Below are 576,716 nucleotides of genomic sequence, written 5' to 3' on the forward strand. Positions count from 1 at the left end.
TGCCAGGTTCCGTCGTCAAACGGCATCCAGTTGCTTCAGTTGCCTTAGGTTATACCGTGTCGGTAGCCGGTACCGTACATTTCTGATGACGGGAGTTTTGGATGCAGTTTTACTCTTACCTGGTAGTGATCCGAGTCAAATTAGGCGCCACGTTTGGTCCTGACATTTTAGTGATTCTATCAGCTGTGGTGAACTCCTGGTGTAACGATGAGGAAGGTTGTATACAAGGATTGTGCTACGAATGGCCATATTCTTGGAGGGGTTAGATTTCATATTGGACGTTTGACTGTGTGCCGATCTTGACCACTTTTACGACGGTATTTTTTTTTAGTTTTTATGCAATTCGCTTGAAAACTTCATGTAATTTTCTTCAATATTCGTCGTTGCTTTTATCAATCTCTGATAGAGGTATTTTCATTGCAAAGGCAACTGCTATAACGTCCCTCGTTACAATTACGGAAGGAAAATTTTTATAATAATAAATTGATCAAGTTTCATACCGTCAATTTACAAAAGCAGCCCATTTCCCAAACTGCGCCCCAGTTATGACAGCCATCCTGCATTCAGCTCGTACCGCACTATTTGACTCGGTGTAGCCAGCCACCACCATCTGGCGGAATTGCTAGCTGTTGTTATCGTGCCCGCGGGAAAGAGTTATCCCAAATTCCTGGAGAAGTTTAGAAAGGGGATTCCTACACACCGTGTGCGGTGTGGATGAAAATGTTTTATTATTGAATATATTTGCAAAATAGATCATGCGTTGTTGTTGCGTTGCTGAAGCTCTGAGGCTGCGAAGGAGAGAGTGGAACACAAATCACCCAGGTTCATTCCAATAGTGCCACCATGCACATACCGTGCGGGTGTGCGGCACTTGTCGATGATGGCATGGGAAACGAAGTTTTTGGCAGCTTTCCCGCCAGAATCGTAACTTTGACTTCTCCCGGGCCGGGTGTGGTGGCCGGGAATTCCAGAAGAGTGGGACACATACTCGGCTCGGGTTCGCTCACACCGGGAGAGATATGTTATGTCTGGGCGGGCGATGCCTATTGTGAAAATTGCGGAAATTGAATTCTATTCTTTGGCGAGCTCAAGTGCGGATCGGAAATGGGTTTTCGGCGTTTGCAAATAATGGTTTCACTTGGCTGACTGGGACAACGACAACAACCACCGATGCAGAGATGTGTGGGAATGATTTACACAGGTGCTTTTCATCTCCCGTATAGAGGGGTTACATTCGGTGGATACTAGTTGGATGCAATTTATTCTAAATATTGCGCGTGTTGATGACATGGCTATAGCGAAAACATTTCCGATCCTGACGATGACAACAAAAGCTTCGTGTATTTATCATTGCGATCTGGCTCAACAAGTTTATCAGGCATGGACCCGGGTCCCCACATTTCAGGAGCCCCACAAAATCTCATTTCACGAATAAAAATGTAAAACAAGAAACAAATTGTGCAAGAAGCTCCTGCTGCTTTGAAAACATGAAATTTTCTCATTTAAAGTGCAATTTTGTACCAATAAATAACACTAAAATAAAATGTTCCATAATAAAATGCAAATCCTCCATTAAAAAAAAAATAAAATTGTACCCATAGTAAATTGAATACTGCTCCATAGAAAACCTAAATTGCACCATGAAAAAATTAAAATTCACCATAGAAAATAGACAAATGCTCCATGAAAAATTGAAAATGCACTGTTTGAAAGATGTTTCGGAAGAATTTTAGGAAAATTCTGCGAAAGAGGTTTTTTTTTGGTATTTCAAAATAAAATGTAAAGATTTTTTTAAGAGAAATCCTCGAACGAATTCTTGAATGAACCAATAAGTTTATGTCCCTGGAAAAACTTTTAGAGGAATCCTGCAAAAATCCTTTGAGAAATTTCTAAAAAAAAATTATTCTAAAGGTATTTTTGGAGCAATTCTCGCAGTAAATTTTAAAGGAATCTTAGTTGGATTTCCTGATGAAATCCTTGGATGAATTTTGAAAGGAGACATTCTAAGAAGAGTTACCGAAAACATAAATCTGAAAGTCGAAGTCAGACACGAATGCCACATAAGTGGTAAAGTGTCTTTAATAAATATTAATAATAATAATAATGAAAGTCGAAGTAGTTTCCGCATCATTTTCGGAAGAATGAATGATTTTTTGAGACATTTCTGGGCGAAACCTCCAAGAAATTTATGAAACAATCCTAAGAATCTTTCTAGAGAAATGCTTGGGCAAATTTTCAGAGGCTTTTAGAAGAAGCATCGGTGGAATTTTAAAGATGTTTTGGAGACTACTGAATAACTTCTGATGTAACTGCTGAAGGGATTCCTGAAGAAATTCCTGGAAAATGTTTATGCAATTTCTTGGAGAAAATCCAGGAGGAATTTCTGGAGAAATCCATACACAAAATTTGGAAGGAAATCCTTTAAATTTCTGGAAATATCCTGAGAAGTCCTGAAACAACCATTGAAGAGAACCCTTAAGGCATTCCTGGGATAATTTCTGAAACAGTATCTTGACATTTTTTATGGTATAATCTCTGAAGGAACACTCTTAAAACATCCATAAACATTAAGGTGAAACTGGAAGCATTTCCTCACTTTTTGGATTTTGATTTTTTTTTTATTAAATAACGAAGCAATATTTTCAAAATCCGTTTCCGTACACAGTTAGAGGAAGGATCAAGGTATCTCCTGATTTTTTCCTCAGGTGGAAAATGTGTTTCAGCTTCAAAGAAACCATTTTTGAGTAAAATTTCATAAAAATATGGTTTTTGAAAAATTGGTAAATGTTTTCACCTGAAAAAATCCAGGAGATAGCTCAATCCTTCCTCTTACTGTGTATGAAAACCGATTTTGAAAATATTTCTTCGTTATTTAATAAAAAAAATCAAAAACTAAAAAATGAGGAAATGCGTCAAGTTTTGCCTTAAAAAGAACCTCAGGATGGATTCCTGGAAGAATCGCATGATGAGTTTCTGAAGAAATGCCTTTGCAGGAGCTGCAGGGGATATTCATGAAGAAATTTATGGATGGATTCCTAAACAAATTCGTGGGTGTACTCCTATCAGATTCCTTGGAGATACTTCTGAAACAATTCCTGGATGACTTTTTGAAGATTTTTTTTGTCTCCTGTATGCGTCACTCTAAAATTATCTTAAAGAATACTTATACAAATCGCTGGACAAATTCCTTTAGAAATCTTTAAAGAAATTAAAGAAATCTTCATGTAAACTTGGAGAAATTCTTGAATGCTCCTCTGGAAAAGATGATGGAGGAATCAATAAAATTTCCTAAGGAACTCCTTGAATATATTTTTGAAGAGATCCCGAAAGGTATATCTGAAGGAATCACAAGAGGAATACCTGGAAGAATTCCTGGAGAAATTGCTGGAATAATTCCTGCAAGAGATCCTGGGGGAATTCTTGGAGTAATTTCTGAAGACAAATTTTTTGGAAGAATTAATGGATGAGTCCCTGGAAGAATTCTTGCAGAAATCGCTGGAGGATATATTGTAGCAGTTGCTTGAGGAAATACTAAAGCAATGCTTGGAGGAACTTCTGGACACATTCCTGACGCAATCCTAGGAGGAATTTCTTGAGAATACCATGGAGAAATTTCTAGAAAAATCTCTAAAGAATTCTTTGAGGAATCCCTGGAGGAATTTCTGGATTCATTACTGAAAGAATCCCTGTATGAATTCTAGGAGAAATTACTGGAGGAGCCCTCAGAGGATTTCTGCGAGAAATGCCCGGATAAATTTCCGATGATGTTACTTGAGAAACTTCTTAAGAAATTCCTAACGTTATTTTTGGAGGAATCCTTGTGGAATTTGTGGAGGAATTCCTGGAGGAATCTTTGGAGAAATCCTTAAAGGAATTCCTGGGGGCATCACTAAAGCAATCCCTGGAGGAATGTCTGTAATAATCCTTTGGGGTAATCCCTGGAGGAATCCCTAAGGGAATTCCAGGAGGATTTCACGAAGCAATTTCTGGAGGAATCCTTGGAAGGATTTCTGGAGGAATATTTGGAAGAAAGCCTGGAGGAATTCCTGGAAAAATGTGTGGAGCAATTGTAAGAGGAGTCCCTGGAGGAAGCCTGTGCGAAATCCCTGGGGGAATCCTTAGAAGAATTCCTGGAGGTATCCCTGAAAAAAAAAAACTGGAAAATCTTTGGAAATTTTTTTCCCTGGAGGAAATTTTGGAGAAACATTGGTGGAAATTCCTGGAGGAATCTCCGAAGGAATTTCAGGAGGAATGCCTGGAGGAATTCCTGGGGTAATTCGTGAAAGAATGAACAATTTGCTGCAGAAATGCCGGGAGGAATAAAATTCCTCTAGGCGAATTTCCTTGATGAATTCCTGGAGGAATACTTGGGAAAATTCCTGAGAAATTTGGGAAAGAATTAATGAAGGAATCTCTGAATGATTTCTGAAGAAATTTGTGGAGGAATTGTAGCAGAAATTTGTGATGTAATTTCTGGACCAATTCCTGAATCAATTCCTGGACAAATTTGGTGGAATCCTTTGGAAACTACCTCGATGAAATCCTAAAACTCCTGAAGGAATCTCTAGAGGAATTCCTAGAGAAATCTCTAGAAAAATTTCTGGACGAATCCCTGCAGGAATTCCAGAGAGAATCCCTAGAGGCATTTTTAAAGGAATACCTGCAAGGATTCTCAGAGAAAACCTTGGAAAAACTCCTGGAGAAATTCCTGGAGCAATCCCTGTAAAAAATTCTGAAGAAAACCTTTAAAATACTGAAGTATTCGCAGAAATAATTCTTGGAGAAATCCTGAAGAAATCCTAAGAAGAGTTCATGGGGGATTCCCTGTAGCAGTTCCTTAAAAGAAACACAGGAGGTATTCCGGAAGGAGAACCTGGATTAATTCAAGGAGGAATCCCTGGAGGAATCACAGAAGGATTTTTTAAAGGAATTCCAAGAAGAGTTCCTGGAGGAATCCTGAACTGATTTTTTGCCTTTCTCGTACACCAAGGTGTACCGAAAGGCTATATGTTCACTCCAAAAACGAAAACTTGATAGAGCCTCTGGAGGGGTCAAGTCTTATATATCAATCGACTCAGCTCGACGAATTGAGGTGATGTGTGTGTGTGTGTGTGTGTGTGTGTGTGTGTGTGTGTGTGTGTGTGTGTGTGTGTGTGTGTGTGTGTGTGTGTGTGTGTGTGTGTGTGTGTGTGTGTGTGTGTGTGTGTGAGTGTGTGTGTGTGTGTGTGTGTGTGTGTGTGTGTGTGTGTGTGTGTGTGTGTATGTGTGTATGTGTGTATGTGTGCAAAAGAAAACTCACATCACTTTTTGGCAGTAAACCTCAACCGATTTTAATGACCGACGGTTCATTCGACGCGGAATCTGGTCCCATTGTTTCCTATTGAAAATGGTTCAGATCGGTCCAGCCGTTCCGGAATTATGGCCATTTAGGTGTTCCGGACCGGTACCCCAGGAAGGGACCAGATATGAAAACGCTACAAACCCATCCATGCGGCACATCAAACTACGGCACTTTCGATAACTTGATGAATGGTATGCAGAAAAATAGTCTCAGACCATACCTGAACCAGTAGTGTCCCGGAACCGGTTCCGGGTGTCCCGCCGGAAGTGGCCAAACATAAAAGTGAACTTAACCCATGCATGTGACACATCAAACCGCGGCTTTTTGGATAACGTGATGAACAGTAAGCAGGAAAACATTCTCAGATCATAGCGGAACCGGTTGCAAATGTCCCGCCTTAAGTGGCCAAGTATAACAGTTAACCAAACCCATGCATGCAACATATCAAATAGTGGCTTTTTTGATATCCTGATGAACAGTAAGTAGGATAATATTCTCAGACCATATCTGAACCGGTAGTGTCCCGGAACCGGTTCCGGGTGTCCCGTATGAAGTGACCAAATATAAATTTGAAATAAAACCATGCATGCGACATATCAAAACGCAGCTTTTTCGATAACCTGATGAACAGTAAGCAGAAAAGCATTTTCAGACCATATCGCAACCGGTTCCAGATGTTCCGCTGGAGGTGGCATAGTATATAAGTTAATTAAACCCATGTAAGCGACATATCAAATAGTGGCTTTTTTGATATCCTGATGAACAGTAAGCAGGAAAATATTTTCAGAACATATCTGAATCGGTTGTGATCCGGAACCGGTTCCGGGAGTCCCGCCAGAAATGGTCAAATATAAAAGGGAACCAAACCCATGCAAGCGACACATCAAATCGCGGATTTTTAGGCATCTTGATTTGACAAAAAAAGTTTCCGGCCATATTGGGGACAACCGGTAGTGTTCCGCAACCAATTACGGTTGCCCCATCGGAAGTAGTCAAATGTATAGGAGAACCAAACCCATAAATTCGACACATTAAATTACTTTTTAGGTAAGCTGATGAACGGTGAACAAGAAAAAAATCATAGACCATACTTTGGAAAACAAATAGTGTGCCGAAACCGGTTCCAGGTGCCCCGACGGAAGTGGTCAAATGTAGAAAAGAACCAAACGCATACACGAAGCACATTAAATAACGGCTTCTTCGATAACGCGAAGAATGGTCAGCAAGAAAATAGTCTCAGGCCAGTATTGTTCCGGAACCAGATTCGAGTGTCTCGCCGGAACTGGCGAAATGCGCAAATGAACCAAACCCATACTTGCATAACATCAATTTGGGACTTTTTAGGAAAACCGATTAATAATTTGCATAAAAACTGGTCTAAGACCACATCAGGGACATTTGGTAAGTGGTAAAATGTGAACCAAAAGTGGTAAATGTGAAATTGGACCAAACTGATGCGTGTCGTACCGTAAAACCACGGTAATTCGACAATGATTGCTGTCAAATTAGCTGGGTAAACTTTTAATTTGATTAACTAACTCTATTTTAGTATTGTTTAGATTGAATGATTTGTTTTTGAACACAAATCTTATAGATATTGTGGTGGTATGAATTGATAGCTTGTTCATTTTACGATTGTCGGCTTCCGAGGTTCACTGCGGTTGATCACCAAACGGATCAGGTGTCGGAAAGCACCAAATTAGAACTTTCGGAAGTAGCAGCTGCACGAGGAGCCGCTGCGGGTGTGAGTAACAGCACAATATCGTATCATTTGTATATACAGTGTATTACACTGTGACATTTGATCATTTTTTTAATTCAACAAATTTCGAATGAGCGGGGTACAAATTAAAAAGTGTCGTATTAAAGAGTGATGAATACGCGGGGTTTGACAGTCAGTTTTTTTGATAACTTCTTCTTCTTCTTTATGGCTCGACGTTCGCATTGGAACTTGGCCTGCCTCTCTTCTACTTAGTGTTCTTTAGAGCACTTCCACAGTTATTAATTGAAGGGTTTTCTTTGCCTGCCATTGCATGAATTTGTATATTGTGAGGCAAGTACAATGATACACTATTCCCAGGAAGTCGAGAAAATTTTCCCGACCGGAACAAGAATGAAACCCGCCGTTTCCGGATTGGCGATTCATAGCCTTAACCACTAGGCCAACTGGAGACCCTTCTTTGATAACACGATGATCGATTCGTAAGAACATAGCCTCAGACCATATTTTAGACAACCGGTAGTGTCCCGAAACTAGTTCTGGGTGTCCCACTGGAAGTGGTCAAATGTAAAAGTGATCTGTAGCCATGCATAAGATAAATCAAATCGTGTTTTTTTAGGTGACCTAATGTATGTTAGCAATGATATTGCCTCAGACTATATTTGGGAGACCCGGTGGTGCTCCGGAAGCTGTTCCAGAAAGTAATCAAATGTACCATGCGACACACCATATCACGACTTTTTTAATAACCTGAGGAATGGTTAACTAGAAAATAGGGTCATACCACATTAGAGACTACCGGTAGGGTTGCACAACCAGCGTTTGATGCTTCGCCGGAACTACGAAAGTACATAAATAAAATCAATGCAAACGATATATATGTGTAAGAGATCAAAATCTTGACATATTCAACCCACATACTAACAGACGTCTCACTATACTCACTACGTTCTTGTTTTCAACGGTCAATAAAATATAACCTAGAATGTGTAGAAAAAACTTTATCGAAGACCGCAAAGTGATATGTGATTGTGTAAAAAGTTATATCTTAGCTTGCTAGTATCGTCTTGATATTGATCAGCTCCCAATGTTAGTGAAGGTACTCAAGCAGTCAACTGAGAAATCTGATATTATTGAGCTCTGCTTATACGCTGAACACAACGTCGGACTATGTGCCATCAATAAGTTTTAAGTCAATTCAATGATGGCTTTGTAAAATGTTTGCTTTTCTTAAAAAATATCAGGATTCAGGAACATTTTGACTTGCGTCGACGGAATGGTCGTGTGAACATATACGACAAGAAAGGCTCCACCTCTAGGTGGATTAATTTGGGTTTTTTTTAATACCTAGAGCTATTTCTGAAATAATCACCGAAGGAATTCCCGAGGAAATCCTTTGATGGGCTCTTTGAGGATTTTCTTGTACAAAATGTTTAAGGAATTCCAGGATTCATTTTTAATAATATCTTGTAAAATTTTCTGAAACAATTCCTGGAAGAAATTCCTGCAGTAATGTTTGGAGTAATTCAGGTGAAATTATTGTAGCAACATTTTTGTAGAAATATACAGGGAAATTCCTTAAGAAATCATTGAAAGAACACCTGCAGAAATATCTGATGAAATCATTGAAATAAGCTTTGGAACAACCACTGAAAAATCCCGGGATCTCTGGATTTTTCATTTTTTTTCTTGTTCATTCTTGTTGATATATTTTTTTTTACAATCGTGATAATCTTTTGTTTCCATCACAAAAAGTTTTATATAATTATTGAGCAATGTACTAAACTGTTGATTTATGTTCAAAACCCAGCCAACACAGAATCGCATATGATCCCAAGTAACACAGAAAACATCTTTGAACATTGATTTTGAAAAAGATGTTATAGTACAGTACTATAATCGTATCTGAACACATCTTATGTTGAAATCATGTTTTATCTATGCTTGACAAAAACAAGTTTCGAAAATATATTATCAACATTTCCTTAAGTAAGAATGACGTAAATTTAACGTTGATTATACAAGATTTTTGAATCATCGTTTGCTTCAATTAAATAAGTTTTTTGAAACATTAGCAGCACATAGTTAAAACCTTTGGTTCGAAATATGTAACCAGTACGTTATTTTTAAGTATAAAATACGTTAATGTACAAGTTAATAAATTCACAGTATCTTCTTGAACGTCACTGTCTTGAATATTATATGAATCATTTTTTACATATAGAATACACGAAAATTAAGCAATAATAGCATCCAACACTTATTTTTTGCCTTGCCATTTGCTTAACAGGTATAAACACAGGTAGGTATAGAAATACTCTTTACATGGTTGGCGACTGTGGAAACCACTTCAGGTGTGAATGGATCCGTAGAAGGAACCAACCATTTTTAACTTCACTTCAATGTCAGCCCTACTATCACATCACTTTCGATACTTACGTGGCGGTTTAATTGCACTTAAAACCCAGTTTCAACACAATAATTGCCCCCGCGAAAAATTTGAAATCATTTCGTTGTAATTGGCACCGTAAACTGCGCACTGCGTTTGTTATTGTTATACTCATGTTCAAAATAGGTATCACAAAACAAAAATCCCATCCATGTATGCGCTATTGACAAGTGGATGTTTAAAATACGTTCCAACGATGTTTTTTCTTTGTATTTTTAAGGTATTCGAGAAACTTGTTATTGAGATGTCCAAAGGATGTAATTTAAATGTATATCTAATATTTTGTATTTTCTATATCAGACCAGATGGATTACAGTGCCTGCTAAAAAGTTTCACATTATAACATTTCAGCCGTTGATTTATCTTATTTTTTTCTCCCAATTATTAATTATCTGGTGTTATCTGGGATATTTAAAACATTGATTGAAATATTTTTTTTTCGTTATCGATAATGGTTAAAAAATTCTTATTCTAAAAACAAATCAATACAACATAAATTAAAACTATCATTTCAAAACTTCCCGACGGTACTGTGTAAAGAAGCCATGATTGAAAATGTGTTTTAAATTCTCAAAAAAACCAGAGGAATGACAAAACCTCCCTACTTGTTTCCAATCCTATGGAAAGCGCATGAATTCACGAAAAGTGAATATGTTTACTTGACCATAAATTTTTAATGGCACATAAAATTGGGTCATAGTAACCAAACATCGAGATGGTAAATTACAAGTGAAATGAGAGGCTTATAAATTATTTTGAGCCATGACAAAATAGCACCAAAATAGGTGTCATATTTATTTACATAGTGTGTGTTTGATAATTTATGATTTCTCTGCAAGCAAAAGGAAGTATTTACGATGTTCGCAGAAAACATGTTCAATACTTAATTTTATGTTATAATAATGTATTAAAAAACATCTTTAGTAACATCAAAGATGTTTTATAAGCCGCCATTTTTTGCGCTTTTTCGGTGATATAAGTGTACGAAAATACGTTTTCGATATTTGGAACAAAACATTGGTGTTTGTATGAAACATGTAACATGTACATTATTATAACAAGTTGTGTTGCTTGGGATGTTGGATAGGATGACGAAGTGCAGATGCGTGCACTTTACACGTGCTTTAACGGAATCATGTTATGTACGCATGGCCTCCATTTCAGCATCCTATTCAACATCATTATCAGACTCCAGTTAACCTAGTGGTTAAGGCTATGGATCGCCAATCCGGAGACGGCGGGTTCGATTCCCGTTCCGGTCGGGAAAATTTTCTCGACTCCCTGGGCATAGTGTATCATTGTGCTTGCCTCACAATATACAAATTCATGCAATGGCAGGCAAAGAAAGCCTGTCAATTAATAACTGTGGAAGTGCTCAAAGAACACTAAGTTGAAGCGAGGCAGGCCAAGTCCCAGTGGGGACGTCGTGCCATAAAAAAGAAGAAGAAGATCAGACTTTGTGTTAGCTGGAAAGGAAAGAACAACGAATATCAAAGTAATGTTCGCAAAAACTTGTATGTGTTCAACTCTTTAGTAGTTGATTTATTACGTAAGATTAACCTCATTATAATATTAGGTTTTTTTTTTCAAACCTATAGTTTCCGAATATTTCATTGCTGTAGCATCTTACCTTCATGCTTCCAGATTAGGTTCAGGTGAAGATATGACGAAGCCACAGCTCAAATTTCCAAGAGCACAAATCTGAAGAACCAAACGTCGGATTGTGCTGAAAAGCTGATCGATTGGTTACCCGCTGGTGGTGACCAATCGATCAACTTTTCAGCGCAATACGACATTCGGTTCTTCAGATTTGTGCTCTTGAAAATTTGAGCTGTGGCTTCGTCATATCTTCACCTTCAATCGAATCCGAAATAAATCACATAACTACGTTTCACTTTTAAATACTTGTATTTGTCCCGCAGTTCCGTTTACAATCACTTTTCCATTCGATCACTACTTTAGCTCCGTTCCGTTCCACTAGTTTATTCCTTCTGCTCAATCCTTCTTACCTCGCACCCATTCACTCTTCCTAACTCTCCAAATACACACCTATTTCGTTTAACCCATTCCTACTCTACAATTGCAATTGCGTTTTTTATTTAAATCAAAGGTTTTGTCGTTGTTTCATAAATTCCCATCTGAAAAAAATAAATCATATATATAATAGCCCTGTTTGTCTGTCCGGTGAAGAGTCAACCAGACGCAGCCCGCAAGGATATTCTCACAAAAAATAAAAAAATAAAATATTTTCACTTAAATTCTTTTTTACCATCAGATACAGAGAACAAAGCCAGTGACAACCTTAGACAACCAGACACATCATTTGATGAATGAATCACAGACAACAGACGTTAAAATTTTCGATTTTTTTTTTAATATTTGACACTTCAATTCTTTTTACTATCAGATGCAGAAAACAAAACCAGCGACAACCTTAGACAACCGAACGCAGCATTTGATGAAAAAAAAATAAATCACAGACAACAGACGTTGAAAATTTCGATTTTTTTTAATTTTTGACACTTAAATTCTTTTTCACTATCAGATGCAGAGAACAAAACCAGTGACATCCTAAGACAATCAGACATAGCATATGATGAAAAAAAATCACAGACAAAAGACATTGAAAATTATTTTTTTAAATATTTGACATAATTGACTATCAGATGCAGAAAACAAAACCAGTGACAACCAGACACAGCATTTGATGAAAAAAATAACAGACACCAGACGTTGAAAATTTTGATTTTTTTTAATGCAGAATAGAATCTGTCACTCAGACAACCGAATGCAGCAGTTGCTGGAATAACATAGAAAGCCCTGTTTGTCTGTCCGGTGACTTCACCACAGTTTTTCAGATGTAAATATAAGTTGCATTGAATTCACCAAATAAAAATCTCTATTCAAAACGTAGAAAAATGTAATATTTTTTTTCATTCAAAATCTATAAGCGTGAATAATACATGAACCATTTATATAATAAAAAAAAAACAATTGCCACGGGCGCTACTGCGTCCACAAACAAACTAGTTAATAAATATTTCACATATTGTAGTAAATGTTTGGACTCAGGTGTCCAAAAATAACGATTTTCATGATATTTGGGCCATATCCAGTTTGTTCGGGTTTCGGAAAATCCCGAAACCACTCCAATGTTGGGAATTCTTGTCCCGGGACGTCTAGGGGACGACAACTATTCGCTCGGCCAGCTTCTGGTGATATTCAAAAGCATCGATCGCCGGTTCCTAGAGTCTCAAACGATTGATAACCGAGCTTGAATCTTACTAACTACGGGGTAGTAATCTGAGTCGATCGTGGGACGTCTAAAAGATCCTACAGCGTAACTGTTGTTTTTTAGTGAAATTTTGTTCAAAAATGGTTTCTGCAAAAACGAAAAACATTTTCTACCGCGTAAAAAATTCAGAAGATACCCATACCCATGATCCATACTTTACATGTGCACGAAAACCGATTTTGAAAATATTGCTTCGTTATTTAATGAAAAATCTAAAACCAAAAAATGAGGAAATGCTTCCAGTTTCGCCTTAAAGGTCATTCACAGTAAATAAATGCGGTCAATTGCCTCCAGTGAATCCAAGCTCATCACGTTCGTGTGTGCAGCACATAATCCCAGAACTCAATTACCCATTCATCCATCCATTATCTCATATCCCTCAAAGCTTCTTGGGCGGATACATCAGGCAAATTGGATAATTGATGGCATAATCAATTTATTCCTACTGCCAAAGCACACAAACTCCATTGCTGATCAAACATGGAACGGAATTGAATAAGAGTAAAAAAAAATCCCCACACTAATCTGGAAGACCACTTGTCTCTAATTATATCACGTCGTCCACTATTTGACATGTTCACATGCCTCCCATAGGAACGGGATATGGGATGGGATGGGACATCCAACTCATCATACGTTGGTACTTTTTTGCTTGCCTTTTCTCCATGGGACGCAGCATCCCGCCCACATCTGAGAGAAAGCCCGCTGATTGTGGAAATTTGCTTCGTTTGATCATCATCGTCAACGAACAGTCGGGTGGACGAACGGAGACGGAACAACCGGAACGACGCGACGTCGATGACACAAGCGCTGATGGCGGTCGGTTGACGGAGCCGCACAGGCAAAATGAGACGAAATTAAATTTAAATTAAATTAATTGATGTTGAATGTGGTTTGTGGTGGCACGGTACAGTTTGTGTTCCCGGTGGAATACGATATGATTTTTTGGTGACGTCTGCAGTTGAGTTCACTGGTTTGGGTTGACCCACATGAATTGGCTGGTCGATTCAATATTTTAAATGAATCTTGAATGAATGCTCTTCATAACTATCATTTTCAATTTCATTGGTATTGTGATATTCGTAATTCAACAGTGATGATTTATAGTAAGTCAGTTTGTCATGCTTGGTCGGGATGTGATGTATTTGCTTTGGACGTCATCATGTGTAAGTCTAAAAGCATAATAAATCAAAATTACTTTTCAACTCAATTTATTGTTCCTCGCTGTCAGTCTTATTTAACAACTACAAATTCAATCTACACGGCTTTACTTTTCCCAAATATTTGAACACCTCTTTTTTCTCCACCTCATAACTAGTTTTTTTTTGGCTCGACAAATCTACAAACTACATTTGTGAATGATTATTCATCGTAACAGATTTAGTGCTGTAACTTCAGATAAACAATGTCATTTCGATACTTTTACATCCTATCGTTGCTGCCTCCAGATCTTATTCTTCCATTATCTTGTGTTCAATAAATATTATCCTATCTTATATAAACTTAAGCCTACACTTTTATCCACGATTTCAATAATATCACTACACCAACAGAGGCCTACAGAGAGATGAATACCGGTCAAATTCGGTCGCCACGCGCACCAAACTCGTCACTAGATCGTCATCAGCTTTTCCAGTGCCGTCCGTATATACTATCACGAGAATGCCACCGAAGTGATAAGAACCTTCGATCCGTTCTCCTGCTCGGCGGCCAGCTCCACCCTCAAGCAGGGAATCTCGTTGACCAGCTTTTGCAGCATGAACTCACAGTGCAAAATTGACATGTTCTTCCACACGTGATTGAACGGAATCCTCTGGGTGGCGGTATCCAACTTGGAAGTCCATCCCCCGGAGCAGTTGATCCGCAGGACCAGATTTTCCTTGTTGTTTAGGAAGTGGAACGGTGAACTCTGACCGATCATGAAGTAGCCCATTCGGCTTTCGATGATTGAACAATGCTCCAGTGCACTGGGGTAGTCCTCCAGAATGTACACCCGGATGTTGAAATCGGTTTCCGGCTTACGACTTGGGCCGAACATGAAGATCTTCAGTCGCTTCATGACGGTTACGTCCGGCGACAGGTTTTCTCCTCCAAGGATGTATTTTCCCAGCTTTCGGGTCATGATGTAGGCATTTTTCAAGTCCAGTTGAATGTACGCCTGTGGACTTGGAACATCATTTTCCGAGGACGCGATCTTTTTCCAGCAGTTCGTCACTTCCTCTTTGTAGAACAGTGAAATTTTCCAATTGCTGATATCTTCGGCGCAGTGAGGCACCTTGAGGATCAGCGGCTTAGAGAAGCTGCTCTTGGCTGGTCCGCACACTATGGTCGGGCTGATGTGGGTGATTTGGTTTTCGACTAGAATGGTGTCTTTGGAGTCGTACATGACGGCGAGAAACACGTTGATTTTGAGAGCCTCCGGAAGGGCTCCCTCCGGTATCGAAAGCGACGTCTGAAGATGGTCCAGTTCGAGCCAGCCTCCGTCCGAGGTGACTACCTGGCGCAAGCTGTTCGATTTGTACATGGTGGCTTCGTTTGAGCTGGATGTGTCGAGGGATTCGGTGGTGGCTACTGCGTATGTTGAGTTTGCTGGAAATGGGAAAAGAAAATTTAATTAGTTCAAGGTTAAAAAAGCAAAAATCGTGTAACGAAAACTTTTGGAGAAAAATTGAAAGTTCCAAGATAAAGATAGAGATGAGCAACTGAAGCTACTAATCCAATATTCACTTATATACATCGGAATTTTGTTTATCCAAATTGAAAGACTCCCTCGTCTAGGAATTCCTGCATAGCACATCTGCATCCCTGGAGCCTTTTTATCTGTATTTACGAGATTTTTAGCCCTTGGCTAGTTATTAATCTATGGACCCACGCTCTACTTCCCTTCCGAAGGAAGAACTAACTTTTTGCGAGTTTGTTGGGAGTGGGATTCAATCCCAGGTCCTCGGCGTGATAGTCACGTGCTTCAACCATCACTCACTGCATTAGCTGCTTTTAAGACCAAGTTTGAAACTCCGTCCGGTCCTAAAGCCTTACTTTCGTTAAAGGATTTTGAAGTTCCTGCAAGTTCCTCATCGATGACCACCTCTTCATCACCAGCTCCGGTCCTCAACGGTCCTACTAGAGAAGGCCAAAGACTCGCATCGTATCGCGGGAAGAGCTCCTCAAAGACATTCTCTGTATATCTGAAGACAGATCGGAAGGAATCATTACACCACTTGCCTTGGCCTTCATAAGCGCCGCGACCATCTCGTCCCCGCTTAGACTGAGTAAGTTCCGCTCATGGCGGAGCACCTCCCTAAATATCTCGTCAATGATGTCCACCTACGAGGATTTGTCCTAGTCACCCATTTTCAGTTCGCTGCCTAGTGGTATTGTATCGATACTGCACAGCAAAATAAAATCTTTTAATATCACATCATATTCGCCACACATCAGTCGTATCGTAGAAGTGATGTGCAAATTACATCCTTTAAACACAGCGAATTTGCCGTCATAGCGGGGTGGGGGGGGGGGGGTCGAAAAGTCCCAAAAAAATGACCACGTGGTTTATGGACAGCCCCTTATACTGCTTATAGGTATCTGCTGGAATGGCTTTGTTGACATTTATGGTGCGAAGCAGGGTGTACATTAGTATGGGACAAATATCAAATCCTCGCTCCAGTCGACTTTTTAGATCCCATTTAGGTCCCATATGAACTGTACAAAATTTCAGCGCAATTGGTGAAACTATAATTTAGCGCAAGCGGTTCAAAGTTTTCATAGGATTTACTATGGGAAAAGTTACACTTTCATATAAAAAATCCCAGAGGTCGTCCCTTGTCTCCTTAATTCAAATCGATCAATGTTTCTTGTAAAAAAATCAATTATGAAACTTTCCTTCGAAGACCGCAAAACAATTGGATGCTTGTGGAAAAAGTTATTGATTTATTACCGATTAGTGGTCCAATGAACGGCTTTTTGTTTTGTTTTATTAGCAGCACTGTAGCTGCTGCCTTGGCTGCTGCTGTTTCTGGGGGTGGTGATACCTCCCGCCACCCCATGCAACAACGGCAGCAGCAGTGCTGCTGATAAAACAAAATAAAAAGCAGTTCGTTGGATCACTAATCGGTAATAAATCAATAACTTTTTCCACAAGCATCCAATTGTTTTGCGGTCTTCGAAGGAAAATTTCATAATTGATTTTTTTACAAGAAACATTGATCGATTTGAATTAAGGAGACAAGGGACGACCTCTGGGATTTTTTATATGAAAGTGTAACTTTTCCCATAGTAAATCCTATGAAAACTTTGAACCGCTTGCGCTAAATTATAGTTTCACCAATTGCGCTGAAATTGTGTACAGTTCATATGGGACCTAAATGGGATCTAAAAAGTCGACTGGAGCGAGGATTTATTTTTTCCATACAAGCGTGTACCATACTAGTGTACATGTTGAATGTGATAAACGTTGGAAAACGATGGAATCGAATGAAATTACGTTCAAAAGTGGATACAGCGCTAGATATTTCGCGCCTGAATATTACAAAACTATTTGATGTATAAGGGCTGTCCATAAACCACGTGGTCATTTTTTTGGGACTTTTCAAACCCCCCCGCGTGGTCATTTGTCCATACAGTTTTTTTTATTTGTCCATACAAAATGATCATTGGCCGACCCCCCCCCCCCCCCCCCCCCCCTATAACCACGTGGTTTATGGACAGCCCCATATGGTGAACCTGAAGATGAGTGCTATGACTCCGATCCGGTTCTGCTAAAGGTACTTTCGGTATCGACATTAGCAAGATCGACATCGAGCATGGTTAGTGCCTCTAGCAGGGTCAGACCCTGCTGGTCCGTGTAACGGCTCTGATCTTCATTTCACGGCCCAGTCCCGCTATTTTCCTTGGTCTTAGCCCTATCAGCTCAGCCGTCATACCAGTTATGTGTGAACTGCTTGACTAACCAATGCGCAGGCTTATATTCATTTCATTTATTTAGTATTACATCAAATTCAAGATAAAACTGAATCAACAATATTTCTCCATAATACACGGTTCGTGGCTGCCGCTCTCCATCCCCGGTCGTGCCCGATGCTCGCCAAGTCACGCTCCACCTGGTCCGCTCATCGTGCTCTCTGCGCTCCACGCCTTCTTGTACCAACCGGATCAGTTGCAAACACCAGCTTTGCAGGGTTGTTGTCCGGCATTCTTGCAACATGCCCTGCCCACAGTATCCATCCGGCTTTGGCCACCTTCTGGATGCTGGGTTCGCCGTAAAGTGCAGCGAGCTCGTGGTTCATCCTTCTCCATCACACACCGTTCTCCTGCACACCTCGTAGATCGTCCTTAGCACGCGTCGCTCGAAAACTCCGAGTGCTTGCAGGTCTTCCTCGAGCATGGTCCATGTCTCGTGCCCGTAGAGGATTACCGGTCTTATTAGCGTTTTGTACATGGTGCATTTGGTGTGTGGGTGAATCTTTTTCGACCGCAGTTTCTTTTGGAGCCCGTAGTAGGCCCGGCTTCCGCTGATGATGCGCCTCCGAATTTCACGGCTCACGTTGCTGTCAGCCGTCAGTAAGGATCCGAGGTAGACAAATTCCTCCACCACTTCGAAAGTATCCCCGTCTATCGTAACATTACTACCCAGACGGATCCAGTCGTTTTCGGTTCCGCCTACTAGCATGTACTTTGTTTTTGAGGCATTCACCACCAGTCCGACCTGTTCTGCTTCGCGTTTCAGGCGGGTGTACAGCTCTGTCACCGTTCCAAATGTTCTGGCAATAATGTCCATGTCGTCCGCAAAGCACACAAATTGTCCGGATTTTGTGAAAATCGTTCCCCGGCTGTTGAGCCCGGCTCGTCGCATCACACCTTTCAGAGCGATGTTGAAGAGAAGGCATGAGAGTCCATCACCTTGTCGCAGTCCCCGGCGAGATTCGAAAAAATTAGATAGTTCACCCGAAACGCTTACGCAGTTTTGCACACCGTCCATCGTTGCTTTAATCAGTCTAGTCAGCTTCCCAGGAAAGCCGTTTTCGTCCATGATTCTCCATAGCTCTGCGCGGTTGATACTGTCGTATGCCGCTTTGAAGTCGATGAACAGGTGATGCGTTGGGACCTGGTATTCACGGCATTTGTGGAGGATTTGCCGTACGGTAAAGATCTGGTCCGTTGTCGACCGGCCGTCGATGAAGCCGGTTTGATAACTTCCCACGCACTCATTTGTTTTAGGTGACAGACGACGGAAGATGATCTGGGATAGCACTTTGCAGGCAGCATTCAAAATAGTGATCGCCCTGAAGTTCTCACATTCCAAATGATCGCCTTTCTTGTGAATGGGGCAGATTACCCCTTCCTTCCACTCCTGCGGTAGCTGTTCGGTTTCCCAGATCCTGACTATCAGCCGATGCAGACAGGTGGTCAATTTTTCTGGGCCCATCTTGATGAGTTTAGCTGCGATACCATCCTTACCAGCTGCTTTGTTGGATTTGAGCTGGTGAATGGCATCCTTAACTTCCCTCAGCGTGGGAGTTGGTCCATTTCCGTCCTCCGCTGCACTGGCGTCGTCGTTTCCTCCGTTGCCGTGGGCTCCCGTGCCTACGTTCTCCACGCCGTTCAGGTGCTGATCGAAGTGCTGCTTCCATCTTTCGATCACCTCACGTCCGTCCGTCAAGAGGCCTCCGTCTTTATCCCTGCATATTTCGGCTCGCGGCACGAATCCGTTGCGGGATGCGTTAAGCTTCTGATAGATCTTCCGTGTTTCTTGGGAACGGCACAGCAGTTCCATTTCTTCACACTCCGCTTCTTCCAGGCGGCGCTTTTTCTCCCGAAAGAGGCGGGTCTGCTGTTTCCGCTTCTGTTTGTAACGTTCCACGTTCTGTGCATTCATCTCCTCCAAAACCGTTCTGCACTCTTCGTCGAACCATTCGTTCCGTCGATTCCGTTCCACGTACCCGATGGTGCTCTCGGCTGTGTCGTTGATGGCTGCTTTCACTGTACTCCAGCTGTCCTCTAGAGGGGCCTCATCGAGCTCGCCCTCATCTGGCAACGCGTCCTCCAGATTCTGCGCGTATGCTGAGGCGACATCCGGTTGCTTCAGTCGCTCTAGGTTGTACCATGGCGGTCGCCGGTATCGTACAATGTTGATGACGGAGAGTTTTGGGCACAGTTTGACCACCACCAGATAGTGGTCGTAGTCGATGTTGGCGCCACGATAGGTCCTGACGTCGATAATGTCGGAGAAGTGCCGTCCGTCAATCAGAACGTGGTCGATTTGAGATTCCGTCTGCTGTGGTGATCTCCAGGTGTAACGATAAGGGAGGCTGTGTTGGAAAAAGGTGCTACGTATGGCCATATTTTTGGAGGCGGCGAAATCAATGAGTCGTAGGCCGTTTTCGTTCGTCTGCTGGTAGGCGCTGAACTTACCAATCGTCGGTCTGAATTCCTCCTCCTGGCCTACCAGAGCGTTCAAATTACCTATGGTGATCTTGACGTCGTGGCTTGGGCAGCGATCGTACTCGCGTTCGAGCTGCGCGTAAAATGCATCTTTGTCATCATCAGTACTTCCGGAATGTGGGCTGTGCACGTTTGTTATGCTGAAGTTGACGAATCGGCCTTTGATTCTCAACCTGCACATTCTTTCGTCGATCGGTCACTAACCGATCACGCGCCTCTGCATATCACCCATCACGATGAAAGCTGTTCCCAACTCGCGTGTGTTGCCGCAGCTCTGGTAGATGGTATGATTACCTCTAACCGTTCGCACCATAGATCCTGTCCAACACATCTCCTGAAGCACTACGATGCCGAACCCGCGCGGTCCTTCAGTAGATCGGCGAGTATGCGGGTGCTCCCAATGAAGTTGAGAGATCGACAGTTCCACGTACCGAGTTTCCAATCGCAAGTCCTTTTTGTTCGCTGGGATAGTTGCCGTTGGTCTCGGTTCGTATTATTCTGTTGCTGATTTTCCTTTACAATGGTTTTTACGGCTGGCTCGTAGGGCCTGACACCAACCCCCTACTTTCCGGAGGACCATAGTGCACGGTTGAGCTTAGAGTCCTTCCCTGGCACTCGGACGTAGATCAGCCGCCCCTAACATGGGGATCAGACGCTGTTGTGAGCCGCTCCTCCTGGAGAACAGACGCTCAGGTTTACCGAAGCAACCCCCCCCCCCCCCCTTCCCTGTCAGCCTACGAGCAAAGTTCCCACCGGGGTTGGTTACCCGGTCTTCCCTAAGGTTACTCATAGTTTCCAGCCGGTACCGCGTGGAGGTAGCGATAGGAGTTGCTGGTGAGAGGCTAGTGGATCACAATGGGATCTGAATTGCGCAGCATACCCAGCCTTTACCGTGCCGCGCAGGCTTATAGCAGCTATTGAATAGCTCAGTGGCTCCCTGTTACAGAAAATGTTGGGCCGCGTCAAAGTGGATCAGATTTAGCTGCATTATCTACATTTTGGTTTGTTAGGCGTGACTCTTTTGAAGGCCGAGCACCTCGCATACAAAGCTTGCTAATTTCAGGGCCTTACATACCCACCAGCCTACCTTAAGCTTTCCTACGTTAAAGTACCTTGGATCCGCCACAAGTAGGTGAAGGCTCCTGCATCTTGATGACGAGGGCGTCACTAGTCTAATGATTAGCACCTGCTCTTCTTTCTCTCCTTGGCATGGTGCCCCCAAGCTTCGGTATCTCTTTCATTATCCTCTTCTTATTCTGCCTACTAGATTCCAGGGGGCGTCACACCCTTGACGCGCCCAAATTTGTGGTGGCTGAGGGCCTACACTTGGTTGCTACATTCTGCTCTCTTCGACCTGGTACGGCCCGGCTTTTTCAGGCCCATTCCCAGCTTCCTTGGATGCCTGGACGGTATCCGACTTGTTTGCACAACTGCCCTTCAATCTGGTAACTTCTGGTCTTGCAAGCAGCTGCCTCGTACGCTTCTGCGATTGTTAGTCGTGAGCAATCGTGTATGGCGTACCCTTCGAGATAACCGTAAATCAAGGCCGTGCACAAGGGGTTGTTGGACATTAACCCCTGTCCCCCTTTCCGACGCTTCATACACTAGGCGCACCTTCGCCTTTCGCCGAAATCGGGAAAAACTCTCCCTTGGCGCCACTTCTGTGCACGGCTCTGCCGTAAATGCAAAAGCTCCGGTATGGGTACTGGGTAGACTTTGGCACTTGTTGTTTAACCTTCACAGTACCAGGTGCCAACATCAAAAGTTTAAAAATCTGTAACTTTGTCAAATTTCATCCGATTTTGATGAAAATTTTACAGAAAATCACAAATGAGTTGAATTTTAGACATATGCTATGGAACCATAAAAGTTCACCGTTGTTCCGGATTTAGGCCGGAAAAACCTGGGGTACCCTAGTTACCGAAACAGGGACTTTTTGAGAAAAACACTCGAAAACGTGATGAAATTCGCAACAAATCAATTAATTTTAAATCTTTATTCAAGCACACCTGTACATGCACGGTTCTGCGACAGTAGAACATGTTCCGGCCGCGTAGCAGGCCGGAACCGGTTCCGGTAGGGACCCAAAGGGGACACTTTCTGAATTTCACAGAACCACATCGTTCGACGGCTCAAAATTCATGATTTTTCATGTGGATCTCAATAGGCATAGTGCCGATGTCCAACAAAGGATCTGGCCACTTCCGGATATTCCGGAACCGGTTCCGGTAGGGACCCAAAGCGGACACTTTCTGAATTTCACAGATCCACATCGTTCGACGGCTTAAATTCCATGATTTTTTATCTAGAATCCAATAGCCATAGTGCCAATGATCAAAAAAAAGTTTTGGCCACTTCCGGATATTCCGTAACCGGTTCCGGTAAGAACCAAAAGAGGACACTTTCTGAATTTCAAAGAACCACATCGTTCGACGGCTCAAAATTCATGATTTTTCATCTGGATGTCAATAGGCATAGTACCGATGTTCGACAATGGTTCTGGCCACTTCAGGATATTCCGGAACCGGTTCCGGTAGGGACCCAAAGCGGACACTTTCTGAGTTTCACAGATCCACATCGTTCGACGGCTTAAATTTCATGATTTTTTATCTAGAAGCCAATAGCCATAGTACCAATGATCGAAACATGTTTTGGCCACTTCCGGGTGTTCCGGAACCGGTTTCGGTAGGGACCCAAAGAGAACACTTTCTGAATTTCAAAGAACCACATTGTTCGACGGTTCAAAATTCATGATTTTTCATCTAGATGTCAATAGACATAGTGCCGATGGCCAATAATTGATCTGAACACTTCCGCATATTCCAGAACCGGTTCCGGTAGGGACCCAAAGGGGACACTTTCTGAGTTTTACAGAGCCACATCGTTCGACGGCTCAAATTTCGTGATGTTTTATCTAGAAACCAATAGTCATAGCGCCAATGATCAAATATGGTTCGGACCACTTCCGCATATTCCGGAACCGGTTTCGGTAGGGACCCAAAGGGGACATTTTCTGTATTTCACAAAACCACATCGTTCGACGGCTCAAAATTCATGATTATTCCTCTTGATGTTAATAGGTATAGTGCCAATGGCGGACAATAGATCTGGGCACTTCAGAATATTCCGGGATTCCAATAAGAGCCCAAATAGAACACTATCAATAACCCCCTCGTTCGTTTAATCAAAATTCATGATTTTTTTATCAAGAAGCTGGCCACTTCCGGATGTTGCGGAATCGGTTCCGCTAGGGATCCAAGAGGACACTTTCAGAATTTTACGTAACCCCATCGTGCAACAGCTCAAAATGCATGACTTTTCTTCCATTCATTAGTCATCCTAAGCAGCACATGTGTCACCGAAGAGCCACGCAGCGCAGTTTTTGAAATCGATTTAGTTATAGCAGAAAGTGCCCAAAATAAGATTCTTTATTTGAAGAATATTAAACCCTATAATGCGAATGTATTTTTGTTTACAATTAATATGACAAATCGTTCAATAATTCGGTAGTTCAACTGTATGGATTATGCTGAAACTGCACCAGGTACTGATAATCAGGAGTCTCGTAACCTCACTTTTTACCTGTGCTACGATTTAGAAATCAGTCATTGCGGTGAATTTATGATCAATAACAAAACGAAAATATTTGAAATCATTATTTTACATCAATCTAAACCTACAACAGCTCATTTATTCAAAAAATTTAACAATTAGTACTCGTAGAACAGGTACATCTGAGGTTAGATAATCGCCACTGCTGATAGTATTTTGTATGTGTTTATGGCTTTAACCCATATCGGCTTGGGTCAGCGCAAACGAACTTATACTACTTTTAGTAAATACTCAACGAATTTGAATATATTTTCTACAGTTTACTCGTACATACATATTTCTAGTTTGTGAAAGTGAACAGTGAACGTCGGAATGGTCCCTGTGGCCGGATTTATTCCGGTGGGTCACTGGGTCAGATTCTTATAAAAATGATTGTTGTTTTTTTTTTTGGTACACAGCGTATTTTTCATATACATTCGCAATTAAATTCATTCTATTTCCATTAAAATTTACTCCCCCGGTTCCAGAATATCCGGAAGTGTTCAGATCAATTATTGGCCATCGGCACTATGCCTATTGCCATCCAGATGAAAAATCATGAATTTTGAGCCGTCGAACGATGTGGTTCTGTGAAATTCAGAAAGTGTCCGCTTTGGGTCCCTACCGGAACCGGTTCCGGAATATCCGGAAGTGGCCAGATCCTTTGTTGGACATCGGCACTATGCCTATTGAGATCCGCATGAAAAATCATGAATTTTGAGCCGTCGAACGATGTGGTTCTGTGAAATTCAGAAAGTGTCCCCTTTGGGTCCCTACCGGAACCGGTTCCGGCCTGCTACGCGGCCGGAACATGTTCTACTGTCGCAGAACCGTGCATGTACAGGTGTGCTTGAATAAAGATTTAAAATTAATTGATTTGTTGCGAATTTCAACACGTTTTCGAGTGTTTTTCTCAAAAAGTCCCTGTTTCGGTACCTAGGGTACCCCAGGTTTTTCCGGCCTAAATCCGGAACAACGGTGAGCTTTTATGGTTCCATAGCATATGTCTAAAATTCAACTCATTTGTGATTTTCTGTAAAATTTTCATCAAAATCGGATGAAATTTGACTAAGTTACAGATTTTTAAACTTTTGATGTTGGCACCTGGTACTGAGAAGGTTAACACGGGCTCCGATGCTACCACAATTCGTATGTAGAAAGTTCTGGGTTCAATACCTGGCTCATCCCCTTTTCTCCTACTTTGTATCTTTCTATATAAGTTCTTTCTCCCTCCTCTCCACATATGATCATGAGCTTTATTATGTTCATAGTCAGCGTCATAGCATAGCATAGCATAGTATAGTCATAGCATCACAACGGATTAAAAAAGCCGGTTTCTTTTGCTTCCACATTCACAGCACGGTGTCTATCTATCAGATAACTCCTAGGAATGATGCAATCAAACGTAAGTCTATCCATGCCAACTTACCGCGATGGGGGTGACAGTTAAAAGAGTAAACAAATCTCTTTGTGTTTAACTGTCACCCCGTTCATCGGATGTCAAAAATACAGGATAAACAAAGGACATCTGCTGGTCGCATCTGTATCCATGTGTTACCGAAAACAATAGGATATTGTGCATGTTTGCAAAAGTTTCTCTTTCATCGCGCAACTTATGTACCAAGCAGTTATGCGCTGCATGATTCTAGTTCTGCGCAGCCAATCAGAAGCAATCGTGATTGTACGCTATTGTTACCGGCTATGGGCTATCGGTGTAACACATACACATACATTTCGCCACCTTCCGTCGAAAGCGAATCTGGCAACCCTCATCCGAAGCGAGTGCTGAAAAAGAGAAAAAAGGAGATGGGGAAGATCGTGCCAGAGCCCGAGGTCTTGTGGAGTCCAGGGTATCAGTTGTTCATAAAAGTAAACGCATCCGTTATTAATGTGAACACCCAACCAATCCACGGAGTCAGCTCTCTAATTAACCGCTACCGGGTGAAGTGCTATGAGTGTGAAGTGGAACGAAGCGTTTGAAAGATCAGTCCAAACCCTACGTTTGTGGCGTGCTGGGGTAACCGGCTTTTAAGGAGTGGCCGTTTTCCTCTCTGTGCCACCGACATCCACTCACCCGGGTTCTCGTGAAGGTCAGAAATCCGTCCGAACCTGCTCAGCTACACTCTTGCTTTGAGCTGCACGGTTTAGGACTCGACTCAGCGATTTGGCCCCACCACGTAGAAAACCCCATTACTGCAGGGTGGTCCATCAGCCTCCCTAGCAGATGACGCTATGGTAGCCAGTAGAAGTGTATACGGGCCGAGCCAGCCTCTTGATTGACGTGACCATCCGGCTTCTCGGTAGCGGACTACACGTATCGACTGCCCGTTGGTATTCTGACGGCCATTGAAAGCCAGCGCCCGCACGGAACTTCTTCAAAATGGATAGGCTCATCCATCCTCGGCAGCTGATCCTAAGTGTTCCGGCTGCCCATCAATGTATGCTAGGTCAATATCCTTCCCGCTGGCTCGTTGGGAAGCACATAACCTACAGGTTTGTCAAATCGAGTCTTGCCCCACTACGCATGTCCATGGGTCCCAATTCATAGACCGCAACATTTAACTAGCCCTAACCACTGAGCCGCTGTATGCTAAAATAAACATAAGTGAAGTGTATTCCACGAATGAAAGTATTTTTGCATGCGATTGCGTTGCCTATGTGGTTTGTCCGCGCGCTTCGTTCCGATTTCTGAGACGTCTGAGCAGGTAGTGCCGACCATGAGACCAAAATCCAACGGTGAGCTAGTTTAGGGCGTTCGGACGTCCACTGCCCAGATGTGTGAACGTCATCGGCAGCAAGCCCATGCACAAGCGAGGGGGTTGGGAGTTAAACCCCTCCCATTACCGATGTTTCCTACACAAAGCGCCCTTCCGCCGTTTGCCAAAATTAGGAAAAACCCCTCCCTTGTCGTCTTTTCTGTGCACGTGCCTGATCGGCAGTTACAATTTTTAGAATAATAAACGCACAAATCTATCACTTTACACCTGGCATCCACGCACCAAATGTGTGAACTCACTGACAACTATATCCCACCAACACTCCGATATTCGCTATTGCAGACTCAATGGATGAATGATTGCAATCATCACTTTCTTTCCTTTCCCCACAATGACCAGCAACCTGACGTGGCAGGCTTGGTGGCAGGTGATATTGTCGTCAGATCACCAACGACCATTCACCGAAGATACCTGATTTTCCCCGGCAGATATGTCATTGGTCCCTACTACGGGTGTAGCTAGTATGGCGCTACTAGAGAAGCGTAGCATTCACGGGTGATCAATCAAACTCAAGCTCACGGGCTCTGCTGCTAGCATAGCATTGTATATCATACAACCTTGCTTGGTTGCCATCGTAGACTTACCAAGTCTCAGCAAGGCCTGCATGAGGTCCCTGCTAATGCTCGACATCGAGGATTTAACGTCAATAATGATAATTAGCAATTGTGAACGCGTTTTCGGTCATCGGGTAACTTATAAAACAATGGTTGTAGTTATAGCCTACGTTTCGAGCGTTTATTCACTCATCTTCAGGGCAAACTACAATTGACATACAAAGTTAGAGTAGTCAAGTCATTTGTTACATAAACATAAAATTATTCACATTAAAGGTTGTTTTTAGGTCAAGTGGATTGGAACGTGGACAATTTCTACGGCTGACAACATTGCACTGAAATTATAATTGCACATTTGAATTTCGGACCTAATGACTTGATTAATTTTTAACCTTCAAGACGCGCGCCATTAATCAGCTGAACCTGTACCGCGCTTGTGCTGTATACGACGAGCGAGGTTTTTTGCTAGTGGTGTACTTTTTACAACAGCGCGCGTCCTGAAGGGTTAATTAACAAAACTTTGAACGGACGAGCACAAACTTACACAGCTAGGTTTGAATAAATATGTCTGTGAGTGGAGAAGTCAAAACGAAAAGATGGAACAGAAAAGACGGAGACATCATGTATGTATGTAAATTGTAGTTTGTTATGCAGATGAGTGTATAAACGTTCGAAACGTCGACTATAATTACAACCGTTGTTTTATAAGTAACCCGATGACCGAAAACGCGCCTGCAATTGCTAATTATCATCAGAACGGTCGTTATTCCATCAATGTCAATAATGGTGGAGAGAAACTGCGGAGTCAGCTCCATGGCAGAAAGTCATGTTTTTTGGCGCTGTCCATAAACTACGTAGACTCAATTTTGACAATCTCAGACCCCCACTCCCCCCTCGTAGACTTTCGTCCATACAAAATTTTCGAAATTTGTATGGACCGTAGACTTTGGCCAGACCCCCCCGTCCCCCCTCAGAGTCTACGTAGTTTATGGACAGGCCCTTTCATGAATTTTCAGCACCCCCTCCCTGCTTGTAAAGTATTTTGTATGGGAGTCCAAACTCTAGGGATCAATCCACGTTGCTACGTCAGATGCAACACTTCTATAATTGCCGCAAAACTACTAGGACGTAGAAATTAATCCATTAACCTTTCAAGTATCTCAGCCGTCGCTAACTAAAGATCCAGCAATAACTATTAACCCCCGCCATCAACTCACATGTATTGGTATTGCTGGTCAACGACTCCTTACTGATGTACTGTCCGCCACCTCCACCCTTTTGTGAGGGTGGCGCCGATTGTTGGCTCTGTAGGGTGGTGGTTGCCTGTTTCTGTTGTTGGATGCTTTTCAAACTGGATGTCCCAGTCGGAACGGGTGACACCGTCGACGCTGGGTGATGGCAGCTCTGCTGTTGATGATACAAATGCTGCTGCTGCGGCTGCTGTGGATGGTATTGTTGTGGCTGTTTCTGCTGCTGCTGGTGCTGGTGATACAGATTAGCCTTCTCGTGGTTTTTGCTATCAATCGGCTTCGAATAGCTGCAGGAAATAAAGGCGAAAAAATAGAGCGAAATCCGGATCAATTAATCTTGATTAGATTCGTGCGTGTATCGTCTCTATTGGTTGGTGGTAGTCGTGATGGATGAGGCTATTTTTCTGGGAATCGTGTAATTCAATCTTGTTCGGCGACTAATTATCGGGGTCGAGTTTTTGGGTCAAAGTGGGGATAGAATTGGGGACGTGATACATACCTTGAAGTGAATTGAGGCTCATCGTAGTGATGTTCGGTTGAAATGGATCTCGGAAGCAGAAGTGGCACGTTTTGGCCTGGAATCTTGGGAGCTTCCATCGTGCTTCCGTTGGAGTATTCGTAGTTGTTGACTCGTATGTTAATGTCCGGCATAATGTTCGAGTTATGGGTGAGTTTCTTTTGGAATTCGTGCGTGTAGGTTAGCTGATCCGGGGCAGTTCTCGAGATGCTGTACGTGGGGATCTTCTGTCGGTGGCGGATGTGAATCAGGAAGACGAAGAACGTAATGCATAAGGTAACGATGAACCCCAGGCCGAGGTAGAATATCCAATCTGATGCTGAAAGAAACAAGAACATGAAATTAATTAGGCTAAATTATATTTACATGAAAAGATTTCAAAACTGTTTGTAAACTAATTTATGTATGTATTCGAGACCATATGTTTTCTTTAAGAACATACGTGATTTCTTGAATCATTTTATGACCGAGCAATATTAAATTATAATTGAAGATACATCTCACATGCTTAGTATCATACGGGCGTATCCGTAAGGGAGACTGAGGAGACTTGATCCCGGCAAAGACTTGTTCGTCCCGCGGTTTCTCGGAATCGAAAACATTTTTCTTCTAGAATATTTCTTTAAAATCTACATATGGACTTAAGACTTTGTTTTAACTGCAAGTGATTCCAATTGTGCATTGCGTAATCTTTTGAACGGCTGATGGTTTGTTTTCAGTCTTTCGGAAATATTTTGTGCGATTCCAAAAACTCTCAACAACTTTGTGAAAATTCAGCCAAATCGGGTCAAAATTTCACAGCACATAGTTTAAACAAAATGCGTTCAAACATATACACATAATATTGTTTTAAATATATTTTAATTAAGTTTAGAAAACACAATTCGAGACATCTTTATCTCTCGATGATCAGTTTTTATCACCGAGAACAACCGATTGCATGTACTCGCCGCCTTCTAGTTGTTTTGAGTCGCATTCTATCCGTGTTTCTAGGATTCTTTCAGAAGTTCGTTCCAGGGTTTCTTCCAAAATTCATACCACAAATGTTTTAAGTTTCTTACAGGAATTGATTAAAATATTTCTCCGAAATTTCACAGAACATTTTGGAAGGCCTTGCATGGATTACTGCAGAAAATCTTTAGTAACTCAGAAATAATTTGAGAGATTTCTCCAGAAATTTATCGAAAGATTCATTTAGAATACCAACAAGGAATTGCTTAGAAAATAATTCCATGAATTCCTGTAATAATTCTACCTGGTATTTCTTCAGCGAGTCCTACAGAAACTCTTTCCGGGAATAGTTAGAAAATTATGACCGGCATGCCTTCAAAGAATTCATTGTCAAGTTAATCCAGGGATTCCTTCATCGTTTTCTGTGGAAATCCCTAAGAAGTTTTCTATGGCATACCCCAGAAATAGATTTAAGTGTTTCTTCATAAACCTTCCTTGAATTTCTTCCAATATGGCTCCATAGATTCACCTAAAACATCTTCCATAAAATGCTACAGAAGTTGTTCTAGAATATTCTTTAGAATTTCCTCCAAAGCATCCACATGGAATGTCTTCAAAAATTTCACCAGAAAAGCTTCCATGAGTTTACTAAAAATTCCTCCATAGATTCTTTCAATAATTTGTTTGAGAATTTTTTCATGAAGTCATCCATTGATTCCTTCAGAAATGCTTTCAGAGATTCCTTCAGAAAATCAAATTTTCAGAATTTGTCTAGATATTTCTCCAAGGATTTCTTTAGAAAATTTTCAGACTCATGCAGGTTTTTTTCCAAAGTTACCTTCAGAAATTTCCAAAGTTACCTTCAGAAATTTTAGCATTATACAGACAGGAATTCCTTCAGGATTTCCTCCATGTATTTCTCCAGAAATTGCTGCGGTGTTTCCTTAATGGATAAATCTAAGAATTTCTTCAAGAATTCTTTAAGAAATTGAGAAAAAATCATAGAAATTTATACAGGAATTCCATTAGAAATATCTCTGGCGTTTGTTCTTGGGATCGCAACAGAAGCTTAGCAAGGCGTTTCTCCATGTATTTCCACAGAAATTTATTTGGAAATACGTCCACCGATTGTTCTTGGAGTACTCTCAAAAAATATGTTTATCAAAGTTTTTTTTAGGTATTTTCCTCAAATTTCCTCAAGTAAATTTTCTGGGAACTCTTGGGTTTCCTGAGGAGTTTCTCCATATATTTTCAAGAAAGTTTTTCAGAATATGCGCCTATGACTGGGGCAAAAATTTTCTTGGGATTTCTTCATATATTTTTTTTATTATAGATTCATTCAACAGTGCTTTCTGAGACTTCTACAGGGTTTGTACTGGAGAGTCCCTCAGAAATATCTTAGAGGATTCTTTCTAAAATATCCCCAGAGAATTTTTAAGAGCCTTAGAGATTTCTTCAGAAATTCCAGCATGGGATTTCTTTTAAAGCGGTCAGAAAGTTTCTCGGAAAATGTCTTAAAAAGGCGTACAGAGATTCCTTCGGATATCCTTCCACGGGTTCCCCCAAAGCTTTCTTTGAAAAATTCCCTCAGGGCCTCTCGCAGGAATTTCTATAAGTAGTTTTATTTTAAGAATATCTGCTGCAGTTCCGTCAGAAATATCTTCTGGGTTTCCTGTAAAGATGCCTACAGAAATTGTTTCAAATATTCTTCTAGAGTTTTTTTTGCGTAAGCACTTCCGAAAATTGTACACAAATACTAGAAGAATTTTTGAAGCAATTTCCAAGAAATTTTCTGTAGAATGTCTGAAGAAATCGTTCAAAAAGCTCCTGATGGTACCTTTAAAGATTCCTAAAATGATTTCTGTAAGATTCCTTGAAAAATGTTTGCAAGTTTTTCTGAATAAAAATTCTAGAAATTTTCAGGTTAGCTCTGGCGGAATTCCTGGATAAATGCCTTAAAGATTACCTGAAGAAACTCTTCAAGTAATTTTTAGAAAAAAAAAATAATGAGAAACTTTGTCTTTTTACAATTTATTTCTATTCTTCAATTTACTTGTTAAAACACACGAAATAAGAAGAAATAAAAAAAAATACACATTTGGAGGAACTCTGGAAGTAACTCCCAGATTTTTTTTTAAAAAGATTCCTATAGAAATCCGTAGAGGTACTTTTGAAGAAATCTCTTGAATTTTTTTTTTATCCCTGGACGATTTTCTGAAGGAAATCTTGAAAGAACATGCTTCTTCAGGAAGCCTTAGAAGTACACATTCAAGTTAAGAAGGGATTGATACGAATAAATGAAAAAAAAAAACTATTGCCAGAGAGGAACTAGCTTAGGGTTTAAAATCTCATTAATACAAACAAAAAAAGTAAACAATAAAATCTTAAGGAAATCATAAAAAAGACATGGACACCGCTTTCATCCAGATGCTGTACAGACTGATCGAAACTTAATTCTAGACAATGGACATGACACACATTACGAGCACCGGTGGATACAAAAAAGAAACCTTTCTTTTTTCGCGGTCACGAGGCTCCACTTATATTGCAGAAATAAAAAAAAACTTGAAGAATTCTTTGGAGAACCTGAAAAAAAAAAAATTGAGGAATCTGCATGGGCGTAATTTCTGCAGGAATTTCTGAGAGAATCTTAGCGATATTCCTGAAGCATCTCCGGAAAAAAAAAATCTGAAAGAATAGCCGAAGAAAGGTCTGAATAAATCCTTTGTAATATCTGGAGAATAACTTCTAGAAACCCCTGGATGAACTTCCAGGATAATCACTCTAGAATTTTCTAGATATATTTCTAAATAAATGCCTGGTAGAATCGTTGAAAAACATGAAAGAACTTCTTGGGAAACCAAAAAAGAATTTCTAAAAGAATCTCAGAATTTCTGCGAAGAACATTGTCCTGGATCTGCACATTTAAAAAAAAACCTTGAAGGAAGTCACGGAGAAATTCTGGAAGAATTTTTTGAGAAATTTCTGGAAGAATACCTGGAGCAATCCCAAAGAACATCATAAGGGAGAAACTCTGATAACATTCATGGAGGAATTGCTTCAGAAATGTGTATAGAAATTCATGAAGGAATAAACGTTCATACATATTAAAAATAGGAATACATTTAACCTTGAGGAAATTTTAGAGGAATTCTTACTAAAATCATTCTAGGAAGTCATGCAAAAAGTTTATGTTTAGGCAAACTCTCGAAAAATCCCTTAAAGAGTTTCTGCCATTATTTCTTAAGATTATCGTGGAGAAAATTCTAAAGAAGGCCATCAGAAGGAATACATTCTAAAAGTATTCCCTAGAATAATTCTTGCTGCTCGGAATACTTATTTTTCTATAACGTGCAATATTGAAGTCTCGGGGTCCTCAGCCAACCACATATCGTAAATCATTGTGTAGAAAAAAATTGTATATTTTCATATATTGAATCAGAATTGTATAAAATTATGTATATTTGTTGACAATGATTGCATAAAATCGCATTTCATGCCAAATTAAATTTCAATTGCGATTTTGTTTCATATAGTCGTCTCCCATCATAAAAGGTGCGAGATACTATCTGTAGGATCGCACAAAATAGGATAGAATCGTGAAAAAAATATACATGCTTACACTGAACGGCGGCTTGCGGTGAAAATTACTATTCTGAGGGTCAATTTAAATACACAACGCCACTAAATTTGTGCAGACTGATTTTCGTTTCAATTCAACAGAATTATGTTTTCCATTTTACCATGGACTCGATTTTCAATTAAAAAACAAACATTCTGTTGGCAACCGGATTCGAACCAAGAACCTTGACATCACCAGGCTCGCACGCTACCACTCGGCTATCGAACCGGTTGATGTGAGAATAAACAAATCGCACACAAGAAGCGTTGGTGGGTCAATGATCATGTTTTGCCATGGTAAATTTAAAAACATTGTTATGCTTGTCATTCCTGCAACCCGCCTTTCAGTGTAGTGTCAAGCTGCAAGTTCGCTAGCATCGTATACATGGTTTCTTTGAATCGTGGAAATCGTCGCTTTACATCGTATATGAATCTGCTAAACCGAGCTTGCTACCTAAAGGGATGATGAAAATCGGTGAAATCGTATACAACTATAACAATGTTGTATATTGATCGTTTGCGTCACACTAGCGTCGTATACGAAGTGAATGAAATCGTAGAAATCGTATATTCATTTTTACAGTCGCATATGATTGTTACTGCACTTTTAATAGTCGAATATTAATCTCGAAAAATAAATAATCTCGAGATCTCCAATTAACCTTGTGGGTTAGGCTTTGGACTCTTATTACCGAAACAAGTGGTTCGTAGTGTAAGTCTTGGTAAATTGTGACATCCGCTACCAATAACTACAGTGCTATCGAAACTGATCGGGTAAACAAGTTACCATTGGTGTTAAACTTCCTAACGAATCCGATTGTAGTGATATTCTTGGTAATTTCGGAGGAGTTCAAAAAGAGGGGCAGGGATGCGAAAATAATTTACGAGGAATTAGATTGGGAATTAGTTTTTGAGATTTAGAGGGAACATGGGGTATTTTAGAGGCGTTCTTATGAGGGATTCAGAGAATTTAAGTGAAGTTTTACAGATGTTTTAGGGGGAAAGGAGTTTGGGGGGAGGGGGGCGTTCATGAGGATTTCAAAGAGATGCTAAGGGATTTCAGAAGTTACTTCACTCGATTTTAGAGAGGTTCTAGGTGATTCTAGTGGAGTTTATGCTGAGTGGAAGGAAAGGAACTCAATGGGTCAATGGGAGTTTTATGCCATGGTAGTGGAAGTGTTTAACACGCCTTAAATGTTCCTTAACGCTCCTCACAGCCGTTTTTGTAAACTATCCTTAGCATCATCTTACTTATTTTATTAGACTCTACTTTAACGGAGGTATCAATAAAATTGTCACGCCGAGGACCTAGGATCGAATCCCATTCCCGACAAACTCGCAAAATGTGAGTTCTTCCTTCGGAAGGGAGATAAAGCGTGAGTCCCGAGATGAACTAGCCCAGAGCTAAAAATATCGGTAATACAGACAAAAAAAAAAGTCGTGTAATATTGACATAGTGGGAACAGTTATTGGAAGAATTATAAGTTCTAATCTGAAGTTCCTACTGTAAACTTCAGAAACTGCTTGAATCATGTAGAACAAGAATAATTATGCTGGTCACACAGCTTGTCATCTCAAAGAAATCATTATTCAACCTCATACTCAACCGGGCCAGGAGGGGTTCTAGCGAACAATGAAGCCCTTTTTTGCCCGCACTCAGCTACAAGTCTTGACATCCGAGTCGAGTTCATATCAATTTGATACCAACTACCGTTAAATAACGAATAATGATGTAAACAACAATAATTTCATCAATTTACTGCGCCATATACCGAAGGGAGGCTAGCACAGAACTAGAGGGAGTGAGGGACCGTCGAAAATTGAAACGATCTCTTCTGTGCCACGATTGCTAAACCAAAAGCAAACCCATCGGTTTTTGTGCGGAGACGGAGAAAAGGGTTCACATTTTATTTGATCTTCGTTATGATGGGAAAAAAGGAGCATCGATTCCGATATTACGTAATTTGATACCTCTTCCTTTGCGGGAATTGCCTCCTCCTGCTCCTCACCCGTTGGATCTGGCTGTGTCGGACAAACTACACGGATGCTGGATGCTAGAAGCTGCTGGCGTGTGGATGCGGTTTATTAGAGAACAAGCACATGCTTTTGGGTTTTCTGCCTGCACAGAGGTTGCGCTGCGCGTCTAAACGAGGACAATCCCAGCTTTAGTTTGGTTGGAAATTGGATCGAATAATGTTGAAAGGGTAGAAAAAACTGCTGTGGGATAATGATGCCCATTACTGCCACTAGTTTAGATTATTGGAAGAAGCTGGAGCTTGAGGTTGTACCTACTGCTGTGACCGGAGAAATTAAGACAACGTAGTGGAAAATTGTCTGTTTGCTTTCAATTGCAGCGTGTGTGTATTTCACTTGGGTATCGTTTTATGGAACGTTTAATTGCCGTTATTTGATACGATGCTTGTTGAATTTTGGATTGGTTTTACAGCATTCGTTCTAATGCGTATCAGGAATTAGATTGGATGAACACTGAACTTGAAAGTAGTAGTTTAGGGGTTTTTATGTACAAATCCATTAAGAGATTGTACCAGAAGCTTTTCTGAGAATTCTTTCAGAGGTATCTCCAGGAGTTCACTCAGAAATTTATCAAGAAATTTCATCATCATTACTTTTGCTGCGTATTGTGTAGACATTTTTTAAGAAATTCCTTCAGAAACTCCTCTGCGGATTTTTTCCAGGAATCCCTTCAGAAATGTCCATAGCATTTTTTCCTTTTAATAACTTGCAAAGTTACTTCAGAAATCTCTCACGGTTTTCATCAAAAGGTATCTGAAGTAGTTTTTCAGGTAGAGTAGTGGACAGAATAATGCTCACATTTGCTATTTTTCATACAAAATGCTCATGCTTGGGAAACTGAATCTCAGCTTCTATTGCACCGATTGATCTCAAATTTTGTCTGGGCATTCATAATAACTTGAACTTCGATTTATGAAAACATAAAATTTTCCTGAACGAAACTTTTTAAAATATCTCAAAACTCGCAATTCAAGAAAAATAGCCAAATTGCGTTATTTTTAACTATTTTTAATGGAAATGATGAAAGTGAACGGTTTGTTCAGAAAAACGGTTTGAAGTCTGATCAACTTCATATAATAACATATTTGTCTAAATATTGAAATTTCGGATTTTTTTCCAAAATCAAGATTTTTCGATTTTTTTTCGAAATTTTAAAAATTCTAAAAGTTTAACTTCTTAAAAAGTTATATACTCAATTCTGTTTTTACATGACATTTTTATGCAATTTTGGTCATTTGTGGAAGGCAAATCGCGTGAAAAAAAATCCTTTGAATTTTTTCGCGCGATTTCTCGAAGTTACGCGGACCTTTTTGCGTGGACGCATCCATCGCGTGAAAACATAAGTGAATGTCTGTCAAGCAGGCCCGTGCACAGAAGTGGCGCCAAGGGAGGGGTTTTTCCCATTTTTGGCAAAACGCGGAGGGGCGCCTAGTGTATGAAGCGTCGGTAATGGGGAGGGTTTAACCCCCAAAACCCCCCCCTTGTGCACGGGCTTGCTGTCAAGCTATTAAGAGTGTTCAGTTAACAATTATAGTCAATATGTGTACTGAAAGCTGAAATTGAGAGCTCCAAACATGAGCATTTTGTATGAAAATACGTTTCATCCTGCGCCTACATCCAGGAATTGGTCCAAAGTCAACTGGAGAATTTGTTTCAGGTATTTTGTCCAGGAACTTTTCCCGAATTTTATTATAAGAATTTCTACTTGAAGTTTTTAAAAATATCTCCACCAGTTGTTGGGGACAGTTCCTTAGGGATTGCCTTAAGTATTCCTAGGTAATTCCGTGCAATTTTTAGAAGAACTGCTTAAAATCTTGAAGGAATATCTACAGATACTGCAGGGATCTCTTAAAACATTCCAGGAGTTATGTATCCAAGGAATATTCTAGAAGGAATCTCAGGAAAGATTTCTTAAGAACTTCCTAAAGAAAGCTCTCAGGAAACTCTTGGTGGTATTCCTAAAAACAATTTTAAGTAATTTCTAATTCCTAAATTCAGGAAAATTCCTGAAAAAATCCTATCATAAAATTCGTGTAGGAATTCACCTGTCGACGAATTTTTAAAAAATATGTATACCTAAAAAAAATATGTTATACCTTGAAAAAATGCACAGATGAGCGCGTTGTAAAATAATTGAAACATTCCTTAGACAAAAAGCCAGATAAATTTCTCGGGAAATACATAAAAAAAATATCAGGAGGAATTCTTGAAGGCATCTTTGTACGAACTCCTGCAGGAATCTCTGATGAGATTAATGCCCGAAACACTGAAAGTTATAAAACAAGAATCTCGGAAGTAATTTCTGCAGAATTTTAGGGATGAATGAACCGGAATCATTCATGCGATAATTTTCAATGGAATCCATAGTTCAATTCCTGAACAAATCTTTGGCGGAGAATTTATGGAAAAATATACTAAAAAAAATCTTAAGGATTCTGCTTAGAAAATTCTAAAAGATTCTTTGTGAAAATTTCCGATGGTTTTTTAACGAATCCCCAGAAGATTTTTTAAAGTAATCCATGGCAGATTTTAGAATCGAATTTCAGGTATAATTTCTGAAGGAATCTATGGATTTACTACTAGCTGTCCCCGCGGTGAACTTTGTCTTCCCTACTGCGTTTTTGACGCTTCAAGTCAATGTCTCTCTGTTAAAAACGTATGTCATTGCATTTTTATATATGGATTCATTTTGGAAGAAATCCATTGAAGTTTTATTTGGACTTGGAATTTTGGACTAACTTATGTAGGAATTTCATTAGGGTTTTTAAAATAAATCTCCACACAGAAAAAAATATGTTATTAAAATTCAGCGAGAAATCATGCCCATAAAGGGAATGCTAGAGTTATTGTACTATTACATAAGATATAATTTAATATTACATTATCATCGTGTAAATTTTCGCCAGTCATCGTGTAAACCATCATGGACTCCAACCGATTACGTGACTATTAGCAGAAATTTACATGATTGTAATGTAATTTTACATGATATCTCATGCAAATATGCACTATCTCTAGCCTTCCCTTTATATGCATGATTTCTCGCTGAATTTTACATGAATGTTTTTTTCTGTGTATGGGAACCTTAATTCATCGGTATTTTTTTCTATGATTTTTGTTGTAATTTCTTTGTGAATTTCTCGACGATTTGTTTTATTATTTGTGATCATTTTCTATGATAATTGTTGTGGAATTGCTTTTGCTTTTTTTATCTTTATTAACGAGTTTAGCTCTAGGCTACATAGAAAAAAAAATCATGTAAAATTCAGCGAGAAATCATGCACATAAAGGGAATGCCAGAGTTAGTGCATATTTACATGAGATATCATGTAAAATTACGTTATAGTCGTGTAAATTTCCGCTAATGCTTTACGCTAATGGTTTGTCCATGATGGTTTACGCGATGGTTGGCGGAAATTGACACGATGGTTATGTAATTTTACATTATATCTCATGTAAAAGTGCACTAACTCTAGCATTCCCTTTATGTGCATGATTTCTCGCTGCATTTTAATTACATATTTTCTTCTGTGCAGGGAAATTTCTAAAAGAATCCGTGGAAAATTTTTTAAAGAAATCATATTATGAAATTTTGAAAGAGTCTGTGAGAGATTTTCCAAAGAAATCTTTCGAAAAATTTTTAGAGAAACGATTGATTTTCATAAAGAATTGCTGATAGTATTTCGGATGGAATCCGTCGGCGATTGTCTGAAAAAATATTACTTTTAAATCTAAATTAATTTCTGAAGAAATCTCTGGAAATCTATGGAGATTTTTTTTGATAAAGTCAATGAATGAAATCCTGAAGAGTTCCTTATAGAAAACTCCGAAGGCAATCAAGATTTTTGCACGAAATTCTGGAGAGGTTTTTTTTTTGAAGGAATCATTTAGCGATTTCTAACAAAATTCATTGAATAATTTCTAAAGTAATCCATACAAGGTTTTCTAAAATAACCTTTAGAGATATTTTGGAGGAATTACGACTGAAGTATCTAAATTAAATTCTGCTTGATACTACAATAAACCTTGAAGAAATTTTCCGAATGGATCTTTGAAAAATTTGAAAAAGAGTCCGTGCAGAAATTTGTGAGATAATCGTTGAATAATTTCTGAAAGAATCCTTAAAATGGAGCCTCGTAGCCGTGCGGTAAGGGTCACCAAGCTTCTAATCGCACCATGCTATGGGGTGAGGGTTCGATTCCCGCTTCGGGCGATGAAACTTTTCGTGAGAAGAGTTTCTTCTCCGTATCCACTGGTGCATGCTCCGTGTGTCCCTTGTCTAGTGTTTAGTTTCATTCAGTCTGTACAGCCTCTGGCTGAAGACGGTGTCCGCGTCTTTTTTTTTTAAATACATCTTTGATTTGGAGGGATTTATGAAGAAATCTCTTGTGAGGGCACAAAAAATGGAAAACTCAAAAAGGTAACTTACTTTTTCTTCATATATGAGGCCACCGGTTTTGTTCAGGAGTCCTTTTCGATAATCTCTTAGTAGTTCCTTACGGGAATCTATCAGTGGTTCCTTCAAGGAATCCAAAAAAGTTTATTTCAAAAATTTTCCAGAAGGGGCTTTCGAGAAGCCACCAAGAGTTTCTTCCGGGAATTCTTCAGGAATTTCATCCAGGAAATTTTCGGGGATTCTCCAGGGGTTCCTTTCGGGAGTCATCCGCAAATTCCTTCCGGAAAGCCATCGGAGTTCTTTATGGGAGTCCAAAAACAGTTTCTTCCAGGAATTTTCCAGAAGGTCATACGGGGAATCCTCCAGGAGTTCCCTCCGGGAATCCTCCAGGAGTTCCCTCCGGGAATCCTCCAGGAGTTCCCTCCGGGAATCCTCCAGGAGTTCCCTCCAGGAATCCTCCAGGAGTTCCCTCCGGGAATCCTCCAGGAGTTCCCTCCGGGAATCCTCCAGGAGTTCCCTCCGGGAATCCTCCAGGAGTTCCCTCCGGGAATCCTCCAGGAGTTCCCTCCGGGAATCCTCCAGGAGTTCCCTCCGGGAATCCTCCAGGAGTTCCCTCCGGGAATCCTCCAGGAGTTCCCTCCGGGAATCCTCCAGGAGTTCCCTCCGGGAATCCTCCAGGAGTTCCCTCCGGGAATCCTCCAGGAGTTCCCTCCGGGAATCCTCCAGGAGTTCCCTCCGGGAATCCTCCAGGAGTTCCCTCCGGGAATCCTCCAGGAGTTCCCTCCGGGAATCCTCCAGGAGTTCCCTCCGGGAATCCTCCAGGAGTTCCCTCCGGGAATCCTCCAGGAGTTCCCTCCGGGAATCCTCCAGGAGTTCCCTCCGGGAATCCTCCAGGAGTTCCCTCCGGGAATCCTCCAGGAGTTCCCTCCGGGAATCCTCCAGGAGTTCCCTCCGGGAATCCTCCAGGAGTTCCCTCCGGGAATCCTCCAGGAGCTCCCTCCGGGAATCCTCCAGGAGTTCCCTCCGGGAATCCTCCAGGAGTTCCCTCCGGGAATCCTCCAGGAGTTCCCTCCGGGAATCCTCCAGGAGTTCCCTCCGGGAATCCTCCAGGAGTTCCCTCCGGGAATCCTCCAGGAGTTCCCTCCGGGAATCCTCCAGGAGTTCCCTCCGGGAATCCTCCAGGAGTTCCCTCCGGTAATCCTCCAGGAGTTCCCTCCGGGAATCCTCCAGGAGTTCCCTCCGGGAATCCTCCAGGAGTTCCCTCCGGGAATCCTCCAGGAGTTCCCTCCGGGAATCCTCCAGGAGTTCCCTCCGGGAATCCTCCAGGAGTTCCCTCCGGGAATCCTCCAGGAGTTCCCTCCGGGAATCCTCCAGGAGTTCCCTCCGGGAATCCTCCAGGAGTTCCCTCCGGGAATCCTCCAGGAGTTCCCTCCGGGAATCCTCCAGGAGTTCCCTCCGGGAATCCTCCAGGAGTTCCCTCCGGGAATCCTCCAGGAGTTCCCTCCGGGAATCCTCCAGGAGTTCCCTCCGGGAATCCTCCAGGAGTTCCCTCCGGGAATCCTCCAGGAGTTCCCTCCGGGAATCCTCCAGGAGTTCCCTCCGGGAATCCTCCAGGAGTTCCCTCCGGGAATCCTCCAGGAGTTCCCTCCGGGAATCCTCCAGGAGTTCCCTCCGGGAATCCTCCAGGAGTTCCCTCCGGGAATCCTCCAGGAGTTCCCTCCGGGAATCCTCCAGGAGTTCCCTCCGGGAATCCTCCAGGAGTTCCCTCCGGGAATCCTCCAGGAGTTCCCTCCGGGAATCCTCCAGGAGTTCCCTCCGGGAATCCTCCAGGAGTTCCCTCCGGGAATCCTCCAGGAGTTCCCTCCGGGAATCCTCCAGGAGTTCCCTCCGGGAATCCTCCAGGAGTTCCCTCCGGGAATCCTCCAGGAGTTCCCTCCGGGAAACCTCCAAGAGTTCCCTCCGGGAAACCTCCAGGAGTTCCCTCCGGGAATCCTCCAGGAGTTCCCTCCGGGAATCCTCCAGGAGTTCCCTCTGGGAATCCTCCAGGAGTTCCCTCCGGGAATCCTCCAAGAGTTCCCTCCGGGAATCCTCCAGGAGTTCCCTCCGGGAATCCTCCAGGAGTTCCCTCCGGGAATCCTCCAGGAGTTCCCTCCGGGAATCCTCCAGGAGTTCCCTCCGGGAATCCTCCAGGAGTTCCCTCCGGGAATCCTCCAGGAGTTCCCTCCGGGAATCCTCCAGGAGTTCCCTCCGGGAATCCTCCAGGAGTTCCCTCCGGGAATCCTCCAGGAGTTCCCTCCGGGAATCCCCCAGGAGTTCCCTCCGGGAATCCTCCAGGAGTTCCCTCCGGGAAAATCCTCCAGAAGTTGCTTCCGGGAAAATCCTCCAGGAGTTCCTTCCGGGAAAATCCTCCAGGAGTTCCATCCGGGAAAATCCTCCAGGAGTTCCCTCCGGGAAAATCCTCCAGGAGTTCCCTCCGGGAAAATCCTCCAGGAGTTCCCTCCGGGAAAACCCTCCAGAAGTTCCCTCCGGGAAAATCCTCCAGGAGTTCCCTCCGGGAAAATCCTCCAGGAGTTCCCTCCGGGAAAATCCTCCAGGAGTTCCCTCCGGGAAAATCCTCCAGGAGTTCCCTCCGGGAATCCTCCAGGAGTTCCTTAAAGGAATTTGTCCAGAAAATTACTCCAATAAATTTTTAGCATAATTATTCCAGCAGTTCCATACAACAATTTCTGTAGAATTCTCGGATGGAGCTTATGCAGGAATTTCAGATACGTTCCGACGCGTATTAGAGTCTTCGTCAGGGGACTATATTGTGTATTCGTTTTTCCTGAAGAAGACTTTCACACGAATCGAAACGTTGGGAATAACCAAAAAATCCTTTTTAATTCTCCAAGTCTGCAGTGCCGAAATTGGTAGCCCGATAGATCGTAACAGTCGAACTGGAATATTGGAGAGATTCTCAAAAATTCTGGAGGATCCTTCAGATGGAGTTCCTGGTAGGATCCTCAAATGGAAATCCTAGAGAAATCTACGGATAAAATTCCTGAAGTAATCATTGTGCATCATTTCTGGATGAACTTTCGGGTGGAAATTCAATGAGATTTTTTGGATGAAGTCCGTGGAAGAACTCTCAAAGTGGATTTTGCTCATCTCTTCATTTCATTTCATTTATTTAGTATTACATCAAATTCAAGATAAAACTGAATCAACAATATTTCTCCATAATACACGGTTCGTGGTTGCCGCTCTCCATCCTCGGTCGCGCCCGATGCTCGCCAAGTCACGGTCCACCTGGTCCGCCCATCGTGCTCTCTGCGCTCCACGCCTTCTTGTGCCAACCGGATCAGTTGCAAACACCAGCTTTGCAGGGTTGTTGTCCGGCAATCTTGCAACATGCCCTGCCCACCGTATCCTTCCGGCTTTGGCCACCTTCTGGATACTGGGTTCGCCGTAAAGTGCAGCGAGCTCATGGTTCATTCTTCTCCGCCACACACCGTTCTCCTGCACACCGCCGAAGATCGTCCTTAGCACGCGTTGCTCGAAAACTCCGAGTGCTTGCAGGTCCTCCTCGAGCATGGTCCATGTCTCGTGCCCGTAGAGGATTACCGGTCTTATTAGCGTTTTGTACATGGTGCATTTGGTGCGTTGGTGAATCTTTTTCGACCGCAGTTTCTTCTGGAGCCCGTAGTAGGCCCGACTTCCGCTGATGATGCGCCTCCAAATTTCACGGTTCACATTGTTGTCAGCCGTCACTAAGAATCCGGTAGACGAATTCCTCCGCCACCTCGAAAGTATCCCCGTCTATCGTAACATTACTACCCAGACGGATCCGGTCGTGTTCGGTTCCGCCTACCAGCATGTACTTTGTTTTTGAGGCATTCACCACCAGTCCGACCTTTGCTGCTTCGCGTTTCAGGCGGGTATACAGCTCTGCCACCGTTCCAAATGTGCTGGCCATAATGTCCATGTCGTCCGCAAAGCACACAAATTGTCCGGATTTTGTGAAAATCGTTCCCCGGCTGTTGAGCCCGGCTCGTCGCATCACATCTTCCAGAGCGATGTTGAAGAGTAGGCATGAGAGGCCATCACCTTGTCGCAGTCCCCGGCGAGATTCGAATGAACTAGATAGTTCATCCGAAACCCTTACGCAGTTTTGCACACAGTTCATCGTTGCTTTAATCAGTCTAGTCAGCTTCCCAGGAAAGCCGTTTTCGTCCATGATTCTCCATAGCTCTGCGCGGTCGATACTGACTGTCGTATGCCGCTTTGAAGTCGATGAACAGATGATGCGTTGGGACCTGGTATTCACGGCATTTCTGGAGGATTTGCCGTACGGTAGTCGCTCATCTCTTATAAGCTTCAATTTTCCAAACATTTAATTCCTTTTAAGGTACACTCAGCATCTCACTTGTTTAAGTAAGTACTAGGCTACTTACTCACAGTGGCAATGTGAGCTATCGCAATTGAAACTCCACTGATAATCGTCACTCCACAACTCTGCCAACATCTTGTTGGCCACTACTGCCAACTGTCGACTGGTTCAGTAACAACTTCCGCCAGTAGAGTTGCACACACATTTTCAGGCATCTCTCAAATACCGCCAAGTGGATGCAGGGTTGGTCGGTACTCCATCAACCGCGATGCTTGCCGCTCTTATACATCTGTCAGAGGAACCACATGCAGAATGTCTGCACAACATCATCCTCGCTCAATCTCGCATACAGTGGTACATGTTCCAGGGCTTCCGCTGCAAGGGCGGAAAGGTGCGCCGCAGCTCCAATAAGGACTGTTCTCTGCCGCACACATAATAGCTAGATAAATATTCCCCTGGCGAGTAATCAGTTCGGTTATTATGATTCCTATTACACAACAGGACTCTCCCCTCCACCGGCCGGCAGCTTCGCATCAGGCTCATCACGGAGTGTGCAGTTCGCTTGGTATTCCGAGTGCAGACCATCCTCCGACAGACTGCGGCGCGCCGTGTGCTTAACCGGTAGTGTGTGTCTGTGGCAAAAGATGAATGATTATGTTTATTGTTGATATGCTGCTGCACCGCAGTTTTCCCCCTATTTTGCACCTTGGCCCACCTCGGCGACCAGCGGTACGCCAGAGAGGAGAGAATCGATGATACTGGGATGACTGCAAATTGCCGTTTGATGAAGCCTTTACCTACATTTGAATAGTGAATAGGGCTCGACGCTATCAGTTGTCGACTTCCCGCAGTCTAGCGTACCCGAGTAGAATCAGTGTTCAAATCAATTCAAAAGCGTGATATTATCTAATACCTGTTTCTGAATATGTTTGATATACGTCAACATTCCTGCATTAACAAAGGAATTTATCTAAAGATTTTACCAGGGATTCCTCAATATATTTTTGTGGGAGTTTCTCTAGCTATGAATTGCTCCGAGTATTCTTCTAGAGGTTTTTCCAGGGCCTCGTCCAGAGATTTATTCAGAAATTTGTGTTGGAATTCCTCCAGAGATTCCTTCATTAATTTCCTCCGAGGAGTTTTCTTTGTGAATTTACCTGGAAATTCCTCTAAAGATTTCTCAAGGCTTCTGCTAAATATTGCAATTCCTCCAGAGGATTCTCCATAGCAGGCCCGTGCACAGAAGTGGCGCCAAGGGAGGGGTTTTTCCCAATTTCGGTAAAAGGCGGAGGGGCGCCTAGTGTAAAAAGCACCGGAAATGGGGAGGGTTTAACCCCCAAAACCACCCCCTTGTGCACGGGCTTGCTCCATAGATTACTCCGTGTATCTATCTAGTTTTTTTTTTCAGGCATTATTTCATATTCCTCAAAAATAATCAAGAGAATACACATTTGATTCCGCCAGTGTTTTTGCCTTTCTCGTACACCAAGGTGTACCGAAAGGCTATATGTTCACTCCAAAAACGAAAATTTGATAGAGCCTCCGGAGGGGTCAAGTCTTATATACCAATCGAGTCAGCTCGACGAATTGAGGTGATGTCTGTGTGTGTGTATGTGTGTGTGTGTATGTGTGTGTGTGTATGTGTGTGTACAAAAAAACGCACATCACTTTTTGGCAGTAAACCTCATCCGATTTCAATGACCGACGGTTCATTCGACGCGGAATCTGGTCCCATTGTTTCCTATTGAAAATGGTTCGGATCGTTTCAGCCGTTCCGGAGATATGGCCATTTAGGTGTTCCGGAACGGTACTCCAGGAAGGGACCAGATATGAAAATGCATCAAACCTATGCATGCGACACATCAAACCACGGCATTTTCGATAACCTGATGAGCGGTAAGCAGAAAAATAGTCTAAGACCATATCTGAACCGGTAGTGTTCCCGAACCGGTTCTGGGCGTCCCGCTGTAAGTGGCCAAATATACAATTGTACCAAATCCATGCAAGCGACACATCAAACCACGGCATTTTAGATGACCTGATGGACAATGAGCAGAAAAATCATCTCAGACCATATCTGAACCGGTAGTGTTCCGGAACCGGTTCTAGTCGACCCGCTGGAAGTGGCCAAATATACAATTGAACCAAACCCATGCATGCGACACATCAAACCACGGAATTTTCGATAACCTGATGAGCGGTAAGCAGAAAAATAGTCTCAGGTCATATCTGAACCGGTAGTGTTCCGAAACCGGTTCTAGGCGTCCCGCTGGAAGTGGCCAAATATACAATTGAACCAAACCCATGCATGCGGCACATCAAACCACAGCATTTTTGATGACCTGATGGATAATGAGCAGGAAAATCATCTCAGACCATACCTGAACCGGTAGTGTTCCGGAACCCGTTCCGGGGTTCCCGCTGAAGTGGTTAAATCTGAAAGAGAAACAAACCCGTACATGCGTCACATCAAATAGCGGCTTTTTAGATTACCTAATGAACGGTCAGCAAGTATTTCGGAATCGGTTTTGAGTGGCCGGAAGAGGCCAAATGTAAAAGTGAACCAAATTCAGGCATGTGACACATCAAATCGTGGCTTTTGCGATAACCTGATGAACAGTTAGCTAGAAAATAGCCTTACGTCACTGGTAGTGGTCCGGAATTGGTTCAGAGAGTCCCGTCGAAATTGTCAAACCCTGCATGTGGCACCTTCAATTTGCAGCGTTTTTGGTTAACCGATGAGCAGTTAACAAGACAATAATGTTAGACCATATTTGGTTCAGCCGGTAGTTACCCGGAATCAGATCCGGGTAGTAAAATGTAAAAATTAACCAAACCCATGGATGCGGTACATCAAATCTTGTAAACATTCGACACTTTTTACTACCTTCATTTCGTTGCCGCAGTCGGGTGTCAGTCGGCTTTGTTACATTCGTGCGCTATCGTTACCTCTTACCTACACACAACACGAGCAGTTGAACGAAGACTGATCACGACTTATCGACAACCTGATGGAAAAATAGGGTCAGACCACATTAGATTCCCGGTAGGGTAAAAGCTCCCTTAGTGGAGATAGCACCAATAGTGGTGGTAGTGCCAATTTAGCACTATTTCAAACAAAATGCTTGCAAATGACATTTTTAATAGATGCATCATAACTAATTAATAACATTAATTCAGTTTTGTGTTCAGGATTTGCCGAAAAACCTATTTTAAACAATTATTTTCCTTAAATTTTTAGCTCCTTTGCACCTATAGTGGTGGTAGTGTTCCTATAGTGGTGGGTCCCATAAGAATTCAATGGAATGCGCCACTATAGGAACCAATGTTAAATTTTACCTCCATAATAGGAACCGTGTACCTATAGTTGGTGCAAGTGATTTATTAGCAAAAACTTAAATAAACCATGTTTTTTACATTTTTCCTAGCAAATTCAAGTGAAAAACTACCGATTAACGTTTTCAGACTTTTTATTTTGTGGTATTATCAATTTTATTCAATTAGTTTTCTACAAGGAGCTACTAATAGCACCACTATTGGTACATTTACCCTAGTGTTGCGGGTTCAGCTGTGGTTAGTGGTTAGAAGTAAAAGTGAAGCAAACCCATTCATGCGATATATCAAATCGCGGTGATTAGGTAAAGGTGAATAAATAGCAATAAAATATTCTCAGACCATAATTGGAACAACCGGTAGTGTCATGGTCCATGACTCATGGAATCAGATCCGGCTATCCCACCGGAAATTATCAAGTATAAAAATGAACCAAACCCATACATACGACACATCAGATCGCAGATTTTTTGATAATCTTAGATAGCCTTAGATCACATTAGAGACTAGGTGTTGTGTAGCAGAACCAACGTTCATGTGAAAAATTAAATCGTGGCTTTGTTTAATGGCCTGATAAACATTAGGTACACACCTAGAAAACATCATGTAATTTTAAGTGTCCTGAGCCTGACATATACGAGCATCTTTAAAAACACAAATTTAAAGATTAAAACATGTAAATTTACGTCTTTCAAGACACCCCAAAATAAAACGTATTTTTTCTAATCGTCTAGCAATCTCTAAAACCGATTTGACTGATAAAACATAGAAAAGTAAAATATTGCCATGCATCGATTCGAACACAGGATCTGCTGATCGTGAGCCACTTCTCTCACCTCTCGGCTATTTCACCGAGTTAGAAGGTGGCTTATGAACGTGATACTGATTCTACGTTTCTGGTGTAACGGATTTGTTGACATCTCACGCAACCAACCAGCACTTACATGATGCGCGTAAAATTAAGTCCAATTTGTGATTCAGTCTTGAAAACGTTTAGGTTTTGTTTATGATTCCGTTTCGTGCAAATTTCAGAATTTCTAAGTGTGTACCAGAACATCCAAGATGGTGTCTCAATGTTCAAGGTGGCGGTTAGTTTAGTTGGGGTAGATATCCGGAGTCATAAAATGGTGACCGGAAAATCTAAAATGACGTTTCAAAATTTTGCGGCTTCATAACACTTGTTTGGTTTGAGTTTTGGATCGTTGTCTTATATTTTCTGAATATTGGATGTTATGCTAATATAAAATGTATCCATATTGAGTAGATTTAGCAAGCAGTTTTCATTTTGTATTTATGTCAATGTCATCAACATGTCGCTCGAGTTTTGTTGAAAGGATATTTTAAAGCACGAGAAAGGCACCATCACCGCTAGGTGGATTAATTAGGGTTTTTTTTAAAGATTTCTCTAGAAATTCCAGTACTGATTTCTACAGAAATTTCTCAAGACATTTTTGGGATGTCTTTAAAAAAAATCTGGCGGTTTCTCCGGTGGATTCTTTAAAGGTGTTGTTTATAGATTTATACATAAATTTCCCAAGCGGGACTCTTATGAAATTTCTATAGAAATTCATCTAGGGACACGATGTTTTTTTAAATTCAAAAATGTTATGGGTAGTTTCAGATTCTAGATGTTGATGTGTTTTAAATTTTCTCTTCCGACCACTTTTTCATTATGACCATAGTATCACCAGAAAAAGCTCCCATTTCGTTTCCGCTTCCTATTCGGGTAGTCAATCACTCCACCTCTGAACGACGGCGACATCTGTGTGACGAAGCGATCCAACAGCAGCGAGCCAGCGTTTGGGACGCGCGATGACGATGGTCCCTTTGGGGAGGACTGCTTCTGTAAACATGCATTTTTTCTGCTGCTGCAGTTGCCGTTGCATCTTAAACAGATGCTGCAGTACCATTGACTGGCTGGCGATGGATTAATGTAGTTCCAGGGTAGACAGCGCTGCTGCCGCAGCTCAGTCCCGTCAATGGAGCGTTGGATGCGAGTATCGAGAGGAAGCTGATCTGCAAAGTTGTTAGTGTATCTATTGACTGACTGGCTGACTGAGTTGACTGGGTTGACTTGAATAGGTGAATCAGCAGCATCGGTTGATAGATTGTTTCTGTCAGGCTAGTTGAGCTTTGTTTATAGAGGGGAAAGCGAAAGGTTTTGAATGAGAGCCAATGAATAGGAAATGTCACCTGAACAGTGACATGATGGAAATTAAAAACACGATTTGTTTCAGGATTTACAGCATAAATACAAAAGAACCAATCCACGACCAAAACATAATTGATTTTATGAGTTTTTATCTCACTTCTTAGTGGTCTATACCCATTAAATATATCTTTGAAGAATGTTTTTTAAGCAAAACATCTACTAAAAACACGACATCATTCAGTTTTTGTTCAAAACTTAAAACAAATGAAAAATATAGATTTCAGTGATTTTAATATAAGTATTCAAAATGCCATATTCCCACATAAAATAATAATATACCAATCTCACTTTTAGATAGATAAGTAGTTTTATGAATGGATTGGGAGAGTTCAACTGAATGGGATAATTACTTATGCTACGGAATGCTTAGCTAAGGGAGAAATGACGGTTACTTTGGCAATGGTGGCGGGAGGGCGTTCATTGGACAGAGTAGAAGGATGTTGCAGGGGCATTTCCATGAGATCTCAAGGGGTTCCAGGGAGTTACATGGGGTCTCGGAGGCAATTCTAGGGGTCTCAAAAGGCTTTTCAGTGGGTTTCAGTGGTATTTCAGTAGGCCACAGAGTCGCTTAAGGGGCCTCAGAAGGATCCAGAGAGGTTCCAGAGGGTTTCAAAGGCGTTTCTGGAAGAACCAGGGGGTTTCGAGGGTACCTAGTCTCAGGCGCGTCTCAGGGGCTCCAGCGAGTCTCAGAGGCGCTTCAGGGCGTTTCATGTGGTTTCAGAGGGCCTTAGGGGCTCTACAAGGAGTTTCAGGAAGTCTCATGGTCGTTCTAGGATTTCTGGGGTGTTTCAAGTGGTTCCAGAGGGTCCTGGACTCTTCGCACTGAAGAAAATCCCAATCAATCCTTTGAAATACCCCTGAACGCCCTTAAAGGCTTCTGATACCCCCTGAAACCCACTGAAACGCCATGAAATACTCCTGAAATCCCTTAAATCGATCTCAAAAGGCTCCTGAAGCCTCCTGAAAATCTCTGAAACTTATCGATACGCCTCTAAAACCCTTCGAAACGAACCTCATCTCATGAGGTCTCTCTAGAAAAACACTTGAAACCCCTTGAAACGCCCCTCCCAAGTAACACACTTGTCACGGAAGAGTCACGGCGGCGCAGGTTTTAGTTGCGCAGAAATCATAGTGACTTACTTCTAACAAATAAACAGTTACTTTCTAGAAGTAAGTCACAGTGACTTCTGTGCAACAAAATCGTGCGCCGCCGTGACTCTTCGATGACAAGTGTGTTACTTGGGCTGAAATACATCGAAACGGCTCAATGAAAGCTCTTAAGTTCCAATGAAACCCCCGTACCCGTGATCCATGTGTAATACTCCCGAAATCCCTTGGAACATTCTTAACAGGTTCCTAAAACCCTCCTCAACTTTGATGCGCTCCTGAAACACTGCGTAATGCCCTTAATAATCCCATTTTAACGACTTTGAAATCTTCGTATTTTTCAAACGCCCCTGAAAAATACTGGAATGTCTTTGAAAGGCGCTACAAACCACATTAAAACTCTTGAATCTCTCCTGTAATGCTACGAAACGCCTCTGCTTCAGAAAACTCTTCAAAATGCCCCTGAATGCCTTAAAACGCTCTTGAAATTCCTTTAAAAGGCTCCTCAGAACCCCTCCTTCTGAATTGCCCTTTAAGCCTCTTTAAACTTCTATGGAACTCCCATAGTACTGTTTAAACGCCCCTGAATTCCCCGCATATAATCCTATAGGAACACCAAACCGAAACCTGTCATTACGCCTTTAAAAAGCTCCCGAAATCCCCTTAAACTTTTGGGGGACGAATGAGTCGTATGTGCCCAGCCGAGAAAATCGACCATTACAAACGTGTTCTAGACTAGTTTCCTCATTAATCCTCCTTGGGGCTGTCCATAAACCACGTGGTCATGAGGGGGGGGGGGTTTCGGCCAATGACCATTTTGTATGGACGAATAAAACATTTTGTATGGACTAATGACCACGCGGGGGGGGGGGGGGGGGGGGGCGTCGAGAAGTCCCAAAAAAATGACCACGTGGTTTATGGACAGCCCCCTTTTGCAGTACCGTCGTGCGGGGCTACTTTTGAAATGAGAGGATACTTTGGACACTTTTGAATATGGATTTTTTTTAATTCAAAACATGGTTCAAATCTGTTTCATGTCTTTGGGACTATTATGACGCAATATTTTCCCCTTCATTTGGTTGAAATTGTTTTTCAAACAAACCCTTTATTGCTTGTCAGGAGCCGAAAAAACATAGAATACATAAAAAAAACATAACGTATCAGAACATTTGCTCTGTAAGCACTGTTTCTACAGTTTATAAATTTCAAAGGGTTGATGAATTCGTTCAAGATGTATCAAAGTAGCATATACAATCAAATATTTGTATCGTTACAGATTATAAATGAACATAAAATTTGCTGACATGCAGTTAACCGCATGGGAGTCAATGTTTATTAGCTATGCCCAAAAACCGCTGATGAATGAAGACGATCCTCCCATCATGTCGAGTCTAATCGATCTCGTCGACACGAACCACCATCAGTAGGGGATTTTTTTTAATAATCGTACAAATTGGGCCGAAGGGTCTCAGATTTTCATGAAACTTTTCAACAGGCAGGGCTCATGGATATATGAACAAAAAAAAAATTAGAAAAATTCAGGGTCGCCTATTTTCCCGGAAAACTCAGGTGGATTTTTTTTTGTTTTCCCCTGACACTACTTACTTTGAAAAACCTTTTTTTTTAAAGAAAGCAAATTTTCTCAGAAATCCTAATAAAATATGAATTTGAGAAAGTTTAACACAAAATTTTCCACAGTTGAGGAAATTCGTAAAGAAAAACCGGAGAAACAATGCCCGAACTAGTGGAAAATAAAAAAAAAATATTATGAGAGGCTTTTATATAAGCTTATTGCTTAAATTTTTGGAATGTACTCTTTTTCGTTTTTTAGTTATGGCCAATTTTGTTTAAAAATGTCCAAATGTGTCATTTTGTGGAAAGTGACCATGTATACGCATATATTATATGATAATTTTTCACATAATTGGCCAACAATTTCAGCGATCACAGCTTATGAAAGTACCTCCTCAAAAATATATTTTTGAAAATTTGCCGCGAGTTCGGGCATAGTTTTTTCCGGCTTTTCTTTATGAATGTTCTCAACGGTGGAAAATTTTGTGGAAAACATTTTTCACTCCATGTTTTTTTTTGGATTCCTGGAAAATTTGCTTTAATTTTTATTAAAAAAATAGTTTCTACGATGCTTTGTTTTTGAGTTATGATTTTCCAAAGAAAAGGCTTATATGACACATTTGGACATTTTTCAACAAAATTGGCCATAACTCAAAAACGAAAAAAGTGCATTCCAAAAATTTAAGCGATTAAAGCTTATGAAATAACCTTCTCAAAGTATTTTTTGAAAATTTTCCACGAGTTCCGGCATTGTTTTTCCGGTTTTTCTTTTCGAATTTTTTTACCTATGAAAAATTTTGTGGAAAACTTTTTTCAGTTCATATTGTATTAGGATTTCTGAGAAAATTTGCTTTTATAAAAAAAAAAACAAAACAATGTTTCTATGATGCTTTGTTCTTGAGTTATGATTTTTCAAAGTAAGTAGTGTCGAAGGAAAACAAAAAAATTCCAACAAAGTTTTCCGGGAAAATAGGCAACCCTGAATTTTTCTATTTTTGTTGTTCATACACCCACGAGCCCTGCCTATGGAAAAAGTTTCATGAAAGTCTTGAACCCATCGGCTTAATTTGTACGATAGTAAAAAAATCCCCATCTTTGAGATAAAAGTTCAGTGAAGGACTTTTTCCCCCCTTCGTAGACTTTGATCAACACAAAATTTTCGAAATTTTTATGAACCGTAGACTTTGCCCAGAGCACCCCCCATCCCTTCTCCCCCTTAGAGTCTACGCAGTAGACTAGCCCAGTGAGCCAAGCCAGAAATATTTCCTATTGTGTGGCCATGACACACACTCTTACTGGGAGGGTTACGCCAGTAACTAAAAAGCACGTTTATCTTACAAGAAAGCACAGCTCCCAATAATATTCCGAGCTAGATTTATGGAGGAATCCCTGACGAAATCTTTGGAGGAACCTGTGGGGAAGGATTTCTAGAGCCTTAAATATATTGGTCAAAACGGTGATTCATAAAAAAAGTGGTTAAAATTAAGGTGATTCATCGGTATGGGGTCACTGTAACTCTAAAAACTCCCAAAACAACATCACTGGAGAAATGCTTGGTGAAATTGCTGAAGGAATGTCTAGAATATTTCTTGAAGAAATTCCTTGAGCAACTATAATATATAACCTTCAGGAATTCCTGAAAGAATCGCGTAAGTAGTTTCTGAAAACCCCTCTAGAGGAGTTTCCGGATAATACCGTTAGCAATTTTTGAAGGAATCCCAATTGCAACCTCTTAAGAAAGACCTTGAGGCATCCCAAAAGAAATCATTGGATAAATCCCAGGAGTAATTCTTGGAGAAATCCCAGTTTAAATGTTTGAAGAAATCCACGGAGGAATCCCTAAAACAAAGTGTTGAGGATTGATTGGTAATACAAATGGTAAACTAAATAAAATGAATTGCAAAAGATGATTTCTCTGAGTGTATTCACCACCTTGCGTAAGACTGTTTGAAAACCTATCGCAGTGAGTCAATCTAGTAGGCTGGTTTTGCTATGTCGTTTGAATTGAAAATAAAAACCAAGGATGGCAGAAAATCACTTCAAGCGATAAATGATACAGGATACGAATAATCCAAGATAGCCTTGTTCTTGCAGTAGCATGATGCCGACGCCTCACACCGTGCTCGTATCACAGAACAATTAAAGCATCTGATGCACGCTTTATCGCGTGATGGCCCATTATCGGATCATGTTACAAGTCATGATAAATTGTATTCATCACATTGTTTGCCACTTATGCACCCGTAAGCCGCATTCATGATTCGAAATGATACGTTCATAAGCATATCTGGAAGTTAAATCACCAAGAATGCTCAAAAAGTGAATGAAATCACTAATTTATCATTTCGACTTCATGATAACGATCGCATCGCGCCCGCACATGCCGAGCGAATCATTCTTCTCGGACCGAAGTTCGTTATGATGCTTGACGACAAAATGTTATCGTTGTTGCTATGATCGCGCGATGCCGTTCGACCGCGACACATTCGAAATCTGATCATGATCACTAGATTTCCATCCTTGATAAAAACACTTTTTCCACGGTCGGAAACCGGAACAGACGTCTTTTCTTCAGTAACAGTGTAAAAAAAACTCTACGAACACACACAAAGTTCTCTAGAGCAATTCCTGGAGGAATCATAGCAGAAACAGCTTCAATAGCTCAACCATGAATTACAGAAGAATTCCCAGCAAGAATTTCTATGAGAATCTCTGTAGGAACTCTGGAAGAAATATCAGGAAAAAATCCTGTGGCAACGCCAAAAGATACTCCTGAAGAAACACCAAGAGGAAATCCTGGAGGAATACAAGAAAAGACCTCGCGAAATCAATGGAGGAAGTCCTGAAATTCTAGACCTATTTACAGGAGGGAATTCAGGAGAAATCCTTAGAATCCCGGAAGCAATCCCAGCAAGAAATCTACTCATTCTTCTTCTTTGTGGCTCGACGTTCGCTTTGGAACTTGGCCTGCCTCTCTTCGGCTTAGTGTTCTTAGAGCACTTCCACAGTTATTAATTGAAGGGCATTCTTTGCCTGCTATTGCTTGAATTTGTACATTGTGTGGCAAGTACAATGATAGGGAGTCGAGAAAATTTCACCGACTGGAACGGGAATCGAACCCGCCATCTCCGGATTGGCGATCCATAGCCTTAAACACTAGGCTAACTGGAGACCCAAGAAATCTGGAGCAAGAAATCTACATATAGCGTAAATCTAAGCATCAATTCATGAAGGAATACCTGGAAGTACTTCTGAAAAAAAGATTTTGTATTTTTCGTGATACATATTTGGGGATGTCAATAATATCAACAACGTTTGTTTTGTTTCCGGGAGGTAACTAAGAAGAAGCGTCTTTCAGTCGTTTTAAACGATATTAGTTGAACCTTGGGTTAAACATGTTGGATACGGTTTGGCACTAAAGGAACAGAAATGTGTCAGCTTTCAAAACATATTTGACCGTTTTGCAAAAAAAAAATCGTGAGATTCGATTGTTTCCATGACAATTCTCCATCAAAATGTAAAACAACAGGTTATCTGTAGTATAGAACATGCATACAATTTTGAGTGCAAGAATTTCCTTTAGAGCAAAATCAAATGAAATGAAATGGAAATTTAAACATTCTAATATTTACGTCAAGTGTAGTTTTCAAAACTTAGTTCTGTGTAGCTAATATATGACGCCAAAAGACATCAACTTAAGGACAGACTTGTTATAATCCCAAAACGTCCACCACAATGGCCGACTTTGGCACCTACTCACGATTTTGAACGCAAAAATCTCTTAGTAAACAAAACTAGCGCATCTGATCTTCTTATTTTAAGCTTATTACAAGTGAGTAAGAATAATAAAAAGCACTGTTGTTTGAAAATTGCTTCTAGAGATTTGTGCGTCTGAAGTTCTGCTGCACTCTTGAAGCGGGATTTCACGCCATTTTTTCTTAATGAATATTGATTATAAATGGCAATGCTGAGTAAAACAAAATTTTAATATTCTTCTTCAAGAAATGCACAATCGGATCTGCAATTGTATGGTGTAGTTCATGACCATGTGTCATAATCTTCCAAAAAAACAAAAGGGATTATATGCACCCCTGGGGCAAAACGCCTTCATGCTATTTCATTATATAAAAGAAGTTTGCTTCAGATGCAAGCAAACTAGACGTTAAATTAAGCCGGGCTTATCGGCTGACTAGAATGACTAAAATATATCAATAAGAGGTGCGCAAAATGATGACAGCTCGATGGAGCCTCATGGTGTTTCATTGGAATTCAAAGCGGAAAATGCCAGAGGTCTGCCCCCCAACAGTTTTTCAGAACCCAAAACATAACACTTTTTAAATTGTTTATTTGTTTCAGTAAATTTGATATGTCGCAAACCAAAACTTGGCGTCTCTTAGACAAAGTAGTAAACTATCTCTCAAAACGCAAGGCACCCAGAACATCATCTTAATCTTAGTTATTTGACCACGTTTGCTTAGGGGGTGCATATTACCCCAACTTCACCTAATATACACGAGCAAATAAGTCTACAATTATTAATGTTTTCCTAAACACCATACTAAATAAAATTAATCTTGCGATCTTTGAATCGTCAAACCGTTATCTCAATTACTAGATTTCTTCAGGAGAATCTAAAGATAACGTCCCAAGGACCAAAACCTAATCTATCACAGCTCGTGATTGTGTGTAACCTCGGTGTCACACCAATCGTAAAAAGCTGACTAAACTGATTTTCTAAATCAGCAAAATCGTATCTTTCCGCATATCCATGCGCCCACCTCTCAATCACTTTATGCTCGAAATGGAAATGGTGCAGCAAACCTATTCAATGAACCACAATGGATATCACTATGATAGGCTCGTCCGATTTCGATATCGTATCGATCTTCTGCTATGGCGGGCTGCTCCATTCGGCGTAGTCGCCGTCATCGTCGTCGTCGATGATGGTGGTTTGCGGAACTTGAATTCAGACTCGCATAGGAAGCAGATTTTTTTTTGCTCCTCCACCTGCTATTGCTTTCCGATATTTGTATACGTCAGATGGTATTGATATTGTGTGCCGATAGGAAGTGGAGTGAGAGTCTGTGCACAGCCACCAGACCAGCATACACATTATCTATGGAATAGCGATGTTCCATTATGTTGATTATGATACTGCTAGGTTCCTATGGCGTAGCGACCCAGTCGTTCATCGGCGGTCGACGGGAAATGCGGATCGGAAATGATTGGAAATTATTACTTTTTGCCTGGCGAATATCTGTATTTTGTTGATGATTGGATGGTTTTCAATCCGCAATGCAATCCGTTTCTAACGGATGGCAATTCCAATGAGTCTAGGAACTATAATGTTAATGAGAAAACAATTACCGTTCAAATTCATACCCAAGCAGAACCCCTCGAAAATCCAAAGTCTAAGTATGAAGAAGATCTCCCTCCAAAAATTTACATAAAATCAAAATTTAATCGCACTTCACACTTTCCGCGTCCGTGGCGATTGAGTGCTGGAAAGAAATTAATTTCCATACTACCATATCGTCGTGTCGTAGCATCATCGTTGCTCAGAGCAGCAAGCACCATCCAACCGAGCGGGAAAAATGAAAGTGAACGAGTGCACTTTGAGAGCGACTGAAAAACCAAAGGCATCACAATTCACCCCCTCTCGCCGGGAGATTGCCAGCTGCGCCATCAACCATAGAATGTCATCATTTGCAGCATATTCTTCATACTTCATCCTCTTCCATGCGTTTCGATCCACTGACTGTTATGTGGAGGGGCACTCTTTCATCTAAAATGGCTGTTCACTTGAATGGGTCTCTTTGCATAAATACAGCATAATTTAGGCATCCCCCTTCTGCGTTTTTGTTGCGTTGCTGGCTGCTGCGTTTCGAAAGAACCCCATCAAAGTACACACATACCCGACATCACCGTTCGTTATCTCCACGGGATTCCTCCAGTCAGTAGAGGCATATAAAACCGAACTGTACTGTGGGGAAGCCTTGATGAGTGGCGTCGCTAAGAGCTGTGAAAAGTTTTGCATCAGTTAGTATACGGGGGTACAAAAGACAAAAAATTGCTTTTCAAATCCCAGAAGGTTTGCAAGTGTCCACCCTCGATGCGTAAGCAGTCAGTCGGCCTGGGATCTATCGGAACGTTTTTGTTCTTTAAGCGAGCATGATTCATGACGTGACTTTAAGAAGTTTGGCTGAAATAGTATCTGCATTTCAGTAAAGAGAAACTTGACACATTGATAATGAAGCTTTAACCCTTAGAAGCCGGATTTTTTTCAAGCGTTATTATGGAACCCGTTCTACGTTTTTCCGTCGTTTTGGTGCTTAATAGCATAAAAAAGAAAAGAATATCATGCAGAATATTTTTTCTGGATATCCTAGGTCATCCAAACTGTTCTTGAGTTTAGATCCTAAAGTCTACGAGTGTAAAGATAATATCTTTCATTATACAAAGCTAGGATTTGTAATTTATCATAACCAGTAAGCCTTCTGAAAGTTCAATAGACAGTATCAGATCTGTTGGGATATCCTAGGTCATCCAAATTGTTCTTGAGTTAACACTCTCAAGTCTACGGGTGTAACGGTAACTTGTTTCAGTATACAAAGCTACGATTTGTAATCTATCATGTCCAGTAAGACTTCTGGAAATTCAATAGACTGTATCCCGACACGAATGCCCACTTTTGGGTAAAATGTCGTAAATAAATTATAATAATAATAATAATAGACTGTATCAGATCCAACGGTATAACCTCGGTCATCCAAACTGTTCGTGAGTTTAGATTCTATAGTTTACGGTTGTAAAGGTAGCTTCTTTCAGTGGAGCGGACCGGGTGTGATGGGTAGAACACTTGACTATCACGCCGAGGAGCTGGGATCGAATCCCACTTCCGACAAACTCGCAAAATGTGAGTTCTTTCTTCGGAAGGAAAAATCTCGTTAATACGGCTAAAAAAGAACTTCTTTCATTATACAAAGCTACTATTTGTAATCAATCATGTCCAGTAAGTCTTCTGAAAGTCATTAGACAGTATCAGATCTGTTGGGATATCCAAATCGTTCTTGAGATTACACCCTTGAGTCTACGGGTGTAACGGAAGCTTCCTTCATTATACAAAGCTACGATTTGTAATCTATCATATCCAATAGACCTTCTGAATGTTTAATGGACATCATAAGATCAGCCGGGGCCATCCAAACTAATATGTTGTTTAATATCTAGCATCTACAGTAATTAAAGTTTCTGTTTTGGCTATATAGAGTTACAGGGGATGGCCAACATGTTTGGGATAGGCAACTTTTTTTTTCTTTCGCAGAAAAGTTCAACAGGCTATAACTTTTCATAGAGCGCATCAAAAAATCTCAAATTTTGACTGTTTGTCAACCTGTGCATCATTGGTACAAATTTGGGCTCGATTGATTAATATTTCGCAAAGTTAGAACCGTTCGGGTAAAACACTATTTTTCAGACAACTCATTTTTGAGCCTTCATATCTCGGAAACCAGTGAACCAAATTAAATGAAATTTTGAACGTACACTAACAATATGTAAATGCTTCACAAACTATTGAAACACAGATACTTTTTAAACGTTGAAAAAAGTTATCATGGATTGACACTTTTTGGATTTTTCTTGAAAAAATGTAATTTTTTTACATCAATGTCAATAAATTCTAGTGTTGATATCCAAAGATTTTCCACTTCTGTTCTCAAGTTATCTCTAATCAGATTATTAGAGCCTATTTAGATTAAAGGAAGAACACATTCAATAATTTTTGTGTGGTATTGTAAATTTGACTTATTTTCCTATATATGGGTAAAAATTTCAATCCGGTATAACTTAATTCGCCGTGAGAAAATATTACATTTTATAAAGTCGTATTAAGTATCAATATATTGTTGATAAACGTTAAAAAATTCATTCAATTCGATTCTCTGGTTTCCGAGATATGACAGTTAAAAAATTAGTTGTCTAAATAATAATGTTTTACTCGAACAGTTCCAACTTTGCGAAATAATCATCAATCGAGCCCAAATTTGTACCAATGATGCACATATAATAGGTTGACAAATTGTCAAAATTTGAGATTTTTTGATGTACTCTATGTAAAGTTACAGCATGTTGAACTTTTTTTGTGAGAGAAAAAAAGTTGCCTATCCCAAACATTTTGGCCACTCCCTGTACAAATTGGGCAGATTTTTAACGAATTCGTTCATGAGTTTCTATGATGAATTCTTTCAGGAATCTTTGGGAAACTATTGCAGGAATTTATAATAGAATTCTCGCAAAAGTTATTTCAGGAGCTCATCTTGGTTTCTCAAAGTACCCACTGAAATTTCTCCAAAGATTTCAATAAGAGATTCCTGATGATGTGTTGCAGGGAATCGTTAAAAATTTCCATATATTCTCATGGGAATTCTTCTAAGAATTCTTTCGGGAGTTTCCTCCAGGCAATATTGTTTTGTAAATCCTTCCAGAAAGTCATAGTAGAATTCTCCAGAAATTTCATTGGAAGTTTCTCAACAGTTACTTTGTAGAGTTTCTCCAAAGCAAGTATGATTCCAGTGATTTCGGCTCTGTTGTGCCCGTATGACGCCCAAGCCTTTCTAATAAATGAGTAAGTGAAGAAAAAGTGAAATTCCATCAGGGATTTACATTACTTAGGGATTCTTTGGCGAAACTACTGCAGAGATTTCTTGAAGAACTTCTCAAAAGAATCGTTCAAGCATTCTTCCAGACATTTATACATAAATTCATCTGACGATTCCATTATCAAATTCCTGCAGGTGTTTATACGAGAATTTCATCTAAAATTCATTGAGAAATCATCTTTGGAAAATTCGTTGCAAAATTCCTGGAATTATTCTTCCCTGGGCTTGGATTATATCTTCCAGGAAGCTTTGAATTCAGGCATGTGGCCGATGTGCTTTGCAGTAATGATTGGAATAGCTGAATAATAATCAATGGCAAACAATTCTGTAAAAATCAGATCTTCTATTCATCTGATATAGTTATACTGATCATGCTGCTGCATAGTACATCGAACATTTGTCGAAGTCATTTATGTGCCGGGAAAATATAATTCCAAGTTGGTGAGAATATTACAAACTGAGGGAGGATAATAGGCCCAGTCAGACCCCTGAATGGGCAATGGTGTATGGGTGTATAGTGTATGGGAATGCCATTGAAGGTTTGTAATATTCTCCGAGGCTTTCAAAATCCAACAGGACGCGTCCCCGGGTTGCGGATAAGGGGAAAAGGGAGATTTATCGCATTTGTACTGTTATCAGCCAATGTGATATTAGCTTCTATGGTGTTGTAGTGCGAATAAAATTTAATGATCTCATTCTATGGGAATTCGAACCTTATAATGTATTGCTTATCAACTTCAATTTTCTATGCTTGACAAGGTTTTGAAGACAAACATGAGATGAGAGAATTGCCTAATAGGAAAGTCACATCAGCAAAGCTTTTACATATGCAAATGCTATCAATGGGGTCATGTCTAGCATTTAATATGTATGGCAATAACTGGTTCTTACCTAGTAGGGGTACTACAAGACCACTCGGACATTTCGATTAAAGGCTTAATTGGGAATAATATATTTTCCAGAACTGAAGGGACATTTTTTTCCGGGGTGACTGGCGAGTCGGAGAATGTAGAAGTTTCCATTTGTTGAACAAAATAAACAATCGGGCGCTTTTTCTTTCTATGACTTGTTTGGCATTTTGTGGATTATTGTTTTTTGATTTTGGATGGTATGCGATTCATTGATGAGCTTTAAAATTATTTTGCATCTGAATAGCATTGATATTGTCAAGTCTGTACCAACACCCTAATCCCACACCAAAATACCTTTTTCCTATCCCATGGCGTTTATGTGGTCAGCAAAGACTATTCAGCCATTACCCCTCCTTATCATCGGCTTTGGACTGACTTGCGCTCTCATTGCCCAACCAAATGCTGCAAAATGAAAATGAAAATGAAAATTCCTGGAATTATTCTTCTAGGAATTCTGCGATTATTGCTCTCAGCCATTCATTGAGAAATTTATATAAAAAATTTCATCGGGAATTTCTTAAGGAATTTCATTGGATTTTTAAGAGATTTTTTGGAAAATTTCTTAAGTAATTGGCAGAATTCGTCGTAAGATTTGTTTAGAATTCACCCAAGAGTTTTTTTTTGTGAACTTCTCTAGGTATTCCACCGATTTTTTTTTTCATGTATTCTTTGCTTTTATGTTTATTTTTTAAGTAATTTGTAGGAGAATACTTCCAGAGATTTTTTGGGAAGTCATACAGGCATTTTTCGATGTAATGATTTAGAAAATCATTAGAAATATCTACAGGGATTTGTTTAGGGAACACATCCAGATACTTTATTACAGAATTCGCCCAATGGTTTCATCAGATTCCGAACATATTCCAAAGAATTATAATCAGTTGAAATTTACGAAGAAAAAGAAATTTAAAAAAACACATTCTGGAAATTATTTTGGAATTTTTGAATTCCACTTCCAGGGAATCCTAGGGTGTCGTTATATTTGTAACCAGAAATTCTTACAGAAATTCTATCGGTAGTTTTTTTTTTCAAATATTCCAACAAGAAATTCTGCAGGGATTTGTTAAAGCATATTTTGATAATCTTACCTGGAACTTTAGGAATCCTTCGATTTCCCATGGGATTGAAAGGATGCGTTGCAGACTTGCTCCAAAGATTCCTTGAGGATCTTTTTTATGAATTCTATCGGGAGTTTTCCGAGAAATTTCACTAAGAATTCCTGCAGAGATTCTTCAATGAATTTATCCATATATCCTAAGGAATTGGCCAAAGGTTTTTTTCCAGAGATTCCTGCAGGAATGCACCCAATGATTGAATCGGTTACATATCTGTTTATCTTATTTCTTGTTTTTTTTCAGGGATTGCATAGGCTATCCTCCCTGGAATACCCCAGTGAATTTCTTAAGATACTCGTTGAGAAATTCTTGCAGGTAGTCTTTGAAGAGATTTCTCAAGTCGTGGGACATTTCTAAAAAAAAAATACATTCTAATTTGTTCGAGAGATTTTGAGGGATCCTCCTTACCAGATTTCTCCTAGAATACCATCGAGAATTTTTACAGTGATTCCACCAGGTAACTCTTTTAAGATTATTTGAGCAATTTCGCCAGGGGTTCCAGGGATTGGAGTTTTGTAAAGGATTTTTTGGACAATTCTTTAAGTGATTCCTTCAGGATTACATCCCAGGATTTCATTGGCAATTTACTCCTACAAGAGTTTCTCTGAGAACACCATTCAAGAATAGTTTCGGGTACGCTTCGAGGATTCGATTAGAATTTTATTCTGAAATTCTATTAAAGGATGAATTCATTCAACAGTGTATTATCAATTATGTATTATTTCAACCTGGAAAGGAATAAAACGAATCCATGATTGGTTTCAAGTATCGTGGCTTAAGAATCTTCATTCCTAACTTTTTATTTGTGAAGGAAACTTAAGAATTTCTTGAGAATTGTTTGTGCACTTTTCTAGAAACTGCCCCTTATCACTATTATTCCTAGCTCTGCCTGTGTATTGTATTAATTTTCTTATAAAGTATATCGTCTCAAGTTGCTTATCGTGGAAGAAAGCCATCATTAACCTGCAAATCTGAGACTTTTGAAAAATATCCAAAGTCACCTTTCTCCCCCCCCCCCTTTCACTATTTCCTTGCTACAACTATGCCAAATTCTTTCAAGGTCGATTCTGGTGGCTGACAGGGGTAAAAAAGAAAGAAAAATTTTTGATTTGATGACTGAGAAATTAGTATGGAATATTGATTATGTGTACTGATTATAGAACTCAATTTCTTTGCCCCTTGGGAACCCATATTACTGGATACACCTATGTGTGATATTTTTCTCGATAATTGCTGCTGGAACATTGATTATTTGTAAAATTCACGAATAAAAAGATATTAAAAAAATTTATTATTTGTTACTTAATGGTCAAGTTAGGATTTTTTTCCAATTTTTGAACGATTTTTGAAGAATTGCCCCTTATTACTGTATTTCCTAGCTCCGCCCATGATTTGATTTTTTCCTGGAAGTACCTCACCTGAAGATTTAATTCGGATACGAAAGGTTAAACATTGGCTACTTTTTCAATTGAAAAAGCATTTGCACAGTAATTTGTACATCTTAATTTTAGTTCAGTTATCATTACTATTATAAAACAACAATTCTGCATGCATGCTTGTTTGTGGCTTGCGATTGTAAGTTGGGAAGTCAATATGCGGAAGTCACCATTTTCCGACTTGAGCCAAGGTAATGTATTTTAAATACCAGCTCATTGGTGACCATTAAAAGCACACTCTTGCTTTGTGGAACCATTTGATCATATTCCGTACGTAAGGTCACTCTGGACTCTGCAGAGATGTGGCCACTTATCAACTTGAGCCAATCCCTAGCGTGTAATCCATAAAACTTCATGATATTTTTGTGCCAGCCCGTTGGTAGCCATTACAATTAGTGGTAGTACATGCCTTGGAGAATGTCGCCACAACTGGTCACTCTCCAAGTGAAACCAAACACTTCATGCTCTGTTTTCCTCTCCGCTGCTGTTGGGGAAATCGAACCATCCAATAAGCTGAACTTTTGTTGAATGTCTCGTTGTGACTTCGCATCTAGCTAAGTAATTAACATGTGTGCCAAATAATTAGTTCACACCTCGATGCATCCCCAGTTAACCACTAAGCATTTGAATAAGCCGTACAGCAGCCCGTATTATGTATTTTAACTGCTTGCTTCCCTACATAAGCAGTTCGAATGCATAACTTCCTTTGAGTGCTGTGGGGTAGCACTATAGGCGCATATACGGCTAATTAGCATTTAAGGCCTTGTCGTAGAGGAGACTATAATGCAGAAGAAATGCTATTTTAAATACTTATTGGTTACTTGGGATTAAAAGCCAATCGCGACAATATTATGGACGTGAGTCGGCCGCAATCTACGCAAGCGCGAGTTAGACTGGTACCCGGAAGGATATCGCAGCCGAGGTAGATATAAAATAAGTCTGCAGCAATTTGATCTGACCACTGCTGGTTGAGGCAATACAGTCATAGCACAATCATGGGTCACCCACAATTATGGGTCAATTCCATTTGAATTGCACGGTGAACTGACTGATTAATAATTGTGACAGAGTGACCCATAATTGTGCAATGACTGTACCTATATGCGATGGCGGGCAATCGCCCAGGATAGAGATATTTCACTACAGCCCTTTTCTCCATCGAGGGTGCACAGGACTGAAAGTATTCGTGTAAAGAATCATGAGAGTGATTCATGAATGTTACTATGCTCACGAAAACATGTCATCATTCCCATAAATGCCTCCAGCTACAAAACAAAAGTTTTGGGTACACATATTTATACCATATCATGTCGTAACCCACCCAGACAGCAATGATAATGCTTTCATCACATGTCATCATCATAAGTCGGCGGCAAAAATCTCAGGTCCTGCATAAAAGAATACTCCAAGTGCGTATGACATAAGAAAAAAAAAAAAAGAAGAATTCAGCCTCTTTACGGAATGTAATGAAAATAAGCCTCTTTGCGAAAGTCTTTTTTCTTTCGCCATTCAACCGCGCGCACTCAACACAAGATCACGCCGCCGCCGTAGGACGAGGTCTACCTACGCGCGCTAGCTTCCTCTTGATGTGCGGCATCAATGGCTCGGTTTGGTAATGCCTCTTCGCAGCCTCACTCTTCTGGTTTGTCTCAAACAATACCCGCTGCCGTCATATTTACCACCCTGATTCTGACTTTATTCTTTCGGTAAACAAAAAAAAAATGCGAAGCATAAAACCCATCAACAGACAGTGCCAACCAAGCTGGGACGAAACAAAGACGCGCACAGTGTGGCAGCGAAAAGCGGAAAAATCTACACTCATTCTCCTGGGCTCCCATGTGGAGAAGGATGAGGCGCATGGGTGGTATCCATCTGTACCACCATCATAAGGCATTCATTGGTATTCAGCGGGAAAGTGACAACAGCGTGGCAGCGCGCGTGGAGTAACGTTCCACCCATGTATTTTGTGATCCAAAGCCAACGGAGTGGGGGGCATCCACAAAAGACGATAAATATCAAATTGAATGCCTCATTGGTGTGCAACCTCATCCAGTGCGCGCCATCAAATACGTTCCACTTGGTGGTTCCCCCAAAAAAACAGCAATGCATGTTTTGCAGCTACACCATGGAGCTTTGCATCATTTGGTTTTGCCACCGAGGACCAAAGAAAGCAAGGGCCCCGCTCGAAAACTCAAATTTAATGCGCTAGGAAACAATAGGAAAACCCAGGAAACACCCATCTCGCTGGGTTTTCCAGCTTCGGCGGTGGAGTATACCTATCACCAGGGTGGACAAAAAGTGAGCAGTCGCTCTGTTTGGATGGGGGCTTTTGTCTGTATGCTCTGTGGATCCAAGCCGGGGATGAAAGTCATTACTATTCGGCTTAAAATTTATGACAAAATTACACATTCTGTTGGTGCCCAGTTGCTTTGTTTTGAGCGGAGTAAAAGCCATCATGGTAATCGCTGATACTGAAGAAAGTTGGGCGAGGAAAGCAAATAATTTTGTTATAGCCAGGCGCGTAATTTCTGGTGGTGTATCCATTAAATTGACTGCAAAACGTTGAGTCGATAAGGAGAGCGTCTAACGTAGCTCTGGTCCTCAAAAGTTCCTACCTCATGCTTCCACGGGTCAAGCGATGACAAAGACCGCCAGCTAAGAGTTGTATGCTTAGCTGGTAGTGCAGTCTGGGCACTGTTGTCCTTCTGACTTCAGCTAGATTGAGGAGGTACGTCTCGAGCGTCTGTTCACCAAGGAGGTGCGGCTTAAACAGCGTCTGTTCTGGCATCTAGCGGCTGAGTAAGAACCGCTGCACCACGCCCAGCTAGATCCAAGGTGGTAGCCCCATCAGTGTGGTCGTCCTAGTGTTGGTTGGGACGTTAAACAGAACTGGCACGATGGACCTCCGGCGAGACAGGAGTGTTGGCGTAGGCCCAATAAGCCACCCGTTAAAATCCCCATTGCGAATAACATAGGAGAAAATACGACTCGATACAATCGACGAAATAAGGAAGGGAGGAAATGTACAGACCGGTAATCGGGCGAAACAGCCTGCACGCCCTATCGAATGATAACGGCCAGCGATGCGTAAACTTTGCAGCCTTCTGTGGTATGGTAGTCCGAAGCACCTTCTTCCCCCGCAAAGATATCCACAAAGCCACCTGGAGATCACCCGACCATCAAACAGAAAACCAAATCGACCGCGTTCTAATCGACGGTAAATCCTTCTCGGAAATAATCAATGTCCGCACATACCGCAGTGCGAATATAGATTCGGATCACTACTTAGTCGCTGTATGCATGCGCTCAAAACTTTCGACAGTTATCACCACGCATCGAAGTCGAACGCCGCGGCTCAACATCGAGCAGCTGCGTAACGTAGAAGTGGCTCAAGACTACGCGCAGCAATTAGCAGTGTCCCTACCAACGGAAGAGCAGCTTGGCGCATCTACACTTGAAGATGGCTGGAGGGACATTCGATCCGCCATAGGTAGTACCTCGGCTACAGCACTAGGCTTCGCGACCCCGAATCACAGAAACGACTGGTACGACGGCGAATGTGAACAGTTAAAAAACGAGAAGAATACAGCATGGGCGAGAATGTTGCAGCACCGTACGAGAGCGAATTAGGCACGTTACAGACAGGCGCGGAACAGGCAGAACTCAGTCTTCCGGATGAAGAAGCGCCAGCAGGAAGAACGAGATCGCGAAGCGATGGAAGAGCTGTACCGCGCTAAAGACACACAAAATTCCTACGAGAAGCTGAGCCGCTCGCGCAGAGGCTTTGTGCCACAAGCCGACATGTGCCGAGATAATCACGGGAATATTCTCATGAGCGAGCGTAAGGTGGTCGAGAGGTGGCGGCAGCATTACGATGAGCACCTCAATGGCGACGTTGCAAGTACCGAAGGTGGCGTGGTAACAGATCTAGAAGTATGTGCACAGGACGAAAGACTTCCGGCCCCTGACCTCAAAGAGATTGAGGAGGAGTTTGGCCGGTTGAAAAACAACAAAGCCGCTGGAGCAGATCAACTACCAAGCGAGCTTTAAAATACGGTGGAGAAGCACTGGTGAGAGCACTACACCGGGTCATTATCAAAATTTGAGAGGAGGAAGTATTACCGGAGGAATCTATGGAGGGTATCGTGTGTCCCATCTACAAAAACGGCGACAAGTTGAATTGCGGGAACTATCGTGCGGCTACACTACTGAGCGCCTCCAACAAGGTACCCTCTCAAATTTTAGGCCGCCGTCGATCACCGATTGCAAGAGAGTTCGTGGGGCAATATCAGGCTGGTTTCATGGGTGAAAGCGCTACAACGAACCAGACGTTCGCCATCCGCCAGGTGTTGCAGAAATGCCGCGAATACAACGTGCCCACACATCACTTGTTCATCGATTTCAAATCGGCGTATGATACAATCGATCGAGAACAGCTAAGGCAGATTATGCACGAATACGGATTCCCGGATAAACTGATACGATTGATCAAGGCGACGATGGATCGAGTGATGTGCGTAGTTCGAGTATCAGGGACACTCTCGAGTCCCTTCGAATCTCGCAGAGGGTTACGGCAAGGTGATGGTCTTTCGTGCTTGCTGTTCAACATTACTTTACAGGGTGTAATTAGGAGAGCGGGGATAAACACGAGTGGAACGATTTTCACGAATTCCGTTCAGCTGCTTGGTTTCGCTGATGATATTGATATTATTGCTCGTAAATTTGAGACGACGGCGGAAACGTACATCCGTCTAAAGAGTGGAGCCTGGCAAATCCGATTAGTCATTACACTAAATTCTGTTTTTACGCGATGGATGCGTTCGCGCAAAAAAAGATCGTGTAAAAAAATTCGCGTAACTTCGAGAATTCGCGCAAAAAAAATCCAAAGGATATTTTTTTTACGCGATTTGCCTTCCGCAAATGACCAAAATCGCGTAAAAAAAAGTCGCGTAACTTCGAGAAAATCGCGTAAAAAAGTCGTGCAAAATAAAATCGCGTAAAAAAAAGTCGTGTAAAAAAAGAATTCAGTGTAATGTGTCGAAGACAAAGTACATTATGGCAAAGGGCTCCAGGGAGGAATCAGACAGAGGACGTACAGAGGACCAACGCACCCTAGGAGTTTTCGAACGGAAGGTGTTGCGTACCATCTCAGCGGAGTGCAGATAAAATACGGGACTTGGAGAAGGCGAATGAACCACGAGCTGCATCAGCAGCTGAGAGAACCAACCATTGTTGACACCGTGAAAATCGGGAGGCTACGGTGGACGGGTCTTGTCATCTGGATGTCGGATAGCACCCGACTAAAATGGTTCTCGAGAGTCATATCCGACTGGTACAAGAAGACGTGGTGTATAGTGAGCCAGGTGGTTCGATCAAGTGGAGGACGATTTGCGGACCCTACGCAAAGTGCGGAACTGGAGACAAACAGCCATGGACCGAGGGAATGGAGACGGCTACTATGTACAGCAGAAGCCACCCAGGCCTTAGTCTGATCGGGTGTCAGGCCATTCGGGCGAAGGTCATTAGGCCGAAGGCCATTCGGCCGAAGGTCATTAGGCCGAATGGTCATAAGGCCGAATGGTCATTAGGCCGAATTGTCATTAGGCCGAATGGTCATTGGGTCTTCTTCTTGCCGTTACGTCCCCACTGAGACAAAGCCTGCTTCTCAGCTGTGTTCTATGTGCTATGCTCAGTGTTCTATGTGTTATTAACTGAGAGCTTCCTCTGCAAGTGACCATTGTTCATGTGTGTATCGTGTGACAGGCACGAAGATACTTTATTGATGCTGAATCTACTGATATTTTACCCATGAGTTTTTCCTTCTTTTAAATATAGGCTGTTCTTTCTAGTATCATTGCTAAAATAGTTTTTGGCGCTAAAACTGCTGATATTCAATTCATAAATTTTTCCTTCTTTAAAACATAGGCTATTCTTTCTAATTTCATTGTTAAACTAATTTTTGGCAAAAATTGTTGGAAAAAGTAAAAACAACGGCTAACTTTCAATTCGTCCTGATGACCATTCGGCCTAATGACCATTCGGCCTAATGACCATTCGGCCTTTTGACCATTCGGCCTAATGACCTTCGGCCTAATGGCCTTCGGTCTAATGACCTTCGGCCTAATGACCCAGCATCGTCTGATCGATAACGTAAGTGAGCGGTGGGTTACCTAGTGTATAGAACTTTGGTCAAGGGAGGGGTTTAACCCCCAAAACCCCTCCATTATGCTCGGGCGTGTCGTATCACATACCTTTACGATAATTATGGTAGAAATTCGATTCCGAAATCGTTCAATATTATTTGGCTTGATACTATCATAAAGAGTTTCGAAAAATACTACAAACAAGATTCTGACAATTAATTTCCCAAATAACTCAATAAACTGCAGTCAATAATGGCAATAGCTCAGCTTATCAAATCAACACACACAACAAAGCACACCCCTAGTAATGCACTTCTGCTAGGCAGATCTGGATCGACCCTTATCCGTGTACAATCTTTGCCGACCGGCCACGTGCCACCATTAAGAATATTGAGATCAGAAATCAATTCACGCATTCACGTCTCATCCTTCCGTCCGCTCCCATGTCACCCTTCTCCCAAAACACAGACCAGACACATCGGCCACTTCCCTCCTTTCCCGAACTTTTGCAACTCAATGTCCAAGAAGTGCACTCAATTCATCGCTCGGACAAATAAATGTATCAGATTTCATTCGCTAATGCTTCTCCGGCTGACTGAGCCGCGTGACAACGGCGGTTGTTCAAACAAGAAGGGGACAACGATTCGCCCCCTTTTGTACAAGGGAAGATGGTGGGGGAATGCAGTCCCGCTGAATCGTTGTTGCGCTGAACGGACACAAGGAAGCATCCAGCAGCAGCATGTCCCAAGCTGTCACACCATTCAGTCTTAGTCAACAGTAAGTGGCAGTGTGGTTGGATCCGTCCCGTCTCGGTCGCCCAGGCTCAACTGATGACTGATGATGACGAAGACAATGCTGACAGAAACCGGAAGCTGTACATGACAGCTACATGGGGCTTACTGGGAGGATAGAGGAAGCTAGGATTGAAGGATGCTGATTTGGCTGATGCTGTCAATTTGTTACGGACAAAATACGGGATAATGCGATAGAGAGAAAGCATTTGAAAAATTGAAATTTACTGTTGAGAAATTATAACAAGCGTGTATTTCAGGAGGACCATGCGAAGTGTGACAGGTTCGATCCCTGGTCGGTTAAGTATTTTTACAATTCTCCCCGAGCAGGAACAAGTAACTGCCACATAACTGCATCGTACCATAAGGACTGTTCATTAAAGAAAGTGGACACCTGTTTTTCAATAGAAAATATGTATTTTCGAACAAATCTATAAGTTTATTTTTTATAAATGACAAATCAACATACATGTGGCCAAATTCACGTGAGTTTGAACATTTACTTCGCTTTTCGGAAGAACGCTCGGACTTTCCTCTTGATACCTCTTATTAGATTTTGCACAACTTTCTCCGTAGCTTTTCGTTGTGCCGCAGGCCAAATTTTTTGGAATCAATCAACAGAGCTTGCTTCTCTTCCATCTTTCTGAGGATGCCGCCTTATTATTGTCCAGTATCTTTCCACAGGACGCTGTTCAGAGAAGTTTTGTGGATTTTGCCATTTTTCGACAAAATCGACTTTTTCCGTCTTGAGCATCTCTAGTGTAGAAGAAGAGTAATAAGCGGATGCCAAATCCGCCTAAAACAAAAGAGGATCCGCATGTTTTCGGTATATAAGTAGAAGTCGATTTTTGATGCATTCCTTTCTGTTATTTTCACCGTTGATTGTTCCCATTGTGAAATACGAAGAACTCTTTAAGTAACATGAACAATTGGCTTGCCACACTAAAAACTTTTTCCCAAATTTTTCAGTTCTGATGTACCCTACATCATCCGGCACATCTGTCCCCTGCTTAGCGTTAAAAAATTGCGGTCCCGGAAGTGTATTAGTAAGCCCATTCTCGAAACGACAACTTTTTGGAACACCGTTTGTGCAAAATTAATCTGCTAGTCGCAAAGCTAATACGACCTATCGCTCGAAATTTCTTACTTTTTCCGTTTTCTTTGAATGTGTTGTCGAAGTGAACAATGTTTTTACACACTGAGCAAAAATTCACAATTTTTTGTTTAGTTTTAACTCTAAACTATTGGTAAACAGATGTCCACTTTCTTTAATGAACAGTCCTTAGTCAGGTATCTTAACAAAACAAGGTAATGACAAGTAATCGAGGTATTAAAAATAACTTGTTTTGGTATTGTGCAGGTATTGTGTCACTGGCTGAAAATACCTCACTGAGTTATTGGTTTGGTATTTAATAATAATTGAAAAAGCGCTATTTGTATGGACAAATTATTGATTATCATTGAGGTATTGCAAAACCTGGTGTTATTATGCACCAGATATTCGTAAGAAACACATAAGTTACTATTTAAGGTATGTTTTCTTTTCAATACTTCATTCGGGTTGTAGCTATTGGATTTTGCATATCTGAATTTGGTATTGCACAGCTATTTTCCTCTGCTCGGGTTACTTTACTCGATGACCATAGGGACATGCTGTGCTTCTAGAACCAGCCTTGTGAGCATCAAATACCTTTCAACAGCTACGACTCCAAATGCATATCACGAAACATATAAATGCCGTGATTCCTGGGACATTCAAATGTCAAATTGCATCGCATCGCAACGAACTAATCAGCTTTTATCTATTCTGTACCGTCACAGCATCAGCTGCAAACACACACACTCTCATCTATCTAATGCTCATTCACTCGCTACCCTGGCAATAAACATAAAATCTGATTAACCCTTGACAGAGCGCCAAAGTTTATATTTTAATTAGAAAAGTTGTCGGAAAACCATCGAAACGACCGGCTCCACTCTCACTCCACTACTGCCAAAACCAAATGTGGGTAACGCATCCCCGCCACGCCACCACCGTCGGTCTTCGGCGGTGGGGACTAACTTTTGCGCACCACCTAAATCCAGCCGGCGGTCCCACAATAATCCACTGACGACTGGCTTTGTGAGAGAGGTGATAAACTGATTCCAACAGCTCCGTAATGGCCCCGTTCCGTTTAGTGTCTAGATTGAGCGTTGCCCGTAGGAATCGGGAAAAAAAAGGAAAAATATAATAGACCGAGAGAGAATTCTAATCGAGTAAATCTTTCAGGCATCATAACTTTAACGATACAACCTATTAAAGTTGTGTTTTATAATTGTGTGGTTTCACTTCCTGCTTTCCAGATGCCCTTCGTCCGCGTATCCAGAGAAGTGTTTCGATAGTGTTTTAGCTATACTGTAGAAATACAGGAGGGGAAAACTGTGTCATTCATTGAATCTTGGATGGCGAGATGATGGAGAAGGAATTAATCGAATTGGCTTCGGTTCGATGAAGACTGACGCGAGGGTAGAGTCGGGAAATGGTCCACGGGTATATGGAAGTTAACTTTTATGTGTTTATTTTTGTTTTATGATCTTCTGTTATGCTTTTGCGTTTTTATTGCACGTCAAATTGTGATAACGAGACGAGCGAGTCTTACAAAACCGTTTTGGGGGTTTCACATAATTTCGTAACTTTGGCTGAAACTTTCAATGAAATCTAAAAAATCCATTGCACATGGAAAAGTATTTCCTATTTAATTGCTGTTGAATGCCATGAGGATTTATACGAGTGAACCCAAAAATGTCCCCACCAAAGTAGTGCCATGTAAAGCATTGCTGAATAACCGCATTTAAATAATGACAGTGTGCTAATCTAAGGAGAATTTCCAATTTTATATGAAGCAATTCATGTTTTATAATAGTGCAACTTGATAATAGTTATGGAGCATGTTTCTAATTTTTTACGATACAATTTGAATATTCAAATACATACACTCATACCTCAATTTATGCGTGTTATTTTCATGCACTTTAAATTTATGCACCTTTTTTATGCCCTGCATAAAAAAAAAGGAAGAGTTACGCTGAACGTACATTGTGCATAAGAATATTTATTAATGACGGTAACTATTGCAACGGTGACCAAGGGGTGTTTATAGGGATGAGCAATGGAAGGTCGCAGGGGTGGTTAAGGGGGTCCTAAGGGGTTTCCGTGGTTACAGGATATCTCAGGGAAGTTTTCGGGGGTCTGAGGGAAGGGATTTTCGAAAGCATTGCAGAGAGTTTCAGAGGATTTTCAACGGTAACCATCGGCGGCCAGGGGCGTTTATAGGGGAGAGGAGAGAAGTTACAAGGGTGCTTCAGGGGATCACAAGAGGTTTCAGGGGGGTACCAGGAGATCGTAGGGGCGTTTCAAGGAGGTCCCAATGGGAATGATTTTATTGCCCTTTCCCGGCTATACCAGTCGGCCAGTATGTCTGAAATAGACGTAAAAACTTAAAGTGTTTATAGACAAAGTACATTGAATTGGCAAATTGAGAGATAAATTTGTGAAAAAATTACCACTTGCTTTGGTGGGTTTCGAACCCACGACTCCGTTATCGCTAGTCCGGCGCTTTAACCAACTAAGCTACAGAACAAGTTACAACTCTGCAGAAACTGGATTCAAATTTTGCGTCTATTTCAGACATACTGGCCGACTGGTATAGCCGGAAAAGGGCAATAAAATCATTGTCATATGCATAAATTGCGTTCTCTCTGACGCAGTTGAACGGTCGTGCGCTCAACGTTGAGCGCTCAACGCATACTGAGTTTGCACCGATCATTTGGTTGGTGACGAAGTATGTGTCGAGCCTCAATATCAACATTATAAAAACAATACGCGCACACTTTTTGTTCACAGGCCGCGAGAGTGCGAGAGATTGGCATCTAAGAGCCGAAAGAGAGATAAAGTTGTAAAAGACGGACCCAGTAAGGGTGGTGCTTCGAATCCAGTTTGACTTTCTATTCTGCAGAGTTGTAACTTGTTCTGTAGCTTAGTTGGTTGAAGCGCCGGACTAGCGATAACGGAGTCGTGGGTTCGAATCCCACCAAAACAAGTGGTAATTTTTCCACAAATTTATCTCTCAATTTGCCAATTAAACGTACTTTGCCTATAAATACTTCAAATTTTTACGTCGGTCCCAATGGGTTTCAGGGGGGATACCAGGAGATCTCAGATGTGTTTCAGGCGGTCTCAGCGGGTTTCAAAGAACCTGTCAATCTCAGAAGTGTTTCAGGGGGTTTGGAGACGATTTCGAGGGTTTCCGAGGGTCTCACGTGCGTTACATGGGGTCCGAATGGGTCTTAGAGGGATTCGGAGGCGTTTCGGGGGGTTAAGATGCACATTGTGTTCTAGGGGGTTTAAGGGGGATTTTGGAGGCATTTCAGAATGTTTCAGAGCGTTTTCAGCGGGATTCTGAGGTGTAATGGAGGAGTTTTCGGGGGTTTGGGAGCGTCGCAGGTGCGTTACATGGGGTCCGAGGGGGTTTTAGAGGGATTTTGGAAGCATTCCAGGTAGTTTCAAAGCATTTTCTGTAGGATTCGGATGCGTTACGCAAACGTTACGGAGGAGTTTTCGAGAGTTTCTGAAGTTCGAGGGGGTTTAAGGGGGATTTTGAAGGCATTTCAGGAAGTTTCAGAGCATTTTCGGCAGGATTCAGATGCGTTACTGAAGGAAGAGTTTTAAAGGGTTTCTGAGCGTCTCAGGTGCGTTACATGGGGTCCGGGGGTGTTTAGGGGGATTTTGTAGGCATTTCAGGAAGTTTGAAAGCTTATTCGATGGCATTCGGAGGCGTTACGGAAGCACTACGGAGGAGTTTTCGAGGGTTTCTGAGTGTCTCAGGTGTGTTAACCACCTGAAACGCACCAGAAGACCTCTTGAAATGCTTCTAGAATGCTTTGAAACGCCCCTTAAAAACTCTAGGAAACGCCTTAAAATGTTCTTAAAACCCCCTTAAATTATCTGAAATTTCTCTGAAATTCCGTGAAACGCCCCTAAAACCCCTTGTAACGGCTTTAAAACGCTCCTGCGATCCCCTGCATTGCCCTTAAAGCCCCTTAAAACGTCCCTGAACCCTCTAATTTCCATTGAAATGCCCCTGAATTCCCCTTAATCACATTAAAACGCCAACAAAACCTGACAGAACGCCTTCAAAAGGCTCCTCAAATCCCCTGAAACAACCCCCTAAAACGCCCCTGAAGCCCCTTGGAACCCCCAGTTTTAGGCTATCTGGGAACTTTCTGGAAACCCCCTTAGCCCCACCTTGAATGCCCAGGAGTCAGACCTATTCTCGTGAACTAGATTCCTCATTAAAGCCCAAACTTGATTTATGCACAAATTTCCCTCTTTTTATCATATTTTAATTTATGCACATTTTTAATTTATGCACCCCCAGTCATGAGCATAAATTGAGGTTCCAGTGTATTCAATTTTCTATGAGTACAATTTCCTTTTGCTACAAAACGGTGAGTCGGTAAGGAAAGCGTCCAACATAGCTCTGGTCCTCAAAAGTTCCTACCGCATGCTTCCACGGGTCAAGCAATGACAAAGACCGCCAGTAAGAGATGCATGCTTAGCTGGCAGTGCAGCCTGGGCACTGTCTAGATTGAGGGGATACGTCCCAAGTGCCTGTTCACCAAGGGGGTGCGACTCAAACAATGTCTGTTCTGGCATCCAGCGGCTGAGTATGAAATGCTCCTCCATCGGAAGCTTTACCTAAGGTGGCAGCCTCCCCACGGTGGATTGGGGACAGTCTTGTAAACATTCGACATTTTTCACTACCTTCATTTCGTTGCCGCAGTCGAGTGTCAACTTGCTTTGTTACATTCGTGCGCTACCGTTACCTCTTACACACAACACGAGCGGTAAAATGAAGTTCAATAAACATAAGAAAACGTCAAATCATTGTCATCTGACACGATGACATTTGTCTAGTTCTAGCTTTTCGCATATATTTTCAGCCAATTCCGATTATTAGTGTTAGTATTAGTTTATTCTTGCATGTTGCATTGAATACGACACACATTTGGCCAACACAGCTCTCATTATGGAAGAGGACAGGAATAACAAAAACCGAACCGTCTCCCGAAGACGCTATCGTGGTGAAGCGCATTCGTTTGACTTTTTGTTTCGTACAGTAGTTTGATTGCTTGTGTGGCGAATGTCGGAGACAAAGGAAGCCGAATATCGACGAAAAGGTTCCAATGACTGTGATCTCTAACAAGACTGATTGGGGACTATAGGCCAACAACCTACTGTTTCCGAAACCAAAAAAAAAACCGTTACAGAAACCGAAAATGAAAACGGAATGGATGCCGAACTGATTCAACGGCAACGACTTTTAGCGCGAAACAACGGACAAGAATTGGAATATGGAATGTATTAACCCTAGCCCAGCAAGGCAAACTGGTACAACTAGCCAATGCGGCATGCCGAAGCTTAAGATCCCAGAACTGAGCGAAGTCCGTTGGTCGAACTTTGGAGAACACAGATTGGCGTCGGACCAAATTCTGCTATACTCTGGCCTACGTGGTGAACACGCTCATCGCCATCGTGGAGATGGTTTCTTGTTTAGCGCTCACGCCCACGCTACACGCATGAAGTGGGAACTTGTTAGTGAAAGAATAATTGTAGTCAGATGCAGAACACGAGTTCGAAACCTTACAATGATCCAATGTTACGCACCAACTGGCGATGCTGCTGAATTGCAAGACAAAGAGAGCTTTTACAGTCAACTGAATGCTGTCGTGGACAAGATTCCGAAATCATTCCCAGTTGTGCATTTGGACGAGTCGGACGTGTGCTCCGTATCTCACCACGCGATAGACCTCGTATAAGGGGCTGTCCATAAACCACGTGGTCATTTTTTTTGGGACTTCTCAAACCCCCCCCGCGTGGTCATTAGTCCATACAATTTTTTTTTCGTCCATACAAAATGGTCATTGGCCGAACAACCCCCCCTCATGACCACGTGGTTTATGGACAGCCCGTATGTGGAGTTTTTTCACCCGCAAGTGCGGAAGGTTTTTTATATCGTACGTTTTCCTGCTTGTGCGAAGTGTAGTGTCTTATGGTTGTTTTGATCACCGTTTACGTTATCCTTTTCTATTACGATTGGTGTTTTTCGGTGACGATTGAAAACTCCTTTATTCTTCTTTACGTTTCAACCTACTTTATTAACTTTCGGTCATCTTCAGAAGATTCCGCCGGACGTTCATTTGTCAAGGCGTACGTGTACCGCTATCATCAGCCGTTCCGACAAGGAAGAGGACGGCGGCGACGGGTGCGAAGGCCGACGCGACGGACAGCTACACCATCCACCTGCCTGTGATAAATATCTACCTGCTTAGGTCAGATAAGTATCACTCTTTCGATACACTCTTTTGTCCGCCCAATTTGTTTTGACCGCTTTTGTCTATTGTAGCCCCAGTCCACATTCGACCACGTGTTTTTTGACATCCATAACAGTGCACAGTGGCGGGCCTCCATACAAAAGTCGGACAAAACCTCAAATGTTAACCGAAATTGCTAAAATTCACAGGTTATGATGATTTTAGTTCCCTAAATCTATTTCTGATATGGAACTTATCATATATTTTAATTTTACTATATTAGGGTGGTTCAAAATTTTGAAATCTGCTGATTATGGAAAGCATGTAAAAATAATCGATAATAAGCTATCACGATGTGCTTTCTGAACGTAGGTTTTGATTAAGCTTTTAATTTGGGGGTTCTGAAATCATGTATTGGTATTGAAATAAACTATAATTGTGTATTTGTTGCTGTTAGAGTGAATCTTCAAAACTACATAAATCATTAGAAAAAATCGTTCACCTACGTTTTCATTCAATGGATCAATTCAGATACACACTAATGTTGGCTGACAAGACGTGTTCTCAGGGACTGCCCATAGACCACGTGCCATTTTACGGTGGGTGCACGGACGTGTGTTAATTCAATCGTTATGGGGTCTAATATAGTCTAATATAGTGAACTGCGTAAAATTTGAACTGCTTTTTATCAATCTCGTTTCAACAACTTCATATATGCTCTTCCGAGTTTGGGTTTTAAGGTACATCGATCCCTGCTATCATTTGTCGAAGCAACCGAAACAACCCTATCTATAAAGAATTGGCAATTCATATTCGCAATATTGAAGGGAGTTTTTGATAAACGATCATCAGAGATCGGTTATCATATTTATAAACAGTAGAGTTCCAGTAAATGTTTTCAAAATCTTTATCACTCTGTGTGTCGTTCAGTAGAAATGTGTTTAACGAAACTGCATGAATAACATACAATAAAACTTCAAGTTTACAAAAAAAAAAAAAAAACAATAAAAGGGGTTTCACTAAAGAGCGTAAAATATTCGTTTCATAAAATTGCGATTAAAATTTTCAAAGATTGCCTTGGTGATCGCGACGCTTACGCAGACAAATATTTAACGTAGCGTTTAACGCTGTTTAGTGAATTCCTTTTATATTTTTTTAGATGATTGTTGCTTTGAACTATAGCGATGTGCGTGTAGAAAAAAAAAACACGTAGATATCGACGAATTTGTGTCACTATATATTGAAACTTCGATAGAAGATCGTGAAGAGATTGCTTCCAAGGTTGTTGGGCAATTCTAACGATTAAGATTAATCGGAGAAACAACCAGTGTAAGAAAATCAATGAGCAATGATTTGTAGTTATTTTTACATGTTTTCACGGTTGTTTTTGTCTTTCTTTTATTTTGAAGGTTAAAAGAGTTAGTTGTATCTGGTGAAGCAACATGTGGGTAGTGTCTTTGAAAATAAAGGCTTATTCACACTTAGTCATCACTTCTTTCCTCTCCAGGTTACTGTTTAAAACTGGAGCATCCACCTTCTTTTGTTTTTCTGTCAAATAATAAAGTAATATTTTAAAAAAATAATAAAAAAATGTTAAAGCTGTGGCCATTACATTATTACATTATCAGACAAGCACCCCCCCCCCCTTATGACCATCTGACTTGGTGAAAATCTCTTACAGGAATGAAAATGACACTAAATTGTTAGTATTCTGGTCAAATTGAACTATGTTAAGATAAAATTTAAACTTCAAACAATATCACTTCCTCCACAACCATGCGGCTCCATTGTGACCTGATATACAAAAAAAAATTTTTTTCGCGCTTAGCGCAAAAATGCGCAAACAGTGACCTATTTAGCCAAAAACTAGACAAAATTGCACGTCAGATCCGGGATACGGCGTCGTTTTCTGATGTTTCCTAAACAAGTACTGGATCTCTTTAGTACGAAGTTTTTCTTCAAAATTTCATAAAAGTCAATATGTTTGCATATTGTAAAAACATTATAATTTTGTGATTGAATTCCAAACAATGCCTGAAATGTAATGGTTATTCATACCCAAAAACACAAAAAATATTGTCACATTATTCAAGTCTTCCTAACTTTTACAACGAACTCATGAAGGAAGCTCATAAAATAAAGGCAATAAATACTAATATTGTAGCACATAAAACTTCAACTTTGATAAAATCCACAAGACTCAATTTTCGCTCAAATCTGTTGAAAATTTGGGGTTTTCTTAGTTGAAGTATCTATAATGGAAGAAAAATATCAGAAAAATAAAATATTGAAGTCGATTTTTGAGGTTTTGTCCGGCTTCCGGCCACTGTGCAGTGGTTCCCAAACTACTGTATACGGATAAGGGTGTACAAACTGTAAATATCAGAACATTTTTTTTATTTATTAGTTTTTTTTCTCTTTTCTCTCGCAATACCGTTTTTTTTGCATCCTACAGGGTGTGCCGAAATAAAAACAAGAATTGAATTCTTATATTATTAGTACTTTATTTTTTTTACTTTATTTATTTTTTAATATGTTAATAACATTGTTTGTTCAACGAACCAAACAGTTCTCGTCCTAAAGTAGAAACTGAACTGTTAATACCGAAAGGTTTTTCTTTTTCTCTTTTGCACTTTTGACATACTTTGCATAAATTTGTTTCCACATGGACGATTCGGTTGGAGGCGAAACGCCTCCCAATGATATCATTGCTCGTACGCGGTTTTATCAGCCATCTTCGCCTGGACCTTGGGTTGTCTATTTCCGGCGCAAATGCAAACCATTGAATATGCTTTCGATTTCTCGAGAGCTGACGCGTAAGTATCCTGGGACCGTTGTTCACCATGTGAAAGCATCCAAGCTGCGTGTTAGCGCACTTAGCTACAAAGCAGCAAATGAAATTGCTCAACACGAAGCGTTTACTGTTGAATACGCGGTCTATGTGCCAGCACGAGAAGTGGACGTGGAGGGGAAGATCCTCGACGAAACGCTGACATGTGAGGACATCAAGACTGGCTTTGGTCGTTTCAAAAATAGGTCAATCCCCGACGTGGCTATCCTAGACTGTAAACGCTTATCTACGGCTTCCATGGAAGGGAATAAAAAGGTATACTCGCCTTCACCGTTTTTTTGAGTGACTTTTCCAGGCTCCGTCCACCCGTAATTTGTTGTAATCGATGGTGGTTTTTACACAGTGCGTCTTTTTAGGCCGAAGGTTTTTAATTGTACCATATGCAAGCAGTTTGGTCACAGTGCTAACTTTTGCGACAACAAGCCCCGTTGTGGCAAATGCAACCAGGCTCATTTAGAGGACTCTTGCACACAGGAAGCGGAAAAATGTAGCTACTGTGGCGGAGATCCACATGACTTGCGTGAGTGCCCGGCTTACAAAAAACTCATTCAAAATGAGAATCGCTCTATTGTTAGGCACTCCAAACAGACTTATGCGGAAATGGTAAAAGCTATGAACTCGTCCGCTACCATGCCTGAATCAGCTGTCCCAGTTGAAAATCCCTAGCAGGAGTTGTCTTCCGATGATCAGGACGATGGCGAAACTGATGAGGGTGGAACTCTTTCGCAGGTACTCGTACCTGAAAAAAAAAGAAGTCAGGATCTTCCCCGGGATTGCGCCGAAAGGTCTTTTTGGAGTCTTCCTAATGCCTAATGTCAAAGGAGGCGAGGTGAACTCAAAAACGCCGAAGAATCAGGTTCCTTAAGCTTCAGATCCATGTTGCAGCAAGAACCTATCACCCCCGTCTCCGCCTGTTAAATACACTTCAAAGAGAAATATTCGACAAAGTAACAAGAAAAAAGCTACTAAAGTTTCTCGCATTTCAAGCAAGCCTCCTAGACCAAAGCGAGGACTGTTTACCTTAAGGATTCTCGTGGATCGCTTATATGATGCCCTCGGCCTTCCAGAAACTTTTAGAGGCATTTTTTATATGTTTATACCCACAGTAGAAGAATATCTTCGGAATCTGACACAATCATGGCCCCTCCTTGCTGCGTTCATATCTTTCGATGGGTAATTCATCAAGTGAGGTACAAGATATGTTCACTGTGCTACAGCGGAACTGTCATGGTCTAAAACCTAAATTAGATCTGTTTAAGTTTTGATTCACATTTCTGACTATATTTGCCTTGGCTTTCTTCTGAAGATGAACTCAACTTCCACGATTTCAACATTATACGCCAGGATCGAGATAACCATTATGGGGGAGTTCTTTGGGGATCAAAAAGACTTACTCATTTTATAGAATTCCAATCGCGACTCACCCTGGCGTAGAAATCGTCACTTGCCAAATACACGTAAAGGGTAAAGAACTTTGCGTAGCTTCCGTTTACATACCTACAAGAATTTCAATTAACCACCGACATCTTTGGAATGCAGTTTCTTCACTATCACATCCAGTTTTAATTCTGGGTGATATGAACTCACATGGTACTGGGTGGGGCGAACCATATGACGATCACAGGGCGACCATTTTCTATGATTTATGCGACGATTTCAACTTGAACGTTTTGAATACAGGTGAAGTATTGCATCTGACGGCAAAAAAGTCGTCTTGAACTATCATTGGGATCAAGTTCATTATTATTCGATCGTTCGTGAAAGGTGATCGAAGATCCTCATGAAAGTGATCAAATGCTCATTATAACCACCATCAAACATAATAGGGCAAGGTAAGACCAACCTATTCAGGTTCCTTTTCACCTCAGTAGAAATATTGATTGGCAAACATTTGCAGCAGCGGTATCCTTTGGAATCGAATCATTCAATCCCCTCCCACTTTTGGGCGAGTATCATTTCCTGTCTGAACTGATTTACAAGAGTGCATTAGAATCACAAAAACAACGTGTTCCGAGTGCAACCTTCAAAAGAAGACCAGCCACATTAGGCTGGGATGATGATTGCACCCAGTTCTATCATAATAAATTTGATGTTTTCAAAGCTTTTCGTAGGCATGGTACTTTAGATCTTTATCAAGAGTACGCTGAGCTTGAAAGACAGCTGAAGAACCTGCTGAAAGCGAACAAGTGGAGTTATTGGCGACATTTCATTCAGGGTCTCTCAAGAGAAACTTCGATGATAACGCTTTGTAGAGTGGCTCGCAACATGCGAAACCGCACACCCTCTAATGAGAGTGAAGAATACTCCAGTCGCTGGATATTCAACTTCGCAAAAAGGGTCTTCCCAGACTCCATTCCAGCTAGACCGCTCTCTTGGGAAAATTCCTCAAGAGGTGGTTTTCTAAGAAGACCATTCTGCATGCTGGAGTTTACTTTATCTCTTCTTTCTTCAAACAATTCTTTTCCGGGATGCGACATGATAAAGTCGAATCTTCTTAAGAATCTTCAGATATGTATCGCGAAAAGACGATTACTAGACCTGTTCAACTCATTCAAGGAGAACAACATTGCTCCACGTGAATGGAGACAGGTAGAAGTAATAGCTATTCAAAATCCTGGAGTGTCCACCAGCGTCTGATCATAATTCTTACCGTCCTATTGCTTTGTTATCTTATTTTAGGATAGCTTTGGAGTTTTTCGGCTTTCAGTCACAGTAAAAGCGTTGATAATGTTATGTCATTACCTACGTTTCAATCCTTGGGCTCATGGAACCGATCGTAGGCAAAGTACGATCCTTACAAGTTGATTAAGATCGAGCTCTAAGGAAGATCCAACCCAAGGGTCGAAACGTAGGCAATGATATAAAATCATCAACGCTTTTCTCATGACTGAAAACCGTAAAACTCCATAGCTATCAAAAATCCCAGTCGAATATTTAATATTTGTTAAAAAAAATGATCCTATCGCGACTCGATCATTGGGTCGAATTGAATATCTGCATTCAAATATACAATTCGGGTTTCGCAAGGATATCATCAGATATACAATTGGCCTTTGCGGAAAAGGAGCTATTCGCTTCAGTTTTCTTGGACATTGAGGTGAAAATCAAGGCATTTCATTGCAATTTTGCATACAAACTTTAGAAGCACAAATTTGACGAACGAAACATCAACCATATTGCACTTGTTTATCCTACTAAGTACGGTTGTGGTTATGATCACATCGATAACGTAGTTTGGCAATGTCCGGAAAATGACGCCTCCAGAGAACTACTATTGGATGCCCTTGAGGTTCGAAGTAGACAATCCTTAATTCTTGTGAGAGATGTGTTGGGTACTCGCGATGTTACCTATATGCCATGCTTTTACGACTTTTTTTTCATATGTCTTGCATAAAGGTTAATTTGTCTGTGTTTTCTTCCCCAATTGTTTTCTCTGTTTTCGTCTTTGTGTTGATCCTGGCCATCTACAGAACAAAAAACATGCCATTACGTTATATCTCCCGTATGAGCTTCAGAGTCTACCACGTGTATCCTAAATGCATATGTGACCCACTAATCTCCAGCTGTCGCGAGAATCCTGGCCCCGTCCCATACTAACTATGTTGTATAAAAATTATATTTGTATATAAAATACAAAATATGAGTTTTGGATCCGCAAAGCGTTAAACGCGACTGAGCTCCAAATAGATGAAATAAATAAAAATTCAAAAAAAGCCTCAATCATAAATAAAAAACCAGCTCAGTTTGATAGAAGACTAATCGTCTTTACAAATTAAACAGCTCCGTGATTTATAAACGGCAGTACAAAATGCCTATAAAGCTTGTCGAATACTGCATGAAATAACCAATCAGTTCAAACAGCGTCAAAACCGTTTCCACTTGGTCAGTTTTCAATGAAAACGAGCACTTCCGGGTTGTAGAACGAAAAAAAAGTCAACCCTCCTAAGCGGGTGCCCTTTCTTTGTCAAGATCAAAACAGTTTTCTCCTGCTCCAGAGTCCTCCGGAGAGAACGTGCTCTTTTCGGTTGCCTTGAAGCACACGGCAGGGGTTCTCGTAATTATTTTCTACCAACGAACCATACGCGCGTCATCATCGACGTCATTTCTGCCATAGGAAAAACCAACGACATCGATGATGACGACGACAACGACGACGACGACAACGACGAAAGCGACGACATCGAACCATAAGTTGCCATTATTCTGCGAAATCGGTTCCGCATAGGATTCAATAGAATCCTACGATGACTCCTTCATCCCGTGTTGCCTTTAGTTTTTTTGCTGAGATTTCCCGATTGGGAAGCAATAACAACCTAAGAAATTATTCTTCCAATAACGGTGACTATGAATTTGACACCCAAAGTTAACTAAGAAATTCAACAACTATCTAAGTCAATGAGTTTTTGGTCAAACCCACGGCTTATTGACTAAGAAAATACATCCAGAAAAAATCATCACTATGGTAAGATTTATCCAAATTAACGAAAATCATGCTTTACTTGTCAGCTGACACTTCGTCTTGGTATAACGCCCCATATAACATAGATGTTACATAAACACTTGGAGTCTCCAGTTAGCCTAATGGTTAAGGTAATCTGGAGACGGCGGGTTCGATTCCCGTTCCGGTCGAGAAAATTTTCTCGGCTCCCTGGGTATAGTGTATCATTGTGCTTGCCTCACAATATACAAATTCTCATGCAATGGCAGGCAAAAAAAGCCCTTTAATTTATAGCTGTGGAAGTGCTCGAAGAACACTAAGTTGAAGAGAGGCAGGCCAGGTTTCAGTGGGAACGTAGAGCCATACAGAAGAAGAAAAAGAAATTATATAAACACTTAGATTTTTTCATCCAAACATCGTGTTCCATGATGAAAGATCATGATGCCCAAGGAAATTTCGTGGCAAAACGGTACCAGATTGACTGGGAAATCAAGTCAAACATCATTTCTCTGCGATTTTGCTGAATACCCACGCGTTTACCACTTTGAATGTGAAAGATGGATCAGCCTCGGTCTTAAAATCCTCATAACTTCAGCTATACGGGATCTTGTAGTAGGGCAGATAACTCGACCTAATTTGCTTGTGCTTTTTGTGCCACTTAAGTGTTCGTCAGAGTGATGCTTTCACCTTCAAAAGTCACATGTCTTCTCAATAATCCATGATTATCATTCTACATATTCGATTATGTTCTCAAATCTGTTGTTTATTGATGACCCCACAGCTGACTTCATAGAAAATCCCTTAATTTGGCAATGCTTACTTTATATGCTGTTGATACACATAACTATGCGTCGTAGTTGGAGTTGTGATGTAATATATGAATTTGATAAAAATTTGGTTAAATTAAAATATGTTTTCCCAAATCGGGTAATCATCTTCGTCTCTAGCTGCAACCATCCCGTCCGAGGGATGAGGAGTGGTGGAAGCGGTTTGCCCATTGATGCCAACAACAGAGCAATGAGCTGCATCCAATATAACTAGTGAAAGATCCCCCCAACAACGACGACCCGATGAAGAAAGGAAGTTCAAAATTGGCGCAGTCATCCCGGCAATGGCAATAGCAAGCACACCCCGCCCGCGGTGAAGAGTGGAAGTGTTTCTTTCTAACAAGGGCTGCTTTCTCCTTACGGAGTGTGCCAACAGGAACGGAACAGGAAGGTTAAAATTGTCCCGAACGATAACGAGACGCGACGCGGCAGGACACTCTGCCAGGGTGCAAGAACGGTTCTGCCCAAAGTTCAATTGAAAGGAATTTTGCCCTGCAATGGTTGAACTGGTTGGTTGGCTGGTCGAAAAAAAATAATAGAAACGAGGATTCAATAGACGAGTAGTATCTTTGCCTGGTGTAAATTGTTCCGAATCATGGTAGGTACTTGGCCAGCGTGGTTGTCGTCATTGACTAATAGGGAAGCAAAACCTTGGAAGGAATGGGGGAGGTCTTTGGAAAAGCTGAGATTTGGCCAATAGATTCTTTATTTTTTCGTCGTTTTGGGTGGAGTTTTTTTTTTCTGATTGCATCATTCCAAGAAATTTTCATTCCGGATGTTGATTGGTTCTTTCCTTCTGGCGTGACGGTTCAACTGGGACAGATGGTTCTTCTTAGCTATGTGTTCTATGAAAACTTGTCTATTATTGCCCGATAGATTTCTTCTCTTACTACCGGTGTTAGCAGAAAGCATGGAAATATTCTACATATGTTCTGAGAAGTATACGATGTAAGATTGCAAGCTTGTTTGTCCTTTAGCGCATGTTTCTGGCTTAACTCATTTAAAGGGTATTCGAAGAGAAGGTAATAAAATGGGTGTTTTTAAAGGGAATCACATTTTCCCGAGCTAGTTAACTCCTGTTAATCATTTTTACACAATGCCTTCCTTCTCGAAGGCCAAAACGTCGGAAAATGCCAATTTAATCATTGAGATTCTCTGAGAAAGCCATATCCTCTAAAACATATATGCAAAAATCCTTTAAGATTTATAAAAAAAAAAGTCCGGGATTTAATAAAAAGACGATTTTTGCATTTCTTTCCATGAATTTGTTTAAAAATTTCTCCCTAAATTTTTCACGGGTCTTTTTTAGTTTCTCAAGAAATTTCTCGAAAGATTTACCTTGAATTTACTCCATGAGTTTCTTCTGAAATTCTACCTAAGATTCCTTCATGTAATCCTATAGAAAACTCCTTCGTGCATGTATTTATATTCATGTACTTCTTTAATCATTTCTGAAGGAATTCCGCAAGGAATATTATCAGGATTTCCTCCAGGAGTTTTTATTTTGAATTTCTCCAGAAATGCTTCTAGATTTTCCAATAATTTCTCTTTGCGTTTCTCCAGGAATTCCACCAAAAGTTTTTTTTTAAATGCAATTCCAGCGAGCGAGCTTGGGCGGAACTGTGGGCATACAGCCATGGACCGAGTAGAATAGAAACGACTCCTATGTACAGCAGAGGTCACTCAGGCCTTGGTCTGAGCGCTACTACTACTGCTACAATTCCAGAAGATTTTTTAGAAATTCCTCCAGAGGGTTCCTTGAGAAATTCAGATTTTTTTTTCCAGAAGCTCTTGCAGAGACTGTTGTTAGACTTTCTCCAAAGGTTCCTTCATGTATTAATCCATACAATCAGGGAGCGTAGAGCACGATGTTCAAAATAGATAGAGTGTGATCTGTCGAGCATTGGGCACGATTGAAGGTGGAAAACAGCAGCCACGAACCGGGTATTGTTGATGATGTGGTATCCATATTTAATGCTGTGCAAATAAAGGTATTCAGGGAATATCTCAGGCATTTTTCAGAAATTCATCTAGAAGTATTCACTCATTTGTTCACAACTCAGTTCAGAAGCCCTATATTGGAATGTTGTGTTCGGCAAAGTTGTAGATTAGTGTTTTTCCTACAATTATCACCAAGGACGCCATATTCTAACTCAAATATTTACGTCGTAAAAGCTACTCATACTATACTCATACTAAACCATCGGATTTTTCGATCGTTTAGTATGAGTAGGTGGTACTAGCGCTCTAGCGCCGTATATATAAAAGTATATGGCGTCCTTGGTGATAATTGTAGGAAAACACTGATCTACAACTTTGCCGAACACTACAATTCAATATAAGGTTTCTGAACTGAATTATTGACAAATGAGTCAAACGATTGCCAGGTGATCGAAAACATCCCTGCCTCCAGGTATGTCTCCACAGATTGCTACGGATTTATTTACTTCTTTCTTCAGGAATTCTTTCAGAATTTTTATCTGGTGATGATACAGGAATTTGCACACATGTTCTCTCAGTAATTCCTATAGAATTATTCTTAAATCCATTCCTTGGCATTTTTCAAAAAATGTTCCTATAAATACCTGTAAGTAGAAGATTCTCCAGTTCATCCAGGTATTCTTTCAAAGATACCTTCAAATATTCATTTTTTTTTAATTTCTGCAGTAGTTCTCCAAAGAACTCCCCAAGCAACCAAAAGTTTCGCTTCCCATGACAAAATGAGCTTTCAAGTTCCACAAAGTTCAGATAAAGTTCCGAACGGAACTTTTTTGCTGCCTAAGAGGCTAACAATGAGCCTTGTTGGAGCTTCGCACATAAGTTCCAGCAAGGCTCATTGTTAGCCTCTTAAGCAGCCATAAAGTTCCATTCGGAACTTTATCTGAACTTCGTGGAACTTGAAAGCTGCTTAAGATGCTGGTCGGTACTTCGTTGGAACTTTCTAGTTCCTTGAAGTTCATTTCATAGGTTTGATGTTCTAAGAATTTATTTTTGTCATTTTAGTAAAAAACATCATAATAAACAAATTTTCATAGGCAACTAAATTGAATTCACCAAATCAATGAATATGAAGTGCAAATGAAAAAAAAACAATATATGACGCCCACCAGATTCAAACTGGTAGCCGCTACGTTAGAGCCCTACACTCCACCCTGACACCACAATTGCGATGAAGTGCAAAACAGATGAAATCTGACTTCAATCAGTTCTCAGTCGACAACAAGGTTTGCACACTTGCACAGTAGCGAAGTTTACTTAACCATATTATGTGTCTGTAGCAGCACAACGGTATGATGGCAGCTTATCACGTAGGAGGTCCCGGTTCAAATTTACATAGGGGTGTCATATGCATAAGTAAATAAGTATGTAAAAGTAAGTTTGAGCATGTTTCTCAATAATACATGCAACAGCAAGATGTGATGAATCTGAAAAGTGCATTTTTGTTTTCACATTTATTTTGAGGAAGTTCCGTCAGAAGCTGCTTAAAAGGCTATCCGACTTCCTTATATGAACTTTCAAGTTCCGAAATTACTTAAAAATAAAGCTGCTTAGAAGGCTAAGGAGCAACCTGTAACAAGCTGCTTAGCTTATGAAGTATCCTCTTAGCTGAACTTTTGGTTACTTGGGTCTTTCGTGATTTTTTTTTATTTTTGCAGACGCAGGATTTCTTTAAGAAATTTTTCCTGGTAAGGAATCCCAGCTAACACAAAGTCTTAAATGATGTTGAATAGGATGCTAAAGTGGAGGCCATATGCGTACAAGCTTCCATTTAACCGCGTGTAAAGTATGCGTTTATCGCCTCCACTTTTGCATCCTATGCAACATCATATGCGATCGTGTGTTGACTGGGATACTAGTCTCTTTTGATTTAGGATTTTTCTAAGAATTTCTTCGAATGAATTTACAAGAGGTCTTCCAATTATTTCCACAAAAATCCCTCAGGAGTCTAATCTAATATTATGTAATCTGATCAAACCCAAACGCTGACAGTACGAGAAAGCATCCTGGAAAATAATTGGAAAGAATCTTGCATAAATCTTTCACAAATTTATTGAGGGATTTCTTCAAGGGTTCTACTAGTACATACCTTTATCTGCAATTTCAGCAGGATTTCTGCATTCATTTTTAACATATTCCTTCAAAAATTCTTCTACGACTTTCTCCTCTTATTTCAAACATTTTCCTTGGAATTATTTCCAGGGTTTGTCCTGGAGATATCCTAAGAAGTTTCTTCAGGAAGTTCTCCAGAGATAGCTTCAAAAATAACATTATGAATGTTTGTCCAGGAATCCCTCCAGAAAAAAAATAAGATTTTTTAATAAATCTCAAAAGATATCACCTGGAATATTTTAAGGGATTTTGTCGGGCAATCCACCAGGGATTTCTTTAGAAATTCCTTCAGAAATTCTTTCAAGAGTTCTTCCAGTAATATCTCGTGCGTTTTTGGTAGAAATAATGACAAAAAAAACCCTGCAGGAATATCTGAAACAATTTCTGCAGAAATCTCTAAAGGATTCGCAAAAGATATTTGTGATGGAGCCGCAGTCCCTTACTGAAATTCCCGAAAAAATCCTTCAAATTTGATAATGATCTGGAGTTTCAAAAGGAATCCGAGCTAAATTTTCTGTGAGAATTTCTGAAGGAGTTTCTGAAAAAATATACAACAAAACCCTTTTTAAATCTTAGGAAATTCTCTTGACTGAATCATCATAGAAATCCCAAAGATTATTTTGAAGGAATCCCAGGAGGAATATCTAATGAACATGCTCGGGAAATAGCAGGAGCAACTCTGCGGAAAATTAATGGTGGAGTTCGTAGCAAAGTTTATTGAGGAATGTTCAAGATTTCTCCCGAAGAAATGTTTACGTAATGCTGTTGTATGATTTTCTGAAAGTATTTCTGGAGTAATCTGTGGAGATATTGCTGGAGGAATCCCTGTAACAATATCTGGAGAAGCCCCTAGATATGCTTTTGTAAATATCTCTAGAAAAACTAATGAGATATTTTTGAAAGTATTTCTGTAGAAATTCCAAGAAAATATTTCAAAATATTTTTTTTTCTTAAACCATGGAGAAATTCGAGGGGTTCTCCAAAAGGAAATGCTGGAGATATCTGGAAAAATATATGGAAGAGTATCTAGAGGAAATCCTGAAAGAATCTCTGGAGAAATGTCTGCCTAAATGACTGATTGTAAGAATAGAAGTTTTCTTTAAAGAAATCCTTGGTCAAATGTATGGAATCCCCAGGAAATTTTCTTAAGGAGTTTCTAAAGGAACTTCAAAAAAAATTCTAAAAGATTCTCTGAAAGAATTTCTGAAGGAATTCTAAACACTTGATTTTCTAAAGGAATCGCCGAAATATTTCAGAAGGAATCCGTGAGAGAACTTTTGCACGGATTTCTGGAAGAAGAGGAGTTCTTGGAGAATGTTCTGAGGGATCCTCCAGAGGAAATTCTGAAGAAAATTTAGATGAATTTTCGAGCCAAACCATGGTAAATTAAGTATCTTTATCAGAGAGACTTGCAGGCTGGTACATCTCTAACCATGAAAGATGTTCTAAAATAAACTACAAAAAGAATCTGTGGAATTCTTCCTGAGATGAATTCCTGGAGGATTTTCTAAAGGAATTCTTGGATAAATTTCGGGAGGAATCTAAGGAAGGTTTTGTAAAGCAACTCTTAAATATATTTCTGAGCAATCTTACGAAAACTGTGAAGAAAATTCTCAAGGAAAAAAAAGGAATTCCTGGAGAAATTCCCAGAGAAATATCTGTATGCATTCTTTGCAGAATTTGTTAATAATAGCCTGAAATATTTTCTGAAGTAATTACTAGAGGTATTTCTAAAGAACTCCAATAGGATATTTTTCATTAACCCATGGAGGATTGTCTAAAGATATCCATAAATGGTTTTCATTTTTTTTTTTTTTTTTGATAAATTACTAGAGAAATCGCTCAATAATTTCTACAAGAATCTCTAAAAGAATCTCTGAGAGATTTCTGGAGAAATAGAACCTGTGCATTCTTTCCAATATATTCTACCCAGCCTACAATATTGACGGCTACATAGTAACTACTATAAAATTCCACCACAAAAACCCCCTTCTATAAGCCTACACCAGACGCGTGTGGATGCGGGAAGGATTTGCTCGATTAACGATGGTAGAGGAATCCTTTTCCAGCATCCTCTTTTCCACTCTTCCGCTCGTTGCTACGCCGCCAAGTCTCTACGGGGCATGACTCATCTATCACGGCTGCCATTAGCGGCATTGATCTTCGACGACAACGACGACGGCAGGCAAGCAGGCAGGCAATTCAGCGATACATTTCGTTACGTTCGAACGACTTAATTTCCTATCCGGTTGCACACATAAAAGACGTCGTCGTCGCCGTACTCGTTCTTGACAAACGCAGCAGCGCCGCGTCGTCGTCTTCTTGTCCTGAAGGTGGGGGTGGTGATGGCAGTAACGGAAAAATGTACTGCAATGAATTCCTTTTTCCTGTGCGCTCGGTTGTCGATTCTCTACTCCATTCATATTAGCTTCCTTTCTGCCGCACCATTATTCGATTGCAGCAATCAATTCAATAGCATGGCGCGGCATGGTGGCAGTAACAATTCATTCAATGGTGAACTACAACGCAGAACAGCAGTTCACCAGCCGACTGATGGTGGTTTTGAGATGCTCCGTGCATCGGCCATAAACAGGGTACCGTTAAATGGGGTGTCATTACTCAACGAAGTTACATTGGTCGGTTTGAGCCACCTCTTAAGAAGTTTTTTTTTATAACCGAGATTTTTAGCCCTAGGCTAGTTCATCTCGGGACCCACGCTTTATATTTGTTATATATCCTGAACACCATGAAATTTGAAAAAAAAACGAAACAATTGATATAACAGTTGTTCTAAAAGCTGAACTTGGATGTGGGTTACGTTCACATGTACATATACATTTAGCCTTCGCCAAGAATATCAAAATGTTTTTTTTTATATTCTGGGATGTTCTAGATGTTCCAAACTGTCCTATAGTGAAGTTCTTCAAATCTACATGAATAATTTTATGCGTTTTTGCATAACCTTCAGAAATCCGTGAAGCTCTTGACATCTACAATGTCATTTATTGATAATATAGGGATATTCCAGCTTGGAGTTCAGAGCTTCAGATCTACACTAGTAACAGTAGGCATATCGGTTATACCAAGTAACGCTGCATAATCAACCGAAGTTACTGGAGCAACCTGAAGTCTACTAGCTTATTATAAACCTTTGGGACATTTGGGTCGTCCAAACTGTTCTGTACAGAAATTCTTCAAATCTACAAGAAAAACTTTATGTGTTTCCGCGCAGCTCTTGAAATCCCAAATGTCATTAGAGACACTACAGGGATATTCCAGGTCAGCCAGACCACCTTGGAGTTCAGGACTTCAGGTCTACAGTCGTAACAATAGCCATGTCGACTATACTGAGTAACGTTGCATATTTATCCATGGTTTCTGAACCATTCTGAAGTCTTCTTTTTATTATAAACCTTTGGGACATTCAGGTTCGTCCAGGTTCTGTAACGAAGTCCTTCAAATCTACAAGAAAAACTGTATGTGTTTTCACCATAAATAATAGCATAGTATAATCTGCTGAGATCCTTGAAGCTCTTGAAATCTCAAATGTCATTTTGAGACACAATGCGCATGTATCGGATCAGCCAAACCATCTTTGAGTTCAGAACTTCAGGTCTACTCTCGTAACATCAGCTATATCTGGCATACTGAGTAACGTTTCATAATCAATCGCGGTTACAGGACCAACCTGAAGTCTTCTACATATTATTATGAACCTTTGGGATATTGAGGGTCGTCCAAAGTATCCTTAAGAGAAAGACACTACACCGTCTTCAACCAGAGGTTGTACAGACTGAACAAGCACTAACATATGACAACGGACAACACACATAACACCCAGTGGCCCAGTGGAGAATTTTCCGTTTGACGAAAAGTTTTCCCCGAGTGGAGCGGGAATCGAACCCACACTCCGAGGCTTACGAAACGTCTAGCTGACTGACGCCTCTAGCCGCACGTCCACGAAGCCCACTGTACACTGTACTTACCAAAGAAGTTAGAGGAACAATAAGCGTTGTTATATTTTTGGTATATTATGGGCTTTCTTACTGTTATGAAGTTTAGTTGATAAAAACAACCACTTTAAGAAGACTTATCGGACATGATAGATTACAAATCGTAGCTGTCAATGAAAGAAGTTACCGTTACACCCGTAGACTTAAGGATCTAAACTCAAAAATACTTTGGATGACCTAAAATATCCCGACTGATCTAATATTGTCTATCAACCTTTCAGAGACTTACTGGACATGATAGATTACAAATCGTAGCATTGTAAAGTGAAAGAAGTTACCGTTACACTCGTAGACTTTAGAATCTTAACTCAAAAGCAGTTTGGATGACCTAGAATATCCCGACTGATATTGTCTATTAACCTTTCAGAAGACTTACTAGACATGATAGATTACAAATCGTAGCTTTGTTTGATGAAAAAAGTTACCGTTACATCCGTAGACTTTAGGATCTAATTTCAAGTACAGTTTAGATGATCTAGGATATCCTGACTAATCTGATACTGTCTATTGAACATTCAGAAGACTTACTAGACATGATAGATTACAAATCGTAGCTTTGTATAATGAAAAAAGTTACCGTTACACCCGTAGACTTTAGGATCTAAACTCAAGAATAGTTTGGATGACCTAGGATATCCAGAAAAAATAATTTGCATAATATTCTACCGTTTTAATGCTATTGACCACCAAAACTACAGAAAAACGTAGACAAAACTTCATAATAACGCTTGGTAAAATTCCGGCTTCGAAAGGTTAAGAAGTTAACCTTGCATAAAAATACTCTTTTTCATTAGGATTGATCTATTTACTGAAAGTAGAAGTTATCTTCCTCGGGGCATCACCTACCTCCAGCTTCAGGATCTTCTTTTCTTGACGTAACGTCTTCAATGGGTCAAAGCCTCGTTACAGGCACGAACATACTCTACCAATGTCCAATGAAAACAAGGAATTACAAAAAGTTTCTGGACCGACCGGGAATCGAACCAGCAACGATCTTGCTGAATATCTGCGCGTTTGCCGCTGTGGCTATATGAGCCCTTTGAACCAGTTACTCATCCCGTAGTATCAAAGTAACAACGTGAGACGGTAAGAAGGAAGGTACACCATGACTCCTTTGTCGACTAAAGTGAGGGACCCGTAACAGAGCGATTATCAGGACACAGAGAGAAAAATCACAACCATCCTTACCCCTTACAAAGCCCCACTACTGACTGTCTGACTGTTCGCAACAAACGAAATGAATCAGTCACAGTCAGTGGTGTGGGTGAATCCTGCGTCTTTCTTTGAATTCCACAAAGGATGGAAAAAAGAAAGACAAGCTAATAGCTATCGGGATGAGGATCGGGATAATTGCCCCGTACACAGTTTCCTCGAGCTCGAGAAGACTAAAGTTTTTCCTCTTTGTAGTAGGTTCCCTCGGAGTTTTCCTGCTTCCGAATTGCCCCCAATCGGTTGCTAGCAATCTATTTATTACCATCGCCGGCATGATGTATACACGCGAAATGATACAGCAGCAAGTGGTAAATGCTGTTCGATTCTTGCAATTTTCTTCGTGTAAGAAGCGGAGTCCCGAGTTCGAATCAAGAACACGTTCAGTATTTTCTAATTTTGCGGTCTTGATATTGAGATTATATGTTTGTTGATGTTATAGGTGGATTGCATTTGTAAATTTCATTACACGAATCTTGATTCAGCGAAATTTCTACAAAATTGCAAGGATTATGTACATTCTTAGCTGTCTTATTGTTAGAAACGTTCAGAAGTTACCTAAAATAAGATTTGATCCATTGAAGTTCTGCTATTTAGAACACATACGTGACAGGTTTTGTAACTGTCTTTTTTTCTTCAAATTTGTCATCGAACTCACCTCGGAAGGAATCTACTAAATCTGCAGGACGTACTTTCACCAATGGAAGAAGAATGTTCCTCCATAATAGGCAACTTGCATTCCATATCTTTCCAGACCATCATCGTGCTAAGATTCAAGCGCTCAGACTGCAACCAACGGAGAAGCAAGTCTTCTTAAAATGAATGAAAAAACAGGAAGATATAAGAATTCAATTCACCATTCAGGAAACGGAGGATTCACTTTCGTTTGTTGTATGCAGTACGGCAATAGTATCCACCGCTGGAGGAACAGACGGAACCGAAGCGAATGCAGCCCCAGCTCACCAACTGAGACTTCAAGTTCAGGAAGTGGAAATCGTTTCAAATAGCTGGGATTTACTGCGGGAAAATTGATATCTAACCGTGTTCCTTTGCTGGGGCATTATCTGTTACGGCGGAGCTACTTTTGTGTGATAGGGATTGGAATTGAAGGTTGTTTGATTACTGGTTTGAAACAGAAATTTCAAGCATGATACTGCATCTTGAATTAGAATATTAGAGTAATGTACCGTATATCAACATATAATCATGGCATAGCACAGCATTGTAGATTCGTTACCTTCTATAATATCAGATGGACTCATCTATACCTTGCCAAGTCCTTGCAGACATTTATTTAGCCGAGGCCCAAAAATTTTCAAAAAAGTGTTAAACTCACCTGAGCTGAAGATTTTTTTAAATTTGAATTAATAAATTATGCACTAAATTAAAATTAAATAATAAGACAATTTAATAATGACGGTAACTATTACAATGGCGGCCAGGGTGTGTTTATAGGAGAGAGCAAAGGGAAGTTGCGGGGGCGTTTCAGGGGGTACCAGGAGATCTAGGGTGTCTGAGGGGGTTTCCGAAAGTATTGCAGAGAGTTTCAGAAGGTTTTCGACGCGTTTCGGAGGCGTTACAGGAACGTTTGCGGCAGCTTCCGAGGGTATTACGTGCGTTACATGGAGTCCAAGAGAATGATTCTTAAGGGGGTTTCTGAGATATTTCAGAAAATCTCAGAGGAATGCCCCTACAATGCTATAGAACGCCCCCAAAACCTCTTGGAACTCCACTAACATGTTCTTAAAACCCCCTGCAACTCTTTAAAATGACCCTGAAATGTTTTGAAATGAACTAAAACCATTTGTAATGCCCTTGACACGGTAAAGGCTGGGTATGCTGCGCAATTCAGATCCCATTGTGATCAACTAGCCTCTGCCCAGCAACTCCTATCCCTACCTCCTCGCGGTACCGGCCGGAAACTATGAGCAACCTTAGGGAAGATCGGGTAACCAACCCCGGTGGGAACTTTGGTCGTAGACTGACAGGGAAGGGGGGGTTTCCTCCGGCAAACCTGAGCGTCTGTTCTCCAGGAGGAGCGGCTCACAACAGCGTCTGATCCCCATGTTAGGGGCGGCTGATCTACGACCGAGTGCCAGGGAAGGACTCTAAGCTCAACTGTGCACTATGGTCCTCCGGAAAGTAGGGGGTTGGTGTCAGGCCCTACGAGCCATCCGTAAACAACCATTGTAACGGAAAATCAGCAGCAGAACAATACGAACCGAGACCAACGGTAACGACCGTAACGAACAAAAAGGACTTGCGATTGGAAACTCGGTACGTGGAACTGCCGATCTCTCAACTTCATTGGGAGCACCCGCATACTCGCCGATCTACTGAAAGACCGCGGGTTCAACATCGTAGCGCTGCAGGAGGTGTGTTGGACAGGATCCACGGTGCGAACGTTTAGAGGTAATCATACCATCTACCAGAGCTGCGGCAGCACACGCGAGCTGGGAAAAGCTTTCATCGTGATGGGTGATATGCAGAGGCGCGTGATCGGTTGATGGCCGATCGACGAAAGAATGTGCAGGTTGAGGATCAAGGGCTGATTCTTCAACTTTATCGTAATAAACGTGCACAGCCCACACTCCGGAAGTACTGAAGATGACAAGGACGCATTTTATGCGCAGTACGAACGCGAGTATGATCGCTGCCCAAGCCACGACGTCAGGATCATCATAGAAGATTTGAACGCTCAGGTAGGCCAGGAAGAGGAATTCAGACCGACGATTGGTAAGTTCAGCGCCCACCAGCAGACGAACGAAAACGGCCTACGACTAATTGATTTCGCCGCCTCCAAAAATATGGCAATACGTAGCACCTATTTCCAACACAGCCTCCCTTATCGTTACACCTGAAGATCACCACAGCAGACGGAATCTCAAATCGACCACGTTCTGATTGACGGACGGCATTTCTCCGACATTATCGACGTCAGGATCTATCGTGGCGCCAACATCGACGCCGACCACTATCTGGTGATGGCCAAACTGCGCCCAAAACTCTCCGTGATCAACAATGTACGGTACCGGCGACCGCCACGCTACAACCTAGAGCGACTGAAACAACCGGATGTCGCCTCAACATACGCGCAGAATCTCGAGGCCGCGTTGCCAGACGAAGGCGAGCTTGATGAAGACCCTCTAGAGGACTGCTGGAGTACAGTGAAAGCAGCCATCAACGACGCAGCCGAGAGCACCATCGGGTACGTGGAACGGTATCGACGGAACGAATGGTTCGACGAAGAGTGCAGAATGGTTTTGGAGGAGAAGAACGCAGCGAGGGCGGTAATGCTGCAGCAAGGGACTCGACAGAACGTGAAACGTTACAAACAGAAGCGGAAGCAGCAGACCCGCCTCTTTCGGGAGAAAAAGCGCCGCCTGGAAGAAGCGAAGTGTGAAGAAATGGAACTGCTGTGCCGTTCCCAAGAAACACGGAAGATTTATCAGAAGCTCAACGCATCCGGCAAAGGTTTCGTGCCGCGAGCCGAAGCACTGGAGGACGGAAATGAACTAACTCCCACGCTGAGGGAAGTTAAGGATACCATTCACCAGCTCAAAACCAACAAAGCAGATGCTAAGGATGGTATCGCAGCTGAACTCATCAAGATGACCCCAGAAAAGTTAGCCACGTGTCTGCATCGGCTGATAGTCAGGATCTGGGAAAGCGAACAGCTACCGGAGGAGTGGAAGGAAGGGATAATCTGCCCCATTCACAAGAAAGGCGACCATTTGGAATGTGAGAACTTCAGGTCGATCACTATTTTGAATTTTGCCTACAAAGTTCTATCCCAGATCATCTTCCGTCGTCTGTCACCTAAAACGAATAAGTTCGTGAGAGGTTATCAAGCCGGCTTCATCGACGGCCGGTCGACAACGGAACAGATCTTTACCGTACGGCAAATCCTCCAGAAATGCCGTGAGTACCAGGTCCCAACGCATCACCTGTTCATCGACTTCAAAGCGGCATACGACAGTATCGAGCGCGCAAAGCTATGGTGAATCTTGGACGAAAACGGCTTTCCTGAGAAGCTGACTAGACTGATTAAAGCAACGATGGACGGTGTGCAAAATTGCGTAAGGGTTTCGGATGAACTATCCAGTTCATACGAATCTCGCCAGGAGCTGCGACAAGGTGATGGGCTCTCATGCCTACTCTTCAATATCGCTCTGGAAGGTGTGATGTGACGAGCCTGGTGAATGCCTCAAAAACAAAGTACATGCTGATAGGCGGAACCGAACACGACCGGATCCGTCTGGGTAGTAATGTTACGATAGACGGGGATACTTTCGAGGTGGTGGAGGAATTCGTCTACCTCGGATCGTTACTGACGCCTGACAACAACGTGAGCCGTGAAATTCGGAGGCGCATCATCAGCGGAAGTCGGGCCTACTACGGGCTCCAGAAGAAACTGCGGTCGAAAAAGATTCACCCACGCACCAAATGCACCATGTACAAAACACTAATAAGACCGGTGGTCCTTTACGGACACGAGACATGGATCATGGTCGAGGAGGACCTGCAAGTACTCACAGTTTTCGAGCGACGCGTGCTAAGAACGATCTTCGGTGGTGTTCAGGAGAACGGTGTGTGGCGGAGAAGGATGAACCACGAGCTCGCTGCACTTTACGGCGAACCCAGCATCCAGAAGGTGGCCAAAGCCGGAAGGATACGGTGGGCAGAGCATGTTGCAAGAATGCCGGACAACAACTCTGCAAAGCTGGTGTTTGCAACTGCTCCGGTTGGCCCAAGAAGGCGTGGAGCGCAGAGAGCACGACGGGCGGACCAGGTGGAGCATGACTTGGCGAGCATTGGGCGCGACCGAGGATGGAGAGCGGCAGCCACAAACCGAGTATTGTGGCTTACTACTGTTGATTATGTCTTGTCTTAATGATGTTGAACAAATAAATGTATGTAATGTACTTGGTCTTCTCTGACTGAGCATGAGCATGGTCATAGATGACCCCTCAATTCGTAGTTGCTACTCCGTGATTCACCGGAGCAATCGACATTCGGTTTTAAGCTCAATTTCTACGTTTTTTCGCGATCAGTACAGAGTGATGGTTTGTTGAATAGCTATTAACCCACGAGCGATCGCGCTGTTGTATTTTGTACAACACGTTGAAAAAATCTCGCTTTTTGTACTCAGCATTAGCGTGGTGCGTTGGCTGGCTTATCCATTACCGTCGTGCAGTGCTTCAACTTTGAAACGCGCCTTCCCATCGTCAAGTATGGATCAACCAACACCTACTTCGGATATTCGGTAGCTTCCCATACCGAAAAGCTACGGAACGGAGAGAAAAAGAACTGGTAAGTCACTATGAGCCATAGAGTAACTTCTATTTACGCTTTTATATGATTCTAGCTGTAGGTATTTTATCATTATGAATTTCGTTGGGGCTGTGATAACGTTATCAGATAAAGGTTAAGTCATTCATTTCTGTGTCGTTGAGTGTGAACGTTTGAATCTGTTATTCAACAGGCTTTCATCACGCATTACTGATTAATATTTAAAGAATTCAGAATGATTCACAATATTCGTCAGTGTATTATTTGTAGTGCACTGTAGATAGGAATAAGTATCCATAGAACATAAGTTAATTATGTGTCACATGGTAAGTCACAAAACTGAATGTTATCCCTAGCATTATCATGGAACTCTCTTCCTCTCTCTTGTATACATATACAACAAGTGTTTTTACCTTCTACACCATGGGGGGATAATCTCCTCAACGCCGTAACGTGGGTAGATCACCTTGGAATGGTGCGTTACGGTGTAAGATCTACCATTTCAAGTTTTGATCTTGCTATTTTCCAGCCTGGTTTATTTAAATGCAGGAACATTCCAGGATCAAGATTTGGTGTACTTTTTTACACTATTTATTTATTTATTTATTTATTATATTCTATTTATTTTTCATTGCTAATATACTATTTGTTTCAGAGGGATGGAGGTAAATTTAAACTATATATAAATAACAATTTACAAAAATATAACAGTGGAGAACGTATCACAATTTAATACTTTTTTCTATTTCAGATTTACAAGCAGGCAATCAGCGATCAAAACGGCGAAGTATCTCTTTCTTTAGAAAAGTCAAGATTACCGTACGATACAGTGACAAGTAGACCACGTTTTCCGCGTCGATTTATTCGTGCCGAGTTCCATAATTTCGATATCTTTTTCGAACATTTACGATAATGTATTTCTGTTCATCACACCTTCAACTTATATTACGCGTTGCGAACATTCGCGGATAATAAATATGTACAACGGTTTTATTATCCCCAATCTTATTAACACGGGAACGCGAAAAAAGTAATACAAGAACATAGATAAAACTCAAAAGCAACGATTTTAGTTGTTTAGTTGTCCAGTTTACTCGTAAAGCTACGGCGCGAGTTTTGGTTTTTCAGCATTGGCAGTAACACTAAACGGAGTTGCATACAGTTTATTTTCTGACTGAGAAACGATAAGCTTAAAACGTGCGTTATTACGAGTGGATCCGACATAAGCGTGGTTTAAAAAATATTCATACCCGGTACACAATTAAATTTAATACACAAACATACAATAAAATTATTGTATTCTTCCGACAGCCGGCTGGCGGAAGACTAAACCATATCAAGGGTTGCATAGCTCACATCATTTACCAATGTGAATCCAGATCTATGTAACTGTCTATCCCTTCCCTTCCTTTGTAACAAACTTCCTTCCTGTGACAACCGTGGGGATGCGGAGGTACACACGGTCTCTAGTAGCAACGGATGTCACACCAACATTCCTTCCCTTCCCCGATGACCGTAAGGACGTGGCCGGCGCCGGTACTGACAATATAAAATTTTGAACCTTCAAAATTGCACGTTGAGGATGGAAAGCTACACCCAGGCCCCATCCATTTGGTTCCCTGTGCAATGTTGACTGTTCTGGTCAGTATCGGAGTAGCAACTACGAATTGTACGGTCATCTCATGCTCATGCTCATGCTCATGCTCTGCATTAGCGTGGTGCTGACGCTGGTAGTCAACCGCGCGAGTTACGGAAGGTTAAGATTTTTAGGAAAAATTCAAGAAAATTTGTTGAAAAGCTCTAAATTTGTAAGAGTTGTAAACTTTAAAGTCGTTTTTTTTTTCGAAATAAGGAAAAAGACACATGGTCCTCTTTAACTTAACGCCGACCATATTGTAGTTACAAGCTTCTGACCTAAGATATAGACAAATTAATTAAGTTATTACCAGGTGAGTGAAAACATTCATGGGTGTAGATTCAACTAAATGAATTCTAGCGCATCATGAATCTATGTAGGATATACGATATTTTATGACATGCAGAAAACTCATAAACTAACATTAAATTTTCATGAAGAGGTTTGCTTAAACTCATTTCAATTAAAGCACTCCTCGTGTCAGCTGGTTTGACGACCCTTGTGATTTTCCGAATGTGTATACCCAATTGATTCAATTAATGGAGTTGGAGGGCCATCAACCGAGCCAGATCCCGCAAATTTACATATTCAACCCAATTAAAACCTATCAAAAGCATGATAATCAATTTGCCTGGATGCAATGATCCATCGTATTCTACCAGGCAGGGGCCCCTGATGAGTTCATTTCATCGCACTAATTAACGTTATTAAATTTATAATTTCCCTTTGGAGTGGTGTAGTTCATATGATGTAGATTGAAATTAATTTGAACATCGATGTAATCCAGGTAGAATCTAAACGCCGGTAACTTGCGGAAAAGTAACCGTGTGGAAGAGTGAACAGATAATACGATTGCAACAAGTTAGTTTCCATTGAACGGTCGTGAATTCGATTTGATCAGAACATTGTGCCATTTTTTTCGCTTTCATTTTGCCACAAGGTCCCCATAACGTACCCAACCCAGTGAAGTCCCATATCTGATGCATTCTGGTGGCGGCGTATCATTTTACGTGGGATATTGTAGCCGGTCAGGTAGGTATGTATCCTCCACAATCAATGCCTTTTCAATTTCATTCAATTCAAATTAGCCGCCGACCGTGATATGGTTTGCTTTTTTCCAGGTCGGACCACGTGGACACTGTGGTTGGCTGTTTTTTTTATTCCGATGCATTTGGGAAGTTACCATTTTTCAGTTTCCGTATGCTGGCCACGCGTTGCTACGTGATTCTGCGAAGCATGGTACTGCGCATTGGTTGAAATTGAATTCTAGGGTAACGATATGAATGATTATAATGTGAATGGTCTGAGAAGAGTGTCCGCTTTGTTTGAAAATATTGCTTTAAGTTCTCTCAAAGATTTTTTAAATAATTTGAATTTGTCAAACACACCAATCAACTATACATTTATGTTGCTTGCTAATGCTATTATGCACATATGTTATAGAATTTCCAATAAAATTACACAGGCAGTCTCTTTTATCATTTCCCATGATTCATTCAATAAATGCTAATAGATATACCTAAGTTAAAGTAAGAGTATAGTACACTGGTATTTGGAATTTATTATCGTCAAAAACGTATATTAACAACGTGTTGTTGTCAAACCGTTTGATGAAGTAAATAAATCTGGGGACAGAAAAGTACATCATTTATATTTGCAACCTGAGACGCGTATCACACTTGTTTACCCTACGTCCATAGCTTGACTCAATTAATGAATATTGATATTTTTACGCTTCATGAATATCAATTACCGACCAACCGATGCATCTCATAAATGCGAATGCAAAATGAATGAGCACATTATACTTTTAACACACAGTGTGAAAATTGCGGCACATCACCGGGAGAAAATTTACAGAATCAACAGATATTGGCTCATTTCCACCCTGCGGCTGGCCGCGTAATGATTTATTTAAACATGATAAGGAAATTAAACGCAAAAAGCGAGAGCCCCGAAACCGAAAAAATCCACTTACCTGTCTCATCAATTTTGCATTCGCCACCTCGGCACACTATCGACTGAATATCCTTTCCGGGGCAACCGAATCCGCTGCTGGTGCTGCTGCTGCCACCACTTTCCTCATCCTGTTCGATGGTCGATCGGTCGTCCATCAGGGCAGCCAACTGCTGGTGGTGTTTTACCAGAGTTTTCTCGTAGAATTCCAGGTTCTGGGTTCGGCAGATTCGGCGTCGAACTTGGACACATTTGCTGGTGCAACCACTCCACGTCGACCAGGCGGACCACCGGCGTACTGGAAATGGAAAACAGCCAAAAGCTAGTTATAAATCATACACAAATTAACCTTCGAAACAATTGCAACGTAACGAATAAAGGAAAACATTATGCAAGTAATTAGACGTACTCAATTCTTTTATATCTTAAATGTCTATTTGAAAACTCAGTAGTTGATTAATCGGTCAAGATCAGCATTTTTGCTCTTGTCTGTCGTGTGCTCACTACTGCCACCTATTGAACGCTTGACGAAACATAGCTTGATAAGCATTGGGTGATAATCTATTCGTTACAAATGTTTCAAAGCTCTTTCAGAGGCGTTACAAGAGGCTTAAGGGGTGTTTCAGAGTGGTTCTGGGATATCGAGGGACATATCTGCAACTCCATGAAAAACCATCAAAACCACTTGAGACACTCCACTCCTGAATCTTTATGAGACTCCCTGAAACATCCCTGAGAGTCACTGAAACCCATCTGGGATCCTCTGATACTCTCCGAAAGGTCCCTGAATTCTCCTTAGACTCCTTGAGACGCTCCTGAGATCCCCTAAAATGCTCCTGTGAACCTCATCCCCCTCAAATGCCCCACAAATGTCCTCCAATTTTACTGAGACTTCCTGAGACACTTCTGATACCACCTGAAATACCCTGAAACGACCTTGAGACTTTCTGAAATGACGAGACCACCTGGAACTCCCTGAAACGTCCCTTAAACCCCCTCGAAATGCCCCTGAAACGCCTCTGCAACCCTTTGGAACGCCCTTGAAACACTCTGAGACCGCTTATATGTATCGTAACTTAATTTAATGTAGTGATCTTTCAAGAATTAACTAAATTAATTTTTGTATGGCGTCGTTGTCGTCACCGTATTGTGATGAGGAGTGCGGGTTTGATTCTCGCCACAGGTGTCAACGAGAAGCTCTCGGCTGTGGGAATGTGGATATTATCGATATGCGTGCACGTCCACAGAAATGGAAGGAGTTTTGTGCGTTATTATGACACTAGCATGTCACACGATTAAGTGACAAACTGCTGTAAGCACGCACAATTATGAAGAAACTACAAACAGTCCTGACCAATCTGGTAGAACTTCTGTTCAGGAGAGTTTTTTTTCCTGAAATATTGTGAATCTTGTTGTGAAATTCCATTATAATTCCTAATACATTTGTGAACATTTCTTCAGCAATTAACACGTTCTAACTAAAGGGTCTTCCATCATTGACGAAGCATTTTATGGGTAGGAGAAGCATACGACTTTGCTATGAGTCATGTATTTGTAAGTAAGTTTGTAGATAATGAAGGCAGAAGTTGGACACCATAAACTGAGAACTTGTTAGTTTCCAATAAAATTAGATTCCAAATTTTACAATTTTTGGCATGTAAATTCTGAGAAGACAAATAAGTGGCAAAGCATATGAATCTCACAGATCCACCTGGTTATGAAAAAGCCCCATTGAACACAAACCAAGCAATAGACTTTTTATCAGTGCTTTCATGGTAAAATCAGAGTTGGATGGCTACTAAAGGTTTGTAAATGTTTGTGAACAAAATATAAAAAAAAAGTCCAGTGTAGCTTATTTCTCTCAAGTGTCTCTGTCAGTAACTGACCGCAAAATTTAATAGTTTAAAACTATGTAATACTTTCTAGTTCAAATAAAGAAATTGTGTACAATCGATTTGCTCCTCGAATTAAAAGAATAGCGACCGATCAAGAAATACTCAAAATTCATTACAACAAACCAGTGACGACTAAGCATTAGAATACTGCACCCATCATAATTCAAATGCTTCGTCACAATTTCCTCAGTAGGTTGAAAATAGTGCAGGAGTATTTTGAAGAACTCCTGGATGAATCTCCAAAAGAATTCCTGGACATATTTCTGACGAAACACTGGAACAACTACTAGAAGAATCCTTGTAGAAATTCCTTGAAGAATTCAATTCTAAGAAAATCCATAGCAGAATTTGCAGAGAAATGGCTACTGAAATTCCGAAAAAAATCCTTGAATACTGAAGAAGTATCTGACGAAACTTCTAATGGTTTCGGCTTGCAGTCACAGAAATAAGCGTTGATTATTTTAATTCATCGCCGACGTTTCGATCCTCGGGTTTGGATCTTCTTCAGGGCCAAACCCGAGGATCGAAACGTCGGCAATGAATTAAAATAATCAACGCTTATTTCTGTGACTGCAAGCCGAAACCATTAGAAGTTCCACCAAAATCAGTCATCCTATCAACATATCTGACGAAATTTCTGAAGAAATTCCATGAGATTTTTTTAAACGAAAACCTGCAAGAGTTTTTAAACTGAAATCTGAAGGAATTGTTGAAAAAAAAAATGTGGTCGACTTAGTTATAAAATCTCTGGAGGAACTTTTGAACGAGCCCCTGGAGGAATATCTGGAAGCACATAAGGAAAATTTTCTGAAAAAGCTAATGAAACTCTTTGGAAGACGCCTGGTGAAGTTGCTAAGAGAATTGCTCAAGATGATTTTTGAAGAGCGCATCATTTGTATTTCTGTAGAGCTTCCAGGAGGAATATCTGGAGAAACTCTTTGGATAATCTCTCTTTTTTTTTAAGAAATTCCAGAATGAATCCATCTAAAAGTTGACGAATTTTTGAGAAATAAATAGAGAAATATCCGAAGAGAATTCCTGAAAAATACTTTATGAGTATCATTTCTGCAGAAATGTGTGCTGGAAAAAAAATCTGGAGATAAATCCTTGAAAGACGTCGTTACATTTACCCGCCTTTACGAATTGCCAAAGTAATCACAGGAAGATATTAAAAAAACTGCCGGGAGCATTTTAGAAAGATTTCTTGGAGGTTTTTGGGAAAATAAAAATCCCTGGAGAAATTTCTGGAGAATCCGTAAGAAATGTTTGAAACAATCGTTGGAAGAATATCTTGAGGAATTCCTGAAGGAATTTCTTAAGTACACTTTTGGGAAAATTCTGAAGAAATTAATAATTTGTGATTTTCTGAAAGCTTTTCTGATGGAATCCGTGGAGATTCTGAGGAAATCCATCGAAGATTTTCTGGAGGAATTATTGAAACAATTTTGTGGAGCAATATCTGGAATTCTAGAGGAATTTCTGAAACAAAATTTGGAGTGCCAGAATGCATGGAAGATTTTTTGATAAATAAACACAAGATGATTTTCTAAAGAAAACCATGCAGCCATTTCAGGAGTAATCCATAGAAGATTCTCCAAAAGATTCGTTTGAAAAAAAAATGAAACAATCTCTAAAGGATTTTCTGAAGGCATCCCTAGAAGAATTTCTGAAGCAACCTATTAACGGTTTAAAAAAAACTGACACATTCTACCGTGGCATTACAACGTTTTGACGCATTTTTGGTCAGATTTTTCACTATAACACATAAATACAAACGTAAACCTCAACATTTTTTTGCGTTGCAAAATTGTAACGTCATACTACTAATTCCCTTTTTGAACGGGTAACGTACACGTACGGGCTGAAACACAAGAAAATGAAGGAACAAAAGGCTGAAACTCGAAAGGCTAAAATATCAGAAAGCTGAAACGAAAATTCAACGCCGTCAATTCTAAAACAGCCGTTCTCAAGATCAAAACAAGTCTACGATATGCTTCATTGATCAGCCACATCATTATGGCAATATTTCTCAAAATAATAGCCTACTTTCAAGAAAAGAGAAAATCTCTGATGATATTGTTGTCAACTATTATTCCAACAACCACTACAACAACGGTTATTTGGTTCCTGATTTCTTGGCTTTGTTGGGCATAGAATGTCTTTTGGCCCACCACGTAGAATGCAAAATAATCATTGGCAAAGGAAGCTCTCAGTTGAAAACCTGAGGAGTGGGCTTTGTTCTAGTTGAGACCTTACTCCAAGAAGGAGAGGATTTGTTATTTTGGTGTGCATCATTATTCTCTTGACAATTTTCAGTCTATTTTGATTTCAGCCTTCTGTGATTTCAGCTTTATGTGGTTTCAGCCTTTTGTTCAGCCTTATGTTACAACCCTATAATTTCAGCCTTTCGTGTTCTACCTTTTTTGCATTCAGCCTAATATTATCATCCCCCGTATCCACTGGTGCAGGCTCCGTATGTTCGTTTTCTAGTGTGAGTTAAACTGAACTAAGTTTAACTTAAGACTTTAGACTAATTTATGATAACATTTAGGTTCAAATGTGACTAAGTTATAGTGGAAGACAGACGAATATAGAAGCCACCGCCCAAGTGGCGCGATTCCCTATTAAAAAAAACTTGGTAAAAGGCTCGGCAAAAAAATACTGAAAAAAACTCTTTAGAATTTTCTAAAAAAAACTATGATGAAGATTTTTTTGGAAGATTTTATGAACAGCCCCTGAATAATTTCTTAAGAAATCCCTGAATGATTTTCTTGAGAATATTTGGAGAAATATCTGAAAAATTACCTATGTATACGACTTTATGATGGGAGTTTCTGAAGCTATCCTGCATGATTTTCTAGAAGAATTCTTCTATTATTATTTATACTTCTTCTGCCCCGATCCAATCGTTCAGACAAACTTACTTACTAATCTTATTTCAAAACTCCTTGACATACCAAAATAAAATTTGACAAACACTTCGTTGAAACGACGACAGCAAACATCAAAAGGATTATTCAGCTCATATAGAGTACTTTCTGAAATTTCTGGAGTAATCCTTTGGCGAGTGTTTGAAGGAAATGTTCACCGTCGAAAGAAGCCGTCAAGAAGTTCCTAAGAGTTTCTGGAGAAAACATTGGAGAAATGAAAAAAAAAAAAAAATCCGGAAGACATTTGAAGGAATCAATGAAGGTTTCTCCAAAGGAATCCCTGAAGAAATTACTGCAAAAATATCTATGGGAGTTTGAGAAGGAATCCCTGGACGAATTTCCGAAAGAATCCAAGCAAGAATTTCTGGAACAATATGCGATCATTCTTTGTGAAAAGGAGGAATTTCTGGAATAATTTCTTATGCACTTCGTGGAAGATTTATGACCGAAAACGGGAAGAAATTCCTTGGACAATTTCTGCAGGAAATTTTGATTATTAGTAATCTACAGTATAGGACAAAAAAAATGCACCAAAGCCGTTTCCCATACAAACTGATCAACTTTAGATTGCCATATCTCACTTATTTCTCAACCGATTATTTAATCTTGTACCGACTTTTCGAACCCTCTAAGCAGAATACCATCTTCGAATGAGTGTAATCAGTTTCGTACCTTTTAATTCCGCCCTATGTTGCTTATCCTTTGACAGATACGCGTATTTCGACTACCACTTGTAATCTTCCTCAGTGTCAGTTATCCACTGGATAACTGACACTGAGGAAGATTACAAGTGGTAGTCGAAATACGCGTATCTGTCAAAGGATAAGCAACATAGGGCGGAATTAAAAGGTATGAAACTGATTACACTCATTCGACGATTATTTAATTTGTGACGAACTACAAAACATTTCAATTTTTAAAAACTATTGAAAAATTTCGTTAATAACTCTTGATAGAAAACTTTCAGATAGGTTGAATTTGGACAATAAAAATGCACCAAGACGTAAAATGTAATTGCAAAAAATTGTAAAAATCATATATTTATGGTGTCTTCGGTAAATATGCTTTTTGAGTGATGACGAATAAATTTGTTGAATAAACCAACATGATATGACTTCAGCATTTTTTGCTATTATATATTTTTATCTTGGTATATTTTTGTTGTCAAAATTCAACCGTCTGTAACTATTGCATCAATAGTTATTACTGAAAATTTTCAATAGTTTTTAAAAACTGAAATGTTTTGTAGTTCATCATAGAAAAATGAAAATAATCGGTTGAGAAATAACGGAGATACGACAATCTAAAGTTTACTAGTTTGTATGGGAAAACGACTTTGGAGTATTTTTATTGTCCGATACTGTATATACTAGAGCGACATTGAAGACATTTTGAGCAAGATCAAATAAGGTTCCAAAAAGTTGGAGTGTGGTTTTGTGCATACAATCTGCTAAATGTGTTTTTTTAATTTTAAAAGCGTATTTTTTTAATGAAAAATGCAAAGTTTAAAGAAGTTGCAAACACTTGGCACTTTTATTGATCAAAATATGATAAATTTCCAAATGATATTTGAACAGTTTTCCCATATTTTTTTGTGATGAGTATAAAACCCCAAACGAAGCAGCATATAAAAGTCTTCATTATGAGCCTTAACACAAAAAATGGTTATATTTGATCCAGTACATGCTGAAATATAATGCTTTATAAACTTGTTCGAAATCGATAGTTTTATTTCAAGTTAGTTAACTTTTTGAGCTTTTATTTGATTGTACTCAAAATTTCAGCAAATCATCAATAATACAGTCGAGTCTCTTGCTAAACGAATTCCTACTCAACTGACTCCTACTAGATAGGGCTGAGCGTTATAGGAGATTTCTAAAATTTGCATGTTTACTAGAGCCACCTAGTGTGAGAATTCCGAATCAAGTGTTCCACTTTATGTAAGTCCATGTCATACAGATCAACTTTGTCGAAAACACCAACTTTCTAAGTAATCAGCATTCTGAGTTATGGGATTTCTAAATTTTGCATGTTCACTAGCGCCGCCTCGTGGCAGAATTGCGAAACAAGTGCTCATCTTTATGTAAGTCTATGTCGTACTGATCAACTTTGCCGAAGACACCAACTTTCTAAGTTATCGGGATTCTGAGATATGAGGTGTTCAACATTAACATGCTCACTAGCGCCGCCCAGTGGAGGAATTTCATCATCTGTAAGTTATTGGCGTTCCCTTAAACTTTCCCAAAGACACTATCCGTCCAAATTATCAGGATCTTGAGCTGGCGCATATCGTAGCGTTTGCTTGACAACCTGATATGTTTCCTGTATTGCAATAGGGTGCCTGTACCAGTTATCGCACCCCCTAAGAAAAACTATTTCTACAAAAATAAGAAGAAGACCGACGAATGTAAACAATAAGTCAAATGATTGATTAGTTTTCATACTTTATAGGAAAAATATAAAAACGGAGCCAAAACTACTTTTAGTATTTATTACAGCGTGTGCCAATGATAGGAACCCTGTACCAGTTATGGACACATTTGTTAATTTGGGTTCCACTTCGCACTATTTACATGCATTCCTTATGGGAGTTGCCATAACTGGTACACTATGGCGAAATAGGGTGCAAGGAGGCCGAAAATTTGAGGAAAATGATTTATTTCTACCATAATTTGAGCAAATTGTGAAGTTTGAATGATTGCAATCATCTTTTGTGGTCGTGATCTGTTGTTCACGATTTTTTTTCTTGTTGATTTGTATCTTTAAAGGTTGAAAATCAACTATGGCGAATTTGAGGTACTATAGCCATAACTGGTACACTGAGCCTATAGCATCAAACTGTTGATGGTGCCTCTTGCGGCCAAGTTGTCATTTAATGATATGAATCAAAATTCTAAATGATCTGTCTCTTAACACATCCTAGATAAAGACACAATCAAGCCCCCCCCCCCACCCTCCCAACCAGTGATCTTTTATAAGAGTCTCGACTGTACGTATGTTATTCACTCAAATAACTCTCTCAAAGTTGAGTTTCCTGCTCAGCAGGATTTTTTCCACACTTTTATATCCACATTATATTTGCTGATGCATAAAAATGCATGTAGACCATTATTTCACACACTCGTTGCTCTGAAACTCTGAATGTTTTATTTCACAGCCTCCCTTGTAATTGACCACTGGTACACACATCGTGGGAAAAAAATGTCCATTTTCCTATCACACTCGGTTGCATTCAAAAAAAAAAATAGCATTTCGGCGGTTTCCGCTACGAAAGTGCAGAGTCAATGGGTGACTCATTAATTAAACGCAGAACACATTCAAATTGGCGCCCAATTCCGTCCGATTCGTTCAACTTTGATTAATCATTCATTGACTTGCGCTTTTGGTGCAGCATGTGAAGGGGAATGTAATCAATCGAGTAAAGGACTTCGTTGTAACTTTCAACCTATTTGGTTGCTTGTATTTGAATCATTGAAATAAAACCAAAAAAACCCAGATTAATCCACCTAGTGGTGATAGTGCCTTTCTCGTCGAATATGTACTCAAGAGCCATAAACCAAAGTGTTCCTGAAATTTGAGAATATTCTAGAATGGAACAAATCTCATTTTCTTCTTTTGTCACAGTGCTCGTTGACTTATTAATGGGGGAGTAGAGTTGATAAATAATTAATGTATTTGATGAAAAAATACACAAACAATGAGCAAATCCGCTTAACTCATCGGATTTGGTAATACATTTTCTAGAGGACTCTAATTTCACTTTAAAATTTAAAAATTTATTGGTTAAGGGGGATTAGGGGCATAATGGAGACCCTTAGCAAATGAGTACGTTAGGCCTGTATAACAGAGGAAACCTTAACATATTATCAGTTGGCTTACAACTTTAGTTGGTTTCCTGCGTATTTCAATCATTTATAGCAGGTAGAATGTATTTATTGTGAAGAAATAATGAATGGTAAATCGTGTGTTTTAGGGCTGGCAGAGAAGGTACGGGGCAAAATGGACACCCATCGGGGCTTAATGGACACGCCTGCATATTTAATGCCATTTCTTTGATTACATCGATCAGTTAAGTAATTTGCCCACGGAGATCGATACCACAGATTAAATACTCCATCTTAGACAAGTTCACATAACATCAAAGTAAATTAAATAAACTTTAGGCTAAAATAATCCAATTGTTTTTTTTTCAAACATTCTAGCGCCTAACAGTATGCAATGCGCGTACATCCATTCGTAATTGCCAGTGTTCATTTCGCCCCAAATCGACTACAACATAAAAATTTCTATTTTGAGTAAATTCTAATCACAAATAAAATACTTTATCCATTGCTAAATCTACGTATACATGCAGATAAGGTGGCAATTCACTTGTTTTTATGGTGGACACACTCAAACACTCGTAATACCTTATTTGCTGCTGCGTTGAAATTGTAAGAATTTCACCATATGGAAAACATATCTCAATTTCAATGATATTTAGGTTATTTTGGAGGCATATGAATGGTACTTTTGGAAAAATAGAACGATGACTTGTTCCTTTATACTTATGCATTAAAAGTTTAGCATAAAAGTCAACAAATTCGACAAAAATAGGGGTGTCCATTTCGCCCCGGGTGTCCATTATGCCCCGATCTCCCCTATTTATTTGTGCCCTTCATCAAAATGATGAATTCCGAATAAAATTTCTAAGGGGGACCGCTCATGACTTAAGAGAAAATCGAAATTTGTGTCAGCCTTATTCAGAAAAGCAACATTATTATATCAAAGCCATAATCGAATTTGGAAACTTATTGATTGCTCACGGTAAAGGCTGGGTATGCTGCGCAATTCAGATCCCATTGTGATCCACTAGCCTCTGCCCAGCAACTCCTATCCCTACCTCCACGCGGTACCGGCCGGAAACTATGAGCAACCTTAGGGAAGATCGGGTAACCAACCCCGGTGGGAACTTTGGTCGTAGGCTGACAGGGAAGGGGGGGTTTGCTTCGGCAAACCTGAGCGTCTGTTCTCCAGGAGGAGCGGCTCACAACAGCGTCTGATCCCCATGTTAGGGGCGGCTGATCTACGTCCGAGTGCCAGGGAAGGACTCTAAGCTCAACTGTGCACTATGGTCCTCCGGAAAGTAGGGGGTTGGTGTCAGGCCCTACGAGCCAGCCGTAAAAAACCATTGTAACGGAAAATCAGCAACAGAATAATACGAACCGAGACCAACGGCAACGACCCCAGCGAACAAAAAGGACTTGCGATTGGAAACTCGGTACGTGGAACTGCCGATCTCTCAACTTCATTGGGAGCACCCGCATACTCGCCGATCTACTGAAGGACCGCGGGTTCGGCATCGTAGCGCTGCAGGAGGTGTGTTGGACAGGATCCATGGTGCGAACGTTTAGAGGAAATCATACCATCTACCAGAGCTGCGGCAACACACGCGAGCTGGGAACAGCTTTCATCGTGATGGGTGATATGCAGAGGCGCGTGATCGGTTGGTGGCCGATCGACGAAAGAATGTGCAGGTTGAGGATCAAGGGCCGATTCTTCAACTTTAGCATAATAAACGTGCACAGCCCACACTCCGGAAGTACTGATGATGACAAGGACGCATTTTACGCGCAGCTCGAACGCGAGTACGATCGCTGCCCAAGCCACGACGTCAAGATCATCATAGGAGATTTGAACGCTCAGGTAGGCCAGGAGGAGGAATTCAGACCGACGATTGGTCAGTTCAGCGCCCACCAGCAGACGAACGAAAACGGCCTACGACTCATTGATTTCGCCGCCTCCAAAAATATGGCCATACGTAGCACCTTTTTCCAACACAGCCTCCCTTATCGTTACACCTGGAGATCACCACAGCAGACGGAATCTCAAATCGACCACGTTCTGATTGACGGACGGCACTTCTCCGACATTATCGACGTCAGGACCTATCGTGGCGCCAACATCGACTCCGACCACTATCTGGTGATGGTCAAACTGCGCCCAAAACTCTCCGTCATCAACAATGTACGGTACCGGCGACCGCCACGGTACAACCTAGAGCGACTGAAGCAACCGGATGTCGCCTCAGCATACGCGCAGAATCTCGAAGCCGCGTTGCCAGACGAGGGCGAGCTCGATGAGGCCCCTCTAGAGGACTGCTGGAGTACAGTGAAAGCAGCCATCAACGACGCAGCCGAGAGCACCATCGGGTACGTGGAACGGAATCGACGGAACGAATGGTTCGACGAAGAGTGCAGAACGGTTTTGGAGGAGAAGAATGCAGCGAGGGCGGTAATGCTGCAGCAAGGGACTCGACAGAACGTGGAACGTTATAAACAGAAGCGGAAACAGCAGACTCGCCTCTTTCGGGAGAAAAAGCGCCGCCTGGAAGAAGCGGAGTGTGAAGAAATGGAACTGCTGTGCCGTTCCCAAGAAACACGGAAGTTCTATCAGAAGCTCAACACATCCCGCAACGGCTTCGTGCCGCGAGCCGAAATATGCAGGGATAAAGACGGAGGCCTTTTGACGGACGGACGTGAGGTGATCGAAAGGTGGAAGCAGCACTTCGATCAGCACCTAAATGGCGTGGAAAACGTAGGCACGGGAGCCCACGGCAACGGAGGAAACGACAACGCCAGTGCAGCTGAGGACGGAAATGAACCAACTCCCACGCTGAGGGAAGTTAAGGATGCCATTCACCAGCTCAAAACCAACAAAGCAGCTGGTAAGGATGGTATCGCAGCTGAACTCATCAAGATGGGCCCAGAAAAGTTGGCCACCTGTCTGCATCGGCTGATAGTCAGGATCTGGGAAACCGAACAGCTACCGGAGGAGTGGAAGGAAGGGGTGATCTGCCCCATTCACAAGAAAGGCGACCATTTGGAATGTGAGAACTTCAGGGCGATCACTATTTTGAATGCTGCCTACAAAGTGCTATCCCAGATCATCTTCCGTCGTCTGTCACCTAAAACAAATGAGTTCGTGGGAAGTTATCAAGCCGGCTTCATCGACGGCCGGTCGACAACGGACCAGATCTTTACCGTACGGCAAATCCTCCAGAAATGCCGTGAATACCAGGTCCCAACGCACCACCTGTTCATCGACTTCAAAGCGGCATACGATAGTATCGACCGCGCAGAGCTATGGAGAATCATGGACGAAAACGGCTTTCCTGGGAAGCTGACTAGACTGATTAAAGCAACGATGGACGGTGTGCAAAACTGCGTAAGGGTTTCGGGTGAACTATCCAGTTCATTCGTATCTCGCCGGGGACTGCGACAAGGTGATGGACTCTCATGTCTACTCTTCAACATCGCTCTGGAAGGTGTGATGCGACGAGCCGGGCTCAACAGCCGGGGAACGATTTTCACAAAATCCGGACAATTTGTGTGCTTTGCGGACGACATGGACATTATTGCCAGAACATTTGGAACGGTGGCAGAGCTGTACACCCGCCTGAAACGCGAAGCAGCAAAGGTCGGACTGGTGGTGAATGCCTCAAAAACAAAGTACATGCTGGTAGGCGGAACCGACAACAACCGGATCCGTCTGGGTAGTAATGTTACGATAGACGGGGATACTTTCGAGGTGGTGGAGGAATTCGTCTACCTCGGATCCTTACTGACGGCTGACAACAACGTGAGCCGTGAAATTCGGAGGCGCATCATCAGCGGAAGTCGGGCCTACTACGGGCTCCAGAAGAAACTGCGGTCGAAAAAGATTCACCCACGCACCAAATGCACCATGTACAAAACGCTAATAAGACCGGTGATCCTCTACGGGCACGAGACATGGACCATGCTCGAGGAGGACCTGCAAGCACTCGGAGTTTTCGAGCGACGCGTGCTAAGGACGATCTTCGGCGGTGTGCAGGAGAACGGTGTGTGGCGGAGAAGAATGAACCACGAGCTCGCTGCACTTTACGGCGAACCCAGCATCCAGAAGGTGGCCAAAGCCGGAAGGATACGGTGGGCAGGGCATGTTGCAAGAATGCCGGACAACAACCCTACAAAGCTGGTGTTTGCAACTGATCCGGTTGGCACAAGAAGGCGTGGAGCGCAGAGAGCACGATGGGCGGACCAGGTGGAGCGTGACTTGGCGAGCATCGGGCGCGACCGAGGATGGAGAGCGGCAGCCACGAACCGTGTATTATGGAGAAATATTGTTGATTCAGTTTTATCTTGAATTTGATGTAATACTAAATAAATGAATAATGAATGATTGCTCATATTCCTGCCGAAGTTATGAATTATGTTAAACGTATAAACAGAGCTGAAAAATATCAAACCTCTCAGTTGACTGCTTGACAAACTTCACTAGCACTGGATGCCGATCATTATCAAGATGTTTCGGCAATTTTTTTTCTGCACACTTTAGCCTTTATTTTATTATCATTGATTATAAGATTTATGTAAAATTTGACAAAAAAAGTGCAAGCTAGTGAAATTTCTCATAATAAAACCCATTTAAATTTCAACCGTGTTACAGAGCGCGAGGGCTTAACCAGTTGCATCAAAATTGTGCGTAGGGTAATTGATCCGATCATGGAGGAGTTAAGCGCTGGGTTCATGTTTAAACCACAATTGTATCGCCCCAAGCAAACTTTTTACATGGATTGGATTGAAAATAATAAAATCCATCCTTAATCTACGGGAAAATAACGAAATATTGCCACTTTGATGTTGTTATGAGCATTTTATTCGTTTTTATCTGAAAGAACATTGTGTTCCTAATGTTGCGGTATGTGTTCCTAATGTTGCGGTATTTTGTTCCTATTGTTGCGGTATCCCATTGAAATCATATGGGATACCGCAACATTAGGAACACTACCGCAACAATAGGAACACAGCAGCAAACACATTTAGGAAAATATTTTTTTAAAATAGGTTTTTGGGCAAATCTTAAGCAAACAAATGGTACAATCTCATAATTTAAGCACCATACATCTATTAAAAATACCTTTTGGTAACGTTTCAGTCGAAAAAGTGCTCAATTGCCATTACCGCAACAATAGGTACTACCACAACGATGGGAACAATTACCCTAGTAATCTCAACCACAAAATGGGATTGATGCTATAAAATTTAAATTTTCCCATGCAACGGTGATTCATCCTACTGTATAATTACATCTCAGGAATCTAATTTATCGCTTGCATTGATTTTGTTCACCTTCGTAATTTCAGCGATGCATCCAATCCTGATTCTACAACACTGCTGGTAGTCTTAGGTGTGGTCAGAGACTATTTTCTTGCTGCCCGTTTATCTGGTTATCAAACATTTTTGATGATTTGATGTTTCATGTGCATGGGTTTGCATGGCACTTTTTTAACTGGCCACTTCCGGCGGGACACCTGGAATCGGTTCCGAAACACAACCGGTTCAGATATGTTATTTGTTGATTGATTGGTAATTATCGGTGACAAATATCGGAAACAGCTTGTTAAGCGTTACGCGTTTCGACCTACTATTCTTCGGTCATCGTCAGACGCATTCAGTTGGATTCACCTCTTCAACTTCGTCAGTTTATTATACATTTCAGTTCAGATATGGTCTGAAACTATTTTCCTGCTTACCGTTCATCTGGTTATCGATCAAGCAGCTATTTGGTGCGTCACGTGCATAGGTTTGGTTCAGTTTTTAAATTCGTCACTTTTGACGGGATACCTGGAACCGGTTCCGGAACACAACCGGTTCAAATACGGTATGAAACTATTTTCCTGTTAACCATTCATGTGGTTATAGAAAAAGCCACTCTTTAATGTGTCGCATGCATGGGTTTGGTTCACTGTTTTAATTGGTCACTTCCAGGTGTCCCTGAACCGGTTTCGGAACACAACCGGTTCAGATATAGTATGAAACTATTTTCCTGCTTACCGTTCATCTGGTTATCGAAAAAGCAGCTCTTTGATGCGTCGCATGCATGGGTTTGGTTCTAGTTTTTTTATTGGCCACTTCCGGCAGGACACCCGGAACCGGTTCCGGAACACTACCGGTTCAAATATGGTCTGAAACTACTTTCCTGCTCACCATTCAACTGGTTATCGAAAAAGCAGCTCTTTGATGCGTCGCATGCATGGGTTTGGTTCAATTTTTTATTGGCCACTTCCGGCAGGACACCCGGAACCGGTTCCGGAAAACTACCGGTTCAAATATGGTCTGAAACTACTTTCCTGCTCACCATTCAACTGGTTATCGAAAAAGCCGCTCTTTGATGTGTCGCATGCATGGGTTATGTTCACTTTTACATTTGGCCACTTCCGGCAGGACACCCGGAACCGGTTCCGGAACACTACCGGTTCAGATATAGTCTGAGATTATTTTCCTACTTCCCGTTCATCAGATAATCGAAAATGCCGTGGTTTGATGGGTCGCATGCATGGGTTTTTTGCGTTTTCATATCTGGCCCCTTCCTGGGGTACCGATCCGGAACACCTAAATGGCCATAACTCCGGAACGGCTGGACCGATCCGAACCATTTTCAATAGGAAACAATGGGACCAGATTCCGCGTCGAATGAACCGTCGGTCGTTAAAATCGGTTGATGTTTACTATCTAAAAATGAAGTGACCTTTTTTGTACACATACACACACACACACACATACATACACACACACACACACATACATACACACAGACATCATCTCAACTCGTCGAGCTGAGTCGATTGGTATATAACACTTGACCCCTCCGGGGGCTCTATCAAATTTTCGTTTTTGGAGTGAACATATAGCCTTTCGGTACACCTTGGTGTACGAGAAAGGCAAAACATATCAAAAGAAAGTGAGAACAGAATAATCATTTCAGATCCTTGCATTTCAGAGAGAGAACTCAAACACTCGGAGTTCAACCACTCAGGAATGCAAGAACAGTGTCCCAAGTAGTACTGACAATCTCAAGCATCCGTAGCCACTTCTACCTAAAGCCACTTGTTGGATAAGTGAACGTGTGGCACGACCTGCTGCCGAACTGCCACTTGCACTCGGTTTACCGACAGGGTGGGTCAAATTCCTCATTCTCGCCGTCGTCCTATCCCTCCGTTGAATTTCTTTTCAGAAACAACCTAAGCAAGTCATTCACCCACCGCTCAACAGCACGTGGTTGCTTTTCTCCGGGATGCCAGACTTTTTTGTATTATGCAAGTTTCAAATCAGTACACCTATCATATTGATACGGATGTTGGCGAACATGTTCTGGCACCCTTGCATTTGCACGTTGAACCTCGTTGTTCGATTCCTTTTAACTCGGAGAGTGTCCTTACAAGATGACGAATTTCTTGGCAAGAATAGATCGTTCCCCTATTTCTCCCTTCCGTTGCTCAGTTCAAGAAAAGACACGAAGAAAACCACATTCTTTGACAAATTCCAACACGAACCTCTCCACAAAGCACCAGCAATCTGCTACCCTCTTCTTAAGAAACGGTGCTGCGGTGGGAGGTTCAGAAGACGCATACAAAAATGTCTATTAGATTGCAAATCAGGTTAAGAATTGCATTCATATGCAAACTCCTTCCGTCGTCGGCGCTTGTTGGATGGCGGTACCCACGTCAGAATGCCGTTCTATGGGCCGGGGAACCAAACCAAAAGGCGATAGCAAAACGGAACGTTTCGCGTACTCAATCATTTTCTTCTCATGCAGCAGCTTAAAAGGATTTTGTGCCTCGTCTTACCGGTTCGTTGTTGCTCGAGGGGACGCGCGGGAAAGTGATTTCTTTTGAGCCTTGCAGGTTAAAAATTTATTATTCCATTCTTGCTGACGGAGGCGAACCAATTTTTAGTTTCCGCTTCCAGGGCGATGCTGGTGGAGAGTTTGCTTGTTAGCCACTTCTTTCCATTCGAAGGAACGCTCTGGCGTTTTTTTTACTCGGGAAGCATTAATAGTGAAAGAAGATTGAATTTATTTCGGTACTAAAAGGATATTGTCCTGGGTTGCTCTAGCGATTTCACATTGTCAGGCGTGAAAATGTGATGGAATGTCAGGAATTTTCATTAGTGAGGGACATCTTTTGGGTTGGGTTGCTGAAAATAGATGAATGGGATTCGTCTTTTCAGCATGAAAAAACTGGAACGTTGCTTGCTCTTATTTCAAAGTTCCAAGCTTTTACAAAAATGTTATGGATTTGAAGGATGACAGTTCAATGCTATTAAAGAGTTCTATTTATCAATTTTATTATCAATAAAATCAGTGAAACAGGAAGAAAATACAAATGACTGACGAAGTGTAGAATTAGCTCAATGTTGAAATTAGCGTTGGGCAATTGCGAATCGATGTTCACAAAATCGATGTTTTTGTTCCGAATAATCGATTTTTTTAATCGATGTTGAAGCCCCATGAAATCGACCAAATCAATTTTTACATTCGAATTTTCTTTCGATTCAAAAATATGAAATTCCTTTTTTTTTTCTTAGAATGATTCCGAACATTTTTTTTTTTTGAGAATCCCTCTTGGGATTCTAGATGAATGATTCTTAATATTATGGAAGATCCCCTCTTAGGATGTCTCTCAGGGTTATAGGGCAATCTCTGGGGATTCTAATGGGATGTTTTCCAATACTGCAGGAGAATTACTCTGAGGATTCTAGGAGAATCCCTCTCAGGATTCTGGAAGAATCCGTCAGGGAGTCCTGGGGAAATCCGTCTAAGCATTCTGGGGGAAACCCGAGGAAAAACTTCGCTCAGTATTTTGAGGGAATCCACCGCAGGATTCTGGGAGAATCCATCTCGGGAATCTGAGGAAACCCCTCAGGATTAGATATGGAAGAATTCCTTTAAATATTCTGAGAGAACCCATCTCAGAAAACTGGAGTAATTTCTCCCAGTATTCTAGGGAAATTCTTAATAGAATTCAGGCAGAATTCCTATTGAAAGAGTTTTTCTCTCTTTTCTGAGATATGACGGGCTTGGTGGTCCAGTTACTACCGCTTCTGATTCGTATGCAGCAGGTCATGGGTTCAATTCCTGGCCCGTCCCTTTCATCCTACTTTGCATCTTTATATCCACTTTCTCTCTCTATCTCTTCTCTACATATAGGCATCACAAGAACCAGAAAAGAATTGCAAAAATTCGTTTCTATTCCTTCCAACTTACAGCATAATGTACATAACGCCTACAAGTTATGTAACCAAAGCGAACTGTGCCGCATGTCCTTCATAATAATCACCACAATCTATCACCTTACGAACATCCCTAATCCATGGATCGCATCACCGACCCAACGGTGACTTGACAGAACTTTAAAGGAATCCTCAGAGTTATGGAAGAGTCCCTTTAAAAATTTAAAAATATGGGGATACTTATCAGAATTCTAGGGAATCTCTGGATTCTAAGAGTGCTCATTTCAGAACTTTGGGGTATTCCCTACCATGGTTCCCTATCAACGGTGAAATCTCATTCAGGATTATAAGAAATTTCTGTTTGATCTCAGCTGATTCCTCCAAGGATTTTGGAAGACCCTCGTTTAGGATACCACTCATAATTCTGAGGAAATCTTTCTAAGTATTCTCAGGAACTCCTTTCAGACTTCTAAAAGAATCATACTCAACATTCTCAGAATTGTGGCGTAATTCCTCTCAAAATTGTTGGGGAGTATTTCTTAGAATTCTGGATGACTAGAATGCTTCTCAGGATTCCGCGTAAGATCCTTTTAAGATTGTGCAAGTGTTTTGCGGGTACTCTTCCCCAGATTTTCTGAAAATTCGGCTTTCTGGGGTAATCCCCGTCTGGATTATGGGAAATTTCTCTCAAGATTCTGCGGAACTTGTCTCATGATTCTGCAGAAATCCTTAATATTCCGAGGCTATATTTTTCAAGATTCTAGGGCACTTTTTTCAAAATTATTATCTATTGAAGAATGTCTCACGAGATTCTGGGCAGTATTCTCTGAAGAAATTTGAATTTTTGAGAATCCTTCGCATAGATTTTGTGATTCCTCTTATGGTTCGGAAGAAATCCTTCTCAGCATTCCACGAGAATCCCAGAAGAATTATGTTTTCTGTGTTCTGGAACAGTTGCCTCCAGAAATTCCTTTCAGGATTCTGGGAGAATCCCTCTTAGTAATAAGGAAAAATCCCTGACAAATTTCTGGGAAAATTCTCATGAGATTCTGGTGTTATAGTTTAAAGTATTCTAGGGGATTCACTACCAGAATTCTGGGACAAGCCCTTTCAGAAGTTTAGGGGCGTCCTTTCAAAGATTCTAGCATTCTAGGGGAATGTCTTTCAGGAATGTGAGGTAATTTTCTGTTGTGAGAATTCCTCTCAGAATTCCAGAGAACCTTTCTCAGGATGCTGGAGAAGTCCGTTCTAGAAGTTTTCGTAATCACTTCCTGGCAGAATCCTTATCAGATTTTCGGAAAAATCTTTCTTAGGTTGTTATTTTTTTATTCTGTTCGGGTGAGCCACTGCGACCAGTATTTAGATCTTTTGTGGCATTACCCGTATCCTTAGTATTTAGTGCATGTCGTACTACTCCATTGTCATTTAGAGGCAATGAAGCATCGATTTCTGTACAGTTTCTGTTTTGTTATCCCAGAGGTGCAAGAAATCGATTACGATGGAAAAGGTCCATTATCATAAAGATTTCAGTCCCAGTGAAAGAGCGCCCCTAATCAAACACAATCTATTTGAATTCTGGGAAAAACAAAACGGTGGTACTGATATTTATCCATGTCTAGACCCAGGACAACAAAGAAAAACCCGGGACTTTAGGCTAGTTGTAAAACTCTATCAAATTAGAGAATGTGTTCTACAATAAGAATGCACGTGAGTCCTTGAATTACCAGAACTTAACAGTCCTTGATAGGTGAGTACGCAATTAGATACGTAAAGCATGTTTGTTTTCCTAACATCAAGTATAGTCTCGGGTGGACAAAGTCCGATTTTTTTACTATCAGCAAGGCAGAATAAATGCAATTTCAGAAACTGTCACCAGTAACAAGGACTTTGTACCATGAATCCTTATTATCAAAACACATTACCCCAACTTGACAAATCCGATATCACTAGGGTTCGGTTTGGTAGATCTCTCACCGTAACGCAACACAAAAAGGCGATCCACCTATGTTACGGGTTCCGTTAAAGATCGAGCATATTTTAAACCCCTTCAACCATTCATCCATCAGCACGGGTCGCCTGACACCTTGGATTAGGGTTCCCTGTTTAGTGGACTTTTACAACCGGAACAGGTGGTTATTAGTGTTATTCTTAGCCAATTGAGACAACTGCTACCGACAGCTATCGGGAAAAGAGGTTAACATTGATAGTTAACTTCTAAATTTCTCTCTTAGGTTTCTAGATATACTTATCTCAAAAAACTGGAATGTGAATCCTCTCAAGATGCTGGGGTATCACTCGTAGAATTCTGAAGATTCCACCCATGATATTTTGGGAATTTTGGGATTTTGAAGGAATTATTCTCAAAGTTCTGGGGTCATATCTCCCAGAAATCTGTGAGAGTATATCTCAGGTTTCTTTGACAATCCCGCCCAGTATTTCGAGGAAGCCTTTCTCAGGGTTCTGGAGTTATCCTTCCTAGGGTTCTAAGATATCCTTTTCAGAATTCAGGTTCATTTCTTTTAAGTTTCTTGGGGAATTCATCTTAGGGTTCCTGGGCACCTCGGACCTCTCGGGGTCTCCCGGGATCCGAGCGGTAAGGCCCACCCACCAGCATACCACCAACCACAGCGACCCTCAAGGTCGGCACCAGTAGCGAAGAACCGTGGACCACCGGTGGGCACCTCGGACCTCTTGGGATCCCGGGATCCGAGTGGTAAGCCCCACCCCCTTTTCAACAAACCGCCAACAAACAACTCTGCCTACCTCGCGGTCCCAACGGATCCTCAATGGCCCCCCATGGGGAGGAGCCATCCAACGCACCAAGAAGCTCTTCGAGGCCAACCCCGGCCGTGAACGGCCCGAGGCGAGCTGTAAGGCGCCTGGAACCTCGTACCCAACCACACCCAACCCGGCTAACCAGTCGGAAACGGACTTCGTGTCAACCCTGGCCGGAATGGCCCGTGGCGAGCCGCTGGCTCCCAGGACCCCACAGGATAGGACGGACAACCTGACCGGCATACAACCCCCTTCCCCCGGTGAGCACCGGCACCATAAACCGAAGGAAAACGGACAGCAGCAAACAAAATCTTTGACAAAAATGAAATGTATTTTTTCTCCCCGGGGGCCCCCTCTGGGCCCTCACATACCCGAATGATATGTAAACTGCCAGACTTTGTAGCTTTTTACCAGGTGAGCCCCTCTGGCTCACCTTTCTCAGGAAAGAGACGAACCAGCCAAGGGCTGAAAGTCTCTCTAATAAAGACAAATCAATCAATCAAATCAATCTTAGGGTTCCGGGTTTTTTTTTTTGTGAGAATCTTTCTCAGTATTATAGATGAATTTATCCCAAAAATGTGGAAGAAACTTGGAATTCCTCTCAGGATTCTGGGAGAAATCATCTTAGAATTGTGGGATAATCCTATTCAGGGTTCTGGGATAATTCCTCTGGGCTGCAAAACGGTGAGTCGATGAGGAGAGCATCCAACATAGCTCTGGTCCTCACAAGTTCCTACCTCATGCTTCCACTGTTCAAACGATGACAAAGACCGCCAGCTAAGAGTTGTGTGCTTAGCTGGTAGTGCAGCCTGGGCACTGTTGTCCTTCTGACTTCAGCTAGATTGAGGAGGTACGACCCGAGCGTCTGTTCACCAAGGAGGTGCGGCTCAAACAGCGTCTGTTCTGGCATCCAGCGGCTGCACCACGCCCAGCTAGATCCAAGGTGGTAGCCCCATCAGCGTAGTCGTCCCAGTGTTGGTTGGGACGTTAAACAGAACTGGCACGATGACCCTCCAGCAAGACAGGAGTGTTGGCGTAGGCCCAATAAGCCACCCGTAAAAAATCCCCATTGCGAATAACATAGGAGAAAATACGACTCAATACAATCGGCATAGACCCACGCGACGAAATAAGGACTAGGATTGGAAACTTGGAACATGGAATTGCAAGTCACTAGGTTTCGCAGGATTTGACAGGATAATTTACAACGAACTACATCCCCGCAACTTCGACATCGTGGCGTTGCAGGAACTTTGTTGGACTGGACGAAAAGTGTGGAAAAGCGGGCATCGAGCAGCTACCTTCTACCAAAGCTCTGGCACCACAAATGAACTGGAAACAGGATTTATAGTGTTGGCCCATCCAGCAATTTGGTTGCTATATCGAAATTGCAACTGAAATAGTCACACATATATAGCACCGAAGAAATCGTATTCAATGCACGAAACAGGCATTTACATACCAAAGTGGAGCCCATATCAAAACATATATACGATTACAGCGATTCCATACAACATAATTTACGATTTCTCGAAAAATTTCTAAGATTTCGCCGATCTTATCCGTCTAAATATACGATTATGCATGATCTTATTACGATTACGATATACGACTCAAGATTATCAAATAAAAAAAAACAATTGGTGTTCAGTGGGAATCGAACTTAGGTCCTTTGATTGAGAACTGTGCGTTATCTCTATTGGCTATACCGCCAAGTTGAAAATAGAGAGTTCAAAGTGAATGGCATGAAACGAATAAAAATTAGCATGGGACGGTGCGAGACTTGTGGTGGGAGCGTTGTTGTTGCTCATTGAAAAGCACTAAAAGTGGTACCGTGCAAGAGGCCCGGAATTCACATCGTTGTTGGAATCTTAACATCACTTATTGTAAGTCATCTACTAGTATGAAAACCTATATATTTGGTTGAAATTATTGCTACCATGGTTGAAATGTGTCAACAACAACAAAAATACAAATTTGCGATGAATGCCTTTTTTTTCTTTTTCTCCATCATACAAATATGTAAAGAAAACCATTTACGATTTTTGAGATTGAAATTCGACTATTAAAAGTGCAGTAACAATCATATGCGACTGTAAAAATGAATATACGATTTCTACGATTTCATTCACTTGGTATACGACGCAAGTGTGACGCAAACGATCAATATACAACATTGTTATAGTTGTATACGGTTTCACCGATTTTCATCATACCTTTAGGTAGCAAGCTCGATCTAGCAGATTCATATACGATGTGAAGCGACGATTTCTACGATTCAAAGAAATCATATATACGATGCTAGCGAACTTGCAGCTTGACACTAAGAATGTATGTTTTTTCACGATTCTATCCGATTCTGTGCGATCCTATCGATAGTATCTCGCACCTTTTATGATCGGAGACGACTATATGATACAAAATCGCAATTGAAATTTAATTTGGCATGAAATGCGATTTTACGCAATCATTGTCAACATATATACATATTATTATACAATTCTGATTCAATATATGAAAATATACGATTTTTTCACACAATGATTTACGATATGTGGTTGGCTGGGGGGCAAGATGCGACAACGTGTGATCGGGCCCGAGCAGAAGAGAATAGCAAAATAATAACTACAAAATAACATAACCAGTTTTTATATCTTGTTTTGTTATTATGAACTTATCAAGGAATTACTTTTTCATAACATGGTTTGTTGGAGAATCTTATATTTTTGTTATCCAGCAATTGATATGCACCCATTAAACAACATTTAAATAACATGTTTTGTTATGGAGCAAACAAAGTTATTATATTGATATTGAGTGTGTACAAATATTTGATAAACAATATCACAACAATAACAAGTTTTGAAATTGTAACTACAATATTGGAGATTCACGTTCTTTACAGCATTCCGTACATATTAGCTAATACTTCTAATTATTATTCTTGTCAGCTTATTATTTTATGAACACTTCGACAATTAAGCCCTGTTTTATTTATCATTTTTTGTATCCAGTTACATATAGTCGTATCAATTCCATAGAAAATCTCAGAATGTTGTAATACTTGGTTGATTAGTTGTTCCTCGGAAATAGTTAGACTCATATGTTATAATTCGCAATTAGCATAACTCTGTCTAAAGGGTGGTCCAAAAAATTTTGCTTTTGGTTTGTTATCAATAACTTTTGAAGATCAAAATTTGTTATTGAAATATTTTCCAAATTCATTGTTATTAAGTTGTTATTGACACAAACAAAACATGTTATTAAATTTGTCTTCCAGGAACATTTTTTGTTATGATATTTGTTATTTTGCCGCTTATGACACGCAAGTTTATTACATAATATGTTATGTTAATAACATTAAAATAACTGACTTCATTACTTAGTTATTTTGTCAAAATAACGCATTTTGTTATGCGATTGTTTTTCTCTTCTGCTCGGGGGTGGCTGCCGATCAACGCAAGCATGTGCATGTTAAGAGTTAAGGACAAACGTCTTGAGATCCCGTTCCCAACAGTGCATCAAAACATCAAACGCACAAATCTCAAGAAGCAAGCTTTACACAACAAAACATTTTATTATTCCGTTCTTGCTCACTTGTAAAAAGCTTAAAATAAGAAGATCATGTGCGCTGGTTTTGTTTACGAAGAGATTTGTGCCCTCGAAATCGTGAGTAGGTGCCAAAGTCGGCCATTGTGGCAGCCATTTTGGGATTCTTACAAGTCTGTCCTTAAGGGCCGTTTCTTCAACTACAGCATCATCAACGTCCACTGCCCACACGAAGGCAGACCTGATAACGAGAAAGAAGCGTTCTACGCGCAGCTAGAGCAAACATACGATGCTTGCTCTCCGCGTGACGTAAAAATCGTTGTCGACGACATAAACGTGCAGGTAGGAAGGGAGGAAATGTACAGACCGGTAATCGGGCAAAACAGCCTGCACGCCATATTGAATGATAACGGCCAGCGATGCGTAAACTGTGCAGCCTCCCATGGTATGGTAGCCCGAAGCACCTTCTTGCCCCGTAAAGATATCCACAAAGCCACCTGGAGGTCACCCGACCATCAAACAGAAAACCAATTCGACCACGTTCTAATCGACGGTAAATTCTTCTCGGATATAACCAATGTTCGCACATACCGCAGTGCGAATATAGATTCGGATCACTACTTAGTCGCTGTATGCATGCGCTCAAAACTTTCGATAGTTACCACCACGCGTCGAAGTCGAACGCCGCGGCTCAACATCGAGCAGCTGCGTAACGTAGAAGTGGCTCAAAACTACGCGCAGCAGTTAGCAGTGGCCCTACCAACGAAAGAGCAGCTTGGTGCAGCTACACTTGAAGATGGCTGGAGGGACATCCGATCCGCCATAGGTAGTACCTCCGCTACAGCACTAGGCTTCGCGACTCCGAATCACAGAAACGACTGGTACGCCGGCGAATGTGAACAGTTGAAAAACGAGAAGAATGCAGCATTGGCGAGAATGCTGCAACACCGTACGAGAGCGAATGAGGCACGTTACAAACAGGCGCGGAACAGGCAGAACTCAGTCTTCCGGATGAAGAAGCGCCAGCAGGAAGAGCGAGATCGCGAAGCGATGGAAGAGCTGTACCGCGCTAAGGACACACGAACGTTACGAGAAGCTGAACCGCTCGCGCAGAGGCTTTGTGACACAAGCCGACATGTGCCGAGATAATCACGGGAATATTCTAACGAGCGAGCGTGAGGTGGTCGAGAGGTAGCAGCAGCATTACGATGAGCACCTCAATGACGACGTTGCAAGTACCGAAGGTGGCGTGGTAACAGATCTAGGAGTATGTGCACAGGACGAAAGACTTCCGGCCCCTGACCTCCAAGAGATTGAGGAGGAGGTTGGCCGGTTGAAAAACAACAAAGCCGCTGGAGCAGATCAACTACCAAGCGAGCTTCTGAAATACGGTGGAGAAGCACTGGTGAGAGCACTACACTGGGTCATTACCAAGATTTGGGAGGAGGAAGTATTACCGGAGGAATGAATCGAAGGGATCGTGTGTCCCATCTACAAAAAGGGCGACAAGTTGGATTGCGCGAACTATCTCGCGATCACATTACTGAGCGCTGCCTACAAGATATATCTTGTATACTCTCTCAAATTTTATACCGCCGTCTATCACCGATTGCAAGAGAGTTCGTGGGGCAATATCAGGCTGGATTTATGGGCGAACGCGCTACAACGGACCAGATGTTCGCCATCCGCCAGGTATTGCAGAAATGCCGCGAATACAACGTGCCTACACATCACTTGTTCATCGATTTCAAAGCGGCGTATGATACAATCGATCGAGAATAGCTATGGCAGATTATGCATCAATACGGATTCCCGGATAAACTGACATGGTTGATCAATGCGACGATGGATCGAGTGATGTGCGTAGTTCGAGTATCAGGGACACTCTCGAGTCCCTTCGAATCTCGCAGAGGGTTACGGCAAGGTGATGGTCTTTCGAGCTTGCTGTTCAACATTGCTTTAGAGGGTGTAATTAGGAGAGCGGGGATAAACACGAGTGGAACGATTTTCACGAATTCCGTTCAGCTGCTTGGTTTCGCTGATGATATTGATATTATTGCTCGTAAATTTGAGACGATGGCGGAAACGAACATCCGACTAAAGGGTGAAGCCAGACGAAACGGACTAGTCAATAATGTGTCGAAAACAAAATCCATGATGGCAAAGGGCTCCAGGGAGGAATCAGCGCGCTCGGCACCCAGAATTTATGTCGACGGTGATAAAATCGAGGCGGTTGAAGAATTCGTGTACTTGGGCTCACTGGTGACCGCCGACAACGACACCAGCAGAGAAATTCAGAGGCGCATTGTGACAGGAAATCATACTTACTTTGGACTCCGCAGAACTCTACGATCGAATAAAGTTCGCCGTAACACGAAGTTAACCATCTACAAAACGTTGATTAGACCGGTCGTCCTCTATGGGCACGAAACATGGACCCTGGGTACAGAGGACCAACGCGCCCTTGGAGTTTTCGAACGGAAGGTGTTGCGTACCATCTACGGCGGAGTGCAGATGTAAGATGGGATCTGGAGAAGGCGAATGAACCACGTGCTGCGTCAGCAGCTAAGAGAACCAACCATCGTCCATACCGCGAAAATCGGGAGGCTACGGTGGGCGGGTCACGTCATCAGGATGTCGGATAGCAACCCGACTAAAATGGTTCTCGAGAGTCATCCGACCGGTACAAGAAGACGTGGAGCGCAGCGAGCTAGGTGGGTCGACCAAGTGGAGGACGATCTGCGGACCCTACGCAGAGTTCGGAACTGGAGACAAACTGCCATGGACCGAGTGGAATGGAGACGGCTACTATGTACAGCAGAGGCCACCCCGGCCTTAGCCTGATTGGTAAGGTAAGGTAAGGATAATTCCTCTTAGGATTCTGGAACATTTTGGGAGAATTCCATGGGAAAGCTTCGCTTAAGATTTAGGAACAATCTAACACGGGATTCTAGGAGAATCTCTCGGGACTCTGAGACAATCCGTCTCATAGATATGGAGTAATCTCTCTCAGCATTCTAGGAAAATTCCTAATAAAATTCAGAGAGCATTCCTACCAAGATACCGGAAAAGTCTTACTTCCTTTTTTTGATAATGTCGCTCAGGATTATATTCTGGTGTATTTTCAGCATTCTGAAGAAATCTCTCTCTCATAATTCTAAAGGAACTCCTTTCAGAATTCTTAAGGAGTCTATTTAAAGATTCTGGGGAAAGTTTTCTCAGCAGTCTGCAGGAATTTATCCCAGTACGATATGGGAATACTTCTCAGAGTTCTGGGGAATCTCAAGATCTCAGGATTTATCTTTCGATTCCAAAATATTATTTCAATTTTTTTTTCACAACGCACTATCTCAACGTTATATCCATTTTCGAATCAAATTCGCGAAGTATTTGATGTAGAATCTCAAATTTTGATATTGAGTTTATTTAGACAAATAAAACATACCATGAACTTGAACTACCTACATGCAGCAAACGAATCATTTCATAGCTTTTTTTAATATTTTATAATATTGAATCGATGTGAAAACATCGATTCAAAGCATTCGATTAAATCGGTGAATCGATTCTGCTGATCCGATTCGAATGGATTCACAAAAATCGATGACTCAGCCAGATTTGCCCAATGCTAAGTACAGCCAAGAATACTGAAGGCTTTGTCTAACCAGTAATGTAAGTAAAGCAATGGACAATTTAGGAAATTGTGGCCAAACAAATAAAAACAAGTAATGAACAGCAATTTTGGTGTTCATTTGAATGAACTATAACTTACCGTATGTGTTATCCTCAAACCCATTTGGAGTTATGATTTGGGTATCTTCTGCAAAAAAAAATATATATGACATAAATAAGGAATCCTCTTACTCTGCTCAACAAAACAATCAATCTCAACTCACCAGGACACGTATCACAGTCCAGTGTTTTCTGCTGGTTCGGTCCAACGCAGGGCAGCCCACCATACAACGGAATCGGATCGCTGCAAGTTCTCGTTCGTTTTCTTCCTTGGGCTGGCTTTCCGGGGCAACGACATTCCAACCAGGCACTCCATTGACTCCATCCGCCATTCACTGAAATTAGAAGAAACCGAAACACAGATACTTGATAATTGACACCAAATCACTCTCCCCAACAGCTTCGATTACAAAGGGTAGGTACACCAGGTTAGTGGGACACAATCAAATCAATCAATTACGGCGGGTCGGGCTCAATATGGCACTCGCACCCATAGTCGTCGTCGTCGCCGTCGTCGCCGTCACATTGTGGAACGAGATAATTAGACGGACGTAATGCTCAAAGATTCGTGTGCAGACCCCTGCCAGGCCGCGATGTATCACTTTCTAGCAGCGGGTGATCATCATGAAACCTTCTTTTGGGGGCTCGTTTTTTGCCCTTTTCACATCGGCGTTTGCCTAATAAAATTGTTCGCCGCACCACCGAATTAATCGTGCACGGCAATGATCCGGCTCGCTTGGATGTTGCAGAGCGGTGCGAATAACGTTGCAGTTTACTATTACCTAGTTTGGTTTGATGACTCTTTACACGGCTGATCACGACGCCGTCGAGTCGCTACCAACGCCAACAGGACAGGACGGACGTGGCCCATTATTGTTGCTGTTGGGAGTACGTGGAGAGGGTGTTACTTTGGTTTATGTATAATTTTCGGGTCCCCGAGGGGTTTCCGAGTTGCCTTTGCCACCGTCATTTGGCGAATTGTGTATGAGGTAAATTGCTTGGTGTGAATGTGCTTGAGACTGTGACTGGAAATAGCTCAGAGGTGATGGATACCAACAAAGTATCCGTTTGAAGGGGTGCCGATAATTGAATTAATCCTACGGTAATTCGCTGAGGCTTATTTGGGAGGAGGTAATGTGACGGTAAACCAGCGCGATTAATGACGTTGGCGTGCTATTCAACTCACAGCTGCATAGCTTAAAAGATTCATAATTTTAAAGATCTATTCAGTTTTCAGTTTGACCATTTTTGCCCAGAACATTCCATATGAATAAGGAACGGGATAGTAATCCCATAAGAGAAAAGGGGCCATCCATAAACCACGTGGTCAGCTTGGGGGGGGGGTCGTTTGGACAAAGACCATGGTCCATACAAATGTAACCACGCGGAGGGGGGGGAGGTGTTTGGTGTCGGATTCTCCCAAAAAATGACCACGCGGTTTATGGACAGCCCCAAAGGTTTTAATTGACTTTTACACTCAGTCTATAGGTGCCAATTTGTTATGTTGTTGGGGTGCTGAAGCTTTCCTAAGTTAGAATACATGCATCTTTTTTCAACTGCATGCACTACTTTTCACGTGAATATGCCCAAATTAAATGAACTGCGTCGATATTTCATTGATCACGAGAGACCTCGCCTCTCCCTTTCACCAAACTACGTCACAATTTGGCACGTATACATTCCATACGTGGAATACTGATGGCAGATTTCGCGTAATTCAGGTTTCATTTCGTGTTTATTTATGACAGAGAAGGGGGGGGGGGGCTCGTTTATGCAAACTTGAGCGTCTGTTCTCCATGTTAGGGGCAGCTGATCGACGTCTGGGTGCCAGGGAAGGGACTCAAATTACAACTGTGCACTATGGTCTTCCGGAAAGTAAGGGGCTAATGTCCGGCCTTACAAGCCAGCTGTAAAAACATAGAATTACATATACTACCGAATAAGGATTGAAAGCTGTCATAATTAAAATTCAAGTGCTGCATAGCCAATTCATAGTGTTTACGTAAGCTTTATCGAAACGTCAAGTCTTAGGTTCCTAATTCTGGGATTGCCTCCCTGTGAGGCCACACCTCAACATCAATTGAAAGCATGCACCGCCACAGCCATATTCGCGTTCCCATTTAAACGAAGTGACGGAAGGCAGCAATTGATATGAGAAAATTACACTCTCACAGCTGTCATTATGGCACCGAATAACAATTGGTTACACTGCGCGATTTTCCCTAAGGGACTCTCGACTCTTGACAGTCGACACCAGAACAACCGACCACCAATAAACCAGGTAACAATGCAATGCACTGGAATGGTGGTAGGTAATGGATGATCTTTACGTTTACTGGGCTGCTTGCTTCTCTAGAGTTACCAACTCGGCTTCATGAATGACGAAATGCGAGACATTTTGCCCGGGAGCTATTTTGCATCACCACCATCGTCGTCGTCAACATCGACAACGTGCGCTGTGATGCGATGATGGCTGGATGCCGTAGCAGCAGCAGCTTGTGCAACATCGTTCTCTCGCTGACTGGCTGGCTGATTGGTATCCGATTTCAATTGCGGCTGGTTTCGCCGCCGTCAACCGATTGTTGGTGCAGTTTGCTTCCTGAACCCGACCTGGGAACGGTTTCCAGTCAGATTCGAGCTTTTTGCTGTTGGCGGAATCGTGCCGATGAGATTCACATTTAATGGTGTCCGAATGTTCGGGACCTGTTGTTTCTGTCGAAACAACCATGCAAATTTACACATGTTGCTTGGTAATTGGTAATATCCACAGGCCCTCGGGGCCCTCCGAATGGAAATTGATATCGAAATCTGCTTCACACCTTCAATTTCCTTGCTTGAGTTTTTTTTCCTCTGGAAAAAAAACAATAATTGTAAATCACATGCTATCGGATTTTATTTGGGAATTCTAAGATGAGATTCCCAGAAATCGAAAAGTTTTGTAATGTATGATGCATGGTGTAATGCTTTCTTTTACTTCTTTAAGTTACGTTCCCACTGGGACAAAGCTTGCTTCTCAGCAATGTTCTATGAGCTCGTCCACAGTTATTAAAAAGAGCTTCCTCTGCTCATGACCATGTTTGCATGTGTTGTGTATATCGTGTGGCAGACACGAAGATACTCTTTGCCCAAAGAAGTCAAGGACATAACGTTTACGAAAAATTCCTTGAGCAAACGGGAATCGAACCTGTTACCCTCAACATAGTCATGCTAAATACCCACGCATTCAAAGCTGTGGCTATAGGAACCCATGCATACACCAGGGCCCCTAAAGAATAAAAAAGAAATGCAATGTGCTTCTTAAAATTGTAATCAAATTAATTTTACCGATGGTTTAAAAAACATTGATGATCGTTGTTTGAATAATTTTTTAGTCATAAATGTAACTGACACTTTCCAAACAACCAATTTACACGTATTATGAAGTTTTTGATCGTGCATATATGTACAACAGTGTTTATAGAAATAGAAGTGAAAGCCGTTTTTCGTACAAAATGGCCAACTTTAAAATGCTGTAACTTTGTTCTCCTATGAGCGATTGAGCTAGACATTTGACAGCGAACTACAAATATAGTGAATATTCTTATAGCAAAATCTGAGAATTTTCTAAGCACGTGGAAAAAAGTTAAACACTATGTGATATTGTTCAAAATATTAGCAATGCAATGCAAATAAATTGAAATGTAGCTTTACCTTGAAGAAACAATAAATATTTCCACATGCTATTCGATCAGGTTTTGCCTTTGTTACAAGTTAATGTATAAGTTTAAAAATTTAAAAAATGTTTACTGATAAAAAAAATCAAAACAAACCCTGCTAATATTTTGATCATGTTCACATAGTGTTTAACTTTTTTCCACGTGCTTCGAAAATTCTTGGATTTTACTATAACAATATTCACCATATTTGTAGGTCGCTGTCAAATTTTCAGCTCAATCGCTCATAGGAGAACAAAGTAACTGCATGCCAAAGTTGGCCATTTTGTATGGAAAACGGCTTTCACTACTATTTTTATGAACACAGCACGTATTCTTATAGGGGAAATTACACCGCATAAGATGCAGCAAAAGTGCCTTACACGTTCAAAAGAGGAGGCAATACACGTGTCATATACGTGGCGGGACAATAATAACGCTCTATGACTTGAAGCTATATCTTATGCGATTTACGGTGAGCATTATTACAATGCAATGTAGCATCTCATGTAAAAAAATTGTAAACAAAAAAAATTCTTGTGACTATAGGCAACGTCCATTTAATACGTAACGCTAAAATCGGCATTTTTCAACCCCCCCTCCCCCCTCCGTAACGCTTTTTGTATGAATATCTTAAAATTTTTGTATGGGCCGTAACGCTTGGCTGCACTCCCCCCCTCCCCCAAGAGCGTTACGTAATTTGTGGACGACGCCTAATGATCTTTGGATTAACGAGCCGCACTTCGCACTTAACACCCAACATTAAATATGAAACAGGTTGACTGATTATCATGACATTCTAACTCATCTCAGTATTTGTTGGAGTGTGCTTGGTTTAACTGCGCTGCAGCGCGTTGGACGAATTTCACACACTATCTGAAGTGTTAGACGAGATACGAAAGGGCACGATTTTCACTCAGATTTCACTACCACATCCATTGTTGATTATCAGCTCCTCGAAAACAAGAAAGATGACTAACCATAGGGATGGCTGTTTACTTTCATGTAGCTTTTTGGCACTGCCAGCCGCTGTCAAGCATCAGTTTTCCATTGTTATCACATACTAACACTCCCGCTGCCATGCCTCCTATACAGTGAAATCGGTAATTTTTACCTGTTAAACTCGACCATTATTCTTCCGATTTGCACAATTTTGGAGCCATTTGAATATCCCAACCAGGGATGGTCATATAAATGTCATTCCGTTATTTGGTTTACTGCACTTAGACGAAAATGTTAATCAGCGACATCATTGATTATCAATAATTAACCAGCGTTATGAACTGATGATGCGTATGAACAGAAATTTACAACAAAAGTGGTGTACATAGAAAAATTTCATGATATTTTATTTTCATGAAATTCTGTGATATTTTCCATCCCTGTTCCCAACACACATTTTTGCTTCATAAGAGTGAAACAAACCACTCTTAAGTGTACTTTAGCTTAAGAAACTGCTGTTCAGCTAGTTCTGTTGATGATTGAGTACTGAAAAACTCAGAGCAAGTTTTTTTTTTCAGAAAGTACTGAAAAACTCAGAGCAAGTTGGAGTTATTCTTAACAATAAGGCAAAAATATTGCATAACAATATCCGGAGGTACTCATTCTTAAGACAAATAAATCTTCATAAAATTAAATATAATACTGTAAATTAGTATTTCGGCTTGAATTTCACATACATACATCACAAAAAACCCTGTGTTTCAGAATGATGGCACGAAGACGTTCAAATGAAGACTTCCGGAAGAATTTTTAAAGAAATTGGCGAAAGAATTTCCAAAACTATTGCCGAACAAATTTCCAAAAGAATCCTGAGAGAAATGTCATTTCCCTGAAACATTTTCACAGGAATTCTAGACTAACATTTGAAAAGGGCGGAACAACCATTGCAAATTCTCACTTGTTCCGTCCCTCCTGGGCGTATTTCAATATTTGTATGCAAACTTTTTCCGTTAACAGATAGAGGGGAGTCAGATCTATCTGTTACTGGTAAAAGATTTCATGAATAAGGGGGGTAAGCCTAGGAGGGACGGGAGAAGCAGAAATTCAAAATGGCTGTTACGCCCTTTTCAAATGTTGGTCTAGAATTGTCGATGAAATTCCTTAAGAAAATTTCGAAGCAAGTTCGAAAGGAATTGCCGAGAACATTTTCAAAGAAACTGCTGCAGAAATGTCCAAAAGCATCACTGAAGAATTCACGAAAAAATTGTCTAAAAGATTCATTGGAATTGCAGAAGAAATTAACAAACGAAATTTTTAAATTTTTTCTGCAATGATTTTTTTTAAATGGATTAGCGTTACATGTCTTAAAATTTCAGTTTTCCGAAAACTTTACTCTTTGATGTTTTTCTTTCTTTTCTTGCCTCTAAATTTTCCAAAAAGCTGGGGATGCTCATATTTTTTTAACTACTTTTTCTCGATTTTTTTATTTTTCATCGATTTTTAAAAGAAGCAGAAGAAAACAATTTTTGAGACTTTCTATATCAAAATTAAATTCTACGTAGGTAGATACATTTTTCAACGAAAAAACTATAGATTTTATTTTCTTATTAAAAGAATTTATACTTTCCAAGATTTATGCTATCACTTTTCCCATGGAAAACTGTTCTCATATACACTTGATTGCTTATGATAAGTGATGTTGATAATCGCCAAACATACAGGGGGTTGCCACAATGTTTGAAATAGGCAACTTTTTTTCTTTCACAAAAAAAATCAACATGTTGTAACTTTTCATAGGGTGCATAAAAAAATCTCAAATTTTGACTGTTTGTCAACCTATTATATGTGCATCATTGGTACAAATCTGGGCTGGATTGATAAATTTTTCGCGAAGTAAGAACCGTTCTATTATTTAGTTTTGAGCTGTCATTGCTCGGAAATCAGTGAACCGAATTGAATGAATTTTTTAACGTTTATCAACAATATATTGATACTTAATAAGACGTTATAAAATGTAATATTTGTTCACGGCGAATTAAGTTATACCTGGTTGTAATTTTTAACCACATAGAGGAAAATAAGTCAAATGTACAATACCACACAAAAATTACTAAATGTGTTCTTTCTTCAATCTTATTAAATCTGATTAGAGATAACTTGAGAACAGAAGTAGAAAATCTTTGGATATCAACACTTAAATTTATTGACATTGATGTAGACAAATTCCATTGTTTCGAGAAAAATCCAAAAAGTGTCAATCCATGATAACTTTTTTCAACGTTTCAAAGTACCTGTGTATTAATAGTTTGTGAAGCATATACATATTGTTAGTGTTCATTCAAAATTTCATTCAATTCGGTTCACTGGTTTCCGAGATATGACAGATCAAAAGTGAGTTGTCTTAACGGTTTCGTACGGTTCTAACTTTGCGAAACATTAATCAATCGAGCCCAAATTTGTACCAATGATGCACATATAAGGGGCTGTCCATAAACCACGTGGTCATGTGGGGGAGGGGGGGGGGGGGGGTTCGGCCAATGACCATTTTGTATGGACGAAAAAATTTTTTTGTATGGACTAATGACCACGCGGGGGGGTTGAGAAGTCCCAAAAAAATGACTACGTGGTTTATGGACAGCCCCTAATAGGTTGGCATTTTTTTATGCACTCTATGAAAAGTTATAGCATGTTGAACTTTTTTGTGAGAGAAAAAAAAGTTGCCTATCCCAAACATTTTAGCCACCCCCTGTAGTTGATTATATCCGATGAAAATTGTCCCTCCGCTGTAAACAAATTCAGTATGCATTAACCTTAAATACTATATCATTCGATGTAATGCGTTAATTCTTATGCGACACCAGGTTGTCAGGGTGAAATGCTTGCAAGATCGTCGTTCTTGTTAGTGTCATTTGCATGATACATTTGATGTGAGGAAGATTCCGTTTCGACCAGACGCGCCAACTTGGTCAAATTATTGGGGGGGCAAAGCCTGGTTTTTCGGATTTCTTGTATGGGAAAATTGAAAAATCAATAAAAATCGTCAAATATTGGGGGGGCAAAACTATGCTTGCCCCCCCTAAGTTGGCGCCTATGGTTTCGACCAAAGCTAAAGTTGGAGTTTATAGTTTATCGATAAGGCCATCAAGAATAATGCGTCTTCATTTTCCCTTACTCACGTTGTCCTCAAAGTATCATCTTTTATAACAGATGAGACATAATTACTCAAGCTTATTCCATCCATTTGCTAATTAGTGTGTTCAAAATTTGCCATTTGCACAAAGCTTTGACAACTTTGCACTGTCCTTCAAATGTTCTCCCATATTACGAGACAAGAAGCAAAACTTTAACCAAGGCAAACTTCCTCCGTCTTTCAGAACAAGAATAGCTCAAGTGTCGCAAGTTTGTGTACACTAACAGCTGGGATTACATTACGGGCGCTGAATATTGATGTGACGCCAAGTGCGAGAGGCTCGCCTAGTTGCTTGGTAGGCTCTTCTTCCACTCTGTGATCCGATTCGATCCGCACTCTCGTTCTCGTTCGTCCAAGGCCTATGGTGGGTGACAACCAGACCGGAAAAATGCAAATTTTCACCAAGTGTCACAACTTGCCGTTACTTGTCGCTTATGTCCTCGGTTGCTAGTCCTGTTTCCACTTTACTCGGCAAAAACTTTTCTGAATCAAGTTCGATTTGGCTTTTGTGAGTTTTCTTCTCTGGTAGAGACGCTCGTTCTCGTCGAAGCCGATGCGGTAGGATCTGCTACTATGCTAAGAAGCTTTGCGCTTGGGATTGTTGTCACTTTCCCTGCGACGACGATGACGACGTCGTCGGCATGTCGGATTACAAGTGCTGCTACATTCGCATAGCAGAAGCCTAGCTCTTTTATGGCAGAGGTAAGTGTAAATAATTTGTTTGCCGGAATGTTTAGACAGTTGATGAAAGATTATTCAAATGAGTTTATTTACGCACCGTCTGGGTGCTGGGGATACAGAAAAGTCCTGCAAGGGCTTTTCCCGTTTCGATGAGAGGGAAAGTTTGGTTTGTTTGCTTGGGCAAACATACGGCGGCATTGAGTATGAAGCTCTGGTCCTGTTGGCTGCGATCCAATCATTTGAACGTTTGCGGAGCAGAAATTGCAACTGGCTATATTGTAAATTATACACTGGTTCCATAAAGCCTAAAATCCTCATACACGCAGTTCATACAGATTTTTGCATAATTTATGCGATTGTAAGCTGAACTTCTGCAGGATATTTAGTCATAAACACATGTAGCCGAATTGGGCAGTAGACTGTAAACTGTTTCATCAATTATTTAGTAACAAGGGCCCAAACATTCTTGGTAAACTGTAAGTGCATGGGCATTCAACATGCTCGAGGGTTAAAATAGAATCGTAATTTTAAAACAGGGGCGCCGATTTTTTTTCGTCAAGAAACGCTTTATACTGAAAATTTGTTCCAAAACTTTTGGCTCTTAGGGGCCAACTGAGAAATGTTGGCGGTCGTGAAGTGGGTTGAACCGTGTTGTAGGAATCCCGAGTGAAGAGATGAATTTACTAATAATTCAAAATTTGAAGTTTAATTCAATTCAAGTAAATGTTTAGAACATCAGTCGTTTGCCATGATCGGATTAAGTTCCTTTAGAAGCTACACTGCTCTTTGTCTGCGTTTTTATCTTCGTAAAAAGTTGAACACCCGAATGCAGCGCTCGAATGTACTAATGAAAACATAACTTTTAATTTATTCTGATTTAAACGTCAATTAATTGGTGAGAAAAACATGGGAAAAGTGCACACCAAGTGGCTCGCAGAATCGCAAAAGGCAAATGAAGCAAAAGAATTTAAATATTGATTAAAATGCAGATTAGTTCTGCAGTGAAGCATTCTCGCTTTGGCCGCTGACAGTCAGTGGGCGCCACCAAACTCATCGCACTCTCGACGAGCTTGGCATTCGGAAGATTCCCACCTCTTTGTTTGCTTCAATCTTAATTTTGCTCGGATTGCTCCTCTCGTGCAGCGCAGCTGTTGATCTCCCACTGACATTCCACGGCATTGTCACAGACAAACAGACGTAAAACTCTGAAAGATAAAATCCATCCATGTTAAATTTTTTATCTGTATTAACGAGATTTTAAGTCCTAGGCTAGTTCATCTCGGGGCCCACGCTTTACTTCCCTTCCGAAGCAAGAACTCACATATTATGAGTTTGTCGGGAGTGGGATTCGATCCCAGGTCCTCGGCGTGTTAGTCACATGCTTTAACCATCATACCAGGTCCGCTCCACATCCATGTTGATGTTCTTAGTATTAATGGATCATAACCACTAGGAGATGATGAAATGTACTGGATGATGAAATTTATAGAATCAAATGTTGATGTTACACCCGATTCTCTGTGATATTGTTTTCATTCTCTTCATTAGCCTTCATCGGACGTCACATTCAATAACACCAGCTTAGTGATCAACAACATTGGATGCATCTTGCAACGCATCCTCGCAAAAAAAAAACTTGGTATCTTGGAAATCTTCCAATCGAATGCTTTCAATGTTGCTGCTCAATGAGGTGTCCTTAATCTGCACAGACATGATGTCATCATTGTAGCAGTCACACCCAGCCAATCAGAACTGAAGTTGCGGAATGATGAAAACTCGACAACGAAACGAAGACATAGGTCAATAATAAATAAATTAATGCACTTCCCGAGCAAAAGTGGATAACATTATATTTTTTACAATTGCAAAATAGTAGGAAAGGCTAATAAGCTATCATCGATACTATTGGCAACGGTGAAAAAGTTATTGTAGACCGAAAAACATATTGGTTGCAGCTTGAATGAGTTCATGCAAATGTCGTTGCAGCGGAACAGGTTTAATTTAGTAAGGGGGTTGCCGTTTGAAGGGCCCATATAGCCGAGGTGGTAAACGCACGGGTATTCAGCATGACCATGCTGAGGGTGACGGGTTCGATTCCCGGTCGGTCCAGGATCTTTTCGTAAAGGAAATTTCCTTGACTTCCTTGGGCATAGAGTATCTTCGTGCCTGCCACACGATATACGCATGCAAAATGGTCATTGGCAGAGGAAGCTCTCAGTTAAAAGCTGAGAAGCAGGCTTTGTCCCAGTGAGGACGTTACGCCAAGAAGAGGAGGAGGATTTAGAAAAGGATCTAGTGGTTCTGTCAGAAATATCTCCTGGGATACCAGGAAATTGTTTCAGATATTCCAGCAGGGTTTTTTTTTCTAATATTCTTTCGGAAATCGCACACAAATTAACTAGAAGAGTTCTTGAAAGAATCACCGACGGAATCTCGAAAGAAATTCCTAGAGGCCCCCTATCCTTTTCTAAATATAATCCTTGAATAAATTTCTGCACGAATCATTGAAGGAATTTCTCAAGGAATTCTCGGAGGATTCTTTGGAAAAATTTCCGAAGGAATCACTATAGAATGTTTAGAGTAAGTTTTAGAGGATTTTCTGGAAAACTGGAATATTGGAAGGAATTTTAAAATCTAACTAACCTGGAACTTCTGAAGTAATCCCTGAAGAAATTTTTGGAGAATCTTTGGTCGAGCCCCTGTGTTTTAAATGAATCTCTAGAGAAATATCTGAAGAAATCTTGGAGGAATCCCACGAGGAATTTTCAAGAACTGTCTAAAGCCTGGAGAAAATTCTCGGAGTACCTTTGGTGGAATGCCTAGAAATGTTCATTTTGATAAATTTCAAGGATATTCCTTGATAAAAGACTCGAATAACAATCTTTAGGCAATTTCTTGAAATAATCCTTGAACAATCTGTGAGCGCATTTACCAAAAAAAAAAGTTCTGTTGTTCTGTATACATGGAGAAACGCCTAGATGAGCTTCTGTTAAGATCTTTACAAAAACTATGGAGATATTTCAGAAGGAATTCCTGTAGAAATATCTGAAGAATTCCTGATGGATTTCTTGAGAAGTTAATGAACACATTCCTGCGGGAATTTTTGAAGGAATCTCTAGATCCCTGGATTCCCCATTTTCTAAAAAGTTTTATGTATGAATTTATGGACAAATCCCTGAATATTGGAAGAATTTATGAAAAAAAAACTTTGAAAGAATTTCTGAAGGAATAATTCTTGTAGAAAACACCGAATAAATCCTTGGATAAATTTCCAAAGCATATACTAAATAAATCCTCAAAATCGGTTTTGGCGGTGCCCCAACGCGTCGCAGGCTCGCTTTTTCTTCTCGTTTTGGCGAGCCTGCAAGAGGCTGGTGCGCCGCGAAAACAGAGTTTGGAAAGCGCGACCCTAGAAGAATGTCTAAAGTAATCTGGAGAGTTCGTCCAAGCAACACACTTGGTTTGTTTCGGAATCTCCCAAAAAATGACCACGTTATTTATGGACGGCCCCAAATTATGGAAGAAATACTGAGGGAATTTTTAATCAATTCCTGAAGATTTTCAGAAATCAGATTAGACCGTAGAGGACTTTGTAGGGTAATTTGTGGAGTTCCCCTTGATTAACTTTCAGAAGACATCCCGGACAGTTGCTGGTTGGAGGGAGCCTCAGGAGGTTTAAGGAGGTCTCAGGGGCATATTCTGGGGAGCCCCAAGAAATTTCAGAAGGGATATCAGAACGTCTCAGGGGCTTTCCAGGGCGTTTCAGGAATGCTTCAAGGGTCTCAAGGGGAACCAGGAGGACTCCTGAGCGTTTTAGAGGTATTTAGGGGGATGCGGGAAATGCCTGGCGGTTTCAGAAAATCTTAAGGAATTCTAGGGGGTCTGGGAGGTGTTCCATAATGTTTCACTAGGTCCCAGGTGTTCAGAAGGGTACCTTGATCGTTTCAGGGGGTCTCACGGGGTTCCAGGGTGTCTCCAGGGGGGGTGGGGTGGCGGTGCAATGTAGAAACGCCCTTAAAAGCTTCGAAACCCCATGAGCGCCCCTGAAGCACCTTTGGAATCACCTTCTTTTGGGCTCTCTGTGTACTTTCTTGAAATGCCCCAACTCAAACACCCAGGAACGAAACCTGTTCTCTCGATTTTAGTTTCTTCATTGATTTTATTCCATTAAAGAACGCGGAATAAAATTCCCAGTATAAAAATGTGTTTTAGCAAAGAAAAAAGGCACAGTTAACCAATATCCGCCTAGCATCCTATTTATTGCTTTAGAAAAACCTAAACTAGTCGGTATTTCTTCAGGGATTACTGCTAAAATTCTTTTAAAGATCACTTCCGGGATTTTGTAAAGCATTCTTTTAGGGATTCCTGCTGTAATTGCTTCAGAGATTCTTCCTTGTATTACTTCACGGATTCCTTCAGGGAATTTTGCGGGAGTCTTTCAAGTATTCATGCCAAGATTCTTTCTGTGGTGCCTTCAAAGATTCTTCTCGGTTTTATGACATTCCTTGGATCCCTTGGATTTCTCCTATGATTCCACCCGGGATTTAGCCAATTATTCTGTCAGGGAGCAAAGATGCATTTGAATGCGCTCTGTTCAGAATTTGTACTCACGTAAGCCGTGTTTAAGTTCAAAACCTAGTGGGTATGTGAATTCAGTGCACTGACTGTGTAGCTAATAGCAACTGATTTGTGACCTTTGTAGTCATTCAGTCATCATCGCTTGAATACGCCAGTCGGTCGTGCAGCTCTTCGCAAGGTTTTAGAAACACCGTTGGATACGAAATCTCCCTAGAGATAAGTAATAGTACACTAAATCCTCTTTTTATGCATGTTATTTTTATGCACTTTTAATTTATGCACCTTTTTTATGCCCTGCATAAAAAGAGGGAAAACTACTCAGAACCAATATTGTACATAAGATTATTTAATAATGACGGGAACTATTGCAACTGCGGCCAAAGGGTATTTACAGAGGAGAGCAAAGGAAGGTTACCGGTTCGTTTATGGGTGTTTCCGAAGGTCTCATGTGCGTTACATGGGGTCCGAGTGGGTCTTAAGGGGGTTTCACAGTTATTTCAGGAAGTCTCAGAGCATTTTAGGCAGGTTTCAGAGGTGGATACGGAGGCGTTTTAGGGGTTTGGTTTAGGAGGATTTTTTGAGGCATTTCAGAATGTTTCAGACCATTTCCGGCGTTATTCAGAGGCGTTACGGAAGCGTTACGGAGGAGTTTTCGGGGTGTTAGCTTCTTAGGTGCGTTACATGGGGTCCGAGGGAATTCAAGGGGGATTTTGGAGGCATTTCAAGATGTTTCAGACCATTTTTGGCGGGATGCAGAGGCGTTACTTAAGCGTTACGAGGAGTTTTTGTGGGGTTCGAAGTCTCTCAGGTGCGTTATATGGGGTCCGGGGGGGTTTAAAGGGGATTTTGAAACCAATTCAGGATGTTCCAGAGCATTTTTAGCAGGACGAGGAGGCGTTACTAAAGCGTTACGGAGGAGTTTTCGGGGGGTATGGAGCCTCTCAGGTGCGTTACATGGGGCCCGAGGGGGTTTAAGGGGGATTTTGAAGGCATTTCAATACGTTTCAAAGCATTTGCAATCGGTTAATTTCCCATGCTAATTTAATTCACCACTTGAAATGTTTGAATTCACCACTGACTGTGGCAATATGGTGTTTGGTGGCGTTAGTGTTGTCATCGTGTATTGGTTTGCAACCTTACTCAAGTAAAGATTCAAATCCTTACACAACTTTCCGAATGAAATTTATTCTAGCCTGGATGTCTGTTCTCTGTGAGCGGGATGAAGAGGCGTTACGAAAGCATTACGGAGGAGTTTTTGGGAGGTTTGGAGCCTGTCAGGTGCATTACATGGGTCCGATGGGGTTTAAGGGGGATTTTGATGGCATTTCAGGATGCTTCAGACCATTTTCGGCGTGATTCAGAGGCGTTACGAAAGCGTTACGAGGAGTTCTCGGGGGGCTCGGAGCTTCTCAGGTGCGTTACATGGAGTCCGAGGGGGTTTAAAGGGGATTTTGGAGGCATTTCAAGACGTTTCAGAGCATTTTTGGGGCATTCAGAGGCGTTACGAAAGCGTTACGGAGGAGTTTTCGAGGGGTTTGGAGTCCCTCAGGTGCATTACATGGGTCCGAGGGGGTTTAAAGGGGATTTTGGAGGCATTTCAGAATGTTTTAGACCATTTTCGGCGTGATTATGAGGCGTTTCGAAAGCGTTACGGAGGAGTTCTTAGGAGTTTCGAAGCCTCTCAGGTGCGTTACATGGAGTCCGAGGGGGTTTAAGGGGGATTTTTGAGGCATTCAAGGAAGTTTCAGAGCAGATTCTGAAATACCTTGAAACGCCCCTCAAACCTCTTGCAACGTCCTTTAAAGGCTCCTGAAATCCCTTGAATGGTCCCTAATGCCCCTTGGAACGCCCTTGAAACCCATTTAATACTATTGAAATACCCCAGAGTTCCCCGTAATTCCATGAAAACCCCAAAAAATCTTGACAGAACACCCTTAAAAGGCTCCTCAAATCCCCCGAAACAACCCCTTAAAACGCCCCTGAAGCCCCTTGGACCCCCCTTTTTGAACCCCCTGGGAACTTTCTGGAAACCCCCATAGTCCCACCTCAACTGCCCAGGAGCAAGACCTGTTCTTGCAAACTAGATTCTCTAATTAAAGCCCAAACTTAATTTATGCATAAATTTCCCTCTTTTTATGCCTTTTTTAATATATGCACATTTTCGATTTATGCAGTCCCAGCCATGTGCATAAAAAGAGGTTCAAGTGTATATGAACGATTGGAAATTATCTGTTGCCTAGATTGTGATCATAAATGTGAGCATGCACGAAAGAGCTATCAATGAACATTTCCAGAACGCTCACAGAACATTAGCGTACAAAATGCATCTTTGCCAGGGAGTCCTGCCGAGCTTCTAGCCGGAATTTCTTCCATGATTTCTTCGAGGATCCCATGAGGGATTTCAAACAGGATTCAGAGAATTCCTATGCGTAGTCCTCTGTATCTTTTTTTAATCCGTCATTTTTTTTAGAAAGTGCTTTTTTTAGGAATTTTTCAGGCAAATAATTTTGCAATTCTTTAGGCAACTGTTTTTTTTTTACTGCAACTGGATTTTTTACGATGAATTGGCTCAACCCTGCAGACTTATTTTGCCACTTCTATCTCAAACTCGCGGGGTCTCCAGTTAGCCTTGTGGTTAAGGCTATAGATCGCCAATACGGAGACGGCGAGTTCGATTCACGTTCCGGTCGGGAAGTTTTCTCGACTCCCTGGGCATAGTGTATCATTGTGCTTGCCTCACAATATACTAATTCATATGTAATGGCTGGCAAAGAGAAAGCCCTCCAATTAATAACTGTGGAAGTGCTCAAAGATCACTAAGTTGGAGAGAGGCAGGCTCAGTCTAAGTGGGGACGTAGAGCCATAAAGAAGAAGAAGATCTCAAACTCGCTGGCCTCGAACTCGTATGTTATGCTCGGTTTCATCGCCGGGGTCAATATGATCTCTACGGCTCCAAATGGTTAAATAAGCATTTTTTTTTTTCAGAAATTCTCTCAGCAATTATTTTTCCTGGTACATTCTTCGAAAGTTTTTTCCGGCAATTTCATAAAAAGGTGTTGAATTAAGTAACACATTCCAGTCCCAATATGATATTTTCTTCCACACGGTTGCAACTTTCGACGGACCACTGAATTCGATGTGCAAATCCCCCCAACATGCGCTTCTGATTGAGGCCACACCATATGCAAATGTACGGTAGCACCATCCAGGATTGGACAGCGCGAGGAAGTCGTTCTGTCGTTGCACCATTTTATACAACTACTTGTTTGTGACCCGGCGCTCGATCGCGGTGCCAACAGGTTCGATCTCAACTCGAACCACACAAGAATTGCCAATAATATGGTGAATCGAATCAGATTGCGAGTGGGAAAAAATAACACAAAAGAGGATAAACCAGATGAGGAGTAAATATGTGGGATTGTTCGACTGCTGGCAGCTGCCGCTACCGAATTACGGCGGACGACGTGGAGATTGAATTGGCTGGATAAGGTGTTTCTGTGCGGAGGTTGCTGGACATGTACGGTAGCACCTCGTAAGTGCATGATGGGTGGCCACTTCAATATGATGGTCTTAACATTGACAGTAGTTATAAAATATGTCAATCGTTGAGGGGATTAGTATTGTTTGCGAAGAAATACTGGCACGTGGGATTGAAGGCTACCACAATGGGTTTGAATTTGTCAGATTAAATAATTCACTGGAATTTACTAGAGAGCATTACTGTCGCACATAAATAACCAATATAATTTCAATAAAAGTATTACAATTTGCTGAATCTTTCATTTAGGGGATGCCAGCGAGGGACCTCGGAAGTTCGGAGGTAAGTGATCAAATCACAATTACAACAACGGAGAATCAACTACAAGCTACGGTGCGATAGCAATATCGGTGAAAGGGCGACAAGTTGGATTACGGGAACTTCTGCGCGATCACACTACTGAGCGCTGCCTAAAAGATACTCTCTCAAATATTATGCCGCCGTCTATCACCGATTGCAAGAGAGTTCGTGGGACAATATCAGGCTGGATTTATGGGTGAACGCGCTACAACGGACCAGATGTTCGCCATCCGTCAGGTGTCGCAGAAATTCCGCAAATACAACGTGCCCACACATCACTTGTTAATCGATTTCAAATCGGCGTATGATACAATCGATCGAGAACAGCTATGGCAGATTATTCACGAATACGGATTCCCGGATAAACTGATATGATTGATCAAGGCGACGATGGACCGAGTGATGTGCGTAGTTCGAGTATCAGGGACTCTATGGAGTCCCTTCGAATCTCGCAGAGGGTTACGGCAAGGTGATGGTCTTTCGTGCTTGCTGTTCAACATTGCTTTAGACTACTTTAGAGGGTGTAATTGGGAGAGCGGGGATAAACACGAGTGGAACGATTTTCTCGAAGTCCGTTCAGCTGCTTGGTTTCGCTGATGATATTGATATTATTGCTCGTAAATTTGAGACGATGGCGGAAACGTACATCCGACTTAAGAGTGAAGCCAGGCGAATCGGATTAGCCAATAATGTGTCGAAAGCAAAGTACATGATGGCAAAGGGCGCCAGGAAGGAATCACAGCGCCCGCCACACCGAATTTATATCGACGGTGATGAAATCGAGGCGGTTGAAGATTTCGTGTAGTTGGGCTCACTGGTGACTGCCGACAACGACACCAGCAGAGAAATTCAGAGGTGCATTGTGGCAGGACATCGTGCTTGCTTTGGACTCCGCAGAATTCTACGATCGAATGGGCACGAAACGCGGACCCTACGTGCAGAGGACCAACGCGCCCTTGGAGTATTCGAACGGAAGGTGTTGCGTACCATCTACGGCGGAGTGCAGATGGACGACGGGACTTGGAGAAGGCGAATGGACCACGAGCTGCATCAGCTGCTGAGAGAAACAACCATCGTCCATACCGCGAAAATCGGGACGCTACGGTGGGCGGGTCACGTCATCAGGATGTCTGATAGCAACCCGACTAAAATGGTTCTCGAGAGTCATCCGACCGGTACAAGAAGACGTGGAAGCAAGAAAATAGGCTCAGACTACAAAAGAGACAGAAGCAGCGTTGGGTGCTTCAGCGGAATTACGAAAGTGAACTAAATCAATGCAAGCGATAGATATGTGTAAGAGAACCAAAAACCTAAAACACTAAAGCGATTTCATCAAATCACACCATTTTAGATTCCTGAGATGTAAATATACAGTAGGATGGATCAACGTTGTATTGAAAAATTAAAACAGCCTCGAACATTTTTTTAAATCACAATTTACGTCTGATTACTGCGCAAAATTTAGATGCTACTGAAGGGCGAGCTCTGTAGGGTAAATGATGATGGTTGGACCAACTTGAGGTATTTCAATGCGTAGTCAATATGTATGTCAAGAGTTTCTTATGATCGAATCATACTAATATGCTAAATTTATAGTTGGTAGAAAGCTCTACTCTTCTAGTTTATGAAAAGGCCAGCGAATACCTAAATTACTCAAGAAATTATTTAATAATTCGTGTTTCTTGAGCATATAATATTGATCTTGGTTGGACCTACGTTGATTTTGGTTGGTCCAACAGAATGATAATGGTTGGACCATGACGTCAGAATATGCGAAAGTCGGAAGATAGAATTTCAAAAACAATATTTAGCATGAAACCAGGGTAGAGGTCGGTGAATTCGTGGACGACCGCGAACACTCTGGTTGCATGCGGTTGAACAAGGCCTGGGAACCCCCCGGGACCCCTAGGAACATTCTAGGGAACTGGAAAGACATCGCCCAAGACCGACGAAGATTGAGCTCTACGCTGGACGGTGGAAGAAAGATACGATGTAGCCATCAAGGAAGGTAGTTTCTGGGTTTCTGTGGTTTCAATGTTCATTCGGAGTTTCCCATTCTCGGGGGTTACAGGGCGCATGCAGGATTAAGGATTCGGATAGGTTTTAAATGGGCATATAAATGAATTATAAACATTCCAATGCATTTATATGGAAATCAGTTTATCAATAATCGCCAACGTATACTACATACTAAGGTAGAAAAAACAGGATTGATATTCCACTTGACATAGTATATTTATTCTTGCCGGCCACACAGCCGCAGTGCAGTATAGGACGCAGCTCTAGGTGGGTTAGCATTCACTACCATATACCGATGTAGTGCAGGGATTCATAATTATTCAGGACAATAAAGAATAATGTTGGCTTCCTAGCTTCAGCTGCAAATGTTGGGAATAAGTGTATGGGCTTCAGTAGGTGGTATTGGCATTGACCAGCTTACCGGTGATACTCTTCTGGCGCACGCAATCTGGATCTGCTAAATAGACGTACTGAGGGTAAAGCGACCGGCGTTCAAGATAACCTTTATGCACTGGAAAATCCTCAGCTATTCAGACCTACGGGATGCAATGGCAAAAACCTCTTGGGCAATCGATTTCAGGTTAGCGAGGCATCCGCCGCCGAGCAGCAGTTCTTCGGCACATTATTTTGTGAACGCGAAACTCTCGATCACTGACAGTGTGCGCGAAGAAAATTGTAAATAAACTGTACTAGACCTAGCAACCAGCATGGTAACCGCTAGGTCCAACCACAATCATCCGTTGGACCAACCATCATCATATTTATTTTGTCTAATTTTACAAATTAATTGAATTTTAAATGATAAACTAATAATTACAAATAAGACAACATAAAGTTTAAACATTTTCGCACCAGTATATCTAAAACACAATTTGATTTCAAACAAACTACCTTTACTGTAGATCTTACAAAATTAGGCATCTTGCTGTCCAAGTTGTGCTCCTAGTCAGTCTTAGCAAAATCCTCAAATAATTAAATGATTTGGAGTTATGTTACACAAAGTCAAGTTGATTTCAACAAATAATGAGTTATATTTTAACAATAATGAGACTTCGCAACAAATATTAAAGAAAATGTTGATCAAATCTGCATTTTATTAAATTGGTCCAACCATGATCAGTTTTTCAGTTGGTCCAACCATCATCATTTACCCTAATGTGGTTAATATTTGAATGGGATATAGCCATTGGCGAAACTACGAATTTTTGCCAGGGGGTGCCCTACAAACAAATATTCATTAGTTCATCCATTCATCATTCATCACTCCATATTTCATAGCAATGCATTCAAATTCTAGGGGGTGCCTGGCAACCCCGGCACCCCCAGTAGTTTCACCTATGGATATAGCATTGACAATTCAAATTACTTGATTACAAATTTTACATGAATCTTGTAACCAATGATAATAAAATATAGCCAAAATGTGCAGAACAAACTTCATCAAAGTGATCTGTGAAAAAGTTTAATCCTGGCTTGTAATTGTAATCTTGGTATGAATCAGCCTCCAGTGAAGGTTGTCAAGCAGTCAACTGAAAGGACTGATACTTTCAGCTCTGCCTATGCGTTGAACATAACGTCGGAATAAGTGCCCCAATTCGATGATGACCTTGTTAAAATTCTTGATTTTCTAATTAAAGTATGTAAAGTAATAAAGTCCCAGATCGCTGTTATGAGAATTTCCTCCTTCTCGTCCATTACCAAAGCACAGATATTTGGGGCTGATCACTGACTCTAAGACAAGATTGATTGCGTCGACGGAAAGATCATGAGTACATATTCGACGAGAAAGGCACTATCACCACTAGGTGGATTAATCTGGGTTTTTAAGTTTAATCTTGCCTAGTTTGGACAGTGGCTACGGTTGAGATAGCTCAGATCAATCTTCAGCATAACAGAACAGCAACGACCAATCTTTGCAGACTTACGCAAAATGGTACAGCCCAAGTGGCTTTAGTCCGAAAACTTTACCTTTATGGTGAAATTTCTCTCTAGGAAGCCATGGGAACCCAGTACAATGGCAAACTCGTGAGCGATGCCTCGAGCAAGTGTGCTTGTCAACCGAATCACTGCTAAACTCAACTCTGAACTAACTACCAGGCATGTATGTGCTATCACAAACGATGTATCTGTTGGAAACCTCAACAGGGAGTACGTTTATTTATCGGTGTAGTGTATTTACCGCTCGATGAACCATCCCCCACGAATACTTTCAAGCAAGTCATTGCATACTGCTCTTCAAAAGGCCCTCCTCTAATTGTCGGCTCAGACATTAGAGGCTCCTGTTTGATGGAATATTTAAGTAGTACAGATCATGGACTACTTTACATAGGCAACCGCCCAACCTTCATGGTATCCATGGGGAAGCAAGAAAGGGGCAGGGGCTATAGACTGTTTCAGAAATTATAAATACACTAACAGTAACCTGCCATGACAATTTGGGCACATTATCCAAAAAAGTTTCTTCTAGCTCTTATAGTAAACATGCTAACGAAGCAAATAATACCAATTTTGTTGATGTTTCTGGTGAGAGTTAAGAAATAGGGCTCTGTAAACTAGATGATCAAAATTTGAAGTTGCACAAAGTGGTCAAAAAATGTAGTATAGTAGAAAAGAAAAATATCTCACAGATAAAATATTGAATTTCCAAACACAATAAGAGTTGCTGTATCGATAATAAAAGATATTTCTCGATTGGTAAGAGTAACTTTTACTGGAATATTTGAGCAAGAACCACCATTACGGGCCTTCTTAAAACAAAAATTTTTGTTTCAAATTTTTCAACAACACCAGTAGCAACAAACGTTAAGCAAACGAATGTCTTAATTACTGCTTACTGCATCCGTTTTTATGGCATGACAAGCTTTGCCATCTGAAGGATCGAATGAGCTAAAAAAATAAGTTTGTTTAGATTAAATGCGTTTAGGAAAGCTAAGAAGCTGTATGGTAGTTCTTATGTTCCGTAGAAAACCTTAAAAAATGAGAAACTTGATCTCCAAAAAAATGTTGTGGAAATGCCTTTATCGATTTTCCCAAATTTTGATCAAGGCATTCCTTAGACAACTTGTTGTGAAAGCGAATGTGATAAAAATTTAGATAATTTTTGGTATTTAGTGATAAATAATGTTGAAATCATTAAAAAACACCTTTGTGCAAATGCAAATTTGAAAAATTAAGTTATTTGTTAAAGAACTCGACTGTTCTTTAAAATATCAAGACAATTGAAATGAAATATAAAAATATGGAGTACAATATGCTATACTCTGAAAGAAGTTGGTAAAAATCATAAGAACAGTTCATTTAATGTGATAAACAAAGTGTATTTATAATTTCTGAAACAGTCTATACGCTTTATTAAAATTTATTTTTTAATTGGAGTTAATTCACGATTGTCAATTCAGTGTTTCAAAAAAAATCTTAAGAAATAAACCATTCTAATAATTGAGGGTTTTATCCATAATTAACTATCAAACTTGTTTTTTTTTTTCGAAAAACACATGATATTTCGCCAGGTATTTCTCAAAGTGCGCAATTTCAATCCTATCATAGGACTTCAACAAATAACAAGTTTGGTAAAATGGCTTAAATTTTGCGATTTTCATGCCAACTTTTACGGATGTGCCGGAATCAGTTCTGGTATGGAAAGAGTAGAACTTTCTAGAACCATATGTTGCTACAAGAATAGTAGCTCAACATTCTCAATCTTTCACTAGTAGGTATTCAATTCAAACAAACGTTTTGCTAAGAGCAATCATCTGGGATTTCTTTTATGAATTCCTCCCAGGACACCTTCACAAATACCACCAAGACTTAATCAGGATCTACTCCAGAGATTTCTTCAGGAATTTCTCAAGAAACTTCTCTATGAATTTCTCTTTGGAGAATTCTTTCATGGACGTCTTGCGGAGCTCGTATAGTGATTGTTTCAGGGCTTGTCCCAAGAAATGTAATAGGATTTTTTTACAGATACTTCTGCAAGCAGTGAAAGGGTGCAACGACGAATTTTCCCAGAAATTTTCCCATTGTGATTCCATCATTGATTCCACCGGAGAATCCTTCAAGGATTCCTCTGTGATTTTGATTTCTTGGGATTGAAAGAAAGTTATACCTGAGATACTTTTATGTGTTTTTTTTGCAGATTCGGCGATGTTTTCAGAGATTTCTCCATACATCCCTTCAAGAATTCCGCTAGAATTTGTTCCAATAATTTCATATGAAATTATTAGGAATATGTTTGCACGAATTTCTTCCAGACATTCCTTAAAAATTATTTACAAAAAAAATCTTTAGAAGTACATCCAAGGATTCCTTCAATAATTTGTCCAGAAATTACTGCAGACATGGGTTCTTTCAGATTTTCCAAGGATTCCTACAGAAACTCTTCCAGGAAATCTTTGAGAAAGCTCTCCTGGGATTCCTAAGGAATTCCTCTTGGAATTGCTTCCGCGATTCCTCATTGGGGTTTCTTCAGGAATGCATTCGAGGATTCCTTCTGTAACTTTTTTCGGAACAACTTCAGGGATTATTTTAAAAATTCCTCCAGGAACTCTTGTTAGGATTTCCTCAGGAATTTCTCCTGAATTGTTTTCAGGAACTCCTCCACGAATTCATCCAGAACTTCCTCTAGGAACTATTCAGGGTTTCCGTTAGGAATTCCTATTGGGATTGCTTCAGGGATTCCTTTCAGGGTTTCTTCAAGAATTCCTCCAGGGATTCGTTAAGGAACTGTTACAGGAGTTTTGCAACGAACTCTTCGTAGGATTCCTTCAGGATATCTCCAAGATTTCATTTGTGATTTAGTCAGTTCTTCCTCTTGGGTTTTCTTCAGAAACTTCTTTTGAGATACACTCAGGAATTCTTCCTGGGTTTTCTTCAGAAATTTTTCCAGGGATTCTGTCAAAAGTTCCTCCAGAATTATCTCTGAAAATTCTTGCGGAGATGCCTTTAAAATTCCTCCAGGGATTCCTACGGGTGTTCTTGCAGAGATTCCTTCAGTAATTCATCTTGAGATTCCTCCAGGAATTTCCCATGGATTCCTATTGAAATTGCTCCAGTGATTCTTCATGGACTTCGTTCAGGGATTTCTCAAGTGATTCCTTCAGGAATTACTCGTGAGATTCCTCCAAGGATTCCTCTAGGCTTGTCTCCAGGAAGTCCTTCAGAGACTCATCCAGAAAGTCTTTCAGATATTCCTTCGGAAATCTATCCAGGAATTGATCAAGAAATTCTTGAAAGGAATTCCTCCAGACATTTCTCCAGGAATTTATTCAGTAAATCCTCCAAGACATTCTACAAGGATTCCTTTAGAAATTTCCCCCAGGAATTCTTCCCGGAATTTATCCAGGAATTCTTCGCAGGAAACATCCCAGATCTCCGCTAGAGATTCTCTCAGGAATATCTTCAGGAAGTTTCCTGGGAATTCCTCCAGGAATTACTACTGGAATCCGTACATGCCAGGCATTCCTCCAATCATTCTTCCAGGGATTTCTCAAGGGATACAGGAATTCCTCTAGAGATTCCTCCAGGGATCGCTCTAGACCTTCTTCCAGGCATTCCACTCCAGGATTTCACTTAACATTTTTCAGGGACTCTTCCACAAACCCGTCAGGAATTGCTAAAGAAACTGCTTCAGGGATTCGCTCAGAAATTCGTTAATCAATTCCATACGAAATTTCTTCAGCAATTGTTCCAGAAATTCAAACAGCAATTTCTCCAGGATTTTCTCCAGGAAATCGTCCAGGGATTCCTTCAGAAATTCTTCTAGGAATTTCTCCAGGAATATATCCAGGAATTCCTCCAGAAATTTATCGAGCAATTCCCACAGGGATTTCGCCTGGAATTCTTTCAGGAATACCTCTTCGGGTATTCCTTCAGGAATTTCTCCAGAGATTATTTAAGGAATTGCTTCAGCAATTCATCTGAAAATTTCACCAGAAATTTTCCATGGAATTCCTTCGGGACTTTGTTCAGGAGTTTCTCCATGGATTGCTCCAAAAATTGCTTAAGGGGTACCTCCAGGAATTCCTCCAGGGATCTCTCCATGAATTTCTTCATCGGATTCCTTCAAGGATTATATAAGGAATTATTTTAAGAATTGCTTCGGGGATTCTTTCAGGAATTCCTCAAGGATTTTTTTTTTTCGAGGATTCCTTCATGAATTCCTCCAAAGATTTCTCCAGATATATCTCCAGATATTTCTCCAGATATTTCTGCAGGAGTTCCCAGAATTCCTCTAGAGATTCCTCCGGTAATTCTTCCAGGGATTGCTCCAGGAATTCATCCTGAAATTTCTCCAGGGATTGCCATAGGAAATCTTCCAGGGATCCCTCCACGATCTTCTCCTCAAATTCCTTCAGGAATTCCGTCACAAATTTGTCCTGAAGTTCCTCCAGGTATTTCTTCAGAAATTCCCCCAGAGATTTCTTGAAGAATTCCTTCAGGGATTCTTCCAAGATTATCTCCTGATATTTCTCTAGAAATTCCTTCAGTAACTTTTCAAGAGATTTCTTTTGAAATAACTGCAAGTATTAGTTCAGGAATTCCTCTAAAGATTCATGCAGGAATTCTTGGAGAAAACTCTGGAGAAATGCCTGGAGGAGTTCCTGGAGAAACCCCTGGAATTCCTCCAAGGATTCCTCCAGAGTTTCTTCCAGTAATTCCTTCACAAATTTTTCCTGGAATTCATCCAGAAATTCCTCCAGGAGTTTCCCAGGGATTGCTCCGCGAATTTTTCCACTGGCGATTTTTTCAGAAATTCTTTGCGGGATCTCTTCAAAAAATTATTCAGTAGTTCCATCAGAAATTTCATAAATCCTTTCATCATCTTTTCCAGGGATGTACCCAAGAATTTGTCTAGAATTACTTGAAGTTCTCGAGGAATTCTTCCAGCGATTTGTGTTGTAAATATTTAAGACAATTTTAGAAGACAACAAGGAAGTCTTTCGCAATTATATTCAAGGAATTTTCTAGGAGTTCATCCACGGATTTGTTCAGGAATCCACCCATTAATTCTTTCAAGAGTACTTCCTGCAGCTTCTGCATTCATTGATTTTTCTAGGAACTCCTCCAGATATTGTTCTAAGAGTTTTTCCGGAGAGGTTTTGAGGGTGTTCGTCTAGAAACCCCGTCAGGGATCATTCCAACAATCTGTCAAGGGACTCCTTCAGAAATTCCCCCGGGAATCCCTCAACGGTTTACTTCAATGATTGTTTTAGGACTTATCCTCGGGATTTTTCCAGGAATTTCATCAGGGATCGCCTTCCCAATTTTTATCGGAATTTCACCAGAAATTCAAGAAGATGCCTTAAATTTTTCAAAAAAAAAAACAAAAATGGCATGTTTCGCGGAATGTATCACATTCTAAATCTTATAGAAAATGTGCCGTGCGTTTGATTATGTATTATGCTTGTAAACCATTGTCCGTACATTACTGTTAGAAATGCCATAGCCTACTGAGGGATCTAAAAGTGGTACCTAATGATAAAGTGTCTCGCTATATCAAAGAAGTCAACGGAAGCAAAAAATCAATTTATGATGTCATATGCTTTTAGTTAAGGTTATGTGCACTCGATAACTTGCTTGACCCAATCTCACCCTCATTCTTAATATTTAGACAAAGGGTCGAAAATATTGAGTTTTTAAATAAAAAGAGCAATGACAGCCCGCTTTTTTTATAACATCAACCAGGTAATACCTACAGCTATCCACTTATAAGAAAATTTATGGTTAGGTACTTGTATTAAACATAACGAAGGAGAATTTTTTTCAGAGTGGTTTACAAGTAGTTTCGTCTTATGAGTTTAGCCACAAATTTGACAAAAAACGATTATTGCAAAACATATTATTCTGCATCATGACACGTAAAAACATCTCCTCTTTGAAATAATATAAAGTTTTAAATATAAATTAACGATAGTTGATGAGCTATTTCAAATTTTATGTTTCTCTGTTTTGACCCAATCTCGCCCCCGAGACCCATTGTCACCCCCATCGACGGTAACTCAAACTAAATTTAAAAATTCAGTATCTTAATGTAACCTGCAAAACATGGCGTTAATTATTTTTTCCAAGTAGTTTAGATCTATATCAAGCTGAAAAAATATAAAAATGGTGGATATTGCCAATTTTGGTACTGTAAGAAATATTTTTATGTAATTTATATCGAAAAATGATTTTTTTTTTCAAAAATCTTACCGGGGCGACCTCTAAGTGTCATTTCTAAAAAATTCCATCATTTAAAAGATTGTTTCTAACACCCTCATCTATCATTTGCAGGGTGAGCTTCAAGCCTTTTAACTATGTTCAATTTTGGGACACCCTAATTCTCACCATCCGTTAACACTCCAATTGATGTAGATGATGCCGTTGATACTAAAACGACCTGAATCATGAAAGCTTTTGAAACAGCTTGCCCTCTACGATCTTGTGAAGCCTTTGGAGGAACCCTGATCTGGCGAAGCTCAGGAAACAATGTAGAAAGAGTTGGAACAAATGACGCTCGGCTGGCTCTGAGGCTTTCGGGTTGGCTCGCAAGGCCTACATTTAAGTGAAATTGACTTCAGAATCCTGAATTGTTAGGATGTACTGTAGTTCTTAATCAGCTGTTGTAAAGAGCTTAAAAGGCCCTCTATTAGCTTTATGCGTTATTACAGTTTTCTTTTCAGGGAGCTTAGTATCCTCTCTAAGTGTATCTTTTTCCATTTCCCTACATGTCCACTAGTATGGGACACGCTTGTATGGAAAAAATAAATCCTCGCTCCAGTCGCATTTTTAGGTTCCATTTAGGTCCCATATGAAATGTACAAAATTTCAGCGCAATCGGTGAAACTATAATTTAGCGCAAGCGGTTCAAAGTTTTCATAGGATTTACTATGGGAAAAGTTACACTTTCAAACAAAAAATCCCAGAGGTCGCCCTTTGTCTCCTTAATTCAAATCGATCAATGCTTCTTGAAGAAAAATCATTTATAAAACTTTCCTTCGAAGACCGCAAAACAATTGGATGCTTGTGGAAAAAGTTATTGATTTATTACCGATTAGCGATCCAACGAACGGCTTTTTGTTTTGTTTTATCAGCAGCACTGCTGCTGTCGTTGTTGCATGGCGTGGCGGGAGGCATCACCACCCTCAGAAACAGCAGCAGCCAAGGCAGCAGCTACAGTGCTGCTAATAATACAAAACAAAAAGCCGTTCGTTGGATCGCTAATGGGTAATAAATCAATACTTTTTCACAAGCATCTGATTGTTTTGCGGTCTTCGAAGGAAAGTTTCATAAATGATTTTTTTTTCAAGAAGCATTGATCGATTTGAATTAAGGAGACAAAGGGCGACCTCTGGGATTTTTTGTTTGAAAGTGTAACTTTTCCCATAGTAAATCCTATGAAAACTTTGAACCGCTTGCGCTAAATTATAGTTTCACCGATTGCGCTGAAATTATGCACAGTTCATATGGGACCTAAATGGAATCAAAAAAGTCGACTGGAGCGAGAATTTGATGTTTGTCCCATACTAATGTCCACATAGCCTCATCCTTATCCTTATTTCTTTCATTTTCCCTCAGGTAGATATTGAAGCATGCTTTTATTATGGTGATGGCACAAATGTGCTACATGGAGGATGACATTCCTCTGAAGCCGGCCTTGATAAATCTATTTAAAAACTTTATTGCATATAATCAGGCTACAATTTAATACAAGTTAATAACTAAATTTTGGCAAGTCTACAAGCGACTTTTATGGAGCTTAATCAGCTCAATGTCATTGTAGTATATCAAATCACGAAAAAGACACATATTATCATCTGACATTTCAGAATCCCTGGTTCATTCGGTAAGGTCCCCTTCTCTTACTACGTCAATGCAAATAAGTGTGTATAATTTAATCACGCGAAATTATACACCGAATAAAGAGCACGAAAAGAGGCGATAAATGGTTCAAGGAAGACGATCTCTCCCCGAAGCCAAACTCGACAAGGACAATCGTCGAGCTCATATAATCATCATCACCATCATCATCCTATCGTCGTATCATAGTCCAATTATTGCTGGGGCGTGCGCTGCATGATCACCGCACGACTACAGCCCACCTTCATCAACGCGAAGATCACGTCCCGCACTATGTGGCAGACACGCCGACACGGGTCGTGGAGCTTTTATGTTGGCCCCATTGATACCATTTATTATACGCCTTGGTCTGCAGCACCTATAAACAGTACGCGGTTGACACACTGGAAAAAGACCATCCACAGGGGGACGATGCTAATCCGAAGAAGCTCAAAGAGGTTTCTGCTACAATTCATATTTCTTCGGTACGACGACGATGACAACGAACGGGCGTCCAGAACAAAGACCCACTGAAAGCTATAAGTGGGGTCCATGGGTGAGGAAAGCAGGGCTCTCTGTGCATTGTTCTGCGGAAGTTCGCTGGTTGCGCGCGTGTTTCGTTTTCGTCGTCGTCGCCGTCGTGGTTTTGGTGGTTTCCCGGGTAGAGTTCAAGTACTGACGATCAAAATGTGATATTGGTTTGATTGAGATAAGAGGTAAAAGTACTGAAAATAATAGCAAGAATTTGTTCTTGAACCATCTTACCAATAGCAAAATTTGATATTTGAAGATCAATCAAATAGCTCACTGCTAATGGTTAGATCTTACCAAGAGCTAAATGTGCTATCATGACGATGCTCCAGGAATAAATTTGAGATATTGTTTTCAGTACTTTTACCTCTTATCTCAAACAAACAAATATCACTTTTTGATCTCCGTATCAAAATATGCTGTTATTGAGCTTTTTTCCTCTGCTCGGGTTGGTTTCAGCAACGACGACCGCAGACTATTACCTACATGCGGCGCACGAGAATGGTAGAAAAATGTGTTGGAATTTGTTTTGTGTTTTCATGCTCCAACACCTACGCGGAGGGCCACACTCTGAGAGTAAAGTTTGGGGCGCGACCGCACACGATGACCATCGTCGAGATGTTTAGATGGTGATTACACAAACGACTAGGTATATTTTCTCAAACAATATTCGTGAAAAAATCCAGGTTTTTTTTACATAAGTCCGTTTTACGAGCTGATGTTAAGAATGTTCCAGTTGATAAGTATTGCATGAAATGGATGTTAGAGCTTTAATCCGATTCAAATTTAAATGTGAGGAAACTGCTTTGTATACAATTAATCGATTACAATTTACAAATAATTGTAAAGCGTGTCCCACAGGTCAATATTTATCAGATTTAAAGGTAGCGCGTCTTGCTCCCTGCGGGCAATTCCCTTACATCATAATTAGAATTCAAAATTCATCTCAAATACCACGCACGAATGCCAACCGTCTACGTTTTATCGACCGGATTCGGATGAGGAGTGAACCCACGTAACTCACAGCCGTTACCAATCCGCCATGTGTGTGCTGTGCAAAATCTACCGACACACTTCACTTCGCCGCTTATTGACTTGTCAGCCGATGGCCGATGTAAATGCAAATTGAAAAATGTCCGCCATCACTCCCACAGCCTCCCAAGTGCATTAGCGGTGCGATCCGGTGCGGTGGTCCTATTCACCCACGTCGTAGTACCAACCTAGGTACCTGGAAATGAAAATACGTGTGCCAACTGAATCTTGATTTTCAATGTCGATCTCCGTCTGCTGGTCAGCGGCAGCCAGCAGCAGCAGCTGTTGCACCGCAGCAGGTCCATGTGATATGCAAATAGTTTCGCCAAAGAACCCTTTGGATCATGGTGGACGGTGGTACCATATCGCACGCAGCTCCCGTCAGTAGTGACGGTTTATGTGGATCAGCGGAGATTAAGAGAACGTGACATTTTCTATCACACGTTGACGGTGTTGGCGTCACAACACATGCCGACAATCGTCCAACTAGCGAATGGAACGTTGCACCAGGTGTCACCGATGTGACGCACTGATGCAAGCTGAGTGAAGTGGCACAGGTTTTGCACTTTGCTTGATGTTCACCGCAAAATGCGGGAATCTTAACGTTTTGTGGCCTAAATTATTCCTAACATATTCCGTGTATTTCGTAAAAAATAGTTACTATTTCACTTGTAGATTTTATGATATAAACTCAAGTAGCAGCTTTGATGAACTAGCATACAAATTTTTCATTTTTATGTTTTCAAGCACCAAAACTGTAGAAAAATGTTAGCAAAACTGTATAATAACGCTTGGAAAAAATCCAGAACCCAAAGGCAGTAGTGTCATCGAGGTTACTCCAAGTTACTCAGAGTAACTCACACACAGGCAAATAAACCTAAGATTATCATAACGTCAAACTTAGGAAATGGCCCTTTAACAATTCATAACGACTAGAATTAATTTCGGTTTATGACGCAGAATCGACTCACGGTTTGGCTTTTATACACATTTAGCAATACGTTATCCACAAGTGTCGATAGCCACGTGGGTTAGGCACGGCTCAGTGATCTCGACGCTCATGGATCGATTCCAGTCTGCATCATTTTACGATTTTTCTGTTCTTTTCATAAGTCTATCTTATGTAATTAGGTCATAATAAGCATGTTCAATTTTCATATAGTATTCTTATGGCATCCATATACTTTACAGTTATGGCTAAATTTTATAAGGTATTTTAATGAATTTCGGTAGTTTACTTCGCTGTGCAACCCCCTGAAGAAAGCGTTAGTTCTTGAAGCCACCGCCTTTGGTGGAGCGCCACGGGTTTGTTTACAAAATTTCAGTCTGCAGACCAATCTGCTACGTGTGCGTGTGGAGGCAAACTTTGTCGTATGAAGATGAATTCGTGATCGAGAAACGATCATTTCCACATATTGTTCAATGCTTTTAGTGTCATTTGTTATATTTACAAGACGCACCGCACAAGTATGGAAACACATTTAGCCCATTTAAAACAACGCTGAAGTCAATTAAATGTAGCCCCTGCTCCAACCTTGGCTCCGACAAAAAAAATCACAGCTTAGTGCAACCGCCCCACATAGGCTTAAATAAACAAAATTCCTGGAAATGACATTTTTTTTGGGATTTTCCAAAGCCTAATATTTTTTGAAGATGAATGAAGTATTGCTTCATCATAAAACACTTTAGGATGCATATTTTTGACGAACAAATGCCTGAATTTGATGAGTTTCTCCACTGTTTTCTTTTTCGATTGTATCATAACTCATCGGAAGTACGTCAATTATTGAAATATTGACAGTTTGAAAAAATAATTGAGTTTGTTAACCAGTTCTTGTGACTAAGGTGTATTATTTAAACAAAACAACTGTACCTGCTTTCATCTATTTTGATCTCTAACAGAAGAGTTTTCAAAATCATGTTTTTGACAAATTTTAACCTTTTCCAGCATTCAAATAGCTTTTAAATTTTGCAGCATTCCGTGATCTGGAGAAAATTGCATTAAACTATAAGGCATATCCTTTGTGAATCGCAAGAGAACGGGTACCAGAAAGCAGAGATGGAAAATGATGAAGATTGCAGCTGAGCAAAAACAAACCAAAACAAACACATGTTTCAATGAACACAATTCATACACCATGTTCGTCACAAACAACATGCTAACCGTCTCATGCGTGATCGTCCCGAGCAACATGCATTTGTCTTTCCCTTAGCTAAAATTTATTCACTGCATGGTCATCCCGAACAACATGCTAATTGTCTTATGTGTGGTCGTCCCGAGCAACACGCTTTTGTCTTTTCCTTAGACAAAGTTTATTCACAGCATGGTCGTCCCAAACAACATGCTAATCATCTCATGCGTGGTCGTCCCGAGCAACACGCTTTTGTCTTTCCCTTAGACAAAGTTTATTCACAGCATGGTCGTCCCGAACAACATGCTAATCATCTCATGCGTGGTCGTCCCGAGCAACACGCTTTTGTCTTTCCCTTAGACAAAGTTTATTCACAGCATGGTCGTCCCGAACAACATGCTAATCGTCCCATGCGTGGTCGTCCCGAGCAACACGCTTTTGTCTTTTCCTTAGACAAAGTTTATTCACAGCATGGTCGTCCCGAACAACATGCTAATCGTCTCATGCGTGGTCGTCCCGAGCAACACGCCTTTGTCCTTTCCTTAGACAAAGTTTATTCACAGCATAGTCGTCCCGAACAACATGCTAATCGTCTCATGCGTGGTCGTCCCGAGCAACACGCTTTTGTCTTTTCCTTAGACAAAGTTTATTCACAGCATGGTCGTCCCGAACAACATGCTAATCGTCTCATGCGTGGTCGTCCCGAACAACACGCTTTTTTTCTTTTCCTTAGACAATGCATAGTGTGGTCATTCTCATCATTATGCCATTTCTACACTAAAGTGGTCGTCTACAATTTAAAAAAGACAGTATGAACTTTGTACAACTTAAACCTAATCACTATAAACATCAAGCTATAAAAAATGTATGATGTTCCTATAATCAGTGGGAACTTTACCTTACACAATTGCTTTAGTTTTGCAAATAAATTCGAATTTGTCTATATTTCTTTAGAATTCTTGCAACACCAAATTGATATTTATCGCAGCTTGATTTTGTTTATAAAACGAGTTTCCAAACATAATAGATAGAATTCCTTGATGGTTGTTATCAGTTTAAACAAAAATCATAATTGCATATATAGCATACCTATTTACGATCAAACTGAAGTCATGCTTCTGTTTTTATTTAATCAATCATAATGCGGTTTAGTTTGAAGGCTTGTGTTCTCTGGTTGACAGCTTTCATTTCTAGCCACTCTTATGTGTTGAGGTTCGATTGATTGCAAAACAGCGACGACCCTTTCCACTCTGAGTCCATTTTAAGCACAAGTGTCTTGAAATCTCGGTTCAACATTGGATCATGACCTCAAATGCGTAAATCTGAAAATGCAAACTTTAGCAATGTTTTTTTCGTTCTTTCCCAATTGCAATAATCAAAATAAAGTAGAAAATCGGTTATCTTTCGCTGCTTTTAACTTTGTTGTGTTGAGTTGAGAAGAACACGTCTAAAAGGAAGCTTCCCGTGAAAAAAATGTCCGTACATTAGCAAGTAATTCAGTGAAAACACGAATTGTACTAAGTATATTATGAGATGGATACAGGAGGATCTAAGGATTCTAAACGTTCAGGTCGACTGGAAGCGATTGGCCCAGGATCAATACCATACCAGTAAAGGCGAATGCTTCATTCAGCGTAGACTTATCCCTACGAATCAGTTCGCCAAATATCAAGTAGTATTAGTAAAAATATTTTAATGCATTTATTTTACGTACAAACTATTGCGCGCAAACCCCAAAATTTTATTCCCACCTCTGGGTTTCCGCGCCGAAGACCCAGCGCCAGATTCGGCAGTAATCCTGATATTTAACGGCGGTCATCCGTTAGTTGTGAGAGTGCAAATAGAGCATTTCGCTGGAAATGCACGTGTATTAAGTAAATACTGACAGATTTCTTACTGTGTTAGTGTGGAACTTTGCGGTTTTCTGTATCGCGGAAGCCGTCGCTGGAAGAAAAACGTCATGATATTCAACGAAGCATCGAAAATTTTCAGTGAAAAAAAGCAATATTATAAAAGTGTTACGGGGAATTTTGTTTTATTGTTTAGGTTTTGGTTTCCGTTAGGGCACAATACACAGTCTGACACAGGATAAGAAAACATGACACAATTACAAGCAAATCATCCTTCATACGATCCTGGTCGAAATACAACGTCGTCTTTTTAAGATTACACTTCTTTCTCCTTACTACTACATAGCCATTGCGGCGCATCCATTTTTAATGTCAACCCTCAAGCGATCCCGCTGTTGTATTTTGTTCAACAGGTTGAAAAAACAAATCTCGCTTTTTGTACTTCGCATTAGCGTGGTGCTGGCGCTGGTGGCCAACCGCGCGAGTTACGGAAGGTTATAATAAATAGAATATCTTACCTCAAACAATCCATCATTATGCATCATCCCTTTACCTTATGCAAATGAGTGGCGCTGTGTCGCAGGGAGGAAGCACGCACGTCAATTACGCCTACCTATCGTGTCGTGCGTCGAGCTGGCAGATCCAAGCAACAGCACAACCAACTTTCAAGACAAGATTCGACACATGTAGCATTGCCAACCAACACTAACACATTCACCAAAGCAGTAGGCCCACCTTGCCGTTGCCGCTTGCACCTCCCCTGGTGCGACCATTCATGAAAAAATGAAAAAATGAAAAAATGAAACATGTTCATTGAACCAATGGACTGCATCAATTAATTTATTGATGACTTTGTAAACAAATAATGGTTGTGCTTGAATATACCCATGCGTATTACCTTGCCTTCGCATAGACATTCATCAAAAATCGGCCAATTTGTGACAAATACCAGATAAATTTTATTTCTTTTAACATTGCATAGCTTAATTTCGTTTCACGGAAACTATAGAAAATGTGCCAGCGAGTGAGGAGACTAAATGTTGAGAGAGTCTGAAGGTTGGAGTGAGGCTAAAAGACACGGACACGTTCAAAGTTTCCATTAAGCTATTCGCTTTTTGACGAAAGCATGATACTATACAACGTATTAGCATGCAACGTCCAGTAGCACAGCCGAAAACTTTTGCTGACAGCTGCGGCGAGACTTACGGCTGTCATCCACATATAACTGAAGTGAAGCTAAAAATTTGGTGCTGGACGTGGTGCTGATTAGTATACGTGGTTGCAGTAAGCTGCAAACACAGTGATTTTTTCCGCTGGAGCAGGCGTGACATCCGATTTAATTCATTTCAGCGTTGTTTAAAATGAGTTAAATTTACTTTCGTGGATGTATGTATGGTAAATTTGACTAAGAACACTAAACGTATTGTATAATGTGTGGTAATTGTCATTTCTGATTTGCATGAATTTATCTTCGTACGACAAAGTTCGATTCCATCCATAGCAATGTGAAAAGAGACTGTAATTTCGTAAACAAACTCGTGGCGCTACACCGAAGATGGCGGTACAAGAACTAATCATTTGTCAGTGTATTCTCTAGGCTCAGTGTACGAGCTATGGCTATATAGTACCTCAAATTCGCCATAGTCGATTTTTAACCTTTAATTATGGAAATCTACAAGAAAAAAATGTGAACAACAGATGATGTTCACAAAAGATGATTGCAATCATTTAAACTTCATAATTTGCTCAAATTACGATAGAAATAAAGAATTTTCCTTAATTTTTCGGCTTCCTTGCACACTATTTCGCCATAGTGTACCAGTTATGGCTAATCCCATAAGGAATGCATGTAAATAGTGCGAAGCGGAACCCTAAATAACAAATGTTTCCATAACTGGTACAGGGTTCCTATCATTGGCACACGCCATAAAAAAAATCTAAAGCTAGTTTTTAACCCGTTTCTATATTTTTCCTGTGAAGTATGAAAACTTTTTGTACAAATAGTTCTTCTTAAGTAGTGCGATAACTGGTACAGCCACCCTACTAATATTTTTTTTGTGTAGTTTGAAATGTCACTGCTCACACTTTTCTCGAGGTTTCCAGAATGGCATGTTTCGAAATTAAGAAAAAAAGGTTTTTATAGAGAAGAGGAAAGATGTGTGGTATGTGCCAGCCTATGATATGCGCCTAATGCGCTACTGGCTTGCTGTGTTGGTGCGCATCATTTGCACACTCACCACAGGTCTCGCCGTCTCGGAGAGTCGAGAGTAGAAACGCAACGTGTTCGGTCGTGCCGCACCGCTCCCGACAAGCGACGCATGTTGGGTGATTGTCAGTGGCAATCCACAGTTTCACACTCGTGAACAACAGGGGCCCGAGAACAGGCTTGATAATCCTCCTCGAAATCAAAAGAGTATTGCAACATCCTCTAGAGCGGTGTTTTGCTTTTGCCTCGTCGCGAGGGAGCGAACGAACCTCAAACAGAGAGGCAATAAAAACTGAGCGAGGAAGAGGGGAACGAAAAAAGAGCCGATGATTATTTCGGGTTTTTGAGTGCGATTTTCGCCTCGAGAGTCTTTTTTTGTATGGAAGTGGAACTCGCGAGAGCTTTTTGAGTGTGAGTGGACGTGAGAAACAAAACAAGAAATTATGAGTGTTGGACGAACTCCTCGCTGCGCGGCAAGCTCGCGCTCGCTGCTGTTGAGGATTTGCGTTGTGATTTCTGAGTTTTATTTTTACTCCTCAGAAAATCGCTGAAATCGCTACCTCATTTTCTCGCGAGGGAGTTTCTGTCAAGCCTGCCCGAGAATACTCGTACTTCTTTATTCGTGATCGTGAGTAAACAAAGCTGGCAAGTACTCGCATGTGATTCGCGAAGCTTCGTGAGTTTTTTTCATTTTGATGAAAAACGTATTTTAACAACTGGCAGTGCTGCTTTTCAGGAACAATGAAGCATAAAGCATTAGTTTGTGTTGGATTATCACTGGATTTGCTATTATAATCACAACAAAATGCACTTCCCGCACCTCCACTAGTTCTTCACGAATAAAAACTTATGAGTGTTTCTGTTTTTGTTTTGCTTCTTACTCACGAAGCAGACGGGTGCGAATAAACTCACACACTGTGTACTCTCGGAATCGTGAGTAAGCCTTGTGTTGGCTTTACACTCGCGAATTGCTTCATGATGAGAGTAATTCCATCACTGCCAGAAAGTACCAGACGAGAAAATATACTTTTTTTATAATTTACACCATTTCGACTAGTTTTTAGATACATTTTAAGTTTAATTTAAAAAAAACAACTTCGTTTTGACTATATTTTCAATGAATAGTCACTTATTCTCGGTAGATAGATCATAGTAATCTGGTCTTGCATCTCTTAGCAAAATGTGTCAAATGGAATTAATTTAGATTTAGACAGAAATCTTCATAAACCAATAAACGCCCGAATGTATGCAATGCACTGGTAATTTTATGTAGCGAATTTTTATTTTTCAAATCGTTTATTTGGAAGGCTTAGGCGTGTGTTACACTTAGCAGAGCCGAAATCAATATATTTGTAACAAATTACAATAAATTATTCCGAATAAAAATCAATTTTATCTAAGGCCAAATTCAATACTTTAGTTATTCTAATCTTATCTTCTGCTATCAATCAGTTACATCATCAATCATCAATCACTCGATGCCACTTTGCACCTCTGTCTCCTAGGAAAGAGCCAGGGACAGCTACCAGGTTTGCTTCGCTGCACGTTGATCTATTCATGTTTTTCTGTTCTGTGATCGGCTGGACTCCAAATCAGATGAGCGTTGTCGCTTCACGTCGGGCTTGCTCAATTTCCGCTCAATTGTTTGATTGTTTTGATCAGTGATCTCCGGCTCTGCGTCGTCTTCCTGGTCGCTGCAAACGGTGCCGATAATGTCGTTCGTAACTGCAGCCGTTGACTGGTTTTTACAACCACTGCGCCGTTCTTCAAAAACGGGACAGGACTTTTTTAGATGTGATTCCGACTTACACACATAGCATTTCGGTTTCAATCCATCATAATAGATTCCCCCTTTTCGGTTGCGGAAGAAAAGTGTCTCCGGGATGTCTTTCTCAACTGCCATGTGAACGCCACCGGGGGAACCGTTCACGTACGGTTCGCTTGATTTTTCCATATTTTGCCAGCACAGATGATAATTCCGAGTCAGATATTTCGGGAGGAAGGTCGACTTACCATTTCTGTAATGGAAAGGCAAAGTCTTTGCGTTGTTCTCCAACGTAAAACTGCATCGCATCTTCGTTCTTAAAACGTATAAGTACTGATTTTTTGTCAGATATTTTATACGCTGTCTCCATCATGCACTTATCTCCTTTCAGTGATTTGACAAAGCGTCCCATATCAACCAAGGTTGACTGAATGGCATGGTCCGGTAACAAAAAAGCCAGAGTGTTCTTTACCACCACTTCGCTGGAAATTTTGACCGATAGGTACGAACACCGCGCAAAGTCAAAACGAGCACTGAAAATAAACGGATGAGCAAACAAACGCCTCTGTTCGCCTCAAAGCGTGATCGTGTGCTGTAGCGAATTTTATCAGTATCAGTAGGTAATCGTATTGTGATTGTATTAGCAATAGGCTTTATTTGGTGCAATAAAAAATTGTATGAAACTAAAGATTCATCCATATGTTATACGTTTCATTGAGCTACGTTTTGCACAAGAAAAAAAAAATAAAATATTCACTGCTGTTTTTGTTTCCAATTTTTGCATTGAAAATGCTATCCAGTAATGTAGTACGTGGAATTTGATTCAATGATAGCTCTAGTCCAATAAAAGAAAAATTTACAAATACTGCTCTGTATTGCAACGTACTCAATAGAGTGCTTACAAAAAGAAACAAAGGTATCCATTTGTATCCAAAGATTTAACGTTAATAAAATCGTACATACTGAGCATATGCACTCTTTAAAGCTCGTTACATAAATTATTATATAAGTTATATAATACTACATATATAGTACTGGGAAATCGTTATTTTTCTTTCCATTTTCCATGAATAAAAATATCACACACTGGAAAAACTTGTAATTGAAAGGCACCGAATGCTGTTTGTTGGCAAATTGGGAGATGAAATTTGTGAAAAAAATCGTGTTTTGGTAGGTTTTGAACCCACGACTTCGTATTCGCTGGACTGGCACTTTAACCAACAAAGCCACAGAATAAGTGCAGATTTATTTTTTATTTTTTAGATCTTGTTGCGCCCAGAAAAGAAAAAAAAACAATATGAGAAACATTTTCCATCTGTGTCATTTTTTCTGAAATATTTTGCTTCCCCAATTTGTTGGAAAAAGACCTTCTTTATATTGGGGAAGTTTTACTCCACCATCTTAATAATTATTTGATTCTTTTTATTTTTACTGAGTATCTCCATTTTGTTCCTCCATAAGTAATGGAAATTTTCGTCAGCCGAATATGAAAAAACGTTGTTTTTTGAACCCTCATTTATGTGCAATTTTTTGAGCCATTAAACGTGCAAAATATCTGTAATATTTTCCAGAGATTCCTTCAGAAATCCCTCAAAATTAAATAAATATTTAAGGATTCTTCCAGAATTTCGTTCAGAAATTTCTTCAGAAACTAATTCACATTCTAAAATTTCTATTCGGGCTCTCGAAAAAATCTGTCAAAAATTCATTCAGTTTTTTGATTCAGGAATTTCTTAAAATTCATGTTCCATCGTATATTTCTCCAGAAATTTTCCAAAAACTCTTTCAGGTAGATGCCAATGGGTTCCATCAGAAACTTCAACAGAAATAAATGTAGAAATTTTTCTAGGGATTAGTTTACAATATTCTTCGGGGATGTTTTCTTGTTTTTTTTTAATTTTTCATAGGTACTCTTTTTCAATCAAATATTTTTCCATAAATTATTCCAGTGGTTTACTAGAAAAATAAAAAAAATCCTCAAGGAATTCGTGCAGGTATTTCTTCTGGAAGTAAACAAACATTTGTTCAACTTCTGCGTGAACGTGTCAAGGAATTCCAGAAAATCCTGCAGAAATTCCTCCAGAGTTTCTAGCATTACTCACTGTGTCAAAATTCCGATTATTATCGAATTTTCATGTACCTCGGATTTTTCTTTATAGAATATCAGATTTTGGCTGAATAGTATGAATGGAGAGTTGATTTAGCTTAAATTTTGGCTACTTTCCATACTACAATTTAATAAATGTGTACTGTTTTAGTCTAAAACGCGCCCGATACAAAATCTATGGGAAAAAATTCACCGTTAAAACATTGTCTAGTCTCCCGATTATGAATATATGTATATCCTAAATACTAATCATTTTCAAAGAAAACTACGAGATACATAAATGTTTTATAATAATCGAGATTTTGATACCGTGTTACTATTTCTAGGGATTTATGCAGGAATTTCTCGGGAGACTTAGATTTTTGGGAGAAAAAATCTTGTCAAGATACCAGGAGAAATGCGTAGAAAAGCGTCTGTTAAATACAGATAAAAAATTATCCTCAAACTGAAAAACAGAAGAATTTCCCCATTTTTTATTTTTGATTAATTATTAATTAACCCTTATGTGGCCAACAGGGTACCCGGGTACCCACCGTCCATTTATAAAGCACGGTGTAGAAAGAAGCAAAAATTTTGTCGTACACATAACGTTTAATGGAGCAATATTTAAAAAATCGGTTTCCATACAAATGCAGAGGAAGGATCAGGGGTTTTAATGATTTTTTTTTCAAGTGGAAAATCTTTTTCATTTTTGCAGAAAATATTTATTTTATATTTTGTATAAAATTGATTTCAGCAAAAACGAAAAATATTTTCCACCAGAAGAAAAAAAGGAGATAAAGATACTTTGATCTTTCTTCTACATGTGTTTGAAAACCGATATTGAAAATATTGCTTGGTTATCTATCTACAGGGGAGACAGGTAAAATTTTCACTTATCAAAAAATTTTCAACTAGCTGTAACTTTTCGAAAAGTGCATCGAATATTCTCAAATTTTTACTGTAAGTTAATCAACTATTTGTGTAGCAGTGGTCCAAAATTGGAAATCATCGGGTCATTTTCCACATTATAAAGATTCTTGAAAAAGGTAAAATTACCCGATAGCCAACTTTGAGCTGTTATATCTCCGGATTTAATAAATCGAATGCAATGCAATTTTGACCATTTATGACTTATATAATGAACTCTGGAAAACATTTGACATAACGTTAAATTTTTAACAAGAGAAAAAAATATAGCGATTTTATTTTCTTCACGATTTTTTTAGCAAATTGGTCCATTTTTAATATGTATTCCGTTTTCCAATTAATTGGCGGTTATGTTGTTACTTTCTTTCAAAACACATTTATATATGAGTCATTTAGAGGGAAATTAAATTAACTTTAATTTGCATCTTGAAATTTGAAACGATGTTGAAGTTTTGGATAATTTGGCGTTTTATTAGAAAAATAATGTAAACGTTATAATTTTCTTCCGTGTTTCATTGAATTTCATTGAATTCGGTTCATTGATTCCGGAGATATAACAGCTTAAAATTGGCTATCGAATAATTTTACCTTTTCCAAGAATCTTTATAACTTCGTGGAAAATAGCCCGATTTTTTCCAAAATTGGACCACTGATATACAACTAGTTGATTAACGTATAGTAAAATTTCAGAATATTCGATGTACTTTTCGAAAAGTTAAAGCTACCCAAGCAACACACATGTTATATAATAGTTACGACAGCGCAAGTTTTGGTTGTATAGAAGTTTATTTTACGTTATTTTAACACAATGTTAGAATTACGTCAAATAAACTTATATACAACCAAAACTTGCGCTGTCTTAACTTTATTATAACATGTGTGTTGCTTGGGTAGTTGAACATTTTTTGAAAAGTGAAAATTTTGCCTGTCCCGATCATTTTGTCTATCCCCTGTATGTATATAAAATGCAGTGGTATACGTGGGACTGCGGTTAACTGCGAACGGATGATCCAATATGGGTCGACTGAGTTTTGTTCTTTTTTTTTACCCAGGAATGGCAAAAAACATGGAAAAATGTTTTTTTTTTAAATCGGGTTTTTATACATTTTGAACGGGGACTTGGACTTTGCTAGGGACTTGAAACGTCAAAAAATGCAGTAGGCAAGACAGTTTGCCGGGGATCAGGCCCGTGCACAAGGCAGGGGTTTTGGGGGTTAAACCCCTTCCATTGCCGATGTTCCATACATTAGGCGCCCCTCCACCCTTGGCCAAAATGAGGAAAAAACCCCTCCCGTGTCGCCTTTTCTGTGCCTGGGCCTACCGGGGACAACTAGTTTAATGAAAAATCAAACACCAAAAAATTAAAAAAATGTGTCCAGTTTCGCCTCAACTAATCGCAATAGTTAAGTTAGCTTTTTTGGGTGCGTAAGGAGGTGGGGAGATAGGGTTTGGTGTCTGAAATGAGGAAACCTTTAGTAACCACTTTTGATTTTACCAGGACAGCACTGCTCAAAGGGTTAATTGAACCAAATCGTAAAAATGATCATTTATTTCATTCGATGTTTCACGTTATTATCACAACGTTAAAAAAGATTTAGACTGCTTGTTTAATGCAATTTAAACAAAAAAATAGGATTATCAGGAAACTATTTAATCTTGATTGTTTTTGGAGGTTTTGGCTTTCTCAGTCTTGGGAATTCAAACGATTAAATTGGTATTGCCAGACTTTTCGACCTAATTAATTTGATCCTTTTCAAGGGTAAACTTAAAGAGAACAGTTTACAATAAGGGACGTGTACCCTTGAAAAAGGCCAAATAAATTAGGCCAAAACGTTGAGCAATGCCAATTTAATCGTTAGGATTCCCTGGACTGAGAAAACCAAAACCTCCAAAACATAAAATTTCCAGTCGAAAATCTTCAGCATTGTTTTTTTTTATTTATGTGAATTTTATTGTGAATTCTTCTTGTGGAGCTACCTTTTCAGCTTATAAGCATTATACTTCTTATTCCTTGTTGGTTATCTAAGAGTTGCAATGGATGTTGAAACATGTTATTCAAATTCATTTAAGTCCCCGCAGATCCAGCTCTATTTCCATCAAAGCATTTCATCTACAAAATAAACACATTAGCCCAATCGTGGGGTGAAATCCAATCCCTAATTTGAAAACCAATCTCCTAGTAGATTCTGCCGATTGCTGTCCTAGCTTCGTTCCACCAGATTGCAGGCGTAAATTAAAACCCAATATTGAGGAGATTTATTTGCGCTGCCTCCGTTCTTCCCTCATGTCACGACTCCCACCCACACCATTCGACACTCCGGCACTTAATGTAAATAAAATTTATCCTCTCCAAAATCAGATAATTGTTTGTTTGGATTAATTAAGATCTCAACTCCCACCCTCGAGGATTTCCTCTCGTGTGGACGGACGGTATCTCCACTTTTAACGCTGAGAACCTTTTCGCCTGTGGCGGCTCAAATTTTCCTGCTGCTGCATCCTATCCCCCGCTTGACTCCACTTTGCTTCAAACTATGTTTACCATCGCAATAAGTCAGACGCTTTCGCGTCAGTTTTCCTTCTCTCCAAAGTCAACGATCCGTAAAAGCTCAAAATTCAAAGACCTTTCTCCGGTTCCGGTCGGCGCCGCCGCCGGGGGACACCTCAAAGAAAATTAAGATTTTCCTATCATCATCCCACCCCAAAGTGGGAGCCTTTTCTTTTCCCTCACCCAGTTCAACGAAGAAACTACTGCCATCTCTAATGTATTCACTTTTGAGCCTTGTGAAATTATGGATCAGTCTGGGAGACTATGCGTTGTGGGTATGAGCGAAAGTGGAAAAAACCTTTGGCCGTGTTTGTCCCAAGTAGGTAGGCAGTCAACCGAGCCCAGCACCCTGGAGAAAAGGCTAAGGCTGCCGGGAAAAGTTAGTTCAAGGGATGGATAGCAAAACACTGAAACGAATTGTAAACAATTTTTCAACGGTTCAAACGGTGGCAGGCGGCGTAGCGTCGTCGCACCGGGTCCCACATAAACAAGTGACAATCGACCCGACTGATGGCTGAAACGAGGGATAAGTGCACCCTCTTTCCGTTGCGTGGGTGTAGCTGTAGGTAGGTATGTTATTGAAAAATGCAAACTTATTTTTCGGCAATCGTTAAGTGTGTGAACGGCAACATCTGACAAAATATGTCAAATCGCTCGATCCGGAGACTGGGAAAATGGTACTTATCGAAAGAACGATGTAGTGGCGGCAGTTTGTTCTGTTGGAACACGAAAAGTGGTCCAAATAAACCCTTGAATTCCTGTGAGCAACTATACAGAATTCTTGGGGGGAATGCACCGGAAATCCTGAGAGGATATCTCCGGAATACCTGGAGGAAAATCTCCGGTATTCTTGAAGGAAATTCTCTTGAACTCTTGAGAGGAATTCCCCAGAATTCTCCGAAATTTCTGAGAGGAACTCTCCTGAATTTCTTAAATAAATGCTTCGGAATTCCATAAGGACATTTACCGGAATTCCTGAGAGGAATTCTCCGAAATTCCTGAGAGGAATTCTCCGGAATTCCTGAGAGGAATTCTCCGGAATTCCTGGGAGGAATTCTCCGGAATTCCAGGGAGGAATTCTTCGGAATTCCTGGGAGGAATTCTCCGGAATTCCTGGGAGGAATTCTCCGGAATTCCAGAGAGGAATTCTCCGGAATTCCAGGGAGGAATTCTTCGGAATTCCTGGGAGGAATTCTCCGGAATTCCAGAGAGGAATTCTCCGGAATTCCAGGGAGGAATTCTTCGGAATTCCTGGGAGGAATTCTCCGGAATTCCTGGGAGGAATTCTTCGGAAATCCTGGGAGGAATTCTTCGGAATTCCTGGGAGGAATTCTCCGGAATTCCTGGGAGGAATTCTCCGGAATTCCTGGGAGGAATTCTCCGGAATTCCTGGGAGGAATTCTCCGGAATTCCTGGGAGGAATTCTCCGGAATTCCTGGGAGGAATTCTCCGGAATTCCTGGGAGGAATTCTCCGGAATTCCTGGGAGGAATTCTCCGGAATTCCTGGGAGGAATTCTCCGGAATTCCTGGGAGGAATTCTCCGGAATTCCTGGGAGGAATTCTCCGGAATTCCTGGGAGGAATTCTCCGGAATTCCTGGGAGGAATTCTCCGGAATTCCTGGGAGGAATTCTCCGGAATTCCTGGGAGGAATTCTCCGGAATTCCTGGGAGGAATTCTCCGGAATTCCTGGGAGGAATTCTCCGGAATTCCTGGGAGGAATTCTCCGGAATTCCTGGGAGGAATTCTCCGGAATTCCTGGGAGGAATTCTCCGGAATTCCTGGGAGGAATTCTCCGGAATTCCTGGGAGGAATTCTCCGGAATTCCTGAGAGGAATTCTCCGGAATTCCTGGGAGGAATTCTCCGGAATTCCTGGGAGGAATTCTCCGGAATTCCTGAGAGGAATTCTCCGGAATTCCTGGGAGGAATTCTCCGGAATTCCTGGGAGGAATTCTCCGGAATTCCTGGGAGGAATTCTCCGGAATTCCTGGGAGGAATTCTCCGGAATTCCTGGGAGGAATTCTCCGGAATTCCTGGGAGGAATTCTCCGGAATTCCTGGGAGGAATTCTCCGGAATTCCTGGGAGGAATTCTCCGGAATTCCTGGGAGGAATTCTCCGGAATTCCTGGGAGGAATTCTCCGGAATTCCTGGGAGGAATTCTCCGGAATTCCTGGGAGGAATTCTCCGGAATTCCTGGGAGGAATTCTCCGGAATTCCTGGGAGGAATTCTCCGGAATTCCTGGGAGGAATTCTCCGGAATTCCTGGGAGGAATTCTCCGGAATTCCTGGGAGGAATTCTCCGGAATTCCTGGGAGGAATTCTCCGGAATTCCTGGGAGGAATTCTCCGGAATTCCTGGGAGGAATTCTCCGGAATTCCTGGGAGGAATTCTCCGGAATTCCTGGGAGGAATTCTCCGGAATTCCTGGGAGGAATTCTCCGGAATTCCTGGGAGGAATTCTCCGGAATTCCTGGGAGGAATTCTCCGGAATTCCTGGGAGGAATTCTCCGGAATTCCTGGGAGGAATTCTTCGGAATTCCTGGGAGGAATTCTTCGGAATTCCTGGGAGGAATTCTTCGGAATTCCTGGAAGGAATTCTCCGGAATTCCTGGAAGGAATTCTCCGGAATTCCTGGAAGGAATTCTCCGGAATTCCTGGAAGGAATTCTCCGGAATTCCTGGAAGGAATTCTCCGGAATTCCTGGAAGGAATTCTCCGGAATTCCTGGAAGGAATTCTCCGGAATTCCTGGAAGGAATTCTCCGGAATTCCTGGAAGGAATTCTCCGGAATTCCTGGAAGGAATTCTCCGGAATTCCTGGAAGGAATTCTCCGGAATTCCTGGAAGGAATTCTCCGGAATTCCTGGAAGGAATTCTCCGGAATTCCTGGAAGGAATTCTCCGGAATTCCTGGAAGGAATTCTCCGGAATTCCTGGAAGGAATTCTCCGGAATTCCTGGAAGGAATTCTCCGGAATTCCTGGAAGGAATTCTCCGGAATTCCTGGAAGGAATTCTCCGGAATTCCTGGAAGGAATTCTCCGGAATTCCTGGAAGGAATTCTCCGGAATTCCTGGAAGGAATTCTCCGGAATTCCTGGAAGGAATTCTCCGGAATTCCTGGAAGGAATTCTCCGGAATTCCTGGAAGGAATTCTCCGGAATTCCTGGAAGGAATTCTCCGGAATTCCTGGAAGGAATTCTCCGGAATTCCTGGAAGGAATTCTCCGGAATTCCTGGAAGGAATTCTCCGGAATTCCTGGAAGGAATTCTCCGGAATTCCTGGAAGGAATTCTCCGGAATTCCTGGAAGGAATTCTCCGGAATTCCTGGAAGGAATTCTCTGGAATTCCTGGAAGGAATTCTCCGGAATTCCTGGAAGGAATTCTCCGGAATTCCTGGAAGGAATTCTCCGGAATTCCTGGAAGGAATTCTCCGGAATTCCTGGAAGGAATTCTCCGGAATTCCTGGAAGGAATTCTCCGGAATTCCTGGAAGGAATTCTCCGGAATTCCTGGAAGGAATTCTCCGGAATTCCAGGAAGGAATTGTCCGGAATTCCTGGAAGGAATTCTCCGGAATTCCTGAGAGGAATTCTCCGAAATTCCTGGGAGGAATTCTCCGGAATTCCTGGGAGGAATTCTCCGGAATTCCTGGGAGGAATTCTCCGGAATTCCTGGGAGGAATTCTCCGGAATTCCTGGGAGGAATTCTCCGGAATTCCTGGGAGGAATTCTCCGGAATTCCTGGAAGGAATTCTCCGGAATTCCTGGGAGGAATTCTCCGGAATTCCTGAGAAGAATTCTCCGAAATTCCTGAGAGGAATTCTCCGAAATTCCTGAGAGGAATTCTCCGAAATTCCTGAGAGGAATTCTCCGAAATTCCTGAGAGGAATTCTCCGAAATTCCTGAGAGGAATTCTCCGAAATTCCTGAGAGGAATTCTCCGAAATTCCTGAGAGGAATTCTCCGAAATTCCTGAGAGGAATTCTCCGAAATTCCTGAGAGGAATTCTCCGAAATTCCTGAGAGGAATTCTCCGAAATTCCTGAGAGGAATTCTCCGAAATTCCTGAGAGGAATTCTCCGGAATTCCTGAGAGGAATTCTCCGGAATTCCTGGGAGGAATTCTCCGGAATTCCTGGGAGGAATTCTCCGGAATTCCTGGGAGGAATTCTCCGGAATTCCTGGGAGGAATTCTCCGGAATTCCTGGGAGGAATTCTCCGGAATTCCTGGGAGGAATTCTCCGGAATTCCTGGGAGGAATTCTCCGGAATTCCTGGGAGGAATTCTCCGGAATTCCTGGGAGGAATTCTCCGGAATTCCTGGGAGGAATTCTCCGGAATTCCTGGGAGGAATTCTCCGGAATTCCTGGGAGGAATTCTCCGGAATTCCTGGGAGGAATTCTCCGGAATTCCTGAGAAGAATTCTCCGAAATTCCTGAGAGGAATTCTCCGAAATTCCTGAGAGGAATTCTCCGAAATTCCTGAGAGGAATTCTCCGAAATTCCTGAGAGGAATTCTCCGAAATTCCTGAGAGGAATTCTCCGAAATTCCTGAGAGGAATTCTCCGAAATTCCTGAGAGGAATTCTCCGAAATTCCTGAGAGGAATTCTCCGAAATTCCTGAGAGGAATTCTCCGGAATTCCTGAGAGGAATTCTCCGGAATTCCTGAGAGGAATTCTCCGGAATTCCTGAGAGGAATTCTCCGGAATTCCTGAGAGGAATTCTCCGGAATTCCTGAGAGTAATTCTTCGGAATTCCCGAGTGGAATTCTCCGGAATTCCCGAGTGGAATTCTCCGGAATCCTGAGAGGAATTCTCGCGAACTCCTGAGAGGAATTCTGCGGAATTCCTGAGAGGCATTTCCGGAATTCCTGAGAGGAATTCTTCGGAATTCCTGAGAGGAGTTCTCCGGAATTCCCGAGAGGAATTCTCCGGAATTCCTGAAAGGAATTCTTCGGAATTCCTGAAAGGAATTCTTCGGAATTCCTGAGAGGAATTCTCCGGAATTCCCGTGTGGAATTCTCCGGAATTCCCGAGTGGAATTCTCCGGAATTCCCGAGTGGAATTCTCCGGAATTCTCGAGTGGAATTCTCCGGAATTCTCGAGTGGAATTCTCCGGAATTCTCGAACGGAATTCTCCGGAATTCCTGAGAGAAATTCTCCGGAATTCCTGAGAGGAATTCTCGCGAACTCCTGAGAGGAATTCTGCGGAATTCCTGAGAGGCATTTCCGGAATTCCTGAGAGGAATTCTTCGGAATTCCTGAGAGGAGTTCTCCGGAATTCCCGAGAGGAATTCTCCGGAATTCCTGAAAGGAATTCTTCGGAATTCCTGAAAGGAATTCTTCGGAATTCCTGAGAGGAATTCTCCGGAATTCCCGTGTGGAATTCTCCGGAATTCCCGAGTGGAATTCTCCGGAATTCCCGAGTGGAATTCTCCGGAATTCTCGAGTGGAATTCTCCGGAATTCTCGAGTGGAATTCTCCGGAATTCTCGAACGGAATTCTCCGGAATTCCTGAGAGAAATTCTCCGGAATTCCTGGGAGGAATTCTCCGGAATTCCTGAGAGAAATTCTCCGGAATTCCTGAGAGGAATTCTCCGGAAATCCTGAGAGGAATTCTTCGGAAATCCTGAGGGGAATTCTTCGGAAATCCTGAGAGGAATTCTCCGGAAATCCTGAGAGGAATTCTCCGGAATTCCTGAGAGGAATTCTTCGGAAATCCTGAGAGGAATTCTTCGGAAATCCTGCTTGGAATCCTCCGGAATTCCTGAGAAGAACTCTCCGGAATTCCTGAGAGGAATGCTCCGGAATTCCTGAGAGGAATTCTCCGGAATTTCTGAGAGGAACTCTCCGGAATTCCTGAGAGGAACTCTCCAGAATTCCTGAAAGGAATTCCCCGGAATTCCTGAGAGGAATTCTCTGGAATTCCTGAGAGGAACTCTCCAGAATTCCTGAAAGGAATGCTCCAGAATTCCTGAAAAGAATTCCCCGGAATTCCTGAGAGGAATTCTCCGGAATTCCTGAGAGGAATTCTCCGGAATTCCTGAGAGGAATTCTCCGAAATTCCTGAGCGGAATTCTCCGAAATTCCTGAGCGGAATTCTCCGGAATTCCTGAGAGGTATTTTTCGAAATTCCTGAGAGGAATTCTCTGGAATTTCTGGGATGAATTCTCCGGAGTTCCTGAGAACAATTCTCTGGAATTTCTGAGAGGAATTCTTCAGACCTCCGGAGAAGAATTCTCAAGAATTCAATTCAAGAACTCAATTCAATTCAAGAAATCAATGCAAGAATCCCTGAGAGGAATTCTCCGGAATTCCAGTGACGGATTCTCCGGAATCCCTTAGAGGAATTCTCCGAAATTCTGGAGAAGTCCTCTCAGGAATTGTGGAGAGTTGCTTTCAGAAATTCCGGAGAATTCCTCTCAGGTATTTTGGATACTTCCGTAGAGAAATTGCGGAGAATTTCTCTCAGGTATACAAGAAAATTTATCTCAGGAATTATGGAGGACTCCTATCAGGATCCTATCTCAGGAATTCTCAAGTGGATTTTTTCGGAATTCGTGAGAGGAATTCCCCAGAATTCTTGAGATAGTTCTCTAGAGCTGCTGAAGGGAATTCTCCGGAGTTCCTGAAAAAAATCTCCAGAAATCAATATTTTTTTTTTATAAATGAAAATGAGTTTTTATTCTTAATCACTTAACCTAAATTACAGCTCTATTGTCCACTTGGGCACTACGTGAGCGATAACAATTGACAGCTGCACTTATACACATGTGTGCAGCGCCTAGATATATAATATTCTATTCTTCTATATCGAACTGGTTGCCTTCGTGCTTCTTTCACTGTTCTACTCTATTCATTGTAGAATGAAGAGCACCAGGATGGGTGGCTGTTGTTCCTTTTCCAGTCCGATTGGGGGTCCATTATGAGTTGCAGTTCGCCGATGTCCAGGTATCCGGGTCCGTTTGAGCCGTAGGCTCTGAAGTGGGTCAATGTCAGCCGCCCTCTGGGGGAAGAGCAACTGACGAAAAATTGCAAGTGCCGGGGCTGGGAATCAAACCCATGACCATCCGTATATGAAGCGGACGTGTGACCAACTACGCCACAGGCCCCGGCAATCAGAAATCAATATGGCCGTTTCATTTTTAAATAACTGTACAGAGCAGCTCTAGCTTTCTATTTTACTATAAAGTTTCAATTTGTGGTGTTCTTCGGAGAAACTTTATAACAGTCATAACAGTTTAAATTAGCCATTAATTCACAAAAAACGAGGGGTCTTAAAAATGGTTTTGGAGGATCTATCAATTTGAGTAAACAAATGACACATTCTACGCACCTCTACGCCAAGGGTATAAAATTATAAACTTGAATTTTTGTTTTAAACATACCAGAATATAAAAATTGACACATTTGAACTTATGAACAGTATTTGTTTCGCTCGAAATATGGTTTCCCGAGCAGGAGAAAATTGTCTAGGTATGATACCTGACTTTGGTATGCTCCAGTTATGTTTCAGTTATTCATTCCTGCTCGGGTAGTAAACTTTGTAAATAGTAATGTGAAATACATGCATTTTACGTAAGAAAAAATGTTTTTTTTTGCTGATATCTCTAAATGTGCCCCAATACATGAATTAACGACGGAACCTCACGCATGCCGACACCTTTCGGAGTTCCCAAATGCGAGCACCATAGAATAGACGCATCGTAAGCACATTCCAGCGCAACGGCTTCGACTGTTGCCACACCGGATATTTGACGCCATCGCATCGGCTACTGCAGAGATGACGGACTAAGACAGCAACGTTAGCAGTTAGGGTATTCAGTAGGTTCAAGTAGATTTGGATAGGAATAAAGCTTCAGTCTAGTTTAGAATTTTTTTTTAAAAACACCTCTCCGAACGCCCCGGAGATAGCTCATGTATAGGTCAATTTTTGAGATCTATAGAGAAATCAGTAACTATGAATGAGTGTTGAATTAGCATTTAAGTTAAAATACACATTAATAGAAACTAAAAAAAAGTAACTTAGAAGGCAAAACAGTGACAAATCTGCGAAGATAGCGAAAACCGCGAAAGTTCTACAACTGGATTATCCTTCTGGATCATTCTGAAAGAACCTTGAGATGGTCATAAATCGAGCCCGGTCGTTAACCTAAATGGAATCAATTCCTCGTTTAGCCACTAACATCATGCTCATCCCACATCGACCATGAACTTCCTTGACAAAGTCACCACCAATCCCACACCAGCCATCCTAATCTCCATAAAGTGCATAAAACCATTTTGCGACTACTTCTTTCGAACTGGATTCTTCCATACCTTGTACTTTGCGTAAAGTTGAAAACACAATTTTGCGATGATCGCTCTTGCACACATCACCCACAACTGCAGCATCAAGTGCAACTCTACACCGCCCACCGCCCCAAAACCATCCCGATCAGTAGTGATTTGGCTATGCATGAGAATTTTCTCTGGTAGCTGACGTTGTTCGTTGCTTGCCTGCTCGGTACAAATTTATATTCATTGAATTTTCGGTACGACCGGGACCACACACGCAGCCAAAGGGAACACAGACCCAACGCCGCCACCACCATCGTCGTCGCCGTGTCACAGCACAATTCACAGCCAGCCAGCCATCCAGAGTAGCAACCAAGGCCAAGGAGCATGCATGCAATATTCCTCTGCACAAACGATACCTATACACTTGGTTGGTATACAGCTCAGAAGACGTAGTCGAAATCTTCAAAACAACCATGGAATGGAGCGGAGCTCGGTTGTGGCCCGCGTCAAAGCAAGCAACAAGATGTTCTGTCTTGGCATGTGGATGGAAATGGGATTTTGGTGCATTTTAGGAGAACCCGATGGTGTCATGACTCTGTGCTGCACACTCTAAGGAAGCGTTCAAGCGTGGCGACGTCAATGTCTTGCTGAAGATTATACTGTTGAGCTTCTGCTGGATTTAAGCTGTCGTCTCATGTTGGGTTACATTTTGAATTTGGGTTATCTGTCGAATATTAGTCGGAGTTGATTTCCCAGACAACCAGGAATCGCATAAGGATGCACGCTGTACATCGTATAAAGTACTATTTTAAGTCACTATCGCATATACATACATATGTACGGCTGAGGGACACTTTTCATCGCATATGATGTTATTTTTTGAACTAACTGCGATGTATCTGGTAAAATCATATAAGAGTGCAAATTAACTTTTATAACGCATGACTACATCGTAGTAGACGATATTCCGATGTTTTGTTGCGACGAACTTTGCTTATTCGCAAAAGCGTTCGAGTGAACTCGCAAAGTGACAATTGAATTCGCATAATTGCGTACTGCGATGATTATACGACTTCGCTTTGTGCTTTTCTAATTATGTCAGTTTAACTCGCATTGGTGTACAAACTAAATCGCATAAAAGTGAAAATAAACTCGTTCAAATGTACATACAAACTCGCATAAGCTATAATCGTTAACGTTGGCATATTGCGATGTGATATATAATGACAATGAAAGAGGTGCTGTTGGAGTGCCAAAAAGCTAAAAGAAAGTGAAAAAGTCATCATTATAATTACAAAACAAGTTACAAAGTCATCATTTTTGTTTTGTTGACCTTATAATTAACAATGGGTTGTGCTAGCAAGAGATAGTAGTGGTAACTGTGCGGGAAATCATGCTACATCATTTTGATTTCCAAAGAGCCTGCCGAACACGTACGGCGCACGGAAACCAAGTACATTCCAACAAGCACTGAGGTGAGTTAGAATGTCATGACATTTAATCAGTGTGTTTCATAAGTAGTGTTTGGTGCTAAGTGTGAAGTGCGCCTCGATAATCCAAAGGATATTAGTTCGATACTTAGGTGACAAGATTTTTTTATTTCGAATATTTTAAGTCGCATAAGGTGCTATATTACGTCGCAATAGTGCATACCATACACCGCATAAGATATTGCTTCAAGTCATATAGCGTCATTATTTTCCCGTCAATGCACGTATAGCGCCTCCACTTTTGTACGCATAAGGCACTTTTACTGCATCTTATGCGATGTGACTTATCCGCATAGAAGTACGTATAACATGAACATAAACATCATTATACGTGCAAATTGGTTGTCTGGGTTGTATATCCAACCCAAATAATGATTATTCTTGATGATGATGATTTGTCATTAAAACTTGATTTCAAATGACCTGACATAATAAAACTTCATATAAAGTTATCGGCTTATCCGTTTCTACCACATGACACAGAAAATAACATTTCGTTTGATGTAGGCATGATGATTTCAAATTTTAACCAGCCCATCCATAACGCTATCCATTTATTTCAAATCAAGATGCGCAAAACCATACGCCCATAAGACATTATTCTTCGGAATTTCTCATCGAATACCTTCCCATCCGTGTGTCGATTTGCAACAACTCAGCCCCTAGAATCAACCGTGAAAAGTGCCGAGCAAGATTTTTCGCATCATTAAACGGCAAATTCACATTTATCGGACACAAAGTTTCAAACCGAGACCGACCGTTTTCTTGCCGACTTTGAAGATTTCCTAAGAACCGACATCGAAGGAAAGTACCCTCCTCTTCTAAGCCATAGAAGGTAGTGGTCGTTGGTTGGTACTTGTGTCTTTCTGTTCGAATGATACCAAGTGGAGTGCTCTGTTGCACTCACGTAAGAAACCCATTTTCTCAAGATCATTGCATACATGCTCCAAACCGAACAACCTATGGATAGTTCCGATATGCTTGTGCATAAGCTTCTATCGACTGTTTTCTTTCTGCTTACTACAAGTCTATTGACTCTCGTTCGGAACCGGTGCAATCGAATGCCCGCACCCAGTGAATCCAGCCAGTGTCTGTTTCTATCTGTATAGTACAAATATGTATAAGGTATAATAAAATGTTGATGCACATGCACAGCTCACTAAATGCAGATACGACACCGGGCATCCATCCATATACAGGTAAGGATGGGGGTACACATATTCGAGAGGTTGATTGCAATTTTGCACTCCTTTCATCTCTAGGCTGGGCTCCCTTTCAATTTGATGCTGTGTATGGATGTACAGTAGTGGACAATATAAAATTCATAATCTTTCCTGCTGTAAAAAAAATAACAGCGTTTGCATGAATATCTCACAATATATTTTGCAGAAATTTGTAATCCTTAGAATATTTTAGAATTCCTGAGAAGGAAAATCCAAAACTCTGAAAAGAGAGTTTTGAGAAATCCTGAGAGGATTTCTTCAAAAGTCCTGAAAGGAGTTCTGAAGGATTTCTCCCAGGAATTCTGTAGAATTCCTCTCAGAAATTCTGGAAAATTCCTATCAGAAATTCTGGAGAATTCCTCTTTGAAATTCTGGAGAATTCCTCTCGGGAATTCTGAAGAATTTCTCTCAGGAATTCTGAAGAATTTTTCTCAGGAATTCTGAAAAATTTCTCTCAGGAGTTCTGAAGAATTTCTCTCAGGAACTCCGGAGAACTCCTCTCAGGAACTCCGGAGAATTCCTCTCAGGTATTCTGGAGAATTCCTGTCCGGAATTCCAGAAAATTCCTTTCAGGAATAATGAGGAATTCTTCTCAGAAACTCTGGAAAAATTCTCTCAGGAATTCTAGAAAATCCCTCTCAGAAATTCAGAAAAAAACCCCTCTGGAATTCAGAAAAAAAAAATCCTCTAAGGAATACCGGGTAAATCCCCTCAGGAATTCTGGAATATTTCTCTCAGATATTCTGCAAAATTCCTCTCAGAAATTCTGATGAATACCTCTCAGAAATTGTGGTGACATCCTCTCAGGAATACAGGGGAATTCCTTTTAAGAATTCTTTGTGATTCCTCTCAGGAATTCCGGGGAATTCCTCTCAGGAGTTCCGGAGAATTCCTCTCAGGAATTCTGGGGAATTCCTCTTAAGAATTCTGGGAAATTCCTTTCAGGAATTTTGAGGAAATCCTCTCGGGAATTCCGGGGAATTCCTCTCAGGAATTCTGGGAAATTCCTCTCAGCAATTCTGGGGAATTCGTCTCAGGAATTCTGGGGAATTCCTCTCAGGAATACTGAAGAATTCCTCTCAGGAATACTGGGGAATTCCTCTCAGGAATTTTGGGGAATACCTCTCAGGAATTCTGGGGAATTCCTCTCAGGAGTTCTGGGGAATACCTCTCAGGAATTCTGGGGAATTCCTCTCAGGAATTCTGGGGAATTCCTCTCAGGAATTCTGGAGAATTCATCTCAGGAATTCTGGGGAATTCCTCTCAGGAACTCTGGGGAATTCCTCTCATGAATTCTGGGGAATTCCTCTCAGGAATTCTGGGGGATTCCTCTCGGGAATTCTGGGGAATTCCTCTTAGGAATTCTGTGGTAATTCTCTCAGGGATTCTGGGGAATTCCTTTCTGGAATTCTGAGGAATTCCTTTCTGGAATTCTGGGGAATTCCTCTCAGGAATTCTGGGGAATTCCTCTCAGGAATTCTGGGGAATTCCTCTCAGGAATTCTGGGGAATTCCTCTCAGGAATTCTGGGGAATTCCTTTCGGGAATTCTGGGGACTTGCTCTCAGGAAGTCTGGGGAATTCCTCTCAGGAATTCTGGGGAATTCCTCTCAGGAATTCCGAAGAATTCCTCTCAGGAATTCCGAGGAATTCCTCTCAGGAATTCCGGGGAATTCCTCTCAGGAATTCCGGGGAATTCCTCTCAGGAATTCCGGTGAATTCCTCTCAGGAATTCCGGGGAATTCCTCTCAGGAATTCCGGGGAATTCCTCTCAGGAATTCCGGGGAATTCCTCTCAGGAATTCCGGGGAATTCCTCTCAGGAATTCCGGGGAATTCCTCTCAGGAATTCCGGGGAATTCCTCTCAGGAATTCCGGGGAATTCCTCTCAGGAATTCCGGGGAATTCCTCTCAGGAATTCCGGGGAATTCCTCTCAGGAATTCCGGGGAATTCCTCTCAGGAATTCCGGGGAATTCCTCTCAGGAATTCCGGGGAATTCCTCTCAGGAATTCCGGGGAATTCCTCTCAGGAATTCCGGGGAATTCCTCTCAGGAATTCCGGGGAATTCCTCTCAGGAATTCCGGGGAATTCCTCTCAGGAATTCCGGGGAATTCCTCTCAGGAATTCCGGGGAATTCCTCTCAGGAATTCCGGGGAATTCCTCTCAGGAATTCCAGGGAATTCCTCTCAGGAATTCCGGGGAATTCCTCTCAGGAATTCCAGGGAATTCCTCTCAGGAATTCCGGGGAATTCCTCTCAGGAATTCCGGGGAATTCCTCTCAGGAATTCCGGGGAATTCCTCTCAGGAATTCCGGGGAATTCCTCTCAGGAATTCCGGGGAATTCCTCTCAGGAATTCCGGGGAATTCCTCTCAGGAATTCCGGGGAATTCCTCTCAGGAATTCCGGGGAATTCCTCTCAGGAATTCCGGGGAATTCCTCTCAGGAATTCCGGGGAATTCCTCTCAGGAATTCCGGGGAATTCCTCTCAGGAATTCCGGGGAATTCCTCTCAGGAATTCCGGGGAATTCCTCTCAGGAATTCCGGGGAATTCCTCTCAGGAATTCCGGGGAATTCCTCTCAGGAATTCCGGGGAATTCCTCTCAGGAATTCCGGGGAATTCCTCTCAGGAATTCCGGGGAATTCCTCTCAGGAATTCCGGGGATTTCCTCTCAGGAATTCCGGGGAATTCCTCTCAGGAATTCCGGGGAATTCCTCTCAGGAATTCCGGGGAATTCCTCTCAGGAATTCCGGGGAATTCCTCTCAGGAATTCCGGGGAATTCCTCTCAGGAATTCCGGGGAATTCCTCTCAGGAATTCCGGAGAATTCCTCTCAGGAATTCCGGAGAATACCTCTCCGGAATTCCAGAGAATTCCGGGGAATTCCTCTCCGGAATTCCGGGGAATTCCTCTCCGGAAATCCGGGGAATTCCTCTCCGGAATTCCGGGGAATTCCTCTCCGGAATTCCGGGGAATTCCTCTCCGGAATTCCGGGGAATTCCTCTCCGGAATTCCGGGGAATTCCTCTCCGGAATTCCGGGGAATTCCTCTCCGGAATTCCGGGGAATTCCTCTCCGGAATTCCGGGGAATTCCTCTCTGGAATTCCGGGGAATTCCTCTCCGGAATTCCGGGGAATTCCTCTCCGGAATTCCGGGGAATTCCTCTCCGGAATTCCGGGGAATTCCTCTCCGGAATTCCGGGGAATTCCTCTCCGGAATTCCGGGGAATTCCTCTCCGGAATTCCGGGGAATTTTTCACAGAAATTCTGAAGATTTACTCTCACTTTCTGAAATATTCCTCCCAGGAATCCTGGAAAATTCCCCTTAGTAATTCTGGAGTATTCCTCTCAGAAATTCTAAAGAGTTCCTCTCAGGATTTGTTGAGAATTCCTCTCAAGAATTCCAGAGAATTCCTCTCTGAAATTCTGAATAATTGCTATCAAAAATTCTGGAGATTTTTTCTTAGAAATTCTGAAGATTTTATCTCACAATTTCTGGAATATTCGTCTTAGGAATTCTGAGAAATTTCTCTCGGAAATTCTGAAGAATTCCTCTCGAAAATTCTACAGAATTCCTCTCATGAATAATGGGTAATTTCTCTCAGGAATTCTGGAAAATTGCTCTCAGGAATTCTCAGGAATTCTGAAAAATTCGTCTCAGAAATTCAGGAGAATTCCTCCCAGGAATTCAAGAGAATTCCTCTCTGGAATTAAAGAGAATTCCTCTCAGGAATGCAGGAGAGTTCAGTCAGGAATTCTGGAGAATTCTTTTCACGAATTCTGGAGAATTCCTTCCAGAAATTCTGGCGAATTCCTCTCAGAAATTAAGGCGAATTCCTCTCAGGAGTTAAGGTGAATTCCTCTCAGGAATTCTTCTGATTTGTTCTCAGGAATTCACATAATTACCTTTCATTAATTCTAGAGATTTCGTCTAGGATATTCTGGAGAATTTCTATGGTATTCAATGGAATTCATGGGAAAATTCTTCAAAATTTCTCAGGGGAATTCTCCGAAATGCCTGAGAGATATTCTATGGAATTTGTGGGAAAAATTCTCCAGATTTTCTGAAAAAAAAATCTTCGGAATTCTTGAGAGAGATTCCTCAGAATTCCTGAGACGAAGTCCCCAGCACTCCTTAGATGAATTATTTAGTACAGGATTACTTCTTGTACTCCTGAGAGGAATTCCTCAGAATACCTGAGAAGAATCACAATTATCATGAATAATGCGAGAATCATTTTTTTTGTTCAATCAGCAGTGATGCTCTTGCGTTGTCTACCACTGTAGATTGCTATGCATCTTTGGTTAACCCCTGCCATGAGTTAAGATATCATTGAGTTAGTCCACCCACTACACACAATCTATCGCTCTTCCTCTTATCCCCGCCAAACTGCTTATCCCGTTTACGTAGTTATAGGTAACGCCAGAAATCAATTGTTTCACTGAGCTTTTAGATACAGCTTCTATGGAATCCCCTGCACCTAGAGTGTATGATCATAGAGCTCAGCCAATTCGAAAGCAGCCCCTCCAGTCGACTCCGGACGATGGCGGCGATGGAGCATGTTAATTTCTGTTCGATAATTTAATAACTATCAAAATCACCAATTCACAAATAATTCAATTCGAATCGATTTGAGTGCACACGGAAAACCTTAATATTACATATATCTGCGGCCGGAGCAGTTAGGTTGGACTAGATAGTCTCCACATCCAGAGTGGAGAACGATGATGGCCGGCTCGAACTCGGTTCGGTACGGTCATTTATCTTGAATCTACATGTGGGCTGTGTGGCGAATCTGGAACTCCAGCTCCAGTCTCAGTCTGCCGAGGTATAAACTAATTTGGTCCGATATATGTCAGCCGACTGGACCATCAGGCTTTCTTGTTGTGTTCATTCACTTGGGAACCGAATAAATGGCAAAGGGGTCAAAGCTATATGGCCTGTATCGGAAAGCCATCTCCGGTGCAGGTAGATCTGGAGGTGAGATACATTTAAATGGGAAATTTCTCAATTGGATGACTTGCTGGGAATGTTGTTAGAAATGGTTGTGTTCACGGTTGAACGGGCTAATTTGCAATTTTGGATTTATCTAATTCAGGAGGTGTGAGTTTACTAAAACTTATTAGTAAACTTTTTTGCAACATATGTTTTGGGGCTTTAAAGGGCTTCACAAGCTTCTAAAAAAGATCAAGGCGTTTCAGAACGTTTCAGGGAGTTCAGGGATCTTTAGTCATGAAGAAAATTCTTAAGATGTGCATTGGAAGGAATACATTCTTTTTCCCGGAGGAATGTTTAGAAGAACTTTTGCTGAACTTTTTGAAACGAACTTCTGCAAGAATACCCCTTCCGCGATAATTACAGACAATTTTGTTAAAAAAATCGAATTTCCCTGGAATAGTTCTTAATAAGGTGCAATATTGAAGTAATTTCCATGGAGGCGTACCAGTATAGGGGGCGCAGATATTAAGAAACCTTGAGTTACCAGCCCTGACTTTACCATGACAACACTATTTATCTCTATTCGCTGCTACTTTCCAGTAAACCAAGCTTATCTGTAATCCTAAATACTCCAAATGTGCTGAACACGATCAAATACCGTTTTGGTAATATTACCTTAATAGAGGTTCCAGTGACACCTATTCCTCTAAGCTAACTACATTCCGTAATCAAATTAAATTTAGAATTAATTTCCTCCAGCAATAAATCCTACGGCCTATTTCAGCTTCGTCCATCTTACAAATCGGTATCGCTGGGCGGGCACGCTATAGCTAGGTTAGCCAACATTACACCTCACTCCACCAACGCGCCGATTTGCGATGTAGTCATGTCCCTACACTAGTCTTCTGCCGATTGTAGTCGTCATAGGTATGTGATAAACGTTCACTTTGCACGTTCCCATCATCACCAAGTCGAGAAGACAAACCTAGCGAACCCAGGAAACAGAACCGAAACGATGCACACCCAACATGCTGCCCCAGCTCCATGTGTAAGATTCATTTGTATTTTCGGTCCGACTCCTCTTCGCCCATGCCATGACGAAAACGAGCCGGTGCATTGATTCGCTTGTAATTTCATTGTTATATAGGGAAATTTATCGACGTGAACATCTCTCCGGGTCGGTCGTCGTCGTCGACGCTCGCTCACTCGATTTCAAATGCCAAGCCTCTCTCGGTTGGTTTCCTTTCGAAGCGAACGGACGGATCTTACATTGCTTCTAGCACCACCTCACATACCTACAACACGTATCTACCTAAATATACGACACATTTGCCCATCCTCGTTGTTGGGGAGACCAATTTCCTGGGATGATCCATGGTCTCGGGGTGGTTCATCTTCACTTGAGGCTAGGGCTCGCACCGAATCCAACGGAGACACTGACTGGCCTAGGCGGCAGATGGGGTATGGTCTGGTTGGGTCTGGTCGTGTAATGTTGGATCTAGTTGTACTGATACCGGACCGAGGTAAGAGGTATACATGCACTGCACTATACGGTTTCTGGCTTCGGGGAAGGTGAGAAATGTTTGCAATAATTTCCACGTCGATGAATTTGTTAAACTTTAGATGACCTTTTGCCTAGTCGTGAATCATGGGCCTGAGGAGCCGTGGTTAATTTATGCTTATCGATAATTTTCACACTCGATTTCTTTTGGTTATTCTTCGTGGGAGATTGAAGAGAATGGTAGGATATATTGGATGTGGCGATGATACAAAGTCAAAACGATAGATGGTTCTTGGAAAATTAGTTCTGCAAAGCAGAATACTTCAAGGTTTTTTTTTGCCGGAACCCGTTGCGTAGTGGCTACACGTCCACTTCATAAGTGGATGGTCATGGGTTCGATCCCAGCCCCAGCACTTGCAATTTTTCGTCAGTTGCTCTTTCCTTCGAAAGCGACTGACACCTGACCCCCTTCTTAGCATATGCCCTAACGGACCTGGAAGCTTGGATATCGGCTACTGGCAGCTCATAATTGACTCCCAATCGGACTGGAAAAGGAACAAGAGCCTCACATCAGCATCCTCGTGCTCATCATTCTACCATGGACAAGGTAGAAAAGCGACAGCAGCGCAAAAGGCAGCCAGTTCGATATAGTACAATTAGAATAGAATACATTTAGGCGGTGTACGAAATGTATGTGCAGCTGCCAATTGGGATCGCTCACGCAGTGCCCTAATAGACAAAAAAAAAACTGTAAATTAGGTTGAGTGGATAAGAATAAAAAAGGTTTTTCTTTTGCACTGTAAACGCACATTTTCTATCGTTTTATCTTAGATTTAAGCAAAATCTTTTTATCTTTTACAATTTCGTAGGTAGGGTCTTTTGGGACTTGATGTGGAACCAATATTGATAAGTACAAACAATCACAACAGTAGTACACCTCGTCCTCTTTTTACATCCATGCTTGACTGAGCGACAAAAAATTCTACCGCTAAAACAATGAGCAAACTCAACAGTTTTATATTTTTGCCTTTCTCGTACACTAAGTGTACTGGAAAGGCTATATGTTCACTCCAAAAATGACTTTTTGATAGAAGGCCCGGAGGGTCAAGTCAAATATACCAATCAACTCAGCTCGACGAATTGAAGTGATGTCTGTGTGTGTATGTGTGTGTACAAATAAACTCACATCACTTTTTGGCAGTAAACCTCAACCGATTTTAATGACCAATGGTTCATTCGACGCGGAATCTGGTCTCATTGTTTCCTATTGAAAATGGTTCGGATCGGCCCAGCCGTTCCGGAGTTATGGCCATTTAGGTGTTCCGGACCGGTACCCCAGGCAGGGGCCAGATATGAAAACGCAACTAACCTATCCATGCGGCACATTAAACTACGGCATTTTTGATAACTTGATGACTTGGTAAGCAGAAAAATAGTCTGAGACCATATCTGAACCGGTAGTGTTCCGGAACCGGTACCAAATGTCCCGCCGGAGGTGGCCAAGTGTAAAAGTTAACCAAACCCATGCATGCGACATATCAAATAGTGGCTTTTTTGATATCCTGATGAACAGTTAGCAGGAAAATATTTTCAGACCACGGACATGAACCAAACCCATGCACGCATTACATCAATTTGTGGCTTTTTAGGAAAATTGCTTAACAATTTGCATGAAACTAGTCTATGGACACATCAGGGACAATCGGTAAGTGGTAAAATGTGAACTGAAAGTGGTAAAATGTGAAATTGAATCAAACCCATGCGTGTGGTACCATAAAACCACGCTAATTCAACAATGATTGCTGTCAAATTACCTGGATAAACTTTTAATTCGATGAACTAACTATATTTTTGTTTTGTTAAGATTGTAGGATTTGTTTTTGAACACAAATCTTACAGATATTGTGGTGGTACGAATTGATTGAGTGTTCATTTTACGATTGTAGGCTTCCGAAGTTCACTGCGGTTGATCACCAAACGGATCAGGTGTCGAAAAGCACCAAATTTGAACTTTCGGAACTAGCAGCTGCACGAGAAGCCGCTGGTGTGTGAGTACATCACAATATCGGATCTTCCGTATTTACAGTGTATTACACTGTGACATTTGATCATTTTTTAATTCGATAGATGTCGAATGAGCGGGGTACGAATTAAATGTCGTATTGAAGAGTGATGAATACGCGGGGTTTGACAGTAGGGTCTTGTACCATTTGAGCAGGTGTGTCTATTTTGGGCACTTGTCGCTATAACTAAGTCAATTTCAAACCTACTGATTTGAATTTTTGTATAGAGTTAGGGAAGTGCAGTATCTAACTCTATTCAAATCAATCGCTGTGATATTGACTTAGTTATAACTACAAGTGCCCAAAATAAGTACACCTGCCCAAATGGTACAAGACCTTACATCAAATAGCAGCTTTTTTGATAACTTTTTCTTCACTACGTTATTGTTTTCAACGGTCAATAAAATATAACCTAAAATGTGCAAAAAAAAACTATGTCGAAGACCGCAAAGTGGTCTGTGATTGTGTAAAAAGTTATATCTTAACTTGTTAGTATCGTCCTGATATCCTCCAAAATAGATCAAAAACTGGTCGCAGTGGAAAATTTACCCAACAGGAAAAAAAATCGTCTTGATATTGATCAGCCTCCAGTGTTAGTAAAGATGCTCAAGCAGTCAACTGAGAAATTTGATAATATTCAGCTTTGCTTATATGTTGAATATAACGTTGGACTATGTGCTATCAATAAGTTTTAAGTCAATTCAATGATGTCTTTATTAAAATGCTTGCTTTTCTTAAAAAATGTCGGGATTCAGGAACGCTTTGACTTACGTCGACGGAAAGGTCATGAGAACGTATACGACGAGAAAGGCACAATCACCACTAGGTGGATTAATTTGGGTTTTTTAAACATCTTCGTGATTAGGAGAAGTGTACAAAAATATAGAAATGTGCATTTTGATCATTATTTTGTCGGTAGATTTTTTTTTCGTTAAGCCAATAGTGGACATAAAATAAGGTTTAGGTGTACACAGTTCCATGTCAAATCGCGAATTTGAAGATACCATTTTGGATATATTGGCCACCATTCTTGGACTCTGAACATTTGTCCTATACCATATTGTATGATTTAAAGTCCGAGAACTTTATAAAAGAGACATCTTGAATTTTAAGCTAACGTCTTCGATTTTTATTTCACCGCTTTTGAACTCCTGCCATTTTAGCCATTTCAAATATGATACTATCGGATTTCAACATCCCCCCTTTCAAAAATGTTTTTAAAATATTGCCAAGGGTAGTTCCGCCGGTGCTGGACTGAATCACTAAAATGCAGTGCTGCCATGGTAAAAGCAGAGCTGATTATTCAAGATTTCCAAATCTCAACGCTCCGTATTATAGTAAATCCATTATGACATTAATATAACGAATATAATTTAAAATTATTCCGAGGAAACCACTCCATGAAAAAAAAAAACTATTTTTCTGTAATTGTTCTGGAAGGGGCATTCTTGTCGGTATTCCTTCTATGAGTTCTGCGAGAATTCTTCTAAAGATTCCTCCAAAAAAATGTTAAGAATTTATTTTATCCACTACTGTACTGCTCAAGACTTTTCTTTATGATTACCTCCTGGGACAATACCAGCAATTCCTTGAAGGTTTCTTTCAAGGTTTATTCCAATGTCCCGTATTGTTATAGAAAAAAGATTCTTGCGGGATTTCCTAGAATGAAGCAAGAGTTCTCCAAATGATTGCTCCAGTATCACTATAAAATGCATTCCCACCCATCAAGCCCGTGCACAAGAGGGGGAGGGTTTGTTACCCCCCCCCCCCTCCATTACCGACGCTTCATACACCAGGCGCCCCTCCGCCTTTTGCTGAAATTGGGAAAAACCCCTCCCTTGGCTCCACTTCTGTGCACGGGCCTGCCACCCATGCATTTATTTTAAAATTTCTCCAGTAATTTTCCATGGGCCAGAAGTTTCTTAATAAATTTATCAATAGAATCATCTTGAAATTAGTGCACGAGTTTCTTCAGAAACTCGTTCCTCCTGGGATTCCTTTAGCTATTACTCGTGTGTTTCTTCACACATTTCGGTGGGAATTCCCCCCTAGGAATATTATCAGAATTATTCTAGAAACTTCTACAAAAAGTTGACAGAGACTCGGTGATTATTTCAGAGATTCATTCAATAATTGCTCTGGGGGTTTTCTTTATAAATTCAGTTTTTTATTTCCACTCTTTCAGGAATTATTGTTTGTATTTATGCAAGGTTTCCTTCAGGTTTTCTTGAATTTATCTTTCATTTTTCGGCCAAATGACTTTTTTGGCCAAATGGCGTTCGGCCAAACGGCATTCAACCAAATGTCATTCGACTAAATGAGCCGTTACTCTTCCAGGTATTCATTCAATAATTTCATATTTTTCAGATATTGATTCAAAAAAGCTCCAGAACTTTTTGCAGGATTTTTTTTGTTTTTGTAGGATTTTCTTCAGAAATTTCTCATTCAGGATTTTTTCTCTTTCATGTTATTAACCATGAAGAAATTTTATAAGAAATTCTTCTTCTATGAATTCCTTCAGAAATTCCTTCATGGATCCCTCATTGATAGATTTATACAAGAATTCCACCAGTAGCTTGTCGGTAGTTTCCGCAAGAACTCTGGCATATATTGTTAAGAGATTTCTTCAAAGTTTTTTCTATGGATTCCTGGTCGATCCTTCCAAAAATATCTTAAGCAATTTCTCACTGAAATTACTTTCCGAGTTTCTCAATTACTTAAAAAATCCTGTGGAGTTTCAGCAGTTATCCTATAACGGCTGTTTGAACAAATTTATCGATGAATTTCCGCCAAACCTCGTGAAAAAACTGTTGAAAAAAATCCCGCATTGAAATTTCTGAAGAAACCCCTCAAATCTGAAAAAGTCTCAGAAAATATTTTTGAAAGAATTTCTGATGAAAATCCAAGCGAGAATTTCTAAGAGAATCCCTGAATGTTTTTTTTTTAATTCAGTTAAATTTCGGTAAAAATGTTCGGAAATACTTTCGAATGCATCTCTAGAGGAAAATCTGAAAATATATAACTCCCAAAGAGATGAACCAGCCTAGGGCTGAAAATCTCTATAGTAAAATAATAATAATACATATAAATCCCAGCAGGAAGTTTTGAAAAAAAAAATCTTGAAACAGCCTTGGGCGGAATTCCTAGAAAATTTTATAAAGTAATTTTTCAGAAAATTCTTGAAGAAATCTTTCAACGAAATTCATTTTTTTTAATGTGAAAGATTTCGTCTAAAGAAATCCGTGAAGAAATTTCTAGATTTCTGATTTTTTGTTTTTCTCAAATCGCTGGTAGCATTTCTGAAAGTATTTTTGAAGCAGTTTGTGGGTATATTTCGCAAGGAATTCCTGTAGGATTACATAAAAAAACGCTGAACCATGAAATAACTCTAAATATTTCAAAAGCACCTCCTATAGAAATTCCTAGAACACATTTCTGAATAAATTCCTCAAAGAATCCGCAGAGAAATCCTTAAAATAATTGCTTGAGAAATTTCTGGGGAAATACATGGAGAAATAACTGGAGATAATCCTGAAGAAACCTCTGTATGAATTCCTGAAGGAATCTCTGGAGAAATTCCTGCAGGATTTTGTGGAAGTTCCTGGACACATTCTGGTGAGAATTTTCAAGAAAATTCTTAGAGCAATCCCTGAACAAATTTCTGATGGACTTCCAGAAAAAAAAGCCTGTAGGAATTTCTGATTCTGAATGAATCTCTGGAATATTTTCCGATGAAAACACTTCAAGAGTTTATGAAGGAATCTTTGAAATAATTTCTGAATTCCTGTAGAAATTTGTGAAGTAGGTAGTTAGTCCCTGGATAAACCTGTGAATGATTTCTGAAACGAATACTTCAAACAAATACTGAAGTATATCCTGACGGAGTTTCAAGAAGAAGTCAAAGAAGTGAAATTCTCAAGAAAATTTCTGAAGGCAACCTTCTGGAAAAATCCATCGAGCCATTTCGAAAGCAATCTATAGAAGATTTATTGATGGGACAAATGTATGAAGGTATCTCAAACGTTTGAAGGTATTTCATGTTTTTTTTTTAAATTAATCTCCAGAAATTTAGGAGTCTGCGGAGAATTTTCTGAAGGATTTCTAAACTTTTGATTTTCTGAGGGAATTACTGAAATCATTTTTGAAGAAATCTGAGAAATTTTGACAAAGATATCAATAAATCACTTTTCCATGTTTTACGAAAATGACCCCAAACTTTTGGCTGATACATCATTTTGAGGGGTGACACCAAACTTTTGGTCGATGACATCAAGAGTTAATTTACTTAATAATTTTTTTTTCTAGATTTTTCAGCTAAGTTTGGTGGAAAGCAGTTGAACACTAATAAAAAATAGGTTACATTACCGCTCTCATCTAAAAATTTGGTCTAAAAATATCCAGCGACAACAACGTAAATTTATATTCATTTTTAGAAAATTTGGCAACTTTAACTTAAGTTTACATACAAACATTTTTGAAAAAGTTTCATTTTAGTCATGTTCAAAGTTTTTTTGACTTATATTCTTTTGAATGAGACCTGGGGTTTTTAATCAGACGCAAATTAGCGAAGATATGGGCCTAAAAAATGACATGTTTTTGTGGGGGTGACCCGAAACTTTTGATCAGGAGTGTAACTTTAGTATGTAGAAACTCTTGGACGAATGTTTGAAGACTTATTTTGAGAGAAGTTCCAGGAAAAATCCTTGGAGAGCATCCTTCTGAAGAAAGTCTCGGAGGAGCTCATATAGTAGTTTTTGGATTAAAATATCGTATCAAATCCTTTTTTTTGTTGGGATTGAAGCCACTGCGAACATTACTTTGATCTGTTGTGTATTGAGTATCAATCCTTGCTGCAATTTTTGAAAAATTGTTGAAGAAAGCCCGAAGTAAAGTATTTTTTTTTAAATGCTTGAAAGGAACTATTGGAAGACCAGATCTAGGTATTCTTGGAAGAACTTCAAGAGAAGTAGTAGGAGGAACTTTAGAAAGTTTTCTTAGAAAATTTCTAGGAAGAAATTTGTCAAATAATCATTAGAGCAATCTTAAAAATTTGTTATATTTGAAATCTTGAAAACAATTCCAAGTGGAGTTTTTTGAAGTATTCCTGCGGAAGAATCATGACAATTTTCTAGAGATACTCTTGGGAAAATCCTGGAAGTTGTTCTAGAAGAATTTTTGGAGCAAACCTTATAAGAATTCTTCAAGAGATTGTTGAAAGAATCTCTGGAAAAAATGTTGTTAAAACCATTAATTTTTAGAGACATTATTATGAAAACATTCGAAACTATTCTTGATGGAATTGCTTGATAAATCCACGAAGCGATTTCTGTAGTAAACCAATTGAAAATTATTGGAAAATCCCGAAAGAATCCTAGGCAGATTTCATGTAAGAGTTACAAAGGAGTACCGTAAACCAGGGTCAAATTGATCTTCGAGTCGAAATTGATCACACGTTTTTCGGTTAGGTTTAGCATATTTTAAATAATTTCCTTTCAACTATTGTGCAATTGGGATCTGATACCAAACAATATTTGCTTGGAAACTATTTGGAGTATGTTTTATCTTACGAAAAATCGTCTGATCAATTTCGACCCGGAGATCAATTTGACTCCGGTTTACGGTATGTACTCCCAAGTAACACAACTTGTTGTATATGTGTTTAAAATTCACTATTCATACAAAGTCGCATGATTTTTTCGTGTTTTATCAAATTAATATCAAACACTTATAAAATCAAAACAGCGCAAAAAATGGCGGCTTATAAAACATCTTGTAGGTTATATAAGATGTATTCCAATACACATTTTGAACTGAAAAGGTACGTTCCCACGATCTATCGAATAATTATTAGTTGTAATCAAGTTGTTTATCAATTATAAAATCATGCAGAATACGAATATACTGCAATCACACTCATTGGTTAAAGTTAAGTTTCATTCTGGTGATATAACCTGCATAAAATATTTATGATACATGACTGTCTTAATTTTTATGAAGAAGCATTTTGGACGTTATATAGCTTGGAAAATGCATTTATATAACAAGCTCTTCAGATACTCGACTATACATTGTTTAACCTGTGCGGCTCTGTGGTCGTGTGGCTAGGGTCACCAAGCTCTTAGTCACATCGTGCTGAGGAGCGCGGGTTCGATTCCTGCTGCAGCTGTCAGGAAAAGTTTTCGGCTGTGCCACTGGGCGTTGCATGCTAGTCCGTTGTCTAGTGTCGTGCTTCCTTCAGAGAGCGACAAACTCACTGGAAGCATTGAACGTGTCCATGTCTTTAGAAACCTGACAAGAAGAAAAGTGCCAACAAAATATTTATTTTTCTAGAAAAATGCAGCAAGCTTCATCAGCATAATAATTGCTTCTAATGTCGAAGTCCATTATTTTTACGTTCTCGAATAACATACTTTATAATGGATTTTGCTCAGAAGGGTGCTATGCTGTTTGATCTGCGCTTCATGATTTATCGTGAAACATCCACTTTTACTCACCCATAACTCATGCGCCTTTAAATAAGCTAAAAATGTAGCATAAACCAATCATGTAATTTAGTTTTGTGAGATTTTTTTCATATATTTACACGAAAAAGCAATATGGCAGGCAATCCATGAACCCCAGAGTGCCGTACAAAAATATTGAATTATTAATAATTTCAATAAATACCATATCTGAGTGCATGATTATTGCGCAATCAAATCAAGGGAATTGTTAACTAATCATAACTACTAGTGTATTGCAATAAGAAAAAAAAGTATATGGGAATGTTTTTTAATTAATTATTGGTGTACTAATATTTTTCTTCGGAACTGTAAACATCATATTTTTTCTAATGAGAAATAGAATACATTTTCGTGACCTTTTAATAGACTCAGGACACTGTTGAAATCACCGTTTAATTACATTTATCGAGCAACAGATACAACAGATTTTATAACACCTTTAATTAACGTTTTCAATACGTCTAGATAACGTTTGCTCAACAAACTCATTTGTTACTTATAATTTAGTTTTATGATTATTATCACAGCGCCAAAATAACTGAATTACAACTTATTGCTTGCCTTGTTTACGTCTGTCAAAATGTCAAACATACTCAATAGTAAACACAAAGAACAGGCAGAGGTTTGTCATTGTTTTGCCGTTTTCGTGGGATTTTGAGCACACAGCGTACAATAGACTGTGAAAAGCGCACCGGATCCTTGCCGGAATCGTAAGTGATTGCTCTGTTTTGGCCGGGACGATAGAAGGAAAAACGGAGGCTGCTCGGTAAACGCCAAACCGGGAAGTTGATTAGAAAGTGAAACCGACTGACTCGACTGCTGCACCACTGCTTGCAAAAGAACTCGGCAGATATTTTCTAGGTGCTCAGCTGAGTATCACGCGAATGGTCCCGTTGGAATTCTACCGGTGCTCGATCCTACTCGTGATTAGTTGGCAGTGAGCGTTGGTTAGCTTAAGTGATGCATTTTGTGGGAACTATTGAGGTAGACTTCGCAGAAGAAAATCAAAAATCGTTTGCCACAAAAATGCCATGATTATCACAAAATGTAATAAAGTAAAACAGTGAACATTGGATGTCGATCTGACGAGATGATTATTAGTTCTTAATGCTCTATAAATGTTGGATATTTGTAGAATCATTGAATTCCAAACATGACAAAGCCAATTGCACTCTTTAGAAATTTTTCATCAGCCAACACTAATATAACTCAATTATTACACAACATGTTTTCTGATACGCTTATAAGGCTTTTATAAACCATCTTTTGAAACTGAAATTTTCAAAGATGTTTTCTGTGTTACTTGGGCTAAGTTCTTGAAGAAATTCTTTAAAAAAATCTAGAGTAGTGTATGGATGGATTCTTGAAAAAAAATATTGGAAGAATTGTAAGAAGAGTCCTTGTTTGCATTCTAAAAGATATTCTGGAAGCTGGATTTAGAATTATTGGAGCAAATCTAGCATAATCCCTGAAGAACATATAGAAGAGTCCTTGTAATAATAAATTTTAAAAAAATCTTGCAAGAATTCCTAAAATAATTTCTGTAGGAGTCCCTGAAAAAATGATCTGGAAGGTATTTAAAAAAATATTCCTAACTGAATCCGGAGAGAAACTCCTGGTGAACTAATTTCAATAATGGGGCACGTTCGATGTAGTACTAGATTTGTAGTAATGAGCTGAATTTTAGTATGGTGAGAAGGTCAGTTCTCTGTTTCTGCAATGAAATGGTACAAACAGCGTGGGTATTATGATTCCTTGCCTAATTTGATGCTGTTTGAGCAAAACTTTGGATTACTATGTTGTTTATGTTGTAAGAAATGGAGAAAACAACAACACTGTTATCCAAAGTTATGCTCAAACAGCATAAAATTAGGCAAAGAATCATAATACCCACGCTTTTTGTACCATTTCATTGCAGAAACGGAGAATTGACCTTCTCACCATACTAAAATTCAGCTCATTACTACAAATCTAGTACTTCACCGATCTGTCCTATATTCAGAATTTTTGAAGGAAATTGTAAAAGAAAACTGAATGAGCTCTTCAGACCTTTTATTCCAATAATGGTGAACTTGGGCGTGTTAGTGGAATACCTGTAAGTCCAGTCGGGTGTCCTATTAGACGCTGTAATCCACTTTACGGCCACTGATATTTCCCAGCTGTCTTGTAACCGATCAAGCCAATTTTTTGACTATGATAAGAGTATACTACAATCTTGTTACATTCCAAAAATTAACTGGATTGGTTGGAAGACAACCTGGGACAACCAGTAAAAGAACTTTGTAAAAACATAGGACAATTCAGCGCAAAGCTTTTAGCAGCATAAATGGGACGGTGCATGATAATGCGAATTTTTTGTAAAAATGTATTTCGTCAAATTTAAATGTTCAATGTCATATCATGCTTCCAGTTTCGCCTTAAGATCATTCCTAGGAATTTATCCAAGGATTCATTCCAACGATTGTTCTTGGATTTATAGTAGATTTTTCAAAGATTGAAAAAAAAAACTTCCAAGCATTCTTTCGATGTTCCGCAAAAAGGATTCATAATATAAATTTTTTTTTCAAAGATTTCTCCAGAACTTCAACCAAGGATTTTTTATACATATTTCCAAGAATTCTTCTAGGATTTCTGCAGAATTTGTTTAAATGTGTTCTCTGTATTGTGAAGTTAATATTTTTTCCGAAATTCTTCCTAGCATTCCTCCAGTTTTTCTTGGAAAGAACTGTCTTTAAATTGTTTTCATTATTTTGCCCAATAATCTCCAAGTTGTTTTTCCAGAATTGTGCTTGAAATGCTTCAAAGAATTCCTCCAGGAATTCTACCAAGGAAAACAGAAATTCTTCCAAGCTTTCCAACAGGATTTTTCCAAGGATTCCTTCTGGTATTCTTCCAAGGATTTATCTAGATTTTTTTAATGATTTATTCATGGATCCTGCACAGGTTCTAATAAAAATTCTGCTAAGAGTTCTCCCGAAATTTTTTTCTAGGATTTGTTATTCTAAAGAACTATTTTGGGATTGGATTTCTCAGTCATTAAGTGAAGACAAGTACTTTTTACTGTTCCGGCGTTTCGGCCTTTTTGTTGTGGCCTTCTCTAGGGATTTTATTGTCTACCGTCTACCGTCATGAATAACTTTTCCTGATTTGACCATGAGAGGAGAGATGGAGTTTTCATGCCTGCTGTTCGCTAGATTAACAATTTTGAGAAATCTTCTTTAGCGACACAATTACTTAACACTGCAACGACGCTCCTCTCATGGTTAAATCTGGAGAAATTATTCATGACGGTAGTCGGTAGACAGTACAATCCCTGAAGAAGGCCATAACTTAAGAGCCAAAACGTCGGAACAGTATAAAATACTTGTCTGGACTTAATGACTGAGAAAGCCAAGCCCAAGATAGTTGATCAGAATCCAGTCGAAATCGCCATTATTCTAAAAATTCTTCCAGGAATTCTACAATGATTCCTCTTGGAATCCTTCCATTGGTTAACAGAACTCCAGCCATTTGTATATCGTGGGGCACGAAAATCCAGTTTTCCCAAGCCAAAATTCATACCAAAAAGATCCAGAACCGTTATAATATTACCCGTCGCCCTCTTACTGGAGTTACTCAAGATGCTGGAATGTCTTCGGGAAATCACTTGGAAATGCATTTCGCATTTTTTCTGTAATTCTCAAAAACTTCATGGATCCTTCAAAAAGTCACTGGGTACAATTTTATCCAGAAAAAGTTTCAAGTACTTCAATTTTACCTTCTCATACCTTTTGTCAAAAATATCCGTAAAAAAAGCACTCACAAATTTTGCAATAGCAAATACTTGATTGAATGCTTGGAAAATTCTAGACTAACATGTGGAAAAGATTATTTATGTATTTATACAATTTAAAGAATTATGTCTCACTAACAGATAAAGGGGAATCAGCTCTAACTGTCGTTGGCTAAGTATTATATGAACAATTGTTACGCTCTTTTCAAATGTTGGTCTAGATATTCCAACGGATCCATGGAGCTAGTATCCTTGAACAAATTGGGTAGAAAAATATCCCAAGACATTTCTTGACATCCTTGAGAAAAATCCTGATGGATTCGTTGGAAGAATTGGTTAAGAATTCCTTGATGAAACCCTTAAGGGAATCTCTGAAGAGGAAACTTTCTAAGGAAATTCTGGAAACATTGTAGTATTTGAAATAACTTTAGAAAAATTCTTGGAAGTAATTCTTTAGTAGTTTTTATCAACCAATGTCCATCACAGCTCAATTATGACAGGATAATCGATTAGCACCAAATTCAATATGGGTCACACCACAATATTCCTAAATAATGGACGCAGTGTTTAAAAGGCTCTACAGATGAGGAAAAAAGTTCCTTAGGAATCCCTGAATGATTTTGGAGAAATTTCTGAAGACACTCTGCGTGAAGTGTGTTAAACACCTCTTGGAAGAATTTCCGATCCTTGAAGGATTACCCGGAAGAATTTGTGGTAGAGTTCCTGAAGGAACTTCCTGATGCAATCCTTTCGGGAGTTCCTTAAAGAATCCTTGGAAAAATGTCTGAAATCATTGGAGGAATTCCTGATCGAATTCTTAAAAGAATAGCTAAAGACATCATTAGATAAATTGCTGATGGTATCGCTGCAGAAACTCTGTATAAGATGCATAGTTTAAACATCTTTCACAACAACATCAATACCCAAAATTTGTAAATCCGGCACTTCGACATTTATCTGAATTCTCTGTCACATTGAACTCAATATTGCGCAGTTCTCAAAATGTTCATTTTGAACTGAATTTTACAAGAGTGACATATTGTTATTCTTTCTTAGTGTATAGGAATGTACAATTCAACAGCTAAGCAGTTTCCAATGCAATGGACAACCACCAGTAAGACTTAACCTCACTGATATCAAACTATTCTATCCAGGCAGTAAGCTTTCCTAAATAATCCCATCACACGCATGGGAATCGAATCACATGGTCAACTGATTATGCTAAATCCACATAAAACACTAAAACATCGGTTTGTTCTGACCGTCCGTCCAACCGTGCAGTGCCGTTCGATCGGAATTCCATTTTCACTTTCCATCTCCTCACAGGCTAGAAGCTTGGTACCTACCCACCATAAAATCCTGCACTTAAAACTTTGTCGTTTTATCCCTTTCCCCTGCCGCCGCCCACCCATTTCGTCCAAGCAAAGCAATCAACCACGCGACGAAGTGCCCGAGCCCAAACTGTCCCAGAAGTGATTTTTTCCCTCTCTTTGGTTATCGATTTTAGCTTACCGTAAACGATTAGTTCGATCGGGTCCGATGTCCGTTTGCCGGCGATGTTCTCCGCGACACATGTGTAGTTTCCGATGTCCTGAAGACCGGAGAGGTGGAGACAGAAATCGTCATTCCGGCATTCGGCGGTTCCGTCGTCGTCGCAATCGTCCAGTCAGTTGCGAAAGCCAGAGGATTCACAAGTTTGTTCACGCGACGGTAGGACGTCGTTTGCAGTTGGGCAGCAGTGTGGTCAACGAATTGAAAGGTGGTTCGGTTTCAGGACGGCATCCCATCATCCGATGGGAGAGATTTGCAGGCCGGAAAGTTGTTGTTTTAGGATGCCCATAAAATCGGTCCAGGGTACAAACCACGTGACGTCCAAAGCCAGCCAGCCAGCCAGTCAGCCAGTATCGCAATGTTGTCCACGGCAGTAGAGATGGGCGGCAGAAAATGGGTGAAATTGAAATAATAAAATAAAGTTTTATTATGGTTTTGGTCAAAGGTTCATCGGAACGAGGGGTAAGGGATCTATTTGGAATGGTTTGGGATGTTAGACTGATCTGAAAATGTTCAACTGGAAAATTTATTTTGGTAAAAGCTGGTCAAATAACTTTGTTTTATCTCATACAAATGCAGTCAAATTGGCAGAAACTTGGGGCATGTGGTTGTTGAAATTCAACCTTAATGCCCTGATTTAACTCTTAGGGGACTCCAATATTCCAAGAGATATTGTCAGGAATAAAGTAAATTTATGATTTCATGGAAGCTACCAAATTTGCCCTCAAATAATCTCACAAAAAGTCACACATTTTGACGGGTTCAAAAGCCCTTTTAACCCGCTGAGAAATCCTTGAAATCTCTTAAAACCCCACCGTAACCCCCTAGAGTAGCCTGGAATTGGAATAGCAATACAGATTACCTATTCCTAACTCAACAAAACAGAGAACACTATTCCTTAGTGTCATGAGACCCGTGCTGAGGACCGAATGATTGAGCAGATTTCTAACATGCTCGATCGTTTATGATACCCGTATTGTGAAACTCCCTTGAAACTCCTCTGAAATCTCCATAAGGTTCCAGTCAACCACTCTGAAGTTCGTTAACATCTCTCTAAGATTCTACCGAAACCCCGATGAATACCCATGGAGTACTTTGAAACTCCTTAGATTCTTTAAAAGTCCCAGGAATGTTTCTAAACCCTTCTGGAATCCTACTTAAAGTTCTTTGCATCCTCCTAAAACTTCTCAGGAATCCTCTCGAAATCGTTGGAAAATGCTGAAACCCAATCCCACCCCCGAATATCCCTTGAAACCTCCATAAGTCCTTATAAAACCCCTCTGGAACCCAGTGATGACTCCCTGAAACCCCCTGAAACCGCTCTGAATTCTGCCGAAGCCCCTTGTATACTTTTTGAACCCCTTGAAACCCATCTGCACCTCCTGAACTCCCTGGAGCACCTTCGAATCCGTCTGGGACACCCTGAAGAATTCCTCCCAGGAATAATTCCATTCAGAAATTCTAATGAACACCTTTTAAGAAATTTTGGAGAACTCCTCTCATAAAATCATGAAATTCCTCTCAGGAGTTCTGGAGAAATCCATTCAGGAATTCTGAAGAATTCATGTCAGGAATTCCGATGAATTCGCCTCAGAAATCATCTTAGGGGTTCCAGCGAATGCCTCTCGAAAATGATAGCGAATCCTTCCCAGAAATTATAGCGACTTCCTCTCAGGAAATCTGGAGAGTTTCTTTGAGGAATTCTAGAGAATTCCTCTCAGGATTTCTGAAGCATCCCATCGAGGAATTTTGAAGAATTTCTCTCCTCAGAGGAGCTCTTCAGAACTCATGAGTTGAATTCTCCTCAGAATTCCTGAAAGAAATTCTGCTCAGAATCCCACAGTAATTCTCCTCAGAATTCCTGAGAAGAATTTTCCTTAGAATTCCTGAAAATAATTCTCCTTAGAATTCCTATGAGTAATTATCTTGAATTCTTGAGAGGAATACTTAAGAATTTCCCAGAGCAATTCCAAACGATTCCCGGGAGGGAGTTCCTGATAGGAATGCTCCAGAAATCCGTAGAGGAATTCTCCATATTTCCTGTAAGGAATTCTCCTGAATTTCTGGGAGAATTCTGCATGACTCCTGAGAGTGAATAACCATAATTCCTGAGAGGAAATCTCCAGAATTACTGAGAGGAATTTTTCAGAATTCCTGAGAGTAATTTCCCTGAATTCCTAAGAGTATTGTTCCTGAATTCATTAATGTATTTTTTTGTATTCTTGAAAGGAATTCTCCTGAACTCCTGCGAGGAATTCGTTTCTAAAGCTTCGAGAGGAATTTTCCCAAATTTTGGAGAGAAATTCCGGTGAATGTCCGAAAGGAATTTCCTGAAAAATTCTCCTGAATTTCTGATAGGAATTCTTATGAATTCCTGAGAGGGTTTCTTCAGAGTTCCTGAGGGAAATAGTCCAGAATTTAAAAGAGGAATTCCCCAAAACTTTTGAAAGGAATTCTGCTACATTCCTGAAAAAAAATCTCATGAAACTTTCTGAGGAATTCCTTTCAGGAAAGCTGGAGTATTCCTCTAAGAAATTGTGTAGACTTCCTCTATATAATTCAACAAAATTCCTCTCCGAAATGTTGCAGAATTCCTCTCAGGGATTCTGGAGAATTCTTCGGTGGAATTCGAAAGAATTCCTCTCAGAACGTCAGAAGATTTCCTCAGGAGTTTTGGAGGTTTCCCCCCTGGAATTCAGGACAATTATTTCCAGATATGATGGTGAACTCCTCTCAGGAATTCCAGAGAATTTCTCTCAGGAATTCTAGAGAATTACTTCTAGTAATTCAGGAACATTCTTCTCAGGAATTCTGGAATCCCAGGTGGTATGCTTGAAGGTAGTTTTTTAGCAGTCCCAGCAGAAATTTCTAGAGAATCCATTCAGGCATTCCGGAGGGCATTTCTAGAGAAATTTTCGAAGGAAGTCGTCTTGGAATTCTTCCACAAATTGCTGATGGAATTTCTTTGAAAATTCATGTAGGGATTGCTTTAAATGTTTATCTAAAATACCTTTCCTTTTAACATCCCCAAAGTTTGTCAAGTAGTCGAGGACTGAGACGAGACTCGCGAAGAGGAAAAAAAGCAACGTCAAGTGCAGCCCAACTGAGCTGTCAGTTGTAGCCCGTTTGATTACGTTACCTAAAACGAGGAAAGTATTGCTATCTGAGACAAATTCTGAAGCCAAAATTCACTCCGAGCAGCATTTTCTTCTCCTGTACTGTCAAAAATAAATTGAAAATAAAATATTCCAACGATTACTTTGCTTGGCGATTGTTGGCGATGCAAAATTTCATTTCAACATGAATTTGTGCGTGAACGGGATTCAGTCACACTGCATGTGAGGTGATGCGGTCACGTACGTGTTTGAACCACCAGCCCAAAACATAATGTCAACACAGATAGGAAGAAGAAAATAATAACAAAGTGGAGAAAAAGAAGACCGTCTTCGCGAGTCTCGTCTCAGGTCGAGGATGATCAAATGCTTCTCATCAGTGCTGTCATGGTAAAATCGGAAATGGTTCTTCAAGGTATCTAAATTTTAGGGCCCACTTTACTTCACAACCCCAATAGAATGACTTCACTATTGCACCTAATTGCGAATTATTTTGCGAAACCCCCTCCATGCATTACTACATATTTCCAATTTTCTATGGTTATTGTGGAAGGAATACTCCTGCTGGAAATCTTTTTATGAGTGCCGCAAGAATACTTAAATTCCAAGCATCCAGGGGCACCGGCAGAATTTATTTTGCAGATTCCTACAGAGTCGAGCAAACTTTTTCTGGAAGCATTACAATAAAAAGATTATCTGAATTTCTTAGAATGATTTCAACAAGATTTTCCTCAGGTATCCCTTTAAAATGCATTCCTGCCCATGCATTTCTTCGAAAATTTATCCATGCACTTTTCCAAAGATTTTTCTAGGAATTCTTCTAGGAACTTTTCTTGGGACTTCTACGTAAGTTTCTAAGAAATTTCTCAAAATATTTTTCTTGAAATTGGTCCACCGAATTCCTCAAAAATTCCTTCTGCATTCCTTAAAGAGTTCTTTACGAAATGCCCTTAAGTACTGCTACACGAGCTCATGCTAGTATTTCTTCAAACATTTCTGAACAAATTCCTCCAGAAATTTCGACAGAATTTTCTCCAAGAGGTGGATTTTTTCTTAGAATTTCGTCTGAGGTTTCTCTAGGAATTCCTTTAAACGATTCGTTTTCTTCAAAAGATGCAATTCTAGGAGATTTTTTTTGCAAAAATTAAGATATTCTTTCAGAGATTTTGTTTTTTTAGGTATTTTATCAACTGTTGCTTTGATTTCTTGAAGGATTCTTCAGGTATTACTCTATTTATTCGTAGATTTTCTTTTCCCATTTTTATTTTTTTTAAACTCCTCTAACAAATTTTCAATAAGGTACACCGGGGCAAGTTGAAACGGGTGGGGCAAGATGAAACAGCGGATTAACTTGATGTTTTCTAATGATGATAAACAGCTTTATCGCCATAACACATAGTTTTTGATTCAAACAATCTTTTAGCGAAGGATAAATTTCCAAATTATATTGAAATCTATTCCAAAACTTCGTGTTACATCTTGCCTCACCCGTTTCAACTTGCCCCGGTGTACCTTAGATTTTTCTGGAAGTTCCTCCAATAGCTATTCCAGGTTTCTCCAAGGACTGCATAGGATCTATTCCCTTCTCTCACGGATTCTTTCGGATTTTTCCTGAAGGTTTTTTTCAACAATTCTTGCAAAATATATTTCAGAATCTCTTCGTTAGTATTTTCCAAGAAATTTTCAAGGATGTTTTTTAATACATGAAGAATGTCCATCAGTTCTTCTACGCATTTTTCGTTTTTTTTTTCATTTTAATTTTTTTAATTAAATTATTCTTTTATGAAATCCTCTGAGATTGTTTTTGTTTCTGTGGGACTTCCTTCAGGTAGTAGCGGTTATTGTGTGCAAATGCCCTTAGATATTGTTGAAGATTTTTTTTTTCCAGAGAATCCCTTCGAAGGAATCTCTAAGATTTTTTCCAAGGATTCCTTCAGAGTACTCTGCTGGAATTGCTCAAAAAAGTATTAAAAACTCCTTCAATAATTTCATCTGTACCTTTGGTTGTGATTTCTTCACGTTTCTCAATAAATCCCTCCAGAAAATTCATAAACATTTTATTTAATTACTTGCAGAGTTCAGCCAGAAATCTCTTATGATTTTTTTTAAGAATTTTGGAGATGTCTTTAGGAGTTTCCACGAGTGTTCTTCTAGTTATTAACTAATTCAACCAGGAATCGCTCCAGAGATCACTCTAGAAATTTCTTCAGGAAATCCCGGAAATCCTAATTCAGGGATAGCGTAAAGATTTTTTCAGTAGTTTCAACTAAATCTGCAGGGATCTGTAGGGCAGAAGTCGCTGTAGATGAAAACATCTCCTTGAAGGATTTTCAGAGTAATCACAGCATGAATTAGTGTAAGAATTGCAAAATGTCTGAATATGTCTTCAGGGGATACAGGGATTCCGTCTAGGTCAATCTCTGGAGTATTTGAAGAAAGATCGAGAAAACTCCTGTAGGAATTTTTTCAAGCTTTCTTGAGATATACCTTAAGAAGCAATCCGGGAAAACCTTGGTGAAGTTTCCAAAAAAGTTTATTTAGGAATTTCAAGAAAAACTCGTATAGAAATTCTTCAATAAATTCTTAAAGGATTTTCCGAAAATTATCTTAGAATAATCTGTGGATGAATTTCTGGGAAAAAAAATCCTTTTGAAACACCTAGGGAAACGCCTTAATCTGCATCTGTAAATATCAATAGAAAAAAACTTTTGAGATATTTCTAAGGCATTTTTGTAGAACATTCTAGGAAATATTTCCGAATAAATTTCCTTGAGAATTCGTGGATGAATTCTTTGACAAATACAGGTTCTCATTCGTGCGTAAATTTTCAATGTAGTCCCTTGAGCGATTCCTGAACATATCTCTGACGGGGTTCCTGATGAAATACCTGAACGAATTTGTAAAAAAGTCTCCGGTAAAGAAACCACTGGAAGAATTTACGAACGATTCTTTTTTTTCAAGGAATCCAAGTAGAAAATTCCAAACAAACACCAGGAAAAATAACCAAAGATTTTCTTAACGAATCCCTAGAAGAATTTCCAAAGTGATGTTGAGTTTTAGAAGCAACCCATCTTGCAACCCATAGAAATCAGGAGTTTTTGTAGATGTTCTTGGAAAAATTAATGAGGAATCCCAGGAGAAATCCCTGGAGAAATCCCTGGAGAAATTCCTGGAGAAATCCCTGGAAAAAAGTCTAAACACAATAAAACATCGGAGGAGTTTCTGAAAGAAAGACCAAATTCTTCGAGTTATTTATGAAGTAATCCTTGGATTAATTTTGGAAGAAATCCACAGTATGTTTCTTTGGACTTGAAATTCTTTGAAAATTTTAGCTTTTGATTGTCTTAGAACAAATGCTGAAAGTATATTCGTGGATGGTTTCTTGAAAAAATTCCCGTACGAATTTCTGAAAAAATCTATAAAGAAACCCCATAAAAGATTTTCTGGAAGATTTTTTAAAGAAATTCTGGAGGATCTTCTAGAAGAAATTTTAAAGAAACCCACTTAAGGCAAAACTGGAAGCATTTCCTCACTTTTTGGTTTTTGATTTTTTATCAAAAAACGAAGCAATATTTTCAAAATCGGTTTTCGTGCACATGTAGAGTATGGATCAAGGTATCTTCAGAATTTTTTTGTAGTTGAAAATATTTTTCGTTTTTGCAGAAACCATTTTTGAACAAAATTTCACAAAAAAATTGTTTCTGCAAAAATGGAAAACATTTTCCACCTCAAAAAAATCAGAAGATACCTTGATCCATACTCTACATGTGCACGAAAACCGATTTTGAAAATATTGCATCGATATTAAATAAAAAATCAAAAACCGAAAAAAATAGAAAATGCTTCCAGTTTTGCCTTAAATTGCTCCTAACGAACTGTTTGGAAGAATAAATTCAAGAATTCCTAAAGGAATCTAATCCGAAATCTCTGAAGGTTTTTCTGGAAGAATTTCTTGAAAAATCCATTTGAGAGTTTTCGAAGGAGTTACTTATTCAATTTCTGTCGAAATACCATGAGGATTTTTTGATGAATTCCTAAAGATATCCATGCACGGTTTTCAAATGAGGCCTTCGACAATTTCCTGAAGAAGTTTATCAAACATTTTTTTGAAGAAATCTCCAAAGGAGAAAAAAATCTAAGACGGAGAAACGCATGAAGGCACACAAGCTATGGATCGTATTTCATTTTAAAAATATAAAAAATATCGAAAAAAAAATACACCAAGGCCATTTTGTTATACCCAGAAGGGCGGATACAATTGGGGATTTTTTTTAATTATAATATCGGATGATCTCTTTGGTTTAATTGATTATTGAAAAAAAAATTGTCTTCCCCTGGGGTTCCTCAAGGTATTCTTTAGAAAATGCTATCAAGGATTGCTACCTAAGCACATGCTTGAACTCTTTCATATATTCCTCAAACTTTCTGAAAGAATTCTTTTAGAAATATTGTCAGTTGCGGTTTTCTGGAGATTTCTCCGATTTTTTTTGTAGAAATTTTTCAAAGGTTCGCCGATTATTCCCAGAAATTTCTGAAGGGTTTTTTTAATTCAGATTTTATTGCGAAAACTTTTCCAAAAAAATGTTGTTTGAATTTCTCCAGCGGTTCCTACAGGGATGACACCATTTATTGAGACGTTCTCTCGGGCATCAATTTTGAAATTCTTCTAGAAAATTCTCAAGAGATTCTTCTCGAATTCTTCAAAAGAATATTCCTCCGACAGTTGCTCTCATAGTTCCTACAGGTATTCATCCAGATATTACTTGAACTCAGACCTTCTTTCTGGATTCAACAAGATTATCTCAACCTTTCCTGCAGAAAATTTTTGGAATCTATTCCTAAGTCTATTTCATGGAATTTTTCGATTTTTTTTTTTTTCAATGGAATCTCTTGAACAGTTCCTATAATTATCGTACAAATTGGAACGAAGGTTCTCAAAATTTATTAAAGTTTTTTTTTTCACGGGTAGGGTTCACATATTTATGAACAAAAACTAAATTGAAAAAAAATCTGGATCGCCTAGTTTTTCGGAAAACTCCAGTGGAATACAAACATTTTCCACAGCCACCACTTTTTGAGACTTTTTGTCTCCCCCTCCCCTTCAAAAATTTTTGGCTTGATTTTGCATTTTGAGGGGGCAGACAAAAAATATTTATCAAAATATCGGATTTTGTTAAAAAATCTTTAACAAATCCAATGAGTTATTAATATTTTTAAGATTAAATAATTTATTACTTTTATCCCCCCCCCCTCGACCAGCCAAAGGGTGGTAGGACAAAAAGTGAAATAAATATTTGTAACGGCCTAATTTGAATAAATCATAACTCAAGAACGAAGCATCGTAGACACATTTTTTTTATGAAATCATAAATGAATTTTCTCCAGTTAGCCTAGTGGTAAGGCTTTGGATCGCCAATCTGGAGACAGCGGGTTCGATTCCCGTTCCGGTCGGGAACTTTTCTCGACTGCCCTGGGCATAGTGTATCATTGTACTTGCATCACAATAGGCAATGGCAACAAAGAAAGCTCTAAAATTAATAACTGTGGAAGTTCTCAAAGAACACTATGTTCAAGTGAGGCAGGTAAAGCTCCAGCTGGAATGTCGAGCCAGAAAGAAGAAGAAGAAACAAATTTTCTCAGTAATTGAACAAAAAAATACAAAATAAAAATTGTTTTCCACAAAATTTTCCACAGTTGAGAAAAATCGGTTGGAAAATGTTTTTGGAAGGAAATTACATAACCCGGGTAGAGGTGAATAACAAACCAATAACTAAATAATAACATATTTTGTCATCATATCTAAATTTGCAATTCTTTAGATTTTAATGGATAGCTCAGGATGACACATAAATAACAAAACATGCTATCATTGTAAAACTTGTAATTGGCGAGTTATTATTGAATAGTATAATAATATAATAATAACAAATATTACTATCATACTATCAGCCATAATATCAAAACAATAACATAATTTACCATCATGTTAAAATATGTTATTATTTTGACATTCTTTTTGCTATTATTTTGTTATTGCAATGGCAAAATCAGTTATTCTTTAGTTGTTATGCCATAGAAGTTTAGTTATTATTTTTGTTATTTTAACTCTTATTTCAAACAAACTAATTGCAAGTTTAGCCATTCAAACATTCTATTTTAATGGTAAAATTTGCCCTTCTTTTGCCATTTCGCTCTACCCGGGAAGCTATATCCTGCGAAATGTTCAAGATGTGGTTTTTCTCCGTTCCTGAGTTATGGCTAATCGCCACAAAGGGTTAACAAATTACCTGAGTATTTATGAAATATCTTAAAGTGATTTTTGGAGCATTTTCTAAACCAGTCTAAGCAGAACACCACACAGCAACGGTGGGAATTTATCCAGTGCCGAATGGGTCCGGACTGTGCACACACATCGGGTCGGTTTGGATAGGTGATTGAACGCGTGTTATATTGAATATTAATAGGTTTTAACAGAGTTTACGGCTCGACCCATCGCAGCAGTGTGGGTATGTGGATGGTGGGAGGGGACTACGGGTGGAAGGAGGTAAAAGGATTTTCGAACTGATTCGCTCGTTCCGTGCTCGGCGTTCGTTCGCGCGATCCGCACCTGTAGTTTTACGGCACTTATCAGGATGTTTCCCTCGGAGCTGAACGTGAGCAGCGGACTGCCGGCGAGGGTGAAATTGTTTTTCAACCACGTGATTTGAGGCTTGGGATAGCCCTTCGGGGCAGTGCATTTAATTTCCAGCTTTGTGCCGGCCTCGGCGCGCAGCTTCGGTGGGGCCGGGAGGACGAAGTTCTTTTTCAGATCTGCAACGAGAATGGAAAGAGAGAAAAAGGGGAATTTTTTTGATGGGATTTGTTGAGATGATTGGAAATTTTGAACAGTGCTGTATAGTAATGCTTTGCTTCGGTCGGAAACTCAATTTGCAATAATTTTCTTTCAGTATTACTGAATGTTTGAAGGAATTCGATGCTCATTAACAGAACTTTTTGCTTGAATGGAAATGAAAATAAATAACAAAAACTACAACAAATCCAGCTCTTGCCGAAAAGCGTGACCCAGATCCACGACACACCACTACGTAGTGTCATCTTTTATGATTTATGCATGAACTCTGACGATACATCACATCGATACGCTTTGCTAGTCGCCGCCGCCGCCACCACCAGTCGTCTTGTTTCCATCAATTTGTCTAGCTTGGCGCGGAGTTTTGTGCCAGAAAAACGTGCTCATAATTTCTCAAACGGCATCGGTAAGAACACGAGCAGCGAATGCTAATGCGCTTCTTCGACTGCAGTAAACATATACTCCACTGGAAAAATGGGCGTCCGATGCCAAGTCCAGCTTTTGTTCATTTGATACTTGAGATTTAAATTTATCTAGAAAACGAGGATTATTCCTAACGTCAAATAATTATCGTGAAACAAAGCATTTAAAACATAGTAATAACCAAATCCATCTTCACTGAATGATGCTCACGGTGCTTGAATTTGAGCTTGATCTACTTTTTAATGCAAGCCAATTGCAAGATAAAGGGAACTTTTACAGTCAACTGAATGCTGTCGTGAACAAGATTTTGAAAGGTGATATCAATATCCTCATGCGCAACTTCAACGCGAAGGTTGGCTCCGACAACTTGGGCTATGAGCACGTCATGGGACGCCACGGCTTCCGAGAAATGAGCGAAAACGGAGAGTTGTTTGCAGAGTTTTGTGGCAACTATGTGTATCGTTCTCAAAGTCCTCTGCAAAGTGATCCTTAACCGGATACAGGAGAAGCAACTCTCCGACGGCAGCAAGTCACGCTCCGTATCATCCTGGAGCAAATCAATAAATTCCTAGAGTCTCCGAGAAGTCTCGGATTTTTAAAGCAGCTGAAATTAACGGCTACGATAAGGGTTTCGTAGACAAAATTCTCCAAAAACATAAACGGAAAAAAAAACGCCGGCAGAACATCACGACCCTACAACCTGCAACAGAAGAAGTTAGAAGAAAAGTCACAAATCCAATTAAAACACACTCCGACGACAAGGACTTCATGTTGTACATAAGAGCGACAACACGTTACGCGATCTACTGTTTAACTTGAAGGACAAAGTTCCACCGGAAGAGCAATCTGGCATATACCAGGTACCTTGCAACGACTGCCCGGCGGTTTACATCGGTCAAACACGCCGCAAGGTCAAGGTACGTTTGAAAGAATATAAAAACGCAGTGGAAACCAACAAACCCAACGAATCCGGAGTGGCGGCACATACGGTAGCTTCTACGCATAGCATAGACTGGAAGAATGCGAACCAATCGACAACAAAGGTAATTTTAACCCTTTGATGATTGTAAGAACGATAAGTGTTATGTCTTGTCTCGCGTGTCGCGTCTTGTGAATATCGTGTACCTAGTTCTTACGTTAACAAAACGAACCAATAAGTGTTTTTCCCTACCTGGTGTTCATTTAATTCGAAAAAGCTTTCGACCGTCTCAATCACGGAAACATGTGGGAAGCCCTCAGGCGCAAGGGTCTATCTGAGAAAATCATCGGCCTCATTGAAGTACAGTACAGGGCATTTTTATGCAGAGTAATGCACAACGGTGTTTTGTCCGATCCCATCCGGGTCGTTGCTAGAGTGTGGCAAGTAGAGGTGTGCGCCGCCGCCGCCGATTATTTCTCGACGCGCCGCCGCTTACGCCGCCGAACTCCAATTTTCTACGCCGATATCAAAAACGCATTGATAAATTATATTTTTTCTTGATTTATTTCATTACAATATATCAAGCAATGGAGTCATCTGCATGCATAGCATTTGTAAGGTCGTTTTCAGTGGTGGTCCATTTTTTTGGTCCAAATTTATAACAGTTCTAAAATATTGAAAGAGTCTGTCCTTTGAATTAAAGCGAGCTTACAAAGATACCGGGGGTTCCTGAAGATAACTGATGGCTGAAAAAATAATCTAGGGATTTCGAAGAAAGTGCTGGTGATTCTGAAAAAAAATGTTGTTGTCGTGTTCATCTCCAGAAGAGATGGAATTTCTTCAGCAACTCTTTTGAGGATTCTTCCAGTAGTTTCGCCAAGCATTCCCCTAAGAGTACCTCCAGGAACTCTAGAAGGTCCATCGGGAAATCCGAGGGTTTCCTCCGAGACATCCTCTAGGTGTTTCTACAGACGTTTCACTGGGACTTTTTGCAGTACTTCCCCTAGAAACTCCACTAAGAGTTACTCCGGGTATTCTTTAAGGAGATCCTCCAGGAATTCATCTAGAAGTCTAGACATTTTTCATGTGAATTCCTTTAGGAGATCATCCGGCAATTCCTCTAGGACAGAGGGACGAATGACCACTAGGTTAAAGTCCCTCTTCAAAACCAAATACACACACACACACAATTCCTCTAGGAGCACATCCAGGAATTCCTCTACGAGTTCTTCAACGAGTTCATCCGGGAATTCCTTAACGAATTTCTACAGGAATTTCTTTAAAAGTTCATAGAAATTGCACTGGAAATACCAGAAGTCTCCTCCAATAATTCCTCTAGGAGTTTCTCTTGTAATTCCTGTAGGAGTTCTTGCGGGAATTCTTCTGGGAGTTTTTCTTGCAAGTTCTGTAACAGTTCCTCTTGAAATTCTTCCAGGAGTTTCTTTAAGAGTTCGCCCGGAAATTCTTCCAGAAGTTTCTCCGAACATTCCTCTAGAAGTTCCTGTGGGAATTTCTCTAGGGTTTCCTCTACGAATTCTTCCGGGAATTCCTTCCCTTCCGAGTTCCTTCGGGGATTCCTCACCATTTTTTCACTAAGAGTTTCACCGTGACTTTCTCTAAAAGTTCTTCCGGGAATTCGTCTAGAAGTGCTTCCGGGAGTTCAAATATCTTGGAAACACCTTTACGAGTTTCATCGGGAAGAAGTTCCCCAGGCAATTTCATTACGAGTTGCTATATAAGTTTTTTTAGAACTTGCACTGGGTATGCCAGGAGATTCCTTCGAGAAGTCCTTAAACAATTTCCCCGAAGGTTCCTCAAGGAGTTCTCCCAGGAATTTCTCTAGAAGTATCTGAGTTCATCAGGGAATTGCTCTACGAGTTCTTCCGGGAATTTCTCCACGAATTTCTTGGGAATTCTTCTAGGAGTTCCATCGGGAGTTGCTCTAGAAATCCGGGAATTCCTCAAGAAATTCTTCCGGAAAATCCATTAAGGGTTCATCCGAGAATTCATCTATGAAGACCTCTGGTAATTTCTCTACGAGTTCCTCCTTGAATTCCTTTTCGAATTTCTTCGGCAATTTCTCTACGAGTTCCTCCGGAAATTCCTCCGAAAGTTCCTGTGGAAATTACTTTACTAGTTGCTTTATAAATATTACTGGGAGTTGCACAAGGAATGCCCGGAATTTCCTCCGAGAATTCTTCTATGAGTTCCACCGGTAAATCCCCTAAGAATTCCTTCGAAAATTTCTCTAAGAGTTCGTCCAGTCATTCCTCTAAGAGTTCTTCTAAGAGTTTCCCCAAACGTTCCTCTAAGAGTTCATAAGGGAATGCTTCTACATGCTCTTTTGGAAATTCGTTTAAAAATTCATCCGGGAATTCCTCTAGGTGTACCTAGAGGAATGTCTCTACGAGTTCCTCCGGGAATTCTTTAAAGAGTTTATTCGGAAATTCCTCTAGAAATTCCACCGGGAATTCCTCTAGAATTTCTTCTAGGAATTCCTTTAGAGGGTCATTTTGGATATTTTTTGGGCAGCTGATTCACCATAACAATCGTTTCAATAAATTTTCAAAAAACATGTGAAAAAAAAAATAACTGAACCGCAAGGGGCTAGTCGCTTGGAACATTGTGCCAAGAGGTGCCAAGCACACCGAAAATAATTGGCGCAAGTAAAGATGTGCTCAGCGACTCCCCCTTGCTGAACCGTAACTATAAACATGTCATTGCACTAGCATTGCATCTTCAAAATTATGAGTTACTAAAAAATAAAACACTAATATTGATTAACGGAATTAACAAAAATTTATAAATTATGACCACGCCGTTTCACGCCGCCACCGCCGCCGCCGCCGCCGTCACCGAAAATTCATTCGGCGTCACGCCGATCACGCCGCCGCCGCCGCTCAAAAAAGTGCAAAACGCCGCCGCCGACAGATTTCAAATCGGCGCACACCTCTAGAGGCAAGGATGGATATTATCACCGCAACTGTTCCTCATCGTAATCGACGAGATACTTGTAGGTGGGATTGACCGTGAACCAAATCGTGGATTGCTGTGGCAACCTATTACCATGGAGCATCAAAATTACTTTGAATTGGCTGATGATGTTGCTCTTCTAGTTCAACGGCGCTCTGATATGCAGAGCAAGCTCGATGACCTTGCCAATCGCTCCTCAGCGGCAGGTCTCATCATCAACGTCAACAAGACCAAATCGTTGGATGTAAACACGGTCAACCCTTCCAGCTTTACGGTAGCTGGGCAATCAGTGGAGAATGATGAAAACTTCCAATATCTTGGTAGCCAAATTGCGGCCGATGGCGGCACCAAGATCGACATAGGTGCAAGGATCAAGAAGGCGAGGGTTGCTTTTGCGAGTTTAAGAAATGTATGGAAAAACCAGTGGGGTGACACGGCTGTTAAATTCGGTACATCGCCGCTCCACCCAACATCATTTTTGGTACGGCGCGTTTTGGTACCCACTTTCTGGTCGGTTTACCCTAACTTGCTCCTGATTTTCGGGTGTGTGGCTCGTGTGTTGCTAGTGCTTATTTCAGAAATTACACATTTCAAACGAAATCGTTGTTTTTGATGATTGTTTCTCTTTCCTTATCACTTTGCACGATATTATACGTAGCAGCGAAGCAGTGTCGATGTTTCCAGCGCATTTTTTCCATGAATTAAGAAATCAAAACAAAAACATTGGACGCCATGTTGAATTGAATGCTGGGTAGATGATTCTGGCCCTTCGTCATCCCCCTGGTAAAAACAACCAGATCAGTCGACGCACCAAAATCCGAAACCTGGTGTGTATCAGTGGAGAACACTCAACGGCTGCAGGTCTTCATCAATAGATGCCTGCGGTATATAATTCGTGCATGGTGGCCTCACAATTGGATCTCCAACGTGGAGCTCCATCGTCGATGTCATCAAAAGCCGATAGCGACAGAAATTCGGGAGCGAAAGTGGGGGAGGGTCGGCCACACTCTACGCAGGGGCGGAAACGAAATCTGCAAGCAAGCGTTTGATTGGAACCCAGCAGGTCATCGCAGCAGAGGTAGACCCAGAGGTTCATGGCGGCGCAGCCTCAACTACGAAATCAAGTAGGCCGACAGAAATTTGACATGGTCAAGGCAAATGGCTGGCAATCGCCCAGGATGGAGATCTTTCAAGTGGGCCCTCTGCACCACCATGGATGCCCAAGTCCAAGTCCATTTTGTGGGAAGTGATGATACAATCTCTCGTCCACGTGAAATCACCACTACATCAGAGCAAGTTCAAACGGGTCAAATAGTATTTGGAAATGGTGGCGTAATAGAACCTCCTCTTAGGTGCGTGGTTTTGCTATTGATTGGTGTAAAACTGAATCAATGTTTCCTGCCAAAAAACTGTGAATTGCGTGATAATCATTATTATTATTAATATTTATTAAAAACATTTCACCACTCCTGTGGCCAGGCTTGTCCACACTGAGCGCATGAAAATTCTGCTCTTTTGATTTACACCACAAAAACCATAGTGTTTATGCCATCTTCTTTTCCTACCTGATGGAAGGATGTTTGAATATTCTTAATGACATTTCGAACTGTCAAAATATCGCACCGCAGTGCCGCACTGAGCTTGCAAAGAGAAATTCACTGGGGTGAATTCACCCGGGTGAAATTCTCTTTGCGCGCACAGTGTGGCACTGCGGTGCGGTTTTTTGACAGTTCAAAATGACATTTAGGTAATTTCAATATCCTTCTATCGGGTAAGATAGGAAGATTGCACGATTACGATGGCTTTGGTGGTGTAAATCAAAAGAGCAGAATTTTCATGCGTTCAGTGCGGACAAGCCTGCCTGTGGCATTCATGTCCGATGATAATCATGATTGTTTGATTTATATTGTAATGTGACAAAACATTCACGCATGACCAAAGAAAATCAAGGGTAGCTGAAGCTTATAAATAAAGTATTTCTATCCAAGCACCCAAAAATAAAATAATGTAAACAATTATAAATTCCAGTCAGGTACAAAATTCTGCCGGATAATTGAAATGTACGCTGAAACACAAATCACGAATGAACAAGTGCCGTGCAACAGAAATTCAAATATTAATAATTTATCAACTTTATGAACTGCCAACAGTCCGATTTCAATCGGCAATCAATCACGATCCTATTCAATGATCAACCAACTGTTGTCGAGCCGACAGATTAATATTCCTCACACGTCGTCCATTCATGAAGGGAAGTTAGCCGTGGCGCTGAAAAACAAATGGCGTTGACAGCGGCTACAACGGAGCTATCTCCGTGTAGTACCCATAGTACAAGCATGCCGCCGCAGGTCACCGATTATGGAAAACGTGCTTGTTACCACCCCCTCGCCCCATCCGCACTTCTCTCTGATCACTAGCTCGGACCGGCGACCACAGAACAAGGAAATCGCTCTAGACAACAATATATCGCACAAGAAGTGTAACGCGCCGTCAGCCAAACTGTTCCGCATTAGCATCGAACATGCTGCGGCACCCTGGCCCAAGTGAGCAAGCAACCAGTCGAAGTGTCCATAGATGAACGGAGTCGATATGACTGGAACCTGACTCCCGCCCATTCCACCATGGCGGTACTCGCTTTCCGCCAGCAAAACGATGCAATGATATATTTGCTGAACGTGGCCGGACTAATCGGTGCGATCATTGCTCACTGATAGGTATGAGGGGTTCTGGTGTTCGGCTTGCCGAAAGGCTGATTAATTACAATTATTACTTTTCCGGTCGATTCGCCGACCGTACAACCTGTATTTCACACCTGAGGTGTAGGCGGAACGATGCCAATATTGGCTGCGCCGATGACAACAATGTTTCAAACTCAAAAGGGGCCTCCAGAATCTGGTTTGGATGAGCCCCCCACAAGCTATTAACTATTTGCTGCCTAAATCAACGGGAATCAAAATGTTTGAAATAGATCTCAAATAGCCGAGGCGGTAAACTCACGGGTATTCAGCAATATCATAAGATGAGTGCCGTTTTCGGGTTAGATATCGGACGGTTCCTTTTTTTTCTACAATAGATTTTTTTGAATCCTTAGCAAAAAGCATGTTTATGCTTGACACGGATGCGAAATTGATCATTATCAGATAAATGCTCTCAGCCAGTAACTGCGAAAGGGTCCCAGGAGGCCCTTCTTGGATCCACTGCAATCCTAGAATTCTTTCACGGTTTCTCCACTTTTTTTCAGGACTCCTCTAGTAGTTTCTTGAGGGATTTCCAGAGACTTATTGAAAAGATTCTTCCGGATATCTATTTTAGATTCGCTCAGAAGTTCTCTCTGGGATTGTTCCAAAAGTTTGTTCTAAAATTCCAAAAGAGATTCCATCTAGGATTCATTTAAGAGCTCCTACTATGATAACTCCAGGAAGTACTAACGGGATTTTTCTAGAGATTCATTTATGGTTTACTTGAGGAATATACCTTCCGGGATTTTTGAAAATTTGTTTTGAATTTTCTCTTGAAATGAATACCGAGATTCCTCTAGGATTCCAAGATTACCCCAGCCATTTTCTCCTGATATTCTTCCAGAAACCCTTGCCGCCATTTCTGCACATTTTTTTTTCTAGGATCCCTCAATGATTTCCTTTTGTTATTCCTCAGGGAACCATATCTGAGATTCATTTGGAGTTCCTTCTGAAGTTCCCTCTAAGGTCCGTCTAGGAGTTTCTATTGAGTTTTCTAACAAGTTTTAGCTCAGGAACTCCTTCCAGGATTCCTTCTGAGATTCCTTCTGGGACTTCAAGGGGTTTCTTCCGTGATTTCTCATCGAGTTCCGGGAATCCTCCAGGAATTCCCCTAGAGATTCTCTTAATAGCTTCCGAGGAAAACCAGAAGGAACTTGTTGGAGTATTTCGCCAAGGAAATCCTTTAGGAACACCATGAGGAATTTTATAAACAAAATCTGCAGGAATTTCTTAAAATACTACCTAATAAACTCCTGAAGGATTTCCATTTAAAACATCTGAAAGAATTCCAGAATTAACTTCCAGAGGGGTTCCAGAAGGATCTGCAAGATTTCCAAACGGAACTATTGGAATAAACCAGAAAATACTTACTGAAGAAATCCTGGAAACAGTTTCTAGAATAACTCCAGAGAAGTTCCCGATCTAAGTGCCAAGAGGAATTCCAAAAAAAGTTCGAAAAAAAAATTGCGAAAGATGTTTTCGAAAAAATCAACAAAAAGAGATCCTGAAGTAATTTCAGAAGCAGATCCTGACAGTAGCTCTAATACAATTTCCGGAGGAATCCCTAATGGATTTTCGTAAGGAATTCCCGAAAGAATCCTAAAAATAGTTTTTGGATGAATCCCGAAAAAAAAATCCTGGTGAAATTACCGTAGGAATTACTCGGAAGGAAATCATGAAGCAATCCCAGAAGTAGTTCCTGAAAGAATCCCGGAAGAAGCTCCAGGAAAATCCCGAAGAAGCATTTGGAGGAATACAGAAAGAAGCTCTTATAGGATTCCCGGAAAAATCTCATGAAGAATTCCTGAAGATATCTCAGAAGGAACTCCAAGAGGAATCTCGTATAGCATTACTGAAAGGAATCCCTGACATCAAAATTCTGAAGTTTATGAAGGAATCGCGGAACTAAATTCTGAAGCAATACCCGAGAGAACTCCTGGAGGAATCCAGAAAAAAAAAACCGGGTAAAATTACTGGAATTCCCAGGAATACCTTCTGGAATTCAAGAGAGCATTCCAAAGAAACTTTTAGGATAATTTAGGTTGTAATTCCTGGAGGATCAAGGAATCCAGGAATTTCTGAAGAATCTCAGAAGGTTTTCCTTCAGAAATCCCAGATTAAACCTCTGGAAGAATTTCGGGAGTGCTTTCTGGAGGAATAAAGGCAAGAGCACTTGAAGGTATCCCAGACGGAGTCTCTTCAGGAATCTCAGAAGAAATTCCTGGAAGAACTCATAAAATCCCACATAAAATTCCTGGAGGAGTGCTGGAACAAATTCGTGGAGTAAAAAGCGAAGCATTTCTTGGAGGAATCTCTGATGGAATTCCTGTGCAATCCCAGAAGGACTTGGAGTACTTGATAATCAGAAGCAGAAAAAGTTGATTTATTACGTTTTTGAACTACGAAGGGAATCACGACTGATCAATAAAACCAACGAAATAGAGTGAACAATGACCTTATCCAACATCTCTCTAAGCAAACCATGTTTGATGAGTTATGCGTCGGTAAAATGTCTTCGTCTGTAAAGAATGCAAGCAAATGTGTGCATCTTAATTTTTGACCATCCTAGGTATGTACCTGCCGGTATGGTCCACTGCACGAATTTGTGCTGGCCAGCTTACTCCCATACGAAATTTGACGTTTGAGCGGTGTCGGCACCGCTCAAACGTCAAATTTCCTGTGGGAGAAAGCAGGCCAGCACGAATTCGTGCAGTGGACCATTTGCCCGGGGAGAGGAAAAGAGCTCGATAATAGCATACTTTGATACATACATACATACATTTATTTGTTCAGCATCACATTTAAGACACGACATAATCAACAATAGTACGCCACAATACTGGGTTTGTGGCTGCCGCTCTCCATCCTCAGTCGCGCCCAGTGTTCGCCAAGTCACGCTCCACCTGGTCCGCCCATCGTGCTCTCTGCGCTCCACGTCTTCTTGTACCAACCGAATCAGTTGCAAACACCAGCTTTGCAGGGTTGTTGTCCGGAATTCTTGCAACATGCCCTGCCCACCGTATCCTTCCAGCTTTGGCCACCTTCTGGATGTTGGGTTCGCCGTAAAGTGCAGCGAGCTCGTGGTTCATCCTTCTCCACCACACATCGTTCTCCTGCACACCGCCGAAGATCCTCCTTAGCACGCGTCGCTCGAAAACTCCGAGTGCTTGTAGGTCCTCCTCGAGCATGGTCCATGTCTCGTGCCCGTAGAGGATGACCGGTCTTATTAGCGTCTTGTACATGGTGCATATAGTGCGTGGGTGAATCTTTTTCGACCGCAGTTTCTTCTGGAGCCCGCAGTAGGCCCGACTTCCGCTGATGATGCGCCTCCGAATTTCACGGCTCACGTTGTTGTCAGCCGTCAGTAAGGATCCGAGGTAGACGAATTCCTCCACCACCTCGAAAGTATCCCCGTCTATCGTAACACTACTACCCAGACGGATCCGGTCGTGTTCGGTTCCGTCTACCAGCATGTACTTTGTTTTTGAAGCATTCACCACCAGTCCGACCTTTGCTGCTTCGCGTTTCAGGCGGGTGTACAGCTCTGCCACCGTTCGAAATGTTCTAGCGATAATGTCCATGTCGTCCGCAAAGCACACAAATTGACCAGATTTTGTGAAAATCGTTCCCTGGCTGTTGAGCCCGGCTCGTCGCATTACACCTTCCAGAGCAATGTTGAAGAGTAGGCATGAGAGTCCATCACCTTGCGGCAAGGTCCCCGACGAGATTCGAATGAACTGGATTGTTTACCCGAAACCCTAACGCAGTTTTGCACACCATCCATCGTTGCTTTAATCAGTCTAGTCAGCTTCCCAGGAAAGCCGTTTTCGTCCATGATTCTCCATAGCTCTATGCGATCGATACTGTCGTATGCCGTTTTGAAGTCGATGAACAGGTGATGCGTTGGGACCTGGTATTCACGGCATTTCTGGGGAATTGGCCGTACGGTAAAGATCTGGTCCGTTTTCGATCGGCCGTTGATGAAGCCGGCTTGATAACTTCCCACGAACTCATTCGTTTTAGGTGAAAGACGACGGAAGATGATCTGAAATAGCACTTTGTAGGCAGCATTCAAAATAGTGATCGCCCTGAAGACAGGTGGCCTACTTTTCTGGGCCCATTTTGATGAGTTCAGCTGCGATACCAACCTTACCAGCTGCTTTGTTGGTTTTGAGCTGGTTAATGGCATCCTTAACTTCCCTCAGCGTGGGAGTTGGTTCATTTCGGTGATCCTCTACACTGGCGCCGTCGTTTCCTCCGTTGCCGTGGTCTCCCATGCCTACGTTCTTCACGCCATTCAGGTGCTGATCGAAGTGCTGCTTCCACCTTTTGATCACTTCACGTCCGTTCGTCAAGAGGCCTCCGTCTTTATCCCTGCATATTTCGGCTCGCGGCACGAAGCCGTTGCGGGATGCGTTGAGCTTCTGGTGGATCTTCCGTGTTTCTTGGGAACGGCACAGCAGTTCCATTTCTTCACACTCCGCTTCTTCCAGGCGGCGCTCTTCCTCCCGAAAGAGGCGGGTCTGCTGTTTCCGCTTCTGTTTGTAACGTTCCACGTTCTGTCGAGTCCTTTGCTGCAGCAATCCTGCCCTCGCTGCGTTCTTCTCCTCCAAAACCGTTCTGCACTCTTCGTCGAACCATTCGTTCCGTCGATTCCGTTCCACGTACCCAATGGTGCTCTCGGCTGCGTCGTTGATGGCTGCTTTCACTGTACTCCAGCAGTCCTCTAGAGAGGCCTCATCGAGCTCGCCCTTGTTTGGCAACGCGGCCTCGAGAATCTGCGCGTATGCTGAGGCGACATAAGATTGTTTCAGTGGCTCTAGATTGTACCGTGGCGGTCGTCGGTACCATACATTGTTGATGACGGAGAGTTTTGGGCGCAGTTTGACCATCACCAGATTGTGGTCAGAGTCGATATTGACGCCACGATAGGTCCTGACGTCGATAATGTCGGAGAAGTGCCGTCCGTCACTCTGAATTCCTCCTCCTGGCCTCCTGAGCGTTCAAATCTCCTATGATGATCTTGACGTCGTGGCTTGGGCAGCGATCGTACTCGCGTTCGAGCTGCGCGTAGAATGCGTCCTTGTCATCATCAGTACTTCCGGAGTGTGGGCTGTGCACGTTTATTATGCTGAAGTTGGAGAATCGTGACCAGGCTGCTAAGCCGGTTGCAAAGCGCGCAAGGGGCAGGAAAACCAAGCCCCAGCAAGCCAACAAGAGAAAGAACGGAGGCCAACCGGACCAAGGGAAGGAGAATCCTTGGATTACGGTAGGAAAAAAGAAGAAGGTGAGAACTACGAAACCAGCCCGCAAACGAGCGAGAAGCAGCGCGTTGGTCTTCAAAACCGAGGCAGACACATACGCCGAGGTGCTGAAGGCCATGCGAGGCGAGAATCGTCTCTCACCGTTGGGCGCGGATGTAAAAAGCACCAAGAGATGAACCAGCCTAGGGCTGAAAATCTATAATAAAGAAATAATAATAATAATAAAAAGCATCCGGCGCACCAGGACGGGAGAGTGCTGAAGAAGGAAGCAGCCAATAAAGGTACTTCCTACAAAGCACTAGCCCAAGAGGTACTTGGCGAAAAGGTGCAGGTAAGAGCCCTAACGGCGGAGGCAACTCTCCAGTGTAAAAACCTGGACGAGATTACCGACGCAGAGGAGCTCGCAGCCGCACTCAAACAACAGTGTGAGATAGATGTACCAAGTGCATCGATCCGCCTGCGTAAGGGTCCGGCTGGCACGCAGATTGCCGCGTTCAAACTTCCCGTAGGGGATGCGAATAATGCGATTTCAGTCGGGAAGATCAAGGTAGCTTGGTCAGTGTGCCCGCTCAGCATATACGAGCCGCCAGTGGCGTGCTTCAAGTGCTTTGAGCAAGGGCATAAGCCCTGGGCATGCAAAGGCCCAGACCGGAGTAAGCTCTGCAGGAAGTGTGGAGTAGAAGGCCATATCGCCAGGGAGTGCAACTCTGCACCAAAATGCCTGATTTGCACGGCGAACAAGGGCCACACGACGGGCAGGCCTAAATGTCCAGACACGCGAGGAGGTGGAAGTTCCAAACGATAATGCAGGTTACACAACTAAACCTGAACCACTGTGAAGCCGCAAAACAGTTGCTATGGTAGTCAGTCTCGGAGTCAAGTACAGACATCGCACTACTATCGGACCCATACCGCATCCCTCCCGATAACGGAAACTGGGTAGCGGATAAGGCCAAGCTAGCGGCGATCTGTACAACCGGTCGTTTTCCGGTCCAGGAAATAGTTTCCACGTCGCACGAGGGCTTCGCAATAGCGAAGATCAACGGGGTATACTACTGCAGTTGTTATGCCCCTCCCAGGTGGACGATAGACCAGTTCTCGTCTATGCTGGAATCGTTAACAAGCGCAATGGTGGGATTGAGTCCCGCGGTCATCGGGGGAGACTTCAACGCCTGGGCGATTGAGTGGGGTAGCCGCTTGACTAACGCGAGAGGCTGGGCCTTACTCGAAGCTATGGCTAGACTAAACGTGGATGTCGCGAACGTAGGCGACAAAAAAACCTACAGTAGGAATGGTGCAGAGTCCATCATTGATGTGACCTTCTGGAGCCCGGGTCTTAACCCTAGCTCGGACTGGAGGGTCGACGATGGATACACGCATAGTGACCATCTGGCGATTCAATACAGAGTGGAACACGGAGGAAGACGGCCACAGATGAAGGTCATCGACCGTCATCGGGGATGGCTGACCTCGCGATTCGATAAGCCGGCATTTGTGGAGCGATTGTTTATGGAGTGTAACACCGACGATCTATCCAGCGATGATCTAGTCGCAACCCTAAGCCGTGCATGTGACGCCGCTATGCCAAGGCGATCCCTACCCAGCAATGGACGCAAATCGGTGTACTGATGGTGTCCAGGAATCGCAGAACTCCGCGCATCCTGTTTAAGAGCTAGAAGGAGGATGCAAAGGGCTCGTACCGAGGAGGATAGAATCGAATGAAGCGAGGCCTACAGGGCGGCTAAACTGGCACTGAATAAAGAGATTAAGACTCGTAAGCGGGCGTGCTTCGAAAATCTCTGCCAGGCAGCCAACACGACCCCATGGGATGATGCCTACAGAGTAGTCATGGCCAAAACGAAGGGCGCGTCAGCACCCCCAGAACGCTCCCCAGAGATGCTGCAGAAGATCGTGGAAACGCTGTTCCTGCGCCACGATACAAGACTATGGGCCCTCGTTCCCTATAGCCAAACCGGCCATAGCGAGGTAGCCCCGGTGACGAACGACGAACTCATTGCAATAGCGAAGTCGCTTAAGTTGAACAAGGCTCCGGGTCCGGACGGTATCCCGACATTAGCCATCAAGACGGCCATCGAGGCTAAGCCTGACATGTTCAGAAAGGCTATGCAGATGTGCCTAGACAGAGGCGAATTTCCGGAGAGGTGGAAAAGGCAAAGATTGGTTCTACTGCCCAAACCCGGGAAGCCACCTGGCGACCCGTCGGCATACAGACCTATCTGCCTGCTGGACACCACCGGAAAACTGTTGGAATGGATCATTTTGTCGAGGCTGATGGTCTATACCGAGAAACCCGATGACTCTGGTCTCTCGGATAACCAGTTCGGCTTCCGGAAGGGTCGATCGACGGTGGACGCTATTAGGGCTGCAACCAAAGCGGCCGAGATAGCGCTCCAAAAGAAGCGAACAGGAATCCGCTATTGCGCGGTCGTCACGCTGGACGTTAAGAATGCGTTCAACAGCGTCAGCTGGACCGCCATTGAGTGCACAATACACCACCTAAGAGTCCCAGTTAGCCTATGCCGGATATTGGAGAGCTACTTCCAGAAGAGAGTGGTAATCTATGACACCGAGGAAGGCGAGAGGAGCTACAAAATCACCGCAGGGGTACCGCAGGGGTCCATCTTGGGCCCGGTACTATGGAATGCGGCGTATGATGGCGTATTGAGGCTCAAACTTCCACCGGGCGTAAAGCTGGTCGGCTTTGCCGATGATATTACACTCGTGGTATACGGCGAGTCGATAGAGGAAGTGGAACTGACAGCAACTCACGCAATTGGCATAGTGGAGGATTGGATGAGGTCGAGACATTTGGCACTCGCGCACCACAAAACGGAGGTGGTGGTGGTAAACAACCGCAAGTCTGAACAGCAGGCAGTGGTCACCATAGATGGATGCACGATCAACTCTAAGTGCTCACTGAAGCAATTGGGGGTCATGATCGACGATAAGCTGAAATTCGGAAGCCACGTAGAATATGCCTGCAAAAGGGCAAGCATGGCGATAATGGCATTGTCAAAGATAATGTCAAACAGCTCGGCAATAGTCTCGAGTAAGCGTAAGCTGCTCGCGGCAGTAGCGGTCTCCATACTACGGTATGGCGCCGCTGCATGGTCGAAGGCGCTAGTGGTTAACTGAAACGTGAAGCGACTTGAGAGTACCCACAGGCTGATGTGCCTTAGGGTGGTGAGCGCATACCGCACGGTCTCAAAGGACGCGGTATGTGTGCTAGCGGGCATGATGCCCATAGCTTTAGTGGTGGCAGAGGATGAAGAATGCTTCGAGCGACGCGGCATAAGAGGCGCGAGGCGTATCGCCAGAACCTCGTCTATGCTGAAGTGGCAGTGCGAATGGGATTCCTCCAGCAAGGGTAGATGGACACACAGGCTCATACCGAGCGTGTCCAAGTGGACGAGCAGGCCCCATGGCGAGGTGAATTTTCACTTGACTCAATTTTTGTCAGGCCATGGGTGCTTTAGGTGGTATCTGCACAGATTCGGACACGCAGGCTCCCCCGCATGTCCGGAGTGTGCAGACTGCGACGAGACCGCGGAGCATGTGCTCTTTGAATGTCCACGTTTCGTGGAGCAAAGGTCGAGTATGCAGGAGGTATGCGGTAGAGATATCACGCCTCACAACATTGTTGAAAGGATGTGTATGGGGGCGGACAAGTGGGACTCCGTTACTTCCACGGTTTCTCGAATCGTACTTGAACTACAGAGTAAATGGCGATCCGAAAAACAGCTAGTTGAGTTGGCTCCCCTTCCCCATCCAGGAGCTCGAGTTCAACGGGTAGTCTAAGTACTAGCCATGACCCGAGCCTCCAGGGGAGAGTGAAAAACTTAAGGCGGTAGCTGGTGGAACGCTTACTATTAGAGTGTACTCATGTACGTTCCCCCCCTTCTCGAAGTCATCCCTAAATGGCGTACCGCGAAGGTAAGGAAGAGAGAGAATGAGTTTTTAGTGGGTCAATCCCCACATCACCCGAGGAACCACCTCTTGGGTATCTGTTGCAGATTTTCTCATTCTATAAAAAAAAAAGTTGGAGAACCGACCCTTGATCCTCAACCTGCACATTCTTTCGTCGATCGGCCAACAACCGATCACGTGCCTCTACATATCACCCATCACGATGAAAGCTGTTTCCAGCTCGCGTGTGTTGCTGCAGCTCGGTAGATGGTATGATTACCTCTAAACGTTCGCACCATGGATCCTGTCCAACACACCTCCTGCAGCGCTACGATGCCGAATCCGCGGTCCTTCAGTAGATCGGCGAGTATGCGGGTGCTCCCAATGAAGTTGAGAGATCGGCAGTTCCACGTACCGAGTTTCCAATCGCAAGTCCTTTTTGTTCGCTGGGGTCGTTGCCGTTGGTCTCGGTTCGTATTATTCTGTTGCTGATTTTCCGTTACAATGGTTTTTTACGGCTGGCTCGTAGGGCCTGACACCAACCCCCTACTTTCCGGAGGACCATAGTGCACAGTTGAGCTTAGAGTCCTTCCCTGGCACTCGGACGTAGATCAGCCGCCCCTAACATGGGGATCAGACGCTGTTGTGAGCCGCTCATCCTGGAGAACGGACGCTCAGGTTTGCCGAAGCAAACCCCCGCCCTTCCCTGTCAGCCTATGACCAAAGATCCCACCGGGGTTGGTTACCCGATCTTTTCTAAAATTGCTCATAGTTTCCGGCCGGTACCACGAGGAGGTAGGGATAGGAGTTGCTAGGCAGAGGCTAGTGGATCACAATGGGATCTGAACTAGGCAGCATACCCAGCCTTTACCGTGCACGCAAAAATAATCCGTTCCGATATACATGTACTCCCAATCACGGCAATGGGAACAAGTCTGAGTGTTTTCTTATGTAAATATGGGACTTATAAAATTTATATGCTCGAAAGGACTTGGCCAATGGCCATGTTCATGGTGATTAGTTGTTCTGAGTCATTGTAGATATATCGAAATCTGTAATTGCAATGGCTATACTCGTCATTGCAACTCCATCTACGAATTTCAATTCAGTACAACCCATTAAACGAAATCAATTTGAGTAGTTGAAATATTCTTATAATTTATTATTAATTTTCTTTTGATAAGTTGTTTTATTCTGATAAATATTACTTTTACATTCCATCCTTTGCTGTAACTGCGTGCCTCGCTGGCGCTGTTTCGCGCCGGATAGCAACATTTATCATCACAGTGCCGCCGCCTGCCGTTCGGTCCTTATTTGCACCGGCCGAACAGTTCAACTGCGGAAAGATATATTGTGCTGCGAATGATTATTACTTCAGAAAATGCACCATTCTCTCTCGCCAAATGCGTTTTGTTTTCGATTGCAACAATCATCCTGGCTCGGCTGGATCGGGTCGGACGTCGACGTATCGTTTGTGTGGCTGCAACTGACTGTCTGACTGATGCGTCGTTTATTTATGGACATAATAATTTTTAATTACAATGTGAATTACGACATTCGGATGCAGCGCGCAAGGGAAGGGATTTTTTATACGCAATTTGCGTTTCTTTTTTGTCTGCACGTCACCGCACTCTCGAAGTACCTATACCGATCATCATATCTTTCCGTTCGAGGTTTATTGCTGATTGAATTGTGGTTCACTAAGAATCCCAGCAGGAGCATTCACGCAGAACAATGGATTGAAATTCAAAATTTGGCGTTAAAATAAAGAAAATCTGAAAATTTATATGATATTTTATGCTAAGTTTATACAAGTGGTATAACTGTGAGCGAATTTCAATTTTTTGTAGTAATCTTCGCTTGCATATGGAACACATATAGGCATTGCAATCTTATTTTCTAATCAAATTTGTGAATTCATCTTTTTGTTGGAAAATATATTAAAAAAAACCCATCACTATGGATACACAATTCAATATTTTGCTTACAAAACTTACAATAGAAACCAGCCAGCATGGCAAGCCTACGAATCGCACGCTGCCCAAGTACGACATCCATGCCCATGACGGGCCGGTGGAAGTAATGGCAATTCAGACAAGCATTATTAAATTATTAGACAAAGTTTATGGCTCTGTAAGTTACCACAGTTCTTTCTGGATCTACCGGAATCTCACATGGAGTAAGACGACACTTGAGCCATTTTTGCGCCGCAATTGGACGTCGACGACGACGTCGAATTAGCTTCAATGATCCCATCTTAGTCGCACAGATTGGCCACGACAAGACAGCAACGCAACAACGGATGGATCAAGCCTCCTCCTGCTCGAGTCAGATGAAGAGATTAAAGAAGTGGAAGAACACGACCCAGCAGCGGAAAAAGTGAGGCAAATTAATGACATAATAAACTTCATTTATGAAACTCGTGTACCACATCGTAATGTTGTCGCCGTTCGTTGCCAGTCGGTTACTCGAGATGAAGACATCGTCAATTGAGTTAATTTAAAATAAATTTTTCACTGCACGACATTGGTTGGTTGGTGTCTATAATACAGTCCCCAACGAGTTATGGGACTTGTAGCGTATAAGCCTTTCGCTGCGCTGGGGTGTCATTTGAATGGGTTGGCTTTATTGACTTGTCAGTCGTTTAGCTGTGCTAATCGAGGAATTGATGAATGTTGATTGCGTTTTGAGATGTTTCGTGACTAATTCATCTCGCGCACAATCATCAGAGGGAACCTTCTTCTTATTTCTGGTATAGTTTCTCGACTGGTATTTTCACAGTCTTTAAACCACTAAAATAAAATCAGATGAAGGAAAAGTGAATAAAAAGAATTTCTCAATTTTATCAAACACAATATTTGCCACCTTGATTTCTTCCTGAATTCCATCCACTCTTTTAGAACAAGTGAAAAACTAGTTTAGAGTTAAAATACACTGAATAACTGTTTAAGAAATTCTGTAATTTGTTTTGAAGTTTATAAACTTTTGCTGTAATTTCAAGAGATGTATCGAATAATAAACCATTTTTTTTTCTAGAAGTTTGTCGAAGGAGTTCCCTGGTAATTTCTCAATTCCGGAGGAATTCTTCCAGCAATTCCGGAGGAATTCTTCCAGGAATTCCGGAGGAATTCTTCCAGGAATTCCGGAGGAATTCTTCCACCAATTCCGGAGGAATTCTTCCACCAATTCCGGAGGAATTCTTCCAGGAATTCCGGAGGAGTTCTTCCAGGAATTCCGGAGGAATTCTTCCAGGAATTCTGGAGGAATTCTTCCAGGAATTCCGGAGGAATTCTTCCAGGAATTCCGGAGGAATTCTTCCAGGAATTCCGGAGGAATTTTTCCAGGAATTCCGGAGGAATTCTTCCAGGAATTCCGGAGGAATTCTTCCAGGAATTCCGGAGGAATTCTTCCAGGAATTCCGGAGGAATTCTTCCAGGAATTCCGGAGGGATTCTTCCAGGAATTCCGGAGGAATTCTTCCAGGAATTCCGGAGGAATTCTTCCAGGAATTCCGGAGGAATTCTTCCAGGAATTCCGGAGGAATTCTTCCAGGAATTCCGGAGGAATTCTTCCAGGAATTCCGGAGGAATTCTTCCAGGAATTCCGGAGGAATTCTTCCAGGAATTCCGGAGGAATTCTTCCAAGAATTCCGGAGGAATTCTTCCAAGAATTCCGGAGGAATTCTTCCAAGAATTCCGGAGGAATTCTTCCAGGAATTCCGAAGGAATTTTTTCAGGAATTCCGTAGGAATTCTTCCAGAAATTCCGGAGGAATTCTTCCAGGAATTCCGTAGGAATTCTTCCAGGAATTCCGTAGGAATTCTTCCAGGAATTCCGGAGGAATTCTTCCAGGAATTCCGTAGGAATTCTTCCAGGAATTCCGGAGGAATTCTTCCAGGAATTCCGGAGGAATTCTTCCAGGAATTCCGGAGGAATTCTTCCAGGAATTCCGGAGGAATTCTTCCAGGAATTCCGGAGGAATTCTTCCAGGAATTCCGGAGGAATTCTTCCAGGAATTCCGGAGGAATTCTTCCAGGAATTCCGGAGGAATTCTTCCAGGAATTTCGGTGGAATTCTTCCAGGAATTTCGAAGGTTTTTCTTTCAGGAATTCCGAAGGAATTGTTTCAGGAATTCCGAAGGAATTCTTCCAGGAATTCCGGAGGAATTCTTCCAGGAATTCCGGAGGAATTCTTCCAGGAATTCCGGAGGAATTCTTCCAGGAATTCCGGAGGAATTCTTCCAGGAATTCCGGAGGAATTCTTCCAGGAATTCCGGAGGAATTCTTCCAGGAATTCCGGAGGAATTCTTCCAGGAATTCCGGAGGAATTCTTCCAGGAATTCCGGAGGAATTCTTCCAGGAATTCCGGAGGAATTCTTCCAGGAATTCCGGAGGAATTCTTCCAGGAATTCCGGAGGAATTCTTCCAGGAATTCCGGAGGAATTCTTCCAGGAATTCCGGAGGAATTCTTCCAGGAATTCCGGAGGAATTCTTCCAGGAATTCCGGAGGAATTCTTCCAGGAATTCCGGAGGAATTCTTCCAGGAATTCCGGAGGAATTCTTCCAGGAATTCCGGAGGAATTCTTCCAGGAATTCCGGAGGAATTCTTCCAGGAATTCCGGAGGAATTCTTCCAGGAATTCCGGAGGAATTCTTCCAGGAATTCCGAAGGAATTCTTCCAGGAATTCCGGAGGAATTCTTCCTGGAATTCCGGAGGAATTCTTCCAGGAATTCCGGAGGAATTCTTCCAGGAATTCCGGAGGAATTCTTCCAGGAATTCCGGAGGAATTCTTCCAGGAATTCCGGAGGAATTCTTCCAGGAATTCCGGAGGAATTCTTCCAGGAATTCCGGAGGAATTCTTCCAGGAATTCCGGAGGAATTCTTCCAGGAATTCCGGTGGAATTCTTCCAGGAATTCCGGTGGAATTCTTCCAGGAATTTCGAAGGTTTTTCTTTCAAGAATTCCGAAGAAATTTTTTCAGGAATTCCGAAGGAATTCTTCCAGGAATTCCGGAGGAATTCCGGAGGAATTCTTCCAGGAATTCCGGAGGAATTCTTCCATGAATTCCGGAGGAATTCTTCCAGGAATTCCGGAGGAATTCTTCCAGGAATTCCGGAGGAATTCTTCCAGGAATTCCGGAGGAATTCTTCCAGGAATTCCGGAGGAATTCTTCCAGGAATTCCGTAGGAATTCTTCCAGGAATTCCGGAGGAATTCTTCCAGGAATTCCGGAGGAATTCTTCCAGGAATTCCGGAGGAATTCTTCCAGGAATTCCGGAGGAATTCTTCCAGGAATTCCGGAGGAATTCTTCCAGGAATTCCGGAGGAATTCTTCCAGGAATTCCGGAGGAATTCTTCCAGGAATTCCGGAGGAATTCTTCCAGGAATTTCGGAGGAATTCTTCCAAAAATTCCGGAGGAATTCTTCCAGGAATTCCGGAGGAATTCTTCCAGGAATTCCGGAGGAATTCTTCCAGGAATTCCGGAGGAATTCTTCCAGGAATTCCGGAGGAATTCTTCCAGGAATTCCGGAGGAATTCTTCCAGGAATTCCGGAGGAATTCTTCCAGGAATTCCGGAGGAATTCTTCCAGGAATTCCGGAGGAATTCTTCCAGGAATTCCGGAGGAATTCTTCCAGGAATTCTGGAGGAATTCTTCCAGGAATTCCGGAGGAATTCTTCCAGGAATTCCGGAGGAATTCTTCCAGGAATTCCGGAGGAATTCTTCCAGGAATTCCGGAGGAATTCTTCCAGGAATTCCGGAGGAATTCTTCCAGGAATTCCGGAGGAATTCTTCCAGGAATTCCGGAGGAATTCTTCCAGGAATTCCGGAGGAATTCTTCCAGGAATTCCGGAGGAATTCTTCCAGGAATTCCGGAGGAATTCTTCCAGGAATTCCGGAGGAATTCTTCCAGGAATTCCGGAGGAATTCTTCCAGGAATTCCGGAGGAATTCTTCCAGGAATTCCGGAGGAATTCTTCCAGGAATTCCGTAGGAATTCTTCCAGGAATTCCGGAGGAATTCTTCCAGGAATTCCGGAGGAATTCTTCCAGGAATTCCGGAGGAATTCTTCCAGGAATTCCGGAGGAATTCTTCCAGGAATTCCGGAGGAATTCTTCCAGGAATTCCGGAGGAATTCTTCCAGGAATTCCGGAGGAATTCTTCCAGGAATTCCGGAGGAATTCTTCCAAAAATTCCGAAGGACTTCTTCCAGGAATTCCGGAGGAATTCTTCCAGGTATTCCGTAGGAATTCTTCCAGGAATTCCGGAGGAATTCTCCCAGGAATTCCGGAGGAATTCTTCCAGGAATTTTCAGAGGGATTCCACTGGGAATTTCCAAAAGGACTACAGGAACTCCTTGAGGGATTCCTGCAGAAATTTCCTGAAGGATTATAAATGAAATTCCTCAAGGGATTCATGCAGGAATTGCCCGAAGGATTCCAGGAATTCTCGGAAGGAATCCTTCAGGAATTCCCAGAGGGATTCCACAAGGAATTTCTTTAGGGATTTTACCAGGAATTCCCTGAGAGATTTTTCCATGAATTCCATGTGGGATTCCACCAGGAATTCCCTGAAGGATTCTCCTAAGGATTCCTTCAGGAACTTTCAGGAATTCCTTGAGGGCTTTCACGCGGAATTCAACCAGAAATTTCTGAGGAAGTCCACCACGAACACCCTGAGGGATTCCACCAGGAATTCCCTACGGTATTCTACGAGGAATCCAATGAGGGATTCCAACAGGAATGCCCTGAGGGATTCCACCAAAAATTTCTGAGGGATTCCTCCTCGAACTCCCTGAGGGATTGCACCTGGAATTTTCTTAAGGATTCCACCAGGAATTCCCTGAGGAAATCCACCAGAAATTTCTGAGGTATTCCTTCAGGAATTCCCAGAGGGAATCCTCCAGGCATTCTCTGTGGGGTTCCACCAGGAATTCCATGAGGAATTCCAATAGGCATGCATGGGATTCCACCGAATATTTCTGAGATATATCTCGAGGAATTCCCTGCGGGATTCCTCCAGGAAATTTCGAGGGATTCCTACAGGAAATCGCCGAGGGATTCCTTCTGTAATTCCTCGACGGATTCTGCCAAGAAATCCGCGAGGGATTCTCCCAGGAATCTTCGATGAATTCTTCCTGGAAATTCTCGAGGGATTCCACCGTTAATTCCTAGACGGATTCGCCAGGATTTCCTTCTGGGATTTTCCAGTGAATTTAGCCATTCCCAGGGGGAATCCTCCAGAATTTCCGCGTGATGTATAACCATCAGACGCGCCAACTTGGTCAAATTATTGGGGGGGCAAAGCCTGTTTTTTCTGATTTTTTGTATGGGAAAATTGAAAAATCCTCAATTATTGGGGGGGCAAACCTATGCTTGCCCCCCCTAAGTTGGCGCCTATGATAACCATAGTAAGTTAAAATTAACAATTTAAAAGAAATTGTTGCAGTAGTTCTCAAAGAGATTTTTGCTTGAACCACACGAATAATATAGCGCAGCATTTTTTTGCCTCAAGAGCAAACTTAGGTGTCTCTGACAGATTTTGGCCCGCTGAATCCATAACTGGGCTCAGATTTGCTCCAGCACGTCACAATTTTGAGCTATACCTCAATTTATAGGGCAAAATATGCGATTTTGGGCTTTTTTGACTGCAAGCCATTAAGTATAGAAATATATTTTTAAGCAATCAAAGAAAAAATTAATCAATTAAAATCTAAATTAATGACTTATGTAAAATATTTCGTACCAAATCAAATTTGATAGATTTAGGCATTTTATGTCAGTATGTTAACTTGCAGGGCAGCAAAATGGTGAGTCGATAAGAAGAGCGTCCAATATAGCTCTGGTCCTCACAAGTTCCTACCTCATGCTTCCACGGGTCAAGCGATGACAAAGACCGCCAGGGGACTGTCCATTAATTACGTAAGGGTTTATAGGGGGAGGGGGGGTTTGAGAAATCTTACGCGCCATACAAAAATATTTGGCTTCCCATACAAAAAATCTTACAAGGGGGGGAGGGGGTGTCGAAAAATCGCAAAAAAATCCTTACGTAATTAATGGACAGCCCCCAGCTAAGAGTTGTGTGCTTAGCTGGTAGTGCAGCCTGGGCACTGTTGTCCTTCTGACTTCAGCTAGATTGAGGAGGTGCGTCCCGAGCGTCTGTTCACCAAGGAGGTGCGGCTCAAACAGCGTCTGTTCTAGCATCCAGCGGCTGAATATGAAACGCTGTATCGCGTCAGCCATACCCAAGGTGGGAGCCCCACCAACGTGATGTAGGCAGCGTGCCCCCGGTAAGGTAGCCTGTCGAAGCCTTTCAACACTACGAAAAATGAAGTAAGAAATAGATTATGCGATCGATACTCTCGGAAACCGACCCGGCAACGAAATAAGGACTATGATTGGAAACTCGGTACCTGGAATGTCAGAACCTTAAATGAACCTGGACGAGTGAGCCTTTTGGCTCGTGAATTGCAGAAAGTTGGTGTGTGCGTGGCTGCTATACAGGAAGTGCGGTGGCCCAAAACTGGTGAACATGAATTCAGGGCGGTGGATCCCGTCGCCAACACATCGTTCAAATATAACATCTACCACAGCGGCAGCGATAAGGCAGAACATGGGGTCGGATTCATAGTGATCGGGAAACAGATGAAGCGAGTTATGAGGTGGAAGCCGATCAACGAGCGGATCTGCGTATTAAGGATCCGGGGCTAATTCTTTAACTACAGCCTGATCAATGTCTATGCGCCGACAAACGAGAAAACCGATTATGTGAAGGATGCGTTTTATGAATGTCTTGACAAGGCCTACGGAGAATGCCCAAAACACGACGTTAAGATTGTCACCGGTGACGCCAATGTACAGGTCGGAAAAGAGGACTTTTTCCGTCCAATCACCGGTACGGAGAGCCTTTACTCCGTCACTAATGACAACGGCCTGAGATTAGTCAACTTAGCTGCCGCCATTAGTAGCACCTACTTCTCACGCAAGGATATCCGCAAGCACACCTAGAGACACCCAAACGGCGAGACTTGCAACCAAATCGGCCATGTGCTGGTAGATGGCCGACATTTCTCGGACGTAATTAATGTTAGAACTTTTCGAGGTCCCAACATCGACTCAGATCAGTATCTCGTAGTTAGTAAGATTCGAGCTCGGTTATCAACCGTGTCGGACTCTAGGAACCGGCGACCGATGCGTTTCAACATCCAGCGGTTTTCAGCAGACGGTACGGTAGCTGACTATCACTAGAAGCTATACGAGCGGATAAGTGAGATCAACGAAAGCGATAATCTCAACACTCTGTGGGAGTCTAACCACGGAGCGATGAGTACAGCAGCGCGGGAGGTGATAGGTACTGCTCAAAGACGACCTAGAAACGGGTAGTTCGACGAGGAGTGCCAGAGAGTAACGGACGAGAAGAATGTTGCCAGAAGCCGGATGTTGGTGTCGGGGACCCGGCAGAGCAGGGAGCGATATAGGGAAGAAAGAGTAGCCGAAAAACGAATCCACTGCAAAAAGAAAAAAGAGCACGAGGAAAATGTGATTGATATGCGGAGATTTTACGAAACTGTCAATGGCGTGTGGAGAAAAACAGCGTCATGTGCAACGACCGTAGTTGAAACTTGCTGAATGGTGGCTGCCAGGTGGAGAGAGTACTTCGAGGTATTGTTGAACGGTGGGAGTGAAAGAGCGATGGACAGAATTCGAATCGACGACGACGGACAAGCTGTGGAACCTCCAACGCTAGACGAGGTCAAGACAGCCATTAGGGAACTGAAGAACAACAAGGCTGCTGGGAAGGACGAACTCCCGGCCGAGCTTCTCAAGCACGGTAGTGAGCAGCTGTATCATTTCTTACACCGTATCATATTGAAGATATGGGAGGAGGAAGAACTGCCTGCTAGTTGGTTGGATGGTCTCATTTGCCCTCTTTTCAAGAAAGGGCATCGACTGGAGTGCGCGAGTTACAGAGGAATAACACTCCTTAATTCAGCATACAAAATTTTGTCCGGAGTTCTGTTCCACAGGCTGAGGCCGATTGAGGAGTCCTTCGTCGGCGAATATCAGGCAGGATTTCGTGAGGGCCGATCAACCAGATGTTCACCCTGCGGCAGATTCTCGATAAACTTCGGGAGTACAACATGAAGACCCATCATCTGTTTATTGATTTCAAGGCGGCGTACGATTCAGTGAAGAGAAACGAGTTATGGCAGATTATGATCGAACATGGATTTCCGGCGAAGCTGATTAGACTGATTCGTGCGACGCTCATTGGCGTAGCTAGGGGGGGTTCCAGGGGTGCCAGGCACCCCCTAGAACAAATTTGGCACCCCCTAGAATTTTTCTTTGACAGTCACCTAAAATTTAAAATTTCACACAATAAATTCCAATATTTATTAATGGCATATTCGAATAAAACTTAAACACACCCAGAATTACTTATATACCTGTTGTACGTTTTGGCGCTTTGGATATTGGTAAGTACAATCAACAGACTTCTCCATGAATTCATCCAGAAATACCTTTATCTATTCATACAGTGATGTCTCTAGGCTTTCTTTATGGATTCCTCCCGATATTTCTTCAATAAACTTCCCTCAGGATTCTCCAGGCAGTTCTGATGCGGTTGTACATTCTAGAAATTTCTGTAGAGATTGATCCAGCATTTTCTTGTAGTATTTCTTTCGAAAATTCTTACTATGGTACTTCTTGGAATTCTTCTAGGGATTCTTCTAAAAAAACTTGGGATTTTTTCAGGAATTCCTGGTGGGATTATCCACGACAACCTTCCTGGATCCTTTCCGTTGATTCTTCCTGGAATTCCTTCAGAGATTTTATTCAGAGATTCTTCCCGAAATTTCTCATGTAATTCCTCAAGGAGCTTATATTGACTTTCCTCTGGGAACTGTGGCTAGGGTTCCAGCAATTTCTCTTAAACTCCTCCAAAAATTCTCACTGTGGTACCTTCAGAAATTCTACCAGGGAAGTTCTTTCGAAAATTCTTCCAGAAAATCACACTGGGATTTTTCTAAAAATCCCTTCGGTGATTCTTCTAGAGATTTCTTCAAGGATTTAACCAGGACTTCCTCCACAGGTTCTTCCGGAAATTGCACGGGGTATTTCTTCAAGAACTTCTATTGGCCTTCCTCCATGAATTCCAGCTGGAATTGTTCAAGCAATTCCCATTAGGATTCCTTCAGAAATACTTCCAGGGATTTCACCTGGCATACTTACTTGCTGCAATACTTTCGGGAAATCTTCCTGAGATTCCTCCAGAAATTCCTCTCGCGATTCCATCATGGATTCCTCCAGTATATTTCTACCGATTCTTTCAAGAAGAACTGTAGGTATTTTTTAAGGCATTTGTTAGAGGAACTTCTCTTAGGATATCCCCGGCATTCCTGATTCTAGGATTTCTCCAGAAATTACTTTTATGATACCTCCCGGATTATTAGGGATTTCTCCAGATCTGCGCTTCCCAAACTCCGTTTTCGCGGCGCACCAGCCTCTTGCAGGCTCGCTAAAAGGAGTAGAACAAGCGAGCCTGCGACACGTGGGGGCGCCACGAAAACTGATTTTGGGAAGCGCTGCTCCAGATATTCCAGCTGGAATTCCTTTAGCAATTCCTGCGGTTCTTCCAGCTATTCATCCTTAATAAATTCTAACTGTGATAGTTCAGAAATTGTGCTACAGAATTTTCTAGAGCTTTCTCTTGGCTTTTTTGCTGGGATCTTGCCAGGTAATCTTCCTGGAATTCTTCCAGAAATTACATTGGTTGTCTTACCAGGGATTTCTGCAAGGATTCCTCCAGAAATTTCTCATGGAATTCCTGAAGAAACTACCTTTGGCCTTCCTCCAATAATACCTCAAACAACTCCTTCTACGATTCTTCCAGCAATTCCTTCAGAAATTCTTACTATGATACGTCCAGAAACTCTTCTAGTGATTCCATTACGAATTTATCCTAATATTATAGCTGGATATCTTTCGGGAAATCTTCCTCACATTTCTTCAGAAATTCCTCCTGTGATTCCTTCAGGGCCTTCTCTATAGATTCTTCCAGAATACCTCTACCAGTTCTTGCAGGGACTTCTCTAGGCATTCCAAAGATTTTTTCTTTAGATCCCCCCAGGCATTCCTGATGGGGTTTCTCTATAAATTCCTGTATAGTTTCCTCCAGCCATTCCTCCTAGGATTTCCGCTGTATACCTCTTGAGATTTTTCCTGTGACTTTTTGAGAACCTTTCCGGTGATTACTCCAGGAATTTTTATCGAAGATATTTTATCCAAGCATTCTCTTATAAATTTCTCATGGGTTCTTCCAGCAATGCCTCCTAGGTTTCCTCCAGAATTTCTTACTATAATACCTCCCGACATTCTTCTAGAAATTATTCTCCAGGGCTTCCTTCAAAAACTTGCTGGGATTGTTCTAGGTAATCTTTCTAGGAGCCTTGCAGAAGTACCTTCGGTGTTTCCTATGCCTCCTAGGTCTCATCCAGAAATTCTTACTGTGATACCTGCAGGAATCCCTCTAAGGATTTCTCATGGCATTCTTGCTAGGATTCATCTAGGCAGTTTTCCTAGGATACTTTCAGAAATTCCTTTGATTCTTCCAGAGAATTTACTAAAAACTCATCCACGATTTCCTCTACTGTTTTTATTCGTAGATTACTATAGAAATTAATCGCGGTATTTTTCCTGCAAATCCTTTTGGGCTTCTTCAAGGAATTCCAGTAGAAATCTTTCGAATTTCGGGAATAGTTGGAATTTCCAGAGAAATCCTAGGAGGTGTTATTTACTAGAGAAATCTTTAGTGAAATCCTATAGGAATGTACGAAAAAAAACATGTAATTAGTTAGAAAGCACAGAATTGACAAATTGTGAGACGAATTTGCGAAAAAAAATCGCGTTCTGGTTGGGTTTGAACCTACGACCCCGAATTCGCTAGACCATAGTATGGCCATTTCTTTGAGGATTCCTTCGGTATGGTTGTTTTTTTTTCTGCGGTAGTTTCATTAAAATTTCATCAGCAATTTCTTTGGATTTTTTTTCCATAATTTCAATGGCCATTCTTCTGAAATTATATCAGCAATTTCTTTTTCAGTTATTTTGCAAATTTATTTGGCAATTTTATCGTGATTGTTTTTGAAATTATTTATGAATTATTTGTATTTACACTTCCCGCCATAAATATGGAATCGCATATTGCAACACTCAAACTGAATATTGCAGCATGGCACTAATTTTCCAAATGGAGGAGAACGTGCCTCTGGAGCCGACCTACTGATACCTGATACCTGAATTGGCATCACCCTAAAATGTGATTATTTCAGGTCTTTGAGGCAAAAATCATTTACGACCCCCCTAGTTCTCTTTCAAAATGCAACTCGTACCGACAACCTAATTCGTTCTATGTTTACTTTATTTTTCCTCCTTATTTTGGGTGATGCCAAACTTTTTGGGTGCTGCAATACTGAGTATTGCAACGATTCCATATTATTGGCGGGTAGTGTATATTTATTACTTCCAAAAATGGCTGAATTTGAAAATCAGAAATTCTCAACTGGTCTTGGTCAAAGAAAATCTTATGAAATGCACGAAAAGCTTACTGACAGATTCCCAAAGAAATTGCCGGAAAAAATCCATCAAAATTACCTTAAAACTATCAAAGTAGTTGCCAAAAGAATCCTTAAAAAACAGCATTAAAAGCCTTTAATAAAAAAACAAAGGAATTCCTGAAGAAAATATTTTTTTTTTAAATAAATTCGCCAAATCCAATCTCAAAATAAATTCCGGAAATATTTTCAATAAAAAAAAAGCAAAACAAATTTCGTACAAATTCTCAAAGAATTATCCGAAAGCATCAGAGGATTTTTTAAAGAAAATTGAAAAAGAACTCCAAAATTAATTGCCATAGAATCACCTTGACAAAATTTTTAAAAAATTCTCCAAAGATTTTTTTTTTCAAATAAATTCCCTGAGGAAATCTCTAAGAAATATGCCGAATCAATTTCCAAAGGAATCACCAAAGAAGTTCCCAAAGTAATAATCGAAGTTTCCAAATTTCCGATTGAATTGTTGATGGAATTCTCAAAAAAAAAGTTCAATACAAGTAACATCGGAATTACCAAAGGTATTCCGAAATCATCTGCTGCAGGAATTCCTTACATAAAAACTGAAGAAATCTAGAAGAAATTGTCTGAAGAATTTTCAATAAAATTATAGAAGCGATTTATGAAAAAAAATCCGAAGGAATTTTCAAAGGAATTGGCGAAGGAATACCAAATAGCTTAAATAATAAAAGTTCGAAAAATGGACGAAAATCCAAAAAAGTAAAATGACTTGCCGAAGATATTTCGGCAAAAAAAAAATATGTGAGGATATTCCCAGAGTCATTGTCGAATGGATTATCAAAGGCTTCACTAAAAGAAATTGCCTGAAGAGTAATTGGATTTTTTTAAAAGCAAATATCAATAAAAAAAATTAGCATTCCATTCATCAGATATATTACCAATTCGCAATTTGGTGCGAGCATCAGAATCCCGATGAGAAAAAAAGAAATTTGCTCGCACCAAATTCCGGGTTTCAACTGGATTGATAAGAAGTTAGTGAAGCTTCAGAACGGAACTCAGGATAACCGAGTGCGAATTTTGTAGTTTTAAAAATCATACTCACAATTTTCCTGTAAAAGTTCTTTCATGTCCACGTGGTAATATTCAACTAATTAATAAAAGCTTTTCAGCCATTAATGTTGTGACCAATCCAAAAATGCAAATATGTATCCTGATTTTGCAATTTTAAGTATTTATAACTCTAAAATTTTTTCTTAGAAACTATTTTTCTAAGGGTTATTATTATGCAATAAAACAAAGAGCACGATGAATACATGTTTTACGCAAATTTGTGGATATTTTATAGTTTCCGAGATTTACACGTCTAATAATTGCTTTGAAAATGTGTTCTAATGGACCTGATTGTTTTCAATCCACAAAACAGGTATTGTCGCGATGATTGTTAAGTAGTTAAGTTCAAACTGAAGATACAAATTCCATGTATTTCATTTTTCCCGCGACGCAGTATATCATAATACTAAGAACTTGAGGGTGGATCGGTATTTCTTTTTACAAAAAAAAAGCAACCTGGAAGCCACTGAAACTGGCACCCCCTAGGCACCCCCTAGGAGAAAATCCTAGATACGCCAATGGCGACGCTTGACGGATCGAAATCAAGTGTACGGGCTGTGGATGAAATTTCGTCATCGTTCGTAACCTTTGACGGACTGAAGCAGGGTGATGCTTTTTCGAACTTACTGTTCAACATAGCACTGGAAGGAGCGATAAGGAGAGCTGGTGTGCACAGGAGCGGAACCATTGTCACGAAGTCGCATATGCTCCTGGGCTTCGCGGACGATATCGACATCATCGGAATAGACCGTCGGGCCGTGGAAGAGGCGTTCGTACCTTTTAAGAGGGAGACTGCGAGGATTGGAATAACGATTAACACCACAAATACTAAGTACATGATTGCTGGTGCTTAACGTCGGTCCGGCCGTGGTAGTGGTAGTGGTAGTTTATCTTGGTACTCTAGTGACGTGTGATAATGATGTTACCCGCGAGGTGAAAAAACGGATTGCGGCTGCAAATCGGGCTGCAATAAAGCATTTAATCTGAAAAATATTAAAAACTCATCGGATTTGTTAAAGAATTTTCAGCAAAGCCGATATTTTGATAAATATTTTTTTAACTGCCACCTCGAAATGCAAAATTCACCAAAAAGTTTTGGAGGGGGAAGAGACAAAAAGTCAAAATTAAATTTGAATCAGCCTTATTTATTTTAAAACATCGATTGAAGATTTTTTGAAGAAATGTTGAAACATAATCCAAGAGTTTACTATCCATTGAAAGCCTATCGCATTGTGTGTATCCACCAACTAGTCGCGAGAGTCCCACACGCACGCGACGATGATACAGGGGATGGACAAAATGTTTGGGATAGGCAATTTTTTTTCTCCAACAAAAATATTCAACATGCTGTAACTTTTCATAGAGTGCATAAAAAAATCTCAAATTTTGACTGTTTGTCAACCTATTATTTGTGCATAATTGCTACAAATTTGGGCTCGATTGATTAATTTTTCGCGAAGTTAGAACCGTTCGGGTAAAACACTATTATTTAGACAACTAATTGTTGAACAGTTATATCTCGGAAACCAGTGAACCGAATTGAATGATTTTTTTAACGTTTATCAACAATATATTGATACTTAATACGACGTTATAAAATGTAATATTTTCTCACGGCGAATTAAATTATACCGGATTGAAATTTTTACCCATACAAAGGAAAATAAGTCAAATTTACAATACCACACAAAAATTACTAAATGTGTTCTTCCTTCAATCTAAATAGGCTCTAATATATCTGATTAGAGATAACTTGTGAGCAGAAGTGGAAAATCTTTGGATATCAACACTTAAATTTATTGACATTGATGTAAAAAAATGACATTTTTTCGAGAAAAATCCAAAAAGTGTCAATCCATGATAACTTTTTTCAACGTTTAAAAAGTACCTATGTTTTAATAGTTTGTGAAGCATTTACATATTGTTAGTGTACGTTCAAAATTTCATTCAATTCGGTTCACTGGTTTCCGAGATATGACAGCTCAAAAATGAGCTGTCTGAAAAATAGTGTTTTACCCGAACGGTTCTAACTTTGCGAAATATTAATCAATCGAGCCCAAATTTGTACCAATGATGCACACATAATAGGTTGACAAACAGTCAAAATTTGAGATTTTTTGATGCGCTCTATGAAAAGTTATAGCTTGTTGAACTTTTTTGTGAGAGAAAAAAAAGTTGCCTATCCCAAACATTTTGGCCATCCCCTGTATATTTTACAAACAATTCTTTTATGACCATCATAAATCATAGCACTCTATTAATATATGTATTCTCACAATGTTCGCGGACTCACCCGAGTTTCGCGGGGCTTGCGCATCGAAAGCAGCGTGGTCAATTTGGTGGCGATGGGTGTTTGTCAGTGGGAACATGCTGCCCAATTAATTTCAGTTTTCGGTGAAATATATGGGTGGAGGAAGATTCATCCAGATTCGGAGAGCGAAAAAAAAAACATGTGCTTAGCACACCACTAATTCCAAAACTACAATCTTTTTCTAAGTTGTTAACACGATTCGGGGTATCGTAAATTTCCCCTTTTTTCGCGTTTCAGAGCAGAAACTAACGCGAACAGCGCAATCTGAGGACAAACACGAAAAAGTGAAGATCTGTTTCCAATTAGTATTTATGGCTATGACAAACGAGACTCGTTCCTCACATTTGTCACTCGATGACGTAATTTGCGGTGGATTAAGTTCTAACGCTGTTGGATAAGACCAGGCGTTTTTGTTCAATTCAGAACATACCGTAAAACGGTGTGAAATTCTTCCGAGCCAGCCCAGATAAAAAGTTTCTTGTCATTGATTTAATGGGCCTCTCAATCAAATTCGAAACGAAAAATATCCAAATTTCGTAAGTCCATGAATGGCAATTTTAATAAATATCTATCATATAAAGCAGCTTTTTTAAGTTTCAGCTACTCAATGTTACCTCATTATGTGGTACCCATTGTTCGAATGGCATTTCTTCTGCTGTATTCAGCTCCATTGTTACGTACAAGTACAAAGGCAACAACGGCGGTGACAACGGCTGTGACTATACCGAGGCCACAAAATCCATCCTGTTCGTGACAACAATTAGATATGTAGCCTCCCTCCAACCATGCAACCAGGACCAATCAAATCCTGGAACAATGTGCAACAGGCATGCAATGGAGCTTTTGCACGCGCGCGCGCTCCGTGCAATTGTTCACAATCTACGGTTTTTGCCTTTCTCGTACACTAAGTGTACTGGAAAGGCTATATGTTGACTCCAAAATTGACTTTTTGATAGAAGGCCCGGAGTGTCGACTCACATATACCAATCAACTCAGCTCGACGAATTGAGGTGATGTCTGTGTGTATGTATGTGTGTGTGTATGTGTGTGTGTATGTGTGTGTGTATGTGTGTGTGTATGTGTACAAAAAAAACTCACATCACTTTTTGGCAGTAAACCTCAACCGATTTTAATGACCGACGGGTCATTCGACGCGGAATCTGGTTCCATTGTTTCCTATTGAAAATGGTTCGGATCGGTCCAGCCGTTCCGGAGTTATGGCCATTTAGGTGTTCCGGACCAGTACCCTTGGAAGGGGCCATACATAAAAATGTAACAAACACATACATGCGACACATCAAACTGTGGCATTTTGGATAACCTGATGAACGTTTAGCAGGAAAACAGTCTCAGACCATATCTGAACCGGTAGTGTTCCGGAACCGGTTCCGGATGTACCGTCGGAAGTGGCCAAATATAAAAGTGAATTAAAGCCATGCATGCGACACATCGAATTGCGGCAATTTCGATAACCTGATGAACAGTTAGCAAGAAAACAGTCTCAGGCCATATTTGAACCGGTTGTGTTCCGGAACCGGTTCCGGATGTACCGTCGGAAGTGGCCAAATATAAAAGTGAACCAAATCCATGCATGCGACATACAAAGCGCGACTTTTTTATAACCCAATGACAGGTTGGCATTAAAAAAGATTCAGACCATATCTGATCCGGTAGAGTTTCGGAACCGGTTCCGGATGACCCACTGGGAGTGGTCAAATAAAAAAGTGATCCAAACCCATGCATGCGACACATCAAACTGCGGCAATTTCGATAACCTGATGAACAGTTAGCAAGAAAACAGTCCCAGACCATATCTGAACCGGTTGTGTTCCGGAACCGGCTCCGGGTGTCTTGCCGGAAGTGGCCAAATATTAAAGTGAACCAAATCCACGCATGTGAGATATCAAAGGGCGGCTTTTGTGATAATGAAAGGGTGACATAAAATAGACTCAGACCATATCTGAGCCAGTAGTGTTGCGGAACCGGTTCCGGGAGTTCCGCCAGAAGTGGCCGTATATAAAATTTGACATAGTTTTTACATGCGGCACATCAAATCACAGATTTTCCGACAACTTGTTGACCTTTTATGCTAAGACCACATTATGGACTGTCAGTAGTTCCGAAACTAGTTCCGGGTTCCCCTCCGAAAGCGGCTGAATATAAAATTGTACCAAACCCATGCATGCGACATAGCAATGCGCGGCTTTTTTGATAACCTAACAAAAGTTTGCAAGCAAATAGGCTCAGATAATTTAAGAGACTATCAGTAGTGTTCCGCAACCGGTTCCGAGCCGAAAGTGAAAGCAAACCCATGCATGCGATTGAGGTATCACGGCTATTTAGGTAACATGATGAACAGTTTCAAAAAATAGACGCAAGCCATATCAGTGTGTTACGGAACCGATTCCGGTTGTCCCGCCAGAAATGGTCAAATGTAAAAGAGAACCAATACATGTAACATATCAATGACTTATTCAGTAATATGATAAGCGATAGCCAACAAATAATCGCAGACCATATTTGGGAGAACCGGTAGTGTTCCAGAACTAGAGACTAGACGAGTAGCCCACCGGAAGTGGTAAAATATAGAAGGGAACTGAACCATAGCTGCGTTTTTTTATAATCTGATATAAGGTCAACAAGAAAATAGTCTCAGGCCACATCTAGAACTTGTAATAATATTTCAGGTTGCGGGTGTTCCTTCGGAAGTGATTTAATAGAAGTCTCCAGTTAGCCTAGTGGTTAAGGCTTTTACTCCCTGAGCATAGTGTATCATTGTACTTGCCTCACAATATACAAGTTCATGCAATGGCAGGCAAAGAATGCCCTACAATTAATAATTGTGGAAAAGTGCTCAAAGAACACTAAGTTGAAGCGAGGCAGGCCAAGTCCCAGTGGGGACGTCGAGCCCGTCGAGAAGAAGAAGAAACCAAAATCATGCATGCGATACATAAAATCTCAGCTTTTTCAAAAAAATGTTGAACTGTTAGCAAGAGAATAGTATCAGATCACATTAATTTTCAGCTTTTTAGTTAACTCGATGAACAGTTAACAAGAACATAATCTCAGACCACATTTGAGACAACCAGAATTGGTTCCAGGTGTCCCACCGGAAGTGGTCAAACGTAAATTTTAACAAAACCCAAGCAAGCTGCACATCAAATAGCGGAATTATGAAAGTGAACAAAATAAATGTCAAAGCGATAAATCAAATCGTGGCTTTTTTTGGTAGCCTGCAAACGTTGGGTAAGATTATAAGTGCAAGAGAACAAAATCGTGACCAAAGTGATATCTTCAAATCACACCATTTCAGATTCCAGCGGTGTAAATGCATAGTAGGATAGATCAACGTTTTATGGAAAAATTTAAATCTAATCGCATCAACACCTTATCAATTTTCAATCTTCAATCTACTTTTGCTTCTAAAATTACTGCTCACAATTTGGGTGCGGCTGGTTGAGCCCTCGCTCTTCTCATTGCGATTGAAACTTGAATGGAAATTTTTACATTTTCTGCATTTTTCTCGTAAGAAGATCGCATTTTACATGAATCGTGTTACATTTGGCAATAAAATATAGCCTAAAGTGTACTGAAATAAACAATGGCGAAGATCACAAAGTGATCTACGATTGTGAATAGAGTTGACCTTCTTCATGCATTAGCTGACGCTCACCCCGCTGTCGTAGTGCATGGAATGGAGTCATAATGACCAGAGATGCCAGATTATTTTTATCAAAAATCTGTATCATTACATATTTTTCTGTATCGCCGTATTTGAGGGTATAGCAGACACCGAGAGTCCTAAATTTCAATAGGAACTAACAAAAATGTGCTACTTTCTGACAGTTTAAAACTTTTGCAGGTATTTATTTTTCTTAAATATGTGTGAAAACGTACAAATTTTCATAAATTCTTTAAAGTTTAAGGACAAGGTATTTGGAGTACATAGCTCAAAATTTCTAGAGCACCGTTTTTTAGAACCGTTGAACGGATTTGGATGAAAATGCATCACGCTAATTGTTCAATGGTTGTCAACAGCGTGATGCATTTTAATCCAAATCCGTTCAACGGTTCTAAAAAACGGTGCTCTAGAAATTTTGAGCTATGTACTCCAAATACCTTGTCCTTAAGCAACAATTTATAAATTTTTCAATAAATTTATTGCAAAAAGCTTCAAATTTCATGCTTTCATGAGAAATCTGTATAACATTTCAAAATTCTGTATTTTTCTGTACTCTATATCTTGTCTGTATAGAAGGTCAAAAATCTGTATAATACAGAAAAATCTGTATATCTGGCATCTCTGACCCCAATATACGACCAGGGTTAAGGTGGTCAAGCAGTCAACTGAGAGGTCTGATATTTTTCAGCTCTGCTTTGCTCTTGAACATTACATCGGAATATGTACCATGAATAAGTTTCCAAAATCGATCATGGATTTATTAAAATTGTTGATTTTCTATATAAAGTATTATCAGGATTCAGGAACATTTTGGCTAACGTCGACAGAAAGTTCATGAGTACATATTCGACGAGAAAGGCACTATCACCACTAGGTGGATAAATCTGGTTTTTTTTTTCCTTTCTATTACCATTCTTTTTGTGCACTGGACCCGAAAGGGAGCAAAACAACAAAAATGAAAAATCCATAGAAAAAATTCTCATCAGCCTCATTGTTTGCCCGAGCATAATATGAATAAATAGTGCGTGAATCGAGAGCGAAACAAGGCGACCCAAAGCAGCGCAGCGTTTGCATCGTCCACCGATGCATGATCGGTCGGTCGGAGGAGTAGGTGGGCATGGCGCGGATATTTTTTCCTATGTTCGCTCTATCCTGGGAAATTGAAACCCCTCTAAGAGAGGATCGTGCTTTTGTTTCGAAACCATTTATTTGAAATGTCCATCATCGTAATAGTTATTTTACATTCCCTTTTTTTCGTTCAGTTACTCTGTCGGTGATTTTGGAATTTCAATCTGCGAAATTTGATGCCAGTTAACGTCAAAGCGTGGTGGGGTTTTCCTTTTTTTCTGCTTTTACAGAAACTTCATCATCGCAGGTTAGTGTGATTCAAAACCAGAGATATTTTTACGCTTTTTGAAGCCTATTACACTGTTGTAGCTTTTAATCATGAAATGGGATTCCTGGCAATGGAAAATAAAAGTTGGATGAGCCAAAATTATCACAAACACTTGAAACATAGTTATTTTGAACCACCATAACGGTTTGTTTTTTACGAACTCAAAACCAACAAAGCAACTAATAAGGATCTCAGGATTCTGTGGAGAATCCTCTCAGGATTCTGTGGAGAATCCTCTCAGGATTCTGTGGAGAATCCTCTCAGGATTCTGTGGAGAATCCTCTCAGGATTCTGTGGAGAATCCTCTAAGGATTCTGTGGAGAATCCTCTCAGGATTCTGTGGAGAATCTTCTCAGAATTCTGTGGAGAATCCTCTCAGGATTCTGTGGAGAATTCTCTCAGGATTCTGTGGAGAATCCTCTTAGGAGAATCCTCTCAGGATTCTGTGGAGAATCCTCTCAGGATTCTGTGGAGAATCCTCTCAGGAGTCTGTGGAGAATCCTCTCTGGATTCTGTGGAGAATCCTCTCAGGATTCTGTGGAGAACCCTCTCAGGATTCTGTGGAGAATGCTTTCAGGATTCTGTTGAGAATCATCTCAGGATTCATTGAAGCAGGGTTCTGTGGAGAATCCTCCCAAGACTCAGTGAAAAACCTACTCAGGGTTCTGTGAAGGACTTTTTCAGTATACTGTGGAGATACAGTCTGTGGAGAATCCTCTCAGGAAAACAGTCTTCTTGTAGGAGAGGGGGCCTTAGATGACTAAGAATAAGTCTACGCAGTTTATGAATAACACCAGAGTTTTTAAAAGAAAAAAAAATCACAAAAGATGCATCGTCATAAACTGACTTCAAATGAAATGTTTTCCTCCTAATGACAGCCACATTAAAAATAAATTGAATCACAAAGGGTAGGCGTTCCTTTGCTCAACTCTCTCATTCCACGCTCAGAGATTCAACGACGAACGAAGACCCATTTCCAAGTGCCCCACTTGGAGTGCCCGTGCGGCGCGGCGTGCAGTCAAATATTTCATCCGGACCTTGGCATCCTATTAATTGCACATAAGTTTTTTTTTTCTTCCTTCTCTTGCATTTCCTTTTTACGCCAAAATATTTCACGGCACCATCAAGGCCGCGTGGTCTGGTCGGTCCTTCGTCGTCGGTCGGGATCGAAACCGGGAGACGTTCATTACCGACTCTAAAAATCATTCTCACATATGTTAGGTGCTTGTTGTTTTATTGCGGTTCTTATTCTCGGCGGCAGAAGTGCAGACCGTTCAACGTATACGTATGCAGAACCGGTGCGCGGCCTTTGTCGGTCCTTCCGCCGAACGCCAGTCAGTTGAGGAGTCATGCCTTGGAAGTGGTGGAACGATAAATATGTTTTTCTTCCCTCTCAATGCTCCTTTCTTTCGTGACGCTGCGGCATTGAGTTGGGAGCAAGCATCCAGAGTCGCCCCTCGTTGTGTCTGCCAAATTTGCGAAACAGTGCTTGTTCTAATCTTAGCTTGACTTATTTGAAGTTTTTTTTTCTTGCGGGTTGCTTCCCAGTTTGGATGTTTATTAGTCAGAACCAACAGAAACAAATCTACTGAGAGGTTGTGTTTCGGGAAGATACGAGACTCATAAATTTCACTACGATGTTCAGCAGGAGGAAACATCCTCCTCTACGAAATATTCGCTGTTTTTGTTGATTGCGAACATCCTTCTTTTCCCTTTCGTTTTGGCAGATGTGTTGAGCCAAATGAAGCATAATCTATAGCGGAATATGTTTTCGCGGAATTTCCTCAGGCAAATCGCGAGTCATGGATGTATTTGAACTGTTGTTCAATGTGTTAGCTGAGATGGTCAGTGGTTTCAAAATTTCGGGTTAATATATGGATGAAAAGTAAAACAAATGAGAAACTATAAAAGTCCATTTCTTTTATTTTCGGGAAAAAATATTGAAAATGATGTTTCTTACGAAAATCTTTGAGTAAGTTCTTTTCTACAGAATCATATGAATAGTTTATTACATCATTTCTAATAAGCAGCTTGCACCCAGCGAGGCATACTTCTAAGGTGAGGGTGTGAAGAATTAGCAATTAGTTAAAATTCACAAATACAAAGAAATTAAAAAAAAAAAAAAAAACTTCTAAGGCATGCAGCGCGATTGATCGACAATTAAAAACGAGTCAAGAGTACCCAGGTAACCACTAAGCATTTGAACAAGCCGTACAGTAGACCGTAATAAGCAACTGCTTATTGCCCTACAAAATCAGTTCGAATGCATAGCTGCCTTGAATAAGCATAAGGTGTGTTACTCAAAAGCTTTTAGCCGTTAATTAGCATTTCAACTGCTTGAGGTGTTTTTGCTCGGAAGCATTCAGAATGCCTTTCAACTGCTCTTCAAATGCTAAGAGCAAAGAGTATGGGAGATATGTTATGTGTTTGACAGCTCATGCTGACTCTCTTTTACAGGGTTTATAAGGCAATCTGGCCTTAATCATCCTTTTCTCTCAAGCAGCAGCAGAAGATAGCAATTTTTTGTTTAATGTTTTCATAGGGAAACGTTTTGCTATGAAAACAAACCTATCCTCCTCGGGAGCCAAAAAGAGAAAGGTGATTAAACGTCAGATAGCCTTTTGCCTCTGTTGACAAGTTAGCACATATGAGCTGCTTATTCGTTTTTCCCTTATTCACTAAAAGGCTCAGCAGAAAACATTGCTGCAGCTGGTTTGGTTTGGGAACATGGCCATCATCATTTCTCATTTCGTCGGAGCATACGTACCGAATCAATGGATGCTTTGACGGATCATAAGATTATTCGAAGGAGGAAATCATGTGCTATAGATCGGAGAGGGAACGAAAGTGCTGTTTACCGTATGCGTGATAATGTTTGCACCATCGTACAAATAAGGTACTCATATCTCCTGTACACACAATGTCTTGGTTTTTATTGCATGCACGTAAGCTCTAACTCATATCACAGTAGGCTGTGGGTAAAAAAATCCGATTTCTTAAGTTTAAAATTTGCACCATGAAACGGTAGCAGCGGTATTCGGGACTTGTCCACGCGCAAATGTTAAAAAAGACATTTCAGAAGTGTTCAGGAGAACCGTAAAACAGTCTTAGACCGAAAAAAAGCAAGGGCAACTATTCCCGAAGGTGTCCACTGGTCGTCCAAGGTTAACATGGATTAAGAAAGCTATCGCTGCCACCAAAAATAAGATTTGGGTGAATTATATGCGCTCAATGAGAAAAATGGCAAAGAAACGCGAAATCAGCGACTTAACGGCATGGCATATCGAAAAGGAAAATTACGGTGGCTTTTATGATCCTTCGACCATAGAAAAAAAAAACTTACATTATTACCAATGGCATCCAGGAGCTACGATTAGCGCCATATAAGAAAGTCTTTAATTTGCTCGAACGCAACCTCCGGTTTTTTCGATTTCCGAAAAACTATCGATCCGTACCAAATTCCAGAATCAATAGTTATTATAACTTTTGTTTGTGTTGTTAATCTTGACTTTGACACTACCACGGATACTTTTCGACATTTGCGCGTGGATAAATCACGAGCTAGGTTGCCACTTAGTCATTATGCAAGTGTTAAACTAAGAAAATCAACACTTTTTATTCACAGCCTACTATGATATGAGTTATAGCTTAAATGGCTGCAAATAAAACCAATACATTGTCTTCAAAAGTAAAACTGGAATTTTATTTAACGATGGTGCAAACATTATCACGCATACGGTATAAAATGGCATATCTATTCGTTTGAAAACAAATTTTGGGTGTTGGAAATGAATCTATTTTCAGTTTCAGATCATTATTTATATTGGGGATAAAATCAGCGCACGACATCGGAACAGCGGTAGCATATCCTGGAGCGTGGAGCAGAAACTTGAGCAGCAAACATGATTGAGTAATCTCCGGATCGTAAGTTCAAACACCAATAACTGCTAAAACATGCAAAAAAGTACCACTTAACATCAGCTGGAGTGTGCAAGGACGAGGAAACGGGAACGCTGAGAGAGTCAGAAGCAGACGTAAATCTATTTTTGTTTTGTTTTGCTCGACGAGGCGTTACGCTTTTTTGACATTTTGATACGACGTTCCTGAAGGTGCTGCACTCAGACAGCCCGTTATTTTGCCAAAACCTGCTGTGGGGTAGCACTATAGGTGCATATACGGTCAATTAGCATTAAATGCCTTGTCCTAAGAACTACTATAATGCTGAAGGAATGCTATCTTGAATGCTTACTGGTTACTTGGGTATTGGGCCATGTTTTGCAAAATCATGAAGTTTGATATGTCGTAAGCCAGGGTTCAGAACCGGTCAGTAAATGGCCGTAAAGTAAAGTTCAAAGAGAACTTCATTGATAATCGCCCTAAAATTTAAAATCGCTCAATCTATCAATTTTCTTGATGATACATTTCCAAAATTTCAGAGATGATACTTGGATACTATATCTTTCGAATGGTGGGTACCGCTTAGATGGGAGGTTTATTTTGTTAATAAAGGTTTTAGACACACCGTGTTTCCGCCTTCCTCAAAGCCGTCCTGCCCACAGCTAACTTCTTCCTCGCGTCATCTGTTTCCTCTCTATCTGCCAAAACTATACAAACTTCCTCCCTCTCCATTGCCGAATCTACTGAGACAACAAAGTCCATCATTGCCGAATCTACTGAGACTCTGAGCGTTCTCGTGGAAAAAATACACGGATTGAAATGCTTCTCCAACATCAACAACAGAAAAAAAATCCAAGCTCAAACGCCCGATAGATAACTCCGCCCGAGCAGAGGAGAATATCAAGTTAATAACTACGAAATCACATAATCTGTTTTTATATCTTGTTTTGTTATTATTAAAAGTTATTAAATCATCGAGGCATAGCTTTTCCATAACAAATTTTGTTGGACAATCTCATTTTGTTATAATCTAGCTATTGATATACTTTACTTAAATTACATTTAAATAACATGTTTTGTTGAAGAACATGTTTAGTTATTGTTGTACTATTGATCAACTTATCAACAATAATACAACAGTAACAAATTTTGAAATCACAGCAACAATTCGACGATTAAGACATGTCCCTTTGTGTTGTTCCTTCCATCAGAAGGAAATTTCTGAACTACTCCTTTAAAGAATTCCTCAACAACCTTTCTAGGGGAACCTTTCGATAAATCCCTAGAGAAGTCTCCAAGAGAACTCCTGGCGCAATTTTCATAGAAATGCCAAAGGTAATTCTCTGAGCAATTATTGAAATTCTTGGCAGAATCTTTTGAAAAACTCCTGGAGAATCATTCAAAAAATCTCCTGGTAAAATCCTCAGAGAAATCTTAAGATGAACTTCAGGACTAATGATCACAGGAAATTCTGAAGAAATCCTTGAAGGGATTCTATGCAGGATTCTGGAAGATTTTCTAGAGGAGTCCTTAAAAATCCATGAAAGATTTCGTCGGAGAACTCTCGGAGAAATTTCTGGAATATTGGTTATGTAATTTATGGAAAAGTGCATGGCGAAATCTGGCGAAGAATTTCTGGAAGAGTTTTATGACAAAGTCACTTGATAAACACAAAAGGAGTTTTTGACGGAACCCTTAGAGAAATAAATAGAGGAATTTTAGAAAAAAATATTGCAAAAATTTCTGGTGACAGTCCTGTAGGAATCATCAGAGGAAGTTCAGGAGAAATTATAGCATGTTTTTTTAGGAATCCTTGCAAAATCCTAGAGGAATATTCGACATAATTCTTGAATCCAGGGAAAATTGTAGGAATTAAAACAAAGTTTCCGGAAAAGTTGTAATAATCTGTACAATATTTACAATAACCCAAAAATTTTCTGCAAAACTGTTGAGCATTCTAAAAATTCTTCAGTTTCTATGCTGAAAAAAAAAAACAAACCAAAAGTCACAAATTGCTATCGGCAATCAAACTTTTTCAAATACACGTGTTGATTTCAAAACCGTGCTCCGAAAACAATTAAAGTAGAACAGTTTATGAATTACAGGTGGAATTCAAAGCTCGTCGTATTTGATAATATGGAAATTAATAAGGTTCGATTATCTTGCGACTTCAAATATCTTAGAATGGATTAAAAGCTGAGTATAGTATTTTTCGATCATTTGAAAATATTTCTTTCGTCAGAGTGATGAACCTCATGTTATTGGCGGGTTTGTGAAACAAAGCAAATAATTGTATATAATAAGTATTATAACTTATTTAGTAACGAGTTTGATATCGTAGCAAATTCTGCTCTCCGATTACTATCAATAACATATTAATATAAAAAATTTGTTATCGAAATATTATCCGAATTCACTGTTATTAAGTTGTTATTGAAACTAACAAAACAAGTTATTGAAATGGTTTTCCAGGAACATTTTTTGTTATGGAATTTGTTATTTTGCTGCTTATGACAGACAAGTTTATAACACAATATGTTATGGTAATAACTTTAAAATAATCGATTTTATTATTCACTTATTTTTCCCAAATAACACAGCTCCTTATGCTGTTGTTATTCCCTTCTGCTCGAGCGGGGCTATTCCCACATCACGGTAAGTCCATCAATCCTATCTCATTCTTCTCGCCACCTGAATGCCTGATAATTTAACCCACTTCCGCTGCAACCCCATCGGAGTTACAGAGCAGCGAAACACGGAACACTTGACTTTAGGTCGTCGAGGCGCCGGAGTATCGGAATCTCTGCCCCAACCGGAAACGCCGGGTCGACTCCGGCACCCACCTCCTCAAGATTATCTCCCTATTCGTCCTGACAGCCCCCACAGCTCCAGACCAACCATGATCATTGTCCAGCCCAGGTAATAATTCCATCGCTGATTGGTTTTGTTTGATTTTTATTAATGTTTTATTACAGCAATAATTAAAACTCACAGTTTTATGACTGCTTTTATGAAAACCATTAACAAAATGTTTTATAGTATTCTTGAAGATATCCATAAAGACAGATTTTAAGAGTAAACAAAACTTTCCGGTATGTAAACCTTCTGGCAATCATTATTACCGCAAAAAAACTGTTAAAACTCTCAACAGATGGCGATCTGTTCGATTAGTAACGACATCTGTTGGTGGAAAAGCAGAAACTACGACACTGCTAGGTTTATTGCGGTCATCATAAAAGCAAACTTGCTTTCGTTTTATTTTCGCTGATTGTGGTCGTCGCCATATTGAAGAATTAGCTTACGTGAATGAAAAATAGTTAATTTTGCTTAAATTAGCAATGAATTGGTAGTTTGCAACCATTTTCATAACATGCTCACATAAATAAACCCTCTCTGCTGAGTTTTCTTGTGATTCGGGATAGTTTTACTAAATTTTGTGGAGCCTCGTAGCCGTGCGGTTAGGGTCACCAAGCTTATAATCGCACCATGCTATGGGGTGAGGGTTCGATTCCCGCTTCGGGCGTTGAAACTTTTCGTGAGAATAGTTTCTTCCCCGTTTCCACTGGTGCATGCTCCGTTGTCCGTTGTCTCATGTTAAGTTTAAAACAGTCTGTCGGAGACCCCTAAAGACTTCAACCCTGTATACGTGTAGCTCGATGCACAAATGTGACCTACATTGCGAGCTAGGTTGCAAAATGGTCCATTGTGCGGTGATGATCAGGCGAGTAGTGGTCAGCTGAACGATTGCAGAGAAGAGTTCAGAGCGGAGCAGTCAAATCGATATGGATCCATGTATATCTGCAAACCCCAGCGTGAGGTGGTGAATTTGGCTAATGATGGTAAAACATCGATAAGAGAATTGTTAGACTCTCACCGTGCCCGAAGAATATCATCACATGGACCGATCTAAGCTGGACGATCTCTATTAGGCTAGGTAGCAGTTAGAAGCAATCCAACAATCCACCTATCGTGTGTGAAGGTCGCGCGCGGTCGTTTTAATGTGTTATTTGTATTAGGATTAAGTTCAATGTTAGAATATAAGAATAAAACTTAACTGTTCGTTTTCGTATAATAAATGTAGTGCATTGTAAAGGTGTTTTACGTATGTGTCGCGCGTTTTAAATGGTGAAACCCGGAATATGACCCGAAATAAGGGAGTTGGAGCAGGACCGAATCGCAGTGGAAGCCAAGCATCTGTCGAGTGTTGGGAGCCACGAACAAATTAGGGCTTTCGAAGCCAACGAAAGTTTGATGCCCCAACACAGTCTGTACAGCCGAAAGCTGAAGACGTTGTCCGTGTCTTTTTTTTTTTAATTCACAAATTGATTTATTTCATTCCAAGTTGATAATATTCACTATTTTCGAAGCGCATTAATTATATGATTCTGCAACCCCAATATTCACAGTAAATTCGAATGCGCATAAGCCTACCAGCACAATAACTACTAAAATACTACTTTGAAATAATCGCTTTCTACTTACGAATGATGTATCCTCCTGAACTTTACGTGCCATCGAAGAAGCTTCTCTGCATCTTGAGCTGTCATAGTTTTTGTTGAAAAAAAAAACAACAACAATCGAGAATGGGAAATATTTCAACTAGGTTTTAAAACGGGTTTATTGTTACTCTTAATGCGGTTTGCAAAACCTCTCCGAGAGTGGTCCACTTAGCCGGAAGATAGTCTTAAAGAGGTTATCAAGAGGTTTTGATGTATGTTTCAGTTTTATTGTAAGTTTTATAAAATTGGCCATGAAGGTCTCTTGTAGAGCCGAACAAAACTTTAAATGTTACTTGGGCGAGGCCCCGTCGGTGCGGAAGTATCCCACACCGGAACTGACAGGCAACCCTCGGCGCCGAGAGGAGATCTGGAAGAGGGTAACCACGAACGGCCTAACTAACCACAAATCACCAGGTAGTTTATTTATTTATTTCGTCAACCGTTTGTAGACTACATACATACATAATTTGTTCTATATTCTATTGTATCGTACAGAGTTGAAATATTGTTTTAACTTTACGCGAGACATGATCAAGTCGATAGATTCGTAATGCTTATTGTAAATTAACATCATTCTATTGATTGGGCTGAATTTCACATAATTTGTACGATGATGACTGACCGCAAATATGTTTCGATTTCTTAATTGTCGAGTTGGAGTATAAAAATTTAAACAGAATAGCAGATTGCTGCAATCTACACGTTGCGAAACAATGTCATTTACAAATGTTATCATAGCATATTCACGACGTTCCTTTAAAGTTTGTATGTTTATTAGCATACAACGTGATTCATAAGAAGGAAGTGGAAAAGTTGTCCATCTCAGTTTACGTAGAGCAAATAGCAAAAATTTCTTCTGCACCGATTCTATGCGTTCTTCATGAGTTTTCATAAATGGGGACCAAAAAATACTACAATATTCAAGAATCGATCTCACATAAGAAATGTACAATGTTTTGATAGTGTATGGATCGTTAAAGTTGATACCGTAATCCGGGGTCAAATTGATCACTTTAAAACAACTTTTGTGGATAACATTAGTGACAATTCAAATATTGCCAAAAGAATTTCTGTAAAAACAGTACCCAGTGGATCTCCATGAAACCATGTGCCAGAATTTTGTTCAACAAGTTTAAACTTTTAGTTAAATTAATTCAAAAATCAAAAACTTGAGGATGCCTTTTTGGGGCGAAATTGATCAGTATTCAATTAACCATCGGTTAAAAAGATAAAAATGCTCTTGTGAATCCGAAAAACGCGTCAAAACTCTTACAACTAATGAATTTGACACTTAAAATGCAAAATTAAATTTTGAAATTTCCCTCTTAACGCCTACAGGTAGGCAATTGCCTTTGAAATAAGAGATTTTTGTTACAATAAATGATTTTTGCGTCAAAACAGAACTTTTTTTTTACTTATTCATATTCAGAATAGCTTCATGACTTTCCAACCAAGGCTCCACAAAAATGTTAAAACAAAAAAAAAATACGGGAAGTCCTAGTGGCAATCGATTGTTTAGAAGCAATGATTTCAGCTTAGTGAGAAATACATTGCAAATTCCTAAAAAAAATAAGCCAAAACTAACTTTTTTCTAAACAAATAAAACTCTAAACTCATCTCTAGACATCTACGAACTAGACGAGGTAAGAAGTTTGAGATCAATGCGACGCTTAGAAGTTCCTGGTATGCAATTACAATGTAGTACCCATATGATCAATTTCACCCCGCTGATCAATTTGACCCCGGTTTACGGTACTCAATCGCTTTATGAACCCCAGCATGTTGGTAGCTTTGTGAATTATTGTATTGTAATGATCGATAAAACTCATTTTAGTATCTAAGATCACACCTAAGTCTCTAACTCTTTCACATCGTTCAACAATTTGATTCCCTAAGGTCACACTAGTTATATGCTGGTTCCTTTTTCTACTAAAGGCGATAAAATAACATTTTTTGACGTTTAACTGAAGCAAACTTTTATTACACCAAACGCTATCTACTCTCTCCCAACCGATGAAGTTGGTGCAAGCACCAATTATGCAGTGCCAGCGCAACCAAAACCGATAAGGTTCTATCTACAGTGGAATACATACAGGGTGTTAGGTTCCTGAGTGCAAACTTTTTATAGGGTGATAGAGGACCATAAATGGTGAAAAAAATTGTTCTACGCATATGGTCAAATCTCAACCGTTACGTAGTTATTGAACTCCCCATGTTTTTGATTCTCAATGCCTTAACAGGCTATATCTTTAAAATGACCAAACTTAACGCATTTTTTTTACCCTTATTCGAAAGATTATTGAATTTTCTATCAAATGGCATCTTTTTACCCATTGGTTTAGTTAAACAACTAAGTTTTCTAGAGAAAATAGCTTAAAAGTTGTGTGTTTTAATTTGTTTTTGTCAATTATCTTTGAAAAATGCGTAATAATTTAAGGTTCTTTCTTTGGCAAAGTTGTGGCCCCTATTTCACTGTACAATTCGTTCTTTGACATTATACTTCTATCTCTTTTCGTTTTCTTGCAATTTTGATTTAAACGTCGCATTTCAGATCATAAATTTGCAATCGTCATGGTATGCACTTTTTTGCGCACTGTGCCGCACATTTAAATAAAAATTGCAAGAAAACGATAAGAGTTAGAAGTTTGGTGTCAAAGAACGAATTGTAGAGTGGAACAGGGGCCACAACTTTGCCAAAGAAAGAATTTTAATTTATTACGCATGTTTCAAAGATAATTGACATAAACAAATTAAAACACGCTATTTTTAGCTATTTTGCTCTAGAAAACTTAGTCAATTAACTAAACCAATCGGTTCAAACATGCCATTTGATAGAAAATTCAATAATCCTTCGAATAGGGGTTAAAAAACTGCGATAAGTTTGACCATTTTTAAGTTATAGCCAGTTAAGGCAATAAGAGTCAAAAACATGGTGAGTCTAATAACTACGTAACGGTTGAGATTTGACCATATGCGTAGAACAATTTTTTTCACCATTTATGGACCTCTATCACCCTTTAAAAAGTTTGCACTCATGAACCTAACACCCTGTATAAATGGCTACTACAATAACCTAGCGGATTTGGGACTTTTTGTGACCGGCGATTCTCCATGGATCCTGGCCCTTCAGGAGATGAAGGTGATCATAGATTAATTGAACTGCTCCATCGACATTTAGTTGCTATCGGCATACTGAATACCATTTTCTATGTGTACTCAGTCAAGTTCCTGAACCAAGGCGGCTACTCGGTGATATCAACACCCACCACCCAGCGTGAGGGGGGGGGGGGGTGCTGTTCCGACACTAGAGGGACAACGCTTTTGGACCTATTCGAGTACAACGACCTCAAGATTTTCAACGAAGGCTCTCCGACATATCTTAGCGGGAACCATTCGACCGCCATTGACATCTCTTTCGTGAGCAGGTCCATAGCCCAACGTTTCTTCTGAGGTATTGACCCGATCTATGCAACAGCAATCACCATCCACTGCACATCTCGGCGGCAACAGAAGCACCCACAACAACTAGACGCTTCCACTGGTTTTACGACTTATCGGACTCGGCAAAGTTCAACAATACAGTCCATACTGCGCTACAATCCTCCAATCTTGAAGACATTTCTAGTCTCACCACCATCTTCGCTCAAGCGACCCGAAATGCCAAAAGAGTCCCTTATGATTTTTTTTTTGAGAGCATCATCGGTTGGAATACTATCTGCAGCTCCACAACTCTATTGACAATCGGCAACATGCCTGCCGGTCTGGACATGGAATCAATATCTATTTTGCTGCCCTGGGAGATATTATGCATATGGTCAGTTTTAACAATCACCATATGGAGATTGTCTCATTGGATATCCCTAAAGCTTTCAGCAGATTTTGGGTACCTCGTGGTGTTCGAGATCTGGTGGTCAAAAACATGGTTAGGTGGGGTCTTAGCGGCCACATCCTGCACTTCATCAATAACTTCCTGTCTGACCGATCGTTCAAGGTGTTAATAGGGGACACCAAGTCAGCATCCTTCAGAGAAGAGACAGGGGTCCCAGTCAACCAGTGATCGTATAAGATGTTGCGTAAGATGTTAAAGTTGAGGCGATATGCGTACATTTGACATGCGCCTAAATGGAGGCATGCACGCATATGGCCTCCACTTTATCATCTTATGCAACATCTTATACGATTACTGGTTGTCTGGGGTACCACAAGGATTCGTCATCATGGTAACTCTCTTCTGGATCCTAATGGACGGGGTCTTTGGGAACCTCCCGAACGGGGTTCACATAGTTGTCTTCGCAGACGATATTATTCTCATAATATCCGGCCCGACCGCCTTCGCCACTCGCCGAAAAGCAAAATGGACCACATCCGTTGAGTTTACCAGCACACAAGAGCGTTCGCTGTCATGTCTGCTCCTTCAGACACATGGTGAGAGGTCGGCCTATTGCCAGTCAACCAATCCCCGAACGAGAAACGGTCCGGGTTATTGGGGTTGTGATCGACCGTGGTTTGACTTACAAGCCTCATTTAAAAAAAAAAAAACATCAAATATCGACAGCTGTGATACCGCTTTTACCTCATTCAAACGCTGTCTAAGCCTCATCGGAGGAGCAACAGAAAAATACTCATCCAAGTGGCAACCACTACTATAGATAGCCGCTTGTTTTACGGTATTGAAATGACCTATCTAGCCATCAACAACCTAATCGCTGAGCACCATACTTACTATTGTTTATAACCAATATATACGGATCATCCCTGGGCTCCTACCTTTAACGCCGGCGGATGCAGCATGCGTCGAAGCCGGGCTACTCCCATTTCGACACCGGGCCACCGCAACACTTTGTTGCAAGCCTGCGATTATTGTGGAGTGCACCTAAAGAAATAATCTTCTCTTCGGCTGTCCATAAACCACGTGGTCATTTTTTGGGGACTTTTTTTTTAATTTGTCCATACAAAATGGTCATTGGCCGAAACCCCCCCCCCCCCCATGACCACGTGGTTTATGGACAGCCCCTTCTAGCCACCATCAAACAAGCCCCACCTGGAAGCACACGGCGGTGTCTCTGGGAATGAAATGGCGCACCATTTGGCAGGTTCCGGGTATTCAAGTTCCCGCTACAAAACAACTGTTCTATTGCTGGACTTCAAACTCTGGGTAACTTCGTCTATTCAAGACGCTTGGATAAACAAATGGGCCAACTGCCCATTCCTATTTGCCAACAATTAAGCAACATCTGCGTTGGATGTCCAGCCAATAAAGCACCCCGGCAGTTTGATTGGATCCCTGGCAATATTCGCGATGCACTCAGGAATGACTTATCAGGGCTTGCCGTTTTGATGTACTTCATCAAGGATGCAGGTTTTTATTTAAAAATATAGCACACTCACTTCTTGCCATGCTCTATTTTTGTAATAGTTAACCGTGATTTCTCAAGTACTATGTACGAACTTGGTGGTCTAGTGGCTACCGCTTTTGATTCATATGCAGAAGGTCCTGGGTTCAATCCCTGGCTCGTCCCTTTCATCCTACTTTTTATATATTTCTATCTACTTTCTCTCTTCTGTACATATACATCTCATGTATAAACGTATGTTCAGCCATCGCTAGAACCAGAAACGGATTGAAAAAAAAAATCCGTTTCCCTTCCTTCCAACTTTCTCAGCACAGTGTAAATGAGCATATAACGCCTACAAGTTATGCAACCGAGTGAACTGTGCCACTAATCTTCCAACAACTTATCACTTTACGCCTGGCACCACGTACCAGTGCGTGAACCCTGCCAAAAACATTTCCCAACAACACTCCGACATCCGCATAAACTTGTGCAGGTGCAGAGGACACAACGGCCTGTTGGCAACAAGCGAATGTAATCATCACTTGCCTCCGCTTCCCCACATTAAAAAAAAAAAATCTCATTGGTTCCTTGTGTGGGTGTAGCTGATCTGGCGATACTGGAGTTGCAACTGCGGGCGGTCAATCAACTTAAAAAAAAGTTTAAAAAAATCTCAAGCACTATGTAATGTTTTGCCATCGGTCCATGTTTAAAAACATTGTGTATTTTGCCCGCTATGAATTTAAATTTACTAAGGAGCAACCTTTACAATTTCAATAATGTACTAGAAGTGTCGCAATTTACATTAGTATCCTGTCTGTTCTCTTGCAAGTAAGGACTGTTCAATTTATAAAACGGACAACTTGCTTTTGCGATATCTTTTTTATTTTTCAATAAAATCATTTCCAGTTCTTTGCATAACTTTCTATAGCTATTCTCAAATGTAGGAAAAATATAACATTAAGCAAAATGTTCTTTATTGTGTAACTGAAGCGGTTTTTGTAAAACATCAATAAAAACCCATTTCTCAAAATTCGACATAACTTTCCAGATATTTAACATGCCCATTTTCATGAAGTTTTAAATGTATAGGAATCTTATACTATTCTACTAAAGGTAAAGCTCAATAGTTAGTTAGCAATAATGCACCAAGCAGCCTCCAGCTTGATATAGTGAGTTGACTTGTTTTCATAGAAATTATTAAAACATATTTATTCAAGTCCTGTGTTGCAATAGCTCAACGGATTCGGCTAAAAATTTGTCCAGAGTAGTAGAATATTGCTTTCTGAATGATACAGAAGAAAAATTTACTTTTAATTGCATTCTTCATCAAAAATTTAATCCATAAAGATGGTCAAAGGAAAAAATGTATAATTTTTGCTTCATTGATGCAGAATTTCCGACTGTAGCGAAACTTGTTATTATTTATTCTCAACAAAGTTGGTCCTATGTTATTGTACACCTTATTTAATAGTAATCGGATGTAAAGTTTTTTATTTTCACAATCATTGTTATGCATTACGTTGCATTGTTATTTGGAACAACCTTCAAGGAACGAAACTGTTTGGATTACTGTACCTGTAATGACGCACAGTATCCAAACCAGAAATGCTTTCAATAAGCAGTTTTCTGCATTTAAAACCACATTATTCCTACTTTCGACTGGATGCATACAAAAAATGTTTATTTAATATTTTCATGCCCGTTTTGCTTAACAATTGAATTTTATTCAAAAAATCGAATCTCACTTGAGACTTTAATATCTCAACAACTAATTTTCCAATTGAATTTAAATTTCTCCAGAATGTTTATTACTCATGCTGCTGCAGCATGGCACACACTTTTCTGATATTCAAAACGATATACCACATGTGAACAGTAATGTTTTACATATTTTCAATTTTCAGCATTCGAAAAAGTCACCTCATTTAACAGCTGGCCGATTTTCTATAAAATAAAACTATTTTTATTCGATTCAAAAATTATTACTACAATGAATGATGATGTACTGAACAACGAAGCAAAGGTGGTTAAATTTGAACTACGCGTTTTGTTTTTATAGCCTTGTAAAGTTGTCCGTTTTATAAATTGAACAGTCCTTATGCTAAATCACTCCGAAAATTCTCTTTACATTAGCTGAGAAGGATCACTTTTGTAGTTCATTTTTCTCATGCGAGCCCTTCTGGCTTGTTGTGCTTTTGTACGACCTGGAATGAACCTGCCTACGGCAGACAGTCCCTGAACAAAGAGATTTAAAAAAAATGCCACTGCCACTTATTTAAATAATTCCTCTAGGAATTATCTCAGAAACCTAATTTGCATTAACAATTCAGATTGAAATTATGTCATGTATATTTTTGTTTATTTTTTTTATTGAAACATCGAATTATGACTCTACAGCAATTTTATGTCAGATCTATCTAGTGTCTACCCGAAGATATGTATAAGTAATGGAATTGAAATAAATTACCTTATCCTTTCTAGTTTTCGTTTCTTTTTCAAGGAAGTAATGAAAAGTAAAAGCAAATTATGTACTTTATAATTCTGGAGCGCACCTAGTTGGATGGTTAGAACACGTAACTATCACGCTGAGGACCTGGGATCGAATCCCACTCCCGACAAATTCACAAAATGTGAGTTCTTCCTTCGGAAGGGAAGTAAAGCGTGGGTCCCGAGATTGAACTTGGGCCTAGGGCTAAAAATCTCGTTAATACGGATAAAAAAACTTAATAATTTGATTTCACTTCTAGAATTAATCATTGACAGTAAACCGTATTACCCCAATAGAAATCTACTCTTTCAGATTTACGAAAGAATCCTCTACTTTTCGACAACTTCCAACAGAACTTCTCAGTCCTCAAAAAAAGTCGAAAACTTCCAACACATGCTCATAAATTGAACCTCCAACTTCCCATCCCAACAAGGAAGAACTAGTCTCCTCGGGCCGATATTTATCCGGTGATTTATGGACGGATAATTTGTTCGGAATATTGGATTAATTACCCGATCGAGATGAATCGGACGCTACGAGGGCTGGGAGTTGCATCTCGTTTCCCCGTTCTTTTTCGATTTCTTGCTTCGGTAAGACCACACATGAGAGCCAAATTCGCGAACAATCCCCGCTCCGATAGAACTAGCTGCGATAAATAAAAGATGAGTGATTTGACATAAACAGGGATCCACCAACCAGCCAGATACATAGGTGGGTCGTTTTGGGGTGGGCAGATTACGAAACTGTGAAGAGGATTTATCTGTAGCTTGGGTTGCGCTGAAACTTCATCGCAGAATTGGGTTATTCGGAAAGCCAAAGCGAAGCGAGATAGCCCTCCCATCAATCTTGGGAATTGGTGCAATAAAATGTTCACTTGGTTTGATGTGGACGAGTAAGGGAATGCCATGGGGTAGGTTGAGCAGGCATACAGTGGGGAATATCTGCATGGAGATGGTCAAATCATCCTTTAGGCTTCTCAGAACATATGCAGACGCCTTTGAGTATTGGCTCTACTCTTTGCCTTACATTTTCGCTGGAATTTATTCTGGCAAAGTGTCTGTGTATCCGTCGTACGATAGAACAATGTACATATTTTGGCCCAATTGATCTTTTTTGGACCCATCCACTTGACTAAATAGACGATTTTTTCCATATAGGGAGAGCAATTTGTAATTTAATATGTGAAGGAAGTATTGAAAGGTATTTAACAACATAATTTTGATTCCATATCCTTGGCTTCATCCCACTGTGAAGTGCTGGGAACTCCGAGTGATGGCCGTTCATATGTCATATTAAGAAATTCATTTCACCAGTACAAGCCCGGCAAAGAACAGCTCAGATGGTACCGCTCTGCTATGTTTTGATGATGGTCATCCTGAACAGCAAGCAGTAGCAGCGGGAGATGAATGCAATCAACTTGCTGCTAGCTGTGCGCCGAGAAAGTCATCAAAGGCGAGCATCCAGGCAGCCAGCCAGCACCCAGGGCCAATCACATCAATCACACATTCTCACGGGAAATTGACAAGTTCTTCTTACTTCCAAGCCTCCTTCCCGGGTGGATTCGGTTGTGGGAAGAATGTAGCTTCATAGCGCCGATCTGAGAGATGTACTTTATTGCCGAGCGCGGTGAGTTGGGCGGAAAGCGTTAACTCGGTTACCTCTTTTGGTAACGAAATGGCGTATTGAGGTCATAAAACGTTCTTGGTTGCCCTTCTCGGTTTTGTAAACTTCAAAGCGGTTTATGATGGGAGCGGAGCAATAAATGATGGCAGCATTTATGACGACAGCCTCCAATGTGGAACAGTAATTGTGTTGGATGCACCGTAATAGTTAAATTGACGATGATGTTTCATGAGATAAGATGAACGAAGTTCAACTCTGCAAACTTATGGTTTAAAGAAATTAAAATTTTGAAGACGATTTGCTGCGTTGCTGTTGTTGCAACCTGGTAAGCTTCGAGCACGATATGTCGTTTCATTTTCGGGTCACATTAGATCTCTCTAAAAAGTTGGCTTAAGCAACCTTTTAAAAGATTCTATCATATTTTTTCCAGTGGTCAATGATACATATTACGCATTACTGGCAATTATCAGATTTGCAGATATGTCTTAAGAACATACTAGAAAAACTTGTTATTCGAAGTCAGAGAATGTTACAAATTGGCAAAATGAAAGATGAAATTTATAAAAAAAAAATCGCGTTCTGGTGAGATTCAAGCCCACGACTTCGTATTTACTTAACAGGCACTTTAACCAACTAAGCCACACAACATATAACGATTCTGCGAAATAGAAAGCCAAACTGACGCCCAACCCACACCGTGAACACTCGCTTCTTTCACAAATCCATCTCTCTTTCGGTTTAGATGCCAATCCACAACACACACACACATGTACAGCGCGGTGTGTTGTATAGAACAACTTTATAATAAAAAAAAATAAGTAAGTCTGAAATTTTGCCCAATGATACTTTGGGTCATTCCCTTCAATTTACTGGGTCGTTGGAAAACATCCATCGGGGGGACTAGAACATTTTTTTGAAGGTTTTTTCATGTAAAAACTGTTTAAAGCGCATTTGCTTTATGCTGGACAGCCCAATTTTTATGCCTAATGTAGAAATATTTTCAAAAAATACTCCGTTCAATAATGGGCTAGGACCGACTGTGATGTTAATTTGGGGAATGTTTCTTGGCGTTCAGTCTTATGTCCTCTGTCAAAACAGATTAATTTCGGACAGTAGAAAATTAATCTGTTTTGACTGAGGACATAAGACTGAACGCCAAGAAACATTCCCCAAATACTCCGTTCTTTCAACTATTCTTTTAGTCCTTATTATCAGTTATTTTTTAATAAATGCTGGCATAAGCATTACGCATCATACTGCTATTAAATTCAAAGACAAACTTAAGTTTAGGTCCAACAGCTATGTCAAATATCATGGAATAATTCGGAAACTATTTTTAGTACCGTAAAGTTGCCCTTGATCGAATATTGCCCAACTGAATTCTATTTTGAAATCAGTTCTCATTATTGTGTCCTTCAAGACAGTGCACAGTGGGAAAAAATAGGCATAAAACGCGAATAAATTCAATATCTCTGCTCGGAGTGGATGGATTCGAATGAATTTTTGACACAAACTGCAAAAATCTCTACAGTTTCAGATAAGGAGGGTGTCATTCACCGCACGATGCTGGAAATCGGTGAATTTAGCTCGTTTTACCCCACTCTCTCTACCAAACACCTTTTTGAGAAAATCCATATCTATTCCCGACTGGCGCGCAAAATAAATGACTTATTTAACTCGTATTTGTGTAAAAACTTCCTTAGTATCGGCAATTTAACATAGGGTTGGTCCTGCTCTAATCGATTGCGTTCCATTCCGGGCGGAGATGCATGTGAAATTTCAAAGAAATAGGGGATATCGGGGTTATTTGAAGATATTTCAATTTTTAAAGCCGTGCGGTGAGCCAAATCAGCTCCATTCGATACTACGAAAGTTTTTACACACTCACGACTTAAAAAAAAACATTTATTTTCACTTCAGAAATTTTCGAAAAATGTGAAAAAGGGAGATTGTTAGGAAGTCAGTCGCGCTCGGAGCCAGAACACCATATCGACAGCAGCGTTATTTCACGCAGCTTCAATACTGCAAATTTACTCAGTTTTATTATATTATATTAAATTACATTTCATTCAAACTTACAATCTAGTATTCCTATTCCTTCACGAGACAGACAGGTCACCTAACCGCAGTGCAGTTCCTACCGGGCTCACTGATTAAACAACACTGCCTAATCGATTATTTCTAGGTAGCGCCGGCGCTTGTAGTTCGCAGCCTTGCTTCAGTGTTGCCGGTTTCACCAAGCACCAAACGTACCACTATCTGTACGCAACAGAGATAGTGGGGTAAAACGAGCTAAATACATTGACTTCTAGCATCGTGCGGCGAATGACACGTTCCTTATTTGAAACTATAGAGAATTTTGTAGATTGTGTCAAAAATTCATTCAAATCCTTTCACTCCGAGCAGAGATATTGAATTTATTCGCGTTTTATACCTATTTTTCCCCATTGTGCAGTGTTTCAATGTAGACTCATACCCACAACTTCAATGTTATTATGAGGTCTTTAACAGAGTTAACTTGTTTTTATTCTTTGACTAAAGTGAAATACTGTTTAATTTTGAGCTTGTAAACATTAATTCCAAAATAATTTAGTTTCTGTACTTTTTCCTCGAAACAGAGATGTTTCCCAGTCCTCGAGTGCTTTTCTTGGGTTACCAAATAATATTCAAATATTTTTTTAGGGTAGGTCGACATGCTCAGCAATTATGATAATTTTGTTTATTATAGGATTCGTAATAGAAGCATACTTGTACTTGTGAACATGTTTACGCAAAACCACGTTCTTGAAATAAATAACTAATACTTTAGTGAAAAGCTACAGAATGGCAGTGTGTGTGTTCCTTTAATGTATTTGACTATGTATCTGTTCATCATTTGAAAAACAAGTTTTCACAGTACCGCCATCATAATGACTCAAGGTGCTAAGAATTAAATATTTTTCATGTACTATTATATAAAAATATAAATATTTTATTGGACTTTTGCTACTAAGCTTAGTATTTTGAAATGTGTTTGATAGTTTTGCTATTATTTGAAAACCATTCAACATATTTCAATGAAATTTTCACGCAATCATCTACGCATACTACTCCGAAACGTCTGAAAATTTTATGGTTCTATCTTCAAAGACAAAAAAGTTGTGACTATTTGTAGGAGATGCAATAATTTAATATGCGCTTTTAACAGTTTTTGCATGTAAAACCTTCAAAAAAAATTTTTCCAGATTCCCGGTGATTCGTCCAAAGATTGCTCCAGCATTACTTTTAGAAAACCCTTCAAGAATTTTATTAAAGGATTTCTCTTGGAGTTTTCCTAAAAAAATATCAATAACCCTTGGAGGAAGTCTACCAAGGATGTTTCGAGAAGTTGCTGGTGGTATTTCTTCAGCATTTATCCAAACATTCCCCGGAAATAGTTCCAGATATTCCTCTAGCATTTCCACTACTACCGCGACAAATCGTCAATGTCGCTTCTATTTAAACCAATTCAAACCGAAAACCGTCGCCCAGGGAGTGTGACTTTTACTCTCAAGTGAATAAAAAATGTGTCGACTTATGCTGTCCAAAACTTTGGCGTTGCGTTGGTTCTTTTCTCGACGTGAAGTTGAAGGTGTGGATCGTGTTGTCATCGTTTGCTGCCACCGCCACCGCCGAACAAAATGGGAGTTTGGAAGTAAACTTTTGGCAAAGCTTGTTTTAGAAATTTATACTCTCCAAAGGCATCGACAACGGCAGACTTTGAGTTTGGTTGGGAGAAAAGAAAACTTTCAGTCCACCGCCCTTCTCCGTGGCTGGATGAATCACACGGTACGCACGCTTTGGATACGACACAAAGCCAGACGAAGAATGGAGACCAAGTTTTGCAATTGAATTATGATTAGTTGTCCAAACAGCTTCATTGTGCTCGTTGGGATGGTGTGGCCTGTTGTCGTCGTCGTCCCGACAGATAATGGGGATGATGATGGTTTGATCTTTGGAGCAAGATTGTCGACGCAGATTGGAGACGGATCATGACTCTGAATTGGATCGTAATTGTTGTGGCGGAATAGAATTAAAAACTTTTTCCCATTGGATTTTGCGTGCGCCAGATGGTGAATTGACGAATGTTTCTTTGTTCTTTGTTCGAAAATAAGCCCCAGTTGTTACGTCAACAGAGATACCAAAACCCTAAAATATGTTTGTGAATTTTATCAAATTTTGAAACGTTGATGTTTTACTTCCATTTATTTATTGTAACTCTAAGGAAACAACAACTACCACAAAAATTCTCTTTTTGAAGATTTATTTTTCACAAATGATTTTTCCAAAATAACGAATTTTTTATACACTTCTGTTTGTTGATCAATCATCTATTGAAATACAAAACTGAAATTTTGTGTTTGAGTTTAATTCCACAAATTGTTGAACAAAAGTTTTCAAACACCGTTAAGAATTTAATTTCGGTCCGCTCAAACAGTTCGACTGAAGATTACTACTCTACATCATAAAACCATCATTTTCAAAGTGAGGCTATCAACTACTCCCTCTAAACTTTGAAATTCATAGACCTCTAAGCATTTGGATCTGTTTATTGCATAACCAATGTGTATTTTGATACATTCATCATACCTGCCATCCATCTTAATCGATTAATCAATTCGACACTTTCTCCTTGATGTTCACTAGGTCACCAGGGAGGAAGATGTATTGCATACTATGCTAACAACGATGATACCAATAAATTTAATGCTGTTAACGAACAGTTCGCGTTCAAACACAATAATGTTGCCCATACCAAAGAGCGAAAGCACGAATCGAGCTATCCCGCATCAAGGTGGGATGAGATGAGTTAATTTAAACTGAAAAAGTAATAAAACACCTTCTCCCATTAATTACCCGGTCTCGGGAAGCATAAAACCGAAATATTTCATGCGCTCTGAACATTTCATCCAGAGTGGAGAGGGGTGCACTGATGGGGCTTTCCACCTTTACGCCCACGTCATCATCATCGTTGAATGTGGAATGGTGATGGTAGCACCCCGCTCAGAGTCAGCATTAAGGGTGTTGCTTTACAGCTTCGGGGCGCTGTTGGTGCTGCCACCATTATCTCAAACAGAAGTTGCTCGCAAGGAAAGGTGCGCGTTCGTTACTACTCGTGTATTACAGGTAGAAAGGTGTTTGAGAGGATCCTTGCCCTCACGTCGCATGGTTTTATTACCCCATGCCCGCCGTTCTTTGATGATGGTTGTGCATCCCGGACCGGAGTGGATGTGAGCGAGGGGTTTGCATGAATTCTATTTATCGAGTTTGCTACTCTAATATTGCTGAAGGTAAAATTTAATGGTATAAATCTATTTTTGCTTCAACTAGCCGTTAACCTGGGTCACGGTTATATGGAAAAATATAAATGCTTGCTCCTGTACACGCTTTGTCTTTCTCATACACCAAGTGTACTGGTTCACTCCAGAAACGATTTTTCGATAGAAAGCTCGGATGATCAAGCCACACGCACCAATCAACTCAGTTTGACGAATTAAGAGGATGTGTATGTATGTATGTCTGTGCGCAGCCGTTTAAACATTGTAAATGGTACTATATGGAGCTTCCCAGTACAGCCCTTCGATTACCCTATTTTTTTTGGTGGTTGGCTAATCTACGGTTGTCGAAGGAGGTCCACGGCCAACTATCCAACACCAACCCAGCTGAATTATAAGACCAAGTTTCAGGAAACTTGACCAACAAAAAACCCGTCGTGGCGAAAAGAACAAACCTGCCAATAATACGCATCGTCGTCACCCTATATTTTTGGAGAAGCATCAGAACCCGACTCCGGATAATCGAGTCCGGCTTGTACATCCTTGCTGGAATTTCTTTAAAAAACAGTTTTATATACTTGAATACTGCTTATACTCATCTCAGAACATAACCTAATACAAATGACAAATATTCCCGAAAGGATCCTTAGAAAAAATTGTTAAATTATGACCGTAAAAGTATTGAAACAATCAACCCTCGAGGTGTCTTGTCTGAATTTCTAAAGGGAATCCGTGGAGAAAATTTTGAAAAAAATATTTTCGGAGAGCTCTTACGTGATGGAGTTCTTGAAAAAATCCAGGAATCCACCTGAAGTAATTCCTGGACAAATAGCTGGAATGTATTTAAAATATGTCTGAAGGAATTTAAAAAGCAATTCCTAGAAGAATTCGTGGTGCACTCCATAGAGAAATTTCGGGAGGAAATCCTGGGAGAATTCCGAAAGAGTTTTCTCAGGATGAACTCCTGAAAAAAGTCCTGGAGAAATGTCTTAAATCGCTAACGTATATGTTTATTAAACAAAATTGTTTAAAGTAAGTTACAGTGACTGTACAAGAATGACTAGATATATTCCAGAAACAATTGCAGGAATTCATTCAATAGGAAGCTGCAGAGGGTATTCTTGGATGAATTAATGAATGGATTCCTGAATAAATATTTGGATGAACTCCTTAAAGATTTCTCGGAGATAATTGTGATAGAATTTCTGGATGACTCCTTGGACAATTTCCTGACTCTGTATCCCCCTTAAATTGTTTTAAAATATTCCGATACAAATCGCTGGAGAAATTCCTCTAGAAATTTTTTAAGATCCCGAAGAAAATCTTTGCGTAATTCTGGAAATATTCTTGGGAGAATCCCTGAAAAAGGTGATGAACGAATTTCTGACCAACTCCTGAAAAGATCCAGAAAGAAATTTCTGAAGGAATCACTGTAGCTATTCCCAGAGCAATCCCTGTAAGAAGCCTTCAGGAAATCCTTTAAGGAATTCCTGCTGGTGTGCCTGGAGTTAACCTGGAGTAAAGTCATCCAGGAGGAATCCCTGGATGAATTCATGGAGGAATCCTTAGAGGAAACATGGGAGGAATCATTGGAGAAACTTCTGAAAAAAAAAATCGCTTGAAGAATTCCACGAGGAAGAAGACAAAATCGCTGAAGAAATTCGGAGGAATATCTGAAAGTATACCAGAAGGAATTCCAGGAGCAATCTCTGGAGGAATTTCTGAAGCAATAATTGGAGGATTTCCTGGAGGCATCCCTGGAGATATTACTGGATGAATGCCTAAAGTATTCCCTGGAGAAATTTCTAGAGAAAGAGGCCCACTGCGGAAATTTCTAGATTAATTCCTAGAGCAAATCCTGGATGAATTCTTGAAGAATTCCCTAGAAAAGTTCTGGGAGGAATCCCTGGAGAAATTTCTGAAGAAACCTCTTGAAAAATTCCTTTGAGAAATTTCAGGACAAATTCTTGGAAGAATCACTAAGGAATTCTTGAAAAAAATCCTTGAGGAATTTCTGGAGGAATCCACGATGCAATTTCTGGAGGAACCTCGGGAGGAAAGCCTGGAGGAACTTCTGGGCAAATTCCTGGCGAAATTCCAGGAGGAATTCCTGGAGAAATCCCTAGATGAATTCTTTTTGTACTTATGAGGAACTATCTCTGGAAGAATTGCTGGAAGAATCCCTAAACGAAATTCTGGAGGAATCTCTAGAGGCATTCCCATAGGAATTTTTGAAGGAATTCTTGAAGGAATATCTGGATAAATTACTGGAGAAATCATCAGAGAAATTCCTGGAGGAATCTCTATAAGAATCTTTAGAGGAATCTCTGAAGGAATTCCTGATTAATTCCTGGAAGAATTCCTGTTGAAGTTTCTGGAGGAATTTACCAGGAATTCCTGGAGGAATCTCTGGAGAAACTCTTGGAGGGTACCTTGACTAAATTCCTGGAGAATATCCTGGAAGACCTCCCAGAGGCATCCCTGGAAAAATTCCCTGAAGAATTACTGAAAGAATTTCTGAAGCAATCCCTGGAAGATTTCCTGCAGAAATTCCTGGATGAATTGCTGCAGGAATTTCTGAAGGAATTTCTGGATCATTTCTTGGAAGCAGAGATGAGCCAGTCCAGGGCTGCAAATTTCTTTAATAAAGATAATAATAATAATAATAATTTCCTAGAAGGCTTCCTGGATTATTTCCTGGAGAAATTCGTGAGATAATTCCTGGAAGTATTCTTGGTGGAATTCCTGGAGAAATTCCTGGATGAGATCCTGGAGAAATGCCAGGAAGAATGCTTAGAATAATTTCTGGCTAAACTCCAGGGGAAATTCCTGAGGATTTCTGTAGAAATCCAAGGAGGAATTCATACAGGAATTGTTTGAAAATGTTTCGCGGAGAAATTCCTGGAGGAATTGCCGTAATAATTTCTGAAAGAATTCCTGAATCAATTCCGAGAGAAATGTATGCAGGAATTCCTGGGATAATTTATGCAGGGTTTCCTGGGGTTATTCCTGGTGGAATTCTTAAAAGTATTCCTGGAGGAGCTCCTGAATGAAATCCTGGAGGAATGCCTAGAGGAACTCCTGTAGGCATGCCTGGAGGGACCCCTGAAGAAATTCCTGATGACATGCCTCCAATAATTCCTGGACGAATCTTCAGAGAAACTCCTGGAGGAATCCCTGAAGAAATCATTGGAGAAATTTATGGAGGATTTTCTTGAAGAATCACTGGAAAACTTTCAGGTAGAATCCCTGGAGGAATACCTGGAGGAATCCTTGAATGAATTCCTAGAGGAATCCTTGATAAATCTCCAGAGGAACTCCTGGAAGAATCATAAATGCATAATTTCATGAGGAATCCCCGTAGGAATCGTTGCAGAAATCCGTGGAGGAATTTCTGGAGGACTTTCTTGAACAGTGGAGAATTTTCGGGAACAATTCCTGGAGGAATTCCTGAAAGAATTCCTGAAGGAATCTCTAGCGGAGTTTTTAGAGGAATTAGAGGACGAATTTTTGTAGGAATTTTTAGGCGAATAATAGAAGTAATTCACAGAGGAATCCTGGAGCAATTCCTGAAGAAATTTTTGGAGGACTCCCTTGAGAATTTCCAGGAAGAAATCCAAAGATTAATTGCTGAGGAAATTCCTTAAGGAGTTTCTGAAGAAATCCCAGTAGTAAGTATTGAAAAAATCTCTGAAATTCTTGAGGAAATCCTGAAGGAATCCTAAAAAGAGTACGTAGAGGAACTTTTCGAGAAATCCCTGTAGCAGATCCTGGAGAAATCTCTTGAGGAATCTCGGAAGCAATGCCAAAAGGAATTTCTAAGGGAATCTTGAAATCTTCTTTAGTTCATGGCGTCAGTTCTCAGCATCTCTAAAGTGGCAGTGGCAAAAATAACATCTCGTATCGAGAGTTTCATCTGGTCACGGAAAAGGGGGGCTCAATCTGCATCTCCCGATGCAAAAGTGTAAAGCCTTGCTTTTGAATCGGTTCCTGCAGTGCCAACAATACACTCCGTTTGCTGTATCGATAATTCATCATGTGGTCAACCCTCCAAACATCAACGGTATTCCCGCATTGTATCGTTGTTTGAAACAAGCTGCGAAGGAACTGCCATATCTCCCTGAAAACATGGTAAGGAACCCAGCTGCACCAGCAATACACGCTATCTTCCGTAACTCGATAAAACCACCAAAAGTTGAAGATGAAAACGCAAGTGTTCAATGGCCTAGAGTCTGGTAGAGCATTGGAAACAGCGGAGATGTCCACCTACTATCTAGTTGTCAACGGCAAAATTCCACATGGTGTCCTGTTCTACAGACAGAACAGGAAAGACAGTTCAAAACGTAATCGGTGACCCAAACGCGGAATAAGACCTTGAGCACAAACTGTCAACGTGTGTTCGTGTACATCATCTGTGGAACCATCTTCGTCCAAAATTAGAAATAATCTTGAATGCAATAGTAGGGGAGACTGGGGAGACTTGATCCCTTTTTCTAAATTTGTCTGAAACTATAAGAAAAAACACAAAACTAGATCCGATTTCCGTACAAAATGGCAGGTAAACATCTATTGCAAGTTAATACACAACAGAAGGCCTTTAAATTATTGTTAAAGTTATCAAAACTGTGTTTTTATGGAGGCATGTCTTATGATGTATTTTTCAAAAATGGGTGACACTTGATCCCCCTTTGAGCACATGGTTTATTTCAAGGGAAAATAATTCCAGAGTCTTCCTATTCATTTTCTTTTCGAGTTTTCTTGTATTTTCGATGAATATGGAGTGTTTGAAATTGTAAGATTTCCTTAAATTGTTAAGAATATGCAGTATTTTCAAAATGGGGAGACTTGATCCCCCTTTTCTTGGTTTGTACTAAAGTTATAATTATCTGACACATTTTATCGTTGAATAGACTAGAATTCCAAGTAAATAGAGGCTTCCAAATAGAATTTTATTTTTCACATGTATAATGTGTGTGTAATCCTCGAGGGATCAAGTCTCCCCATGTCACTGTTGTGTATACTAAGCTGAATTGATTAAAATATGTTAACAACAGCCTTATTTGGATAAATAAGTTTAAAAGTATTTTATTTAAACTATGCGCTGTGAAATTTTGACACGATTTGGTTCAATTTTATTATTGAGATTTTTCGGAATCGCCTAAAAGATTTCTGAAGGACTGAAAACAAACCATCAGCCTTTAAAAAATAATGCAATGTACAATCGAAATCACTTGTAGCCAAAACATAGTCGTTTGTTCAGGAGTAGTTTTGGAAAAATTATGCTAGAAGAAAATTGTTTTTGATTCCGAGCAAATATGGGGGGAACAAGTCTCCCCAGGGATCAAGTCTCCTCAGTCTCCCCTAAGCTTTAAGATGTTTTCTATACCAGAATTCAAAAACACGGATTTGAATCCCCGAAACAAGTCTCTAAAAATGTTTATGCAATTCTGTATCATAATTTCTATTTTATACTAGCTGTCCCGGCAAACTTTGTCTTGCCAAGCTGTGGTGGTTTGACAACTGTTGGGGGTATCGCAGCAATGCACTCTAGATTGATTTAATTTCAATCATCCTGAATTTGTTCCCGGCTCATAAAAATCTGTATTTTCACAATTTCCATACTTTTTAAAATAGTTTTCGTAACTTTTCGTACATATAAACACAACCACCACGAATACGAATCGAACCATGCAAGAGTCATGCCGATTGGTCCACCCGTTCTTGAGTTTTGTTGCCTCAAAGGAACTTCAAACTCATTTTTATATATATAGACTAGCTGTCCCGGCAAACGTCGTACTGCCTGCCTACTATGTTTCTTGATATGCAGTTCTGGAGACAAATGACCCGCTGAATGGAATTTCAAGTTTTCCCGTTTTTGTTGCTTTCCCGGTCGATTTTTGCAATTATTTTTCCGTACGAACACGTCGAAGCCCTGCACGAATGCAACAGTGAAAGAATTACGTCGATCTGTTGACCCGTTCTCAAGCCTATTCGTGACATACAAACACCATTCAATTTTTATTTATATAGATAAGGGGCTGTTCATGAACCACGTAGACCAAGTTTTGGCCATCTCAGACCCCCCCCCCTCCCCCCTCGTTGACTTTCATGCATACAAAAAAATCTAAATTTGTATGGAGCGTAGACTTGGCCAAACCCCCCCCCCCCCCCGTCCCCCGTCCCCCCAAAAAGTCTACGTGGTTTATGAATGGTCGCTAACTCATTTTGTTATCATAATGGGCAACTTTTCCGAACTGGCTCGTAATGCAACTGAAATGAGTTGCAGAATGAAAAATAGTTGCATAATGTTCATAATGCAACTCATTTGAGTTGCATTATGGTCATTATGCAACTCAAATAAGTTGTATAATGCAAAAATCATTGCATAAAATTGTGTATGGAACTCGTTGGAAAACTAGATTTATTCAGCACTCCTCGTATATATCCAACTCGGCAAGCCTCGTTGGATAAATGTAAGACTAGTACTGAAAAAAATCAACTTTTTGCAACTCGTTGCATAAATTACTATTATTGTCTATGTAAACTTCATTTTAGATGTTAATTTTTTTTTTTTTTGTTTTTATTAATGTGTATTTTAACATGAAGCTAATTCTACACTTAGGAGATGTTAATTGTAATTTTACTGTAGAAGCTCTTGACTTTGTTTTATGTTGTCCTATGAAGAACTAACTAGATGAGTTTACAAAAAAAAAAACAGTTCACTGGAGGAACCTCTAAAGATATCCCAGGACAAATCCCCAAAGAAATGTCTTGCGGAATCTCTAGAAGCATTCTTGAAGGAATCTCTAGAGGAATCTATAATGGAATCACTGCAGCAAGCTTTGGGAAAAAAATACTGGAGGAATTGTTCATACTTATATAGTTAACGGAACTAGGAGCTAATCTAATACTCATTTTGATTCCTCAAAAGCGCAATGTCGATTTGCATATTCACATATCAGGCGACTTAAAAGTCATCTCAAATCAGGAAAACCTTCCCCCCCCCCTCCTCATCCCCCCTCCCAGAAAAAATCCTATCTACGCCAATGGATACAAACCCACCAAGAATCATGACATTAGGAGATCCACTATCGATTCTATATGGAATGGCTGCATAAACCACAAATAATGTATATTGAATTTTTCAGATTAAAACAGAATATTTAAAGACTGGAATGCGCAATTTTTTGTCACACACTTTTTTCATAACTTTACACTGGAGAAATTTTACGTGTCATACAATAGTATTTGGGTTCTCATACAAAACAATCTTAAAAAAGGGGGAGAGTGTTGAAAAATATAAATGGACAACCTCTAAGCACCCACTACGTTATTATTTGGATTCCCAAAATGTTATTTTAGATCATCTGATTCTTATTATGTTCTAACAGTATATGAATAATTCACGCATTTTACCCTCAGTGCAAACGTCTATTTTGAATAATGTTTCATCATTAATAATTCATTGAGTTGAAGATAACAAAGGTACAATGCACAATGGTCCACGAAACAGATTTACGAGGAAAGATGCATTCAGCGCCTTTAAATGATTTTCTAGATTGATATGGTCTTCTACAAAGTTGTTCCTAAAAATAAGACCCTCTTTTCAATATACATGAAAATTAGAGTGGTACATATTTTCAAAGAAATTGGGAACCAAACTTTCTGTCAATTTTGAGTCAAGTTTGCTGAAGACACTTTTTATGTAGCTTTAAAACTGACCGATTTAGAGGTATCTTTCTGAATTAGCTTGGGGTGGTTCAAGAAAATCCGGTTTTCTTGCGTTAACTTTTCCAGTTTTGATTTTTCATCAAAGTCGCCCAAGAAACACTTGTAGAGCATTTGAAGACGCGTTGTTTCGTGAGCTGGTCGTTATCTCTTTTGGTTCAAAAGTTTCAGGCGTTTTTCTTAAAAAATCAGTTTTTTAAAAAGGTGTTATGATGGGTTGGGGCAAACATAAAAAATATCGTTTGCCCGTATTCAAAAGAAGAAATGTTGCTATGAAACATATCAATAAATTAGAGGGGTGTTATTTTTGTAACTCAAGTGAAAAATATTTAAAAAGTGCCTATTTTTTTTTAAAGAAAACCATCAATATCTTCTGAACGGAAGTAGCAACATTCTCAGCGCACGAAAATGCGCATTTTTGGAAGCTCTAAAAGTGGTTCAAGGCGACTTTGACGAGAAATTTGAAACAAAAAAAAAACATTTCAATTGAATAGATTTTTGATACTTTGCATTCAGACCGAAGTATTAAGTAGACGAATTCTGAACGACCCACAAAGTTTAATTAACGGAATCACCCAATTTTAGTTTTTGTGTCGCTTGAACAAAATTGACAATAACCACAACATTTCGGGGACTTTGGTCACATTATGTCACCCAATACGACACCGCTATGGCTTCTCACAGAAACGGTTCATTGACGCTTACGCGTGCTGGTATATTTCCCCCGTTCTTAGTCTTGGCCCTTGAAGAAGAGCTCATACTCAAACATGTGTTCACAAGTTGACGTGGCCCCCGCTGTCGCAGCTACCATTCATTCTACATAAACCCAGCCCAGAGAATTTGTAATTAGAGTTCAGGAGTTCAATGTTCTCCCTGCTGGCCAACGACAACGCGTCAGCGGGGCAAGCCATACAAAGAACACCATTTAATCAGCCGCAATGTTTTCTTACATGCAGTGCAGGAACAAACAAAACAGTATGTGGCAGCAGCAGCAGCAGCTGAAGGGAGTTGGACTAACCCGACCTGAAATCCGATATTTGCGCCCGAATTGTGAAGTGCGACATAAAAAAAAGAATTCTGGTGGTAAATTAGAACGGAAGCCCGAACACACGACTAGCTTGCAGTTCCTTTTCCTGTATGCATACTGCAAGGGAGAAATCGGTATAAAATGTATCGGTGAATGATATGAAAGTATTCGAATGCACTACTTGAAAACGTATTTCTTCGGTATTTCAAGTGCAGAAATCCTTGAATCAACTTCTTCACATATCTGTGAATTATGTTGAAAAATATCATTTTTACTATGTATAACAAAAAATGTCCCTTTGGGCTTCGTTTGGGATTTAAATCCCCTCTCTCTTCTAGACTGGGGAGACATGCTACCATTCCGGTTAGAGGTGAACCGCATTAGCACGCGTCCGACGAATCGAACGCTATATTTACCATACAAATGTCTCACGGATACTTGCGGTACATCCGCAGGCTAAATAGCACCGCATGTTTGAACAAATGTTGTACGACGTTGACGACTACAACGACGGCAACGGTTCTAATCGAGGGAAGCGCTATGCAATACCTTCTTTTTCCCCTGCCTGCGGCGATACTTCATGGCGGAATTCAAGTTACCACTTGTGGTGGCTTGGTTTGGTTGCTTGTAAACGCGCAATTTAAACTTCCTTCGGCTGTTTGCCATTTGTTGGGGCCCTCGAAGCGGTCTTTGGAGTATCGCTTTTTGTTTACTCACTTCATGGTTTAGGTAAATTGTAGAGTTGGATACGGTGGTTCTTCTGGTTTCAGGTTCAAGGAAGCCAAATATCTGCGGCTACCGTGAAAAGAAGCAGATTGTATTATGTTTGATTGACTTTTTCTTTCTTATGGTTATGAGTACCGAATAATCAATGAATCGAGAAAGCTAAGTAATAACCCAGACAACCAATTTGCACGTATAATGAAGTTTATGTTCATGTTATACGTACTTTTATACGGTAAAGTTACATCGCATAAGATGCAGTAAAAGTGCCTTATGCGTACAAAAGTGGAGGCGCTTGGACTTGAAGCGATATCTTATGCGATGTACGGTATGCACTATTGCGACGTAATATAGCACCTTATGCGACTTAAAATATTCAAAATAAAAAAAAATCTTGTCACCTAAGTATCGAACTAATAATCTTTGGATTATAAAGCCGCACTTCACACTTAGCACCAAACACTACTTATGGAACACACTGATTAAATGTCATGACATTCTAACTCACCTCAGTGCTTGTTGGAATGCACTTGGTTTTCGTGCGCTGTACGTGATCGGCAGGCTCTTTGGAAATCAAAATGATGTAGCATGATTTCCCGCACAGTTACCACTACTCCTCTCTTGCTAGCACCACCCATTGTTAATTATAAGGTCAACAAAACAAACATGATGACTTTGAAACTTGTTTTGTAACCATAATGATGACTTTTTACTTTCTTTTAGCTCTTTGGCACTTCAACAGCACTTCTTTCATTGTTATCACCCAAGTAACATTTTTAGTTTTCTTATTGCCTACAAGCTGTTGTTACAATCAAGCCGATAAAACTCATTTTAATGCTTAGTAATCCTAAGAGCTCTAATAAAATCGTGATAAACACCTATTAAGTACAAAAGGGCCCACCCTACAGGAGGTTGTTAAAACCATTCCTTAAAACATTTTATAGGCTACTTGATTTTACGACACGTTCCTGTAGTCTGCTATACAGCTAAGATAAGATCTGTTATGTAGGCTGTAAGAAGATCAACATGCCGTATCTAAGTTCGTAAAACATCTTGTACGAAAGATTAAAACCTAAAAATAGATCTGAAATCAAAGTTATCGAATACATTAAAATAAATTTCAAATTAATAATAACGCAAAAAATAAGGTCGGTCAGTCATGGCCATGATATTTAGTTACAAATTTCACCAGCGTAAAACTCTGTTTCTATGACGTAGAAACTCATGCCATAAAAGTTTACTCGCATAATGTAATAAGTTACTACTGAATAAGACGAAGCGCCACGTCAGCTTGCGATTTTTTCATGTTGAAAATAACTAGCGGGATTGAGGTTTACAATGTTATGCATTGAAATTTCAACCCAAACATCAACATGGCGCGCACAAGTTGCAATCAGGAACAGAACATCGTGGCTAAAATATGGATGCCGTCATGGTAAACCCTCCTGGGTTTGATTAAGATCGTTTAAGATCAGTTAGTGTAAAAGCAACATGTTCTAGGGTTGCTGTTCTTTATGAATACGGAGCAAAGCCCAGCATGCGACCACTTATTCTTAACACATATGATTTGCGCTACTCAAACTCTATTAGGTTCTAAGGAACGGCGGGATGAGACTGACTGTTCTTAAGAACTCTCCGGGTGGCCGATAGCCGTCAAACTATGTAAACAAACAGAAATTTCATGTGTTCTCCAGTTTTTCAGTAGTGGTTCGTGGTAATTTGAGGCTGTTGACTCATCTTCTCGAGTGTTAGGTAGGTATATAGTGTAATTAATCACAATTATGACCCATTGGGTGTTAACTTCAAATAGTGGAAAATGGAATCATACGTGATTGATTACGTTTCCGATTGTATCGCCTATAAAATCTTTTGCCCACATGAAGATCGCATTGCAGCAACACTCCTAAGGTTGCTTTAATACTTCCGCTTAAAATCCCGGAAATATTTAAGATTGCTTTATTGCGACTTTATCTTAACTATTAAGTTTTGAGGCTGATGCGATATGCGATGCATACGACTTTGAATGAAGTTTTAAGATTAAGTTTTAATACGTACTTAACAGGCCACTTAGATAAAAAATTTTGCTTTGCAAAAAGGCAAGCGGATAAGTTTTACTGAGTAGACTTCTAGATATCTACAAAGTGCTTCAGAGTTACATGTGTCATTAAGACTGCTTTACATTGTATAATGCTTTATTAAACCTAGAGGGGTTTACCAAAGCAACGACAAAACCTCCATAAATAAAGTCTAAGAGCAGAAAGCATTGAAATTGTTACTTGGGCACATATCACATCGCAATATGCCAACGTTAACGATTCTAGCTTATGAGAGTTTGTATGTACATTTGAACGAGTTTATTTTCACTTTTATGCGATTTAGTTTGTACACCAATGCGAGTTAAACTGATATAATTAGAAAAGCACCAAGCGAAATCGTATAATCATCGCTGTACGCAATTATTCGAATTCAATTGACACTTTGCGAGTTCACTTGAACGCTTTTGCGAATAAGCAAAGTTCGTCGCAACAAAACATCGGAATGTCGTCTACTACGATGTAGTCATGCATTATAAAAGTTAATTTGCACTCTTATATGATTTTACCAGATACATCGCAGTAAGTTCAAAAAATAACATCATATGCGATGAAAATTGCTCCTCAGCCGTACATATATGCGATAGTGACTTAAAATAATACTATATACGATGTACAGCGTGCATCCTTATGCGATTCCTGGTTGTCTGGGAAACCTTACTAATCCATCACGCTGACAACACCTTGCTTTCGTAGTGCACGGTTTGGGTCAAAAGTGACCCTAATGCACAAGGAGGGTTAAGAATAATGATAAATTATTAAAACTAAAAATTAAATCTTTTTATTGTTATTACAATTATAGATTTCAGAATAATTTTAATAAATTATTAATTCTGTTTGTTTTTTTTTGAATATGTACTATCAAAGACAAGGAGTACACCAACAGTTCAACGGGTAATTCTATCAGCTCCAAAATAATGATTTTTCTTTTTCCAAATAAAAAAAACTCTTCTAAATTTGGTGCAAACAATGGTCGATATCATATCATTTTTTTCGCGGTCACGTGATATAAAATTAGTCATCATCATTCTTAACTACAAAAAATTTCGAAAACCAAAATAACAACTCTAATTTGTATCAAATTTACGACATTACACGGTTACCATGCTTGATCACAACTCGATACCAAAGTTCACTGCAGAGCTTCAACGACGAATTTTCCCCCAGGAAACATATTAAAAAGTATTAACCACATGTTTTGAATGTCTTTAACCACAATATAAGCCAATAAGTACAGGGAAATGAACCCCCATCCCTCGGTTTATTGCCGTCTGTTCCCTCCAAATGACGCGCTTGCTCATTGTTGTCGTCTTCCCAACACCGCGTCGTCTGCATACACATGTACTTACCTGATACGCTTCTAATGAATATGACTAGGTTGTTTAGCAATATGAAGCAATCTACCAACACCCGAGGAGCCATCCAAGCACAACCTGAAAGAACGTTTACGACCCCCTCTGCAGAATGAAACCGGGAAAACTAACGCAATATTGGGGTTGAATTTTAAACTTCGACTCGTCGTCGTCTCCGTCGTTACTACTCGGGTAGTACCCCCTGAGGCAGCCATAACCTCTCGATTCCGTCGAATAGAACAATACCGAAAGAGGAGCTTTTTACGGGGGAATGAATTAAAATTTATTGATACAAGTGTATATGTTTGGAATTTGAGCGGTGCTTATGGTTCGGAAAACTTTGCCTTGCTCTCGGGTTTCTTCATTATCACCAGGACGACGACGACGGGTGTCTTTGTGGGTGGCGGATTCCAAAATCGATTCAGTTTCACTTTTATGAGGTCTGCTCTGCATGTTTCTAGTGTGGGATTATCTGCATGGATGGTTCTTGTAAAGAGTTCCACTATAAACTCAGTTTCTTCAAGGATACCTTCACAGAGTTATCACAATGTTCTCCTAGGGGTTCACTCATTGCAGCTACAATAAAATTTTCAAAATGTCTTCCGATAGTTTTTTAGAAGTTTTGTTTTAAAAACTTTTGAAAAAATTCCAGAAGTACTTTGTTTATTTTGTTTCTGACAGTATTCTTAAAGTAGAATTTTCTGTTTTGTCAATATTCAAATCTTTTAGAAATTTTTGTACCCACACGCAGAAGCGACTACAGCAAAGTTCAAAATATTCTTATCAAGTTGCAACATCAAATACAGATGCTAAACAAAGATTTGAGTACTAAATGTATCACTTGCAACAGCGTGGATTTTTCGACTAGATAATCGTGGAAAACTGGATTAGTTATACTTTCTAGCCAAATTAATGGCTGATTTTTTTGGGATAATTGCAGAATGGAGATCCATTTTAAGTAGTTTTTTAAGGTATATATGGTCGGCGTTAAGTCAGAGGGGACCAAGTAACAAAATTGACGAGAATTCGATTTTTAAGGCAATTTATTAAGAATTACTTAAGCTACCTGGAACAGTCACCCAATTTTCTTTATGTTACAATTAACGAGAGTTATAGCATAGTTTTCTTTTGATTGAACTGCAAAAATCGATAATAGTGAGCAGTCAGAGTGGACCATATGCTTGATGTCAAGAGTGTAGAAAAAATATGTATTGATTAAAATCCAATAAATAAAATAATGTTTCATCAAAATGTGATACGCTTCCAAATCGTATGATTCCCTAACGCATTTTCTGATGATTATTGATCAAGAAAACACGTGAAATTCCATTTTATTATGGTCAATATCGTATTTTACAGATCATCGTGTTGAAGCATATTGTGGCATTTCGCTTGCAGACAGAGTGGACCATGTGTCTCTAAGAAAAAATGGTTGAAATTACCTTATTCTTCGTAGTCCTTTCCAAATCAAAATATGTTTGTTAAGTAGCTGTTGGGCATCATATTGAATTGTACCAATACCCGTTTCATGAAGAAATTGATTTAACCGATTATTTAAGAATTGTGTACTTGGTTCACTCTGTCTGAACGAATTTTTGAAAAATGCCAGTCCTCTGAATAAATCATTGTAAACTGTGTAACTACAATATTCCAAAAACGTACTGAACTATGAAAATACATTCAAAAGTTATTAGCTATTAAATGTTCAAGTTAGGAATTCTTAAATAGCTCATAAATTGACCCTACTTGTGATATTAAATTGTTGTACTTGGTCCACTCTGACTGAACATAAAAATTGAAAATGGTAATCAACAGTGTAATAACAGAAATATCAAATTCCAAACTTCCTGCTCACATTATACACCACTCCTATTAACTGTTGTCCTACTTGTGCATTATTTTATCTTCAATTATGAAAAAACTTGAGTGTGAACTGTAGTTGGTTGAACATTTTCCAAAAACCGTTCAGTCAGAGTGGACTAAGTACAATCAATTACTTAGCAATTTTTCGGTTTCAAGCTTTATTTTACGTTTTTTTCGCGATCAATACAGAGCGATGCTGTGATGAATAGTTATTAAGATTTATGGCAAAAATTCAAGAACATTTGTTGAAAAACTCAAAACTTATAGAGTTGCAAACTTTAAAGTCGTTTTTCTAGAAATTAAGTAAAAGACACATGGTCCTCTCTGACTTAACGCCGACCATATGGGATGTGAACCTTTTCGAAAAATTCGCATGGTGCTTTTTGATGCAAGATTCTTGTTGCTTGTAACTTGTTTCAAATGCGTACAGAGTTTGTGGACGTTTAAGTATTATCTCTTTAGAAATGTTTGACAGTCACAAAGAAATAATCAGTTAAATTAGGAACAATGAACAAATTCACAAATATTAAGAAATAAAAAATTAAGCCACTATTAATATTATGGGAAAATTACATGCAGTATTTCAGCTGTTAGTGCTGATGTTTATGGTAATCCATCTGGGATGAAATTTAGCATACAAACTGTATGGATTCCTTGAAAAAAAGTCTAAGCAATTTCTGTAGCATATCCCTTTCGTGACGAACCAGCACAATTGTGCTGTTGAGCAATAACATGTTTGCATTTTTTTTTCATCTGTTTAGTCTTTGTATGTGTGCAAACAAACTTTTATTTACGTTGCATCCGAGATTTGTCACAACATTGAACAAAAAGTGGACGTAAAACCGTAAAACATGAACAATTTTTATCTGTCGTATAACTTTTATTTCCGATACCTCTAGATAGTGAAAGCTAGAAATCGGAAGATAAAGCGTAGTTCTTCCAAATGAGGAACAACAATTGGTGTTTTGTTGGGAAATCTGAGCTGAAGAGCTAAAGTTGAGCCATTTGACTGAGACACTTGAGACATTTTTCATAAGTTTTTGAAATATCTACACAAAAATTTTGGAAGAATTTTGGTCTGAGTTACAGAAGGGAATTCCAAAGATATTTTCGGGTGAGTAAATTTCTGGGTGTGGCTTCTCGCAAATGTGCAGTCAAACTTGTGATTCTTCATAATGATCTTCTAAAATGATTTGAACAATGCCATAGAAATATTAATTTTACAAATTATAGAGTTAGATTACTCGAACAATTCCACTAGGAATCATAGAAATATATTTTGTAAAAAACTCCTACAAGAAATTCCGATTGAAATTTGAGAAAAAATGTTACAGAAATCTCAAAAAAAATTTTTTAAAAATCTGATAGAAGCTTCTGGTAAAATTCATGATAGAATTTCTGAAAAAAAAACAATGAAAAATAGGGTGACAAAGTTTGTTATCGACTGGTTTATTGTTTTTTTTTTGTGGGCAAAATGGCCCTGAATTTGGACATATACCTCAGCTTGGTTGGGAAGGATTTGAGGGCAACTCTGAAACCAACAGGTTTCAATAAACCCCCCATGATGAAGATACCCTTCCTCACCCTATCATGATATTTTGTTGAAAAAAAAAATACTTATAACTGCAGAGGTAAATAAGAGAAAAAATGCCGGGGCCCGTGGCGTAGTTGGTCACACGTTCGCTTCATATGCAGATGGTCATGGGTTTGATTCCCAGCCCCGGCACTTGCAATTTTTCGTCAGTTACTTTTCCCCCGAGAGCAACTGACACTGACCCTCTTCTGAGCCCCATGGCTCAAACGGACCCGGATACCTGGACATCGGCGAACTGCTACTCATAATGGACACCCAATCGGACTGGAAAGGAACAACGGCTATCCATCATCATCCTTGTGCTCATCATTCTACTAAGTATAAAGTAGAAAAAGTGAAGCAGCAGAAAGGCAACCAGTTCGATAAAGTAGAATAGAATCTAGGCGCTGTACAAAATGTAAGTGCAGCTGTCAATTGAAATTGCTCACGTAGTGCTCCAGTGGACAATAGAGCTGTAAATTAGGTTAAGTGATTAAAAAAAAAATAATAAGAGAAAGATTGAGGAGCTTTTTGGCTAATCGGTGCAGCTAAGATCTATCCTACAGTCATTAAACCAGAAAAAATTAGATGATTTTCATGGATCGATGCCCGAACAGAAGAAAAATACTCAATAAATGCATATTTTGATATGGAAAAAACGATAAAAAAACGATCAAATCTGACTATACATGTCAATGGTTGCTACTCCGTGATTGATCTGAGCTGGTACCAATTGTACTGAGATCCAAATGACTCTGGGACACTCCACTTATTCTCAAAGTGCAATTCTAGCAGCTCATACATTTTGGATCAATACCGGCGCCGGCCACGTCCTTATAGCCAGTTGGGAAGGGAAAGGAATGTTAGAGTGTGCTGGTTGTTGCTACTAAGGACTGTATCGGAAATTAACTAGAAACATTCAAAATGCTCTATCTCGGCGCACGGTTGGTCTTTTCATTCCGGTTCTTCTATGAAATCTTCACAATATAGTTAAGTTTAGAACAGCTTGAGGAAATTTGGAAAATGATTAGTATTATTGAAAATATGGTTCTATGAGTATGCCACACAAAATTACAATCTGTACAAACTGCCTTTTTTTGAAATTTTTTTAACGTTTGAATCGTTTGTAGCGAAAAAAAAATGTACGGAGAAAAATCTGGAAAATAATGATTATTACTAGCGGTTATGTACACATAACATATTACTCAAAACCAAATTTTAAAATTCTTATTTTGGATAGAAAAACCTCCAACATTAAAAATATGGTCTATCCCAATAGAACACCTACTTTTTGTTCGAACTTTGACGCTCTGTTTTAAATATCTTCAGAGGTTATAAAATTCCGTTCTCTGGTAAAACTACCTCTTCAATAGATTTAAATACAGACCCAATCGAAAAAAATGCAAATTTTCAACTTTATGTATTTTTTATTAGCGTAATCGTTCTTTGAAGACGCATAAAAAAAGAGTTCCTCGAAAAATGGCCTTTTTTTCATTTTTAAGAATTGCCCTAAACTGCGGAGGGAATTTTTCTTGTTAAAAATAATTTTCCTACATCATGAGCATTCTGGAAAAGAATATATTTGCGCAAAAATAAGAGAAAAAAATGAATATTTTCCCAAAGTTTTCGCAATTTTAAAATTTTAGGAGGTGTCCAAAATTTTAAAAACATACGTGCAATCTTTGAGATAAAAGTCCAAGTTAAATGATTATTTTTTGAAAATCAGAAATGCCATTCTTTATTTGAGAGATTTTTATAGTATCTCCAAAAATAAAATTATGTTTATTTTGAACAGATTATTTTTCAGGCAATTGTGAACGTTTATAGTTAATTTCCGATACAGTCCTTAAAGACCGAGATCACCTCTGCATCCCCACAACCAGCACGGACTGGGGTATTTGTTAGACGGAAAGGATGGGAGATCTGGGAGTCACCGTTGGGTCGGAAACACTGCAACGCTGCTGAAGAAGCGCTGAAGTTTCCATTTTGGGTTTGTAATGTTTGATTATTCACGTTGAAAAGTACGCAACAAATTCAGCTTTCATTTTGTCTGCAATAAATATTTTCGAGATCAGTACATTATCTGTTACCAGTGGGGATAAAGAGTAATCGCCGCGTCTTCTTTGTTGTTTGTTTTGTGCCTCTTTTGTCTGACAATTCTCTTCACTGCAAATGAGGTTTATAATCACATAGGCTTATTTTTTCTGTTCAGATGAGCAACTGTTACCAGTTTTTAGACCAAGCCTGCCCAACCTTTTTCGGCCGCGGGCCACTGGTGAAGCTCCATACCAGTCGACGGGCCAGAAATAAAAATTTGATAATAATATATATATTTTTAATTTTTTCTGAGAATTCCTAGATAATAGCAAAAAATAATCAAAATTTTTAAGATAACAATGACACTTTTTTTCAGTTTAATGTTTCTAATGAAATTTCAAAGCTTTTTTGAAATTTCTTCCAGAATATTGGATTTTGGAACAGTATTTAGGAAGTTTCAATGACATTGTTCACGCACATAGACCGATAGCGTTCACTACTCAATCCCGGTATAGGCGCGCGGTGATATTCTCGCTACGAGATATAAACACGAATAGTTCGCGGTCACTGAACTTTATTCCGATAAACGAAAATGCACTTGTTTTTGGCAACAAAGTAACGGAGATGTGTATTTCGTCCCGAACGCGGCGGAAGTTTATTTACAACTAACTAATATTTCTCTAATCTACTGCCTCTGCTGGGTAGAAGCAGATAGATATCAATACACGATCGGGAGGCGATCGGTATAAAAAGCCTATTCTATATAGCGTATAGGGGCAAATAGTGTGCGTTCGGTGGACGTGAGTAACAACACGCTAGGGTGGCTCTCGCAACATAAATTGACTATTCTAGTTTAAGTCTGGCGCAATCAGACATGTATCTATTTAGTACCAGACAGAGCTATTGATTGACACAAAAATAAAATCTCCGGAGGCTTCAAAAAATTTGATTTGATTTTTCCAAAATTACTCGAAGTTAATAACGTAATGTTTTTTTTTTGTTTAATCGCTTGTTTTCGAATAAGATGAACATGGGAGCATGAGATTAATGATGGCACTCGGACCCTAAATACATTTTTATTGAATAAGGAAAATATTCAGAATTATTATTCCTCGGGCTAAATTCTATTCATTGTCTCCAATCGTGCCGCGGGCCGTACGTTGGGCAGCCCTGATTTAGACCTTTTGGGCAACACCCGTATCCTTAGTATTTAGTGCATGTCGCACTACTCCATTCTCATTAAGAGGCAATGTAGCATCGATTTCTCTACAGTTCTTGTTTTGTTACCTCAGAGGTTCGGGAAATCGAATGTGATGAAAAAGTACCGTTTTCATAGAGATGTGCATCCCATTGAAACTGCGCCCCTTATTACACATAAATCGATTCTATTTCTGAGAAAAACAAAACGGTAGAACTGATATTTGTCCAATGCATCGAAACTCTGGGCCAATTCATGTCTTGCTTCTAGTTTATTCCCATGATAATAGGCTTACATACATTTACATTTTATCTAGCTGTGAGTTCAATGAGTGTCCAAAACCATGCGAGAGCTCTCTTGAGTGTAGGACCATTGGCACAACGAGCATAATCAGTGATCAGCCTCATGCAACTGTTTTCTGTCTAGTGACGAGTTCAATGTCAGTTTGAGGCATTCCAAGAAGCCCTTGCAAATATGTTATCAGATCTACAGACAAATCTAGTTGTATTTTGAAACCTAATAATAATTCAGTTTTACACTCACCCAGCTTCAGGTAGCTATGATCTATCAAGAGTGATGAGTGTAAATATTTTTGGGGAGCTCCAAAAACTCTTTTGAGTAGAGGTCAACGAATCTACAAACATAATCACTGGTTTCAACTAATCAGACAGAAACGCCCTGAAATGCTTCTAAAACTCCTTGATATGCCTCTTAAATGCCTCGGAAACTTCCATGAACCATACCTTAAACACACCTGAAAGCTTGTTAGGACCCCTTGATACCAAAAAAACACTTCTTAAACCTTCTAAAGCCTGCTACAATACTCTGAATCATCTTGAAATGCCTTGGAACCACTCCGGATCTCTCCTAAAGTTCTTCTGACAGTCTCTGGAGCCTTTAAAACTTAATGTATCCCTTGAATTGTCTCAAAGCCCTCTGAAACGCCCTTGAAGCTTACCTGAACACCTGTGAAGCTCCCCAAAAACTCCTAGCAACCCATCTGAAACCCCTTGAAATATCATTTAACGCCTTAAAACGTCACCCAAAAGCCTGTGAAGCCTCCAAATTTCCCCCTGAAATACCCTGAAACGCATTGAATTGACTCTGAAATCCTCCTTAAACCTCTCTGAAGCTCACGTAAAAGACTAAACCCCCCTCCTCCCCCGACACTTGGAAGTTTCAAGACTCCGGAAACCATTGTGAGCCTGCCAGAAACGCTCTGAATACTAACTGAATCTTTCCTAAAAGCCTGTGAAGCTGCATAGAACCACAAGAAACTGCTGTGAAGCTCTCTGAAACGCTCTGAAACCCTCATAAAAGTCTACTGAAGCTCATCGGATATCCGGTGATGCCAATTTAAATCCCCGGAATGCCTCCTAAATCGCTGAGATACCCCGAAACTATTTGTAACGCTTTTGAAGCCTCTCTGTAGGCCTCAGAAGCTCCCCTGAAAGTCTGTGAAGCCTCCTGAAGCTCCCTGAAGTTCCTAAATGCATTGAACCCACTATTGAGCCCTTCTAGAACTCTCCTGTATGCCTCTGAATCCCTGAAACCTACAGGAATGTACACTCCCGATCATAATCTCCGTCAATTTGCGTCCGATTTCAAATCCCTAGATATCATTCAAAAGATAGTAAGTCAAAGTAACTTTGAACATGGTGATGAAACTTTTACAAAAATATTTGTATGTAAACTTAACACAAAGTTGCCAAATTTCCTAAAAAATGAAAATAAACCAATGGAAATTGGGAAATTGGGTCGACCAAATTTTAAGATGAGAGCGGTAATAAAACCTATTTTCTATTAGCTTCAACTGTTTTTTACCGAACTTAGCTAAACAATCTTAAAAAAAGTTATTAATCAAATTAACTCTTGGTGTCATTGACCAAAAGTTTGGGGTCACCCCTCAAAATGATGCATTGGCCAAAAGTTTGGGGTCACTATCGTTAAACATGGAAAAGTGATTTGTTGATATCTTTGTCAGCGACACTGCCGTAAGTTTATTCTAATTTATTAAGAACTTTGTGTTAAGTTTACATGCAAATGTTTTTGTAAAATTTTCACCTAAACCATGATCAAAATTATCTTTTGAATGAGATCTAGGGTTTTGAAATCGGACTCAAATTGACGGAGATATGGGCCTAAAACAATGACATATTTTTGAGGGGGTGACCCCAAACTTTCGATCGGGAGTGTATGTTATATATTAATCAGTGACTAATTGTGAAATTTGTTGTTTGCCCTGAAGATGAATGAATAAACATTCGAAACGTCGGCTTTTAACCTAACCGGTTGTTTTTTAAGGAACCTGAAGACCGATATAGCGCCAAAAAGTCCCATAAATTATCAAGACCGTCGGTAATCAACCAATACCTACGGAAACGTACTAAAATGTTTTGAGACGCCTGTAAAACCCCACTAAAACATCCCCGAAGCTCATCTGAAAGCCTGTGAAATCACTAAAACTCCAAGAATCCTACCTGAAGCATACTACGTGATTGACCGGAGCACTTCCCTCTTCGAATCCCCCTGAAATGTCTACAGTTCCCCAAAATTCTCTGCACCCATATCTGCGCCTCTCCTTTTTTATTTCCCCTGGAGCATCATAAAACTCTCCCCCACCCCTTTTGAGACACTCACTGAAACGCCTTGAAACGTTATGAAATAGTACTGTACTTCCCCGATTTGCATAACAGTCTCATCTTTCTGGGTTTCCCATTCACATAAGACTGTGATACGAATAGGCACAGGTTAGCTCTTGTGAAAGTCCTTGAAGAAACCCCCAAGAATCACTCTGACACCCCCTGAAACCCCTACAAAACCTTGCATGTCTTCACCTATGGACCAATCGGTTAGAGCATAGCTTCTTAACCTTCGTTTCGCGACCCCCTAACCGCTTGCAGGCATGCTTTGATTGTTTTACGAAAAGCGCAGTGACGACAGACTGGGGGGTCGCGAGAGCCAAGGTTGGGAACCGTGAGCTTAGAGCAATGCAAAAATCAGCAAAACGAATTGCTGAAATTTCACTAATGTTTTGTGAGAATCTGGCTCAACATTGTGCCCTATGAGTACAACAAATTGGTGGATGTTTCAGAAAATTGTGCTGAAATTCAATTTCTGAATACATAGAAGAAATCAGCAAAATTTGCTGGTTACCTGCCAAAAATTTTAAGGGCTTCTTTGCACATTGGATTCCAATTAGGTATGATTCCAGAATAAATATGAATCTGAGTAAATTGAATGAGTGATTGTCACAAAAATTGTTTATCGAAAATTTAAAAAAAAATCGAGTAGGGTAAAAGCTCCCTTAGTGGAGGTAGTACCAATAGTGGTGGTAGTGCCAGCACTATTTCGAACAAAAAGCTTGCAAATGACATTTTTAATAGATGCATCATAACTAATTAATAACATTAATTCAGTTTTGTGTTCGGGATTTGCCGAAAAACCTATTTTAAACAATTATTTTCCTTAAATTTTTTGCTCCTTTGCACCTATAGTGGTGGCAGTGTTCCTATAGTGGTGGGTCCCATAAGAATTCAATGGGATGCGCCACTATAGGAACCAATGTTAAATTTTACCTCCATAATAGGAACCGTGTACCTATAGTTGGTGCAAGTGATTTATTAGCAAAAACTGAAATAAACAATGGTTTTTACATTTTTCCTAGAAAATTTAAGTGAAAAATTACCGATTAACGTACGTTTCGGTTTTCAGACTTTTTATTTTGTGGCATAATCAATTTTATTCAATTATTTTTCTACAAGGAAATACTAATAGCACCACTATTGGTACATTTACCCTAGTAATTTAATTGAAATCAAAAATTGTGTTTTTTTTAAATGAACTTCAAATTTTTAAAAATGATTTTTTAGTGTAGTACTCAATTTAAATTTTTTAATTTTTTTTAAACTTGTCTTTTTTGTGAAAATCCCCCATACATCATGTTTTGTAGGACTAGCCATTTTTTTTATTAAACACATTGAAAAAAATTTGCAAAAAAAAAAATTAACAATTTTCGAAAGACGGTCTAAATTAATTTTGAAGAAACTAAGAATGTAAAGTGTCATAAAAATCAAGGTCTACAATCTACATATCCAGCAAGTTTCATTGTAGTCTAAGAGGGTGCTGCCAGCTCCGAATACGATTCGGAATTCGTCTGTTTTCTCATATTTTTTTCACTTTCAGGTTCAATAATATTTCAAAAATCTATAAAATTCAGGGAATACAATTAGGTATTATGAGTAGACACTTTGTACATGACCAATATTAGCTTGGTTAAATAAGAAACGAATTAAAAAAAATGAAAAGTAAAAAATTACTCTTAGAAATGTGCAAACCACTATTACATGTGAAAGTTGACTGTATCAGAAATCATTTTTACGATTAACCCTCGAGCAGTCGCGTCTTTGACCACATGCATGCATTTTTTATGGTGCGTGTACTCAGTACACGACGCGACCACTCCCTGGTTAAAAATCGTATTTTGAGCTTATTGCGCACACCAGAAATATTAAATAAAATTATGAACTGTAAAGTCTTGTATTTCTTGAATCACAAATGGACAATAATGCATCAAATCATATGTCCTATTGTGCCAAATTTGGGATAAACTTACATCAAACATAACTATAGAAAGTAAGCACTAATTAAAACAATGTCTATCATTATTTCATTTTTGATAACGGCTACGTGGCCGTGCGGCTAGAGGCGTCAGTCATCTAGGCGTTTCGATTCCCGCTCCAGTCGGGGAAAACTTTTCGTCAAACGGAAAATTCTTCATTGGACCACTGGGAGTTATGTTTGTTGTCCGTTGTCTAATGCTAGTGCTTGTTCAGTCTGTACAACCTTCAGTTGAAGACGGTGTAGTGTCTTTTTTTTTCTTTTTAAAATAACAGGAAGAGTAGGAATTTGTCCTTCTATATAGTGAGGCAATATTAAAATTTCAACTCTGCACTTGTGTACTCAACCAATAAAGTGAATCCATCATTTTATGTCAGCTGGTTTAACCATATTTTATAACATGTATGTAATTTCGTACTCCTTATACAAATCACAACTAAAGGATACATTGTTTCGGAAAACAAACTTAAACTTAAAAGCCAACTAGAAAACAGGTACTCAATGGCTGAAGATTATGGAAGAAACAAATGATCAAAAAAACTGTAATCAATCGAAATAGTTGCGAAAATAATGTTAAATTATTGAATATAAATTACTTAGAAGAGTAAGCAACTTTTTGAAATGTGCTACAATCAATCAATAAGTAGTTGTGAATGACTTTATTTCCATATACAGGGTGTTAGGTTCCTGAGTGCAAACTTTTTAAAGGGTGATAGAGGACCATAAATGGTGAAAAAAATTGTTCTACGCATATGGTCAAATCTCAACCGTTACGTAGTTATTGAACTTCCCATGTTTTTGACTCTTATTGCCTTAACTGGCAATAACTTGAAAATGGTCAAACTTGTCGAAGTTTTTTTACCCTTATTCGAAAGATTATTGAATTTTCTATCAAATGGCATCTTTGAATCGATTGGTTTAGTTAAATAACTAAGTTTTCTAGAGCAAAATAGCTAAAAATAGTGTATTTTTAATAGTTTTTGTCAACTATCTTTGAAAGATGCGTAATAAATTAAAATTATTTCTTTGGCAAAGTTGTGGCTCCTATTACACTCTACAATTCGTTCTTTGACACCAAATTTCTAGCTCTTATCGTTTTCTTGCAATTTTGATTTAAATGTGCGGCACCATGCGCAAAAAGGTGCTTTCCATGACAGTTGCAAATTTATGACAAGAAATGCGATGTTTAAATCAAAATTGCAACAAAACGATAAGAGATAGAAGTTTTATGTCAAAGAACGAATTGTAGAGTGGAACAGGGGCCACAACTTTGCCAAAGAAAGAATTTTTAATTATTACGCATTTTTCAAAGATAATTGACGAAAATAAATTAAAACACACTACTTTTGAGCTATTTGCTCTAGAAAACTTAGTTATTTAACTAAACCAATCGACTCAAAGATGCCATTTGATAGAAAATTCAATAATCTTTCGAATAAGGGTAAAAAAACTTCGATAAGTTTGACCATTTTCAAGTTATTGCCAGATAAGGCAATAAGAGTAAAAACATGGGAAGTTCAATAACTACGTAACGGTTTTGATTTGACCATATGCGTAGAACAATTTTTTTCTCCATTTATGGTCCTCTAACACCCTTTAAAAAGTTTGCACTCAGGAACCTAACACCCTGTATGTATAAGGGTTTCAACTGTTCACTAGCTTTTGGAAAAATTGCCCCCTTGTTGAAGTGTTCACCTCTCCAATTATAAGTTTTCGCATTGTCGCCCCCTTGGATGCGATTTTCATCCGAAAGGAAAGAAAAAATATGTCATACAATATTGGCAGTTTTGACGACAACTAATCCATGAATAATAAAACTAAAGAGAATAGCCTAAGATTAAAAGAAGGAAATATTTCCAATGATAATATTGGCAGCAGGAATGTCAAAAACTTCCTCTAAATTCAATTGATCATAATTCGGCCAAACGACTTATTCCGCCAAATAACTGCCCGTGCTGCAGGGGGGGGGGGCGTTACACTATCTAAATCACAGAACAAGTTTCAATGTTGCATAGATTTTCATCAGTTAATGGCGACAAAAGTGGTTTTATGCATTTTTATCGTATTCTAATGATTGGGGCACATTTTAATAGTTTTTTTAATCTGATTCATACTTACAAGCAACAACAACGGAAGCCGGTTGGCTAACGGTTTTCCCTCGTGGTGACCACGCGTGACATTCGCATTTGAACGGAGGTTTGCCAAAATACTCGTACACCAGATCGCGTGAGATGGTGGCAGTCACCTCCTGGTAGTGTACGCCACTGTGCGGATCCACATGGGATTCCTCCGCCGATGGAGGCGGCTTGTTGCTACCGCTGCATTTAAAATGCACCTAGGAAAGAAAAGGCGAGAGAGAGAGAGAGAGAAAAAGAGCAAACAATCGGAAACGATTAGATTTATGGTGATGCTTTTCCGGCATGTTTTGAATAATGCACGACAGGTGTCTGTAATGGGACTGTGTGTATGGATTTATCGGATGATCAAGTGGAGTGGTTGATCCTGAAAGACATTCCAAGCTTTTTACATCGCACCAGGAGATGAAACGTGCTCCGGAAGAGCAAAAATCCCTAAGCCCAACCCGCACGCCGACGGACAGTAACTAGTTGGTGTTGTTGTAGAAAGTTTCGCATGAAATATTCATTCACCCAACTATCTAGCTGGCCAGTCAGGCAGCCATGAGTGAAAACAATCCAGACAGAGCTAACTGGCAGCGAGGACGACGGTTACAGTATGGTGTTGGTGGTAGCCCAAGTGTATGTAAATGCGAGGATTTAGACCGGAGAGTGGGAGTAAAGGAAATGGAACTAGACTTTGAATACCAAATTGAATCTTGTTTGGATTCTTAGAAAATGGTTATGGAGAGTAGGTATTAAATATTGAGGATGCTATTTCTGCTGGGTGTGTGCGTTGAGGGGTGTCCCAACAGTTTTTGAGCTTGGAAACAAATAAAAACTATACAGGCTCTGTCCCAGTTGAGGCGTTACGTCAATTAAAAAAGGAAAAGTGTACATTTTGATATAAAAGATTATTGATCTTGAATCAACAGTTTACTAACAGCAGGTCCCTCAGCCTGTTAAACTTCCATAATGGATGTTACTAAAGACGAAATCAGAATCCTTCTTCCCATTTCCAGTGATCCAATGTAAGACTCTTCTGCATACGCCAAGAAAATCTCAGCAACGAAAGAAGAAATTTGAATAAAATAATCCTTTTATTGCATCCCCTTGATCCCCGTCCCAGTTCGCTCCATATTCCTTTCGGACTCATAAGTGTTTTCCCCACGACGACGACGACGATGATGGTGCAAGATACACTCCCAAAGCCCAGGATTGTTTCCAGCTGCTTCTGCCATTGATGTTGATGGGAAAAGTGAAAGATCGTCCCGTTAAATACATTCCCCCTCTTTCACGAGGAAGCCATGGTTGTTCTTTTCACTTTTCTTTCCGCTCCCCCCACATAACCTCAATCAAACTCCGAAGGATGCCCCAAAAACGAGTGATACATGTACTTTGACTTCCTTTCCGGGCCTTTCTTCCACCACCACCGTCTTCGAGAACCACAAGCACCGCCGGCCGATTCGGATTCAGCAACAATGGCTCAAACGGCAGCACACAAGGCATTAGCATTTTGCAGTTTCCGGAAAAACAAGCTTTGGCATTAAAATTTTCCACTTTCATCCTTGTTCGTCCGCCTTGGCTTGCGCCGGGGAAGCCTCGTGGGGCGGACTAACATACATTCGTTCACATGTGTCGGGGATAGGGGTATGCGATATAGATCCATGGTAGGTGGTTTAAGCAAATGTGGAAACATTAGATTCTGAAGTTCGTGCTCTTGTTATTTGAATGGTAGATCAACTGCATGGTAATCGATAACTTTTTGCCCCACGTACAACATAGCTCTGGTCCTCACAAGTTCCTACCTCATGCTTCCACGGGTCAAGCGAAGACAAATACTACCAGCTAAAGAGTTGTGTGCTTAACTGGTAGTGCAGCCTGGGCACTGTTGTCCTGCTGACTTCAACTATATTGAGGAGGTACGCTTAGGAGGCGCGACTTAAACAGCGTATGTTCTGGCATTCAGCGGCTGCGTATTAAATGTTTCTTTAGAGTGAGCTATACCTAAGGTGGTACACTAAAACATGTCAAAACTTAATTCTTTCGGCAGAAATTGAAAGCTATTCTTGTTTGCTACAACTTTTCCGAATAACGTGTGCGAATAAAATTGAAGGAAACATGTGTAATTATCCATTTGTGATCAGAAAAACCTTAAAAAGTTGATTTTTTGATAGATTTCGTTCTGGAACACCCTAATATACGTAATAAGTTTGATATTTTAAAACGGCATCATATTCTCTCATGTTTTTGAGTTATTTGCTTCTTTGACACCAATGCTGTAGGAGTTGAGCAAAACATATTAAAATTCGGGAAAGCCAAATGTGACCTAAAAACTAGCTTTTTGGAGGCAATCACGTTGTGGCGCGAAATTGTACTGAACGTAGTAGCTTTGCTTCCTTGTAGTTTGCCTTGGCTACCCCCTACCACGGGTGATAACAAACAAGCGTGATGACAGGTGTTGGCTATCATATCAGCGGCTGACGCGATGCCACTTTTTGCGCACCAAAGCGTGATTGCACCCGAAAAGCTGGTTTTTAGACCACTTTTGGCTTTCACGAATTTTAGTAATTTTTACTCAACTCCTACAGCATTGGTGTTAAAGAAGCAAATATCCAAAAAACATTGTAGAATATGATGCCGTTTTGAAAAATCAAACTTATTACGTATATTAGGGTGTTCCAAAACAAAATCTATCGAAAAATCAACTTTTTAAGGTTTTTCTGATTACAAATGTAATAATTACACATGTTTCCTTCAATTTTATTGACACACGTTGTTAGGAGAAGTTGTAGCAAACAAGTATAGCTTTCAATTTCTGCCAAAAGAATTAAGTTTTGACATGTTTTAGTGTAGTTATGATTTTTTGAAGTTCAAAAATAGTCGAAAAACACAAAATTGATTTGATGCACCTCTTAATTTCAATGGATTTGACTGAAATTTTGACCAGTTACTTCTTTTAGGATGCCAATCATGTACCCGGTACATGCTATGTTTTTCTAGGAAATCAGAACGATTATATTCCTTAAAAACAAATTATCAATTTCAAGCTTTTGTTTCACTTTTTACAAAAAAGTCGTGTATGGAAAACTATTAGGCATGGTGAAAACCCACATTTTTCCCGAAGACAGTTTGACTCTATCTTTAAAATAAGTAGTTTTTCGATTTTTTAAGGGGATTTTTAGAGTCGATTTATTCCAATTTAAAAAATAACGTTCTTGTAATATTTGCTCCATATTTGGCTTTATATGTGACCTTCCAAATGCCGCTTAAAGAACTTTTTTTATTTTACCAGCTCCATGAGATATAAGCATTAGAAGACATTGTTGTTTTTAAGTCAAAATTGCCCATAACATTTGAATGACAAGACCTAGCAACATGCAATGTTCAGAACAAATATGCATCATTACTTGCTCTTCAAATGCTCCGAAGCTCACATCTTCGAAAAAAATGAAATAAAAAAGTTATTGCGAAAAAACCGTTTTTGGGGGGCTCACCCTAAGTTAAAACTTAAAATTAACCTACTATGATCAAATTAAGAGCTAGATAAACGGCGTATTCAGCAAAGTTGCTCGAAATAGCATTGCCTACAACTTTTCTGAAGAACTCGATCGCGTATGACTTAAAATTAAAAAAATCTTTTCAAGATTTGAGTTAGGACGAGGACCACCCTAATCAAAAATTTTTGGATAAGATGCAGCAAACAAATGCAAACAACTTCTCTGAAGACACCAAACGCCTAAAATTAACGAAAACAGAGATACGGATTTTTTTCCTGCTAAAACGTGGATTGGGACCATTGTGCAGTGGAACACAGATGACACCTGGAGGAAGATAGAGGAGTAAAGGAACGCCAAAACCGCAAAAGAACGAGCGAAAACACGAAGAGCCAAAGCGTAGACCGCTGCGCTATTCAGCTCTGGAGAAGGAAGTTAAGCGCTCATGTAGGGTAACCTGGGGTAATATGCACCCCCGGGGCAAAACGCCCTCACGCTATTTCATTAAATAAGTAAAGTTCCATTCGATTCAAGCAAACTAGACGAAAAACTGAGCCGGACAAGCCCAAGAATGGAAAGAATATTCGAATGAAAAGCGTGAAAAACGATGATTTGGAAAGATTGTCTAATTTGAAGCGCACGCAATTTAAGCAACTGCGCGCTGATTATATGGAACCAACCTATTAACTACCATCCGCCTCCTACTCCTTTCATTTGCTGCGTAAATAGTAAGATGGAGCCGCCTGGTATCTCATTAGAATTCAAAGCGGAAAATGCCAGAGGTCGTATTGCCCCACCTCAAGGTGCGTTTTGCCCCCAACAGTTTTTCAGCACCCAAAACGTAACACCTTTTTAAATTGTTAATTTGATTCGGTAAAATTGATATCACGCGGACCAAAATTTGGCGTCTCTTAGTCAAATAAGTAAACTAACTTTCAAAACGCAAGACACCGATAAAATCATCTTAATCTTAGCTATAGGGTCACGTTTGCTTAGGGGGTGCATATTACCCCACCTTCCCCTAGGTGGGACAAAAGAGCATGGGCGGACACCCTAGCCGACGAAGGTGAGGCAGTCCTGGATTTTTTTTGTTTCTAGTCATTCCTAGAGGAGTTCTTGAAGGAATGTTTTCAGGATATCCAAAAGGAATCCCTGCAAGAATCCCTGGAGGAGATCCTGCAGAAATTCCTGGAGGAATTCCTAAAAAAGTCCCTTTAGGAATTTCTTGACGAATCCCTGGAGGAATTCATTGAAGAATCCCTGGAAAAAAATCTGGACGAATCCCTGGAAGAATTGTGGAGGAATTCCTGCAGAATTGCCTGAAGGAATTCCTGGAGCAATCGCTAAAAAATCCTGGAGGAATCTTTGGAGGATTTTTGGCAGCGATTTGTGGAAGAATTCGTTAAAAAATACCTTGAGGAATTTCTTGAGGAACACTTGGACAAATTTTTCGAGTAAACCTTGGAGGAATTCCTGAAGAAATTTCAAGAGGAATCTTGGAGGTATCTCAAGTGGTATTCCTGGAGAAATTCCTAGAGAAGTTTCTGGAAGAATATTGAGAAGAGTTCCTTTTGGGAGAAACACCCGAAAAAATCTCTGGGGGAATTTCTGTTGCAATTCTTGGAGGAATCTTGGAAAAAAAAACTGGATGAATTTCTGAAAGAATCCTTGCAGGGATTTTTGGAAGAATTCCTGGAAGAATTTCTGGAGGATTCCCTAGGGAAAATCCAGGGAGAATCACTAGAGGAATTTCTGAAGATAGACCTGGAGAAATTCAGGAATGTGTTTATGGAGGAATTCCTGAAAAAAAAATCCCTTCAGAAAAATTATGGTATTTCTAGAGGATTGTCTGGTAGAATTCCTGGAGGATTCTTAGGTGGAATTTCTGGAGGAATCCATGGAGGAATCCCTAAAGAAAATTCTCGATAATTCCCTAAATTATTGGAGGAACCCCTAGTAGAATTCCTGGAAAAATCCCTAGAGGAATCTTGTTGGAATCTCTGGGGAAATTCTGGCAGAGTTCTAGAGGAATTCGTGAAGAAATCGTTTTAGATTTTTTTTTTTTGAAGAATTCCTGCGGAAAATTCTTCAGGAATTCTGGTAGAGATCTCAGGAGAAATTTCTTGAAGCTATTTCTAGAGACATTCCCCGGAGAATTCCTTCAAAACTTTTTGGATGAATTCCTGGAGGAACTATTGGAAGAATTTTTGGAGGAAGCCTTGAAGATATTGCTGAAAGAATCCCTGGAGAAGATCCCGGGGGAATCCCTGGAGGAGTGTTTGGAGGAATCCTTGAAGCAACTCCTAGAGGAATTCCTAAACAAATTCCTGGATGAATCTCTGGAGGAATTCTGGGAGTGATTTCTGGAGGCATTCGTTGAGGAATAAATACCTGGAGGAATTCCTTAAGGAGTACTTCGACAAATTCCTAAAGTAAACCCAGGAGGAATCATAAATACCTGAACAAATACCTGGAGGAATTCTTAGAGCAACTTCTCGAGGAATCTATGCGGGAATTTCTGGAAGAATCGCTGGCGAAATTCCTGAAGGAATTCTGCAGGTGTTCTGGAAGGATTCCTGGAAGAGTTTTTAAAGGGATTCCTCAAGAGATTCTTCCAGGAATACTCCTATTTCTGCAGGATTTCCTCTAGAGATTTCTGCATTGATTCTTTCAGAAACTCCTACAAAGGTTCCTTCAGGGATTCCTCTAGAAATTACTTTAGGAATCTCTCCAGGAATTCTTCCAAGGATTTCTTCTGATTTTTTTTTTCAGAATTCGTTCGGAAATTCTTCCACGGATTCCTCTAGGAATTCCTTCAAGAATTTGTTCTGGTATTTCTCCAACAATTCCTCCACGGATTTCTCCAGGAATTCCTCCAGAAATGCCTCAAGGGAATCTTCCTGGAATGCCTCCTGGGATTCCCCCAGAAATGCCTCCAGAGATTCCTGGAAGAGTATATCCCTGGAGAAAATCCCGGGAAATTCCTGGAGGAGTTTTTGGAGTAATCCTTGAAGCAACTCCTAGAGGAATTCCTGAACAAATGCCTGGATGAATCTCTTGAGGAATTCTGGGAGCGATTTCTGGAGGAATTCGTTGAGGAATACCTGGGGGAATTCCTTAGGGAGTACTTCGACAAATTCCTAAAGTAAACCAAGGATGAATCATAAGAGGAATTCCTAGAGTAATCTCTAGAAAAATTAGAGAAATTTATGGAAGAATTCCTGGAGGAATTTATGAAGGCATTCCTGGAAGATTCCTTGGAGAAATTCCTGGAGAAATCCTTGGAGAGATTTTTGAACGAATCCTAGGAGGAATTCTTGCCAGAAATTCTTGAGTAATTCCAAGAGGACTCCCTGCAGGATGCGCTGAAGGAAACCTGGAGAAATACCTGGAGGAATTCCTGGAAGAATTTTTAGAGGAACTCCTGGAGATACCCTGAAAAATTTTTTGGAGGGATCCTTGAACAAATTCCTGAAGAAGTTCGGGGAGTGATTTCTGGAGGATTTCGTTGAGGAATACTTGGACAAATCGCTTGAGTAAACCCTGGAGAAATTCCTGGAGGAATTCTTAATGTAATCTCTAGAGAAATTCCTGGAGCAATATTTAGAGAAATTCCAGGTGGAATGCATAGAGCAATTCTGTGAGGAAATTCGCAAATAAAACACAAAGAAATATCTGGATTGCCCTCAGGAATTCTTCTATGAATGCCTCCAGGGATTCTACAAGGAATGCCTCCGGAAATTCTCCCAGGAATGCCTCCAGGGATTTCTGCAGGAACTCCTCTAGGAATGCCCCGAGGGATTCCTCCAGTTATGTATCCAGGAATTCCTCCAGCAGTCTTGGAATTCCTGGAGGAATTGCTGGAATAATCCCATGAGGATTTTCTGAAATAGTCCTTGGAGAAATTGTTGAAGGAATCCCTGGAGGAGATGCTGTAGAATTCCCTAGTAGAATTCCTAGAACCCTCGAAGAATTTCTGTAGAAATCTTTGAAGGAAATCCTGGACGAAACATTGGAGGAATTCCTTAGGGAAATTCTGAAGGAATTCATAGGAGAATCCCTAGAGGGATTCCTGGAAGATTTTCTGGAGAAGTTCCTGAAGGAATCATTGATGGAAGTGATTTCTGGAGGAACTTCTCGAAGGATACTTGAAAATAGTTTTTGAGGAATACTTGCAAGAATTGCTTGTATAATCCATGAAGTAACCCCCTGGAAATTCCTGCAGAGTCCCTAGAGAAATTTCTGGTTAAATCTCTAGAGGAACTCCATGAGGAATTTCGGGAGAAAAACCTGAAAAAAATCTGGAGGAATTCTTGGAGCAACTTCTCGAGGAATCCATGCGGGAATTTCTGGAAGAATCACTGGAGATATTCATGAAGGAATCCTGCAGGTGTTCTGGAGGAATTCCTGGAAGAATTTCTTGAGGGATTCCTCAAAAAATACTTCAAGGGATTCTTCCAGGAATTCCCCCCCAGCCAACAAATTGGTTCACATTACTCAACTACAACTCTGCTAAGTGATCCATTACTCGATTAAGGGAGATTGTTTAAAATGCACAGATTTGCTCTATTAGTATAAATCTGGAGGCCATATACGTACATTTCACTGAAATCATTCTGTCATATACAACTGCAGATGAATTGATCTGTCGCAATATATAACTTCAATTATAACTGTGTTTGGGTACCAATATGATTTCCTTTTTACAAACAATAAAAAACTAAAAACGAAAACAAATGGATTAGTGAGTCTTGATATTTTGACCAACAGCTTCGCATTCAGATACTCTGCCACTACGCCGTTCATTTGATGTTGTAGGATGCAAATTTTTTGCAAATATAAGTATTTTGCAGACGAGCCAGTAGATACTTGGTGCGGGCGATGAAATCTAAAAACATATAAACACAAGAACTGAGCTGGACTTTGTGGATAATGTCGATTGCGCTGACGTTGGAAGGTTGAGGAGAAGTTAATATTTACGATCTTCCGGGAGAAGAAGAACCTTACCTAAAATCGACACTAATGGAAGTCCACGACACGGCCAGCACGGGCCTGGTTCAGCGTTGAAGTAAAATGAACACCCAGGTAGGAAAACTGAATAACACCTGCATTCTCTTCGATCCATGCCAGCATCAAAATACAGGTCGGACTCGATTATCCGGGGGTTCAATCAACCGGGGGCCCGATTATCCGGGGCTCGATTATCCGGAAAAAAAGGCTCGATTATCCGGGGACCAAATAATTTTTCGTTTTGTTTGCACAATTTAAGATGGCAATAAGTCAAAAGATGTAGCAAATGTCAAATACAACACCCATAAATCAGATTCAGCCTATTTGTGAATTATTTTTATTATGCAGATTTTTCGACTAAATTTTCATTCTCAATAAATATGGTTAGAATCATGCCAGCCGTTGAGTTTAAGAACTATAACATCATACAAGCTTGCTTCTATGTTTATCGAACTGTTTTTGATTGATAAATCTTAAAAATAAAATAGAAAAAGTTTGGCTCGATTATCCGGAAATTCGATTATCCGGGGGGATTGTTTTTCGGAGTCACCCGGATAATCGAGTCCGACCTGTATTAACTTTCCACTGCCACCGCAATCAGATTCCCCCCTGTATAATTTCAGATTTACATATATGAACTTATAAACAATCAAACAAGAGATTGTAGAAGAATGCTAATATTAAATTACATTGTTGTCCATTTGAAGTTGAAATTATACAAGACGTAAAACATGATCGGACGAAATTGCTGGCTTCGTAAACGATTGCAGTTGATCAATTATCGTATCTTTTGTAATTTTGAACTTAATCTGTACATAAAAACGATTTGAAATTAACATCCTTATGTGATCTCTGGTTTGCTGGGCCCAGGGATTTCTGCATGGATTCCTTCAGAAACTCCTACAAAGGTTCCTCCAGAGATTCCTTTAGGAATTCCTCCAAGGATTTGTTCTGGAATTTCTCCAGCAATTCCTCCAAGGATTCCTCAAGGAACTCCTCCAGGTATTTCTCCAGGAATGCCTCCAGGGAATCTTCCAAGAATGCCTTCTGGGATTCCTTCAGAAATGCCTCCAGAGATTACCTGCAGAGATTTCCTCCAGGTATTTCTAAATGAATGCCTCCAGGGATTCCTCCAGGTATCCTGGAATCCTTAGTGGAATTCCTGGAGTAATGCCAGGAGGATTTTCTGGATTCCGGAGGAATTTCTGAAGGCAAATACCGACGATATTTGTCTCTTCTACGATGTCTCACATCGCATAAAAGGGACTAATATGAATGCTACGATGCCCGCGAAAGACACATCTGGACAGCTATTGAGCACCCCGACTGACCAGTTGAAATGCTCGGTCGAGTACTTTGGAAACCTCTGTCAAGTGTCGACGCATTACCCGTGTCCACACCGATGCTCCATCATTGCAGGAGATAGAAAAAGCCATCCGTAGCATGAAATCGAACAGACTGGACTGGCGTCTTAGTATAAAGGTACCGGAAAAGGGTGACCTGACTGTATGCGATACTTGGCGAAGCATCATGTTACTGTGTATCGTTCTCAAAGTCCTGCAAAGTGATCCTTAACCGAATACAGGAGATGATTGACGCAACTCTCCGACGGCAGTAAGCTGTATTCCATGCTGGACGATCCTGTGTGGACCATATTGTCACGCTCCTAATCATCCTGGAGCAAATCAATGAATTCCAAGAGTCTTCCTACCTGGTGTTCATTTAATACGAAAAAGCTTTCGACCGTCTCAATCACGGAAACTTGTGGGAAGCCCTCAGCGCAAGGGTCTCCCTGAGAAAATCATCAGCCTCATTGAAGCACAGTACAGGGCATTTTCATGCAGAGTACTGCACAACGGTGTTTTGTCCAATCCCATCCGGGTCGTTGCTGGAGTGCGGCAAGGATGTATACTATCACCGCTACTGTTCCTCATCGTACTTCGATGAGATCCTGGTAGGTGCGATTGACCGTGAACCGTATCGAGGATTGCTGTGGCCGCCCCTTTACCATGGAACACCTAAATGACTTCGAATTGGCTGATGGCGTTGCTCTTCTAGCTCAACGGCGCTCCGATATGCAGAGCAAGCTCGATGATCATGCCAATCGCTCCTCAGCGACAGGTCTTACCCTCAACGTCAACAAGACCAAATCGTTGGATGTAACACGGTCAATCCTTCCAGCTTTACGGTAGCTGTGCAATCAGTATAGAATGTTGAAAGCTTCCAATATCTTGGTAGCCAAATGGCGGAGGATGGCGGTACCAAGATCGACATAGGTGCACGGATCAAGAAGGCGAGGGCTGCGATGCACCAAAATCCGAATTTTTTACTCGAACGTGATATCTGTGCTGCTATATGCCACTGAAACTTGGTGTGTATCAGTGGAGAACACTGAACGGCTGCAGGTCTTCATTAATATGTAGATGTCTGCGGTATATAATTCGTGCATGGTGGCCTCACAATTGGATCTCCAAAGTGGAGCTCCATCGTCGATGTCATCAAAAGCCGATAGCGACAGAAATTCGGGAGCGAAAGTGGGGATGGGTCGGCCCCACTCTACGCAGGGGCGGGAATGAAATCTGCAAGCACGCTTTAGATTGGATCCCAACGAGACATCGCAGCAGAGTCAAACTCAGAGGCTCATGGCGGCGCAGCCTCAACAACGAAATAAAGCTAGTCGACAGAAATTTGATCTGACGCCCGGTTCAAGGCGAAGGCGGACAATCGCCAGGATGGAGATCTTTCAATTCAGCCTTCTGCACCACCATGGGTGATCACTGATCAGGACTGAAAGTAAATAAGTAGCTACGAGTAGTAGCCTAGCAAGTATCAAGTAAGTTTCACTAAGAACAACATAGTATGTAGTTTATATACGCATACCCCTAGGCAGTGTATCCTCTACATTATGCAAAGCAGTCCATCCAAACATGCACTGACTGCTGCTCGCTCGCTCATACAACCACCCGGCCACCGAGGAAGAGATGAGGCCGGAATCAAAAGAGACGAGCGAGAAAAGATTTTCCTTAAGCTCGTGTGAGATTACATCGGTGTGCATCATTTTCCCCAACCGGAGCCGACCAAAGGTTTTGTTTAATTTCCCGCCGAGTGATTTATTGAGCTTGAGGAGATCGCTCCTCTGTGTGTCCTAGATGTGGGGGCTTCGTGCAAGTCCATACCAATAGCTTTCGGTGGGAGGCTCGGTGGTCCGTTGTTGGTTGACTGGCGGCTGCTGCTGCTGCTGCTGGGATCGTGGGTGGTTAGTTGGCGTATTTTTTTTTTCGTTGATAGGGGATCCGTGTAACAAGGAAGCAATGTACAATGTGGCACGGTTTCATACACGTACAACCATTTGGGAAGCGAAGCTTGAAAGTGGATTAAATGATTAAGCGCCTCCGAGGGGGCAGAAATGGATGCTCGTATGGGGCGATGCGGACTGCTACAATGATGCAAAATAAAGCTCCTCAGTGAGCGATTATCCTAATGAGCGTTTTGCTGAAATGTAATTTTGAGCAATGAGAAAGCGAAATGGATTTGGTTTTTATTTTGAACGAAAATAAATATGATCAAATTTATCTGATGATATGCGTTTTAGCACAATCACTTTTACTTTCTATTATTTCGACATCTGAATTCAAAGGACGACTTCAATTTGGAACAAACAGTAAATCTTTATCCGCGTATTGACCATCTATACTCAAACTTTTATTCTGTTTGTTGCAGACTGTAATTTGAAACTTAGTTATCAATGTGAACAAATTTAGTAGCAAGAACAAAGATCTTGTGAAATTAAGTTGTGAAGGAAATACTCGAAACAAGCAGTACTAGTTCAAAAGGGAGGGTCAAAAATTCAGATTTATGAGTGTCTAGTCGGGGTTGTCGAGGGTCTTGCAGTATTGTGGACGCAGTTTTATCTATGTAAAGATGTTGAACTGAGCATATAAAATAAATAAATTTACTTTTATTGTATTCGTTTGAAGCCCTTCGAACAACATTTTAATGGCAATTGAAAGCTCATTCCTCTCAAAACTCTATGAAGCCCCTCCCAAAACCCTCCTGGGATCCGATAACTTCTACTGATAACTTCTACCCTGCTGAAGCCCTCCTGAAGCCTCATGAAATCTCTGAAACTCTGAAATACCTAGAAGCCCTTAAGGTTGAAGGATTCGTCATTGATATAGTCGTCATAATTGAATATTCAAAAGCAGTTTTCTCGATCAAAACATGAATGTTTGCATTGAAAAAGTATTCACTGTATTCCATTCTGCACCCACAACACAGTGAATACATTTTCACTTCGGAAATTTAAGCTTTAAACGAGAAAACTGCTTTCAAATTTTCAATGATGACGATTATGGCAATGATGAATCCTTCAACCTTAAGAAAACTTTCCTGAAACCTCCGTAGATTTCGCCTAAACCAGTGATCCTCAGGCCCATTTTTTCAACTGTTCGTACAGCAACACCTGGATCGATTTATGAATCACTCAACACGTTATTCTTGATTATTTTGGGAGTAGAACAGTTTCCATAACAAACATTGCAAGGAATTCTACGACAACATAGAGAACTGGACATCATATGCGGCCCGCGGGCCGCACTTTGGTGACCACGGGCCTAAACACTGCTGAAGTCCCCTGAAGCCTCTTGAAATTAATTTGAATGCTTCAAAATCCCTCATAACCCCCTGAGACCCAGGGACGTCCCCTAAGTAGGCTAATGAAGCCCTCTGAAGGCCCTGGATGCTCTTAAAACTGCAGAAACCACTTGAAACTCCTAGAAACGACTTTAAAAACAAATGTAGGCACCACTTTTGAACGCTACTTGAAATCCACTAAAATCTACTGAAATCTTATTCATTTTGGAACCCCTCATAAAACACCCCTTAGACCCCTGTGGAATTTCCTTAAACTCTACTGAGTCCCCGAAATTTCTACTCTATCCCTCTTAATTATTTAAAATTTATTGAAACGGCTTGAGACCCGCCTTAATCCCCTTATGTGCTCATGGGGTTCTGCTGGAACTCTCCTGGCTCTCCTGTACACCCTTGAAGCTCTTTGATACCTTCGAAAATTACTCTGAAACTCCCTGAAAATCCTCTGAAACTCCGCATAGTATCACCTTGAACACTCTCAAGAACTCCCTTTTCTTAACCCTTCGGAGCCATGAAACCTGGCTTGCTACTGCAATAATCCTTGCAGGTTATAAACTGAGTCCATTTAAAGCCTTGGTCACCAAAGTGGGGCCCGCGGGTCGCACGTGACTTCCAGTTCTCTATGTTGCCTTATAATTTCTTGCAATGTTTCTTATGGAAGCTGTTCTAATCCAGAAATAATCCTTGAAACCCTTTGAGGCCCCAAAAAGCTCCATTGAGAACGCTTGGAACGCCTTTGAGACCCCCTGGAACCCTCCTGAGATTCTTTGAAGTGCCCCTGAGACCCCTTGGAGCATATCTGAAACTTCCTCAGGTTCCCTGAAACTCTACATTCCACTGAAACGCCTCGATGAGATCTGAAGATACTCTCAAGATACTCTCCTGATACCCCTGGAGCAGCCTTGGATGCCCAGGAGCCATTCTGAAACTCTCTTAAGTCCCCTGAAACTCACCAACTCTCAGAAACACCCCAGAAACCCCTGAAACTCCATGAGACCCCCTGAAACGCCCCTGAGGTCTCCTGGTTTTTCCAACATTCCACTGAAACGCCATTCTGAAATCTCAAGATACCCCGTTGAAACCATCTGAAACGCCCCTGAGACCCTCTGGAACTCTCCTGATACTTCCTGAAGCAGCCTGAGACCTCCAGGAGCCCCATGATACCCCCTGAAACGCTCCCAATACCCCATGATGCGCCCTGAGATCCTCAAAACGAGCGCCTTTAAAACTCCCCTGATGCCCCATGGAACACCTCGAGACCCCTTGAAACGCCCCAAAGACCCTTTAGAGCCCCCTGAAACTTCCAGGGTCTCTCTAAATCTTCCATGAGACATCCTGTTATCCCCTGAAATGCAACCTTCCTTTGTTCTCCTCTATGAACGCTCCTGGCCGACCTAGCCATAGTTACCGTCATTATTACATTTTCTTTTGCACAATATTGGTTCTGAATAGCTCTTCGGCATAAAAAGGTACATGCTTAAAATATGCAAAAAAATAACCTGCATAAAAAGTGTTTTTAGTTTACTGTGGAGTTGGAAAAATTGATACGGCTTTTTCAAACAGTTTATATATGTACATAAGAGCAGTTCAGACTTAAAACATGTTAAAAAAATCAAAGTTTCCATATGTAAGGCCTCTGAAAACCTCTGTAAATGCTGTGAAATGTATTGAAATGGCTCCGAAAAAAATCTGAGACCTCCTCGGACCCCCTGTAACGCACCCGTAACTCTCCGAAGCCCCATAAAATGCCCCTGTATCGCCATAGAAACCGTTTGAATCCTTAGAAACCCACCCTCCCTCCAAAAACGTTCAGAAACCTTCTTGTGCTCATTCCACGAACGGAGTGACGTGACGCAGGTTGACTCGCATATCGAGATGAGAAATCTCGGCTAGAATGAGGTGACTCTCCATTCGATTTACACGGCGAGTCACTTCATACGAGTCGATATAAAGCTATGTTCATTTAGAATCCGGAATGATAAGATCACGTATATCTTAGGGATGGAATAACAAACATTAAAGGTGAATCCCTCAAAACAAAGGTTATTTTTTGTACTTTCATGGAAAAATATCATTGAAATTATTTATTTTTATTTTTCACACATTTTCTCACTTTTTCAGTGTTGACCTCTCTAAAAATCTGCACAACGGTGGCAAATTTTAGCAACAACCCCTTCCGCACGTTTGTTCAACAATCAGGTCATCTATGCAGTGTCCTGAGTGCCTTGACTAGTCTGACTAAGATTCCGAAGAAAAATTGCCAAACTTTTTTTTATTGCGAAATGAGGGGCAATTCAGTGAATTGAGAAAACGCGAAATTTGAGTGTTTTTTTCTTTGATAAACACTACCCATCTGTGACGATACCACTGAACATCTCCGGCTGTCATGGCAGCTCATCAAAATAGGTAAAACCTCTACATATCCTTTGTGTGCGTTTTTGAAAAGCAGCACGCGATTCTTGAGGCTGTCATCCTTGTATGAATTGGTTCTCATCATCTTGTTGCGAAAAAAAACATGCCCAGAGTTCGAACTTCTTGCCAAATCTTCAAATTCAAAGCAGATTTATCAATGAACCCAAGCTTTTTTCTTCCGAGGACACTTCCTTATGCCATGGTTAACAACATCTGTGCACATAACACATAATGGTTCTGACGATATTAACATTTTTCGCGACTGTCGTACCTGACCACGCTAAATTTTCAACGTGTTTGTGCAAGATTTTTTTCCTCCTCTTGTCTTCAATCTGAAATAACTTTTCACTCGTTGCAAGAAAATCGATGAAATTTTCACCATTTAAAGAGGATTAGTGTATGATCAGAGTGCTGCAAAAGAATGATGATTATGTTCATTGAGAGCGCCACTAGAAAATGTGATAAGATTCCGGATTCTAAGTGAACGACTTTACGACTTTTTTCACGTCACTCCATTCGCAGAATGAGCTTTTTAGTTAAACCTCTGAAATCCGCTGAACATTCTGTGAAACTTACTGAAATGGCCTCGAAAGCCCCCTGATATCTCCTCATATTTACTTAATGCCTCTGAAACCCTGCGAAACAACCGAGAACTTCCCCGAGAAACCCCCTTCTTCCACAAAACCTTTAAGGACTCCTGAAACCCTCAGACAGCTCCTGTGACGTTCCTGAAACCCCCCAAAGCCGCCCCTGATACAGCCTTAAAACCCCCTGGAAGCCTGGGTTTCAAGTACTTTTCAGAGGACTTCAGAGGTTTCAGAGGACCATGGATCCCCTTGAAACGTTTATGCGATCCCGTGAAATCATTTGCCATCCTTCGAGACGCCTTGGAATTCCCTTTAAATACTCCCCATGAAACAACTTGAAACTTTCCTAAATGCACCTGGAGTACGCATCTCCATATAACCCCTTCGGGACGACTTTTTTCACCAACCTCGCCGCTGTAGAATGCGTCAGCGAGGTGCAAATGTCCCAACCGTCCAGAAAGGGTTAAACGCCCCTGAAACCTCTTAAAAACTTTCTGTGGCCCCATTTTAAACACCCAGATGTAAAAGCTGTCCTCGCGCACTTGGTTTCCCCTTTGAGGTATAATCCAACTTAATTTAAGCACAATGTTTGTCCTTCTTGCATGCACTGTGCATCACTAGTTTTGCTTGGCAAGCGAGTGATCCATCACTTTGAACCAAACCAAAGCGATTCTCATTCGTATCAGCCATATTCGAACAATTTATAAGGAAAAACCTGGTTTTTAGCGAGAATTACCCTCTTGAGACCTTCAGTAACTTCTCTTAAACTTCTCTGAAACCCACCGAAACAAAAAATCAGAGGGGTGTGTGCAAGACACAACCGAATGACGTAAACTACGTAAAACAGTTTATTATGATTGATAACGGACTTCTGTTTGCTGTTTTGTCGAACAAATCATACAATTTGTTTAGACCAACTTCGAGGTTTGTGGTTTGGCTAGATCGGAAGCTACTTTAAGTTTGTAGAACTTTTGGTGGACAGCTCGGTAGGTGTATACCATGGTTGTCTTCATTCGGTGATTTCTATTCTTCCTCCACTTTGTTGTTTTATGAGCGATTACATTCTTAAACGTAACTCATTTCTGATTTCCATTAGCAAATTATTGAAATTTTGGGAAAAATGCATTCCTAACCTAAATTGTTCTTCAATATTAATTATTAGCCTTTTCCAGACGGGTAGGCTTAATATTACCGAATATTATAATATTTAGTAAATAATTGTATGTAATACACATTTTAAGAATTTTCGGCAAAAATTACTGATAATTGCAGATATTGAATATTTTGTAATTTTGTAATTGCTGAGATCTTATTCAAATTTGTCAACACTGGTTAACAATTTTCATTTTTAGGCAAACCAGCAAATTGTAGAAGAAATTTCACTCAGTTTTCTAATTAATTCCCATTTAATTTTAAACTTTTGCCGCCCGGGTTAGCTCCGAAGAAGAAGATTCTTCCCAGTTGACATGACCAACCGCTCGCTATGAGAGAATGCGAATGGGCTACCCCGTTACTGCTACGTTTCTGGCGGTGCGTTTGCCGCGAGAATTCGGTTTTAACTCTAGCAGAAAATTCAGAATTGTAGCCCTGAGAAGGGCTGTTTAAATTTGATTTAGCAAAACCAAATCTGTTCAACAGTAAGGAGGGATTTCTTCCTTCGATGATGATGCTGCATCCGATGATGAAAATTTTTCCGCGTGCTGCTGTACCCATTCGCAACCGCACTGGGAGATTTCGAATGAGCCACCGCCGATGACCCGGCGTTAGCAAACTGAACTCCGCTTCCCGGCTATGCTTCTGCGTCGATGGGTCAAGCGGTTAAAATCTCTCCGATGAAAATTCCAAGTTGCTGTGTCATGCCTATTCGCTACCGCACTGGGGAAATGCGAATGAGCCACCATCGCCGGCGGTGCGTCTACCGCGCTCCGCAGCGGTTTCGCTGAAGTTGGTTTTAATATGTCAGCACTTACTTGTTTTCACTTTCTAGGATAATTCTTAATGAACTCTTATGCAGAAATTTAAAATTGTAGCCCTCACAAGGGCTGTTTAAATTTGATTTCGCAAAACCAAATCTGTTTACTGTTGATTTCTTCCTTCGCTGATGGTGCTGGATCCGATGATGAAAATTTTTCCGCGTGCTGCCGTACCCATCCGCAGCCGCACTGGGAGATTTCAAATGAGCCACCGTCGATGAAACCGGGCCTAGGTACTGTCCGGTGTGCGGGACAACCGTTCGACTCGGCGACCAAAGCAAACTGAGCTCGGCTTTCCGCCCGGCGATGCTTCTACATCGATGGGTCAAAGAATAATGAACGAAGATGAGAAGAAGCAGTTTGCTTTTATGCTACACAAAGGTATGGTTTCCCCTCTTGAACGTGATTGGTTAGATATGAGGGGAGTCGAAATCAATGATGCCATACAAATTTATCTGTAATCATTTGTTTTTGCAGAATATTCAAAATAATTTAAAATGATAATTATTAGCCTTTTCCTGAACAGTAGACTTAGGATTAACCAATATTATAATATTTGAAGATTTAAAATTCGAAAATTCTTATGGAAATTTGGCAACGCTGGTTAACAATTTTCATTTTCCAATAAACCAGCAAATTTTTCTAAGTTGGGCAAATTTCTATTTGATGCGCGCATAAGTTTATACACAGTACATTGAATTTAGAACTGATTCGACATCAAGCGGTTAAATTCTTTCCGATGAAAATTCCCAGTTGCTGTGTCATGCCTATCCGCTACCGCACTGTGGAAATGTGCATGAGCCACCATCGCCGCTGCTACTCGGTTGCTGTTGGTGCGTCTACCGCGCACGGCAGCGCTTTCGCTGTAGTTGGTTTTAATATGTCGGCACTTACGTGTTTGCTTTCTAGGATAATTCTGAATGAACTCTTATGCAGAAATTTAAAATTTTAGCCCTCACAAGGGCTGTTTAAATTTGATTTCGCTATACCAAAATATAGGGTCTGGGACCATTTGGGCAGGAGCACCTATTTTGGGCACTTGCTGCTATAACTCAGTCAATTTCAAACCGATTGACTCGAATTTTTGCACATGGATAGATACTGTGCGTATCTGATCATGCTTCAAAAATAAAGTCAATCGGTTCAAAATTGACTGAGTTATAGCAGCAAGTGCCCAAAATAGGTGCTCCTGCCGAAATGGTCCCAGACCCTAATCCACTTTCAGGAGGGATATTTGCCTCCGGCGAAGGTGTTGGATCCGATGTTGAAATTTCCATTCCGTTGCTGCCGGGCGCATCCGCTACCGCACTGGGAACACGCGATTGAGCCACCACCGCCGGTGCTGCTTAGTTGCCGACGGCACGTCCAACGCGCTCGGCAGTGTGAAGCAGAATGGGAGAGCGAAAATGCTCTCTCCCGCTCCACCACGATCGACGCTCGGAAGAATACTAACTCAGACCGGCAGCGCTCTGCCGATGCGTTCCCATGGAGTAGTCGAAGAGGACTGATGGAAGATGAGAAGAAGCAGTAATCTTTTATACTGCCCGTTTCTTCCTCAAACTTGTGCTCGCACGTGATTGGCTGGATAAAATTAAAACATGGGTTCACTATTTCCAAATTTTAAATAGTTTAGAATTGAAAATAGTAACTTTAGTGTATTGTAGAAAATTGTTGTGCAGTTGTCCCATCGATTCGAGCTATAATCCGGAAAATCCATCGATTACTTTTTGAGTTATTAGCGTTTGAAATCTGTTGCAATTTCGTGACGGTCGCAAAATTTTAGATTTTCATTTTGCACCCGGTACCGTGGTACAGTACCGTACCTTCCCCATAGACGTAGTTTACGTCAAAAAAAAGTTTGAATCCTCTGAAACCTCTGAAAACCCCATAAAGCCTGTATCCGCAATAATCGGGACACATAATTATGGCTGTACCTCTGCAATAGATGCATTAAAATTGCTCAAATTTTGCCTGATAATATCTTAAGATGTGTTCATTTCACCTGCAAAATTTCATGTGATTCGGAGAAGTACCTTTTGTTGTAGCAATGAAACAGTAGAACGCGAGCAATTGAATTTTGTACAGCCCCTGGTTTAGCTTGTCAGCGCTGTAACTTTTGAATTTGATTAAGAAAATGACTGGAATTTGAACACAAACCTCTCAATCTACTTTACTTACATAGGCAAAATTTCAAAAAAATCGATGCACTATCAACAATTTTATAGTCGAAACATATATTGGGGCTGACCGTGATTTTAGCCCTTCAGACAACAATTAGTGAGCACCCCTTATTGTTTCGATTGTATTGTTGAAAGTACTACACCAATAATCATCAAGTTTTGCAGGCATAATATACACATAATCAACTACCTTCTGTGAAAATTTCATGAAAATTGACAGACATATTCAAAAGTTATGAATGGGCAAACATCGCAAATAAAAAACATGAAACATTTTCACTAACACTATCTCCTATCAACACCAGTAACTTTTAATCCAATTGATAAAAGTTGATGAAATTTTGCAAGAAAGTGTCTCTATAAGTATCATAACTGCTCACGAAGTTTCATAATTATCCTCACAGAACTTTGAATTGCAGCGGAAAAGAACCATCTAGTATGCGAATGAAAATTGGTGATGATTGTACAAAATCCTAAAAACATCGTCTGTTTGTTTCTCATCCACAGTCAAAAGTAATGCATCGATTCTAATGAAATTTTGCACAAATAATAAACATACATCAAAGAGGTCTCAGTAATTTTTTGGACAATTTTTATTGACTCAGTACAGAGTTGCTGCCGTATTTTTGTGTCCCGATTATTGCGGATACAGGCTTTAAAACCCATTCGAAGCACTCTGAAAGCCTTCTCAAGATCCCCTTAAACTTATCCTAATATTTTTTTTTCTCGAATGAGTGTAATCAGTTTCGTACCTTTTGATTCCGCCCTATTTTGCTTATCCTTTGACAGATACGCGTATTTCGACTAAAGCATCTGTCAAAGGATAAGCAAGATAGGGCGGAAATGAAAGGCACGAAACTGATTACACTCATTCGAAGAGGGTATTCTGCTTAGAGGTTTCGAAAAGTCGGTACAAAGATCTTATCCTAATGTCCTAACAACATCATAGGACAGTAGTGTTGAAACGAATATGGCAGTATGGCTTGGTTGCGAGGGAATGGGCAGTGGATTCACCACCGTTTCGTAGTCAACAGTGTTACCACCAAGGCCTATTCATTAGTATGGGACAAACATAAAATTCTCGTTCCAGTCGACTTTTTTGATTCCATTTAGGTCACATATGAACTGTGCAAAATTTCAGCGCAATCGGTGAAACTATAATTTAGCGCAAGCGGTTCAAAGTTTTCAAACGATTTACTATGCGAAAGTTACACTTTCAGATAAAAAATCCCAGTGGTCGTCCCTTGTCTCCTTAATTCAAATAGATCAACGTTTCTTGTAGAAAAATCATTTATGAAACTTTCCTTTGAAGAACGCAAAACGATTGGATGCTTGTGGAAAAAGTTATTGATTTATTACCGATTAGTGATCCAACGAACGGCTTTTTGTTTTGTTTTATTAGCAGCACTGTAGCTGCTGCCTTGGCTGCTGCTGTTTCTGGGGGTGGTGATGCCTCTCACCACCCCATGCAACAACGGCAGCAGCAGTGCTGCTAATAAAACAAAACAAAAAGCCGTTCGTTGGATCACTAATCGGTAATAAATCAATAACTTTTTCCACAAGCATCCAATCGTTTTGCGTTCTTCGAAGGAAAGTTTCATAAATGATTTTTCTACAAGAAACGTTGATCGATTTGAATTAAGGAGACAAAGGGCGACCTCTGGGATTTTTTGGTTCGAAGCGTAACTTTTGCCATAGTAAATCCTACCCGAGCCGAAGAGAATATCAACAGCATAATAAAAAGTGTTATTTTGGCATAATAACTGTATAATAGAATCACTAATTTTTATGTTATTAACATATCTTATTATGTTATAAACTTGTCTGTCATAAGCGGCAAAATAACAAAAATCATAACAAAAAAATGTTCCTGGAAGACCAATTTAATAACATGTTTTGTTAGGTTTAATAACAACTTGATAACAATCATTTTTGCAGTCAATTTGAAAACTTGTTATTGTTGTGTTATAGTTCAACACATATTTGTATATTTCCAATAGCAGAATAATAACAAGACTTGATGTACAGCAAAGTAAATGTTATTTAGTGGATGAATTTCAAAAACTTGATCATAACAAAATAAGATTGCCCAACAAAACATGTTATAAAAAAGTAATACTTTGATCAGTTAATAATAACAAATTATGATATAAAAACAGACTATATGATTTTTCTGTTATGAATTGATATTCTCCTCTGCTCGGGTATGCAAACTATGAACCGTTTGCGCTAAATTATAGTTACACCGATTGCGCTGAAATTTTTTACAGTTCATATGGGACCTAAATGAAATCAAAAAAGTCGACTGGAGCGAGGATTCATTTTTTCCATACAAGCGTGTCCCATACTACTATTCATACATGATGGTTTCAAGAAATTATCATACTATAGATGGCATCGATGAGTAAGTAGTAATTTATGTTACGGTTTTCTTAGGCTACTGCAGGGATTGCTCCTTGAAAAAATATTCAGCGAATCCACCCGTCGAAGGATTTATCTTCGGGTTTCTACCAGGATTCGTATCGTATTTCTTCCTAAAAGTCCTCCAGGGCTTCCACGCAATATTAATTCTGGAATAGCTCTCGTTCCGGCATTCTTTTGGGATACCTCCAGGAATTCTTCAGGGATTCTTCCAGCGATTCGTTCTGGCATTCCCAAAAGGGGTTTCTCGGAATTCCCCCAGGTAATCATCCTGGCATTCATTCAGAGAATTCTTCCGGATTCTCTTATTGTTTTCACCCAGGGTTCTTAAATGGATTCCTCCCAGGATGCTTTAAGAAATTTTCCCTAGTTCTCTATAGGAGATTTCTTCATGGATTCATCTCTTGATTTCATCAGAGATTTATTCACTGTTTCCTCCCTCCCAGAATTATCTCTGACTGCGATTTCTTCTGGAGGAAGCCTTTGGAGAATTTTTAGAGGAATTCTTCCGAAAGCTTTTCAAATTCTCGTGATTCTCTTTATCTAAGAAGTTCTAAAATTTCTACGAAACTGATTGCACTCATTCGAAGCTTACAAAAGAGTTTTTTTTTCTAATTTTTAATCAAAATAAATAATATTTATTGATTACTGATTAAGCGCATATTAAGCCTTAAATCAGCCTTTCAATGAGCTCCAAATCAGCTAGAGGTTGGATAAAATCACCATAATTATATGTTTAGGAGCTGAATTAAGGATTGTACCTCTTGTGCTCAGCTTTTGTTTAAATAAAGGCTGCTTTGAAATAGTTCAAAAAACGTTTGTACAGCATCAAATTGTAATCTGGAATTGTGCCATTGTTTTGAACACGCCAGGAATTCATATTGTGTACTAAACTACCAGAATACATAATTAAGAGATACTTGAAATCCATCGTAGTGTTCCCTAACTTATGTTGAAATGGTAGGATCAATGACCCAATGTTCCCTCTTGGCCCAATGTCATCCCGAACGGTGGAACACCGTATACAGTCGACTCTCTACATCTCGATATTGAAGGGGGGAGTGTTCACTCGGACGTCGATGCGATAACACGTGTTTTATCGACTGTACTGAGACTTTTTTGCCGCACGTCTAGTGCACCTTTTTATTTTCTCAAACGGAATCTATTCTCTGAATAGATATTACAAAATGGACAAAGTACGAAAGAATACGCTCAAGGTAGTTTTCGCGAGTGGACTCCGGGCACCTGCTCATCTGGATGTGATCCGGTTCACGGCAAATGTGCTGAAAATTCCCGCACCAGAGGTACACACGATCTACAAGGATGAAAACGACCGCTGTTTTTACATCAAGTTTCTGGACGAGCCGGACTTTAATTGTTTTGTATCGGGAATTGAGGAGCAGTACCGTTTTGAGTATGGAGACGGAGAATCAACGTTTGTAAAACTCGAAGTTGCCAGTCAGCTATTCAGGTACGTGAGGATTTTCAACCTCCCTCCGGAGGTGGACGACCGGGACATCGCCGCGGCTCTTGGCCAATTCGGGACGATACGACAACACGTTCGTGAGCGCTACCCTTCTGACTACGGTTACGCGGTGTTCAGTGGAATTCGCGGTGTCCACATGGAAATAGCCAAGGAGGTCCCTGCCAACCTGTACATCGGTCACTTCAAGGCGCGTCTGTACTATGAGGGGTTGAAGAACAGATGCTTTTTCTGCAAGCAAGAAGGGCATATGAAGGCCGATTGCCCCAAAGCGAAGAGTATGAAGGTTTCTGCAACGGCAGGATCATACAGCGGAATAGTAGCCGGCGCCCTTGCGAACAATCGGTCAAAATCCAATGATGGCGCATCTCAATTGAAGATGACGCCATTGCAATCGAGAAACAATGGAACTGCTTCGAAAGCAAGCGAACATCCCGTGAACCAACCTGGAACATCAGGAGGAACAATTTCGAAAACGAAGACAACGAGTTCATCTGTATCAACACACCAGGAGAGCGAGAGCATGGATGCTGCCGATATCGCTCTTGAGCAAAATAGGGATACTGTCGAGGCATCGGAAGGCTACAGTGGATCATCCAGCAAGGTATCACCAAGAAGCAGTGTGTGGATTTTTATCGCGAACCACTGAATAGTCCATGCTCAGCAAGTGATACATTCGCGAATGTAACATTTCATGAACCAACATGCTCGGGAACGCTCCCCGAAATGCTGTTCATTCTCTTGCCCGGTTCGATACGAGAGCGCAATCAAGAGAGAAGATGCTCGATGACGCTAATGAAAGCGATGCATTCGGTAAGAATATTTTATTGCCATAATTCTTTTTTTATTGTGACTACACAACCTGCAACGTCATGAATACAGTTAAATTAAATAGTATTTCACGTTTTTAAAGCGAAAACGCATTAAATACTTATGAAAATAACGATTATTCACAGTTGCCCCAAGCCAACGATGAGCGATCATCGGTAAGTGTTACACTTAGCGATGCCCGCTCATCGCCGCAGCTTGTTTATATCGGAGTATCCTCTTTGTGTTCCTTCGTGAACCATGCGACTCGACGAGAGAACATACACCGCTTGGTAATTGAAACAGAACCAACAGAAGGGAAGAAAAACTGCCGAGTGGTTCACTGATCACTTTTTCGTCCAAACACTGCCAAGAAGAGCACGCTCTCGGAGCAAAAAACAAACTGTAGAACGAATGGAACAACTGCTGTCACAATTGTCTGGTAGATCAAGGTCTCGGAGTACGGGTAAGCGCAGAGAAAAAGCGAAAGGTAAGGAGAGCGGAGATCAAGCATAGTGCTTGTCTCTGAAGATAAATCTGTAGAGCAGTATAGGTGAGTGCAGCGTGTTTATCCGGAACTCACCAATCAAAATGTGAACAATCCATGCCGTTTATTCGTAATGTTGGTACAATCAACCTAAATGGGATTAACTCTCAGGTCAAAAAGTCACTTTTAAAAGATTTCATATGGAATCACGATCTTGATATAATCTTCATTCAAGAGCTCGCTTTCGAAAATTTTGCGTTTATAGGTAGTCATACGGCCATAGTCAACATCAGCGAAGACAAAAAAGGAACTGGAGTCCTTTTGCGTAATAACTTGAAGTACTCAAACGTTATACTGAATATCAATGGTCGAATCACGTCATTAACGGTCGATTCGGTGAATTTCATTAACATCTATGCACATTCGGGTAGCGGTTTTAGAAAGGAAAGAGAGAAGTTATTTCGTGAAGATGTACTCATTCATCTTGTCCATGGCGTAGAAAATGTGTTGGTGGGAGATTTTAACTGTGTGTTGAATGGAGATGACATGTTGGGATCGGTGAAAAATTTTTGTGGTGGCCTTAGATCGTTAGTAGAATCTCTCGATTTAAAAGATGTGGAAAAAGTAATTTTGAAAAAGCATGCAAACTACACTTTTGTAAGAGGTGCATCCAAGTCTCGATTAGATCGGTTCTACGCATCAGAGCGTATGATTCATTCGGTACGGGAAATCAAAACGATTCCGTTGTCTTTTTCTGATCATCACAGCGTTATTCTTAAACTTGATGTTACTAAGAACCAGGAGGTGATTTTTACTGGCCGTGGATATTGGAAATTGAACCCGTTTTTTTTTTGAACCATGACGATATCATGGAGAGATTTGCAAACATGTACACTAATCTGAAAAACCGCAATTCGTATAACAATCTAAATTTCTGGTGGAATAACGATTTCAAGTTTAACGTTAAAAAGTTTTTTAAGAGTGAATCGTTTCACCGTAACCAAGAAATTAATAGAGAAAAAAGTTTTTACTACAGATGTTTAGATGAACTGTTTATAGAACAAGCAAATAACAATCCTGTTGATAATGAAATGAAAATCGTCAAATCAAAGCTGATGCAAATCGAGCAGAAGAAATTAGAATTTTACAAAGGAACGTTCCACAACGACAATGTTCTACAAGATGAAAAATTAAGTTTATTTCAAATCGCATCCAGATTGAAAAAATCAACTCCATCGTCCGCAGCCGTCTTGCGAATCAACGGACAACTAACTTCCGAGGCCAGAGTTTTGATGGCCGGCATTTTCGATTATTATACTAACACATTCAAAAAGCAAAACAGTGATTTGGTCGATCATGATAGTGCATTGAGTTCAGTAAGATTATTTTTAACTGACGAAGATAAAGAAACTTTAAGTAAACCAATTGAAATGTCAGAACTTGACGACGTTGTACGAAATGCGTCCAAAAATTCTTCACCGGGTCCGGATGGATTATCATATGCTTTTTATCGAAAATGCTATGATATACCGTCCCTACACAGTTATGGATCACACACAGTTACGGATCACTTTGATGTTTAAAGTCGAATATCTTGCTCAAAACATATATTTCGGCACGAAATTCATTTTTGTATCATGATCCTATTTGTTTTCTGGGATAAAAAGTCATTTACAAGAGTTCCATCTAAAAATAAAATGTATTTTAATTCAACGATAGTGTTGTCCTCTCACATCTGCCAGTAAACAGCCGAATTCCATAAGAAGCTACTCTTGCAGCGGTAAGCTCTAAAAGTGTCGAAATCCATCAATTTTGATATAAAAATCGCTCGTACACGTTGGATAAGATATATATGTATCTATTAAAAGAAGTTTTGTTTTATTCTGGGATTCAAATACTAAAATAATGTGACTTTCAACAGCGATCCATAATGTGACCCAAAAACTGATCGTTTGACGCTATTATGGATCACTTTAAACAAATATAGATTTTTGCTCCACTCAACGCTCTTGATACAATATTCTTACCTTAAAGTATCAAAAGTATCATTAAAAAACATGTTATCTTGAAAACCAGGTGTCTTGAAACACAGAGTTGTAAAAATAACATTTAAAATGGAGAGCATCACTGAAACCTAGTGGCGCACCTCTATCGAAGTAAATGGATTCGGGACTTTTTAATGTTTTCTCTTTATTCCTGTAGTAAAATTGGGTACTCCATCAGTAAAATAATCAATGCACTGCGAAGTTTAGCCTTACAAACGCAAATTTATTATTAAAGTTGGAATTTTGAGTAATTTTGCACTGATCCATAATATGGCAAAAATTGATCCATAATGTGTGGGACTTTGTGGAACTGATCCATAATAAGGCATTTTGTAAACAGTGAAATATTCCTTTTTTACGCGGAAATGACTTGCGATTATACTTCAAATGGATCGGGAATGGAAAGTTCGAATCAAAACATAGCCAACGGTGCTTTCAAAGTCGTAGTTTTTGATTTCTTTTATTTTTAATTGAATTTTGAAGCTCAAAAATACCACTTGGTGATCCATGACTGTGTACCCACGGTAGTTAAACATGATATGCTAAAACTTTTCAATCAATACCTAACACAAGGTGAATACCCACCCGCACTTTTCTCAGCCGGAATCATAGCTTTAATCCCTAAGAAAGGCGACAGCCATGATTTGAATAACCGACGCCCCATCAGCATGTTGAATACGGACTATAAATTGTTCACCAAAATTTTGTGGACAAGACTGCACCCTTTGTTGAGTAAACTGATAGGACCAGGTCAATCTGCCTGTATTGCTGAGCAATCTTGCACAAAAAATGTACGCATCTTAAGAAACATCATGCTGAAGGCCAAACAGACAAGGCATTTCAAAGGAATGCTATTGAGTTTGGACCTAGAAAAAGCATTTGATCGAGTCGATCACGATTTTCTGTGGCTTGTTCTGGAAAAGTTTAATTTTCCTGGAATTTTTATTAATTGTCTAAAAAAATTATACAAAAATGCAACATCGAAAGTTATATTTAATGGATTTTTCACAAACTCATTTCCGATTCAAACTTCAGTGCGACAAGGATGCCCATTAAGTATGGCGCTTTTTTGCTTATACATTGAACCACTAGTTCGCATGCTTTATGATGCTGTTGGTGGTTGTCTGATAAGCAACTACTTCGTAAAGGTAGTTGCATACGCGGATGACATCAATGTCTTGATCCGCAACAATCACGAGTTTGATAAGGTCTTGGAGTTAGTCAACTACTTTAGCATCTATGCTAAAATAAGGTTGAATGTTGTTAAATCAAAATTCTTGCGATTTAACAATTGCAACTCAGGGCCCCATATGGTAAAAGAGGTCGACAATCTTGAAATTCTCGGAATAAATATTCACAGTAATTACAGTTTAACAATTGAATGTAATTATAACAAACTGATATCCAAAATAAAATTTTCTATTGCAATGCACGATCGTAGAAACCTAAACATTTTTCAAAAGACCGTAATACTTAATGTACTGGTGTTATCAAAGCTGTGGTATACAGCACAAATTTTCCCGCCTAACAACAAGCATATTGCACAAATACGTCAAATTTGTTTCAGATTTATATGGAAAGGGCATTTTTACAGCGTATCTAAAGATCAACTTTATCTTCCTGTTTACAAAGGAGGATTAGCACTAGAAGATATCGAATGCAAAGCAAAAAGCCTCTTTATAAGAAATATTGTGTACATGGACAAAACTCCCGACCAAAACATTGATGATTTCATGCTCCAACAATATCAAAACAAATTCGTTACTCGAAATACTCGAGAATGGTTGCAGACAGCTGAACGACTAAAACAGCAGACTGTTTTAAACACAACCGGCTTAATTTATTCTTATTTGATCAACGAAAAAGCTATAACACCTAGAATTCAAAACGAATTACCTAACGTAGACTGGGAAAACATCTGGCAAAATTTGAATCAAAAGTTTATAACGACATCGGCCAAATCAACTTTGTTTCTTATTTTAAATGATTTAATTCCTACAAAAAGCAAAATGTTAAGGCACAACGTATCAGGAATTCAGAATTCCCTATGTGAATACTGCAATTCTCATGATACAATGCAGCACCGTATCGAAGTTTGCGGTGATTCTAAAGAAACTTGGAACTGGGTAAGAAATATAATCCGTGATAGAATGAAAATTGTAATCCAAAATCCAGACGAGATACTGTCACTGAACATAGGGGAGAAGGATCACAAATCAAAAGCAGCTCTTTGGATTGTTGTGGAAGTAATGAAATTTAATATAAGTAATTTTGGTAAAAAGAAAAACTGCACAGACTGCGTAAATGAATTTAAAAATGTAATACGAGAATCACGATGGAACAATAAGTATTGTTTTGCAAAACATTTCAAACAGTTTTTGAATATATGCTAAATAAAAACAGATAATAATGTAATGTACTAAATGTAATATTGTAACGTCAAAAGAAAATAAGAAAATAAAGCATTAAAAAAAAAAAAAAAAAAAAAAAAAAAAAAAAAAAAAAAAAAAAGGGACCATCGAGATAGGGAGAGATCGAATTCAAGAACCAATTCGTAATGCACACTAGATTGAAAAATCGTCCGTAACTAGGAAAAACCGACAACAAACAGATGTCACTTCACCTTCCCAGAATGTTTTGCCCCTACGAAATGAGATCTAGCAACCTGTTAAAACGGACATATCGACATATGGAGAGAAAATCTAGAACATAAACGAACGAGATCACATCGAGATAGAGAGATATCGAGATAGGGAGATATCGACATGTAGAAAGATAAAATGTATGCAGATTGAAGGGACCGACCAAACCATCGAGATAGGGAGAGATATCGAGATGTAGAACATCGACATGTGGAGAGTCAACTGTACTTTCAAATTTTGCGTCAAAATATCGTCAAAATTAAAACCGTATTATTTCCAACATTATTTCATGATTGTAACTGTGAGATACCTTGAAATGAATCATGAAGGATCCTGAGGCACACTAAAACTCCATGAAATCCCCTGAACTTTTCTAAAACCCCAGGGAACCCTCCTGAAACGAACTGAGCCGCTTTGAAACATCTTGAAATAGATCTGTAACTCTTTGAAACGCCAAGGAAGACAATCAACTTAATATTGATAACTAATCTGTTTAGGTGGAGCTCAGTGTGACTAAAGAGGATAAAAAGGATTCACTATCACACACAATAAATGCTAGGAAAAGTCACTCACCTGTAACGCATTTGCCGCCTTACACTTGAGAATCGCCGGTTTGTTCCGTATCACATGAGTACTCTGAGGTTCCACCAGGAAATAAGGCAATGTGCTATCACTTTTCACTTCTGTTTCTCCTCCCATTTTCCCAAAACTCTCAAATGCCCCATCCACTGGCAAAATATCACCACCCTCCCCGTAGGAGTCCTCGTCAAAGTCACCTCCCTCGTCACTGTTTTCTTCCTCATCCTCTTCATTATCGTAATCCGACTCGGTGGTTGCCGTGTGCCCGAATCGACTTCCACCGAACACTGCTCCTCCCCCACTCTTATCGAAAAAATTATCCAAAGCTGCCGAATTGATTATTTTGTCATCCTCATAATTATCACCTCTGCCGTCACCATAATCATACTCATCTTCATCTTCTCCGTCGTCCCCAGTCGGTTGTTTCGACACACTCAACTCCGGTTCATTGTTTCGAGTGACTCCCCGACTGGCACCTTCCGCCCCTTCCGAGGGTTCATCAACTCCCGACTGACGAGCCCTCCCACTACTGCTCTCGTACAAAATATTAAAATTCACTTTCGATCGACTTCTACTCGACAAGGACTCTCCTGCTCCCACTCCAGACGACGACGACGACGTCGAGGACGACCCTTTGGCATTCGACAGTATCGAACTGGAGGAGGAAAAATGATGATTAACCGGTTTGGGATCTCGTTCCAGTCCTGATTTATCTTGCCCCGTCAAGGATGCTGCCAACACCGGAGGAGGCAAGGGCACGGGAGTCGACGAGCTTCTCCACCCACCAGGGTGGGTGACCGAGGCATGCTCGCTCTGAACAACATCAATCCCGTTCGTCGTCAAGGACTGTTTGGCGGCCTCCGTCCGAAGTGTTGTCGCCGTCACGAAAATGAAATATAGATTGAGGAAATGCGATAATTTATAAGAAACTTTCATTGTTTGGCAGTTTCTTCACACTCCGGCAGAACCAGCTGAACAAATTCGCTTGCCTTACAGCAGTGGTAGTTATTGGCGCAAGGAGGCAGAAGTAGTTTGTCCCGCGGTGTCTGTTCTCAGCTCAACGGAAGTTGCATCCTGCTCACGTCGCGCTCGTTGACGAAGAAGTGCCCTTTATTTTGACAAGGCTTGGTTGGGGACGGAACGATCTGGCCGAACTCTCTGGATGATGGGAAAAACTGCTCATAACTCATGCCCCGTGCCACGACGATGACGACGACGACGATGGATGGCAGAAGTAGCAGCGAGTTGAATGTTTACCGAGTCACTACTATTTCCGGGGCCGCGCATTCCTCCCGAGTGAGTTTGCACTAATGGTGGTGTCCTTCGCCCCGCGTAAAAGATGGTCCGGTTTTGGTACGGTTGATGGGAAAAGTTTGTCGATGTCAGTACGGATCTGGAACGGAAATGGAGAGAGAGAGGAAAATTGCTTTCAATTTTACTGATGATGGTGAGATATTTACTGTGATCGTGTAGTTCATGTTTGAATTTGGACACACAAGATTTTTTTCAAAAGGCTTGAGGTTCCGTGTTGAAAAAATCCGTAACATTACTTGAGGAATACTGTGAAGAATTCCTAAAGGAATTCTGTAAAGAATTCCTAGACGAATACTGACGACGAAAAGGAATTCCAAAAGGAATTCTGTGGAGAATTCCTAGAGGAATTCTATGGAGGAATATATATAGAAGAATTCTGTGTAGAACTCCTAGAGGAACTCTGTGTAGAATTCCTAGAGGAATTATGTGTATAATTCCCAGAGGAATGGTGTGTAGAATTTCTAGAGAAATTTTTGTATCATTCCTAGAGAAATTCTGTACAGAATTTCTGAAGGAATACTTTGGAGAATTTCTCGAGGAAATCTTTGCAGAACTTTTGAATGTATTCTTCAAAAAAAATCTTGAGGAATTCTTGAGAAATTGTGAAGGTGCTCCTTGAAGAAATTCTAAAGGATATCGCTCGAGAATTCCTTGAGGATTTCTTTAGCCAATTCCCGGAGGAATTCTTCAAAAAAAAATCCTGGAAAAATTCTTTGGAGAATTTCTGACGAAATACTTTGGAGAATTCCTGGAGGAATTCGTTGGAGTATTCCTGGAGGAGTTTTTTGAAGCATTTCTGGAGGAATTTTAGAAGAATTCCAGGAAGAAAATCTTTGGGGAATTTCTTGAAGAATATTTGAAAAAATCCTTGAAGACAATTTTTGGGGAATTCCTGGAGAAATTCTTTGGAGAGTTCCTGGGCGATTTTTTTAGAAGAATTCTGGGGAATTTCGTTGGAGAATTCCTGGAGGAATTCTTCGGAGAATTTCTGAAGAAATACTTTGGAGAACTTCAGGAGGAAATCTTTGTAGAACTTTTGAATGTATTCTTCAAAAAAAATTCTTGAGGAATTATTGAGAAATTGTGGAAGTGCTCCTTGAAAAAGTTCTAAAGGATATCGCTCGAGAATTCCTTGAGGGTTTCTTTGGCCAATTCCCGAAGGAATTCTTCGAAAAAACCCTGGAAGAATTCTTTGGAGAAATCCTAGAGGACCTCTTCGGAGAATTCCTGACGAAATACTTTGGAGAATTCCTGGAGGAATTCTTTGGAGTATTCCTGGAGGAATTTTTTGAAGAATTTCTAGAGGATTTTTTTGAAAAATTCCTGGAATAATTTTTTAAAAAATTCCTGGAGGAATTTTTTGAAGAATTTCCTGAGGAAGTTTTTGAAGAATTCCTGGAATATTTTTTTGGAAAATTTCTGGGAAAATTCTTTATAATTCCTGGAGAAATTCTTTGGAGAAGTGCTGGGGGATTTCTTTGAAGAATGTCATTGGGGAATTCCTGGAGGAATTCTTTGGAGAATTAAAAGGCGATTTTTTTTTTGAGAATTCCTAGAATAGATCTTTGAAGTATTTCTGGAGGAATTCTTTGGAGAATTCCTGAAGAAATTCTTTGGAGAATCGGCAGGGGATTTTTTTTGAGAATTTTTGGAGGAATTTAGGAGGAAACCTTTGTAGAACTTTTGAATGTATTCTTTAAAAAAAATATTGAGGAATTCTTGAGAAATTGTGGAGGTTTTCCTTGAAGAAATTCTAAAGGATATCGCTCGAGAATTACTTGAGGATTTCTTTGGCCGGGAATTGGAATTTTTCGAAAAAATCCTGGAAGAATTCTTTGGAGAAATCCTTGAGGACTTCTTTGGAGTATTTCTGACGAAATACTTTCGAGAATTCTTGGAGGAATTTTTTGAAGATTTGCTGGAGGAATTTTTTGAAGAATTCCTGGAATATTTGTTTGGAAAATTTCTGAGAAATTCTTCATATAATACCTGGAAAAAATCTTAGGGGAATTTCTTGAGGAATTCTTTGAAGAATTCCTTGAAGAACTTTTTAGGGAATTCCTTGAGGAATTCTTTAGAGAATTCCTGGAGAAGTTCTTTGGAGAATTGCTGGAGGAATTTTTTGGAGAATTCAGAGACGATTTTTTTTTAATTCCTGGAGGAAGTCTTTGCAGAATTCTAGAATAGGTCGTTGGAGTATTTCTGGAGGAATTCTTTGGAGAATTCCTGGATAATTTCTTTGGAAAATTGCGGGAAAATTCTTTAGAAAATTCCTGTGGGAGTTCTTTGGAGAATTCATGAGGGATTTTTTGGAGAACTACTGAATATATTCATTAGAGAATTCCTGGGGGAAATCTTTGAAGAATTCTTGGAGGAATTCTTTGGGGAATTATTGAATGAATTCTGTAGAGAATTCCTGGAAGAATATAGTCGACAACTCCTGGAAGAATTCCTAGAAGAACTTTCTGGAAAATTTCAAGAGGAATTCTGTTGAAATTTCTCCGTGAATTCTCCACCAGGAATTGTACACAGAAATCCTCCAAAAATCATTTAAAGAACTCCTCCAGGAATACCCAACAAAATTCTACTGGGAATACTCGGCAGAATTTCTTAAGGAATTCTTTCTAGAATTCCATATCGTGGAAAATGTTTTAAACAATTCTGTGACAAATTCCAAAGAAATTCTGTGAAGAATTCCCATAGGCATTCTAAGAAGAATTTCTATAAGAATTCTGTAAATTTCTTGAGGAACTCTGTTGAAATTTCTCCGTGACCCCTCCATAAAATTGCACCAGGAATTCTCCACAGAAATCCCCCAAAAATTCTTCAAAGAACTCCTCAAGGAATACCCAACAGAATTCTACTGGGAATTCTCTACATAATTCTACTGGAAATTCTCTACAGAATTTCTTATGAAATTCTTTCTAGGATTCCTTTTCGCGAAGAATGCGTAAAAAAAAATCTGTGGAGTATTCCAAAAGAAATTCTGTGAAAAATTCCAATAGGAATTCAAAGAAGAAAACCCATAGGAATTCTGTGAAGAACTCCTAGGCGAATTTTGTGAAGAATAACTAGAGGAATAATATGGGGAATTCCTAGAGCATTTTTTTTAGAAATCCTAGAGAAATTTTGTGAAGATTTCTTTGAAGAATTCTGTGGAGAATTTTTTGAGGAATTCTGTGGAATTCCTTGAGAAAATTTATGAAAAAATCCTAGACAAATTCTTGTAGAGAGTTCCTAGGCGAATTCTTGTGGGGGATTCCTAGAGAAATTCTGTGGAGAATTCCTAAAGGCATTCTGAATAGAATTCCTAGAGAAAATCTGTGGAAAATCAATTGAGGAATCTGTGGAGAACACCTTTAGGAATTCTGTGGAAAATTCAAAAAATTCTAGGGAATGCTCCATAGAACTCCTCCGTAAACTCTCAACGAAATTCCTCCAGGAATTCTCCACAGAATTCCTCCAAGAATTCATCACAGAACTCCTCTAGGAATACTCAGCAGAATTCTTTCGGGAATTCTCGACAGAATTTCTTAAAAAAAATCTCCACAGAATTTCTGAAGGATTTCTTTGCAGAATTCCTCAAAGATTTCTTTACATAATTAATCAAGAAATTCTGCACAGAATTCCTCAGGGAATTCTGCACAGAGTTCCTCAGGGAATTCTGCACAGAGTTCCTCAAGGAATTCTGCACAGATTCCTCTAGGAATTCTATACAGATTCCTCAAGAAACTCTGCACAGAACTCATCAAGGAATTCCTCAAGGAATTTCCACAGAATTCCTCAAGAAATTCTCCACATTATTCCTCAACGATTTCTCCAAACAATTTCTCAAGGGTTCTCTATAGAATTCATCAAGAAATTCTCCACAAAGTTTTTCAACGAGTTCTCCAAACATTTTTTCAAGGAAGAATTTCTAAAGGAATTCTCCACAGAATTTCTCAATAAAAAATGTCACATAATTCCCCCTGAATTCTCCAAAAAAAATCTTCAGGTATTCTCCAAAGAGTTTCTGCAGGAATTCGTCAACCAAATTTCTCTAAGAATTCTCCGATGAATTCCCCCAGGAATTTTCCATAAAATTAATCTAGAAATGCTAATCAGCAATCATCTAGAAATTCTTCACATAATTTCATTAAAAATTCTTCACAGATTCGTCAAGGAATTCTCCAGAAAATTTCTTTAGAAATTCTCCACAGAATTTCTATGGAAAAGCTCCACAAAAGCACAAAGCTCCACCAGGAAATCTCCACAGAGTTACTGCAAGAATTCTCCACAGAGTTGCCCTGAAAAATCTCCACATAATTCCTCTAGGAATTCTTCACAGAATTCCTCAAATAATTCTCCAAAGCATTCCTTTGGAATGTTCCGCGAAGTATTCTCCCAGGAATTCTACAAAGAATGTCTGGTGGAGATCTTCAAAAGAAGTCCTTGAGGAATTATCAAAAGAAATTCTCTAAAAAATCGTCAAAGCATTCACCCAGGAATTTCCCAGAGAATTTTTCCAAGAATTCAAATAATCATCCAAAGAACTTCCCTGTATTCCTCCAGAAATTTTCAAAACCACAGAATTTCTCCAGGAATTCTCCAAAGAATCCCTCTAGGAATTCTCCAAAGAATTCCTTCCGGAGTTCTTCTAAGAATGCCTAAAGGAATTCTTCAGAGAGTTCTTAAAAAAACTCGAAAAATTACTCCATGAATTCTCCATAGAAATCCACCAGGAATTCTCGAAAGAATACCTACGGGAATTTTCCACAGAATTTCTCCAATGATTCTCCAAAGAATGCCCCCAGGAATTCTCCACAAAATTTATCTAAGAATTCTCCAAAGAATTCATCTAGGAGTTCTTCACAGAATTACTCTAAAAATTCTCCACAGATTCTTCTAGGAATTCTTCACAAATTTCTTTGGGACCTCTTCTCATGAATTGCACTCAGAATTCCTCTAAGAATTCTCTTCAGAATTCCTCTAAGAGTTCTCCACAGAAATCCTCAAGGTGTTCTCTACATGATTCCACTAGCAAATCCTCCAGGAATTCTCCATAAATTTCCTCAAAAATTTCTCCAAAGAATTCATCCATGAATTTTCTGCTAAGCAATCTTCTAGGAACTCTTCACAGTAAATCCTTCCAAGAATTTCTCAAAGATGTTTTTCCAGGAATTCTCCAAATAATTACTTTTGGAATTCTCCAAAGAATTCCTCCAAGAATTATACAAAGAAATCCTTCAGGAATTCCCTAAATAATTCCTCCAGGAAGTATTCAATGAGTTCCTCCTGAAATTCTCCAAAGTAATTCTCCACGAATTCTTTAAAGAATTCTTCCAGAATTTTTCTACAGAATTTCTCCAGGAATTCTGCACATAATTTCTCAAGGAATTCTTCAAAATATTACTGTAGGAGTTCTTCAAATAATTTCTCCAGGAATTCTTCAAAGAAATCTTTAAAAAATCTTTAAAAAATCCTCCATAAATTCTACAAAGAATTTCTCCAGGATCTCTCGAAAGAATAATTCCGTGAATTCTCTTAAGATTTTCTCAGGGAGTTCTCCGAAGAATTACTCCAGCAATTCTCCGAAGAATTCCCCCAGGAATTCTCCACACAATTTTTCTAGGAATTCTCCAAAGAATTCATCTAGGAATACTTTACAGAATTACTCTAAAATGTCTCTACAGATTCTTCTAGGAATTCTCTACATAATTTATTTGGGAACTATTCCCAGGAATTCTCCACAGAATTCCTCTAGAAGTTCTCTTCAGAATTCCTCTAGGAATTCTCCACAGAAATCCTCCAGAAGTTCTCCACATGATTTCTCTAGGAATTCTTCATAGCATCCTCCAGGGTTTCCCCAAAAAATTCCTCAAAAATTTCTTCAAAGAATTCCTCCATGAATTTGCCGCTAAGTATTCTTACAGGAATTCTCACAGAAAATTCCTCCAGGAATTGTCAAAAGAATTCCTTTAGGATTTATCCAATGAATTCCTCCAGAAATTCTCCAAAGAATTCCTCCACGAATTCTTTAAAGAATGCCTCCAGAAATTATCTATAGAATTTCTCGAGCAATTCTCCACAGAATTCCTCTAGGGATTCTTCAAAGAGTTCAATTCAGTAAATTCTTAAAAAATTAAAAAAAATCCTCCATAAATTCTTTAAAGATTTCCTGCAGGAATTCTCAAAATAATACCTCCGGGGATTATAAAAAAAAATTCTCCAGGGATACTCCGAAGAATTGCCCCAGGAATTCTACCCGAGATTCATCTAGGAATTCTACAAAGGATTCATCTGGGAATACTTCACATAATTTATCTAAACATTCTCCACATATTCCTCTAGAAATTCCCCACAAAATTTCTTTGGGAACTCTTCCCAGGAATTCTCAACAATAATCCTTCAGGAACTCTCTTTGGAATTCCTCTTGAAATTCTCCACAGAAGTCGTACATAAATTCTCCACATGATTCCTCCAAAATCTTCACAGAATTCCTCCAGGAATTCCCCATAAAATTCCTCAAAAATTTCTCCAGGACTTCTTCACAGAGTTCCTCCAGAAATTCTCCAGAGAATTCCTCCACGAATTCTCTTAAGAATTCCTCAAGAAAATTATCTACAGAATTTATCTAGAAATTCTTCACAGAGTTCCTCTAGATATTTTCCTCAGAATTATTTTAGGAGTTTTCACAGAACTCTGTTCCGTGATGAATCCTGTTTAGAAATCCTGATTTTATTCTGTGGAGAATTCCTAGAAGAATTCTGTGAGGAAATCTTTGGAGAATTTCTGCAGGAATGTTCGAAGAATTTTCAGTGAAAGTCACTGTGAAAATCAATTCTAAAAATTAACCAAAACAAAGTCGAAATTGAATTCAATATTTCCTTGTTTTAGTTCTGTTGAAGTTTAGCTCTGGCCCCAAAACGTACGAACCGAATACTTTTTGTGGTCATAGTTGCAATAAACATGAGCTTCATCTAATGGCACTGAATAGTTCTCGCCCAACAAACCCCCATTAACTTGGCATGATTGCCGTGAAATGCAATGTTTACTGTTACACCATTATTACCCCGATAATTAATTCAACTTGTAACGAATTCCGGCCATCATCGGCCCCACACACGAAACCACAAAACTACCGACCAGTCTCAATAGCACCTTTGTAATGCAATAACTTGTACATTGTTATTAGCCATCAAGACTTCTATGCTTCTGCACTTACTTTGGGATGCAAATGAATGGTTTGCATTTCCTTCGGCGTTGTTGGCTTGCCGCAGTAAGTAGCCGGTCGGTCGGTCGGTCGGTAGTTTTATTCAAATTAATTAAGCTGTAACCAATTTAGCCATATCCAGCAGTTGCTTTCCCAAATGGGCAGGTAAAGCTCCTCAAGATTCCGGGAGAAAGCGAGAGAGGTGAAGAACCCTCTCTCCGGTATGGTAAAACTGGCTAACCTAGGTTGAGCTCATCTTTCGGTTAAGAACAATGCAACGCCCTCGTGCTCTCAAGACCAAGACGAAGCCAAGTGCCATTCTACGACTACGGGAGCTCTGGCCGAGAGGTGATTGCAAGAAGGCTAATTGAAAAGCATTGTGTCTGTGTCCTTAGCCTGGATCTGATGGGCAACTAGCCGCCTGGATGGCTCTCTTTATGTGTGTGCTTTTGGATGACTATGGCTTCGTTTGGCAGAAGTCAACTGTTCCGAAATGAGGTTTAGGTATAAGCTGGATGCTAGATAGTAAGGATCACAAAATCATCATTGCATGGCTTTGTGCGGTTTTCGTTTGTTTCTAGGTTTTTGAGCTGGTAGTCATAATACCAAATCTTAATGCCAAAAATTGTATGCTGCTTCTTCGGTGGGAGTTAGCCACCAATAAAAGGAAAACTGTCGCATATGAATGTTGAAGTCAATATGTTATGGACCTGCAGACACCGCAGCAACGTGTCATGACCATTTCCCACATAGGACTCTTATGCTTTCCTGGTTGCCTCAACCATGCATAACTTCCATTCAACACTCGGACTTTGGCAAAGTTTTACGCATGCATTACGCTTCTGCCCTGAATGGACTGCTATCCTCGGTGGAAATCTTCAACTTCCTTCCGCTTTTTCCATATACATGTGTGTAGGCTTCTTTAGGTATCTACGATAAGCAAATGCAAATAGTTGAAATTGCCGCATCTACTTGTTTAGATATAATGTACAGAAGGGAAAGAGTGGCTTGGTTTGAGTGAAACAGGGAGGAGTGAGCACTCCTTCCACCCGGCCTAAGCTAAATCATGTCCAACACATTCAGTATTTCTGCATATCGTCGTCACGTTGCCCACGTCTTACCGCCTCATAGACCATAGTAGAGTGGTGATGTTGGACTCAAAGAGGCACACTTCAAGAAAGATCAACTGGCACTACACTACTGCTAAAGAGCCGACCGGATCTCCATCGTTCGTGCGTGGTTCTCGTTGTTGCTGTCTGCGGTAGTCTATCTGTGAACGCCACCAAGGGGCAACCAGGGCCAGATGATTGCTAGTTAGTGGATGGTAAATGACGCATACAGATGTGAAAATCCTGTGAGAATGCAGAAAGACTATGCTGAGTTTGTCTGGATTCCATTCGACTTGTCCAGTAATCAGGTTTTAGGTTTTTGCTATTAAACTGCGAACATTAGGTACTTCAGGACCTGTTCCGTATTTACCTGTTAATGGAACTAGAACGGATTCTGATACATGTTATGATTTTCAAACTGAGTTCCGCCTTTCACCCCACTATCCCCTATTGATAACCTTTTCATCTAACTACTCCACACACCAGAAGAACACCAACTACCACCCAATGGATAAAAGATAAACGTTGCCAACTGGAGTAGTACCTATGTAGATACCCACCTGGGCCTCACTTCGTCAAAGGCTCATCGGTCGTCCGTCCGTCAGACCAACAACAATCAGCCGACATGAATAGAGTAGTGGCTGCGTTTTACAAAGCTATCAGATTTGAGCAGACCGACGGACGACGACGACAGGCAGCGACTTGATGCACCAGCCAAGATATGCGTTAAATTGAGATGTTGTACAACTGTTGTCTGTTGGTGAGCGAGCAGCTTGAGCATGAACAGAACCTTTCTCTTATCTTGTCATCCTGGGCTCATCTATCGCTTAATTAATTAGTGTTTGAAGCGTTACCGAGCGAGTGAATGCGATGCGGCGTTGATGACAATTGCGACGGGAACGTAGAATGATTGAATGAGATATGGTTAGGCTTGGTCAGTATATGGTAAATGATCTATCACGGTTCCTTTCTCATACCAAGGTTCCACGAAAGGCTATATGTTCACTTCAAAAACGAAAATGGAATAGAACCCCCGAAAGGGTTAAGTCTTGTTTACCAATTGATTCTGCTCGACGTATTGAGATGATGTCTGTGTGTGTATGTATGTGTGTGCGTGCATGCGTGTGTCCCAATCAATCATTGATCGTATAAGATGTTGTATAAGATGTTAAAGTGGAGGCGATATGCGTACATTTAACATGCGCCTAAATGGAGACATGCACGCATATGGCCTCCATTTTATCATCTTATGTAATATCTTATACGATTACTGGTTGTCTGGGGTGTATGTGTGAGTGTATGTGAACAAGAAGGTCACTTGCGGATAATTCGTGGATGTATTCCGTGAAGAACCCCTGAAAGAAATCTTAAATAAATTCTGTAATAAAATTCTTATAATAAATTCTGTAGAGACTTCCTAGTGGAATAATGTGGAGAATTCCTGGAGGAGTTCTGTGGAAAATTCTGTGAAGAATCCCTGGAAGAATTTAATAAAGAATCTTTGAATATTCTGTGGAGAATTTCTAGTGAAACTCTGTGGAGAATTCCTGGAGAAATTCTTTATAGAATCCCTTGAGGAATACTTTGAAGAATTCTTGGAGGAATTCTTTGTAGAATTTCTGGAGGAACTCTTTGGAGAATTCCTGGAGGAATCTTAGAGGATTTCTATATGAATTTTGTGGAGAATTCCTAGAGGAATTATGAGAAGAACTCCCAGAGCAAATCAATGGAAATTTCTTTGAGGCATTCTTTAGAGAATTCCTGGAAGAATTTTTCGGAGAATTCTTGGATGAATTGTTTGGATAATTCTTCGAGGAATTCTTTGGAGAATTCCTGGAGAAATTCATTTGAGAAATCCTGGAGGAATTCTTTTGAGAATTCCTGGAAAAATTCTTTAAGAAATTTCTGGGGAAATTGTTTGGAGAATTCGTGGAGGAATTCCTGGAGGAATTCATTGGAGAATCTACCTGGTGCTCATCGATTTAGAAAGAGTTTTCAACTGTCTCATCCACGAAAACATGCGAAGAGTCTTGACTTGTGGTTCAAGAGTTTTCCTGAGAAAATAATCAACCTCATAGAAGCTACACCCTACCAAAAAAATTGATGTTCGAAAAGTCAAGGTGCTCAACCAGGGATGGGATCATTCATTTGGAAAGAGTTACATTCACTTGCTACTATATCAGTTCAGAAGCATGTCATAAAAACAATGTATGGATGAAATCAACCTTGTAGTTTTATCTGATACTTTGCCGAATAACATTAGGGTCGCACACGCTTACGAAAGTCATGAGCGTGCTACGAAGGCAACTCTCCACGTCGTGAATGTAAATTACATTCACGCCGTGGAGAGTTGCATAAAACAAAACTGAAAAAGTGTTCCATACATTGATTTTTGCTACGATGTTTCTGAAGCGAGTTAACAGCAAGTGAATGTAAGTGATTGCAAATTAATGTTCCCATCCCTCAACGCTCAAATGAAATATTCGCATATTTGAAACATGTTTGTAGAACATTTAGATTTTCTAATAAATCGTTTAAAGCTTCCGGCAGAGCAATTTTTCAAAAATGACCCTCTTCCATTAAAATTCTTAAAAAAATGTTTTCAAATATATTAAATATTTAAAAAAATCAATTGACCCATATGCGTAGTACTATCAGATAAATTTTCATGATTGAAAATAAAAAATAGTACATGTATTTTTGCCTTTCTCGTACACTAAGTCACAGAGAACAGACATCCAAGTCCAGTTTCGAAACTGTGTGAGGAATTTAACGACCATTTGAAATCGGCAACACAAGTGGCAATCGCGTTGCGCTGCAATCGATTAATTTCCCATACTAATTTAATTCACCACTTGAAATGTTTCAATTCACCACTGACTGTGGCAATATGGTGTTTGGTGGCGTTAATGTTGTCATCGTGTATTGGTTTGCAACCTTACTCAAGTAAAGATTCAAATCCTTACACAACTTTTCGATGGAAATTTGTTATAGCCTGGATGTCTGTTCTCTGTGACTAAGTGTACTGGAAAGGCTATATGTTCACTCCAAAAATGACTTTTTGATAGAAGGCGTGTGTGTGTGTGTATGTGTGTGTATGTGTGTATGTGTGTGGACAAAAAACTCACATCACTTTTTGGCAGTAAACCTCAACCGATTTTAATGACCGACGGTTCATTCGACGCAGAATCTGGTCCCATTGTTTCCTATTGAAAATGGTTCGGATCGGTCCAGCCGTTCCGGAGTTATGGCCATTTAGGTGTTCCGGACCTATACCCCTGGAAGGGGCCAGACATGAAAATGCAACAAACCCACGCATGCGACCCATCAAACCACGGCATTTTCGATTATCTGATGAACGGTAAGCAAGAGTATAGTCTCAGACCATATCTGTACCGATAGTGTTCCGGAACCGGTTCTGGGTGTCCCGCCGGAAGTGGTCAAATAGAAAATTGAACATAACCCGTTCATGCGACACATCAAATAGCGGCATTTTCGGTAACCTGATGAACAGTAAGCAGGAAAATAGTATCAGACTATATCTGAACCGGTAGTGCTCCGGAACCGGTTCCGGATGTCCCGTTGGAAGTTGCCAAATATAAAAGAAAACCAAACCCATACGTGCGACACATCAAACAACGGCATTTTCGATAACCTTATGAACGGTTAGCGAGAAAACAGTATCAGACCGTATCTGAACCGGTAGTGCTCCGGAACCGGTTCCGAGTATAGATAGTAGAGTAAACATAGATCCGCGGATACCGCTGAGTGAAATGTTTCAAGCGTGCAAGTAGTAATTTGCAAGAGTGTTATGACGTCATGCGGTCCATTCATGTTGTTGACATCGTGACGTCATGCTCGTTTGGATACAGATTTTGACAGTTCGTTTGGATACAATGGATTCATCTTAGCGGATCTATGTTTACTCTACTATCTATAGTTCCGAGGATCCCGATGGAAGAGGCCAAATGTAAAATTGAACATAACCCATTCATGCGACACATCAAACAGCGGCATTTTCGGTAACTTGATGAACGGTTAGCAGGAAAATAGTATCAAACCATATTTGAACCGGTAGTATTCCGGAACCGGTTCCGGATGTCCCGCCGGAAGTGGCCAAATATAAAAGAGAACTAAACCCATACGTGCGACACATAAAACAGCGGCATTTTCGATAACCTGATGAACGGTTAGCGGGAAAACAGTATCAGACCATATCTGAACCGGTAGTGTTCCGGAACCGGATCTGGAGGTCCCGATGAAAGTGGCCAAATATAAAATAAAATTTAACATAACTCATTCATGCGATACATCACACAGCGGTATTTTCGGTAACCTGATGAATGATAAGCAGTGTACTACGGAACCGATTCCGTCCGTCCCGCCGGAAATATTAAAATGTAAACGAGTGCCCCGCCGGAAATGCTAAAATATAGAAGTAAACCAAAATCATCCATTAAAAATAAAATATAAATAAAGAAGTAAACCAAAATCATTCATTAAGTACGTCACGGTTCTAGGGGAAGGGGAATTGTTAAAGTGTGACAAGCAATGTATTAAGTATAGGAAAAGCCCGTCGTACGAAGGGGGGAAGGGGGGCTTCGAAAATTCCAAATTTCAGCGTGACATACTTAATGCTCCCCATGCAACGGATTTATTCGCGGCTTTTCAGGCAGCCTGATAACAAGTTGACAAGAAAACAGCCACATACAATATTTGGGACAACCAGATGTGTCATGGAGTCGGTTCCAGGTGTCCACTGGAAATGTCTAAACGTAAAATTGAACCAAAGCCATGCATGCAGCACATCAAATAGTGGGATTATGAAAGTGAACAAATCGTGGTTTTTTTGATAGCCTGGTAAACGTTGGGAAAGATTAAAAGTGAAGAAATGGTCAAAGTCTTCATATATGCAAGCGAACAAAATCGTGACCAAAGCAATCTAATCAAATCACACCATTTCAAATTCCTGTCGTGTTAATATAAAGTAGGATGGATCAACGTGTTATGGCAAAATTATAATTTGATCGCATCAACAATGAATAAAGTTTTTCCAATCTCCTTTTGCATCTGAAATTACTGTGCACAATTTGGGCTCATAAGGAGGCCAAATTCTACATGTATCGTGTTAACCCTTTATAAGGCAGTGGCGACTATATTGCCACCTACTGTTTGCATTTTTTTTTCTGTTTTATAAGAATTTATTTCGAACTTTTTTTAAGTTTACGCAAAATTGGGATTACTAAGTTAGTAATACTATCAACGTCTGGTTGTTTTTGGTACTAAACAAAGCTTTAACAACAATTTGGGAGCCATTTGTAGTCTCAAAAATGGCTAAATTTGACCGCGTGAAGAAAATGAGCTAATACTTATTGTGAAATTATAGATTTGGTAAATATTTTAAGAAATAATCAAAATATGGGTTGGCGTGAGCTGAACTACACAGTTTATATTACGGATTAAGCCGCTCTAAAATCTCTTTTCCGGCTTTTTGTCGAATTCAAAAGAAGAAAAGTGCCCTTAACGGGCAGTGGCAAGAATATTGCCACCAGCTCTGGTGGCCACTATATTGCCACCAGCGCTGGTGGCCACTATATTGTCACCTACACGGAACCGCCAAACTACCCAAAATTGAGTTTTTTTGACGCAATTGCATAGTTCTGCCCAATAAGCCAAAATTTGAGTAAATCGATTAAACTCACGCTAGGTAGGTAGCCTTTACCACCAGCTAAAAATATACTCAAGAGTAGGTAAATTCAACCTAAGACCCCTCTCATTCAACTCAATTTTGAGTAAACCGACATTTACCCAAAATTGGCTTATTGGGGCCAAGGACCACCTTTGGGTAGATGCATCTCTGTTTGTTTTTGACAACATCGGAGAGCCAGAGAGGGAAAACAACCTAATTTTGGGTAACAAGTTTATTCGATATACTCAATTTTGAGTAAAATCGACCCAAATATTAGGTAGTTTGGATTTTCCGTGTAGATTTTTGAGAGTTTCTCTCAAACGAAATTTGTTTTGTATATGTAATCATGTATATAATTATTTCCATAATAGTATGCGTTGACAACTCTTCTAGTTTTCTCGGCCTTATAAAGGGTTATGTGTATATTCTAGTGGAGGTTCGACTGTCGAAACGTTGGGCAAGTAATAAACATCGTTTGCTAATTTCAAGACTGCGTAGCCGTTTTTAATGATAGTTATGTGTATAAGTGTTCTCAGGATCGACTCATGTCGACGTAAAGATAATGAGTACATATTCGACGAGAAAGGCACTATCACCACTAGGTGGATTAATCTGGTTTTTTTAGTAAACTTTGATGAAAAATGCTCAAAAAATAGACCTTTCACCAGCTTTGGCGGAACCTCTAAACATTTTTTTAGAAAATCGAAATGTTCTACAAAAATGCTTCAAATATGTATATCTTTCATTTAAGGGTTGAGCACCTTGACTTTTCGAACATCGATTTTTTTGGGACAGCCTACTACACAACACTATCCCTACTTTTGTTTCTCTACATAATTTGACCAGGAAAATCTCGATCATGATGTAATTATTGAGAGGATTATCCTTCACATCTGTAAAAAAGTTCAATGAAGATAGACCAATCTGCACCTTTCAATTCATCGCAACGCAAGCCCGTGCACAAGGGGGGGGTTTTGGGGGTTTAACCCCTCCCATTACCGACGCTTCATACACTAGGCGCCCCTCCGCCTTTTGCCGAAATTTGAAAAAACCCCTCCCTTGGCGCCACTTCTGTGCACGGGCCTGTCGCAACGAAATTACAAATGGAAAAAGTTTGTAGCTCGCTCTTCTATCTCTCACCCACATGCAGGAAACGAACTTAATTTGTCACAATAGGCTTTCGACAGATAATAACTATTTGATTTAGCGAACGTTCTGATTATTTGAAGAATCTTCCTCTTCCTTCAGTTCCGCCGCAACTCCTCCGCGGAGAAGAACTTTCCACCCAACCAGGAGCGGTTCCGATCATCCGAAACGGCAAACGACGACCAACTTTTTTCCCGCTTCCGGCCCGAAAGCGACTCCAAACGACCAACTTAAGCCTTCAATAATACTCAAGCAGTTCATAATTGGAAAGCCTCCTTCGGCACCATTGGCACAGAAGACGACGGTGATGGTTCTTCTCTCGCTGAAGTGAAGCGTCTTCCAACTTACGACGACGACGACGATGACGACGACGACGGTACCGGGCTGGAAAACTAGTTTTAATTATAGAATTTACCGTTCCACCCCCAACTTCTCCGCAGTCACCTGTCCTTTAATTTTAATTATGCCTTTAAGGTGCAATTATTTGACTTTACGGTTAGTTTTTCAGAATTTTAATCAAATTTTTATCACTTAACGAGAATGAACACTGGCGGTTGCGAGTGGAGCAGCAGCAACGGGGAAACTGGAGGGACGAAAGCTTTCAGCGCTTTGTGTCCTTCGTTTCCTGCAGGATAATGCTCCACACCCCAGTGAGGAAAAAACAAATCCAGGATGATCGTTCTTGGTGCTGGCTGCCGGCTAGGAATACAGGACGAAGATTTGCTAACTCGGTGTGACGCGGCTGTTGGTCGTTACCGTCGTCAACGAGAACAGTTGCCGTTTACCCAGGTGTGGGCAGATGGTTCTGGAATCCACCACTTTTCAGGTGGGGCTGTAATTCTCTGCGGTTATTTGAGTTATGAGCCCGTCCGTGGAATGAATTCCTTTTGGTGTCTAGTGGTTTTCGGGTGGTTTTACACTGGTAGCGTTTGTGTTTTTCCGAGGTGAATCCCATATTTGCTGAAGAGACAATGACGTGTTAGGGGAAACGTTGTGGGCGTGCAGTCAAACCCTGATTTAGTTTGAATAGTTAATCAAATAAACACTTCTATAATGATCGACGAAAAACATTGGCAGGAAGTCCTGCGTATGCCTCTTGTGCCGCACATTTCGAAGCACTAAAAGTCCTCACTGATAAGGATACCGATAGGCACCATACCAGTGATGACACAGAGTGCATCGTGTGACACGGTACGGTACGCGCTCGCAACCCTCTGGCACATTAGCCTATAAGTACTTTTCAGCTTACCACGAAAGATTTTGGTACTCAGCACCGTGCCCCAAGCTGGGCCACCATACCTTAGTATGGACGAGACGACCTAGCCAGAAGTTTGCGACATACACTGCAAAATTGCACATAATTCGGGACAGTGTCACTATAGCTAAGTCGGCTCGTAGGGTTAACGTGGCTACCGAAGGTAAGCTTATCGTCGATCATCACCCCCAAAGTGTTTAACGGAGCGCTTTGAAGTGATATAGAGTGAGTGTTCGGGATGAACCTGCCTACGGCAGAAAATCCCCAAATAAAAGAGAAAAAAAAGGGATAGAGTGACATAGATTATCGCTTGCTGCTCCGATTCCTAATTGTTAAGAACCACCACCTCAGTTTTGTGGTGATCGAATTCCAATTTTCTGGAGCTCATTCACTTCTCCACAGCTGTGATCAATAGGACTGCAGTCAATTCAACTTCTTCGATCGATTCAATCTTACCTCTAACGCTACAGCAAGATCTCGGCGGTCTTTGTAATCGACAAGATAGTGTCTACGGTCGACCTCCCCTTCTGTAAACCGAACTGGTTGCTCGAAAGACCATTTTCCTACCTGTGCGTGTCTCAACATTCCGTTGAAGATGATCATTGTGAGAAACTTTCCGCCCGCCAAGTCGTGCAAGCATATTGGTCCATAAGCCGACGGGCGTTTCTGTACAGCAGATATGATCATCCCAGAAAATTCTGCAATAACTACTTTTAAGGCCAGGTTCGGAGCTCCGTCCGGACCTGCAGCCTTACCTGCGCTAAGGGTGACCATCCCCTCATCATCGCCAGCCCCATTCCCCAGCGTTCCTACGAAAGGAGGACAAGGACTAGTATCATATGTCACGGAAAGAGTCCCTCGATGGTACCCTGGAAATGCTCTCATCGTGAAGCAACTCGAGAGTGAAAAGCCAACACATGGTTTACTCATGGTTCCAAGAGTAAGCAATCTTTACTTACCGGTCAGACTGAGGCCTGAGTGACCTCTGCTGTCCATTCTGCTTGTTCATGGTTGGGTACCTCACTCTGCGAAGGGTCCCCAGAACGTCCTCCACTAGATCGACACACCTAGCTCGCTGCGCACTACGTCTTCTTGTACCGTTCGGACAACTATCGAAAACAATTTTGGTCGACATTCTGATGACGTGACCCGCACACCGTAGCCTCCCGATTTTCGCGGTGTCGACGATGGTTGGTTCATTCAGCAGCTGATACAGCTCGTGGTTCATTCGCCTTCTCCAAGTCCCGTCTTCAATCTGCACTCCACCGTAGATGGTGCGCAACACCTTCCGTTCGGGCTCTAAGGGCGCGTTGGTCTTCTGCACGTAGGGTCCATGCTTCGTGCCCATAGAGGACCACCGGTCTAAGCAGCGTTTTGTAGATAGTTAACTTCGTGTGACGGTGAGCTTTGTTCGATCGTAGAGTTCTGCGGAGTCCAAAGAAGCCTCGATTTCCTGCCACAATGCGCCTCTGAGTTTCTCTGCTGGTGTCGTTGTCGGCGGTCACCAGTGAGCCGGCACATTAATGACAAATCCAATTCCCCTGGCTTCTTCATCAGCTATGTCATCAGCGAAGCCAAGCAGCTGAACGGACTTCGTGAAAATCGTTTCACTCGTGTTTATCCCCACGCTCCTTTATTACAGCCTCTAGAGCAGTGTTCAACCTTGCCGTAAACTTCTGCGAGATTAGAAGGAACTCGAGAGTATCCCTGATACTCGAACTACGCACGTCACTCGATCCATCGTCACCTCGATCAGTCGTATCAGTTTATCCAGGAATCCGTACTCGTGCATAATCTGACATAGCTGGTCTCGATCGATTGTATCATACGCCAATTTGAATTCGATGAACAAGTGATGTGTGGCCACGTTGTCTTCACGGCATTTCTGCAACACCTGGCGGATGACGGAGGATCTGGTCCGTTGTAACGCGTTCACCCATGAAACTAACCTAACATTGTCCCACGATCTCCCTTGCAATCGCTGGTAGACGGCGGCATTAAATTTAAGAGAGTATCTTGTAAGCAGGCTCAGTAGTGTGATCGCGCGATAGTTCCCGCAACCCAACTTGTCGCCCTTTTTGTAGATGGGGCACACGATGCCTTCAATCCATTCCTCAAGTGTATATTCGCACCCACCTAATGCTTTGTGCTTCATTGTTCCTGAAAAGCATAACTGCCAGTCGTGTAAAAGCGGTTTTTATCCAAATGAAAAAAAAAAAATCAGAGAAGCTACGCGAATTATAGGCGAGTGCTTGGCTATGCCTTTACTCACGAATAAAGAAGTCCGAGTATTCTCGGGCCCCTGTTGATCGCGAGTAGGTTTGTTTTGCGTTTCTGTCTACTCAGCAGCAATCTTCACCATTTTCCGTCCCTACCCCTTGCACTCCTTGTCTTGTTAAACTTCGAGAAACATTTAATCTGTACGAGGCTCCCCGATCCACGAGCTTGGCGTTGCTACACATCGCCTCCAAGACTTCCGAGTACTTAGACTCTTCAATCTTGATGACGAGCGCGTCGCACTTCTCACGCTTGGCACCTGCCCTCTTACGATTCTCAGGTTTGGTATCCCTACCCTTCGGTACGTCCTGCGGTTTCTTCTCCTTGACCCGCCTTAACTTGTGGATGCTAAGAGACTATCAATGGTCACAACCTCCTGTTCTCATGGTTTCGGGACGGGCCGGCTTTTTCAGGCCGGCTCTTTCCAGCTTCACAGGACGCCTGTTTGGGGTCTGAATTACTGGCATTACTGTCGTCTTTAAGGATCTACAACCGCCTTGCGGGTGCCGCATGGTAGCTTGTCACCTGACGGATGCCTCAGAATGTTTGTCAAAAGCAATCGCTTCCTCCACACCCGTGAAAGCGAAGATCTCCAGACGAGCTTGGTGGTCTATGATCTACTGCTTCTGAAACACATGCAGAAGATCATGGGATCAATCCCTAGCTTGTTCCTTTCCTTCTACTTTGTATCTTTCTATCTACTATTTCTCTATGCACTCTCCTTACAGAACAATGTTAGGGCCGATTTCTTGACCTTGGCTTAAGCTTTAAACCAGGCTTATCTATATGGGTAAGTCTGGCTTACCGGTTAAGCCGAGGAGCCGACCCTAAATCTACGATATAACGCCTAGAAGTAATGCAACCAAGCGAGCTGTGCCGCTTCACAGTAATATTTACTTTCTTCTATCTATCACTTTACGCCTGGCATCCACACATGAATGCCTGAACTCCTTGCCAATCATAAACATTTCCCAATAACATTCGACGGTCTGCTGGCAACAAATGATTGTAATCATCACATCCCTCCTCATCCCCATATTGACCTGCAACCCGACGTAGCAGACGCTATTCTCGCCTAAAAATAGAAGATCATCATTACTCACTTACTGAAGATGCCTGTTCGTACCAAGAGGCTTTCTCAGTGGTTCCTTGAGTGAGTATAGCTGGTCTGACAATACTGGAGTAGTAGCTACGGACGGTCGGTCATTTTTTTTTCTTACCCGTGAAAGCTAGATCTCAGTCTGGGTAGACTGTGGAACCTTCAACTTTACGGGTTCTGTCACTGTCGGCGTTGCCAAAAGTTTCTGGTGGTTCTGCCTGGCCACCATCATTGAATTACGAAGTCTAATCAGGGCCTGCTTGAGGTCCTTACTAATTGTAGACTTCGAAGACTCAAAGTCAATGATGGAGTCCAACTGCTGTGCAGCAACCTACATCGTAGAGAGCTCATCTCGATTCTTGTAGATATGAGCTTGTAGATAGCCCATATCAACAACATTCCGTCCAATACCTCACCCAACAAACTAGTCGTGGATGAAATCGGTATAACAACGCTGGCACTACGTGCGCAGCCTCCCTACACCTAGCCAACCGGTTTCTTGCGAAGGAATTAGCCTCACCCCTATCACTACCTCTATTCTGATTGTTTTATTTTGACTCATATTTGAATCCCACGAGTAGCGAAGGAAAGGAGGTCCACCACGCTAGTGCCCTAGCCCTGCATTAACGCGGTAAGGGAAGAAATACTGTGGTGAGTGCCCAAGTACCCTACAGGATCCGTCAACGATCGAGCATCTTTTTTACCCACTCGAAAACTCATTCCTCAGCACGGATCATTTAACATCTCGAATTGGAGTTAGAAGTCCTATTACTGGTCGACAACTACACCACTATATAACCTCAGGAGCCCCGCAAGGTTCCATTCTGGATTCGGTGTTATGGAATGTTATGAACGACGAGATGTTGAGGTTAGAGTACCCAGTGGGAATGGAGATTGTCGGATTTGCCGACGACATTACGCTCGAAGTCTACGGTGAAACGATCGAGGAGGTAAAGTTGACTACCGACCACTCGATCAAGGATGTGGAGGTGTGGATGCGGTCTAGGAAACTGGAGCTGACTCACCACATGACTGAGGTGACGGTTGTTAACAACCGGAAGTCAGAGCAGCAGACGGAGATCAGTGTAGGTGAGTGCACTATCCTGTCAAAGCGCTCCGTCAAACACTTGGGCTTACCTTCGGTAGCCACGTCGATTATGCCTGTAAAAGAGCCTCCACAGGTATTGCGGCACTGTCCCGGATGATGTCCAATAGCTCTGCGGTGTACACCAGTAAGCGCAAGCTTCTGGCTAGTGTTGCTACGTCCATACTTAGGTATGGCGGCCCGGCGTGGGGCACTGCGCTAAGTACTAAATGCTACCGACGGAAGCTGAAAAGTACTTACAGGCTTATGTGCCTGAGGGTTGCGAGCGCGTACCGTACCGTGTCACACGACGCTCTCTGCGTCATTACTGATATGAGTGCTTCAAATTACTGAGTGCTTCAAAATGCACGGCACATGGTCAAATGGCAACGCGCGTGGGACAGGTGGACCCTTAGGTTGATACCGACGGTAGATAGTTGGATTAATAGGCGCCATGGGGAAGTTACATTCTACCTGACACAGGTCCTTTCAGGTCATGGTTGCTTCCGACAGTATCTTCACCGTTTCGGGCATGCGGATTCTCCCGAATGCCCAGTGTGCAATGGTTTAGAGGAAATGGCGGAACACGTTTTGTTCGTGTGCCCGCGTTTTCGCACAATGCGTGACCGCATGCTTGCCACATGCGGGGAGGACACAACTCCGGAAAATTTGGTTCAGAGGATGTGTAGGGATGAGTTTGGCTAGAACACCGTTTCAACGGCTATTACCCATATCGTGTGGGAGCTACAGAGGTGCAGTACAAGAGGTGGTCCAGGGGTTCGGAGTCGGCTTCGTAGGTCATACCGGTGCCCTGCGGTTGAGATCGACCCTTACAGCTATTAAGTGGCCGCTGAGAGGAAGTCCCGGTAGTGGTGCTGTCGTGGCGTCGGTCTACTAGGTTGGATTCGAGCCCGCGGTTGGAAAGGGGTCCCCGGCAAGGGTCGGGGCAGGTGGAGATCCTGCTGTCAGCAACCTTCTGGTGCAGCTGATAGGGCCTGGAGGGTAGTGATACCCTTGCCTTCAGCAGGTCAGATCGAGTTGCACGTGGGCATCAGTTCTTGATGTCTGCTAAGCAGTTGGGCGCGGGCGGGGTTGACCCTGTCCGCCTTCCGAGGACAAAGGGAGTGGTGAGGACCACTCGGCAAACTGGCTAAGCGCTAGCATGCTACCGTGATGGACTCTCCAAAGCTAGTCATTGATGTTCGTTGCTGCAGGCTACGCAGCTAACCTTGAGGGTGCGATGTGCACTAGCCCCTCTCTGAAGCAATGCCTTCTTGGCGGTTCCGGAGAGACGAAGGGTTTGGCGACCACAGGAATGTGTTTTAGTGAGTCGAGGAGAGAGTAGTCCTGGCTTTTACTATTGTTGTAGAAAACGGCCTAAACCCCACACTACCCTAACCTTCATGGTGTCGGTTGAGCAGGTTTTCCCCCTATGGTTTAGTAGTAAAAAAAACTACACCACTATAGTGTATACATTGCTGACTCACAGAAGGCCGTCAATGGACTACCGTCCCTGCTGCCCTCATGGAGCCCTCTGTTCTTCTGTGTGCTAGCTGATAAGGCCTTAGCCTTCAGAAGGACACATCGTAGTACCAGAGTTTTTGATATTTGCTTAGCGGTTCCGAGGACAAAGAAAAAGGTAAGGCCACCTGGGTTGCTGGTGAAGTGCCAGTACGCTACCTTGGTGTCCACCCCAAAGAGCGTGTCATCGCTCCTAACCTTGGGAGTGCAATGTTTACTAGTCCCTTTCCGAAGAAATGCCTTCTAGGTGGTCTCGGAACTAAAGAGGAGGTAGCACGTTCGAGATAGACGGAGGCCCCATTTCAGCAAGTCCTTCACTGTGCTCGCTGAAAGCCTTTTAACTTCAGGAGGTCAAATTTCGGTGCACATGATATTTAATATGCAGTGAGAACCAGACATGGTGTCGACTCTGCTCCGCCTTTCGAGGACAATGGAAGTGGTAAGGCCTTTCGGGAGGCCGACAATGCGCCAGCGTCATTTTAAGCGGGTGTATAGGTCTGCCACTAGGATGGGGCTAATTTCAAAAAATCTCTCCGATATATGATTTCCCAAGTGGAAAGCGATCTACTAGTCGAAATAAGTCAGCTGTACTAAAATGAGCGATTTCGGTTGATATTTAGGGGTGGCGCAAAGGGTTCAAGTGAAATTTTTGCTAGAACAAACTTTCAAAAAATCAAATTTAATTTTCAAACTAATTTTTTCTAGACAAAATCGATTATTCTAGAACCCATTTGGGCCAAATTTGTGCTCAAAATTGCGATATCCCTACTGGTTTCTGAGATATTTCGAAAAATGTCGTTTTTCAGTATTTTTTTAATTGGGTTTTAAAATATGACATTTATTTGCAAATATCTCGGAAACCAGAGGAGATATAGCAATTTTGAGCGCAAATTTGGCCCACGGATTTAGTCTAGAAAATATAAGTTTGAAAATTAAATTTGAAATGTTTTTTGAAAGTTTATTCTAGCAAAAAATTAACTTGAACCCTTTGCGCCACCCCTGAATATCAACCGAAATCGCTCATTTTTGTACAGCTGACTTATTTCGACTAGTAGATCGCTTTCCACTTGGGAAATCATATATCGGAGAGATTTTTTGAAATTAGCCCCACCCTACTCTGCCACTCTTCCAAATAATCAGGCGATAATGTCCATGTCGTCCGCAAAGCACACAAATTGACCGGATTTTGTGAAAATCGTTCCCCGGCTGTTGAGCCCGGCTCGTCGCATCATACCTTCCAGAGCGAGGTTGAAGAATAGGTATGAGAGTCCGTCACCTTGTCGCAGTCCCCGGCGAGATTGGAATGAACTGGATAGTTCACCCGAAACCCTTACGCAGTTTTGCACACCGTCCATCGTTGCTTTAATCAGTCTAGTCAGCTTCCCAGGAAAGCCGTTTTCGTCCATGATTTTCCATAGCTTTGCGCGGTCGATACTGTCGTATGCCGCTTTGAAGTCGATGAACAGGTTTTGCGTTGGGACCTGGTATTCACGGCATTTCTGGAAGATTTGCCGTACAGTGAAGATCTGGTCCGTTGTCGACCGGCCGTCGATGAAGCCGGCTTGCTAACTTCCCACGAACTCATTCATTTTAGGTGTCAAACGACGGAAGATGATCTGGAATAGCACTTTGTAGGCAGCATTCAAAATAGTGATCGCTCTGAAGTTCTCACACTCCAAATGATCGCCTTTCTTGTGAATGGGGCAGAGTTAACAGAAGAAGGTTTTGAACTCAGAGGTTACGGATGGTAGACTGGACGGAGCGTGATATGTCAAAGCGTTGATAAGCTCAACCGAGGTTCGAGGTGTCCGGCCACGAATCGAGGTATATAGTGTGGTATTGTTGATTCCGTTGCATCAATAATAATTAATGAACCCTTTGGCAAGCATTCCACTACGCCCCTGGCCAACGGAATTGTTCTGGGCTTTGGCATGTGCGTCCTTCCTTCCATCAGATTTTCAAGCGTGAAAAGGGAAATACCATGCTCAACATTCCCATGACAGGGGGTGAGGAATTAAAAATGAAAAGGTGTGGAATTAATCTTTCGTTGTGGGTTTCCGCCCTTGTCCAACATTGCGCATTTTGTGCTTCGTGCTGCACTACTGGCATCTCCGCCGGATTTCTGTCCGTCCTCAACCCACCACAACGGATGACCCAGTAGGTATCACCATGGAGAAAGCTGTTAGGTACCTACCAGCATCAAGTAGCAGCACTCATTAGAGTGCTTTAGGAATGGCCAAAGCTACCTGCTTTGGGGTTATATACTCGGTGTGGTGGCAACACCAGCGGGATAAGAGCGGCTCATAATCTTCCTTCATGATGCTCATAATTAAAATTACTTATTACTAATTTATGGTTTTCAGCTCCAATTATGCCAACCACAAGCTGCTTAATAAGATTTTCCTGTGGCAGGATTGTGTTTTTGCTGGGATGAAATTGAGGAAGAACAAATCCGAGGTTCATTTAACTCGAACAAAAAAAACTTCGTTAGACCAAAGCAGACCCCAATCACCACACAAGATAGATCATCCGGTCATCTGCCCAACGAAAAAGTGTACATCCACCAGATGAGTACCTCCCATAGGATCAATTCTTCTCCATATTCCCAGCAAGAAATCAGCTGACGAAGCGTGAAAGGATAATGCTCTTCTTAATACACTTGTCCCAGTTATCCGGAGACTTCGTCCACCCAGCGCAAATATTGGCCCTCATTCTATGCAAATGCCAAGAGAGGCCTTATCTTTTCACCATGTTCATCGTCGTTCAAATTCACACACGACGAGGGCATTGTGTCAAACAGACAGAGCCATTGGAGGCCATTCTTTCCACATAGCGCATAGTTTTCGAAAAGGAACTTTCGAAACAGTTTTTCCTTCGACTTATACTAGCCACAAGCCTTTCGTTGCGTTGTTTGATCTGTTTTTCCTTTCGGGACTGTTCCTAGAACACCAAGTCGTACCACTGAACAGTGAATAGTTTGGAGCCCAGCCAAAATTATCCACATTGCCAGTGTTGGCAATCGATTTTCGACGGCTGCTTCTGGTGGTGGTGGTGCTGAAATTTATCGCCGATCGATCGTCAATTGGATTGGTTTTGGTGCATTAGCTGTGAATAGCTTTCGAAGCGGGTAACTTTGTCGAGTCGAGACCGTCGGTGCGGTGCTTTGGTTTGGGCTGTCTGGCTTTTGGTTTTGCCCCGTAGACAACGTGTCTAGTGGAGAGGTTTGACTCGAGAGTCTGGCCGGCCATTCGACGTGGGAAACTTTACGGGCGAATTATTTGACTAATCTTCGATAATAGCAAGCGCAGGGTTGAATCGGAGTAGTACTGCTCTTGTAAAGGAACTACAAGGAAGCCATTGCTAAGTAACGTCATGTTGTGCTCCGTACATTTTGATTTGTTCTGTGGCTTAGTTGAGTAAAGCACGGGACTAGCGATACGAAGTCGTCGGTTCAAATCCCACCAAAACAAGTGGTATTTTTTCACAAATTTATCTCTCAATTTGACAATTATACACACACTGTTTTTTTTTTTGGAATTTGAGTTTTTGCGTCTATACGCTTTCGTTGGTGAAATTGCTTCAGAAGCAATAACAATTTGCTGCTGAGAGTGAGCAAGGAATACTCAAAGAGGTGTTACTCTCTATACCGTTCTCTTTGCCGGTATACACGGCTATAAATATACAGCCACTCTTCGACATAATGATACAGCGTACCCGATATAACGATTTCGGTATAATAATTCGCTCAGAAACTCGTGCAGTAATTCCTCCAGGAGTTTCTTTAGGAAATCTTCCACAATTTTTTTGAAGGATTACTCCAGGAATCCCCATGGAAATTCCTCCGGGAAATTATTCAGGATTCCTCCGAACATTCTTCCAGAGATTTCTTATAGAATTGCTTCAGGGTTTCCTCCTGGAGATCCTCCAGAGATTTCTTTGGGAATTTATCCAGAGATTGCTCCCGGAATTCATCCTGGAATTTCTCCAAAGGTTCTTCCAGAAAATTCCTTCAGGTTCTCCTCTTCAAATTTCTCAAGGAATTCCACCAGGAATTTCTCCAGGAGTTTCTCCAAGATTTCCTCTAGAGATTCCTCCAGGAATTGCTTCAGAAATTTCTCCAGATATTTTTGAAAGAATTCCTCCAGGGATCCCTTTAGAAATTGCTCCAGCGGTTCTTGCCTGAATTTCCCTAGGGAGTCTTCCAGGAATTTCTTTAGGAATTTAAAAGCATTCCTCCTTGCTTCACGGATTCCTTCAGGGATTTTTTTGAAGGATTCATCTAGGGATCCCTCTAGGGATCCCTACAAGAATTTTCCCCGGGTTTTCTCCAGAAACTCTTCCACAGATTGCTCCAGGAATTCCTCTGGTGATTTCTCCAGAAAATTCTCTAGGAATATCTTTAAAAATTTATTCAGGGGTTGCTTCAGAAATTTCCAAAGTCTTTAAATCATCTTTTCCAGGGATGCACCAAAGAATTGTTCCAGGATTACCTGACAATTTCGAGGAACTTGAAAGGTGTTTGAATACTTTCAAAAATGTGTCAAATGACTCCTTCAGAAATTCCCCCGGGAATACCTTGAGGGCTTCCTCCTTAGGACTTATCCTAGGATTTCTTCAGGAATTTTGTCAGAGATCTCCTTCCCAATTTTGTGCATGGATTCCCCCGGAATTTTTTTGAAGCAGTTGCCAAAAAATTCCTTCAGGAATCTCTCCAGCATTCTCTTCAGGAGTTTTGTCAGGGATTCCATCAGAAATTCTTACAATAAGTCCTCCAGGGAGTCTTTCACGCATTTCAAATAGGAGCTACGGCAGCGCATGTTTTGGTTACGCAGAAGTCACTGTAACATAATTTGAACAAATAAATTCTAACACGCTTGAAGCGCTTTCAGACATTTCTCTAAACAATCCTTAAGGAATTCATCTTGAGTAGACTCTTTCGGAATTCACCCAGGGTATTCTCCCGGAATTTGTGTAGGAAATGCACCATGAATTTCTCTTAGAATTCCTTCTTAATTTCCTATAGACATTTCTTTTTGAATACATTCCATCAATTTTGTCCGGGAACTCATTCAGGTCAATGCGAGGATTTTTCCTAGAATTCCATTATTCGAGAGTTCTCCGGAAATACCTCCAAACTGTCCAAAACTGTCCTTAGGAAAATTTCGGTAAGGACGTACTCGGAACAATACAACTGAAGGTTTACTCTCAGAGGAATATAGATCCAAAACATTCGAAGATTACCAATAAGCATAGACAAACAGGATGATTAATCACTGAAAGAACTACAGTTATTCATGGAAGACATCATGCAGACATTTTCAAAAAAAATCTTCGGACGGGTTTCTATTATGTTCTGTTGCGGAAACTGTTGAAGGAAACAATGAAGAGGATTCGAGGATAGTTCATAATTTCCAAAAGAGTTTAGCTATGATTTCTTTCAAAAGATTTGTTGATTTTGTCAAAAAAAATAAGCTCATATGAAATAATGCACGAGTTAAGATTTCTTTTTCATATTCCAGAAATTGGTCACCTGCGTTTGGTTATAAAAGAGCTAGTAGGTATAAATATGTTAAGGGAGCTCGCCCCCCCCCCCTGACTGTAAAGCCGACTACCCCCTTGCCATGATCTGTCACAACGTTTCAGGAGGTTCAACGGAGTTACAGAGGCAATTCCAAAGCAGTTTCAAGGCGTTTCAGGTTATTCAGGGGTTTCGTAAAGTGTTTAAAAGCTTCCAAAAACCCCTGTAACTTCATGAACTATTCTAAAATACTCCTGAAATGCCACAGAAAACCACAATACCCTTGGAATCTCTTTGAACGCCCCTGAGGCTCCTTGAAACTCCCTGGAAGGCCATTGAAACCCTCTCAAGTCCACTGGAACGCCTCTTCAATTGTCTAAAAGCCCTTAAAGAGCTTCTGAAACACTCTGAGACGCATATAACATCCAAGAAACGCTACTGAAACCGCCTGAAACACTCTGTAACGCCCATGGATTCCTCTTCCTTTTCTATCTTCTTTATTCTATGACCGACAAAGTGAAGGAAATTTCTTTTACAAAAAGTTCCTGGCCCGACTCCATCGAATCCATCACCCTCATTATGCTCATGCTGAATACCCACGCCTTTACAGCTGTGGCTATACGGCCCCTCGGAACCCACCTGAGATTTTCTGGAAAGCCCTTGAATTTCTTTTGAATGCCCTTGAAATCCTCTGCAACGCCCTTGACACTCCTGAAACTCCCTTAGATTCCCTGGAACGCCCTAAAACTTCTTGGAACACCCCTGTAACCCCTTGAAAGTCACTTAGAGAGCATCTGAATCCTCTTGAAACCCATATAACATACATGAAATGTTCCAGATATCGCCTGACACACTCGGTAATACTTTTGAAATCCCCTTAAATCTCCTACATCTTCCTGAAACTCCCTGAGACACTCTAGAACACTTTTTGAAAGCCCTGAAACCTCTTGAAACATTCTAAAGCCCTCAAACTTCTCAAACGCTTCTGAAATCACCAGGAACACCCCTAAACATTTCTGGAACACCCCAGAAACCCCATGGAACACGCTTTAAACCCCTGGAAAGTCCATGAGACCTTCGGAACGCATTTACAACCTCCCGAAATCTCCGAAAGCCCTAAGACATCCCCGGCACGCCCTTGAAATCCCCTGGAAAGCATTTGTAACCCTCCGAAACCCCCTAGAGCGCTTATGAAGTCCTATCAAACCTCTAGAACAACCCTGGAAATTTTCCGGGATCTACTTTTAATGCCACTGAAATTTCCTGGCAGACTTCTGTACTGCAACCCCCTGAAATACCCTTTAAACGCTCCCGGAACGCCTCTTAAACCCCTTGAGACATCCCCCAAAAAATCTCCTGAAATCTTCTGGAGCATCCATGGAGCGCCCCTGAAACCCCTTGGAACACATCTCGAAAGTCGCTAGAACCACTTGAAACCCACTGAGACCATCAGAAAAACCCCTGGATCAGGAACACCTCTGAAATTGAAAAAAAAAATCTGGCACTCACGCTAACAGTTTATAAACAATAGGTTATGCCAGTGTTCAACATTTGGATCAAGGATGCATAACGACAATTTTTTTTAAATAACGAAAAAGTGTAAAAGACATCAACCCCTGTAGTTGTATCTATGGCATGACATTGATATGTGTGGTTGGTTTGCAATGCAGTCAACCTATTTACAATAGTTTTGCATAAATATAAATCTATAAAAAAAAAGAAATCTGAATATGTTTCAACCAAATTTTTGCTCAGATTGATGGAAGTCAAGGTTTTGGTGAGTATTTGGGACGATCTCCTTAAAATTTATGAATTCTTGTATTTATAAATGGTATAAGCAAATTTATTTAAAAATAGAGAAATATTGATATCAGATCGTCAGCCTTGTATGAATAATCGCAACAAATTCCGTTTTACTGTACACAGTTCGGAAAACCCCTGTAAAATTATGACGGATCGAATGTAACAAAAGGACCCCGTCATATATGATGGAAATTTGTGTGCGCTCCTAAAATTACATTGCTGATATCTGTCAAAAAATATAAAGTAAAACTGAGCTTCGAGCGAGAATTGAACCCAGATCCTTGGGGTGTGAGTAGCACGCCCGAGCCCTCTCGGCTGTCTCAGATTGTTGAATAGCAGTCAGCCAAAGTTAAACAGCTTCTACCATAATGCAAGAATTATCGACCGAATTTGACTGCTGCAGAGAGTGCTGAGAGAGACAACGGGGAAAACCGTCATAGCTGGGGATTTTTTTTATTACCGTACGGGTTTGGGCCGAAGGATCTCAGATTTTCATAAAGTTTTGTCACAGGCGGGGCTCATGGATATATGAACAAAAAAAAATTCAGAGTCGCCTGTTTTCCCGGAAAACTCAGGTGGATTTTTTTTTGTTTTCCCCTGACACTACTTACTTTGAAAAATTATAACTCAAGCAAGCTTGCTATTTGATGAATACATTCGCGAAATGATGTGATTTGCTTTCGACAACGAATACGTTTTCACCCATCCTCGCTTTATTCAATCAACCTCCCATACGAGTAGCACACGAACGGACTCAACACTAATCAGCATAGTTGACTCTTCCTTTTCGCCGTTGAGCCGTTGCGTTCTAGCCAAGCATCTGTTTTCATCGCTTTCGATGCTTTTCGACAGCTTATCGCAAAGCATCGTTGGCTGGAAGCTTTTTTAGTATGGTAACGGTACATGCGAATGTTGCTTCTGTGTGCGTGTCGAGCGTTCATGCCGTAGTTTCGCAAACCAACCTATTCGATATGGTTCGGCTGTTCGGGCGAGCGTGTGACGGCCCAGCCAGATGTGTGCAAAATCGTTTGTGATTTACATCATGTTCGTTTTGCCACCTCTTTGCTGCTGGTCATCGCTGATCAGTGCACAGTTCAATCGCACACGATAAATATACAGTTGATGAGTTGTGATGAGCACTAGTGAGGTGATCATTTGCATCATTGAACTCAAGAACAAAGCATCGTAGAAACAATTTTTTTTTTAGAAAATGAAAGCAGGAATAAAAAAAATGTAAACTGGAAAAAGCTTTCCACAAAATTTTCCACAGTTGAGAAAATTCGTAAAAGCCGGAAAAACTATACCCGAACACGTGAAAAATTTTCAAAAAAATATTTTTGAGAAAGTTGTTTCATAATCTTTGATTGCTGAAATTTTTGGAATGCACTGTTTTTTCGTTTCTTTGTTATGGCCAATTTTGTTCAAAAATGTCCAAATGTGCCATATAAGCATTTTTTTTTTAAATCATAACTCAAGAATGAAGCATCGTAGAAACAAAGTTTTTTAATGAAAATAATTAAAGCAAATTTTCTCAGGAATCCGAAAAAAAATATGAAGTGGAAAAAGTTTTCCACAAAATTTTTTACCGTTGGGAGAATTTATAATGAAAAGCCGGGAAAACTACATAATATAGGCTTACATGGTAATTTTTCACAAAATTGGTAATAGTTCAGGAAAGAAAAAAAAGTGCATACCGAAAATTTCAGCGATCAAAGCTTATGAAATTACCTTCTCAAAAATACTTTTTTTTTAAACTTTCCACGAATTCGGGCGTAGTTTTTCCGGCTTTTCTTCATAAATATTCTCAACAGTGGAAAATTTTGTGGAAAACTTTTTCCACTTCCACTTCCACATTGACCGATCTAGAGGTATTTTTCTGAATAAGCTTAGGGTGGTTCAAGAAAAACCGGTTTTCTGGCGTTAACTTTTTCAATTAGGTTCGACTGTAGAATGAACTGTTTTCGGGTGGCTTTTCAGTCTAGCGTAAAATCAAGACAAGTGCTACTTGTCTAATTCCGACGTTTCGGCCATTGGACTCGGCCTTCCTCAGGGGATCTGTTAATTTATTATTAAGACATGACATTATACATTTAAATTTGACGAAATACTTTTTTACAAAAAACTCACATAAACTTGCACCGTCCACGGTGTCTTGATAATAAATTAACAGATCCCCTGAGGAAGGCCGAGTCCAATGGCCGAAACGTTGGAATTAAACAAGTAGCACTTGTCTTGATTTTACGCTAGACTGAAAAGCCACCCGAAAACAGTTAACTTTTTCAGCTTCAATTTTTCATCAAAGTCGCCCAAGAAACACTTGTAGAGCATTTGGAGACGCATCGTTTCGTGCGCTGAAATTCAAAAGTTACAGGCGTTTTTCTCAGAAAATCACAGTGTTATCACGGGTTGGGGCAAGCGTAAAAAATATCTTTTGCCCGCATTCAAAAGAAGGAATGTTGTTATAAAACATATCAAAATATTAGAGGGGTGTTATTTTTGTAACTCGTGAAAAATATTTGAAAAGTGCCTATTTTTCTAGAAAATCATCAATATCTTTTGAACGAAATGACGTAGCAACATTCTCAGCTCACGAAAATGTGCATTTTTTAACAATAATGACAATGTCGCAACCTGTATTTGTTGCGACAATTCACCCAATGCGACCTAAGTTTGTCCCAACTTGAAAATAATAGGATAAACATCGTACACCACGAGTTCAGCGATTTTTAAGCCTTGCATTGCGATTTTCGAACGGCAACTTCGAGTAAGTAAGCATTGCAATTCTGTTAAAGATCTATCTTTAAACAGTTTTGATTTTGGGTTAGTAATAATTGATTATTCACGAGTTGAAAAGTACGCAACAAATTCAGCTTCCGTTTTGCCTGCAACCAAAAACTTCGAGATCATGTTATTATCTGTTCCCAGTAGGGACAAAGAGTAATCGTCGTGCCTTCTTTGTTGCTTGTTTTGTGCCTCTTTTGTCTAACAATTCTCTTCACTGAACGGATTTGATTAATTCAAATATATAAGTAGACGTCGGCATTCTCTAACAATACAACAACAATAATCTAATGGAAAATGACGACCTATATGTCTGTAGTCACACTAATTCAACCCTGACTAAACTTCCTATTCACCTGCATTGACACCGAACCAACCCGCTCAGGGACAAACCAAACCAAACGCACACCGACATTCTTTGGCAAATTTTCACTCCAGACAAACTTTGTCTGGCCTCTGCTCCAAAAAGGTACAAAGAGAGGCGACCGCGTATCACCGTATTCCTTTGCATTGTCCTCGAGACCTGAAACCTTACCCGCGTAACTCCTCTTTACTGACTGCTGCTTGCTGCCTTTGCCGTGGCTGTGGCTGTGGGTGACATTGGTTTGCCTTTCGATTTCCACTGAGCTGGCTGGCTACAGCAGACAACCGTGGAGTCTCACCATGGCATGGATGGCCACAAAGAAAGGCCACCGCATCGGGGTTTCGTACGACAGTCGTGGAACCCACATCATCTCGATTTCAGGAAGCCGGCGAAAAAAAGAACTCTCTCACCCGAATCACTAAGGCGTAGTAGACAAAATGTGGAGGAGGAATTCGGAGCAAAATGGACATTTTTAAACTTTTATTTGAAACACGAATGATTTCCCCTAACAAGTCTCTCCTTGAAAGTACAGGGGATGGCCAAAATGTTTGGGATAGGCAACTTTTTCTTCTCTCACAAAAAAGTTCAACACGCTATAACTTTTCATAGAGTGCATCAAAAAATCTCAAATTTTGTCTGTTTGTCAACCTACTATATGTGCATCATTGGTACAAATTTGGGCTCGATTGATTAATCTTTCGCAAAGTTAGAACGGTTCGGGTAAAACACTATTTTTTAGACAACACATTTTTGAGCTGTCATATCTCGGAAACCAGTGAACCGAATTAAATAAAATTTTGATCGTACACCAACAATATACAAATGCTTCACAAACTATAAAAACATGGATACTTTTTTCACGTTAAAAAAAGTTATTATGGATTGACACTTTTGGGATTTTGCTCGAAAAAATGTAATTTTTTTAAGTCAATGTCAATAAATTTTAGTGTTGATGTCCAAAGATTTTCCACTTCTGTTCTCAAGTTACCTTTAATCAGATATATTGGAGCCTTTTTAGATTAAAGGAAGAACACATTTAGTAATTTTTGTGTAGTATTGTAAATTTGACTTATTTTCCTCTATATGGGTAAAAATTTCAACCCGGTATAATTTAATTCGCCGTGAGAAAATATTACATTTTACATCGCTGTATTAAGTATCAATATAATGTTGATAAGCGTTAAAAAATTCATTCAATTCGGTTCACTGATTTCCGAGATATGACAGCTCAAAAATGAGTTGTCCAAAAATTAGTGTTTTACCCGAACGGTTCTAACTTTACGAAAAATTATTCAATCGGGCCCAAATTTGTACCAATGATGCACATATAACAGGTTGATAAACAGTCAAAATTTCAGATTTTTTGATGCACTCTATGAAAAGTTACAGCTTGTTGAATTTTTTTGTGGGAGAAAAAAAAGTTGCCTATCCCAAACATTTTGGCCATCCCCTGTACATTTCACCCCGATCCTTCATGGATACTAAGCACATGCGGCAGACGCAAAGAAAAATCCAACCCGGAAAATTCCACCCATTTTTCCAAGTTTTCCTCCCGGTTAGACGGTCGACTGTCATCACCCTGACTGGACCCCTAGAAAGTTCGCGGTGGTTGGTGGTCGTCGGCGTAAAACTATTCTGAGTGTGTGCCAAAAAGATACGACCTCCTCCCGGTTTCATGAATGAATGGAGCGAACAGTGCAGTGGCGAATGTGACGCAGCGCCAGCCAGCGTCTCGAAACGAGCTTCTTCCATTGAAGTAGACAGGACATGATAAAGGATGGATCTGGTGCTGGTGCTTCAGCTGCAAAGAAGCACAACTACAGAAGAAATTATTCAACCATGAAAAACGAAGAAAGAAAAATATAATTTGTTATACATTTTATCAACATTCGACGAGAGATAGAGACCAGCGAAAACAGGATAAAACCAACTAGCACAAAAAAAGGGAAACGACCAAGAATAAAGTTTCAATCGGGAAAACATGAATTGCGTTGGTTAGGGAAAAGATTCAAAGTGAAAACTTTGCACTGCCAGGCAGCGAAAATCAGCTGCAAAAGCAGTAAGTTAGAGCACACGATGAACAAAGAAAGAGGAAAAAAATGAGAACTGTGAAAATAAAAATGATGAAAAGTTTTCTTCGGAGTTTTCCTCGGCGTCGGCTATTTTATGCTTCCTCGGCGGCAATAATGATAAATCAAAACAAATCGAATACCTTGCGGATGCTTCAGCACCAGGCCGGCAAGTCGTCGTGCAGACGAACGATTCAACAAATATTGCCTCTCCAAATCGAAAGAAAGTTTGCGGTTTTGCCGGGATGGAATGGGTTGCTTTCCTTATGGAACTTGGAAATTACAATTTCAACAGTTCAATATTTCATTTTCGATATTTTTCCGAAGTTTGTTGCTATGGTTTTGAAGTGGCTGCCCATTCGTATATTTCTGACTTCACGAGTTCTCTTCGAAAATGGGGCAAACATTCAATAATGTAATAGATATCATTATTTTAGATTTTAATTTCAGCTACATTGCCAATCTTCTATAGTGGTTTTCAACAACAGGCAGGTACGACCATCATAATTGAATTTTATTGGCTTTTCTCGGTGAACTTAATACTACTCAAAGAAGGAGGGAGTAACGAAAGTAATGAAAGAAATGGTGGATAGAATCGCATGTGTGCGACGAGAGAAATTGAATAGAAGTTGAAAATTAACAGAGGGCCATAATTGAACAACACAATCACAACGACGACCCCTTTGCCTAACGTCCTCATGTTGAACGGCTAGGTACTAGTAGTTTGATGATGACTACTAGCCCTAGATAGGCAAAAAGATCGGGGTTGTGATCTGTTAAATGTTGTTCGGCTTTGCTTTCGGTTCTATCGATCTGTGACACTTGTTCAGAGATTCATACGCACATGAGAATTTCTACTTGCTCGAAGTTGCTGCATCTTGTTTTCACCAATTTGTCAACAAATTCAATAAAATTCAACCTATATCGTTGAACAGGACTGCTATCATTTTTAATAATTACCACCAAGTTTAGGAATTTCCAAACTAAGCTCCAAAAACTGTGAGCTCTAAATATATCCTGAAAGAATAGTGCAGAGAATTCCTGAAGAAATCTCTGAAGGAATCCTCGACGATTATCCTGAACAAATGCTGGAGCAATTTCGGAAAGAAGGCCTTGGAATGACTCCTGAAATCCTAGAAAATTTTTTTAAAAGATTTTTGAAGGAATTCTTAAACGAATGTCAGTCGAGTTCCTGAAGAAATCCTTGAGGTGCTTTAAAGAATTGATTGATTGATTGATTGATTGAAGAAAAGATCTCAGATTGATCTCTGCAGAAATTTTGAAAGAAGTTCCAGTAGAAATTTCCAGGCGGACTCTTTGAAAGAATTCGTGGAGGATTTTTTAACAGGAAACACTATAGATATTTCCGAAAAAGCACTTGCCGAAATTAATGAAGAAACTTTACAATGAATTAAGTTGTATGCTGGGGATATTTCTGAAGAAATTGCTGTTGAAAGTTCTTAAAGGATTTCTAAAAGAACTTTTAAATGAATTACTGAAGAAATCTCAGTAAGAGTTTTTTATTCAATGAATCCCTGAAAAAATCGAGGAAGGATTTTGTAGAGAAATTCGCGGAGGATATCTGCAGAAAATCCTTGAAAAACCACTGATGAGATTCCTAAAATAATCTCTTGAGATAGTTTGAGAAGAATTCCTGGAGAAATAGTTCACCTGAATTCCTGAACGATTTACAGAAGAAATTCCTAGGGGAATATGTGGAAAAACAAATGAAAAACCTATGTAAATGTTTTTTTTTGCTAAGGCCGATGCAAATATTTAATTTGTTTTATGTCACCCCCCCCTTCAAAAATCTCAAAATATTGAAGGGGCGAAAAAAAAAACATGGCGTCTCATGACTCCATTTTCAATAGACAATTTTTTTACAAGCAACTATTTTTCAATAGTTGAAAAATATTTTTTTCAATAGATGGTAAAAATTCCAATTTTTCAATAGTTTTTTTTTCGTTTGTTCCTTATTTATGTTTGTCCCCCCCCTCGTACCTGATGAGAGGTTTCGGACATAAAAGAAAAATAATATTTGCATCGGCCTAAATAGCTTTAAAATTTTCTTAAGGAATACCTGCGGAAATTCTAAGGAAATACCCGTGAAGAAATTTTTGAATGGATCCCTGAAAAAAAACCGTGGAGAATTTCTTAGATCTATTGTAAAAAATCATATTCATGAGAAAATATATAGGGTGCCTGTACCAGTTATCGCACTACCTAAGCAATACTATTTCTACAAAAATAAGAAGAAGACCGACGAATGTCATCGAAATGTCTAATGATAGATTAGTTTTCATACTTTACAGGAAAAATATAGAAACCGGGCCAAAACTACTTTTAGTATTTATTACGGCGTGTGCCAATGATAGGAACCCTGTACCAGTTATGGACATAATTGTTAATTTGGGTTCCACTTCGCACTATTTACATGCATTCCTTATGGGATTAGCCATAACTGGTACACTATGGCGAAATAGCGTGCAAGGAAGCGGAAAAGTTAAGGGGAATGAATTATTTCTATCACAATTTGCGCAAATGGTGGAGTTTGAATAATTGCAGCCATCTTTTGTGAACGTGATCTGTTGTTCACGATTTTTTTCTTCTTGATTTGCATCATTAAAGGTTGAAAATTAACTATGGCGAATTTGAGGTACTACAGCCATAACTGGTACACTGAGCCTAGATGGAATCTTTGTACAAATTTCGGCAGGAATGTCAGGATGTTTTAGTTAGAAACACAAAGAAATCATGCATGAAGCTCGAAAGGGATCCCCGGAGAAATTCTTGAGACAGTTTGTGAAACTAGATTTTCTGTAGGAATTTCTGGAAGAATTTGCGAAGGGATCCACGTAACGTTTTTGGAAATAATCCTAGAAGGAAGATCTAAAGAAACCCTTGAAGATTTTTTTTTTTGATTTTCCTTCAAGATTTTCTAGGAAAATTTCAACATCAAATATTAAAGAAACTTCCGAAGAAGTTCATGGAGAAATTCCGGCAACAGTCTCATCTCAATAAAATCAATTATCATCAATAATTCTTAAAAAAGGTATTATTTGAGGATTATAAGTAGGTTTTTTCATAGGAACAGAAATTTTAGAAGCAGCTGATATTTCTGGAGAAACATTTGGAATGACTCCTTCTGTATTCTCGCGATAGATTGCTGATTTTTTTGTGAAGATTTTTGAAAGAATGTCAAATGCATTCTTGAACAAATCCCTAGAAGATATCTTTAGAAGAAAAAATTGAATGAATTAAAGGGAAATAGCTAAAGACATCCCTCATTAAAATTCCTAGACAATTTTCAGAAGAATGTATAGTGGATTATCTGAAATGTATCCTGAAGGAATTACTGTATGAATTTCTGCACGAATTCATGGAAGAGCTTCAACTGGACCCCACTGAAAGAAATCATCCAAGAAGCTCTTGGGAAATCATTGAAGAAATTCTTTAAAAAGTTCTCGATGTTAGAATTTCTTGAGAAATCAGTGGAAGAATTTCTAAGGAAACCGCTGCAAAAAATTAAAGGAAAATTGTAGGGAAAAAATAAAACAATTCCATTAGAAATTTCTGATCGAATCCCTGGAGAGGTTTTCAAACGAGTCGAGTCAAGTACAAGACACTGAAGACGACCTTACAGTTGAGGACGAAGTACATATCTGTCAAAGGATGCAAAATCTTAGTGGAATTAAAAGGAACAGAACTTAACCCGATTTTCTTTTTACTTACATAGCCAGATTAATTGCTGTAGGAATTGCTTGAGCAATTTCTGAAGAGATTTTTATAACAATATATAAAGGATTCTCTGGAGGAATTTCTCAAATCATCCTAAGAATAATTTCTTTTGGAATCGAAAGAGAAATTTCTCAAAGAATCCTTCGAAAATTTCATGAAGGTAATGCTGCAGTATTTCTGAAGGGATCTGTGGGATCTTTTGAAAGAATTCCAGAAGCAATTTGTAAAGAAATCCATTGAAGCAACTTTGGAAGGGATATAATAAGTCTTTTAAAGGAATCGTTGAAGAAATATCTAGAAAAATCCCTAAGGGAATTTCGGTAACAGTTTTTAAAGGAATGCCTGGATGTATTTCCGAATGAAAGTTTGAAGAAATTTCTCAAAGAATTCAGCATTTTTGAGTTAAGACAAAACTGGACGCATTTCGTTTTTTTTTAGCTTTTGATTTTTTTTTTAATCAAAGCAATATTTTCAAAATCTATTTCCATACACAGTCAGAGGAACCCAAGTAACCATGACGCTTTATATAGAGCATTATTTTCGCTTTATAGTGTATTATATGACATGCGATATAAAGTTGTTTTGTCATATAGGCACCATTAAAGTAGGTTTAAAGTCGAAAGTGGCGCTACTATTGTTGATTTAAAGCAAGCTTTACTGTGGTGATTGCTAAAGCATATAAAATGTTTGTACCTTATAGCTAATGCAATCAAATCGCATGGAATGCACATTTAATGCATCATGTCAAAAAAGAAAAAAAAGTATGTTTATCATTTTTCTATCTATTTTTATCTTCCGATACTCTCACTTTGATGTTTTTTATTGTATTTCTGGAATTGAACCTAGACTGCTGAAACTGACCACGATGAAACTCGGACGCGCTAATGCTGTGTGCTACGATACCATGTATTTTGCACCTGGAAAAATGTGCAACATAAAGTAAAGTATACTTAGCTAGTGCCTTATTGAGTTGTGTTTTCAGCAACTCTAAAAAATGTGCCGGGGTCTGAATGCCATCAGTTATGTTACTCTCGAATATAAATTCGTCTGTGTTGATTCTGTTTTTTGTTTTCATATGTGCTCACTTCTACCTAAAATACAATAAATAAGAAACAATACAAACAGCGCTTCAATGGATCACTAAAATAACTAAAACGGCCGCTATGAAATGAACAGATAGCGCCACCGTAGCCTTGTGTGTTTGACGTAACTCGACTGCTGTCACTGTGTTACCGTCCATATACGGTGGCGCTTTTGTTTTGATGCGGTGAGTAGCGGAAAAGTCGGCTTCAATGATCCATTCTTCCTTTTATGAAATCGGATTAAACAAGGAAACCGATACCCCACATAATTTTTGTTCCCTCAGCATCTGATTATTTTCATGTCCCAACAAGAAACCCAAAAAACCATACATAATATAAATTTTCACACAGCAACATCAGAGCATGATAATCTAAGTGCTCCGCAGCAATCCATGAAAATTTTGGTTTGTTTTGAATGGTTCTGTTTCTAATAGTGTTTTACAGTTTTTTTTTCGAACTGAGCGATATTTTCCTGTTTACAACGATGGAAGCTTTAGTAAAGGCACATATAAAGTAATAAATGCTTGCATTATTGATTGCTATAATGCTTTTAACATGGTAATGCAATGAAGCATTTAACAACGGCTCTATAGAACTATACAGAACTGTCAAAATCTCGTAATGCTTCAATGCTTTCATAATGTAGATTAAACGCTTCATTACTTGACAGATGTAAAATAAAAGTTATGTTGCATTAGCTAAACTATAATACGATGGAATTAATGTTATGATATAATGCTTGTGGTTACTTGGGGAAGGATCGAACTATCTCCTGGATTTTTGTCAGGTGTAAAACTTTTACCAATTTTTCAAAAACCATATGTTTTTGAAATTTCATTCAAAAATGGTTTCCTTAAATCTGAAAAACATTTTTCACCTGAAAATAAATCAGGAGATACCTAGATCTTTCCTCTTACTGTGTACGAAAACCGATTTTGAAAATCAAAAACCAATATGTGAAGAAATGCTTCCAGTTTCGCCTTATTGAAGGAATCTCTGTAGGAGTTTTTGGAAAATTTACCAAACGAATCCCCGGAGATAGATTAATTTGTAGATATCTCTTGAGGAATTACTTAACGAAACTCTATAGAAATTTCTGAAGAAATTTATGTAGAATTTTGGTTTTGGTCAGAGGTGTAAGAAAAAATCTTCCTTATGGTATTAAACGAATGCAAATATTTAGACGCATTATTAAAGTTTCTATTTCCATTATATACATTTCTCTTTTGCCCTTTTATATATGAAAATCGCTTAAGTGATTATGGTTTTTGTGCTCTGATACGTATAACAAATTATTAAGATATTATCTTTTTCTTTCAATTTTTTTTCGAAAAAAAATCTAATGAATATAAATAAATCCCAATGCCTTTTTTTAATTATTTTTGTTTCAAAATCTATTTTAGTAACTTATTCTAAATAACAACTCTTTATGACCACTAGGGAACTACATGACCAGAGATTTCGTTGCAAAATCTTTCGGAAATTCTTCCAGGGATTATCCGATTTTTTTTTTTAAAATTCCTTTAAATATCCTTTGGAAATTTTTTCAAGGATTCATGCTAAAATTCTCCCAAGCATTCGTTCACTTTCTCTTACAAAAAATCATAAAGCATTCAATCAGCCATTTTTTCACATAGATAGCATAATAAGATCTACATAAATTTCACAAGTGATTCCAAGAGAAATTTAACAATGTATACTTTTGGAAAACCTTGTGTTAATTGCTTCAGATTTTTTTTTCCATAGATTTCTTTGGAAATTTCTTCAATGAATCTTTCAAAAATATTCACGGCTTCCTGCAGTAGTAAATTGTGATATTTATCCAAAAACTTCTCCTGGGTATCCTTTAGAAACTTGTTGAAAGCTGTCTTCGAAATGTTTCTTCCTTAAATTATTTCACTAATTTTTCCTATGATTCCACCAGAAATTAATACAGGACATTCTTCACGGGTTCTTAGAAAAAATCGTACAAAGATTCAATTATTCAATTGCAAATGTCCCTTGGTAATATTTTTTGATTTTCCTCCAGAAATCCCTTCAGAAATTTAAAAAAACTAAAATCTGGCGAAATGCCTTTGAAATTTCTTCGAGATTTTTTAAAGAATTTTGTTTAGAAACTTATGTATTGATTCAGAAATCCTTCAGATTTTTTTAGATATTCTTCCGGTGCATTGAAGGAAATCTTTCAAATATTTCATGATTCTTTCACGGTCTCCCAAAGATCGATCTAGAAATTTGCTTCAGGATTTTTTTAAGAAATTCAGCTTGGGATTCTTCCAAAAAATCAACAAAGAATTCGTTAAGATAATCTTACTTGGTTTGATTAATTTCATGTGAAATTTCACCTGTGATTCCTTTATAAATTGTTCTTGAAATTCCTCTCGAAAGATTGCTTTAGAGGACCGTCCATGAAATAAATCAGAAAGTTTTCCCAGGATTCCTTCACAAAATCCCACAGCAATTTCTTCAGAAACTCTTTCAGAGAGGTTTGCAGAAAATTTTACAGGGATTACTTCAGAAATTAATATAAATTAATATTATGTCAAAAATTTCTCCAAGTATTCGATAGACAATCTTCAATGAACTTCTAAAAAAAATCCTCCAGGGATTCTATCAGAAATTCATTTAGGATTTCTTCCCAAAATATCACGAGGGATTCTTTTAGAAACTCTGCAATGGGCTATTCCGAAATTCATCCAAAAATTTCTTCAGAGATTCCTACAAGGATTTATTTGGAAATTTGTCCAGAATTTTCTTCAGAAATTCCACTATAAATAACACTAGAAGTTCCATTAAGGATTCCGTGGGAAAACCTTCCGTAGCTTTCCTCGGTTATTGTAGATTACATTTCAAAAATCCTCCAGGGATTCCTTCAAAATGCGTTCACTCATTCTTTTGAAAAAAAAAAATGAATTATTTCAGGGATTTCTCTATAGATTTTTGCATGACTACTTGCGTTGAGAATTTCTCCAGAAATTTATTAACAAATTCCACAAGAATTCCCCTGAGTATTCTTCTATGAATTTCCTCAAAACTTCTGCAGTATTCCATGACCATCAGAAATATGTTCTCGGATTCATTCTCGTATTTATTAACCCGTTTCGGTCCTAGTTGGGAATTTAATTTCAAAAAATTACTGTGACTTCATTTTCCAACCGATTTTTACGAAATTTTGAACGAAGATCGCGCTACATCTCTAGTTGCATGGAAAAATATTAAAACGGTATTTTGGTGCTTGGGGTCTGAGTTATTGAAGGGGTTATATGGGTCAAATCGGGTCAAAAATGGACCAACTTCCTTGTAACCACTGCTTACTTGTAAAAAACACATGCAATATGATTGCAAACATGTTCAATTATCTTTTTATTATTCCAGACGCATACTTTGAGTAAATTGGGATTGTCTGGTTTTGGTTCCGGATGTTCCGGGTCGCGTGTGGGGTGCGTTCGGAGGACACTTTTCACACGTTCCCTACACCTGACATTTTTTCTCGCATAATTCTAAAAACAGGCTTGTCGTGATTCATTCTTCATAATTTAGTATACTAAGTATTTTGAGGGAATATTCAAAAGATTTGTTTAGACATATTGGCCGCCATCCCGGATGTTCCGGGAACCTGGAACCACCCGGGGAAGTGGCCATTTTCCAAACAGTTATGAAACATGGCTTGTGACATATTAATCTTCATGATTTTGAAAACAAGTATGATAGAGGAGAATTTAGAGGTTTTTGGACATATTGGCCACAATTCCGGATGTTCCGGGAACCTGGAACCACCTGGGGAAGTGGCCATTTTCCAAACAATTATGAAACATGGCTTGCGACATATCAATCTTCATGATTCTGCAAAACAAGTGTGCTAGAGTAGAATGCAGAGGTTTTTGGACATATTGGCCACCATCCCGGATGTTCCGGGAGCCTGGAACCACCCGGAGAAGTGGCCATTTTCCAAACAGTTATGAAACATGGCTTGCGACATATCAATCTTCATGATTTTGCAAAACAAGTGTGCTAGAGTAGAATGCAGAGGTTTTTGGACATATTGGCCACCATCCCGGATGTTCCGGGAGCCTGGAACCACCCGGGGAAGTGGCCATTTTCCAAACAGTTTTGAAACATGGCTTGCGACATATCAATCTTCATGATTTTGCAAAACAAGTATGTTAGAGGAGAATTTAGACGTTTTTGGGCATATTGACCACAATTCCGGATGTTCCGGGAACCTGGAACCACCCGGGGAAGTGGCCATTTTCCAAACAGTTATGAAACATGGCTTGTGACATATCAATCCTCAAGATTTTGCAAAACAAATGTGCTAGAGTAGAATTCAGAGGTTTTTGGACATATTAGCCACCATCCCGGATGTTCCGGGAACCTGGAACCACCCGGGGAAGTGGCCATTTTCCAAACAGTTATGAAACATGGCTTGTGACATATTAATCTTCATGATTTTGAAAACAAGTATGATAGAGGAGAATTTAGACGTTTTTGGGCATATTGGCCACAATTCCGGATGTTCCGGGAACCTGGAACCACCTGGGGAAGTGGCCATTTTCCAAACAATTATGAAACATGGCTTGCGACATATCAATCTTCATGATTCTGCAAAACAAGTGTGCTAGAGTAGAATGCAGAGGTTTTTGGACATATTGGCCACCATCCCGGATGTTCCGGGAGCCTGGAACCACCCGGAGAAGTGGCCATTTTCCAAACAGTTATGAAACATGGCTTGCGACATATCAATCTTCATGATTTTGCAAAACAAGTGTGCTAGAGTAGAATTCAGAGGATTTTGGACATATTGGCCACCATCCCGGATGTTCCGGAAACCTGGAACCACCCGGAGAAGTTGCCATTTTCCAAACAGTTATGAAACATGGCTTGCGACATGTCAATCTTCATGATTTTGCAAAACAAGTGTGCTAGAGTAGTATTCAGAGGTTTTTGGACATATTGGCCACCATCCCGAATGTTCCGGGAACCTGGAACCCCCCGGAGAAGTGGCCATTTTCCAAACAGTTATGAAACATGGCTTGTGACATATTAATTTTCATGATTTTGAAAACAAGTATGATAGAGGAGAATTTAGACGTTTTTGGGCATATTGGCCACAATTCCGGATGTTCCGGGAACCTGGAACCACCTGGGGAAGTGGCCATTTTCCAAACAATTATGAAACATGGCTTGCGACATATCAATCTTCATGATTTTGCAAAACAATTGTGCTAGAGTAGAATGCAGAGGTTTTTGGACATATTGGCCACCATCCCGGATGTTCCGGGAGCCTGGAACCACCCGGGGAAGTGGTTATTTTCCAAACAGTTATGAAACATGGCTTGCGACATATCAATCTTCATGATTTTGCAAAACAAGTATGTTAGAGGAGAACTTAGACGTTTTTGGGCATATTGACCACAATTCCGGATGTTCCGGGAACCTGGAACCACCCGGGGAAGTGGCCATTTTCCAAACAGTTATGAAACATGGCTTGTGACATATCAATCCTCAAGATTTTGCAAAACAAATGTGCTAGAGTAGAATTCAGAGGTTTTTGGACATATTGGCCACCATCCCGGATGTTCCGGGAACCTGGAACCACCCGGGGAAGTGGCCATTTTCCAAACATTTATGAAACATGGCTTGTGACATATCAATCCTCAAGATTTTGCAAAACAAGTGTGCTAGAGTAGAATTCAGACGTTTTTGGACATATTGGCCACCATCCCGGATGTTCCGGGAACCTGGAACCACCCGGGGAAGTGGCCATTTCCCAAACAGCTATGAAACAAGGCTTGCGACTTACCAATCTTCATGTTTTTACAAAACAAGTATGTTAGAGTAGAATTCAGAGGTTTTTACACATATTGGCCACCATCCCGGATGTTCCGGGAATCTGGAACCACCCAGGGAAGTGGCCATTTCCCCAAACAGTTATGCAATATGGCTTGCAACTTATCAGTCTTCATGATTTTGCCAAGAGTGGAATTCAGAGGTTTTTGGACATATTGGCAACCATATTTGGATGTTCCGGGAAAATGGCCATTTCCTTGGATAGCTGCAAGTTCCCAGATCATCTGGAGTATTATCCAATATTTCCACAACCATCTGGATTCTCCTCTCACCCACCTAATTTGCAAAATCATGAAGATTGATATGTCACAAGCCATGTTGCATAATTAATTTCGGCATGGTCACTTCCCCGGGTGGTCCCCAATTACCAGAATATTCAAGATGGTTGCCAATATGTCCAAAATCCTCTGAATTCTACTCTAACATACTCAATTTGCAAAATCCCGAAGATTAATATGTCGCAAGCCATGTTTCATAACAATTTGAAAAATGGTCACTTTTCCGGGTGATTCCTGTAACGCATCTGGTTACAACAATTCCAGGCTCCCGGAACATCCGGGAATCTCTGAGTTCTACTCTAACCTATTTCTTTTGCAAAATCATGAAGATTGATATATCGCAAGCCATGTTTCATAATTATTTGGAAAATGGCCACTTCCCCGGGTGGTTCCAGGTTCCCGGAACATCCGGAATTGTGACCAATATGCCCAAAAACGTCTAAATTCTCCTCTAACATACTTGTTTTGCAAAATCATGAAGATTGATATATCGCAAGCCATGTTTCATAACTGTTTGGAAAATGGCCACTTCTCTGGGTGGTTCCAGGTTCCCGGAACATCCGGAATTGTGGCCAATATGCCCAAAAACGTCTAAATTCTCTTCTAACATACTTGTTTTGCAAAGTCATGGAGATTGATATGTTGCAAGCCAGGTTTCATAATTGTTTGGAAAATGGCCACTTCTCCGGATGGTTCCAGGTTTCCGGAACATCCGGGATGGTGGCCAATATGTCCAAAAACCTCTGCATTCTACTCTAGCACACTAGTTTTGCAAAATCATGAAGATTGATATGTCGCAAGCCATGTTTCATAATTGTTTGGAAAATGGCCACTTCCCCAGGTGGTTCCAGGTTCCCGGAACATCCGGAATTGTGGCCAATATGTCCAAAAACGTCTGAATTCTCCTCTAACATACTTGTTTTGCAAAATCATGAAGATTAACATGTCACAAGCCATGTTTCATAACTGTTCCACTTCTCCGGATGGTTCCAGGTTTCCGGAACATCCGAAATTGTGGCCAATATGTCCAAAAACCTCTAAATTCTACTCTAACATACTTGTTTTGCAAAATCATGAAGATTGATATATCGCAAGCCATGTTTCATAACTGTTTGGAAAATGGCCACTTCTCTGGGTGGTTCCAGGTTCCCGGAACATCCGGAATTGTGGCCAATATGCCCAAAAACGTCTAAATTCTCTTCTAACATACTTGTTTTACAAAGTCATGGAGATTGATATGTTGCAAGCCAGGTTTCATAATTGTTTGGAAAATGGCCACTTCTCCGGATGGTTCCAGGTTTCCGGAACATCCGGGATGGTGGTCAATATGTCCAAAAACCTCTGCATTCTACTCTAGCACACTTGTTTTGCAAAATCATGAAGATTGATATGTCGCAAGCCATGTTTCATAATTGTTTGGAAAATGGCCACTTCCCCAGGTGGTTCCAGGTTCCCGGAACATCCGGAATTGTGGCCAATATGTCCAAAAACGTCTAAATTCTCCTCTAACATACTTGTTCTGCAAAATCATGAAGATTGACATGTCGCAAGCCATGTTTCATAACTGTTTGGAAAATGGCCACTTCTCCGGATGGTTCCAGGTTTCCGGAACATCCGAAATTGTGGCCAATATGTCAAAAAAAACTTTCGAATATTTCCTCAAAATACTTAGTATATAAAATTATGAAGAATGAATCATGACAAGCCTGTTTTTAGAATTATGCGAGAAAAAATGTCAGGTGTAGGGAACGTGTGAAAAGTGTCCTCCGAACGCACCCCAAACTCGACCCGGAACATCCGGAACCAAAACCAGACAATCCCAATTTACTCAAAGTATGCGTCTGTAATAATAAAAAGATAATTGAACATGTTTGCAATCATATTGCATGTGTTTTTTACAAGTAAGCAGTGGTTACAAGGAAGTTGGTCCATTTTTGACCCGATTTGACCCATATAACCCCTTCAATAACTCAGACCCCATGCACCAAAATACCGTTTTAATATTTTTCCATGCAACTAGAGATGTAGCGCGATCTTCGTTCAAAATTTCGTAAAAATCGGTTGGAAAATGAAGTCACAGTAATTTTTTGAAATTAAATTCCCAACTAGGACCGAAACGGGTTAAAAAAAATCCTATGATTTCTCCAGGAATTTCTCTTGGATTCCTTCAGATATTCCTCCTCAGATTCTTTCAAGACTTCCTCTTGAGATGTCTACAAGAATGTGACTAAAGATTTCGCAAATTAATATTCCTAAATGTCTTCAATTTTTTTTTCATTTGTATTTTTAGCTTTAGGCTAGTTTATCTCGGGACCCACGCTTAACATCCATTCCGAAGGAAGAACTCACATTTTGCGAGTTTGTTGAGAGTTGGATTCTATCTCAGGTCCTCGGTGTGATAGGCAAGTGTTCAAAGCATCACACCAGATCCGCTCCACATTCAAATAATTCTTCCAAAAAACGATTGCTCCTAAAATCCTTTCAGAAATTTCTCCAGGCTTTCCTTCAAAAATATCTGCAGATTTTCATTCTTAATGAGTATTCCGAATACTGGTTCTGAATTCCATGAATTTCTTCGGAAATTACAGGGCTTCCTGTATCCTGAACCAACCATAAATTGAGCATCATCATGGTATTGATGGCATTGATGTAAGCTCGTGCGTTTACTGCTTCATATATTTGCACGAAGAACAGTTCTGATAATACACAGTATTAAGCATCATGATTCCCAAAAATTAAATTACGAAAAAGCTTTCCACTCCCAAGAATAGAAGAAACTGGAAGCACATGCTTTCACCCTAGACCGAACGATCTCCTTGTCGCTCGAATGCAAATATTCGAGTGTCTGGATATCGAACGCCCTTATTTACGATAATGGAGAGCGATACTGAGCTTCATTCCACTCCCCGCCAGCTGACGTCCAACTGTGCTACCACGATGGTGATTTGGGCAAAAATCTATAACCATCGACACAACATAAAACACGCCGAAAGAAAACAAATCCTACTTTCTTGATGGCCAGGCCAGGGCAGCTCGACGAGGACCGGTCGAAAAGCTGAGTGGGATTATATTGAAATCGAACCCGGAAGTGCGCCAAGCGGATGGAGGACTGCCACCGCCGTCCGTCGTCAAGTTGGCAATTGCCGGAAACTGCGGGGCGACACGACCGGCGATGAGACTGAGGGTGGAGCAGGAACCAGTTTGTGAAGTTTATTGTGGTCTGCCAGAGCACTGCTGCTGCTGCTGCCGGCGAGCCACTTTCAGATGAAATTGAAATTTATCTCAAACGAAGTCCGTGCCACGTGGTGAGGGAATCTGAGTCTCGGAGGAAGCTATGCTTTCCGGAACATCGTAATAATAAATGGTGGAGAACGAAATGGACGAAGATTGTGGCAGGTCAAAGAGAGAAAACACTGCGGCCACAAAATAAGCGCAAATGCAAATATGGAAAAGCAATACAGCTTGGAGTTCGAGCCGTCGTCATGCGACTGTGGAAGGCTGGTGGTTGGAAAAGCTTCGTTTGGGATATGGCGCGTGATTGAATGGGCAGTGAGATATAAGCTGTGGCCATGTTATGAGGAGATTTTGTTCCAACCAATGTTCTCAGTTTTATAGTCGGCGATGAATGGCTCTGTTTGATTTGGTTGAGGATAATCCGTTCGTATTGAGCGGTTATCAAAAAGCGAGTGTTTGTCTATGGGATTGTTACCTTTAGAATCACAAATCCAAATGAATAGAGCTGTCTGCGCAAAAACTGCGACGATTAATTCAAGTCATAATTTTAATGTTTAAGTACTGGTGTAATTTTAAGAACAGAGTAATTTTGTTCTCCTTTCCAGAAGCATTTACAACAAAGATGAAACGCAGCTGCTGCCATTCAGAAGAACCACATTCTTGCCAAATTCTGCAGCCAAAACAGCAACAGCCCTATCTGGTCGTCTCCGCTTTCGTCTTCTAGTCTCTTCAGAAAGTTTCCTCCGAAAATATTTCCACGTCTGCGGAGGAAAAATAAAACAAAACGGGGAAAAAATCTAACCAAGGATGCAACATTCCTCTGGTTGGGGAGCTATTTACGCTTCATCCATTTTGCTCTAGAAAAGTTTTGCCTTTTTCGATGCTTGCGAGCGACATAAACCACATTCATTCAGTTCTGTGTTCTGTTCATGGGAAGCCAGTTCCAAGTTGATGACGTTGGAAAAAATTATGCTGTGGGAAAATTTGAGAAATGCTTCTTTGCAGCTGTGTTGTTTGAGTCTCTAGGAGAAGGAATGTCGAATCTTGGCAAAACTTAAAACGAAAAGTTAAAATAGTTAGCCAGTTATCGTAAGATTGGCAAGACTTTTTAGCATTGTTACGAATTCTAAAGAACATATCTTATGAAGAGAGATTTATAACAATAATGATTATTTCAACTTACAAACGTTTGAAGCCTACGCTGTAAAATGATAACATGGCAGCTTGGAAGAAGGGGATGCAGAGAAAGGAAGATATCATGTAAGTTGCTTCAAAGAAAACACTGATGCATTTCCTGCAGACTTTTCTTCAAGATTTCTAACGGAATTCCAAATAAAATCCCTGGAGATAATACCTGCACGATTTCCTGATAGAACCTCTGGAAGAATATCAAAAGACACTGCTTGAAGAATGTCCGATTATATCCTTGGAAAAATCTGTGCAGAAATATCCAAGAAGGATTTTGTAAAGAAATCCCTAGAAGGTTTCATAAAAGAATCCATTGAAGATATTATAAATGAATTCCTGGATGATATGAACTTTTTAACTAAATTTCTGGAGGGTTTTCCAAAGGAATTTCAGAAGTAATTCTTGGAGATTTCCCTAAAGAACCACAGGAAGAACGAAACTTTGAGAACATTTCAGAAAGGATACTGAATATTATGTTTTTTAAAGCAACCATTGGAGAAATTCCTGCAGGAAGCCGTGAGAGATTTGCCCAGGGATTTTCGAAAGAGCTCACAAAGATATTTTTGAAAAAGCCAACGAAACATTTTCTAGTAGAAATATGGAGATTATAAAAAAAATATCAGTAAATAACTATAGAGAAATTTCTGAAGAAATTTACGGAAAGATACCCGAAGCAATGAATGCAAGGTTTTCATGAAGAATACTTGGAGAAGCTGTTGAAGAAATCTAGGGTCGATTTACTGGAAGATATCCCTTGAGGATTTCGGAAAGGTATCTAATCCATGCAGCAGTTCCGGAAGCCCATGGAAGATATCTTAAAGTAGTACTTGGAAATTTTTTTGGAGGAATCTCCGCGGATAATGGAGAAGTTTCTTGAAAAAATCTAGCCAATATTTTTTTAAGGAATTCTTGAAGGAAATGGAAGAAGATTTTCAAAAAGAATTCACCAGAGAGTCCCAGATTTTCTTTAAGAATTTGAGAATTTGCTGCAAGAATCCGTGGAAGATTTTCCAAAAATTAGTGAAGGGATTTCTGAAAAAAATCCCTGTCGGATTATGTATATAAAAGAATCCAAGGAGAAATATTTAGGGAAATATAAAGAAGGTTTTCTAAGGAATCTTTGAAATAATTTCTGGAAACTTCTTAAGAAAACTCTGGAAGCATTTCTTGAGAAATTTTCGAAGTGGTTTCCAATGAATTCTTGGTAAAATTTTGGGAGCTACCTTTAATATTTTCCAAATCAATCCTTTGAGAGATGGCTATTAGAACCCATAAAGAAATTTCTGAATGAATTCCTGAAGGAAAGAACCCCTGATTTTGTGAAACTATCTCTTGAGAAAATTCTTATGAAGCCCTCGAAAGCTTTTCCTATAAAATATTTGAAGAAATTTCCGGAAGAATCTTTAGAATAGTTTCCGAAGTAATTCCAGGAAAACTTTCTCAAAGGCCCCCCGGGAAGAATAGCTTGCGAAAAACTTTATGAAAAATCCATGATATGTTTAATGAATAATGTCAATGTGGAATATTCCCGTAAGGATTCCTGGAAAAATTGCTGAAGGAGTTTTTGGAAGAATACTGTTGTATTACTGAAGGATTTCTCCGAAGGAGTTTGTGGAAAAATATCCCAGAAAAGATCTTGAGGAATTTATGAAGGAATCATTTTTTTTAAATAACCCCTGGGAAAAATTACTGAAGGAATCCTTCCAAGATTTCTCAAAAAAAAATTGATCATTTTCTACAGGAATCCCTGTAACAATTCTTAGAATATTTCACAAGATTATTAACAAATCAATCCAGAGAGAATTTATGAAAGAATATGTGATGGAATTCTTGTAAGAATTTTTGAAGAAACCCTTGAAGAAACTTCTGAACGAATCAAGGGAAGAATTTCTGAAGGAATAACATAAACATTTTATAAAAAGGGCCTAGAAAAAAAATGAAGGAACCATCTAAGGAATTTATGGAGGATTTCCGAAAAAAATCCATGAAAAAATTTCTAAAAAAAGCCATTGGAATGCTTTCAAGTGGAATGCTTGGAATCATTTGGGAAGAAACATTTCGAGTAATTTCACAAACCAAAATTGTGGAGAAAGTTCAAATTTCTAAATATTAAAGTCATCTCGGGAGAAATGTCTCATTGAATGCATGGAGGACTTTTGAAAGGCTTCCAAGAAAGATTTGAAAAACGGAATTCCTGTGAGAATATTTGCTGAAGGAATTCAAAGAGCAATTTCCAAAAGAATCACTGGAACAATTTTCTTCTTTTTTATGCATCTGAAAGTATCTTGAATGAGAAATGATCCTGATGAGCTTTCTAGAAAAATATCCCAAGGAAACTTTAGAAGCATTTCAAAAAAGATTCTTGAAGGAGTTTCTAAAAAAATCTTGAAGGATTTTTGGAGCAAGATTTTCTGAATGAATTCATTGAAAGATACATATATGGAAAACCCTTGAATAAATTTCAGAACGAATCCCAAGAGAAAGGCAGTCTTGGAAGATTTTTTGAAACAATCTCTATGAAGAAAATTCTAAAGGAGCCCACTAAAGATTTTCTATTATTCTACATTGGAGAACATTTCTGGAAGAATGATATTAGGTTTCTGAAGAATGCCTTTGAGAAATTTATGGATAATTTTCTAGAAGAATATCTGAAGGAATCACAGAATGAATTTCCAAAGGGATCCCTGGAGAAATACCTGCAGAAATGTTTGGAAGATTTCTGAAAAAAAACCAGAAGTATTTTTGAAGCATTTTTTAAAGGAATCCCTGCAAAGTTTCCGGAATAAATATTCAAAGAATTTCTGTAGGAATTCGCAGACTAGTTTTTGAAATAATTCCAAGATGAATTTATAATGAAATTCATGAAAAAATTTTTGAAGCAATCTAATAATTCTTTGAGAAATTTCTGTTGAAATCATAAGCGGAATTCCTCAGAAAATTTCCCAATGAATCTAAAACGATTTTTTAAAGAAGTAGTTAAGTAATATCTGGAAGAATTTTAAAATAAATTCGTGGAGTAATTTCTGAAGCAAACCATGCCAGAGTCTCGAAAAGAGCTCCTTCGTGATTTTTTTTGGAAGAAAACTGAATAGAATTTCTTAAGGAATCCCTGGAGCAATTTTAAAGCTATCCATGAAAGCAATGTCCAAACAAATCCTTCGTGATTATTTTGCAGTATAACAGTGAAAGAGTTATTGAAGGAATTTCTTGTGGAATCCGTAAAAGATTTTCGGAGAGATTATTGAACAAAAATCAATGAAAAAATTCTAAAGAATCCATTGGAATGATTTCATATGAAATGCTCGAAATAATTTAGGACGAACATTTTGAGGAATTTCAGATATAAAAAATGTGGAGAAATTTCTATTTTCTAAAGTTTGGAGGCAGCTCAAGAGAAATGTCTGAATAAATGAATACCTGGAGATATTTCAAAAGGCATCTAAGAAATATTTGAAAAACGGAATCTTTGTACTTTTTACAGAAGGAATTCGAAAAGAAATCTTCAAAAGAATCACTGAAACAATTTCTCAGAGAATCCCACGAAGATTTTTTTTTATGAATTCCCTGGAGAATTATCTGAAAGTATCCATGGGAAATACTCCAAAATAAAGTGGAGGCATTTCTTAAGGAATCCATTAAGAGCTAGAAGAGTCAGTGTAGAACTATTTGCGGAAATTCATGGAAGTTTTTCTATAAGAATCCTTGAAGAGAAACTTCCTGTAAATGTCTGGTGAACTTTCTGAAGAAATATCCCAAGGAAACTTTGGAAGCATTTCTGAAGAGATTTTTAAAGGAGTTTCTAAAGAAATCCTTGAAAGAATTTTTGAAGCAAGGATTTCTGAAAGAATATCTGGAAGAACCCTTGAAGAAATTCAAAATCAATCACAAGAGGAAGGATGCCTTGGAGGATTTTCTTAAAGAATACATATGCAGAAAATAAAAAAGAAGCCCACGAAATATTTACTTATATACGGCATTGGAGAAATTTCTAGAACAGTCTTTAGAATGATTTCTAGTAAGTAATTATGAGAATATTTTCTGAAAGCCTCTCTTCAAGAATTTCTGGATAATTATATGTGGGGTTTTCCAAAGGAATCCTTGGAAGAGACGGGTTCCGAAGAATGCCTTCGGGAAGTGTTTGGATAATTTCCAAGAAGAATTTCTGAAGGAATTACTGAAAAAAATTCTCCTGGGATCCTTGGAGCAATACCTGAAGGAATGTTTGGATGATTTCCTAAAAATATTTTTTTTTTGTCTGTATTAACGAGATTTTTAACCCTAGGCTAGTTTATCTCGGGACCTAAAAATAATCAGAAGTATTTTTCAATGATTTTTCGAAATAATCCCTGGACAGTGTTTAGTATAAATATCTTGAGGAGTTTCTGTAGGATTTCGTATACTGATTTCTGGAAGAAATTGGAATTGGGGGTAATATGAACACCCTAAGCGTTTGTCGTCTTTTCCAATAGAAATATGTCAAAATCTTACTTTTTTACCCTGTTACATCGTAGATGGTAGTACATTCTAAGAATTCTAGAAGAAAATATTGATAAAAAATACAATTTTCTTACATTATTTTTAGTTGCAAAAAATGCAAGAAAACAGAGTCATGAAAAATAGTGTGGGTAAAATGAACAATCGATGGGGGTAAAATGAACATGTCTTCATATAGCTTAAATGTTTAATTTCGATATTTTCAAGTATAGGTCAACAAATTCAATGTAAACTTTATATGCTACACTTTTAAAATTTTTGATATAAAATTTGGAATGTATTTGTAAAAAATGTACTAAAATAAGCGGGTTTTAGGATAAAAATCTTATTTTATAATCGTAAAATATTTTTTTCTTAACGTTTTGCTCTAGTTGTGTTATAATATGTATTCTAGATTTCAATATACCGAGATTGCTCAAAATTTTATAAAGCATGAATAAAGTTTGAACCACCTGTTCATTTTACCCCCAAGTCATGCTGGTTTCAAAGTTGTTCCAAAAAATATATTGAAAATATAACCTGAGTTTTTTTTTTCAACTGAATATTGTCTTTTGGGAGTACATTATTGGAATATGACATTACATATGTCATAATCTGCGAAAAATATACGAATGGACCTTAATTCAGATAAGTTCAATTTTACATCAGAGCACATTTTTCACGTGATTTTAGAACTTTTCGTTATAATTAAGTGGTTTACTTAATTTTAAAGTTCAAAATCTGCAGAAGTATAATGATTTACGCTATCACACAGAACCCAATCATTAAAACATGCAGAAATACGCTAATTGCTGTAAAACACCACCGTGTTCATTTTACCCCCCCCCCCCTGTTCATTTTACCCACAATTCCCCTAATGAATTTATAAAGACATTTTTGAAGCAATCTAAGACTTTTTAGGGAAATTTCTGGGGAAATGATAAGTGGAATTCCTCAGAATATTTCCCAATGATTCAAAAAAATCTCCAGGAGCTCCTTTCAGAAAGTCTTACTCGGATTTTTCGAAAGTTAATTTAATAGTAGTTTACGCAACAAGGTGCAGAATGACGAGGCTTGCCGAGTTGGATAATTACGACAAGTGCTGTAAAAATCGAGTTCTGCACCGAGTTGCGTACAACGTTTTTTGCAAGTTCATAAATTACCGCTTGAACAAATTTTTTCATCAAACTGCATACTGATGCTCATAGCCAAGTTTAAGAAAATCTGATCAAAGCAGGTTATACTGTGCAGTTGTCACAATTTTTCAAAACTGCATCCAGAAAGCATCAAGAATTTGATCAAAACTGAAAACAGTGCTGTAATGGTTCATTACGCAACGCAAATCAGTGCTGTAATGAACCATTACAGCACTGTTAATTTGGTGTGGGAAAGTAGGCCTTTTCCTGTCAGATTTGCGTGAGGTAAAACAGCCTATTACGATGAGGAATTGCAAAAAACATCTTCCATGGATTCCTCAAGAAATTCAAGGATTCTTCTGAAATTTATTCAAGAATTCCACTAGAGAAGCATCTGTGGGTTTCATCACAAGTTCCTTCTTAGATAATTTCAGTAATCCGTACGGGAATTCATTCAGGAAATAATCAACTGATTTCTTCAGAAAATCTAAAATTCAGATTCTCTCAAGAAAATGCATCAAGAATTCATTTAGAGAATATTCCACAGTCCCATTCAGAAGTTCTTCCAAAGTTTCCTTTCCCTGGAGATTCCTTGGCAATTTTTTTAATGACATACCTCAATAAATGTTCCCAAGCACTCGTTCAAGACATTTTGAATAGTATTCTTTTTAATTGCTCCAGGGATTCCTTCAAAGATAACTCCAGGAATTCGGTCTTAAAATCCACCAAGTTTTCTTTCAGAAACTCTTCAAGCAAATGCTTCAGAAATACTTCCAAGGATTTTTAAGGAACTTCTCCAGCGCTTTCTTCAAATCTTTCTTAACGAGTTTCCGAAAAATTTCCTTTAAAAACTATTTTGGGAAGTTTTCAATGGATTTCTTCTAAAATTCCTGCAATGATTGCTTTTGAATTTCTCTTAGGATTCGATTAAAAAATCTTCGAAAATTTCTCCAGGATTCCTTATCTAATTTTTTCAAAGAAAATCTTTCACAGACTTCTTAAGAAATTCGTACAGGTATTTCTTCAAGAGGTCCACCAGAGATGTGTTCAAAAATTGCTTTAAGGAATAATCCATGAAATACAGCAGAAATTCCTCCAGAGATTCTTGCATTATAACTTTCAGTGATTCAATCAGGATTTTTTTCAGGATTTTCTCTAGATGTCTCTCCATGTACTTCACCAGAAATTACTCCAATATTTCTCCTAAGAATAATCCTATGAATTTCTCCACGAATTCTTCAAGGAATGTATTCAAAAATATTTCCTTTGAAATTTGTCAGGATTTTTCTTTTATAAACATTGTGAGGGATTCGAATGAGTGTAATCAGTTTTGTACCTTTTAATACCGCCCTATGTTGCTTATCCTTTGACAAAAAGGATAAGTCTTTGTCAAAGGATAGGCAACATAGGGCGGAATTAAAAGGTACAAAACTGATTACACTCATTCGAAAAGGGTATTCTGCTTAGAGAGTTCGAAAAGTCGGTACAAGATCATTATGAAGCTAATCTAAGCGTTTCTTTAGGATTTAATGCAGGAACTCTTTTAAAATACGCACGCAGATTGCTCGAGAAATTCCTTCCAGACTTTCTCAGGAATGTGTACAGATATTTCTCAAGAGATTCATTCAAGAGAATTTCCTGAGATACCTACGGGTATTTTACCGAAGATTTCTTCAGAAATCCCTTCAAAGTTATATATTTTTTTCAGAAATCCCTGCTCGGACTCGTTCAAACTCAAATTTTTTTGTCAATTTGAATTGCCCAAAATGCTTTCAAATAACGTTTTATTAAATTTTGCTTCCTGAGGGGGTGGTCGTGGGTACCGACTTTTGTCAAATCCCATTTACACTCAATCTGGTACGGTCAGGGCGTTAACACTGAACACCCAAAATGGTCAAAAATAACGTTTTATCAAATTTTGCCTCCTGAGGGGGTGGTCGTGAAGTGAAGTGATTTTTTTTGAAAATGTGCACCATGTGGGTGGTGGCAATAATCACATTAACCATTTTACATGGTTATTTTGAAAAAAAAAATCTTTTTTGACTTAAAAATAAAGCTCCTTAGTCGTCGACTAACCGTGACTAAGGAGGACGACAGGGCTGCATATTCCCAAAGACTTCTATAGACATTTAGGAGTTTCTTCAGACTTAATCAAAAGTCTTTCCATGTAGTTTTTTTTTTCTGAAATATCTCTAAACTTAAAAAATCAGCAGAGGTTCCATCACAAATTCTTTCAAGAATTCCAAGGGACATTTCTTCTTGAAATTGCTTCTGCAGTTCCGTTAGAAATATCTTCTGGGGTTCCATCAGGGATTCCTGCAGGAATTGTTTTCAGAAATTTCCCAAAACTTGCACAAACAATTGTTGTATCAATACTTAGGTCAATCCCTGATGGAATCCATCAAACAATCTTGGCGATACCTTTGGAGATTCCTAGAAATAGTACCTGAAAATTTTCTGGAGAAATGTTAAATGTTAAAATGAACAAATATAAAAAAAATTGCTTAAATGTTAAAAAAAGTTAGCTCCGGATGAATTTCGTGATGAAAGCCTTAGAGAATATCTTTTTAGTTTCAAGGAAAAAATGCTTAAGAAATTTCTAAAGAGATCCCTGACTGGCTTCTGAAGATATCCCGTCTACAGAAATGACTTGCGGGATTGCTAAAGCAATTCCTCAATAAATTTCTGAGGATTTCTCCCTCCGATACCTTTGGATATTTTTTATAAGAATATCTATTACAATTTCTGAAGAGATTAGCACATAAAAATCTTCAAAGAATTACATGAAGAAATTTCTGTTTCAAACCCAACAGAGAGAAAAAAATAATCCTGGAAGAATTCTTTAAAACATAACTGAAAAATCCGGAAAAAAATGAACTGTTGAAGGAATGTTCAATCTGGATAACTCTCTGCATACATTCATATAAGAATTTCTTGAAAATTATTGTTTGAAGATTTCCGAGAAATGCATTCTTATTTCTGCTGGAATTGGAATTGCTGATAGAATCTTTGGAGAATTACCTGAAGAAATGGATCTCTGAAGAAAGGTCTGAATAAATCTTAAGCAATCTCTGCTGTAGGAAGACACTAATGAACTTCTGGAGAAAACCTTGAACGATTTCCAGGAAAATAAATTGAGGATGTTCTTCAAGAATTGCTAAATAAATACCTGAGGAAATCTCAGATTTAATTAAGTAACACTTGAACATCTCTGAAGGAATTCCAACAATAATGCTAATAATTTCGGCAAAAGCTCCTTGAAAAGTTTCTGAATTTCAGGTGGAAAACCTAAGAGGAACATCACGCACAAAAAACTCTCAATATCTATGTGGCTCCGTGGTCGTGCGGCTAGCGTCACCAAGCTCTTAGTCGCATCGTGCTGAGGAGCGCGGGTTCGATTCCCGCCGCAGCTGTCAGGAATAGTTTTCGGCTGTGCCACTGGGCGTTGCATGCTAGTCCGTTGTCTAGTGTCGTGCTTCCTTCAAAGAGCGAAAAGCTCACTGGAAGCATTGAACGTGTCCGTGTCTTTTTTTTTTTTTTTTTTTTAAAAATCTCCAAGAAATTTCTAGTTGTATTGCTTCAGAGACTCCTAGAAGAACTCCGGAAGATTTCCCAGAAAAAAAAACACTTGAAAGAAATTATGATAGTATTTCCCGTGGTCTTGTTTCCGAAAGAATCTTTTGAGATTTGTTTTCAGAAACTCCTGAAAAATACCCAAGGCTAGACCCAAGGAATATTTCCGTAAGGATTCTTCAAAGAATTTCTGGAGGAATTTTTGGAGGAATTCCTGGTGAAAAGGTGAAAAACTAGTTCATGGTTATCATGGAGGTGTTTCGCAGGAATACTTTTTAAATTAGGCGCAAGTCATTTCCATGGGAGCATGTCAGTAAAGGGGCGCTGAAATTTGGAAACCTTGAGTTACCAGCTCTGATTTTACCATGACAGTACTGGCTCTACAGCAAACCAAGTATTTAGAAAGCTGCTGAAGCCGGAAGGATACGGAGGACGGAGCTTGTTGTAAGATTGTTGGATAACAACCTCGACAAGATGGTATTCGTCAGAGATCCAGATGGTACGACGTGGAGCATAGTGGAGTTGGTAAACAGAAAGATATCTTGTACATGTATGACGAAGTTATAGAAAAGCAGCACCGAACTGAGCTCTGTAGCGTAGAATTCAGTAGAGTCAGTCTTATCTATGCAAAGTCATAACGATGGTGCACTAAATGAAGGAAATCAATGATCCTCTGCAGATCTTGTAATATCAAACACCTGGTGGATTGTCGAGGAGAACCATACTGTGGGCCTTTCGGAAGGTAGGCATTCCAGGTGAGGTACACACTCATCGTAATTGACGAGATCCTGGTAGGTGCGATTGATTGTGAACCAAATCGTGGATTGCTGTGGCAGCCCATTACCATGGAGCACCTAAATGACATCGAACTGGCTGCTTGATGTTGCTCTCCTAGCTCAACGGTGCTACTGATATGCAGAGAAAGCTCGATGACCTTGTCAATCGCTCCTCAGTGGTAGGTCTTACCATCAACGTCAACAAGACCAAATCGTTGGATGTAAACACGATCAACCCTTCCAGCTTCACGGTAGCTGGGCAATCTTTGCAATATCTTGGTAGCCAAATGGCGGCCGATGGCGGCACCAAGATCGACAAAGGTGCACATATTAAGAAGGCGAGGGCTGCTTTTGCGAGTTTGAGAAATGCATGTAAAAACAACCAAATTAGTCGACGCACAAAAATCCGAATTTTCAACTCGAACGTGAAATCTGTGCTACTATACGCAGTGAAACATGGCGTGTATCAGTGGAGAACACTCAACGGCTGGAGATCTTCATCAATAGATGCCTGCGTATATATTTAATTCGTGCAGGGTGGCCTAACAATAGGATCTCCAACGTGAAGCTCCACCGTCGATGTCATCAAAAGCTGATAGTGACAGAAATTCGGGAGCAAAAGTGGAGGTGGGTCGGTCACACTCTCCACAGGGGTGGAAACGAAATCTGGGATTGAGAAGTATTACGTACCATACAAAAATATTTGGGTTCAATATATACAAAAAAATACATGGTAGAGAGGGGAAGTCGAAAAATTGTGGAAATTTCCTTACGTAATAAATGGACAGCCTCCAAGCAAGCGCGTCCAACAATACCCAAACCGCTGAATACATTAGCTCCCGTAGCCGTAGGTAAACTGAACGGTCTCGCCAAGGAGTTCTGCTGGCGTCAGCATATCGCATGAGCCAGCTTCCTAACACCTCTGCCACCTTGTGTCATCCACACCTAGTTCTCTCGGTCGAATTTTGCCTCGATTAGGGCACTCCACCTTTCGAACCAGCAGCCGTTGGTACCGGTAGGTACCGAACAATGAGAACATAATTTAATTTTACCTCATTACAATCGAGCCAGTTAGATCGAGTCGCATTTATACTTCGGCCTCCCACACCTCTGTGGATGTCTGACTGCAACAGTAGTCGAACTCTGGCTGCATTCATCGGCGCGGTGGTGGCGTGGTGGCTTTCTGAGGTTTGGAACGCAAGCACCCACCTTCTTCGCTGACCCCTTGCGGAGCAAAGGCTTCGAATGCCAGTCCACACAACGATGGCCGACGACGGCGGGACGGGTGTGGTATCTGGTATGCATTCGATTTCCAGCTCGACTCAATTCAGCTAAATGTGGTGTGGCTGCGGCGGGATCCGATTGAAGTGGCCACCCTTCCGAAAGGCGTCAATAATGGGGTCTCCCAGCAATGTAGCAGCAAATATGCAGCAGCAGCACCAGAACAGCCTATTATCTGACTGGCTGGCGGAATCATAATGCAAGTGCTTTCATTATTAACCGGCCACTTATACTATCCCGACTTTGAGGACTTCTCAGACAAAAAAAAATCACACGTGTAAAAAATCAACCGTTGACCCCAATCAACTTAGGCGTTGTCCATAAAATACGTTGAATCACTTTTGGTCATCTATGAAACTGGTTGTCCTTTCCCTCGTAGACATTCATCCAAACAAAATTTTGAAAATTTTAATACGGGCGTATCAATCTCGTAAAAGCGGCCAAGGGCTGAAAGTCTCTTAAATAAAGACAAATCAATCAATCAATCGTAAAAGCGGAATCCAGTGTATAATTCAAGATATTATTCTATCACATCCAACTAATCAGGATCCACTTGGTTGCTAGAGAATTGGAATGCTTTCGTGGTGGAAGAGATTGAGGCAGCGCGGAGACAAACTGGCCATAGCGGCTGGCTGGTGGCCGCCACTTGCAATTGGGTATCCGCCCGCGCCGATCAGCAGGCGACCGGATCGGTGCGGTGTGCTCCCGCCAAATCATCATCAATTAGGAATGCAATCGATCGGAAACAATGTGATAATCACAAAGGTTAATGTTCCGCTTCTGGGTGTTCTTCGCTGACGACGATATGGTGTCTGTAGTCTGTACTGTCTATGGCGTGGCGTTCTGCGTTGTGGCGCGGGGTAGATTTCATTGGGAGTAGTTTCCGATGCAGCTTGTACATGCCACTGACCGACCGGAATATGGCGTAAATTATAAATCAAAAGACGTTTCCGGAACCATTAATCAACGGTCGGTACGCGGGCGACTGGAAATTGATACGTACGTGTAAGTGTAGGTTTTGCTTCCAAGAAGGTACCACAATGTAGCACTTGAAGGTGAGTCCATCAAAACGAAGAACTTGAGGAAGTTTTGTTACAGAAATGTTCACTTTCAATATGGTGCACGTACGCCAAGTATTGGAAACGTTTAAGTCTTTTAAATAATAAATTAATGGAACTTAGAACTATTATGTGTTTCAATAAAAAAAATCCGTAAATAACAGAGGTGGGCATAAGCACTTCACCTTTCATCAATAAATAATTAAGTGTACTCTTTTGTGGAAGCCTTTTTCCCCACCTTCGCATATCGCTCATGAATATAATGACTCGTCTCCGTTTCCAATTACAGAATCACGCTCCACACTTCCCCTGCCTTGTCCATGTAGTCACCGAGATTGTAAAATTTATGATCACAAGACCAGTGAGACTACACGACGACGGCAGACAAAATATGTGCGAAAACAACGGTACCTAGAAGATTTTTTGTTCGAGCATTTACTCTCCTATGCCTCCGGACCGGATGAATCGTGTTGGTGGATCACACAACATCCACAGAATGAAAGGTTGCACAGACAACATCCATTATGGCGTGTGTCCACATTGGGGCAGACTAGGCAGACTGACTGGCTATGGACGGAAGACACAGAGAAAAGAGGAGCAGAAAAAATGGCTCAAAGCTCAAAACCGACTCTCAACCTGCCACCTCCGTGATGGAGTTCAAAGTTAGGGTGCACCCTAACAATAATAAAATATTGAATGTTTAGCTTTGTTAAACTCTGACGGGACATGTGGTCGCGAAGAACATAAGTTCGTTTTGTATGCTGATGACCGTGGGTTCAATGCCGAACCAGACCACCAGTAAGTTTTGGTCAAGCTGACACAAATCGTCAATGCACATTGACCCTATTTTTTTCCTTTCTTCTAAACTATAGGTTGAAAATCTGCTCAACAAACACCCCGGGTAGTGTGGGGTTAAGGTCGTCTACAACAAAAGTGAGAAAAAGCCAGGACTACTCTCTCCTCGACCCACTAAACAACATTCCTATGGTCGCCGAACCGGCACGGTAAAGGCAGGGTATGCTGCGCAATGCAGATCCCATTGTGATCCACTAGCCTCTGCCCAGCAACTCCTACCTCTACCTCCACGCGGTACCGGCCGGAAGCTATGAGCAACCTTAGGGAAAATCGGGTAACCAACCCCGGTGGGAACTTTGGTCGTAGGCTGACAGGGAAGGGGGGTTTGCTTCGGCAAACCTGAGCGTCTGTTCTCCAGGAGAAGCGGCTCACAACAGCGTCTGATCCCATGTTAGGGGCGGCTAATCTACACGCAAAAAAATCCGTTCCGATATACGTGCACTCCCAATCACGGCAACGGGAACAAACGGGAACTATGCATAGCAACGATAGCAACAATAAGAAATGTACACCGTGAACAGGATTTCACGTTTTCCAGAACGCTCATATTGACAGCTGGAACTAGTTCCAGTTCACGGTGTATATTTGCTTGTTCTCATATTTGCGATTGTTTGTTCACGTTTATCAGAACGGTTTTCTGAGCGTGTACGTCCGAGTGCCAGAAAAGGACTCTAAGCTCAACTGTGCACTATGTTCCTCCGGAAAGTAGGGGTGTCAGGCCCTACGAGCCAGACGTAAAAAACCATTGTAGCGGAAAATCAGCAACAGATTAATACGAATCGAGACAAACGGCAACGACCCCAGCGAACAAAAAGGACTTGCGATTGGAAACTCGGTACGTGGAACTGCCGATCTCTCAACTTCATTGGGAGCACCCGCATACTCGCCGATATACAGAAGGACAGCGGGTTCGGCATCGTAGCGCTGCAGGAGGTGTGTTGGACAGGATCCATGGTGCGAACGTTTAGAAGTAATCATACCATATATCATAGCTGCGGCAACACACGCGAGCTGGGAACAGCTTTCATTGTGATGGGTGATATGCAGAGGCGCGTGATCGGTAGGTGGCCGATCGACGAAAGAATGTGCAGGTTGAGGATCAAGGGCCGATTCTTCAACTTCTGCATAATAAACGTGCACAGCCCACACTCCGGAAACACTGATGATGACAAGGACGCATTTTACGCGCAGCTCGAACGCGAGTACGATCGCTGCCCAAGCCACGACGTCAAGATCATCATAGGAGATTTAAATGAGGTAGGCCAGGCGGAGGAATTCAGCGCCCACCAGCAAACGAACGAAAACAACCTACGACTCATTGATTTCGCCGCCTCCAAAAATATGGCCATACGTAGCACCTTTTTCCAACACAGCCTCCCTTATCGTTACACCTGGAGATCACCACAGCAGACGGAATCTCAAATCGACCACGTTCTGATTGACGGACGGCAATCCTCCGACATTATCGACGTCAGGACCTATCGTGGCGCTAACATCGACTCCGACCACTATCTGGTGATGGTCAAACTGCGCCCAAAACTCTCCGTCATCAACAATGTACGGTACCAGCGACCGCCACGGTACAACCTAGAGCGACTGAAACAACCGGATGTCGCCTCAGCATACGCGTAGAAACTCGAGGCCGCGTTGCCAGATGAGAGCGAGCTCGATGAGGCCCCTCTATAGGACTGCTGGAGTACAGTGAAAGTAGCCATCAACGACGCAGCCGAGAGCATCATCGGGTACGTGGAACGGAAATCGACGGAACGAATGGTTTGACGAAGAGTTTAGAACGGTTTTGAAGGAGAAGAACGCAACGAGGGCGGCAGTGCTGCAGCAAGGGACCCGACAGAACATGAAACGTTACAAACAGAAGCGGAAACAGCAGACCCGCCTCTTTCGGGAGAAAAAGCGCCGCCTGGAGGAAGCGGAGTGTGAAGAAATGGAACTGCTGTGCCGTTCCCAAGAAACACGGAAGTTCTGTCAGAAGCTCAACGCATCCCGCAACGGCTTCGTGCCGCGAGCCGAAATATGCAGGGATACAGACGGAGGCCCTTGACGGACGGACGTGAGGTGATCGAAAGGTGAAAGCAGCACTTCGATCAGCACCTGAACGGCGTGGAGAACGTAGGCACGGGAGCCCACGGCAACGGAAGAAGCGACGACGCTAGTGCAGCGGAGGACGGAAATGAACCAACTCCCACGCTGAGGGAAGTTAAGGATGCCATTCACCAGCTCAAAACCAACAAAGCAGCTGGTAAGGATGGTATCGCAGCTGAACTCATCAAGATGGGCCCAGAAAAGTTGGCCACCTGTCTGCATCGACTGATAGTCAGAATCTGGGAAACCGAACAGCTACCGGAGGAGTGGAAGGAAGGGGTAATCTGCTCCATTCACAAGAAAGGCGACCATTTGGAATGTGAGAACTTCAGGACGATCACTATTTTGAATGCTGCCTACAAAGTGCTATCCCAGATCATATTCCGTCGTCTGTCACCTAAAACAAATGAGTTCGTGGGAAGTTATCAAGCTGGCTTCATCGACGGCCGCTCGACAACGGACCAGATCTTTACCGTACGGCAAATCCTCCAGAAATGCCGTGAATACCAGGTCCCAACGCATCACCTGTTCATAGACTTCAAAGCGGCATACGACAGTATCGACCGCGCAGAGCTATGGAGAATCATGGACGAAAACGGCTTTCCTGGGAAGCTGACTAGACTGATTAAAGCAACGATGGACGGTGTGCAAAACTGCGTAAGGGTTTCGGGTGAGCTATCTAGTTCATTCAAATCTCGCCGGGGACTGCGACAAGGTGATGGACTCTCATGCCTACTCTTCAACATCACTCTGGAAGGTGTGATGCGACGAACCGGGCTCAACAGCCGGGGAACGATTTTCACAAAATCCGGACAATTTGTGTGCTTTGCGGAGGACATGGACATTACTGCCAGAACATTTGGAACGGTGGCAGAGCTGCACACCCGCCTGCAACACGAAGCAGCAAAGGTCGGACTGGTGATGAATGCCTCAAAAACAAAGTACATGTTGGTAGGCGGAACCGAAAACGATCGGATCCGTCTGGGTAGTAATGTTACGATGGACGGGGATACTTTCGAGGTGGTGGAGGTATTCGTCTACCTCGGATCCTTACTGACGGCTGACAACAACGTGAGCCGTGAAATTCGGAGGCGCATCATCAGCGGAAGTCGGGCCTACTACGGGCTGAAGAAACTGCGGTCGAAAAAGATTCACCCACGCACCAAATGCACCATGTACAAAACGCTAATAAGACCGATGATACTCTACGGGCACGAGACATGGACCATGCTCGAGGAGGACCTACAAGCACTCGGAGTTTTCGAGCGACGCGTGCTAAGGGCGATCTTCGGCGGTGTGCAGGAGAACGGTGTGTGGCGGAGAAGAATGAACCACGAGCTCGCTGCACTTTACGGCGAACCCAGCATCTAGAAGGTGGCCAAAGCCGGAAGGATACGGTCGGCAGGGCATGTTGCAAGAATGCCGGACAAAAACCCTGCAAAGCTGGTGTTTGCAACTGATCCGGTTGGCACAAGAAGACGTGGAGCGCAGAGAGCACGATGGGCGGACCAGGTGGAGCGTAACCTGACGAGCATTGGGTGCGACCGAGGATGGAGAGCGGCAGCCACGAATCGTGTATTATGGAGAAATATTGTTGATTCAGTTTTATCTTGAATTTGATGTAATACTAAACAAGTGAATGAATATCAAATGGATCTACACAACTGTTGTTCGGCCAATATTGGCCTACGGATGTCTTGTGTGGTGTTAGAAGGGCGAAATGAGAACGATCCAATCAAAGTTAGGCCATCTCCAAAGGATGTGCTTAACCTTCCAGGACGCGCGCCATCAAGCAACCGAAACTGCACCGCGCTCGCGATGTATACGAAAAGCGAGGTTTTTTGGTAGTGTTGTACTTTTTACAACAGCGCGCGCGCTGAAGGGTTAATGGCGATGTCTGGAGCGTTCTCTTCAACTCCCACGGCAGCGCTCGAAGTTCTCTTTGACGTTGCTCCACTACACATTCATCTCAATCAAGAAGCACTTTCTTGCACTAACCGTCTACTGGTACTCGGTCCACTAGAGGAAACTTCTGTGAACCGCACATCAACACACACCTCGTTGTTTCCACTTTTGATGAATTAGGACAAAATTGTCCTTGCTCCAAGTGATCTTACAAATGCTTGTAATTTTCCATATAGGACATTTTCCTCGAAATTCCCTTCCCGGGAAGAGTGGACATCTGGATATATGGAAAGAAGTATTTCAGACGGCATCGTATGTTACACTGATGGCTCCCTTCTCGAAAGTCGAGCAGGTGCTGGTGTTTATTCTCGTGAGCTAAGGCTGTATCTCTCTTACTCACTTGGTAGACACTGCACCGTTTTTCAGGCCAAAATCTTTGCTCTTATGTGCGGAGTGCAATCAGCACTTCACCAGCACGTAATGGGCAAAGTAATGTACTTCTGTTCAGATAGCCAGGCTGCTATTAAAGCACTTACTTCGGCCAACTCTAGGTCGAAGGTAGTTATCGCTTGTCGAACTCAAATAGAGGAGCTGAATTCAGCAAACGCTGTTCACCTTGAATGGGTACCTGGCCATTCTTCCATTGCTGGAAAGGAATTGGCTGATGAGTTAGCTCGCACTGGAGCATCACATGACTTCATTGGCCCTGAGCCAGCTATTCCGATATCGAAGTGTTGGGTAAAGCTTCAGATTCACACCTGGGCTGTCAACACAGACAATACGGGAATAGTCATGCGAGGAGCTGTCTGGCGGTGCCCGCAAAGCCAGGCGCATAAACTACCCCGAAGGTCGGTAACAATGCCGGATGGTCGGACCCCAGCCAGGGTTCCCAGAAAGCTGGGAAGGGTGGGCCTGAAAAGGCTGGCCCGTCTCGGAACGATAGGAACAAGGAGTTGCGACCGTTGGTGGGCCCTCAGCAGCTACAGACCCTCCTTGGACGAAGGTAGAGCGAAAGAAGAAGAAGAAGACGAATTCGCCGGTAGAAGTACAGGACACCAAGCCAAGGCGTAGGAGAGTACGTGCCAAGCGCGAGAAAGCCGACGCGCTCGTCATCAAGACGGAACAGTCCAAGTACTCGGACGTCTTGAAGGCGATGCGAAGTGACGCCAAGCTTGAGGATCTTGGAGCCGACGTACGCAGTATTAGACGTACTCGTACGGGCGAGATGATCCTGGAGCTGAAGCGTGAGAAGGAACACAAGGGCGCCGCCTACAAGAGGCTGGCAGAAGAGGTCCTTGGTGAGGGCTCTTACACATGAGACGGCTCTGAAGGTCAAAGACATTGACGAGATCACCGAAGTGGAAGAGCTCTTCACGGCACTGCGACAACAGTGCGATGTGCAGGTGGCCGCCGCAGCCGTTAGGCTACGGAAAGGACCAGCAGGGACACAGCTAGCTTTGGTTCAGCTACCTGTGGCGGACGTTAAACAGTCCGTTAAAGTAGGCAATATTAAGGTGGGTTGGTGCGTATGTCACCTGACATTCCACGAGGTTTGCTTTAGGTGTCTGGAACCAGGACATAAGTCGTGGGACGGCAAAGGCCCTGACAGGCGCAAACTGTGCAGGCGATGCGGCGCTGAAGGTCATAAGGCCTAAGGCTGCACGAGTCCAACCATCTGCATGATCTGTACCGGGAAATCCGCGAACAACAGACATCCGACGGGTGGTCCAAGGTGCCCGGCCTTCGAGAAAGCCGCAGTCAACAACAAATCACAGTGCAGGTAACGCAGCTGATCCTGAACCACTGTGATGCGGCTCAGCAACTGCTTTGTCAGGCGGTTTCTGAGTGGGAGACGGATATCGCCATCATAGCGGACCCATACCGAGTACCCGCCGGCAACGGCAATTGGATCGCGGATGGATCCAGAAAAATGGCGGTGATATGGACGAAGGGTAAATACCCCGTCCAGGAGTTGGTGTCTACTACCTATGAGGGCTTTATGGTCGTCAAAGTGGTCGCTGTAGCTGTTATGCGCCTTTGCGGTGGGGCCGATCGAGCAGTTCACGCAAATGCTGGACCGCATAACGACCGTGCTAACAGGGCGAAGGCCGGTGGTAATAGCGGGTGACTTTAATGCCTGAGCTGTGGAATGGGGAAGCCGTTTCACGAACCAGCGGGGTCAAATCCTGCTAGAAACACTGGCCATCTTAGATTTCGACTTGGCTGATATCGATACCAAGAGTACCTATAGTCGAAATGGAGCGGAGTCAATTATTGACGTGACCTTTTGTAGTCCTGGCCTAACAAGTAGTCCGAACTGGAGAGTAGATGATGGCTACACTCACAGCGACCACCTGGCGGTTCGCTACAGTATCGACTACAACAACAGCAGACAGCGGATAGAAGGAGAGGCGGCTAGGCCAAGGCCAAGCCCTCGCAGGTGGAAGACATCATATTTCGATGAAGGGCTATTTAGGTAAGCGCTCCGCCGTGAGCGAAACTTACTTGGTTTAGACGGTGACGAGCGGTGCTTTCACGTGTGTGTGATGCGATTATGCCTAGGCGAGTCCACCCTAGAAATGGGAGGCCACCGGCTTACTGGTGGATCGAAGCAATTGCGGACCTGTGCCGCGACTCATCAGAGGAAGAGCGAAACGAACGGCGGGCGGTGTTCGCCGCTGCAAAAGCCGCGCTGAAGACCGAGATAAAAGCAAGCAAAAAGGCCTGCTTTGAGGGTCTCTGTCAGAGTGCCAATGCGAACCCGTGGGGTGACGCCTACAGGATCGTTTTGGCCTTTTGGGATTTGTAATGGCTCCTACAGAGCAATCTCCAGAGATGTTGGAGGGGATCATTGGAGGACTTTTTCCGTGTCATGATCCTAGTCCTTGCCCTCCTTTCGTAGGACAGCCGGGGACTGGGGCTGGCGATGAGGAGAGGGTCACCAATGTGGAACTTGCGGGGATAGCAAAGTCCCTTAGCGTAGGTAAGGCCCCAGGTCCGGACGGAGTTCCGAACCTGGCGTTAAAAGTAGCTATTGCAGAGGCTCCCGAGATGTTCAGGTCTGATATTGCAGAAATACCTGGACGAGGGAGTTTTCCCAGAAGCTTGGAAGAGGCAGAGCCTGGTACCATTGCCAAAGGCGAGGAAACCATCCGGAGATCCGTCGGCATATAGATCAATATGCTTGATCGACACGGCGGGGAAGGTGCTCGAAAAGCATCCTCAATAGAATGTTGAGGTTCACCGAGGGCGAAAATGGTCTTTCGAGTAGCCAGTACGGCTTCCGGAACGGGAGGTCCACCGTGGATGCTATCTTGTCGGTTATAAAAACCGCCGAGAAAGCACTCGAGCCTAAGAGGAGGGGAATTCGCTTCTGTGCGGTAGTGACTCTAGATGTAAGGAATGCGTTTAATAGCGCCAGCTGGTCTGCTATTGCCAATGCGCTCTTGCGTCTTGGGATACCGGGGTACCTGTACAAGATTCTCGAAAGTTACTTTCAGAATCAAGTACTAGTTTACGACACGGAGGTGGGTCGGAAGTGCTTTCACATAACCTCAGGAGTCCCGCAAGGTTCTATCCTGGACCCGGTGTTATGAAATGTCATGAAAGACGAGGTGTTGAGATAAGAGTACCCATTTGGATTGGAGATTGTCGGATTTGCCAACGACATTACGCTGGAAGTCTACGGTGAAACAATCGAGGAGGTAAAGTTGACTACCGACCACTCGATCAAGGTTGTGGAGGCGTGATACTTGCTGTGCAGTTGGAAGCAAGCGTGGTGTCGACCCTGCCTGCCTCTCGAGTACAAAGGGAGTGGTAAGGACCACTCAGGAAACTGGCTAAGCGTCAGCATGGTACCTTGGTGGGCTGTCCAAAGCGAGTCATCGATGTTCGTTGCTGCAGGCTACGCAGCTAACCTTGAGGGTGCGATATACACTAGCCCCTCTCTGAAGCAATGCCTTTTTGCTGGTTCCGGAGAGACCCAGGGCTTGGCGACCATGGGCATGTTTTTTAGTGGGTCGAGGAAACAGTAGTCCTGGTTCATTTTTTTTTGGAAGAAGACGGCCCTTAACCCCACACTACCTGGACCTGGGCAGATTATCCCCCATGGTGAAGAGAAAAAAAAGAAACTGCAGATGTACGTACAAGATTAACGAAAACGTCATCAGGCTGATTCAACACGCTATGGGGATGTAAAGCACGTCCCTTCTTTGACTTTAACCTTGTAGTGTTTTCAAAAAGTTTCTCGAATAAAGTAAGGGTCACAAACGCAGGCGTGACCGTGCATCGAGAAAAAAATATCCCAAGCATTGAAAAAACCTTGTAAGTTCTTATCTCGGTAAAATGAATCACCCTAACCGAAAACCCTTGATCTGACGAACGGCGCTCTTCTGGGTAACACTGCATGCTGACCACCCGCTCATCGTTACGTGCAGCTGCGCCCCCTGTCTCCCTCCTACTGGGCGTCCAGCTGCCCGCAAGGCAACATTTAGCAGCGGACGCGAACAATATCGTAATAAATCTCTTAAATTTCACTTTCAATAAAACAGCCCTGCAGAAGGAAAGAGGTTAAAATCTCCGGCTAAACACTCTCCTAGGCAGCCCACCGCTCAGCTGGCAGGAAGAGGTATGAGATGGAGCAGCCTCAGCGTTACCGCACGTTTTCGGTCTTAAAATGCTGAGCTTTACCTAACTCCACCAGGCAAGCACACAGACGCGGCCACTACATGGGAGTTGCGGTAATAAATTTTCACTCAGCTTATTTATGCTTGTTTCTAGCTGGTAACTATGCCAGTTCTGTCTATGGTCCTGCGGGCGAGAAGCCCGGATTGGAGATATGTACGACGTTCTTCAATCCCTGAAATCCCAGAAAGTGATGTTGTAGGTATGAGTTGCCGCACGTATGAGCAGCAGAGCAACGACGGATTTCGTGCAGGATTTTAAATGGCTTTCAAGGTCTATTGCAATGAGCTGTCTCAAATTTGGGCTTTTTGCTGTGCATTTGAATGTGCTTTTCACATGAGGCGGAACCTATGGGCTGGCACTTCAAGTTGAGCACGTAAAGTAGTGAATAAAATTTATGTTTTTCAGCTGCCACCCATTTGCATCCTTTTCTGTTGGCAGAGACTGAAACATGCTACACGATGTGTGAAGTTGTTCGTGAAAGCTTATCGTTTTCATGTCACGAAAACTTATACACAAGTTCTTTGAAAATCCACGATGGACACTGCTTGGGAATATCACAATTATCACAGCTAACATGGCTGCAAAACAGTGAGTCGATAAGGAGAGCGTCCAACATAGCTCTGGTCCTCATAAGTTCCTACCTCATGCTTCCACGGATCAAAGACCGTAACTAAGAGTTGTGTGCTTAGCTGGTAGTGCAGCCTGGGCACTGTTGTCCTTCTGACTTCAGCTAGATTGAGGAGGTACGACCCGAGCGTCTGTTCACCAAGGAGGTGCGGCTCAAACAGCGTCTGTTCTGCCATCCAGCGCAGCGGCTCAGTAAGAAACGCTGCACCACGCCCAGCTAGATCCAAGGTGGTAGCCCCATCAGCGTGGTCGTCCCAGTATAGGGTGGGACGTTAAACAGAATTGGCACGATGACCCTCCGGCGAGACAGGAGTGTTGGCGTAGGCCCAATAAGCCACCCGTAAAAATCCCCATTGCCAGTAACATAGGAGAAAATTCAACCCGACACAAATGGCAAAGACCCACGAGACGAAATAAGAACTACGACTGGAAACTTGGAACTTGGAGATGTGCATGTTGAAAGTTAAGGGCCGTTTCTTCAATTACAGCATCATCAACGGGTAGACGAGAATATCTAAATCATATCTCAAATCGAACACTTTTTGCTGTCATAGCACGAAGTGATTTTGATGAGTTATTCAAAAATCTAATGAATATCGCACGAATAGCTCAAAGTGATATGATATCAGTTTTTGTTCTTGTCGAAATAGCTGAAAATTTCTACATAAGAACAAGTTTAGCTCTTCTGCACGAAATGGAACACATACACCCATAGAGATGGCACAATGTTAGTGAAATACCATGTGCCTTTTTCTGAGCTGTGGAAACGAAGAACCGCATGCTCTTATTCCCATGTTATTTACAACAGTGAGCCACAGTTGAGTGGTAAGCATCGCCGCCTGTGAATCCTAAGGTCTTAGGTTCGATGCTGCATGCTGACATTTTTTTATTTTTTTTTTCAAGAAAAAAGTGTCAAACCTTGTCTGCTATTATTTTGATCTTGTAATATCTTAACGAGCTATTATTCAGTAGTTCACCATATTAGATTTTGCTATTATTTCTGTTCTTTTACCTCTTATATCAATCAAACCAATATCAGTTTTTGCTCTTCAGTAATTCAATCAATCATAACTGAATATGCTATTCATCAGATTTTTCCACCTACACTCAAACCTCCATTTAGGTAGGATCCATTTAGGTAAAATCTATTTAGGTCCCTCCATTTAGGTAACGTTACCTAAATGGAATTTGATTGTGTTCAAATCAGTTGGAGTACTTAAGATTAGGTATAAGACTGGTTTTGGGAAAGAAGTAGTGAGTGGTGTTACGGCGTGGGTATGGGGGGGGTGCAATGTTGCCCCCATAAACACACACACCCCCCCCCCCCCCCCATCCCCAATGCAATGTTGAAAACTGCCAGTATCCAGCGTCATTTCCAGCTGAAATTGAGATAATCAACCATCCTTCCATCATTCCATTTATACCAGCTCCAGCATTGATGACGTCAAACCCGACATCAACCTATCATTCACCTGTTTTTATTTTGGCCACCAAACCCAATACAGACTCAACAGTTGTTCGATGTTGGTTCAACAATGGCCCAACATACGATAAAAATTGACCCGACTTTGACCCGACATTCAATAATTTTTCAGTCTGGCGGAATTTTGCAGGGTTTTTCGCAAGGTTTTTCGTGTTTCGTGCCCAGCTAGTCATTTGAATGACAATTAGGATCTAAGACCCTCCAAAACCCCCGAAAACGCCCCTGAAGCCCCTCCCCTCCTGAAACCCACCCCCTCCTGAAACTCATTGAAAGCCATCTGAAACTCCGCATGATCTCCTTTAAATTTCCTAGTAACTCTCCCTTGTTGAACTTCTTTGTAACCTTGTAATCCATTTAGGTAATAAACTGAATCCATTTAGGTAATGAATCCATTTAGGTAAAAATTCTATTTAGGCAGTCCCGACTCATTACCTAAATGGAGGTTTTAGTGTACTCGGGTACTGTCCACATGAAGGGAGACTCGTTGACGAGAAAGATGCATTCTACGCGCAGTTAGAGCAAACATACAATGGTTGCTCGCCGCGTGACGTGAAAATCGTTGTCGGCGACATGAACGCGCAGGTAGGAAGGGAGGAAATGTACAGACCAGTAATCGGGCGAAACAGCCTGCACGCCGCATCGAATGATAACGGCCAGCGACGTGTAAACTTTACAGCCTCCCGTGGTATGGTAGTCCGAAGCACCTTCTTCTCCCGCAAAGACATCCACAAAGCCACCTGGAGCATCACCCGACCATCAAACAGAAAAACCAAATCGACCACGTTCTAATCGACGGTAAATTCTTCTCGGATATTGCCATTGTCCGCACATACCGCAGTGCGAATATAGATTCGGATCACTACTTAGCAGCTGTATGCATGCGCTCAAAACTTTCGACGGTTATTACCACGCGTCAAAGTCGAACGCCGCGGCTCAAAATCGAGCAGCTGCGTATCGTAGATGTGGCTCAAGACTAGGTGCAGCAGCTACCAACGAAATAGCAGATACACTTGAAGATGGCTGGAGGAACATTCGATCCCCCATAGGATGTACCTCGGCTGGAGCACTAGGCTTCCCGACTCCGAATCACAGAAACGACGGCGAATGTGATCAGTTGAAAAACAAGAAGAATGCAGCATGGGGGAGAATGCTGCAACACCGTAGAAGAGCGAGTGAGGCACGTTAAAGACAGACGCGGAACAGGCAGAACTCTGTCTTCCGGTGGAAGAAGGGCAAGCAGGAACAACGAGACTGCGAAGCGATGGAAGAGCTGTACCGCGCGAAAGACACACGGAAGTTCTACGAGAAGCTGAAACGCACGCGCAGAGGCTTTGTGCCACAAGTAGACATGTGCCGAGACAATCACGGGAATCTTCTCACGAGTGATCATGGCGGCAGCTTCATGATGAGCCCCTCAATGGCGACGTTGCAAGCATCGATGGTGGCATGGTAGCAGATCTTGGAGTACTTGCGCAGGACGAAAGATTTCCAATCCCAAATCTCCAAGAAATTGAGGAGGAGATTAGCCGGTTGAAAACCAACAAAGCCGCTGGAGCAGATCAACTACCAAGCGAGTTACTAAAATACGGTGGAGATGCGCTGGTGAGAGCACTACACTGACTGGGTCATTACCAAGATTTGGGAGGAGGAAGTATTACCGGAGAAATGGATATCAGGTATCGTGTGTCCCATCTACAAAAAGGGCGACAAGTTGGATTGCGGGAATTACCGCGCAATCACACTACTGAGCGCTGCCTACAAGATACTCTCTCAAATTTTATGCCGCCGTCTATCACCGATTGCAGTAGAGTTCGTATGGCAATTTTAGGTTGGAATCATGGGCGAACGCACTACAATGGATCAGATGTTCGCCATCCGCCAGGTGGTGTAGAAATGCCGCGAATACGACGTGCCCACACATCACTTGTTCATCGATTTCAAATCGGCGTATGATACAATCGATCGAGAACAGCTATGGCAGGTTATGCACGAATACGGATTCCCGGATAAACTGACACGGCTGATCAAGGCGACGATGGATCGAGTGATGTGCGTAGTTCGAGTATCAGGGACACTCTCGAGTCCCTTCGAATTCCGCAGAGGGTTTCGGCAAGGTGATTGTCTTTCGTGCTTGCTGTTCAACATTGCTTTAGAGGGTGTAATTAGGAGAGCGGGGATAAACACGAGTGGAACGACTTTCACGAAGTCAGTTCAGCTGCTTGGTTTTGCTGATGATATTGATATTATTGCTCGTAAATTTGAGACGATGGCGGAAACATACATCCGACTAAAGAGTGAAGCCAGACGAATCGGATTAGTCATTAATGTGTCGAAGACAAAGTACATGATGGCAAAGGGCTCCAGGGAGGAATCACCGCGCCCGCCACCCCGAATTCATATCGACGGTGATGAAATCGAGGCGGTTGAAGACTTCGTGTACTGGTGACCGCCGACAACGACACCAGCAGAGAAATTCAGAGGCGCATTGTGGCAGGAAATTGGACTTACTTTGGACTCCGCAGAACTCTACGATCGAATAAAGTTCGCCGTAACACGAAGTTAACCATCTACAAAACGCTGATTAGACCGGTCGTCCTCTATGGGCACGAAACATGGACCCTAAGTGCAGAGGACCAACGCGGCCTTGGAATTTTCGAACGGAAGGTGTTGCGTACCATCTACGGCGGAGTGCAGATGGAAGACGGGACTTGGAGAAGGCGAATGAACCACGAGCTGCATCAGCTGCTGAGAGAACCAACCATCGTCCATACCGCGAAAATCGGGAGGCTACGGTGGGCGGGTCACGTCTTCAGGATGTCGGACAGCAACCAGACTTAAATGGTTCTCGAGAGTCATCCAACCGGTACAAGAAGACGTGGAGCACAGCAAGCTAGGTGGGTCGACCAAGTGGAGGACGATCTGCGGACCCTACGCAGAGTGCGGAACTGGAGACAAACAGCCATGGACCGAGTAGAATGGAGACGGCTACTATGTACAGCAGAGGCCACCCCGGCCTTAGCCTGATCGGTAAGGTAAGGTAAGTACCAACACTACAGTTCGAGAAAAGAAGTTAATATTGATTATCAACTTCATAGGGGCTCGAACAGCCGGCAAAAAAAATGTTCTAGACCGATAGAACATTTTCATATTAGCACCAAATGAAGGGGAAATCCTTGTCCTTTATTAGGTGGGTGACTGGACAACGAGACTGTTTTTTTTTTTTTTTGATTAGTAGTTTACGCAACTAGGTGCAGAATGAAGATTTTTACAGCACGAGTTGTACACTTATCGAACGAGGCTTGCCGAGTTGGATAAGTACGACGAGTGCTGTAAAAATCGAGTTCTGCACCGAGATGCGTACAACGTTTTTTGCAATTTCATTAATTACCACTTGAGGATAGTTTTTAACAAAACTTTTTCATCAAACTGCACACTAGTGTGGGTCATCGGAAGCGTTTTCTCAGATCAAAGCTTTTTTGGTTCCGTTTCGGGTCCTGAGTATCTGTGCAAAATTTGAGCACGATCGGTTGCGTCTACACTTTGCGCATTGCAATTGAAATTTGTATGGGATTTTGTATGAGAAAACATACTTTTTTTTGCATTTTAGCCATAAGTTGAAAAATTTTGTCTGAAACTTTTTAACCGATACTGTAAAATGATAGTCTAGGATGTTCTGAAGAACTTTGTTGAAGACCGCAAAGCGATCCGATGCTTGTGAAAATAGTTATAACCAAAGAACCGCATGCATGTGTTTATGTTTTAACATGTAAAGGAATAACAATAGCACCAAAATCATGATGTTTCGCCGAGCAATGCCAACGCTATAACTTTTTTCATAAGCATCAGATCACTTTGCGGTCTTCGACAAAGTTTTTCAGGACACCCTAGGCTATGGTTTCACTTTATCGGTTACATGGTTTTAGAAAAATTCGAGCTTGTTATGAGAGAAATGCAAAAAAGTGTGTTTTCTCATGTAAAACCCCATACAAACTTCAAACGCGATGCGCAAAACGTAGACATAACCGATCGTGCCCAAATTTTGCACACATATTTGGGTCCTGAAATTGGATCAAAAAAGCTTTGATCTGATGGGATACCATTGAATTTTTCACTTTTCCATATAAACGATGACCCACTCTACTGCACACTGATGTTCATAGCCATGTTTAAGAAAGTCTGATTATAGCAGGTTATTCTGTGCAGTTGTCACAATTTTCCAAACCTGCGTCCAGAAAGCATCAAGAAGTTGATCAAAACTGAAAACAGTGCTGTAATGGCTCATTACGCAACGCAAATCAGTGCTGTAATGAACCATTACAGCACTGATAATTTGGTGTGGGAAACTAGGCCTTTTCCTGTCAGATTTGCGTGAGGTAAAACAGCCTATTACGATGAGAAATTGCAAAAAATATTTTTCGATACTGACACCGTGAGCTCATGGATTTCGTTAAAAACTGCTTCAAGTTTTTTTTAATTTAGTTCCATCAAAATTTGTATTCTAATGGAAAGGTTTTGATTTTCTTAATCGTTTAAAAAACATACTTGAAATATCTAATATTGTAATTCTATCCTGATCCATATACTTCCTTTAAAATATTCCTTAGCCCTCTTCTAGCGTGCATGCCAGAGCACCATCAGTAACCCCCAAAAGATTATCTCGATCCAATTTCGAAGCAAATAACTAATTACACCAACTTTTCATCAGGTCAGCAATGCACCGAGCATCTTATCTCTACTCCATTCTGGCTCAAACGCGTCTTACCGGCGCCTAATCGCTTAGTCTAATTTCAGCTGGTGCAAACCAACCCTTTCTTTATACCAATCTAAAGGAACCTTTCAACCTTTCGCCGAACTCTTTGATCCACACGAACTCGCGATGAATCGCCCCGCATCGTCCCGTACCCATCCATCCTTTCTCAACCTTCCACCACCCGACCAGATTATCGATAATGATTGGAAGGCAAACTTTAGATAACCCAGTTTACTTTCAGCCAACCAGACCAACGTTGCGTTGGGAGACTTCTCGGGCGAGGCAACAGGGCACCGGGTGGCAACCTCTTCGTTTTCCGATTACCAACTCTTTATTGACTCGGAAAAGTGAGTAAGTGCACCGCCACCACGTTCGCTGCCGATTTCCATAGTTTACATTCCGGACTCGACACACTCGGCGGTACCGAACGGACCCACTAACTTTAGAATGAATTGAATCGAATCCAAAATAAATCAGCACCCATTTATTCTCCACACAATTGAACGCGAGGGATCAGACGTGAAAACCGGGATGTGGAACCTCCTTGCTTTTCCTATAACCTTCGGTCTGCTTGTTGGGATCAATATAACCACATTGAATTTTAACTAACTTGGAAAGATTTTTTTTAAGTATACAACAAAGTTTTAGTAAAACGTAATCTCGGCCACAGTTTCAAAAACATTGAACAGGCAAAGGGTCAGTCAACGGATCGAGTGGCCAGATTAGAAGGATTTTCTGCCCCAACCATCGCATCGCCACCATTCAGTTGTAACGGCAAAGACTTTAATTCAATTTCCCGGAAAGCCACTGCACTGCACATATAAATTTTCTTTTTCCAAAATTGTGGAACGAACTACTTGTTTTGAAGCAAGGGGGCATGCTACCCCAAGTCGAAGTGTTCCGAAATCAAATTTCCGGCGATTTAGGAACAAAAAGACAACGAACGAGCCACCACGTGCGATGCCACCACACGCCTTGACTGGAGCGAGCGAGGAGGAGTTTGCTTTCGTTTTCCTTGACGACGTTGCTCGACTTCAAGGATGTGAAACAGGGAAAGTCGAGTCAGTTCGGTGTCACCAACGTCGGCGGTCGCCGTCTCCCGGATTGTGTTTTGTTTATTTGTGTTTGGCTTTCCACAATAAATGCGGTATCAATTTCACATTATGGATAGTGCAAATATGAATGGGAGCCGCTGGCTGGCTGCACGGCCGACGTGCGGTTCTTCTACAAGGGGACAGGGTTCGCCAGTTTTTGAGTAATTTATCAGTCTCGATCGCCGACCGGCGGCGGTGCGTGGTGATTCTTGGTAGACACACAAGAAGGGCCGCCGCCTATCCAACGAGAAGTGCGAATCGATTTATGGACGGAATATTTTCCGGGAATTCTTCGGTATTTTAGAAGGGATCGGTTTGATGTGTGCGAAGTCGAGCAAACAAAATTTACGGTGACTTTGGATGGTTGAGTGCATGGAGATGGTGATTCATGCGTCAGATTCGTGGAAGCTATAATGAACGATGAGTCATATTATACTAAGACACCCAGAGCCTTTCTTGCATCAGATAGATAAAGCGAAAATAAAAGCCATGCTGTGGGAGTCATGTTTCGAGTCCAGGATATTAAGGTTATTGAAAATTCCTTGATCTAGCTACACAGCTAAGTTTCCATAAAAGCAAAGGTATCAGAAGGCCAGCTTTAGAAACGTGCCTGGAGCAAACGATTGTTAGACGGGCTTGGTAGGCTAGTGGGATTAGCTTTTGAATCATACTCAGAAAATCCTGGGTTCAATCCCTGGTTCGTTCCTTGACGTCCACTTTAAATCAACTTTTTCTCTCTTATCTATATATTTATAGCTCTTATCTATATGTTCATCTACTACGTACAGCAGAGTACACTCAGGCCTTAGTCTGACCGGTAAGGTAAGGTATAGCATGTTCATAGCCCTTGTATGGCTATCCATCCATATCCAGAAACGGATTGAAAAAGCCGCTTCCCTTCCTTCCAAACTATAGTACAGTACAGTATAAATCTATCATAACCCTACAAGTTATGCTACCAAGTGGACTGGGCCGCTTCACAATAATCTTCTCACAATCTATCACTTTACACCTGACATCCACGCACCAATGCGGGAACCCCTATAACAAAAAATAATATATACCAACAACACTCCGACATCCGCATGACCTTGTGCAGGGGCAAAATACTCAACGGCCTGTTGGGAACAAGCGATTGCAATCATCACTTCCCTCCCCTTCCCCTCATTAAACTGCAACCTAACGCAGCAGGCTCCATATCGATGCCTATTAATAGTAGATCACCAACACTCACAAACTGAAGTGCCTGTTAGTCCCAAGCAGCTATCCCATTGGTTCCTTGTGTGAATGTAGCTAATCTGGCGATACTGCGTGAAATTGGACTTTTCATCAATTATATGAACAGCTGTCCCTGTCTGTATTACTTGCTATTTGAGAAGCAGATGAGTTTCGATCATGGCGTCTTCACAGTTTCTTGAAATTAGCCTACATGGGTCTCTCCCAGGGTTCATAGTACAGATTGTCTCATAGAAAAGTGCACGTTAACCCATATCCGCTCAGCGTCAACAAATAATCTACGGAGCTGCACCTGGGAAAATATTCAGCAATTCCTTCCTAAAATTCACCGAGGATTTCTGTAAGGATTCTTAACAGGTTTATCTTTTAACTCCTCTCTGGAATTTCTCCTCAAATTTCTCTTGGTATTTCACCCAGGATTCTTCCTGGGATCCTTTCAAGTATCGTTCTAAACATTCTTCTAAGAATTTCACCCAGAGTTCTGACAGGTGTTCCTCCCCGTATTTCCTAAGGGAATCATCCACAATTAATTTACGGGTTTCTATCTGAATTCCTCAGGGTTGAAGCAGTCATTTTTTCCAAAGACTCTCCTGGATGTTTTTTTTTTGGAATTTACTTAAATTCTTTTTTCCTGGAATAGTTTTATTGATTCTTAGCCTATTACTTTAGATTTTTTTTTCTGAAATCCATCAGATTCCATCATGGATTCCATCCGGGATTCCTATAGGGATTTCTCCTAGTTGTTTCACGTATTATCCCCGAGATCACATCAGGGATTCCTCCAGGATTCTTTCAGCCTTTTTTCCAATGATTCCTTCCGGGATTTCTTCAGGAATTTCCCTAAGATTCCTTTGTTGATACCTCCCGAGAATTCTTCAATGCTTTTTCCTGTTTTTTTTAGGGTTTCCTCCCAAGATTCAGGGATACTTTCATGGACTCTTCTACTTCCGTTAGAAATTCTTCCGAGATTCTTTCATTACTTACTTCTTTTAAAATGTTTGTGTTCTCACGAATTAAAAAAAAATGCCCTCGTGCATATAAAAAACTTTAGCAACGAAGGGGGTGTGAATAAGGCACTTTAATAGAATGGGGGATTTGGATTGTTTTTGTTACCTCTGTGAGTGCCCTCACACATGCAATCAAAAAAAAAAACTTTGGGAAATTCAAACATCTCAAGGGATTTTCTCAGGAATTCCTTCAAATAAAATAACTATTTCGGGGATTTTTTTTCCGAAATTCGTCCTGGGATTTTTTTTTAATTTTCCTTTTTCAAAAATCTATCAAATCATTTGGAAATTTTGTCCAGGGATATTTTCAGAAATTCATTCAAAAAACCTCCTTCAGAAAATCTTTCAGGAAATTTTGAAGAAATTCTGCTATGGATGCCTTCGGATATTTCTCTGAAAAATCCTCCTACTTTCATTGATTTCTTTGGAAATTTCTTAGTGTTCTTTAAAAATTTCTCCAAAGTTTTCTAGAGAGTTATTTAGGAACTTTCTTATAAAACATTCTCAGAATTCCTTCCGATATTGCGCCATGGATTCAACTAGATATTCCTTCAAGGATTCCTTTCGGAAATGTCTGTCATGGATTTCTTTTGATACTTTCTGAGAACTTCTCCCATGGATCGCTTCATAGTTATTTTCAGTTATTTTCAATAAACTTAGTAAGAACTTCATGTATTGCTACTGAAACTTTCATGAATTTATGAAAATTAGTGTACCGTCAAGGCGCCATTCACCGTGTGCCTACGAATATTTTTTCATTATTTCCATATTATGATTCAATGATATGACAATTTCCCTTCAATTTCACCAATACAATGTTGTATTGGTGAAATTGAAGGGAAATTGCCATATCATTCAATCATAATATGGAAATAATGAAAAAAATATTCGAAGGCACGCGGTGAATGGAGCCCCCACGGTGAATGGCACCTTGACGGTACTTTCACACATGTTTTAGAAAAAAATATCAGTGAAAATTTGAAAAAAAAAAAAAACGTCAAAAAGTAGTACATTTGAATAGCTTTTACTGAAACCCGAGACTCGACCATACAGAAAAATCGGTATTGATGCTAATTTTGACAAAATAATGCGGTATCTCTACTTCGGAGTTTCGTTAGTGGATCCTCCAAAACTTTCTGCAAAAACCTTCAACAAAAGCTTCTTTGAGTTTACATAAAATTCCATCATAGATTTTTAAGGAATCTGTAGAAGAATTCTCAAAACAAAATCATCTACGGGTTTTTTTTTTTTAAATGCTTTCAGTGATTCTTTATGAAAATCAAAGGCTCCTCCAATCTCCGAAGATTTTTTTCAGTAAATCTTCCACAGACACCTTTGGAAATTCTTTAAAAAATTTCTTCAGAAATTCTTCCGGGGAATCTTTTAGAAATTTCTCTGCAGATTCCTTCAAAATTCCTTATGTCTCCATAAACTTTTTGCAAGAAATCCAAGTCCAAGCTAATCTTTTATGGATTTCTTCAAAATTAATCCATGAAATGCCTCACAAATTACTCTGGTAAAAGTTCGGTCTTAAAATCTACCAAGGTTTCTTTCAGAAACTCCTCCTGCCATTTTTCAGAAATTCTTCAAGGGATTCTTTAAATAAATCTTTAGGGCTTGCTTCAGTTATTCTCTCGTGAACTTCACAAAAATACTCCAGAATCTTTTAAGATGGAATGGGTTCCTTGGGAAACTCTACCAGGAATTACTTTAGTAATTCCTATAGAGATTTGCTTGAAAAAATAATCGAAGATTTCTCCAGGGGGATTTAATCGTTTCAGAATGCTTCCAATGGTTCAGGAGAAATTTTGCCGGCAGAAGTTCTTAAAAAGATTCCTTTAAGATTTCCTCTTGATATTCCGACCCCAGAAATTAATTCAGCATTTCCTCTAAGCATATCATTTCTCCACGGATTCTTCGAGAAATTCATTAAACAACTAGCTGTCCCGGCAAACGTCGTTCTGCCTGCCTACTGTGTTTTTTGACATGCATCTCTGTAGAAAAATGCCCTACAAAATGGAATTTAAAACTTTCTCGTTTTCGGTGCGTTCCCGGTAGATTTTTCCAAATATTTTTTCGTACGAACACGTCGGAGCCTTGTACGATTAAAATACTGAAAGAATGGTGTAGATCCGTTGGCCCGTTCCCGAGCCTATTCGTGACATATAAACACTATTCCATTTTTATTCATATAGAAGATATTTCCTAGAAATTTCTACGGAAAATCTTTTAGAAATATCTCAAAATTTTTTGTAGAGATCCTTGCAGACGTTTATCTATGCGTTTCTCCGGATATGTCCGATTTTTTTTCATAAATTAGTCCACAGATTTCCTTAGCGAAGCTTTCAGGAAATCCTAGAAGAATTTTATTGTGGGATTTTTTTATGAATTTTCCTATAAACCCTTCACTTTTTTCTAGGAATGCCACCTAGGGTTACCAGAGAAGCTTTTCCAAGCTTTTCTCCTGGAAACTCTCAAAAAAGGATTCCTTCAAGAATTTCCTAGGGATTTCTTTGAATTTTCGTTCAGAGATTCATTCAAAAATGCTTTCCCAAGATTTCTGCAGGGATTCACTGGGATCACTGAAGATTTCTTTAGAAATAATTTCACAATTTCTTCCAGAAATTCCTGCTGCTCCAGGATCTTACTCAGAGTTTTAGGAATTTCTTCCGCAGTTTCCCCAAGGCATTTTTTTAAAACTTCTTTCATGGAGATTTTTTTTCCTCAATAAAATTCTTCAGAAATTCTGCAGGGATTGCTTTGAAAATACTTTCCAGGGTATCTCCGAAAATTTTCTGAGCAATTCCTTCAGCAATTCCTGTAAAAAATTCTACAAGTTTATTTTTTAAAATTTGATGTCTTTAAGGATACATGTAAATTTTTGTTTAGATATTATTCCTGGGATTTTGGAGAAGTTCTTCCAGAAATTGCTCTATAATAACTGACTTTATAACTGTAAGAAATCCCTGAAGGAGATTCTTAGAAATTCTTGGAAAATTGTTTCAAGAAATCTTAAAAATATTACTGGAGATACTTTTGGAGAATCCAAGAAGAAATTTTCGTTTTTTTCTGAGAAATTCCTTAACAATAGTTCCTGAAGCAATTTCTGATGTTTTCTTTTGAGGAATTCCCGTATAACTGCTTAAGATAAAACCTAGGAGTAAACCTAAATAAACACTTTAAAATGACATCTTCGAAAAAAAAATCATAAAGGGTTTTTCGAGGAATCATCCAAGCAATTCCAAGAAAAAACAATCTTTGGAAACTGGAGAGATTCCTGTAAAAATCCGTAGAGATCAAAACGTGGAATCCTCAGAAAAATGTCTAATACAATTGAAAGAACTGGAAAATTCTGTGAAAATTCTTGGAAAATGCTGAGGAATAAGTTCTAGAGTGATTTCCACAAATTATAATCTTTAGAAATCGCTGAAAGAAAGTCTGAATAAATCTAAAATCATGCCTTTTCAGATTTTTCTAGAGAAATTTCCAAATAGGTATATACCCAAGAAAATTCCTGAATTAAGGGAGTAATACCTGAAGGAAACTCTGGAGAAATTCAAGCAATATGTTTTGTCTTTATGTTTCAGAAATTCAGCCCTGAGTTTCTGAATTTCTAGAGGAAAAGTCCTACAGAAATTTCTGAAAGAATCTACGTGTCAAAGTCTTCCTTAAGGTGGAATGCAAACTGATTTTAAGGATGAGCAACCCCAGAATAATCGTCTTTCAATACAAGTTTATAGCTTCTTTGAAGAGTTATCATTTTTTCCGGCATCCTCGTCTGGCAGAAAGCATCAGCATGATCTAAGAGTTATTCTACTCTTCCATTTTTTTTTTTATTTTTTTTTCTTACCTAGAACAGTTTCAGTTTCATTCCGTATTAGTTTGCTTCTTTAACAATAATCTGGAAAAATCTACAACTACATGCCAGTGTGAAATAACTGGACCGGCTAAAAATCGATTTCGTCATCCTAGGCGTAGCAATGCTGAATACCTAAGCTCTAAAGGCTATGGCTGTATGTGGCTCATAGTAAGTTTTCATTTTAGTTGAATCAAAATCAACACAAAACAAAAATTGAAGTTGAAACAAAATCAACAAATCAAAAATGATAACTCAAATTGATTCCACGAATATCAAAATGGAAAGAAGCTGGTAACCATTTTTTTTTTCAATACTGCATTAAGCTATTAAAATGAAATAATACAGCTGTTTAAAAAGAGGTTTTGTTAGGAATTGGGTATCATTTTTAGCTATTTTGTCGACAAAGATAAATGAAAAAAAAAAATCTTCTTTATCGGCACCGTCAGCAGCCGAAAAAACTTCATACACTTAAGTCTATTTTCCTCTTGCCCTGCATAAAAATAGGGAGCAGCTAGGGTAGCGAACCACTTAGGCAGCGGCCGGTGTTTTGGTCACTCTTCGCTTTAACTCAGTCAATTCCAAACCAATTGACTTGAAATTTTGTACACGGCTAGATTAGGTCTGTCCACCTTTTCAAAAATGTTCTCTGATTCTCAAGTCCACCCCCATATTTTGATTGGCATCCTGAAAGAAGCAACTGGTCAAAATTTCAGCCAAATCCATTGAAATTAAGAGGTGCATCAAATCAATTTTGTGTTTTTCGACTATTTTTGAACTTCAAAAAATCATAACTACGCTAAAACATGTCAAAACTTTATTCTATTGGCAGAAATTGAAAGCTATACTTGTTGGCTACAACTTCTCCAAACAACGTGTACCAATAAAATTGAAGGAAACATGTGTAATTATCACATTTGTGATCAGAAAAACCTTAAAAAGTTGATTTTTTAATAGACTTCGTTCTGGAATACCCTAATATACGTAATATGTTTGATATTTTAAAACGGCATCATGTTCTCTCATGTTTTTGGGTTATTTGCTTCTTTGACACAAATGCTGTAGGAGTTGAGCAAAAAATATTAAAAATCGGGAAAGCCAAATGTGGCCTAAAAACTAGCTTTTCGGAGGCAATCACGTTGTGGCGCGAAATTGTACTGAACGTAGTAGCTTTGCTTCCTTGTAGTTTGCCTAGGCTACCCCCTACTACGGGTGATAACAAACAAGCGTGATGACAGGTGTTGGCTATCATATCAGTGCTGACGCGATGCCACTTTTTGCGCGCCAAAGCGTGATGGCACCCGAAGAGCTAATTTTTAGGCCACATTTGGCTTTCACGAATTTTAGTAATTTTTGCTCAACTCCTACAGCATTAGTGTCAAAGAAGCAAATAACCAAAAAACATTGGAGAATATGATGCCGTTTTGAAAAATCCAACTTATTACGTATATTAGGGTGTTCCAGAACGAAATCTATTAAAAAATCAACTTTTTAAAGTTTTTCTGATTACAAATGTGATAATTACACATGTTTCCTTCAATTTTATAGGCACACGTTGTTCGGAGAAGTTGTAGCAAACAAGTATAGCTTTCAATTTCTGTCAAAAGAATTAAGTTTTGACAAGTTTTAGTGTAGTTATGATTTTTTGAAGTTCAAAAATAATCGAGAAACACAAAATTGATTTGATGCACCTCTTAATTTCAATGGATTTGGCTGAAATTTTGACCAGTTACTTCTTTCAGGATGCCAATCAAAATATGAAGGTGCACTTGAGAATCATAGAACATTTTTGAAAAGCTGGACAGGCCTAGGCTAGATACTATACGTATCTAATCGCGTTCCAAAAATTGTGTCAATTGGTTCAGAATTGGTTGAGTTATAGCAGAAAAGTGACTAAAATAGGACCCCTGCCGAGATGGTCCACTTCCCTATTCAGTACCAATATTGTGCATAAAAAATGTAATAATGACAGTAACTATGGTAACGGCGCGGCCAGGGAGTGTTCACAAAGGAGAACAAAGGCAGGTTGCAGAGGCGTTTCAGGGAGTCCCAAAGAGGTACCAGGATATCTCAGGAGATTTTCAAGGGGTTCTCAATAGATCGGGAAACTGGTCGCAGTGACTTACATACCCAACAAGAATATAAAAAGGAGTTCTCAGGGGCACCCTAGGGGGTCTCTAAGGCATTTCAAGGGGTCTTAAGAGGGTCATATGAGGCCTCAGAGACGCTTCAAGGGGTCTCAGGGGGGCATGGGGAGTTCCAGTGGATCTCAGGGGCATTTCAGAGTGTTTCAGGGACATTTCGGGATGTTTAAGGGTCTCTGGGGCGTCTCAGAGGGTTTCAGAAGGCTCCAAGGGTTCTCAGAAGCGCGTCAGAGAAGTTTCAGGGCATGTCAGAGAGATTCCAGGGGGCTTTCAGGAGGCCCTAGAGATGAATCTGTTGTGTCTGTGGTCTTCAGGATGGTGCAGGAGATTCAGATGTGCTTCTGGTGGTCTCAGTGGTGCTTACAGGGGTCTCAGAGGCGTTCAGGAGGTTAGTAAATAAGTGTCGCAAGTATTGTAAATAAGTGTTGCATCCATATTCAGTCACCCTATTCCAAAGTATACATGTTGCTTAGTTTAGGATTGGTCATTTTAACCACAAGGGTATTTTCACTATCATCCCTTGTAAGCCTCCTCCCTGATAAGCCTTAAAGTCATTAATGGACAGCCCTTATGAGCAGTTTGGACAAGATAACCAAAAGAAACATGAATATCATTAGTACACAATTCCAATATCCTTGATGGTTTTCTGAGAAATCGAAATTATATTTCCGATGACATCCTGATAGTCTGATGATTACATGGACCATTATTAGATTCATTTCCTTGAAAATCAGAATTGTTTTTCAGTATTCCAGCAATAAAATTCTGAAAATGAATGAACAATTACGGAGATGAATTTTAAGAGCTTCCTTAAAATCCTACTCTAATGATATCTCCCAAGCTAGCAAATCTTTCTCCCGGAATCATAGGTCAACTAGTTTACTACCACCCATCTGAAGGAATTATCAGTTTATTCGGGCATAATTTACTGCAGCCATTAGCAACGTTCACCCTCTTGGAACAAATTTCAATAGATTTAGAACCTTACCCTGCCCCCTCGCCCTCCACCACCACCGCAACTAGGTCAAAACTCCCCCATAGTAATACCGAACACCCTCTGCACAGCCAGTTATGATCTAACTTTTCAGCATGCAGAAAGGAGAGCAACTTATTTATCTTCGTTATAAATCTGCACCCTCCCAGTTGCGATAGGTCGAATTCCGGTTGCTCACATGGATATTTTTTCCAACCATCAAAATTTATCCACCAGCTCCAGCTCGCCCGGAGCTTTCCCTCCCCGCAAAGCGCAATGAAATACCGCCGGGGTACCCGACCGTAAAACTATCAAAAACTTTTTTGATGCTCTTATCAACTTACCTCGTTCTTTATTTAATGAGTTGTTCCAACTCGGGCCGGCCGCAAATCCGTACACATCGGTTCCCCGGGACAGCGAGATGCCGCCGGTTCGGGTTCTTGCTCTTCGTTGTGGGCCGCACCGTTTAAACTGTTTCGCAACTAAACCACCAGTGTGGTGGGGTTGTCTTTCGGTACGAATCGTTCTATTCTCGGTACTCTCGCTATCGTTACGTCTGTTAGTCGTCGGTCGCAATGCAATGGAATGGCAAGCAACCTACCAGCATAAGCATTTCCGTCGAGTCGCGTCCACTTTGTCCTGGTCGCGCCGGGTACAAGTCGGATTTATCCTGGTGGGGCGGTCTGACGAGACCAGTGGTGGCTCTGTTGGCTGTCTATATTTATGATGTTTACACAGATGATTAAATATGCACGGAGCTGTTGAAGTAACAGCAACTACTCACTGGCGAAGCTAATAGATTACGGCTGCCGACAGTAAGGGATTGCTGCAATTGAAAGAAATGAAGAAAGAAAAATCATCAACAAACTAGAGTATTTGCAACTACATGCATTGAGAATTTATCCGTAGAAAATTCGCTTATGTTTCGCTAATATTGGTTATTTTTTTCTGAGACAAATGTTTTATTTTTATTAGCTCGTTTAAAATTTTCTAGATTGCTTAGCCACTTCTGCTGATCTCTCGCAACCAAGCTCGCAACTCTTTACGACAATTTTTTTTCGCGTTAATGTATGCAAAAAATACCACATAAAATTTACAAAATTGGAAATCAAATACAACAATAATTATAAGAGTGCATCCTTATGATACAAACGAAATCCGAACTCAACTTCAAGGTCGTCTAAAGTGACTTGTACTTGAAGAGTCCGGAGTCCCCAACATAGTTTGAGTTCTAAATTTTCTCGTCTGAAATCAGCGACAGGCTTTGTGGTCTAGTGGCTACCGCTTCTGATTCGTATGCAGAAGGTCATGGGTTCAATCCCTGGCCCGTCCCTTTTATCCTACTTTGTATCTTTCTAACCACTTTCTCTCGCTCTCTCTTCTCTACATATACAACTCATGTATATTCATATGTTCACATTAGAACCAGAAACGATTTGCAAAAATTGGTTTCCCTTCCTTCCAACTTCCACAGCACAGTGTATATAACGCCTACAAGTTATACAACCAAAGTGAACTGTGCCGCTTGTCCTTCATAGTAATCACCACACAATCTATCAGCTTACGAACATCCCCAATCCATGGATCGCATCACCGACCCAACAGTGACTTCCATATCTCCCATCCTTTCCGTCTAACAAAAACCCCAGTCCGTGCTGGTTGTGGGGATGCAGAGGTGCTCTCGGTCTTTGGTAGCAACAACCAGCACACTCTAACACCCTCCCAACTGACCATAAGGACGTGGCCGGCACCGTTATTGATCAAAAATGTATGAGCTGCTTAAATTGCACTTTGAAAGTAAGTGGAGTGTCCCAGCCCTTATTCATTTAGATCTCAGTGCAACCATTGACATGCATAGTCAGATTTGATCGATTTGATCGATAAATTTTCTTCTCTGAATTCAGCATTGTAGACACCGCCCTAATCATTTCCTGTTTCCCAGTCTCCAGCATTTGGACGAGTCAGACGTGTGTTCCTTATCTCATCATGCGATAAACTTTAAATAAGTCCAGTTTTTCCCCTGCAAGTGCGAAAGGTTTTTTTATATCGTGCATTTTCCTGGTTGTGCGAAGTGTAGTGTTCCAGGGTGGTATCCAGCAAAACTAGGTAAGCGAGCTGCTTGCAGCATCGTACATCAAAGAAGAAGAATCACATCCAAAACAGTCATTCAGTTCTGAAAAATTCATTTCGTCATATCTAAATTCAATCACCTACAGCTCATTTTAGAAGCTGAACCTGAGAATATGGTATATGAAAAACTTGTGCGGCTAGACCAGTTCTACAAGAAAGTCACGGAAAAACCGCTATTTTTCGAATATTTAGGGTCAATATCACGGACTACCTTCGAAAAATGCAAATGATATTCACGGTGAATATCATTTGGCATTTTTCAAAGGTAGTCCGTGACATTTACATTAAATATTCGAAAAATAGCGGTTTTTCCGTGACTTTCTTGTAGAACTGGTCTAGCCGCACAAGTTTTCCATATACCCATATTCTCAGGTTCAGCTTCTAAAATGAGCTGTTAGTGATTGAATTTAGATATGATGAAATGAATTTTTCAGCACTGGTCATCATTATCGCCATCATCAGCCTCTTCTTCATCGAAGAGAACGGCGGCGATGGGTGCGAAGGCAGATGCGACGCACAGCAACACCAACTACTTGCCTGTGATAAATATTTGTCTGCTTCGATCAGATAAGTATCACTCTTTCGATACCGTCGATGGGGGTGACAATGGGTCTGGGGGGTGAGATTGGGTCAAAACGGAGAAACATAAAATTTGAAATAGCTCATCAACTATCGCTAATTTATGTTGAAAACTTTATATTATTTCAAAGAGGACATGTTTTAACACGTCATGATGCAGAATAAGATGTTTAGCAATAATCGTTTTTTGTTAAATTTGTGGCTAAACTTATATGATGAAACTACTAGTAAATCACTCTGAAAAAATTTCTCCTTCGTAATGTTTCACACAAGTACCTCACCATACATTTTCTTATAAGTGGTTAGCTGTAGGTATTACCTAGTTGATGCAACGAAAAAAGTGGGCTGAGCAATGCCATTTTTATTTAAAAATTCAATATTTTCGACCCTATGTCAAAATATTAAGAATGGGGGTGAGATTGGGCCAAGAAAGTTATTGAGTGCACATAACCTTAACTGAAAATTCGACTTGTTATACAGTCCCCATTTGACGTTAGAGTGGTGCCATGTTTACCGTATCTTCATAAAAGCACTTTTTTTTCGAAAATATGTCGAGGAAGTGTCAAGCGAGTGTGTTCATACGTTTAGTGCCTAAAATCATTTAAAACAATAAACCCATGCGTTTTGACAGCTACTCTAATCATTAGCTAATCTTTAGTGTACTGCAATATAGTAAGCTCACAAAATAGACTTAATAGCGTTCTTCTTCTCCACTTGTTTTTTGAAATTTTAAGGAAATTACCAGACGGTAGTGGGACCCAGAAAATACTGGGGCTATAAAACCGGTAACATAGCACAATGTCGGAAAGTTTTTTTTTTTGTTTTTATTTCTGTGTTCAATGTCGGAAAGCAAACGAACGTCGAGATGCGACATACGCCATTGCTTATTGAGTTTTTAACTTGAACTTTATGAATTAAGAGTGGCATACAAGGATTATTCATAAAATACATAAAAATTTTAAAGAACGAAAAATAAGTCTACCGTTGTACTAGGAGTCATACAAAATTTATTAAAAAATCCGTTTAAATGTTATTGCGGGAGAGGGTCTAATAATGTGAAACGCTGTGTAACATAACATTTGAACGACCCTCTATCTTGAGATGGAGTGATTTGCTTTGGCAATACAGGGGCCAATGACCATGTACATAAAAGTTTATAAAGGAGGGTTTGGATAAACATTTCTTAGGCAGTATACTAAAAATATCATGTTTTTTCAATCAATCTTTCAATGCGCCCCTCCCTCCTTGTAACCCTCCCTCCTCTCATGGAAGTTGAAACTTTAAATGAGGATGATTGTGGTATCTAAAAATAGTGATACAACATACAAACGTTATTTTATCAAATTTCAACCATTTTTTCGGTTGTATTAGCCCTTTTAGGTGGATAAATCATTTTTTTAAATCACCTAAGTTTTCATTCGTCATGCTTACATTGTATTTTAAGTCGGTTTACTAGATATGATCAATAAAATTAAATTATTTTCTCAGATAGGCGATTTCGAATGCTTTGACCCATTCTCACCCCCTCTAAGGGGTGAGATTGGGTCAATTTTCAATCATTTGTAGTTTAGTGAGCAATTCAAATAATGTGATACTTTCTTGCTAAGCTATCATTACCACATAGATGAGAATACATACCAAATAAAAAGTTATTCCGACTTCAAGAGCATTTGTTATTCAACAAACAATCTTTAAGTATCCTTTTTTGACCCATTCTCACCCCCAACGACGGTACTCTTTTTTGTCCGCCCAGTTTGTTTTGATCGCTTTGGTCTATAGGACACTGCATTGTTTTGAGTTTATTTGGGTTTTTGACGCTTCTTGGCCTTGTTGTTTACAAAATTTATGTAAGAGTGAAAGAGAAGGAGAGAATTTCATGCAGTGCCCTATTGTATCCCAAATCCACATTAGACCACGGCTTTTCTGACAAAACAACAGTGATTCTCAAATTACTGTATAAGGATCAGGGTGTACAAACTGTAAATAACAGATCTTTTTTATTATTTTTTTTTCTTACGCCATATCTTTTTTTTGCATCCTACAGGGTGTGCCAAAATAAAAATAAGAATCTAGTTCCGATATTATTAGTACAAGTTTTTCCCTTATTTTTATTTTTTTCTTTTTTTTTTACATATGTTTTTATTTGTTTAACGAATCAAGCAGTGCTCGTCCTAAGGAGGAGACTGAACTGAAAATACATTAAAGTTTTTCTCTTCCCTTTTTGAACTTTTGGCATATAGCGCGTATATTGTTTTCTTATGGACGAAGCGATTGGAGGCGAAGCGTACGCGGTTTTATCAACCATCTTCGCCTTGGCCTTGAACCATTGAATAAACTTTCGATTTATCAAGAGCAAACGCATTACTATCCTGGGACCGTTATTCACCAAGTGAAAACATCCAAGCTGTGTGTTACCGGACCTAGCTACAAAGCAGCAAATGAAATTGCTCAGCACGAAGTGTTTACTGTTGAATATGCGGTCTATGTGCCAGCACGATAAGTGGAGATGGAGGGGAAGATCCTCGACGCAACGCTGACATATGAGGACATCAAGACCGGCTTTGGTCGCTTCAAAAATAGGTTAATTTCTAAAGTGGCTATTCTTGACAGTAAACGCTTATCTACGGCTGAATGGGAAAAAAGGTCAAATGGGACAATGGTTGAATTGACAAAAATGTTAGTAGACCAAGTTATCAGTAGGTGTATTTCACCTATAAGAAAAAGTATTTGATGAGTATTTGTTGTTGCTCATTAAGAAAAAAAATATAGTTCTGTTTTAGAAGGCATATGAATTTTAGCCACCAACATTTCTATAGGATTTTTTCCTTCTTTTGTTTATGGGCTGTTCATTCAAATTTATTGTTTGTTCTTTTAAGTTTTGTTTTGAAATAATTATTGACTCTTTAGGTATTTATTTTCAATCAAAGATTTTGCCTTCTTTTATTCAATAGCTGTTCTTACTAACTATACTGCAGAAAAAATCATTTACTACTTGTGTTTAGCGATCGTTCTCTCTTGGATTGATACCCTTGCGATTTACACTGTATAGGTAAAAAGTTTCGTTTAGTTTGCTCATATAATACCCAGAGATTTGTCCTTCTCTATTCATAGACTGTTATCTTTATTAAATCGCTGGAATGTGGCGCTGTTCATAAACTAGACGTAAACATAAACATAAACATAAACATAAGACGTAAACATAAACATAAACATTTGGCCATATTAAAACCCCTCCTCCCCCTCTTAGAATTTTGTTCATACAAAATTTTCGAAATTTGTATGGAGCGTAAACTTTGGCCAGACCACCCCCGTCCCCCGTCCCTCCTATGAGTCTACATAGTTTATGGACATGTCCTCCGAATTGTCTTTTGTCTATTTAGCTTTTTTTTCTTATTCGACCTTTTGTCCATTCGACCTTTTGTCCTTCGACCTTATGTCTTTCGACATTTTGCCACAGATTCCGTGCTACCCCCGCCTCCTCCTGTTAAATGCACTTCGAAGAGAAACGTTCAACAAGGTAGCAAGAAAAAAGTTACTGAAGCTCCTCGCATTTCAAATAAAGCTTCTAGACCCAAGCGAGGACTATTTACTTTTAGGGAAGGTCCTCGACCTTCCAGAATCATTAAGAGGCATTATTGATAGTATTTTTTCCTACAGCCGAAGAGTATCTCCGGAATTTGACACAGTCATGGCCCCTCCTTGCTTCGATCATATCTTTCGATGGATAATTCATCAAGTGAGGTGCTATCATGCAACAAAAACATTCACCCATAACTAGATGAACCCAAGTAACACACTTGTCACAGAAGAGTTACGGCGGCGCAGGTTTTCGTTGTGCAGAAGTCACTGTGACTGACTTCTAGCAAGTAAGCGTTTATTTGTTAGAAGTAAGTCACAGTGACTTCTGCGCAACAAAAACAGCGCCGCCGTAACTCTTCTGTGACAAGCCAGGCCAAACATGTTTAAAGATCCTATCTGCAGAAGAGAGGCTCTCTTTGATTTCCCTCTCTTTCGTTAATATCTCAGCTGTTTATTTGTATTATGATTGTCTCCTTGCATTGAACGATGGTCAAAACAATCGTCTTTTGATTTGTACTGCAAAAATAGTTGCAAAGTATACCATTACTTTGCAATAATTGAAAGAGAAAGTAAACAAAGAGAGCCTCTCAAATGCAGATAGGACCTATTGAAATGTTTGGCCTGAAGTGTGTTATTGGGAAACATTCATGGGTGACTGTGATCACGCCACAAAATGTAGTGGATTGGCAAATCGATTGTACCGTGAGGTCGCCATTCACCGCTCATGCCCCATTCACCGCTCATGTTGGGTCAATCATACAAAAATAGTCAAATGTTAGTAAAGTATCGTAACAAAAGTGAATGTAACATGCTGCCACATTAAAAAACTTTCATTTCACCAAGTTTTTATATGGGTATACCTGAAATCACGTTCTCAAAAAATATTTCTCACACTGCGCTGCAGGACAACATGGGAACTGTTCAGGGCAAACAGCGGAAGAAATATCCAATAGGTAAAACTCGTTAAAGATTCCATTTTGGCAAAACAGGTTGAACTGAACGTCATGAATCATCAATACTTTGATAAATAAAAGTTATTTGGTTTTTATAAATGAATAGTTTCTGTGATTACATGAAAAAATAATCCAGTGAGCGGTGAATGGATCCATCATGAGCGGTGAATGGATGCATGAGCGGTAATAGGAGCCAAGAGATAACACAGTTGAATTTTTATTTTTTCGGTTGTAAACATATTTTACAATCGTTTTATATTTTTTCTATAAAAACAACATAATTGTTGAGTTTTTAACGTAAATTAAAGTGCAATATTCGCAATTGTCGATTTTTAATGTCATATACTTTACGAAAATGCCGTTAAATGAGCGGTGAATGGCGACCTCACGGTACTAATGAAATCCCAGTGATTCCAAAAACTGCGAACTGTGAATAAGCGGAAACAAAGATTTTCGGATTGTGCGTTCCGAGGGTCCTAACCATCAATGGAGCAGCAAAACAAAAGTCAGTGGCTCCCAACTGAATAGTTACGGCCCACCAAAGCAACACGACTTGTTTCAAAGCCAGCAACAGAAGCCTTAGTGCAATTTATTCACTGTCCGTATTATAGACGATAGAACGCAATTGAAACCCTAAAAAGCGAAGATTCTGAATATCTATGCTCCGCCTCCACGAATCGATGCCAAACACGAGGTATTTGGTGATTTCTATGAAACAAAACAACAAAGCAAATGCAACTCAATTGACAAGATGGAAGTTGCGTGTGCTTTCAGTGCGACTCATTTAGACCAAAGCATTGAAAGCCACATTTTGGAGGATGTTGCAGGTGCTGCTTGGGCACGTCAAATAAATCAAAAAGACTTATGCCATATGGATATTTTCGGACCTGGTTAATTGAGTTGATGTTGAAACCCGATATCGTAGGCCATTTTGGAATGAAATATGGTGCTTGGGGTTTCGGGGACAATATAGAGACACAACTGGGGGTTTCCTAAATCTTCAAAAACGCCTCTGTAGCGACTCTGAAATCCGCTAAAAATGCTCTGAAGCTTCTTGAAATGCCTCTGGAATGCCCCTAAAACACCCTGAAATCCCATTCAACGCACGTTAAATGCTCCGAAACACCCGAAAACGCCATGTAAAGTTTCCGTAACGTTGCACTGTGCTACTTTCAAAAAAGACCAGCATCTAGTGCATCGATTGATCATTTTTTTCTGGGCATTTGTAACTTGTAACTTGAAATTTGACCCGTGAAAAAGTAAATATTTCAGAGCAAAACTTTTCAAAATAGGGTGACGAAGGGTATTATTGGCAGGTTTGTTCTCTTGGTTATGGAAGGTTTTGTGAACCGAATTGCCTGGAATTTGGGCATATAACTCCCCGAGTAGAGGAAAAGAGCTCAATAATAGCATATTTTGATATGAAGATCAAAAAGTGATATGGGTTTGATTGACATAAGAGATAAAAGATCTAAAAATAAAATCAAAAATTTATTCCTGGAACATCATCATCAGATCATATTTAGATTTTGTAAGATCTAACCAATAGCAGCGAGCTATTCGTATGATCTTGAAATATCAAATTTTGATATTGTTCAGATGTTCCAGGAACATTTTTCAGATATTATTTTCAGATCTTTTATCTCTTATATCAATCAAACCCATATCATGTTTTGATCGTCAGTATTTTACCTCTACCCGGGTCAGCTTGGTTGGGAAGGATTTGAGGCCAACTCTGAGACCTACAGGTTCCAAGAAACTCCCCATGACGAAGAGAACAAAACTGCCGAAAATGCGTAAGTTCCCCTATCGCAAAACTCCCATTTCAAAAAAATTTGATTTCAGAATAATTCCGAAGTTTTTTTAGAATATGTTTTTCTGTAAAGTTGATAGCTCTAACGAAACACACAATTTTTCTGAAATAAATGTTTAATTTGTTGTTTAATTGTTTTAATTCGTTTACAAAATAATTGAAAAATCTCTGTTCAGCTATTTTTCTTGAAATAGAAGTTTTGCGATATTTAAAAAAGTTTTGCTCAGAAATGTTTTTTTTTTCATAATTCAAATTTCAAGTTATTAGCTGTCTGGAAGGACAATGAACGCTAAGACAATTTGCAGATGGTGCTGTGGTTTCTCTAAAAGGCCCACATGCATAAATTCATAAAAGACCATTGCAAAATTGCAAACATATAAACAAAGGTTCAACTTTGTACGCACAATTACCGGAACATGGAGGAATATTTGAAAGGATTATATTGTAGTCATGTGTGTCAAAAATTGATACATAAATTTATGAAATCCCCAACTAAACCTGAAGAGATACAGCATCAGTTCCAGTAAACTTTATAAAACCAAAACATTTTGCAATTTTACCAAAAAAAATTCTGGAAATACTATCAGACCAACCTACAGTAGAAGCTTAAACTATATTGATGGAATTTGTGAATATTGCGTAACTCACTGGAACAACCTGTTCCCCAGCCATATTAGCAAACTACAGCAGAATCACTTGGCGTGATACGGGACCTGGTGATGGTAAAACTGCGCCCAAAACTCTCCGTCATCAACAATGTACGGTACCAGCGACCGCCAAGGTACAACCTAGTAGAGCGACTGAAACAACCGGATGTCGCCTCAGCATACACGCAGAAACTCGAGGCCGCGTTGCCAGACGAGGGCGACCTCGATGAGGCCCCTCTAGAGAACTGCTGGAGTACAGTGGAAGCAGCTATCAACGACGCAGCCGAGAGCACCATCGGGTACGTGAAACGGAAATAGACGGACGAGAGTGAGGTGATCGAAAGGTGGAAGCAGCACTTCGATCAGCACCTGAATGGCGTGGAGAACGTAGGCACGGGAGACCACGGAAACGGAGGAAACGACGACGCCAGTGCAGCGGAGGACGGAAATGAATCAACTCCCACGCTGAGGGAAATTAAAGATGCCATTAACCAGCTAAAAACCAACAAAGCAGCTGCTAAGGGTGGTATCGCAGCTGAACTGATCAATATGGGCCCAGAAAAGTTGGCCGCCTGTCTGCATCAGCTGATAGTCAGGATCTGGGAAACCGAACAGCTACCGTGGAACAGCTAGTGTAACGAAGGGGTAATCTGTCCCATTCACAAGAGATGCGACAATTTGGAATGTGAGAACTTCAGAGCGATCACTATTTTGAATGCTGCCTCCAAAGTGCTATCCCAGATCATCTTCCGACGTCTGTCACCTAAAACGAATTAGTTCGAGAGGAGTTATCAAGCTGGCTTCATCGACGGCCGGTCGACAACGGCCAGATGATATTATCGCCAGAACATTTGGAACGGTGGCAGAGCTGTACACCCGCCTGAAACGAACTGATCGATTCCGATCCGAATTGATCTAAATCTGGATAGATCGAATTTGTTGCCTTAAATAACAGAAAAAAAACTTACACGTTAAGTTTAACTGGAAATTGTAAAAAATAAAAACATTATTTTATATATTTTATAGAGATACCTACCTTGCGACAGACTGTATTAAAATTTACAGATGTAAAAATATTAGTCATTTATGGCAAAAACAGTAAAACAGAAAAAAAAAACACACGAAGATATTAGAAGCCACTCTCGAAAAACGGCGTTTTTTTTATTTACGAAATGATACTTTTGATCATCTGTTATACATATTGGACTCAAAGAAGCTAGTGACTACTTACAGTGCACAGTGGGAAAAATCGACCCAAAAAACGGATCTTTTAACGCCGCTGGTTTCGGTACGTGAAGATGACCATTTCTGACGTAAAAAAATACGAGAAATCGATTGGTGCTAAATTCATTCACCGCACGGCACGGGAAGTGGTCCATTTTGCCCCATTTTGCCCTTTTTTCATACATGAAGAGAATCAAAATGTACTTTCAAACAACATGCTCGACTGTAGATCATTGAAAATAGCTGCAGGTGTAATTAGAGGTGCATAGCAATCATAAAAATATATGAAAAATCCTTCACATGCATATTATGCCCCATATGCCCCAACAACTGCTGGAAATTTACACTTTTACCTAATTATGAATGGATTTTCAATGTTACTGATTTGAAATTGATTTTTTTGGCATAAACAAAAAGCGCTAAATCTATTATCACCAGAATCATCTTTGGGTGTTGTCCAATTTGCCCCATTTCGCCCTATTTTCATATAAAAAGTATATTTAAAATGTATTTATAAGAAGCAGATAATGTTGGGAATGTTGAAATTAGGTTAAAGGACAATTGGCAGCTAAGAGTAATCATGCGCGTATATAAAATACCTTTTCCCTATTTTACCCTACATGCCCCAAAACCTGCTGGGTAATAACATATTTTGTATGATTTTGTAATGTCAGTGACATTACAAAACATGAATGAGATAATTTTTGATATATACAAATGCGGTTTATCGTTTGATACTAGAATCATTCCGTGAATGGTACAAACAGCTGTCCGTTTTACCCCAATTTGCTCTGATTTTTCTTGTTATGTAATGAATTTATAATTAATTAAATTATTATCCCTTATTTCCATTGGTGCTGAAACCAATGTAATCGAATATACAGTCGTATATACATATAAGACTTTTTCTATAACTTCAGCTTTTCATGGGGAGTTAAGGGTAAAAAAAGCATTTGATAAAATACGTCAAATATGAACAAAACTGATAAAATAGGCCGTCTTAAAGTACCAATATGTAAACATTAAAGATGCTACATTTAATCAGTTTGATGCATGTTTGACGCATATTAAGATTCAGATTAATGCTTATTATGCCCTCAATTCCCCACCAAAAGCAAGAATTAGAAAAAAGTAAAATATTTTACCTGTCCTTTTGATTACATTGGTTTCAGTACCAGAAGTCGATTAATTTGGACATAAGCAAACACTAGAAATCAATTTATTCATGAGACGACAGAAAATCAGGACAAATTGGGGTAAAATGGGCATCTGTTTGTACCTTCCCGTGAATGATTCTATAGCTAATCGATAAACTGTATTTGTATGTATCAGAAATGATCAATCACTTCATGTTGCAACCGTGATGTAGGGTGATGTTACAAAACAATATAAAAAATGTGATCATCCAGCAGTTTTTGAGGCATGTAGGGTAAAATAGGAAAAATATCTTTCATACATGCGCGTGATAGCTATTAGCTTCCAATTGGACCTAAAACTAATTTCAACGTTTCTTAGCAGTATCTGTTTCTTATAAGTGTATTTTAAATCTCCTTTTTCTTTGAAAATAGGGAAAAATGGGGCAAATTGGACAACTCCCGAAGATGATTCTGGTAATAATAGATTCAGTGCGTTTTGTTTATGCCAAAAAAATCAACTTCAAATCAGTAACATTAAATATCCATTCATAATTAGGTAAAAGTGTGAATTTTCGGCAGTTGTTGGGGCATATGGGGCAAAATAAGCAATTTAAAGGATCTTCCATGTATTTTAATGATTGCTATGAACCTCTAATTACACCTGCAGCTATTTTCAACGATCTACAGTCGTGCTTGTTGTTTGAAAGTACATTTTGATTCTCTTATTGTATGAAAAAAGGGCAAAATGGGGCAAAATGGACCACTTCCGGTGCCGTGCGGTGAATGAATTTAGCACCAATCGATTTCTCGTATTTTTTTACGTCAGAAATGGTCTACTTCATGTACGGAAACCAGCGGCGTTAAAAGATCCGTTTTTTGGGTCGATTTTTCCCACTGTGCAGTGTATCAAACAATTGTCCGTACAGCAATTTTTTGGTCAAAATAATTTTTCAGTCTAATGATCATAACTGTTTTATACATCAATCAAATACGCTGAAATTTTGATAAATTATGAACCATATATCAAAGCTCCATTGGTAAAATTTTGAGCGAGATCGAATAAGTTTTCTAAAAGTTATAGAACTTTTAGTAAAACATATAAGATTTTTGAACACATTTTTAAAACATTATATCTCAATATGTACTCGATGAAACTTTTCAAATTTTTTTTGTGATACAGTTTCTACCTAAGGCTTTCATATGCAGCTTTGTTTGGGGTTTTATATTCACTACAAAAAATATGAAAAATCTGTACATGTTCAGAGTGTCATTTGAAAAAAAAAAAATCATATTTTGATCAATAGAAGTGCCAAGTGTTTTCAACGTATTTAAACTCTATTTATGTAATATTTTCATACAGGACCTACTAAAGTATATATGAATAGTAGGTCCTATGTATTTTTCATTCAGTTAATGCACTTTTATTGGTGGAAAACGTTTGGCAGATTATATGTGCAATATATGATAAATTTTCAAACATCGTCAACTACATAAGCACATTTTTCATATTTTTTGTAGTAAATATATAACCTCTAAAGAAGCTGCATATGAAAGCCTTAGGTATAAGCTGTAACACAAAAAAAAATTGAAAAAGTATCATCGAGTACATACTGAGATATAATGTTTTAAAAATGTGTTCAAAAATCTTGTAAGTTTTTCTAAAAGTTCTATAAATTTCAGAAAACTTATTCGATCTCGCTCAAAATTTTACCAATGGAGCAATAATATATGATTTATGATTGGTCAAAATTTCAGCGTTTTTGATTGACGTATAAAAAAGTTATGATCATTTGAATGAAAATTATGTCGACCAAAAAATTGCTGTACGGACAATTGCTTGATACACTGTATGTGTGCTTCTGCTTACTTGCGTACGATGCACTCAATGCTATTCATTCATGCATTGTTCACAATTCTTACCGCACACTTACATTCCCGTTCTCAGCTCCGACGAAGTAAAAGATCCACCGCAATCCGATTCATAAGGAAATGAGGAAAAGTTTTTCACTTAAACTTTCATCTGCACATACATTTTAATCTCCTTTCATTGCATTGGGATGTAGAGAGTGTTGGTGATTCGGCAAGATGCATTGCGTTGATGCACTTCCGTTTATTCCCCACCAGCAGTCAGGTTCTCTGGTCGTTTTATCGTCTCGTACAAACGAAACTGGAATGTAGATTTTGCACGTTCATGTCGTTCTCCAGGGACACGCAAACATTTGCCTGCATTTACCCTGAAGCTTTCTTCGCTTTGTAGGCAAAAATATCTCGATTTCAAATCCTTTATTCGAATCGAAACGAGTCTGGACCGCAGAATTTCTTTCACTAGAACGTACCGATTTTTTTTTCATCCTACGAAGCTCAGTTGTCACCGGGTCGTTTTCAAAAGAATACCACAAACTACACTTGCCATCGAATACGTGTGTGTAGGTGCATCTGAAACACTACCGATCTGATAACTTTGTGGCCACGGTGAACATGAGAGTTTTGTGAAAAAAAAACTCCAAACTCCCATTAGGATGGATTTTTCCAGCTGGAAAACAACTACGGAGAGCTCCGATTGCAACGTTTTTCGCGCCTTTTTGCCTGATGGTTAGGTCCCTCTTGAGAATCGCGTGAAAACACGTGAGCAGGACGGACCTGGGCACTAGCGTGCACAGGGGGGGGCAAGGGGGGCACTTGCCCCCCCCCCTTCTATAAAAAAATATATTTAAGAAATATGGTGCGAACGTCGAAAGATGCAACTCCTCGAGGGTTAATAGCATCTCATGCACCATATTGAGATTAATTGAATTATATTGCCGTCAAATTCAGTATACTGACACCATGCAGCATTTTCAATTTCCATGCACCATTTGAACATCTCATATATCATCTAAGCATTTTATTCACATTTCAATTTTTCAGGCTCCATTTTGGCATATCGTACACCAAATTGTATTCCATGTACCTAATCCTTGTTGGCTTTCATACCACATTAAATTCGTTGCACCATTTTTACAATTCTTGCACCTTGCATCTACCCATGCAATGTTGAGAATCACTGAATCATGGTAGCAACTATTGCACCACATGCAATTCATCCATGCTGATCTCACGCACCATCTTTTAACTAATTAGTGTTTCAGCACCATATTTGAATAACATGCACCATTTTGGCATTTTCTATTCCAAAACTGTATTCCATGCAAGTGAACCATGGTGACTTCAGCACCACATTGAATTCCATGCACCTTTTTTTGCCATTCGTGCACCTAGACATACAAAATATCGAGTTTAACTTAATAACGGTGACGATTAAAACAGTACACCACAACACCATGCACCTTCTTCAAAGCTTTCAATGCACCATCATGATGACAACAGAATCATCTAGGTATCCACGCATATCAGGATACCACGCTGATTTCATGCAATGTCTTTTAATCAATTAGGTATCTAATGCATCAGACTAATATGCACCATCATGAAATTTCATGCACCATCAAAGCTTTTAAAGCACCATTTCAGCGTTTATCATATCATCTAAGCACCTAATGCATCATTTTGGCGTGAGCATAACTTAAAATACATTTTTCTGTATTCTATGCACCATTTTTGCAAGTCGGGCACCTAACCATGCAACATGTTGATAATCACTGAATAACGGTGACAACTAATGCAGAACACTAGCATCATGCACCTTCTTCAAACCTTTCCATCTTATGCACCATTATGATGTGGTTCACATTTGAATCCCATGCACCATTTAGGCATTTCGAATACAAAATAGCATTCCATGTACCTGAACCATGTTGATGTCTGTGCCACATTGAGTTTCCTGCACCATTTTTGCAATTCGTGCATCTACATATTGAACATGTCGAGTATAACAGAACCATGGTGATACGAATGCACAATACAGACATCATGCAGCTTGTTTGCATTATGTGCACCACCATAATGTTAACAAAAACATCTAGGCACCATCTCACGCGTCATCTAAGCATTTAATTCACATTTGAATTTTAAAGGCGCTATTCAGGCATACCGTACACCAAATTGTACTCCATATACCTGAACCATGTTGACTTCTGCACCACATTAAATTACATGCACCGTTTTTGCAATTCTTGCACCTTGGTGGCTAATGCCAGTAATGACTCACACCAACAAATGCACCACTAACGCATACAATTTCTTATTATCCCATGTACAACCATGATGTTCTCAGAATCATATAGGCATCCATGCTAATCTCACGCACCATCTTTTAACTAATCAGTAATGTCAGCACCATATTTGGATAACGTGCACCATTTTGGCATTTCGTATTTCAAAACTGTATTCCATGTACGTGAACCATGGCGACTTAAGCGCCACAGTGAATTGCAAGCACCATTTTTTCAATTCGTGCACCTAGCCATAAATAATGTCGAGTATCTCTGAATAACAGCGACCACTAATACAGGACACTAACATCATGCACCTTCTTCAAAGCGTCCACAGAATCATCTAGGTATCTACGCATTATGCTGATCTAATGCACTGTCTTCTAATCAACCAGGAATCAAATGCATCATACTGATATGCACCATCATGAAATTTCATGCACCATTTCAGCGTTTATTATATTATCTAGGCGTCTGATACACCATTATGATGTGAGCATAATATAAAATATATTTTTTTGTATTCTATGCACCATTTTTGCCATTTGTGAACCTGACCATACAACATGGTGATAATCTTTGGATACCGGTGACAGTTAATGCAGCATCATGCGCCTTCTTCAAAGTTTTCCATGCTCCATTTCGGCATTCACTATATTATCTAGGCACCATTATGATGTGGTTTACATATGAATTTGATGCACCATTTTGGCATTTCGCATACAAAATAGCATTCCATGTACCTGGACCATGTTGATTTCTGTGCCACATTGAGTTTCCTGCACCATTGCACGAATTGCAAGTGCACCTAAATATGAAACATGTTGAGTATAACAGAATCATGGTGAAACTAATGCACCATACTGACATCATGCAGCTTCTTTGCATTTCATGCACCACCATGATGTTCACAGAATCATCTAGGCACCATGTCACGCACCATCTTTGAATCAAATATGTGTCTAATTGCGAAATCATGCAGCATCGTTAAATTTCAAGCATTACTAAAGCTTTTCAAGCGTAATCGTGGCGTTCACTATATCATCTAGGCATCTATTGCACCATTATTATTATTATATGCAAATACTTACATCAAAATAGCATTTCATGTACCATGATCTATGTCAACTCAACTGACATCATGCAAATAAAAAGCATTAAGTCGAGTCAAGTACAAGACACTGAAGACGACCTTACAGTTGAGGTCGAAATACGTATCTGTCAAAGGATGCAAATTATTAGTGGAATTCAAAGGAACAGTACTTAACGCGATTTTCTTTTTATTTACAGATATTCCCCTAACAAGCCCAGGTTAATCATCATGACATCATGCACCTTCTTTGAATACCATGCTCCATATCAGCATTGCGTGCACTATCCCAATGATCTCAGTGTTATCTAGGGATTCTTTACACCACGGTGACATCATGCACCTTTATTGCCGCACGCAATTTGATTGTTATGCAGCAACTATTTTAACACCATCTCCAAATCCCCAGCTTCAACTAAGCATTCTATATAAATTGCAATTACTTGCCACTCATGCACTATCTTGACGTTACCTTGATCATACACCATACATCATACATCATACCATACTCACATCACACACCTATTCAAAATTCCATGCACCTTCTTGGTACTCATCAAGGTGTTCATTGTATCATCCAGGCATCTTATACGCCACAATTGAATTTCATATCATTTTTGTAATTAGCGTATCAAAATAGCATTCCGTGGATCATTTAGAGAATCACTCTACCACCTCGAGGAACTCCAGGAGAAATCCTTGGAGGAATTTCAGGAGGAATTCCTGAAGGACCTTCTGAAGGATTCCCTGAAGGCATGACTAAAGGAGTGCTTGAAAGAATTCTTGAAGGAAACTCTCAAAAACTGCTGGAAGAGTCTGAAGAAATTCATGAAGAATTTCCAGAAGCAAATATTAAAGGAATTGTTGGAGAAATTTTTGAAGAAATTCCCTGGAGGAATTTCATGAGAAAACCCTGGAGGCATTCCTAAAGGAGTTCTTGAAAAATTTCCTGGAGAAATACGTAGAGGAATTTTCGGAGGAATTTCTGGAGAAATCTGTAGAGGAATTCCTGGGAGAATTCATGGAGTAATTTCTGGAAAAATATTTTGAGAAATTCCTGGAGGAATTCCAGGTGGAGTTCATTGACGAACCCCTGTAGGAATTCCTGGAGTAAACTCTGGAGGAATCCCTGGGAGAAACCCTGGAGAAATTCATGGAAGAATCCCTGGAGGAATCCCTGGAATAATTTCTGAAGGAATCCCAGGAGGCATTTCTGAAGGAATTTTTGTCAGAATGCCTGGAGTTTTCTGTGGAGAAATTCCTGGAGGAATCCCTGAAGAAATTTATTAAGGGACATTTGGAGGAGTTTCTAGAACTCCTGGAGGAGTTCATTGACGAATCCCTGCAAGAATGCCTGGATAAATCTGTAGAGGAATCCTTGGAGGAATTATGAAAAAAATTCTTGCAGGAATTCCGTGCTGGTAGAATTCGTGGAGAAATTCCACGAGGAATTTATTCCTGGAGGTATCCGTGGAGGAATCCCTGGAGTCATTTTTGAAAGAATCATTTGAAGAATATCTGGAGGAGTCCGTAGAGAAATTCCTGGACGAATTTCGGGAGAAATTCTTGGACGAATTTCGGGAGAAATTCTTGGACGAATTTCGGGAGAAATTCTTGGACGAATTTCGGGAGAAATTCTTGGACGAATTTCGGGAGAAATTCTTGGACGAATTTCGGGAGAAATTCTTGGACGAATTTCGGGAGAAATTCTTGGACGAATTTCCGGAGAAATTTCTGGAGGACTTCTTGGAGGAATTTCTGGAACAACACGTGGAGGCATTCCAGAATGAATTCCTGGAGGATTTTCAGTAGAAATACTTGGAGAAATCCCTGGAGGCATTCCTAAAGAAATCCTTGGAAATCCTGCGGCAAGCTTTGGTAAATTGCTGGAGAAATCCCTGCTGTAATCCTAGGAGGGATTCCTTAAGGATTCCGTTAAGGAATTTCAGGATATATCCCTGGAGAAATTTCGGGAAAATTCTCTGAACAAATCCTAGAGAAATTTCTGGAAGCATCCCTGGAGGAATCCTTGGAGGAACGCTCTCCTTATCGACTCACCGTTTTGCAGCCCAGAGGAATTTCTGGAGGATTTCTAGAGAAATTCCTGGATGAATTCTTTATGGAATTTTAGTAAAAATATTTGCTGCTTTCTGGAGGAATGATTGAAGGAACTCCTCGAGGTATTTCTAAAAGAATTTCTGAGGGAATTTCTGGAGGGATTTTTGAGGAATATCTAAAGAAATTCATTGATGAGTCCCTGGAGGAATTCCTAGAGAAATTCCTGGAAGAGTTCCAAGTGATTTTTTTTAATTTTCTGGTGAAATCCGTGGAAGAATCCCTGGAGAAATTCGTAGAGGATTTGCTAAAGGAATTTCTGGAGGAATTCCTGGAGTTATCCCAGAAGAAATTTCTACAGAAATTCCAGAAAAAAAAATCTGAGAAAAATCCTGAAGAAATCAATAAAGGAATCTCTAGAGGAATTTCTCGAGGAATTCCTGGAGTAATTCCTGGAAGAGTTCCGGAAGAAATTCCTTTAGAATTTTCTGGAGATATTCAAGGAAGAATTCCTGGAGGAATCCCTGCAGAAATTTCTGGAGAAATCCCTGTACGAATTCCTGGAAGTATTTCAGAAGGAATTTTTGGACGAACTCCTGGAGGAATTCATGGAGAAATTCCTGGAGAAATACCTGGAGAAGTTTCTGGAAGAACACCCAAAGAATTATTTTAGGAATCCCTGAGAAATTCGTGGAGGAATACCTGTTTGGAATATCTGTTGTGGGCTTCGTAATTGTAATTGTAATTGAATTTATTAATCATACGTGAACCATCTTGTACATTTATCGGGTCAAGGCTTCGTGGCCGAGCGGTTAGCGGCGTCAGTCGTTTAGGTGTCTTGTAAGCCTCGGAGTGTGGGTTCGATTCCCGCTCCAGTCGGGGATAACTTTTCGTCAAACGGAAAGTTCTCCACTGGGCCTCTGGGTGTTATATGTGTTTTCCGTTGTCAAATGTTAGTATTGTTCAGTCTGTAGAGGCCGCAAGGTCGAAGACGGTGTAATTGTCTTTTATTCCGAGAGGTATTTCTGGAGAAATTATTGAAGATTGTATGGAGAAATTCATGCAGGATTAACTAGAGGCATTCCTGGAGGATTTTTTAAAGGAATTTCTGGACAAATATTTATGGAGGAATGTTTGGAGGATCTCCTCGAGGAATTTCTGAAGGATTTTTTGGGGAATTTCTAAAGAAATTCACGGATAAATCCCAGGAGCGATTTCCGAAGAAATTATTAATCTGGAGGAATCCATGGGGGAGCCCCTGGAGGAATTCCTTGAGAAATTCCCGAAAAAGTTCCAGGAGAGATTCCTTAAGATTTTCTGGAGGAATCCGTGAAGGAATTTCTGTAAGAATCTCTAAAGAAAATATTGGAGAAACTGGCAAAAATTCCTGAAGAATTTTCTGGTGGAATTCCTGGAGCTATTTCTGGAGGATTTCCATGGAGGTATCCCTGGAAGAATTTCTAAAGAATTCCGTGAGAAATTGATTTAGGATTATCTGGAGGAATCCGTGGAGAAATTCTCGGAGGAATCCTTGGAGAAATTTCTGGAGAAATTCCTGGAGAAATTTCTGCAGGAATTCCCGAATAATTTCCTGGAAAAATACGTGGAGGTATCTCTGGAGGAATTCTTTGGAAAAGTTTCGGGAGACATTTCTTTAGGGTGCTCTGAAAGAATTCTGGCGAAAATTCCTAGAGGATTTTTTGCAGGAATCCCTGGAAGAATTCCTGGAGGTATTTCTGGAGGGATTTTTGAGAAATTTCTGAAAAAAATCTGGGATTCATCCTTTCCTGAAGAAATTCCTGGAGAAATGCATGGAGGAATCCCTGGATGAATTGCTCGAGTAATTCCAGGAGGAATTCCTGGAAGAGTTCCAGGAGAAATTCCTTTAGGATTTTCTGGAGGAATTCTTGATGGAATTCCTGGAGAATTTATGTAAGCAGATCCTGGAGGAATTAATAGAGGAATTTCTGGAAAAATATATGAGGCTTTCTCGAATTTTTTGAAGAATTTTTGAATAAATTCAATAATGGATCCCTGTAGTAATTCGTGAAGAAATTCCTGGAAAAATCCTGGAGAAATTCCTGGAGGATTCCGTGGAGGAACTTCTCGCGGAATTTCTTGAGAAATTTCTGGAAGAGTTCCGGGAGAAATTCCTTTAGGGTTTTCTGGAGCAATCCGTGGAGGAATTCTTGGAAGAAATCCCTGGAGGCATCTTGGAGGAATTTCTGGAGGAATGTCTGAAGGAACTCCTCGAGAAATTTATTAAGGAGCACCTGAAGGTTTTTTTTTTTTGAGGAATTTCTGAAGAAATTCATTAATGAATCTCTGGAGAGATTCCTGAAGAAATTCATGGAGGAATTTCTGGAAGAATTTTTGAGAAATTTCTAAAGAGTTAAATGGATGAATCCCTGGAGCAATTCCTGGAGAAATCCGTGGAAGAATCTTTGGACCAATTCTTGGAGGAATCCCTGGAGGAAATTTTGAAAAAATTCTTGAGTATTTACTGGAAGAATTATTTGAGGAAATACTGGAGAAATATATGAGGCTTCTTGGAGAAATTTCTGGAGGAATGTCTGAAGGAACTCCTCGATGAATTTCGGAAGGTATTCCCGCAAGAATTTCTGGAGAATTTTTTAAGGAATTTCTGAAGAGATTCATTAATAAATTCCTGGAGGAATTCCTGAAGAAATTCCTGGCAAAAATCCTGGAGAAATTCCTGGAGGAATTCCTCGAGGAATTCTTGGAAGAGTTCCGGAAGACATTTTTTAGAATTCTCTGGAAGAATGCTGGAAAAATTTTTTCTAGGGGAATATCTGGAAGAATTCCTGGAGGAATTTTTGGACGAATTCCTGGAGGATTTTGTGGACTTCTTCCTCGAGAAATTTCTGAATAAATACTGGAGGAATTTCTGGAGGAATTTTTGAGGATTTTTTTAATACTTTTCCTAGAAGAAATTTCACGAAGAATTGTTGGAGTATTTACTGGAGGAATTGTTTGAGCAATTTTCGGAAAAATATATTAGGCTTCCTGGAGAAATTTTGTGGCGGAATTTCTGAAGGAATTCCTGGAGAAATTTTTGAATAAATTCAATAATGGATCCGTGTAGTAATTCCTGAAGAACTTCCTGGAAAAAAACCCGGAGAAATTCCTGAAGGATGATATGGAGGAATTTCTCGCGAAATTCCTCGAGGAATTTCTGGAAGAGTTCCGGGAGAAATTCCTTTAGGGTTTTCTGGAGCAATCCGTGGAGGAATTCTTGGAAGAAATTCCTGGAGGCATCTTGGAGGAATTTCTGGAGAAATGTCTAAAGGAACTCCTCGACAAATTTCTTAAGGAGCACCTGAAGGAATTTTTTGAGGAATTTCTGAAGAAATTCATTAATGAATCTCTAGGGAGATTCCTGAACAAATTCCTAGAGAATTCCCGAAGGAATTCTTGGAAGAGTTCCGATAGACATTCCTTTAGGATTCTCAGAAGGAATTCTGGCAAAAAATCCTAGATGATTTTCTGGAGGAATTCCTGGAAAAAATTCTGGAGGAATTCCTGGAGGGGTTTCTGAACTTTTTCCTCGAGAAATTTCTGAAAATTTTTTTAAGGTTTTTTGAAGAAATTATGTAGGCATTTCTGAATAAATCCCTGGAGGAATTCATGAAGAAATTCCTTGAGAATTTTCTAGAGGAATTTATCGAGAAATTCCTGGAAGAGTTCCGTGAGAAGTTCCTTTAGGATTTTCTAGAGGAATCCGTGGAGTTAATATTGAAGGAATTCTGGCAGACATTCCTAAAATATTTTTCCTAGATAAAATTTCAGGAGAAATCACTGGACGAGTTCTTGGAGTATTTACTGGAAGAATTATTTGTGGAATTTCTGGAGATATATATGAGGCTTCCCGGAGAACTTTCTGGAGTAATGCCTGAAGGAACTCATCGAGGAATTTCTGAAGGAATTTCTGGAGGAATGTTTTGATGAATTTCTGAAGAAATTCATTAATGAATCCCTGGAGGAGTTCCTGAAGAAATTCCTGGAGAATTTCCAGGAGGAATCCGTGGAGGATTCCCTGGAGAAATTCCTCGAGGAATTCCGAGAGAAACTTCTTTAAGATTTTCTGGAGGAATCTGTGGAGTAATTCCTGGACCAAATCTCTGGAGGCATCTTTGGGGACTTCTGAAGAAATGTCTCCTTCAAGAATTTTTGAAGGAATACCTGGAGGAATTTTTTGATGAGTTTCTGAAGAAATTCTTTAGTGAATCCCTGGAAGATTTTTTTAAGAAACATTTGAAGAAATTCAGTAATAAATCTCTAGAGGAATTCCTGAAGAAATTCTTGGAAAAAATGTTGAAGAAATCCTAGGAGGAATCCGTCGAGAATTTCCTGGAGAATTCCTCGAGGAGTTTCTGGATGAATTCTTGGAATAGTTCTTCGAGACATTTTTATACGATTCTCTGAAGGAATTTTGGCTGAAATTCCTAGAGTTTCAGGAAGAATTCTTGGAAGAATTTCTGGAGGAATTTTAGAAGAATTTTCTGAAGAAATTCCTATAGAATTTCTTGGAAAATTTTCTGGAGAAATCCGTGGAAGAATCATTGGAGGAATTCGTGGAAGACATCGGTGAAAAATTCCTTTAATATTTTCTGGAGGAATCCGTGGATCAATTGCTGGAAGAATCCCTGAAGGAAATATTGGGGGATTCTGGCAAACATTCCTAGAGGGTTTTTCCTAGAAGAAATTTAAATTCTTGTAGGTATTCCTGGTGTATTTGCTGGAGGAATTTCTGGATGAATTTGAGTAATTTCTGGAGAAATACAGGGTGTTAGGTTCATGAGTGCAAACTTTTTAAAGGGTGATAGAGGACCATAAATGGTGTAAAAATTGTTCTACGCATATGGTCAAATCTCAACCGTTACGTAGTTATTGGACTCCCCATGTTTTTGACTCTTATTTCCTTAACTGGCTATAACTTTAAAATGGTCAAACTTATCGTAGTTTTTTTTACTCGTAATCGAAAAATTATTGAATTTTCTATCAAATGGCATCTTTGAACCGATTGGTTTAGCTAAATAACTAAGTTTTCTAGAGCAAAATAGCTAAAAATAGTGTGTTTTTATTTGTTTATGTCCATTTTCTTTAAAACATGCGTAATAAATTAAAATTCTTTCTTTGGCAAAGTTTTGGTTCCTGATCCACTCTACAATTTGTCCTTTGACGCCTAACTTCTAACTCTTATCGTTTTCTTGCAATTTTGATTTAAATGTGCAGCACAGTGCTCAAAAAAGTGCTTACCATGACGATTGCAAATTTATGATCTGAAATGCGACGTTTAAATCGAAATTACAACAAAACGATAAGAGATAGAAGTTTGATGTCAAAGAACGAATTGTAGAGTGAAACAGGGACCACAACTTTGCCAAAGAAAGAATTTTAAATTATTACGCATTTCTCAAAGATAATTGACAAAAACAAATTAAAACACGCTATTTTGAGCTAGTTTGCTCTAGAAAACTTAGTTAATTAACTAAACCAATCGATTCAAAGATGCCATTTGATAGAAAATTCAATAATCTTTCGAATATGGGTTAAAAAAGTGCGATAAGTTTGACCATTTTAAAGTTATAGCCAGTTAAGGCAATGAGAGTCAAAAACATGGGGAGTTCAATAACTACGTAACGGTTGAGATTTGACCATATGCGTAGAACAATTTTTTTCACCATTTATGGTCTTCTATCACCCTTTAAAAAGTTTGCACTCAGGAACCTAACACCCTGTATATGAGGCTTCCTGGAAAAAAATTCTGGAGAAATTACTGGAGGATTCCCTGGAGAAACTCTTCGCGGAATTCTTGGAAGAGTTCAGGGAGAAATTCCTTTAACATTTTCTGAAGAAATCCGTGGAGGATTTCCTGGACAAAATCCCTGACGGCATCTTGGAAGAATTTTTTGAAGAGTTTTTGGTGGAATTCCTGGAGGAATTCATGCACGTATCCGCGGAGGAACCTCTGTAGACTGCTACAAGGATTCCGAATTAAATTGTCTATCTAGGAAATCTGACAAAAGTTTCGTATTGCTTTGAAATCATCACCATCCGAATCCATCTCCAGTACTTGGCGATGTTAGCACCACTGCAACTCCTGAAACTCCTTCTTTCATATTGCGTGTAATACCATGATTCTATTTTGCACCATGATCATATATTGCACCATCATTGTAGTGCCCCCCCTAAGCAAGAACCCTGCGCACGCTAGTGGACCTGGGTAAAAGGTTTCAATGCCGATAAACTCTGGGATAGCGCGTAGATGTCCCAAGCATCTTTTCGAAGGTCAATTAGACTTGTGAAGGTTCTGAGGATCCCCATAAAACCTAAAATATTTTTTTTTTGCTTTTGTGATGGTTATCTGAATGTCCTTGCGTACATTTGACTTTAAAAAATGTCATGAAACGGGTGATTGCTTTGCTACATTTCCCTAAACGGCACAACCAACCCCAACGTCCCCTCTTTTTAGAATTCCAACAACGACTCCACTTGATGGCGATACTTTTGCTTGCTGTGTTAGTTTTCCCGCCAACACAGTTGGCTGAATCACTCAGTTGGTCGTTTTTCCCGTCAACAGCGCGGCGGCGGCGGCGACCCCGTTTTATAGGGTTTGAATTATGGAAAGAAGACGTAGAGAAGTACAAATGCACAATCGGACTCTGTTCCCTCGCTTTCCTCGATGCAATGGGTAATGTTTTTATTCGCGCGACGGGGAATTCTGGATTTGGATGCAGCGTCAGTCGCCTGGACTCGGAGCTAGAAGAGTAGCTCTCCGCCGGGTAATGGCAGATGGTGTGAAGTGATCAACCCGTTCTATAGTTGTGAGTCGGGAAAAGTTGCTCTCGCTTTGAGTTTCGGGTTGGCAGCGGTGGAATCTGCGGAATATGTACCTACGCTAGAAAGTCGAGAAGGGTTAGGGAAAAAAATGGTCGAGAAAGATTTGTTGGAAATTTGATTTTGGATGAGTGGGTTTTGTTTCGTGCTGGAGTTTTGAAACTTTGTTGCAATCACCAGGCGGAAATTGGAAACAATGTTGAGGAATGTTCAGATTGGTGACTTTTCGAAATTTGGTGGATGGTGAAGAATTGATTTGAATCTAGTATTGACGTCTTTGTTCAATTCATCGCGTATAAACGTTAGTAAGGTGGAATGGAACAGCTACGGTGCAGTAACTTTATTGTTTGTGACAATGAAAGAGGATGAACTAACGATCTAACTAACGAAGTTCTACGAAATGGAAGCTTTCAACACATAGACATCCTCACCATTGAAGAGTCTGCCGCGAAACCATCTCCGAGGACACAAACACCAAAGCTTTGGATGACCCATGCTGGTCTAATTAGAAAGAACGACAGCAATTGCAAATAAACTCTAACTGTTAATGGAAAAGCGACTACATGTCAACCTAAAACAGGACATGTATTATTTCACTCCACATGTATACATCTGAAGATAGGATAATATTATATCAAAGAGATCGAGGAAGAGCGGGAAGAATCTGGAGTGCTATATTCGAATATACGTATAGAAAAGTCTTTACCAAAGACATTGTACTGGAAGGGGGCTTCTTAAAACATTCTGCATAAATAGTAAAATTCTGGGAAAATTTGTGAAAAACCGCAGGAGCAATTTGTGAAAGCATTCTTGAATGAATTTTTAGAGAATGTCGGAAAAATAACGCTGTGAAATTTTTGATGAAATTCTTGGAATGGCTCCTAAATTATTTTGAGAATATTTCTGAAGAAATATCTAATTCTAAACAAATTTTAAAAAACCCCTTCTGGAATGTCTGAATGAATCCCTGTAAAAAATCAAGGAGAAGTTCTTTAAAAAAAATATTATTAAAATCCTGGAAACTTTCTGAAAGAATTTCTGGGGAGATATCTAGAGAACAAATAGAAATATCCCTTGATGTTGACAACACTTAGAAAGGAAGTTCAATGGAAACTCCTAGGGCAGCCAATTAAACGCCCCATAATAAATTAAAAAGTTTCCATAAATAATTCGAAAATTGCCAATAAATAAATAGGGGTGGAAGCAATAATAATCTATAAAAGTTCCATAAACAAATCAAAAAGCGCATAAATAAATCAAAACTTCCCATAAATAATTGATTTTCGAGCAATAAAAAATGCCAGAATTTCCACAAATAAATCAACAATTGCAATAAAAAAGTATATATTTTCCAACAAAAAAAATTCGAACATACTACATCACAGAATTATTATGATAGAAAGACTGAAACTATGTGTGCAATTTAACAGACAATCGCTTGCTGTCCGAACTCGCTAACGCTCGTCGGACTTTAAAAAGAGATAACATCTCTGTTCGCATTCTACCGGGCAAATTCTTGGATCTGTGGATTGCCTAGATCCGAAACGACGCAGTTACGGCGCCTCGGATTTCGGAAACTTCGGCGGCCTTCTGCCGCCTCAGTTCCTCAATCCTCTATGCGGCTTCGCCGCATGGCTTGGCCAAATCTGTTACTTTACTCATTGTTTTGTATTTATTGCTAAATGTTCAATTGCTTTTTTGGTGTTTTTCAATTGGGAATTTTTAAATTATTTATGGAAAAATCAGATTTATTTATGGAAAGTTTAAACTTTTTTGGTGGAAAAAAATGTAGTTATTTATTGCAATTTTTGAATTATTTGTGGAAAATCCGACATTTTTTATTGCTTGAAAATCAATTATTTATGGGAAATTTTGATTTATTTATGCACTTTTTGATTTGTTTATGGAAATTTTATAGTTTATTATTGCTGCCACCCTAACTTCTTTATTGGCAATTTTCGATTTTGGTATGGAAAATGATCACTTTTCTATGAGTCGTTTATATTTTAGCCAAACTCCTAGGAAATATTGCAAGATAAAAAAAATCTATATTAATTCCCAAAATCATACGTGAAAACATTCCATGGTAACAGTACATTCCTTCATAAAAGAATTTCTGAATGAATTCCTGCTGAAATCATTGCAAAAACCATGCAATAATCTCAGAAAAAAAAATCGGAGGAGAATGAATTTCCGAACAATATTTCCAAGAAATCCGCTGGAGGATTTGGCAAAAAAAATCAGAAATCTCTGAACAAATCCCTAGCTGATTTTCTGAAGGAATCAATGGAAGTTATTTTTAATTAGGCTATGATCAGGTGCATCATAGTTCAAACCTATCTGTTCCCGAAGAAAAAATAAAAAGTCTCCAACAAAGACGTTACGATGGATGGACTTCTAAAATAATTTTTAGAGGAAAAGTATAAAGAATTTCTAATAAAATCTCTGAGGAACCACTTGAGATTTTCCTGAATTGGATCAATAAATCCATGTAACCCCTGGAGAGAATCATGTGGGATTTTTATAAGAATTCCCATAGAAAATACCAAAAAAAAATGCTGAAATTTATCAGGAAATCCTTGTCTATTTAAAGATCTTTCATTATTTTAACAATATTTCTGAACTCCCGTAGAAATTTAAAAAGGAATCACGGGATGAATTGCTGAGGCCAATTCTAAATAAATTCATGAAGAAATTTCTAGTTGAATTCCTGTAGAAAGCTGTGGAGGTTTGTTTTAAGATTTTTTGGAAAATATCTCACTAAAAACCATGATTGTTTTTCTGAAAGAACTCCTGGAAAAATATCCAAATAAACAATTGTAAACTCTTGGATAATTCTCTTGACAAATTTTGAAAGGAATTTATGTGGAATTTTCTAGAAAATATCGCTGAAAAAAATCTAAATGAATTCCTGAAAACATCCATAAAAAGTAGGCTGTTTCAAAAAATCGATTTTTCGAACAACCTTGAATTGAAAGATAAACATATTTACAGCATTATTTTGGAACATTTCGATTTTCTAAAAACAAATCATTTAAAGTCTCCACCAGGGCGATTTTTTAAACAATTACAATGTTTCATATAAACTCTCAAAAAGCATTTTTTTTGTAATCATATTTAAACTTCTGAATTGAAATACTAATTAAAGAACCTCAAAGCGATAGGAATATCCCTGGAAAAATCAAAATAGATGGAGAAGAGTATAATGTTGTGAAAAATATGAAGTACTTAGGGAACTTTCTGACAGAATCGCTAGACAGACCACAAACGACAAGAAAGCGCTGTAAGTTAGCTGTAGGCAGTAGTAAAATTATTGTTGAATTTTTAGGGTGATACAAACCGCCTTGGAAATTGGCTAGATTAATTTATAAAACGGTCATATTTCCAGCCACAACATACGGTTTGAAAGCGGCAGCTGTTGTAAAAAGAAACAGAAAGTCGATTAGTAAAAACGAAATGCAAATTTTAAAAGAAATGATCAGGTACTGTAGAGATAGGCCGAGAGGAAAAGAAAAACTGACAAGATTGCCAGAGGGGAAGACTTCGGTAAAGAAGATTAGGATAATGAGAATTAACTATTGGGGTCATATTCAAAGACGTCCTCCTGGTCATTAACTGAAAATTACACAAATAATGAAATACGGGAAAAAGAAAAGGGGAAGGCTGGCTAAAACGTGGAACGATTCAGTCATAGAGGATAAACAATTGATTCAAGGAATATCAGAAGAAGAGTGGATAGAATTATTGATTGATTTGTCTTTATTAGAGAGACTTTCAGCCCTTGGCTGGTTCGTCTCTCGTGGATAGAATTAGCAAAGGATAAAGAGAAATTAAAAGGTAAGGCAGAAGAGATATATAGAATGGAGGGTAGTGAGGAGGAATCCGAATCAGAGGTAGAGTAATAAATAAATAATGTAAATATGTAAGTAAATGAACTTGTGAATGAATAAACTTGGAATAATCTGGAATTGAATGTAAAAATAATTGAAAACAAAAATAAATGTATATAAATCGGGAAGAGAAACATATGAATTGGTGTAAAGAATTGAGAACGAGAAAAGATACTGGTGTGGGGAATGAGAGTGGAATAATCAACACAATTTTTTTGATTCCACCTTATTGAGAAAAAGGCAGATAAGCAGATAATGTGTATGATTATACTAACATATCCCACAGATGTTAAAAAATGATACTTTCTCTCCACAGAAGTAATGAATCAATCCAACTGGCAAAGAAGATAAATGAAGTACAAGGCAATCAATGAGAACTGGTAAGATCGTTCCATATACACCACCTTTAAAACCAACTAAATACGCGCCAGAATCAGAAATGATTTTTTGATTCAGGAAGTATGATCTCATCTGAGATATCCATTTGATATGTGGGTGATATCATGCGGGGCTTATTGTATTGTATTCACTTTTGTGTTAGTGAAACCACTATTTTTTCAGCATTTTTGAATATCATCCGGAAAAAAGTCATGTATTATTGTTTATTCATAGCCACGAATGTTTTATCTGGTAGAGCTATTCATATGCAAAATTTGTGTGGAAAAATATTTGAAGTATCTTATCTGGGTGCTGAGATATTATACTCTAAACGATTATTTTCGAAAATTGAAATATTCTAAAAAGTGCTGCATCTTGAGGTGCTTATCTCTATCTTGACTACGAACATTGATTTTTTTTTTGACTGCCTGGTGGGCTTTAGGACATTTGGTCGAATGACATTTGGTCGAATGACGTTTGGTCGAATGACATTTGGTCGAAAGTACATTTGGTCGAACGGACATTTGGTCGAATGGACATTTGATCGAAACCCATTTTTTGGAAGAAGAAGCATATGACATTTAGTCGAATGGACAATTCGTCGAATGGACATTTGATCGAAAGGCACTAACTGATGAAGAGTTTTGAATGGAAAATAATTTTATAGATTTCGGTATAATAATTTATATGTTACTGAACTTATTCGGTTGAAAGTATGTTTGGTCGAATGGACGCTAAGTCCTATAGCAATTTGATCGTGTTTAATTATATCAAACATAAAAAAGCAAACATTGTAGTGCAGTGTAGGTTTCAGCTCTTCTTTCCAGTTTCACCATTTCATTGCGTTTTTGTGTATAACATACTGGCTTTTCCATCAAATATTTTTCCTTCTTTTCAACATACGCTGTTCTTTCAAGTGTATTATTTGTGCTGAGAGTGAAGAGTGGACATTATGGTTGTGATTTTTTCATCTATGATTTTTCCTTCTTTTGAACATAGGCTATTATTTCAAAATTCGTATTTGTACTATGTTTGAATGTTATGGCTGCTGTCATTTTATCATGAATTTTTCCTTCTTTGAAACATAGGCTATTCTTTCACGTTTATTTATTTCATTGCGTTTTCCTGTACCAACTACTGAATGTTTCAGAAGCAATTTCTCCTTTTGAATACAAGCTGTTCTTCCGTTTGATATTTGGATGTTATAGCTGCAGACTTTTTCATCGGATATTTTTCCTTCTTTTAAGGACAGATTGGTTAGGATCCAAAACTCGCGACTTCGAGCGTACACATCTCTTCGTAAACAAAAGCAGTGCACCTGATCTTCTTGTTTCAAGCTTATTATAAGTGAGCGAAAACAGCATTATAAAATGCACTGTTGTTTGAAGCTTGCTTCTTGAGAATTGTGCGTCTGAAGTTCTGATGCACTGTTGAAGTGGGATTTCAAGACGTTTGTCCTTAAACATAGGCTATTCTTTGACGCAGTGTTGCATATGAACTGAACGCGAGCCAAAATGGTTATTAATGCAACAAGTTGCAAAATGATGATTTTTTTTTCAGCACGAGTCCTACATTTATTCAACGAGGCTTGCTTGTTCAATAACATATAAATAATTATGATACCGAAATCCATAATATTATTTTCCACTCACATCTCTTTTCATCAGTTAGTGCCTTTCGACCAAATGTCCATTCGACGAATCGTCCATTTGACTAAATGTCATATGCTTCTTTTTCCAAAAAAATGGCTTTCGACCAAATGTCCATTCGACCAAATGTCCGTTCGACCAAACGTCATTCGACTAAATGTCTTTCGACCAAATGACATAGATTCGCCTGGTGAATACATACCTGGAGTATTCTTGAAGGAAATCTTGGAAAAGTATCAGAGAATATATATAATAATATACGAAGAATACCAAGAATATACCTAGAAGATCATGAAAGAGTTTTGCATAAGTTTTTGAAGGAGTTCCCGCATGAACCATTACAAAAAAAAATCGTGCGAGAATCTTTGTCCTCAAAAAAAATATTGAAGAAGTACATCCCAAGTAACCAAAAGTTCAGATAGAAGGGTACTTTATAAGATGAGCAGCTTGTTCGAGGTTGCTCATTAGCCTTCTAAGCAGCTTCATTTTTAAGTAATTTTGGAACTTGAAAGTTCACATAGGCACGCTGGATAGCCTTCTAAGCAGCTTCTGACAGATCTTTGACAAAATTCATGCAGAAACAAAAATGCGTTTTTCAGAATCACACCCCACCCTGTTGTTGGTGGGTTTGTGATTCATATATGTCTGACAATTGCTTCCGATAATTATATTTACACACATGTCGCTGCTATGTAGATTTGAACTGGATCCTCCTTCGTGATAGCCCGCCGACTTACCGCTGCGCTGCTGAAGACACTTGACATAGTCAAGCTAACTTCACTACTGTACAAATGTGCAAAACTAGCTGCCGACAGAAAATCGATTCAAGTCAGACTTTACCTGCTGCTCACTCAATCGCAACTGTAGTACTGTGGTAGAGCGTAGGGTTCTCACGCAGCGACTATCGATTCGAATCCGATGGGCGGCAATTTTTTTTTTGCTCAAGCCTCTCATTCATTGATTTGATAAATTCATATTTGTCTTTTATTCGTGTATGCTTAAACAGTTGTTTTCTGTAAAAGAAATAAATTTAATCTTCATTGAAACACAATGCTACTGCACTGAACTTCTATGAACTTAAAAGTTCCGACAAAGTTCCGAGTAGCATCTTAAGCAGCTTTAAAGTTCCGCGAAGTTCAGATAAAGTTCCGAATGGAACTTTCTGGCTGCTTAAGAGGCTAACAATGAACATTGCCGGAACTTGTGACCGAAGTTCCAGCAAGGCTCATCGTTAGCCTCTTAAGCAGCCATAAAGTTCCATTTGAAACTTTATCTGAACTTCGCGGAACTTGAAAGTGCATTTTGTCAAGGGAAGCGGAACTTTTGGTTACTTGGGATATTTCTGTAGTAATCCCTGGGAAAATTTCCCGAGAAATCCGCTGGAGTTCATTAATAGTTATTTATGTAACAAGTTGCAAAATGATGATTTTTACAGCATGCAGAGATGCCAGATGATTTTCTGTATCACTCGTTCAAAAATCTGTTTCCCATATAAAATTTGAGTGAGAAATCTGTATCTCATACAAATACGCTATCTGTATTGATGCTGAAAAATCTGTATAATACAGATAAATCTGTATACATGGCATTCCTGACAGCATGAGTCGTATATTTATCCAACGAGGCCTGAGGAGTTGGATAACTATGACGAGAGCTGTAAAAATCGAGTTTTGCATCGAGTTGCATACAATATTTATTTGCAATGAGAAAATATGTAATATGGCCATTTCCATCAGTATCATCGTGCTTCCTAATGGTTAAACGAAATTATCCACGTGATCCAAGCAGGACGCAAAACTTGAATCAAGCAAGCTGTGCTATAACCGTCACAGATTTTCAAGTTCATGACGTGGAAACACAGGTTGTTGGCTAAATAATTGCATTATGATTCATAATGCAACCCAAATGAGTTGCATTATGAATCATAATGCAACCGCTTTTTATAGTGAGGAAAAGTAGGCTGTAGTGACACTAAAACGGCAAGTATAAAATGCTAAATTATAGTACCAAGTTGCAAACAACATTTACTATTCTCACACTAAATATATACATAGTGTACTCTCTTCATCTCGATATTGAAGGGATCATCCAAATAAGGAGAGATCGAACTCAAGAACAAATTTGTAATGCATACTGGATTGAAAAAATCGTCCGTAACTAGGAAAAACTCAGGATAGGATGTGACAACAGAAAGCCGCCTGCCTTGTTATTTTTTCGTTTGATGTCGTCTAGGATGGAAATACAGTGCTGCCACTTTACTTTACCAAATCTTTCATTCAATTTAAATTTAACAATTGAAATTTGGATGCATATTTCGTACTATAAACCACTTTTTGCAATTGGAATAGCATAACTTGCAAGTTAAATTGCTTTCAAACGAAAAGTTCTTTCATTTATAGTTAATTATATCAAAAATTCTATGGATTTTGTGTAAATTCAATGGTTTTTAGCAATGTATACACATCGGAGTTATTTTAGGTTGATTTACATTTGAATACTGATATTTTCGATAGTCTATTAAATATAAACAGAAAAACACAATGATTTTGAATATTGTTGTTACATGCTAAGCGTACAAACTAGCAACATGGCCAAACCAAAAGCAAAGCGATCTGATCGCAGCAAATGGATATCAATTTCGACCAATCAGCGACTGGTCTTCATTTGACATCAAAATGGTCTCAAATGGGCTGACTACGTGACACATACTATCCTAAGGAAAACCGTCAACAAACAGATGTCACTTCACCCACGGTGTACAATATTCAGAAGGCGATACCTTCCGGAAATCTGACAGTTTTTTGATGACGTAATTCAAATCGTTCATAGGCGTGAATACAATAATCTAGTACTCCACACCAATTTGATCAACGTAAAACTATAAGAACGACGTCACATGTTTACATCCAAAATTGATGTTTACATAGATTACTAGCCTGCCTTGTGATCTTTATGCCGTGACTTCACCTTACCAGAACGTTTTGCACCTAAGAAACGAGATCTAGCAACCTGGCAAAACGGTTATATCGACATATGGAGAGAAAATCTCGAATAAACGAACGAGATTGCATCGAGATAGAGAGATATCGAGATAAGGAGATATCGACTTGTAGAAAGGTAAAATGTATGCAGATTGAAGGGACCGACCAAACCATCGAGATAGGGATCGAGATGTAGAACATTGATATGTGGAGAATCGATTGCATTAATTTAAAATTACAGCAAACCGAAAACAAAATTTGAAATCAAATTAAGTAAAGATAATTAAGTAGATTTCAAAATGAGATATCATTTTGTTGCTAAACACAAATCATGTTTTTCGATGTGGGGTCGTCCATAAATGACGTACCATTTTAGTAAGGGAGGAGGGTCTCTGATTATGCTACGAGCCATGTATTAGGTACGGGAAAATAGAGCCATCAAGTCTCGTTTTCTAAACGAATAAGTAAAAAAAAAGCCTCGTTTTCCTATGGTTCGCTTTAAATATGCTTTTTCCGTTAGACTTGTGAGATATCTTGTGTTGAAAGACCTTGGTAAGTACGTTCGTAGCGATTGCATGTAGGGTAAGTGTACCAATCATGGCTATAGTACCAATTATTCGCCATAGTTGATTTTCATCCTTTAACGATATAAATCAATATGAAAAAATGTGAACAACAGATCACGTTCACAAGAGATGGTTGCACTCATTTAAACTCCGCAGTTTGCTCAAATTATGGTAGAAATAAATAATTATCCTTAAAATTTCGGCTTCATTGCACCCTTTTTCGCCATAGTGCACCAGTTATGGCTAAACCCATAAGGAATGCATGCAAATAGTGCGAAAAGGAACCGAAGTTAAAAAATGTAACCATAACTGGTACAGGGTTCCTATCATTGGCAACACGCTGTAATAAATACTAAAAGTAGTTTTGGCTCAGTTTCTATATTTTTCCTGTAAAGTATGGAAACTAAGCTATCTTTTAACACATTGAAGACATTCGTTGATCTTCTCGTTATATTTATACAAACAGTTTTCCTTAGGTAGGGCCATAATTGGTACAGCCACCCTAACACCCCTGTGGACACGTGTTTCATTTGCTTGCATTTCTACCGTTTAGTGAGTTACGCACCAAGCCTGTGGGAGAGAAGGGGAACTTCGTTTCTATTGGAATAACGACTCTGAATTCCTATTTACATTACCAACAGAGTTTCAAAACATTGCAATTTGAAAGGTTAAGGAGGCCTTAGAAAGTAAGAGAAAGGCGCAAACGGTTTCAGACGAGTTTAAAGAAAGTATGCGGGGGTCTCAAGGGGTATTCTGAGGGATTGGTATTATTTCAGGATCCCCAAATCTAACATATCTGCATGTAATACTTGTGTCCTATCACTGTATTATAATACACATAGGCTCTTACAGCAGTTCTATCTTGCTATGAGTTTACTGACTGTCTAAGAGAATCCAACATTCCCTGAAGTATATGCCATCGGATCCACAAGTGAAATCAGTGACCTGTTAGAACATTTATTAATGAAATTCATGCTTACAAAGGCTAATGCAACTACATGTGTGTGCTGTGAAGTGATAAATTTAATGTCTTCTTGAGGACCTACTAGAACTCCCTTTTTGTAAAGGTCATCACATGCTCATACGTCTCGAAGCCCTTCTGAAACCCCCGCAACCGCCTCTGAAATGCCTTGAAAGCCTTCGAAACCTCTTGAAACTTCCCTAAAATTCCCATTAAGTTCACTTTAAAGCTTGTGAAAAATAGCTTGTGAACAACCCCCCCAAATTCCCAGAAACCCCTTTGAAACCTTCTGAAACGCTCTGAAACACCTTGAAATTCTTTGAAACGCCTCTGAGCTCACTCAGAAATCCTCAAAAGGTCACTAGTAAGCCAGCGAAGCCCTCAAAAATCACCGGAAATCCTTCTGAAACGCTTGGAACTCGTCTGAAATTCCTTTAAACTCCCTGAAACATCCTGTAACGCATCTGAGACCCTCCGAAACCCTAGAAGTCGTCCCTGTAACGCTTCTGAAACCTGTTGAAAATCCTTTGAATCTTCCTGAATACTTACGAAAACTCACTGAAACCACCTCGGACCATTTGTAATGAACATGAGATCCCGAGCAGAAGGGCATACCTTACAAATACCGTGCAGAGAGCAACCTGTGCTCTAATATCTCAAGTTGGTATTGCTATATTATTCTACGCAATGTTATGAGAACACCACAATAACAATTGGAGGTATTTGAGCAAAGTTGGGTATTAATGTGGTATTGTTGATTTAGCAGGGAAAATAACTGAAGAACAAGATTTGTTATTACATCATGGAGCTATCGAAAAATGTTCAATTTCATAGCAAGGAATGTTATTACTTTGTTATTTCATACCTTCTGGATAACAAATAGAGCACTTGAAATTTATGGTATGCATTCATTATTGAAATAACAAGACTTGTTATTTTCAGGTGCTATTTGTACAAAATTATGGTATTCATTTTTGTTATTTTGCCTCTTATGTCCACCTAATGAAGGGCATATCGAGGTATAATGTTATTTAAGAATAATACCTCGATATGTTATTTTGTTGCTATTCTTTTCTGCTCGGGATCCCCCGAAACCTCAGAGTAACAACCCCTTAGAGCTATCGAAACCCGCTGAAATACCTCTGAATCTTCCTGAAATATTTGCGAAAACTCCCTGAAACGCATTCGGTAGCCCTGAACGTACTTAAGACTCCCAAAACAATCCTGTAACGCCTCTGAAACCCGTTAATAATCCTTCTAAAATGCCACTGAAAACCTCCCAAAACCCCCGTCGGATCCCCTGTGATGCAACTGATACCCTACCCGAGCAGAGTCCAACAACAAAATTACAGCAAATCGAAAACATTATTAGTATTCAGCAACAAATTGATATCATTTTGATATCAGTTTATCTTAACTTAATTTGATTTCAAATTTTGTTTTCCGTTTGCTCTCATTTTTAATTATTGAAAATATTTAGTGTTAGAATAGTTTTAAATATTTTAGAAAACTATGTTAAGTAATCCTAGGGATATATCATTAGTGCAATTATATTATTGCATTTATGATTTGATATCAATCGAAACACTCTATATTTACCGATGTTTTTATTTTTTTGCGCTGATAACAAAAACAGTTATCAATTTGCTATCATCGATAGCAGGAATTGTTTTCAATTTGCTGTCACAGGAACATTTTTCTGCTCTCATTTTTGATGTTTTAACCGTTAAAACGACCAAAACGACAACAACCTGAGTTATCAAAATTTGCAATATCACAACATCAAAATTAGTTTTCAATTTGCTATCAGACTTTGCTCGGGTACGAAGTCCCTGAAAACGCCCCCGAAGCCTCTCTAAATGAAGGTTCCAATACTCATAGGCATCGCTAGAAATAAAAACCGGGAAGCAAAGCGATTGTTCTGCCATCCAAATGCAAAATACAGTGTCAATCTACCATATCACTATGGCAGAAGTCAGAAAAGTGATTTGCTCTGATTATCACCTTTATATTTATATATATTTTTTTTAATTATTCGTTCCAACTCGGGCGCCACATGAACATAACTGAGCCGAAGATTTATATTAATTGATAGTCATTTGACAGCAAACACTTCTAATTAGATTGTTTTGATGTTACATAGGGTAAATCGCCAATTGTTGCACAGCTAAAAATTCGCCTCGTAATAAAAGCATGGAGTGTGCAACAATAGGCGTTTTTCCTTACGCTATATTTTTCTACACTAGCGGGAAATCATAATATTGTGAAATTTATTAAAATTGAGCATCATACACTTTTTTGTTCCAAGTTGTCCCAAGCAAAATTTGGTTAAAGAGAGCCTCTGAAGCGTGCACAGTGTTGACCACCACCAGTCAATTATTCAGTTGATTCATTGTGCAACTGTGATTGGTTCGAGTCAATCACGGAGTAGCAACCATAGATAAGTGCAGTCAGTCTAAGCTAAGCTAAGCTAAGCCAAGTTGTCCCATGCAAAATTTGGTATAGAAGCAATCTTCTATACTTAAGTCTCAGACATTTCGTGATAAGTTAACCTGCACATAGTGCCCCTTGTACCCTGTGGGCACTTACCGCTATAACTAAGTCAATTTCAAGCCAACTGATTTGAAATTTTGTACAGGGTGAGATACTGTATGCATCTCACCTGTGCCAAAAATTAAGTTTTTAGGTATAAAACTGACATAGTTATAACGGCAAGTGCCCAAAATAGGTACATCTACCCATATGGTACAACACCCTATTTGCACATTTTTCATTTAGGGCATTTATTTTATTTATTATTATTATTTTTAAAATCCCTGTTAGTGACAAATAGCTCTCCTGGTTCCTGGTGTAGATGTTCTGGTGGTAGGGGAGACTGGGGAGACTTGATCCCTTTTTCTTAATTTGCCTGCAACTTTAAGAAAAAACACAAAACTAGATCCATTTTTTGTACAGAATAGCAGGTAAACATCTATTGCAAGTTTATACAAAACAGAAGGACTTTAAATTATTGTTAAACTGTGTTTTTATGGAGGCATGTCTTATGATGTATTTTTCAAAAATGGGTCAAAATTGATCCCCTTTTGAGCACATGCTTAATTTATAGGGAAAATAACTCCAGAAGCTTCCTATTCATTTTCTTTTCAAGTTTTCTTGCATTTTTTATGCATACGGTGTATTTGAAATTATAAGATTTCCTTAAATTGTTAAGGATATGCCGTATCTTGAAAATGGGGAGACTTGATCCCCCTTTTCATGGTTTGTACTAAAATAATGATTATCTGACACGTTTTATCATTGAATATACTACAATTCCGAGTAAATAGAGGCTTCCAAATTGAGTTTTATTTTTCACATGTATAATGTGTGTGTAATCCTCGAGGGATCAAGTCTCCCCATGGCACTGTTGTATACACCAAGCTACACTAATTGAAATATTTATATAACAGCCTTATTTGAATAAATACGTTTGATAGCATTTTATTTATACTATGTGCTGTGAAATTTTGACACGATTTGGTCCTATTTTCACAAGTTATTGAGATTCTTCGGAATCGCCTAAAAGATTTCTTAAAGACTGAAAACAAACCATCAGCCATTAAAAAATAATGCAATACACAATTAAAATCAATTGTAGCCAAAACATTGTCGTCTGTCCAGATGTCGTTTTGGAAAAAATATGCTGGAAGAAAACTGTTTTTGATTCCGAGAAAATATGGGGGGAACAATTCTCCCCAGGGATCAAGTCTCCTCAGTCTCCCCTACTGTAGTAGCATTTACAGACGGTCAATCAAGCCCGAGAATGACAAATAAAATTTCTCAGAACAAAAAAGTGAATGGGTGTTATCAGTTTCGTACCTTTTAATTCTTCAGTGGTAGTCGAAAAACGCGTATCTATCAAAGGATAAACAATTAGGGCGGAATTAAAAGGTACGAAACTCATTACACTCATTAGAAGAGGGTATTCTGCTTAGAGGGTTCGAAAAGTCGGTACAAGAAAAAAAATGAATAAAGTGAAGTTCCGATCATGTTTCAAGGGCAGATTCACCTTGCCCAAGTGTAATATTGAAAGTTAAAGTTTTTAAGAACACTAAGCTGCAAAGTAGACTCTGTATATGTTGGAACGTAACATAGCAAGACATGAAGATCACCATGAAGAGGTTCATCAAATTCCAATTTATGCAATTCGCTGCCATCAGCCTTCCGTACACTTTGCTTCTTGAACTACCTCCCCACCAAAGATCCACATTCCACATACTAGCTATCAATTTGCCATGTGTTTAGCTTCTCTACTGCACAAGTCGTTTCGGGTTAAACGCTGAAGCTGAACAGAACCGACCACGTTAGACCGCACGGACCAGATTGGAAGGAAGTAAACAATAACAAGATTGGTAAATCGATCCATATTGTCGTGGTCGTTGTCTCGTCTCGCGCTAGAACGGAGAGTATGGCACAAAATTGAATAAAAAAGTTGTAATTCGATATGATTGAAAGTTGATTGGAAAAAATGTTGTGTCACAACAACGAGGAGGTAGCTGGAAGTTGGGCACGTGGAATGCTACCAGCAGCATAGAACGTTGTGGTGGGTATGTGGGTGGACTGCAAACCGGTAGAGATATTTAATAGCGAGAACACAGGTTGCATCACTTTGAACCGTAGGTCGCACCGACAGTGAAGATACAGGGAACGGAAAAGGAATAAATTCCATTTCACAATTGCTTTATTTCCGTCTTTGTTACCACATTCATCCAGAAGAAAAGTAGATGAGAGTCAGAGTAGGTGACGTCGATCAAACTGGAAAGCTGTGAAAAAGAGAAGAAAATTGCTTTGATTTGTAAATGGTAAACAGCATTGTTGTCGAGCTGCTTCTGAGTGGAGGCAGAATTCCTATCTGGAAGAAAAATTCTTTTCTGATTTGCCTATTCGAAGGTGCTTTAAAAAGATATCTACCTACGGATATATAGGTTATTTCCTGAGAAGAATACGCCGGTCTGCCAGTTGCATAAAATACAGAATGGGAAGAAAAACTCTGGCAAGAGACCAAGTGTTGGCACAGGTTGTGGTTGTTTCTGTACGGTCTAGACGCCATTCATAATGAACCACTTATAAGCACTGTTTATGTTTGTTACGGGTGACGATAAATGCTTATTACGTTTGTCGAGTGAGATAGATACTCGTAATGTGATGTAATATGTATCTGATAATGTTTGTTGAGTTTCTCTTCTTCTTCTTGTTACTTAACAAAAACATGTTCACTTTAAGCTTATGTTCTCAACCATAATCATAGAATTGACAAATATTCAAATGATTGGTTTTCTTGTTCAAATTATGCATTGTGATCATTTAATTATGATTTAACTTCATAAACAAAAACATGTACGAACTGCACAGTGGTGATAACCGTACATAATTGTTGTTGATTTCGGGTTCATTCACACCAAAACCTAACAATTCCATTTCCAGTTTCGCATTGTACACCGTACCACTCCACTATCGAAACCGAAAACCACTGATTTAATAACAACACGATAATGGCAAAACGAGCAACGAGAGACATTAGTTACATTTCAATTTATTTACACGATACCGATTTGTTTATTGCTCGCCGCACTATGTTTGATTTCCACTTATTTCCATCCACTTTAATTCAGCCAGACCCATCACTGCACTGCACTACTGACAGTTATATGATAGTGTGCTTACTAAAACCACAACCTACATATCTGAAAGTGCAGCACTCTCGCTCTCGTTACCAACCGCAAACGCTGCGCGTAGATAATTGTGACGTTGCGGTGTTGTGGTTCTAATTAAAAGGAATTGAGTGTTATTATGAGTGTAGAAATACTTATTAGGAAAGAACTATTTCTTTGATTTACTGAAATCGATTTTTTCTCAACTTTTGCATGATCTGAATACTAGACCCAATTTGAGACTTTTCTAGCCCAATAAGTTTTTATTTGATAAATCATCAGAAAAAGCTTGAAAGTATGGCCCTTCTAAAATGCCACTTTTAAGGTGCGATGAAACATCACACTTTTAGGTGGATTCATACATTTTAGAATCCAAAATTCATATTTATCATATAAAATATTATTGATAAGTAGTATCAACCTCTACCAGAACTTGATTAACTTGCTTTGTTGTCAATGCGGAACAAACACGGTTCCCTTCACCCATTCTCACCCCCTCGAAGGGGTGAAATGGGTCAATTTTCATACACTTGTAGTTTTTAGGAAAATTGTAGAACTCCAAAAAATTTTCATCATTTGTGCATGCATTACCAAAGGGGGCGTCCATAAGTGACGTAGCTTTTTAAAGCGATTTTTAATCCCCCCGTCTCCCCTCGTAGCATTTTGTCACAAATGCGGACCCCCTATAAATGACGTAGCTTGTTAAACACTCCCCCCCCCCGCCATCAACAAAATTAACATGTCGTAAAGCAAAAACAAAACTCTAAACTTAGTTCTAATTTCAATTTAAACTTGTATGTCCAACTAATATTATAAAAAAAACAACAGCAAGAAAACATTGCCAACTGCCAGGTTCAGTTCACCGACATCAAGACCATAGGTGCAACCAGTGGAGATTATCACTAAAGTTAGTGACTCGATAAACCACCCATCGTTCTGCTTAAGGTGAAACATCAAGAAATCCCATTGCAATTATGCATACAAACTTTAGAGGCACAAATCTGACGAACGAAGCATCAAAACAAGCCGCACTTGTTTATCCTGGCTTTGCTCACTTGCTAAAAGAGGCAGCTTTTCCAAATCGAGAGCATTTGTTTACAACATTGGTGCTCTTGAAAACGTGAGTAGGTGACCAAGTCGGCCATAGTGACAGCCATGTTTGTGTTCTCTGAAGTTTCTCCTTAATGCCGAAGAACAGGAAGTTGATGCTCCCGTAAACACCGTATTACATATTAGGAGCTCTTTAGAAAATATTTGTTTGCTCACTAATAAATTTGTTAAGAATATTAAATTGGTTTTATTTGAATAAAATTCACCACGACATTTGAAGGACCCTGCAGGAGTTTCTTCTAAAATTCTTTCAGTAATTCATTCTGGAATTCCTCATGGAGTTTCTTTTGAGGTTTCCATTTTAGAGAATTCCTTCCTTTTTCATTCCTTTAGTACTTCCTTCTGGGATTTCTCCAAGTATTTCTTTTGGGATTCTATTAGAAAATTCCTCCTTCTTGTATTCCTTCAAAAGTTGTTTCAGAGATCTCTTTGAGAATTCCTTCCGGAGTTCCTTCTTAGATTCCACCAAAAGTTCCTTCTGAGGTTGTAAACTGCGCGCGCGGACGGGTGTATTTTTGATGCGCTGTTATGGTTTTCGTCCGGTGCAATTCGGTTTGGCCGATGAAATTTCAAATGAATTCGCGAGTGAAACTGATGAAAATTAGTAATGTGTTATTTTATTCGGAAGACGGTTTCGATATAACAGATTTCCAAAACCGGGAATAATCCGCTTCGTTGGGGCTGTGTGGTTGTGCTATTGAAATGTTTTTCGTGTTTTCCTTTCTTATATCGACACCAACATTTCAAAAGGGCGTAACTGCTTTTGCAACCAATGCCTTCTCATAAAGCTGTGGACCCTATCTCATCCCTCCCGAGCAATCCACTAGCACAAATAGAAAGATAAAATCCTCCTCTTTCGTTTAATGGATGTGAATTGCGTAAGATGAATGACATACAATGCACAGCTCTGTGAGAAGTAATTGGTTGTAAAAGCAGTTACGCCCTTTTGAAATGTTGATGCCGATATACTCCGTGATTAATGTAAAAATGGCGGCATTGTGGCACACAAATATAGGGTCTGGGATTATTTGGGCTGGAGCACCTATTTTGGGCACTTGCTGCTGTAGCTCAGCCAATTTTCAGCCATATAATATGAATTTTGGATTACGGTACACACTTAAAAATTCTTAAATTTACACGAGACAGAATCGTCAAAGAACGTAAACATTTTCAAGACTGAATCACGAATTACACTCAATTTTACGCGCATCATGTAAGTTCTGGTTGGTTGCGTTAGATGTCAATAAATTCATTTCACTAGAAACGTAAAATCAGTATCATATTCATCAGTCACTTTCTAACTCGGTGAAATAGCCGAAAGGTAAGAGACGTGGCTCACAATCAGCAGATCCGGAGTTCGAATCTAGGGATGTCATTATTTTACTTTTATATGTTTTATCCATCAGATCGGTTCTAGCGATTGCTAGACGCTAAGAAAATTTAAGTCCAGGAAGACGTAAATTTACATGATTTGACCTCCAAATTTGGGTCTTTGAAGACGCTCGTATATGTCAGGTTCAGGACACCTAAAATTACATGATTTTTTCTAGGTGTGTAAGATACGCACAATATCTAGCTATGTACAAAATTATATATAAATTGTTTTGAAATTGACTGAGTTACAGCAGCAAGTGCCCAAAATAGGTGCTCCTGCCCAAATGGTCCCAGACCCTATCTTGTTCAAAGCGAACTCAATAGTTGGCGGAATATTGAGGGAATCCGTGGAAGTGTAGTGTCAGGAATATGGTAGTGGTGCTTTGCTTATGCAGCGGAAATAGTGAAAGTCTACGTAGGCCATTTTGATGGTAGCTGGACGAATGGATGCCACCGCACCAGAAGCGATTGACAGTTCGACACTGATTTTTCATTTGGGCCTCATTGACATTTTCGAGTTCTCTTCATCGATCCTCTCTTTGTGTTATCACAGAATGTGTATTAAGTTTTCCAAAGATTTTTTGGTTGAAATGCGAAGAAGACGACTAAATGTTGCTATATAAACAAAAAGAATAATGATTTTGTTTGTTATGATCAAGTTATTAGCGAAAGAGAGAGTCGACAAAGAGAAATCGATCAAGTCAGTTAGGCCCTTATGAAAAACCATAGTCGAGTTGTTCCCAAAAGTTTCCGGCTTGCTGTGATACCTATTATTCTTTATGGTGAAAAGGGTTAATTAATGACGGTGCTGAATCATGAAGCAGTAGAAGATTAACAAATGATATGGCACATCACTGAAAACAGCTGACATCAACTCACTATCAAATGGACATAAGGATGAATTTGGTTAGATCGTATCGTGCAATTTTTAAAATGGACAACTTTACAAGGCTATAAAAAGAAGACGCGTAGTTCAAATTTAACCACCCTTGCTTCGTTGTTTATCATCTTTTATTATAGCGATCATTTTAGAATCGAATAAAAATAGTTTTATTTTATAGAAAATCGGCCAGGTGTTAAATGAGGTTAAGTTTTTGATTGCTGAAATTTGAAAATATACATAAAATTACTGTTCACAAATGGTATATCGTTTTTAATACCGTAATCCGGGGTCAAATTGATCACTTTAAAACAACTTTTGCGGATAACATCGAAGCCTGTTAAAATATTGCCAAAAGAATTTCTGTAAAACCAGTACCCAGCGGATCTCCATGGAACCATGTGCCAGAATTTTGTTCAACAAATTTGAACTTTAAGTTAAATAACTTCAATTATCAAAATTTTGGAAATGCCACTTTGGGGCGAAATTGATCAGTACACAATTAAGCATCGGTTAAGATCATGACGACGCTTGAGAGTTCCTAGTATGGAATTACAATGTAGTACCTGAGTGATCAATGTCACCCCGCTGATCAATTTGACCCCGGTTTACGGTACCAGAAAATATACACATATACATATACACATAGCCATGCTGCAGCAGCATGAGTAATAAACATTCTGGCAAAATTAAAACTCAATTGGAAAATAAAGTGTTGTGATATTAAAGTCTTAAGTCAGATTCGATTTTTTGAATAAAATTCAATTGTAAAGCAAAAAGGGCATGAAAATATTAAATAACCATTTTTTATGCATCCAGTCGAAAGTGGGAATAATGTGGTTTTAAATGCAGAAAACTGCTTCCTAATAGCATTGCTGGTTTGGTTAGTGTGCGCCATTACAGACACAGTAATCAAAATAGTTTCGTTCTTTGAAGGTTCTTCCAAATAACAATGCCACCTAATGCAAATTTTGCATAACAATGATGTTGGAAGTAAAAACTTTGCATCCGATTATTAATAAATAAGGTGTACTGCAACATAGGACCAACTTTGTGAAAAATAAATAATAACAAGATTCGCTAGAGTCAAAATTCTGCATCATTGGAGCAAAAAGTATGAGATTTTTAAATATGACCATCTTTATGGGTTATATTTTTGATGAAAAATGTAATTAAAAGTAAATTTTTCTTCTGTATCATTCAGAGAGCAATTTTCTACTACTCTGGACAAATTTTTAGCCGAATCCGTGATGCTATTGCAACTCAAGACATGAATGAACTTTTTTTTTAATAATTTCTATGAAAACAAGGCAACTCACTATATCAAGCTGGAGACTGCTTGGTGCATTATTACTGATCAACTATTGAGCTTTACCTTTAGTGGAATAGTATAAGATTCCAATTTATTAAAAACTTCATGAAAATGTGCATGTTGAGTTATGGAAAGTTATGTCGAATTTTGAGAAATGGGTTTCATTGATGTTTTACGAGAACCGCATCAGTTACACAATAAAGAGCCTTTTGCTCAATGATGTATTTTTCCTACATTTGAGAATAGCTATAGAAAGTTATGCAAAAAACTGATAATGATTTTATTGAAGAATAAAAAAGATATCGCACAAGCAAGTTGTCCGTTTTATAAATTGAACAGTCTTTACCTGTGTCCCTTCCCAGGAGAACTCATGGAGTGTACATTAACCTTCTTAGCAAAGAAATACATCTTTGATTTGCTCCAAGCATTCATAATGACAAGAAAAATGATAGAATTAGTCGATTCTATCATTTTCTAGTATTCTTTCAATGAATGGCTGTGTATGTGTAGACAAGACTAGACTAGACTAGACAAGACTAGATTCCACCAAAAGTTTGGACATCTTGTCAGGGATTATAACCGGAATTTCTTTTAAAATTCTATCAGAACTTCTTTTCCTTTCGGGATTACTCCAGGAGTTTCTTCTTGGTTTCCTTCAGGAATTCACTCAGATTTTCGTTCCTCATGGAGTTTTTTTTTTCGGATTCCTTCCGGGATTCTTCTGGGATTTCTCGATTATTCCTTCTTGAATTTATCCAGGATTTTATTCCCGGGACTTCTCCAGGAACTTTTTCCGGTATCCCTCCATTCGTGGCCTTCGCGGCCGTGTGGTTAGCGGTGGCAGTCATCTAGACATATCGTAAGCCTCGGAGTGTGGGTTCGATTTCCGCTCCAGTCGGTGGAAACTTTTCGTCAAACGAAAAATTCATCACTGGGCCACTGGGTGTTCTGTGTCACGTCCGTTGTCTAGTGTAAGTAATGTGTTCAGTCAGTGCAGCCTCTGGTTGAACACGGTGTGAATTGTCTTTCTTTCACTGCTTCCAGGATTCCCCGAGGATTTTTTTCGAATTCCGCGAGAATTTACAGATTCCTCCCATAGTTCCTTCTGGAATTTATACAGGATTTTCTTTCTTAGATTGCACCAGGAGTTCTATCTGGATATCTTTCGGGATTCCTTCAGAAATATCTTCTAGGATTCCTTCAATAATGTCTGCCGACCAAAAATAAAACCTGGAATTCTTCTAAGAATCTCCTTCTGAGATTCTTCCTGGAGTATGTATATTCAAGATTTCTCCCACGGGATTTCTTTTGGAATTTCTCCTTTCAAGATTTCTCCAAGAGTTTCATCTGAAATTCTTCTAGAAGTTTTTTCAGGGATTCCTTCAAATCTCTTTGGAATGTTTTCAGAAGTATTTTTGTTTTTCTGGAATTTCCAGTAGGAGTAGGAGTGCTAAAGGAGCTCCTTGAGAAATTGTTGGAGGAATCCTTTGAAGAAGTCCTGTAGAAACTACATAAGGAACTATTGGAATAATGCCATAATGCCAACAATTTCGATTTTTTTTTTCCTTTGCAACCTATAGCAAGCAGCAAACTATTGGTCGTGAGAAGTATTTGAGCCAAATTGGGTTTTGTATGCATACGCATTATTCTTTAAGCAGGATTTCAAAACCATTTTCTCAGAACCAGTTGTTGCGAATGACGTTTAGAGGTCGCCCCTGCGAGATTTTTGAAAAATGGCAATTTTTCGTAATAAATTTCATTCAAATATTTTTTACTATACAAAAACTGGCAAAACCCACAATTTTTATATTTTTTACAGCTAGATAAAGATCCAAACTACTTTGGAAAAATAATTAACGACATGTAAAGTAAGTAACTTTTAACACTGAATTTTTTAATTTTATAAAATTTGCAATTTTTTGATATATTTTGCGTTTTATCCATCATAAAATATATATCATCCTAATGCTAATTTAAAACAGTTTCCATAAAAAGATAGGAAATTTCATGAGGAAAAACTTTGCCGAAGACAGCATGGCATTTTTTCTATCCGTTTTAGAATTATTCACGATTTACTATTTGGTGAAATTTGATTTTTTAGGTATTTTTCAAGTTTGCTCAACAAGTTTTTGTCTTGATTGTGTTAAGGAGTTAAACGTCTTTTCTGAAAGTTGCCGTCAAACAAAAGTTTGTTTCTTACACCATCATTTTCAGGATGAGCCCCCAAGCTTTTTGACTATGTGCAATTTTGGGACACGCTTTTGAACAGTGTATTTGAAAGCAAGCATTTTTTACCTACCTATTGGCGTTGCTCGTGGTTTATTATTTTCTTTAAATCTGAAAATATTTAACTTAAGCAATTCATAACCCGTAAGAATTTGAGCAACATATTCGAATCCAGTGATCCCAAATCATTTAGCCGCAAACGTACATTGTTCACTGAGATGATCAATGTTGCACCAAATCAAAAATATCAAAAATTAGAAAATGCTTTAGTTTTAAAGTTTCGAAATACTTCTTAAAGTAGCTTCCCGCATACCAGAGGAGCTGTACTGACTTTAAAGATATGAAATATGTAGCAGCGTTTGCTTTTGGAAGGGCACTAAAAAATCCTACATTTTGATCTTTGCTGCCCTAGATTACGGTATTTAACTCTGTAACATTTTGGTCTAAATATCATTTCTCGTTTTTTAAAATCTATTTAAAAATGTATTCACGTTTTTGAGAATTTTGATTTTTGAATTTTCTGTTTTTTTTTTAATATTAATACACATTTCTTGAAAGCCTATTTGAAATATCGATTTTATCTTTTTTGTTGAATTGTTTTTATATTTTTTTCATGGAAATTTATGTTTTCCATTTTCGGGCTAAATAATATAATTCAGATGGTTGTCTGTCAGTTCGTGCAATTTCTATTTTGGATATAATTCCTACAAACTGATAAAAATTTCTTCGAAAGCATAAGTCAGAATCTGTTTTCGAAATTAAAAAAAAAAAGTTCTATATACTCACCTATTTAGGGTTTCCAGTTAACCTAGTGGTTAAGGCTATGGATCGCCATTCCGGAGACGGCGGGTTCGATTCCCGCTCCGGTCGGGCACATTTTCTTGACTCCCTGTGCATAGTGTATCATTGTACTTGCCTCACAATATACAAATTCATGCAATGGCAGGCAAAGAAAGCTCTTCAATTAATAACTGTGGAAGTGCTTAAAGAACACTAAGTTGAAGCGAAGCAGGCGAAGCGAAGTCCTAGTGGAACGTAGAGCCATAAAGAAGAAGAAGAAGAAGACTCACCTATTTGTTTAGTGTGATTAGTTCACCTAAAGTGCGATAGAAATCCACCATTTCCATAAATAAAGATAGAGTAAAAACGAGAAAGCGTTGGATAAAAAAAGGGACAAGCCCCCTCTTCCATCTTTTTCATTCTCGTGTTTGTTAACGAGAGTGAGTAAGTGAGAAAAGAATTACAGCTGAGATTCCTTTAAAAAGTCCTGCTGTGATTCCTTCTGGGATTTCCATAAGGTTTACTAGAAAACTTCTCTAAGAATGTTCCCAGTAATTCCTGTTGGAAATCACCTTTGGGAATTCTCGCTGGTATTGCTCCAGGAATACTACTGAGACTTGTTCAGAAGTGTCCGATAGAATCCACCAGGAAGTTTTCGGGCTATGCCTGCTGGGATTCTTGGAGCATTCCTAGAGTTCGTAGAGCAATCCTGTAGAAGTATCAACTCCGAGTGAAATTTCTAAAGGAATCCTTGAAGAAAACTCTATAGGAATTTAAAGAAGAATTTCTATAAGAATCTTCAGGGGTGTCTTTGGAGGAATCCTTGGAGGAATGATAGGAAGGATGTGTGAAGGAATACTTGAAGAAACCTCTTAAGCAATCCCAACAAGAATGTTAAGACTTTAGAGGAGTCCTGTAAAAGCCAGTAAAACAGATCTTTCTTGGATTAGTAGATATACAAGAATGACGTTTATAACCTCAACATCCTATCATGGTTTGCTCTAGAAAATGATAATCATATCAGCCTACTACAAATTATTCCATGAGTATTTCATGAGGAATTCCAAGTGGATTTCTCAAAAGATTTCTCATGAATGCCTGTTGGGATTCTCTAGAAAACCTTGCTGCTATTAGATAATGATGAAATGTTTTCAAGGCTTCCTCCAGGAATTTCTCCTTTTATTTGTTCAGGGATTTCTTAAAGGATTTTCTTATGTATTCTTCCAGTGACTTTTCCCATGATACTTTCAGATATTAGGAGATTTTTTCAAGGATTCGTTCAGAAATAATTTTAATTATTCTTCTTCAGTTTCCTCCATAAATGTCTACAAGTATTCATCCAAGAACTCTTCTGCCATGACTACTAGAAATTCTTGCTGGGATTGCTTCAGCAACTCTTGCTGTAATTGATTCTTGTATTTGCCAAGAAATGTAGTATTCCTGCTTGGAATACGCTTAAAATTGAAAAATTTAAATTTAAATTAAAAAAATACTGCTGGAATTGATTCAAGACTGCTACAGAGGTTTCTGTAGACCTGCCAGTCTCCATTTTCTTTTTTGGTTTTCTATATAATACCTGCAGGGAATTCGCCAGAAAATCCATGAGGACTCGCAAGAGTATTGGTTGAAAACATTCAAGCTGAAAATCTTTGAGAAATCTCAGGAATTCTAGTATCATTTTCTAAAGAAGTCCCAGCAGTAATTATTGGAATAGAAAGAGCAATACTGCTGGAAGAACTTCAAGAGGACTCCCTTGAGACATTCCGAGGGGAAATCCTGGAGGAACCCTACCCAAGTAACATTTTAAGTTTTGTTCGGCTCTACAAGAAATCTTCATGACCAATTTTATAAAACTTGCAATAAAACTGAATCATACATCAAAACCTCTTGATAACCTCTTTAAGATCATCTTCCGGCTAAGTTGACCACTCTCGGAGAGGTTTAGCAAACCGCATTAAGAGTAGCAATAAATCCGTTTTAAAACCTCTCGATTGTTGTTGGTTTTTTTTTTTCAACAAAACCTATGACAGCTCAAAATGCAGAGAAGCTTCTTCGATTGCACGTGAAGTTCAGGAGGATACATCATTCGTAAGTAGAAAGCGATTATTTCAAAGTTATATTTTAGTAGTTATTGTGCTGGTAGGCTTATGCGCATTCGAATTTACCGTGAATATTGGGGTGGCAGAATCATAAAATTAACGCGCTTCGGAAATAGTGAATATTATCATCTTGGAATGAAATAAATCAATTTGTGAATTTAGTAAAACCATCTCGGATCTCAAGAAAACTCAGCAGAGAGAGTTTATTTATGTGAGCATGTTATGAAAATGGTGGCAAACTATCAATTCATTGCTAATTTAAGCAAAATTAACTATTTTCCATTCACGTAAGCTAATTCTTCAATATGGCGACGACCATAATCAGCGAAAATAAAACAAAAGCAAGTTTGCTTTTATCATGACCGCAATAAACCTAGCAGTGTCGTAGTTTCTGCTTTTCCACCAACAGATGTCGTTACTAATCGAACGGATCGCCATCTGTTGAGAGTTTTAACAGTTTTATTGTGGTAATAATGATTGCCAGAAGGTTTACATATCGGAGAGTTTTGTTTACTCTTGAAATTTGTCTTTGTGGATATCTTCAAGTATACTATAAAACATTTTGTCAATGGTTTTCATAAAAGCAGTCATAAAACAGTGAGTTTTAATTATTTCTGTAATAAAACCTTAATAAAAATCAATCAACACCAATCAGCAATGGAATTGTTACTTGGGTAGAAGGAGTTTTCGGAGAAACCTCATGAGTCATCCATACAACAGTTCCAAGAGGAATTTCTGGAAAAATCTTTTGAGAAGTTCGATTTAAATCGGTCCTGGAATGCCTGATGTGTTTCTGCTAGAAATTTCTGCTGGGATACCTCCAGAGATTCCTTTAGGGATTTCGCCAAGGAATCCTCAAGGAAGTCCTCTTGGAATACCTCCAGAAATTCTTGCTGGGGTTTCTTTATGACTTTCTTCCACGATTTCTCCAAGCATTTCCAGATGGTATTTTAGCAGTGATTTTTCCAGGAACTTAAATTGAGCGAGAAGTAACGAAGATGCGAACACATCCTAGGGTACTTGAAGCGAAAAAAATGAGAGACTTCAGAAGAAAATTATGATAAAAAACAGGCACGTGGTCACACGTTCACTTCATAAGTGGATGGTCATGGGTTCGATCCCAGCCCCGGCGCTTGCAATTTTTCGTCAGTTGCTCTTCCCCCCGAGAGCAGCTGACTCCTGACCCTCTTCTGAGCATATGCTCTGACGGACCCGGAAACTTGGATATTGGCTAACGGCAACTCATAATGAACCCAAAATCGGACTGGGAAAGGAACCAAAAGCCACACATCAACATCCTCGTGCTCGTCATTCAACTATGGACAGGGTAGATAAGCGCAAAGGCAAGTAGTTCGATATAGTAGAATTAGAATAGAAAACATTCAGGCGCTATACAAAAGTGTAAGTGCAGTTGCCAATGGGGCACGTTCGGTGTAGTACTAGATTTGTAGGAATGAGCTGAATTTAAGTATGGTGAGAAGGTCAATTCTCCGTTTCTGCAGTGAAACGATGCAAACAGCGAGGGTATTTCTTGCCAAATTTGATGCTGTTTGAGCAAAAGTTTGGGTAACTGTGTTGTTGAAGTTGCAAGAAATAACTATCTTTTTGAATAGTAGAAATCTGAACATGCTTAAAAAAATAAAATATTTATGTCATCAATATCAACATATGTTGTTGTTGTATTTTTGTTATTCATGAAATTCTCACCGTTTTGCTTCTCCACTATTTATGTTGATTTCACTTTAGTTTTCTGGTAACAATCCACCAATGTTATTTACTTCTAAACTCCCAACTATTATATTTAAATAATAACTCACGTGCCAAATACGATACTTTTATATGACTGATTATTCCTTTTGAAATTGCACATTCAAATCACTAGCTGGCTTCTTTCCATGGCACAAGTACATATAATATCTTTCTAAGGATTTCAAATATTAATTAACACAGTTTTCATAAATTGCATAGTATGTACATTTCTTCTCACCATCTAATGCCACTTCATTTGCTTTCTGTTCATTCACCTCTAATCGATTCCTACACATTTCAATACACAACTAATCCTTCAATGAACCACAATCCAATTCGATTCGGCACTTAACTCCAAGCCAATATTATCATCACTCATCAACCGCAGCTTCCCATGCCGTGCGCCACCAAAAACCATCGACAACCCCGAAATGACTCACTCCACTTTCCGAGAGCAATAAACACACAGGGCTTCAAAACAACGCTCACCACACACGGTTTTGATGTTTACGACCGCGCGAAAACGACATAACACGCGGACCGCGCGCGCTCTCGTATCGCGCCAACCAACCGACAACGAAACTCCGTGAGACTCGTCAGGAAAACCAAACTCGCAAAACGACAGCGAACAACACGACGTCGAAAGTCCCGCACTTCCAGCGCGCACTAGAACCGATACCAGACTGAACGGTGCATGCCATGCCGAAACCGTTCTAACCCGTAAACGCGTGCTACGCCACGCCAGACAGACACGGAGCCTCGGGAGTGGAGGAACTTCAGTCGGTTCAGGAAGAGGGACTTGAGAGGTATGGTAGAGGCATAGTATTACACTCGTAGTACTGTGCGCGGACGAACCAACATCCCGGCATGGAAAACCCAAGGGACCATACCATACCGTCGACCGCGTGCCGCCTCGCCGTATAGCGTTGCCGTCCTTACAGCTGGGCATAGCATAAACGAAAATCTCTCCGGTTCTGACCGACTCTCTGTTTGGCAACATAAAAGACGAGCGAAGGTGCACATATCAACATGAGCGAGCATAGCATATCTAATTGTCGCTTTGGGAGAGTTTTGGCTTCGTCATGGGTTTGCTCTACAATCAGCAGCTCTGAGCGATTGGATTACCAGACAACATAGTGAAACATGCATTATGCTACGAGTAGTGAGACTTGGAGAGTGAGCGATTCGAACTGCGCTCATCAGAGAAAATCTATGTTGCGAAAAGCTTTCTCGAAATTCTATGTGAATCGTAAGGGAGAAACACGAAGTCAAGAAGCCAGTGCAACCGAAGTGCGAAGCGTGAGGAATTATGTTTTTGTTTTGATTCTGTTTCGTATTATTGAATGTGCTTTTTTCGGTTGAGTGGCGTGCTTGGGATCAGCACCGAGGAACTCGGAGAGTGAGTGAAACGGCTAAGCTTTTCGCTAAAGCTTGAAAGTTAGTGGCGCGAATTAAACTGACAGCATATCTATAGACAAAGTAGTTTGAACTTGAATTGATTGGCTGTGTAACCATGTAAGAGAATCAATCTTCATAATCGACGTTAATTTCAAAGCATTGTATAACTTAGTGAAAAGAAATGAGTTTCCGAGGATGTTATTTAGATCATGGTTTTCCGCCGTAACTAATTGGGCTGATAAGAGCACACAGGATGTGCCAAAATTAAATGTTCAGATCATAAATGAAGTGTCTCCTCGTTAGCTAAAGTCAGCTTCATCAACGCGATGCAGGCAGCGCGAATCCGGTAAGGTAGCCAATCGAAGGCTTTCATCACCACAAAATATGAAGATAGCGAAAGAAAATGCAAACGATATTCTCGGAAACTGACCCGGCAACGAAATAAGGACTATCCCAAGCAACACAAAAAGTTACAAAACAGTCACGGCAGCGCATGTGAGGGTTGCGCAGTAAGTCACAATGCCTTCTGTGCCCGCAATCGAGGTGGCTGAGCAGCAACTTGGCAGGTGAAGAGCTGCCTGGCGACGCCCGCAAGGCCAGAAGGACACTAACCCCAAGGTTGGCAGTAATGCCGACAAGTCGGACCCCACCCAGGTGTCCCAGATAGCTGGGAAAGGTGGGCCTGAAAAGGCTGGCCCGTCTTAAAAGGATGGGAGCAAGGGGTCGTTGTGAAGCTCCAGCAACCACAGAGCAACGATGCCATGCTGGTGGATCTGGAAGCCGATGTGCACAATATCAGACGTACTCGTACGGGCGAGATGATCCTGGAGCTGAAACGCGCCGCCTACAAAAGTTTTGCGGTAGAGGTCCTTAGCGAAGGGGTAGAGGGCTCTCACACAAGAGGCGACTCTAAAGGTGAAAAACCTATATTATATATTAGACCTGTTCACTTTGAAACTTTTTTTCTCCGATTCTCCGTGACACATCAAATTATCAATCCACATGCAAAAAGAAGTCTTCAGTCCAAAATTGAGCCAAATTGATAAAGATTTAAAGGTGTATCAAATCGATTTTGTGTTTTTTTAGCCGTTTTCACAGAAATTTACTCATAAATCCAGAAAATTGCTCCGAAAGGGTGCCGAAAATACCGTAAGGATATAGTTAGGACAATACTCTACAACTTTGCCGAAGATACTACGTTGTTTAAATTGCTTATTTTGAAGCTATTCAATAATTTTAGTTGAAAAATCACTAAACAACACGATATTTTTACGATTTTACATATAAAAGTCATGTAATTTTACACTATTTTAGGTGACTAAATTAATTAGCTATTTCTCCTTTGTGTAACGAACATTTCGTCCATACATCGTTTTTGTGTAGGAATTCGTTTTCATTGACTAATTATCAAAAGTATGTCACGTTGATACTAAAAATCGCGTAGAGTTGCCAGCACGAATTAAAACAAAGTTACCCATGATTAAGACGTCATGCCATCGTATTCTAATGTCTTTTGATTCAAGTATCAGAAATGGCGCAGATGATAAGGCTCGAGCCTGCGGATCAGAAGGTCCCAGGTTCAAGCTCAAATACATAATAAACTTTTTTTCTTTCTTTGTAGCAGTTAGGATGATGAATCTGCCATGACATACACGACGCAATCTCCCAAATAATGATGATCGGGACCTGCCAATTAAGCCCATTCCAGGACTAGCTAGATATTTAGTTTAGGGTCTGGGACCATTTGGGCAGGAGCACCTATTTTGGGCACTTGCTGCTATAACTCAGTCCATTTCAAACCGATTAACCTGAATTTTTGAACACAGCTAGATACTGCGCTTTCCTGATCGTGTTTCAAAAATCAAGTCAATCGGTTCAAAATTGGCTGAGTTATAGCAGCAAGTGCCCAAAATAGGTGCTCCTGCCCAAATGGTCCCAGACCCTACTTGTTGACAAGAAATCGTGTCGACGAGATCAGCTGGACGAAATGTTGGACATCTGTTTGATACCGATTAATTTAGCTAAAACAATTCAATACGATGATGGAACTGCTTCTGGATGCAAAATTTATAATACAACTGTGGAGATTACTTGCATCTATCTAGCCACAAGCAACACAACTAAACGATAAAGGGAAACTTCATTCTTACTATGCACTCTACGGTTTCGAAGCAAGGCTATGATGCCAAATGAGCCATTTTATGAGACGTTTCGGATCAGCTGATCGCTCATTTCATGAATGAATATTTGACAGGAGGTTGCGCCCAAGCCCGTGAGTGTTAATATCAATATCAACACTGTTGTCGTTTCGTAAAATAGACTATTGCAATGAGATACAGAGCAAGTCTCATTAACTTATAGCTGGATCGAGACGCAAAAAATCCTATTCCTGGGCTCGAACCTTGAATCTTCGAATCGGCAGTCTCATGCTCAACCATCTACACCAAATTGAAACTGATGCAGATGCGACAAAGAAATGTAATGACGTTTGAATCATGGGCAACTTTGTTTAATTTTGTGCTGGCAACTCTATGCGATTTTTAGTATCAACGTGACATACTTTTGATAATTAGTCAATGAAAACGAATTCCTACACTAAAACGATGTATGGACGAAATGTTCGTAACACATGGGAGCAATAGCTAATTAAATAAGTCACTTAAAACAATGTAAATTTACATGACTTTTACATGAAAAACCGTAAAAATATTGTATTTTTTCGCGATTTTTTAACGAAAATTGTTGAATAACTTTGAAATAAGCAATTTAAACACCGTAGTGTATTCGGCAAAGTTGTAGAGTATTGTTCCAACTATATTTTAACGGTGTTTTCGGTACCTTTTCGGTGCAATTTTCTGGATATTGGTGTACATTTTTGTGAAAATGCTCGAAAAAACACAAAATCGATTTGATACACCTCTAAACCTTTATCAATTTGGCTCATTTTTGGACTGAAGACTTGTTTTTGCATGTGGATTGATAATTAGATGTGACACGGGTAGGTCAAAAAAAGTGAACAGGTCTATTATATATATTGTAAGGTTGAGCATGACGTTTAGTTTATGGAGAAAATCAGAGGAAGCGAAATTTCGAAGGAATTTGAGGAGGCGGGGGATTTGTTTTCAGAATTTCTCACGGTGAAAAAATAATGGTCGCTCCGCCAGTTTTGAATTCTAAGACAACCTTACAGTATATAATAACCTTGCGTTAGGCTTCGAAAGGGGCCAGCAGGGACACAGGTAGACTAGGTTCAGCTTCCTGTGGCGGACGTGAAAAAACCTTTAAAGTAGGGAGGATTAAGGTATGCTGGTGCGTATGTCATCTGACGCTGCACGAGGCAGCGGAGGTTTGTTTCAGGTGTCTGGAACCAGGACACAAGCCACGGGACTGCAAAGGCCCTGACAGGAGCAAACTGTGTAGGAGATGCGGCGCCGAAGACCACAAGACACAAGACTGCACGAGTCCACCCATTTGTCTAATATGTACCGGGAAATCCGTGAATAACAGGCTTCCAACGGGTGGTGGACCAAGGTGCCCGACCTTCAAGAATGCCGCAGTGAACAAATTACCCAAGCAGCACCTGCAACATCATCCAAAATGTGGCTTTCTATGCTTTGGTCTAATTGAGTTGCACTGAAAGCACGTGCAACTTCCGTCTTGTCAACTGAGTTGCATTTAAACTCCGAATTTCGAAAAGTTTCGGCTTTGTTTCATAGAAATCACCAAATACCTCGTGTTTGACATCGATTCGTGGAGGCGGAGCTTACATATTTCTCACAAGTGATAAAACAGTCAGCTTGCATTTAATGTGCTATGTTACAGTCATGCAACATCTAACTCTGGTTTGTTTGCTCAGATTATGTTCCAGATGCGTTGCGAAAAACTTGCGCGATCACCTGGCGGGACGCTATAGTATCGACTACTACAACAGCAGATAGAGGAAGAGGCGGCTAGGCCAAGGCCAAGCCTTCGCAGGTGGCAGACAGTATACTTCGACGAAAGGGTATTTAAGAAGGTGATCCACCGTGAGCGAAAGCTATTCGGTTTACACGACGACGACGAGCTGGAAGCAGTACTCTCGTGTGCGTGCGATGCAACCATGCATAGGCGAGCCCACCCACAGAAATGGGAGGCCACCGACTTACTGGTGAACTCAAGCGATTGCAGACCTGCTACGGGCTAGGTGGTGGTTGCAACGAGCATGATCTGAGAAAGAGCGAAACGAACGACGGGTGGTGTTGGCCACTGCAAAAGGCGCGCTGAAGTCCGAGATAAGGGCAATCAAAACGGCCTATCGTGACGGCCAAGACGAGAGGTGTAATGGCTCCTACAGAGCAGTTTCCAGAGATGTTCGAGGGGATCATCGAGGGGCATTTTCCGCGCCATGATCTTAGTCCTTGGCCTCCTTTCGTAGGACAGCCGGGAACTGGGACTGACGATATGAGGAGAGGTTCACCGATGTGGAACTTGCGGGGATAGCAAAGTCCCTTAGCGTAGGCAAGGCCCCACGTCCGGATGGAGCTCCGAACCTGGCCTTAAAAGTAGCTATTGCAGAGGCTCCCGAGATGTTCAGGTCTGCTATGTAGAAATGCCTGGACGAGGGAGTTTTTTCAGAAGTATGGTAAAGGCAGAGCCTGGTTCTATTTATTGCCAAAGGCGGGGAAACCACCCGGAGACCCGTTGGCATATAGACCAATATCCGAGCCCGCAGTTGGAAAGGGGTCACCGGTAAGGGCCGGGGCAAGTGGAGACCATACTGTCAGCAACCTTCTGGTGCAGATGATAGGGCCTGAAGGGTAGGAATACTCTGGCCTTCAGCAGGTCAGATCTGGTTGCACGCAGCCATCAGTTCTCAATGCCTGCAAAACAGTTGGACGCGGGTGTGGCGTCGACCCTGTCCGCCTTCCGAGGTCAAAGGGAGTGGTGAGAACCACTCGGGAAACTGGCTAAGCGCCAGCATGCTATCGTAATGGACCCTCCAAAGCGAGTTGTTTGATGTTAGTTGTTGCAGGCTACGTAGCTAACCTTTAGGGTGCGATGTGCAGTAGCCCCTCTATTAAGCAATGCCTTCTTGGTGGTTCCGGAGAGACGAAGGGTTTGGCGACCATAGGAATTTGTTTAGTGGATCGAGAAGAGAGTTGTCCTGGCTTATACTTTTGTTGTAGAAGACAGCCTCACACTACTGAACGCTGTCTACAAGATACTCTCTTTATTTTTATGTCACTGTCTATCACCTATTGCAAGAGAGTTCGTGGGGCAATATTAGACTTGATTTATTTATTTATTTTAATTGAAGTCGTGTATGTAAAGGTATCTCCTTTTAAAATGTTACACTGTGGTGGAGCTAAGCTATCAGACTATCTACACCTTATCTGCAGTGTCAGAACTGATCTTCATCTTTCATTTATTGCATGTGCGTAAAGCTGTTCAAACTAGTTTATGATTTGAGATTAAACCAAAAACGATTTCAATGTCATATGCCTCTCGTGAACAATGAATCATCATAATAAGACGTAGAATGTTGAAATACAATCATAAATAAAAATAAATGCAGTTTGTTGTATAAATAAGATGGTTCTTTTGTTTTAACAATCTATTTATATAAACATGATTTTCTGTCTGTCTGTCTATCTGTCTGCTTGTCTGACCCTTATGGATTTGGAAACTACTGGGCTGATCGGCGTCAAATTTTGAATACAGGTGGAGTTGGGCCGGAGAAGGTTCTAAGCATACTGTGAAATCCCTCCCCCTTCTGGAAAGGGGGCTCCCATACAGGCGGATTTGTGGGGAACTTTTGTATGAAGCTGGGCTGAAAAACGGATGAGTCGAAAAGGAGAGCGTCCAACCCCAAGTAACAATTTAAATTCCTTTTAGATTTGTTTATTTTTATGGAAGCTTTATCATAGCATGAAGAATTCATGAAACATTTAAAGTTGTTTTTATCAAGAGAAAATAATCTCCGTTCGTATGCGGTTTTTAAGTTTTCTTCAAGTTTATTTTGAAAACTCCGCATAAAACAACTTGATTCCCTAAGGCATTTGATCTTATTACATGTTTTAAGACGTATTTGAAGTTATTTTCAACACATAACATCAACAAACTTTATTAAAAGTTTATGCTTCGTTTATTCAAGTACACTTCATCTGAGTTATTCTCCTTTAAAAACTTCTTAAAGCTTTCAATTCTTGAGCTAGAACCACTAGTCTGAAATAAGAACTAAGCGGAATAATAAAATCTTATTAATTCAAATAATACATTATGCAATAAATTGGCTTTTTTATGCAAATATAAACACTCAAACATTTTTGCTCACTGTTAATTTTGCCGTTTTGGTGCTCAAAAGTAATCATATCGACAAAATATTCATTTTATAGCCAATCAAAAATGCGAGTAGCTTGCTGAGGTCGTCCAACCTTCAGCCAGTTACTCACACAGGCCACAGCGCAGCTTGAATTGAAAATGAAATGGGTACTTACTGTGACTCTTCTCGTGCTTATGCTAAATAGTGTAATACCTACTAGTTATTTTTAGAAATGCACTTATTAAATAGACGAAACTATAATAGAATTGGCACTTTCTGAAGCAAAATGTACAGAAACAACTTTCTAGCTCCAAAAAGGTAAACAAACAATTGTCAAAGGCTGTTACTCTTGAATAAAACGAATAAGTTTCATTTAAGACGAACAAATCTGCCTTAAGATCATCACTAGTAAAAACAATCTTCAATAAATGCTGTTGATTTCATGCAAGGTGACTTGGTTCCATCATTGTTTTGAGGTGGTTTGGATTAAAGGTAATAACAATTGATGGCGGCTGCATGAGTTTTGTTCGCTTCGAACGGCAGCCATGTTTAGAAAGAATTGAAAAAGTGGCGTAGCCTTTTTGTTTTTACAGGAAACTTATGTCTTCGTACATTAATGAATGATATTATTTTTGAGGCGCTTTATTATTTTTGTATGTTTTGGGTGGCATATCAACGACAAAGTGGGTATGGCACGGAAAATTTTGATTCCCTGTCATCAATGATCTGTCAGGCAATTTTGATGCATTGGCCATTTCAATTTGATGAAAATTAATTCGCAGTTCAATTAACATTTCATCCATGAAACAAAACTAGTTCGCATCTGCATAATGCTGAGGTAAAAGATTTCATTTATCATGCACTACAGTGGCGTTTCGGTTTTATCACTAGTCGTTTTAATCACTACTCGCCCAAATTCACGGTTTTCTATTCGATTATATCACGATTTTCATTTCGTTTTTATCACACTTGTTTCAAAACATTTCGAAATCAATATAAAATCAATACAGCATTGTCCAGTCCACCAAAACAGTTAAAAAATGTAAGCTGCAACTTATATATTTTGCAGCTGAACGATTTTGGATAAAAAAATTACAATTATTTCTCGTTTCGCCAAATTCACGGTTTCGTTTATATCACGGTAAAATTTTTTTCGACCGTGATAAAACCGAAAAACCACTGTATTAGCATTTTTGAGAAAGACAGCTAAAAGATCAACACGCTTCAAGCTATTCTTGTTAAAGTTTTAGTAAGTTCTACTAACCAATCATCAGTGTTAGTACATAAATACAACTAGTTTCAATGCAGTCTTCAAAACCAGTCTTGAAGATCTCCTGAAGAGTGGGCCAGATTAGTCTTTTGGATAGTTTATACCTTTTTTATCTCGGATTTGCAGAACAAAGAGCTTTATTGCTAAGTTTTATTATTCAATCTTAGAAATTACTTCAGGATTGCCACAAAAGTATAATTGTTACTTGGGACAGAGCTCTGATCCACTGTTCTCTGGCACTGTTCCCAAGAAACAGAACTAGCTGAATAACAGCTTTTTAAGCTAAAGCTAGCTTTAGAGTGGTTTGTACAACTCTTGTACAGCAAAAATGTTTGTTGGGTTGTCCTTCTGACTTCAGCTAGATTGAGGAGGTACGTCTCGAGCGTCTGTTCACCAAGGAGGTGCGGCTCAAACAGCGTCTGTTCTGGCATCCAGCGGCTGAGTATGAAATGCTTCTCCACCGGAAGCTATACCTAGGGTAGCAGCCCCACCACGGTGGATAGGAGACCTTAGGCCAACAACCTACTGTCTCCGAAACCCAAAAATAACATTACTGAAACCGAAAATGAAAGATTACGAACTGATTCAACGGCAACGATTGTTAGCGCGATACAACGGACAAGAATTTGAACTTGGAATGCATTAACCCTAGCCCAGCAGGGCACAACTAGCCAATGAGGCATGCCGTATGAAGCTTGAGATTCTAGGACTGAGCGAAGTCCGTTGGCCGAACTTTGGAGAACACAGATTGGCGTCGGGTCAAATTCTGCTATACTCTGGCCTACAAGGTGAACACGCTCCTCGCCACCGTGGAGTTACCATGATCCAATGTTGCGCGCCAACCGATGCTGCCGAATTGCAAGACAAAGAAAACTTTTACAGTCAACTGAATGCTGTCGTGGACAAGATTCCGAAAGTTGATATCAAGATCCTCATGGGCGACTTCAACGCGAAGATTGGTTCCGACAACTTGGACTATGAGCACGTCATGGAACGCCATGGTCTCGGAGAAATGAGCGAAAACAGAGAGCTGTTTGCAGAGTTTTGTGGCATCAATGACATGGTGATTGGGAGATCGCTCTTTCCTCATCGACCAGTGCACAAAGTGACATGGGTTTCCCGTGATGGCGTCACGGAAAATCAAATCGACCACATCTGCATCAGCCGAAAACGAAGACGGAGCCTTCTTGATGTGCGGAACAAACGTAGCGCCAACATTGCGTCCGACCATCATCTCCTAATCGACGAGATCCGACTGCGCATTGCCAGGATCCAGCGACAGGAGGAGAAAATCGGGCGCCGGTTCAACACACGCCGACTGGAAGACGCTGCGGTGAAAAGGTCCTTCGTCGAGGAGCTAGAGAACCGTGCTGCGGATATTCCAGATGGTGGAAACGTAGTATATCAATGGAGCGCCATCATGAACGTCTTCATCGCCACCAGCGAGAATAGTTTAGGTAAGTTACGCACCCGGAGAAAGCAGTGGATCACAGATCATACCTGGAGAAAGATAGCGGAGCGTAGGAACACCAAGGCCGCGATAGAGCGAGTGAAAACACGAGGAGCCAAAGCCGTAGCCCGTCAGTGCTATTTGGCTCTCGAGAAGGAAGTGAAACGATCATGTAGGCGAGACAAAAGAGCGTCGACTCCCTAGCCGACAAAGGCGAGAAAGCCGCAAACACCGGCGACATCCGTCTGAATGCTACGATGCCCGTAAAAGACACCTCTGTACAGTTACTGACCGATCAGGCTGACCAGTTGAAACGCTGGTTCGTGCATTTTGGAAACCTTTTTAAAATGTCGGTCACGCCATCAACACCTCAGCGCATGATCCGCCAAGGATTCTACGCATTACCCATGTCACTGAAGGTCCATCAATGCAGGAGATAGAAACAGCCATCCGTAGCATGAATTCGAACATAACCCCGGGGGACGATCGCATATCAGCTGAGATGCTCAAAGCTGACCCCATAGTATCCGCACAGCAACTGCATCTATTATTCCGCAACATATGGGATTTCCGGCCGACTGGGTGCAAGGCGTCTTAGTAAAGGTACCCATAAAGGGTGACCTGATTGTATGCGATAATTGGCGGGGCATCATGTTACTGTATATCGTTCTCAAAGTTCTCTGCAAAGTAATCCTTAACCGGATACACGAGAAGATTTACGCAACTCTCCGATGGCAGCAAGCAGTGTTCCGTGTCGGACGATCCTGTGTGGACCATATTGTCACGCTCCGTATCATCTTACAGCTAATCAAAAAATTCCAATGATTACGTTCAATGATTACGAAAAAGCTTTTGACCGTCTCAAACACGATAACATGTGGGAAACCCTCCGGCGCAAGGGTCTCCCTGATAAAATCATCGGCCTCATTGAAGCACAGTACAGGGCATTTCCGTGCAGAGTACTGCACAACGGTGTTTTGTCCGATCCCATCCGGTTCGTTGCTGGAGTGAGGCAAGGATGTATACTATCACCGCTACTGTTCCTCATCGTAATCGACGAGATCCTGGTAGGTGCGATTGACCGCGAACCAAATCGTGGATTGCTATGGCAGCCCATTACCATGGAACACCTAAATGACTTCAACGGCAAGCTCGATTATCATGCCAATCGCTCCTCAGCGACAGGTCTTACCATCAACATCAATAAAGACAAAAACGTTGGATGTAAACACGGTCAACCCTGTCAGCTATACGGTAGCTGGGCAATCAGTGGAGAATGTTGAAAGCTTCCAATATCTTGGTAGTCAAATGGCGACCGATGGCGGCACCAAGATCTACATAGATGCACGAATCAAGAAGACGAGGACTGCTTTTGCGAGTTTAAGAAATGTATGGAAAAACAACCAGATCAGTCGACGCACCAAAATCCGAATTTTTAACACGAACTTGAAATCTGTGCTACGCCAGTGAAACCTGGTGTGTATCAGCGGAGAACACGCAACGGCTGCAGGTCTTCATCAATAGTTGCGGTATATAGTTCGTGCATAGTGGCCTCACAACTGGATCTCCATCGTCGATGTCATCAAAAGCCGATAGCGACAGAAATTTGGAAGCAAAAGTGGAGGTGGGTCGGCCACACTCTACGCAGGGCGAAAATGACATCTGCAAACTAGCGTCAGACTGGAACCCAGCAGGACATCGCAGCAGAGGCAGACCCAGAGGCTCATGGCGGTGCAGCCTTAACAACGAAATCAAGCAAGTCGACAGAAATTTGACCTGGCCTCAGGTCAAGGCGATGGCTGGCAATCGCCCAGTATGGAAATCTTTCAATTCGGCCATCTGCCCCACCGTGGGTGCCCAAGACTGAAAGTAAGTAGGAACGAGAATCGAGCCCGTCGCTCCAAAATGGCGATCCGAACCCATTACCCGATTTGACGATACCATTAATTAAAAGGATCTGTCTGGGGAATGGGACAAAAAAAATGAACCAGCAACCACTATTTTACCAAAATCAGGTGTATACGTGACACAGCTTTACTTTCAGTTCAATAGATCCAATTGTTCGTTCAGTTCCAAATTCGTTTGGATGAACATTCAGTTAATTGATAGCAAATAAATCGACGAAACGAATCTTCATCGCCATGCTCCAATATTTTTACCTTGTGCTGCCATGTTTTGTCTCAAGCTCAATTTCTCCAGATTTCCTGTTCTTTTTGTTTCGCTTTTTTCCACACCAATCCGCCCGTATATTGAGATATTAAATCGTCACTATGGACTAGCTCCGTTTTTCCCGCCCAGCAATAGCTAACGAATCCACTCTAAATCGCAATCAATATGAATCTCCGGAATGTCTTAATTGAAAAAGTTGTCGCTTTGTTATAATTCTTTTCCTCGTTTTCAATTTTCCCTCCCACGTGGCAGCTTCCGATATGCTCCTGGTTCCAAGCTTACACCCCCCATCAGGGGTTGGATTCCCCAAAGCGTTGCCTTGTTTTTCGCCGTCGTCCCACAGCAACGCGAATCAATCGGTGTACGGCACAAACAAAAATCAAACTGAGCAAGAAACGACGAAGAAAGTTCTGCACTGCGACTAAATCCCAATCCCTGTGCGTTCCAAAGCCAGGCGGTGGCAGTGTTACTTTCCACGGGCACACGCCATCGCATCGCATCGATGCCACAGTTTTACACGTAACAGCCACAATTTTCTCCTACTTCAATCTTCTGCGTCCAATCGCAATCCGACGACAATGCTGGATGCCATGGAAGCTTGCAATGGAAGGAGTCAGCTACTAACAAGAGGGAGAAATCGAGAACAGTTTTTCGCCTCGTCACCCTGATGGGTGTTTTTCATCCGAAGCGAACGTGTCGTTACTCAAGGATCCGTACCTATGGTTCGTGCCGGTTAAGAAATGGTGTAAAACGGCGATCTAGTATAGCGGAATAAATCCATTCGAATGGGAATCATCCCCGGTATCGGGGAGTGCGCTTTCAATCATTTAAGTAACGAACGTTTCTTTTTCATTTTTTTTTAACATGGGAAAAATAAGAGTGCAACAATTTTCAAACATTCATCAAATATGTATGTCATTATTGATTATTAGTTAGACTATACTAAAACCTCTTTTATGCATGTTATTTTTATGCATTTTTAATGTATGCACCTTTTTCATGCCCTGCATAAGAAGAGCCCAAGCAACACACATGTTATAATAGAGTTACGACAGCGCAAGTTTTGGTTGTATAGAAGTTTATTTTACGTAATTCTAACATTGTGTTGAAGTAACGTAAAATTAACTTCTATACAATCAAAACTTGCGCTGTCGTAACTTTTATATAACATGTGTGTTACTTGGGAGGGAATCCCAAGTAACATTTTCCAGTCACATAGACTATTAGAGGTTCATAAAACTATTATAAAACCAAAATAAAAGGTATTAGGTTTTATGACGATTTCAAAACCTCTACAAGACTAACTGGTCATCAAAATGTTACTTGGAATGCTACTCAGAACCAATATTGCGTATAAGAAAATTTAATAATGACGGTAACTATTGCAACGGTGGCCAGGAGGTGTTTGAAGGGGAGAGCGAAAGGAGGTTGTAGGGGCGTTTCAGGGAGCCCCAAGGGGCTTCAGTGGAGTACCAGGAGATCTTAGAGGGGGTTTCAGGGGTCTCATGGAGTTTTCGAAGGTAGAGTGTTTCACATAATTTTCGGCGGTTTTTCGAGTGTCTCACATGCGTTACATGGAGTCTGAGGAGGTTTTAGGGAGATTTAAGGTATTTCAGAAAGTTTCAGAGTGTTTTCGGTGGGATTCTGAGCAGAGATGGGAACACTCACTTGCAGAGAGTTACACTCACTTGATGTTTTCTCAGCTCAGAAGCGTGTAATCAAGAAATGGTGTATGGACGACTTTTGCCTTGCGGTTTTGTCTAAAAGTTTGCCGAATAGAGCAGGTGTCGAACACGCATATCAAAGTCGTGACAGAGCTGTGAAAGCGATTCTCCACGAGGTGAGTGTAACTTACATTCACCTCGTGGAGAGTTGCCTTCGCAGCTCCTTCACGACTTCGGTATGCATGTGCGAACCCTACTCTATTCAGCAAACTTTTAGTATGACTACTTTTGACAGTTAAGATTTGACCAAGGTGTACCGGGCATAAATATCGTAGAACGAATAGGGAGAAACAGAGCTAACAAACTTGCTATAATTTATTTGTCTAAAGTGGTCTAATATTTGGCATCTGGGAAAAGCGTGTACGACCACCTTAAGGACAATCTTTTCTAAAACTCCTTTTAAACTATTGTTGTCATACCTAAATCAGAGTTGGTTTATCACTCAAGGTTTTGAAATTCTGGCGTTCCATATACTGGTATGTCCATAAGGAAATTATTTTAAAGTTGAACCTCATTTACATTGTTTAAAAGATTTTTCTATCGCCGAATAGAATTTCTTCGATTCCTTGAAAAATATGGATTTCTGAATTATTTTTTGTTCGAGTTCCTCGAGAGATTCCTAAATAATTTACTCTATGTGGAGCGGATCTGGTGTGATGGTTAAAACACGTGACTAGCACGCCGAGGACCTGGGATCGAATCCCACTCCCGACAAACTCGCCAAATGTGAGATCTTCCTTCGGAAGGGAAGTAAAGCGTGGGTCCCGAGATGAACTAGCCTAGAGCTAAAAATCTCGTTAAAACAGATAAAAAAATAATAATTTTCTCTATATATTCTCTTTGGGTTCTTTTCAGGTATTCCTCCAGAGATTGTTTTTGGCGTTTTTTCAGGAATTCCTCCAGAAAATTCTCAAAAGATACTTCTGGAAGTTTCTCCAACAGTTGGATCGTGAACTTTTCTTGGGATTGATGGAAACCTTTTTTCAGTGATTCTTTCAGAAATTTTCCGGGGAACGTTCAGAGGTTCTTTTAGGAGATCCTTCGGAAATCATTTCAGTATTTATTTCTTGGCGTTTCTTCAGGAATAACCCAAGAAATGCTTCTTATAATTACTGCACATCATTCTTAAGTTTATATGACATTGCTTCAGAGATTTATTAAACAGGTATTTTATTATGAAATTTCATTCGGCAATTCTTAAAGCAATATAAGAATTCCTCCATTTGAATAAAATTCCTCTAGGGAAATTGTTTTATAAAAAGCCGGAACTAATACATTTCAGAAGTTTTGGAAGAAATTCTTTGAAGAATTCCTCTAGAAGTATTTCCAAGACCTCTTTCAGAATTTGTGGCTTCGTCCTCTAGAAATCCCTTCAGAAAGTCATCAAGTTTTTTTTTTCAAGACTTCTTCCAATATCTTTGTTTGCCATTTTTTGTGGCTTCTCGAAGCAAAAATTCAAAAATTTCTTGAACATTCAATTCAGAAATTTCTCAATGTTGTCCTTCATAAAATTCTTCATGGGTTTTCTCAGAAACTTCCCTAAGATTTTTCCATAAATTTATCCAAGTTTCACATACATTCATTCTAGATATTCCTCTGAAACCATCTCAAGGGGTTCCTCGAGGTTTTTCTCGTAGAATTCCTCCAGTAACTTCTCCAACGATTGTTTCTGAAATTGCTTCCATGAAATTTGTTCAGGAATCTCATCAGGAAATTTTCAAACATTCCTTTAGAAATTCCTTCAGATCTTTTTTGAAGAATTACTTCATTTTTTTTTGTTTAATTTCATAAAATACGTGTACTGTAAAAATCTGTGGAATATCTGAAAGAATGTCAGGAAGGATCTCTAAAGTAATCCGGTGACATTTCTTCGTTCGCATTCTGTTTGATACAACTGATAACTACGTAGAGGTAGATGCTCGAAAACGACTCACTCAAAGTGAAAATTTTCGGTATTACCGTATCAAACAGAATGCGAACGACTCGTTTGATCGCTTTCCAGGTAACAATTGTTCTTCCTCAACACAATCGTTGGCAAAGCGGTGCCTGTACGATACGCAAACAGTTTCAAACAATAAATAAATAAATCGCTTTCGCTCGTCGTACATATGTACAACAGAGATGGTTATATTTGCGGTTTAGGAGAAGGTGATATAGATCGATGAGATTTTGAATTGAACCTTATGACAACTAAAATGCCGAGTAATTAAGGACAAACGTCTAGAAATCTCGCTTCAACAACGCATCAGAACTTCAGACGCACAAATCTCAAGAAGCAAGCTTCAAACAACAGTGCATTTCATTATTCTGTTTTTTCTCACTTGTAAAAAGCTTAAAATAAGAAGCTCAGGTGTGCTGGTTTTGTTTACGAAGAGATTTGTGCTTTCAAAATCGTGAGTAGGTGCCAAAGTCGGCCATTGTGGCGGCCATTTTGGGATTCTAACAAGTCTGTCCTTAATTAATTGGTTCAGTTGCTTAGTTGGTAAAGCAGTTGTCTAGGGAATAAGGATCGTGAGTTCAAATCTCACCTGAGCTGTGGATTTTTTTCCCAATTTAATCAAAAATTTACCAATCTAAACATCTGTACGTTGAGTTATTTGTAAATCATTCGTCAAGAGTTCCTTGAACTACTGAAGGAATCTTTAGTGAAATTTTTGATGGAATTCCTGAGCAACCTTAGATAGAATTTCTGAAAAAAATTCTTGGAGGATTTTGGAAAAAAAATGTCTATATCATTCCTGTAGTAATCCCCGGAGTTATTCTTAAACGAATCCCTGGAGGATCATGTGAAATCCTAAGGAATTTCTGAATGAATTCAAGAAAGGGTTGCTAAAGAAATTTTTGGAAACTCTTCCACAGAAACTTTTGGTGGAATTTCTATGAAAATATATTAATAAACTAGGTGTACCCGGCAAACTTTGTCTTGCCTACTGCTTTTTTTATGACGTTTCAAGTTTCTGGCCAAGACCAAGTCCCCGGCCAAAATGTATGGAAGATCAATTTTCAAAAACTCTCAATTTTCCCATGTTTTTTTCCTCATAAACCTTCTTTGGGTAGAAACTAACAGAACAAAACTTAGACGACCCAAATCGGACCATTCGTTCGCAAGTTATGCGCGGTCCCACGTATGCCACAGCATTTTTATATACAGGGTGACTGGTAATTCGTGTTACACCCGAAAGGAGGTGAAAGAAGACCATATTTGCAGCAAAAAATTGTTCTACAGGTAGGTCCGGAAATCACTGCTAAGTGAGTTATTCAAAAATTAGTGTTATTAAATTACCCCATCTTTAAACATCTCTAACTCAGAAACTATGAACCGTTTAATCAATCTTAGCGCATGGATAGAAAGCTTAAAGCTTTGGCTTTTAACGCTCTTTAGACAGGTAGTTGATAAAAAGTCATTTAAGTGCAGAAATTTTGACTTTTATGTAAAAAGTGCCTAAAAATGTACCCCCTTTTCACCTTTTTTGATAGTTTACTCGTGAAAAACGTGATAAATATGAGAAATGTTCTTCTACAAAACATTCATTTTTTGATACGCTACCAAACTGTGCTTTGGTGCAACATTGTATCTTTCATAGTTTTGTCACAATCTTGAATTCAAAATTTTGTGAAATAAATCAATGTTTTTATTACAATACTGTCTGGCAACCCTACACGTTTGCTTGCTGTTGGTCGTCGTGCGCATGGCAACGAAGTCCAGCGTCGCGGCGGCGGTCATCGTTTGACAGAGCCAACAGTGAACGGCAAATTGCGCGCAATGTTTATGAATCAATCTCAAGGCATCCTTTTCTTTGGGTGAAAATTCAATTTGCCTAGATGCCATACACCCAAACCCACTCACTGGTGGAATTTAGCGAGATCATACCGCTGGGTGGCACCGTTTTAAGGGATATTCAAACCTACGGGCCGAAACTGGGTCCGGGCCGGGACCGCGGCCGAGACTCGATAGGGCTTTTGTCGCTTCGTTCTCACTGCACACAATGCTCACCGGGCTATAGCGCCTGCGCACCAGCAATTTATGTTGCGCGAACGCACGCACAGTATGAAGCGGTTGTCATTTATTTTTGTTTTTGTGTCTGCGCACTTTCTTCAGTGTGTTTGATGTACATTCATCCAGAACTTTCTTTTATAATTTCTACAGGAATCTGGGATTCCTCCAGCTTTTTTTTATGATTTCCCTTGGAGTGCTTTCTAGGACTCTCCCGTAGGTCTTTCTGGAAAACCTCTAATGAGATTCTTCTAGGAGTCCTTCCTGGTATTTCTCCAGCTACTCCGTCTGGGTTTTTGTCCTTGAGTTCTACTAAAATTTCTTCTGGGATACTTTCAAGAACTGGTTTAGAATTTTTCTCCAGAAATTCCTCTAGGAGTAGCTTCCCACAGTTTATTTATTTTCAGTTCAACGGAAAGCCCTCCTGAAGTTCCTGAGAGTGAGTCCAGGAGCTCCCCAGGCATTCCTCCAGGGCACCCCCAAAAAATACCAATGGAATTTCTTTAGAATTAGCCCAAGAATACCTCCAGCATTTGTCGTAGAATCACCCTAGGATTTTACTGGGAATTTATCCATTATAACTCTGGAAATTAATGCAGGAGTTCTCCAGCAATAATGCATGCTTCTCTTCAGGATTTTTCCCGAAAATTATTGAAGGACTCAAGGGATTTCTCCAGAAATTCCAGCATTAATACCACCAGGACTTCCTCAAGGGATTCCTCCAAAAAGTCCTCCACGATGTCAACTAAAAATTATGCCAGTAGTTCTTCCAGGAATAACTCCAGAAATTCATCTCGAAATTCCTACAGGAATTTCTCCTCAGGAATTGTGGAAGGGATTTCATCAGGAATTCTTCCAGGGATTTCACAAGACAATTTTTCAATAAATTGTTCCAAGACTTTCTTTAAGAATTCCTGCAAGGATTTATCTAGGAATTCCTCTGACGATTCCTCTAGATTTTTTTCCACGGTGTCCCCCAAGAATTCTTCCAGTCATTCCTCCATTCATCCCGAAATTCTGCCAGGAAATTCTGCAGGGATTCCTCCAGGAATCCCACCATAAATTCCTCCTGTAATTGCTGCAGGAGATTCTCTAGAGGTTCCTCCAAGGATTCCTCTAGAATTCCTTCCAGAATTTCTCCCAGGAAATCATTAAGAAATTCATCCCAGGAAATCATCAAGAAATTCCTCTAGAAATTCTTCAGTAATTCCTCCAGAAATTCCTTCAGTAATTCCTCACAGAATTCCTCTAGGAATTTCTACAGGGATTTCTTCAAAAATTTCTCCAGAAAGTACTCCAGGCATTTCTCCAAGAATTACTTCATGAATTCCTCCAGAAATTACTTCAGGTACTACTCCAGGAGTTCCACCAAGAATTCCACCGGAAATTCCTCAAGGAATACCTCCAGAGATTCCATCAGGTATTTTTCCAGGAAGTCTTCTTGGAAATACTCCAGGCATAACTCCAAGAATTTCTCCGTGAGTTACTCCAGGTATTCCTACAGGATTCTTACAGATGTTTATCCTGGAACTACTGCAAGATGTCCTCCAATTTTTTTTCCAGGAATTCCTCCAGTGATTCCTTCATAAATTTCTCCAGTAAATGCTCCAGAAAATTCTTTAGAGATTCCTTCAGAATTCCTTCCTGTATTTCCTCCAGGAAATCGTCCAGAAATTTCGCCAGTGATTCCTTTAATAAATCTTCTAGGGATTCCTACAGAATATCCACCAGAAATTCCTACAGAATATCCACCAGAAATTCCTCCAGGCATTTCTCCAGGAATTACTCCAGGAATTCATCCACGAACTTTTCCAGAAATTCCTCCGAAAATTCCTCCAAGAATTCTTTCCTGAAGTCATTCCTGGAGCAATTCCTGGAGGATTTTCTAGAGTTATTCCTGAAGCAATTCTTGGAGTAATTAATAGAAAATTTCCTCGAATACTTTATGGAAGAATTCCTGAAGGAATTCTTGGAGGAATTTTTGGAGGAATTTCTGGAGAAGTACGTGGATGAATTCCTGGAGTAATTCCTGGTGGAATTCCTGGAGGAATTCGTGAAGTATTTTCTGGAGAAATTCCTGGAGGAATGCCTGGATGAATTTCTGGTGGATATTCTGTAGGAATTCCTGGAAGAATTGCTAGAAGATTTATTAAAGAAATCACTGGCGAAATTATTAGAGGAACTCCTGGAGTGTTTTCTGGAGGAATCCCTGGATGAATTTCTGGTGGATATTCTGTAGGAATTCCTGGAGGAATCCCTAGAAGATTTATTGAACGAATCACTGGCGAAATTCTTAGAGGAATTGCTGGGGAAATTCCTGGAGGAATTTCTGGACGATTTCCTGGAGGAAATTCAGGAAGGAATTCTGGAGGAATCTCTAAAGAATTTTCTGGAGCATTTACTGGAGAAATTTATGAAGGAATCACTGGAGGAATTCCTGGGAAAAAAAATTGGAGGACATCTTGCAGTAGTTCCAGGATAAACACCTGTAGGAATCCTGTAGGAATATCTGGAGTAATTCACGGAGAAATTCAAGGAGTTATGCCTGCAGTATTTCCAAGAAGACTTCCTGGAAAAATATCTGATGAAATCTCTGGAGGTATTCCTTGAGGAATTTCCGGAGAAATACCTGGAGGAACTCCAGGAGTAGTACATACATACATACATACATACATTTATTTGTTCAACATCATTAAGATAAGACATAATCAACAATGGTACGCCACAATACTCGGTTTGTGGCTGCCGCTCTCCATCCTCGGTCGCGCCCAATGCTCGCCAAGTCACGCTCCACCTGGTCCGCCCATCGTGCTCTCTGCGCTCCACGCCTTCTTGTGCCAACCGGATCCGTTGCAAACACCAGCTTTGCAGGGTTGTTGTCCGGCATTCTTGCAACATGCCCTGCCCAACGTATCCTTCCGGCTTTGGCCACCTTCTGGATGCTGGGTTCGCCGTAAAGTGCAGCGAGCTCGTGGTTCATCCTTCTCCGCCACACACCGTTCTCCTGCACACCGCCGAAGATCGTTCTTAGCACGCGTCGCTCAAAAACTCCGAGTGATTGTAGGTCCTCCTCGAGCATGGTCCATGTCTCGTGCCCGTAGAGGATCACCGGTCTTATTAGCGTTTTGTACATGGTGCATTTTATGCGTGGGTGAATCTTTTTCGACCGCAGTTTCTTCTGGAGCCCGTAGTAGGCCCGACTTCCGCTGATGATGCGCCTCCGAATTTCTCGGCTCACGTTGTTGTCAGCCGTCAGTAAGGATCCGAGGTAGACGAATTCCTCCACCACCTCGAAAGTATCCCCGTCTATCGTAACATTACTACCCAGACGGATCCGGTCGTTTTCGGTTCCGCCTACCAGCATGTACTTTGTTTTTGAGGCATTCACCACCAGTCCGACCTTTGCTGCTTCGCGTTTCAGGCGGGTGTACAGTTCTGCCACCGTTCCAAATGTTCTAGCGATAATGTCCATGTCGTCCGCGAAGCACACAAGTTGACCGGATTTTGTGAAAATCGTTCCCCGGCTGTTGAGCCCGGCTCGTCGCATCACACCTTCCAGCGCGATGTTGAAGAGTAGACATGAGAGTCCGTCACCTTGTCGCAGTCCCCGGCGAGAAACGAATGAACTGGATAGTTCACCCGAAACCCTTACGCAGTTTTGCACACCGTCCATCGTTGCTTTAATCAGTCTAGTCAGCTTCCCAGGAAAGCCGTTTTCGTCCATGATTCTCCATAGCTCTGCGCGGTCGATACTATCGTATGCCGCTTTGAAGTCGATGAACAGGTGGTGCGTTGGGACCTGGTATTCACGGCATTTCTGGAGGATTTGCCGTACGGTAAAGATCTGGTCCGTTGTCGACCGGCCGTCGATGAAGCCGGCTTGATAACTTCCCACGAACTCATTTGTTTTAGGTGACAGACGACGGAAGATGATCTGGGATAGCACTTTGTAGGCAGCATTCAAAATAGTGATCGCCCTGAAGTTCTCACATTCCAAATGGTCGCCTTTCTTGTGAATGGGGCAGATTACCCCTTCCTTCCACTCCTCCGGTAGCTGTTCGGTTTCCCAGATCCTGACTATCAGCCGATGCAGACAGGTGGCCAACTTTTCTGGGCCCATCTTGATGAGTTCAGCTGCGATACCATCCTTACCAGCTGCTTTGTTGGTTTTGAGCTGGTGAATGGCATCCTTAACTTCCCTCAGCGTGGGAGTTGGTTCATTTCCGTCCTCCGCTGCACTGGCGTCGTCGTTCCTTCCGTTGCCGTGGGCTCCCGTGCCTACGTTCTCCACGCCGTTCAGGTGCTGATCGAAGTGCTGCTTCCACCTTTCGATCACCTCACGTCCGTCCGTCAAGAGGCCTCCGTCTTTATCCCTGCATATTTCGGCTCGCGGCACGAAGCCGTTGCGGGATGCGTTGAGCTTCTGATAGAACTTCCGTGTTTCTTGGGAACGGCACAGCAGTTCCATTTCTTCACACTCCGCTTCTTCCAGGCGGCGCTTTTTCTCCCGAAAGAGGCGGGTCTGCTGTTTCCGCTTCTGCTTATAACGTTCCACGTTCTGTCGAGTCCCTTGCTGCAGCATTACCGCCCTCGCTGCATTCTTCTCCTCCAAAACCGTTCTGCACTCTTCGTCGAACCATTCGTTCCGTCGATTCCGTTCCACGTACCCGATGGTGCTCTCGGCTGCGTCGTTGATGGCTGCTTTCACTGTACTCCAGCAGTCCTCTAGAGGGGCCTCATCGAGCTCGCCCTCGTCTGGCAACGCGGCCTCGAGATTCTGCGCGTATGCTGAGGCGACATCCGGTTGCTTCAGTCGCTCTAGGTTGTACCGTGGCGGTCGCCGGTACCGTACATTGTTGATGACGGAGAGTTTTGGGCGCAGTTTGACCATCACCAGATAGTGGTCGGAGTCGATGTTGGCGCCACGATAGGTCCTGACGTCGATAATGTCGGAGAAGTGCCGTCCGTCAATCAGAACGTGGTCGATTTGAGATTCCGTCTGCTGTGGTGATCTCCAGGTGTAACGATAAGGGAGGCTGTGTTGGAAAAAGGTGCTACGTATGGCCATATTTTTGGAGGCGGCGAAATCAATGAGTCGTAGGCCGTTTTCGTTCGTTTGCTGGTGGGCGCTAAACTTACCAATCGTCGGTCTGAATTCCTCCTCCTGGCCTACCTGAGCGTTCAAATCTCCTATGATGATCTTGACGTCGTGGCTTGGGCAGCGGTCGTACTCGCGTTCGAGCTGCGCGTAAAATGCGTCCTTGTCATCATCAGTACTTCCGGAGTGTGGGCTGTGCACGTTTATTATGCTGAAGTTGAAGAATCGGCCCTTGATCCTCAACCTGCACATTCTTTCGTCGATCGGCCACCAACCGATCACGCGCCTCTGCATATCACCCACCACGATGAAAGCTGTTCCCAGCTCGCGTGTGTTGCCGCAGCTCTGGTAGATGGTATGATTACCTCTAAACGTTCGCACCATGGATCCTGTCCAACACACCTCCTGCAGCGCTACGATGCCGAACCCGCGGTCCTTCAGTAGATCGGCGAGTATGCGGGTGCTCCCAATGAAGTTGAGAGATCGGCAGTTCCACGTACCGAGTTTCCAATCACAAGTCCTTTTTGTTCGCTGGGGTCGTTGCCGTTGGTCTCGGTTCGTATTTTTCTGTTGCTGATTTTCCGTTACAATGGGTTTTTACGGCTGGCTCGTAGGGCCTGACACCAACCCCCTACTTTCCGGAGGACCATAGTGCACAGTTGAGCTTAGAGTCCTTCCCTGGCACTCGGATGTAGATCAGCCGCCCCTAACATGGGGATCAGACGCTGTTGTGAGCCGCTCCTCCTGGAGAACAGACGCTCAGGTTTGCCGAAGCAAACCCCCCCTTCCCTGTCAGCCTACGACCAAAGGTCCCACCGGGGTTGGTTACCCGATCTTCCCTAAGGTTGCTCATAGTTTCCGGCCGGTACCGCGTGGAGGTAGGGATAGGAGTTGCTGGGCAGAGGCTAGAGGATCACAATGGGATCTGAGTTGCGCAGCATACCCAGCCTTTACCGTGCCTGGAGTAGTACCTGAAGTAATTTCTGGAGGAATTCCTCGAATAATTTATGGATAAATTCATGAAGTAATTCTTGGAGAAATGCATGGAGTACTTTCTGGAGATTTTTTTTTTAAGAAATCCCTGTACAAATTCCTAGAGGAATTCTGTGAGGAATTACTGAAGGAATTCCTGGAGGAATATCTTGATAATTTCCTGGGAGAAATTCTGGAAGGAATTCTAGAGGAATCCTTGGAGGAATCTCTAGAGAATCTCCTGCAGCAATTACAGGAGGAATTTATGGTGGAATCCCAGGAGGATTTCCTGAATGAACCCTTGAAGGAATTCCTGGAGGCATCTCTGGATGATTCACGGGAGAATTCCTTGAAGGAATTCCTGAAGGAATCCCATGAGGATTTTCTGTAGTAATTCCTGGAGGTATCCCTGCAGGATTTCCTGGTAGAATTTTGGGATGAATTCCTGCAGGAACTCATGGAGGAATAACTGGAAGTAAATGCTCCAGAAAATTCTTTAGAGATTCTTCCAGAATTCCTTCCTGAATTTCTTGCAGGTAATCGTTTTGAAAAACCTCCAGGAATTCCCCCAGCAATTCCTTTAAGAATTTCGCCAGTGATTCGTTCAATAAATCTTCTAGGGATTCCTCCAGGAATACCTACAGAATATCCACCAGAAATTCATCCAGACATTCCTCCAGGAATTTCTCCAGAAAATACTCCGCGAATTCCTCCAGGAATTCCACCAGGAATTACTCCAGGAATTCATCCACGAACTTCTCCAGAAATTCCTCCAAAAATTCCTCCAGGAATTCCTTCAGGAATTCTTCCATAAAGTATTCCAGGAAATACTCCATAAATTACTCCAAGAATTGCTTCAGGAATAACTCTAGAAAATCCTCCAGGAATTACTCCAGGAATTCGTAAAAAAAAACCTTCCGGAATTTTTCCAGAATTCCTCCCAGAATTCGTTTTAGAAATTCCTCAAGGAAATGCTTAAAGAATTTATTCAGAAATTCTTTAAAGAGCTGCTTCAGAAGTGGCTCCAATCTTTAAGGAATTCCTTCACGAATTATTTCAGGAATTCCTCCAGATATTGCTTACGAATATCTCCAGGAATTCGTCCTGAAATTCTTCCCGAAATTTCTCAAGGTTTTAGTTTAGAAATTCCTCAAAAATTTTTCCAGGAAGGCCTCCAGAAATTCCTCTCAGAAACACTCTAAGAATTTCTCCATGAATTACTTCAAGGCTTTCTCCAAAAACTATTCCAGAACCTACTCTAGGAATTACTCCAGGATTTCCTCAAGAAATGTCTCTAGAATTTCCTCCAAGAATTCCTTCGGTTAATCTACCAGGAATTCCTCCCGGAATTATCTCAGACACAGGAATTCTTTAAAGAGCTACTCCAGGGGTTCCTCTGGGAAGCGCATCATATTTTTTTCAGGAATAGCTTCAGAAACTCCGTTAGAACTTACTCCAAGAATTCCTCCAGGAATCACTCCAGTAATTCCTCTAGGTAGGATGTCATCCGTAGATTTATCTAAGAATTCCTCCCAGGAATTCCTTCGGAGTTTCTTTCAGGAATTACTCCCTGGAAGAATCCCTGCTGGAATCCTTGGAGGAACTCTTAAAATAATCCCTGGAGGAATTTTTGAAGAAATACCTGGAGGGAGTCTTGGAAGAATTCCTGGGGGATTTCCTTGGAGAAATTTCATTAGGAATTCCTAGAGAAATACCTGTAGTAAGCCTTGATGGAGTTTTTGAAAGAGTCACTGGAGGAATACCTGGAGGAATTCAAGGAGGAATCCCTGGAGCTATCTCACAAGTTATTTTTGGAGGATTACCTGGTGGAATTCATGGAGAAATTCTTGGAGGAATTTTTGAAGGAATTACTGGAGGAATTTGTGAAGGAATTCCTGGAGGAGTTTGTAAAGTAATTCCTGAATAAATTTCTTCAAAAATAGCAGGAAGAACTGTTCAAGGGATTTTTGGAGAAATTCATAGAGGGATTCTTGAAGCAATTCTTGGCGGAAGTCTGGGAGGAGTTCCTAAATAAACTTTTCTAGGATTTCTCCCAGGAAATGCTCCAGAAATTCCTACAGGATATTCCCCAAAAATCACTCCAGAATTCTCCCTGGAAATCCTCCAGAAATTATTCCAGAAACTGCTACGGAAACTCCCCCAAGAATTCTTTCAAGATTTCAATCAAGAATCCGTTCAAAAATTTTTCCAAGAATTCCTACAGAAATTCCTGGATGACATCCTACCTTGAGGAATTACTGGAGTGATTCCTGGAGGAATTCTTGGAGTAAATTCTAACGGAGTTTCTGGAGCTATTCCTGGAATCCCTTTAGTAACTCTTTAAGGAATACTGTACCTGAGATAATTCCGGGAGGAATTCCTGGAAAGTTAACCGAAGGAATTCTTGAAGGAAGTTCTAGAGACATTTCTTGAGGAAACCCTGGAATAATTCCTGGAGTACGTTCTGGAATAGTTCTGCAAGACGAATTCCTGGAGATATTCCTGAGCAATATCTGGAGAAGTTCCTGAAAAAAATCGTGAAGGAATTCCTAAAAGATTGGCTGGAGGCACTTCTGGAGGAGTTCTTTAAGGATTTTCTGAAGAAAATCTTGAAGCATTTCCTTGAGGTATTTCTAAAAGGAATTCTGGGAGGAATTTCTGGAAAAATTCCAGAAGTAATTTTTTGACGAATTCCTGGAGTAATTCAAAGAGAAATTATGGGAATTCTTGGATTGTTTCCTGGAGTAATTCTTGGAGGAATCCCGTAAGTATCTCCTTGTAGAATTCCTGGAGGATTTTTTTGAGGACAGCCTGAAGTAGATCCTGGAAGAATTCCCGTAGGAATTCCTGAAGTCTTTTCTGAAGCAATTCGTGGAGGAATTCCTAGAGTTATTCCTGAAGCAATTCCTGGAGTAATTAATAGAGTATTTTCTGGAAGACTTTATGGAAGAATTCCTGAAGGAATTCTTGTAGGAATTTTTGGAAGAATTCCTCGAGTTATTCCTGAAGCAAATCTTGAAGTAATTCATGGAGTATATCCTGGAAGACTTTAAGGAAAAATTCGTGAAAGAATTCTTGGAGGAATTTTCGGAGGAATTTCTGGAAAAGTTCGTGGATGAATTACTGGAGTAATTTCTGGAGAAATGCCTGGAGGAATTTCTGGTGGATATTCTGTAGGAATTTCTGGTGGATATTCTGTAGGAATTTCTGGTGGATATTCTGTAGGAATCCCTAGAAGATTTATTAAAGGAATCACTGGCGAAATTTCTGGACGATTTCCTGGAGGAAATACAGGAAGGAATTCTGAAGGAATCTCTAAAGAATTTTCTGGAGCATTTACTGGAGAAATTTATGAAGGAATCACTGGAGGAATTCCTGGAAAAAAAATTGGAGGACATCTTGCAGTAGTTCCAGGATAAACATCTGTAAGAATCCTGTAGGAATACCTGGAGTAACTCACGGAGAAATTCTTGGAGTTATGCCTGGAGTATTTCCAAGAAGACTTCCTGGAAAAATACCTGATGGAATCTCTGGAGGTATTCCTTGAGGAATTTCCGGTGGAATTCTTGGTGGAACTCCTGGAGTAGTACCTGAAGTAATTTCTGGAGGAATTCATGAAGTAATTCTTGGAGAAATGCCTGGAGTACTTTCTGGAGAAATTTTTGAAGAAATCCCTGTAGAAATTCCTAGAGGAATTCTGTGAGGAATTACTGAAGGAATTTCTGGAGGAATTACTGAAGAATTTCTAGAGGAATTTCTTGATGATTTCCTGGGATGAATTTCTTAATGATTTCCTGGGAGAAATTCTGGAAGGAATTCTAGAGGAATCCTTGGAGGAACCTCTAGAGAATCTCCTGCAGCAATTACAGGAGGAATTTATGGTGGGATTCCTGGAGGAATCCCTGCAGAATTTCCTGGCAGAATTTCGGGATGAATGGAGGAATGACTGGAAGAATTCTTGGGGGACACCGTGGAAAAAAATCTAGAGGAATCGTCAGAGGAATTCCTAGATAAATCCTTGCAGGAATTCTTAAAGAAAGTCTTGGAACAATTTATTGAAAAATTGTCTTGTGAAATCCCTGGAAGAATTCCTGATGAAATCCCTTCCACAATTCCTGAGGAGAAATTCCTGTAGGAATTTCGAGATGAATTTCTGGAGTTATTCCTGGAAGAACTACTGGCATAATTTTTAGTTGACATCGTGGAGGACTTTTTGGAGGAATCCCTTGAGGAAGTCCTGGTGGTATTAATGCTGGAATTTCTGGAGAAATCCCTTGAGTCCTTCAATAATTTTCGGGAAAAATCCTGAAGAGAAGCATGCATTATTGCTGGAGAACTCCTGCATTAATTTCCAGAGTTATAATGGATAAATTCCCAGTAAAATCCTAGGGTGATTCTACGACAAATGCTGGAGGTATTCTTGGGCTAATTCTAAAGAAATTCCATTGGTATTTTTTGGGGGTGCCCTGGAGGAATGCCTGGGGAGCTCCTGGACTCACTCTCAGGAACTTCAGGAGGGCTTTCCGTTGAACTGAAAATAAATAAACTGTGGGAAGCTACTCCTAGAGGAATTTCTGGAGAAAAATTCTAAACCAGTTCTTGAAAGTATCCCAGAAGAAATTTTAGTAGAACTCAAGGACAAAAACCCAGACGGAGTAGCTGGAGAAATACCAGGAAGGACTCCTAGAAGAATCTCATTAGAGGTTTTCCAGAAAGACCTACGGGAGAGTCCTAGAAAGCACTCCAAGGGAAATCATAAAAAAAAGCTGGAGGAATCCCAGATTCCTGTAGAAATTATAAAAGAAAGTTCTGGATGAATGTACATCAAACACACTGAAGAAAGTGCGCAGACACAAAAACAAAAATAAATGACAACCGCTTCATACTGTGCGTGCGTTCGCGCAACATAAATTGCTGGTGCGCAGGCGCTATAGCCCGGTGAGCATTGTGTGCAGTGAGAACGAAGCGACAAAAGCCCTATCGAGTCTCGGCCGCGGTCCCGGCCCGGACCCAGTTTCGGCCCGTAGGTTTGAATATCCCTTAAAACGGTGCCACCCAGCGGTATGATCTCGCTAAATTCCACCAGTGAGTGGGTTTGGGTGTATGGCATCTAGGCAAATTGAATTTTCACCCAAAGAAAAGGATGCCTTGAGATTGATTCATAAACATTGCGCGCAATTTGCCGTTCACTGTTGGCTCTGTCAAACGATGACCGCCGCCGCGACGCTGGACTTCGTTGCCATGCGCACGACGACCAACAGCAAGCAAACGTGTAGGGTTACCAGACAGTATTGTAATAAAAACATTGATTTATTTCACAAAATTTTGAATTCAAGATTGTGACAAAACTATGAAAGATACAATGTTGCACCAAAGCACAGTTTGGTAGCGTATCAAAAAATGAATGTTTTGTAGAAGAACATTTCTCATATTTATCACGTTTTTCACGAGTAAACTATCAAAAAAGGTGAAAAGGGGGTACATTTTTAGGCACTTTTTACATAAAAGTCAAAATTTCTGCACTTAAATGACTTTTTATCAACTACCTGTCTAAAGAGCGTTAAAAGCCAAAGCTTTAAGCTTTCTATCCATGCGCTAAGATTGATTATACGGTTCATAGTTTCTGAGTTAGAGATGTTTAAAGATGGGGTAATTTAATAACACTAATTTTTGAATAACTCACTTAGCAGTGATTTCCGGACCTACCTGTAGAACAATTTTTTGCTGCAAATATGGTCTTCTTTCACCTCCTTTCGGGTGTAACACGAATTACCAGTCACCCTGTATATAGATATTTGGAAAAAATCACAGAGAAATCTCTTGCCAAAATTCATGGAGGATTTTCTGTAAAATTCCTCTGGAAAGAATTCGTGATCGTATTTTTAAAGAAATCTTTGAAAGGATGTCTGCAGAAACTCTGAAACTTTTGTAAAGATTAGGCAAATCACATGACAATTTTTCGAACGAATTTATGTTAAACTTTTTAGGAATTGTATCTTAACAAACTTATGAATTTCTTGAAGATTCCGAGTGAACTTCCTTAAGGCACCCTTGGAAGAAATCCAGGAGGAATTTCTGGCAAAATACATCGAGGAATCTTTCCATGAATTCTTGCATAAATCTGTGGAAGATTTTTTGCAAAAATCACTTCACAAAATCATGAAAGACTTCTGGAGACATTTGTTAAGAAAGAATTTGAAAAAGTTCACAAAAGTGTGTTAATTCATAAAAAAAATTCAAAGGAGGTCCAAAACCAAAAATTGTGCCATGGAGGAGAGGAGTTAGAAAATGAACATCTATTGCGTGGCCTATTTTATGGAATTTCTAAGGAATTAATGGAACCATTCTCTAAAGAAATTCTTAAAGAAATTTATGGACGAAAGTAGGACATCAAAAAAAAATCTGAAGGAATATTCGGATTTTTTGTTTTTTAAATCCCTGGAGAAATTTCTGTAAGAAGAATGTCTGGAATCCGTGGATGGTTGTCCGAAATAATCCATGAAGAGATTTCTTGAGCATGGAATGTTTTTTAGAGGAAATCTTGGTGAAATTTCAAGAGGTTCCCTCTGTTTCTGGAAGGGTTTCGGAAGAAAATTTCATTGAACATATTCCTCCAAAAATGTCATTCGTAAGTTGCTAAAAAAAATATTCCAATGAGATATGCCAAGTGTTTGTGAACCTCATAAAAATCTCGCCAAGAATGTTGTTGATTATCCGTTCAAGTTAACAAAAGAGACTCGTTTAGTTCTTAAAAAATAAGCGAGCATCTTTAAAATATTGCAGTAAGAAATAATCCAAAGAATCGTAAAAAAAATATAGTAGAAGATTCACAAAACGAATTCTAAAAATACGCCTAATATGCACATAAATACTTGAAACACTCAGGAGCCAGAGCTGCTCTCAGCGAACTAGATTCCCTTTAATTTATACACAAATTTCCCGTTTTTTATTCCATTTTTATTTTAATTTATGAGCCCCCAGTCATGTAAATAAAATCTAGTGTATCAGTTGTTATTAGTTATTAGTTATTAGTTATTAGTTATTAGTTATTAGTTATTAGTTATTAGTTATTAGTTATTAGTTATTAGTTATTAGTTATTAGTTATTAGTTATTAGTTATTAGTTATTAGTTATTAGTTATTAGTTATTAGTTATTAGTTATTAGTTATTAGTTATTAGTTATTAGTTATTAGTTATTAGTTATTAGTTATTAGTTATTAGTTATTAGTTATTAGTTATTAGTTATTAGTTATTAGTTATTAGTTATTAGTTATTAGTTATTAGTTATTAGTTATTAGTTATTAGTTATTAGTTATTAGTTATTAGTTATTAGTTATTAGTTATTAGTTATTAGTTATTAGTTATTAGTTATTAGTTATTAGTTATTAGTTATTAGTTATTAGTTATTAGTTATTAGTTATTAGTTATTAGTTATTAGTTATTAGTTATTAGTTATTAGTTATTAGTTATTAGTTATTAGTTATTAGTTATTAGTTATTAGTTATTAGTTATTAGTTATTAGTTATTAGTTATTAGTTATTAGTTATTAGTTATTAGTTATTAGTTATTAGTTATTAGTTATTAGTTATTAGTTATTAGTTATTAGTTATTAGTTATTAGTTATTAGTTATTAGTTATTAGTTATTAGTTATTAGTTATTAGTTATTAGTTATTAGTTATTAGTTATTAGTTATTAGTTATTAGTTATTAGTTATTAGTTATTAGTTATTAGTTATTAGTTATTAGTTATTAGTTATTAGTTATTAGTTATTAGTTATTAGTTATTAGTTATTAGTTATTAGTTATTAGTTATTAGTTATTAGTTATTAGTTATTAGTTATTAGTTATTAGTTATTAGTTATTAGTTATTAGTTATTAGTTATTAGTTATTAGTTATTAGTTATTAGTTATTAGTTATTAGTTATTAGTTATTAGTTATTAGTTATTAGTTATTAGTTATTAGTTATTAGTTATTAGTTATTAGTTATTAGTTATTAGTTATTAGTTATTAGTTATTAGTTATTAGTTATTAGTTATTAGTTATTCCCAACTAACAATCACTCATTTAACAGGCACCATTATGACGAATTAATTCAGCATAATGTTGTAGGATATTAGAGAGATCGTAGTAGGCATGAAAATAGAGTAGGTAGCTAGAAACCAACAATTGTCATTAGTATACCTCGAGACCTCAAATAAATGCAAGCAACCCCTATTAAAAGCTACAACTTTCAGAAGTGGGATGAACCTTCGTTAACTTCCTAACGGCAAAAAGAGGTCGGAAGTTTTCCTGACATCAGTTTTTATATAAGGCAATTCGAGGACAGAGCGATGAAGAATTCAAGAATGACGAATGAAAAAGATGTTGACAGAACGCGTACCGAAACCAGAGAAAAGGTTGTTGGTGATCGCGGAGAATTTGGTGGAGTTGAAATCAGTTCAAGATGCGTTAAGATTCAAGAAGTTGCTAACAATTGTCAGTGTGCTCCGATACTACTGCGTCCCGAAGAAATCCATAATTTGGTTCCCGAGTTTTGTCCAGAGAAAGTAACGGTGGATAAATGGCTGAGAAAAATCGAAAACTTGAAACTAGTCTACAATTGGGAAGACAGAGCTGTTCTACATTATGCTACAGTAAGATTGGGGTCTGCGCCGAGGATCTGGTACGAAGGCGTGGAAGAAAACATCAACGGTTGGATAGAATTCAAACAGCAAATTTCGCGCGCATTTCCATCAAGAATTGACGAAGTTGATGTCCACAGTTATTTGTCTAGAAGATTGAAAACGCCAGGAGAATCGTACGAACATTTCATCCATAGTATAGTTTCCAAGGCAAGAATGGCGGATTTGAGTGAAGCGGCTACCATCAAGTACATCATCAACGGTATTCCGGACCCCTCGTTGCAAATGGTTTTAAGCACGGCAGGACACGATACAGTGGAGAAACTAATGAAGGCCATTTATCGGTTCGAAAGCCAATCCAACATGCGGCGTATGTCAAATAGTTCATCAAGTTTTTCGCAAGATCAAGTGCGTCGGAACTCAGGAAATTGTTTTAACTGTGGACAGCATGGCCATGTATCGAGAATGTGCAGCAACGTCAGAAAATTTGGTCAGCAGTTTCGGATGAATTCAGGTTCAAAGAATGGAGTTTGGCAGTATGAAGGTCGAAAAGGAAGAGCAGATCAGCAATTTCAAATAGATTCACATCCAATCAGAGGAGTCTTGCAGAATGAACCCCACACTGGAGGACGTGGACATACCGTCCAAGCTGTAGACGTGAGCCATAACCACTTGATGGATGCAGATTTTGAAGAACGATCTCGAGGTAGAGTAGGCTACAGAGGTAGGGTCAGTATAGAAAATATTTTCTTTAGTTGTCTTGTTAGATTCAGTAATTTTTATAAAGTTTGTGATACGTTATTTGACACTGGTAGTCCAATTTGTTTAATAAGAAGTAGTATTGTTCCTAGTTCAATTAAAATTTCAAATAATTTTCGGCCAGTCTTTTCAGGATTGAACAATTCGAAAATTGATATTTTAGGAGTTTTTGATACGGAAATTGTTATTAATAATTATATTTATTTCTTACAGTTTAAGATAGTACCAGATTCAACAATGCAACCGATGTGCATATTGGGATCAGATTTTGTGAAAAGGAACAACTTGTTAGCGGAATACGATGGCAAATCAATTGTTTTTAGAATGAAAGAACCATTAGTTGAGAGTCCTTTGAAAGTGATTGCAGAAGAAAATCCAGATGTGTATGGAATAGAGGTAAGCACAGGCACTTTTATTTGTACAGATGATGAAAAACTGGACATTGGTGATCATAGTATTGATTTTAAATCTATTGCTCAGGTCAAATCTCTTTTTAATGATTTTTATACAAATGGATCTAAGCCATTGAAACCGAAAAACGAGTATGTTATGAAAATTGAATTGAATGATAAAAAAACATTTAATTTTTCGGCTCGTCGCTTGTCGTATAATCAAAAATTAGAAATTGAGTCGCAAGTAAATAAATTATTACTAGAAGGGGTAATTCAAAAAAGTAATTCTCCTTATGCCAGCAGAATAGTTCTGGTTAAAAAGAAGGATAGTAGTTGGAGAATGTGTGTTGACTACAGAGAACTTAATAAAATTACAGTCAAGGATCGATATCCATTACCACACATCGAAGATCATTTGGACAGTCTCAGAAATAAGAAATATTTTTCAACTTTGGATTTAAAGAGCGGATATCATCATCTTTTAATTGACGAAAGTTCACAAAAGTACACTGCTTTTGTGTGCCATTTAGGACAGTTCGAGTATAAGAGAGTTCCATTTGGTCTGTGCAACGCACCTTCAGCGTTTATGCGATTTATTAATGAAATATTTAAGGATTTGATTCAGAGTGGTGTTATTAGAATCTACATTGATGATATACTAATAGCTACCGAAACAATTGAAGAGCATTATGATGTACTTCGTAAAGTTTTTATTATTTTAACCGAAAATCACTTACAGTTGCAGTTGGCTAAATGCAAGTTTTTGAAAACTAAGGTGGAATATTTAGGGTACAACATTGCATCAAATGGTATAAGTCCAAGTGATAAGCATGTTGAGTGTATAAAACAATTTCCAATTCCAAGAAGTGTTCACGATGTTCATAAATTTGTTGGTTTAGCTAGCTATTTTAGAAAATTTATTCGTGATTTTTCTGTTATTTCTAAACCGTTGTACGATTTAGTTAAAAAAGATAAGAAGGATTTTATTTTTGGGGAAACTGAAATTAATGCATTTGAGATTCTTCGAGAAAAGCTTACTGCTGAACCTGTTTTAAAAATTTATTCTCCATTTGCAAGAACAGAACTTCATACGGACGCTAGTTCAATTGGATTTGGAGGTGTCCTAATGCAAGAGCAATCGGATGGTTCTTTACATCCAGTTATGTATTTTAGCAAAAGAACAGATATGCATGAATCCAAATTACATTCGTTCGAGCTTGAGACTCTTGCAGTAATTCATAGTATCAAACGGTTTCACATTTATTTGCAAGGAATAAAATTCACAATTGTTACTGATTGTATTGCGTTAAAAGAAACTTTAAATAAAAAAGACATAAATGCTAAAATTGCAAGGTGGGAATTATTTTTGTCGGAGTACAATTATGATATTGTTCATCGGAGTTCACAAAATATGAAGCACGTTGATGCTTTGTCTCGTTTGCCTGCCATTTGCGCTATTGGAAGTAGTAGTAATAATTTTGAAAGAGCTTTACTGGCTAGTCAGTTGTTAGATCCAGATATTGAAACGATAAGAACACAGCTTGAGGAAAGAGAAGATAAACATTTTGAATTACGAGATGGTTTAGTTTACCGAAAAAGCAAAGACAAATTATTATTTTACGTCCCACGCGATATGATAAGCCAAATTGTTAAAATGTACCATGACGATTTCGGGCATTTTAGCGTCGAAAAAGTTTTCGAATTGATTAGTAGGTCATATTGGTTCCCCAATATGAAGGAAAAAATTAAAAGCTACATTAAAAATTGTTTGAAGTGTATTGTCTATTCGAAGAAAAATTTCACAAAAGACGGTAATTTAAACTTGATAGATAAAGGTAGTGTACCTTTCCACACAATTCATATCGATCATTATGGTCCATTGACGCTCACAAATTCTAATTTTAAATATATATTTGTAATAGTTGATGCATTCTCTAAATTTATCAAACTATATCCATGTAAAACTACAAACACAAGTGAAGTAATGAAACATTTAAAAAATTATTTCAATGCTTATTCAATACCATTTCAAATAGTATCGGATCGTGGAAGTTGTTTTACTTCTAATAGTTTCAAGGAATTTTGCAATGAAAATGATGTAAAGCATATTCTTATTGCTACTGGCTGTCCCAAAGCAAATGGACAGGTTGAGCGTTTCAATAGAGTGTTGACTCCAGTACTTGCTAAGTTGGTTGACACAGATAATAGGAGAGGATTTACTTCAATTTTATTAGACGTGGAACATTTCATGAACAACACATTATGTAAATCTATAGGAAACACACCTTCTCAAATACTTTTTGGAATGAATCAAAAGAGAACATCAAATAGTATGGTTGAAAAAGCTTTCAATGAGACTGAGACAAATGAAAGAGATTTGGTTAAAATACGAGAGAAAGCGATTGCAATTAATAAGGCAAAGCAGATTTCAAATAAAAAATACTATGATTCAAAATGTAAGGTTTTCACACATTACAATGAAGGTGACTTGGTTTACATTCCACATCATGCTGTCCCTGGTGGATCATCAAAACTGCAAGCACAATTCAAAGGTCCATACGTTGTTAAAAAAGTACTTCCAAATAATCGATATGTCGTAAGTGATATTGACGGATTCCAGCTAGCACGTTTACCTTTTACAGGAATTTTCGATCCAGTTAACATGAAATTATGGGAAAATAAATCTGATTTAACATAATGCACATCGAGGGCGATGTGATTGTCAGGATGGCCGAGCTGTAGGATATTAGAGAGATCGTAGTAGGCATGAAAATAGAGTAGGTAGCTAGAAACCAACAATTGTCATTAGTATACCTCGAGACCTCAAATAAATGCAAGCAACCCCTATTAAAAGCTACAATGTTGAATAACATTTGAATTATTTTCACGTACAACCTATGTTCGGGTTTTGTTCACACAAATTTGGAGAAGTTATTAAGCATCATGTTGTGCACCAACTTGATTTTTTGTTGTTCAAAGCGTTTTACAAATGCACAGGAAAGTTGTTATTCAGCTTTAGCAAAAATGACTGAAAATAAATAAAATGCAAAAATGTTGAACTCTCACGAGAGTAATTATTTGCTCTTTTGTTGAGAACACCTATTATGAAACAAGAATTACATATAAAATTACCTAAATCCGGATTAGAACTCGAGACCTGTCGATTGTCAGCTGCATGCCTTCCTATCTGCGCCATCCTAGAGATGGTGAGATGCAGCACCCAAAGCAAAACATAATCTTCCCATGGCTCAATAATGATCACTCCTGAACTTGTGTTCAGCAGTGGTGAATTAGCACAGCACATGGTAATCAACTGAACAACGCCTTACACTTCAACAGCTGTTCAGCCCAAAACACGTGTTTTCCATTCTGATTTCGCTGTCAGTATTTTTATTGCACGGTGAGAAAACTTGTATCGAATGCGGCCAAAAAGTACTGGTACTTATTGAAGATATTGTTTCCAGACGAACTAATTGCGATATGATATGTTTTTATTTTTATTATTAAATATCGATCTTTAAAAATGTATGACAATATGTGGTGCGGTAAGGTCTTGGACATGGTGCATTCACAGCATCTGTTCAGGTAATCTACTCATGCTCAGTCGAAGATCCGTTGAGCATTTTTTTCATTTATGCTTTTGTTATGGAATCTTAATATTATGTTCAATAAATAGTACATAAGGATGTTTAGGGATACTTGAAATGTGTTGATTTCTGAATGCTATTTGGTTATCTAGGTGACTGTGGGAACAATATTTAGTAAACATGACAGCACTGAAATGTCAAATGTATCGATCCCAGCGTCTCGTACAATCGAACTGCTGCGGAAGATAAAAAATATAATAATCATGGTACAAGATATCTTGTTACAGACTAATAATAATAAATAAATGCCTCATTTTTACGTTGATTACGTTTCTTGGCACTCAATGTTAAACTACATAATTCTATCCTGTTTTATTTTATGTGATTCGTTTAAAATTTTGGTTCTTTAATAATTTGGTTGTCTAAATAGTTTTAGCCATGATTTATCCCTTAATCCGAACAAAGTTCCAAGTCAAACTATGACTGGCTGAAGGCATTTATTTGACAAGTGAAAAGTACATTGTTCAGGAGCATATGCTTATCGATACATCAGCTTAATAAGATGCAGACAAATGTTTTGTTTAACTCTGTTGTTAAGGAATCAATGCTTGTCGAATAAATTTCTTGTTAAACTTTTGAAAAGTGTTTTAATTTATCATTGTTGATACCGATGGGGAAAATCGAACATTGACTATTTTCTCAATTGAAAAATCATTTAAACAGTAATGTGTAGAGCATAATTTTAGTTCAGCTATCATTACCATTATTAAGCAACAATTCAGCAAGCTTGCTTGTTTGTGACTTGCAATTGTTAGTTGGGTTAGTTATTAGTTATTAGTTATTAGTTATTAGTTATTAGTTATTAGTTATTAGTTATTAGTTATTAGTTATTAGTTATTAGTTATTAGTTATTAGTTATTAGTTATTAGTTATTAGTTATTAGTTATTAGTTATTAGTTATTAGTTATTAGTTATTAGTTATTAGTTATTAGTTATTAGTTATTAGTTATTAGTTATTAGTTATTAGTTATTAGTTATTAGTTATTAGTTATTAGTTATTAGTTATTAGTTATTAGTTATTAGTTATTAGTTATTAGTTATTAGTTATTAGTTATTAGTTATTAGTTATTAGTTATTAGTTATTAGTTATTAGTTATTAGTTATTAGTTATTAGTTATTAGTTATTAGTTATTAGTTATTAGTTATTAGTTATTAGTTATTAGTTATTAGTTATTAGTTATTAGTTATTAGTTATTAGTTATTAGTTATTAGTTATTAGTTATTAGTTATTAGTTATTAGTTATTAGTTATTAGTTATTAGTTATTAGTTATTAGTTATTAGTTATTAGTTATTAGTTATTAGTTATTAGTTATTAGTTATTAGTTATTAGTTATTAGTTATTAGTTATTAGTTATTAGTTATTAGTTATTAGTTATTAGTTATTAGTTATTAGTTATTAGTTATTAGTTATTAGTTATTAGTTATTAGTTATTAGTTATTAGTTATTAGTTATTAGTTATTAGTTATTAGTTATTAGTTATTAGTTATTAGTTATTAGTTATTAGTTATTAGTTATTAGTTATTAGTTATTAGTTATTAGTTATTAGTTATTAGTTATTAGTTATTAGTTATTAGTTATTAGTTATTAGTTATTAGTTATTAGTTATTAGTTATTAGTTATTAGTTATTAGTTATTAGTTATTAGTTATTAGTTATTAATTATTAGTTATTAGTTATTAGTTATTAGTTATTAGTTATTAGTTATTAGTTATTAGTTATTAGTTATTAGTTATTAGTTATTAGTTATTAGTTATTAGTTATTAGTTATTAGTTATTAGTTATTAGTTATTAGTTATTAGTTATTAGTTATTAGTTATTAGTTATTAGTTATTAGTTATTAGTTATTAGTTATTAGTTATTAGTTATTAGTTATTAGTTATTAGTTATTAGTTATTAGTTATTAGTTATTAGTTATTAGTTATTAGTTATTAGTTATTAGTTATTAGTTATTAGTTATTAGTTATTAGTTATTAGTTATTAGTTATTAGTTATTAGTTATTAGTTATTAGTTATTAGTTATTAGTTATTAGTTATTAGTTATTAGTTATTAGTTATTAGTTATTAGTTATTAGTTATTAGTTACCAATCAGTTATTGCATTCCATAAGCTCATAGATTAGAAGCAAACTTTGACCTAGTTTGGATGTCATGACATGTCAAATCACGAAGAAGAAGCAGGAGATTTTTAACCAAATAATCGTAGCCGTGCAGACAACAATCCAAAATGTCGGAAACCCTTGGATTATATTAAATTACTTTATCTGAATTGAGAAACATCGTTAACGACAGTTCTTATTTCGTCAAACAGTGTTACGAACCGCATGTCGATCAGTACAGAATGGTTGAGTGACATAAATTTTGAAATTAAAATAAATAGCGCCCATCACAAAACCTACAATTCCTTGCACCAGGACTCACGCAGCTCATGGCTATTATACAGAGCTATCGTTTGATAGGGGAGCATCAAACGAAAAACAATCACAACAACAATGACATCACAACTTCGGTTTGGAAAGCACTATACTGCCTACTGTTTGGCGAACACCAAGGGGATAGAATCGTGAATCGCATCATCCATTATTTCCCCTCCCAGCCTGGATGGTCTTTGGTGAAAAACAGACTTTTACTGTGTCGTTGAGCCATCGCATCGTATGCAGTCGGATGGCTGGCAAGATTTGAATTGCAAATGTGTTTACATCATCACGGATTCGATTCATCGGCAAACACTGACAGGATAATGGTTGCTGTTTCGAGCTCCCACTACCTACTGCACTGTTGGCTAACGGGAGCAATGACTTGATGGTTCTCGTTACTGTTTTAAATTTCGGGGAGTATTTTTATTTTTCTGTCGCCCCACTCATGATGTATTGGAATTTGAGATTGTTCTCGCCATTCGTTTAACTTATTTACGTGCTAAATAGATATAAATGAAGAAATGAAAAATACATCCTTTGTGATTTAAAAACGTTTATCGGTCGTTTGTGACTTTTTACTAATTACATTGGACTCAACACGTTCAAAAAGATAAAAAATTTAAAATTGCAAAAAATTATATACCATCTATAATTAACAATTCAATTATCCACAAATGATGGATCACATTTTGCTCTAGATGCCATCCAATATGAATTATTGCAGCGTAAAGCATTCGGAATATGCCGTATCTGCATCGAATGTTGCATTTATGATTGGTTGGTCACCATGCCCACATCCTTTGCTGGTCTGCGCTTCTCATACACAAACTTTCGCCACATTCCCGGAAGCGACAAACATTTCAACATTTCCAAAATTATTTGCACCCATCCTCTCCCTGTACTAAGCTTCGATTCAAACAGCCAGCGCACAAACCGCCACCACCGGTCACGCTTCAGTGTCTAATTTCAATAGAAATTGTCTCATATTGTTGCCTTAATTTATGACGGCCCAAACACACTGCCCGCTTTGCCATTGAAACCGAAAAGCTTCACAAAACAGTTAGAATTTCCCACAGAAATGATCCGGCCAAGTGCTCCCCAGTTTCTCCCGCTGCAGGCAGGCTGACGATGCTGCACCGCAGTCAACTTCCGGAAGCTCTGTATAAAAGCGACGATTCTGCTGCAGTTATCCTGCGTCTCCCACCGAAACCCTCCTCCACCGCCTGGCCGTTGTCTTGCTAAAGTGACAACAATTATAACATTCATAAAGAAGATTCATAGTTGCAGACCAGGTTCTCTGTGAGGCATTTTTTTTCCCTACACCTCCTGAAATCCCCAACCCGAACGCCCGAAGTCGGATGCTGCTGGTCCGGGGAACACGATTCGGCCATGGAAGTTATTGCCCAAAAGCGCATAAAACGATGATGATACACTTCCCACTCTCCGCATGTGAAATCCAGTCGTATATTCCGGCTCCCTCGAAAGTCCAACTCTGTGTTTGAGTTACCGATGTCGTCGTACATACAGAAAATTCCAGCACCATACCAGCAAAACCATGGACGGCAGCCAGCAGCAGCAGCACCAGTCTGAATGCAAAGCGTAAAACAAGGTATTTAACATTGTTAATCCTTGTTGCACATTTTTCACCGGGATGACTTCATTGTTTGATCCAGGAAAACTCATGCTACCGTTCAGGGTTTGGAGCTGTGCCTGCGGGACCCTGCTGTTGCCACCTGGAAGTCCGGTGGTGGAATGTAGGAATGATTGCATTGTTCGATGGCGATACCACGGTAGATGGTTTGAAAAAGTTTTCAATACAGAAATAATCTGGGCTTCAGGCGTTTCTAACTTTTTTGTGTGTGGTCTTTTTATGAACGATTGAATGAATTGTTTAGCTCGATTTGGATCAATCATTGAAATAGTGATACGGTGATACTTCCTCTATTCTTCATGGCGGAGCCATAAGTTGCACAGTTGTTGCTGCTATCAAGACTGATACGGCCGATAAAGTCACCTTCTGAAGCTCAAGTCGTCAAGCTTTCTTCAGATCTCACCAGGAAATTTCTAAGGAATTCTTCATAAGATTGATTCTGGGATTCTTAATGGAATTCCCCGGGAATTTCTGCAGGTAATCCTCCAGAAATCCCTTCAGGGATTTCTCCGGCAATTCCTGCAGAGATTTATCCAGGAATTGCTGCAGGCATTCTCTTTAAAATGTCTCTGGAGATTCCTACAAAGATTTCTTCAGGGATTGCTTCAGATATTATTCTAGGGATTTCTCCAGGGATTCCTTCAGAGATTTTTGCAGAGATTTCGCCAGAAATCCATTCAGCAGGGATTCCAACAGGAATTCCTCCAGGGATTCCCCCAGGAATTCCTCTAGGGAATCTTTCGAAGTTTTCTCCAGGAATTTCTCGAGGAGTTTCTCCAAGCTTTGCTCTAGGAATTTCTCCAGGAACTTGTTCAGGGTTTCCTCCAGGGATATCCCAAGAATTCCTCCAGGGATATCCCAGGAATTCGTCTAGGGAATTCCCGAAGGATTCCTCCAAAGTTTTTTCCAGGAATTTCTCCAGGAGATTCTCCAAGCTTTGCTCAAAGAATTTCTTCAGGAACTTCTTTGGGAACTTCTCCAGGAATTCCTCCAGGGAATTCGTCGAGGAATTTCTTAAGGAATTTCTCCAGGAATCCCTCAAATTTATCCAATAGCTTCTTTAGAATTTCCTGCAAAGATTCCTCCATGATTTTTTCCAGAATTCTTCCAGAAATTCCTTCAGGAATTCCTCACAATATTTCACCAGGAATATTTCCAAGGATTCCTCTGAAAATTATCCAGGAATTCCTCCGGGCTATTCTCCAAAAATTTATTCAGGAATTCCTCCAGGAAATCCTCTAGGGATTTCTCCAGGAATTACTACAGCAATTCCTCCAGAGGTTCCTCCAGGAGTTCCTCAAGAGATGTCTCCAGAAATTCCTCAAGGAACTCCTTCTGGGATTCCTCCAGGAATTTCTTCAAGGATTCCTCCAGGAATTCCTGCAGGCATTTCAGCAAGAATTTCGTCAGGGATTCCTTCAAAAATCCTGAATGGATTTCTTCTGGAATAGCCGCAGGAATTCCTCCAGGAATCCCTCAGGGATTCCTCCAGGAAGTCATACAGGGATTCCTCCAGGAAGTCATACAGGGATTTCTCCAGGAACTCCTTCAGAGATTCCTCCAGGAATTCCTTCAGGGATTCCTCCTGGAATTCCTTCAGGGATTCCTTCAGAGATTCCTCCAGGAATTCCATCAGGGATTCCTCCAGGAATTCCTTCAGGGATTCCTCCAGGAATTCCTTCAGTTATTCCTCCAGGAATTCCTTCAGGGATTCCTCCAGGGATTCCTCCAGGGATTCCTCCAGGAATTCCTCCAGGAATTCCTTAAGGGATTCCTCCAGGAATTCCTTCAGGGATTCCTCCAGGAATTCCTTGAGGGATTCCTCCAGGAATTCCTTCAGGGATTCCTCCGTGAATTCCTTCAGGGATTCCTCCGGGAATTCCTTCAGGGATTCCTCCGGGAATTCCTTCAGGGATTCCTCCGGGAATTCCTTCAGGGATTCCTCCGGGAATTCCTTCAGGGATTCCTCCGGGAATTCCTTCAGGGATTCCTCCGGGAATTCCTTCAGGGATTCCTCCGGGAATTCCTTCAGGGATTCCTCCGGGAATTCCTTCAGGGATTCCTCCGGGAATTCCTTCAGGGATTCCTCCGGGAATTCCTTCAGGGATTCCTCCGGGAATTCCTTCAGGGATTCCTCCGGGAATTCCTTCAGGGATTCCTCCGGGAATTCCTTCAGGGATTCCTCCGGGAATTCCTTCAGGGATTCCTCCGGGAATTCCTTCAGGGATTCCTCCGGGAATTCCTTCAGGGATTCCTCCGGGAATTCCTTCAGGGATTCCTCCGGGAATTCCTTCAGGGATTCCTCCGGGAATTCCTTCAGGGATTCCTCCGGGAATTCCTTCAGGGATTCCTCCGGGAATTCCTTCAGGGATTCCTCCGGGAATTCCTTCAGGGATTCCTCCGGGAATTCCTTCAGGGATTCCTCCGGGAATTCCTTCAGGGATTCCTCCGGGAATTCCTTCAGGGATTCCTCCGGGAATTCCTTCAGGGTTTCTTCCGGGAATTCCTTCAGGGATTCCTCCGGAAATTCCTTCAGGGATTCCTCCGGAAATTCCTTCAGGGATTCCTCCGGAAATTCCTTCAGGGATTCCTCCGGAAATTCCTTCAGGGATTCCTCCGGGAATTCCTTCAGGGATTCCTCCGGGAATTCCTTCAGGGATTCCTCCGGGAATTCCTTCAGGGATTCCTCCGTGAATTCCTTCAGGGATTCCTCCGGGAATTCCTTCAGGGATTCCTCCGGGAATTCCTTCAGGGATTCCTCCGGGAATTCCTTCAGGGATTCCTCCGGGAATTCCTTCAGGGATTCCTCCGGGAATTCCTTCAGGGATTCCTCCGGGAATTCCTTCAGGGATTCCTCCGGGAATTCCTTCAGGGATTCCTCCGGGAATTCCTTCAGGGATTCCTCCGGGAATTCCTTCAGGGATTCCTCCGGGAATTCCTTCAGGGATTCCTCCGGGCATTCCTTCAGGGATTCCTCCGGGAATTTCTTCAGTGATTCCTCCGGGAATTCCTTCAGGGATTCTTCCGGGAATTCCTTCAGGGATTCTTCCGGGAATTCCTTCAGGGATTCCTTCGGGAATTCCTTCAGGGATTCCTTCAGGGATTCCTTCAGGGATTCCTCCGGGAATTCTTTCAGGGATTTCTCCGGGAATTCCTTCAGGGATTTCTCCGGGAATTCCTTCAGGGATTTCTCCGGGAATTCCTTCAGGGATTCCTCCGGGAATTCCTTCAGGGATTCCTCCGGGAATTCCTTCAGATATTCCTCCGGGAATTCCTTCAGGGATTCCTCCGGGAATTCCTTCAGGAATTCCTCCGGGAATTCCTTCAGGGATTCCTCCGGGAATTCCTTCAGGGATTCCTCCGGGAATTCCTTCAGGGATTCCTCCGGGAATTCCTTCAGGGATTCCTCCGGGAATTCCTTCAGGGATTCCTCCGGGAATTCCTTCAGGGATTCCTCCGGGAATTCCTTCAGGGATTCCTCCGGGAATTCCTTCAGGGATTCCTCCGGGAATTCCTTCAGGGATTCCTCCGGGAATTCCTTCAGGGATTCCTCCGGGAATTCCTTCAGGGATTCCTCCGGGAATTCCTTCAGGGATTCCTCCGGGAATTCCTTCAGGGATTCCTCCGGGAATTCCTTCAGGGATTCCTCCGGGAATTCCTTCAGGGATTCCTCCGGGAATTCCTTCAGGGATTCCTCCGGGAATTCCTTCAGGGATTCCTCCGGGAATTCCTTCAGGGATTCCTCCGGGAATTCCTTCAGGGATTCCTCCGGGAATTCCTTCAGGGATTCCTCCGGGAATTCCTTCAGGGATTCCTCCGGGAATTCCTTCAGGGATTCCTCCGGGAATTCCTTCAGGGATTCCTCCGGGAATTCCTTCAGGGATTCCTCCGGGAATTCCTTCAGGGATTCCTCCGGGAATTCCTTCAGGGATTCCTCCGGGAATTCCTTCAGGGATTCCTCCGGGAATTCCTTCAGGGATTCCTCCGGGAATTCCTTCAGGGATTTCTCCGGGAATTCCTTCAGGGATTTCTCCGGGAATTCCTTCAGTGATTCCTCCGGGAATTCCTTCAGGGATTCTTCCGGCAATTCCTTCAGGGATTCTTCCGGCAATTCCTTCAGGGATTCCTCCGGGAATTCCTTCAGGGATTCCTCCGGGAATTCCTTTAGGGATTCCTCCGGGAATTCCTTTAGGGATTCCTCCGGGAATTCCTTTAGGGATTCCTCCGGGAATTCCTTTAGGGATTCCTCCGGGAATTCCTTCAGGGATTCCTCCGGGAATTCCTTCAGGGATTCCTCCGGGAATTCCTTCAGGGATTCCTCCGGGAATTCCTTCAGGGATTTCTCCGGGAATTCCTTCAGGGATTCCTCCGGGAATTCCTTCAGGGATTCCTTCGGGAATTCCTTCAGGGATTCCTTCGGGAATTCCTTCAGGGATTCCTTCGGGAATTCCTTCAGGGATTCCTTCGGGAATTCCTTCAGGGATTCCTTCGGGAATTCCTTCAGGGATTCCTTCGGGAATTCCTTCAGGGATTCCTTCGGGAATTCCTTCAGGGATTCCTTCGGGAATTCCTTCAGGGATTCCTTCGGGAATTCCTTCAGGGATTCCTTCGGGAATTCCTTCAGGGATTCCTTCGGGAATTCCTTCAGGGATTCCTTCGGGAATTCCTTCAGGGATTCCTTCGGGAATTCCTTCAGGGATTCCTTCGGGAATTCCTTCAGGGATTCCTTCGGGAATTCCTTCAGGGATTCCTTCGGGAATTCCTTCAGGGATTCCTTCGGGAATTCCTTCAGGGATTCCTTCGGGAATTCCTTCAGGGATTCCTTCGGGAATTCCTTCAGGGATTCCTTCGGGAATTCCTTCAGGGATTCCTTCGGGAATTCCTTCAGGGATTCCTTCGGGAATTCCTTCAGGGATTCCTTCAGAAATTCCTTCAGGGATTCCTTCAGGGATTCCTCCGGGAATTCCCTCAGCGATTCCTCCGGGAATTCCTTCAGGGATTCCTCCGGGAATTCCTTCAGGGATTCCTCCGGGAATTCCTTCAGGGATTCCTCCGGGAATTCCTTCAGGGATTCCTCCGGGAATTCCTTCAGGGATTCCTCCGGGAATTCCTTCAGGGATTCCTCCGGGAATTCCTTCAGTGATTTCTCCGGGAATTCCTTCAGTGATTCCTCCGGGAATTCCTTCAGGGATTCCTCCGGGAATTCCTTCAGGGATTCCTCCGGGAATTCCTTCAGGGATTCCTCCGGGAATTCCTTCAGGGATTCCTCCGGGAATTCCTTCAGGGATTCCTCCGGGAATTCCTTCAGGGATTCCTCCGGGAATTCCTTCAGGGATTCCTCCGGGAATTCCTTCAGGGATTCCTCCGGGAATTCCTTCAGGGATTCCTCCGGGAATTCCTTCAGGGATTCCTCCGGGAATTCCTTCAGGGATTTCTCCGGGAATTCCTTCAGTGATTTCTCCGGGAATTCCTTCAGTGATTCCTCCGGGAATGCCTTCAGGGATTCTTCCGGCAATTCCTTCAGGGATTCCTCCGGGAATTCCTTCAGGGATTCCTCCGGGAATTCCTTCAGGGATTCCTCCGGGAATTCCTTCAGGGATTCCTCCGGGAATTCCTTCAGGGATTCCTCCGGGAATTCCTTCAGGGATTCCTCCGGGAATTCCTTCAGGGATTCCTCCGGGAATTCCTTCAGGGATTCCTCCGGGAATTCCTTCAGGGATTCCTCCGGGAATTCCTTCAGGGATTCCTCCGGGAATTCCTTCAGGGATTTCTCCGGGAATTCCTTCAGGGATTTCTCCGGGAATTCCTTCAGGGATTCCTCCGGGAATTCCTTCAGGGATTCCTTCGGGAATTCCTTCAGGGATTCCTTCGGGAATTCCTTCAGGGATTCCTTCGGGAATTCCTTCAGGGATTCCTTCGGGAATTCCTTCAGGGATTCCTTCGGGAATTCCTTCAGGGATTCCTTCGGGAATTCCTTCAGGGATTCCTTCGGGAATTCCTTCAGGGATTCCTTCGGGAATTCCTTCAGGGATTCCTTCGGGAATTCCTTCAGGGATTCCTTCGGGAATTCCTTCAGGGATTCCTTCAGAAATTCCTTCAGGGATTTCTTCAGGGATTCCTCCGGGAATTCCCTCAGCGATTCCTCCGGGAATTCCTTCAGGGATTCCTCCGGGAATTCCTTCAGGGATTCCTCCGGGAATTCCTTCAGGGATTCCTCCGGGAATTCCTTCAGGGATTCCTTCGGGAATTCCTTCAGGGATTCCTTCGGGAATTCCTTCAGGGATTCCTTCGGGAATTCCTTCAGGGATTCCTTCGGGAATTCCTTCAGGGATTCCTTCGGGAATTCCTTCAGGGATTCCTTCGGGAATTCCTTCAGGGATTCCTTCAGAAATTCCTTCAGGGATTCCTTCAGGGATTCCTCCGGGAATTCCCTCAGCGATTCCTCCGGGAATTCCTTCAGGGATTCCTCCGGGACTTCCTTCAGGGATTCCTCCGGGAATTCCTTCAGGGATTCCTTCGGGAATTCCTTCAGGGATTCCTTCGGGAATTCCTTCAGGGATTCCTTCGGGAATTCCTTCAGGGATTCCTTCAGGGATTCCTCCGGGAATTCCCTCAGGGATTCCTCCGGGAATTCCTTCAGGGATTCCTCCGGGAATTCCTTCAGGGATTCCTCCGGGAATTCCTTCAGGGATTCCTCCGGGAATTCCTTCAGGGATTCCTCCGGGATTTCCTTCAGGGATTCCTCCGGGAATTCCTTCAGGGATTCCTCCGGGAATTCCTTCAGGGATTCCTCCGGGAATTCCTTCAGGGATTCCTCCGGGAATTCCTTCAGGGATTCCTCCGGGAATTCCTTCAGGGATTCCTCCGGGAATTCCTTCAGGGATTCCTCCGGGAATTCCTTCAGGGATTCCCCCGGGAATTCCTTCAGGGATTCCTCCGGGAATTCCTTCAGGGATTCCTCCGGGAATTCCTTAAGGGATTCCTCCGGGAATTCCTTCAGGGATTCCTCCGGGAATTCCTTCAGGGATTCCTCCGGGAATTCCTTCAGGAATTCCTCCGGGAATTCCTTCAGGAATTCCTCCGGGAATTCCTTCAGGGATTCCTCCGGGAATTCCTTCAGGGATTCCTCCGGGAATTCCTTCAGGGATTCCTCCGGGAATTCCTTCAGGGATTCCTCCGGGAATTCCTTCAGGGATTCCTCCGGGAATTCCTTCAGGGATTCCTCCGGGAATTCCTTCAGGGATTCCTCCGGGAATTCCTTCAGGGATTCCTCCGGGAATTCCTTCAGGGATTCCTCCGGGAATTCCTTCAGGGATTCCTCCGGGAATTCCTTCAGGGATTCCTCCGGGAATTCCTTCAGGGATTCCTCCGGGAATTCTTGAGGCTTTTCAACAGAATTGCTATCATTTAGGAATTGATTGGATGTGGTACAGTTTCTTAATACTACATCTTCAGGAACTCCCCATCTTTACAACCATTCCATTTCTCGCACAACAAGCCTGCATAAATCATAGAAAAAGAATGGAATTGTTTTTCCATCGCACGTTTTCCCAATGAAATAATACCAGGCTTCCATAAGCAGTAGCCTCCCCCAGCAGCACATTCAAGCAGATCCAGGACAGAACCAGGATAACCATAATAATGGATCTGGAGATGCGACCTCCTGCTGAGAAGAAAACTGCAAACACTGCAATCTGAGCAGGAAGACCAACCGAGCTGCTGATTCTGTTCCTATTCTGCTTTCTAGATGGCAGGTACTTTCACCCGCATAGCAGCCACTCTCGCTCGGAACAACTTTATTCCAAGCCGAGCGCACCAAATTCACTTTTGATTTGCGATCTAATGACCATCATATTATGACTATAAATAATTTTGTGCGCATTTGTGCTGGGGTCGCTCGGGATTTCCCAGCTGGAAAAGTGATAGGGAGAAAAATTTTCACTGATTGTCTCGGCTGCTGTGCTGCTGTGGACTGGAAAGCTGACGATGACAACGAACGTAGTCATTTCTAGATGATGATGGTGACTAAATCTCACACTTCGGCCTTTGCGTTGAACGCTGGTCGTTAGATGACGGTGAAGGCAGGTTATGATGGGTAATTCATGAAGGCGTTTAGAAAATGTGAGAATGAGCTTCGTGCACTCATGGTCATCATCACTTTTCCAGTCGACTTGGGTGTAATGAATGGTCACTTGCGCTGCTCGAATCGTTAAATGGGAAAATGGTTCGGTAAGTAAAAGTGCAAACGTGCGCTTGAGGGAGGGTCAAAGAAGTAGAATAAAAGTGGAATGATAGATTTTATATTCTTCTTTCGTGCGCAGAAATTGTGAAGAGATTTCATTTTCAATAAAGCGATGAATTCACTACACATCAAATAGATACTCAATAAGTCTGCTTTCAAAGCGTTTTCTTTTGGGCTGACTCTCACTGACTCAGAAAAACATGTTGAAATTTGAACGAAGCTTTGCACCTCGAATCCTTTCGATTATCTCTAAGCAGTGCAAACATTAAAGTGAGCGATAAATCAATATCGCATTTCAAATATTTCCACAAAACAACTTATATGGAATTTCTGAAAGTACTATTGCTAAAAATTAAAAAAAAAAATCATGGAAAAGTTATTGAGACCCACGAAAAACTGAAGAGCTATGGTAATAACTTAAAAAATGACTAAGAGAATCTTGTTTAAATTCCTGAAGGCGTCCACGTGGAATTGTTAAAAAAAATAAGACAAATTACTTAGGAAGTCCTTGAAAAGAATCCTATAAATCGTTCAATCCTGAAGATACTGGTGAACGACACGCTAGAAAACCCATTGTAAAAATCCGTATGACCAGAAATAACTCTTGCATGCATTATTGTATTGTATTGTAATTGAACTATCATTTGAAAAGGGCGTAACAACCATTGCGAATCTCTGCTTCTCCCGTTTCCCCTGAGCGCATTTTCCAATATTCATGTAGGGTATGTGTTCCATCATTAATCTCACGCTCCCATATTCATCCTATTCGAAAACAAGCGATTACGGCACCGATTGATTCCGTTCTTTTTGTTTTCATAGGTGCTCACTTCTAACAAAAAATACAAAAATAAGAAACAAAACAAACAGCGCTCCAATCCTTTGTTCGTAGGATGAAAATGGGAGCCACATGCTTAAGAAGGGAACCAATACCCTAGTTTCTGCCCAAGTAACACACATGTTATATAAAAGTTACGACAGCGCAAGTTTTGGTTGTATAGAAGTTTATTTTACGTTATTTCAACACAATGTTAGAATTACGTAAAATAAACTTCTATACAACCAAAACTTGCGCTGCCGTAACTCTATTATAACATGTGTGTTGCTTGGGTGACCAGTACCAGGTTGAGCAGTCTTCCTTCAATCTGATAACGGGAGGGACGGAAAAAAGAGGCGTGCAATGGTTGTTCCGCCCTTTTTAAATGTTGGTCATGTTCTAAATATTTGTGAAGATATTTCTGAAGTTCTAGAAGAGGCCTAAGCACGCCCTAGACGAAATACTGATTTCAATGCTGCAAGAGTCCTTGAGTGGAATTCCTTGAGGAAACGCCAAAGGATTTTTGTGGAGTTGCAAATAAAACTCTGTTTAAACTCTTGATAAAATCCCTTCAGGAGTTCCTTAAAAAACATGGCCGTATTCCTAAAGGAAGCTTTGGAGAAATTCCTGCAAGAAACTCTGAAGGAGAGGTGTGCGCTGATTTGAAATCTGTTGGCGGCGGCGTTTTGCACTTTTTTGGCCGGCGGCGGCGGCGGCGTGATCGGCGTGACGCCGAATGAATTTAAAAGAAATTGCCGGAGGAAATCTCAGTGGAATTCACGGGCGAAATCTTAGAGCAATTTCCAAAGGAATTCTTAGGCGAATTACTGGAGGAACTGATAGAAGAACTCTCGGTGTAAATTCCGGGCATTCGTTGTGCAACTCTCAGAAATACTTTTAGAGCAACTAGTAAAGTAATTGCCGGGAAACCTTTGGAAGAAATTTGGAGGAAAAATTGCTGAAGAATTGCGGAAAGGAATTCAAGGAGGAACTCGTAGGGAAATTACCAAAGGTATTCCTAGATGAGTTTCCGGATAAACTCTAAAAGGATTTCCCGGAAGAGTTTCTTGAGGACTTCTCAGCCGGATTTCTAGAGCAATTCGTAAAGAAATTCTCTGATAAACTCATAGAGGAGCTCGTAGAAGTATTCCCGGAGGTACTCCTAAGGACATTTCCGGATTAACTCCCACATAAATCCCTGATAGAAGTACTACACAAATTCTCGATAGATCTTCAAGAAGAACTCCCAAGAAATTCCTGGAAGATCTCGTAGAGGAATGCCCGGATGAACTCAGATATTTCTAGAGAAATTCCTGCGAGAACTCCTAGAAGAACGTTCGGGGAAACTCCTGGATGTATTCCTGGAACTTTAGATGAATTTCCGGAAGAACTTTTAGAGAAACTTCCGGGGGAGTTCTCAAAGGAATTTTCGAAGGAAACTCTTGTCATACCCAGTGCAACTTCTAGAAAAAACTTATAGAGCAACTCGCCATGAAATTGCCTAGGGAACTTCTTCCCAGTGAAACTCGTAAAGGTGTTCCCGAAGATATTCGAATTCCCGGAAGAACTTTAGAGAAAATCACGGTGAAACTCTTAGTGTGATTTCCGGAAAAAGAATCGGTAATGAATCCTTAAAGGAACTCGTAGAGAAATTCCCGGAGGAATTCCTGGAGGAAATCCTAGAGCAATTCAAAGAGGAACTTCTAGAGGAATGTTCGGAGAAACTTCTGGAATAATTTCTGGAAAATTTCTTAAAGAAACTCTTGGAAGAATTCCAGAAGGAACTGCTACAGAACTTGCCGGAAGAACTCCTAGAAACATTCTCGGAAGAACTCCTAGAGGAATAACAAGAGAAACTGCAATTTCTATGAACTCTTAAAGGAATTCCCGTAGAAATTCATTAAGGAATTCCCGAATGAACTCGTTGAATAACTCGTGGAGGAATTCCCGGAGGTGCTCCTAGAGGAATTGCCGGACGATCTCCTAAAGGAATTCCCAGGATACACTTATAGAGGAATTCCCGGAGGATCTTCTAAAAGAAGACCCGGAGTAGAGCTTAGAGGAATTTCTGGAGGAAGTACTACAAAAAGTCTCAGTGAAACTTCTGTAGCAATGCCTGGAAAAACTCCTAGAGGATGTCTCGGAGGACCTTCTAGAGTTCCCGGAGGAACTTTAAGCGGAATTCTTGGCGAAACTACTAGAAGAATCCTCAAAAGAGTTGCTGGAGAAATTTCATTTCTTCTGGAGATGAACACGACAAAAATATTTTTTCAATATCACTAGCATTTTCTTCAATCTTCGGAATCCGTACATTCTTTCTCCAGCCATCAGTTATCTTCAGGAACCCCTGGTATCTTTGTGAACTCGATTTAATTCAAAGGACAAACTTTTTCACTTTCAAAACATCGTTGACACGACATACGAAGTTTAGAATTTAGAACAACTACCGTTGGAATTGAGTGAAATTTGATCTATTTTAGCATTCCAAATTTTTAGAACTAAAACAATGGACCACCGCTGCAAACGACCTAACAATGCTATGCATACAGATGACCCCTATGAGTTGTTTGAAATATTCTAATGAAATAAATCAAGAAATAATATAACTCATCAATGCGTTTTTGAGATGGCGTAGAAAATTGGAGCTCGGCGGCGCAAGCGGCGGCGCGTCGAAAAATAATCGGTGGCGGCGGCGTGAACCGAAAATCGTCGGCGGCGCCGGCGTGGCGCGGCGGCGCACACCTCTACTCTGAAGTTGTACATGAAAAAACCGATGGAGAAGTTCCTGAAGGAGTTCATTACTGAAGGAATCCCTTAGAAATTTGGGAAGTCTTACCGAAGGTATTCCTGAAGGTTTCCTATCACAGGATGTATTCCTAAAGAAATCACAAGACGAATTCCTTAAAGAGAACCCGAAGAAATTTCTGAAAAAAATCATATGCTTAAAATAGTCCTTAGAGAAATAACAAAAAAAATCCCTGGGGGTGTTTCAGAAGGAATCTCGAGAGATATTTCTGTTCGAATCCCTGGAGATGTTCCTTAAGGAATCCTTACAGAAATCCCTATAATAATTACTAAAGAAATTCATTACATATTTTGTTACACATAAACAAATAATAGAACAATTAATGGCCCACGTTGGGTGCCATATCTCGAACAACAATCATGGAACCCTACAAATGTTCTATTTTATATTTCACTTGGCCCCGCGGAAAATAAGACAGAACACAATAGTGCACGACTCCACAAATTGACACACACACATAAAACATAAACTTGATACAACACTTAACATAAAATTTTGCCTGCCACCCTGATGGGTAACAATCCACAATCACAGGATGACGAGGTTTCATTTATTGGTTTTGGTCCATCAGTCATCCTGAAAGTGTGTTTTGTTGGGCAGTGCGCCTCCTAGTTCGCAGCATTTGCTGTTTTCATAGCTCGCTTCGTCTAGGAAAACTAATCCTAATGGACCATCCCGCACCGGGTTTTAATGCAAGACGGCTGCATTTTGATGCCCGTGCTAGGGTCCGGTTTGCCTGTCTTGCAGTTATTTTTCGCCAGAAATCTCCTAAAAGTGTGCAACTACTCCGGTTGCTAGGGTTGTATTCCTCCTGAACGATAGAAGAACCCTATAAATGCTTATTAAATTGGAAGTGGAAATCGAACATGCAACGAAGAAATAGAACTGGTAAGAATTTATTAGAGAAGCACCTTAAGGAATTCCAAAAGATATTCCAAAAAGAGCCCCCAGAGGAATTCTTGGAAGTAACCTTAGAAAAATTCAAAAACGAATTCAAGATGGAATCCCTGGAGTAAATCAAAAAAAAAAAATACCTTGAGGAATTCTTAGAAGACTCCATGAACGAAATTCCAAAAGGAAATCCAAGAGAAATAGGATATTTAGTAATCCCTGGAGGAATTCTTGAATACCTGGAGGAATCCCTGTCTGAGGGAATTACTTAAGAAATTCATTCAGCGATTTTTTCAGGAATTTCTCCAGGAATCCCTCCGAGAATTGCTCCAAAGAATCCTACGGTAATTCTTCCAGGAAATCCTAGTAGAATTCGTTCAGGGATTTCTTCCGGAATACTTCCAATTTTTTTCTAGAATTCATCCAAGTATTCCTTCGCGAACTCTTCCAAGGATTCCTTCGGGAATTCCTCCAGGGATTCTTTCTGGAATTCTCAGTGTTCTTTTGGAAATTCCTCAGGGGGTTCATTCAGAAATTCCACCAGGGGTTCTTTCGGGAATTCTTCCAAGAAATCCTTCGACAATTTGCTTAGGGATTCCTTCCGGGTTACGATCAAGTGTTCCTGTGGAAATTCGTTCAGGGATTCCTTCGGGAATTCATCCTTTGGGTATTATTTCAGGAATGCCTGCGGGAATTCTTCCACGAATACGTTTTGATATTCCTTCAGGAATTCTTTCGTGAATTCGTCAGGGATGTGTTTGGGAATTCATTCTGGCTTTTTGTCTGGAATTCATCCAGGAATTTTTCCTGAGATTCTTTCGGGAATTCTGGAATTCCTACGGGAATTTTCCGGAGATTTCTTCGGGAACTTCTCCGACGATTCCTTCGGAATTTTTTGTGCAATTCCTTTGGAAATTCATCCAGGGAATTTCGTGAGTCCCTCCAGAGATTCCTTTGGGTATCCCTCCAGGGAGTCCTACGGGAATTCTTCCAGGGATTCTTTCTAAAACTGTTCCAGGGATTCTACGAGAACCATTCGTCGGATTTCCGTCCAGGAAACTTCGTCCAGGATTTTTTTCAGGAATTGCTCCTGAAATTCCTTATAGAATATCTCCAAGTATTTTTTTTTCTGGAATTCCTCCAGGCAGATCTTCTGGAATGCCTGCAGAGATTTCCTCGGCATTTCCTCCAGGGATTCCTTCTAGAAGTTCAATAAGTTTTGATTCGGGAACACTTTCAAAGATTCATTCGGGAATTTCTCCGAGATTATTTCGGAAATTCCTAGAGTTTTTCTAGGGATTCTTTCGGGATCTCTGCAGGAATTCCTTCAGGAATTCCTCTACGGAATTCTTTCGCATTCCTTCGGAAATCCATTCAGGGATTTATTCGGGAATTCCGGGAATTTCTTCCGGAATTCCTCTAGAGATTTTCCCAGGTATTAGCATTAGCATTAGCATTGAGCAAGTCGCACAAATTCGTAGGTGGTACAGCCCTGGATCGCTGTTATGAGGGTTGCATCCTTCCTGTCCGTTACCAAAGCACAAAGATTTGGGACTAATCTCCAGAGATTTTCCCAGGTATTAGTTGATAAATTCCTCCAGAGACTCCTTCTGGAAATCCTCCTGGAATCCGTTCGATAATATTAGCTTGGATTACTTCTAGAAGTCTTCTAGGGATCCCTTCTGGAATTTCTTCAGAGATTCCTGATTGATTGATTTAGCTTTATTATAGAGACTTTCAGCCCTTGGCTGGTTCGTCTCTCAGAGATCCATTTTGACATTATTCCATGGATTCCTTCACGATTTTCTGCTGGAGCTTGTTCAGGAATTCTGTCAGGAATTCCAGTGATTCCTTCAGGAATTGATCTTGAGATTTTTTCTGGAATTCTTCCAAGTATTACTTCTGAAATTTCTCTAGAGATTGCTTTTGAAATGCCTCCAGAGACTACTTCAATATTGCTTTAGAGATTCCACCAGGGTTTGCTTTTGCAATTCATCCAAAGATTACTTCTGGTATTCCCCCAAGGATTTTTTCTGGATTTCTTCCAGAATGAATTTCTCGAAAAAAAATCCCTGAAGGAATTCCCGAAAAAATCCCTGGATGAATTTTCGAAGTTATCACTTAACGAATTCCCGGAAGAATCCTTGGAAGAATTGCAAAACGAATTGTGGAGGAATTCATGAAAGAATCCCTGGGAGTATTACCGAAGGAATCCCTGGAATTCCTGAAGAAATCTGTGGAGGAATTCCCAAAGAAATGCCTGGAGGAATTATTGTAGAATTCAATGCAGACATTTGCAGAGCAATATTTTCAGAATTTTCCAAGGAAGCTATTCATTTTCGCTCAATTTTTCAAATTCGAATTAAAATCGAATGATGCAGTGATAACATAAGTAGGAAATTCCAATTTGCCGATTTTTGCTTGTATCACAATTTGAGAATCATAAACAATTCATTTGCATCCGTACAAATTCCGAGATAAAAATTATTTCAGAAAATCTTGAATTCCATACTTCCGTTGCAGCACACATCACGCAAAATTATCCATCCAGCGAAATTAGATACTTTTGGCTATCTGCAGAACTGGCTTCCGTTTGTGGCAGCTTGCATGGACAGCAGGAAACGGAAAACTAACTGCGCTGAAATATAATAATCTCCACTACCTACGCCGACCGGCGCGGCAGTCCTAGCTCATTTCTGACAAATTACTCGCTTACCTGCACTTTTCGCAACTTTCTCGGCTGCTGATTGTCTGTCAGTGCGATAAGCAACCTGAACGGAACTGTGGAAAAGTGCATACTTTTGGCTTCCGGTTTGGTCTGATAAAATTTTAATTTGATTCCGCGCCATTTCCAGATGCCTTTTGTTAGCTTGACACAAGTCCACGCGAGTGGTTTCTGTGATTCGCGGTGGTTTTATATGCTTCACGTTTGTCTTGATGACGACATGCATACATAAACGATAATGGAAAAGCTGAAAACTCAAGCTCAGTAAATATATCACTGCACAACGAAGGATGCAGTTCAAATTTATGGAAAAATTGCTTGAAATCACCCTCAGTGATCACTTTTCTAACGCTTGTGCAAAGTATTGTACAAGAATGTCCCCTAGTTTGCTCGTTCACATTTCAGAAGCGTACGGTTCCATGTACTGCTGTTGGTTCAATTTTTTTTTTCGGATGTTCGAGCTTCACAACATCACACAACACCAGTCCAGTGAAGCCTAAAGAGATGACAAACGAGCTAAAATTTGAAGACAAAAAAAATCCCCAATGAAAAAGGGGATGTCGTATGATGTTCTTTCATAGAGATCAAAATTTATCGTTTGGGTTTAGGGATTTCACTATGCGAGAACGTTCGCCGTTAAAACCGCACTATTCACAAGATGGAGAAAACTGTGCAAAAACAAGTGTGCTGATTTATGAATATTTTTTATGTGCGTCTACTCTACGTTATCCTCCTCCAATAGAGATTCCGATGCGTAAGTAATTGAAATGCCCCCGCTGTGATGAAGTTTATTTCTTTCATAGTTTTGGTTGCAATTAGAGTTAGGAGCCGTCAGGTAATAACATTATTTTTCCTTGTTCCCAGTATCAGAGGCATTTCGGGGGTTTCAGGGAGTTTTAATGGGGTTGAGAAGATTCCAGGTCTCAAGGCTATTTCCAGGGAATTTCAAAGGGGTTCAGATGTGTTCAAATTATGCTTCATTAGATCTCAGGGTGATTCTAGTGGGTTTCACGGAAGCCTCCGAAGATTTCAGGGAGCGGAGCGGACCTCGTGAGATGGTCAGAGCACAAGCTCATAACGCCGAGAAACTGGTATCGAATCTCTTACTTACCTTATAGGACAGACTAAGGCCTGCTGTGCGAAGAAGTCATCTCTCTTCGACTCAGTCCATGGCTGTGCATCGCCAGTTCCGTACTCTGCGAAGGGTCCGCTAAGCGTCCTCCACTTGATCGACCCACCTAGCTCACTGCCCACCTCGTCTCCTCGTACCGGTCGGATGAATTTCGAGAACCATTCTACTCGGGTTGCTATCCGACATCCTGACGACATCACCAGCCCACCGTAGCCTCCCGATTTTCGCGGTATGGACGATGGTTGGTTCTCTCAACAGCTGATGCAGATCTTGGTTGGGGTCGCCTGCTCCAACTTCTGTCTTCCATCCGAATTCCGCCGTAGATAGTACGCAGCACCTTCCGTTCGAAAACTCCAAGGGCGCATTGGTCCTCTGCTTGTAAAGTCCTTGGGTGTCCATAGAGGACTACCGGTGTAATCAGCGGTTAGTAGATAGCTTCGTGTAACGGCAAACTTTGTTCGATCATAGAGTTCTGTGGAGTCCAAAGTAAGTTCGATGTCCTGCCGCAATGCGTCTCTGAATTTCTCTGCTTTTGTCGTCTCGGCAGTCGCCAGTGAGCCACGAGTACACAAATTCGTCAACCGCCTCGAATTCATCACCGTCGATAGAAATTCGGGGTGGCGGGCGTGCTTCTGTACTTTGCATTCGACACATTCATGACTAATCCGATTCGCCTGGCTTCATTATGTAGTTGAATAGCGAATAAAATATAAATATCATCAGCGAAACCAGGGCTGCAAAACGGTGAATCGAAAAGGGGAGCATCCAACATAGTTCTGGTCGTTTGGGGACTATCAACTGTGAAAGAATAGGTTTCGGCTTTGCAGTCGGAAAACGTTATGTATTTGTTAATTCTGGTAAGAAATAAATAACGTTTATGCTGGTATTCCTACTGCAAAGCCGAAACTTATTCCAATATATAGCTCTGGTCCTCACAAGTTCCTACCTCATGCTTCCACGGTGCAAGCGATGACAAAGACCACCAGCTAAGAGTTGTGTGCTTAGTTGGTAGTGCAGCCTGGGCACTGTTGTCCTTCTGACTTCAGCTAGATTGAGGAGGTCTGTTTACCAAGGAGGTGCGGCTCAAACAGCGTCTGTTCTGGCATCTAGCGGCTGAGTATGAAATGCTCCTCCACCGGAAGCTATGGTAGGTTGTAGCCCTACCACGGTGGAGGGGGGACCTTAGGCCAACAACCTACTGTTACCGAAACCCAAAAACCGTCACAGAAACCGAGAACGGCAACGACTTTTTGCAGGAAACAACGGACTAGGAATGTATTAACCCTAGCCCAGCAGGGAAAACTGGCACAACTAGCCAATGAGGCATGCCGTATGAAGCTTGAGATCCCAGGACTGAGCGAAGTCCGTTGGCCGAACTTTAGAGAACACAGATTGGCGACGGGTCAAATTATACTATACTCTGGCCTACGAGGTGAACACGCTCCTCGCCACCGTGGAGTTGGTTTCCAGCTCAGCGTCCACGCTGCGCTCATGAAGTGAGAACATATTATTGAGAGGACAATTGTAGCCAGATTCAGAACACGGGTTCAAAACCTTACCATGATCCAATGTAATTTTTACAACCAACTGAATGCCGTCGTGGACAAGATTCAACATGATGATTTAGGGATCGGTCTTTCCTCATCGACCAGTGCACAAAGTGACATGGGTTTTTCATGATGGCGTCACGGATAATCAAATCGACCACATCTGCATCAGCCGCAAATGAAGATGTAGCCTTCGCGATGTGCGGAACAAAGGTAGCGACCATCATTGCGTCCGACCATCATCTCCTAAACGGAGACATCCGGCTGCGTATTGCGAGGATCCATGAACAGGAGGAGAAAATCTGGCGCTGGTTCAAAACACGCCAACTGGAAGACTCTGCGGTGAAAAGGTCGTCGAGGAGCTAGAGAGCCGTGCTACGGACATTTCAGAAAGTGGAGACGTACAAGATCAATGAAGCGTTTTGAAGAACGCCTTCATCGCTACCGGCGAGAATAACTTGGGTGAGCCACGCACCAGAGAAAGCAGTGGATCATAGATGATACCTGGAGGAAGATAGAGGAGCGAAGTAACGCCAAAGTCGCGATAGAGCGAGCGAAAACACGAGGAGCCAAAGCCGTAGCCCGTCAGCGCTATTCGAAGGAAGTGAAGTGCTCATGTAGACGGGACAAAAGATCGTGGGCAAACTGCCTAGCCGACGAAGGCGAGAAAGCTGCAAACACCGGCGACATCAGACTCTCCTTCGATGTTTCACGTCGCCTTAGTGAGGCTAAGATAAATGCTTCAATTCCCGCGAAAGACACGTCTGGACAGTTACTGGCCGACCCGGTTGACCAGTTGAAACGTTGGCTCGAACTCTTTGGAAACGTTTTTCAAGTGTCGGCCACGGCATCAACACCTCAGCATGATCCACCAAAGGTTCGATGCATTACCCGTGTCAACACTGAAGCTCAATCAGTGAAGAACTGTAAGCTTAACCGTGCACCCTGGTCCTCCGGAGAATGAAAGGGTTGATATCAGGCCCTGCAAGCTAGCCGTAAAACCAATAAGCAGCGAAAAGGAAGCAAGTTAAGCATATGAATCAGATCCAGTGGCAACGACTTAAGAAACAGAAAAGAATTTGTGATTGAAAATTCGGTACGAAGAACTGCAGAACTTTTAATTTCATTGTGCCCAGGCCGCACTTAGATAAAAAAAAAACAACTGATGATGACTGATGGCAATGACGCATTTTACGCGCAGCTCGAACAGTCATGCGTAGCGCCTTCTCACAACAAAACTTTCCTCCATAGTGTGACCAGAAGGTCATTACAGTAGATGGAATCCCAAACCCATCCCAAACGTTTTGATTCATGGACAACACTTCGTCTATATCATCAACGACATTATAATCATAGTGAAAACATCGACTCTGACCACTATCTGGTGATGGTAAAAGTACATCCGTACCTCTTCTTCATCAACAATGTACAGTACTGATGGCTGCCTCGAAACGACCTAAGGTGACTGGCACAACCGGATTTCCTCAGCGTATGCGTAAAATCGCTATGCAGCATTGCAGGCCGAGTATGAGCTCCATGAGGCCCCTCTTAACGACTGGGATCACGATTGAAGCACAGTTGAAGCAGCAAGAGCACCGTCGTATAGGTGGAACGAAATCAACGGTAAGATTGTAGTAGTGTGTAGAGATTTTGAAGGAAAAAACCGCAGCGTTAACGGGCATGCTGCAGCATAGAACCCGACAGAACATGAAACGTTACGAACGCAAGCGGAAGCAGCAGACCCTCCTCTTCCAGGAAACGCCGCCGGAATATAGCGATTTGTTATAAAACTGCTGTGCCATTTAAAAAAAAACACGGAAATGGCATCCTGCTTTTCGACTCATCTTCACCGTTGTGCAGAGATAAGGACGAAAACATCATGGTGAACCAACGTTGGGTGATCGATTGGTGGAAGCCGTACTACGACGAATACCTGAATGGCGAGGAGAATATAGGAACGGGGGATCAAGGCAGCGGAGGAAAAGATTACGCAGGCACTTGGAGTGCTCAATCTACGAGTGCTAAGCACGATCTTTGGCGGCGTGCAGGAGAATGAACATTAGACTGGGTCAACAAAGCCGTTTTTTGGAACAAAGCTTTTTCAATTCCTTTTAGCGTCCAAAACAACTGTGTTAAGTTTGGGATCGATTGGTTGCTTCCTCGTATTCCACATTGCGATTGAAATTTGTATGGAATTTAGTATGGAAAACGTGCTTTTTTGCATTTCTCCCATAAATTAATTTTTTTGTCTAATACGAACTAGCTAATGATGTTGAAGTATAGCCTGGAATCTTGATTTATCGACTGTAAAGTTTTCTATCAAATATGGTTTGGCTTGCAGTCTCTCAAATCAAAAGGAAACAGAGGTTATCTATTATCCGACGTTTCGGCACAATGTATTTTGCCTTCTTCTTGGGATCACTAAAATGGTTTATACAATAAGTTTAATTTTACATTTCTATTTGTGTGTCATTTACTTACTAGAGTTCACCAACCACTCATCCGACCCCACCTAAACCATAACACAGATCAGTTACCAAACAGTCTACCGAAGCAGTGAGTGAACTTGAACTTCAACGGTAATTTTCTCGTTTTTTATTAGTATATTTTTGACTATATTACTCAACATTATTAAATTTTCAAACAATAGTGATGCGACGAACAAAAATAGGACAATTTTATGTAGAAATTAAACACACAATGACAAAAAACAGAACTCTAGTAAGTAAATGACACACAAATAGAAATGTAAAATTAAACATATTCTATAAACCATTTTGGTGATCCCAAGAAGAAGGCAAAATACATTGCGCCGAAACGTCGGAAAATAAATAACCTCTGTTTTCTTTTGATTTGAGAGACTGCAAGCCAAACCATATTTGATATAGCCTGGAATATGCCGAAAACTTTGCCGAAGACCGCAAAGTGATCCGACACTTGTGAAAAAAGTTGTAACGTATAGATTGCCCGGTGGTGCTTAACATTTAACATGTAAAGGAATAACATCAATAATAAAATTTCAATTTTTGGCCTAAGTTACCGAGCGAACAACTTTTTTCACAAGCGTCGGATTTCTTTACGGTCTTCCGCAAAGTTTATCGGTATATCCTAGGCTATACTTTAACGTTATTAGTTACGTGGTATCAAACAAAGGAATTAATCTTATGAGTGAACTGCAAAAATGTGCGTTTTTTCATATTAATTTCCATACAAATTTCAATCGCAATGCGGAATACGGGGACGCAACCAATCGCTACCAAATTTTGCACAGTTATTTTGGACGCTAATATAGATTGAAAAAGCTTTGTTCCGGGTTGATGCGATCAATTTAAATTTTCTCCATACAACGTTGACCCACTGTAATGAACATATGAAAATGATGATGTCTATGGCAACAGTGCCTCAAATGGAGGTCTAATGAATTTCTAAAGAAGGAAGGTGTGAAAGAGTGAACAAGGCGATCCTAACGAAAAGCAATAGATGTTATCAAGCATGTTTTCAAATGAGTTTCGGGGAAATTTTAGGTGATTTCAGTTAACCCGTAGGCTACGGGGCTTACAACAAAATTTCAAACCGCTGCCAAAGACGCAAACATCAATATTTTTCAATGAAATTTTGAGGTTCACTCCACTATTAGTTGTAGTTTCAATATGCTGGGAGCCATAAAAATTGGAGCCACGAGGACAGTTTTATTCCGGTGGACGTCTGGGTCAGAAGGGGTAAAAATTGCAGAACCTTCCTTTTAGCAAGGCCCCATTAGTTGGAATTCAAATGAATTCATCTAAAAAGTTGTTAGTTCTATGTATTATTGTATATTACGTCAGGCCTGGGGGTTAAGAAGTATATAGGTGGTGTAGAACTTTTTCCAGGCCTCCAAAATATTTTCAATTTTGAGTCTGATTTCTTTGCGCTTGTTTTTATCTTTAAATCTTTAAATCTTTTGATTTTAAGGCACGCAAGGAGTAGATTTTTCTGTCCTAGGCTAGGTCTTAAGCATATACTTTTAGGCGTTTAATGTTTCACAAAAGGTACCGCATTTATCGCCTAAAAGTAGGCATTTTTTTGTAAAATCGTCTTACTTTTGTGGAAAACATGATTTTTCTAACAAAAACAGTGTGTTACCATCAAATTTTACTTATAGTTAAATTCAATATGCTTAAGACCTAGCCTAGGACAGAAAAATCTACTTCTTACGTGCCTTAAAATCTTTTACAAGTGCAAAGAAACCAGACTCTAAATTGAAAATATTTTGGAGGCCTGGAAAAAGTTCTACACCACCTATATACTTCTTAACCCCCAGGCCTGACGTAATATACAATAATACATAGAACTAACAACTTTTAAGATGAATTCATTTGAATTCCAACTAATGGGGCCTTGCTAAAAGGAAGGTTATGCAAATTTTACCCCTTCTGACCCAGACGTCCTCCGGAATAAAACTATCCTCGTGGCTCCAACTTTTGAGGCTCCCAGCATAATTGAAACTACAACTAATAGTGAAGTGAACCTCAAAATTTCATTGAAAAATATTGATGTTTGCGCCTTTGGCAGCTGTTTGAAAATTTGTTGTAAGCCCCGTAGCCTACGGGTTAAGTTCAGAGTTTCAAGTGTGTTTCAAGAGGTTTCAGAGGTATCAGATTTCAGAGGGGTTTCTAAGAGGTTTCATGAGGTTTCAGGTTTCACGGTACTTCTGGATTCGAAGCAGGCATTTCGTCTCTATTGCACTAGTTAACAAAATAAAACGAAAGTCGTGAAGTTCTGTATACGACCAAAATTTTTGAAGCATAATTTAGCGCTGATTTCGAAACCGTGCTTATAAAATTTTTAAGCAGAACAGTTTTTGAGTTTTAGCTCAATTTCGAGTTTTACATCTTTTTAGAATATGGAATTTTGAATAAAAATCGAATATCTTGCGTTATAGTCAACCAATTTCAAATCTTTTTTCATAAATTAAAAGCTGAATATAATACCATTCGATCATCTGAATGCAGGTTTTGTGTCAGATTGATGAAATTCGAGATATTGGCGAGTTTAAGTGACGATCTCCTTAAATTTTAGCAAAATTTCCAAAACTATATGTAGAAATGTATTTTTTTAATAAGAAAAAAAAAACAATTTAAAATTTCTTTCTCAACGTTCGTTTGACATATCATATGTAGGCGAGATACAGTAAAACATTCAGCTCAATCGGAGCATTGATTACGGAGAATGAGATGTGTGAAGTGAGCGATGTTGCTTAAAAATAGAACAAAAATCGATTTCAACAGCCGGTCTGGGGAGCACCGTGCGCTCTAGTGACAAGATAATATCAGAAGAAATTCTAATGTTTACAGGAAGCTTTTAAAAACTAGATGCTTACTAGAATAGAAAAAAAAATATCAAATAGGTTTTTAATCGAACAATCATTAGATAAAAGACAATTTTCCAAATACTCAAACGCTCAAAACTTGCTTTTTATCTTTTCTTTATCAGCCATTTCCACTAGCACCGTACATACCTATTAGGGTGGCCCACATTTATATGAAAAACAAAAATTTCGAAAAATGCCAAGTCTTAAGGACAGACTTGTTAGAATCCCAAAATGGCCGCCACAATGGCCGACTTTGGCACCTACTCACGATTTCGAGAGCACAAAACAAAACGTAAACAAAACCAGCGCATCTGATCTTCTTATTTTAAGCTACTTACAAGTGAGAAAGAACATAATAATAAAATGCACTGTTGTTTGAAGCTTGCTTCTTGAGATTTGTGCGTCTGAAGTTCTGATGCACTGTTGAAGCGGGATTTCAAGACGTTTGTCCTTAACTCCTAAATCAGTTGTTTTCGACTCCTAGAAGCTACGTTCAAAATTTGAGCAAAATCGATTGAGCCTAAGGGGGCGCTCAAAACGCTTGAAGTTTGTATGGGAAAACTTGGCCAAATGTATGCAGAAATTTTAAGTTTTCTAATTTTGCCGCTAGGTGGCGTTGTAAGCGTTCAATAATCAAACCCTTTGATATCATTGTAGGTGACTGACTATATGCCAAACAACTTTGTCGAAGACCGCAAAGTGATCCGACGGCTGTGAAAAAAGTTATACCCTAGGTAAAGTGAGGCTAAGTATTGAGATTTCATTATTGATATTATTCCTTTACATTAGACCTGTTCACTTTTTTTGACCTACCCGTGTCACATCTAATTATCAATCCACATGCAAAAACAAGTCTTCAGTCCAAAAATGAGCCAAATTGATAAAGGTTTAGAGGTGTATCAAATCGATTTTGTGTTTTTTCGAGCATTTTCACAAAAATGTACACCAATATCCAGAAAATTGCACCGAAAAGGTACCGAAAACACCGTTAAAATATAGTTGGAACAATACTCTACAACTTTGCCGAATACACTACGGTGTTTAAATTGCTTATTTCAAAGTTATTCAACAATTTTCGTTAAAAAATCGCGAAAAAATACAATATTTTTACGGTTTTTCATGTAAAAGTCATGTAAATTTACATTGTTTTAAGTGACTTATTTAATTAGCTATTGCTCCCATGTGTTACGAACATTTCGTCCATACATCGTTTTAGTGTAGGAATTCGTTTTCATTGACTAATTATCAAAAGTATGTCACGTTGATACTAAAAATCGCATAGAGTTGCCAGCACAAAATTAAACAAAGTTGCCCATGATTCAAACGTCATTACATTTCTTTGTCGCATCTGCATCAGTTTCAATTTGGTGTAGATGGTTGAGCATGAGACTGCCGATTCGAAGATTCAAGGTTCGAGCCCAGGAATAGGATTTTTTGCGTCTCGATCCAGCTATAAGTTAATGAGACTTGCTCTGTATCTCATTGCAATAGTCTATTTTACGAAACGACAACAGTGTTGATATTGATATTAACACTCACGGGCTTGGGCGCAACCTCCTGTCAAATATTCATTCATGAAATGAGCGATCAGCTGATCCGAAACGTCTCATAAAATGGCTCATTTGGCATCATAGCCTTGCTTCGAAACCGTAGAGTGCATAGTAAGAATGAAGTTTCCCTTTATCGTTTAGTTGTGTTGCTTGTGGCTAGATAGATGCAAGTAATCTCCACAGTTGTATTATAAATTTTGCATCCAGAAGCAGTTCCATCATCGTATTGAATTGTTTTAGCTAAATTAATCGGTATCAAACAGATGTCCAACATTTCGTCCAGCTGATCTCGTCGACACGATTTCTTGTCAACAAGTAGGGTCTGGGACCATTTGGGCAGGAGCACCTATTTTGGGCACTTGCTGCTATAACTCAGCCAATTTTGAACCGATTGACTTGATTTTTGAAACACGATCAGGAAAGCGCAGTATCTAGCTGTGTTCAAAAATTCAGGTTAATCGGTTTGAAATGGACTGAGTTATAGCAGCAAGTGCCCAAAATAGGTGCTCCTGCCCAAATGGTCCCAGACCCTAAACTAAATATCTAGCTAGTCCTGGAATTCTTTATTACACGAACGAACCTAACCTCAAAATGACTGACAATTCTCAGGTCATTTTGACAGATGTAACATGAGCATGAAAAGGACGGCAACAAGATCGATAAAGCAGAATATATGATCCGTCTTTTTCGTGCATGTGTGTGGTCTGTCAAAACGACCTGTGAATTGTCAAACATTTTCATGGCTTGCTTTATTGGTGTAATGAAGAATGGGCTTAATTGGCAGGTCCCGATCATCATTATTTGGGAGATTGCGTCGTGTATGTCATGGCAGATTCATCATCCTAACTGCTACAAAGAAAGAAAAAAAGTTTATTATGTATTTGAGCTTGAACCTGGGACCTTCTGATCCGCAGGCTCGAGCCTTATCATCTGCGCCATTTCTGATACTTGAATCAAAAGACATTAGAATACGATGGCATGACGTCTTAATCATGGGTAACTTTGTTTTAATTCGTGCTGGCAACTCTACGCGATTTTTAGTATCAACGTGACATACTTTTGATAATTAGTCAATGAAAACGAATTCCTACACAAAAACGATGTATGGACGAAATGTTCGTTACACAAAGGAGAAATAGCTAATTAATTTAGTCACCTAAAATAGTGTAAAATTACATGACTTTTATATGTAAAATCGTAAAAATATCGTGTTGTTTAGTGATTTTTCAACTAAAATTATTGAATAGCTTCAAAATAAGCAATTTAAACAACGTAGTATCTTCGGCAAAGTTGTAGAGTATTGTCCTAACTATATCCTTACGGTATTTTCGGCACCCTTTCGGAGCAATTTTCTGGATTTATGAGTAAATTTCTGTGAAAACGGCTAAAAAAACACAAAATCGATTTGATACACCTTTAAATCTTTATCAATTTGGCTCAATTTTGGACTGAAGACTTCTTTTTGCATGTGGATTGATAATTTGATGTGTCACGGAGAATCGGAGAAAAAAAGTTTCAAAGTGAACAGGTCTACTTTACATGTATTGGAAAAACAACAATAAAGTTTATCCTCACTTTACCTAGGGTATAACTTTTTTCACAGACGTTGGATCACTTTGCGGTCTTCGACAAAGTTATTTGGCATATAGTCACCTACAATAATACCAAAGGGTTTGATTATTGAACGCTTACAGCGTCACCTAGCGGCAAAATACGAAAACCTCAAATTTCTGCATACTTTTGGCCAAGTTTTCCCATACAAACTTCAAGCGTTTTGGGCGCCCCCTTAGGCTCCATCGATTTTGCTCAAATTTTAAACGTAGCTTCTGGGAGTCCAAAACAACTGATTTAGGAGGTAAGACTTGACATTTTTCGATTTTTTTTGTTTTTCATATAAGTCTGGGCCACCTTAATACCTATACTAATTTTTAACGGTACTGTGCTCTACCAGCCCCAAATAAAAACGAACGCTCATTTTTGTCATGACTTCAGTGCTTTTGCTATGCTGCTGACGCTTTCAACAAGGGTGTTGCTGTGGTCAGATAAAAACTATGATTTCATCTTGCAATATGCATTGATTACTCTCGTGTATCGCCAAATGGGAAAAGTTTTTTTTCCTTTATTTTAACTACTTCAACTGATTCCTCGAACAACTAGGCACCCGTCATAAACGGTTCAACCGTTTGAAGTATTTCAAGCAACTTCGTCGCGGCGGCAGTTGGAGAAACCGGGTATATCCGGATGCGTACCATGAGGGGGATGCTAGCTGCTCACCCAGCATCCCATAAAGCAATTATTTCCACTTGAGAACAATCGAGACAAAGCGTTTCCCCCATATCGTCGTCCCGACTATGGTGTTTTCAAACGGGAAGAATCGTGTAGTAACAGCATCCAGCAGCACCAACGTCCAAGAACTGTGAAAACGTCAGCTCAAATCTTTCGCTTGAACTCTCGGATGGTTTTATGACATTGCGTAAACCAGAACCCCCTTAGGGTACGAGCGGCATTTGGTGGGTTGTGGAAAAGCGTCGTCAAGTAAATCCCTGGGTTTCAAATAAAACGATGATGGGTACTACTGGCTGTTCGGCACAATGACATTGTTAATCTTTCTGGGCGGATGGGGATTGTCACTAAGATTTGATTCGCTAGAAGTGCTGGTACTGGAAGTTGTCCTGACCATCTTGCATGCCTTTATTATATCATTGATATTTTATACAAATTGTATAAAAAAAGAAAGAGCAATAATAAAAAACCGACCGTTTTTCAAATTTTGAAAAGTTTTCAAACTACTCTGGTAGCAGTTTTTTTTTTTTAGTTTTTGGAAGAAATTTCAACAGAATTGAAACAAGGAGCAGCCTCGGGCCGAAAATCTCATAAATAAAGACATAAAAAAAACACCATTTAAAGTTCAGTCATCAACATATTAGATACTTACTCATGATTACAGGTTAAGTGTCAACTATTAGTAAATGGTGAAAAATATAGCAAAAATATATGAAATGGAACATAACTTCAGGGTGCATTTTCAACTCTCCTGTGAAAGTGAAGGATCTGTGCACTAACGATCTACATTTCATAAGTCAAGACACACCATGTATTAGTATATGAACCATCTGCCAAAATCTTCTTTATGAGCCAAAATTGCAAACCGACATTAACAGCGACACTGACCTTGCCCATAGGAATCACCCGAGAACCAATTTCACACAGCAGCGCAAAATTCAAACCAGTTAAGATTTGCATATCTTTTGTTCCTTCCTCGTTCTGTCACCTTGACATTCATTCCAAACAGGCAAGAAAGCAGCTCATCTGCGTCTGGGGGCATCACGGTCAGGTTTTAGTTCTCTTTCGCGTTTCACTCTTGTTTTCTAATGTGTATCAATTTCACAAAAGCGATCTTTACTGCACCCCCTCACACAGAACGAAAGAAACCGAACGGGTTACGATGGGTATAAAAACCTTTGCCAGCTTCCTAACTCATCATCAGTCAACTGTCGAACAGAGTTAAGTCTACACGCACATCTCGCAAGTCGAATTCAAAACCAACAAACACTTCAAGATGAAATTCCTGATTGCATTCGCCGCCCTCGTTGCCGTTGCCCTGGCTGCCCCCGCTGATGAACGGGACGCCCATGTCGTCCGGTACGATAACGACCACCACGGAATCGATGGATATAATGTGGCGTACGAAACCAGCAACGGAATCGCCGGAAAGGAACAGGCTGAGCTGAGATCTTTCGGAGATGACGTCGCCGCCATCGTCGTTCGGGGATCGTACTCGTACACCGGTGCCGACGGACAGGTCTACACCGTGAACTACGTTGCGGATGAGAACGGATTCCAGCCGGAAGCTGCCCATATTCCTCGTGCCTAAGAAGGTGAAGTGTTGAGATTGTGAACTTTGAGCGAGTGAATTTGTGATAGAATTGCGGTGTGAATAAACTACCTTAGGAATTTTTAAAGGAACTGGTGTTTTATATTTCTTAGTCCATGCAACTACACTTAAGATGTCTCATTCAGATGAATCATTTGTTAACAGGGAGGTCTGACCAAAATCTACGATGCAATTAGAAGAGTGGATGTCATGAGTCAAGGTACGTGGTACAGCTTCCTTTCCTTACAAGTTTTCGTTTTCTGTTGAAGAACCTGAGAAGGTGGAAAAATTTGATGAATAGCATATTCAGTTATTATTGATTGAATTACTGAAGAGCAAAAACTTATATTGGTTTGATTGATTCATTTCATTTCATTTATTTAGTTCACATCAAATTCATGATAATACTGAATCAACAATTTGCCGCCATAATACTCGATTTGCAGCTGCAGCTCTCCATCCTCGGTCACGCCCAACACTCGCCAGATCTCGCTCCACCTGGTCCGCCCATCGTGCTCTCTGCGCTCCACGCCTTCTTGTACCAACCGGATGGTTAGCAAACACCAACTTTGCAGGGTTTTTTCCCGGCATTCTTGCAACATGCCCTGCCCACCGTATCCTTCCGGCTTTGGCCACCTTCTGGATGCTGGGTTCGCCGTAAAGTGCAGCGAGCTCGTGGTTCATCCTTCTCCGCCACACACCGATCTCCTGCACACCGCCGAAGATCGTCCTTAGCACCCGTCGCTCGAAAACTCCGAGTGCTTGCAGGTCCTCCTCGAGCATCGTCCATGTCTCGTGTCCGTAGAGAGCCACCGGTCTTATTAACGTCTTGTACATGGTACATTTGGTGCGGGGGTGAATCTTTTTTGACCGCAGTTTCTTCTGGAGCCCATAGTATGCACGACTTCCACTGATGATGCGCCTTCGTATTTCACGGCTCACGTTATTGTCAGCCGTTAGCAAGCAACCGAGGTAGACGAATTCTTCTACCACCTCGAAAGTATCCCCGTCTATCGTAACATTGCTGCCAAGGCTTGTCCTGTCTCGCTCAGTCCCACCTACCAGCATGTACTTTGTCTTAGCCGCATTCACCACCAGTCCGACCTTTGCTGCTTCACGTTTCAGGCGGGTGTACTGTTCTGCCACCGTTCCAAATGTTCTGGCAATAATATCCATGTCATCCGCAAAACAGACAAATTGGCTGGATTTCGTGAAGATCGTACCCCGGCTGTTGAGCCCGGCTCGTCGCATAACACCTTCCAGGGCGATGTTGAATAGTAGGCAGGAAAGTCCATCACCTTGTCGTAGTCCCCGTCGAGATTCAAATGAACTGGATAGCTCACCCGAAATCCTTACGCTGTTCTGCACACCGTCCATCGTTGCTCTTATCAGTCTAGTCAGCTTCCCGGGAAAGCTGTTCTCGTCCATAATTTTCCATAGCTCTATGCGGTCGATACTGTCGTATGCCGCTTTGAAGTGGCAGGTGATGCGTTGGGACCTGGTATTCACGGCATTTCTGGAGGATTTGGCGTACGGTGAAGATCTGGTCCGTTGTCGACCGGCCGTCGATGAAACCGGCTTGGTAACTTCCCACGAACTCATTTACTTTAGATGAAAGACGACGGAAAATGATCTGGGATAGCACTTTGTAGGCGGCATTTAAAACGGTGATCGCTCTAAAGTTCTCACACATTAACTTGTCGCCTTTCTTGTGGATTGGGACAGATTATCCCTTCCTTCCACTCCTCCGGTAGCTGTTTGGTTTCCCAGATCTTGACTACTAACTGGTGCAGACAGGTGGCCAACTTTTCCGGGCCCATCTTGATGAGTTCTGCTGCGATACCGTCCTTACCAGCCGCTTTGTTGTTTTTGAGCTGGTGGATGGCATCCTTAACTTCCCTCAGCGTGGGAGTTGGTTCGTTCCCGTCCTCTGCTGCACCAACATAGTCATTTCCTCCGCTGCCTTGGTCCTCCGTTATTACATTCTCTTCGCCATTCAGGTGCTCGTCGAAGTGCTGCTTCCACCTTTCGATCACCTCACGTTTGTCCGTCAGGAGGCTCCCGTCCTTATCCCTGCAGATTTCGGCTTGCGGCACGAAGCCTTTGCGGGATGCGTTGAGCTTCTGGTAGAACTTAAGTGTTTCCTGTGAACGACACAGCAGTTCCATTTCCTCGCACTCCGCTTCTTCCAGGCGGCGCTTTTTCTCCAGGAAGAGACGGGTCTGCTGCTTCCGCTTCTGTCTGTATCGCTTCACATTCTGTCGGGTTCCATGCTGCAGCATTACCGCCCGCGCTGCATCCTTCTCCTCCAGAACCGCTCTGCACTCCTCGTCGAACCAATCGTTTCGTCGACTCCGTTCTACGTACCCGATAGTGCTCTCGGCTGCGTTGTTGATGGCTGCTTTCACTGTACTCCAGCAGTCCTCTAAAGGGGCCACATCGAGCACACCCTCGTCCGGCAACGCTGCCTCGAGATTCTGCGCGTATGCGGTGGCGACATCCGGTTGCTTCAGTCGCTCTAGATCGTACCGGGGCGGCCGCCGGTAATGTACATTGTTAATAACGGAAAGTTTTGGGCGCAGTTTAACCATCACCAGGTAGTGATCGGAGTCGATATTAGCGCCACGATAGGTCCTGACGTCGATAATATCGGAGAAGTGCCGTCCATCAATCAGAACGTGGTCGATTTGCGTTTCCGTTTATTGTGGTGATCTCCAGGTGTAACGATACGGGAGGCTGTGCTGGAAGAAGGTGCTACGAATGGCCATGTTCTTGGAGGCGGCGAAATCGATGAGGCGTAGGCCATTTTCGTTCGTCAGCTGGTGGGCGCTGAACTTTCCAATCGTCGGTCTGAATTCCTCCTCCTGGCCTACCTGAGCGTTTAGATCCCCTATGATGATCTTGACGTCGTGGTTTGGGCAGCGGTCGTACTCGCGTTCGAGCTGCGCGTAAAATGCGTCTTTGTCATCATCAGTGCTTCCGGAGTGAGGGCTGTGCACGTTTATTATGCTAATGTTGAAGAATCGGCCCTTGATCCTCAACCTGCACATTCTTTCGTCGATCGGCCACCAACCGATCACGCGCCTCTGCATGTCGCCCATCACTATAAAAGCTGTTCCCAGCTCACGTGTGTTGCCGCAACTCTGGTAGATGGTATGATTACCTCTAAACGTTCGCACCATAGATCCTGTCCAACACACCTCCTGCGGCGCTACGATTCCGAACCCGCGGTCCTTCAGTATATCGGCGAGTATGCGGGTGCTCTCGATGAAGTTGAGAGATCTGCAGTTCCACGTATCGAGTTTCCAATCGCAAGTCCTTTTTGTTCGCTGGGGTCGTCGCCATTGGTATCGGTTCCCATTCTTCTCTTGTTGATTTTCCAGTGCTAGTCTTTTTATTGCTGGCTCGCAGGGCCTGACACCAACCCACTAATCCAGGGAACTGGGCTTACCTTCCCGGAAGCTACGGGTTCTGCATTGGCATTTCCTCCAACTACAGTGCTAAATAGCTAGGCACAAACGCCAGTCTTCGCCGGGGGTGGTGTTTTTAATGGGCGCCCTTTTAGAAAGTTCTGAATAGATTCTGCTAGAAGTTCTTCCAAAGGGTTTCTCAGAAGTGCTTCAAATATTCCAAATCCCTTCAGATTTTTTTTTTCAGAAACTCCTCCAGAAACTTTTTTTTTTCAATTCCTTTAAAAGTTTCTCATGAAATTCTTCTAGGAATTCCTACAGAGCTGAGTCCCTATGTTCCGCAGAGATAAAAGAATAATAGAAAAATTTAATGAGACATTTCTTTAGTAGTTTCAAGGGATGATTTCTAGAGGCATTGCTAAAGGTATCTTTGGGAGGTATCCTGGAAGAATTTTCAAGAAAACAAATGAATAAATACCTGGAAGCTCTCCTGTGAAAATCTCTGCAAGAATACCTACTTGGAGTCGTAGAGAAATTTATTGGACAATCCTTGAATGAATTTTGGAAGGTGCTGATAGAGGAATTCCTGAAAGAATCCTTGGGTCCTAGGAAGAAATTCCTTGAGATATTTCGAAGGGAAAACGTCTATAAATTATGTCACGCTACGAGGAAGGAAGGAGATCAACCAAATTTGACAACCCATACAAATTTCAGAGGTCCCATTCGAAAAGTTGGCCATAGGGGGACTAAAATGAACAATTTTTGCGTGACTTTCTAATTAATGGAGAAATTTTAGAAGGAATTTATTAAAGGTGTAGAGAAATTCTTGGGAAAATTTTTGGAGAAATCTCTGGAAAAAATAAACGCTGGTGAATTATCCTAAGGCAATTCAGGTAATTTTTTCAGAAAAATATTTGGATTTTTTTTTTATTTGAACAAATAAAAATGCCATGGAGAAATTTATGTTAGAATTCCAAAGACATGGTTATCTAAAAAAATCGCTGTAAGAATGCCTGGGATCCGTTGATGGTTTTCTGAAAGAACCCATTGACGAGTTTCTTAAGCATGGTAGGTTTTCATTGTCAAATGAAATTTCTGGAGGTTCCTCCAGAAAAAGGAATTTCTGAAGAAATTCATGGGAAAGTTTCTGCCGGAGCAGGGTCAAATAACTGACAAATAACTGCAGCATACCAAAGTCAGGTATAAAATACCTCAACGAGTTATTGGTTTGGTGATGAGGACTGCTTGAGGTATTATTTAGTTATGGAAAAATCCCCGATACTTGTTTAGGTATTGCCATACCTGATGTCATTATTCACGCGTTATTCACAGAATATCAGGTATCAGGTATTATATTCGGTATTTTACCTCTTATGCAGGGCTTCTTAATATCTTATTCAGTTGTAGGTATTCGGTTTTGCATACCTGAGTTTGGTATTCTTCAGCAATTTTCTTCTGCTTGGGTGAAGCAATCCGTGAAAAATTATCTAAAAAGATTCCATGGTGGAATCTCAAGAATACCTGACACAAAAAAAACCGACATGATATTGAATATTCAGTAGGATCGGATATCTAGTTACTCGTCGTCGGATAGGCCATTCTAAGCCTCAACCAGTAGGTTAACGGGAGTTTAATCGGAAACCTTATGATCTCAAGAATACCCAAACAACAAAACAAACAGCAAAAAAATTCAAGAGAAATATTTAAAAATTATTACTATTTGCGGCGCGCTTTAAAACAGAGGCATGGTAAACTAACATGAACCGACACTGGAAAACGATGATCTACATTATTAAAAAAACCCGATTTAATCCACCTATGGTGAACAGAACCCTTCTTACACTTATTAAAAATATTGTTGTATTATGCGTATTAAGCAAATTTATTTTGTGCGATTGGCCAAAACTTCTAGAAAATATTGTGGATTTGACATCTAGTGAAATGGTTCCCAAAATAGCATAGACCATGGACTTACCAGTAATGCCAGATACCTCCAAGAATCTTATATGGAATGTTAAAAAAATAGCTTTCAAATTCTGGAATATTGTATCTTTTGTTAACTGCCAAATAATCTTGAATCGATTAACAAATGGATAAAAAAATCAGCAAGATGCACTTTGTCTAATATCTCTTAATCAGTCGAATAAATTAACTCCGAAGTACTTGGTATTCATGGTTATGGTGTTAAAAGGACAAAAATGATATATCTACTAAGTTAATCAGTTTTGGCATTAACTAGTTATTTTGGCTGTACAGTTCTTGCATTTTTCCCACAATATATAAGATTAAAGCTTTCATTTAACATATTGTTAGTTTTCATAAAATTCCTGTGTATTTGTAATTTGTTAATTATAATTTTGTTGAAAACAATAACCTGCTAGAATACACTTTGTATGAGATCAGCATTATTTATTGAAAAATAATTTCCCATAGACTGGTCAAAAACAAATGCAAGATAACAAGTGAATATAATAAAAAAAATAATTTATTGAAATACTCTTCGTAAGATATCTCAGTAATCAAATGTCGAATCGAAATAAAATTTCAGGGCCTTATACAAGCATATTGTAGCTTTCATTTGGTGCTTAGAGAACCCAAATCGGTTGACAAACGGCTGAGATATTTATTATGGTACCCTTGGTCAAAAATCTCAAAAAGTTAACCTGTATTACTCCCAAGTACTCTTTGAAAGATATCTCGGTAACCAAATGTCCAATCCTAATGAAATTGTATAGGGTTCTACTAGAATGTTGTAGCTTTTATTTGGTGCCAGGATAACCGAAATCGGTTGACAGACGGCTAAGATATTTATTATGATTCTTTTGGTCAAAAATCTCAAAAGGTTTAGTTGTATAAATTCGAAGTATTCTTCGAAAGATATCTCTGTAACCAAATGTCCAATCGAAATAAAATTTCTGGGCGATCTACTAGGATGCTGTAGCTTTCATTTGGTGCCAAGAGAACTTAAATCGATTGACAAACGGCCGAAATATTTATTATGATACACTTGGTCAAAAATCTTAAAAAGTTTAGAAGTATGACTCATAAGTACTCTTCGAGAGATATCTCGGTAACCTAACGTCCAATCGAAAAAAAATTCAATAGCGTTCTACTAGGATGTAGTAGCTTTCATTTGCTTCCAAGAGAACTCAAATCGGTTGACAGACGGCTGAGAAACGTGCGTGACTTTTTTTTGTAACGCACATACACACACACACACATACACACATACACACACACACACACACACACACATACAGACATTTGCTCAGTTCGTCGAGCTGAGTTCATTGGTATATGAGACTCGGCCCTCCGGGCCTCGGATCGAAAGTCGGTTTTTCGAGCGATATTTATACCCTTCTTATGGGTGTAAGAAGGGTAAAAAGAGTTTATTGAAATACTCTTCGTAAGATATCAAATAATCAGTACATCAAGTAATCAAATGTCGAATCGAAATTAAATTTCAGGGCCTTATACAAAGATATTGTAGCTTTCATTTGGTGCTTAGAGAACCCAAATCGGTTAACAGACGGCTGAGATATTTATTATGGTACCCTTGGTCAAAAATCTCTCAAAAAGCTAACCTGTATTACTCCCAAGTACTCTTTGAAAGATATCTCAATAACCAAATGTCCAATCCTAATGAAATTGTATAGGGTTCTACTAGAATGTTGTAGCTTTCCTTTGGTGCCAGGATAACTGAAATCGGTTGACAGACGGCTAAGATCTAGGCTAAGATATTTATTATGATACATTTGGTCAAAAATCTCAAAAGGTTTAGTTGTATAAATCCTAAGTACTCTTCGAAAGATATCTCTGTAACCAAATGTCCAATCGAAATAAAATTTCTGGGCGATCTACTAGGATGCTGTAGCTTTCATTTGGTGCCAAGAGAACCCAAAACGATTGACAAACGGCCGAAATATTTATTATGATACACTTGGTTAAAAATCTTAAGAAGTTTAGAAGTATGACTCATAAGTACTCTTCGAGAGATATCTCGGTAACCAAACGTCCAATCGAAAAAAAATTCAATAGCGTTCTACTAGGATGTAGTAGCTTTCATTTGCTTCCAAGAGAACTCAAATCGGTTGACAGACGGCTGAGAAACGTGCGTGACTTTTTTTTGTAACGCACATACACACACACACACATACACACATACACACATACACACACACACATACAGACATTTGCTCAGTTCGTCGAGCTGAGTTCATTGGTATATGAGACTCGGCCCTCTGGGCCTCGGATCGAAAGTCGGTTTTTCGAGCGATATTTATACCCTTCTTAGGGGTGTAAGAAGGGTAAAAACGGGCAAACTTTACGACAGGCTGCTGAACATGCTCCAATATACAATTTAAGTTTTTCAAAATCTCACTATATTTATCAATAAAATCGTAACATAATCCACAAAACACACTCAATAACACTAGGCTATCAATTGACTAGAACGATCTCCGACGGACGCTTCAAGCCCGTGGAATATGGGCAGCTTCCGGTTGGAATCCGTTCTCATCGGCAATGTAGTTCACGGTGTACACCTGGCCATCATCACCAGTGTAGGAGTAAGATCCTCGGACCACCAGCGCACTGACATCGTCTCCGAAGTTCTTCAGCTGAGCTTCCTCCTGTCGCTGCAGCCTATTGCTGGTGTCGAACCTGTGCGATAAGATTGGTTAGAACTTGTAACACTCCGACTAATTGCAGGACACTGTTCAACACTTACTGGAATCGGTATCCATCGAGTCCCAAATTATCGTTCTCGTACTTGGTGATGTGGGCGTCCCGTTCGTCCTGAGGAGGGGCAGCCAGAGCGACGGCTAGAACAGCGGCGAGAACCATGAACAGTTTCATTATTGGTGATATTTTGTTTTCCGAGAAGGACTGAATGCTCTCTAACGCAACAAATTGATCGATTTCAAATCACTGACCACGATTAGGGGGTTCCATTCGTTATTTATATCGAGCGTCGAGCATCAGGCTCCCTACCCAGAATTTTTCGGCAATCCACCAAAAGTCGAGTATTTAAATTAGACTCCCCACAAGGCGGCATCGTATCGCAGCTGGATGCTGCTAGGCCTGCGTTCGCGTGATGTAACTGACGACGACGACGATGCGCGTGGAGTCGTGTCATTGCGCGCCTATTTTCAAACAGCCAGCTAGAGTGGCACAGCGGTCGCAGCCTCCAAGGAAAGGTCGAATTTTTGAGTGATCCCACTCCTTCGGAATTGGCGCAGCGGAGTGCAACGGACTACCTATCTATGATGAACGAAACCATAACGACAGCTGAGTTGAAATTTTAAGGCGGTTGATGATCTATGGCAGAACAAGTATTTTCGCTTCGTTATCTATGTAGTGGCGGCAGAGCAGCATGTTCATCGAACCGGTTTGGCAAGGCTGACGACCGGGTCAGAAGAAATGTTTGCTCGCTTAGATCGGGGTTTTCGCGATGTGATCAAGATGCATTTCGAATGAGGGTGGATGATATCGACTGTTTGTTGACCCTGAGCCATTTCGGCACTTCAGACTAATTTGAAGGATGATTTGACGAATACTTAATAAGGTGACGGTGAATTTTAAAGACTTCATGACAATATGGAATCTGCTGCATTCTGCTTACGACTCACTCAACGCATTTCAATGTCAATAAAGAAGGCATTGATATTTATTTAGGAATTTCCCTTGAAAGGAAATATTCAAAAACGTAATATGTTGAATGATTAACGGAGCAAAGTTGAATGATCTCATTTTATCTTTCAATGTAAGATTGATTTGGAATGAAAATTTAAACAAATATTTAAGAAATTTTGATAACTATACATACAAACACTGTTATTGCATGCTACTGCAGTATCTTGAATGTTTGTGTTTCTTCATTTTTAAGCAAATACACCAAAGCTCGGCACGGTAAAGGTTGGGTATGCTGCGCAATTCGGATCCCATTGTGATCCACAAGCCTCTGCCCAGATCGGGTAACCAACCCCGGTGGAAACTTTGGTCGTAGACTGACAGGGAAGAGGGGGGAGGTGGTTGCTTCGGCAAACCTCCCAGACAACCAATTTGCACATATAATGAAGTTAATGTTCATGGTATACGTACTTTTATGCGGTAAAGTTACATCGCATAAGATACAGTAAAAGTGCCTTATGCGTACAAAAGAGGAGGCGCTATACGTGCATTGACGGGAAAATAATGACGCTGTATAACTTGAAGCGATATCTTATGCGATGTACGGAATGCACTATTGCGACGTAATATAGCACCTTATGCGACTGAAAATATTCGAAATAAAAAAATCTTGCCACCTAAGTATTGAACTAATAACCTTTGGATTATCGAGCCGCACTTCATACTTAGCACCAAACACTACTTATGAAACACACTGATTAAATGTCATGACATTCTAACTCACCTCAGTGCTTGTTGGAATGCACTTGGTATCCGTGCGTTGTACGTGTTCGGCAGGCTCTTTGGAAATCAAAATGATGTAGCATGATTTCCCGCACAGTTACCACAACTTCTCTCTTGCTAGCACCACCTATTGTTAATTATAAGGTCAACAAAACAAAAATGATGACTTTGTAACTTGTTTTGTAACCATAATGATGACTTTTCACTTTCTTTTAGCTTTTTGGCACTCCAACAGCACCTCTTTCATTGTTATCACATATCACATCGCAATATGCCAACGTTAACGATTCTAGCTTATGCGAGTTTGTATGTACATTTGAACGAGTTTATTTTCACTTTTATGCGATTTAGTTTGTACACCAATGCGAGTTAAACTGACATAATTATAAAAAGCACCAAGCGAAGTCGTACACCAAAACCTCTATTTAGGTAATGGGTCGGGACTGCCTAAATAGAATTTTTACCTAAATGGATTCATTACCTAAATGGATTCAGTTCATTACCTAAATGGAGTACAAGGTTGCAAGTAACTCGAATAGGAGATTTAAAGATGGTCATGCGGAGTTTCAGAGAACTTTCAAGGGAGTTTCTGTAGGGGAGGGGCTTCAGGGGCGTTTTCGGGGGTTTTGAAGGGTCTCAGGTGAGAATTGTCATGCAAATGAGTAGCTGGGCGCGGAACACAAAAAACCCTGAAAAATTCCGCCAGACTGAAAAATTGTTGAATGTCGGGTAAATTTTTATCGTATGTAGGGCCACTGTTGGACCAACATCGAACAACTGTTGGGTCTATGTTGGGTTTGGAGGCCAAAATAAAAACAGGTGAATGATAGCTTAATGTCGGGTATGACGTCATCAATCATAAGTACACTCAAACCTCCATTTAGGTAGGATCCATTTAGGTAAAATCTATTTAGGTCCCTCCATTTAGGTAACGTTACCTAAATAGAATTTGGTTGTGTTCAGAACAGTTGGAGTACTTAAGATTGATGACGTCATACCCGACATTAACCTATCATTCACCTGTTTTTATTTTGGCCACCAAACCCAACATAGACCCAACAGTTGTTCGATGTTGGTCCAACAGTGGCCCAACGTACGATAAAAATTGACCCGACATTGACCCGACATTCAACAATTTTTCAGTCTGGCGGAATTTTTCGGGGTTTTTTTGTGTTCCGTGCCCAGCTAGTCATTTGCATGACAATACTCACCTGAGACCCTCCAAAATCCCCGAAAACGCCCCTGTAGCCCCTCCCCTCCAGAAACTCCCTTGAAAGTTCTCTGAAACTCCACATGACTATCTTTAAATTTCTCCCTAGTTAAACTTCTTTGCAACCTTGTACTCCATTTAGGTAATGAACTGAATCCATTTAGGTAATGAATCCATTTAGGTAAAAATTCTATTTAGGCAGTCCCGACTCATTACCTAAATGGAGGTTTTGGTGTACTCCAACTGTTCTGAACACAACCAAATTCTATTTAGGTAACGTTACCTAAATGGAGGGACCTAAATAGATTTTACCTAAATGGATCCTACCTAAATGGAGGTTTGAGTGTATAATCATCGCAGTACGCAATTATGCGAATTCAATTGACACTTTGCGAGTTCACTCGAACGCTTTTGCGAATAAGCAAAGTTCGTCGCAACAAAACATCGGAATAAAGTCTACAAGGATGTAGTCATTCATTATAAAAGTTAATTTGCACTCTTATATGATTTTACCAGATACATCACAGTAAGTTCAAAAATTAGCATCATATGCGATGAAAATTGTCCCTCAGCCGTACATATATGCGATAGTGACTTAAAATAGTACTTTATACGATGTACAGCGTGCATCCTTATGCGACTCCTGGTTGTCTGGGCTGAGCGTCTGTTCTCCAGGAGGAGCGGCTCACAACAGCGTCTAATCCCCATGTAAGGGGCGGTTGATCAACGTGAGTGCCAGGGAAGGACTCTAAGCTAAACTGTGCACTATGTTTCTCTGGAAAGCAGGGGGTTGGTGTCAGGCCCTACGAGCCTGAGTAAAAACCATTGTAACGGAAAATCAGCAACAGAATAATACGAACCGAACCCAACGACCATGACCCCAGCGAACAAAAAGGACTTGCGATTGGAAACTCGGTATGTGGAACTGCCGATCTCTCAACTTCATTGGGAGCACCCGCATATTCGCCGATGTACTGAAAAACCGCGGGTTCGGCATCGTAGCGCTGCAGGAGTTATGTTGGTCAGGATGCATGGTACGAACATTTAGAGGTAATCATACCATCTACCAGAGTTGCAACAACACACGTGAGCTGGGAACAGCTTTTATAGTGATGGTCGACTTGCAGAGGCGCGTGATCGGTTGGTGGCCGATCGACGAAAGAATGTGCAGGTTGAGGATCAAGGGCCGATTCTTCAACTTCAGCATAATAAACGTGCACAGCCCACACTCCGGAAACACTGATGACGACAAGGACGCATTTTACGTGCATTCCGAACGCGAGTACGATCGCTGCCCAAGCCACGACGTCAAGATCATCATGGAAGATTTAAACCGAACGATAGATAACTTCAGCGCCCACCAGCAGACGAACGAAACCTACGACTCATTGATTTCGCCGCCTCCAAAAATATGGCCAAACGTAGCATTTTTTCCAACACAGCCTCCCTTATCGTTACACCTGGAGATCACCACATCAAACGGAATCTCAAATCGACCACGTTCTGATTGACGGACGGCACTTCTCCGACATTATCGACATCAGGACCTATCGTGGCGCCAATATCGACTCCGACCACTATCTGGTGATGGTCAAACTGCGCCCAAAACTCTCCGTCATCAACAATGTATGATACCGGCGACCGCCACGGTACAACCTAGAGCGACTGAAACAACCGGATGTCGCCTCAGCATACGCGCAGAATCGATTGATTGATTTGGCTTTATTAAAGAGACTTTCAGCCCTTGGCTGGTTCGTCTCTTACGCGCAGAATCTCAAGGCCGCGTTGCCAGACGAGGGCGAGCTCGATGAGGCCCCTCTAGAGCACCATCGGATACGTGGAACGGAATCGACGGAACGAAGAGTGCAGAACGGATATGGAGGAGAAGAACGCAGCGAGGGCGGTATGCTGCAGCAACGGACCCGACAGAACGTGAAACTCAATAAACAGAGGCGGAAACAGCAGACCCGCCTCTTTCGGGAGAAAAAGCGCCGCCTGGAAGAAGCGGAGTGTGAAGAAATGGAACTGCTGTGCCGTTTCCAAGAAACACGGAAGTTCTATCAGAAGCTCAACGCATCCCGCAACGGCTTCGTGCCGCTAGCCGAAATACGCAAGGATAAAGACGGAGGCCTCTTGACGGACGGACGTGAGGTGATCGAAAGGTGGAAGCAGCACTTCAATCAGCACCTGAACGGCACGGCGTGGAGAACGTAGGCACGGGAGACCACGGCAACGGAGGAAATGACGACGCCAGTTCAGCAGAGAACGAAAATGAACCAACTCCCACGCTGAGGGAAGTTAAGGATGCCATTCACCAGCTCAAATCCAACAAAGCAGCTGGTTAAGGGCTAATCTGCTTTGCACATTGCACATTCACAAGAAAGGCGACCATTTGGAATGTGAGAACTTTAGGGCGATCACTATTTTGAATGCTGCCTACAAAGTGCTATCCCAGATCATCTTCCGTCGTCTGTCACCTAAAACGAATGAGTTCGTGGGAAGTTATCAGGCTGGCTTCACCGACAGCCGGTCAACAACGGACCAGATCTTTACCGTACGGCAAATCCTCCAGAAATGCCGTGAATACAAGGTCCCAATGCATCACCTGTTCATCGACTTCAAAGCGGCATACGACAGTATCGACCGCGCAGAGCTATGGAGAATCATGGACGAAACCGGCTTTCCTGGGAAGCTGACTAGACTGATTGAAGCAACGATGGACGGTGTGCAAAACTGCGTAAAGGGTTTCGGGTGAACTATCCAGTTCATTCGGATCTCGCCGGGGACTGCGACATGGTGATGGACTCTCATGCCTACTCTCCAGCACCATTCTGGAAGGTGTGATGCGACGAGCCGGGCTCAACAGCCGAGAAACGATTTTCACTAAATCCGCTCAATATGTGTGCTTTGCGGACGACATGGACATTATCGCCAGAACATTTGGAACAACCCCCTGAAACGCTCCCGATGAGGGGAAGGGATTTTTTGAGCCTCCTGGAAACCTCTTGATCACATCTCAAATGCCCACAGGCAAGCTGTTACGCCATATGAAACGAATTCCATACGCAAAATTCCTAGTAGAGAATCAGTGAAGGCAAAAATGATTCGTGAATGGATGCATTCTTCGATTTCAATGTAAGGATTAATTCACGATATTTTTGTCTTTCTCAATGCGACTCTTCATGTTTTAGTTCCGTCAAAACAAACTCCCCCTCTAACACCGCAACAAACAAGCGCAAACGAGTGGAACTCAACGACCAATTATGTGAAAAGAGCATAATTGCGGTATTTCATTCCATCCCTGAAAGAACCTTCTCCAACGTATAGTCCGTAGTTATCCTCCTCCGGATCCCGCCGGATGTAGCATCGGAAAACGCACCGGGTGGAGGGAGACAGTCTTCATCCCCACTGCGCTTCCCTTTGGACGCGAGAAGAAAGGTAACTCTGAGCACCTAATTTCTTTCCTATTCATCATAATAGCAGCAATCATCGCGTAATGATCATCTTTTCACCACCGAGGACGACGACGACGTCAAACTGCTTTTCCGGGCTGCTTTCGGGTTTCGTTCGTTCCCCCAGGAAACATTGTCGCAATGTTCGGTTGGATGTTTTTCCTCCAGGAAGGGAATACTTTGTGCAGTCTGTAGCGTGACATTCCTCGTTTCAATCAGGCTTTTTTCAAGTGCAATAAATGTTAACCTTATTGAATTCTGGGGCCTTACTTAAAGTATTTCGGACTAGGTGTTGAAACCTTAAAAAAGTCAATATATGTAGCATCCTTTATCCACTCTAATGGATCGCACAGTGTCATCAAAAGAGTTTGCTTCCATATGCAATTACAAAAGTCTCTTAATTCATACCTTTGCGTCACATTCGAAGCACCATTCAATAAAGCATTCGATCGGCAAAATTGCACTCGACAGCACTTCGTTATAGAGAGCACCGCCCATCATCACAGCTGGACCCAACGCGTCTCGGTGTGACACAACACAGAGTAGGTATGTGAGATCCAATTCACCCATCGAAACAAAAAGCCGGGAAAAAGGTTATTATTTGACTAATTGGTGCGAATATGCACAGTTTAATTAATAAAACACACATGTCTGGCCACACACCATCGCTCTGGCACGAGTGACCGACCGGCGACCAGCGGCCAACGACGACGACGACGTCCGTTTTCGGTCCGTGACAAACGTGACAGTATGGAAATGCCTTTCAATCACGAACTTTTTTGTTTGACTTTGCACAATTTGGAAAACGCGCACTGGTGGACCAATGATGCCAGATTCAAACCTGTATCTGAAATAATCGGAATACAGAAATACGGCTGTAACTCTGCAATGGATTGGTAAAATTTTCCGAAAATTTGACTGAAAACTATTTGATGTAGGGTAGAAGCTTCAGTTTTTGCCAGTCAGGTGTTTTGGCCATAGTGCTTTATTCAGTCTGTTGCAATCCAATTCGGAATAAATTCATTTTTTACGAGTAGGTCCTAATATAAAATGATGATGACAAGCTGTAAAATGAACGAAAATAGTAGTTTACGCAACAAGGTGCAGAATGACCATTTTTACAGCACGAGTCGTACATTTATCCAACGAGGCTTGCCGAGTTGGATAATTACGACGAGTGCTGTAAAAATCGAGTTCTGCACTGAGTTGCGTACAACGTTTTTTGCAAGTTCATAAATTACCGTTTGGACAAAATTTTCCACCAAACTGCATACTGATGCTCATAACCATGTTTAAGAAAATCTGATCATAGCAGGTTATACTGTGCAGTTGTCACAATTTTTCAAAACTGTATCCAGGAAGCATCAAGAAGTTGATCAAAACTGAAAACAGTGCTGTAATGGTTCATTACGCAACGCAAATCAGTGCTGTAATGAACCATTACAGCACTGTTAATTTGGTGTGGGAAAGTAGGCCTTTTCCTGTCAGATTTGCGTGAGGTAAAACAGCCTATTACGATGAGGAATTGCAAAAAATAATTTTCCTTAAAAAATCAGCTCTCTTATATCTATTTTGGCCAGGGTGCTTCTATTTTGGTCACTCCCATAAAAAATACACGTGATTGATCAAAATAGAAATCAAAGTTGAGAATATGGCCAAAACTGATGCCATGATTCTATTTTAGCCAGTCCCACTTTTAATGCCAAAATCAAGTATTAGCTCTAGTATTAGCTTGATTTCTGCATTTTTCCTTTAAAATATAGATTGAAACCTTTCATTTGACACATTGGTTGTTTCCATAGACCTATTGACTATTTTTATAAAAAAAAAATTCCCTCAGGCTGGCCAAAACCAGTGCTCGCATCCTATACATATTATTTGTGCAAAATTTCATAAAAGTTGGTACATTACTTTTAACTGTAACTCAAAAACAAAACAAATGTGCATTTAAGCACTTTGTACAATCATGAACATTTTTCATCTTCATCATAGATGATTCTTTTGCGCTACAGTCGAAAGCACAGTAAGCTATCAGTAATCATGATTGCAACAGGCTCTAAAGCAATTGGGCGTTCTAAGGGATGCAGATTCAGGATATTTATAGGACTTTTAGTAAAACAAAAAAATACACTGTGATTAATAGTTACAACAGATCTATGTTTTTTTTTTTATTCTTAACCACTTAACCTATTTTACAGCTCTTTTTGTCTACTAGGGCACTACGTGAGCGATTCCAATTGGCGGCTGCACCTTCACTTTGTACAGCGCCTAAATGTATTCTATTATATTCTTATTCTTCTATATCGAACTGGTTTGCCTCTGTGCTGCTTTCACTTTTCTACCCTATCCTTAGTAGAATGATGAGAACGTTGATGGAATGATGTGTGGCTGTTGTTGCTTTTCCAGTCCGATTGGGGGTCGTCCAGTATGGGTTGCCGTTCGCCGATATCCCATTAATCGGGTTCGTTTGAGCTATGAAAGCTCAGAAGATGGTCAAGTGTCAGCCGCTCTCGGGGAAAGAGCAACTGACGAAGTGCTGGGTCTGGGATCGAACCCATGATCATCCGCTTATGCGCCCCGGCAAGATCTTTGTTAGTCGTGATATAATTTTAATGTTTCAATTGCCTTATCCTTCGATTCTACGTACAAATTCCAATGAAAAAACTATGTGTAGGTGACCCAACATATTATGGACACAACGATACGCCAATATGTTTGGCAAACTTCCATTTGTTTTTGCCGTAACTCTCCAAAAAAATATTGTCGCGTCGCTGTGTCAAAAATATGTCGGTTCTCCTTATTTTTTTTCCCCGCACAATATTATCTTTAATAACGGGAGAGTGAATAAACTCTACGTGTAGTTCCGTACAAAGCGCGTTTGTTCTGTTCGCCGAGAAAGAACCCCATGCTCGAGTGCCAACCAGTTTTTCGGATCTTTGGTGGACCGTTTCCCAACATATTTCTGGTCCTTCGAACCGGATGCGCCGCGATTTAATTCGGACAATCGCGGGCAGTGCTAGTGTCGTTTCGTTGGTCCCAAAGTGATCATTTCTGGCATTGGTTGGCTCTCGAACACTTCGCCGCGCGTGTGCTAAGTGCTAGCAAATTCTGTGCTGAATATCGGACTGAGGACTGAGCAAAAAGTGTCCAAAGGATTGTCGATGCTAATTGATTGAAATTAAGTGTTTTGCTGGTGCTATGTGGCTGCTGTTTTTGGTGCAACCGGATTACCTGAGGAGAATTTCTTCGATAAAATTCCATCAAGCTGCGTGGCGCGAAGGCACGGCTTGGGTCGTCATTATTGTGCTGCATGGACAAGGGCTATTCTGGAGGATTATTCTTCGCTGGGACAAAGGTCTCGGTCTGACGTCATCGACGGTATATCTGGTTGGGCTGATAACGTGAGTAGCACATTGCATGCGAGTGAAAGCTTAGGAACAAAATTATTAATTTTGCGCTTTTGAATTGGGCATAACTGATCGATTCGTTGATTTCTCTCCGCAAGTCGATGTTTTCATCCCGACCTAGTTGGTGGATAATTGCATAGTGTGCTGTGGTTAGACGTGTTGTCCATTCTGGTCATCGCAATTAGGAGTTTTTGAGCATCGCTGGTCGCTGTGGACAATGGCACCGGGATTGCGAGGGTGCTATCGTCTGGAGCGATTCTACACGAATACACTGGCCAATGCGAAGCAATTCATGAATGGGTATGCTAGTGCGCAGCACAGCGGGCAACTAGAGGGATGGAAACAACGAATTGATGGACTTTTTATGGATTTCAAAACTAATCGTCTCACCATCGAAATGTTAGAAGACGATTTGGATGAGAAACCGATGAGTGAGGGTGCCAAGGGATTTGATGATGCTGTAACAATTACCGCCGATGAAAAGCATCGCCTTATCTATCAGAAGTTCGAACTAAATTACGTCTTGGTGTCTAGCTTTCTTGCGAACGAGATCAGGAAACTAACGCCCGCTGACCCACCGATTCAACCTTCTCAAGCTTCCGGACAATCGCGGGTGAAGTTGCCTGAAGGCAAACTTCCCAGTTTCGATGGCACGATTTCGGAGTGGATCACTTTTCGCGATTCATTCAAGCCCCTCATTGACTCCAACCAACAGCTCACCCCGTTCGACAAGTTCTCTTACCTCGTAGCATCCCTTACTAAAGACGCAAGAAAGGTTGTCGAATCAGTCGAGCTCTCTGCTGTCAATTACCCTGTCGCTTGGCAGCTGCTGGAGAAGAGGTTTGAGAATAAGAAACTGATTCTCAAAACTTATCTCGACGCCCTTTTCGCTATTAAGCCGATGAAAAGGGAAAGTTATGAGACACTAATGCGATTAGCTGATGATTTTGAGCGGAACTTAAGCATGATCGACAAGATGGGAATTTCAACGGCTGGTTGGAGTGTCCTGTTAGCTCATATGCTCTGCAGCCGTCTCGATGCCTCTACTCTGAAGCAATGGGAGTCTCACTACCGATCGACGAACGTTCCGGAATACAAGGACATCATCATCTTCATCCAAGGTCATCTGTCAGTTCTACAATCGTTGCCACCGTCCAAGTCACATTTGGCGGAGTTTAGCGAGGCGGAACACCAACGGCCGATGAAATCGAAAACCAACACCGTTCACGCCGTGACAAGTCCAGCGACCAGCTCGTGTCCATTTTGCTCAAAATCTCCGCACTCCCCATTCAAATGCGATTTCTTCCAAGGTTTACCCACAGATAACAGATGTTTATTCCAGTACAAATTTTTCGCAGAATCCTGTGTAAATGTTCAAAACGATATACGTTGGCTCACTACCGCCATCTACTCAACTTATTGCGACATTACATCGAACTTGAATGCAAGAATAGTTCAAAGTTCCAGTTTCATTCAAGATCGAATACAATCTTGAGTGTAAAATTGCGTTGTGCATGCAATCTTGAAAGCGATCACTGACTATCGATCACTGCGCCATCTCTAAATGATTGCCACATGAGTCTCAGCTGCTCGTTACATACAAAATGGCAGTTGAGCATTTTTACACACATTGCCGATATAAGCATAAACGTCTGTTATCTGTGGTTTACCAGTCTCTCAGCGATTTGACCTTGTGAAGAAGAAAAACCTCTACATCAATTGCTTTTCCTCGTCGCACATGCTTCGCAGTTGTTCGTCTAGCAGCTGCAGAGTCTGCAACCAGAAGCACCATACTATGCTCCACCAATCACCCAATGATCGCCCCTTCAATCCAAGCAAGCCCCCGGCTCCTGCTATTCCTCGCTCGAATCCGGAGAATCAAACATTTTCTAACCAGTCTTCCTCGCAATCGCTTCCAACGTCATCGTCTGCTTCAGAACACCCAAAGCCCTCGTCCTCTGCCACAAGCCTCGTGTCCACCACCGTCGTCGAAACTCCAAGAAGCGCTCTAGCCACCGTGTTGCTACAGACAGCAATCGTCAAGGTGTTTTCAACGAACGGCCATACCCAATGGGCCAGAGCATTGCTAGATCCAGCGTCGCAGTTGAATCTCATCAACGAGAGTCTCGTCCAAAGGCTGAAGTTGCATCGCTATCAGTGTCACCAAGAGATCGGCGGCGTCGGCAACTCTTCAATCGTTTCATCTCACGCCGTTCTTGTTCGGATGGGATCTCACTGCACGGACTTTGCTGCGGAACAACGGTGTCACATCCTGAAGAAGATTACTAGAGACCTTCCCTGCAGATCGCTTGATGCTTCGTCCTGGACATTGCCACCGAACGTCATTTTAGCGGATCCTAAGTTCCTCGAGCCGGGGCCCATCGATCTACTACTTGGCATGGAATTATACTACGATCTGCTACTTGACGGGTTCACCAAATTGGGTCCCGAGAAGCCGATTCTGCAGAACACCGTCTTCGGTTGGGTTGCTTCAGGAAAGATCAGTTCAAGTCCGCCCAATAGAACTCCAAAGCTGGCTCATGTATGTAGTGATCAACAACTCAACGAGCTTATCTCACACTTCTGGGAAATCGAGTCCTGCTGGTCGAATAGCACTCAATCCATCGAGGAAGCAGCCTGTGAAGACCACATCACTTCCAACACTTTTCGAGATGAAACGGGTCGGTTTGTAGTTACCCTTCCGAAACATCTTTCAGTTCTCGCCCAACTCGGTAGCTCCAAGGAGATTGCTACCAAAAGATTTCTCGGTCTCGAACGTCGCCTTGATGGAAGTTCCAAGCTGAAGGAAACCTACACTGCCTTCGTCGATGAATATCTGCAGCTGGGTCATATGAGGGAAGTGGATTACTCTTCAGCGTCTTCGTCTGCTGCACTATTGTATTACCTTCCGCACCATGGAGTAGAGAAAGCAGACAGTACAACCACAAAATTGCGAGTCGTTTTCGACGCTTCGTGTCCTGGCCCATTTGTATCACAAGGTCTCCGAAAGCACCGAACTGAAAACCAAACCATTCTTTTGGACGGATTCCATGATAGCTCTCTGCCAGATTCGCTCGCCACCTGCTCGTTGGAAAACCTTCGTAGCAAACCGTGTCTCGGAGATCCAACGGCTCACGGTTTATGGCACTTGGGCTCACGTACCCGGTACTGAAAACCCAGCGGACATCATCTCGCGTGGTATGAGCCCCGCCCAACTGAAGGATACCCCAGCTTGGTGGAATGGGTGTCAATGGCTCAGTCAGCCGTCTCGCTTCTGGCCGCCCATCAACCGTCCAATCCCCGACGATCTGCCTACCGCCGAGTTCGAAGAACGCTCGGTGTCACTACCTGTGCAAGCGGCGCAACCCAACGAAATATTCGAATCCCGTCCATCATTCATTCAGTTTGGTTCGGGTAGTTGCCTTTCTACACCGATTCGGACACAATGCTTCGCCTCAAAACCGAACTGACCGGAAGGTCGGGTCTCTCAGTACCCTGGAGCTGAATAACGCTACGAAGACGCTGGTAAGGATTGCTCAGCACGAATCGTTTGGGAAAGACATTGCCGAAATCAAGTCAAAGGGACACGTCAGTTCACACTCCGCTTTGAAAACTCTCGCTCTTATCCTGGTCGACGGGATTCTTCGTGTAGGTGGTCGGCTGCGTCACGCAGCTATCTCCGAGGACAGGAAACATCCTATGATCCTACCAGCCCGACACATACTCACCGAACGTATTCTGGTTCACTATCACCAGAAGCAGCTACACGCTGGTCCACAACTGCTGGTAGCCTGCGTACGGGAGAAGTTTTGGCCTCTACGAATCCGAAATTTGGCTCGGAAGGTGAAGCATTCCTGTGTGAATTGCTTCCGCTGCAAGCCCACAAATCTCAAGCAACTGATGGGAGACTTACAACCCGAGAGGGTGACGCCAACTCTGCCATTCTTGAGCACGGGAGTGGATCTGTGTGGACCGTTCCAGTTTCGTAAGTTGCCTAGAACCTCTCCAGTAAAATGCTACGTGGCAATTTTCGTTTGCCTTGTTACAAAGGCTGCCCACGTGGAACTCGTGTACGATCTCAGTACAGCCGCATTTCTAGTGGCGTTGCACCGATTCGTCGCTCGCAGAGGAAGGCCCAAACTCATTGAGTGCGACAACGCTACAAATTTCAAAGGAGCAGCAAGAGAACTGGCACAACTACGAAAGCAGTTCTATGATCAGCAGCACCAGACAGAAATAATCTCCAGCTGCGCCGATGACGGCACCGAGTTTAGATTCATCCCACCCCGTAGCCCCAACTTCGGGGGCTTGTGGGAGGCGGCGGTAAAATCGTTTAAGAAGCATTTGCGGGCCACGATTGGAAATTCGGTGCTCTCCCAGGATGAGTTCGTGACACTGCTAGCACGTATCGAAGCGTGCCTGAATTCTAAGCCATTAACGCCCCTCTCGGCTGATCCCAATGACCTGGAGGTGTTGACTCCGGGACATTTTCTCATCCACCGACCGCCCACCGCCTTTTCTGAGCCGAACCTGTCCGAGGTACCCAGCAACCGTCTCGACCGTTGGCAACGCAATGTTGAGCAGCAAGCACCAAAGACCATCACCTTGCCGTAACCCTCTGCGAGATTCGAAGGGACTCGAGAGTGTCCCTGATACTCGAACTACGCACACCACTCGATCCATCGTCGCCTTGATCAATCGTATCAGTTTATCAGGGAATCCGTATTCGTGCATAATCTGCCATAGCTGTTCTCGATCGATTGTATCATACGCCGATTTGAAATCGATGAACAAGTGATGTGTGGGCACATTGTATTCGCGGCATTTCTGCAACACGTTGCGGATGGCGAACATCTGGTCCGTTGTAGTGCGTTCACCCATAAATCCAGCCAGATATTGCCCAACGAACTCTCTTGCAATCGGTGATAGACGGCAGCATAAAATTTGAGAGAGTATCTTGTAGGCAGCGCTCAGAGGTGAGAGCGCGGTAGCTCCCGCAATCCAACTTGTCGCCCTTTTTGTAGATGGGACACTCAATACCTTCCATCCATTCCTCCGGTAATACTTCCTCCTCCCAAATCTTGGTAATGACCCAGTGCAGTGCTCTCACCAGTGCTTCTCCACCGTATTTTAACCCCTTCCACATTGGTTTATTTTTCCATTTTCACGCTCTAAACTAATAGCTCCAATGAGGAAATAGAGCAATGGTGTCTTCGGCAAAGTTGACGGGAATGACCAGCACCATTTTTTGACAGTTAGAGTTTTCGGATCAATCCCCCTAATAGTGAGATACAGAATTATTTTTTTAAATGGTTGAGATAGAGGTGACGTCTTCCGCAAAGTTGTAATTTTCAATTCGAAAACTCTGACTGTCAAAAGATGGCGCTGCCGAAGTAACAATCTTGATTCTACATATTTGGTTTTATTTGTTTTTATGATAGTTTTATCAGAACATTGCAAATTCTAGTTGATCTTATCGGAGTTTCAGCTGAGCACAACTATTCTTCGTCAATATGTGGTTTTAAAAATACCTCCAATAATACTTGAGGTTCAGTTCATAAAACCATTAACACAACAAGAACTGTTGAACTTATTTTCAGTTTTCAAAGAAATTTAAAAACAACTCTCCAAGAGCATCTTAGGACGGGCCGCTTTGGTTTAATGGCGGGTTTATGGATGCGTTGATGTCGTTTTGCAGAGCAATTTGGTGGTTTATGCATGGTTTTAAAGAACAGGTGTTGAAGAACACTTCAAAAGCATTATAAAATTAATTTTGTTACTTGGGTAGTCATTCCCATCAACTTAGCCGAAGACACCATTGCTCTATTTCCGCAATCCTACGAGCTATTAATTAAGTGCGTGAAAATGGGAAAATAAACCATTGTGCCTTCAGGATATTCAACGAAACTCGTTTCAAATTACTTCATGGATTACTCTAAGATTAAAGAGGGGTTTCTGTCGAGATTCTTTCAGAAATTCCTTGAGAATTTGCCCTGCGTTTTCTCCCGGAACTGCTTAAGGGACTTCTCCGGTGCTTCCTTCGTGGATTCTTTCCAAAATTTGTCCAGAAATTACTCCTTATTTTCTATTATTGATTCCTCCCGGGTTACATTTAGGGATTTCTAAAGAGAGTTTTTCAGATATACTTTCCAACATTCACCTGAGGAATCCCTAATCCTACAGGGGCTGCTATTGGATGCTTTGAAGGATTCCTTCAGATAAGTCTTCCGCAATTTCTGTATTGTTTGATCCCGAATTTTCTTAAAGACTACAACCGAGATTTTTTCAAGGACTTTCCATCCTAAATTTCTCCAAGATTTCTCTTTCAGGATACCTTTACGCGTACAAACAAAGTATTTTTCTAGTCAATTATGCATTTATTTGGAGCCTTGGAAAAGTCCTTGGAATAACACGGGATCAATTTTTGAGAAATTCCGGGAGAGAAACTAGGATTGTTGATGAAATTATGATTGGTATACTTCATGCAATTGGAGCAACTAGCATAGGCTTCTTCTTCTTCTGTATGGCTCGACGTTCGCATTGGAACTTAGCCTGCCTCTCTTCGCCTTAGTGTTCTTAGAGCACTTCCCCAGTGAAGGGCTTTCTTTGCCTGCCATTGCATGAATTTGTACATTGTGTGGCAAGTACAATGATACACTATGCCCAGAAGTCGAGAAAGTTTTCCCGACCGGAACGGGAATCGAACCCGCCGTCTCCTGATTGGCGATCCATA

At 40.5% G+C, this 576,716-nt stretch overlaps 6 protein-coding genes across 7 annotated transcripts; 4 read left to right on the plus strand and 2 right to left on the minus strand.

Annotated features, from left to right (window-relative positions):
- Nucleotides 1-13,999: 13,999 nt before the first annotated feature.
- On the minus strand, nt 14,000-482,025 carry LOC109407262 (netrin receptor unc-5). Of its 2 annotated transcripts, none has more exons than XM_062850699.1 (12): nt 481,257-482,025; nt 428,220-428,261; nt 336,826-338,224; nt 306,063-306,279; nt 218,040-218,242; nt 208,281-208,359; nt 133,347-133,517; nt 133,223-133,270; nt 105,290-105,565; nt 28,914-29,250; nt 28,382-28,701; nt 14,000-15,394 (listed from the first exon to the last, which is right to left on the minus strand). In XM_062850699.1, the coding sequence occupies exons 3-12, from the start codon at nt 337,765-337,767 to the stop codon at nt 14,460-14,462; spliced, it is 3,528 nt and encodes a 1,175-aa protein (XP_062706683.1). In that variant the 5' UTR covers nt 337,768-338,224; nt 428,220-428,261; nt 481,257-482,025; the 3' UTR covers nt 14,000-14,459. The 2 variants fall into 2 exon arrangements, with proteins under 2 accessions (XP_062706683.1, XP_062706682.1); XM_062850698.1 differs by having other exon boundaries at nt 427,780-428,261.
- Nucleotides 329,844-334,082, plus strand: LOC134287790 (uncharacterized). The gene is made up of 2 exons (XM_062850700.1): nt 329,844-330,891; nt 331,458-334,082. Exons 1-2 carry the CDS (start codon nt 329,976-329,978, stop codon nt 331,592-331,594), a joined length of 1,053 nt encoding a protein of 350 aa, XP_062706684.1. The 5' UTR covers nt 329,844-329,975; the 3' UTR covers nt 331,595-334,082.
- A 69,654-nt stretch (nt 482,026-551,679) lies between the features above and the next one.
- Nucleotides 551,680-552,182, plus strand: LOC109398683 (endocuticle structural glycoprotein SgAbd-5). Its single transcript, XM_019671060.3, has one exon. It carries the CDS (start codon nt 551,776-551,778, stop codon nt 552,088-552,090), a length of 315 nt encoding a protein of 104 aa, XP_019526605.1. The 5' UTR covers nt 551,680-551,775; the 3' UTR covers nt 552,091-552,182.
- A 7,677-nt stretch (nt 552,183-559,859) lies between these two features.
- On the minus strand, nt 559,860-560,449 carry LOC109405051 (flexible cuticle protein 12-like). Its single transcript, XM_019678050.3, has 2 exons — nt 560,230-560,449; nt 559,860-560,162 (listed from the first exon to the last, which is right to left on the minus strand). Exons 1-2 carry the CDS (start codon nt 560,355-560,357, stop codon nt 559,973-559,975), a joined length of 318 nt encoding a protein of 105 aa, XP_019533595.1. The 5' UTR covers nt 560,358-560,449; the 3' UTR covers nt 559,860-559,972.
- Nucleotides 560,450-570,200: 9,751 nt separating this feature from the next.
- Nucleotides 570,201-573,155, plus strand: LOC134286263 (uncharacterized). Its single transcript, XM_062847851.1, has 2 exons — nt 570,201-571,293; nt 571,657-573,155. Exons 1-2 carry the CDS (start codon nt 570,201-570,203, stop codon nt 573,153-573,155), a joined length of 2,592 nt encoding a protein of 863 aa, XP_062703835.1.
- A 68-nt stretch (nt 573,156-573,223) lies between these two features.
- LOC134286264 (uncharacterized) lies at nt 573,224-574,597 on the plus strand. Its single transcript, XM_062847852.1, has one exon. The coding sequence runs from the start codon at nt 573,224-573,226 to the stop codon at nt 574,595-574,597; it is 1,374 nt and encodes a 457-aa protein (XP_062703836.1).
- Nucleotides 574,598-576,716: the final 2,119 nt, after the last annotated feature.

This window comes from Aedes albopictus, chromosome 2, assembly GCF_035046485.1.
Source record: "Aedes albopictus strain Foshan chromosome 2, AalbF5, whole genome shotgun sequence".
Lineage (NCBI taxonomy): Eukaryota > Metazoa > Arthropoda > Insecta > Diptera > Culicidae > Aedes > Aedes albopictus.

What these genes read in the sequence shown, in the direction of transcription:
- LOC134286264 (XM_062847852.1), top strand. Translation starts at nt 573,224, where the DNA reads ATGGGTGTCAATGGCTCAGTCAGCCGTCTCGCTTCTGGCCGCCCATCA.
- LOC109407262 (XM_062850699.1), bottom strand. Translation starts at nt 337,767, where the DNA reads ATGAAAGTTTCTTATAAATTATCGCATTTCCTCAATCTATATTTCATT. An exon ending in TAAGTGCCGTAAAACTACAG is followed by an intron (nt 208,360 to 218,039) that starts GTGCGGATCGCG and finishes TCCGGTCTTCAG; the next exon opens with GACATCGGAAACTACACATG. An exon ending in GAGCCTCAATTCACTTCAAG is followed by an intron (nt 28,702 to 28,913) that starts GTATGTATCACG and finishes TATTTCCTGCAG; the next exon opens with CTATTCGAAGCCGATTGATA.
- LOC109398683 (XM_019671060.3), top strand. Translation starts at nt 551,776, where the DNA reads ATGAAATTCCTGATTGCATTCGCCGCCCTCGTTGCCGTTGCCCTGGCT.
- LOC109405051 (XM_019678050.3), bottom strand. Translation starts at nt 560,357, where the DNA reads ATGAAACTGTTCATGGTTCTCGCCGCTGTTCTAGCCGTCGCTCTGGCT. An exon ending in CTCGATGGATACCGATTCCA is followed by an intron (nt 560,163 to 560,229) that starts GTAAGTGTTGAA and finishes CTTATCGCACAG; the next exon opens with GTTCGACACCAGCAATAGGC.
- LOC134286263 (XM_062847851.1), top strand. Translation starts at nt 570,201, where the DNA reads ATGGCACCGGGATTGCGAGGGTGCTATCGTCTGGAGCGATTCTACACG. An exon ending in CAAATGCGATTTCTTCCAAG is followed by an intron (nt 571,294 to 571,656) that starts GTTTACCCACAG and finishes GTGGTTTACCAG; the next exon opens with TCTCTCAGCGATTTGACCTT.
- LOC134287790 (XM_062850700.1), top strand. Translation starts at nt 329,976, where the DNA reads ATGGACAAAGTACGAAAGAATACGCTCAAGGTAGTTTTCGCGAGTGGA. An exon ending in CAAGGTATCACCAAGAAGCA is followed by an intron (nt 330,892 to 331,457) that starts GTGTGTGGATTT and finishes TGCCAAGAAGAG; the next exon opens with CACGCTCTCGGAGCAAAAAA.